This window comes from Rattus norvegicus, chromosome 8 (genome assembly GCF_036323735.1).
Source record: "Rattus norvegicus strain BN/NHsdMcwi chromosome 8, GRCr8, whole genome shotgun sequence".
Taxonomy (NCBI): domain Eukaryota; kingdom Metazoa; phylum Chordata; class Mammalia; order Rodentia; family Muridae; genus Rattus; species Rattus norvegicus.
The window spans coordinates 44,622,908-45,112,515 of NC_086026.1; the positions used below are offsets into that span (position 1 = coordinate 44,622,908).

Genomic DNA, 489,608 nt, shown 5'->3' on the forward strand with positions numbered 1-489,608 from the left:
ATACAGAGAAAGGGAGCATGAACACACGCCTATTCACAATAGCCCCAAGGAAAAATAAAACATCTAGGAATAAACCTGTCCAAGCGGGAAGGCTAATCTTGGTTGCAAACATTTGGAAGTAACTAAAACCCAAGAAAGCAGGGTGCACCTGGGAGGGATTTTTCTTGATTGCGTCATTTGAGGTGGGTGACCCACCCTGGATCTGGGCCACACCTTCTGGTGGCAGCTCACATACAACATGGAAGAGGGAAGCTTTGTTTTCTGTCTGTCTGTCCTCACTTGCACTAGCATCTATCCTAACCCCCTCCTCGGCTGGTGTTAGAACATGTCCTCTGACAGTAGTCAATGGTGCAGAACAAATAACAAGTACCAGAGGGAGTGCAGGGGTGGGGCTTCGCTGCTGGGGAGATTGGACACTGATCAAGCCACTCTGAAAATTAGGACAGAAAATGTTCAAAAAACCACAAACAAATCTACTGTATGTATGACCGAGCTATATTACCGGTCGGCACATGCCCAAAGGATCTGACCTTCTACTCCACAGGTATCTGCTCAGCCATGGTCATTACTGCTCTGTTCACAACAGCTAGGAAAAAGAAACAACCTTAATGTCCTACAGCTCAATAACTGATAATGAAAAGTTATCTATGACTATGGAATACTAGTCATCTGTAAAGAAATATGAAATCATGAAACAGATGAAACTAGAAAAATCATACTGAGTGAAATAGCCCAGACCCATAAAAACAAACACGGCGTGTTCTGTTGAGATTAGGTCTTCTGCTATGTACTGCACTGCTCAGGGCGGGCCCCCAAGACCTGGTTGCCCCAAAGATGATAGAGTGCGCATATAGACCCAAGTGACACTATGTGACCTTGCCCCCAAGTTATTTCTACAGTAGTAATTTTGTCTTGTCTACAGCCTATAGCTGGACAGAATTGAGATGGGCAGGGCTTCGTGTTCCCGGAGACCACAAAGGGGGTGGGGGAGGGGGAAGAAGGTGGGACAGGAGGAAGCCACTATGGGTTACATAAGTCATGAAATAATGGCCATGTAGGTTGGCTAATTGGAATTAAAAGCAGCCCAGACAAAACATGGCAAATTATATAATGGGATTACTGGATGGGAAAGCGACATAATAGCAGAGGGTAGGTATGCGCCCAGCTCTTGTGCTGATTAAGGCTTATTATAAATATAAAGGTTGTGTGTGTTTTGTCCAGGAACTAAATGGTCAAAGGTGGGGTAGAAACCCCAGATTAGGATTAAATAATTTCTACAACATGTTCTCTACAGATGTGAGGACATATCCTAGAGTAACTACAGAAATCGTTACAGAATAGAGGAGAATACACAGATACAAGTGATCTGACAAGGAAAAGGGGGAAAGAGAGGTAAGGCTCCAATTGAGGGACAGGATAAGTGCAGGCAGAAGAACTTTCAGTAGCAGGAAGGATTTCTGAAAATGTCAGAATCATACCATTAACTATCTACTTAAAAATAACGATAATACACAGAAGCCAGTGAGGAAGAAGAAAAAGACATGTAGACAATGGAAGATAATTAAGGAGCAAGAAATAAGCTCACACAGCTACGACCACCTTTTTTTTCCTTCATGTTTTGTTTTTGTTTTGTTTTGTCTTGTCTTGTTGAGACAGGCTCTCTCTATATTGCCCTGGAACTCACTCTGTTGACCAGGCTGACCTAAAACTCACTAAGATCCACTTCTCTCTCTTCCTCCCAAATACTGGGATTAGAGGTGTATGACATTTTTATTTTTATGTGCATGGGTGTTTTACCTGCACATGTCTGTATACCATGGAGGCTGAAAGAGGGGGTCCTATCTTCTGGAATTGGAGTTACAGACAGTTGTGAGCTGCCACGTTGGATGCTGGTAAGAGAAGCCCAGGAACAGCAGCCTGTGCTCTGACCCATTTCTCCAGCTCCTAACCCCAGCCACCCAATTTTTAAACAAGTGTTAAAAACATACATAGGAAAAGGTCTCCATCCTGAGCACAGTGTTAGAAAAGTCAGATAAACTAAAGGATGGCATTAAGCCATCTTTCATCTCCCATCCAAGTACTAACCAGGCCCGACTCTGCTTAGCTTCCGAGATCAGACAAGATCGGGCGCGTTCAGGGTGGTTTTATGCTATAGAAAAATCATCTCTCATACTTAGCACAAAACCGTATTCGAAAAGATCAAAGCCCTTAAGATGACTTAAATTCTGAATAAACTGATGGAGAAAAACAAGCAACTCCAAGATGAGAATAAGCACAGCAAGGGCAGAGAAGGCTACAGCCAACAGGATGACAGAAAATGTCCTCCAATATGTGACATGAGCTTGATATCTACAACGTCCGCAGATCTCCAAAATTTAAACCAAAACACAAAGCATCCAATCAACAAATAGATGGATGAATTTAACAGATAATTCCCTAACAAAACACACAAAAACTGTTTTCAAAAGACTAGGTATTTCTCTGCCTGATCCACAACTATATCATTAAAGTCTTGTGAAATCCAAAAACAGTCTCTGAAACTTCCATAAATTCTTAGCTTTTTTTTTTTTTGGGGGGGGGGGGGGCGGGGGTTGTTTTTGTTTGATTGGTTGTTTTATTGTTTTGTTTTGTTGTTTGGGTTTTTGTTTCTTTTTTGGTCCCTGTATTTCAGTAATGTGAAAGCCTGGGTTGGGTCTATATGACTATCCTAATAACATTAACGAGGGCTGGAGACATGGCTCAGCAGTTAAGAGCTCTTCCAGAGGTCCTGAGTTCAGTTCCCAGCAACCACGTGGTGGCTCAAAGCCATCTAAACTGAGATCTGATGCCCTCCTCTGGCAGGCAGGTGTACATACAGACGGAGCACCCATGCATTAAATAGATAGATAGCATTAACAAAAGGTTACTCTTACCCCTTTCATCCAAGAGGAGGTTTTCTGGTTTAATATCCCTGTGAGTTATTCCAATGCCATGAAGATAAACCTAAGTGGGAAGTCAGAGCAGTAGAAGTTAGCGACTCACATGATGATGATGCTCGTTTTACGGAAGGCAAAAGAGGCTGCAGTACCTACCACCCCCGCCATGAGCTGATGGAAAAACCTCTGAGCATCTTGTTCAGGCATCCCTATGTCTGGCTCTGTAAGACATAATATTGATGGTCTACTGAAAGATCATAATCAGGCACCAACCACATAGGCTCTGAATCCATATCTCACTATGTCTGTACTTAAGCAAACAGAAACTTATACTATCAAAAGACCCAAGTCCACTAACAAATACATCACCAAGTAACTCACATCTTCCTAGAGACTAGTGAAAATAAGCTAACATCATAGGGAAATAATTTAAAGGTATCAAAGTACTTTAATCTTATACTAACCCCAACGGACTTCATTTCCTTCTAAACACAAGTCTGGGATTGGAAAGATAGCTCAGCAGTTAAGAGCACTGGCTACTCTTCCAGAAGACCAGGATTTGACTCTCAGCACCCACACGACTCACAACCATCTGTCAGTTCCCAGGGAATCCAGTGCCCGCTTCAGGCCTCTTGTAGCATCAGACATGCACACGGTACACAGAATATAAAACAGCCATAAAATAAATAAAAATAATTTTAAGTAATTCCCATTGTTCCAGTCTGACTACCAACAGGGAAGTCATGTACAATTTCACTATATTGCGGACTTAAATCATAAAACTCTTACATTACAAAGTCAAGAATGTCTGAATTTTACTCCAAATTTACTGTTACATAAACAATTCTAAAATAAAATTGATCGAACATTTAAAAATGCAGGTGAGAGTTGGGTAGTGGTGATAGACACCTTTAATCCCAGCCCTGAGGAAGCAAAGGCAGATAAATCTCATGGTCAGCCTGGTCTACAGAGTGAGTTCCAGGACAGCCAGGGTTACATGGAGGAACCTTTTCTCTAAAAACCAAACAACCAGATGACAGCCTGGTTTAGTACAGACCAGTTGATGGGCCTGTGGAGAGATGGTGGGTTTAATCTCCAGAAACACACAACATATAGACTTGATCAGTAAAATAGTTATCTTAAATCTTCTCCATACCTATTCTATCAAAGAGTTCTCCTCCACTACAGTACTCCAGAAACAGGTACTGGATGTTGCCTTCCCTCCTGTGGCCATAGAATTTCACTACATTCTCATGATTTAACATCTTATTGATGCAGATCTCTTTCTTAATATTTTCTGGGCAGTCTATGGCCCGCTTCATGTCTACAATTTTCACTGCAACAGCTTCTTCAGTTATTCTATTCACAGCAAGTTGAACTCTTAAAAAGAGAGAGAGAGAGAGAGAGAGAGAGAGAGTGAGTTACAACATTTTCACCTCAGAATTCCATTTCTCCTACATCTTCAAAAGATTAGTGACGCACACCTGTAATTCCAACCTTCTAGAGAGAGACAAAGGGGTCTAAGTTCAAGCCAGCCCAGCCTGGACTACAAAGAAACTTTCAAAGCAGGGAGTGATGATGTGTACAAGTCTTGGATCCCAGCACATGAGAAGCAGAGGCAAGGGCTGGAGAGATGGCTCAGCCGTTAATGGCTAGGCTCACAACCAAAAACCTAAGAGAAACAGAGGCAAGCAGAGCGCTTGGAGTGAGTTTGAGGCCAATGAGACTCTCTACAAACAAAACTGGGGAGGGGGGGAGGGGGGTGCATTGAGGGGTCACCTAGAACGATGGCTCAGCATTTCAGTGCACTTGCTTCAGACCTCAGTACAGTTTCCAGCACCCACGTGGTAGCTCATATAACCCATCTGTAATTCCCAGTTCTGGGGGAATCCCACACCTTCTGGCCCTCTGTCAGCCCTGAACACATGTAGTACACTAACATGCAGGCAAGCAAACACACATATTAAGAAAACACATAAATCTTAGGACGAAAAAAAAACTTCAAGAAATTAAATGTAACACATCCCGAACTATTCTTCCTTTCTTCATCAAGGAAAATGAAATGGCCTCTGCCATGGTCTCCCGAGCAATGAGACCAGAGATGAGTGCTTCAGTGAAGGCTCCAAGTCTTGGAAACATGGAAACCTGGTGTGTGTACTGATGAGGCTTTGAAAAACAGTAACAAGGCTGGATTACATCACATGTACACATGATCTGGCCCCACGGCAGCATTCCTTTCCCTTTATGAATCTCATGCATATATGCCTGAGCACCTCTGAGGTAAGAGCCACTAATTCTATCATCAGATGAAGAAACAAAGACACATAAAGCTCGCTCAGGAACACAAAACACAACTAGGATCCGCTGAGTGTGAGGGTCTCCAGTCAGGCTGGATGCCGCCAGGGTCTTTTCATTATCTCATTTAAAATTTTAAGACACGTGGTTTGTTAGGGAAATGATTTTCTTATAAAAGAAAAATTTAAAAAAAAAAAAAAAAACTGGATCGACTAACATGGGATTGTAATACCTACCTGGGAGGCTACAGTGTGCCACAAGTATAAGGCCAAAGCTGGGCAATTTAACAAGATTTTGATCTGAACAAAATCAAACGCAAAAAGAAATTTGTTGTTCGTTTGATAGGCCTAAAAATGTAGCTCGTCGCAGAGCATAGGCCCAGCATGTGTGGTGATGTGTGGTGATGTTCAATGTCCACTATGACAAAAGAGGAGGGACAAGTGTGGAGAAGTAACTTCACTCAGAGCCTTGATTTACAAATGCAAATATCCATGCTCTTTGCCACTTGGAATAAAGGATTTTTTTAAGTGTGTATTCAGACAAGAGATAGAAAACTAAAACAAGCAAAGAGGTAATATTTTAATAGGGATTGTGGAGATGGCTAGGCAGGTTAAGCCGCTTGCTGTCAGGCCTGATGATCAGAGTTCAGTCCTCTGAACCCTCAACAGAACCAGCAAGTGTCTTCTGACCTCCACAGGTACATCCATGGCAGAACGAACACACACACACACACACACACACACACACACACACACTAAAATGAGGGCTCAAACTTACTCTGCATAGGAACCTTCTCCCAAAGTTTGCACCAGATCCCAGTCTTCAACAAAAGTCAGGCGCGCACGCGCGCGCACACGTGCACACAGACACCCACACACACTAAAAAATTTAAATGAGGGCTCAAACTTACTCTCCATAGGCGCCTTCTCCCAAAGTTTGCACCAAATCCCAGTCTTCCACAAAAGGCACTGCCATGACTCCAAGCACAGCAACTGTAAAATGCAGGATTCCAGAAAATACGGGCGATGAGTGTAAATTCTCATCACCTGTAATGCCGTTGAGCCATGTCTCCTGCCATGATTCCGCACGACTTTGTTTTCCCTTTACATCTCATCCATATTTACCCAAATCATAAAGCTAAATTTAAACATTTTGCCCTGTATATCACAAATCCTGTTTCTACGATAGACCTCCGCCTTTATGCAAAACTGAACACTTGCTTAGCTGGAAGTAACTGCTAAACAAAACAAAACAAAAGCTTTCAGATGAATGACCCGGAAAGGGAGTTGGGGGCAGGACAGGGCAGGGCAGGGCAGGGTGCCGGGGTGGGGGACAGCTGGGTGTAACTAAGGGAATTACTTCCAGAGCAGCCCCTCCTCCCACCCGCTCACTTCCAATTCCCACCCCAACCGCACGTGTCCCCAGCACCGGGAGGGCACGGGGCGGGGCCAAGCCGCGGAGAGAAGCGGAAGGCAGGGACCCCCTAAAGCCGGAAAAGCATGCGAACCCCGGAGGCTTACAAAAAGCTCTGGTCCCTGTACGCTGGAGAGCCGCAGACCACCGGTTCCAGCCCGCACTCCGGGCGGCCCTCCCACCTCTCCGCTCATCTGGGCCACTCCCTCACCATGCCAGCCCGCACTAATCAAGCCCTCTGGGTACTTTGCTGGAGTTCTTTCCCACCGTTCAGGACGCCCTTCTCACCAAGCAGTCCTTTGCCAGCTGCCACAGGAATCCAAGTGCACAGCTTTTCCCGCCAAAACCTGCTTGCGTCATGCTGTCGCAAAAGCGCACACCTTTGCCGTAAAGTGGGCCGGCGCGCGTTGTCCTATCCCGAGCTCTACCGAGGAGCAATTTCGGTAGACTGACCGAGCAAGGGCCCCTCCTTCAAGTACTGGGCGTGCTTGGTTGGAGTTCTGATGCGGCCGCGGTAAGACACAGGCTAATGAGATTTGGTATTGACGACTGCTTTGGTGAGAAGTGATCTGAGTCCCAGAGTGAAATGGCATCGGGCGTGCACTATGCTGGACGCCTTACATTGGTACAGAAAGAATCCATCCAAACGGCGCATCGGTTGGGCCCAGGGCAAGAACCCGGGTTCCTTGCCGGTCAGAGCCTGCAAAGGCTGCACGGTTAACTACGTAAACCGATCTGCTCGTGACCTAGGAGGCCCTGGTAGGAAGGGTTTATGAGGCTCAAACCAAGCGCCACAAAGTGCTCTGTAAACACACAATTGTGGCCTCAGTATTCGAACTGAGAAGCTAGCAACTGCTATTGGAATTAATTCTAAAAAAAAAAAAAAAATGAAGGGAGCAAGAGTGGTGCATGCTTGTAAACCTAGAAATTGCTTGTTAACCTAGAATTTGGAAAGCATAAGCAAGAAAACTGAGTCTGAGGCAACCGAGCTATGCAGAGTTAGTCTTCTCAAACAAAAAAACGAAGGCAAAAAAAAAAAAAAAAATCCACATCGCCTCATAGTCCAGTGAGGGTCACCAATTTTGCCTGCACAGGCTCCAAACCGGCTAAATCTAACGTTATTTTTAGGAAGACTATTTGCCTGTACTAGCTTTCTTAAACGACTATGGTGGCCCATCACTCTAAGAAATGAGGCAGGAGATACTCAACCAAGATGCTCTCTTTCAGACACAAACAGCAAAGTAGACTTAATGGTGACTCATTTATAACCTCGGCCTAGGGAGGCTGAGGCATGGGAACTGCTTCAAGAAGCTGATCAGTCTGAACCAATGTGGGGGTAGAATATGAATGTATATATATTATACATGTTATCATATATATATATACACACACATATATATATACACACGTATATGATCCTTTCTAAACAAAAGTGATGAGTTAGGAAACACAATATTAGTTACTAGGCTAGACTTATGGTAGATGCTTGCCAGGCATGCAAAAGGCCCATAATAAAGTGTAAAATGTCAATTCTAAGGGAAAGGGCTTACATACACAAAATAAGGAAAAACTGAAATCATGTGGGGCTAGACAAGTGCACTGTCACTGAGCTGCACCTCACACTCCATGCAATCTGTCAAGTGAAACAACCTGGAAATGTTTATAAACTTAAACCATGACTTCAGTTTAGGACTCATGTGATGAAAACAAGCTGTTAGATTATTGCCAGTTCTTTGTAATTTCCTGTCTGTGTTCTGAAATCAACAAATACAAAGACCCATGAGGTTCCTCTCCTGGAAAAAACACAGTATCAAAGTCCTGACTTAGAGAGAGGGTGAGGGTGTAGGGGGTGTGTGTGTGTCCGTCCGTCCGTCCATCTGTGTCCCTGTACCAACTAGAGACCAAATGTAGGGAGATCAGTTCAGGTTCACACGGTTATATAAAGTTCAAAGACAACCTGGGCTAAATGAAACAGTCTCAAAAACATGTGTCTGAACAAATTAAAAGAAAACTGGCAAAAAGTAACTAAACAAATTGGGAGGGGGTAACTCATGGTAAAACTTCCTAAAAATAGTTACAAAGGAATAACAGTGTAAGACAGAAGTCATAACAATTGCCTGTAATCACAGCACTTTGAAGGGAGATGGAGAGGATCAGGTATTCAGAGCCACCCTTCCTGACGCTCCAAGTTTGAATCCAACCGAGGCTACACAAGACTCTCCTTACAGGAGGAAGGGATGCGTAAGAGATACCGTCTATTCCTTCCTGAGTATGAGAAATTCTTGGAAAACTGAAAGCCTACTGAAGATAAAAGGTAACATAAAATAATGCTTAATCCCAAAGACACCAATGACAGGACAGGAAAGTGACCTGACTTGCATCGTGGGAAGCCCAGAAGACTCAAATTGAAATGAGGACACCAGGCAATCTGAATATGGAGGTCAAAATGGGGCAGTCACAAGACTACCTATGAAGCAGAGATCGCTAAGCACTTACTGCTGTACAACCGAGGAAGAGCTCTTGCCCAGAGTTACTCTAAGGACTGAGAGAGTAAATAAATGATAGGTAAACTATAAAGGAGGCACGGTAAACGGTGTGGCTATCCTCCTCAAAATAGCAATTAAAGTTAAACATATGTACTGAGAGTTGAGCCCACATATGCTTGCCTTCCCTGCTTTACTCCAGAAAGGTGACAGCCTGGCTGGTATCCTGGAATAAGTGGACAGAAACCCTGAATCTTATGTACAAAAGAAAAAAAGAAATTGAACACCAATATCTTATGAAAGAAAAAGGAAATCTAACACCAATATCAACAACTTCTCAGTATGCCAACCCAGCCTAGTCATAGTATATTAAAATAATATAATTTAATATAATAATAATAAATAAGCACATTCTCCATAACCCTTTGGACCACCCAGTCTAAAAAAGCAGTCAGCCAAGAATTTGGAAAAGTCTTTAATTGGAAAGGCAGCAAAACAATGGAACAGTCAAAAGAGTTCTTAAGACTTTAGAAATATGAAGGCAGAAAAGAAAAATTTATTTGAAAATATGGTTGAAATTAAGAGATGTTGCCCACTGATAGAGTGCTTAGCTAGCATGCACAGGGCCCTAGGCTTAAACCTATGCGTTAATAGCTAAAAGGGGAAAGAGAGGGAAGAAGGAGTAGGAAGAAAGAGACAGGGAGGGAGGGACGGAGGGACGGAAAACAGCATGACCACAAATACAGCTAAGGAAATCTCCCAAAAAGTGGAAGAAAGAAAAGCAACTAAGAAACTTTTAGAAAACTCAGAAAGCCCCATTTATCATGGACTGGGGAGCTGATTCAACAGTAAAGACCAACAGCTGTTCTTCCAAAGTGTTCAATTCCCAGCACCCACACGGCAACTCATGACTGTTTATAACTCCAGTTCCAGGACTCTGATACCTTCCTTTGGATTCTGTGGGCACCAGGTACACACATGATACACACACATATATGCAGGTAAAATACCCAAACACACACACACACAAAAGTAAATATTTAAAGTGTCATACCATGTTGCCTAAAATGTAAAAGTTTTAATTAGCCTTATCAGAAAGAGATTGGAGAAATCTATATATAACTAGTGTTGTTTTTTTTTAAACTGAAAAATTTGACTATGCATACATGAAAATTTAGAGTACCCAGCACCACAATTAAAAAAAAAAAAAACAAAACAAAGAGATCTGGGGCAAAGAACACACAAATACTCATCAAAATAACTGCCATTTCTCAACATTAAGAAAATGGGCCAGTGCCTTTATAATGTAAATAGCGCCAGTCTGGAGTGCTATACCCAGCTGTGCATTAAATATGATATAGAAGAGCTGCAGAAATGTATCCCCTCTACATATAAGGTACTAAGAAATGGCAAATCACTGAAAATGGCAAAGATCAACAAATACAACAGTGAAATAATACAATTCAACAAACTTGAGTTATTTCAAGCTGAAAAAGCAAAGACATTCTTAAAATTAACCCAATATAATTAGGTATGGTGGCATATAGCTTAATACCAGCATTTGGCAAACAGAGGCAGGTGAATCAGGAGTTCAAAGCCAGCCCTAGCTACAAAAGATACTGTTTCAAACACCCAAAGTTGTTCAATGAATGTGTTCGATCAGTAAGAGAAAATAGGCACAAATGAGGGAGAACTAGCTAGAGTGGTAAAGGAGTAGGAGAGAGAACAAATACCAAAAAAATTAAAGTATTTCCTTTAGAAAATTATATAGGAAAAATAGTAACTAACTAGCTGTAGTAGCCCACAACTGGGAGGTAGAAGCAGGAAGATCAAGAGTCCAAAGCCAGCCTCATCTATATCTTGAGTTCAGAGCTGCTGGCCTGAGCTACATGGAACTATCTTTAAAAAAAAAAAAAAAAAGTGGGGTTGGGGATTTAGCTCAGTGGTAGAGCGCTTGCCTAGGAAGCGCAAGGCCCTGGGTTCGGTCCCCAGCTCCGAAAAAAAGAACAAAAAAAAAAAAAAGTAACACATCTTAACTAAGAATAGCCAGAAGGTAAAATAATTAGAACTGTAATAGATAATAGTAAAAATGGTGTCACAAAACATAAGGCAGTGGTATTCAACCTTCCTGATGCTGCAACTCTTTAATACAGTTCCTCATGTTATGGTGATGTCCCATCCACAAAATTACTTATATTGTTACTACCTAACTAAAATTTTGCTGTTATGAATTGCAATATAAATATTTTTGGAGATGGAGGTTTGCCAAAGAGGACATGACCCACACTGTTGAGAACCACGGATTAAAAAAAAAAAATCAATGTTACCTCAAACTAAAACACCAAAACATAACAAAGCAAGTTACTAATGATCAGGCAGGAGGCACAATGCGAGGTTCACCAGAGCTGGAAGCAGAGTCTGGGGAATGTGTGGGTAGGTGTGTGGGTGGGCGTGTATGTGAAATTGTTTTTGAGATGGATTTAACACTATGAGGACTATACCTGAAAATGAAATCAACTTAAAAAAAGAAATCTGTGTAGACTAGAAAGTATCAAGATCCCAGGAGTCAAAGTGATATGAAAAAGGGGTGCCCCATTTATACTATAGGTTAGAGCTTACTAATAACCTATAATGTTAATCATATTGATAAGTCTCAGGTTAACCTTTCCCACTAGGCAGGAGTTCTGCATATAAATCAAGTAATGTATTTACATATAGGATATCAAATCATCTGTTAAATCTAAATTCCAACCACAGTTAAAATACACAGTACATAAACTGTTTGAAGGAGAAGCCCTTAGGTGTACAAGTACACCTAAGCATATATGTATTGAGTACCACTGTTGACTATCTCAAAGCCATACAATTCCTCCTGTTTTCTTAAATAGAAACACTATAATTATCTTAAGGTGGTTTATATACATCAGTGGTTATGTCCTATGTTGTAAAATGCATCAAATATCCTATTGTATAGAACAGAAAGCTATTTATCCTGACACAAAATATCTATGGGATCTCTGTGCTCTGAAGTTAAATGTTTTTAAAGTCTCTTTTTTGCAGGCAGACTGGCAATGGTCTCAAGGTACCTGCTAGTACCAAAACTTCCCACTTTCTATGTATATATTTAGCAAGGGATTCAAAACCAAGTAATGAAGTCTCAAGTGGTATATGAACACAGCAGACTGACACTAAGAAAAACAGAAGTTCACGGTGGATAACCCTAAGAGATTTAGTGCAGTCTAAAGGAAATGAGCAAAGAGCCATTTACTGTGTTTTAGGTTTAAATACCAAATACCTAAATTCCATATAGGTACACATAATTACATCTGATTCCAGAAACATCTACTGATCATCAACCTGATGTTGGAGGAGTGTCTTCCTCTAAGAATGATATGTTTCACTCAGTCTTAAGAACTACTGAATTAGTTTGGTTCACATTTCTGCTTAGAAAAAGAATAACTGTCATTAGTTTGAAAGGATACTGGCGAGATCGGGAATACTCAGCAATTTTCTGTCCTTATAAAGCCAAAGAACTTCTAAAGAAATAGACAATAAGAACATAGACATAATAGCAAGAAAGCTGTCTTTCTTGCGCAGAAACAGCACTCCTCTGGTCCCAGAAACATTTATTCATTTGATATAAATTTATTAAGCACCCATATATGGGAATCGTTGTCCTGGGTGCTAAAAAACAAAAAAGTGTGATAAAGTTGTTTATATTTGTAGAACCAGAGCTAGTCCTTGAGTTTGCTGACAGGAGAGAAAGAATGCTCCCATTTGGTTCATTTGGGGACCTAGAGCATGGATTTGGTCTTCCATCCGTTCACTTCTGTGATCCTCATATCAGCCAATTTAAGTCAAAACAAATAAGGCACATTTAAAAAAAATACCCACCCCCCCCCCTTTTAAGTGACCAAAGTAAAGCCTTAACATTTCATTTGGTAACCTGCTCAGAATTATAAAAATCATTTCACTTGGCCCAGCCCATACTGTCCAGGGCAAAACTTCCAGACAATTCTAATCCCATCCGGCTGTTCTTATAAACTGCATATAAAAAAAAATCTTCAGCGTCCTCAACAAGACGCGCTCAGTGCGAAGCATATCAGGGCACAATGCGATATTTATGTCCTTGACAAGCCTCGATTATCCAGGTCCTTTACCTGCAACATAAAGACATCACTTTAGCAAAAGGTCGACTTTGGAAAGATCTACAAGTTCCACTGTAAGCAGAAAGGACTACCCTAGACTCTACTGCCTGTTTGCATGTGAATAAATAAGCCTGCCTACTGTCAATCCAGGCTTTTAGGGTACTTCTAAGAACCAGTATAGATGAACTTTGACATTGACCAAAAAACTCATTTTGGTAGGTCATTTTTTTTTCCTCACTGTTATTTGAGATGGGGTTTTGCTATGTAGCCTAGGCTGGCCTCATACTAAATCCCCCTGCCTTTACTTCTCTAGGTATGTATGTCGTATCTGGTTCAATATTTTCTCATATAAGAGATGTTGCATACTCCTACATGACATCGTGTGATTAGGTATCAAAAATTAGCAAAAAGAAAATATAGTTCAGGATTGGAGAGATGGCTCAGCGGTTAAGAGCACTGACTACTCTCCCAGAGGTCCTGTATTCAATTCCCAGCAACCACATGGTGGCTCACAACCATCTGTAATGGAATCTGATGCTCTCTTCTAGTGTGTCTGAAGACAGCTACAGGTTACTCATATAAATAAATAAATCTTTTTTAAAAAAAAAAAGTAGTTCAAAAACACAAACACAAGCATTTACCCTACTGCCCAAGCTATTCCAATCCCTACCTGGAACAGTACTGCAACAAGTAGAGTGGCCACATCTATAACACTAACACACCAAAGGCTAAAGAAATGGGAGCATTTAAAGCCAACCTGGGGTACACAGTAATTTTAATGCCAACCTTGATGGCAGCCTGAGACTTTATCCCCAAAACTATAAAAATGGGACTAGCTAGTCGACAAAATGGTTCAGTGAATAAGGGCACTTAATTTTGATCTCCAGAACCCATAACAATGAAAGAATTGAACCCTACAAGCTGTACGCTGACCTCATACATGGTATATATTTGTATGCCTCCCCCTATATAAAAATGTAGTAAAAAAAAAAAGTTTTTAAAGAAAAAGAAATGTTGCTATAACCACCAACTAGGATGTCTCCTCTCTACGAATAACCAAAAAATATAATTAGTTAGCACTTCGGTCTGGCTAGATGGCTTAGCAGATGAAAATGCCGCATAGGTCTGATGACTTGAATTCAATCTCTGGAGCCTATATAAAGCTAAAGAGAATCAAATCCACAAAGTTGAAAATACACACTCACACACACACACAAACACACAACACACACACAAATAGATAACACTTCAAGTGACTTATAAGCTACTTTAAAACCAGGTGGCATTCATTAAAAATGTCCCTATTTGGAAAATTGATTTACTAGAACAAACCTGTAAGAACAAGAGCAGCTTCTGAGAAATGCAGCATCTCCTTACCTTGTATATCCTGACCAGCCAATGTTCTGTGGTATATGCTTCCTCCAGGACATCAAGCTCAAAGTCTTTATTACCAATCTCAGCATTTCGAACACGGTCAAAGCCTGGTGGACGCTCTAAAACCACAGGAGAGAAACCTATTATACAAGTGGATTTCCTAAAGAAATGGAAGCTGCACGTCATCCACTGCATTGACTGCTATTTCTCAGCCTGCACTCGGACTAGAGTCTGCAAGAAAGAGCATCAGATAGAAACAGCAAATCAAGTGCTTCCCTACTTGAGTCCTGTCCAGTGTAATGCTTGGCAGAGTCCATGTAGATTGTCTTCTAAGTCTAAGATGACTTTCAAGGCTCTCTACTCCTAAGAACTGTCATCCAGAAATCTAACACTAGTAACCCTTCCATGGACCATGAATCCAAGACTTGTTTTCCCTGATGCGAAACAAAACTGAAACACAGAATTTAACTTAACCAAATCCTTCTCAATGCATTCATATATATGTTTTAAAGCACAGAACCTAAAGGCAGACTGATTTTGAATCCTAATTATCACATGATATTAGCTAGTTCAGCAACCTGTGGGCTCAACTTCCTCATATATAAAACGACATTAACATTAGTTAAAATTATCTTCTGGGTAAAAGTCCTGGAAAGAATAGGAATTCAAAGCCCATACCTAAACATAGTAAAAGCCATATACAGCAAACCAGTTGCTAACATTAAACTAAATGGAGAGAAACTTGAAGCAATCCCACTAAAATCAGGGACTAGACAAGGCTGCCCACTCTCTCCCTACTTATTCAATATAGTTCTTGAAGTTCTAGCCAGAGCAATCAGACAACAAAAGGAGGTCAAGGGGATACAGATCAGAAAAGAAGAAGTCAAAATATCACTATTTGCAAATGATATGATAGTATATTTAAGTGATCCCAAAAGTTCCACCAGAGAACTACTAAAGCTGATAAACAACTTCAGCAAGGTGGCTGGGTATAAAATTAACTCAAATAAATCAGTAGCCTTCGTCTACACAAAAGAGAAACAAGCCGAGAAAGAAATTAGGGAAACGACACCCTTCATAATAGACCCAACACCCTTCATAATAGACCCAAATAATATAAAGTACCTCGGTGTGACTTTAACCAAGCAAGTAAAAGATCTGTACAATAAGAACTTCAAGACACTGAAGAAAGAAATTGAAGAAGACGTCATAAGATGGAAAGATCTCCCATGCTCATGGATTGGCAGGATTAATATAGTAAAAATGGCCATTTTACCAAAAGCGATCTACAGATTCAATGCAATCCCCATCAAAATATCAATCCAATTCTTCAAAGAGTTAGAAAGAACAATTTACAAATTCATCTGGAATAACAAAAAACCCAGGATAGCTAAAACTATCCTCAACAATAAAAGGACTTCAGGGGGAATCACTATCCCTGAACTCAAGCAGTATTACAGAGCAATAGTGATAAAAACTGCATGGTATTGGTACAGAGACAGACAGATAGACCAATGGAATAGAATTGAAGACCCAGAAATGAACCCACACACCTATGGTCACTTGATTTTTGACAAAGGAGCCAAAACCATCCAATGGAAAAAAGATAGCATTTTCAGCAAATGGTGCTGGTTCAACTGGAGGTCAACATGTAGAAGAATGCAGATCGATCCATGCTTATCACCCTGTACAAAGCTTAAGTCCAAGTGGATCAAGGACCTCCACATCAAACCAGACACACTCAAACTAATAGAAGAAAAACTAGGAAAGCATCTGGAACACATGGGCACTGGAAAAAATTTCCTGAACAAAACACCAATGGCTTATGCTCTAAGATCAAGAATCGACAAATGGGATCTCATAAAACTGCAAAGCTTCTGTAAGCCAAAGGACACTGTGGTTAGGACAAAATGGCAACCAACAGATTGGGAAAAGATCTTTACCAATCCTACAACAGATAGAGGCCTTATATCCAAAATATACAAAGAACTCAAGAAGTTAGACCGCAGGGAGACAAATAACCCTATTAAAAAAATGGGGATCAGAGCTAAACAAAGAATTCACAGCTGAGGAATGCCGAATGGCTGAGAAACACCTAAAGAAATGTTCAACATCTTTAGTCATAAGGGAAATGCAAATCAAAACAACCCTGAGATTTCACCTCAGACCAGTGAGAATGGCTAAGACCAAAAACTCAGGTGACAGCAAATGCTGGCGAGGATGCGGAGAAATAGGAACACTCCTCCATTGTTGGTGGGATTGCAGACTGGTACAACCATTCTGGAAATCAGTCTGGAGGTTCCTCAGAAAATTGGACATTGAACTGCCTGAGAATCCAGCTATACCACTCTTGGGCATATACCCAAAAGATGCCCCAACATATAAAAAAGACACGTGCTCCACTATGTTCATCGCAGCCTTATTTATAATAGCCAGAAGCTGGAAAGAACCCAGATGCCCTTCAACAGAGGAATGGATACAGAAAATGTGGTACATCTACACAATGGAATATTACTCAGCTATCAAAAACAACGACTTTATGAAATTCGTAGGCAAATGGTTGGAACTGGAAAACATCATCCTGAGTGAGCTAACCCAATCACAGAAAGACATACATGGTATGCACTCATTGATAAGTGGCTATTAGCCCAAATGCTTGAATTACCCTAGATGCCTAGAACAAATGAAACTCAAGACGGATGATCAAAATGTGAATGCTTCACTCCTTCTTTAAATGAGGAAAAAGAATACCCTTGGCAGGGAATAGAGCGGCAAAGATTAAAACAGACACAGAAGGAACACCCATTCAGAGCCTGCCCCACATGTGGCCCATGCATATACAGCCATCCAATTAGACAAGATGGATGAAGCAAAGAAGTGCAGGCCGACAGAAGCCGGATGTAGATCTCTCCCGAGAGACACAGCCAGAATACAGCAAACACAGAGGCGTATGCCAGCAGCAAAGCACTGAATTGAGAATAGGATCCCCGTTGAAGGAATCAGAGAAAGAACTGGAAGAGCGTGAAGGGGCTCGAGACCTCATATGTACAACAATGCCAAGCAACCAGAGCTTCCAGGGACTAAGCCACTACCTAAAGACTATACATGGACTGACCCTGGACTCTGACCTCATAGGTGGCAATGAATATCCTAGTAAGAGCACCAGTGGAAGGGGAAGCCCTGGGTCCTGCTAAGACTGAACCGCCAGTGAACTAGACTGTTGGGGGGAGGGCGGCAATGGGGGGAGGGTTGGGAGGGGAACACCCATAAGGAAGGGGAGGGGGGATGTTTGCCCAGAAACCGGGAAAGGGAATAACACTCGAAATGTATATAAGAAATACTCAAGTTAATAAAAAAAAAAAAAAAATATCTTCTGGGTTGCTGTGAGGATTAAATAATTTAAAAAGAGTAAGCACAGGGCCTGGAAAACACAGTATGTGTCAGCTATCACTATTGCTATTAGCATTATAAATCACACTCACTGGCTTCTGTGTAGACCTGCCCAAAGCGGTAGTAACACATTTTGTACATAAGGCAGTTGAGCAACACTGGTGAACCCTCACGGTCAACACGGAATTCCCCAGTTGGAGTATAGTAGTCATTCTCCTTGATGTGTCTTCCTGTCTCGGTGCTTCCTCCAATCCGGACCATCCACAGAAACTTGTTGATATCTAGAGAAAAAAGGAATGAACTGCTGCATGAGAAAGTCTGCTGCATCTAAGTAACTCACTAAAAATATCACTATTTCTAAAGAAATTTCCATCATACTTTCCCAATAAGGAATGCTATCATTTAACTGTAAAAACAGGAAATTATGTATAAGCAAAAAAGTTCCTAAAAATATAAAACTTTTATTAGAAATTGTTAATCACTGAAATTACATGCTTATTGGCCCAGTCTTAAGCCACACTGAAAGTATTCCTGGAAATTACATGGGGCTGAGCTATTGCAAGAAGCAGCCAGTAGCCACATATAATTAAATAAGCACACGAAGTATGATTCATTCCAACTGAGAAGTGCTGAAAGAATATAATACAAGGTGGAAACCAGGCACAGTGGTGACTGTCTATAATCCCAGCACTGGGAGGCTAAGAGTTTTTAGCATTCAAGGCAAGGCAAGCCTGGGCTACATAACATCGCACTTTTATATAAATGAATCTGTACTATGATCTAATATTTTATTTTAAGCCTTCATAAGTATTCAATAAAAAGTAAAACTGGAAGCCAAGTATAGTGGTGCACACTTTTAACCCTAGCACTTGGGAGACAGAGGCAGATGAACCTCTGTTGAAGTTTAAGGCTAGTCTAGTCCACACAGTGAGTTCCAGGCCAGACATCTCTATACATAGTGAGATCCCTTTTCTTTTTTTTTTTTTGGGGGGGGGTGGGGGGGTGGGGGAGGATTGAGAATACTGAAAACCCAATAAGATGTGTCCAAGAAGAAGTGAAACTTTTCATTTCAAAAATAAACATAAAACAAGTGTGTGTAAGACAATACTGACATCTTGCTCTATCACTTTCTGCCTTATTCCCTGGAGACAGGGTCTCACTGAACTCAGAGGTATGCCAGCAAGCCTGGGGCTCCTCCCATCCCCACCACAGTGAAAACAGTGAGGGCCTAAGTGACCAAACCAGGCTCTTTTACTTGGTTTCTGAGGATTTGAACTATGGCCCTCAGACTTACAGCAAGAACTTTGATTGGCTAAGCCATCTCCTCAACCACTTACAGGATTTCTAAAGAACAGTAATGTGAACTGGTGAGACAACCTTTGGGAGGGGTTTGAGGAGCTTGCTATGAAAGCCCTACAACCTATGTAAAGGTGGAAAGAGAAAATGGATGCTTCATATACCCAAAAGATGCTCCAACATATAACAACATATAAAAAGGACACACTATGTTCATAGTAGCCTTATTTATAATAGCCGGAAGCTGGAAACAACTTAAATGTCCCTTAACATAAGAATGGATACAGAAAAAGTGTTACATTTGCACAATGGAGTACTACACAGCTATTAGAAACAATGCTAGAAATGAAGCTCAAAGAAAAATGGGTGGAACTAGAAAATATCATCCTGAGTGAGGTAACCCAGACACAAAAGAACACACATGGTATATACTCACTGATAACTGGACATTAGCCCAAAAGTTCAGAATACCCACGATACAACTCACAGACCACATGAAATTAACAAGAAGGAAGACCAAGTGTGGATACTTCAGTTCTACTTAGAAGGGGTAACAAAATAATCACAGGAGGCAGAGGGAGTGAGGGACCTAGGAGGGAGAGAGGAGAAAGAGGGAAAAAGGGGAGCAGGTAGGGGGAGAGGGGTGGCAGCATCAGGTATGGGAAGAGACAGGAGAGACGTACAGAGCGTCAGAAAATTGAACAGAAATATGTAGTGGGGGATGGGGAACTGGGGGTAGCCACTAGAAAGTCTCAGATGCCAGGGAAGCAAGAGATTCCCAGGACCCAACGTGAATAACCTTAGCCACAATACCCAACAAAGTGGGACTAGAACCTGTAGACAGGCAGGGCCCCCAGTTGAGGGATGGGGTCATCCACCTATCTCAAAAAATTTAACCCAGAAGTGTATCTAAAGGAAATGCAGGGACAAAAAATGGAGCGGAGTCTGAAGGCCATCCAGAGACCATCCCACCTAGGAATCCATCCCATATGCAGATACCAAACCCCGATAGTATTGCTGATGCCAAGAGCGCTTGCTGACAGGAGCCTGGTATAGCTGTTCCCTGAGAGGCCAGCACTTGACTAATACAGATGTAGACACTCAAAGCCAACCATCGGACTGAGCATGGGAACCCCAATGTAAGAGTTAAGTGAAGGACTGAGGGAACTGAAGGGGTTTGCAACCCTATGGGAAGAATAGACCTATCAACTAACCAGACCACCCAGAGTTCCCAGGGACTAAACTACCAACCAAAGAGTACATATGGAGCTACCCATGGCTCCAGCTGCATATGTAGCAGAGGATAGCCTTATCTGGCATCAGTGGGAGGGGAGGCCCTTGGTCCTATGTAGGCTCAATGCCCCAGTGTAGAGAAATGCAAGGCAATGAGGCAGGAGTAGGTGGGGACCCTCATAAAGGCAAAGAGGAGGGAGAATGGGATGGGGGGATTTGTGGGAGACCAAGAAGCGGGACAACATTTGAAATGTAAATAAATAAAATAACCAATAAAAAGAAAAGATAAAAATGCATGTTACAAAGTTGTCCTCAGATGGTCATAGGTATGCTATAATACATGCATCTCCACACGTCACACAAATTAACACATAAATATAACACTGTATCAGTACATTTAATGGAGACTACTTTTGTTATACATGCAACAATTTGTTTGCTTTTTTAAGACAATCTCATTATGTAGCCCAGGCTGATCTCAAACTCTGTATGTTGTTGAGGCTGACTCTGAACTCCTGATCCTCTTGCTTCAACTCCTAAATGCTGGGATTCCAGGTAAGCACACCAGTGCCTAGCCTGTTTTTATTAATAATTCAGAGTAAGCAGAAAGATATTTTCAGTTAAGCTCTGGACAGTAAACAAAGTATATCTTAAGGTTTATTTTCAAGACACTTTTAAAATTCATCAACAGATGGGGTATTTGAAATGCAAACAAAAGTTATTAATTCCCAACCTTCAGCTTTGCCACATCTATCTGCTGTGGTAAACACAAAAGAACACACATGGTATATACTCACTGATAACTGGACATTAGCCCAAAATGTTACCAAACACTCAAAGGCCAAATTAAATTAAATCATCTTACTGTAAGCAATATAATCTATGGGGCACCTTCACAAACAGTGAGAAGACTGTAAAAAAATTAAATAAAAATCTGGCAGCAGGGGTATAGTAACTCCACAAAGAGGATGCAATTTCATATATAACAGACTAGAAAAAAGTAAGCAACGGCTGTTGTGTGGTGGTGCATGGCTTAATACCAGCATTTGGGAGGCAGAGGCAGGTGCCTCAAACTCTATGAATTTGAGGATAGCTAGTAGCCAGCCAGTTTACACAGTGAGATCCTATGAGTTCTTTGTCTGTTGGTTTGTTTTTGAGACAGGGTCTCTCTCATAGTCTTGGCTTTCCCGGATCTCACTATGTGCTAGGATTAAATGCAAGCATTACCAAACTCAGTCATCCTACCCTCACTACACAGCAAGTCCCCATCTAGAACTGTTTAAAAAACAAAATCTGATGGCTGCAGTCAGAAAGTGCTTGCCACAAAAATATGCGCACCTGAATTCGATGCCCAGCACCCCTATAAAAGCTAGACGTGGTGGGACATACTTATAATTCCAATACTAGGATTTAGGACTCACACCCCAGCCAGTCTTGCTTAATTGGCAAGTCAACCTTGCAATTGCACACATGCACACAAATACAGAATAAAATTAAACAAAATATCTCTCTAATCAAGATCTCTTAACAAGTGTGTAGGCTAGTTTTGTTTTGGGGTCACTTGTTTTGATTTTTGTTTTGTCAATTTGACATAAACTACAATCATTTGAATAAAAACACCCTTAATTGAGAAAATGTCTCCACCAGATTAGCCCATGGACAAGCAGGTGGTGCATTTTCTTGACTGATGATAGTTGTGGGGGGGGCCCCACTTCAGTGTAGGTAGGGCCACCCCTGGAATGGTTGGTCCAGGGTGCTACAAGAGAACAGACTGATCAGGGCACAAGAACCAAGCAAGCCTGTAAGCAACAACATTCCTCCATGGCTTCTGTATCAGCTCCTACCTCTGATCCTGACTAGAGTTCCTGCCCTAACTTTCCTGGATAAACAGAAAATCTTTTAAGATGAAATAAATGCTTTCTTCCCCAGGTTGCTTTTGATCAGAATGTTTTATCACAGCAACAGAAACCATAACTGAGACTCTAAGCAGTATTTCTTTTCATGCTAAGTTACTAAGAGTAATTGCTCATTTCCTAATTTCATAAAGATTTTCTAAAATGTTACAAATAATGACACTTTTATGCCAACATCAAATATATTCTACTCAGTTGACAGTAGTTACTTACACTGATTAGTGAGAAGACTTCAAGAAACTACATTTGTTGGTTCTTTTCAACAGATAAGTTCTTGCTATATATATAGCCCAAGGTAGATCCAAACTAGTGACCCTCCTGCCCACTAAGAGTGGAGATACAGACGTGTACTATCACATCCTATAGAACTATCCTACTAAACACACACACACACACACACACACACACACACACACACACACACAAATAAGCAGATCTGTATACATACAAATATATATTTTATATAGTACATAATTTCATTTATGTGTGTGTATATAAGATAATTACTAGCAAACAGTGCTGAGGCAATTGTCTGCTATTCCTGCTATTACCAGTTTTATTTTGTTTATACAAGATACATTTGAAATAGGCTTAAAGTAAAATAGAGGCACCTTTCAGAATCAGACACAGAACTGGATTTGTAGCAGCAAACTGTGTAGAAGCAGCCACACATTCAAAGGAAATTGACAAAGGAATACAATATACTCACTAGCTATAGGAAAAGAAAATATTTGAGATAGGAAGAAATGTAACCAGAGTATTGGCTGAGCAATGAGTATTTACAGTCATAATTTCAAAACACCTAGATTTAATCAAAGGTTGCAAATTAACTATACTAAAAACACTGAAAAGAGGAGAAATGTGAGGTGAAGGGTAGAGCACTTCATCAACTCTAAGAATCTGATAGAGGGTGAGTGAGATGGCTCATAGGTAAATGTGCTTGCTTCCAAGTCTCAGGACCTAAATTGAATCCCTGGACGCACACAGTAGAGAACCAACTCCCACACATTGTCTTCTGACATCCATGGGTTACATGCATCCCCAAACACATGCAACAAAATAGATGAAATAAAACAACCTTTTTAAAGAGATAATGATATAGTACAATTAAAACTAATCAGCCCCAGAATAGCAGGATTTTTAAAATTTAAAGATTTCAGAGTATAGCTTAGTGGTAAATGCTTGCCTAGCTCATGTAAGCTCCAGGAACTGATGCCTAGCACAAAAACCTAAGAGACTGAAGACAGAAATTACTGCTTCTGGGGACTGAGGTTAAGGGTACTTATTAAGCTTAGGGCCATGAGACAACCACTTATTTTAAACCTCCAGAACTGTTTAACTTTAAAAAAGCACAGATATTAACTTCAGTTTTATGAAAGTTACTTTTCCTTTGTATACATACATACCTAACTTTTCCTTTAAAAAGAGAGACAATATAGACAGATGGTCTATGCCTGTAGCTACAGCACCACAGGTGGAGCAGGAAGACTAGTAGTTACAAGGTTATCCTTATGAATACAGCAAGTTCAAGACCAGCCTGAGTCACATGAGACTGCCAAAAACAAAAATAAATAAAATAACTGATTCACTAAATTTTCTAAGAATCTATGCCCTGCGGCTAGATATAATATCAAGTACATTACCATCAGAAGAATACCCAGTAAGGCCTCCAAAAATGACAAGCACATAGCTGACATCAAGCTCCCTCATGATTTCGTAGGCTTTTTCTTCTGTGGATGCCATTGCCTAGAGAAATAAATGTACAATTCTCAAATCTCAAGTCAGCCTCCTCTCCTAGCAACACACTTCTCGAAGACTCACATTTCAGGCACTTTAAGGACCTCTTTTCCTTACCTGCCCTACTCGGGAAATGTGGGTATTATTCCATGTGTTATTATCCACTAAGATTGTCCGATTTGCCATTGCAGTAATTTGGTAGCCATAATCCCACCATGACATGACTTTTGCATCCTAAAAGAAGATGAAAATAGATAAATGTTCATCTCACTGCTCTTAAAATCCAAATGCTAAGCAAGAGTGGAAGGGCAGCTTTGATACCAAAGGAAGACTTGCCCAATTAAGCAATTTCTTTACAAAGTAATGTACGCCTAACAAGAAAATAAAATCGGGGCACCTATTCCTCCATTCATATAAAGTAAGGAACTATTTTAAATGATACACAAGCCAACATTCCCAAATATCTTCATTCAAGATCACTGAAACAAGTACAGTAGACCAAGAGATGTCGGGAAGACTATGAAGTATAGCTAAATAAATAAGCTTAGCATCATTAGGTCATTTAAACTTCTTCCTTTTGAAATAGAGTCTCAACACATAGGCTAGGCTGGCCTCAAGCTCAGAGGTTCACTTGCCTCTGTACCCCCAATGCTAGGATAAAAGGCATGTGCCAGCACTTGCGGTTTGTCATTAGTTATCTTTTTTAAAGACTTATTTTATGTATGGAAATACACTGTAGCTGTCAGACACACCAGAAGAGGGCATCGGTCCCATTACAGATGGTTGTGAGCCACCATGTGGTTGCTGGGAATTGAACTCAGGACCTCTGGAAGAGCAGTCAGTGCCCTTAACCTCTGAGCCATCTCTCCAGTCCATCATTAGGTAATTTAAATGACTCTTAACATTATAAAATCAGTTACTACAATGGTAGACGGGAAAACACAAATCACAAAACATGATGGCAAGGCTTAAAGGATGCTTAGCTTGGGAGCTAGGTAAACAGTTCAATGGTAGATTATGTGCCTGGCACATGCTAAAGTTCTAGGTTCAATACCCAACACTTAGTTTGAATGTTAAACAAATCTGACTCTGAAATGCTATTCCCAATAGCTACTACAAAAGAAATCAGATCCGCAAGGGACATAAACTAAAATGTTATATGCCATTATTACTAGGTTGTAATTGTTTATATTGATTCTAGTTTCTGCTTTTTCTAAGGCAGACATATTTTTTAACATTTTCTTCTGTTGTAACTGGGTTGATCGCCTTATTATCATATCATCAATACACGTGTCCAAACAGAATCTAGAATTTAAGTTACTCTAGCTCAGTGGTTCTCAATCTTCCTGATACTGCATGCAACCCTTTAATACCATTCCTTATGTTGTAGTGACCCCTACCATAAAATTATTTTCATTTCTACTTCATAACTGTAATTTTGCTACTGTTATGAATCATAATGTAAATATTTTCAGAAATAGGTTTACCAAGGAGGCGGTGACCCACAGGTTAAAAACCACTACTCTAAAAAACACCTTGGTCTTTAAAACTTATTAAAAACTAAGCTTTTGAATTTTTAATTTTTTTAAGCTTCCCATCCATGTAAAAGATGTCAGATTCACTACAATTTCAAGTGTCTCTACCACTATCTGACTACCCAAATCCTCCCAAATTTTTACCTCTGGAGTATTGTGACGAAGCCAATAATATGCTTCCCGGAAGTCATCAAAAATGATCCTACTGCCATCCCCACCACGAGCAGACAGTACAATGGAGGGAGAAGAATAGGCTTCACTGGTTACCCAAGTCGAATGAAACGTGTAGGTGATGAGAAAAAAAGCCATGACCAGTATCATCCCACTTGCCACCTATAGAAGGAAGACTGTATAGTAAACCAAACACAGACAGCTTCTTACATGAGATCAAATGTTGGTCTGCATAAATTAATTCTGACCACTCAAGACATTGATCTAATACTCATCTGAACCTAAGCAAATAACACACACACACAAATTTTTCCAAGCCAACATGGTACTTAAACCTTACTTCATTTGGTTTTTTTTTAAGTTTTTTTTTTTAAATATGAGTACACTGTAGCTGTCTTCAGTCACACCAGAAGAGGGCATCGGATCCCATTACAGATGGTTGTCAGCCACCATGTGATTGCTGGGAATTGAACTCAGGACCTCTGGAAGAGCAGTCAGTGCCCTTAACCAGAGCCATCTCTCCAGCCTCTCACCTCATTCTTAATAGGATAAGTAGAATCCTGTTGCTTCTTGCTCTTCTTGTCTGGGCGACTTATGTCCAGATTTTTCATGTATGTGGACAGCACCTGGGAGACACCAATGCCAGAAAGAATGCACATAACAGGTGCCAGCACCAGCATCAGACGCACCTAAAAGGACCAGGAATCATCATCAGGATGGTCAGGGCTTCACAAATGACAGACTTTAATCTATCAATAGACTATGACGTCAACTCGGCAATTTCCAACAAACACTCTACTCCAGCAAAAGGGGAAGAGAAACGTTATGATACAGCTACAGCATAAGAGAAGTATGTACTTCTTTCTTAAACTGTGTTGCATGTGAGCCAGCTGCAATGCTGTAATTCCAGCAATCAAGATACTGAGAAAGGCTAGGCCTTTAATCCCAGCCTCAGGAGGCAGAGACAGGTGGATCTCTGGGCTTGAGGGCAGCCTGGTCTACAGAATGAGTTCCAGGACAGTGAGGGCTACACAGAGAAACCCTGTCTCAAACAAACAAAACAAAACCCAGAAAAAAAGAGGAAAAAAAATTGAATACCAAGGCTAGAGAACTGGCTGAGTGACTCTGAGCACACATACTGCTTTTCCCTAAGATCTAAATTCTTATGTTAGTCATAAATTCTTATGTTAGTCATAAATGCCGACAACTCCAGCTTGAGCACCTGTCATCCTCTTCTGGACACATGCACACGTCACTAGAAGTTAAAAAAAAAACGTCAAAGTAAGGTTGGAGAGATGACTCAGCAGTTTACAAGCATGCGTTGCTTTTCCCAAGGACTGGACTCCCCGGTCGGACAACTCAAGGAGAGCTGATGCTCTCTTCTGAACGCCGGAAGCACCTGCCAGCATGTAGCAAACACAGAAGAACACATAATGGATGATAATCTTTGGAGCTGAAGAGATGACTCGGGTTTATGATCGTCTACTGTTCTTACGGGGGAACTGAGTTTAGTTCCCAGCACACAAGAGCTTGCCTCTGGCTTCCATGGCACCTTCACTAAAATGCACATACCCACACACAGACACACACATACATACACATGATTAAAATTTAGGGGGAAAATGCCTCAAAACCATAAATAGCAATCTCTACTGCAGATCTAAATGTATGTATATTTATATCTTCTAAATAACTTTTACTTTCTTATAAACTTATATAATAAACTTACTTTTATAATAAAAAATTTTACTTTTTTTATAAACTTACTTCTGGGGGCCGGAGAGATGGCTCAGTGGTTAAGAGCACTAACTACTCTTCCAGAGGACCCAGCTCAATTCCCAGCCAACAACATGGCAGCTCACAACTGTCTGTAACTACAAGATCTGACACCCACACATAGACATACATGCAAGCAAAGCAATGCACATAAAATAAAAAATAAAGTTTTTAAAGAAAACCAACTTGTTTTTTACTCATTTGGTTTTTCAGATAGAGACTTTCTACATTCCCTAGACCATTCTTGAACACATGATTCTACTTCCCAAGAATTGGGACCACAAGTCTATACCACCATCCTCAGCTAAAATACATTTTTATTGTTGTTTATGGTTTTTTAAAAAATTATAAACAAGAAGGGCTGGAGAGATGGCCCAGTGGTTAGAAGCACTGACTGCTCTTCTAGAGGACCTGGGTTCCGTTCCCAGAACCCATATGGCAGCTCATACCTGTCTGTAACTACAGTCCCAGGGGATCCAACAACCTCTTGTGGGTCTAAAGGTGCCTAATATACACAGTGCACAACACACACACACACACTCATAGACAAAACACTTATACACATAAAAATAAAATAAAAAATATTCTGAAGTAGAAGAGAAATGTATCAGAACTTTACATAAAACCTGTCTGTCTTTTTCTTTTTAAGATTTATTTATTATATGTAAGTACACTGTAGCTGTCAGAACAGGGCATCAGATCCTGTAACAGATGGTTGTGAGCCATCATATGGTTGCTGGGATTTGAACTCAGGATCTCTGGAAGAACAGTCAGTACTCTTAACCACTGAGCCATCTCTCCAGCCCAAAACCTGTCTGTCTTAATAAAGCAGTAGACAGTACTCTCACGGCTTTAAGATACAAAAGTCCACCCCAGGGCTTAATGCTTAACCTTCCTACTCTTCTGGGGAACAACCTGACTCTGGTTTCCAGCATCCACATCATGTGGCTCACTACTGCCTGTAACTACAGTTCCATGTGAACGTTTTTCTTTAATCTGCTCCAAATTCAATGAAATACCTAACACAAGATTATGAACCCACAATAATTAAACCCCACCAACAGAGTATGAGTCTCTTTGCATTCCAAAACAGATTAACAACTGCAAGCAGCTTTGTATAGTCAGCAATATTATTTTTTATTCAGCCAAACCAAAAAAAAAAAAAAAAGGAATAAGAAGAAGAAAAGAAAACACAGAAAGGTCAACGAGCTGAAGGGCCAAAATGAGGACACCTCAGTCCCACTTGGGAGGGAGAAGCAAGCAAGGGGAGAGGGAGGGAGGTTCTGGGAGGGAAAAGAGATGGGGTTGAAGGGAGACATGATCTGGTATTGGGTTGGGGAAAAGCCCTGAGGGCCAGCAGAAAGAATGGAAACAGGTGACCTTTGGAGAAAGAAAGTTGGGAGGACCCTCCAGAATGTACCAGAGACCTGAGAAGTGAGACTCTCAGGACTCAAAGAGAGGGATCCTAGATGAAATGGCCTATAGTAGGGAGTGTGAACTTGTTGAGCCCACCTCTAGTAGAAAGACAGGACATCAAGTGAAGGATGGGGTTGCTATCCCACAGTCAAACCTCTGACCCATAATTCTTCTTGTCTGAAAGAACTGCAGTGATAGATATAGAGAAGAGCCTAAGGAAAAGAAGGTCCAGCAACAGGCCCAAATGGGATCCAGTTCAAGGGGAGGCCCCAAGTCCTGACACGATTACTGAGGCTACGGAGCACTCAGAAAAAGGGAACTATCATGACTGCCCTCTGAAAGACCCAACAAGCAGCTGAAAGAGTCAGACGCAGATATTTTCACCCAACCAATGGACAGAAGCTGCTGACCCCTGTGGTTGAATTAGGGAAAAGCCGGAGGAAACTAAGGAAGAGAACAACCCTGTAGGAGGACCAGCAGTCTCAATTCACCTGGACCCCTGAGATCTCTCAGACACTGGATTACCAACCAGGCAGCATACACCAGCTGAGATGAGGCCCCCAACACATATACAGCTGAGGACTGCAGGTCTGGGCTCAGTCAGAGAAGATGCACCTAACCCTCAAGAGACCGTAGGCCCCAGGGAGTTTAGAGGTCTGATGAGGTAGTAGGGAGTGGGAATATCCTCCTGGAGGGGGGTTGGGGGTGAGAGGGGGTGGGATGTGTTAAGAGTCGGAGGGTGGACCAGGAGGGGAATAAAATTTGGAGTGAATGAATGAATGAATGAATGAATGAATGAATGAAAACACCTCAGAATCAGGGATAAAGTTTTGCTAGAACTGAGGGAATTCCTCACCATTACAGCTGAGAAGTACATGCTGGTCACACCATACATGATGATAAAAATCCGAGCATCAGACAGGTTGCTAAAGCAGTAATAGAGGCCAACTGCAAGAGAAGGAAAGAAAAGTAAGTAGCTGAGCCCTGTGGACAGAAATCTACAAGGGAAAATGTCTTCATTATGACCGGATGACTTCAGTTATCTCAGTAAGTCTACGGATCTATCAGAAAAATATGCAAAGATGTTTACTATATATTCTTACATACCAAATAACACAGATAATCTTATGCCCAGCAGAAGAGATGGATGATTACACCATATTTTAAATATGAAAAATATTAAGATGCTGCTACAAGAACTATAGGTTTCTTGTCCTTTTGCACACCTTTACACATGTCTACACATGAAAGAATATTTCCATAAATTCTAAATCAGCACACAGTATTACTGTTTTTCCCCAGAGCCAAGGACTGTTCCCAGGCCTTTACTCCCAGCACTTGGAAGGAAGATGGAGGCAGGCAAACATCTGTAAGTTTGAAGCCAGTCTGTCATATGGAGCAAGTTCCAGGTTAGCAAGAAACAGACAAGATCCTATCTCAAAATTAACTAATACCGACAGTGAAGTTTTTTATTATGGTTTTTGAGAATGTTTCACTATGTAGCCCAGGGCAAACTCAAATTCACCATCCTCCTGCCTCAGGCTTCCAAGTGCTAAAATGATAAACACTCATCATCACTACATCTAATTTAAAATGTTAACAGTGGTAAGACAAGTAGTAAGGTCTAGTGCAAATCTGATTTTCTGCTTCTTAGCTTATCTCTATTGTTTGTATAATATTCAAATTGCTTTAACTATAAAAACTCAACAGAGAACTTTAACAAGCCAAGAATAAAACTAACCTGGGGGAAAAATATGCTACTGAGTATTAAGTATAAGTACACACAGGGGACAGCTCACAACTGCTCTTAACCTCCAGGGTATCTAACACCCTCCTCTGGTTTCTGCAGGCAACTGTTCTCATGTGCACATACCCATACATATAAATGAAAGTATTTATAAATATATAATAAAAATTATTGTAATATTTTATAATGTAATATTTATTATAGCATAAATAAAATATTTTGTAGTATTATAACAAAATTATATAAAAAAATATAAAAAATGCAAAACAGACCTGGAAACATGAAGACAAGGAGCTGTAGATCAAAATAGTAGGAGGACCAGGTCGTGGGCTGGTGCTCAGACACAGATGCAATAATGGGGATGTTATTCTTAGCGTAAGAGGGATCCAGCAGAGAGTAGAAACGCCCTGTCCAGGGAGATATCTTTCCTGAAAGAAGAAAACAAGAATATGTAACATAAATTCCTAACACGTTAAGCTGAAATGCTAATTACAACATGCCATCTTCTTTTCATTATTAGTGTGCCTGTGTACTGTGTCTGGACGTGTGCAGAAGTGTTGAAGGAAGGGGACGCCCGACCTGTGGGAGCTGGTTCTTGCCATCCACCTTGTCTGAAGCAGGCTTTCCCTCACGGTTCCTGCCACACTTCATATTCCACACTAGTTTACCTCCAAGCTTCTGGGTGCCTGAACTATCTTAGCGACTCCTTTCATCCCAGGAGTGCAGGGTTGCATAAAAAGCACCTCTATCGATTGGGCCATCTCAGCAGCCCACAGCATTACATTTTAGTAAAATTCTGAGACAGAAAAGGGTTGTTCTTGCTTTAGTACCATAAATTATATTTACAGAATTTCACTCCTTTTTAACTTGAGAGTATTTTTGTCGATGCAATAATTAGGCTATCTATAAATTTACAAGGTTGGGGGTAGGAGTCAGAGAAGACTACTGGAAAGGAAGATCTTAGGTTTGATCTGGTCAAATCAACAAATCAAGGCCAACCCAGAATCTAAGTGAACTAGGTCCTTCATCCTGCTATGAATTAGAAAAACCAAATTAGCTTCTGAGAAATATAAGTTTAAAAAAATAGAAAATATCATCTAAACAAAATATCCATGATTTAATTTCAATAGAATGAGACTAGTGCCATGACTTAAAATACAGCAAAGGGTTTAAGAATTTCTACAAGCTAACCAATAGGCAAGGAAAACAAAACTGAGAAAAGACTGGCAAGGTTAGACAGTCCTTTCAGCAGCTCTCCAAAGATACTCTGCTCTGCAGAATCCAAACAGGCTAACAAGCAGAGTGAATGTTTTAAAAGTAGGGCTCTGGGACTGGAGAGATGTCTCACAGTTAAGAGCACTTGCTGGTCTTGCAGAGGACATGGGTTCAGTTCCCAGTAACCATGTGGTGGCTCACTACCGTCTGCAACTCCAATTCTAAGAATCTCAAGTACTCTTCTGGCCTACTCAGGGACCAGACACACGTGTGGTACACAGGCATTCAGGCAGCAAAACACCCATACATAAAATTAAATTAATTAGTTTTTTAAGGATAACTTTAGTGCTTGAAATAAAAAGAAAAGCTAAAGAATCCTCTACCTGTCAGCATGAGGAGAGCGCCCACGGTGAGGAGGACGAAGCCAACCAGGGAGATAACACTCCGGAAAAGAACTTCAAATTGCTGTGGATTCAACTTGCTGCGCAGGTAATCTACAAAAGCATGGATCTGACACAGACCAAACACTCCAAAGGCCGCCATGTGTTCTGATGAGAGGACAGGCTAGGGGGAAGGTAGGTAATCATATATGGCAATATTAGGAGCAAATCGACAAAACAAAACAAAAACCCAGAATGAGTTCATCCAAGATTGGCATTTTCCTGATCCATTTAGCTCAAGTAGTCAAATGAGTTCTGAAGTTCCAAAATGAATGAGGACCAATACAAGAGGGTTTAATTTACCAACTCTATTTTCCGAGGAATGTTTAGAGGCCAACAAAGCATACCACACACCATCACAATCACACCTGTGCCATTTGCTCCACTATTTCCTTAGAGTAGACTGGCATTTTCCCCACATTCCCTTTCACTAAAACTCACCAGTTAAAATTGAATGTAACTATCATCACCAAACCTGACAAACCAATGGCTGCCATGTCTCACAGCACCAGCTCTCCTTTAGTATGTAAGTTATCTCTTCCATGCACAGTGGTTCTCTAAATATAGTGGGCATCATAACCAACGGGCTGAGCACTGGTCTAGCCAGTGTTAAAGCAGGCTGCCACCCCAGAGTCTCTCACTCAACAGGCCTCTTTTATTGTCCCTCTTAGCTTAGTTCGGTTTGGCCTGGGTTCTTGATGTGTTCCTTCTGCTGTTTGCTGAGACAGGGTTTCAGGTTTTCCAGGATGGCCTTGAACTGACTATGTAGTCAAAGATGGCCTTGAATTCTTAATCCTCTTACCTCTACAGAATGTTCATTTCTAACAAGTGTCCAGACACTATTAACGATGATGTTCCAGAAAGAACCTTCTAGAACCACTGAACTGTGTAGACTACAGACAGCTGTATGCATTTTTTTCTCCAACTTCCTCAAGGATTAGCACATTATATCTCTTACACATTCCAACAAATAGCAAATTTTATATATTGAGTGACTAAAAATATTTGCTTATCTTTAAAGGTGAGAACTATACATAAGAAACCAAGCACACATAGTTTCCTGTTAACTGTATATTGTAACTTGGGTAAAAAGTTTGTGTCTTACTTTTTCAAGAGCTCACATTGGCCCCATTAAGATGATTAGAGTTCACTGCTATGAAATGGGCTCATTTCCACTAAAAAGCCTGGAATTTGAAGCTTTTTTGAAATTTAAACTTTGATTATTTAAATCAACCTTGTTTAACTAAACTGGGCCTCTTCCTCACACAAACTCAAGACAAAGAGCCATTAAATTCAAAGAGCATGCAGTAAATACTGACACGCAACTAGAAGCAGATCCTAATAACCAATGATCCAGTTGTTTCAGTTAAAAAGCAGCCCAAAATGCAAACTGTAATCCAAATTCTTAAGAGAACCCAACCTAAGTCAACCGAGTTGAAGCCACTGAGAAAATTCTACGAAGTCTCGGGTTTACCTGGAATCCAACAAAGGAGATCTGCATGGAAAGAATGGTCCCCAGGCAGTACACAGTACAGTAGGCTACGTAGATCCGGTGAGAAAAACGGCCTGTGAGCATTAGCACCAGGACGTGAAGAGGGATCAAGTTGATCAGGAACACATAGCCTCCCCATGACGAGACCTGTGAGGACACAAAGAACAGTCCCTTTGAGCACTACTCACGCCATGCTGAACTAGGACCCAAGACGTACCAAGCTACAGTATAAACATAGATGGAACCAATTATATCACACACAAAATCTCATAGAAGCAGAGATGTAAAGAAAGTCAAGAGGTAGATGTAAAATTATACCAAAAGAATATGTATTAGAAAAGGTAAATTTTGGGCTGGAGAGATGGCTCAGTGGTTAAGAGCACTGACTACTCTTCCAGAGGTCCTGAGTTCAATTCCCAGCAACCACATGGTGGCTCACAACCATCTGTAAAGAGATCCGATTCCCTCTTCTGGTGTATCTGAAGACAGCTACAGTGTATTTATATATAATAAATGAATAAATCTTTAAAAAAAAAAAAAGAAAAGGTAAATTTTAAGGGAAATATAACAAAAATAGAAGAAAACCAGTATGTATGCATAGGAAAAACAGTAATAAAGAATTTGAAATTTTTTATTAGCAGACTGAAAAAAAAAAAGAGGGTCAGGGATATAGCTAGGTTAGTAGAGAGCTTCCAAGCACACACAAAGCCCTGGTTTCAATCCCAGGCATTGTATAACCCAGACGTTATGGTACATATCTGTAGGATGATGTCATACAGGTGAAGGCAGGTATAAGATAGAACAAGGCCTGTCACTGGACGAGAAGGAAAGATGGGTGGGATAAAAGTTTTAGAGAGAGGAGGAGACTGGAGTGAGGTGAGAGAAGCGGCCAGGAGAACATGGAGACGAATGTTAAGACTCCTCTCTGTACCTTTACAGGTTGTTATGAACGTTCTTAAGGGATGCATGTGCACAGGGCTTTGTGTGTCTAGATGAGCAAATTACATCTTATCAATTGGATCAGAGGTTATTGTGTTATGTGTTCTTTCATGTGGTAATTTAAGCTCAAGAGAGTATGTGGTGGCTGGAGACATTAGGCCACCACGGAATTGGGATGTATATTTCTGGCATGGTGGCAGCCTGCCTTGGGAACTAGATAAGTAGAGAGATTGTTGCCAGGCTCAGAGAGAAGCCATCAGCAGTGTGATATGGGATAGAGCAAAGTGAGTGAGAGGCTTTGCTGACTGAGATGAAGATAACTACCAGATGTCTTGGGGCACTGCGGTGCTGGACCTAGTATGGGATAATAGAAACTCCATCTTTATAACTTTACAGTAACACACATCTGCAATCCCAGCTCTCAAGAAGTAGAGGCAGGAGGATCAGAAGGTCATCCTCAGCTACAGAGTTTGAGAACAACCTAGGATACATGAGACTCGATATCAAAGAGAACTAGGGGGAAAAGAAAAATTTTAAATTAAAAATATAGAGAGAGGCTGGAGATGTAGCCCAGTGATAAAGCAGATGCCTACTATGGGCTCAATGCCTTGCACCAGAAAAAAGACAAAGAGACACAGAGGAGACATGTTTACGTGTACACACACACACACACACACACACACACACACACACACACACACAGGAAGTTACCATGTAGAAATAAGCAAGAGCACACTTGGCAGCCCAATAGATGGAACCAGTCTTCACTGCCTTGATCCACATGTAGTAAGTAAGCAGCATGCAAAAGATAGCAATTCCTGCAGAAAACAACAGAGATTTAGAACTGATACCAAGGCAATCTCAGAACACTTTTCTAGGAGCTGGGCCTTTAATCCCGGCATGCAGAAGGCAGAGGCAGATAGATCTCTAAATTTGTGGTTTGTGTGGTCTACAGAGTAAGATTCAGGACAGCCAGGATACATAGAGAAACCCATCTCAATACACCCCAAACCCAGGAAAAACAAAACAAAACCACTTTTCTAGGAACTGAAAATGGTTCAGTGGCTAAGAACAAATACCGTTGTTTCAGAAATCCCAAACTTGGTTCCCAGCACCCACATCTTCCCTCTGCACTTTGAAGGCTAAGATTACAGGAATGGCCCAGGCCCAGCTTTGGGATGTTTTTAAATCTATTTTTATTTTCTAAAACAATGTCTTATGCAGCCCATGCTGGCCTCAAACTCACTATACAGTCAAGGATGGCCTTGAACTCCCACCTTCCTGCTTAAGTGCCAGAAGTATAGGTAAATGCAACCACACTCAGCTAGAGTTATTTTTATAGGTACATTATTATATTCCTTAACAGATGAGACAACAGCTATTATCCATCTCTCTTTTTTTTTTTTTAATTTTGTTTTTTGTTTTTTTCTTTTTTTTTCTGGAGCTGGGGACCGAACCCAGGGCCTTGCGCTCACTAGGCAAGCGCTCTACCACTGAGCTAAATCCCCAACCCCTATTATCCATCTCTTAATTTCCTAATTATAGAACAAAATAATCTAATTCATTACCTATCCTTATAACATGTTCCCCAATGTTTCAACAAAAATGTTGCATTGAAAATAAGCCAATAAAAGTCACTGGAAATTTAAAGACACACTAGGAAAATTAAAGCAATGATCACAATGTTGAAATGACTAAGTTTGAGTCCAGAGAGGAAGCAAAGACCTGCTAAGAAGTTCCAGCTTGAGCTGACAAGATTGTTCAGCCTGCAAAGGCACTTGCTACCAAGTCTAACGACCTGAGTTCAAGCCCTGAAAACCACATGATGGAGAAGAACTGACAGCTGCAAACTGTCCTGACTTTGACGTAGGCATGGATCTGCATGCATGCAGACACACACAATAAATATTAAGTTTTTAAAGTTCCCAGCTACCTCTCTAACTAAATCAGATGATAGGAGGAGGATACCTATCTAAGATCCCTTCCTGCTCATTTCTAATCTACTCACCAATTACAGTTTTATTACTGCTAAACAATAGAGAGGAACCTAAATTCAGCACCTTGTGAAACTTCAGTAGATAAGAAAGTAAACATATCCCCTTCAACATTCTACATCTTACCTTCATTATCATAGGAGCCAGCTACAGATCGAGAAATATACCCGGGAACTACAGCAATCATGGCAGCAGCAAGAAGCCCAGCTCCTGCGTCCTGGAACAGTAGAAGTTAACACTGATAATGCCTCTAAGATAACTGAGGACCTACTAGTCTACTCTGTTTATCAGGGACACATCGAGAGCAAGGTTGATAGGAGATGCTAGAAATGCCCAGAGCACAACAAAGCCAAAACCTTCATGGTCAATTCTGAATGAGGACATCAAATCTAACACTGAGTACAAACACACTGAGACTAAGACATCATATGAGATGCGGGGTAGAGTGGAACAGGTCTGTAATCTCGGCAGAAATAGGCAAGTACAAGACCAACCTAAGTCAGAGCATTCTTCTTTCTAAAGCAAACAAAAATAGAAAGTGTAAAAGGAGAGTAATTAGGGATGTATCTCGGCTGGTAGTGTGTTTCTGTGCCTAGCATACATGAAGCCCTGCTTTGATCCCTAGCACCACATAAACCAAGCAGGTAGCACGTGCCCATAATCCCAGAATTCGAGCTGGTGGGATTACATAAGAAGACCAGACATTCAAGGTCATCCTTGGCTAGACAAAATTAGCTTGGACTACATCCCTGCCTCAAAATAATAACAATCAAATGAGCTGTCAAAACCAGAGCCTACTGGGTCTGATGACGCACACCTTTAATCTCAGCACTCCAGAGGCAGAGGCAGAGGCAGGTAAATCTCTGTGAGTTTACGATCAGCCAGAACTACACAGTAAGACTCTATCTAAAAAGAGAGCAAAAACAAAAACAGAGAATTTGCAGCAGAATGCCTTATTTAGCTACAAGTTTATTAGTCCCCTCCTCTAACAGTGACTACACATCACAAAAAAAGCCAATTCTACAATAAAGGAATAAAGTTATTCTTTAAGTTAAAAAAGAACTAGGCAAGGCTAGAGAGATTAGAGAGATGACTCACTGGCTGCTCTTCCAAAGAACCCAGGTTCAATCTCCAGCACCCACATGGCAGCTCAGAACTGTCTATAATTCAAGTTCCAACAGATCTGAAACCCTCATACCAATGTACATAAAATAAAACTAAATTGAAAAAAAAAAAAAAGAAGTAAGCATGATAGCAAACACATGTAATCCCAACTCTTGGAAAGGAGAGACAGAAAAATGGCAATTCTGTGGCTAGCCATATGACATCCTATCTTCAAACAACAACTCGATAAAAAGTGATAATCTACCTAGACTAACAATGTCAAGAGCTTGGACCATAAAGCTGCAGGGTTACCAGGCAACCTTTACGATCAGAATAAAACCATACTCAAAAAATATGTAAATAAACAAAAATATTTGTTTACTGATTATCACACTGAAGGATGAAGTCTTCCACACTGACCCTGGCTTCTCAAGCCCTCCTGCTAGTTGGTCATTTCCCAGGTACCTCCCTAACACTAAGGCCACAGACTAAGAATAGAAACCAAAGAATTAAGGTTAGCAAGAAACCTGAAAAGGAGAATCAGCATTACCAAGCCAAAATGCTTTAGAATTAATTTTAAAATGCTTTTTAAAATGTATCAACAAATAATTACTAAATGCCTATTTCCAGTTGAGATAACCATTGTGGAAAATGTATTTTTTTCCTTTTTCCTTATATTAGTAAGGGGTTAAAAATCTAAACATGACAGTTTTTATATATTAACTGCTGTTTTTATTTCTTTACATAAATGTTTGAGTTTCAAAAGTTCCCTCATAAGGGCAAACGGGCTGGAGAGATGGCTCAGTGGTTAAGAGCACTGACTGCTCTTCCAGAGGTCCTGAGTTCAAATCCCAGCAACCACATGGTGGCTCACAACCATCTGTAATGGGATGTGATGCCCTCTTCTGGTGTGTCTGAGGACAGCTACAGTGTACTTATATATAATAAATAAATAAAAAAAAAAAAAGTTCATATGCTCCACTCACAAATGTCTTTAGTCTCTGGCTCCCCAGTAAGTAACAATTTCCAATTCCCTTCAAGATCTAACAAGCCATCCTAAAGGGAAGACTAAAGTTGTTCTACAGCAGTGGTTCTCAACCTCCCCTAACACTGCAGTCCTTTAATAGAGTTCATGTTGTAGTAACCCCAAACCATAAAATTATTTTTTGTTGCTACTTCATAACTATAATTTTGCTACTGCTATAAATTTTAAATATAACACAGAGATTTGAAAAGTGGTCATGAGCTGGAGTGGTTAAGAGCACCGACTGTTCTTCCAGAGGTCCTGTGTTCAAATCCCAGCAACCACATGGTAGTTCACAACCATCTGTAACGGGATCTGATGCCCTCTTCTGATGTGTCTGAAGAAAGCTGGAGAATACTTATATTATAATAAATAAATCTTTTTAAAAAGGGGGATAAGGTCATGACCCACATGTTGAGAACCATTATTTTAAAGGAAGGCATTTTACCCATGAAGTGAAGTGCCTTAAACTCGGAAAGTAAACAACTCAAAAGCTTTAGGAAGTTCCTGAAACAAACCAGATTCAGTAGGCCCCTGGTTTCCCAAGTTTATATAAACAATAAGAATTGCCCAGAGACATTCTCAGACAAGCTGAGCAGCCCAGAAGCTCAGACCTGCCAAGTTGCCTGGAAGAGATTAGACAAACTGAGCTGCTTGGAAGAAACACTCTCCAATCTGTCAAGCTGTCTACAAGTCAAGCAGTAAGCTCTGGAATTTCAGCTTTTGTAAGCTGCCACCCATGATGCTAGGGTGGGCTTTTGGTGATGTGTCTGTCATTTTTTAAGTCATCTCTACTTTTATTTAAATAATCCCTCACCCATATTTCTTTAACCCTAATAAAAATAATCAGTTCGCCAAGATGAACTTCGGAGGTATCCTTACTTTGGTCTGTCATTTAGTTCCCCATCTGTGGTGGAAGCAGATGTTTGTACATCTCCCCTCAACACTCCCTGCCCTTCAGGCTCTAGATTCCTGAACCCCTCCAGTATCTACTAGAGATTCAGCAACAGTCAGTCCCAAGCTTCCTGTCACTCATATCCTTTACCTTGAGCTCTTTGGTAAGGTGGTACGTAACGATGGTGGTGAAGGAGGAGAAAAGAGGGGCCAGGAAAACACAGACATTCCGAATGTCAATGGTGATATGGAAGAAATGGAGTACATGGTAGATTGCAGCAGAAGTGATCATTAAGCCTGAAACAGGAAAAAGTAATCCCATTAGGTTGTCCTGGTAAGAAAATAACAAGAAAGTGTCAATCCAAACTTCAACAGGTCTTGACAAGGCATTAGAAATACTATCAAAGCAGTTGTACTAAATTTCTACACTTCTCTATTGAGATTCAATCAGAGATCCAGAATGTGCAAGATATCCTCCCTTCTCCCCATCTCCACTATCCCACATATGTTCTCCATAAGGTCAACTTTTGGAAATCTATAATCAGAATGAAATTACAAGTATCCTGAAGCAAACACAAATAGTTGTTTCACATCATACAAACACCACACTTCCTCATAAACACAACAAATCCTGTCCCCCTCACCTGGGTAAATTGTTCCTCCAATGATTCGGCCCAAAGGGTACCAAGCCCGGTCATCAAACCAGTTATGGAATTTATAAAACCCCTCCTCAGCCAGAAACCGGGTAGTCCGATAATTAAAGTACCTAGAGCAAGAAAGAAAAAGAACCATGTCCCCGAATCTCTGTTCTCAAATGTGTCCTACTTTGCAATGATCTTGTTTTTCAGATTAAGCCACTGAGGGATACTGCATTACTTGAAAAAAGTTAACTACCAAAAACTAAGTTGTCAAAATCATTTATACTAACTTAAGTCTCTATTTCTATCCCACACGTTTATCAATTAAAGCACTGCTTTTCTCTGAAGGAAATGAACTGGAAATCTAATATCCACAACAAAGCACTCAGTACACTTCAAGAGGATAGCCTGTGGTAGATAACAAAGCCAGCAAAAGAATTCAAGTACCCAAAAGACTTCTGAGGCATGAACTAGTAGATCTGACCCTTTTCAAGTGACAAGCATACTTTTTGTTCCTCTACCACACATAAAGACACATAGAAACCTCTAAGTAATAAACATCTATAAAGATATTGGTATAACACCATATGAACAATGGAGGAAAAGTTAACCCCATGATAACAAGAACTTCCTAATGAGTGTTTTAACTTCTAACAAGGTCCACTCACTTTACTTCAAATATGAATGAACACCACCTACAATGCAGCACAGCATAACATTACATAAAAAGTGTTTAACAGGAAGAGTTAAGAACTAGACATGAACAGTTTTTTAAAGCCAGGCTGAGGGGCTGAGGGGCTGGGGCTCAGTGGTAGAGCGCTTACCTAGGAAGCGCAAGGCCCTGGGTTCGGTCCCCAGCTCCGAAAAAAAGAACAAAAAAAAAAAAAAAAGCCAGGCTGAGTAAGCCTTTCCCTAAGTAAAAAGGAAGAAGGAAGTGGAACAAAATCAAATAAAGAAATGGGGTCTGTAACTATGGATAACCACTTCCCAGCCTACCTCCCTAACCCTATTTCTCTCCTTGGTCAGTCAAGTTTCGATAGCTGAGGTAAGGAGAAGCAGTGAATATCATAAAGCTCTGTCCTTCTGTTCCTCACAAATATGTTTGGTAACTGTCAGAGAGACAGAAAGGATGAGGGCTCTAGAAGGCAGCCAACATGTTATCATAATCATGCACATTACCTACAGGTAGGAGGCAGACTAAGAAAGAGGATTTGAATAGTCAAATCACGTACACAATGTCTTCCAGTACTACAGCAAACACTTTGTTGTCCCTGATTAGCTCACCTCAGTATTTGCCCATCTGGAAGGTCTAAGAATGAAGCTCTAACAGTTTGATCGAGAGACAAAAGTTAGACATGGGCACATACCTGTAATTCCAGCACTTAGGAGATGGAGACAGGAGGATAGGAGTTAAGAGTCATGCTCAGCTGCTATAGAGCAGGTTAGAAGCTACCCTGAACTGCATAAAACTCTATCTCAAAAAACAAGCAAACAAGAAGAAAACAGTATGTGTTGTGTATTCATTTTTGTTGCTGTGATAAAATACCCTGACAAAAAAAGTCAGTAGGAGTTAGAGAGTGGAGAGCGAGGAAATGACATAACTATCATTTATTTTTAAAAACTACAAAACGAAGGAATGTATTTAGAGTAAGACAAAAACAAGAAAGATGAAAAAGCAAGTATTTGGCTTACGATTAACAGTCCATGCCAGCAAAGAAATCAAACATCCAGTCACATCCACAGGTGACGACAGAGAACTAAACGGATGCACACAGGTCTGCCTGCCCGTCCGCCCGTCTGCCTGCTCTTATCATCTCTCTTAGGCTATTCAGGACCTAGGGAATGATGCCATCTACCGGGTCCTCCTTTCTAGTTAACAATCAGCACAGTCCCCCACAGACATGCCAACAAACCAACCTGATGTGGATAGCTCACCAGTCTCTCTTTCCAGGCTACTGTGGTAGCACACACTTTTAGTTCCAGTGAGTACAAGGCAGAGGCAGGCAGACAAATCTCTGTGACTTCAAGGCCAGCCTGGTCTACATAGAGTTTTGGGACAGATAGGGTGACAAAGTAAGACCCTGTCTCAAAAAACAAAGACTCTCTTCCCAGGTGATTCTAGTGTCAAGTTAACAGTCAAAACTAACCAGCACAGTAGGTTTCCTCATTTATGAGGAAAACAAATATAAAATACAGACCTTAAACTTTTGCGAAATGTTATTTAATATGAATGTGTTATTTCTAAGCTTTCTGTAAGTCAAAAATCTATAACTCTCATTTCCAAGTTTTGCATAAACCTCAACTTTAGCCAACATTAACAGTGACCCCAGTCTGCAACGAGACAAAGCTACGTTCAAACCTTGTTTCCCATCTAGTAAATGTGTAACTGTGGACACAGTCCTGGTCTTCTCATCAACAGAAGAAAAAACTGTGCCCTATTTCATTGGGTAGTTCTAGGGATTTAAAGAAAATCTGTAACATAGTACACAGAACAAAAAGAAAAGATGCTTAGAAAATGTTAGATTTAAAAATAAAATTGTTTAAAGGGGTTTGGGGAGGTGGTGTCACACTATATGTGGAGAGTAGAGGACAACTTTTAAGTATTAACTCTTTCCCTCCACCATGTGAGTTCTGGGGATCTAACAGAATCCTAGCAGCAAGTGCCTTTACCCACTGAGTCATATTGTTGGCCCATTTGGTTTCTTTGTTTGAGATGACCTACTACCAATGTATCGAGACCTGACTTTCAACTTGCCACAAACCTCTTGCCTCTTGGACCCTAGGGTCCTGAAGTTATAGGTATGCACCACCACATGCAGCTAATGCTAGTTATTAATACTACTGAAGGCGTCACTGTACTTTTTTTTTAAAGACTTATTCATTTATTATATATAAGTACACTGTAGCTGTCTTCAGACACACCAGAAGAGGGCATCAGATCTCTTTACAGATGGTTGTGAGCCACTATGTGGCTGCTGGGATTTGAACTCAGGACCTCTGGAAGAGCAGTCGGGGTTCTTAATCACTGAGCCATCTCTCCAGCCTGTCATTATACTTTTTCTTTTTTTTTTTTTTTTTCCTGGAGCTGGGGACCGAACCCAGGGCCTTGTCACTATACTTTTTTAAGTTAATAAAATCTTAGACTTTTTAGTGAAGACTTGGGAGGGTTTGTTTTTTTTTTTTTTTTAATTAAGTGTTTATGAAGGTGTCTCAAGAAGTCAGAGGCCTCATGGTAGTGAGCCGTCTTACCTGGGTGGTGGAAACTCGATGTAGACCCTCTACAAAAACAGTGGGTACTCAACCATCTCTCCAGGCCCATGTTGATTTCTGTTCCATTGCGTTTGGTTCTCTCGAGACAGGATCTTACTCTACTGCCTTGTACTCACTGGCGGGGACTGACGATGTAAACCAACCTGGTCTTGCTCTCACAGACCAGGTTGCCTGTTTCTTCCTCCCACGTGCTAGGATTAAAGACATGTGCCACCGCCACCATGCCCAAGCTGTTTCATTTTTAGTTTGTAATGTTTGGTTTTGTTTTTAATTTTTTGAGATAGAGACTCTCACATACAGCCCAGGACCATAGGTATTTGTCACAGTATCAAACTCTCATAGCTGTATTATTTTTAATGCCTTCAAATTTAACAATAAGCCCAATTTCAACTATAAAAATAAACGGAAAAGAAGTTATGATCTCAAGTTTATGACTTACGATATTCTTTTTTTAATTTTATGTACATTGGTAATTTGGCTACATGTATATCTATGAGAAGGTATCAGATCCCCTGGAACTGGAGTTAGAGACAGTTGAGAGCTGCCATGTGGGTGCTGGGAATTGAACCCAGGTCCTCTGGTAGAGCAGCCAGTGCTCTTAACTGCTGAGCTATCTCTCCAGTCCTATGATATTCTTTATAGACTTAAACATAGTCAAGGACTCTTTCCTTAAGGTTCATTACTGTACTTGATCAAAATAAAAAGCCAGATTTCTCTTAACCTAGCCAGGAAGGCGTCACAGCAGCCTATTACATTTTTGACTTCATACGACGCCATTGGAAACCGTGAGGAAGTCGTCCTTTAAATGTGCTGAAAATAATCTCCACCACTGAAGAACTAACTGGAATTTAAACATATAAAACCCACAGTCTTCAACATCGCTAGAAGGAAATACTATCAGAGTAAAGGTACTCACGGATCGAACTCATGGATGACACTTTCAAATCTGAGCACAGCAAAAAGACGAGTAGAAAAAGCTGCAAAACCCAGAGAATGAATATGTTAATTGGTGGCAAGCTATTGACGGACAGCAGAAGGCGAGCAGTAGCATGACTAGGGAACTACGGTTCTTTAGCACCAGAGTCAGAGGATGCACAACAGCTCCCGAAGGCAGTCTTCATCTCTCACCACCTGGAAGAAATACTGCAAGTCTGACAAAGGTGTCCACATTTTTTCACTTAAATGGGATACTCTTAACTATTTGTTATATTACACAAAGCCTGTCAGATCATAATTAGCTAATACTGAATCTGGCCATCTTTTACATATAAACACCCCCCCTATCTTAATCTTGGGATGAACGAAGAGATGTATCGAGCAAGGATATCCGTATGGCTCATGAAGCGCTGAGAAAGCTTTAAAAGCATCAAGTTCTCAAAAGATTTTCAGAAATACTAAGGTGCAGTAGTGTATGCTTACAATGCCAGCACTTAAGCTGAGAGAGGAGCTGAGGCCAATCTGGGTATCAGCAACTCTGCCTCACACGAATTTCTTTTCCTAGTGCTGAGATAAATACCCTGATGTAAGGGAGAATAGGTCCATCTGGGCTCACAGGTCCAGGAGGAGGGAGCAATGCTCAGGGAAGAGGGCAGCAGAGCATTAGCAACAAACAGGAAGAAGCCAATTGCTGTTCTGCTCACTTCCTCTTTTCAATTCAATTCAGGACCACTGCCTACAGAAGGGCATCGTCCCATTTAGATGGTCTTTCCAGACTCAATGAACCTCGTCCAGATAATTCCTCACTGCAGTGCCCTGGGATAGACAGATAAATCTACTCTCTTGTAGAAGATAAATCTTTTACAAAATTCAACACCTGGAAGCTGAAGAGATGGCTCCGTGGTAAAGAGCACTGACTGCTCTTCCAGAGGACCTGGGTTCGATTCCCAGCAACAAAATGGCAGTTCACACCTGTCTATAACTCCAGTTCCAGGAGATCCAACACTCTCACATAGACATATATGCAGGCAAAAACACCAATGCACATCAAATTAAAAAAGAATAAATAATTTTTTAAAAAAGTCAACATCTAATAGCTTCCACTTTCTTTCAGCCAATGGGAATATAGAACCAACACAGAATGCTGCCAACTTTTCCTATCAACAGCCCTAAGGTTTATACTTCTTGGGTTATTCTACCTTCATAAAATTATACCAGTGAGATGGGAAAGGAACAGTGAGCAGGATGTAAAGTGACTAAGTAAAAAAAAATAAATAAAATTTAGTGAGAAATGGCAAAAGGAACGGCAATCTTGGGCTGGAGAGATGGCTCAGCCATTTAAAGTACTGACTGCTCTTTCAGAGGTCCTGAGTTCAATTCCCAGCAACCACATGGTGGCTCACAACCATCCGTAATAGGATCCGATGCTCTCTTCTGGTGTATCTGAAGGCAGCTACAGTGTACTCGTATAAATAAAATAAATAATTTAAAAAGGAAGGGGCTGGGGATTTAGCTCAGTGGTAGAGCGCTTACCTAGGAAGCACAAGGCCCTGGGTTCGGTCCCCAGCTCCGAAAAAAAGAACCAAAAAAAAAAAAAAAAAAAAAAGGAAAACAGTAATCTGCTAAAAGAATAACCATGTTTTTAAAAGCTGCTTTTAATTTTTCATCATTCCAACTCCAAGGAGAAGCATACACTTAGACTCACATAACACAGCAGCCATCGACAGGATGAGGAGCTTTAGAAGTGTGTCCTGCTTCTCATAGGACAATCGCAAAAATCCAAGCTTAGTCATCTTGACATCAAAGGGTAGCAACTGACTATATTCAAATACCTGAAATGGAAAAAGTAAGACAGTACGATATTGAATGTCCTAAACTTACTTAAATTAGCTTTAATCTTTTATGATGGTTAGGAAGCACAAAGTATAGATGAGCTACAGAAACACCATAGAGGTAACCCAACCTGGGACTACACAAGTAAGGAAGCAAACATTAGGTTTATGGGTCAAAGCAAAAAAGTAGGCCCAGGCTTGGTGGCACATGCCTTTAATCCCAATACTCAGAAAGCAGAGGCAGGCCAGTCTGATCTACAGCATATTCCAGGCCAGTCACAGTTACCTAGTAACCTAGTTATATTGCCTTCCCTGCCAAAAATAAAAGACCAAAAAGAGTAATCAAAAACATACCACTGAACACATGTCTCTAATCCCAGCTACTCGGGAGACTAAGGCAGGAGAATCAAAGGCTGCAGACCAGACTAGCCAATTTAGTGAGAGTCTGTCTCAAAATAAAATTCCTTGAAAGGGCTGCCCATGTAATTCGACCACAGAGCATTTGCCTAAGAGGCAACAAGGCTCTGGTTTCCATCTTCAGTACTACAAAAAGAAATAACTATTCCACTCACAATTCTGTTTCCTACTTGCACATCTACTAAGTACAGCTGGCAAAAGTATGACAGAAGAATCGGACAGAAACAGACGGGGAGGGGGAAGGGTAGAAGAAAGGATGTGGAAATGCAAATATGGAAGACCAAACAAAGGCACTTGTTAAAGGGGGAAAAGAAAGCAATCACGGAAATGGATGACTGGGCAAGGGAGGAGACCAGACAAGCCAGGTATACTAGCCATGTCTAGATTCCCACCACTTGGTGACACTGAGGAAGGAGGGTCATTGTACTGTTGAGTTCCGCATGGATATACAGAGTTAAGTTCTAGGTCAGCTTGAGTTAATGTGAGACCTTGCCACATTAGTTTAGGGGTTGGGGCTGAGGGTGGGAGTAAAGAGAAGGGGGTAATTTGGGGAGGGAAGGACGTAGGGAGGGAGGGAAGTGAAAGTAGAAATTTAGAAATCATGGCTGATTGGACATAATTCTCAGTCCTAAGTCTAAGCCTCAACTGGTTACAAGCTTCTTTCTGTTCCAAATCCCAGTGTGCATGCTCCCTGGCCATCTAAAAAACAGGTGATCACTAATGCAAAGTGCAATCCATGCACTAAAGAGAAACACACTCAGGCCGCTACATACTTATTTTTGCAATTCATACTGTAACTACTGCTCAGGTCTATTTCCCTGTAACAGACGCTGATGAATTAAACAACACATTCAATGACCCAGAACGCCAGATAAAAATCTAGAGCGAGGGGGGGAAAAAAAAAAAAACAAATTGTTGGGATGGATGATAGTAACAGAAGCAATCTGCAGACAGTTCAGAATTGTAATTAGTTATTGACCAGAGGTGTGTTAAGGACTAAGGAACAAAGAATACAGCAACAGAGAAAATGTGGCACCATTCAAAACTATGCAGGGCGTGGGGCTCCACTATCTTGTTCTCTTCTTTCCAGGATTGGGGGGGAGGGGAATGCTGGAAAAGGATAACACTGAATAAAATGGAAACACGAAGAGTCACACTTCGAAGTCTAGCATCTCTCCTTTAATTAACTATAGCAAAAGAGCAGTTTGGGCTGGTGTGTTTAATTATAATTCCAAAGGGAAGACTTATCACGCACTAATTCCGGGAAGTGAACAACTCAGTCCCATCTCTTGGGTTTGTAGTTGTTCTCCGGAGATAGGTGACACTAAACACCACCGAGCTGATATGATCCATACACCTGAAGAGTAAGCAAAGGCAGGGCGAATGCTAAAACCTAGGCTTGAAAACTGAGTAAAGGCAGCTAGCTACTAGTAATTTAAAGCTGAATAGTGCAAGTTTTCATCCCGTTCTTGGTAATCTGCACACACCGACAGGGTACAGAAAGAGAAAAGAAGCTTTTCTTATCGGCTCCTCATCTCTCTGCTTCTCAGCTGTCTGCAAGCCTTTACACCCTAACAACCCCAGCTCTAAATTCTAGGGCTGCAGCCTCGGTGGTTTTCCCAACTCTTTTCCACGTCCTCTGGCGCACCCTCACTGACCCCGACCCCACCACCTCAACACACTCTGCGTGGCCCTTCCAAGCTAGTGCCAAGATCCTGTGTCCCACGCCCTCATGGCCAGAGTGCATTGCTCTACCAAGATCCTTCCTCCGATCGTCCAGTGTCCCAGTGCCTAGACCTCCACACCTCACACCCCACGCCCCCTCCTCCGCCAGGCCGCAAGCAGGGCTCGGCTCCCCACTTTTACAGGCCAGCCTCCAGCACCTCGTTCAAGCCCGCCAACACCCAGCGCAGCACCTGCCGCTAACCCCCTATCGCTACCCAAGAGCCTTCTCACCCCACGGATGCTCCTCCGGAACCCACTCTGCTCCCCCTGCCATCCGTTCAGCGGCGCACCCAACCCTGACAGTAGCCAAGGCCCGCCTCCCTGCCCACTCCGCATTGGCTGGCCTCGGTCAATGACCACTTCAGGGGACCGACAGGATAACGGTTCTGTCTGTCATTTCGAGGGCGTGGAACAAGTCTAGATTCCTCCTTTTGAGTGGACAATGTAGCTATCATTCAACCCATTGAGAGGCGTGACCACGAGTTCCCACCGAGCTGTGATAGGCCAACGCGGGGGAGGGAAACCCGCGGAGAGAGCGTGCTCTGAACAGTTTGGTTGAGAGCCGAGAAGTGACGTGTCGGTCTGCAGACCAGGAAGAAACCGTGATGGGAAGGAGTGGACACTGTACCCCGGTCACATGAGCAGAAGCGGAAATACGTAGAGAAAGCGGAGGTCGGTCGCCCACCTCCGGAAAAGTTGGACTGCAGATCCCCTTGTTCTTTAAGGTAGAAATGGTTGTTTACCCAGTAAACGGTGGAAGAAGAGAAGACGTGTTATGAAAACTTCTCAGCCTCCATGGTTCACACGGACCCACCTTGTGTAAGATGTGTCAACTAATGAGCCCAAGAATTGTTTCTAACTCTGTTTCAAATAGCTTCGATAAAGGGACTCCTGACAAATTTCACCGAAGCATTTCGCTTTCTTCAGGTCTGGCTTTGTGAAAGTGCCCAGAGGGCCTAAAATGCTGTCAGAACCGCCCGTGTTGGGCTGAGCCAGCAATGGCCTGCAGAAATTATCCCAAGGCCCGGAGCGGCTAGCTCTCTGCACTCAGGAGGCAGCCTTGCTTTTTCAGTTTGGCCCTTTGCCAGTCCTCTGTGAGGGTGACCTTTCTCCTCCCTGACCCTCCGAAAACGTTACTGAGAGCAGTCACAGGGCAGGCTTCAGCTGCCAAAGGCAATCTTTCAGATATAAACATATACATATACACGGATGTACGTATTCCAGCATATATTCGAACGCTTCGATGTCTTGCAAGCCTCAAACCAAAGACTACGCTAAAGATTAGACCATCCAGTACCAGTGACGCTGGCTTCTCTTTAACTCCCCCATGAAAAGAACCACCAACTATTGAAATCAGTACTTTGCAAATAATGTATTTCCTCAAAATTCCTCAGGACCAATTTTTACACCAGGACCTAACTCAATAGCTCTCCTCTTTTGTTTTTATAGTATATATTCCATGTCGTTTTTCTTTTAGCAAGAATAACGGTAGAGCACACACTTGTGATGCCAGCGCTCCCAGAAGCTGAGGCAGGAAGAGCTAATTCCAGGCATCTTGATCTGATAGAGATATGCATAAGGACTTTACATACGTTCAAACTCCTGTGGCTTCACAACATAGCTTAATTTCTTAAATAGAAAAATTAATTCTCACAGTTCTAGAGTCTGGGAAACAAAAGATTACAGTGCCTAAATCTGGCCAAGACTTTTACCACGTATGGTAATACCATACCATTGTATGGTAAAAGGTTACATCAGATTGTTTTATTTTTGACCAGAGAGAGAGAGAGAGAGAGAGAGAGAGAGAGAGAGAGAGAGAGAGACTAGGGGTAAGGACATTTGCCCCTTACAATCTACAATCTTGAGTTTGATTCCCCAGAACCCACCTAAAGATAGCAGAAGAGAACTGACCCCACAAAGTTTTCCACAACTCTGCTGTGGCAAATAGATAGATAGATAGATAGATAGATAGATAGATAGATAGATAGATAGATAGATAATGTTAAAAGTGTTCCTCCCTTGAAGCCCCTCCCACTCATGAGTTTTCCCTTTTTCTTAGTCTGCATTCACCCTGAAAGGGAATAAAAAAGACTTGAAGGACAAAAAGATGTAGATTACTGAAAGCTTTCTTCCCCCGCCCCCCTTTTTTTTAATTGAACACTACCTTTAGGTACATTATCAGCTTGATAACACACCAAAAAGCTCTAGAACAAAAAGAAGCAAATACACTCAAGAGGAGTAGATGGCAGGAAATAATCCAACTCAGGGCTGAAATCAACCAAGTAGAAACAAAAAGAACTATACAAAAAAACCAGGAGCTGGTTCTTTGAGAAAATCAACAAGATAGATTAACCCTTAGTCAGACTAATCAGAGGGCACAGAGAGAGTATCCAAGTAACAAAATCAGAAATGAAAAGGGAGACATAACAACCAAAACTGAGGAAATTGAAAAAAATCATCAGATCCTACTACTAAAGCCTATATTCAACAAAACTAGAAAATCTGGATGAAATGGGCAATTTTCTAGACAGATACCAGGTACCAAAGTTAAATCGGGAACAGATAAACCATCTAAACAGTCCCATAATTCCTAAAGAAATAGGAGTTGGTAAAAGTCTCCCAACCAAAAAGAGCCCAGGACTAGATGGGTTTAGTGAGAATTCTATCAGACTTTCGTAGAAAACCTCATAGCAACACTGTCCAAACTATTCCACAAAACAGAAACAGACAGAGCACTACCAAATTCCTTCTATGAAGCCACAATTAGGCTTAAACCTAAACCACACAAAGACCCAACAAAGAAAGAGAACTTCAGACCAATTTCCCTCATGAATATCGATGCAAAAATACTCAATAAAATTCTCACAAACTGAATCCAGTAACACATCAAAACGATCAAACATCATGATCAACTAGGCTTCATCCCAGGGATGCAGGAATTGTTCAATATATGGAAATCTATCAATGTAATCCACTGTGTAAAAGAAAAAAAAACCCACATGATCATCTCATTAGATGCTGAGAAAGAATTTGACAAAATTCAACACCCCTTCATGTTGAAAGTCTTAGAAAGATCAGAAACTCAAGCCCATACCTAAACATAGTAAAAGCAATACATGGCAAACCAGTAGCCAACATCAAACTAAATGGAGAGAAACTTGAAACAATCCCACTAAAATCAGGGACAAGAGCTGCCCACTCTCTCCTTACTTTTTCAATATAGTACTTGAAGTCCAAGCCAGAGCTATAAGACAATAAAAGGAGGTCAAAGGGATACGAATTGGTAAGGAAGAAGTCAAAATATCACTATTTGCAGATGGTAAGATAGTGTACTTAACTGACCCCAAAAGTTCCACCAGAGAACTAAGGCTGATTAAAAACCTCAGTAAAGTGACTGGGTATAAAATTAACTCAAACAAATCAATAACCTTCCCTACTCTATGGATAAACAGGTTAAGAAAGAAATTAGGGAAACAAAACCCTTCACAATAGTCACAAATAACATAAAATACCTTGATGTGACTCTAACCAAGCAAGTGAAAGATCTGTATGACAAGCACTTCAAGTCCCTGAAGAAACAAATTGAAGAAGATCTCAGAAGATGGGAATATCTCCCATGCTCATGGATTGGTAGAATTAATATTGTGTACCATCTTGCCAAGCTGGTACAACCACTCAGGAAATCAGTTTGGAGGTTCCTCAGAAAATTGGACATAGTACTACTACCTGAGCACTCCTGGGCATATGCTCCAACATATAACAGGGACACATGCTATGAACACTATGTTCATAGCATCCTTATTTATAATAGCCAGAAGCTGGCAGATATCCTTCAACAGAGGAATGGATACAGAAAATGTAGTACACCTACACAATGGAATACTACTCAGCTCTTAAAAACAATGACTTCATGAATTTCATAGGCAAATGGATGGAACTAGAAAATGTCATCCTGAGTTAGGTAACCCAATCACAAAAAAAAAATCCAATCACACATGCTATGCATTCACTGATAAGTGGATATTAGCCTAAAAGCTCAGATTACCCAAGATACAATCCACAAAATACATGAAGCTCAAGAAGAAGGATGACCAAAGTGTGGATGATTCAGTCCTTCTTAAAAGGGGGAACAAAAATTTTCATAGGAAGGAGACAAAGTTTGGAGCAGAGACTGAAGGATTGGCCATTCAGAGCCTGCCCCATCTGGGGATCCAGCCCATACTCATACAGCCACAAACTCAGGCAATATTGCTGATGCCAAGAAGTGCATGCTGACAGGAGCCTGATATAGCTGTCTCCTGAGAGGCTCAGCCAGAGCATCACAAATACAGAGGTAAATGCTCATAGTCAACCATTGAACTAAGAATGGGGTCCCCATTGGAGGAGTTACAGAAAGGATTGAAGGAGCTGAAGGGGTTTGCAACCCCATAAGAACAATACCAACCAACCAGAGCTCCCAGTCCTAGGGACTAAACCACCATCCAAAGAGTACACATAGTCAGACCCATGGCTCCAGCTGCATATGTAGCAGAGGATGGCCTTGTGGATCGCCACTGGGAGGAGAAGGGCTTGGTCCTGCCAAGGCTCGACCCCCACCCACTGTAGGGGAATATGGGGGGGAGCAGGAAGGGATGGTTTGTTTGGTGGGGGAACACCCTCCTAGAAGAAGGGGAAGGAGGGATGTGATAATTGGTTTATGAATGGGAAACCAGGAAAGGGGATAACATTTGAAATGTAAATAAAAAAATCCAATAAAAAACAATTCAATAAAAAAAAACAATTCAGTGCATATAAGTATGTATGATCACATATACTATGGCATGCATTTAGAGGTCAGAGGACAACTTGAGGAGGAATCAGTACTCTCCTTCAACCATGCTAGAATCAAACTCAAGTTTTTAGGCTTGGCGGTATATGCCCATATCTGCCGAGCCATCTTGCTGGCCATCACCTTTCTGTCCATTCTAATTTTTGTTATTATAACTAAATAACTTAAAAGGAGAAAAGGTGGGGCTGGAGAGATGGCTGGTTGATTAAGAGCACTGACTGCTCTCCCAGAGAACCCAGGGTCAGTTCCCAGCACCCACATAATGACAACTGTCTGTAACTCCAGTTCCATAGGACTGGACACCTTCTCACAGACATACATGCATGCAAAACACCAAGTCACATAAAAATAAATTATTTTTAAGAAGGAAATGAGCTCATCACTTAGCATTGTTAGTTTGGTCGATGCTGATACAACTTATGGAAGAAGTCTAATGCTTCATGGTAGCTGAGGAAGAACAAGAGAGTCTGGGGCTCTAATATCCCCTTCAAGGGCATACTCCCAGTGACCTAACTAACTTCCACTAGGTCCTATCAACTAGTCCTATCCACTAGGACTGTTAGGTCCTAGCCCATGCCTAACAGTGTCATGGGCTAGAAACTAAGCTTTCAATACATATACATATATAAATCTATCTATATCTACATCTATCTATCTATCTATCTATCTATCTATCTATCTATCTATCTATCCAGGGAATATTTAGCATTTAAACTTCAAAGGCCTCAGGTGGTATGGGGCTCTTCCTACATTTGATCCCCAGACCTGGAGAGAAAGAAAGGAACTATAACATTGTCATTGTAAAAGAGGCACAGGGCCCCCGAAGTGTTTCTGTAAAAACACTTGCTGTGAAAACTTGATGGCCTGAGTTACACACAAAAATCCTGGTTTCAGTGGCCCATATCTGCAATCCCAGGGTTCCTCTGTAAAATGGGAGGTGGGAAATAAGACATGAGGACGGTCCAAAACTCAAAATCCAGCTAGCCACAGAGTACACAAAGCAGCAGAAGCAAGACAGGCCCAACCCTAAACAAGGTCGAAGGAAATATCTAACTCCTGTAGATTGTCCTATCCTCCATATGCTGGCCGTGACAGGTGTGTACACATACACACACCCTCAAACTTCTGGGCCTAGTGCACATATAGATCTTTTCTTCTAGAAAGTTAGTCACAGAACCTCCTTCTCTAAGTGTGTTTCAAAGATATATTATTGTGATTCCTCCATTTTTTTAAGATTTATTTATTTTATGTATATGAGTACACTGTCACTGTCTTCAGACACACCAGAAGAGGGCATCAGATTCTATTAAAGATGGTTGTGAGCAATCATGGTGTTGCTGGGAATTGAACTTAAGACCTTGGGAAGAGCTGTCAGTGTTCTTAACCCCAAACCATCACTCCAACCTGGGTGTTCTGTTTTAATGTCTATTTCTTGGATTTTTTTCATGTATTCTTTTTCAGAGAGGCTGAATTTGTAAAGCAAAAAAATACAAGAAAAAACAAATAGTGCCTTGCATGTTGTAAATGCCCATATTTTGTTCCTAAGAACATACATTTAGAACTTTAAGAACACAGAAGGTGAAGGCAGGAGAACCGGGAATTTGGGGATGGAGAGATGCCCTCTGGTATATCTGAAGACAGTGTACTCACATGCATAAAATAAATAAGTAAATCTTTTTAAAGGGGAGGCAGAGGAGAAGCAGGAATTTAAGGCTACTGAAGAAATTAAGATCTGTGCTGAGCTACATGATCTTTTAAAAAAGTGAAAGGATGGGAAAGGGAGGTGATGAGTACCACCAAAACAAGCTGAATGCATGTATGGAATTGTGTGAAATTCTAAATTTAAAATATGTTCAAAGAACGCCTCCACACATACAGTTTAGGAATCAAGTGAGTACCCACTCCTCCTCCTTCCCCCCCCTCCCTTCCATAACAACAGAGTATTTTCCATGCATTGAGGTTTTATCTTCTGTTATCCAATGTGCTCTTGAAAAGCCTGGTAACTTACTGAGTCATCCTTAGCAATCTCATACATTTTCTTCCATTTTTTTTCTACTTTACAGTTAGCTCTTTTGTCTGACTTCAAGTGTTGGTTTTGGAACCTGGCATAATTTTGCACATTTCCATTTTCCTGCTGTCATTTTTTTAAAGATTTATTCATCTATTATATATAAGTACTCTGTAGCTGTCTTCAGATACACCAGAAGAGGGCATCGGATCTCTTTACAGATGGTTGTGAGCCACCATGTGGTTGCTGGGAATTGAACTCAGGACCTCTGGAAGAGTAGTCAGTGCTCTTAACCGCTGAGTCATCTCTCCAGCCTCTGCTGTCATTTTCTGAAGTTTGTTTAAAGAAATAAAGTTGGATCTCTTGTTTCTTGGATACCCCAATTCTTTTAACTTTTCCCATGTTTGGTTGGTTGGTTGGTTGGGTTTTGTCTTGGGGGTTTGTTTGGTTACTTGCTTCCTTTTGCTTTTTGGGGGGTTCAAAACACAGTTTGTCTGTGTAGCTCTGATCATTCTGGAACCTGCTCTGTAGATCAGGCTGTCCTTGAACTCAAATTTGTCTTCCTTTGCCTCCCGAGTGCTGGAATTAAAGGTGTGTGCTCCCACTGCCCAGCCTTTTTTTTTTTTAATATTTGAAAATGTCCCCACTTTTATTGTTACAACAATTTAACCTCAATACCACTTTTTAAAACATCTTTATTATCATTATTATTATTATGTTCGTGTGTGTGCACTTGAGTGCAGGTGCCTATGAAGTCTAGAAGAGGGTGTCAGTTCCCTAGAGCTGAAGTTACACATGGTTTTGAACCACCTAACATGAAAGCTAGAATCCAAATTGGGGTTTTCTGCAAGAACATTATGTGCTCTTAAGGGACACGCCATCTCTCTCTCACTACCACTTTGTTGTTGTTTGAGGTCGCATCTCATTTTGTAATTCTGGCTGGACTAGAACTCAATCAACTACGTAAACCTAGAATCCAGAGATCCACCTGCCTCCTCTTCCTAAATCTTGAGATTAAAGGTGTGGATCACCATTCGAGAACAGTTTTAATTTCTTACTTTCCTATTTCCTTTTCATAGCAAACTACTTGTACTTTGTGGATATAGTAACTTCTCAAATTTCTGTGAAAACAGTAGAATTTACCTTTCTTCCCCCTCCTCCCCTTAAGGACAAGGGTCCTGAAATGTAGTTCTAGGTGGCCTGAAACTTGTTACATAGACCAGGTTGGCCTTGAATTTGTAGTAATCTCCTACCACTCCTCCCTCCTGAGTTCTGGATAGGCATGGATCACCACACCCAGTCTAGAACTTTTTTTTTCTTTCTTTCTTTTTTTTCTGGAGCTGGGGACCGAACCCAGGGTAGAACTTTTATTTCTAGAGTCACTTTTATCTCCATGGCAAGTCTCACTCAATGGAGTGGAGGGCAGTAGTCTCACTTGGCTTACCAATACTTTGCAAATATCTGACAGAAAGTGCTCAAGTACCTGTTACATAATTATGTCATCTTTCTCCCACCTAATTGTTACTTGTCTGTGGATTTACCTTAGGGCCAGCCAGGCAAGCATATTTCACTGATGTATTGTTCTCAGTGTTACAAAGTTCTGACGTGGGGTTGGGGATTTAGCTCAGTGGTAGAGCGCTTGCCTAGGAAGCGCAAGGCCCTGGGTTCGGTCCCCAGCTCTGAAAAAAAGAACCAAAAACAAACAAACAAACAAACAAACAAAAAAAACCCCAAAGTTCTGATGCTGACCTCAGATCAACTTCATTTGTTTTCTGTTGACCACAGATTACATTAATGAGGAGTGAGCAGACTTTCACCCTATTGAGGAACTGATAATGGGGTAGCAAAACAATCTCAGTGATAAAGGTTAATATGAAACTAGAGCTGGATGTACTCCTGCTGTAACCAGAAAGTAATGTGTAAGTAAGCTTAGCTGGCAGAAACGACTACACAGTGATCAGATCATAGCTTTACATTTGTTTCCTCCACAGACACCATCCTTTTAAGGTAGCTTACGAACTGCTAGCAGGTAGCTGCCCACTTCTGGTTTTGACACAGGTCTCACTCTTCCAAATGCTGGGATTATAGATAAGAGTTACCATGCTCACTTCCCACTTCTGAATTTACTCCAGGTTGTCACAATTCCTTTTAGCCCCTATGTTAGCCTCTATTAAGGGCACAGCAGTTAACAGAAATGACTGCAGTCTTTCTTACCTTCATTACTTGTGGAACTAGAGATAACTAGCATGTACAAAGTTCAGTCTCAGTTATGTAAAGTAATGGTTCCAGTAGGCATCTGAAGCACCTACTTTCTAACTCTTCAAGTTAATACAGTAGGTTTTGCATATGGCTAATTATAGAACCCTTGCCTAGCCTAAAAAATGTCCCATGTTCAATCCCTAGGACCATCGGAAAGTCCCTATAACAGACATCTAGACTCTAAGAGGAAAAAAAATTAAACAAATGTACTAGGGGCTGGAGATATTCACCAGGTAAGGGTTCTTCCAGAGGACCCAAGTTCAATTCTTAGCAGCCATGAAGTGTGGTTCACAATTGACTGTAATTCTTACTCCAGGAGCTGACTCCCTTTTCTGGGCTCTGCAGACACCCAGACATTTGTGACATATATTCACACATACACACATATACATAAATATATAAATCTTCTATAGTGGGTGGATAAGTTTTTTGAATCATCACATTTGCCTGCCCAGGTTGTGGTGTCTACTTTTAATTGTCACCATGATTTTGTATATTCTGGTGCATGAGAACCAGTGTTACAGCACACAGGTCAAAATTAAAGGATAACTTTGTGGAGTTGGTTCTCTCCTGCTTTTATGAGGGTTGGGTCTCAGAGATCAAACCCAAGTTGCAAGTCTTTTTTTTCTTTCTTTCTTTTTTTAAAGATTTATTTATTATATATAAGTACACTGTAGCTGTCTTCAGACACACCAGAAGAGGGCATCATTACAGATGGTTGTGAGCCACCATGTGGTTGCTGGGAATTGAACTTAGGACCTCTGGAAGAACTCTCAAGTGTTCTTAACCACCGAGCCATCTCCCCAGACCAGGTTGCAAGTCTTATGTCTTTACCCACTTAACTCTCAGGCCTGTGATACCTTAAAAATACTTTGGTAAAAAACTTAAGCCCTATTGATTGCATTAAAGATTCTGGCCAAGGCCAGGACTTCTGAAAATTGTCCTATGACCATGTGTCCTATGAGCGTGTGCACGTTTTAGTTGTTTGTTGTTTCTGTGTAGCCCTGGGTATCCTGGGCCAGACTGGCTTCAAACCCAGAAATTCACCTGCCTCCCCAGTGCAAAGATTAAAGGTGAGCACATCTTTTCTTTTTTTAAAAAAATCTCAACATAACTTTCATTTTTGGTGAGGTGTCCCTGTATTCAGTTGCTTATTAGTAGTTTGTCTCAAACTGCCACTCAGAACTTGGCAAAAAAAACAGCCTAGTATCCCTTTGACTCATTTCCTAATTATTACTCAGTACCGATGCCATAGTGAAGAAGGTTCACATTACTTTCTGGGGTGGGCATGTGGATGTATACCTAAACTGCCCCCCACCCCACCCCAAATCAGGACAAAGCAGAAAGGCTGCCATAAATGCAGGTCCAGGAAGGCCTACACAGTAAGACACCATCTTAAAAACACACAAACGGGATAGCAAGATGGCTCAGTGAGCAAGTATTTGCTAAGCAGTCCTGAAGACCTGAGATGAATCCCCAGAACACACAGAAACATGGAAGCACTTCACAAAGCTGTCTTAACTCTACACATGTATCACAGGATGAACTACTTTCCCACACAAATGTCTCTATTGTAGACATGAGTCTTTGAGCCTTTACATTACTGGCATCAAGTACAGTGATGAGAAAGACAAATCTGAGAACTTTAATTCTTTAAAACTTTAATTAAAACTTTAATTTTTGATGCATGCCTCAGCCAGGTCAGATTGTCCTTAAACTTGCTCTGTAACTGGGGATGACCTTGAACTCCTGTTCCTTCTGCTCCTACCTCTCAAGGGATGGAAGTATAGACATGTGCCACACCCAGCTAGTAGAAACCCTTTGTTCCCTAATGTTCCAGACTTAAGTCACTGTATGGGTACTGGCATTCAAACCCAGGATCTCTGCAACAGCAGCCAGTGTTCTTTACCAATGAGCTACCCTCAGACCTGGAAAGCCATTTTTGAAACTTCTTATAAAGTAGGAAGTAGAAAGATGGCTCAGTTAAGGGCATTTGTTACACAATTCTTGTGCACAATTTGTTGACTGTAATCACTTAAAAGATACTAGTCCATCAACTATATATAAACACTCAAAACTTTGACTACAGTTGTCATGTGTATATATTATAGGTTTCTATAAATCAAATATCTAGCTTTTCTTCAACTACAGAATGGCATTTAATATACTGAAATCTTGGGTTTTCTCTATACAGTAAAAATGAACACATTTGCTTTAAAACACTCATCAAAACACAAAAACAAAAAACTCAACAACCATCACTTTAAAAAGAGGTAAACAAAGTCTTAACACTATGACCCAAGCTCAGCCTGAGAATATCTTTCAAAATTAATTTCTAATTATCTATAAGCAGATTATTCAAGACAGTACACGTTTTATGGGAAACCAGCTCACGTTTAATTGTGATTTTAAAATTGTACAAGTTTTTTTACATCTGCCCTCCCACCCCATGTGTCGACTCTTAAAATGACAGAAAAACATCACCAATCACAGGTTGAATGGTTTAGTAAGTTTACCCCTTCAGTTCCTATATGAAGCACCCAGTATTCCTTAAAACACGAGTCTGACCTGGCAGTGGCCAACAGTAAGTTTCATCTTCAGAGTTGCTATGATGCAGTGGCACTTGTCCAGAACTGGTACCTTCCCATAGCTGGGGAACTTTAAATGTACCAGTGAAAAAACCTGTTTCCCCTTCAAGGGGAACAAAGAACATGACTCCTCAAAACCCAACCAGTTTGGCTGAGGTCTATCTGTCCCATCTCTTAGGCTCCTTTCCCCCATTCCTTTCCTTTTCTGCAGCAGAGCAGTAAAGACCAAAACCTAACCTGAGTTACAAAAAAACAAGACAGTGATGGCTATAGAGGGAGTGACATGGAGCAGCTGGCGTGCTCCTTTACCTCCCACATACAAGGTATGTGCTTCACAGGAAACAGTAACAACAAATTCACAAAATACAACAGTTAAAATTACAAAGCCCATTCACCCAGGGGTGCTGGGAGGCAGGAGGAGGTGGGAAGGTAAATGACACAAGGGAGGGGGGAGTACTCAAATCAGTCCAGGCACAGGAGCTGGCAAAAGCTAAAAAACAGCTGGAAAACTGGTCCTTCCAGACCTAGGGTGGTGGTAAAAATCCACATACCGGAGTCAGGAAGATTCCAATTCAAAGACAAAGGAATATGCAGAGGCCCCTTGGCAGTGGGTCCTGCCTTCCACAGCAGGGGAGGAAAACCAAGAAAAGAGCTGCCACATCCTCCACCCAGTCCCACCCGTCCCCTTTGACAGCAGGACTCAGTGGCCTGCAGCAGCTTTCAGTTTGGCAGGAGAAGGATGTGGCGAAGGGAATTTCTCTGCGGAGGATGAGCTGCTCAGGGCCGACTGTAGGTAGACCGTCTTGTGGAAAAGTCTGTTGCTTAAAAAGACCACCAAGGAGAAGAGGCGCAACTGGAAAAGACTGAAAGAACAGGAAATCACTCATTAGCTCACAGGTGACCAAATAACCACTTCAAGCACTTTACAGTTAATCTGTTTGAAATTTAAAACTACACAGGGAGAAACAAGGCAGCAGAATTGATCAAAGGAGTATAGGTATTAGACACATGCATGCATTGATCAGCTAAAATATGCACTGGATACAGATGAGTATCTGGACAAACTGACTAGCATGCCTCAAGCTTAATTCCACCACTGGAAAAAAAAAAGAAACGTAGCATGTCCTGTTACTGCCACAAATGCATTACAACCAGGTTTTAAGAATTGGGATGGATTTTAAAGGAAATAAAGTTGAATTTATGTTAGTCTAGTTTTTTTAAAATTTAAAAAGTTTTGGGGCTGGAGAGATGGCTCACTGGTTAAGAGCTCTGACTACTCTTCCAGAGGTCCTGAGTTCAAATCCCAGCAACCACACGGTGGCTCACAACCATCTGTACTGAGATCTGATGCCTTCTTCTGGTATGTCTGAAGACAGCTACAGTGTACTTGTATATACTAAATAAATCTTTAAAAAAAATTTTATGGAATCTAATGTTTGCCTATAAGTATGATTATATACTATCTGTGTACCTGGTGCCCATGGAAGCCGAAAGAGGAGGTAGGATCTTCTAGAACTAGAGTTACAGACGCCTGTGAGGCACCAAGATAGTGATTGAACTGAATCCAAGAAAACAGAGCCAGTGCTCTTAACTGCTGAGCCATCCCTCCAGTCCCATAACCCAGATCTTAAGAGCATGTATGATCAGATCAAAGGATGCCTCCATAAGGTCCAGCTCTAGAGCATTTTCTTATTAGTGAATGATGGAAAGAGGGCCCAGCCCATTGTGCGAGAGGCCATCCCTGGGCTGGTGTCCTGGGTTCTGTAAGAAAGCAGGCTGAACAAGCCATGTGGAATAAGCCAGTAAGCAGCACCCTCCATGGCCTCTGTGTCTGCTCCTCCTCCAGGTTCCTGCCCCGTGTGAGAGTTCCAGTCCTGACTTCTTCAACGATGAACAAGACATAAGTATAAGCGAAATAAACCCTTTGCTCCTCAAGCTGCTTTAAGTCACGGTGTTTCAACACAGCAATAGTAAGTAACCTAACTGGGACATAAGGTTTCCCGGCAGCATAAGTCTCACCACTAGGACTTACTATGCTTTTCCAGGAGTCTTTGCTTCATTGGCGCTGATGATGAATAAAGGAAACAGGATAGAAAAGAGGCAGCCACTGTTTAAGGGAAAAAAAGGTCAATTATACAAGGCATGACTTTAGGAAAAAGTATTATAAGCCTCATCTCTTCACTTCTGAACTCCTAAGTATCTTCCTCCAGGAGGCAGCCTAGATTTCTTTTTATATTTTCATTTTAATGATACCAAATGTCACTATTAACAGCAACAAATCTTCCTGATGGTCAAATGATGTAAAATGTTGGTACAGTAGCTGAACAAAAGATGCTTACGAATTCTTTTTCTACCCAAATTACCTGATAATGTAGGAGGATTGCATTGCTGTGAGGAAAGCCAAGGGCAAGCCAAACCCAAAGTAGTAAGGCCAGTTCCTTTCTATGTTTGACAATCGCTGGTGCATTTCAATTCCTAAATAAAGGAAGTCAGACACAATTATTTAAGGCTTGGGTTTTAGACACAGAGCTACCGACCGTGTGGAACACAGGTACAGCATATAACCATACAAATCTACCAGGTTCTTGATGGTGCACACTTGATCCCAGCAGAGGCAACTTGGTCTACATAGGGAGCTACTGACCAACCAGGACTATATAGTAAGACTCTGCCTCAAAGAATTATACAAATGTAATATAAAGCTTCAATGAAAAGATTTTAATCATAATTTCAAAGTAACATTAATTTTAGCACCAGCATCCCTTGTCAGTACAGTCTACAAAGCAAAATATCAAAAAAGGATGGCATCTTGCCAGGCAGTGCACACCTTCAATCCCAGCACTCACTCAGGAGGCAGAGGCAGCAGAACTCAGGGCCAGCCTGGTATACAGAACAAGCTCCAGGACAGCCAAGGCTACACAAAAAATCCCTGTCTCACAAACAAAAGAATGGCATCTCCACTGAAAGCATATATATCTTATATATGGCCCAGTTTGAGTCAAAGTGAGTGCAAGAATTAAAAGTGCTGTACTCCACATGAAGCAGTCTTCTTACAAGATTTCCAGCCCGTATGGTGACACATAATGCTGTAAGCCCAGCATTCAAGAGGCTAAAACAAGAGTACTGAAGTTTGAAACTAGCCTGGACCAAAAAAATCAACAGACCACCAAGGCTACACACAGGGAAAAAAGAATGTACCCTTATGTCACTCTGGAAATAGATGAGGGCAGATCAAAGTTCAAGGTCACCACAGAAGTCCAAGGTAGCATGGGCTACAAGAGATCTTGACTCAAAAAATAATTAAGTGATGTAAAAAGAAAATAACTAAAATTTTAAAATGATAGAATGAAAATAAATTCCAAGGTAATCAAATGAGCTAGATTTGGTACTGCACATACGTAATTCCAGCACTCAGGAGGCAGAAGCAGGAAGCTGGAAAGTTGAAGGCCAGCCTGAAATAAAAGAATGCTCAAGGCCAGCCTGGGTTACACAGCAATCCTATGTAAAAATCAAAATTTTTATTACTATTCTAAATGCACTGGCATCTACTTAACTTCTCTGAAATCTGCCAACTTCTGACAGAGCTGTATCAAATTAAACACTAAAATGGCAATTCTACAATGCTACTTACCCTGGCCCCAGAAGTTAGTAAACGCACTTAAGTTCCCTCTTGCCAGTGACCATTCGGAAACTTGCTAAGCACTTACATATTGAACAGCTTAGTCTGTATAGCAACAACACCATTTCTGAAGTTTCTTTCTTTACATGGACTTACCTTTGTTGAACCAACGGTACTCAAAGCAGTAGAGTGAGTAGAGAAGAGACATATGCAGCAAACTAACCAGCTGACCCACAAGATGGATGGGGAAGAGACTCACAAACATCCCCTGAGGAACAAAACGCAGCACATCATAATTCTACAATGTAAGACACTTCTCACCCATGACTAGAATCAAAGATGGCCTCCTAGCTGCCTCAAACACTGTGTAATGGTAGGATCAGAATCTCAAAGGGAAGAGGTAAATGCATGGATCTTATAATCTTATTTAAACTCTAGCTGCTTCTGGTAAAAAGGTCTTTAAAGTCTTTTTCTCCCTCCCTCTCCCAACACCCATGCCTCAGTAGTATTGTCTTCCCCCCGCCTTTTTTTACATGTATGAGTATTCTGCTGCATATATGGATACATACCACCTGTGTGCCTGGTACTCTCAGAGGTCATAAGAGGATGTTGTATCAACTGGGACTGGAGTTACAGATGGCTGTCACTATGTGGGTACTAGGGACCAAACCTGGGTTCTTTGCAAGAACACTAAGTACTCTCAACCTGTGATCCATTTTTCAGCCTCCACTCTCTTTCTAAGTGGGTTGTGTATTTGTGTCCTCTTAAATCTCAACTACGTAGCAATTTTTAGCTCTACCTAGTACTATTTCCATTCAGCTTCTTAAAGAGATGTAATAAGTGGTGCTGTGAAAGCAAGATGACTGAGATCCATCCCCAGCACCCACGTAAATGCCAGGTGTGTATGCCAATAACCCCAACGCATGATGGGAAGCAGAGAAAGACAAATCCTAGTGCTGGCCATCAGTAATCCTAGCCAAAAAGTAGTGACCTTCAGGTTCAGTAGCAAACAGATCTCATCTCAAAAATAAGGTGAAGAGGGCACACATAATAGCCCCCCTGCCCAGCACCACATACACACCAGCAGAGCGCTCCAAAATTCATTACTTCCCACAAGGCATATATGCATAGTCCCCATCTTTGTATAGATACAAAAACCCATCTTGGTGAAGTCCCCTCCCACTAACTTCCTTTTCTTTTTTCATTCTCACCTGAATAAGGAAAAGTGCCTGTAGCAAAAGGTTGAAGAGCATGTCAGCAATTATTTTGCTGACACTGGGGAATGGATGAGGTTTCCTCCCTGATACCTCAAATGCCAAGTCAGCTATATCCTGTAACAAAGAACAGTAATATAGCAAAACATGAATTAACTGGTCCCATGTCCATCCCCAGAGTTAAGGCCACTGGTTTGCTGCTAGACCTGCCAGTGAGAAGAGTCTGCCTCAGTAACCCCAGACAGAAATTTCATTTTACAAGATTACCCAACTGATTGCTTAGCTTAGAAACTGCTAAAGGGTTGGGGATTTAGCTCAGTGGTAGAGCGCTTGCCTAGCAAGCGGTCCCCAGCTCCGAAAAAAAGAAAAAGAAAACAAACAAACAAATAAAAAAACTGCTGAAGACTGAAAACTGTTTATAGGCCACTAACTTCACAGGCTTAAATGTGTGACCCAGTCAACCCAGCATGTAAAACCCAGTCTCCAATTTGTCCTGCACCTACTTGGAACCAAATGGCATTCACAACTTTGCTAAGCACAAACAGGGGCAGCACCCAAAGAGCACTGAAAATTGATGTGAGGAAGAATTCCAGCCATGACCAAACATCTCCATGTAGTGACGGATCACCTAAAAAAAAAAAAAAAAAAAGAGTTACCAGTTTAATTGGACAGATAGAAAGCATTAAGATCCAAAATGCAACTACTGTACAACTATTCTCTGCTTCATGTTCTGGCCCCAGCTCTTAGAGTAATCACAGTTACGTTCTGCCTAGCTCGAGACAAACCTGCTTACAAGGTGACCACTGAGATGTCACGGGGTCTAATTGCAGGAAACCACCTGCGTTTAAATCTATTCACTAGTGGCCTAACTTCCATTTACTGATACATAAAACACATGAAATTTACTTATACAGCTCAACGATGCCTATCTCCTAAAGCTATCGAGAAGCTGAAATTAAAAACAAACTGCTGGTATGTTAGGGAGTGCTCAGGAAATTGAAGAAGACTAGAAACAAGTATCTCAAACCTCTAACCCCATCAGGAGCGAGACATGTGCATACTCACCAATAACCCGGGCTGTTACTGATTGAAGCACAGGAATAAACACTCGGTAAAACAAGAGGAGACTGAACTGAAGGGAAAGGGAATGAAATAATCAGAACCCCCTTTAAATTAAAATAAGGCATCAGGCAGGACTGGCACACCTTTAATCCCAGTGGAGGTACAATTGATCTCTTGAGTTCAAGGCCAACTAAACATATTTAATATTTAAATATTAGAACAAGGCATTTTGGGCTGGAGAGATGGCTCAGTGGCTAAGAGCACTGACTGCTCTTCCAGAGGTCTGAGGTTCAAATCCCAGCAATCTGTAATAAAATCTGATGGCCTCTTCTGGTGTATCTGACTTACACTGTACTTATTTTAAAAACAAAGACAAAAACAAAATCAAAAACACCCCACCACAGACGCACAGAATCCAAATTCGTATTTGTTGTTTTGGGTATTTTCGCTAGTAAGCTTTGTGTCTTTCCAGACAAGGTATCTCTGTGTAACAGCCCTGGCTGTCCTGGAACTTACTCTGTAGACCAGACTGACCTTGAACTCCACTTGAGATCCAACATCGAGGTCTGCCTGCCTCTGCCTCCTGAGAACTGGGATTAAAGGTGTGAACAATTTATAGGCAAGCACTACCACACCTGGCAACTATTAATGTTTTAGCTATCATACAAACTGAAGGGCTTCATTTTGACGTTTTCATAGAGCTCAGTGCCTCACTCCCCTCCCCCACCCCCATCCATGTGGTGATAATCAGCCTAAGAAGTAGCTCAAAGATGAAAGACAATTCACAGAAATGGTTGAGAAATATTAATCTAATAACGATATAAAGATACTTGTACAGACCCTAAAATTTGATGGAATAGAACTTACCCAGAATACTCCACCATTCCAAGCACAGCACTGGAAAATTCTACTAACAATACGTGGCTCACTGGAAAATATGAATTATGAATTTAGCTTATAAGGCATATAGGCTATTTCCTAATATCTAGTAACTCCATTTTATAGCATCTATTGACATCGTATTATATTTGAAATAGTGTTCTCCTAAAGTCCTAATTCAGTCAAATAAGGCAAGGTATTTGAGAGAGGGCCCCATTATATAGCTCAGGCTAGCCTCAAATCCTTGGCAGTCATCCTGTCTCAGTCTTCACAGTACTGGGACTGGACATGTGCCACCACACCCAGGTGAAACCAGATTTTCTATTTCACTGTCACTGTGAGACAGGATTTTTACTATATAGCCCTGACTGGCCTGGAACTATTTGGCTTCAAAATGCTTGCCTCTGCCTTCTAAGTGCTGGTATTAAAGATACACACACATTATCAGCTAGATATTCTGAAAAAAAAAAATTTAAAAGGGGGCTAATGAGATGGCTTACTGGGTAGAAGTGTTGCCACAAACCTGGAAACCTGAGTTTGATGTCCTGAACCAATGTAAAGGTGGAAGGAAAGAAGTAAAGCTACAATGATGTCCTATGACCCCTTCGTGCTGTGAAATGGACCTGCCCTCCCAATGATAAGTAACTTTTTAAATGTTTTTTTATTTTTATTTCTGTATGTATTTTGCCTGCATGTATGTATACCTGAGTACCACATATGTGTAGCGCCCATGGAGGCTAGAATTGAATCTTAGATCCCTTGAAAACAGAGTTGCAGACTCTTGTTAGACACCCACATGGGACTAAGAACTGAACCCAGGTCCTCAGGAGGATCAGTAAATGCTCTTAACCACTTAGCTACCTCTCTAGCCCCCAAATTTGTGTGTGTGTTGTGTGTGTGGGGTGTGTGTGTGTGTGTGTGTTATTTTGTTTGTGTGTCTGCGTCTATTCTGCCTTCTAAAATCTGAGGTAGGAGCACATTAAAAAAAGTCTGGGGCTAGGGTTTATTTATCAAATCCAGAGGCTTTGCTACAAATATCCATCAAATCGAATACTTTTTGTGGTCTGTATTTGGCACTCTGATGTCATTTTTTTGTTTTTGTTATCATTGTATGTGTGAGACATGCATGTAGAGGCTCAAGGACAAAATTACGGAGTTGGTCCTTTCCCTTCAGCTTTCCATGGTTCCAAGAACCAAGCTCAGGCATCAGGCTTGCTTGGCAAGCACCTTTTCCCTCTAAGCCACCTCTGACCATAGATCTTTTCAAAACCACGACATCTGAATAAGAATCCTAGTTTAAGTCCGCGTGCGCGCGCGCGCGCGTGTGTGTGTGTGTGTGTGTGTGTAACATTTTCCTATTAAAACAAAATAAGATGCTGACATTATAATTTACTGTGGGGCCTTTATTTTGAACCTAGGCCAGTATTTACTCAGTGCCCCTCCCTTGACATTTTGGGGTGTGCACTTGTGCTCACCTCTCTTGCTTCCGCTCTACACTCTGGGCTCTCCTCTGGGCCAAGAGGCTACTTGCCCTCCTTCGACGCTGCTCCTCTCTCTTCTGCTGGATCCGAGCATCTAGCTTTGAGATGGTACAGATGCCCCAGATGGAGTCTTTGATTCCCTAAAGATAAGGACATTTTTAAAGAGAGACAGTGGACTGGAGAAAACCTTGAATTTGGGGTTTTTTTCTGCCTTAACCTAGAGGCATCTAACACTATTCCTAGCCAATGACTAGGGCTATTGAGATGGTTTAAAGTAAGTAAAGACTTTTGCTGCTAAATCCAACGACCTGAGTGTGCTACAGAACATAAGGGGGCTGATTTGTACCTCCATTGCTGTGATAGAAGTCAGGACTTCATGCACATTAGGCAGTACTAATCCTTACAGAAGAACCACAACAATGGAGAGAACCTTAGTCTAGAATCACCAACCTACAGTACCTTTCCCCTATTAATACTTTTTCCCAAATCACTCAAGTGGGTTGTTGTATCACACCTCATGATGGTTTTCCCTTGGTGAGGGGCTAAGACAGGGTCTCACTTCATAGTCAGACTGACTTAAAACCCTTCATCTTCTTGCTTCCGCTCCCAAATGCTGGACATGCAGGTATAATGACCCACATGACCAGCTTATCAGGCCCCTTAATGGTCATTTATCAGGCAGTATCCTAAGAACTTCACATAACCATGGGGTAGTTATCAGTTCAAGAAACATTTAGTATTAAAATATTTTGGGCTGGGGATTTAGCTCAGTGGTAGAGCGCTTGCCTAGGAAGCGCAAGGCCCTGGATTCGGTCCCCAGCTCCGGGGGGGAAAAAAAAAAAAAACGGGCTGGAGAGATGGCTCAGTGGTTAAGAGCACTGACTGCTCTTCCAGAGGTCCTGAGTTCAAGTCCCAGCAACCACATGGTGGCTCACAACCATCTGTAATGGGATCTGATGCCCTCTTCTGGTGTGTCTGAAGACAGCGACAGTGTACTTATATATAAAAAAATAAATAAATCTTTAAAAAAAAATATTTTACAGTCCACATTCCCTTTTTTAATTCATCACAGCAGTAAACTACGTGACATTTTACACCTCAAAAGAGTTTAGTCCAGAATCAAATACTACATTTCATTAGTATGTCTCATTAATATTTTCAAATCAACAGCAGGTATTTTTTTAAAGATTTATTTATTTGTTTGTTATATGTAAGTACACTGTCGCTGTCTTCCGACACACCAGAAGACGGCATCAGATCTCATTACAGATGGCTGTGAGCCACCACCATGTGGTTGCTGGGAGTTGAATCCAGGTCCTCTGGAAGAGCAGTCAGTGCTCTTAACCACTGAGCCATCTCTCCAGCCCCTTAAGCAGTTCTTTATACTTTCTCTTTTTCCATTTCGTGTGAGCATGTATGTAGCCATGCACGGGGACCAAAGAACAATTCTTGAGAATCAGTTCTCTCCTTCTACCATGTGGTGTCTAGGATCAACACATCCAGGTTGCAGAGTACTTGCCAACCGTGTGGAGGCCTTGGAGTCAATCCCCACTTTGTTGATTACCACAAATTTGAACAGTGTGGACTATGGAACAAGAACGTGTCTTAAAAAAGGGCTGGGCATTGCTGGCACATACCTTTAGTTCCAGCAATTGAGGAGGCAGAGACAAGATCTGTGAGTTTGAAGTTAGCCTGATTATAGACAGTTCCAGGACAGCCGGGGCTACATAGAGAAACTGTCTCAAAAACAGAAACAAGGGTCATCAAGATGACGCAGCAGGTAAAAGTACGTGCCGCTAAGCTCACAACCATGGAGCCACATGGGAGAAGGAGAAAACGGACATATTACCCAAACAGAGCTTCAGTCAGAAGAGCCGGGGCTGGGGATTTAGCTCAGTGGTAGAGCGCTTACCTAGGAAGCGCAAGGCCCTGGGTTCGGTCCCCAGCTCCGAAAAAAAGAACCAAAAAAAAAAAAAGAACCAAAAAAAAAAAAAAAAAAAAAAAAAAAAAAGAAGAGCCAGTGTCAGGCTTGTCCACAATCTGCTTCTATTAGGACTACGAGAATGTGAAGCCATTTGAGTTTGAAGTAATATATCTTTAAAATAAGCCTTTTCCTCCATCTGTTTCCAGGTCCTCCATGATGAGAGATTTGGAGGCACATCCCTGTCTGTGAGCCATCTCATTGAGCCCACGGTTCTTTCCAAGACTGACTAACAGGCAGTTAGACCGTCGCCCCTAAACCCAGAGAGCCATTATTTTCAAAATCTTTTTCTTTCTTTTTGAGATAGGGTCTTAGGTAGCCCAGGCTAGCCTCAAACTCCCTATGTAGCTTAATTCTGGACTTGAACTGCTGATCCTTTTGCTACCCCAAGAACTGAGAGATGTTTTTATTTTGTTGTCACTGCTCTGCTGCTTGAAGATGGGTCTCACTACAAAGCCTCATGGCCAAAACGTCATGATCCTCCTGCCTCAGTCGGATGAGTGCTGTGATTACAGATGTGTGCTTCTCTATTTGGCTCTAACTAGCATGGTAATCACCTGGCACTTGTAATCAAAGCAAGGGGATCAGAAACTCATTGGCATCCTGAACTACACAGCAGCTAGAGGGTAACCTGCTCAAAAACAAACAAAAACTTACAGGGCAACCCACTCAATACACAGGTTTGTCAACTTCCACAGGCTGCAGAATAAAAGTCTGGAAGCATGAGGACATGAGTTCAAATCCCAAGAACTTCTTGTAAAAAGCTGGGCATGGCAGGGCATGGTGGGGCAGGGCATGGTGGGGCAGGGCATGGCGGGGCAGGGCAGGGCAGGGCGGTTTGATCCTGAGAATTCCCTGACCAGCCATGCTTGCCAAATAGGCCAATTTAAGGTTCAGTGACAGACACTGTCTCAAGGCAATAAAGTTGACAGTAACATAGGTGATACAGGAAGACACCTGTGTCGGGTTTGGCCTCCACAGGAGACTGCACTTACACACCCACATGCATGCACCATGCAAATACACACAGACAACAGACAGACAGATGGACATGCACATTGCAATTGCAACATTTGGGAAAGAGAAACAGGACTGAAAGGAACTCAGACCAGCCAAGTCTGTGTAACAAAATAAAAAAGATATAGAGTAGTAAGTATACATGTCTAGTATCTGGTACACTGAGGCAGGAGCATCACCAGGAGCTCAAGATCAGCCTGAGATACATAGCAAGACTGTCTCAAAAATACCAAAAATTCCTTGAGTGATGTAGACTAAACTAAAAACCTACATTCCGGGGTTGGGGATTTAGCTCAGTGGTAGAGCGCTTGCCTAGGAAGCTCAAGGCCCTGGGTTCGGTCCCCAGCTCCGAAAAAAAGAACCAAAAAAAAAAAAAAAAAAAAAAAAAAAAAACAACCTAGATTCTAAGTAAAAAACTCAAAAAATATACAAAATTACAAAACAAAGAAAAGTTTAAGGGTCAAATTCCTTAAAATGAAATACACTTACCCTGCCAAGGTCCTGCAGAAAGGTTTTGACACTGTCAGCCATCTCTTCACTGCCCAGACTATCAATTACAGAGAGAGGGAAGTGCCCCCAAATCACTCATCATGGAAGGCCTGGAAGGAGACAGAGGAAAAAGACTTATGGTAAAGATACATTATCTCACGATCTGTTTCTACATAATGACTCCACAATCTAGTACCCCTAATACAAGAGTAAGACTCTGACACTAATGACACAAACCAAGAGGCTATACCTCTGTTAAAATACAAGAGTCTTTTTGTTTTGAGATGAGATCTTGGTAAGTTGTTCTGGCTAGCCCCACACTTGCAGCCTCAACTGAAACTACAGGAAAATGTTTAGTTAGGGGGCAAAAGGTGCTCCTGGGCAAGTGGTATCCCTGAGCCTTGATTTCCCAAACTCCTCTTCCTAAACACTTCACTTTTGAGAATCTGGAGATAGAAATACTCTCTTAAGCAACTTTTACACTGGCCATGTCATCTCAAGCACTTGAATGTAGGACTAAAAAGATGGCTCAGTGAGAACTGGCTGCTCTTTCAGAGGACCAGAGATCAATTCCTATGTCAGACACCTGACAGCCTCCGAACTCCAGCTCCAGGGGATTCAATAACCTTTTCTGAACCTACACAGGCACCTGCATGCACCCATTCACACACACACACAGACAGACAGACAGACAGACAGACACACACACACAGAGAGAGAGAGAGAGAAGCTAGACACTAATATTGTAATTCTAGCACTCAGGAGGCAAAGGCAGGAGGATCACCACAATTTCCTACCCAGGCTGATACACATTAAGTTCCACACTGAAAACCCTGTCTCATACAAAAACAATAATTTGTTTTGATTCACTTTATTCATAGTCATCAAATACATGGGAAAATTTAAGACGTACTCTAAAACTACCAAACCCTCAAATTAGGTCTATGTTTTCTAATTTCATCCCCCAAAACCACAAGCATAGAGACAGACCTTCACACGTATTAAGCGAGTGCTCTACCACTGACCTACAGCACCAGCTCATTCGCCAGCTTTAATTATACATGTATCTTTAATGATCATGCAATAAACAATGATTTTAAACTAGACTAAGGCAGAGGGTCTAGTTCAATGGCATACTGTGTGCTCAATGTACACTGGAGCACAGGTTCAATGCTCAGTACCAAATGAAACAAAAGGTCATAAAGTTCATACTTGTAAACAGTCTTTAGAACAGTAAGGGTTAGTTGGGCATGGTGGCACATACCTATACCACTTGGAAAGCTGAGGCAGGAGGATCAGGAGTTCAAGGTCATCATCCACTAAATTGGAAGTTTGAGGTGGCTACATGCGACCCTGTCTCGAAAACTCAACAGTAAGGGCTTCACATTTTACTTCTCAGTTGAGTGGGAAACCAGCTCTATAATTAAGACATTGACAGAGCTGCAAATAACTCATTGGGGGCTAGGGAGGTAAAGGTGTGTCTTCTGCCGAGCCAAACCACCTAAATGTAATCGCCCACGGTCTCCACATGCACACTGCTGTGGCACATTTACAGCACAGCACAGGTGAACGCAAGGTCATACAAACACACACTAATGTTGAGAAGAACTGATGGAGAAAAAGAAGTATTCCACTCCCAGCACCAAGAAAAATTAAACTGAGATAGGGCTGCTGAAGTTCTAGCATCCCAGCTACCTGGCAGGCTAACGTGGGCTCGCAAATTCAAGGCCAGACTGGTTAAATTAATGAAATCTCTCTAAAACAAAGCACTAGGGATAGAGTTCAGTAGGAGAGAACCTGCCTCGCATACACAGTCCCCAGTACTGAAAGGACAAGAGTTCATAATAGAAAATCTTTGTTTTTTTGTTTTTGTTTTTTGTTTTTTTGGAGCTGGGGACCGAACCCAGGGCCTTGCGCTTCCTAGGTAAGCGCTCTACCACTGAGCTAAATCCCCAGCCCCCTTTTTTTGTTTTTTAAGACAGGGTTTCTCTGTGTAGCCCGGGCTGTCTTACAGCTCACTCTGTAGATCAGGCTGGCCTTGAACTAAAAGATCAGCCCAGCTTTTTTTTTTTTTTAAACTTTATTTTCTGTGAACTGGTGTTTTGCCTGCATATGTCTGTGCCATTAGTCATGGGTTAGTTTGTGGTGCTTGGAATTGAACCTAGGTCCTCTGAAGAGTAGTCAGTGCTCTTAACCACTGAGCCATCTCTCCAGCCCCTACAAATAATCTTAAAACACCAGTCTCTCACTCTCATTTAATTTCTTTAAAGTGAACTCTAAGGTGAGCGGAAAATCTACTTGCAAAAATATGAGATGGGGTTGGGGATTTAGCTCAGTGGTAAAGCACTTGCCTAGCAAGCGCAAGGCCCTGGGTTTGGTCCCCAGCTCTGGGGAAAAAAAAAAAAAAAGAAAAAAAAGAAAAAGAAAGAGAATTTAGGATTCTGAAGTTATCAAGCCCCCATCAAATCAAGCATAGAACCTCTGCTTTAAGAGACAGTAAAAGGGGCTGGGGATTTAGCTCAGTGGTAGAGCGCTTACCTAAGAAGCGCAAGGCCCTGGGTTCGGTCCCCAGCTCTGAAAAAAGAACCAAAAAAAAAAAAAAAAAAAAAAGAGACAGTAAAATACAATAATTTCACAGTCACCTTGTATACAACTCAAACTTCAAAACACAGGATACTTTCCTTGACCTTTGGCCACTTCATCAAGTAGCACCACACTGACCCAACTGGACTGATGCCATTCAGAACTGGACAAACAGGGAGTACAGTCAGAAGGCTGCCTGCACAACACCATCTGCTCCTTAGGTCAAATCCTACAAATCCCACCCAAAGGTGCTCACCTAGGGAAGCTCCTAAGGTTAAGAAACATCTGTTAGTACTCCTCCTCCTTAGAAACAAAACCCCCACAACAAACAGCCTCAAGAAGTTTCAATCATGTGTACAGATGGAGCCAATGCTCTAAGTGTGGAGACTAGTAAATGTCTAATGATGGGCGGGCAAGACACTAGGGTTGCGGTGAAGACTATCATAGGTGCACCCTCGTAAGCAACAGCTTGCTCACCTACAAATAAAGGGCGGTATATTAAAATTCTTCACAGGATAGAGGACAACAGAATAAACAAAGCTGAAAACTCTGGATAAATGTAATCCCCTTGAAGAACACACCCAACTTGAGTGAGGAAATTCACTACTCTAGATTTCTCCCAGAGCCCAGACAGGGAGCTTCAGACATCTGTCATAGCCCAGAACCACTGTTATTTGACTCCTTGGCAGATTAATACCCGGCTTCTGCATGTACCAACTAACAAAGTCCCTTCTGACCAAATAGAGCCGTGGAATTAAAGGCCATTATACCGTGGGCCTAACAGCTTTCTTATGGTAGTAAACGTTTGGTATGAATTGCCCTGTCTAACAAACTGCCGAGACATGCAGAAAAACTGCCACAATTTGAGACCACACACTGAGTGACACAAAGGGCTCTTACAACAGAGAAAATCAGGATGCATCATCTGGTTCCCGATATTTTACATATAAACGGCCTGTCAACAGTGACTGAAAGCTAATTACAACCAACTTTGGAACTTCAGTCTTGGAAACCGAGTCTCGACTTTTTTGCTTCAGCTTTGCAACGAGAATTTTTGTTTAATCCAAGCATCCCATGAACAAATCACCTTCCTTAAACCTTGAGACACTGCTGGCCAATAAATTTGACAGTCGTTAAGATTAAGCATCTACTGAGACGTACTCCTGCACTTTCATTTCGAAGCCACCAGACCCAACAAGTCCCGGAAGGCAGGAAGCCTTCATACTCCAGGTAGAAAAAAGGTAAACACCCTAGCGCATCACCCGGACACAGGCTGCCTCCTGAGCAACGTGGGGTGCTCGGCCCCTTCTCTCCCGCTGCGTCAGGGCAATTGGGATGAGACCCCGTCTTTCTCCCCACCCACTCCCGCGTACAAGGTGCGGACCACGCTCACTGAGGGTCACCGGAGCTAAAGATAGCCTCTCCGCACCTGGGGGGAGAGAGCCTGAGCCCCGCGCGCCGCCGCCCGGCCTGCCCTTGCCACCCTTCGCGTCCCGGGCCCTTCGGGGGCCGGGGTCCTTGCCGCAGCCCCTTCCAGAATCTCAGGAACTAGCTCCGGCCTGCTAGCTCTCGATGGGCCCTGCCACCCAGGCTCCGACTTGCAAGCGGCTCGAGCCCACTGCCCGCCGCGGCCTGCACGTACCCCGCCACCGACCCCCGCGGCTCCAGCCCCGGCGCTCGCCCACCGAGGTTCGGTTCGCCTGCTCCGCGCCCGGCTGCCCGCTCCGCCCCGGCGCTCGGAGAGCCGGGGCTGCGCCCACACTGGGCATGCCCGGGCCGCACGGGGCAGCTGGGAAGTCGGGCGGGCACCCTGCCGGTCGCTGGGCAGGGGCGGGGCTAGCGAGACAGGGCGGGGCCATACTGGAGAGGCGTGGCCCGGGAGCCTGGGAATTGTAGTTAGCTGGACCTCAGAGTCCAGGCTCATTCTGGGTATCCAGGTTCAGGCTTCTAGCCCTTTGTTGCCTCCTAGTCGAACTCCTTCTCGCTGTTGGGCCATCGTTAGCCTCCTCAATCTATCTGCAAATCAGTGCTCGTCTTTCTGAAATCCTTTAAGAACAAATGATGAAAACAATAAAATAGGAATTACCTTGATAATTCGGAGGGTTTCTATAATTAAAGACTAATAAACGAGGTATGGTGATGCACACCAGTAATTCCAGCCCTTGGAAATCTGAAGAGAAGAAATGCTCCAAATTCGAGTCCTGCCTTGGCTACATAGTAAGTACCAAGCTAGGTAGAGCTATATAACACACTGATTCAAAAAAACAAAAACAAAAAACTCAATAATAGAGCAATTGGTTATCAGTAATTGGACATGCACAAAGTCCTGGCTTCAAGTCCCAGCATCATACTATCTAGGGCATGATGGGATAATCTCAGCACTTGGGATTTGGAGACAAGAGGAACAGAAGTTTGAGTGATTCGGAATATAAGTCATCGACCACTTAGGCTGTATTTAGTGTGGGTTCTAATGATGGAATGGCTGCGATAAAAACTACGTAGAGATTACTGTTTCCATTGCCTTCCCCACTGGTTCAGTTCTAGCCTTTTCTTGTCATGAAACTATAGGAAAGCCCACTTTCACCTTTACCGTTTTCGGGTTTCTCCTTTAATTCTAAGAAATTAAACTAAGAATAAGCCAACTATAAGAAAAGCAGACAAGTTCTCGAATGAGTTGATAGTGACTGACATATAAACCCTGGGAAGGGAATGAATAAGGTTGGACATGTGCATTAAGGTTTTCTTCTCTCTCTCTCTCTCTCTCTCTCTCTCTCTCTCTCTCTCTCTCTCTTTTTTGCAGGGGGTGGGAGGAGGCTGGAGACAGTGCTTCACTGTGTAGCCCTGGCTGTCCTGGAACTCACTCTGTAGACCACGCTGGCCTTGAACTCAAGAGATCTGCCTGCCTCTGCCTCCCAAGTGTTGGGATTAAAGGCATGCACCACTAGTTTAGTCAGGGGTTTCCAGAGGAACCGAACTTACATAATGAATATATGTGCGGTTTATTAGAATGACTTACAGGCTGTGGTCCAACTAATCTAACAATGGTTACCTGTGAATGGAAGGTCCGAGAGTCCAACAGTTGTTCACTTCACAAGGCTGGATGTCACAGCTGGTCTTCAGCATACACTGGAATCCCAAAGAAGTAGGCTCTAATGCCAGCGGAGGAATGGACTTGCCGTGAGAGCAAGGGCAGGAGCTTCCTTCATTCATGCTCTTTATATTAAAAATGGATCTTTCCACTTCAAAAATCTGGAGTCATCCCAGCTGGGTGTGGTGGCTTACTCTTCTGGTCCTAGCACAGGGAGGGCTGAGGATTAAGATCAAGGGCAACTAAGACTTAATGGAGAAACCCTGTCTTGAAAATCCAAACTAGCTGTGTAGACCAGCTGCCCTTGAATTTAGAGGTTCACCTGCCTCTGCTTCCCAATGCTGGCACTAAAGGAGTGTGCCACCAGGTCCCAGCCCAAATGTTTCTAAACTACATTGTGCAAAGAATGGCAACTGTAGAGAAGTGATGGAACTGAAGGGAAACCACGTGTTTAGTAAGGTTTGTTTTGTACACAGCCTATTGGTAATACTAGACATGTATACTGGGCAAGTGCCTTATCATTGCGCTAAATTCCCATCCCCTTCGAATTCCTATTCAAATTACTTTCCTTATGGTTATAAAGCAGCAACCCCCTCCTTTTTAGAAGGAAAGGAGAGGATAATGGCTTGGTAGTGTAGCTCAGTGGTAGAGACCTGACTAGCGTTCCTCTGGCCCCACCTTTAAGAGAACTTTCATGCGGCCTTTGTTTCACTTTGACGTGTTCTTAGCTCACAATAAGCCTTATATAAAAATGGCATCATTTAGGGTGGCCATTTGCTTACTCTGTGAACTACTCTGCCTCTTCTAGAAATCTTTTCTTCCCCAATTCCAACCTTGTCTATTACTCTTCACTTTTTCCTCCTCCTATTTCCCTTTGCTTAGGGCTGCTCCTGGCGAGGACAACTACAGGATCAAATGTTTATTATTATAAGCCGTTAGTTCATTCAGCCTCCTATGTGGAAAGAACCTGAGGCCCAGATGTCAAAGTCAATGGCAAAACAAATACCCAGACCTCTCGGGTGTGGTATCAGTGAGGTGGCTATTGCTACAATATAACGTCATGTCCAAAAGCAACTTGAAGAGGAATGTATCTGGCTTACATTTTTACATCACATTCTGTCAGTGAGTTAAAGTCAGAACAGGAACTCGAGGCAGGAACTTGAACACTGCTTACTGACTTGCTTTCCAAGGCTTGTTTGGCCTGCTTTCTTATAACACCCAGGCCCACCTGCCCAGGTGTGGGATTGCCCTCAGTGGATTGGGTTCTCCACCCCAATCCTTATTCAAGAAAATCAAGCCCTACAGACTTATCCACAGCCAATCTGATGGAGACGTTCTCAATCTGGGTCCTCTTCCCAGGTGATTCTTTACCTAACAAACTGACAAAAAAAAACTAATCAGGACAGCTCTCTTCCATTTCAGTGGACCAGCATTATTCCCCCACCCAAGTTCAAGAGTCATTCCAGAATAAACTTCCCTTTCCCCAGTGTGCCAAAATCTTAGATTCCTGTTCAAATCAGCAAGACAGAGAACGGGACAAAGCTTCCAGAAGTGAAGTCCTTGATGATTTCAGTGTTTGGCACAAATCTGTAATCACAGCATGGGAAAGATAGATTGGAGGATTCCAAGTTCAAAGCTAGCCTGGGCTATATGAGAAATCCCTGCTTTAAAAAGAAATCCTGATGGTGGTGGTTCAAGACTTTTGCCTTGTATGGGAAGACAGAGACAGAGGCAGGTGGAGCTGTGTGAGTTCAAAGCCAGCCTGGTCTATTTGTAAGTTCCAGGCCAGCCAGGACTCCATAGTGAGACTCCAATTCAACGTAATTATGATAATCATTCTGAATTTACATATGTAAACACTTAAGGAGAGAAACTCTTTTTGTTTTCTTGTTTGATTCAGCAATGGACAATAATTTCTTCTTTGATGAAATAGATCTGGACCTGGGGATTTCCTCTCAAAGTTTCTATTCTTATAAGCCCTTTGATTCATTTACTCTACCACGAAGATTGGCGTAAGATATAAAACAGGCACATGTGGGCTGCTTGTAATCCCAGCCATCAGGAGGTCCAAGAAAGAGCACTTGAGAAAAGCGAGGCCAACCTGAGCCTCATAGGCTACATAGAAAGGCTCTATCAGGGCTGGAGAGATGGCTCAGTGGTTAGAGCACTGCCTGCTCTTCCAGAGGTCCTGAGTTCAATCCCAGCAGCCACATGGTGGCTCACAACCATCTGTAATGAGATCTGGTGCCCTCTTGTGCTGTGTTCTTAAAAAGAACAAAACAAACAAACAAAAAATCATGATTAAGAAGGGACATTCTTTAAAAAAAAAAAAAAAAAAAAGAAGGGGCATTCTTAAAATTTTCTTTCTTCCTTGGTGAGTAAATCTCTCCAAATGCTTATTAGCAAGAGTTACAGAGAAAAGCTATTTCTTTAGGTTTTGGTTGTTTTTTTGTTTTTTTTTTTTGTTGTTGTTGTTGTTGTTTTGTTTTTTGAGACAGGGTTTCTCTGTGTAGCTTTGGCAGTCCCAGAACTCACTATGTAGACCAGGCTGGCCTCGATCTCAGAGTTCCTTCTACCTCTGCATCTTGAGTGCTGGGATTAAAGCACACCCCACCTCCACTTTTATTTAAGGATTTTATTTTTTACTAAAACAAGCAATTCATCTGCTGATGCTTAGAAATCCCATTATAAGAAAATTTAAGTGGTTTAATAATAAACTGATTCTTGTATTTATCAACTACAAAGCAGCTCTTCCTCCGAACTTTATTTTTTTCTTTAAAAAAAAAAATCATGACCCAGATCCCGTGGGGATGAGAGCTGGACCCTCAGAAGTGTGGATACTCCTGAGAAGTCAGAGGACAATACCCTCTACCCACAGGCCAGACCCAAGAGAGAATCACATAGTGCCAACTGTTCCCACTGGGTGCAAGGACCTACACGAGCAATCAGGGGCAGGGCCCCTTCATTCCTGCCCAAGCCTAGAGCTGGAAGACAGTCTCCAGGAATGCCAACATACCTGACATTAGAGCACCTGTTCTCAGGAAAGGCTGAAAGAAAACAGGAAAACAGTGCTACAGGAGTGCTGACACAGAGGCCTACAGCAGGGTCAAGTCACCCTCAGAAACAGCAAGACAAGCAAACACCAGAGACAACCCAGTGACTAGAGGCAAGCGCAGGAACCTAAACAACAGAAACCAAGACTACTTGGCATCATCAGAGCCCAGTTCTCCCACCAGAGAAAATATTGGATATCCAAACACACCAGAAAAGCAAGATTTAGATTTAAAATCACATTTTTTGATAATGATGGAGGACTTTAAGAAAGACATAAAGAACTCCCTTAAAGAAATGCAGAAAAACACATGTAAACAAGTAGAAGCCCTTAGAGAGGAAACACAAAAATCCCTGAAAGAATTACAGGAAAACCCAACCAACCAGGTGAACGAATTAAAAGTGGAAATAGAAACAATAAGGAAAGCACAAAGGGAGACAACCCTGGATACAGAAAACCAAAGAAAGAGACAAGGAGCCGTAGGTACAAGCATCACCAACAGAATACAAGAGATAGAAGAGAGAATCTCAGGAGCAGAAGATACCATAGAAAACATTGACATAACTGTCAAACATAATGTAAAACCCAAAAAGCTCCTAGCCCAAAACATACAGGAAATCCAGGACACAATGAGAAGATCAAACCTAAGGATAATAGGTATAGAAGAAAGTGAAGACTCCCAACTTAAAGGGCCAGTAAATATATTCAACAGAATTATAGAAGAAAATTTCCCTAACCTAAAGAAAGATGCCCATACATACAAGAAGCCTATAGAACTCCAAATAGATTAGACCAGAAGAGAAATTCCTCCTGTCACATAATAGTTAAAACACCAAATGCACAAAACAAAGAAAGAATATTAAGAGCAGTAAGGGAAAAAGATCAAGGCAGACCTATAAGAATTACACCAGACTTCTCACCAGAGACTATGAAAGTCAGAAGATCCTGGACAGATATCATACAGACCCTAAGAGAACACAAATGCCAGCCCAAGTTACTATATCCAGCAAAACTTTCAATTAATGTAGATGGAGAAACCAAGATATTCCATGACAAAACCAAATTTATGCAATATCTTTCTAGTAATCCAGCCCTACAAAGGATAATAGGTGGAACACTCCAACACAAGGAGAGGAACTACACCATACAGAAAGCAAGAATATAATTTCCATGCAATGAAACCAAAAGAGAGACAAACAAACATAATTCCACCTCTAACAACGAAAATAACAGGAAGCAACAATCACTATTTCTTAATATCTCTCAGCATCAACGGACTCAATTCCCTAATTAAAAAGACATAGAGTAACAGACTGGCATCCCTGCTGGTCCCTCCTGGTGACTTGTGCCGAAGCTGAGGCCTGGCTGTCTATGCTAGGTAATACCACTGCTGCTGATTCGTGTTTGTTTCCCCTACTCTGCCTAACTGGACTGCTGGTATGTCCATGAAGTGGTTTTTTTTGGTTTTGTTTTGTCTTGTTTTTGAGGGGGGAGTGGGGGATATCTGCTGACCTGTGAACTGAACTGCAGATTTCCAGACAACACAGATGGGAGCTACTCCAAAGAATTGTTCTTTTCCATTACCTCTGGTGGATGGTGAGCTAGAAGGGAGGTTAAAGTGTTTAAGAATCAGCATTATAATTAGGCACTAGAAAATTAAAGTTACAGTTGGTTCTTTCCTTCCACCTTGTTGGTCCTTGGTATTGAACTCAGGTCTTCAAGTTTGGTGTTTTTACCCTCTGAAACATCTCACCACCCCTAAAGCATATTTTTAAAACTTAGGGATGAGAGAAGGGTGTTAATACAAATATTCTGTTTTAGAATAACCTTAGGGGTTTTTTTTCTTCATTTTTTTTTCCAAGACAGGGTTTCTCTGTAACAGCCCTGGATGCCCTGGATGTCACTTTGTAGACCATGCTGGCCTTGAACTCAGAGTTTTGCCTCCTGCCTCTGTCTCCCAAGTGCTGGGATTAAAGGCATTGTGCCACTATCACCCAGCTAAACTTTTCTTCCTTCCTTCCTTTTCTTTTATTTTCTTTAATAAATTCTTTTTTAAAAGATTTATTTATATATATGAATACACTGTCACTCTCTTCAGACACACCAGAAGAGGGCATTGGATCCCATCATAGATGCTTGTGAGCCACCCTGTGGTTTCTGGGAGTGGAACTCAGGACCTCGGGAAGAACAGTCAGTGCTCTTAACCACTGAGCCACCTCTCCAGGGCCTTGATTTGTTGTTTTAAGCATCCTTGTTTGAGTTGTCTTTAAGAAAGCAATTATGCCTGTGTGGACAAATTTGGCTTTATTAGCAATGTTAAAATTTCTTCCTTTCTTTTTTTGTCATTTCCGTTTTGTTTTGAGACAGGGTCTCTTTATTGTGTAGATCTGAACAAATGGCTGACCTTGAACTCACAAAGATCTATGTGCCTCTGCCTCTTGAGTGCTGAGATGCTATGTTGAAATTTTTGACTCTTAGTCAACAGAAAGACAAACTGGATCCCATTGTAAGAGATTTCTTTTCCTTCTTATGTCCCTGGCTTTTTTTTCTTTCTGTTTCTCTATTTTGCCTTAATACCTTTTATTTCCAAAGAGCATTCACTTATGATGTAGAATTAGACACCACTTGTCAGAGAAGCAGGGGAGAGCATTATTGTGGTGGTTTTGCCATGGAAGAAGCTCATAAAAACAGTATTTAACTCAAAAGACTCTGTCCTCAGTCTATGAGCTTGGATGAGCTAATGAAAGAAATGAAAGAAAGAAGTTTCAGCTAGGCTTGGTGGTGCACACCTGGATTCCCAGCACCTGGGGGGAGGGGAAAGCAGAAGGACCAGGAACCCAAGGCCATCCTCAGCTTAATAGTGTATTCAGGGCCAGCCTGCTCTATATGAGACCCTGCCTCAAAACAAACACCAAAATAATATGAAAGGTGTCAAAATAAAGATGAAGTTGTTTGTGTCAACCATCACAAAAGGCAGAGAGAAAGAGAGGAGAAAAAGAGAGAGAGAGAGAGAGAGAGAGAGAGAGAGAGAGAGAGAGAGAGAAGCTATCTGGAATGTTATGATGGGAAAGTTCTTTTATATATTGAGGATGTTTATCTATCACAAGACTGCAAAAACCTTAGACTAAAAGTACTTATGCTCAGCAACTGCTGGCTCAGTGCACACACACACACACACACACACACACACACACACACACACACACACACACGGGTTTAATTATGTAGCCCTAGCTGGCTTGAACTTGTAACAGTTTGGCCTGGAACATAAATATTCTTGCCTCAGCATCCCCAGTGCTGGGATCAAGATGCCATTTTTGTTATTGGTCATTGTGACCAAGAATTGTCCTTTCAACATATACAATGTAATCCTCTCCATTTCTGTCTTTAAAAGTAACCCTTTTATCCATGTATGATGTTGCATACTTGAAAGCACAGTATTTGAAAGACTGAGGCATTGGGGCTGAGGTAAATTCTAGGCCAGTCTTGGAGTTTATGGGGGGTTGGGGGCAGAACAATACTTTGTCTAGGGGGGTGGGGAAGAGAGGGTGGAGAGGACCTACTGTTGGTATTCTGTCTAAGCTCCACCCCCCAAAGCTACCTGGGAACAGCCAGGTATGCTCTGCCCCACAGTTGCCTGGCATCAGCCAGCTGTGCCTGACACTATAAAAGGGGCTGCTTGCCCCTCCTCTTTCTCTCACTCCCTCTTATTCTTTGTTCTTCTCTATTCTTGCCCCTTTCCCCCTTCTCCCCAAGTGCCCATGGCCGGTTGGGTTGCCTTTCCTTTCCTCTCCTCTTCTTCTCTTATTAAACCTCTCCATGTGGACCACATCTTCTTGGTGTGTTCTGCCCGGGTACGGGCCAAGATTTAAACCCTAACACTGGGTATAACGGCTCACTCTCCCTGGTCCAAGAACTTGGCAGTCTGAGGCTTCCGTGAAACAAACAGGAGCCACATTGTCATACATTGTTATTAATGCTTTATACATTTCTGTTTCCTAATGTATCCTGCCAGCCATACTTTTCAGCCTATGCTGATACTGTAACCCCATGATGTATACCCACACCTTTTGCTTGAACACCATCTTATATATTCCTACCCTCATCTACCCACAGTCAGCCTTGAGCCCTGAACCCCCAATCTTTCTGTCCAAGTACTAACAGCCAATTATCTCAACCCTATCTTCCTTATCTACCAACCCTAACCTTTCTTCATAAAAATGACGTCAAAAGCTAGTGAAGGGTTGCTCTCTAAAACCCCAATTTAGGGGGCCAGTCCCTTGTGTGCTTCTAACTACTGCTTGCTTTAATCAGAAAGTAGTGGGAATGGCTTTTCCTCAGGTCTAACACTTCAAGTTCAATGACAACCTAGACTACACAGAAATTTCCAGGCAACCAGCAAGAAAATAAATGCATGTTTCAAACTCAGAGACAAGTGGCAGAGATGCCTATTTAACATATCAAAATGGATCTGCCTTCCAGGTTCTCCCAGCATCCTCCAGTTCTTATGCCATTGGCAAACCTACTGGCTATGTTCAACTCTCCAGCACAAGGGCTGGGTTCCCCCTCCCCCAGAGGATTTTCCCTGTATAATCTGGACATTTTGGTTACCCAACGCTTTTTTATCTCTACCTTTGACCTCCTGGCTGCTATACTTGGTTCTGCTTCCCCTCCCCTTTCCACCCCATGGTTCAGGGTCATGACCACTCTGGACTCTCCCAGATGTGTCTGTCTGTGGCTCTTCTCTCTCACATATCTAAAATAACCTTTCTCCTCCATCATACCTCAGAGCGGTCCTTTCCTTTTTCTTACCTTTTTTTTCCTTTCAGAAAGATGTTGGCAGAGAAGTGATCACAAAGGAGCTCTTACACATTGGTGGTGGGAATGTAAATTAGCCCTTCCACTGTGAAAATCAACATGGTGGTACCTTCAAAAATTTAAAAATAGGGCTGAAGATGTAGTTCAGTTGGCAGAGTGCTGGCCTACCACCGGTTCCAACTCAAGCATCTCATAAAGTGGACATGGTGCTGCATGCCTATAATTCCAGTTTTAGGGGCTTGGGCAAGAGCACACAAGTTCAAGGTCATCAGGTCTAGTCTGAATTCTAGGAGACTCTTCTGTAATGGTGTGTGGCCCCCAGAGTACAATTCACACTGAAGCACCAAGTTCCCAACCTAAAGGAGAGTTATTACTCTGCGGGTGGTGTAGGGCTGCCTCTGGACCCAACCACAGGCAGCCAGCAAGCAGGAGAGTTTTGTTTGTTTGTTTGTTTGTTTTTTGCAGGAGTGGGTTTTTAAAGGAGAAAAGAGGAAGTCTGTGTTAGGGAGAGTTGGTGAGTCTTGATTGGGCAGGTTAACCAGCGTAGCCAAATAATGAACTTTGACGCCTGGAACTTGATGTTTTGGTCTTAGTAATGAGTCAGTGGCCAAAGAATGGAACAGACCTTAGAGGCAAGCTTTAGGAATGTAATCTAAAGGTTAAGAAGGAAGAGGGAAGGGGGCAGGGCAAGACCTCCGGGCAATGCTTGCCGTGCTTGGGCTTCCTACAGCCCTTCAAATTCAAAACAAAAAAACCAAACTGATCTAGAAATAGACATACATAGGACCAGGCTGTGCCACAGTGTCTTTACTGTAGCAGTGTCTGCAACCTAATGCCTGCCAACAGAGGAATGGATAAAGAAAGTGGAGTTTATTCACACACACAATGAAAATGTCTCAGTCATAGAGAATTGAAGTCATGTCATTGCCAGGGGTGGGGGATGGGGGAGTGGGGTGAGGGGGACAACCAGAGAAAATCATATTAACAAGCTTGGTATCCAAAGGTTAAGTATGTAACATGTTTTGTCATCGCTTCTCGGTCTTTTGGCTAAGATCAAGTTAGTAACATGTTTTGTCTCAGTTATGGATCCTAGACTTTATAGATTCATAAGATCATGTATGTACAGATGACATGAAAACAGAAGTAAAAATGGAATAAAGGATTAATGAACGAAGGAGGGCAAAAAAGGGAAGGGAACCCCTTATGGTCAAAGTATATTTACATGAAAATATCCTCACATGGACTGGAGAGATTGCTTATGGGTTAAGAGCACTGACTGCTCTTCCAGAGGTCCTGAGTTCAATTCCTAACAACCACATGGTGGCTCACAACCATCTGTAATGGGATTTGATGCCCTCTTCTGGTGTGTCTGAAGAGAGTGACAGTGTATTCACATTAAATAAATAAATCTTTTTCTATTCTTTTTTTTTTTTTCGGAGCTGGGAACCGAACCCAGGGCCTTGCGCTTGCTAGGCAAGTGCTCTACCACTGAGCCAAATCCCCAACCCTAAATAAATAAATCTTAAAAACCAAACAAACCCTCCTGTAATTCAGTATTTAAAAAATAACCCAGACCCAACATAGTAGTAACAAGATACACATGAATGTAACAAGATATACATGTAGGAAATGTTCTCTTCTACTTTGGCTTTGCGACATAGTAAACTGTCAATAACAGATCTAGAATCCAGATGCTCTAGCTTGTAGGCTTAGACTCTTCCAAAGGAGAACAATACTGTGATTTATTAGGCAACTAAGATGTAGCAAACCTTTCACATTTCTTTTTTTTTTTAAAGATTTATTCATTTATTATATATAAGTACACTGTAGCTGTCTTCAGATACACCAGAAGAGAGAATCGGATCTCTTTACAGATGGTTGTGAGCCACCATGTGGTTGCTGGGAATTGAGCTCATGACCTCTGGAAGAGCAGTCGGGTGCTCTTAACCGCTGAGCCATCTCTCCAGCCCACCTTTCACATTTCTTATTTTATAACTTCCTCTGTGTGTGTGTGTGTGTGTGTGTGTGTGTGTGTGTGTGTGTGTGTGTGTGTGTGTGTTACTGGGATGAACACAAGGCCTCATGCATACTACTGCTAAAGTATAACTTTATTCCCAGTTTTGTTTTTGCTTTTTATTTATTTGTTTTGGTACAAAGTTTTACTAAATTGGTAAGAATGGCCTAAATCCCATTCTTTAGCTCAGGCAGTCCTTGAATTTGGTATCCTATTACCTCAGCCTTCTGAGTAGCTGGAATTACAGGCAAAGGCAACCTCGCACAATCTTCTTCCTCCTCTTCTGTTTCCTCTTCTTTCCTTCCTTCCTTTCTTTTTCTTTTCCTCCTCTTCCTCCTCCTTTTTATTTTTATTTTTCAAGACAGAATGTCATAGCACAGGGTAGTCTCAAATTTGCTGTTTAACTAAGGATGATCTTGAACTTCCAATCCTCCTGTCTCTACTTCCCAAGTGCTAGGATAACAGATGTACACTGCCATGCCTACTAAGTATTGTTTACGACCAGGTTTTCCGGGTGCCCAGTGTCACACCCTTTTATTTAGCACATCTGCCTTCCCTTGTGGATCACTGCAGGCCTTTGATAATTGTAGGCCGTGTATCATCATCACTAAGATAGGGTTCCTCTAATTTTAATGCAAAAACGAACTGTCTTTAAACTTTGCACAATACAGATTGTGGTTCAGTTGCTCTGGGACGAGGGCCAGGATTCTGTAGTTTTAACAGCATCCTAAGTGATTCCAATACACATTTACTAAGTGTCTGTTATCTCTCTTAGGTAGGTGTTTGGGACACACGACATTCTCAACTTGCTTTCTTCCAATAGGGAAACATACAAGGAAATGAAATGCACAAAGTATTAGGGGAACATACGGTTAGCAAAGGCTAGCTACAAAGAGAACCATGCTCCATGCAAGCAGCACCAGGAAAGCTATTGGGTATATCTGGAGCACTGGAATCTATTTGCTATGGCCTGGACTTAGAAGAGGAGGAGAATTGGCAAGAGACAGACCTCCTCTTTTACTGCCAGGCTCTAATTGCCAGAGTCTTCAAATAATAAGATTTAGTGGTAAGCAAGCAGACGAGAAGTCTGCCTTAACAGAGCTCATGTAGATGTAGAATGAAATAAAGTGGCACAGAACAAAAATAAAATGGAAATAAAACCTGGGTCTCAGGCAGGAGGTTAAAAAGAATAAATGGAACAAAGCAAGATGTTTAATGGTATTAAATAGTGACAAACGAGACATAGAAATACCATGCAGAATGACTGCCCAGGTAGCTGCCACTGGTTATCCTAAGGGTCATACTTGAGCAGTTGACTGTTAAGATCTGAATTCGGGGGGGGGGCGGGGGAGACCAGCCATGTAATGATTTGTCAGTCAGGTGTGCTGGCGGTAGTCTTTAACTCATGCATTCAGGAGGCAGACGCAGGTAAATCTCTGTGAGTTTGAGGCCAACCTGGTCTACATAGAGAGTGCCAATAACCAACCAGGCCAAAATCTGCCGGCTGGATAACAATCACAGAAACAATGACAGTGTGGCTACAAATATGACCGAGTCCTGTTTGGGTTCCTCTTTTACTTCCAGGCATCTACAATCACCACGTTTGTATCTCTCTCTCTCTCTCTCTCTCTCTCTCTCTCTCTCTCTCTCTCTGTATGTGTGTGCTCGTGTTCTCTCTCTTTCTTACACACACACACACACACACGCGCACACACGCACACACACACACACACCTTAAGTCCATCCCTTGGCACAATCACCTTTCACCTAAATTATTGCAAATGTCTTTCTGTTACATCTCTAGTTCATTCTTTCCTGCCAGGGCTTTAGAAAATGGAAAGTCAATACTTTTCTCTTTGCCTTAGACTCTTCATCGGCTCCCATATCTCCATAGAAATAATGTCTAAACCCCTCCTCCTGTCTACCCTTAGCACGCTTTTGGAGAACTCCACAACTCTCTGATCATATGCCCCTTTAACTCTATATTTTGGCCATAATTTCTAAGATGAACCAATGTTTCTTGTCTCTCAGATGCCCATTTGACACCCCTCTGCCTCCTCCATTTTCCATCCATAAGTCTTATCCATAGACCTCTCCCTGTGGTGACAATGACCCCCATAGGCTCATGTATTTAAGTGCTTGGTCCCCAGTTGAATGGACCTATTTTGGAAGGATTAGAAGGATGTGTCCTTGTTGCATTAAGTGTGGCCTTGTTGGAGAAAGTATGTCATGGATGTGGGCTTTGAGGTTTCAAAAGCCCAATTCATTCTCATTCTCTCTCTCTCTCTCTCTCTCTCTCTCTCTCTCTCTCTCTCTCTCTCTCAGTCTGTCTACAATTAGCACATCAGATAGGAATTCTGACCTACTGCTCTCAGCACTATGTCTACCTGCCTGCCACAATGCTCTGTACCCTGATGGTCATAGACTAGCCCTCTGAAACTTTAAGCAAGCCCCCAATTAAATGCTTCCTTTATAAATTGTTTTGGTCCTGGTGTCTCTTCACAGCCATAGAACAGTAGCTAAGACACCCCCCAACCACCTCCTCATTCCTTCTTTGGTCTTCAAGAGCACCCTGAATAATAGGTATCAAAATATTAATCCTGGGGTTGGGGATTTAGCTCAGTGGTAGAGCACTTGCCTAGCAAGTGCAAGGCCCTGGGTTCGATCCCCAGCTCCGAAAAAAAGAAAAGGAAAAAAAAATTAATCCTGTCACATTATGATTACTTCTGTGATTATTGTCTATACCATAACACTAAGTGAAGTCTTGTTACTGTTTTTTATTTTTTCTATCTCTAGGGCCCGTAATAGATGATATCTAGAGTCAGAGTGCATACTCAAATTTATGGAACGAGTACATGAATGAGTTAATGAAAGCGGAAATAAGTCTCTTTCATTGTTCTTGGCTTTCTTATATACATTTTTTGAGAGTTTCATTCTTCAGCACATGCTAGCCCTGAACTCAGTAGCCCAGGCTAGCATTAGGTTGATGGTGATCCTCCTGCATCAGTGTCTCGAGTAGTGGGGTTGGGTGAACCACCACACCTCGCATCTATACAGATTTTTTTAAATTTAAGATTTAATAAATTATTAGTGAGGAAAACAGTAAGATATTATAAGCAGTTAGATAGAAAAAAAAACCTACAGATTTATATGCAATAAAAAATCAACAGGCTAGAATTACACTCCTGAGGAATGTCTCTCACCGTGTTGGAGTGAGTTTATAAGAGGCAATAATCTGCCTTTATTATTTATTCTGTTTTGCTGAGACAGGGTCTCTGTGGGGCCCAGGCTATCCTTAATCTTGTGAGCCTCCCAAGGGCAGGAATTGCAGGTGTGAAGTACCACGCTTTGATTTGGCCTGGAATTCTCAGTTGTCCTGTCTCCACGACTCATGTACTGAGATCACACGTGTGGACTCCCAGGTCAACTTAATCCACCGTGATTTTTTAAGGGGTTAGAGAAGACAAAGTTAACCTTCACTTTCATAGAACTAATTTGCATGTATTAATCTGCACAGCTATCAGTGACTTACAGTTTATAATATTATAAAGTCTCAGAACAGGGATAGTTTAGAAACAGATATCCGCGAACTTATCCTGGTGTTCTTTGTGGTTCTAAATATATCTAGTTTCCCCATCAGCTTCCCAATCATCTGACATCAAATAGGATTCAACAATTCAATTAAATTCTAACACTTTGCACCTAGAGTTAAATGTCAAATGTCATTCTTTAAGCTCAGTCCCATAAGACAGAGCCACTTGTGAGGCCAGTCAACATCCCAAACACTTGTAGCAGCTATAGTTAGCTAGCTATAAATTGGGAATGCTCATGACATACTCCTCAGGGACTAGAACTTGCTAAAATGGTCCCCAGAACTCAAGGGAACCTTGTGTATACTGGATTATTATGAAGTATAAAATACTGCCTGGTATGGGAGTTGGTACATGCCTATAATTTCTGCTGGCACCCAGAAGACTGAGGTGGTATGGTCATGAGTTTGACAACAGCTTAAAATGCATGTCTGTGTCTCCAAGTAAACAAAGGTATAACCTGGAGATAGGAGGAGTGGGAGTTTAAGGTCATCCTCAGATATATAGCAAAATGGAGGTAGGCCTAGGGAGAGAGGTGGGGGGAAGGCTACAACTTAGTAACGGTGAGCAAAGAGGAAGTGGGCATGGTGGTTCATGCTGTAATTCCAGCAGTCAGGAGGCTGAAGTAGGAGGACTGCTAACATGTCAAGTCTTACGTGGGTTACATATTTTTTTTTTCGGAGCTGGGGACTGAACCCAGGGCCTTGCGCTTGCTAGGCAAGCGCTCTACCACTGAGCTAAACCCCCAACACCACCTGGGTTACATATTAAGTTCCATGTCAGCCCAGGGAGGCCAGAGAGGTTGTCGGATGCCTTGGAACTGGAGTAACAGTTTGTTATGAACTGACCAGTATGGGTGCTGGGAACCAAGCTTGAGCCCTTTGGAAGAGCAGCCAAGGCTTCTACACTGACCCATCTCTCCAGCCCCTCATATATTCTTTGTATTAGCATATGTATGGTTTTAAAAAGCTCATTATGAACACATATAACAAAAGATGCTCCTGTTTATTTGGTAAATTCCAAGGGATTTAGGGTGCTGCTCCAGGAGCTGGGTACAGAAACTGAATATGTGTTTTTCCTGAGACCACCGATATCCCTTAAACGGTAGCTTGTTACCATTAGAGAAATCAGTTAAGTGTCATTGGCTTATTCCACATTTCATTTTTCAAGTTGATACATTAATTCTTTATGTGTGGGTATTTTGTCCATATGCATTATAGAAAACTGGTGCTGGTGGAGGCCAGAAGAAGGCATCAGATCTCCTGGGACTGCAGTTACAGATGGTTGTGCGCCTCCGTGTGGATGCTGGGAATCGAACCCCAGGTCCTCAGCTGATGAGCTAAATCTCCAGTCCCTCAAATTTTCTTATACAAGCTAATAGATGTTTTGCTTATTTTTATCTCCATTTATTGAGATAATGAAGTGAAAGCCAAAACATTTTTCTCTTGCCAGAAAATCATGATACATGGTTGGGAATGATTTGGGTTTCACCGGCAGGCTCACTGCTGGAGATTTCGTCCACATCCATGTGTGGGGGTAGAAGAAGCTTAGAAAGTGGGAACTTAACTGTGTGATGATTAGTTTGTGACTGTCCTTGGAAGGGACTAATGTTGACTTTGGGAAGAAAGTCAGCTTTCGTAAGAGCAGGTTGTTGTAAAGGCATACATGGGGTGACTCCCCATCATTGGGAAGCTGAGGCAGGAGGATTACCATGAGTTCAAGGCCAGATCATTCTGGACTAGCCACTGAGTAGAACAAAACAAAATGCAATAAATAAATGGATACGAAAGAGAATAAGAATAAAAGGGGGAAATCGAAGACAAATGAGTAGAGAGGGCACCTCTGGGTTTGGACACTTCCGCATACAGCTATTTCCCTTCCTACCTCTAGGTCATGCTCTGATTGGGCCATGGGTTCCTCACCAGGACGCAGGCACATGCTGTGTGAACCTTCCAGCCACTAGCATAATGAGCCAAGTAATATACTAGAGTATAGCTGACCTCAAGGTGCTTGTCATTGTTGATGTTTGTTTGAGGTACTAGAGACTGAGGCCAGGACTCACAGTCTTGTCCTCCCCTCCTTCCTCCTTCCCTCCCCTCCCCTCCTCTGCCCTGACCCTCCACGCTCTTCCCTTTCTACTTCTATTCCCTGAAGTTTACTAAGACTTAACTACCATGCTTATGACTTTTTCTTTTGTTGTAGCCCAGGCTGGCCTGTAGATACTCTGCTAGCTGGAGATAACCTCAATCCCCTGATCCTCCTGTCTCTACTCCCAAATGTTAGGGCTCTAGATATAACTCAACAGAGGAGTGTTTGGCTAGTATGCCTAAGGTCTTGGGTTCTGGTTTCTAACAATATAAATAAAAAAATTAAAAATTAAAAAAATACAAAATGAGGTCAGTCTAAATTTTTCACATTTGTTGGGAGTGATGCCCTTGAAGCCCTCCATTGTTGATATTATTATGGTTAGAATTAAGTATGACTAGGTTCATGGAAAATCCCCAGCCAGCTGCAGAAAACTAATACAAATCTGATGGTCAAGATAAATAATATGATAAAGTTCTGCTAACTAATAGATATGACAAACCTGTGACCTTTCTGACAACCTGTCAACATCAGCCTATTCCCTGACCACACGAATATTGTGTCCTTGGCCTGCGTAAATGTTTCACACTTCCCCCCTCCCTCTGTTACCCATGTTATGGTATAAATTCAGCCCTGGGAAAAATGAAGTTGTCGCCTTGATCAGACTCTTGTCTTGGCGTCCTTCTTCGCGTCTCTTGTCCCCCATTTTCTTCCAGGTACCCCCCCAGGATCCCTTCGCTTACACACATTCATTTATTTAGTGTGTGTGTGTGTGTGTGTGTGTGTGTGCGCACGCGCACACGCTGGTGTTCTGTAGAAGTAGATTCCAACAGATGGCAAGTAAACACAAGCAGGCAAAGAAGTGAATCTTCTTCTTCCAATGTCCCTATGTAGGTGTTCTGTAGAAGGCGTGGCCCAAATGAAAGGTGTGTACCACCACACCTGGATCTGGGACTTGCTTTGTCCCAGGCTGGCCTTGAACTCCGAGATCTCCTTGCCTCGATTTCCTGGGATTAAAGGTGTGTACTATGTTGCCTGGGCGTGTCAGTTGCTGAGTGCCGGATTACAGGTATGTACCCTGCTCACCTCCCAAAGTCAGTTTTATTAAGCCAGAATATACCCTCTGGAATGCGTGGTTTTGGTAGTGTTCATGTTTTGCTTAATTTTATGTTTTTTTGCATTGTTGGTGATTGGATTCAGGGTCTTGTGCACGTTAGGCAAGTTCCTTGACACTGAGCGATTCCAACCTCACTTTGTTTGTTATTGTGTTATTTGTTTACATTTTGTTCTTTGATGCTTTTATACATGGCTAAAATGAATTTTAATCTTTCCCCCTTCCCATTGCTCTGTCTCATCTCTATGCTGTTTTGAGACATGATTGTGTGACATCGCCCATACTGATCATTGTTCCAGATCCTCCTGCCCCAGCCTCACCCCAGGTCTGGGTTACAGGTGCGTGCCTCCATGCCAGATTTTATTCTCTTTTTATTCTAGATATTTCATATCATGGAGTCATACAAAAAGCCTTTTGCGTCTGATTTTTCGCTTACTGTTTTCAAAGTTTATGTTGTGTAATATATGTCTGTACTTAATTCATTTTTATGATACTATTTTATTTTAAATATACCACATTTTCCTTGTCAATTTAATAACTGCTGTTGACTATTTGCCCTTCCTCTTCCTCTGAGATGGAATCTCTTACTTAGTAGCCCAGGCTGGCTTTGAACTCAGTTATATAGCCCAGGCTGGCCTCCAGGTACCCTCTAGCTTTGAACTCCCAAGTGACAGGATTATAAAAGCACACACACACTACCCCTGGCTTTAGGTATGAGGTATGCTGACATAACACTTTCATTTGTCATGGGTATATGCTTACCCAATAGTAGAATTTCTAGGTCAGAGGGTAACTGTCTTAGTTACAGTTGCTTTTGCTGGGATGAAACACCATGACCAAAAAAAGCACGTTGAAGAAGAAAGGGTTTATCTTGCTTACACTTCTATCAACCAAGGAATTCAAGCAGGGCAGGACTCTGGAGGCAGGAGCTGATGTAGAGGTCACAGAGGAATGCTGCTTACTGGTTTTACACCTCATAGCACACCAAGCCCAGGGTGGCACCACCCACTACAGGCTGGGTCCTCACCCCTCAATTACTAGTTAAGAAAATGCCATACAGGCTTGCCTATGGCACAGTCTTTTGGAGGCAAATTGTTAATTGAAGTTCCCTCCTCTCTGATAATCCTAGCTTGTGTCAAGGTGACATACTAGCTAGCACGTGCAGTAATGTAACAAGGGCTTTCTTGAAATTGGCCTTCAGCCTCTGTCTCTTTTGACCTGCCATTCCTAACCCTCTGTCAAGAAGCTGTCCCCATGGTGAAGGTGTTAACTGCCACACGTGTCTTTAGTCACCTAATCCAAATGGCCTTTGTATCCGCTTCCTCAGCAGTACCCACTGAAAGTCCAGGCCTGTTGTCCATGCTGGTGTTCTGGGAAGACCCACCCACTCCATCTGCAGCCTTACTCTCCCTCCTCCCTCCAGCCATCATGACCCTACATGCTCCTGAACCTCTTGCTAGAGCTCTGAGAAGCTGGACCCTCTTCTGTGTCAGTTGTGTATACATGTGACCTTATTTTTTTCTACCAATTCTCTTTTCCCAAATTTGATCATTTCCAGTGTCTGGCAACCCAGATCTATGTTTCTGGTAACACGTAACTGGTTTTTTTGTTTTGTTTTGTTTTGTTTTGTTTTTTTGTTTTTTGTTTTTTTTTGAGTATTTGTCATGTTTTATTTATTGCTGATGAAAGAAATTTTTTTCATATTTTCACAATAGCAAAACTGAATAAAATAAAGTCATTACAAAACCCTTTCAGATGGCCAGAGGGCTGGCTCTGTAGTTAGGAGTGCCTGTTGCTTAAGAGTGCTTGATGCTCTTGCCAAAACCTCAAATTTAGTTCCTAGTGCCCATGTCACAGGAATCACAGACTTCTCATTCCTGCTTTAGGAGATCTGATGCCTCTCCTGGCTTCTTGAGCACCTGCACATATGTGCGCACACAGAGAGACACAAATACATACATAAACATAAAAATAAAACATTTTTTAAGAAGCTGTTAGGACAGGAGCTGGAGAGATGGCTCAGAGGTTAAGAGCACTGACTGCTCTTCCAGAGGTCCTGAGTTCAATTCCCAGCAACCACATGGTGGCTCACAACCATCTGTAATGGGATGCCCTCTTCTGGTGTGTCTGAGGACAGCTACAGTGTGCTCATATACATAAAATAAATAAAACTTAAAAAAAAAAGAAGCTGTTAGGACAGGAGAGATGGCTCAGGGGTAAAGGAACTTGTCATTTAAGCCTGGGGACCTGAGTTTAATTAATCCCTGGGAACTCACATAAAGGTATAAGGTCACTCTGACCTCTGCATATGCATTCTGTGTCATGCATACCCGCCCCCAAATCATGCCCACACACAAACATATACACAATAAATAAATTTCAAATGATTTCTTACAATTATGTGGTGGTAGGGGTTGGATGAGTATCAAAATGCAATCCCATTAGGAGAATGTGACACATTCTAATTGGAAGTAGGGGGATTACATTAGGAGAATTAAGTCCAAGTATTGTAGAATCGTACAGTAGAGTTGCTACACACACACACACACACACACACACACGTTTGTTTATTTGTAGATATGGTGCAGGATGTCAGATCTGGAACTTTGCACATGCTAGGCCAGAGCTCTCCCACAAAGCAGAAGCTAGAGCCTCTGCACTTAAAAAAAAAATTACAGTTATTAATTTGTGTGTGGGAGAGGTGGGTGGCTGCGTACATGTGTGTGTGTGTGTGTGTGTGTGTGTGTGTGTGTGTGTGTGTGTGTGTGTGAAATACGTGAAAGGTCAGAGACAAACTTTTGGGTGTTAGTTCTATCATGTGGGCTTTGGGGTTCAAACTCAAGTTGTCGGTCTTGGCAGCAAGCACCTTCATCTACTGAGCCAAAGCAGTTGCCCTAGATGCTGAGATTTTATAAAGCTCTAACAAACAGGAGTCTGAAGTTTCTCAACACAGATTTAAGAACTCTTTTAGATATGCTAATTACCCAGATTTGACCATTTTATTATATGTATATATATATATATTTCAAATCATCATATTTATAGAAAACAACTTGTCTGCTAATTAAATATAAAGTGAAACCTTTTTTTAAAGATTTATCTTTTTTTTTTTTAATTTGAGTACACTGTCACTGTCTTCAGACACACCAGAAGAGGGCATCAGATCCCATTATAGATGGTTGTGAGCCACCCTGTGGAAGGACTTGAACTCAGGACCTCTGGAAGAGCAGACAGTGCTCTTAACCTCTGAGCCTTCTCTCCAGCCGGAAATGAAACATTTTAAGCTTTGTATTGTGTTTGTTTATTTTTCTTCTTTTTTTCTTTTCTTTCGGATCTTATTATATAGACCCGGCTGGCTTAGAGATCTTCCTGCTTAGCCTCCTGAGTGCTAGGATTAAAGGCGTGTGCTACCACCACCTCGCCCTTATTTTCCTTTCTAGGACAAGGATTCGTATAGCTCACAATGGCCCTAAACTCACTGTGTAACCTAGGACAACTTTGACCCTTGCCTCTACCTCCCAAGTTGGGAAACATCTTATCATTTTGAAACTCTAAATGTTTTGTTTTTTTTGTTTTTGTTTTTTTACATTTTTCTTTATTTTTTAATTTTATGCTAAAATTATTTCTCTCTATTTTAAGAAAACAAATTTTGTTTTAAAAAGAAAACAAAACAAACAAACAAAAATCCCCAAGGTATTGCGGAGGACGGCCAGTGCAGGAAAGAACACCATCTAGCACCATGGGAAAAAAGCAGACAAGACACCCAACTGAGGAGAGGCCAGGGCCTACTTTGCATTTTGCCATTTTCCTTGCTACACAAAAGCACAGATGTATCCATTATTTACATATTAACATGATCCTCACAATGTGGTGTCTATTTGGACTCCACCATAGGCAGAACAATGGGCTTGAACCAGTGCCAGGCTCCTCTCTCTCTAGGTTTAGGAGAGAGACAACTTGAGCAGAGGCAGCAGGATTCTGTCGGAGGTATGGCCCGGAGACATCAGACTTTTGCAACATTCTTCCTCCAATAGTTCCTGGACCGAGACCACTTCTGTCCTTTTTCACTTACGTATTTATTTGTTTGACCCTGGAGGCGATAACGGTCTCCCTTCCTTTGAGTAGAAAGAAGCTGCCTATGGGAATGCAGCAGCGGCCTCCTAGTAACCATGGGAACCTTATTGGCATGGCAACCGGGCAGCCCTGAGAGAGGCAGCCAGGGTGGGGGGTGGAAAGGAAGAAGGCGGTGGGAAGTGTTGTAGTCCTGAGAAAGAGGGGAGGGGGACGCAGCTTTCCATCCAGCTGAGGAGAGAAAAGGAAGAGAAAAAAATGGCTAGCTGGTCCTTTAGCTCTCTGACTTGCACCGACAATAAGTTCTGCTTGAATTCAAACCTCACATCTCCATCCAGTTCGGGAGGTTGGTGGAGAAGAGCTGTAAGCCAAACTGGACATGGAGACCTAAATCTACTGATGGTTCTTTGGTTCTAAAGTGAGATTTAGTTGCACCAGAAACAGAGTCGAGTCTAGTGGACAGAATGAGGTCTCTCACAGCACAGGGACAAAGGCTAAGATACAAATACCAGCCAGAGCTGTGGAAGGTTGTGGGACTTTGCAGTGCTCTAATCCTATCTAGACACATGCTTTTGTAAGCTCTGGCTTTGTAATGCTACAGATAGACCCAGGGCCTCGTGTTTGCTAGGTAAGTGCTCTCTAACCACTGAGCTACACTTCTAGTATATTTCATAATTCGCATTGCCAAATCAATAAAGGATCTTTTATTACAGATGTTTAGGGAGTGAAGAAATCTTCAACGTGCACTTAAGTTAGAGACTAATCTTTCGATATGTTTGAGAATGGTTGGGGATGTGGTAAAAACAAAACAAATGAAGGAGCCAAGAATACACCAGAATGATAAAACGTAACATTTTTTTTGCAGAGGGAGTGTTAAGAGTCTCCCTACAGAGTCCAGGCTGGCATACTCTAGAGGACTCAGCTTCCCTAGTGCTGGAAATATATATCCATGTGTATTTACTCTGTATCTTGATGGACATTTGAGTTATTCCTACCTCTTTGTTTTAAGGACTTATTTTTATTTTAGGTGTATGCATGTTTGCTCACGTGCATGAGTGGTGGTGTGAGCATGAATGAGGCATCAGACCCCTTGGAACTAGACTGACCGCAGCTATGAATGCCATGAGGGTGCTCAGAACTGAACCTTGGTCCTCTTAAAGAGGACCTTGACCTCTGAGTCATTTCTTCAGCCATCACTTTTTAGGGGGGATGGTGTGGTGTGGTGATTTGAATAGGAATGGTCAGCATAGGTGAATAGGGAGTGGCACTATAAGGAGGTGTGACCTTGTTGGAGGAAGTGTGTCACAATGTGGGCAGGCCTTGAAGTCTCATATGCTCAAGCTTTGCCCAGTGTGGGACACAGTCTCCTTCGTCACACTAAAGATCCAGATATAGAACTCTCAGCAACCTCTCCAGCACCGTATCCGCCTGTATGCCACCATACTTCCTGCCATGATGATAATCAACTAAACCAATTAAGTATTTTCCTTTAATAGTTGGCATGGTTATGGTGTCTCTTCACAGCAGTAAAAACCCTAATGAAGACAGGGGTGGTGGTATTCTAAATAAAGTTGCTATGAGCATTTGGATGCCAGATTTTGTGTGTGCATATGGAACACATTTTATTTTATGGCATACGAGGTATCACAGTTTGCATAATAGGATTAGGTAAAGAAATGGTGACTGTAAAGGCCAGAGATGGTGGCATACTCATATAATCCCACATTTGGGCAGTAAAGGCAGAAAGATCAGAAGTTCAAGCTCGAGTTCAATTATACAGAAAGTTCAAGGCCAGCCTGGGCATGTGAAAGGCTATCCCTTTTAAAGATGTGCTTTTTAAAATTTTTATTTTTTGGTTGGAACTGGAAAATATCATTCTGAGTGAGCTAACCCAATCACAGAAAGACATACATGGTATGCACTCATTGATAAGTGGCTATTAGCCCAAATGCTTGAATTACCCTAGATGCCTAGAACAAATGAAACTCAAGACGGATGATCAAAATGTGAATGCTTCACTCCTTCTTTAAAAGGGGAACAAGAATACCCTTGGCAGGGAATAGAGAGGCAAAGATTAAAACAGAGACAGAAGGAACACCCATTCAGAGCCTGCCCCACATGTGACCCATACATATACAGCCATCCAATTAGACAAGATGGATGAAGCAAAGAAGTGCAGGCCGACAGGAGCCGGATGTAGATCGCTCCTGAGAGACACAGCCAGAATACAGCAAATACAGAGGCGAATGCCAGCAGCAAACCACTGAACTGAGAATAGGACCCCCGTTGAAGGAATCAGAGAAAGAACTGGAAGAGCTTGAAGGGGCTCAAGACCCCTTATGAACAACAATGCCAAGCAACCAGAGCTTCCAGGGACTAAGCCACTACCTAAAGACTATACATGGGCTGACCCTGGACTCTGACCTCATAGATAGCAATGAATATCCTAGTAAGAGCACCAGTGGAAGGGGAAGCCCTGGGTCCTGCTAAGACTGAACCCCCAGTGAACTAGATTGTTGGGGGGAGAGCGGCAATTGGGGGAGGATGGGGAGGGGAACATCCAGAAAGAAGGGGAGGGGGAGGGATTAGGGGGATGTTTGCCCGGAAACCGGGAAAGGGAATAACACTCGAAATGTAAATAAGAAATACTCAAGTTAATTAAAAAAAAAAGAAATAAAAAAATTTTATTTTTATTATTATTTAATCCTGTGTGTGTGTGTGTGTGTGTGTGTGTGTGTGTGTGTGTTTGTGTGCGCGTGTGTGTGCATGCGCGCACGTGCGTGCATGTTGGGTATAGATGCCCACAGAAGACAGAGATGTTGGATTCCCAGGCATTAGAGTTGGAATTACAGGCAGCTGTAAGGTGTCCTATGTAGGTGATGGAAACTGAATTTAGATCCTATGGAAAAGCAGTTAAGTGTTTTTGGTTTTTTTTTTTTTTTGTTGTTGTTGTTTTTTTTTCGGAGACCGAACCCAGGGCCTTGAGCTTCCTAGGCAAGCGCTCTACCACTGAGCTAAATCCCCAAGCCCCCAGTTAAGTGTTCTTCACCACCATGCCATTTCTCCTGTCCCCTCCCCATTAAAATATTTATTTTATGTGTATGAGTGTTTTGCCTGAACGTATGTGGGTACTTGGAATCAAGCTCAGTTCCTCTGAAAGAACAGCCTGGACTCTTAACCAGTGGTCCATTTCTCCAACCCCAAGAAACTATCTTTAAAAAAAAAGAATTATTGGGGTTGATCTTAGTCGCTGTTCTATTGCTTTGAATAGATACTGTGACCACAGCAACTCTTATGAGAGAAAACATTTAATTGAGGCATTGCTTACATGGTCAGGGGTTAGTCCATCATCATCATCATCATGGCAAGGAGCATGGTGGCAGGCTGGCATGGTTCTGGAGCAATAGCTGAGAGCTACATCCTGGTCTAGAGGCCAAGAGAAAGGCTCTGGTCCTGGTTTGGGTTTTGGAAACCCCAAAGCCTACCCAGTGACACACTTCCTCCAGCAAGGCCACACTTTCTAATTCTTCTAATCCTTTCAAATAGTGTTATTCCCTGGTGACTAAGCATTCAAATGCATGAGCCTACGAGTGCTATTCTATTCACATCACCACAAGGTTGGAGAGTTGGCTGTTAAGAGTGTGCACTGCTCTTGAGGAAGAACCACGTTCTCTTACCAGCACTCACGTTGGGAGGCACACAACTACCTGTAACTCCAGCTTCAAGGGATCCAATATCTTCTTCTGTCTGGAGAGTTGACTCTGTTGTTATGAGCACTTGTTGCTGTTGAAGAGGATCCAAGTTTGGGTCCCAGCACTCATATTGTGGCTCACAACCATCTGTATCTCCAGTTTTAGAGAATCTAATGTCTTCTTCTGGCCTCCGTGGGCACCAGGTACGCAAGTGGTACACTTGCATACATACAGACAAAATACTTATACAGACAAAATAAAAGTAAATGAATACTTATGGGGACCCCACACATATACACATACACACTAGAGATCAAACCAGGAATCATTTCTGAACCCCAATATATACTCATTTTAAAACATTACCCAATAGGGCATTGGTACACTCCCAGCTTGAGAGATAAGTTCAGGGAAGGTCAGGAATTGAAGGTTATTCTCAGCTACAGAGAAATATCAAGGCCAGCCTTTGATTACACATTGAGACCCTGTAACAACAACGACAAAAATCTAAATCAACCAAACAACTCCAAACAAAAGTAGCACACTGCCCATTATTTATCTAAGGTTCAAATTTATGTCATTATTGTTTGTGTTCTGAGGCAAGGTCTCACTCTAATCTAGGTTGGATTGGAACTTGTGACCCTCCCGCTTCAACAACAGAATTTTTAGTTGGAGGAAATTATTATACAGGTACTTGCTGCAGTGGGCATGTGGAGATGAAGGGACAATTTTCTCCTTTCAGTATGTGGATCCTGAGGACTGAACTGTAATCATCAGGCTTGGTACTGAGTCTGTCACCTCCTGAGACATGTCACTTGTCCTAGCCTCCATAGTGACTTTAAAAAACTGCCTCCAGCTGGCAGAATGCTTGCCTAGTTAACAGGTATGAAGTCTGAATCCCCCTCACCACATAAAATCAGTCAAGGAGATTGAGGCAGGAGGATCAGAAATTCAAGATCAGGCTAGACTACATAATTAGGTCAAGGCCAGCTTATGCTACATGAGATTCTGCCTCAAAAATATATAAATAAATCAAACAAACCTGATCCCAAACTGCCTCCAACCTTATTTAAATTTGAAGAAAAAATTTTATGGTATTTTATTTTGATTTGTTTTTGCAGTGCTAAACACTGAACACAGGACGTGAGCACTGTGTGATCATGGACTATCTTCTAATCTTGTTGTGTTTGTTTCTCCGTGTAGACACATACTTTATAGGGATATTAAGAGAGAGTAAAATGAAAGGTTTATATGTACACAATCCTATGTCAAGAACAAAGAAAATTAAATCTATAAATTAACTCCAAATTCCATTTCCTTCAATAATTTTCTCTAACTAAAAAGACAAATTTAAACACATATCTATTATTAAAATCCATTAATTTAAACTATATTTTCTTTCTTTTACATTTATTTATTTAGTGGTGCGCGCGCGTGCGTGCGTGCGTGTGCGTGCGTGCGTGTGTGTGTGTGTGTGTGTGTGTGTGTGTGTGTGTGCCTTTTATAATCTATTTAAGAAAAACTAAAATTTGGAAAACTTTTATTTAGTTTAATGTCTCACACTTGTTTCTTATTGTTTTAATGAAAAGTTTTTTTCTTTCCCCCTGACTCTTCCAGATCCTCTCAACCTCCCTGCTCATCCAACTTTCTGTTCAAGAAACAAGCTGGACGGTGATGGTGCACACCTTTAATCCCAGCACGCCAGCGGCAGAAGCAGGGGCACCTCTGAGTTTGAGGCCAACCTGGTCTACAGAGCAAGTTCCAGTACAGCCAGGAGGGCTACGCAGAAAAGCCCTGTTTCAAAACAGAAATGGAAAGGAAGGAAGGAGGGAAGGAAGGAAGGAAGGACAACAGCAAAACAAGAAACAAACAACCCCTCCCCCAAACACAGAAAAACAAAATGAAAATCCAACTCTTAGCACTCAAGAGGTTAAAGCAAAAAGGTTGTTGTAAATTTAAGGCCAGTATGGGAGACAGTGAATTAGTTCCAGATCAACTGGGACTACAGTCAGACTTTGTCTCAAAAAAAAGGTAAGATTCCATAGGTCACACAGCTGTGGTAACATGGTGACACAGCTGTTGAAGCCCCAAACCCTTGACAATTTTGCCAATGAGCCCTCTCCTTCCCCTTTAGTTCAGGAAAGCTTTTTAATGTGCTTTGCTTAGATCACCCACAATCACACAATTACATGAAACAAACCACTGGGAATTCTTCCAACTCCCAAAAGTGTAGCAGATATTGAGAAAGATTTCTGTTCTAAACAAGGTAAGCAAAAGGATTTAAGAGTGATTTCTGCTCATTTCTTTCCACTACAAAGAAGGTTGCTATTCTTAGGCTTGGGTAGAATCTTTTCTAGAAGGTGATGCTTGAGCAGTCTTTGACTTGTGTGTTTTGTTTCTCATTCTTATCTACTGTTATACACAACAAACAGATTCTTCACCTGGAAAAAATCTGGATTTATTTGAATATGCAGATTTCAACAATCTGAGATTGCCAAGTCCCCCAAAGCTTCTGGCTTTCTATTCATTCTGTGCCCAGTGGCTTTGTGTGTCTCTAAGGCAGCCGTTTTACCACACAGACTTCTCTCACTGCCCAAGACTCCTCCAATCTACAGCCAACACTGAACTTTTCCTCTTGGAACTCTCCAAAACTCAGTTTCCATGTCAAGAATTTTGCATGACATCATCCCTTCCCCCCTTCTCTATGTCTTTCTCTCATATTTTTTAAAGATTTATTTACTTATTATATGTAGCTGTATTCAGACACACCAGAAGAGGGCATCAGACCTCATTATGGATGGTTGTGAACCACCCTGTGGTTGATGGGATTTGAACTCAGGATGTCTAGAAGAGCAGTCAGCGCTCTTAACCATTGAATCATCCCTCTAGCCCTCCTCTCCTATTTTTAAGAGAACTTAAACTTTGTGGGGGTTGGTGAAATGGCTTAGCAGGTAAAGGCATTTGCCCCCAAGCCTAATGTCTCTTGGAGTTCAATCCCTGGAACCACACCACCCCCACCGCCCCCGAACGTACTTTAAAAAACATTCAGTGATATTTATTGCCGTACTTGTTAAAGGCAGACTTTTCTTAGGACCTCATAATAGGCATAGGGATTACCTTAGTGGGATTTCTGCAGTAGGAGAAAAAGGTTGGTCTCAGCTCACAAAATAGCAAGGACAAGTGGGAGTTTATAGCTGAGAAGCAGGGTGGGAGTCAGCAAAAGAAGGGAGGATGGATGGATGGATAGATGGGGATTCTGGACAACCTGACCTAAGAAATTTAGAAATTTACTTAGGGATCAAAGGTACCTAGGCCTTGAAGCTAGGGGGCGCTGCAAAAATGACCTAACAGGATTTTTACAAAAACTAGATTTCATAAGGAAGTGCATAGATTGGGTTTTAGGAGACTGATGAGGTTTGGTCAGATGAGATGTTTATCAGAACAACCTTATTCACTACTCACTCAGGATATCTTTTCTTCGCGGAGTTCAGTGTCGTTAAGCTCTCAGCTGATAGGATATAGCAACCAGAAGAGATCAGCCAGCCTAAGTCCTGCCTGAAGCGACCCTGTGGGCAACACTGACCACTGCAAACAGGACATCAGGGAACTGTGAGTTCTCGTCCCATCATGCTCACAGTGTTCAACACTGTCGTGAGCCGAAGTTGAGGCCTTGGAGGAGATGGCTGTGGCCCTGGACAGCATTTTCTTGGCCTGCTGGCCTCTGCGATTTGCTGGCGGCCATGTGATTTTTATTTGGCTAGATGACTGCAATGGACTATCCTGTGCCATTTTCATTTCCTCAAGTTCGTTTCTGAATCCTTGCATGTCTGGTACCTGGGCATATGGAAGGAAGCAGATAGAAGAGATGAGTCTACAGCTGGGAATGGTGGGAGTTGGTCCTGGAGGTCTAATACAAATGAAATCTCTGGTTAACCTAAATGTCTAAAGATTCTCTTAAGTGAACATCCCATCTCCAAGACATTATTGTCTAGGATCTCTTGCCCCTTGTTCAGCCAGGGCACAAGCTGATCTCCACTGATAAGTCACTCAGTAGCCACAGGATATAGAAGACTTATCTTTTTTTTTACCACTATACATCTAAAAGTTTCCCAAAAAATGGGAAACACATTTCCCTTTTTTGTTGTTGTTGTTATTTTGCTTGTTCGTTGCAGGGTCTCACAGCTGACTAGACTGGAATTCTTGGTAGTCCTATTTTCTAGCCTCTTGTGCTAGAACTGTAGGCACGTTTCCCTGCCATCCATCCTCAACTGTCCTCCAACTCCTACACTACTCAGGATTAAATCCAGGACTTTGCATACTTGGCAGACACTGTGCAACTAAACTCTATCTCTAGCCCCATACTTGTAATATGAGAGATGTGGCAGCGAATGCCTGAAATTCTAGTACTTGGGAGGCAAGAGGAACAGTTTGAGTTCAAGGCCAGCTTGGGCTACAACGTTTAGTTCCAGCCAGTCTATGCTATATAGGGAAGGTCCATCTCAAACAACACAAAACAACACAAAACAACAAACCAAACAGCAATGAAAATACCTAAAACCCAAAGAAAAAACATTACCATGTTTATATTATGGGGATTTTTATTCTCTTGGGGAATTGTACATTGGCAGCTAGTTTGTGAGTTTTAATCAGCATAGGTGATTAAGGATGAGCTGATGTCATGATTCATGCCTGTAATCCCATGTTGTGTAACTTCTCTTGGGGAGAGGTGAACAAAGTCTATTCACCCAAGATGAGGTACCAATAACAGATCAGAGAAACATCCCACACACATCTGGCTCAGTGAGCAAATATTATTGGGTTATTTGTTTACTGGAGGTACAGGAAAATGGTTACTTGTAGGAACATGGATAACTCAAATGTCATTGAAAAGCCCACTGAAGCATGGGTGACAAACTGCTTTTTCCTTAGAGTGCCACACAATTTATAGACAGTGTGGCTGGTTAGAACCTCTTCTCCGGCAATTGCTGCTGCTTATAGTAACAGTAGGTGGGGACCTATGAATCTTCTGACTTTCAGGAGCTTCCTGAGCCTTGGATATTTCATTTACTTCCTCTTCAATATGGAATCATAAAATTCAGAGGAAATAGCTACACAACATCTCAGTCTTGGGAGGCCGAGACAAGAGGATTGCTGTGGGTTCAAGGCATGCTATAAAGTGAGTTCAAGGTCAGAATGGACAGTAGTCTGAGACCTTGACTCTTAGGGAAGGAGGGAGGGAGAGAGAGATGGAGAGGGAAAGGTAGATAGAGATTAAAGGTAGAAATGGCCAGTCATGGTGTCATACACCTTTAATCCTCAGAAGGAGAGACAAAAGAATCTCTGTGAGTTCAAAGCCAGCCTGGTTTACATAGTGAGTTATATTCCAACTAGAGATACATAGACTCTGTCTCAAACAAGCAAACAAACTAATGACATAATGACAAACAACAACAGCAACAAAACACCTAAAACCAAAAAGAAAAAATATCATTACTAAATCTGTACTATTCCAGTTTTTCTACTCTTGGTGGATGTCACTGTATCAGCTGGTCTCAGTGTGTGTGTGTGTGTGTGTGTGTGTCTGTAATGCTTTCAAATCCTCACAAAACCAATGACAAAATAACTAATATTGAATATGAAATTCCAGGTGTCTTACATAATTTAATTTCTATGTAGCCCAGACTAGCCCTAAAGTCAAAATACTCCTGCCTTAGTACCCAGAGTGCTGAGTGTAGAGACTTGCGCCACCATGCTCAGCTGGAACACTGGGGTTTGAAATCAAGTATTCTCAAAGACCAAACTGTTTCCCAGTTCCAGTATTTTCCTTATTACTCCTTCCTCTGAGTATTGCACATGGAGTCTTTTTTTTAAAGATGTATTAGTTATTTGTGTAATGACTATGTGTTTATGTCTGAGTGCATATATGCATACCACTTGAGTTGCAGGAACACTTGGAAGCTAGAAGTGGGTGTTGAATCTCCTGGAACTGGAACTGCTGGACCATCTCTCTAGTGCTAAGAAATAATTTCTAGGAGTTGGGAAATAATTCTCAGCACCACATAAAAAAACCACTCACACCTCATAGGTAGCAATGAATAGCCTAGTAAGAGCACCAGTGGAAGGGGAAGTCCTTGGTCCTGCCAAGACTGAACCCCCAGTGAATGTGATTGTTGGGGGAAGGGCGGAAATGGGGGAAGGATAGGGAAAGGAACACCCATATAGAAGGGGAGGGAGAGGGGTTAGGGGGATGTTGGCCCGGAAACCAGGAAAGGGAATAACAATCGAAATGTAAATAAGAAATACCCAATCTAATAAAGATGGAAAAAAAAAAACACTCATGAGGCAGGAAGGCACACATCTGTAATTTCAGCACTCGAGAGGTGAAGGTAGAAATACCAGGAGTTCAAGGTCACCTTTTAGCTACACAGTATGAGACCACCCTAACCTCCACTACAACTCTTGCCACCACTACCAATCAAGCAAACAAATAAAGCCAGCATAGGAAAGTGCATTAAAGCTTCTGCTAAGGAAGTAGCCAGGAGTGATAGTTCCTCCTCAGCTGCCCAGATGTGCTTTGCATGGATTCACTCCCTTAATCTCACAACTGGCCTCGGAACTGGGAGCTATGATTACCCTCATTATGTGGATGAAAACTCGAGCCACTGTGATGATAACTTCCACAAGGTCACAAATCACGTGATACCCCCAAAATAGGGCTTAAAAATGTATTTACTGTTTTGCATGTGTGTATACAGGTGCACTTACCGTGCTGTCCTTGTGGAGATTGGAGGACAACGTTATGGACTCAATTCTTTCATTCATGGGAGCCCTCAAGATTGAATTCAGGCTTATACAACAGGCACCTTAACACCTGCTGAGCCATTTCACCGACTCTCTTAATCACATTTTTCTTTTTTTTTTTAAATATGTTTTAAGATTTATTTATTAGATATGAGTACACTGTACCTGTCTTCAGACATACTGAAAGAGGGCATCAGATCTCATTACAGATGGTTGTAAGCCACCATATGGTTGCTGGGATTTGAACTCAGGACCTGTGGAAGAGCAGTCAGTGCTCTTAACCACTGAGCCATCTCTCCAGCCCCTTAATCACATTTTTCTAACAAGAAAAATATCCTCATGTTTCTAATATCAGAAGGGCAGAGTGGCTAATACTTTTCCTTCTTTCTTTTTTTTTTTTTTTTTTTTTTTTCCGGAGCTGGGGACCGAACCCAGGGCCTTGCGCTTCCTAGGCAAGCGCTCTACCACTGAGCTAAATCCCCAACCCCACTTTTCCTTATTTCATCGGATATAATGTCCCCCTGCTTCACCTCCCCCTCATGATTGAACTGTTTGTGGTAAGAGCCTATAAATCAACAGAGGGAAGACCCCCCTTCACTTCCCGGCTGCCATTCTTGGTTTGGCCTAAAAGTACTTAGCATCAGACAAAAGTAGGAGGGGTCACCAGGCAGATATGCCTCTCTTGTGCTTTCTTTTTTTTTTTTTTTCTTTTCTTTAAAAATAAAAAACTCCATTTTTCTTATTAGATTTCATATGGACATCTCTAAGCACAGATTTATACACAGCGCAACAACGTGTGAGGTGTAAAGTCTGAAGTCTTTCTATTCCTGGATCCCCCTCACTCAATTTTCTCACTTGCATCCCACAGTTTTGGATGACAAAATTTATTCCTGCCATCCAGCCCCCTCGCCTTGACCTTGATCTATGAACGACTTTGGGGTAGGGTGCATCCCTTGCCTTGTCCATGTCAACTCTTAGTAGAATAGAAAGGGCAGTCCAAAAAGTGCCAGAGGTTTTTTGAGTGTATCTGTCAATATCTGCCTGCCCATCTACTCCATTTGCCTGCATTTTTATTCGAAACCTAGTGTTGGGCCATCTGAAGAATCCATATTGGTAGCGATTGCACGCCCCCATCTCGGAGCTTCTGAATATTCATGTGGGAAGCAGAAGGGCCAGTATCAAAGAAGGGAGAAACGACAATTCATAAATATTAATAAAGGCAGGTCCACGTGCTCTAAGGAAAGCTATGAATGTTCACGAAAAGATGACGTTCAGGCCCTGGGCGCGCCCGTTGGGCGGGTGCCCGAGTGCGGGCGCGCCTCCGGGAGCCCGGGCACGAGCGCGGGGACCAGGCGCAGCCGGAGCTGCGGGGGAGCGCTCGCTAGCTGGCTTGCCCGCTGCCGTTGCACTGCACCGGGCCACCTCTAGCCGGTGGATGGGGATGTCTGGCTGAACCCCGGGATCCGATTCCCTCCTCCAGGACCTGCTCAGGTGCGGTGGTGGGAAGGACGACTTTAGTCTGGACTAGTCCCAGTGCTGGGGGCGGGGGGTCGAATCCGGGTGGTGAAGGAGACCGGAGAATTCGAGATTCTCTCTTAGGACTCCTGGGGTATGTGCTACTCTCATCCCCGCTGGGTCTTGTCCTCAGACATAAAAAAAGATGGGCTCGTGGGCCGTTGTCCTGGTCATTTCCAGTCTTGTGGGAGCTCAAGCACAAGGGCTGTGGAGTGGGTACTGGTAGCATCATCTCAGAGCATCGTGTGTGTGTGTGTGTGTGTGTGTGTGTGTGTGTGTGTGTGTGTGTGTGTGTGTGTGTGTATTCATGTGCAACACAGAAACCCTATCTGATGGTGCTGGAGCAGTGTGGACCCCATACGTCATTCCAGGACCGTTATGTGTTCCGATTATTTTAGGCGTCTCAAAACCATCTTTGTCCCTACAAATCTGACCCTGCAGTCGACTTCTGCCCCTCCGCGGCGTGTGGAGCCTTCCTCAGACGGTGTATTCTCGCAGTGTCAGAACCTCTGGCTGCAATCCTCGGGGAGCGATTGTTTTACTACACAGAGCAGGTCGGAGAAAGGACGAGTTGTGGCGAAAAGGAGTGTGCAGAGCCGGCCCTGGTCCTCAGGGCCCAGGGCTCTGCAGAGCAGGGGCTCAGCTAAAGGGGTGTTATACAACCCGCTCTTCTGCCCTCTTGCCCTTCGCTTTGCATCCTGTCTCCCAGCACGACTCACCCATCCCGGCGTCCAGGTCTTATTTGGCAAAGGGAAGACAGTGGAGTATGTGCAGGGGCTGCGTGGGATGAGCTGAGCTTCCTCGGAGTGCCAGCCATTGTGCTGCCTAGAAGAGCCTTTCTTTACTCGACAGAAGAGGGAGAGGAGGTCTGAAATGGAGGTGAATGGAACAGAAGAGAAGGGGGGAAGGGTACCGAGTCCCGGTAAAGGGGTTGTTGAGCCATGTGCAAATGAGTATTTATTCTTTCTGGCAAAATGGACAGCTTATACTAGCCAGGTTTTGCAGAAGAGCAGTGGGAGTCTGGAAGTGGATAACGGAGGGCGTTTTAAGGATCTATATGGGGAGGGGAGGGAAAGCACAGAGTCAACTGGTCTGTAGAGCAAGTGGTGGAAAGACCAGGGAGATGGGATGGCATGTGTGGAGGTGCAAAGAGGCCCAGCAGGGAAGGCACGATGAGAAATCTCGCTCTCATCCACCATGCACTCAGCTCGGTGAAGCAGGGACTGGGGACTTGTACTGCAGACCCAAGCTGCAGCTTCTGTACTGCTAGGCTGCAGGGAGAGGCTTACATGTTTCCTACCGAGTGTCTGTTGAGCTCTGTGCGTTTCTCCTTCAAATTACACCGTGTATTTGGAGTCGGAATAAATGGAATAGATTGTACAGAATGCTTAAACTATAGTCCTGGACTGTGTTCAATAATAAAAAGACGACTTTCCCATGATCCCTATCTGCCATTTTCGCATATTTATTTATTTTGGAAGCACAAAGAAGATGGCTATGCCCTTATATTAACATTAACCATTAACGTGTGTGTGTGTGTGTGTGTGTGTGTGTGTGTGTGTGTGTGTGTGTGTAAGACAGAACCCCAGATGTCACATACGCTAAGCAAATGCTTCGTGGCTTAGTTGCTCCTGTAGCCCTAACAGGGAGCTTTTAAGGGAGGAGGACTTGGAGAGAAGCTGAGTCTGAGGACCCAGCAAACTTGCTAGGAAGGAAGGGTGAAGGGTTATTTCAGACATTTCAGATGAGAAGTAAAGGCAGCCTACCTAGAGGAGTACAAAAGAAGATGGGTTAGAGAAGGAAAGTAGAGGCCCCAGTAAAAGGCACTCCAAGCCAGGGAACCCTCTGCCACAGCCCCAGATACAAATGCTCCATTCAGCTTGGGTTCCATGTTAATACAGATTCCCAATCTGTGTGCTCAGTTTTAGCATCGTCTGTTTGATCATTCACATGGTAGCTCACGGCTCCTGGGTGATGAGTTGCTGAAAACCAATCAGATTATATTATATAGATTGTTTCAATTAACCATGTTTCTGAACTGTAAACCTTGATAGTCATGTCTTCTTTTATAGTTGTTTTAAGACACTTTATTTTATTTTTAAAATCCATTAGCTGTGTATATGTGATGTATATGCATAGTTTGGAGGCCAAAGGTCAACTTTCAGAAATTAGCTCCACTGTGGGATCCAGGGAGCAAACTTGGGTTGTCAGGTCTGCAGGGCAAGCACTTTTGACCTACAAAGCCATCTAGATGCCCATTTCTTTTTATAATTTTGTTGCTATATCTTTATTCTTTAGGGTTTGTCTGAGTCAAATATAAACACTCCTTTTTTGATGCACTGTTTTAGTTTGATTATTTTAATGATGTGTAGGTGTCTATGCACATGAGTGCAGGGGCCATTAAAAGCCAGAGTCATTGAGTCTCCCTGAAGCTGGAGTTAGAAGTGGTTGTGAGCCAGCCTACATGTGTGCTGGGAATTGAAGTCAGTGTGTGCCCCTAACCACGGAGCCATCTTCCAACTCCGAAGCACTTACGTCTGTTTGGTTTTCCAACATTCAATGCTCAGTGTGTTTGTTGACTTACTTGGTTGAGTCTGACTTTCATGTAGCCCTAAGCTATGGTGGAGCGTGCTACGTAGCCAAGGAAGACCATCAATTCTTAGTCTTTCTGCCACCACCAACCCAGTGCCTAGGATTTCAAGTACGCATCACCACAAAAGGCTTACATTGCCTCAGTCCTGGATTCTGGTTGGGTCTTCTGTTGTTGCTTTGCTGATGGAATCAGCATCCATGCTAGCATCACCTCATCCTACATCCCCTGCCACTCACAGAGAGAAACACCCAATTCAAGGAAGTGTAAGTATCTGTAGTTAACTGACCGGCTTTTGGATTTCTCCAAAACGAGACCTGTGATCCAGGAAATTTTGACCAAATGAATTTTCAAAAGCCTTGACGGAAAAGATTCCCAAATCCTCCCAGCACTTTCTCCCTCATTTGATAAACATTTTGAAGCAGCATGCACTACACATAATGGCAGGGATTTTTTTTTCTTTTGTTTAAAAAATGCAACCGTGGCTGGCCTAGAACTCACTATGTAGACCAGGCTGGTCTTGAACTTACAGAGATTTGCCTGCCACTAACTCCTGAGTGCTTGAATTAAAGCTGTGGGCCACCACTCCTGGCATCCACACTTTTGTGTAAGTAGTATATCCTGTTTTTCTTAGGAAAGCCAAAAAACCTTCAGATGTAACTTTATTTAGCATTAAAACATTTTTAGATATCTTCCCTTTGTATGTGTGAGTGTTTTTCTTACATATATGTCTGTGTACCACATGCACGCATGCCTGGTGCCCTTGGAGGTCAGAATAGGGATTGGGATCCCCTTCCCCAGAAGTAGAGTTATGGAAGATTGTGAGTTGCCATGTGGGTGCTGGGAACCAAACCTGGGTTTGACAAGAACACTAAGTGCTCCTAACCACTGAGCCATCTCTTCTCTTGTTTTACTTTTGTGTGCATGTGTCTGTGCACATGCATCTGACTTCCTGGAACTGGAGTTACATGCAATTGTGAGCTGCCTGATGTGAGTGCTGTGATCCAAATGTAGGCCTTTTATAAATGCAAGTGCTTTTAAACACTGGGCCATCCTTCAGCCCTGCAAAATTTAAACCACATTTTGTAGATGAGGAAAGAGAGGCATAAGGAGCAGATAATCTGCTCAAATTTTCACAGCTAAGGTTGACAAGACTAGGTCTGATTTTCCAATATCATAGACCATAGTCTTAATTGTGTGCCTGCGCTCTCTCTCTCTCTCTCTCTCTCTCTCTCTCTCTCTGTGTGTGTGTGTGTGTGTGTGTGTGTGTGTGTGTGTGTGTGTGTGTATCTGTGTGTCTGTGCCTCCCTGGTTTGAAATTTTAGTGCTTTATTTTGCAACAGCTTTTCCCAAATACTCCCAAACTTTTTCTTCTCATTTTTCATTTTATGTGTGGATGTTTTCCTGCACCATGGTATGTGCACGTATGTGCACCATGTTCATGCAGTGTCCAAGACCGCCAGAAGAGGGTTTGGATCCCCTGAGGCTGAAGTTAACATTGTAGTGAACAGCAGTGTGGGTGCTGGGAATTAAATCCGGCTCTTAAGCACCAAACCATCCCTTCAGCACCCCTATTCCCAATCTTTTAAGTAGCCATTTCTCAGAGATGCCTGGCTCCCTCCTTTATGAACCTGGACAACTCTGATACCATTGTCTACATAATTTACTTCTAAATTGATGGTGAAATTAGTATTAAACTATTTTTCCCTTTTAAAATGTCTTTACTAAATATCTTCACTGCCCCAGTGACTTGTTCTTAGCTTATTGGTGTACACAACGTCTCCATCCTTTGAATTTTCTGCCTCTTTCTTGGTACCTTGAGTTACTCTTGGCTGACATTTACTGTCTAAAAGGTTCCTCCAGGCTGAGCTTCAGTCATTCGAGATCTCAGTCACCTAACATCAGAATTCCCACTGACTCCTTTCTCTTTCTGGCCCATCTTTGGGATTTCTACAGTTTCTTACTTTCCCCCTCCACTCTAGGAGGCTGGGCAATCCCACTTTGTCCTTCAAATGGTGAATGGTGTTTTTCTCTCTGTTGATCTTCTTTCTTCTTCTTCTTCCTCCTCTTCCTTTCTTTTCTCCTCACTCTCTCCTCTCTCCCTCCCTCCCCTCCCCTCCCTCCCTCCCTCCCTTCCTTCCTTCCTTCCTTCCTTCCTTCCTTCCTTCCTTCCTTTCTTCTAAAAAGCTCTCATATGTGGCCCAGGCTGACCTCAAATGTGATATATAGTTGAGAATGACCTTGATCCTCCTGTTGGTTTAGTAACGTGGCAAGAGTAGATTCACCTTTAAGATTCATAGCCTCATTACGTTGTTGATTGGTTTCTGTGCCAAGAATTATTTCCCTCCTATTGAGCAGGCCCTAAGTCCAATTAGACAGCCATCGGTTACCAATAGGATATGAATACTGCTGTTGCACCCTTGGGGATCCCTTGCCTTGCTGGTCATTGTTGTAGCTCATAGGTAGGAATATTGGCTGCTTCCCTCTCTTGGCAATCAGCATAGCACCTTTTGGTACTGTGAAAGATAGTTCTTAGGGAGAGGACTTTCAGGTCAGACCCAGCTCATAAACCCCAAGTCCTTTGTTTGAATAATGCATAATGTCTTAACCTCTGAGGGGCAACCAAAGACAGTAGTGATAGCTCATATCATTGGGGAGTCTAGTGGATTCTTTTTACCAACAACTCAAAAGGATGTTCTCATTTCCCCCTTTGTATTGCTGAAGTCCTGCTATTCCCTTAAGCACTCCTCCCCCTTCCCCACAGTACAGTTTTGCTTCCCTGATTGTTATGGCTTCTCTAGGTTATATACTCACGTCTGAAGGCTGATTTTTTTTTTAAGATTTATTTTATTTATAGGAGTACGCTGTTGGTGTCTTCAGACACACCGGAAGAGGGCATCAGATCCCATTACAAATGGTTGTGAGCCACCATGTGGTTGCTGGGAATTGAACTCAGGTCCTCTGGAAGAGCAGCCAGTGCTCTTAACCATTGAGCCATCTTTCCAGCCCATTTTTTTAAAAAACAACATCTCACTAAGTTGCCAGGCTAACATTGAACTTGTGTAGCCCAAGCAACCTGGAACTCTGTGTGTGTGTGTGTGTGTGTGTGTGTGTGTGTGTGTGTATTATGAAATCTCTTTGTGGCTACTAGGCATGCGTGGTTGTTGAGTATATGCAGGGAGGCTAGTCCAAAGAAAGAAAAACTGTAACTATAAAGTAACTTAGTATAAAAACATGGCTCAGTGTTTTTAATATGAATTATGTATTAATACGGTCATACTTTGGATACATTGGATTAAGAAAATATGTTTCTATAATTAAGATTATAAAGCTATTAAAATGAGCTTCTAAAGCTCACTTTACTCTATGCCAGCATTTTTATAGTAATTCATAAGGAAATCAGACCTGGGATGCATGCCACTCAGCCAGTCACTGCACTTAGGAGTCTTGGCAGCATTTCTTTCTTCTGTGTTGAAAATGGTCTTAGCTAGGGCTTCTATCGCTGTGATGAAACACAGTGACTAAGAGCAACTTGGGGAGGAAAGTGTTTATTTTTGTTTATACTTCCACATCACAATCCACCATCAAGGAAGTTAGGGCAGGAACTCAGGCAGGAACCTAGAAGCAGGAACTGCAGCAGAGGCCATGGAGGAGCATTGCTTACTGGCCTGCTATTCATGTTGACCAGCCTGCTTGCTTACGACCGCCACAGGTGCCTGAGGGGGTGGGTGGCATGGACCACAATGGGCTGGACCAACTCTCACCAATCACTAATTAAGAAAATACACTGTAAAGTTGCCCAGAAGCAAATCTATGGAAGAATTTTCTCAATTTTGAGCCTCCTTGCCCAAATAACTCTCAAATTGGCAATAAACTAGACAGGAAAAGATGGAAGTCAGGGCCTCTACCACCGAATTACACCTTCAACCTTACCCTGTCTGTTTTTGGATTATTTTTTCTCCAGCATTTGTTGTTGTTGTTGTTGTTTTCCTTCTGTCTTTTTGTTCCTGATTTTTTATTTTTGTTTTTTGAGATGTAGTCTTACTATGTAGTCTGGGCTAGCCTGGAACTCACTGTATAAACCATCCAGGGGCTATTTGCTTGTGCTTCCTAAGTTTTGGGGATATAAACATGCTGCACCATTCCCGGCTGGTGGAGCCTTCGTATAATTATCCTATTATGTTGTCTTTGCAAACCCTTAAATGCTCAGAGTGTATTTTGATGGCATGGTAACTGGCTTCATTTCACCAAAATCCCAGTAAGGACGCATTCCTCATCCAGCATGCCCTCTGCCTTGCTTGGAGTTTTGTTTTGTGGGGAGAGGTAGGGAGTGAGGATTCACTAGAAAAACCCCATGACTTTCAATATCTGTTGGATATTGATACTGATCAGGAATCATACAGACCAGAAGAGGAAAGCTGGGCTCCCTTTCTAGGTACTAGGAAGGAAGGTAGTCAAGTGTTGAAGGGTGACAGGCTGCCGTGGTGTTGGAAACTGTGTATGGGGAAGAAGATAATTTCTCAATGAGCACACATTGATCGATCAATTGCCTGGCCACAGGGCAGTCAGGGTGCTAGAGACATGGAGGATATCCAGAGGACATCTGTGCTTTCAAGGAATTTACATTAAAATTGGGAAGGGCCCTAGATGCGGGAGCTGAAGCAGAAATCATAGTTGAAGGCAATTATGGAGAGGGCTGGATGAGTGGGTAGGAGTCACAGAACTGTTAGGATTTAGAAGGCTGTCTAGGTGGGTAGCCAGCATGCAATATCCAAGACGGACATGTATTGGCCTTTGGAGTACATAGGTTTAGTCCTATCCCACTGCCCCCGCTACCTCCTTGCTCCTTGAAACAGGGTATCTCTTACTCTTGTTTTCTAGGTTGGCCTGGAACTACTCTGTAGCTCAGACTGGCCTTGAACTTGAAACAGGCTTCCTACCTCAAATTCCCAAATGCTAGAATTATACATGTGATTCACCATTCCTGACCAAAAGCTTAGCTTTATTTTGTGTAGATTTTTTACGTGGGTGGAATGATACTAGGGATCATACGCAGGGGTCTTCACATATTAGGTACGTGCTTTCCCATTGCTCCATATCCCTGCACCTTTATTTCATAGAAGACCATAGATCACAGGCTAGCCCCAAGTTCTTGGGTTCAAGATCAACTGTGAATCCTTCAGGTGCAAGCACCACTGTGTTGGGCTGCAAAGTGTCTGTTGGTGTTTTGTGCATTTCTAGGATTTATTAATGAGGGGATAATGTCTAGATCCAAGATCCTTTTCCTTAACTCATGGGGCCAGGCCTGTTTCAGAATTTAGATTAATTCCAACTTTTGATGGGAGTAACTCTATATTCTGCATGAGATCCGCTGTGCTCTGAGGTAAAGAGCTTGCTTACTTTCTTTCCTTTTCTCTTTTCTTTTTGGTGTTGAAGATGGAACCCAGGGCCTCGAGTATTCTAACCTTGTATTCTGCCACTGAGTTACACTTTCATTTCCATCTGTGATTAAAAATTAATATTTCTTCAGCAAAACGCTTTTGCTGGGATAAAGTGAGACCATAAGCAGCTTTATATTCATGTTAGGTGTCATTGTCGAGTAAGGTTAATGCTATAAGGAGTTGTGAAAAACATTGTCTAAACTGTCTCATAGCATAATAGCACAAGCTGTAATCCCAGTACAGAAAAAGAGGGGGAAGGGGGGAGGAGGAGAGGAGGAGAAGGAAGATAAAGGGAGGAGGAGGAGAAGGGGAGGAGGGGGGGGAGGAAGAACAAGAGGAGGAGGAGGAGACAGAGGAAGAGGAAGAGGGGAGGAAGAGAAAGAAGAGGAAGAGGAGGGGAGGAGGAGGGGATGATGATGAGGGGATGAGGAGGAGTAAGAGGGGAGGAAGAGGAACAGGAGGAGGGACAGCAACAACACAACAACAGCCTAGACTTTTGAAGCACATAAGCACATGGGTAAGAGTGTGGACCTGTGAGTAATAATAAGAGAGAATGTTGACTAACATTGGCCTTAATCATCTCCCAGGCACTTTTTTTTTGAGCTGTGTTTACTCCTTAAATCTTATAACAAACCTCTGAGGTAGATCCTGTTGTTTTTACTGGCTTGAAAAGGGAGAAGTTAAGTTATTTGCTTATGGTCATAGCTTATAGGGATAGAAGAATGCAACCTGGGTTTCCTGGCTTGAGAGCTGCGTACTTCATCACTGTGATTTTTGGGGCAGCTCGAGAATTCACTCTCTTCCATGGCTCATCCTATGAAAATATGTAATGATATTTGAACTACTTAAGTGCATTGTAGTAAGCAACTTCAGAAGCCATAGCAACTTCAGCAAAGAATAATCAGCTGTTGTTCTTGCTGCTGCTGGTGGTGGTGATGGTGGTCCTGCTGCTGGTGATGGTGATGTGTGTGTGTGTGTGTGTGTGTGTGTGTGTGTGTGTGTGTGAGAGAGAGAGAGAGAGAGAGAGAGAGAGAGAGAGAGAGAGAGAGATCCTTGTGTGCATATGTGTATGTAGGTGTGCTTACCAATGTGGGTGCATGCAGAGGACAGAGGTTGATGTCTACATGGCTTCCTCAATTGCTTCTCCTCCTTACTGTGTTGCCCACCCCCCCTCCCCACAAAGGAAATGAGGAAACTTTGTTCAAAGCAAAGCCACAGTATAGATCAGGAATACACTGTCAAGGCTGCATGGCTGACAGAACTCAAGGGAATCCACCTTATCTTGTGAAGCGGGGTCTCTCCCTGAACCTGAAGCTATCTGTTTCAGCTAGACTGTATGGTCTGTGAGTCAACTGCCTATCACCATCCTCAAGCACTGAGGTTAGACATACACTGCTACACCCCAACCTTATGTGGGTGCTGAGCATCTGAGCTCCGGTCCTCATGCTTATGCAGCAAGCACTTAACCTTCTGAGCCATCTCTCCAGTCCCACAGTATGCCTCTTGTTTCCTTAGATACATTTTATTAGTGTGTATTAATGACGTGAAATGATAACTGGGCTTCCTTAGGATCTTCTCACAATATATAGCAGTGCTTTGATCACAGTGACCCTCCTTTACCTTTCCATGTCCCCAGTCACCCTCCCGCCAGTCCCTTTCCCTTCATCAAACAACAGTTCCCCTTCTGCTTTCAGAAGCCTTGTTTCAAAGTCTCGTTTTTGCACTGGAGAGAAGGAGTCTTTGTTTTCCAAGGGATGTAGAGTAATGGAAGATGTGATCTGGATCCTCTGCAGAACTGGCACGAAAGTCCAGCCCTAACTTGCACTGCCCTGTGTATTTCTTCCAGGGAAACGGATCTTGACAGTTGCCATCATTGTACTACGGTGCCAGGATGGAGGCTCCACTGGTGAGTCTGGATGAAGAGTTTGAAGATATCAGGCCCTGCTGCACTGAGGACCCAGAGGAAAAGCCACAAAGTCTCTATGGCACATCTCCTCACCACCTGGAGGACCCTTCCCTCTCCGAGCTTGAGAATTTTTCTTCCGAAATAATCAGCTTCAAGTCCATGGAGGACCTCGTGAATGAATTTGATGAGAAGCTCAATGTCTGCTTTCGGAACTACAATGCCAAGACCGAGAACCTGGCTCCAGTGAAGAACCAGTTGCAGATCCAGGAGGAGGAGGAGACTCTTCGGGATGAGGAGTAAGAAGCCTTAGCCACCCTCATCTGCACCAGACCAAATCCATAGTCAGGCTTCTTAGCCTAGACCTAGAGTTTACGTGGGTCGGACGAATGTCCTTGTGTTACCCGTGAGGCAGTACCTTGTCCCTCTGTAGTCAGCTTGAGAGAGCTTTCTTGCATGAGCAAGAGCTTTCTTGAACTTTAGAGGAATAAAGGATTTAGGTTTTCCTAAACAAAAAATAGAATTTTAAGAACAAGAAAATGTGGGCATCTAGCTTCCCTTCCCTTCCTCCCCCACCCCTCTCTCTACCTCTCTTCTTTTTTTTGAAAGATTTATTTAATTTTAATTTTTTGTCTGCATCTATATATTTGTATCACACACGTGCTTTGTGCTCATAGTGACCAAAATAGAATGTGTGGGGTTCCTTAGAACTGGAATTATAGATGGTTGTGGGCTGCCAGGTGGACACTGGGATTTGAACCAGATTCTTCTGAAGATCAACTAGCTCTTTTGACTGCTGAGCCATCACTCCAGCCCCTCTTTTTCTTTTTACATTTTATTTAATTATTTATTACATATAAGTACACTGTCACTGTCTTCAGACACACCAGAAGACGGCATCAGATCCCATTACAGATGGTTGTGAACCACCATGTGGTTGCTGGGATTTGAACTCAGGACCTCTGGAAGAGCAGTCGGTGCTCTTAACCACTGAGCCACCTCTCCAGCCCTCTTTTTACATTTTTAATGTATGTATGTATATATATATATATATATATATATATATATATATATATATATATAGGCACACACAGGTCACCGTGCATGCGTGGAGGTGGGAGGACAACTGTTTTCCTTCTACCATGTGGGTCCCAGGGGTTGAACTCCAGTCACTAGGGTTGTTGGGAGGTGCATTCTTACACTGAACCATCCTGCAGTCTCTCTTTCTTCTCTGTGGTAACCTTCCACGATATTAAAAACAAGGACCAGAATAGAATTAATTAACTGTGATGGGCTAATCATAAACTGGACAGTTTGCCTCAAGAAACACCCAAATTACAGAATTACAAATCGCAAAATTGTAACTCCCAGACCTGAAAGTTCACAAGTGAATCGAGAGACCTGGACAAAAGGAAGTTGAAACTAGGTGGTGTGTTTTTCGAGTGTTTGAGCATATTTCCCGCGTTGCTTATTAGCTGCCTCCCAGGGCCTTGAACAGCTGTGAAGGAAAAGAATCAGAGGGAAGCATTACCTGAGGAGAGCAAGGCTGGGGCAAGAAGCAGTTGTTACCTAAGAGCAGTGATTTAAGGCTGGGAGCGTGGCTCTCTTGGTACAGTGCTTGACTAGCCCACATGGAGCCCTAGATTCCAACCCTAGCACCAAGTGAACAGGGTATTGTGGTTCATGGCTGTAATCCCAGCATTTTGGAGGTGGATGCAGGAGGGTCAGAAGTTCAAGGTCATCTTGGCTACCTATGCCCTGTTTAAGGCCAACTGGAATACAGGAGATCTAGTCTCAAAAAAAAAAAAGGCATTTAAACTATTTTAGAGATTTATTTATTTTTTTTTTTTTGGTTCTTTTTTTCGGAGCTGGGGACCGAACCCAGGGCCTTGCGCTTCCCAGGCAAGCGCTCTACCACTGAGCTAAATCCCCAACCCCCTAGAGATTTATTAAGAAAATGCATGAATTCCTGTACAGATAAAATATGCATCAATTCTTTAGAAATCACACAAAAAATGTTTATTAGGATCAACTGTACTCCATTCCTCCTGCCCATGCAAGTGTCAGAGCTGGCTTTGCACATGCTAGACAGCTACCTCTGATGTGCTTCCCAGGTAGCATAGCTGTTTGTAGACTTGAATAGAATGGAAAGAACCATGCATAATGATCGGGTAAGAAGTACGTTCTAGAGTATCCTGATGGGGAAAGGCTCGCTTGATGATTTGGAAATAGATAGTGCTGACCCTCTGAAAATACAGGAGCTATACATGGTCTGTCTTGTTCACTGTTACATACCCCTCTCCAGTCACACAGGGCTTAGTGTGTAGTAAGTGATCCCGTCATGTTTTTAAATGAAATATATGCTACTCAAGTGAGCTGCTTGAGTAATAATAAGTAACCTTGAAGGTCCATGCATTGTCTTTTTAGGCCACTCTTCTCCTTTTAATTAATGCTAGCTTAGGTTCATAACCATGCTATTCACCCTGGTGACCAGGGCTGTAATGGTGGGTTGTGTGTTTCAATTCAGTTTTAATGTTTCCAACCGGTTCTTTCAAAATTCTGGGCCAGTTATAGTTTGCTGAACTTGTGTAAGTAAGGAGGAAGGCCGTTGGGCTTTATTAGATCGGGTGTGTTCTTTTCTTCTTAAAGTACCAGGAAATGAACTAGAACCCAAGAGACTAAGAATTCTAATTTTGATACTCTCTGTGTGACCTTGGTCAAGTCACTTAACTCTTGTAGATTGTGTGGACCCTCAGTTTTGAAACCTTTGGAGCTCAATCTTGTCGAAGCAGCAGGGCTAAGGGCTTACAGAGACCCTGACTTCTTTCCTCACCCAGGACATGTTCTGAAAATGGCATTTCAAAATGAGTCCAGTTTCTATTGGAGTGCTTCCAACTGATCACCGCTTTGCATCAGAACTCTTGCTCTGCGTATGAGAAGTGAAAGCCCAGTGAACTGCTTCTCGTTCCCTCCTGGCACACTGGCAGAGGCTGCTCAAGGTTAATTACCATCACATGGGATTATTGGGCTTCTCCGCAGGCATTTTTCTGCCAGGACTGCCTCATTGATGCCTCAGCTGAGAGACTGGGGCTGGGTAATTGCTGAGCTAGAGGTAAAGAAAGACGTGGGGAGAGGAGGAGGAAAATGGACGCTGTACTTTCTAAGCATTTGGTACATCTAGAGCCTCTGTGAAACTCCAGATGAGAACCAGAATCACGTCGCGTGCTTTGTTTTGCAGACAGCATCCAGATCTTTCAGCTGTGGAATTATGACTAAGCACAGGAAAAAGGATGACTCAAAGTCTAACCTGGTTGTAAGTCTCCCGTAGCGTTACTGTGATAACCTTCTCAGGTTTAGTATTTAGAGGAACTTTCATCCATAAATAAGTTGGAAGTATTCGAGGGAAAGTATTAGCGATAAAGAGTGAAGCCTCCCCCCAAAAAGACAAAAGGATTCACAGCTAAATGAGATTCTTGAAGAAAGCACAAACCACAGAGGAAATGCAGTAATTGCCTGCAAGTCTTCATTTCTGTGGGTTGGACCTATTTGGCCAATAGGGAATTGACTGGTCAGTGTATCCCTGATTTGAGGTATGTAAGTTCTGGTATTAAAGGATAGCTGCCTGGATATGGTGGCATACATCGTAATGGTTGTTCTTTGGAGGAAGAGGCAAGGGGATGATTGACAAATTCAAGGTCAGTCTGTGCTACATAATCAATTCCAGGATGGTCTTTTTGTAAGAGTCACTGTCTTTAAACATAATTTAAAGTGAAGGTCAAATTTAAATAGTATATTTTCTATCATCTATCTATCTGTCTGACTATCTATCTATCTATCTATCTATCTATCTATCTATCTATCTATCCATCCATCCATCTGGTTTTGAATTCAGAAAATGTTTCATAATCATCTTCCCTCCTTCTCCCTCTCACTCTCTCCTTTTCCCCCTCTCCCTCATTTGTCCCCCTTCTTCCTTTCCTCATATCTTTACCCTTTTATGAACTGAAACAGGATCTTGCTATGTAGATCAGATTGGTGTGGATCCTCCTGCCTCAATCACCTGAGTACTGGGATTACAGGTTCTGACCCTCACCTCTGGCCCAGAATCTCTTCCTTATGTACATGAGGTCACTCCATTTCCTTATTACAAAAGATGGGCCTGGACTTGAGAAACTTTTTAAAGCTACTACAAACTGGGAGTATTGCACCAGACCCAAGCAAACTAAAACTAGGAGTGGCAGCTCTCCCCCCTCCCGTCTCACTGGGGTTGTTCTTAGCCCCTGCTACGCTCTACAGAAGTCTAAACATTTGGAGCAATGGCTGCTTCCCATTCTTCAGATAGAAATTATAAGCTAAAGATAATGTTAAAAATCAAAGTCTACCCAATAAATAAGCCATCACTAGATATACTTTAAATGGAAGATAAGTAAATGTTTTATAGTTTTCCAGTTGGGTCCCAGCAAAGCAAGTTTCAGGACAGACAGGGCTATACTGAAAAACTCTGTCTCAAAAAAAAAAAAAAAAGAAAAAAGAAAAAGAAAAAGAAAAGAAAAGAAAAAAAGAAAGAAAGAAAGAGAAGAAAAAAGGGTTCAAGGTTCTTAGAAGTACAAAGGAGAGATATTGTTTATTCTATTTACATATTTGAGAGAAGAAAAAAGGTTGAGAACCACAAATGTGTATTCCTATTAACATGTGTAAATGTGAGCTTTGTATTATCAGACCTGGGAAGTGGCTGACTGAAGACAATTATGGGATTTGTTACTAACTTAAAATTAAATTAGCACTTTGAGCTGAGTATTGTGTTGTCAGTCTAGATGTATAGGGGTGTGTGTGTGTGTGTGTGTGTGTGTGTGTGTGTGTGTGTGTACTGTTGGAGCCCTAATGGTAAGATTTGCAACATGTATACATGTCTTTGTACAGTCCATGCCACTGGGGCCGCTCGCACTCAAGCAGCATCCTTTTCCAAATTCCTGACTCACTTCAGGAAAAAATAGTTTACATGGTTCCACTGTCAGTCTCCAGGCCAATAGAAGATGTGCAGTCCCTTAAGATTTCAACTCCCTCCCCAGGAACGACAGACACAGCCTAGTTTGGACTCTGCTGAATCTTGCTTCTCCAGCATTTCCTGTATGGACCTAGCTGAAGGAGTGTCCATTCCCAAAGCACTAACGTAGCACAGTGATTTAAGCGTGGGTCCATGACCTTTCTAGAGGGTGTGGTGGCTGGAGCATTCTCTTTGAGTTAGCAAGTCATATTTTCTTCTCGGACCCACAATTCCAGTGGGACCTGGATTATTTATACAGCTTTAATAGTGCCTGACAGTAATTGGGATATCTCCATGGTTTAAGAAGCTGACTCCGGGTTGGGGAGACGGCTTAGTGTTTGCTGCAGAAGCTCGAGGAGCTGAGTTTGGATTCCCCAGCACCCATGTGAAACGCTCTATGCACCAGGAGGGTTCATCTGGAAGCTTAGGCAGAGGCAGGGGAGTCATGGGGACTCAGAAGCTGCAAGCCTAGCTAAAATGCTTGGTTCAGCAAGAGACCGTGTCTCAAAAATGTGTAGAAGAGCAGTAGAAGATACCCAAAGCCGCCCTCCAGTTTACACACACACACACACACACACACACACACACACACACACACACACACAGGTGCCCTCAGACACACACACAATGAGTCCACCCATACACACATAGGAAACAGGCTCTGAAATCCTGTTGAGTAGTTGTCTCATGAACACTTGATGACTTTGTTCTCTTCTCCGAGTGCTTTCTTGTATGGCGGGAAAATGTCAAGAGGATGTCTTCCCTGTTAATAAATTGTTTTCACGAGTTTTTTTTTAATTTAACTATTATATACTATCTTCTAGGAAAATCTGTTTTTTTTTTTAATTTGCCCACATATCTTACGCCATTCCCGATTTTCTGACAGTTACCTTATTGTTAGGTATTTGATTTCAAGTGTCTGTGCTCAGGTGCCTAACTCACTCATTTTCCTGACATGTTGTGACTTCAGAATTTTTTTTAAAGTCATTCCCCCCCCACCTGCCCCAAAACTTAATATGGAGAGCAGACTAGCCTCAAGTCACTCACGGAGATCCACTTGACTCCGCCTCCTGAGTGCTGCTGGGGTTAAAGTTGTCACCATGCCGGGCTTTTCTTCCGTTCTGTACATTTGCCTTGGTATCCGTAATGGAGACACTGCACTTTTAAACTCTACATAAGGAGGCAGGACTGTGTGCTCCCTAGAGCATTTTGGGAAAGAAGTGAGCAGTTACAATATTGGTGTTATCCTTTTTGCCTTCATTAGACATCAAGGAGCTGATTCCTGATGGAAGATTAGAGGACTCAGAAGTTGAAATGTGTCATCCAATCTTAAGGAGACTCAGCTAGGGTTTCTGCCCAATCCCTTCCCCTACCCTTTGATTCTCTCAGACTATGGGAAGGAACGGGGATATTTCTGAGGTTCAGAAATAAACTGTATGGTTGGGGTGCAGTTTAATTTCTAAGCAAAACCAACCACCTTTCTCTCTGAAGTCTGAACAGGGCCCCATGCTCATGACTTTCTCCCCCGGACATGCCTCTAATTCTCTGTTTTGGCTGCTGCTCCTGCATGCTGGAAGGCAGATGACCTCAGCCTGGCACGCACAGCAGCCTCTCTCTTGCCTGGCCCAGCTCCTCTTTTCCCCGGGCGGGGTCTGGCCGCAGATGTGTGCTAATGAGAGCTTTTCTTTGTTTACAGGGTTTGGGATGCTCTGACAGACAATTACATCCCTTCACTCTCAGAAGACTGGAGGGACCCAAACATTGAAGCTCTGAATGGCAACAGCTCTGACACTGAGGTACCTCTCTGGGGCCCTCTATTTAGTCAGGATTGGGAAGATATGGAATCCAGCAAGAAAAACGTCCAACAACTCAATAGCCTTCTAAAGCAACAGTTCAGAGTCATTGTCCGGAACAAGCGTCACCAGACCCAATGTCTCTGACATGAGTCTGTTGAGGAAGATGAAACACAAGGTTGGAAGGATACCCAGTGTTATGCATAAAAAAGAGTAAGAATGGATACCCATTCCCCAGGCTTCTCCCCTTTACCTGTTCCTTCTTTATGGTGCTGAGGCTGAAAACCAGGACCTTGTATATGTAAAGCACAATGCCAGTGACTACACTCCCAGCCCCCAAGATGTCTGGTGAACCTTACAGCTTGATGGTTAGAGCAAGGGCTCGGGGGAAATGGCTGCACAATGGTTAAGGAGGTGTTGTGTTGTTTTCTTTTGTTTTTTTTTTTTTTTCCTCGGGCTGAGGGTTACTTAGAACTTCAGTCTTAGAGATGTACATCTCAGGCTATAGAGATGGTTCATTGGTTAAGAGCATTTGATGCTGTTGCAGAGAACCCAAAGTCAATTCCTAGCGCCCGTATCAGATGGCTTACACTCGTCTGTAACTCCAGCTCCAAGGGATCTGATACCCTCTTTCGCCTCTGAGGGCAACCTCAAGACAAATGGCATTCACTCATATAGACACACACACACACACACATACACACACACACACACACACACACACACTTAAAAAAGAAAGTTTTTTAAAAGGGGGCCTGGATACTTCTTTTGAGCTGATGGTATAGTCTCTCAGAAGATCCAGATCGCTCCTCAGGGACTTACTATATATGTACAATGAGTAGTATTTTAGTCAGCAGAGCAGAGCATCTGACTGTGTGACTTATAAGCAATAGGCATTTATTTCCCATAGTTCTAGACTGGCAGTCTAAGATCAAGCTGTCAGTAGATTCACTCTGGGGAGGGCATAATATCTGTCCACAGGTGGCACTTTCTTTGAGGTCCATACCTGGTAGAAGGGACCAAATGATGTCCCTTGAACTTATTTTATAAGGAATTAATACCATTCATGAGTGCTCTACCTGCAATATCTAATCACCTCACCCGAGGTGCTACCTCCCTTTGGAGGTCAAAGTTTCAGCAAAAACTGAGGGGTGGTGGGCAGGGAGAGACAAATACAAACATTGAGCTAATATCCAGGTGAAATGGCTACTCATTGGTCAAGAGGTATTCTCATAGCAAAAGGTTAAATCGTTTAATGGCTTCATTCATGTTAAAAGACAGTTTCTACCCGTTTCACTTTCTAGCTTCACCCGTGAAGAACATTTGACAATTTTGTACACAGGAAGTGCTGGCAACGCTCTGGGTAGTCAGCAAATGATGATTTTCAGGCAGCTGATACATAGTGGTAGATCACATCTTCCGGGGAGCTCAGGAATTGGTCCTGAGTAAAAGAGCAGGAAGCAGATGTCTCTGATTGGGCACTATCTCTGCAGATTACTGCTCAAAATAGCACAGCGAAGGGATCTACATTTGGCTGACTTGTTGGAAAAATTGACTGCTTATCATTTTAGGCTTGCTAATCATGAACAATTCAGAACACTCAGGACCTCCAGGCTTTATTGGCAGGCAAGACGGTGACTTTGAGGCTGTGATTTACTGTAAACCCACTCAACAGTGACACAAGAGCCTGGGTCTCAGGTCCTCTTTGAACTCCTGATTGTACATTTTCTCTTAATGCACATGTCTGTACAGTATCTCATAGTTACCTAAAACAAAAGAGAGAAGGTCAGCTTGGAATTGGTTCCTCATTAAACGTTTGATAGGCTACTGCAATGAAATTACCTGGGCCTGGACTTTTCTTCTGTAAGTTTGTGTGTGTGTGTGTGTGTGTGTGTGTGTGTGTGTGTGTGTGTGTGTGTGTCTGTACAGAGACTAGAGGCCCATGTGAGGTATCTTCCTCTATTGCCCACCACATTAATTTTTGGCCAAGGTCTCTTACTGGACCTGGAGTCATGATTCAGCTAGATTGGATGGATGGATGGGTGGATGAATGGATGGATGAATGGGACCCTGTCTCCATTTCCCATCTGTAACCACTGAGTTTACATCTGTAACCACTGAGTTTACAGATGCACACACCATGCCCATTTTTACATGGATGCTGGGGATTTGAACTCAGGTCCTCATACTTTTGCAGTCAATTGTATCACCCATTGAGCTATCTCCTCAGAGCCCCTGAATCATAAGTCACATACTTCAAGGAATTTACCCATTCAATCTTATCAATGAAAGAATTAACCATGAAGTTGTCCATAGCCTTTTAAAATTGAGTTTTTAATTTACTTACTTATTTTGTGTGTTGGGGTGGGATGTTCATGACGTGGTACATATGTAGAGGCCAGAGAACAACTTGAGAGGGTCAGTTCTTGCCTTCCACTGTGTGGTTCCCGGGGTTTGAACTCCGGTCGTCATGCTTGACCAGTACTTGCTAAGCCCTTACTTGCTGAGCAGTCAGACTATGGCTCTGTAGTTTTCTATTTTGTATTAATGTCTGTGAGGTTTCTTTCTTGTTCCTGTTAGTGATAACTTGTGCCCTTTCTCTCCTGTCTGTGGTTTATCATTTCTATCTGTCTTTTTAGGGAGCACTTTTTTTTTTTTTATTAACTTGAGTATTTCTTATATACATTTCGAGTGTTATTCCCTTTCCCGGTTTCCGGGCAAACATCCCCCTCCCCCCTCCCCTTCCTTATGGGTGTCCCCCTCCCAACCCTCCCCCCATTGCCGCCCTCCCCCCATAGTCTAGTTCACTAGGGGTTCAGTCTTAGCAGGACCCAGGGCTTCCCCTTCCACTGGTGCTCTTACTAGGATATTCATTGCTACCTATGAGGTCAGAGTCCAGGGTCAGTCCATGTATAGTCTTTAGGTAGTGGCTTAGTCCCTGGAAGCTCTGGTTGCTTGGCATTGTTGTACATATGGGGTCTCGAGCCCCTTCAAGCTCTTCCAGTTCTTTCTCTGATTCCTTCAACGGGGGTTCTATTCTCAATTCAGTGGTTTGCTGCTGGCATTCGCCTCTGTATTTGCTGTATTCTGGCTGTGTCTCTCAGGAGCGATCTACATCCGGCTCCTGTCGGTCTGCACTTCTTTGCTTCATCCATCTTGTCTAATTGGGTGGCTGTATATGTATGGGCCACATGTTGGGCAGGCTCTGAATGGGTGTTACTTCAGTCTCTGTTTTAATCTTTGCCTCTCTCTTCCCTGCCAAGGGTATTCTTGTTCCCCTTTTAAAGAAGGCGTGAAACATTCACATTTTGATCATCCGTCTTGAGTTTCATTTGTTCTAGGCATCTAGGGTAATTCAAGCATTTGGGCTAATAGCTACTTATCAATGAGTGCATACCATGTATGTCTTTCTGTGATTGGGTTAGCTCACTCAGAATGATATTTTCCAGTTCCAACCATTTGCCTACGAATTTCATAAAGTCGTTCTTTTTGATAGCTGAGTAATATTCCATTGTGTAGATGTACCACACTTTCTGTATCCATTCCTCTGTTGAAGGGCATCTGGGTTCTTTCCAGCTTCTGGCTATTATAAATAAGGCTGCGATGAACATAGTGGAGCACGTGTCTTTTTTATATGTTGGGGCATCTTTTGGGTATATGCCCAAGAGTGGTATAGCTGGATTCTCAGGCAGTTCAATGTCCAATTTTCTGAGGAACCTCCAGACTGATTTCCAGAATGGTTGTACCAGTCTGCAATCCCACCAACAATGGAGGAGTGTTCCTATTTCTCCGCATCCTCGCCAGCATCTGCTGTCATCTGAGTTTTTGATCTTAGCCATTCTCACTGGTGTGAGGTGAAATCTCAGGGTTGTTTTGATTTGCATTTTAGGGAGCACTTTTGGTTCTTTGTTTTTTCTCTAAAGTTCTGATTTTTTTTCTTTTGGTTGACTTATTTTCTTATTTTCTTTTTAATTTTTAAAAGATTTATTTATTTTATGCATATGAGTACCCTGTCGCTGTCTTCAGACACACCAGAAGAGGGTGTCAGATCCCATTACAGATGGTTGTGAGCCTCCATGTGGTTGCTGGGAATTGAACTCAGGACCTCTGGAAGAGCAGTCAGTGCTCTTAACCACTGCACTATCTCTCCAGCCCTCTTTTTTAATTTTTTAAAAATTATTTATTTGTATCTTATTTGTATGGCTGTTTTGCTTGCACGTTTGTCTGTGTCCTACTTAAGTGCCTGGTGCCTGCAGAGGCCAAAAGAAAGTATCAGATCCTCTGGAACTGAACCGGGTCCTCTGGAAAAGCAACCGATGCTGTTAAACACTGAGCCATCTTTCCAGCCTCCTTCCTCCCTTCCCTCCCTCCCTCCCTCCCTCCCTCCCTCCCTCCCTCCCTCCCTCCCTCCCTTCTTTCCTTCCTTTGTTTTATTTTATGTATATGGATGTCTAGATGTCTGTCTGTGCACAACTTACATGCTTGGTGCCCGAGGAGGACAGCAGAAGGTATTGGATCCCCTAGGATTGAAGTTACAGGTGATTGTGAGCAACCATGTGGCTACTGGAAACCAAATCTGGGTCCTCTGGAAGAGCAGCCAGTGCTCTTAATTGCTGAACCTTTCTCCAGCCCCCTTCAACTTTCTCTCTTCCCCTTCCTCTTCGCCCCCTCAGCCCAAGACAATGTTTCTCTGTACAACAGCCCTAGTTATCCTGGAACTTGCTTTGTAGACCAGGCTGGCCTGGAACTCACAGAGATCTGTCTGCCTCTGTCTCCAAAGTGCTGGGATGAAAGGTGTGTGCCACCGTACTCCAGCTTTTTAAATTTCTTTTTTTTTTCACTTTTCTTTGGCATTCCATTTTGTTCTTGTAATGAACTTTTATCTATAACTCTTCCCCTTTTTTGTTTGTTTGTTTGTTTGTTTTTAAGACAATGTCTCACTATGTAGCTTTGGCTGTCCTGGAAATTACTATATAGACTAGGTTGGCCTTGAACTCACAAGATCCACCTGCCCCCAGCTGAAGTATTGGGAGGTTTTTGTTTGTTTTGTTTTGTTTTGTTTTGAGAAGGGAGTAGGGGATCTCACTAAGTCGCCAAAAGCTATCTTGAGACTTTAAATTCTCCTCAGGTCTCTGGAATTACAGGCATACTGCAATGCTCTTGGTATTTTTATAGAGCATTTTCCCCAGAGATCACATTGTACATTTTCAGTTTTCATAGTCTATTTAGAAGAAATATTTTACCTCTTCAGCTAAAATCTGAAACTTGAAAGTTTAATCTGTTCCTTCCATTCTTGTGTTATTATCATGCATTTCATTTGATTTATATTTTATACTTCACAATACAAAATGATTTTACTAAACATAGAAAAAAGATCATTCCCCCCCCCCCTCAGGGCCGTCATTCTAGCATTGCAAACCCAGCATTCAGGAGGTGAAGGCAAGAGAGGGCTATGAGTTCAAGGCCACTTTGGCTAGCAGAGTGAGTTCCAGGATGTATAGACTTTTTCTCATCATAGCAACAAAATCAACCAATCAGATAAAACTCAAAAGCAAACAAATAAAATTCTTGGTACTTTTACCGCTTCTGGTGTTCTTATACTCCCCAGTGGATCTGGTTTTTCCTCATTCCTTTCCAGCCCTAAGTCTTACACTGCCTGCATCCAGTGCCTGGAAACAGTGATCTCATAGATTCTGTCCAGATGTGTCCTTGCTGTGGCAAGAGGTGTGGATCCAATGCTGTTTGCTCCGAAAGCCTTGAGGAGGCCTGATCTTCTGTGGTTTTTCAGATGCATGTGTACTATTTAATTATTTATACCAAGAGGGGAAAATGTTTGGGCCAGGTTCTCTTGGATGAAGCCCAGGCTAGCTTTGAACTCACAATCTACCTGGCTCTACTTCCAAAATGTCGAATTAGAGACAAGGACTCAGTAGTCTCGGAAACCATCCATAGACGGCTGCACAAGGTTGAAGTGTTACAGGCTCTGTGTTACTTTCTAGCATTATGTTGCCTGGGAGTAGCCCTGACACACACCTTTTCCTGAAAGCAAGAGGAGGAAAAACCTGCTGTGGTCAGTTCCCACTCTGGAACTTAATGTCTTCTTAAATCTAGGAAGAAGGTCCTTGGTGGATAGTTTTTTCCTTCTAAGAGCCTCATTGGCTTTGACAGCGTGGAAATAATTGTCAGGTTTAGTCCACAAAGAAACAGACACCACATAACAAGCCTGTGGATCACTTTGAGCAGGTACCTTTCTCATCGCCACACGAGTAACCAAGGAATTGACTTTGATGTCTGTGTCACACGATAGAAATAAGAGTGTCCAGATGCTGTTGGATTCAGTGCTGTCATTTTTTTCAAAATCCCCATCTCTTGTTCAGTTAAGCTTTTTCCTCAAAATTCTACCTTGGTTTCGGGGGGGGTGGGGTGGGGAAGTCTGGAGTCTGTAGACAGCCAATGTGAAGGGAAAGGGTTTGTTCAGAAGTGACAGAAGCTGTCAGGCAAACTCTGGAGGATTGAGAAAACAACACAGGCTTGATGGAACCAGGTCGGGGTGAGGCGGGACCGACAGAGCAAAAGTCAGAGAAGAGGAAGCCCTGAGACAGTCTGGGTGGATGTGGTGAAAGCTGAGAGATTGAGCAGAGATAGCAGCTCCACAGGAGAGGAGCCAGGGCTCTGGTGGGGTGTACTGTGTGTGTTGAGCCCTCTGTTTTATTCCCTCCACCCCCACCCCGTGGTGGGTTTCTGAGAGCCAAGAAAAGGAATGCTTATAGTACCCACAACAGTGACAACGCTTTCAATTTAGGCTGTTTTGTGCTTGAGAGGCACACTCTAGGAGTGCCTCACTCAGTCCACAACGGGGGGTCCATTAACTGTTGAATAACCACTGGGAACCTCCCTTTCCCATAATCTACCCCCACACCCCCCCACCCCTGTGGGAGAAACTTGAGGAGGGAGATGACCTGGGTCAAAGGTGCAATGCTAAATTAGGGATGTAAGAGCACAGAAAGTGACCATGTTTCAGAAAATGTAAGCACTTGCTTTTCCTGTGTTTGGTTTTGGTCTCCTGTGGCTCAAACCTTGAACTCCTGGTGTCGATAGAAATGGTAGGAGAATGACTTTGAACTCCTGATCTCCGAAGTCCTTGTCTGGGATTACAGGCAGGTACCACTACACCTGGCCTTTTGCTGTTGTTTTTCAGCATTGAGGATCAATCTGAATTTGTCATATCCGAATTTGAGTTACGGGCAAACATTGCTATCGGAGGCTTATAAAAGCAATTCCAACAGAAAAGAAAACCTTCCATTTCCCAATAAGAGCCACACTTCTACCCCAGGACTGCCTGACCCTTGGGAAGTTCTAGAGCTGTGAACAAAGTGTGGCCCCAGGAGTTTTGTTCTGCCTGGTGGGGGAGCCGTGGAAACAAGCAGCTACCACAGGTGGTAGACTTGGCAGAGATACAAGCATATGGATTCCACCGCAGAAATAGATGCTGCCATCTGCCAACCAGCTCCTCTGGTGGTCCCCTCACCTCCTTGTCATGCCCTTTCTCCAGGCTGAGAGCAGATGGCATTCAAGAGACACTTCTTTATCATCTTCATCATCCTCATTAATTTATTTTTAAAATAATGACAATGTCCTGGTTTTAGGCAGGTATAGGAGGTGATGTCCACAGTTAGGGGTTACCTGCCAAAGGAAATTCTGAGGCCACACTATGACAGCTGGAATCTCAACAGAGTGTCTCCTGTTAGAATAGGAAGAACTGCCTGGGGGACAGAGCAATCAGCAGGTTAGCTCTTAGAATCAAGAAAAAAAGTGGGTTGTGCACAGGAGGTGATTCTCTGGAGGAGTTTCCTCTGGCAGCCCCTGTATGGTTTTCAACTGGATTTCTGGAAGGAACTTTTTAAATAGTTAGGCCATTGAACACGTTCCGGATGTGCACATATACTTTTAATCATCACTAATTTGCAAAACGGCCAGAGAAGCCAGAATTGTTGCAAATATCTTGTTGGACTTAGATAACTTCTGGAGTCTCGGTGGTTGTGAACATCTAGGCTCTTACTTAGGGTTATAGAATTTAGAGGGCGCAGGACAAATGAGCAAAACAGAGTTTCCCCTTCAGTGCTTTGCATGGGCTTTAGTTTGCCCTCTTTCTATCTTTTCTTTCCTTCCCTTTCTGTCTCCTCCCAACTTCTTTCTTCTTTTTCTCCTCCCTTTCTTTTCTTGATGAGGTGGGCTAGCCTTGGATCTGCTGCTACTTTCCCGCCTCCACATCCGCCTTCGCATCCGCATCCGCATCCGCCCCACCCTTGTCCCCGCCCCTGCGGAGCTGGGATTACAGGCAATCACCTTCTGCATCTGGCTTTTTCTCTTGTCGCTTTGTTTTGACATGGTAGATCTTATAGCCCAGGTTGGACTTGAAGTTGCTAGGAAGGAATAGGATAGTAGAAGGGTGATCTTAAATTCCTGATCACCCTGGGGCTACCTTCTAAGTCACCATGCTTGGTTCAGTTTGTCCTTTAGCCCATGTGCTATATCACTTGTTGATCCCTTGCATTCTGTATCCACTATGAAACTATAACTGGATTCCAATGGTAGGATGGCATTTTGTCACATTCTTTTTTAAAAGAATTTTAAAATTTTTACTTATTTTTATTTTGCGTGTATTTGGTGTTTTGCTTGCATATATGTCTGTGAAGGTGTCAGATCATGTAGTAACAACAGACATTTGTAAGCTGACATGTGGGTGCTGGGAATTGAACCCGAGTCCTCTGGAAGAACAGTCAGTGCTCTTAACCACTGAGTTATCTCTCCAGTACCCATTACCATAATCTAAAAGCTGTGACTATGTGAATTGAGACCATTGACTCCTTAAAGTGACCTCTGTGATAAAATATGGATACCCTTCTCCCTGCTCAATGGATACTACTTAAGGAAGTGTATCTGGGGCTGGAGAGATGGCTCAGTGGTTAAAGGCACTGACTACTCTTCTGGAGGTCCTGAGTTCTATTCCCAGTAACCACATGGTGGCTCACAACCATCTGTAATGAGATCTGATGTCCTCTTCTGATGTGTCTGAAGACAGCGGCAGTGTACCTACATAGAATATATGTAAAGGAATTGTATCTGCTACATGAGTAGCTGTATCTGCTACATGAGTGAATGACTGTAGTGCCATTCACTGTGGGAAGGTTTCTGGGTCATCCAAGGAAAACCTGCCTGTGCGTTGAAGAACACTGCTGATCCCGAGTCAGAATGGTGCTGCCCACTCCCACCCCATTGTCTTCTTCTGGCCATGGGGGGCAGATTTGGAACAGGGTGAAACTCCACTCCTCTCCACATCCCCTCTTTAGACAGTGGGAGGCTAACATGGCCCGGCAGTCAGTGTTATCTAATCTAGTCCTGCTGATGGGTAGAATGTCACTTCCCACTTCTACAGATCCACGAGAAGGAAGAAGAAGATGAGTTCATTGAGAAGAGTGAAAACGACTCTGGTATCAACGAGGAGCCTCTCCTCACAGCTGACCAGGTATGAGTGACACCCCCTCCCAGGGTCCGGGAACCTTTTATTCTTCTAGAGGAAAGGTTGATGAGGGCCTCCAGGTCAGAAGAAAGATGTGCAGTCTCAAAGTGCCTTGTTGATGAGTTCAGTATCTTTGATAAGAGGTTAAAATTTCTCTTTATGCTTACAGTAGATGTGAACTCAATCCCTAATGCGTGGGTTGATTGTAGCAGTTGGTGATGAGAGCCAGAGCCGTGTTTAGAGTTTCCTGGCTTTACTTCCTGTTAAGCCTGTGTAGATTTGTTTCTTTTTTAACTTGAATGAAAAAAATATTTTATTTTTCAAGACAGGGCTTCTCTGGCTGCCCTGACTACCCTTGGAGTTGCTCTTTAGACCAGGCTGGCTTCAAACTCCCTTATCCCTTCAGATCTCCCTTACCCTCCCTTCCAAGTACTGGGGTGAAAGGCATGTGACACTGGGCTCAGCTCTCCATAGATTTTCTTTTCTACATGGAGCTTGGGCACTTAAGAGGGGTGTGTGTGTGTGTGTGTGTGTGTGTGTGTGTGTGTGTGTGTGTGTACGTGCGTGCGATCTTAAAATACTCCTTTTTGTTGTTGTTGTTTAAGAAGCAGTGATAGACAGGCGTCTGTGTGATGGATGTTTTGTTGCATTTTATAGAACCCTGAAAATTGTTAGCCTTCCAAAAGGAGTCTCAGAGACACTTTTTGTCTTTGTGGGGGGTGGTGGGGAGAAAGGATGCCATGCTTCACCTTGGAGACCGATTCATTAAGTCGTAGCCTTAGTGATTTCTCACTTAGGCTGCAGCGTTGAGTCTCCTTAGTCACTTCTCAGTCAACAAATATCTGTTAGTGCTTATTGGAGCTGGCCTCCACACAGGCTTTCACGAGCTGTTCTGAAAAGGCTCCACTGGAACCTGTGCTTATGGCTAAAAGTGGCTTCAGTCTTTTAATTTCTTTGTTTTCTTTTTTTCTTTTTTATTTTTTTAAAGATTTATTTATTTATTATTTATGACTACACTGTAGCTGTCTTCAGACACACCAGAAGAGGGCATCAGATCCCATCACAGATGGTTGTGAGCCACCATGTGGTTGCTGGGATTTGAACTCAGGACCTCTGGAAGAGCAGTTGGAGCTCTTAACCACTGAGCCATTTCTCCAGCCCATTTCTTTGTTTTCTTTTTTTTTTTTTTTCTTTTTCTTTTTTTTCGGAGCTGGGGACCAAACCCAGGGCCTTGCGCTTGCAAGGCAAGCGCTCTACCACTGAGCTAAATCCCCAACCCCCTTTGTTTTCTTAAAGTAGGACTTAATATAAGTAAAGGAGACTGAAGGAAATCATGTCGAGAATAGGTACCCATGCTTGTAAATCCAGTGCTTGGGAGGCGCAGAAGGTCAGAAGTTCCTCGACAGCTTTGTCACACGAGATCCTGTCTCCCAAACAGCAAAGCAAGGCAAAACAAACCAAATAAAAGAACGGGGGCTGAGAGTGTTTTTGTTTGTTTTGCTTTGCTTTGGCTGGCCTGAAACTCACTATATAGACCTTACACTCGACACACCCAGCAAGGCCGAAAGTCTTTTTAAAATAATATATTTATTTTTACTTTATGTCTGTATGTGAGGGTCTCTGTACATGTTGATGCGTGGCACTGGAAGAGGCTAGAAGAGGGTGTTAGATCCCCTGGAAGTGTAGCTACCAGTGGTTGTGAGCTAACAGGTGGGAACTGGATCCAAGTCCTCCAGAAGAACAGCAAGTGCTCTTAACTGAGGGACCACCTCTCCTGTCACCTCCCTACCATCTCTTGGCTCGCAGTTTTGATTGCGACTTGAAGGGAGGGATTGTATCTCAACGATAAAGTCTCACTAGTTACTTTTTCCATTAATGTGATTAAATACTTAGCAAAAGCCGACTTAAGGGAGGAAGGGTTTACTATGATCCTACTTTGAAGGTGCGGTCACAGCAGCAGGAACCTGAGGTACCTGGTCATGTGACAGGACAGTCAGGAAGCAGAGAGGTAAATGCCAGTGCTCAGCTTCACTTTCTCTTTCTTATTTTTTATTTTATTTCATTTTATTCTCAAGACCGGGTCTTATTGTTGAGCCCTGGTTGGCCTAAAACTTTTAGAACAAGTTAGCCTTGAACTTAGAAATTCACCTGTCTCGGCCTCCGAGCATAGGGATTAAAGGTGTATGTCCCATGCCCAGTTTCATTTTCTCATGTCTGCCCCTTCCAGGACTCCCAGCACTCCCAGAATGGGCTGCCCATAGTTAAGGTGGGTCTTACCACCTTAATTAACCTAATCAGAATCACCTCACAGACTTGCTCAGACATTTGTCTCCCAGATGACTTTAGAGGCTATTAAACTGACTAGCAATAGTAGCCATCATGGGCACAAATGAAAACTGCTCTCAGCCATAAAACCTTAAAGAGCAGCCGTGTTACTTGGTCACGTTTTACAAAATACCCTTCGAAGACTAGGCGCGTCCTAAATTTTCAGTTCAGTTTGAAAAACGTTTGTGTATAAAAACAGATTATTTCAAAAGAAGAAACCCGTAGGTAAGCTCTGTTCCTTTCAGTCCAGCCCATCAAGAAGAAACCTGTCTCCAGATCAGTCTACTGGCTTCTCAGGTTGCGTCCCTCACAGCACTGTGAAGAGGCTGGCCTAGCTGAGTGTGCTGTGGTCACCAGACTCATCAAGACCCACTTCCTCGGGAGAGCCTGGCTTACTCTCTATATGTGCACACAGCGAACGCCCACAGTCGTTCATCCATTCTTTTGGTAGCATCTACCTTGACCCTGAACTCGTTTGTAGGGAGCTGAGCCCCGCTGACAGTGGAGTTCAGAGCTGGGGTTCTTACCTACTTTTGCTGTGCAGACATTGGCTGGCCTCTTATCATTTCCTGACCTTTACTTTCACTTTTTACTGGGAAGCTTCCATTGCGGTTCAGGTGACTTCTGGAGAAACATCTGTTTTCCTCCCCATTTGGGGTTGTTCTGGTGATGTGTGTGTTCCTCTCCCTCCTCCCTTTCCCTGCTCTGTTACAAGCAGTGTGACAATTAATGGACTGGGTTTTGTGTTGTAGTTGGGCAGATAAAGTATTTTCCCACTTAGAAACAAAATGCTTAGCAAACCGAAGCGAATGTTTACTTCCAGGCAGCCCGTCTTCATTTCCTGAAAGAGCAGCTGACTTCCAATAATGCATTCAACTAAATGGAGCACTTGGAAGAGGTTTATACGAAAGTGCTTTACATTAAAGGCAGACTATATGCAAGCCTTCAAGTGGGTCTATTTTTATTATTATCCAATATTTATGAAGACAGAGAATGAACTAGGAATGCCGCTGGCTGCTCGAATGAACTGGAACACCCCTCCAGGAAGGAACAGAGTTTGTGCTTTATCCTTAGGTGATTGAGGAGATCGAAGAAATGATGCAGAACTCCCCAGATCCTGAGGAGGAAGTGGAGGTGCTGGAAGAGGAGGATGGAGGAGAAATCTCGTCTCAGGCAGATTCAGTCCTGCTACAAGAGATGCAGGCCCTGACGCAGACCTTCAACAACAACTGGTCCTATGAAGGTGAGGGCCCCTGGGCCAGGTTCACTGAGGACCAAATGATTCCTTAGTTTCAGGTGCTGGGTTTATTTTGTTGTGTTTTGTTTTTTGTTTGTTTGTTTTAGACGGTCTCACTGTGAAGTCCTGACCAGTCTGGGACTCACTGTGTAGACCAGGCTGGCCTTCACCTCACAGAGATCTGCCTGCCTGAGATTATAAAAGATTGTGCCACCATGACTGTGCCCTGCCCAAATACTGTTTGCATATGGCTATCAGAACTTGATCTCCACTCTAAAACAGAGGTTTGCCAATCCAGGAGAAAGGCAATACCTTCCTAATTTGGCATCTGAAGAAAAGTCAGCATTTTTTCAGGTGGAAAAAAAAAAGGTAGAATAAAATTTAAGTGCTAAAGCTAACCAAACAAGACTAAAGGACTGAACCATTGCCCAAATTCAATCAGTGGTGCTACCATCAAACCAATGGGGAGATATATATGTCCATATTTGGTAGGACAGGGGCTGTAGCTCAGTGACAGAGCATTTGCCTTGCATTCATGATAACATAGTATCATAGGTACAGGCTCCAGTATCCTCTGTGTGTGTGTGTGTGTGTGTACATGTGTGTGTACACATGTGTGTGTTGTACACATGTGTGTATGTGTGTGTCTGTGCCTGTGCCTGTGTGTGTGTGTGTGTGTGTGAGAGAGAGAATGAGAGAGAGAGAGAGAGAGAGAGAGAGAGAGAGAGAGAATAAGAGCTATCAGTCTTAGTGTTCTCTATGTACTACCCTCAAACCAACTTCACACCATGCCCCCCAGACTGAGCTGTGTTCTGGAGGTTAAGTGACTTATCCAAGGCCACAGTTGGAGAGATAGAGTTACAAACGCAATCTCCTTGCCATTCAGAAAATCCTTTCCACAAAAGTATGGGTGCGGGGCATTTTTATTACCGAGTAAGCATTAAATGAGAACAGGCTACATATCACAGGCAGATATGAAGGACAGCAAAGACTGAGGGAAATTGTACTCTTGTTATAACTAAGCAGATGAACCCATTAACGTAAGTAGGTTTTGCAATTTGGAGTCAGGTGGCTGAGTTAGGCCATTGTGCTTCAAGAACAGTGGGAGATTAGGTCTTATCTTCCTTTACGATTACATTTCGAAGCAATGGCTCTCAGATCCCTGAAGAAATCTTTCCTGAACTGTGGAGATGGGAGTGGGCTTATTTAGCCATTAAAAATTAAATATATTTTTGAAAAGTACAAACAGAAACTCTAAGAGAAAAGGGATATGAAGAGGAAAATTCTCTCTCTGTCTCTCTGTCTCTCTCTGTCTCTCTCTCTGTCTCCCTCTCTCTGTGTCTCTCTCTCTGTCTCTGTCTCTGTCTGTCTCTCTCTCCCCTCTGCATGCTCGTGCGTGTGTGTGTGTGTGTGTGTGTGTGTGTGTGTGTGTGTGTATTTAGGACAGGGCCTCATGCTACTGTGTACTGTCATGGTAGCATACACTCTAACACTGAGCTACACCCTCAGCCTTCTTCCTTTTTCTTTCAGTGTGGAGAGTGAAGATGTCTCCTTTCCAATTTGCACTTTTCCTATACATTATCAGGACAGTGCAGATAGCACTTGAAACCAGGGAAATTAACTCCAGAGTCCAGTCTTTTAATGCCTGTCTCACATTACCTCTCTAACACATATTTATAGTAATGGCTACACAAAGGATGGGCTGGACGAAGCGTGAAATGAAAATGTAATAAAAAATCAGCAGGTGTCTCAGGGATGCTTATGTGCATGCTGCCCTGCAGGAGGAAGCCTGCTCTTGCAGAGATGTTACTGTGACGTAAGGTGGATAGTGGGGCTGAAGCAGAAGGTGTGCTTGTCAGGGTGCCTCGGTCCAAATTTCATGTGGAGGTGGCAAAAGCTGAGACAAAGTCAAGCACAGCATCCTGAAAGCAGAACTGCCTGGCTCTGAGGAGATGAGGCAGGCAAGGCTGTGCCACCACAAGAAGCCAATGGGATGATGGAGTGGGTTTGGCTGCCTAGCTGTATTCACCACCCGCCCAGTCAGGCCATTCTCAGGCACACAAAGGGCCCAAACATAGAAGCACTCAGCAAAGCAAAGTGAAATGGCAAAAACCAGAAGGAGGAGGACAGCCTCAAAGAGCAAAACAAAGCAGGAAGAGCCAACTGAGTCATCAGATACCCAGGCTAAGCAGAAAGGCGGAGGGAGAGTGAGCACAGAGGAGAAATCGAAGGTGCTCCCTAAGTACTTGTTAATATGCTTAATTGGCATGTGGCAAATTTATGTGTTTATGGGATACTGGGTCATTTGAAACCTTGTAAACAATGTAATGAATATATTCAGGTGACTGGCTCCTAATATAAAGTCATTTCTTCCTGGTGGGATCTCTCTCTCTCTCTCTCTCTCTCTCTCTCTCTCTCTCTCTCTCTCTCTCTCTCTGTGTGTGTGTGTGTGTGTGTGTGTGTCTGTGTCTGTGTCTGTGTCTGTGTCTGTGTCTGTGTCTGTGTGTCTGCATTGCTAGTGGTTACATCCAGGGCTTCTTCCTTGCTAAGAAAATGCTCTGCCACTGACTGCATTCTCAGACACGTGTCAAGAAGATTTACAGTCCCTTCTGCTCACTAGATGTGGTAGCACTTACCTACCAGCATTCAGGAGTCAGGGGTAGGAGAAGAGAGAGCTAGAGGCTATCCTTGGCCACATATTGAGACCTTGTCTCAGAAAAAAAATAGCAAGAGTTGGAAAGATGACTCAACATTTAAGAGCACTGGCTGATCTTGCAAAGGACGTAATTTCAATTCCCAGCACCCACATGGCTACTTATGGTTACCATTTATAACTCCAGTTCCAAGGGATCTGATGCCCTCTTCTGGCCTCTATGGGTACCATTTACAAACAAGTACAAGGTACACAGACATACATGTAGGTAAAACATGCATACATGCTTTAAAAAAATGTTCTCGGGGTTGGGGATTTAGCTCAGTGGTAGGGCGCTTGCCTAGGAAGCTCAAGGCCCTGGGTTCGGTCCCCAGCTCCGAAAAAAAGAACCAAAAAAAAATGTTCTCTATTGCTTCCTTTTTTCTTCCTTCCTTCCTTCCTTCCTTCCTTCCTTCCGAAGGCAATACTTACTATGTAGATGTGGCTGTTCTGAAATTCTCTAATATAAACCACAATATCTTTGAACCTGCAGAGCTTAACTTGCCTCTGCCACCCAAGTACTAGCATTAAAGGCATGTGCTACCATGCCTGACTCTCCTACCCCTTTTGAAATAATTAATTGATGATGATCTAAATCTATTATACACCACACAGCCCTAAGAGACAAAACGTTAAAGGAACCCATGTCTATAAACTCCGGTTCCCTTTATTTGTCTCAGGAAGTAACCTGCTGGTGGACAAGGCTTCATTCTTCAATGCCTTTCCTAGTCTTCCCTGGGACTCCCATGGTGTGGAGTGTGGACTGAGGGATAGGACCGTACACCTTCATGCCATGTTCATTCTGGTGTGAGCTCTGTCTCCGTGACTTCTTGAGAGAAAACACTACCTCTTGTATCAGTATTCTCCTCCACTGACCTCTCCCATGTGAGTACTACAGGGGACAGATAGAACAAGGTGTCAAAGCTAGGCACGCACCTTCCTTCATTGGACACAGAGTGCTTGTGCTTCCTTTTGGACACTCCTTTCCCCTCTGCTTTCTGAGTTGGGTTTTCTCTTCTGTATGTGATATAATGCTGCTCTTCTCTTGGCCTTTCCCCTAATTGTGGCAGTCTTTCATAACTAGGAAGGGGCTCTCTCTAAGAATCGTCCCATCTCCAGCAGGTCCGTGCCTGTCTGTAGGTATCACTATGAAATGCACCTTCCTCTCTAGGGCTGAGACACATGTCTGGGTCTGAGCTGACAGAGCTGCTGGACCAGGTGGAGGGTGCCATCCGTGACTTCTCGGAGGAGCTGGTCCACCAGCTGGCCCGCAGAGATGAGCTGGAGTTTGAGAAGGAAGTGAAGAACTCTTTCATCACGGTGCTCATTGAGGTTCAGAATAAGCAGAAGGAGCAGCGGGAACTGATGAAGAAGAGGCGGAAAGAGAAGGGGTTAAGCCTGCAGAGCAGTCGGATAGAGAAGGGGAACCAGATGCCTCTCAAGGTATGTGAGCAACCAGAAGTCTAGCCTCAGCCAACCTTGAGCCCTAACCATCACATGTCCTGATACCTACCCCCTCCACTGAACCCCTAAACAGTTACAGTCACAGAACCTGTGACAGGCAGTGGGGTCAGGAAGGGAGGGAATGCTGCTTTTCTCCCTGATTTCCCAGAAGGTCTCTGGTCTGAGCGAGAACATACTGAATAAAGGTTAAAAAATAATTAGCTATGACCTGAGTTCTCCAGGCTGGTCCTTGAAAAAATAAACCAGGGTCTGTATCTCTACCATTGGTGTGGGTTATTGTCTGGTCTGGTCTCTTTGGGGCAGGTGTAGGGTATTGCTGGACTATGTGAATGGCTAAAAGGTGACCAGATAGCTTATAGGTTCTTGATAGAATGAAGTCCATAGTATTATCTAATCGACTTTTTCAGTGCACCCTTGCCTAACTCTAGTACAGATCTATTGAATTAGGCCAGGGCCACATGCCTCTTGAAGAAAAGTTTTCCCGCACCAGACCACTTCTGGAACCTACACTTCCTGAAAACTTCATCATCTATTTTACTAAGATCTTTGCATCTTAGTTCCCCAGAATCGAGCTGTCCTGTCTAATTTTTCTCTTTGCAGGATACAGGATAAAATGAGGAAGTCTGGGGATGACAAAAGGGTCTTATAACCTTGAGGGACTTACCCAAATGAGTCTCTAAGACTGCTACCCATTCTTGCTTGAATTTTGGCTTCTCTGCGCATCTGCCAATTACCGAGGGCAGTGTGACAGCTGATGAGCATTTGAGCAAGGACACAGAAGTCCCTGGGGTGGTAACATTGGGGCAGGAAGTCTGTGCCCATCCTGAGTGTATTTCTTCCTTAGCGTTTCAGCATGGAGGGCATCTCCAACATCCTGCAGAGTGGCATCCGCCAGACCTTTGGCTCCTCAGGAGCTGACAGACAGGTATGTGCAGCCCGATAGCTCCTTTATTCCTCCAGACGGCTCATTTCCTCACCAGAGATGAGAGTCAACAGAGTTATCCCAAAATCTGGGCCAGCATGAGGTTCCCTAACATTTTCTTTTATTTGTCAGGAAGACATAGGTAAAGTCTTTCAAAGGTCATTTTGTTGTTGTTGTTATTTTGTTTTAGGTCTTTTATCCCGGGACAAGGATAAAACTTAAAACTCCACATCAAATGTAGACCTATGAATTAGTTTGCTTTAAGAATAAAGTGCACTGGGGGATCTGTTTCAGAACAGAACACATCTTAGAGACTACTCAACTCTGTCTTTTTGATGGCCAGCTGAGCCTGTGCCACCAATATTTGCCTGTTCAACCTCCAACTCTGTAAGTCTAAGTCACGCTGTGGCACTCTCTAGCCTTCATTTTGACAGTAACTTGCAGTCAGCTTTGAAGTACTATGATGAAATACCCAGAGCAATTAACTTTAGAAAGAACAAACTTGGGCTGGAGAGACGGTTTAGTGGTTAAGAGCACTGACTGCTCTTCCAGAGGTCCTGAGTTCAAATCCCAGCAACCACATGGTGGCTCATAACCACCTGCAATGAGATCTGATGCCCTCTTCTGGTGTGTCTGAAGATAGTTACAGTGTACTTACATATAAATAAATAAATCTTAAAAAAAAAAACAAAACAAAGTTTTACCAATTTATTTTTATTGGGTGTCCTTACCAGTTTGGCATTTGGTATGGTGACATCATGTGGATGTGTTTGTAGTCACAAGGAGTCCCATGTCAAACTTGACAGAAAAGAGAGAGACAGAATGGGGTGGGACACATAAGAAGTCAAGAAAGAATATTCAATATCCTTTAAGGGCCAGCATAAGGCCTCTTAAAGGACCATAGTGCATCCCAGGACCATGACCCTGGGGAACAAGGCTTTGCATACAAACCTTTCGAAGACACATTACATTCAAACTACAGCATCTGTGATGTGGCTTGCACTTTGGGTTGTTACGGCAGAGTTTGACAACTGCCTGTTATGTGCTGTGATCTGCTGCTAGGTCCTCCAGGTACAGAAGTGAGAGGTCCTGGGCCTCCCCTCATGGAGTACAAAATCTAGTAGACTTGGCAGTATGTGCACGGTGTGTACAGGCACAGTGTGTGCACTGCCAACTTTGAAAATGTGGAATAAACGATGGAGAAGTATATATGCTGTTTTAGTGATCAAGGCTGAATCCTAAGGGTTACAGCTGTATGACCATAGCCTAGGAAAACTAGGAACATCTAACCAGCCCTCACTGGTCCTGGGAGAACTGAGGCCCAGAATCATAGAGTAGCTGTCTGTATCTTCACCGTGGCTAACAGGGCCTGTTGACCTTGGGCCTGTTATCACCTAGGACTCCCTAGGAGCCTGACAAGATCTCTTGGCCTACTGGTCTTTGATGCCTACTGGCTGGGCACCTCGAGGTTTGCTTTGTTGTAAGAGGGAGCAAATTTTACAATCAAGATCTCAGGTAGATATGTCATTTTGACAAGAGAGAACTAATTTCTTCCCAAATTGCACTGTGAAGAATTCAACTGTACACACTGCCCCAGCTCTCACCCAGGAGGAGAAACACTCCTAGGATTCTGAGAACCAAAAGGACTTTAGCATATTAAGAATGCATCAGTTGGGGTAGTGGAAGTTTCCCCCACTGAATACAGGAAAGCCTACTTTAGAGATACACGTAAAGAGGTGGAAGAAGGTTCTAGAGTAACAGCGTTCTACGGATGGAGAGCATTGTCCAGAATATGATGGAAAGTTAGGTCCAGGTTCAGGTTGCCCACTGTGCCTCCACCCAAGAGGGACCATGACTCACAGTCTGCATGCCCTGTTTGTCTTGGCAGTACCTGAACACAGTCATCCCTTATGAGAAGAAATCTTCTCCTCCCTCTGTGGAAGACCTGCAGATGCTGACAAACAGTGAGTTCCTCCTCCTCAGCCTCAGGCCTAAGTTGCCGTCCCTCCTCGCCTGTGCGCCTCCTGTTCTCACTTCCCAGATTCAGTTTCTTTAGGATGGCTTTGCATAGGGCAAACATTTCTGCATATCGTATCCTCTTCAATGAGGCGCAATTAAAAATACTCTGCTGTGACACCCAGGTTGTTTTTTGTTTTTTTTTAAAGGGTAGGAAGGTACTAGAGGGATGGGGCAGAGTTTTCTGTTTTCCCTACAGCTCCCTGGTCTTTGCCTTCTCCACTTGGGCTGCCCATACCTAGGTCCCTTAGAGCAGAGAGCTGTTGGTGGGCCCTGCTGTCCGTCCTGCTGTCCTTTTAATGTGAAGCAAGGCTTTTTGGGTGGGGCCAGGCTGCTTGGAAAGAATGGAGTCTGGTTTTCTCTCCAGGAAGTGACTGCCTCTCCAGTTTAGCTGCTTTGATCCGTATTAATACACATTCTGAACTGCAGGGAGAAGAAGCAACATGTAATAAAATGCTTCTCGTAGGCAGAATCCATCTATCTATGAATGTATGAAATAGTGCAACGTTCAAAAGGCCAGCTTCAAGTAGCAGTGTCCTCTGGGCACTCTTGGGAGGAGGAAAATCTTAGACTAAGACTTGGTGACATGCTCAGTGGATCAGATAGAAATCCCATTTTCCAGGCAACTGGGCCTGCTGAATGACAGCTTACAAGGCTGCTCAGTACACTGTGGATGCCCTGGAGAGGATGGGCCAGTGCAGGGCTATTGGTCAGGTTAAAGGAAGGGGGCTTCTACTAATACTAGGAAGACAAATATCCCCTTACCGTACCCCATTCCCAAGTTAAGAGTGAAGAAATACTTCCTTTTCATCCATCTCGAGGACAAAAGCAGAGTTTGCAGCAAACAGGTCTTGCCAACATCCATACACACCATGTCCTTGAGAATCAGGAATTTTAACTTCAAGGTCCATCCATCTGGTCAGATTTCTATATTTGTATAAATATGCACTGAGGTTCAGTACTGTGGATTAAACCTAGAGACTGCTGTGTGCTACCCCGGAGCTGTGCCCTCTGCTTTTTAAGCTTTGAGACAGGTGCTCACTAAGCTGCCCAGGCATTATGAGACCCAGGCAGGCTTCAGATTAGCTATCCTCTTGCCTCAGCCTCCGGGATTACAGGTTTGTACTACCAGGCCCAGCTTTTTTTATTTTATCTTTTAATTTTATGTGTACAAACGTTTTAACCTGCCCATATGTATGTGCACTATGTGTGTGCCTGGTGTCCATGAAGGTCACAAGAAGGTATTAGATGCCTTTGAGTTGGCGCTGGGAACTGAGTCTGGGGTCCTCTGCAAGAGTTGCAAGTGCTCTTAACCACTGAGCCATCTTTCCAGCTGCCTCCTACCCACTGCCTTTCTGTTTGTTTTGCTGCAAAGGCTCTCTGCTGGCTGTCCTGGAACTTACACATATCTGCCTCCCTCTGCCTCCTTAGCTCTGAGATTAAAGGTGTGCACCTCCACACCTGGGCTGCCATTTTGTTTTTTTGAAATGTATTTCTCTTTTTCTTTTCCTCCCTCTCCCTCACCCTCTCCTTCTTTCTTTCCTTCCTTCCTTCCCCCTTCCTCTCCTCCTCCTCTTCCTACTCTTCTTCTGGTAGGTTCTCAATATACAGTCCAGGCTAGCTATGAGCTCTACTAACCTAACCAACCTGTTGGAATTATAGGTGCAAACTGATATGCCAAATCAGATTTTATTTTCTGATTAATTAATTAATTAAAATATATATTATTCTATGTGTATGAATGTTTTTGTTTGCATATGCTACATGTATACAATGCAGAGGTCAAAAGAGCAACCCACGGAATTTGAGTTAAGAGAAGCTATGTGAGTCACCATGTGGGTGCTGGGAGCCCAACCTGGGTCTTCTACAAGAGCAGCAAGTACTTTTTAAAAAAACATATTTTTATATATAATATATATAAATACACTGTAGCTGTCTTCAGACACACCAGAAGAGGGCATCAGATCTCGTTACAAATGGTTGTGAGCCACCATGTGGTTGCTGAGAATTGAACTCAGGACCTCTGGAAGAGAAGTCAGTGCTCTTAACCACTGAACCATCTCTTCAGTCCAAGTACTCTTAACCTCTTTTTGGCCTCCATGGTATAGCTCAGTGGTAGAGCACTTGCAGAGCACTCACAAGGCTCTGCATTCACTGTCCACTAACACCACACACACACATACACACGCGCACACACACACACACACACACACACACACACACACACACATACACACACACACCAAATCCCTGGTAAGTGAAGTTGTAGATGGTTATGAGCCTACATATGGGTGCTGGGAATTGAACTTGAGTCTTCTAGAAAAGCAGTTAGTGCTTGTAACTGCTGAACCATCTCTCCAGCTCAAAGCTATAAAAGTTTGTAATCTAGTTTTTGTTTTAATAATTTTTTAAGATTTATTTGTTTTATGCATGTGAGCACACTGTAGCTGTCCTCAGACACACCAGAAGAGGGCATCAGATCTCATTACAGATGGTTGTGAGCCACCATGTGGTTGCTGGGATTTCAACTCAGGACCTCTGGAAGAGCAGTCCATGCTCTTAACCACTGAGCCATCTCTCTAGCCCTGTAATCTAGTTTTAAAGATTTGTTTTTATGTATGTGTTTATGCCACATGTGTGCAGGTACCAGAAGAGCCCACCATACCCCTTGGAGCTGCAGTTACAGGTGGTGTGAGCTCCAAATGACTTTGTCAGAACATCGAGTGCTCTTACTCACCGAGCAATCCCCAGCCCTCCACCCAGGGCTTGATTTTACCAGTCAACATTTTGCTAACTCTGTCTCTTCTTACGAGTGGACATTTCATATTCCTTTTAGAGCCTACACTTTTATCTTTCTGAATACTGATCCTCCTATGTTATGTGAATACTAATTTTTTTCAAATTCTTGTGTGAGTTCATGAATAATGTCTGTTCTCTTTTCTTCTGCTCCTTGAACCAAGGACTCAGGCCAGAGTCTAGCTAATATGACTGGACCATCCATACAGATGCTTCAATTTAGAGATCAACTTAGATACATGTTGTCTAAGTAGAGTTACTGCATTTTTGACACAGTCTTCTTGGCATCGCATTTGGTCTGCCCAGTCTCAGTTGCAAAATAACCAACTAAGTGCACATAAATTTGCATCTAAAAATACCCTCACAGAGCCAGTGGGTAGAGGTGGCTTGCCCCCAAGCCAGAGGATCTGCGTTTCATATCTGAGAACAGATGGTAGAAGGAAAAAACTGACTTCCCTAGCAAGTTGTCCTCTGACTTCTACATGCACGTCTTGTTATACGCACCCACCACCACAATAAATGTAATTTAATTTTTTTTTTTAGATATAGCATCAAGCAAACAGAAGAAACCAGGATTCCCAGCATTTAATTCAGTTGAAATGACTATATATCCAAAGATATAAAGAAACCAAAAACCCTGGTAGACTCTAGGGTTTTTATGGTTTTCTTTTTTTCTGATAGACAATAGTGCTTTTCCCTTGGCCTTGGCTGGTGATTTATGTGATTTATGGCGATTCTAATGTGTTAAAATCATGTCAGGTTCTATTCTCACCTGGTCATAACTCTGCCCAAGTTTCACTACCCAGCTCAAAAACAGGACAACATGGCATTGGATTCTTGTCACAGCTGCCTCCTGACTCAGGGCCCGCTGACCTTCATCGTTCACCCTGCTTGTAAACATGAAATATGCACATTAAGAAGAAGCAGACAGTATAGAAACATGTCCCAGAAGAAACCTACTCTGTGAGCTCACACTCAGAACTGCCTCATGGTTTCACGCACTGTTCTAGATTGTTCTATGTTAGGATATATTTGTTATGAAGCCAATGCATGTTCTTCAGCCCTCTTCATTGATAAGTCTGTTTTAGACATGTTGCTCTCTCACTTTCATAAGGGGGTTTAAGACTACACTGACTAGGGCTGGAGAGATGGCTCAGCGGTTAAGAGCACCCGACTGCTCTTCCAGAGGTCATGAGTTCAATTCCCAGCAACCACATGGTGGCTCACAACCATCTGTAAGGAGATCCGATGCCCTCTTCTGGTGTATCTGAAGACAGCTACAGTGTACTTATATATATAATAAATAAAATAAAATCTTAAAAAAAAAAAAAAAGACTACACTGACTGGTACACTGTAGCCCATTTAAGGAAGACTGTTGGTGAAAGAGTGTGTGGTCGAATACCTTTGTTGATGTTAAAAATGAGGCTCAGATCCTTTCTTATGGAATTTTCCCCACAGTTGACTTCAGCAATGTGAGTTGTGACCATGAGAACATGTTATTTCATTAATGGAAAAGCATTCATTTGTTTGGGAATGGAACATAGGCCTTACGTTTGCTAGACCACTGTCTTATCATTGAGTTAGTCTCACCCTACAACATACAATTTTTTTTAATAAAAATAATCCTTAAAAGTCCATAGGAGAAAGCTTTGCCATTACCTTGGGTCTGAGGCTTCAGGGCCCTTGAACTGGCTCCAGGCAGTACTCTGTGAACAATACTCATTCACTTGGGACTTCATTTCCTCCCCACAGGAACAAAGGTTCATTAGATAAACTTCATTTGTGGCCGGTAAACTGGAAATGAGAATTATTGCAATAACATGTTTTATGTGAGTAGACCATCCTTAAAGACAGTTTTGTTTTTTGTTTTTTGGTTTTTTGTTTTTTTTTTTTTGGTTCTTTTTTTCGGAACTGGGGACTGAACCCAGGGCCTTGCGCTTCCTAGGCAAGCGCTCTACCACTGAGCTAAATCCCCAGCCCCTTAAAGACAGTTTTATAGCTGGTCGTGGTCAGTTTATTGCCCTTCATTCTAGCACTCCAGAGGCTAAGTCTGGTAGGTCTCTGAGTTTGAGGCCATCCTGGTCTACACGATGAGTTCCAGGCCAGCCAGGGCTATAAAGTAAGACCCTGTCTCAAAACAAAACAAAACAAAACAAAACAAAACAAAACAGCACAGTATTACTAGTGACTCAGCAATTAATATTAACATTTACATATCATTTTGGCAATCATTTATTTTTGTTAAAAATACATACTTGGTAGATGTATAGAAAGTGTAGATGAGCCAAGAGAGGAAAATTTAAAGAAGTCACTGGTGGGTTCACATTGCAGAGGCAACCCCGGGGCTCTCTAGGTGTATTCTTTCTCAACTTAAGATTCTGAATCTTGATAGAAGCTTGTAGAGTGATGTGTCTACTTCATACTCACTAGTGCCAGGTTCCCTCAAGTCATTTCTCTCTCGTGTAGGGTGCAAGTTGTCTAGCACTAGAATTAAGCTTCCTACCGTGATAGTATCTTGGCCCATATCTCCCATTCTCTCTCCTTCTCTAGTTCTCTTCGCCATGAAGGAGGATAACGAGAAGGTGCCTACTTTGCTAACGGACTACATTTTAAAAGGTGAGAGCAGCTACCCTCCTCCCAGAACTGAAGGGTCCTCTCCTCTGAGTTCCTGCCCAAGCTGTAGAGCTCGTGCTGAAACTCTCTTGGAGCACCCACACCAGGCCGACCAGGCAGCAGTCACACCTCATGGTTGTTGTGAGTGCTTTGAGGTACTAGGTGTCACTACCAGGCCTGAAGGGATTCTGTTACTTCAGGTTACCACTGTGAGTCCTCATGAGGGACAGGACACCAACAAAGGACTTACTGTGGAGAAATCTGGTGGCTCTTGCACCAGGTCCCATTTAGTAGGAAAAACAAAGCCTGAAAATAAGTTAATACTTGCAGTACTTGAGAGGAGAAGGACGCCATGATTAAGTTTGTCTCTTCATAACTTTTTATGAAAGAGAGTACTGCTGGAGACCCAGGGTTCATTCATGCCAGGCAAGCAGTCTTCCACTGAGCCACAGTTGTAGCTTCTTGAACATTTTACTGTGGAAGTCTTCAGTGCGGGCAACGGGAAGATCGTTCTTATCTTCCACATTCATTTTTTTTATGTACTATATTCCCTGCATGTTTGGTTACCTTGTGTGTGCCCAAAGAGGCCAGCAGAGGGTGTCAGGTCCCTTGGGACAGGAGTTGCAGATGTGGGTGCTGGGAATTGAACCCAGGTCTTCAGGAAGAGCAGCCAGTGCCTTTAACTCCTGAGCCATGTCTCCAGCCCTCTCCAGTCTTATAAAGTCTTAACCAGGAATATTGGTTTTTTTTTTTTTTTTTTGGTTCTTTTTTTCGGAGCTGGGGACCGAACCCAGGGCCTTGCGCTTCCTAGGTAAGCGCTCTACCACTGAGCTAAATCCCCAGCCCCAGGAATATTGTTTTGAAGCAGATTTCTGTTATAGTTTTCATCCACAAGTATTTCAGTGTGTATTTCTAAAACCTAAGAACTGGACACATAGCCACAATGGCATTGTCACAACTAAAGAGTTAGGGCTGAGGTGGTGCTCTGTTGTAGAGTGCTGTCCAGTATGAGGCCCTGGGGTCCATTTCCAGAACAACAAAGGGGGAAGAGGGAAGGCTACAACTACAAAATTAAGCATATTGAGTGGCCTTGGTGACCGAATCACAGTACAGCTCACCTTGGTTTTTCCCCATACGATGGTTTTGAGTTTATTTGTTTACATCAGGACCTGATAAAGCACCATACAATTTGATTATTTATCTCCTAAGTCAGTCAGTCAGTCTGTCTGTCTGTCTGTCTGTCACCCACTCCCACTCTCTATCCTTCCTCTCTCGACCTCTCCACTCCTCCTCCAGGATCTCATGCAGCCCAAGATGACCTCAAACTCTATGGACCTGACGGAGACCTTGTAATTCTGGTCTTCCTGCCTCCACCTTCCAAGTGCTGGGATCAGCACTATGTCCAGCCAAAAATGTATCTTAAAAACAACAACAGCAACAATAACTATAGCCTTCCCTTCCCCCTCCTTCCTTTCCTGAAATTCATTTGTTAAGTTGAGAGTATCTTTGTCCTAGTTTCTTCCTGATTTAGTCTATCCTTCTGTCTCCTTTATTTATTGTAACTAATGGAACAAGAGGCTTGATCAGATCCAAGCTCGGATCTTTTACCAAACACACATAATGGTTCATTGTAGACCCCTGTGAAGAATCCCACACTGTCTACTTGTATCTTCTTTTAGTCTGTTTCTGGCCATCGATGATGACACACTGTTTAGACCCAACGTCTTATGAATTCTTATTCCACATTCATACAAAACGTAGAAGAGTTGCAGGAGGTTTATGGAATCTGGTTATGAAACCCCAAACTGTACTTTTTCTATGAGGATCAGGGAGATGAATATTAAATTTCAACAGGAAGAATTTAGGTTAAAAATTAGGAAGAACTTGTGACTTGTAAAGACTTTGCAAGGATAGAAGTTTTTCAAAGAAGTTTGAAAGGGTGGGTTATGTGACATTGGTGACCCTCTGAAATGTCAGTGAATTTATAAAAGTAGTTAATATTTTCAGAGCATATTTTACAAGTCTCTCAGTAACCTATGAGTAGCTCAGGTATATCCTAGTGTGTGGATGAAGAACAAGCTTGGAAGGGGAAGGCATCTTCTTAAAGCCACAGAGCTAGGTCCATGGGCCCTGGAGACTCTGGTGCTTGATATTGAAATGGACACCTGTCATTCTCTTCTGTCCTCAAGGGACGACTCAGGGCTGCAGTCATTGCCTGGTCCTCTGGGTGGCTGTCTGCTCAGCATGACCCCCACATGATCTCTCTCCTCTTCTCTTTCAGTGCTCTGTCCAACCTAACCTCACCTTTGGAGCAGCCTCACTGCAGGAGGTCACTGAGCAAGAAAGTCATTCCATCACTGGGATTGCATGACACCACGTAACCTCCGGCGTGTATTTAAACGTGTATAGCTTAACCTGGATTAAACATGAGCAACCGCGCACGCGCGGGGTCCTTTGCTGTTGGCTTCTAGTGCTAGTAATCATTGGATGCATGATCGGGCGTAGGGCCAGTGACTCTGCTCCCTCTAACCTGTGTTGGGGAAGACAGGTGCCCTCACCACTCATTATGTAGTCTGGCTCCAGCCCTCAACCCAGCTTATACTCTTCAGACTAATTTTGAAATAAACCTTCATTTAATTAATATCCTTCATGCCTTTTGGAGAGTGGTGTCCGATGGCTCTGTGTTCCAAACCCTCTAGGGAAACCATTTCTGACTGTCCTCAGATGCTGGTCTGTGGTCATGGCACTGATGCTTTGTGGTGGGCACTGGGGTGGGGGGTGTCATGTGATGTAGTGAGGTTGTCTATTCTACAAAGGGAGGCTATCTGTGGTCTCCTAAGTTTCCACTGCTTGGAAATGTGTGTTAGAAACTAGCTACTCTGAGGCTAGGAAGAGATAGACAATACTAGGGATGGACCAGTAAGCTGCAGTGTCTCCTATTGGGGTGTCAGGTCGGATTTCGGGGGCCTTGGAGCTCAGGGCTAGAGGGAAGTAGTTTTGCTGACCTCAACTACGTGAGAGACTACATCTCTTTCCTGCACTGAGATTTATCACCGCTCCCTGTCTGCCCTCAATGACCTGTGGGAACAAGCATTGTAACATTGCTCCTCCTTCCTGCAGCCCTGAGGACCAGCAGCACTAAGTCCTCCGTGTAGTCTCTGGCTTTGATAGTAGGCATCTGTCAGCCTCTATAGCCAGCAGGCGAATGCTGCCCTTGTATCATGGATGCTGACCCTGCCCAAGCATACCCTGAATCCCATGGCCTTTCATCTCCTAGCTTGAAATGACACTATCCCTGCAGTTCTCAGGCAACTGGCTTTCAAAAAAATATATATATATATTTATATATATTATATATTTATATTATTTATTTTTATATATTTATATATATTTATATAGATTCATACCTTCTGGGTTTTTCAGGGGAGAGAACCTAGAAGCCCAGATGTTCAGTAACTTGCCTGAGGCTACTTAGGACATACATAGCAGAGGTGGGCTGACACGTAGGTCTCACCCCAGTAGATGTTCAATGATGCTTTGGGGGCAGAACAACAGTGACAGTGAAGACAGACAGGGCGGGTCTCATCAGTCCTAAGGCTACAGATGCCAAAGATAGCTGGTGGCACGAGATCCTTGGGAAGTTTAACATTTTGCCCGTTATCAGGTTTTTCATCGGTTTCAGCAAAAGGAAAACTAGTGGACCCCCCTCCCCACCCCACCCTCCGCTTTTCTTCCTGCCTTGGGTTTATCAGATCTAGGTCAGCCACTTCTTTTTCCCCAATTTATCCTGCCAGCAGGTGTCTGAAGCAATCAAAGCCAGTGGTGGTTAAAAATAAACCTCAAGTGTCTGGGACCCTCTTATAGCAGGAGGAGGTTATCAGGGAAAGGGGGAGAAGGCTGCCTGGGTTTTCTTCACCTTTTCTGAGAGGGAATGTGAAAGCCATCCATCAAGATTTTGTACTACCTGCCCTTCCTTCCCTCTGTCCCCATGAGTCAAGGTTGGGTGTTCAGCTGTACTGACCACATCTAGAAGAGAGACAAAATCCCCAGCCCTCCCCATAGCTGGTGTTCGCATCAAGTATGGGGAAAACTTTGCTTTAATTCTTCAAGGTGCCTAGAGCTCTGAATGGAGCCTGAACCCAAGGAAGGCTCAAACAGTGTTAACAGGTGAAACCAATGCTCTTCTTGGGCTTCTCCTCCGTTCAACGTTCTAGAGCACCATAACAAAGTGGGCTGGAGGGGAAGCCCGAATGGTGAGCTGCATTTCAGGGCCCATCAAACTTCGTCACAAAGCCCACACCAAGTTCAGGTTTTCAACAGTCAATCAGCAGTAGAAAGTCCCACCTATGAGGACCTGTCCTAGGTAGGTTAGTGGTCAGGCTGTGGGAAGGTTCCTGAATTCAAGTGAGTTTCTATTAAAAGACTTTTCTAAATCTAGTCTGATCGTGTCCCAGGAAGAAAAGTCATTATGGTGCTGGAGGCCAGCCTTTAATTATGTGGAGTGGAAGTGCATGATGGGGGTGGGGTGGGATGGGCATTTCTCCAACCTTCTCTATCTGTTTTAGGATGGGAGACAGTCACGGCAAGTGTTTTGTTGGTCTTAAGTTTCATGGGACGAATTGGAATTTTCCGTGAAATTACAGGAGTTTTACTCTCACACTACAACATCTGAAGTAGAACCATGTTCAGTCAGTGGTCATAGAGTGCTGTAGACTGTCAATGAGTAGGCATGGTCCTCTACTGTAAGGTTTGTGTATGTTTAGCATCAAACCAGGGGCTTTCTAAGAAAGGCATGCTCTTCCAACCGATCTATACCCTTAGCACAGCAGTTGCCTTAAGATGCATTATAACTTACAGCTTCAAGTACTTGACTGAAACCGTCTTGGCGGCGCTGTTGAACACCAATCCTATCCTTGGCTCTCCTGCCATAGCCTGATCACATAGAACATTATAGGATCTATGTAGAGGTTGAAAGCTGGGGCATGGTTTTTCCTGTTCAGAAAGCAAGAAATAGGGAGAGGAGCCTCATTTCCCGGAAGCCAGGAGAGGTGACTCTCATCCTTGAGACAGCCTCCAAGATTAGCATTCATGAGAGGGGAGTAATTATATGCTACTTTTAGAGAAGAGACACTCCCATTCTTGATGGCGCCTGATTATGTATTTCTTTGTGAGGCTTAGAGAATCATCATCCTTTGGATTTCAGTCTGAGCTTGGGGTCTGCTCTCTTCTATCCCTTGGGAGGGGGAAGCACAGGCCATTCTGCTGACCAGGGAGGTGCTTGGCTTTTTAAAGCCTTGCTTCTAAAGAACAGAACAATGAGCCACCTTAGCCCACAGCCTAGCAGCCTCACTTTCTACCCAAGCCCTCATGCATATTCATCCTGCTTCCAAGAGCTCAGCGTGGAATATGCAAATTGGCCAGGCAGGAGCAGGTTGGCATTCCGATAATAGCTTTGTCTGAAAAAACCCCAGGGACATGAGCGAGCACTTCTCTTCTCTTCTCCTCTCTCTCTCTCTCTCTCTCTCTCTCTCTCTCTCTCTCTCCATCCTCTCTCCTCTCTGTCCTCCCCTTCTCCTCCCCCACTGTCCCTGCCCCAACATGTCCCAGAACAGGAAATCGAATCATATGTTGCAAGAAGTGAGGAGCCAGGTGTTTGCATTCCAGTCCAGCACATATTTCCACTTCATCCTTTGTCCCCTCTTTCCCTTGAACATAATCATTTTATTATCCTCCACCACCAGTGTTGCTGGGTCTGACAGTGCCCTGGGATACTGGGCCAGTCTCGGCTGTCAGTTGACTCCCCTTTCTGTGTGAGCACCTGTCCTATGCCAGCTTGTCCAAAAGCTCCCAGAGGTTTGCTCTCTCCCCATCTTCCAGTCTGATTGTGTCCTTGTGCCCAGGGACAGTGCAAAAAAAGCCTAAGTATCGGACCTTGATCTCCAAGCGAGGGGAAGAGCAGTTAGCTTTCTACATAGGTCAGGGGAGAAGTCTTGTCTGTCCCTGCACATCACTTCAACTCAACACACACAGGTCTTAAACTTCATCAGTGCTACCATCAGCAAAGGGCTCTAGCCTACTCCTCCATTCCAGGCAGCTTGTCCTTCCACGATCAGCTTCCTGAATCCCACTCCCAACTACCCCTAGCACTCAGCAGAGATCTGTGGAAAGCAGTTTCCTATGTTCAGTGAACATGAGTTCTGTCTTGCTGCCTCCCAGAGGGAGAATGCTGTAGGAAGGCAGACAGAGGCTGCAACTAACATCTCTGAGCGCTGTCTCATCCAAGGGCCACTGTGGGGAACAGGTGAGGGCATGTTCAGGGAGGCAAACGCCTCCTAGGTCTTCAGAGATGAAAGGCTTCAACCCTGAAGGCTGGCTCTGGCCAAGTCAAGGTTTAGGGAGGTAGACTATCTCATAAAGGGAGTGTGGGTTTGACCTTGGACTCAAATATTCTCTGTACTACATGCTGAGTTAAATAATTTTCACTTTTAGTGCTGGGATTGAGCCCAGCGTCTCACTCATGCTAAACATTCGCTCCTCCACTGGGTCACACTTCTAACCTAAAAACTAATTTCTATGTAGCTCTGGCTGACCTGGAACATGTTATGTAGAGGAGACTGGTCTTGAATTCTCAGAATCTCGTTGCCTATGTGGTTTTTGGTTTGTTTGTTTGTTGAGATATGGTCTCGTGTAGTCCAGTCTAACCTTAATGTAGTCCAGGCTAACCTTAAGCTTTCTATGTAACAAAGGCTGGCATTGAATTACTGATCCTCCTGCCTCAGTCTCCTAAGTGCTGGGATTACAGGTTTGAGCAACTATCTATCCATAATAAATCCTGCTTGGTGAGAGGCCAGGGAGGTCTGAGGCTGATTGTAGAACTCCAGGACCCCCAGGCTTGGAGAAGAGGAGGTGAAACAGCAGTCAGGAGGAGGGTATATTCTGATTCCTTAGCAGGTTCACCCCAAGAAGTGGTAGAAAAGGAAAGGTGTCAAGTCAGTGAGTTATTTTGAGCTTAGAGACTACGTTCTATTTTCACTGGCAAAGAGACAGGTGGAGTGACAGAGAAGGAAACAGGCAAAGCTGCCCAGAGTCACTCAAAGCTGCTGCCTGGGTTAGGATTCAGTGTCAGCATTGGGTGGAGCAGCTGGAACCTGGGGATGAATTCAAGACAACCAGAAGCAGCACAGACTTCCTGCAGGGGAGCACTTCCTGTAGTAGGTGAGCCCCAGAGTTGGGCAACATTTCTGTACCTGCACACTTAACCGCTCCTGCCTCAGCTCTGTCTGGGATGGAGACTGGAGGAATATGTAATCTCTGTGTAGTGATTTGGCAATCTTGGCCCCAGAAGGCAGTGGACAGTGAGTGGGTGGAGAGACCATTCTTAGTGTGCAAACCTGAGACTCCTATGTGCCATGGGTGAGTGGGTGCACTGGTTCGCATGTCTCTGTCTGGGAGTTTTGTTCACTCTGACTCTTGCTGAGTTGCAAATACAAGCTTGGTAGGACAACGCTGAGAGCATCCAACATTTTCTGCACCAAGTGACTGCAGATTCTTTTGTGAATCAAGTTAAGAAGTTGAGACTTTCAGAGGTGCTGTTCAAAATGTACCTACTGGTTCAGACTCTAAAACTCCTGCTGGGCAATTCTAAGGTGCATTCCAGCTGAGAAGCTCCAGGAGAGGGTTGGGAGAGAGGTATCAAAAACTACTCGGCATGGGGAGAGCCAGCAAAGGTATTTCACCTCCTCCCAAAAGGTGTGGCTACACACTCTTCAGTCTAAAGGATGCTCAGTGTTAGAGCACTTCTTAGAGATCAGAGCCCAGGTTCCATTCCCAGTAATTGGATGGAGGACAGATGGATGGGTGGATGGATGGATGGAGGATGGATAGATGGAGGATGGATAGATGGAGGATGGATAGATGAAGCAGAAGTATGTAGTCCTCTAGATGTTGGGAACTGAGTTTTAATACTTATCTAATTCCTCAGGTGGCATGAGTCTCTGTGCTGCTTCTTCAGGAGGAGAAGAGAACTGTTGAGCCATCATCTACAGTGCTGCAACCAAAGGGGACATATATACACTTTCTACCTCCTCAATGTGCAAACAAGGGCAGTTGTTTTGGGGTTTGTTTTTTTATTTTTTTTTTGGTTGTTGTTGTTTTTTGTTTAAAGATTTATTCATTTTATGTATATAAATACACGGTAGTTGTCTTCAGACACACCAGAAGAGGGCATCAGACTACATTACAGATGGTTATGAACCACCATGTGGTTGCTGGGATTTGAACTCAGGACCTTTGGAAGAGCAGTCAGTGCTCTTAACCACTGAGCCATCTCTCCAACCAGGTGGTTGGGTTGTTTGTTTGTTTGTTTGTTTGTTTGTTTTCTTCCATCCAAAAGAACCTTTATTCTTTGTGTAGCCTCATGGTTTCCTGCCAACTGCCTTTGGAGCAGGTAGTTTCTGGGCTGGAACCTTCTGACCCTTCTAATCTTTAACAGGAGCCTTCTGGCCTGCAACCTCCTTGCCTGGTCTTGTCACCTTCTTGGCTGTGACCTTAGTTTTCGCAGCTGCTGCTGCTGCTGCAATGGCAGCTTTAGCAACAGCTGCTTTTTTGGGAGAAGCTTTCAGGGTAGCAGCTTTTTGAAGTTTCTTTACTTCAGTCTTGATTATTCTGTTCCTCATTTCCTTCATGACTTTGAACCTATCAAGATCTGTCATCTTGGCTTTCCTTTCTCTGGCATGAATTTTCTTGGCCCATCTTGTGGCTGCCCATTTTGCATTGATAACTGCCTTCTCCCAAGCCTTTAGTCCATACTTCTGGCGGGCACTGTGTGGGAATTGGAGGATGAAGTCAGTGAGCTGCAGGCATTTGAAAGGTATGGTCTCCTCACCCGAGTGCAGGGTCCATCCACTAAAGCCCAGTTCTGATCAATAACATCTACAACTGCGACCAGCTTTCCAGCATAGGGCCCAAAGAAGGTAAGCCACCCGGCCAACCTCCATGAAACGCCTGAATACCATGTTGGCGGCACTCAGCGAGAAGGGAGAGGGCCCCAGGCAGTTGGTTCTGATGGTACCTCTACAATAAGGGAAATTGTTGGCAGAGCCCTGACTAAACCCAGAGAAGTCAGTCTGTCGGTGCCAGCATATAAGGCCCCCAAGATGGTGTATCTGGCCTTCAAGAAGTTTGATAGAATAAACATTTTACAGTGCAACTATGCAAACCATCCAGAAATGCTCATGAATAAACAGGTGAAGAAGAGGTACATACACAGGCTGGAGAGATGGCTCAGCCGTTAAGAGCACTGAATGCTCTTCTAGAGGTCATGAGTTCAATTCCCAGCAACCACATGGTGGCTCACAACCATCTGTAATGGGATCTGGTGCCCCCTTCTGGTATGTCCGAGGAGAGCAACACTGTGCTCACATAAAGAAAACAACCTGGGGGAGGGGGGTGGGTGGAGGCGGGACAAAGAAGTGGTACATACACACCTGAAGTGTCTTCTGAATAAATAACACACAAAAAAATATCAGAAAATGAAAAGGTATAATGAGATTCATACAACTGAAGGGAATTGTCTTAAATGGCTGATTGTAATGAGATGTACATAAATTGTAAGGCTTGTAATGAAACAAAAAAAAATCATATTCCTGTCTGGTAATGCTGGGTGTAATGTCTACACCTGAAATAAGTCATCTCGGTATGCTGTGTAATGAGATGCACATAATTTTAAAGAGTTTAATGAGATGAAAATAAATCACGCACTTGTCTTAAGATGAAAGATGTACGAAGATGCACACACCTGAAGGGCATTGTCCTAAATGGGTTCAGTTTAATGAGATGCATTTAATTTGCAAAGGGGCCTAAATGAGATCGGCCCAGAGAGAGGCTGAGAAATGTAAAAGTAGAAGGCACACTTGAAGGCGGTGTAATAAAACTTGCCTTGTTTGCGGGCTAGAAATAAGATGCCAAGCAGCACACGGCACGATACAAGCAGCACTGTCTACTGGCCTTGGTACTTAACCCCTGACCACGGATGTCCTGCAAAGCAGAATTTTCCTTTGACCCCAGGGGGATGCCGTACATGGTGGGCACCTATGAAAGCTTAATGAATGGATACTTGGCTTTGAGGTTGGAGTCTAAATGGAAAGAAGGAAGTTATGCAGGAAGGAACTGGAAAGAGCAGCTGGACTCCTCCCCTCCTTCCCCTTCCCCTTTCTCCCCTTCCTTTACCCTCCTCAGGTGGGGGTCTCTTTATGTAGCCCAAACTGGGGTCCAACGCTTCCATCCTTCTGCCCCTATCATCTCCTAGGTCCCTGGATTACAGGTGTGTGCACGTGCCCAGCTCTGGTCTGTTTTGGTTTTTTAAGTATTTTATTTATCTGTGTCAGAGTCACATATGCCATAGCATGTGTGTGAAGGTCAAAGGCCAACTTGAAGGTCTCAGTTCTCACTTCTCACCATGTGAGCCCCAGGAACTGAACTCAGATGGTCAGGCTTAGCGGTAAGTTCCTTTACCCGCTGAGTCAGCCCAAGGGCCCCTGAAGTCTATTTTCTATGAGCAACGTTCTTGAGGAAACACTGGCCATGGGAGTTCTTGTTCTCCCAAAGTTCATGATTACTCATGAAGGCCAGAGTGGCAGATGGGACCCAGGAGTGAAGGTGTGCAGGTGTGATGTATGTATAAGGTACAAGAAAAGGGCCACCTGCATTTCCGCTGATATATTTTGTTTCCAAGGCAGAGTCCTGTTGGACCATCTTGCTTTCTAGTTTTTGATTGGGAAATGAGTTTAAAGGAACACTTCCTTTCTTATAAAATATCTGTTTAGCTTTGCACAGTGGTGCGGCCCCTGAAATCCCTCACCAGAGCCTAAGATAGGAGGATGAAGAATTAAAGGTGAGTTTAGGGCTAGCCTGGAATACATAACTGGTGCCAATCCAGCCTGTGCTGTATAGCAAGAAATACGCCCCCCCCCCCAATAAAATGAAACAAACTTATTGGGATAGCCCTGTGATTCCAGCTCCTTGGAATGATGAGGCAAGGGGATCACAAAGCCAAGGCATATCTGTGCTGGAGAACAAATTCAGAGCCAGCCTGGGAACCTTAGTGAGACCGAGAAAGACAAAACTGAAACATAGACACACAGGAAAAAAAATGGGATATAGCTCTCTCTCTCTCTCTCTCTCTCTCTCTCTCTCTCTCTCTCTCACACACACACACACACACACACACACACACACACACACAGAGAGAGAGAGAGAGAGAGAGAGAGAGAGAGAGAGAGAGAGAGAGAGAGAAGTGGGAGATTGCTTAGTGATAGGACATTTGCCTAGCATTTTAAGCCCCTAGGTTCAAGCCCCCATACCACCAAACCAAACCAAACCAAACCAAACCACTCAAAACACACTAACCCAACTAAACATCATAGAGAAAAGAGAAAATGCATAACAGCCAACTACGAAAGGACGGTTTCAGCATAATCACAGCTCACTGAGCCTCAGAGGTGGGCTACCTACATAACTTTGCGACTGAACCTCAGGGCGGCAGTTATTCAGGTGCCCCAATCATAGTCACGCAGGAATGTAGGTCCCAAATTGCCTGACTTTTAGGAGCAACCAGGAATCTGATCTGTTTAGATGTTCAGTCTTCCGTCTTACGTTTGTGCAAAAATCTCAAAAGCAACTGATTGGAGCAAACAACACTTGACCTGAGCAGCTCTTGTTGGCAATTCTGAGTGATAAAGTTAGAGACCAATGTCCCAGAATGACCAGATTGTGCTCTAAGCCAGTCTTAGAATGCAAGCTCCCTGGAAGGGCTTCATTGCCCATGGTTGAATTAATTCCTGGTGTGTGGAGCAGAGTCCAGGGCAGAGAGGGGGTTTGACAGGTGTGTACTGGAACAACAGAGAGCTCATTAGGATCAAGATTGAGCAGGTTGCAGCCTGCCAGTCATTGCCTATGTAAATCAGTAGAGGGGCTTCTGGGTCAAGGATGTTTAAGTCTTCAGCAGGATTTACAAGCCTGAAAGGGCCTTCCTGATGGGCTGGGAGTCAAGGGCAGAGCTAGACTGAACAGTTTCTTGGACTCTAATGTCAGAGTTTAGTTTTGACCCAAGGAAATTCACCCTACCCCACCTCAGTGTCCCCTTTCTGTCATTACCACAGGGAATGGCTCTTTGGTTTGGGTAGCTTCTGGATTATCCAGACAAATCACTTGCTGCCTCCTGAGAACACAGCCACCCAAACCACAAACCCCCTTTTAGTTGGCAGCATGGTTGAAACGGTGGCAACCCCGGGTGGAAAACCTTTCGGGAGGAGAACCATGTTAGTCTAATTCCTTTGGGCCATATTTCCTGTGTGTTCTGCAGAATCCGTAGCAAATGAATAAAAGGAGCAACTAAATAGTTAAACAGGTTCTTTCCTGCAGGACTTTCCCCAGCCTTGACTATACTGATATGCATCGCACACAATGTATGGTTTATTTAGCTAAGAATGTTGGGCTAAATTGGTTGATATTTCAGCTAACAGTATCCAGGTTAGTTTGGTCATGGAATTTTTCTTGGCTTATACATACATAATTTTCTTATTTTATTTGTATGTGTGAATGTCCACATGCATGTTACGTATACAATGTGCTTGCCTGGTACCTACAGAGGCCAGAGAAATGTATTCTGACTGGAGTTAGTGCTGAAAACTGAACTTGGGTCTTCCCTGGGAGGGCAGCAAATACTCTAACTGCTGGCCATTTATCTTCAGTCCTTTTGAACGTGTGTGTGTGTGTGTGTGTGTGTGTGTGTGTGTGTGTGTGTGTGCGAAACCTCTGTCTGAAATGATAATGAAGTCTGCCCGAATCCTCTCTGTTTACGTGTTTTATTTTTTGAAACAGGTCTCACATATTCCAGGCTATGTCTAACTGGTGATACGACCAGGATGGCCTTTAACTTCTGATCCCCCTGCCTGCATCTTCAGAGGGTTAGGACAGCGTATGTAGTCTACAATGCTCAGCTTCTTCATATTCCCAATTTTGGGAGGTGAGGTTGTAATGGGCTTGTGGTTATCTTGTGAATCTTTGACCTTTCTGACCCCTTCAGCATCGTTGGCCTGACTCTGTGGGGTGTGGAGATGACCTCTGAGATTCTGGGACAGACCCTGCCCTGGACATAGTATCAGGGCTAAAGCTGCAGCCCAGACTATGCCTCTTTTCAGGTTTCAGCATTTACCACCAGTGGGAGAAAGGACGGTAGGCATATGAGAGAGAAGTGCAGGCCCTGTCAGCATCAGCTTGGATGAGAGGAGGACTGAGGAAGTGAGCTCTCACCTGCAGTGCAGAGAGCTGTCAGGAGAGGGCAGTACAGAGCTTTCTCTGTCCTCGCTATGCTCTTAGACACACAAAAGGCAGATGCATCAAAGTGGACCATCCTTCCCTCTAGACAGGCTAACAAAAGTCACTCCAAAAGCCCTCTACTTTGTCCCTTTCTGAGGGTGGTCATTTCAGTGGGGCGGATACTGGGCCTCCAGTTTCTGTCTGACCCAGGGTCCCACTGAAGTCATAAGGGACTTCTAAGGCAGTCACAAGAAGAGAGATGTGCACCAGTATTTCGGTAGGTGACAAGGTTTACTGGAAATCCGCGGCCACATTCAGTACTGGTTTGGTGGATACATCAGAAGGAGGTTGCATAACATGGGGCAGGTGAAAGGGGCTGGGAGGGAGATGAAGGCATGTGTATCCATGTGCACGTATGCACACACGTCCGTGCTGAGTAGGGAGCTTGTCACGGTGCTGAGTGGAAGGGTTTATGTGTGGATGTATGCATTTTAACAAGAAAAATGAACCAGAAGAGGAAATGTGTTATCCCACTGCAGGTTGCAAAAGTCTCACGCCAAAAAGCCTGCCTTTCCTCTAGGTATGGCATCAAAGGGGAGTAAAAAAATGATTGGATCACCCAGATTATAAATAAGGTTATTTGTTTCTCAAAAATCCCTAGTAAAACATTAAATATCAGCTCTTTTGGGGGAGAAATACATTCATTTCCGGGAGACCTCAGAAAAGTGACTATCCTTTTGCTCCACCCAACCAGGTAGAGGAGGAGAAGGCTCAGAAGGTCCCAAGGGTCCCCTCTGGTTGAGCCAGATAGCCGTTCACATCCCAGCACTGAAGGAGATGGCCAATGCACATTTACAAATGAAACTGCACATCCGTCACATTAAACCCAATGGAAAACACACGTGTGGTCAGTCCTGTCTTTCACAGCCATAGGGTGGGAGGGGACAGGAGCAGCAGATGCCAATCCTGGATCCTCCATGCTGGGCTTGGAGGGTGTGTATGAGGGCAGATGGTAGGAAGCTTCCTCCCAGGCTGCCCCAGTTCCTCCAGCGCCAAGCACAATGGCGTGTACAGATTAGCTGTGCGCTATATCCTCTGCCATGTTGGGTACCGAAGGGAAGAGCAGTAGCACCTTCTTCAGACCCTGGCTTCCCATTGGGATAATGCTTTCCACTGTTTCTTCTGCCTTCTCTGGAGAATAGAATGAAGGAGGCGGCCAGAAGCTGGTAGTGCCAGCTTGGGAGCAGAGGGTTGCACGGAGACCTGCGGAGTGAAAAGAATCCCTGGCCCCACCTCTCTCAAGGCTTATGGAGGAGGCTGGGTTTCTGAAGAACTCCACTGAGGGTAGGAGCATCTCATAAGATATCATGTCCTACTGTTACAGGAGCTGTGATGTGATCACTTAGGGACTGCTGCGATCCCCAGAGTCATCTTAATATGGCTCCCGATCCAGGTTCTGCCGCCTGCTTGGTCCTAGAGCTGACCCAGATGGAGAGTTGCTTTTAACCTCTTCAGGGTGGACCCACCGACAATATATTTCCGAGAGAGAGGAAGAAGGAGTCTCTTTGGTTTCCTTCCCCCTCTCCTTAGTCCATGGCCACTGTGCTAAGAGACAGGGCCCCGGCAGGGCAAGTTGGAGCCCTGTGCCATCCATGTCTCACTCTGATAGGCAGTGTGTGGTGTTGTCTCAGGCCCTCCTACTCCTCTGGCCACTGGTTATGCATTTAGGCTCCCTCCTGTCCATGAGTGTCTTTCAAGGGAGCTCAGATTCTCCTGGGGGAAAATGTTAGACCCCTTCTCTCTCATCCTTCCCTCCCAAGTCTGCCCCTTAGCAAAGGTCCACTCTGCAAATAGCGCCTGTCCACCTCACAGGGCAGGGCTTGTAAACAACTCAAGTCCTTTTCCGTGTGGAGCCACGGGTGTCATCTGTCCTCCGGTTTGTGGTGAGTCCAGATCTCAAGCTGTCTTTCTTCACAGGCTGTTTGACTGGCCCCCGGCAATGGAGTGCACTGCAGTCTGAGGGTCTGGGACTAGGTTTTCACTGAAGCTTGGTGGTTGGAAAGGAACAGGGTGTCTCTGCATTTCTTCAAGCTATGATTCCGGGGAAGCTAGGGCCCAACTTTCTTAATGCTGCCTGCCCATATTCCCTTCCCCCCACCCTGAACCCTCCTGATGACACTCCTTTCCTGCCCGGTGACCAATGCCATCTGGGCTGCCTGACTACTCCAGGGAGTCACTGTGTTCCAAGCCCAGGTCGCTGACATTTGTTGTCTGTAGCTCATCAGCCTCCTCCTCCTCCAGCTCCTCCTCCTCCTCTTCCTCCTCCTCCATATCATCTTCATCCTCTTCTTCTGTCCCATCCAAGGAGTCATCATGGGCAGCCATCATTGCCTGCTGCATGGCCATGGTGGCATTGTCTGAGGACAGGGACTGCAGGTTGTCCAAGTTGATGGAACCTGCATGGGAGAGGACAAAGGTTAGGACGAGGCAAGGGCTGGTGCTTGGGCCCAGCCACCTTAGTGATGGACAGGGTGGATGGGCTGGCTCGGGCGATGGTGGGCCCCTCGTTAGTAAGAGCACCAGACCCTGAGTGAGACAATTCACTGGCACGAAGCTTTCCATCTCTCCATTGTTTAACCTCTTCTGCACCATCTCAGGCAGCAACACTCCAGGTTACTACACACCCAGGAATCTCTATAGAAGTATAGGAAGCATTTTTTTTTTAAGATTTATTTTATTTATATGAGTACACTGTAGCTGTCTTCAGACACACCAGAAGAGGGCGTCAGATCCCATTACAGATGGTTGTGAGCTACCATGTGGTTGCTGGGAATTGAACTGAGGACCTCTGGAAGAGCAGTTAGTGCTCTTAACCACTGAGCCATCTCTCCAGCTCCAGGAAGCACTTTTTAAATCAATCAATCAATCAATCAGCTAATTAATTAATCAACTAAAATTTACAACTACTCTGTAAAGCAGGAGCCCTGAACCGAATTCTGATGAGGAGGAAACTGAGCCTTAATTTCATCTTCATCCTCTGCTAAGTCATGGGTTCCAGACCCTGTGTTAGCCTTGCTCGCCCTGGGATCTTCTGCAAACTTGTCCAGCACCACCTCAACGTCCTACTCTACCTCAACAGACGGCGACATGTCACAGAGAAACCTGTGTACAGCCATACGCAGGCAGATATGTGTGCACACGGGTGTCTCCACCCTCGTGCCCACACTGTGGTCTTCATGTGCCAACCTCAGAAATGTCTCACTGATTAAATTATTCATCGTTTACCAGGAAACCAGCACTTTGAAGAGCATATATGGAGGGTGTGATGGGGAATCTGGAAGAACAAAGCTTCTCTTGGCCTCTGTTCACAAGCCAGCTGCCTGCCTCGGTATTTATAGATGGCCTTGCCCTTGAAGAGCTGAGTAGATACTGACTGTACTGGGAGATGTGGGAACACGAGGAGCAGGGAGAAAGGGGCTCTTCTGAGCAGCCGCTGACTCCAAGGAGCACCCTCTCCCATCCCTTTGTGAGCTTGCTTTAAGTTTACATGATCGCTGAATGCTGTGACTCATACCTGCAAACCTCGCACTAGGAGAGCAGAGGCATGAGGGTCAGAACACGAGAATAGCCTCGGCTATACAGTACGTCTGAGGCCAGACTACGTGAGATCCTGTCTCAAACAAAACAAAACACAGGCAGTAGCAATAACAAAAACAAACCAAAGATGTGCACCGAACATCCCTTCTTGGTAAGCTTTATAAAAAACAAACTGGGAAGAGCACTGTGGAAAGAAGTGACAGGACCCTGGGTGGGTAAGGAGACATTCACTCTTGAATCTTTGCTTTCCAGGAGCCCCACCAGCCCCAACTCAGGGCATCCTTAGACCTGGTCTTACCATCAGGGTTCGTCCCTGGGGTGCCACCCTGCTGCTGCAGGACTCCAGCAGCAATGGAATTGGGCCAGAATCTTTGGGTGGGCCGGTGCTGAGACTTGATTTTCTTGGCTTTGGGAGCAGGATCTGGGTTGCTGGCATCAAGCATGGGCTGCAGGATGCGCCTCCTGGCATTGATGAACCTGCCCAGGGGGATGGTGAAGACCTGGTTAGACACAATCTGGGTCACATGGGTGGTGTTGGGGGTGAGCAAATGTGACACTTAAGCTGATCTCCAAATGTCTGTAGGCGGCTGTCCTGGTCTACAGGTAAAAGCCCTCTGGCTGAGGAGTTTGTGAATTAATTACCCAAGGTACGGTGATCATGGGAAGAATGTATGAGGAGCTGTCAGAAATCCCTACTCAAGATCTATCAGAGCTGAACAGAGAAGGGAAGAGCTGTGGGCACGGTCACAAACTTCTGGACTTATAACAAGGGCCTAGCTTTAGGGTCTAGTCCTTTCCATCCGTCCCGGCCAGAAGCAGACAAGGACACCAACATCCCTGTCAGTTCAGGAAGGCATATCTCCCTCCTCCTTCCCAGCTTACCTAAATAAATGTTTTGGTTTCGGCACACATGGAGTTGGGTAGACCAGATAACTGCTGGATGTACCTTTGGTATCTGATGCAAGACCCTCTCTCTGGTTTGTCCCTACTAGGCTGCTGAGCCCAGATTCTCTGGCAGTGTTTTTTTTTTTCCCCTAAATGCATGACGGTTCCATGGATGTATTTGACCCAATGTCCCAGCAGAGGGCGCTGCAAAGCTGCAGTTGAAGCCCAGGCCAGGCTGACTTAGGCTCCTTGTACCTAGCTCACAAGGGAAGAGGACTGGTCTGGCAGTGGAGCTGAGGCTGAGGTAGATCTGGGCACTCTTATCTTCTCTCCCTGCTCAGAGCTCCCTTGCCAAGCATGCGCTCCTGGATCTGAGAGGCTGTGGGCAGGTGATGCCAGCTCACCAGTTGTTTACTTGCAGGAGGGTGAGGTTTGTCTGGGCTGCAATCTGCCTCTTCTCATCTTCGGTTGGGTAGGGGTGCTGAAAGGAGAGAATGGCTAATGAGAAGTTGTGGGCACACAGGGGCCAGATCGTCCTGGTGTTCATAGCCAACACATGGTCACAGTCAGGGTTTGGGGACTGGAACCGGGGAAAGGGTAATGTTTGCTCTTGAGGACAATGTGCCTGGAGTATACACAGAGGCTCCTATGTGCCGTAGGCTCCCCCAACACAGTGCCACACAATGGGGACCAGGGTGCATTCTACAGTTAGTTCAGTATTGATTACAAGACACTTTCCCCTGACTCTCACTTGATCCTGCAGGAAGGCAGGCATTCTCAGAGCTAGGATCGACAATGGCCTCCCAAAGCCACCAAAAGGCAGTGCATGGGGAAGGGGGATGGATTAATACAATCTAAATTAAATTGTTATTTATATCTACTGTGTGTCTAGATCTATACTAGGCATTCGGAGAGACAGGATATATATACAGTGGTATACTACTGACTTAGGACTTTTTAACCCTTTTAAGTGCATCCATACATTTCATTTCACTTATTCAAACTTACTAAGACTGTGAGGTGGGCCAGGCAGTAGTGACACACACACACCTTTAAACTTCAGCATTGCTCTGCAGAGTGAGTTACAGGGCAGCCGAGGCTACACTGTCACTCAGATGGCCCTACCAACTCAGTTCTTCAGACTATGGCTCTGCATTCTCTTGAGGAGGGCTGTATGGTACAGATATCTCCTTTAGTCTTGCATGCTTTGGTCTAGCCTTGATTACACATTTACTCCAGCTCCTCAACTACACTTCATGAGGACACAGTGTACATTAAAGAATGAGTCTGCACTGTCTTTATACACAAATGACCACCGATGGAGGAAAACGAAGGAGAAGTTGGAGATGCTGAGGTTTTGGCAATGAGCGCCATGGAATCTTAGCCGAAAGGAATACGTAGTGGCCAGAGTCACAGGAACAATGGTTGGGCGCAGTGGCTCATGCTTTTATAACAACTTCAGAGGTGAAAGCAGGGTGATCAGTCTGGCCTACAAGAGACTCTCAAAACATCCCCCCCCCAAGACAAACAAACAAACAACAAGGAATCAAAAACAAAAGAAAGGGAGAGCCTAAGGAAGAAGGTCTTGAGGCCAATGGGTGTGAAGCCAGACAACACTGAGTTAATTTATTTCTAGAGCTTTCTGAGGCTCTGGGACAAGTGCCTGACATCCAGTAGGCATGAGAGTCTAAAGGGACCAAGGATTCACCCTAGAAGCAGAGGAGACCTGGAGATCTCGGGCCTAGAGGACCAAGCCATCTAGCATTCTCAGACCAGGATCATTCTTTGTGCTTGTGTTGCTTGCAGACAAGAAATGCTTGCACTCTTTAAAGTCCCAAAGACTGGGGCTCCCAAGCTAGCTCTATTGTGACTAGCTGCGAGACCTCGGGCATGGCAGTTAACAAGACATTATTAAGTTAGGTAATGATTAAATACTTGCAAAGAGTTCATACTGCGAGGATGGGGTGACATGGGCAGGATGTTTAAAGCTCACGGAGGGAGCAGTTGGAAGTGCTGGCGTTAGCAGTGACAAAGGAAAGGAGCCTCTCCAGCTGGCCTCCATGTCCCTTGACTAAAGCGATCAGGATCATGTGTTGTTTTAATTCACACCTCTGACCCTGACCACCACACCAGGGCGTCTGACCCTGTGACTCATGCAATATTAAGAGTCTAACAAGGAGGAATGCACACTAGTGTTACTGGAGCCAATTTCATGCTAATTGGAAGAGAGCAGAGGGAGGCCATAAGGGGAAATGTCAGGGAGGGTAGAGGTGGACAGGCAGGGACCCTGGTGATGCTCCCCTCCCTACTTCATAAGGGTTACAGGAAGGAGCTAAGCCTCCCTCCCTATCTATGGCTGCCAGATCTGTTAACAAAACAAAATCTCCCCCTGTTATCTATGGAGGATTGGTTCAAAAACCCTTATAGACAGCAATATCTATGGATGACCCAGTCTCATTCTGTAATGTGGCACGCTGTTTACACACAGCCTACACAGCTTGCACAGAACTGGGCACTGAGCAGTATGGAGGCTCAGAGGAAGAGGGTATATGGTGGCCAGACTCTCCTTGGTGCCAAATATCATCTCTGGATTACTGACAATACTTCCGATAAGCACATGTGGAAACAGTCATCATACCATATTACTTAGGGAAAACAATGTGGAAAAGAAGAAACTGTACGGGCTTAGTGCAATTTTTTTCACATATTTTCAACCCATACTTAATTCAGTCTACACAATGTGAAACTTGCCAGGTATGTGAGTTGACCACGCGATGAAAAAATATGACAGTCTTTTAGTCACCATGTCCTCCATTACTGTCCCACTCCTGATATCTCTTCCCAAATCTTCCCACTGCAGATGCTTCTGAGTGCTGCTGAAACTTCGTCACAGGGCAAATCCTCAGGGAGGCCTTTTCCAGCTCCCTTAAGTCAAGGTGGTCATCAAGGCCTCTGAATGAGTGTGTTGCACTCCTCATCCAGGGGCATCAATACCCAGCGGTAAGCTATGGGCTGCTCTTAGGCAGGAACTCTAGCACATTAGAAGTTATCTCAGTAGTTCCCAGAGCAGTCATAGGAATGGGCTTCATGTCCAATGATGGTGCATGAAGGAATATACAACTCAACAGATATAAAGACGTGTGGATGAGCAGAATTGGATGTCAGCTTACACAGGCTGGATGTCTGCTGCCTCCTGAGTGCTAGAAATCAGAGATACCTGAAAGTTTGGAGTTTACAGCTGAAAGGTGTGGCGGGAGGGGGGACCTCTACTGAACTATACCAAGGTTCTTCGGGTCATAGGAGAAGAGTGGTTGGTTTGGTTGGGGCCTCAGCTGGGCATTGAAAAATGCAGCAGAAGGGATATAAGCCTTTAAGGCAGGAGCCTTACACCATGACTAAATCAAATGAGCATCTCTTCCCTGTTAGGGCCCCAGAGAGGGAAGTCCCCCAACCTACTATAAAAGGATGATGCTTCCTGTCTCTAAGGAGGCACTGTTTCTGGCACTGAAGGACAACATATCTTAAACACAGATCGACATATTTCCATCTTACTTGAAGAATGAGTACGGCTCAACACTCATTGATGGTTCTGCTACAGATGGGATTTTAGATCCCTTATGAGTACCCCTACTAACAGGTCCCACCACCTCTCCGTCCCAGCGTAGAACTTCAGGAGTCACAGGGTGGAGGTTTTGGATGAGTCGCCCAGCTTTGGGAACAGGTGTGTGGGCTAGAACATTCCTGGCACCACAGCTGAATACCGGGGAGCAGTCCAGCTTGTACACGCCTCAGACCACATGACTCCCGAGGACAGAGTCAAAATAGTCCTGGCTCCTGGACAGACCACAATTGAGTCAGTGCTACTTTTAGCACAACTGGAAAAGGCTTGAGGCCAAGGACAAGAGAGGGAGTGAGACGAGATCTTAGGAGATGAGCATTGTCCTCTGGAAGCTGTCCTATGATCACCAGCTGGAGGAACTCTGCTGAAGGCCAAAAGGAAGGGCCCAAGCTACAGCTCCCTCCGAGTGAATGATTCTTCCTTGAAAAAGGTATAGCCCTGACTAGCAAAGTCCAGATCCTTCTCAGTACCAGCCTAAAGACTTTCACAACTGGGCAAGGCTGCTTGATGGTGAAGAGCCATTGAGGAGGAACTGGTGGCTGTTAGGCCTTGGCTACTCGTTCTGTATCTTTTGTCCTTAGCTTTCTCTGGTTAACTGTAAGTAAAAAAGGCACCCACTTTTGGACCTCAGAGTGATGTAATGGGCTGACAAAACAAGAGTGTTATATCCTCACAGATGAGTAGAGGCCTCTTAGACTCCTTCAGTTGAACACTCAAGACAAGGAACTTGAAGCCCATGCATTAAATAGGTGCTGTTTGGCTCTCTCTGCAAACTGATCTAAAAAACTCCTCTGCAACTCTGTTGACTCTGCCCTTTAGACCTCCACAACACTCGTTTCCTTGGATTCAAAGGACACTGAAGTAGCTTTTAGTTTGAAGAATGAGCTCTGGTCAGAAGAAACTAATCCAGTACTGGTTTTTGTAGCTCTGCAACTTCTTTCATTCCAGGTTACCCTGTGATGACCCTTCCACCTCTTTAGCCCATGTGGATCTCACCATGTGGTTGACTGGGTCACAAAGGGAACTGTGATGTGGGGGACATCAGCCTGTGGGTATCAGTGGAGCCCAAACTAGCAGCAGACTCAGTAGGGAGTTGGACTTCCCTTCCCCGAGACCTGGTCTGGAGCCTACCCAACTTTCCATGCTTTCCCCCTCTTATAACCATGGCTTGCTTTGGAGCCTTCATTCTACGGGAATACCAATGTTCAGGAGGACCTGTAACCCAAAGGGAGGTAGCCAGTAGGGGCAGAGCTTTGAAATGACCATACATGGTGTCACATCTAACACGACAGTGGTGCCACATGTGCCCTGATTTCAGAGATGACAGAGCAAGCAATCACGAAAGCAGACAAGCAGGCCTTGCCTGACTCAGGCAAGTGCAGTTAGCCATGGGCTTCCTCTGGCAGCACTTGCCATGTTTAGAATGCTCATTCTTTCTTGTTTTTTCCACCACCCTTTAAAAAACAAACACAAAGAGAGGCACTGAGAGCTAAGCAGTCTCACCCACTGTCACACAGCAAATGCTCCATACCCATCCACCCCCAGGTCAAAAGATGGGAGACCACTCCCACCCTGGGAGCTTCATCTACTTCTTTCCAAGCACTCTCCCAAAGATAAAATTTTTATGAAAACCACCTCCTTAAATGTCTGTAGGGGGGTTGGGGATTTAGCTCAGTGGTAGAGCACTTGCCTAGCAAGCACAAGGCCCTGGGTTCAGTCCCCAGCTCTAGGAAAAAAAGAAAAAAAAACAAAAAAACAAAAAACAAATGTCTGTAGGTCATTCTGTATGTATCCTATCCTGCAACATGATGGCTCAGCTTTTGACTTGGTTTTTTGTTTGTTTTGTTTTGTTTTCTTTGAGATGAGGTCTCACGTAGCTCAGCTTGGTTATGAACTCACTCACTGCATAACTGAAGATGACCTCGGACTTCTTTCTGGTCCCCCTGCCTCCTCAATCTCCTGAGTGCTGGGATTACAGTCACGTGCAACATTTCTGTCTAGGTTTCGAACATCTTACTAATAATGCTATTTGTTCGTCCACCATGGCTGTAGTTATTTGGTTTTGTTGCTGTATAGTTTTCCACTGTAAAATCATCCTACCTCCTGTTTTAAGTCATAAGCTATTCTTTCTCCCTCTGGTTTCTACTCCAACCCATTCATCCCACTGCAATGAGGATGTTCTTCTTAGCTTGCTTCTGTCCCCCCCTCCTGTTTATCTTTAGTCCACCTAGGCTCCTTCTTCTGGATTCAAGTAGATTCCCCTAGATTGCCTCCCTAGGTTGTCTCCCACTATAAGGGTGACTTGTTATCTGACACCCTAAAGAGACAGATTGTCAGTTTTTTTGAGAAAAGGAATGATGTTTCTCTTTATCCTCCATCTGCACAGAGAATATAGTGCGAGGTGTGTACTCATTGAATGAATCTCCATGGAGGTTTGGGAGGGGGTGTCTTCAGGTACAAAGGCGGACAGGTGGATTCTCTGATTCCCCCTGGGAATTCTTCCTGGAGGCAAGTCACACTACTGCTGTTCCTTGATTGTTGACTGTTTGAGGGGCAGGCAACAGGGGATACCTCAAGTCTATCAAGATACCCTGCTTCTCTAGGGGGGTCACAGAGGTAGCCCTAGGAGTGTGGGTGAGAATATAGTTTTCTACATGGTTTGGATCCTGGACTTGGTCTCTCAGTAGCTCTAGACCTTGGGCATTTTTTTTCTTCCTGCAAGGTTAGGAAACCATTCTACCAGTCTCAGCGTACTTAGGATAGTTCCTGTCATATTTCTGTTTGTGTTTGTTAAAAAGAGATTAGAAGGGGAAAGAGAACTCTTCAGCTTGGCACATGAGCTCTTGCCTTGAAAAAGCTACAGGTTGTCTGTTGGCAGCCAGTTGGAGCCCCCTGCCCTCTGTGCAGGAGCATCTTGTTCCCTTTTCCTGAAAGGCTTCCTTTTCTGCATCCTTGAGGCCTGCTTTAAGTTCTGTGTATACGTGTGTTTTCTTCTAATCAGTCTCAGGTTTCTTAGGGATGCTGTGAGGTTGTATATGTCTTCCGATGGACCGCTGAACTGCTCAGAACCCAAAGAGTCGTAGAGCCCAGCCTCTCCCTCTGGAGTCCAAGAAGGTGCAGGTGTGTAAAGACAACGATGCCCTACCCTTGCTATGACTTGGGGACATGGATTGGCCAAAGATCCCTGACTGGTCTCCACTTGCAGGTTAACCAATGATTGTACTATTCTGAAAAGACTGGGGCACTGGGCTCTACAGTGTCACCTTCATGTCCCTCAGAGTGCAGGGTGATTAGATGGTTCTGACAGTTTTCTGTTGAACTCCACCTGCCTTTCTATGCTTTCAAGCAGATTCCTATAAAGTTATACAGAAGTATCTGGGAACACGTCCCACCTGTTGACAACAGTTACTACTCCTGTTGGATACCCACAACAGCTGGCTACCTTTTACTACTTACAGCATGTAGAATGCCCACTATGGAATCTCAGGAGACTATAACAACCAGCTGTAGTTATGCAAACAGTAAGGGGCAAGTCAGTGGCAGGGTCCATATTCCCTGTCCTGAACCAGGCTAGTCCATCTTTGCTGCTAGTCACTGAGCTATAGAATACATTACCAATCATCTTCAATACATAATTAGCTTTGTCAACTTTACACAATCTAGAATCACCTGGGAAGAGAATCTTAATTGTGGAATTGTCTAGATTAGGTTGGCCTGTGTGTGTGTGTGTGTGTGTGTGTGTGTGTGTGTGTGTGTGTGTGTGTGAATGTGTGGAGGTCAGAAGACAACCTGTGGGAGTTGGTTCTATCCAGTTTGTTCTGGGATTGCCCAGTTCAGGCTGTCAGGCCTGGTGGTGGGCACCTTACATGCTAAGCCATCTTGCTGTTCCTTTTTCAAGTCTCCCACTCACTTCCCAGCATTTTGCATACATGCTAGTCTCCTGTATCATCACACAGTCAGGATTCTTCATTGGGGACATTCAGACCCCTAGGTCTTCAGGATCAAATTCCTTGAATAAGTCTTTGATGTAAATAAAGCATTCCTTGCGGTATTAAAAGAGACAGGGCATAGGAAATTTAGCACAACTTCTAGATCCTCCTCTGGCAACCCATCCTACCTTGACTCCTCCAGATATCATGTTAGCAAAGTATTCTCCACCCGAGATGGGCATTCTTTACATGCAACTAATCTTAGCTGAATAGGGAGGAGAGTAGGAAATCTGACCTTGAACTAATTCATGGCAAAGTGGGAATGACTGGTGGCCTTTTCGGCCTTCCCACAGGTACCTGCTTCTCACAGTGTAACTTAAAAACGGACATTTGACCAGTGGGACGTCAGACAATAAGAGCACGAAGGGAAAGTGACAAAAAACAAGAATGAACCTTTTGTCACTTTGCTGATTTTGCAGACCAGTCTAAGACAAGTCATACTACGAGGACCTCCAGAGCGATACCGGAAGCATCTGAAGCAGTAGCTGAGCCTGTGCCATCTAAAGCATCTCACACCATGTTCTACCCTAACCACAGCCCCCTCAAGCTGGATGCTGTATTCTTATTTTCCATCAGAGGAAATAGGCTTAGAGAGGTCAAAGAACTCACTCCAGGTCCTCTGGCCACCAAGTACTACGTCCTACTCAAGAGACTGCAGACTCTCTGTAGAACACATCGCTATGTCTATATCTAGGGGACAGGTGGGTCCTGCCAGTGAGCTGGTGACAAGACCCCATCTACATAATTCCTTCAAGGCTTCGAATAGAGCTCTGCCTAGCAAGATGGCAGAGAATGCAAAGAATATCTGTGGGGTGGTTGACAACACCATCAAGGTGCAGTGGCAACTGGCTGGCTTTCATTTTCATTGCCCTCGTTGGCCAGGAATCCTGTACGGGGCATGGGTTACACCTGGGTGTTTAGCCAGTTTCTCCCAGACCCTGAGCCTAGCATGCAAGGCACTAGGGGTGCAGTAAGATAGCTGGGAAGCTGATGAAGACTCTCAGAAATTCTGCTAGGTCCATAAGCCATTCATAGTAGTGTTCCTCAGAGTCCAAGGTGGAAACAGCTAAAATGTCCCTTAACTGAGAAGGAATAAACTTGACATGATCTAGACACGGTGGAGCGCTGTCAGCCCAAGATAAAATGACAGTGCTTCCTACAAGGATAGACCTTGACCATGTGATACTAATTTGGCAAGTATTCCACCACTGAGCTGTGCCCCCTGCTCATGATGGATTAAATGAACACAGTCTTGAAGACCACTTTGTGGTCTACTTGAGTGAGAATTCTGGAAGGGCTGATCCATAGAGCTGTGCAGTAGAGTCCAAGTGGTTAGAGGCTGGGGGTGTTGGCTAAAGGCTGTGGAATTTCTTTTGGAAGAAGGAAAACATCTGAAATTAGGGAGGTGTGATGATTGTGCAAGGGTGTAAATATACCAAAACCTATGTTATCGTTTTTATTTTGGAGCCAGATTATCTTCAGCCCAGGCTGGTCTTGAACCTGTGTAGCTGAAACTTGCTTTGGCCTAAAACTTCTCTTCTTGCCTCCACTTTTTCTGGGTGCTAGGAATCCATGCCCAGTATAGTCCGTGCTGGGAATCTGTCTTGGTAGGTAAGCACTCTATGAACTGAACCACATACCCCTACTCTGGAATCATGTATTTTGAAGAGTAAATTTTATGATATATGACATTTCCATTTAAAAAGTCATATAGAGGAAGCCCCTGGTGCCTCCCTTTCCTCTGTTTTGTTGTTGTTTTTTTGTTTTAACCACACCAGGGTTCATAAGAGGCCCCGGAGCAAGGCTCTGTGTGGCTGGGATGAAGGTGGGAGTAGGTGGAGCACAGCTGAGCCCTGGCTTCAAGCCACACCAGCCTGATGAAACAGATGGGTGGGTGTGAGGCAGCTTTACTCCGAGGTCTAAAACCTGAGCCTGCATGCATAAAAGTCCCACAACTCTCCCACAGGTCTGTGGCAGAGAGAGACGTTAGGGGCACAGCTTCACTTTGCCCAGACTTTGGTGTGAGCATTGCATATCTGCTCCGTGACATCAGCATGAAGGCAGAAGAGCTAAATGAGTGGGAGATTAGAAGCTTGGGTCACACTGCTGTGGGTTCGATTCCCGCCTGGCCTTATCAGTGTGATCTCGTGGAACCTGAGCCTTCTCTGAACCTGGTTATCACTGGTAACTTGGGACAGTAGGATCTATCTGCCGGGGTGCTTGTGTGAATTAAATGAGATGATATGCTAAAGTGCTGAGTATAAACTGGCTGGGATGGGGCATAATGGATCCTGCTGGGGCTTGGGCTCTTCTCCAAGACCTCCTGGCACACAGAGGATCATCAAGTTTAGGAATGGAGGTGAGTAGAACTGCTGACAGCTCAGGATGACTGACAGGTGTCAGAAGTAACAGGAGTGGTATTACAGTCACAGAGGAGGAAAGGTGACTTTCTTCCTGCATGACATGGGTTCCCATGGACCTATTGCTTCCAGCTGGAGTTTAGCCTCTTTTGCCCAAAACGAAATAGCAAGAATATGTCATCATATTCTTCAGGGAGTGGGAACCAGCAGGTAAGGATGGCAGTGTCCCCATCTCTTTTCAGCCTTGTAGCTAAAAGACTCTTGGAGTTAACCTTGCACCTCAGGTGCTTTATGTCATCCCAATGCATGTCTGCAACTGCTCATGCCACAGAACAGTGCAAACAACAAGAGGCCTGTGGCAGGGGAAAGAAGCAAGAGGAAAACACTACACTGACTAAAGGATTGGCAGGAGGAAAAGCTCATGTTTATAGAAGTGTTCAGAATCCCACGAGCCAAGGTGGCAGATTATGGGAGGTTCTGTGTATCGCCTATAAAATTACCCTGACTTCAGACCCAGCCTGGGGAAGAATGGAGCACTTTGTGGAAGCCTCACCAGCCACATTTACAGCTTATCAGAAAGTCAACCGTGCTTATATCCAGACTGGTGCATGCCAGCTACACACAAGCCTTTGATTCTGTGAGACTCAAATTTGCTTTAAAATACTGACTTCTGCTGGGTGGTGGCGGAGGACACCTTTAATCCCAGCACTCAGAAGCCAGAGGCAGGTGGATCTCTGAGTTGAGGCCAGTTTGGTCTACAAAATGAGTTCCAGGACAGTCAGGACTACACAGAGAAGCCCTGTCTCAAAAGACAGACAGACAGACAGACCAACAGACAGACACAGAGACAGAGACAGAGAGACAGACAGAGGAACAGAGACAGAGAGACAGATAGAGGAACAGAGACAGAGAGACAGACAGAGGAACAGAGACAGAGAGACAGAGGGACAGACAGAGGAACAGAGACAGAGAGACAGAGAGACAGACAGAGAAAATGCTCTCATTTTGGGTCAGATTGGGTGGGTACACACTAGAGACTGGAATGAAGATCTACGAAGATCCTCTAACTAGATTAGATCCCCAAAGTCAATGTTCTTATCCACTTGACATGAAGTTAGAATTTGAAGATGTTTTATTCTAAGAAAGTTTTATGCAAGTAAAATGATACAGTTTAGTAAGAAAAAGATGTTGGCTCCCTACCAAAATTAGCAAATGAATATATGTATATCTTTTAGATTAGCATAAACCATGCCTTTTGGGTGGCTGGTCCTTTCTTAGCTAGCCTTTCAAATTAACCAGTCCCTAAACTAGTTGTCCTAACTTAGCTGGAGACAGAACATTTATGGTACCTGGATGTCTGTTTGTCCTTCACTCCTTCTTTTCTCTCCTAAAGCTCACAGACAGTACCTGACCAGTCTACGGGAACCATGAGTGGGATTTCCCAAGAATTATAGCCCCAGGGTTGGTTCTTGAAGCAACAATGACAATATCAAGGGTAATTTAGAGCTCAGCTGTTTGGACCAAGTCTCAAACCTTATCCTTCTTACAATCTACCAAGTGAATAAAAACTAAAGGGTTGGGGAGATTGATCAATGGGTAAAGTGGATGAGGACCAGAATCTGGATCCCTAGAACCAATGAATTAAGCTGGGAGTGGTAGCTTATCTGCAACTCTAGCGCTGAGTGTTTCTTTTCAGACATGGTCTCATTCTGCTGCCCCAGCTGGCCTAGGACTTGCTACATAAGCCAGGCTGGCTTTGAACTCACAGAACTCTGCCTGCCTCTGCCTTTGAATACTGAGATTAAACGAGTGTATCACCACACCTTGCTTATAACCCCAACACTGTGGGGTTGGACACAAGGGGACCCTGGGGATTCCCTTGCTGACCAGCAAGTTGCAGGTTCTGTGAAAGACTGTGTCTCAAAAACTAAGAAGAGTGATAGAAGAAGGCACTGGTCTTTATATGCATGCAATACGAATTGCACCCCACCCCCTGTGCAACCAATTCCTCTCTCTCTCTCTCTCTCTCTCTCTCTCTCTCTCTCTCTCTCTCTCTCAGACACACACACACTCTTAAAATTTTGTTGAGCCCAAATTTTCCCAAACATTTCAACATGGAATGAAGACCCAGTAAGTCCCAAGGTCATGCACTGTGCATCAAGGCTTTAAGAATGACGCACAGTCCCTATTCTTAGGACAGTTGCCACAGCTGGAGAGACTATGTATATATGTAGATGCACCCACACCTGCAGCAAACACTATAGGACGGTTATGCTCAGTGTCAGAGGACAGCAAAATAGCATGAACTTTAAATCAAAATGACACATCGGCCTCACACATCACACTCACCTCTAAGATTTCACAAAGACAGGGACTTGGCCTTAAACAAAAAACTTGATTCACACTCAGTGTGGTAGCACACAGCTGTAAAGCCACCATTTTGGGAGATTGCAGCAGGACGATCATGAGTCTGAGGCCAGCCAGGGCATCACAGTAAGACCGTCTCAAAAGCAAAATCAACGAAACCAAGCCGTATACAACTTCACTCTTCATTCATTGTAGTAGAAGGTACAAAAGGGAAGAATTTCTTTTTGTTGTTTTTAGGTAGGGTCTTGCTATATATAGCCCAGGCCAGCCTTGAACTCATGCTCTTTCTGCCACAGCCTACCAAGTACTTGGACATGTAGCACCACCATGCCCAGTGAACAGCTAATTAAGGGGCGACCTTGTAGCTCTGTATGTTTGAACTCTTTGAACTTACACCACTCTGAGAAATAAATACCACTGGAATGATCATACCACTATAGAAAAAAAGTCTATACCTGATGCACCTGTCTTCAAGCCTGTCTTTCCTCTACTGTATCTGGTCTCTAGGAACTTTTCAATGTCTCCACTGGAGCTGGGGGGTGAGAAGGTTGCCTGTGCACAGGCGACTATGCTGCTCTTGAAGCTTCTGCCGGTATGGCTCAGCCATGGTCTGTAGAGGATGGCTACCATGTGTGCTCATTTTGATAGAATTGCCTAGACATCTTCCATTTAGCGCAGCAGAAGCTCTGAATTCTGACTTTGGAAGCCCAGGGGCCTCTCCCACCTCATCGTTCAAATCTACCACATGAAGTAACTGGCTGTGGAAGGACCATGCCAACATACGCTGCTTCTGGGATGGAGAAAGTGTTATATACTGGCCCAGTGCTTAACCCTCTTCAGAATGTTGGTCTCTATCACTTCCTGTGTTCCTCTCCCTCCCCTCCAACTTTCTGAGCTAGTAGTAGCAGCAAGTACTCAGAAGTCCTTGGGCTCTAGGTCCCACTTAAGTCTCCATCGATCTGCCCCATAGCTGATGATCCAGCATAGCCTTTTTCTGAGACCGCAGTCTCTGCATGCAGAGTGTGACACCTGTGCAGTGGGCTGTTTATCGGCCCCTGTTGTGATTCCACAACCCCAGCATGCACGCACACACACACACACACACACACACACACACACACACACTCACCATGAGATGCTGGAAGAGCCAAGAACGCATTATATTGGTGGCATGCTTGGGCAAGACTCCTCGTTTGTTCTTGGACTTCTTATCCTCATTGTCCAGGAGGGAGGTGAGGTCAAGGTTAACCTTCAGGGCACGTGAAGAAAAAAGTCAGCATCAGCAGCCTGTGAGGCCAGTGGCTAGGGACCCGTTGCCATAGTAATGGCACTTTCTCACTGCCAACCCCCTTTTCCCAAGTTATTCTTGGGGCCCTGGGGAGGTCACCTTTTCCTCTCACCCCATACTACCCCCTCAGAGAATGGAGATGAGGCTTGAAGTGAGGGGATAAGGGGAAAGGGGGGATGAGAGAGAAAACAGCAGAAAGGGTCATGCAGAGAGTACTGAAGATGAGAGTTTGCCATAAACCATCCAGTAGTTATTAGCATTTCTGTGATACTTTACAGTTTGCTAAGCACTTTCCTGTCTCTCACCATGGTTAATCCTCATCACAGCTGTGTAGGATGGCTGTGACAGTATTAATCCTTCTTTATTGATAAGAACTCAGGCTCAGAGAGGTAAGGAGACATATGCAAGATCACAGTTAATATCAGATCGTGGGTGTCTGACTTAAGATCTTTCCAGAGATCTGACCTCTATATCACTGAGGTACAGACAAGTTGGAGCTGGTGACCAAGCACAGGGAATGCAGGGTCCTTTGATGTAAACTCTGGAGGCAGCAAAATCCCCAGAGCTGATTAAAAAAAAAAATGCTTAGATCGAGCTTCCTGTCCAGAGAGCAGTGTCTTAGAGGTGAGGATTAAGTGAGCCATTTGCCGCAGTGCCCAGCAGACAGTAAACAATCACAGGTGCCTTCTGTTGTCCATGCACAAGTGCACACACCTACACACACTCACCTGTGTGTTCTGGATCTGGATGGCTCCCTGGGGGATTGCTTGGGTGACCACCTGACCCTGGGAGGTTACCATGGTAACCGGTTGATATAAGGCTCCACCTGAGGAGACAACCAGTTTTGGGGTCCCCTGACACCGAGGTAAAAAGGCCAAACAGGGTCCCCAGTTGCTTGGCAGTCTCATGTGAAAACTCTTGGGGTAGTTTGCACCCCTTGTAGTAGGGGAGTGGGTGAGGTAAGAGATGATGTCCAGTAGAAAAAGCAGAACCTTTGGTGGGAGATAGTGAGGAGGAAGGACAAGGCCTTCCTCAGTCTTGAATGTGTGTGTGTGTGTGTGTGTGTGTGTGTGTAGGGGGTGGAGGGAAATCATGAGATTTTTTTACTTAAATTTGTTCCAACCCATCATGACTAGGTCTCGGTGCTCACTATGTGCAGAACACTTCTGTCAAGAAACTAAGCTGGAAGTCCTTCCCTTAGCAGAGGACACTCCCTCATCCCAGATTTTCCTAGGGGGCACCCCTTCTCCCAAGATGCTTCCCACAATCCCCCAGAACCCTGCACCAACCTGACACGACTTGTGAGTTGACGGTTGTCATGGCGATGTTGCCCTGCTGGAGTGCTGAGGCTGGGACCACAATTCCCTGGGGGTTATTGGAGACTCCAGACATGGAATTGGGGGAATTCTGCAGGAGGTCCTGGCAGTAAGGGAGGGGTAGTTTGCGATGATGTCCCCAAGAGCTTAGATGCTTCAGTTCCAAAGTCTTCCCTTCCCTTTCTGGTCCCCCGACCCCGACCCCAACTCCTGTTCCTCTCAAACACAAACCAGAAGGCAGTTCTTAGGACTTCTAAAAAGGAGTGAATATAAGAAGTCCCAATCTTTAAATAAACCAAAGGCCCATAATAGTCCTTCACTTACATTTCGTCCCATTGGCTACAGAGGCACAAATGAACCCCTAAACCCGTGGGTCTCCCTTTGGCTACATCTTGGAATCCGCAAGGATGGAGCTCTGGGTTCCAGGCCCAGAGACAACTCTTTAATGAGTCAGAGTATGTTCCAGGCTTCGGAGTTTTAAAACTCCCCAGGTGGTTCTGACTTGCAGAGAGCCTCCATTCACCTGCTCAACACTCACTCAGATGCAGGCTCAACCGCCCAGAGGTTCCCCCTGGCCCTCCCCTCCTCCAGCACTTCTGTTCTTCATGTATCTCCATCACAAAACAACTTCCAATGTTTTATCTGTTTGCTTATTCATTCTTTGCAGTGCTGGGCTTCGTGCACATTCAGTGCTGGGCAAGTGTTCTACCACCTAAGCTACACCCTCATCTCCCCAGTGATTCGTCTTTGTACGTTCTTAGTGCCTATATTATGATACTAAAATATTTATTTAAAAATAATAAAGTCACTTTGTATCACTGTATAACCTGTCTTCCAATGGCATCCCATAGAAACCTTGACTTTAGCCCATGTTATAGGTTCTTCTGTCTTCCCTGAATTCTCAAAACAAAATTATACTGGGAACCGAATCTCCTTTGCCCAGATTGCTAACCAGTTTGTTTTGGCAGGAGCCAAGGCAGCCAAGTAAACGAGGTTTTTTTCCTGATGTCTTGTTCCCTTCATCATTGCTTTCTAGTGGTCAATGAAAAAGTCCTTAGATTTGATGTTGAGGGTCTCCTGACACCTGAAGAAGGCTTAGCTTCAGGTCTTCAGGATGAAGCAATGGGCCCACCCTACTTTCTGGGCACCTGTGCACGGTGGCAGGGTGCTTACAAGATTTATGAAAGAGGAACTAAATGTGTCAGAGATGGGTGTATTTAGGTTTGGAGAGAGCAGGAACGAGGGCGATGAGGTACACAGGAGGGAAGCTTGGCAGCCCAGCCTGCCTCTCTCAGCTCTTCCCAGCCTCAGATCCCCATCAGAATACCCAGCTTGATTTAGTTAATGAACCAAATGAATCCAACGGTCACTAAGGCCCACATCTCAAAGCTTAAGGCTGGGATAATAAGACAGGAGTAGTAAAGAACTGGAGACAGGTATGTGGCCATGAAAATGAAGTAAACATGGGGTGGGGATGGATCCACTTCTCTGCTTTTATTTCAGGACTTTAAGAAGCTTGGGTCCGTGGCCTTCAGGGGGAGCTTGGAATCTGGACTGAGGAGATACCCATGATTAGAAGACAGCTCTAGCCAACAACTTCCTACTGGTAGTTACAAATGAAAGGAAAATGTCACAGAGTACAGTCACAATCCTGTTCCTTCCACTGTGGCACCACACAAGTCACCAACACCTTGAGGGAAACAGGGGATAGCACCCATTTCTGAGTCTGCCTTGAGTCTCCGGCTGTTGAATCCCCCTCTGTGTCTCCTCCCAAGTTACCACTCTTACATTTCTGGTCCAGGGGGTGCTGGAGCAAAACCTATAGATAAGCAGGACCAGGGCCTGGGGCCCAGTCCTCTATGCCAACCACTGCCCCATGGGGTGTCTGGATCAGCTTCTCCAGGAGGGTGAAGCAAGAGGATTCAATTCTATTCTAAGTTCTTCTTGGCATTGGTGACCTTGGGGAAGGGCGAGGGCAGCTCTTGCCTTGGCTTCCCCCCTCTGTGAGAGCTTCCCACCAGTGAGAGTCCTCTTTTGATCTGTCCAGCCACACAGCTGGACTTTAAGACTGAGCTTGGCATGCAGAAGCCTAGAAGCTGCAAAAAGCCATCGCACATACCAACATCCTGAGGGGGTAAAAGAAAGAAAATAAGGTCCAGAGGTTCTGCTGGCTCACCCAACGTCACACAACTGACTGGCAGCCACGGGAATCAAACTCAGCTCTCCCCTACCATCAGCCACAAATACTGAATACCTAGTTTGGACTTCAAGAGGCTCCTTGAATCCTACCTATGGAAGATGAAAACAACCCCAAGTCCAGGAACAGCATAAAGAAGAAGGTCCTCTTGGGAATCACATTGCACCCTTCTGGAGGCCTGCCTCCCATCCTTCATTACAGTGTTGGTTCAAACTAGCATCAAGGAGCTCTCAAAGCCTGAGTTTCCAGACTTGAGGCTTGAGATCTGGTGCCAGCATCCAAGACAACTATTCCCATGGGACAGAACTAGTACTAAAGATGGCTGAAGCAGAAGTGAACTTATAAGGCAGATTTTACAGAAGGAGACCCCAGTGTCATTAGGTCTAAAGCCAATGGAAGTAGTTATTCAATAATCTTTCATTTGGAGTCAGCCATGCTGGTGGAGATAAGGGTGGAGATAAATGAGACTCTTAAATATAAAGACTTCTCCAAGACACTCTTCCCCTGAAGTGTCCAGCATGGTTAGGACAATGCAAAGAAAAGTACCATAAGTATAAAATATGCCTTCTGGGATTCAGGTAGTGCACACACAGTTTTGTAGCCAAAGACAGAGCCCTACCTGGACACCTCACTAGCTTACTCAAACCCTGTGGCTTGGAGAGCCTCCATCCCCATTTACTTGGTCTGGGGAACTAAAGGGAATATTTGTTCTGGTTTGGATCATTTTCTCCCTTACTCTTCTCCACCCTTCTCTTGTTGTTTGGCTGTGAGGTGCTAAGAAGCAGCCAAAGTACACCAGCAAAGGGATAGAATGGAAAACTTCAGGAGTAGAGACCGCAGGCAAGGCTAGGGTTGGCAACATCTTAGCTGGGGCAAGCAAGAGAAAGCAAAGGGCTGGCCTCTCTGCATTTGGTGTTCATCTCCCACATCGGCAAGCAGGGCTGCTTCACAAACCTCCTGAGGCCTAGGATTTTTTTTTAAAAAGATATATTTTATTTTGAATTATACGTGGATGTGCATATCTATGTGCAGTTACATGCACATGATGTGCAGGTGCTCTCAAAACCCAGAAGAGGCCATGGCTTCCCCTGGAGCTGGAGTTATAGGCAGTTGTGAATCACCTGCTGGGAATGGACTCAGGCTATCTGCAAGAGCAGCACATGCTCCTAACCATTGGGCCATCTCTCCAGTCCACCCAGGTGTACCAAATCAGACCCTCGGCAATCTATTTTTCAAAGCTTTCAGACAGATGTGAAGACTACCAATTCACCATACACATGAATATTGAAGGATGCTAATCTGACCCTTGATTTCATGTCACCATCACCATCACCCTACAGGGTCAACAAGAGAGAGACCAGCACATTTTCCTTGAAAGGATTAGAATCCAAAGAGTGGAAGAGACCTGCCTGACTTAAATAGTTATAGGTCTCCTAGCCTTGTGTGTATGGTAGAGGCTAACAGAGGAAGCCAACTTTGGAGTTAGATCCACAGGTCCTGCTGCAAACACACTTCCCAGCACCGTTAGCTGTCTAATGATTTATTTCCTACTTCATATGATCGTAGTCGCTTGAGTGGCAGAGCAGGGGTTAAACCTGTGCTCAAAGCCCCAGAGACTTTGTGTTCTTTACTTAGTCATTGAAGTTGAGCCAGGGCTGCACACCTAGACAGGACAGAACAGACCTTGTCATATGCCTCCACTGGTCTCGTCTGACGTACCCCTGCAACTTGGCACTGAGCCTCAGGAATCTAAGTAGAGCCCCCATCTCAGAAGAGGGCAAAGACTCCACTTTGCAATGATGTCAGGTTGCACATTCGTCTGTAGCTTCGTGGAACGGCGACAAGGCAGCTCTGACTCTCTACGGACAGTCTCAGTCATTTTTCGAAGAAGCCACTGTGGCAGCGGTGAAAGCCCTGGGGAAGAATCTATTGGCTAAATACACGGTATTGTTGTCTCCTCAACAGCTTCCTGGAGGCTTATCTGACTTCAGACCCAGGCAGCTGCTGTGTACACTCACAGAGGGACACCCACAGGGAGCGGAGAAGCACAGTGGTCACAGAGTAAGTGACACTTCCAGCATCCAGTCTCACGTCCCACTGAAAGCAGCTCGTCCAGCCCAAGAACTCTGGAGAGCCACCGGAAGCCCGGGCTCCACAGGGGGTTTAGAACACCCCCCACACCATTTATTTGAGATGTAGAGGCAATGAGTCCCTCAGAAGGGGCTGGGCAAGGGGGAGCAGCAACTTTACAAAAGCAGGGAGCATGTGCCACCTGCAACGCCCTCACCCCTGTGATCATCTTATAGACATCAGTGGTCATCGGTTTTACTCCAAGTCTCATTTTTGGAACAAAAAGGATGACTTCTTCAGAGAAAGGGGTTTACTAAGAAACAAGAGGAGCTCTGGGATGGCTCTTGAGAGTGTGTTCTTGGGGTAATGGGGCACATGAAAGCTGATTGTAACTATAAAATCTGTGGTCTGATGTCAGCTGGAAGAGTTGTCCCTCTCCTGAGATTTCTGATTTCACTCTTAATAGGGAAAGGGCCTGAGATGCCCAGAAAGTTATTTTCCACCTACAGAGGAGATTTCTGGGAAACACACACACACACACACACTCTCTCTCTCTCTCTCTCTCTCTCACACACACACACACACACATACATGCATGCTCACACTCACACATTCATGCACATGCCCATATGCACACACATGCAATCTCACACAGGCATACATATACGTTCTCACATATGCATGCTCACACACATGCACATATGTGCACAGACACACGGGCACTCACACTCTCACACATGCATGCTCACATTCATGCATACACACATAGGCACACATACACATGCACACATACACATGCACTCACTCACACACACATACAGTGGGGTAAAAAACTGAAGTGTGACAAAAAGAAATGATGGAAACCTTCCTCTTGACTATATTTTGAAATATTTGGAAATGTTATCTTACTAGGTTGTCCCTGAAACAGGGAGATACACTGGATGACCTTGCAAAATTTCTTGCATCTAAGGATTAAGAAAAAAAGCCAATGATGGTCTCAAGGATTCCAATGAAAGGATTAAGGGACTGGACCCAGATACAGGGCCCAGAACCTGTCATCCTTGCCCTGGCCACTAGGGGTCTCTGCAGATCCATAGCCTCAGACTGGCTCCCCAACCCCTCCTAGATGGCTTCTGCCAAGACTTACTTGCTTGGCCTGAGGGGGAGAGCACTTCAGTGTCCACTTTCACTGGAGAGCTTGTCCCACCTTTCTAGGCATGGGCATGGACAGTCCTGACCCTTCCATACTTCCTATCACCTCACACAGAGCACACAGAAAGGTTCCCTCTTGTGCAGATGTCTGTTGTCTTAGCTTGGGAATTGGTTTTTGAGGAAAAGAAGGCTGGCTCTTCCTTTGACACTGTGCCTAGCGCACGTTGGAGTGCGGGCTAGATGCTTCATAGATCTGTGGTCCGGCTGGGCTGTAGGCATGTCTCGGTGGTTGAGGAGGTCACCTCTGTCCCCAGACACCCTTTCTGGAAGAGTCCCATTGTTCTATCACAGCCAGAGTCCAGCCTTAGACCGAGGAGGAGAAGCAAGGAAGTCACGCACACATAAACAAACCATCTAATCCTGTCCTGTTCCACCCCAGCTGGGGGCTTTGGCCTCAAGGGAAAGGGAGTCCAGGCCTGTGGGGACAAGCAGCAGCTGCTGCTCTTAAGGAACATTCCTTCCCGGAAGGAGCACCGAGTGGGGCTCTCAGGTTTCACCCGCCCAGCAAGAACTACACACTCTGAGGCCCAACCGAAGCCACAGCTCTACTGCTGTGGCCGAGTCGGGCAGCACAAATCCACTTCTTGCCTCCTTGGTCTGGGGTGTTGCTTTCCTGTCTAAGTGGTGATACTCCCGATGTCCCCACCTCATCTGGAAAGCCACAGGTCACATCCTCAAGAGGATCAAGCATGGGGCCAGAAATCCTAGGGCCTTGGCAGGAGTGACTGGATCGTACTGCCTTCCACCTCCCGGGTAACTTTGGAAAAGCAGAGCTGCGTGTCAGAGAGAAGCCTACCCTTGTGAGGGAGAGATGGGCCATCGGTGCCTTCCACAGGCTGCTGGGGTGTCCCGGAGCTAAGAGCTGGTTACTTATGGGCTACTAAGCCCAGCATATGAGGATTGTGCTTGCTCCATACTTCCTTCCCCCTCTTCCGGTCAGTCACCAAATCCAAATTCAAGCTTCACAGTCACCCATTATGTCACCTCTAGCCTCTGTGTCCCTGGGTTACAGTCATTGCGTGCCTAACCTGGGGCGGGAAACCTTGTTCTCCTTTGTGTGTAACTATATTATAAGAACATAGGTTCTACAGTAACCATACATACTTTCGCCACTTAGTGTGTAGTGTTGGGTCAGTCTCATTTTTTTTTCTCCTTCCTTGGGCATCAAAAGGAAATGTAAAGTCCATCTGAAGCCTTGTGAGGGATAAATTAAATGTCATACATAGACACTTTTTTTGGTGTACACTATGTTTGTGACAGGAAGAGCTCATTCCGTGCTGCAGGGGCTCCTTTCTTGCCAGTTTATGTTGTAGCCATAAAAGCCCGATTAATTCGCCCTGCAATGTGTCTCTAGCACTGACCCTCTTGCATATATCCCTATTTCTCCTTAAAATAACCAGCAGTTGGCTATAATAGTCAACATCAAAATATATCTCCTCAGGGCTGGAAAAAGATGGCTTAGTGGTTCAGAGTTCAACCTGTTCTTCCAGAAGACCTAGGTTCGATTTCCAGTGCCCACAGGTAGCCCTCAACTACCTAGAACTCCAGATCCAGGGCATCTGACAACGTCTTCTGGCCTCTGTGAGTGCTGTGCACATGGGATGCACAGGCATCCATGCAGGCAAAACTCCCTATCACACAAAATAATTTTTTAAAAGGATAAACATTTTAAATATCCCTCCCATTAATTTAGTCTCAAGATGTACCATCATTTCCATTTCAGGGTCAGAGACTGTGTCATATCCGCCTTTATGTCCTCAGAGCATAGCAGGTTCCATGAATCTTTGAGTGAATATATGATGCATGAATGAATGGCTCTCTGTCCTCTGCTCTCCAGGGATCCTAAAACGCTATTCCCTAGTCTCTTCTCGGACTTCTTTCTGCCCTGGGAACACTTACCTCTAAAGATGCCAATGGACCACTAACTCTCCCAAGCCTCCCTGAAAGGCTACCTCCCCCAGGAAGCCTGGCCAATGAATCTGCAGCTTCTTCTGCTACGACGGGCAAAATCTTCCATCCTGAGATTTGTTCAATGTGTTTGGGGGCAGAAATGGACCTGGCCATGAGCCCTGTGCTGGCTGGGCCTCAGGCCTGGCTCTCTGTTGGGAAAGAAGGATGATCTCAAGCCACACACAGCGTGCTCAGCCCAAGACCCCTTCGTCCAGGCCCCTCCTCTCCCCTTTCCTGTCTTTCTCAGCAGTCCAGGTCTGAGTATCATCCTGTCAGAATTCATCCGAGACTCATAGCTCACTCCTCTAGAATTAGGAGCTCCCCGTGAAATATCCACCTGGCTTCTCCCAGGACCCAAGACAGTAAACAGCCCCCAGATGACTGACAGTGCAATGAGACTACATCTTGGTCCCTGTACTAGAGCGGACTCTAAATTTCCATGGAGACAGAGGGATGATTTTCAGATCAAATTAGCCCTGAAGTGAGGCAAGAATTGGGTTCTCTCTAGTGGTATGGTTTAGTTAGTGCTCTCAAAGGACGGGAGAACCCAGAGCTGAGTCTAGAGTGTAGTGGTGGGGAAGTTACCTCTGCAGCATGCCTGGGTGCAACACGCTGTTTTGGGGCAAGACAGGATAGATTCCTGGGGATGTGGAAACATCTAAGTGTGCTGTGCCAGTCGAAGCACTTGAGTACTGCCCACCCCAGCCCTCCACCCTCTGTGTGGTAAAAACACATCCCCACCTTGGTTTTACCCACTCAGAGAAAACTGACAAATAGAAATGGAAGATCAAGCTGGGAATAGGCCAAATCCCACAGAGTGAGCGGAAGGCACAACCTAGTGTCTGGGAATAGGCTGTCAATTGGAAAACAAAAATGTCTCCTCCTTTGCCACACTAGGCATTGTAAACAGCACTCAGGGAAAGCCATGAGCCAGCAGTTTACAACAAAGCTGGCAGGCAGCTGGGATGGTAAGCTAGAGGATCGTGTTCCGGGCGCAGCACCCCTCCTTAGGTCACACTAGCACTTGGGGTAGCTATTTCAGGCTGGAGGAGATTAAGGTTGGAGCATGACAAATGAGCGAGCACACGCACACAGGCACGCATGCACACACACACACACACACACACACACACACACGTGCTCACGCGCACACACGCATACACATGCATGCACACAGTCACCCATTACTCAGTTTCCTCTCCCAATGGTGGATCCTAAGATTGTCACCGATATTAACTAAGCCTCTTGTCCTAGTCCTTAGGATGGTGAGGAACTCTTTCCTAAATGACTGCAGGCAAGACCCCACCCATACTGTTCAATGACAGTAGGGCAATGCCTAGAAAGTCCTAGTCACCATCATCGCCTTCATACCCAGACCGTGCACAAGCTCACGCTCATTTAGGTGGCAAATCCTCCAAGCTGGAGCACCTCCCCTTACCTCCACCTGGTGTGAAAAGTCACCGATCACACCCTCAGGATGCCATTTATTTCTTCACTCCATTCACGATCTTGGTCTCATCATGGCCACTGTCCCTCCTCCTCCTTTCTTTCCACCCCAGCCTCACATTTCCTGCTTTTGCCTGACAGGGTCTTTCTGTGTCTTTCTCTTAACTGCTCCTTTCTGACAATCCTTCAGCCTCCCCCTGCCTCCCTCCTGAATGATGCTACCATCTCTTTCTCCTTCTCTTAGTTCTTTTATTTCCTCCTCTTCCTCCTCCTCTCTTCCTGCATGCCCCTGAGCACCCCCACCCCCACTCCATGTTACTTCTTTCAACCAATGCCCATTGGCCCTGGATCTTTCAGAAGACATCGCAGTCACAGCTGGCACCACGAGGCAACAATATTGAAGGGATGGATCTATTTCAAGAGGATATTAGCGAGTGGAAGCATGGGTAGCTGTTTTTAGATATGCTACAAAGTGATTTGGTGGTTTCAAATATATAAAATGCTGTGTCAATGCAAACAACATGTGCTTTCTAGGACTGGAAAGTAAGATACACAATTTCTCATCTAACGTCCTATGCAACATTTGCTGCCTCAATGATTAGCCATCAGCTAAGAGAAGGAAGGACTACTATAGAAGGGGGTCAGAGGGACCTCTGTAGGAGAGCAGCATTGACACTGCCCCTGGGAAAAGACTGGCTTGGTTTTGTAGAGAAGAGGGGTTCGATATGGAGACATGTTTCCTCAACATGAAAGCGTGGAAAAATGGTTGTGCTCCCTGGAGCAGTGTAGCTCAGAAATGGAAGCGGAGGCTAGACCTATGAGGTCTTGAATGCTAGGCAAGCGAACGTGAAAGTCCTGATGGCAATTGGGTCTTCAGGAGGACAAATCCAGTAGCAGCAATGTAACTGGAGCACAGGTGTGGAGCAGGACTGAGGGATGGCCGGGGGAGACAGGTGGGAAGGAGGCAGCAAGCAGAGGAAGTGACAGGAACAAATAGGAATATCTCACTATGTGTTTTTCCTGCAATCGTCCCCACCTCTAACCTACCCCTCCCCGCCTTTTTTGTATCTTTGTTTTCTCCCAACTGCCTGAGTTTCTCTTTCTGAGATCAGAGCCTTTCTGCAAAGGCTACCCTAGGGCCAACCTCACTCTCGGGCAGGGATCTGACGTTGTCTCCTTCCTCAAAGCTCAGAGGCACCGGGCCAGCAAGCCCGAGAGGTCTGGCTTTTGCAGTTCTAACACCTGAATCACCCGGAGCCTACGTTCTTTCCCCTCACAAACTCCACTTCCCTGCAAACCCCTGCTTGCTTCAGCATTGCTTGTCAGCCTCACACAGACCTCCAGCCCTGAGGGGCCACAGTGGTTGTTGAGCTTCCAGCCCCTCCCTCCTTCCCTTTCCGCCCCGCTACCTTGGTACACACCCCCTAACTCGAGAGCTCAAGGTAGAGTCGGAGGGCCCAGGAGGGGAAATCCAGGGCCTCTCCAAGGACCTGATTATTTCCAAAGACTTGTGCTAATTTTCTGATATGATCCTCACATCTCTGTGAGGCACTAAATCCTCATTACTTTTCCTGACCGATGCATTCTAATTAGATCAACACTTTAAAAAAAATTCACAATAGCCACAGGATGGCTTTCCATCTCATTAACTCCTCACTTATTATTTTCATGAAAATTACTGATAAAAATGTGCATCTCCATTTGGTGAGGCCTCGCAGCCTCCTCAGCTCCTATCTTACATCTCTCCCGTCACCGGGGCTGCGCAGCGTCACCATGGTAACCCACAATAATAGAAACTAATAAATTACAAACGAGATGCTCGTTGAGCAATTATTGTCCTCTTTTATGCAAGTTTCTTGCTAATTTTGATCATAAGGGAAAGTACAATAAGACTCTGAAGGAATGAGTCTATTTCAAGAGAATATTAGCAAGCAGAAGCCAAGGCTGCTGTTTTTAGATCTATAATAAAGTGATTTGGTGATTTTAAGCAATATAAGGAGGAAATAAACTTCTTGCCCCGTGTCCTATGTCATTCTTAGCATCAAGCCCCACAGAGAGCCCAGCGAGCTGGAAAGGGTGCAATACTGAGTGTACCTGTGAAGGTGTGTGTGTGGGGGGGTCCACAATGTGCAAACTCTGTCCCTCCCCTCCCCTCTGCCAACCTGAGTCCTTATATAACTAAAATGAATGGCACAGCCTTTCAGGTAACCTTCACAGTAGCCCCCATTGCTCACCCTTAGAAAGTTAACCTGTATCCCTTATGATCAAAATTAGCAAGACAAAGGCTACTGGGAGCCTCCCGGGGGCATCTGTGCATGTTTTCTGGATCTCAGGAACTTGCTGAGAGGGAAACATGCTGTGAGCTTGTAGTCTATGTAGATGTCAGCAAGTGCAGCGCATAGAATAATCAGGTAGCCTTTCCAGTTTATGGATTTGGAGAACACATTCTGTCCTGGAGAGACACCGTGTACAACAGGCACCATTTCCTAGGATGAGGGTGCCAGGGGAATCTTGGAAGCGGTTTGGTTGTGAGGTGAATTTCTCAGTGGCCTTGAACCTTAGTGGGGGAGAGGTACCAAGTACACGGGTATAGGATGAGGAGGGAGGAGCAGTCCTGTGGAATCTGTCTTTATCTACCAGGTGGGCAGAATTTGGGGGAAGAACTAGTTTCCCTGGAGCCTTCTTCCAGGACTACCAAGAGCTATTTTAATGCCCGTTGGAGGAGACTGCCAGGAGGGCTATCTATCATCTGAAACTGTCTGCTAGGAAGGTCTCTTTTCTCCTTTACAGACCAGGGCTCACCTACTTACAATGTCTTGAGTAGGGAGCCAGGAATGTTTTGGACTCTGTCTTAGATATGGTCATTTAGGGGATGCTCACATTCTAGCAGGTGGGTGTCGATGTAAAACAGGGGACATGCTGGCTAGGTATGGTGGCTAAGGCAGCAGGATTAAGAGTTTGAGGCCAGGGCTGGAGAGATGGCTCAGCAGTTAAGAGCACCGGACTACTCTTCCAGAGGTCCTGAGTTCAATTCCCAGCAACCACATGGTGGCTCACAACCATCTGTAAGGAGATCTGATGCCCTCTTCTGGTGTATCTGAAGACAGCTACAGTGTACTTATACATAATAAATGAATAAATCTTTAAAAGAGTTTGAGGCCAACCTAAGCTGCCTGCTAAAATCGTGTCATTATCAAACAAGCAAATAAAAAAACAAGTGCCCGTGTTGCCTAAGGGAGAGAGAAAGGCCTCATTGTAAAAGGATCCTATCGTTCAAATTGCTTTGGCCAGGTAACTGAGATCCTTTAGACCTTTCTGCATGCCTGGCCCATCCCTGTGTGTTACCTGTGAGTGAAGGTTTATGGAGGGCTGGTTGGGGGAGTAGGGCCCCCCGAGGTCATTCCTGAGCAGGTTATCGCTGTGCATCTTGGTTTTGAGGCAGGTGATATAACGGTTGCAAAAGTCCTTGCAGAGTTCATTGACTTTTTCCAACTCTAGCAGGTGGATCCTCAGGACCTGGATCGCCTTCACCATCTGGGGAGAGGAAGAGCTATAAGTCCAGGTGTCTCTATCACATCCCCTCCCTGTCAAGCTCCCCCCGCCCCAGGCTCTCAGAGGAGGAAAGCCCATCCTCGCTGGGGCTCTCATCCACATGTCTAAAGTCTCCATATGACTGTTGATTATCCATGGGCTCTAAGCCCTCTGTTAGCACAGCTGTTCTGGAGGCAGCTGTGGTTCTGAGCAGAGCACTGACTTCAGCAGTACAAGTCCAGATTCAAGCTCCAGGTTTACCACAGATTGTTTATGTGGCCTTGGGCAACTAACTTACCTAGGCTTCCCATGCCCGCTTAGTGTCTAATAAATGGGAACGTTAGACCCTCCCCAACAACTTTACAGGTTTGCTGAGGGACCACGGGGAAGGACCTCGGCACACTCTAAAGCATGAAGTCCTAAGCAAACACAAGGAAGACAGAGGTCAGAGTTTCTTGGAAACGTCCCAGAGGTCAGACATGATCTATTCTTAAATTTATATTCTGTGTGCTTCATGTGATATGGGCTGCCTTACTCTGATGATACCTGCTGATGGATCAAGTAATCCAGTACGACTTAGCCCGGCATGGGGTAGCAACTGTCTGTCTGTTTTCCATGCCCTTACTGCACAAGGACCTCTTTAAACCGGCATCCCTGACCCTAACATGGCTTGAAGCTGCTTCGAATTTGGAGCACTCTCCTTAGCTGTCGCTATTTTTTTTTTTCTTTTTTTCGGGGCTGGGGACTGAACCCAGGGTCTTGCACTTGCTAGGCAAGCGCTCTACCACTGAGCTAAATTCCCAACCCCGTTATCGTTTTTTAAAATTGGGGTTTGTTTCATTTGTGTTATTTCATCAAGTTTTAAGACAGGGGTTTATGTAGCCCAGGCTAGTCTCCAACTCAATATGTAGCTGAGGATGACCTTCAACTCATCATCCTCTTGCATCTACCTCTTAGGCACCAGGGTTACAGGCATGTACCACCAAACTCACTTTTCTCTTGTTGCCATAAGAGAAAATATATGGAAAGTATGGAAAATGCAGGATGCAAAAAAACAATAATCTTTATCCAATTACCCTAAAAGTATGTTTTAAGCTTCTCTCCCTCTCTCTCTCTCTCTCTCTCTCTCTCTCTCTCTCTCTCTCTGTGTGTGTGTGTGTGTGTGTGTGTGTGTGTGTGTGTGCGCGCGCGCCAAGGTGCTTATGCGGAGGTCAGGTCAGGGGATAACTTGTGGGAGTCAGGTCTCCTCTTCCACTATGTGGCTCACAGGATCGAACTCAAGGTTGGCAGCAAGTGCTTTGACCTGTGCAGCCATCTGGCTGACCTACATGCATGTACTTTAACCAATCTCCAGGAGACTTACACATACAATTTTGCTGTCTGGTTTCCCCTTAGCTCATCAAGTATGCTTTTCTAAGCGCCAGAAGTGCTTTCTCTTTCTTTCTTCTGGACCGAGAGCTGTAAGAAGGCAGGGGTGACATCTAATTGGCTCATAGCATTACCTTATTTACATAGAATAAATATTGAATGGATGAGAATTATTTTCAATTGTCACATATGAGTCCATATGTATGCTTTATTTAACTAGTTTCCTGTTGCTGGCCACTTATAGTACATTCAAATGTTCAGTTTTATTTAGAAAAAAGTTACACAAGGAGGCTAGAGGACAAAGTGGATCTAACTCAAGGGTAGAACATTCACTTAAGCATTTATTAGGCATTTGGTATGGTCTACACACACACACACACACACACACACTCACTCACTCACACACAAACTCACACAGACTCACACACACTCACACACATTCACTCACACACACACTCACACACAAACTCACACAGACTCACACACACTCACACACATTCACTCACACACACACTCACTCACACACACACCACACACTCACACACACACATTCACATACACCACACACTCACACCACACACTCACACACACACACAATTTTGTCATGTGTGTAGCTCTTATTTCTGCATTAGTTCCTTAGTACAATTTCCCAAGAGTGATGGGGGAGTCCACACACATTGTTATGGATTGTGACAAATAAATTGTTCTTTAACAGGGGATCGTTCAAACGGTGCAGGAATAACCAGACATCCACGAACAAGCAAACGCAAACCCCTAAACCTTAATTTGAACTCCCCACCTAATCAAAGATGAATTCAAATGGAGTAGGGACCTAAATATAAGACAAAAAAACCCTTGTAGCACTTTTAGATAAAAGGAAAAAAAAAACAGCCATGATAGTACATGCCTTTAATCCCACCACTGAGAGACAGAAGCAGGAGAACTTCTGAGTTCAAGACCAGTTTGGTCTACAGAGAAAGTTTCAAGATAGCCAGGGATACAAGAACAATCCTGTTTTGACAAACAAAATAAAAAAGAGAGAGGAAGAGACAGAGAGAGACAGAGAGAGAAAGAGAAGAGAGAGAGACAGAGAGAGAGACAGAGAGAGAAGAAAATCTTGGCATATAAGGTTTAGCAAAGAAATCTTACACTTGATACTGAAACCATAATCTAGAAATAGAAAATGATTTGCTTGCTAAAATTAAAGATATTTGTTCTTAAAGAAGAAACTGCCAGGCATGGAGATGCATGTCTTTTATCCCCACACTCTGGAGGCCAAGGCAGGCTGACAGAACTCACAGAAGTGAGTTCAAGACCAGCCTGATTTACACAGTGAGTTCCTGGATGACCAGGGATACATACAGAGATCCTGTATGAAAACAAACAAACAAAGAAAAACAAAACCCAAATAATCTGCAGTGACAAAGAAGATCCTGTGAAGAAGATGAAAAGACTGTGGACTGGCAGCAAATACTGGCAGACCACATATCTGACAAAAGTCTCGTGCCTACGCTATATAAAGAGCTCCTAAAACTAAATGGTAGAATAACGAGCAACCCAATTAGAACAAGGGCAAAAGACGTGATCAGACCTTTTACTGCAGAGCGTATACAGATGGCAAATCAGCACATTGAAAGACGTTCAATGTCATTAGCCATTAGGGAGATGCCAATAGAAACCACAGCGAGAAATCTCTGCACCCACACATGCACACTTACAGTTAGAAATGGATGACACCAAATGCTGGCAGAACAACTGGGCTCTGGATCACTGTGCGTTGCTGGTGGGACTTAAATGCCAGCATAGTCACTGCAAACAGTGTGACAGTTCCTTATAGAAGTAAGCGTGTTTGCTGGGTGTTGTGCACGCTTTAACGTCAGTTGAGAGGCAGATGCAGGCAGATCCCTGTGAGTTCAAGGCCAGCCTGGGCTATCTACTGAGTTTTAGGACAGCCAATGCTACACAGTGAGAACCTGCTTCGAAAACAAGCAAACAAAACAAAACAAACAAAACACCCAAACTATCCTACGACCCAGCAGCTTGTGGGTATTTATTCCAGAGAAATAAAAACGTAGGTTCCCTCTCTCCCTCTTCCCCCTCTCCCCCCCCCCCTCTCTCTCTCTCACACACACACACACACTCTCTCTCTCTCTCCTATACACGAGCGGCTAGCTGTCCATGGTAGGTTTATATCAAGTGGCCTTAAACTGGAAACAGATGGATTGCATGAAGTCACTATGGTATATCCATGTCACAGACCACAACTCGGCAATACAACAGACTGAACTATTAATAACTCAACAACTTGGATGAATCACAGGGAATTATGCTATGAGAGAAAAACCAGTCTTAAAGGGATATACACACTAACAGCACAGTGCCATTTACAGGACATCCTTAAAATGACAAAGCTTTAGAGACAGAACAGATTAGTGATTGGTGGGATAGAGTGAAGAAAAGAGGGAAGACCTTACTCTCTCCCTTGACCGTAACATGTTTACATGAATCCAAACGTAACAAATCCACCCAGAACATAACACACATGTATGTACATGCAAGTGAGTGCAGGGAAAAATAGACAACATCTGGGTGAGATTGGTAGGTTGTTCCTGCCTGTGAAATTGTGCTCTGTTATGTAAGAAGGGAATCTGGAGCCCTCAGACTCATTCTTACAATTGCATGTAAATTTATAATTATAGCAAAATAGGATAAAACTGTAGAAGGGGTTGCTGCCTGTCCACATCTGTGTGTACGTTGACTTGGGCAGTGTGTGGGGGATTCTAGTGTCAACCTCCCAGCTTTTGGTAGCCTCACGATGCCTAGGGACAAGCTCGGACAATACGAAATGAAACAAGGGGGCGGAGGTGGCAGCTCAGGTGGTAAAGCGCTCGTTGAAGCTCGTTGGATGGGTTCGATTGCCAGGTCACATTGAAAAAGCTGAGTGTGGTGTTTAAGGTTTCCTTGTAATAAAAGTCAGTGATAAGGAGCAGAGACAGAAGACCCCCTCGGATGGCTGCCCAACTAGACTGGCTGGATTGGAAAGCTTCAGGACAATAAGACGCCTTTGTCTCAAAATGTAAGATGTCTGCATGACACCTGAGGTTGTCTTCTGGACTCCATATGCATGTACACCTATGTACACATGAATACACTCTCTCCCCCTCCCCTTCCCCTCCCTCCCTCTCCCCCCTTCTCTCTTCCTGTCCCCTTCCCTCCCCTTCCCCCCTCCCTCCCTCCCTCCCTCTTTTTCTTTCTCTTTCTCCTCCTCCCTCTCCCCCTCCCTCTCCTCTTCTCTCTCCTCTCTCCTCTCTCCTCTCTCCTCTCTCTCTCTCTCTCTCTCTCTCTCTGAAGTACCAAATCAGAATTAGGGGGTCACAGACAGAAGCTTTACACAGGGCTCTGTCACTAGGTCCCATCCTACGGATGCCACTTCCATGAAGCTGGGACAGACAAACAAGGAGCAAGTGGTGATATTAATATAAGTACTTTGAACTGAAAGGAACTTGAGAAAGACTTGTTCTTGCCTACATTTTCTGCAAGACTTCAGCCCGGAAGGCCTTGACTCGTGTCTATTAGAATAATCAGCATATTATGAGGTGCATGGCAGACATTTGTGGGTGGATCGGCAGAACAATGGAGTACTTCTTACTGTATGTCTGGCTCTGGGTTAAGCCCGTTCTATGCTCTGCCTTATTTATTCCTGACAACCTCCTCTGCAGACAAGTCCTCTTACTGCTCACATTTTATAGTTGAAGAAAATGAAGTCCACAGGCATTTTTTCATCCCAAGGTCACACAGCAGGCGGGCAATATGAAGCCTCATGGCCTTATATCTGAGACCGAATTGATTTGCCCTTCTATGGTATCTCAGGAGTCAGGTAGGATAAAAACAATGGTAGCATAAAGGGCATGTGGTTTGGGGTAAGTGGAGGCCTGCCAGGTGAGGGGAGTATGCAGACACACTAGGACCTGTGTGGCAGCCATCTTCCAGGCCGTGCCTGCCACCGGGAGACGACCTCATTGTCTCGGACTGTCTCTTATGTTCTTTTAATGTGCTGATTAAGAAGTTCTTCCTTACACAGTACTCGAATCTCTCTTGCTTTATGTAAAGGGCTTGCTCAGCCTTTTGTAGCACCAAGGACACCTAGTACCTCCATCAACATGACTCTCTTCTTTTAATTTTATCTGTGCACTGGATAGGTTGTCTGATTTGAATCAATTGCTCGATTGTTTTTGTCGAAACAAAACCAATTCTATTATTATTTTTTTTCATTCTTCCCTCTCCCTTCCCATCTCTCATTCCTTTTCTCCCTCCTTCCTGATTTTTCTTTCCCTCTTTCTCTCATCTTTCATTAGCAAGACTATCCTATCCCGCTTAACTTTTGGAGGAGGGAGTGCAGGGTGTAGAACGAGGGTCTCTCACATGGTAGACAAATGATCTATCACTGAGTGGTGTCTCTGGCCATATTCTGCTTTTAAAAGTCAACATTTTAAAGTAGTCTTACGAATGAACACACACATATGCATGCATGTATAAGTAAATACATACATCACACCTCCTCCCAAACATGGCCCCTATTCACTAAGTATATGACCAATATGTATTTATTACACTAAATGCAAAGCTACAGCTAAACTGAGCAAAATAAAACCCAAATATATATTGTCATATACATATAATATATACTATACTCCCAGAATTCTTAGCTCAAGTGTAATACACGCACAGTGTGTTTTAACTAGTTCTGCTGTGCAGGGGCCAAAGGCAGCCACATCCTGGGGTCTGATAAAGCACAGATGAAGGATTACTATTTTATGGGCTATAAGAATTGGTTTAAAGATTTAAGAAGGCAGAGTAAATCATGATGGTACTCTGAGGCAATGAATATGTAGGACCTCTTCAATATTAGAGAAATAGATGTGCAATGCTGTGCACGAGGGTGGGGAGGGGGACTATATCCAGGCCGAAAGCCGGTGGAGTTCGGTGCCATGCAAACTGGAGGTGAGGCCAGACCCACTGCTTGCTCTCCTTGTGGCAGTGAACAGGTTCAGGACTTTTTTTCTTTTCTGAGCCTCAGTCTCCTGGTTTGTAAAACAGAGATAGGGAACCTTTTCTAATCCACAGGATTTTGTTAAGGGCCAACAGATAATAATGTGAATGTACTTTGTAAATCATGAAAAGCCAAATATGTGTGTGTGTGTGTGTGTGTGTGTGTGTGTGTCAGTGTGAGGGGTTGAACATGTGAGTGCAGATGCCCACAGAGACCAAAAGAGGGTGCTGGATCCCCTGGAACTGGAATTACAGGTGTCTGAGCTGCCCAGTGTCGGTGCTGGGAACCAAACTCAAGTTCTCCAGAAGAGCAGTGAATGGTCCTAACTGCTGAGCCATCTCTCCAGCCAGAATGCCACTAATTGAATACCACCACCATATATAACGAGTGTGTCCTTAATTCTCATTCCCCAGGTTTTAGCTCGCCAGCTTCTCTCTCCCCATTCTGTTTTGAAATAAAGAGTCTGCCTTCTTCAAAAGGTGGCCCTTTCAAAATAGCCAATCAAATGTCGTCTCACATTGAAGTACCCAAGGCAGGGACACCTTATCTCCTAAAAAAAGCTGCATGCTGTGATGGCCTGAACTTATTGTTACCTGGGCATTTTAGAGATGTGGCTTAATCCTTATCTATGGGTTTATGATGATAATTATATCTACAGTTTAAAATTGTTATGAATACCGAGTAAGATCCTTTTGCAAACATTTCTGGTACATAACCTACGTGTTTAATAAATGTCGAATCCCTGTCCTGACACCCCCACAATGGCCACACACAGCTTCAAGTTCTTTTCTAAATGGCTGCCCCTCTTGTAGGTCTTGCCCTGTTCATTTGATGATGGCGACTCCTTGTCTCTCGGAACATCTGTAAACACAGCAAGTTTACAGTTTGCAAAAGGCTTCTCCCTCCATTATCTTATTTGAGTCTCTTCACCTCAGGGATACAGGCCAGATTATTCATCACTCTGCTAAAGATAAGGGAACAGAAGCTCAGAGATCAGACAGCCTGCTTCATTCCTCGCCTTGGGGGCAAGCTCCTTCCATTTTCTCTTTCTGCAAATTGGGAAGGTAGGTGCTCTTGTAGGGAAGAAGTTTCTAAAGTGTGCGAGCTGACATTTCCTGTGGGTTACTTGGGAGCAGCCAAAGCTAAACCCTAATGAAATTTTTTTCCAGCCAGCACCAGCCTGACCTGGCCAGGTGGGAGTGCAGGGTCGCTAGAATAAAAAGGGGGGACGGGGAAGAAAGGTGAATGTCAGGGGCTGGAGGACTGCCAGACAAGTGGATATTTTATGGAAACTACCACGCATGGCAGTCCAAAGCACAATTTGTGTCAAGGACTGGCACTTTTACTTGGACAGCATCAAAATTTGGGACCAGAAGTCACAGGCTCAACTTCTCCAGTTAGACAACCTTTCTTCAAATCCAGCTATGTAACTTCTTGGGTACAGGATACTTGGTCCTTAATCTCTCTCTCTCTACTCAATGAGTTTAACAGCTCCCTGCTGGGCTTGAATGAGAATCTGAGGAGCTTCTCAAGGAGAAGGCTTTGGAGGCTGAGAGGTTTCTGTCTCTTTGCTTGAGGTCTTGAACAACTTTTAATCTCTGCACCTTCACTTCTTCAGCTATAAAATGAGATAATAGCAACGCTGGTCTTGGGGTGGTTGGAGCTCAGCGGCCAAGTGCTTGCCTAGCACATGCGAGGTTCGCCATTGACCTCCAACAGTGCAAAATAAATAAATAAAAAAAAGGGACTCTCAGTTGTGCCGAGGATTGAAGGAGATGTGGTTAGAAAAGAACTAAAGCAAAACCTGACTCCTCTCCTAGAAATGTGTCAGAGGACTCTCTGAGAGAGAGAGAGAGAGAGAGAGAGAGAGAGAGAGAGAGAGAGAGAGAGAGATATTGAGGGGGGTGGTCTGAGAATTGAAGCAAGTGCCTCCAGCAAAATGGGGATAATATTGTTAATATTAATATTAAGCTTTGTGAGTTTTTAATAAGATAATAGATGCAAATAATTTAGGACAGCACCTGGAACCTGTAAGTGGTCCATAAATGTTAATTATCATCATCATTGATATTCTTATTTCTTTTGCTGTTTCTGGAGTCTGAGGTTTTTCAGCTCCCTTCTAGGCTGGACTGGAGGCTAAGGTGAGTAACTCTCAGATCAGGGTTGGCTGAGGTCTCTGTGGGCCTATAGCTCTGGGCTGGCCCCTTCATGTGACTCCTTACTCCTACCCTCTGGCCTCCAGGCCTGCCTCTTCAGAGTAGGCCCAGGGGCCTGGGAGGCCCCATTTTGGAACTGGCTTTGCGGTCAGGCAGCTATAATCTGTCCCTGGAGCCACACCAGAGTCTCATTAAAACGTGCCCCATAAATGTTAAAAAATTTACACATAAAAAAATTCCATGCATGAAACTGAAACCTTACGTTTTACAGCCTTAGTTTGAAATCTTGCATAATATATAAAACCTTGGCCTTGCACCAGGGGCCCGTAAATCAGACTTTATAAAACAAAAAGCTTTTACCTTTCAAAGGGGTTTGGGGAACTTGCAAATTTTACAAACTTTACCAAGTGCCAGTCAGAGGCTGCTGGGCCCAGGGAGGGTGTCGGATCTGGAGGCCAGCATGGCTTAGGAATTGTAGTAGGTCCCAGAGGGCTCACCAGGGATTCCCGATTAACCACCAGAGAGTAGAAAACTGCCCCCGTGGCACGGAAATGGACCCGAGGACGGTCCTAGTGGGGGGCTCCAAGGAGACATTATTGGTGTCATTCTCTTATGTGCAAGTGAGGGCTTTATTGTCACCAGGGAGAGGTGGAATGCCAAGGGGAGAGGCACAAAACCAGGAGTCAAAGACCAGGTCTCTCTTCTGTGGATGTGAGGGTCGCTGTGTGTAAAAAAAACAAGATGAGAGTGGACACCTTTCTAAGGTTGGGTTTCTAACCCCAATAATTTTGTAATTACGTTTTCCTTCCAGTAGAGACGCTGTGGAGCAGCAAGCGTACAGTATTCCCTCCCTCAGAAATCTCTAACTTGGATCCTCTCTCAGATGTTTGGGGCAGTACTGGGAGAGCTGACTCAGCTGTTTCCATGGAGACTTGTCTGGAAAAGAGGCTCTGGGAGACTGTGAGGAGCACAGGAGGGTGTGACAGGCAAAGAGCTACTGGGAGGGAAGGAAGAACAGTTAGGGGCTCCCCAAAAGGTGGGAGAAATCAGGGGAGGGTCAGAGAGAGTCTGGAGGAGGGTGTTCAGAGAGGACCTTCGGAGGGGCAAAGATTTGGGGGACCCAAGCGCCCTCCTGACAATCCCATCTACGAAAGTCAATATTCAAGGGCAAAGGAAAGCTGCCCTCACACACACATATATAAAAAATAAATCTCTCAATTATCTCAGCTCATTTGCTTGGGGTCCCTCATTTTATGTCCCTGCTTGGCTGCGCAGTATATCTGTCCGGAGAAAGAGTTACAGTCCGTTGGGCTACGTGTGCGGGGTTGTAAAAAATACAGATGCCAAATTAACTGGCTGTGGCACTCGGCAGCTGATTGAGCTGGTAATAACGGGATCTGACCTTTTTCTAATTTCTAATTATGTGCATCTCGGCTGTGCTGGCGACATGATTCTTGTCCTAATGATGGCTCCTGTGCTTAGTCTCCGCATCTCCTCCTTTTGGCAAAGGGGACTGTTGGATTCCCCTGCCCTGCCCTAAACGTTTCAAGCTCCTGACCATATTGTGTCTTTGACAGCCAGGAGGTAAGGCTGGGGATCTAGAACAGTGTGTACCACATTGAGATGAATTTTTCAGATGCGAAGCATTTTTAAGGGCCAAGTCTATGAGCCCTTCCATTAATTTATCACCGTCACATGAGATAGGTATAGTTAGCTGTATAGATGAGGAAACTGAGCACCAAGGGGTTCGGTCATCAAGGTCATACAGAGGATAAATGATGATGCACACATCACATGTGTGCACATGCACAGTTACCGTCTCCCAAGTATGTCCCAACTTTTAGAAAGAGCTGTCTCCTTGCCCCACAGCTGCCTGAGGCTAATTTGAGGCTTTCCTTTCCAAATCGAGGACTCTTCTAATTCCAACTAGCTGAAGAGCAGGGCAGGACTAAGTTAGCCTGGCCCTCCACCAGCTGGAAGACCAGCACAGTGGAATCTTAGAGACTGCGGCCAGGGTTCTCTGCCTGCTAGGGAAGGGGAAGAACCAGGGATGAGCAGAAGTAGACCTGGGAGCTTTCCGTGCTTCCACTAATGTCCTTAGCAGGCCTAAGTACTTCTTCCATGTCTGAATAATCATTGCACTTTTAAATCATCACAATACCACAAACCTCTGGGCCAGCATGGATTCTACTGGGAGCATCTTAGACTTCACAGAGTGCTGCATTGGACAGCAAGAGCAGCAGCAATGTGAGCAATTGTCAGTCCAAAATAATACCAAAGTCATTTATCTGTTCTGTAGATGTACTGAATGTGTGTACATGTGTGTACTCATATGTGTGTGCATGTGTGTGTGTGAGAAAGAACATGTAGTTGTCCTTTCTTTTGTAGTTACTTATAATTCCCTAACTCTATTCTTTTTGGGGGAGCTAAATTCTGGGCAGAAGAGGCCAGCCCTACCGTCAATCAATGAGTCTACATTGAGGAGCAGATTTGCAGAGTTTCCAAATTTGCTGTGATCATCTAGGCCGTTCATACACAGAAAAAGCAAATCAGGTAATAATTCCAGGAGACTACCCAGCATGACGGGCAGCACAGTGGCCTTGCCAACCACCCCTCTTCGAAGACTCGAGAAGGACTTCAGAATCCCGTCTAACATGGCAGCTGCCAAAGGTAAAGATGGCAACTGCCTTGGAAATATATATTCACAGCCTCTCTTTGAATCTACAAAACCACAGTTCCATAGTGCAGTCCAGGGATCTGCGTTGTATAGGACGTAGGGCTTATCTGAGTAGCAAACTATTTGGAGGTATGACCTAGAGTATCCGATAAGAGGGCAGAACCTTCATTAAATCTCCTAGCAGGACCAGGTCTTTCTCCATATCGACATGCTTGAACATGCCTCTTACCCTCACACATCTGCCTCTTCTGCCAACCACCGTAGCACATAGCCACCCGTTTTCTGTGCAAACCTTTGGCATCCTGGCTGCTATTCCTTCCTTTTTCCACTTGTTTGAACTGTAAAGTGGATGTGCAGATGCCGGTGCCACCAGAGGTAGAGATGGAGAAAACACTGATAGCAAAGTCCACAGTTAGAATCTCAGTTAAAAATACTGGGAACTGGTCCTCAACCATGAACCAGTTCACACGGTGGCTGCTCCATAGTGGACACTCAAAACGCCTTGTTGAACCAATTAACGAAAGGAACGCTTTTAGAATATTTGGGATGGGATCACAGGGTGGGAAGACTCGAGCCGGGATGGAGGGGAGAGGGTCTTTACCAGATTGTCCAGTTCTGGGTCATCGCTGAAGAAGGGTTTGTGTTCCTGCTCCTGCTGGTGGACAAAGTTCTCGATGTCCACATCAAAGCTGGCGGAGGTGATGCACTCTGAGCCCTGGGTGGCCTGTTCACATTTCTCAAACAGCAGCGTCAGGAGCGGGAAAAGAGGGTGCCTGCGGGGACATCAAGAACTCACACATGCGCACAGAGACCAGGCTGCCGGTGCGGCCGAGAAGCCACCAGGCTCCCTGTTCAGCAGTCCCATCACTGTTTTTTTCCCAGGGTCCAACTCCTTGAGAATGTCCCCGTCCCCAGGGTCTGCCAAAGTGGCAGCATTCTGATCTCTGGAATGAAGGACCCACTCCTGGGGCCTCAAAGGGTGCCTACCTTTTCCCTGTGGTCACATAAGCTGCAATGGAGAGGTTATATAACTCTTCAAAGAGGTCCGCGTTCATTTCAAACTCAGCATGAGTCCAGGAAGGAAATGGGGGAACTATCTGGAGAATTCTGAATGTGAATGTTCACGCTAGGTGACATGAAAGCTAAGATCCACAGCGCCATCTAGGTCAGTACCTTGTCTTGGATGTGTCCATTATAGAAACACACACGCATGCACGCACGCACGCACGCACGCACGCACGCACGCACGCAAAGGAGCACAAAATCTGAAGCCAGCTGAGGGCAACAGATGTATACACAGGGTGAAATACACGAGCCCCCAAACTCACCCACATAGGCCCATGTCTGTGGCAGACTCAATTTTCATCAGAAATCAGTTGCATTTGTAACTCCCCCCTGCACTTCCGTCACCAAATCCTAGCACAGCTATAATTGAACTGCTATTTGCATCATGACATGTGTTCCTCCAGGATAGTCTCCCTGTAAGTGATTGTCCTACCCAAGAATATTGCCATCTATACTTACAGTGGGCACTTTAAAAAATAGCTGGTGACTGAATCAATGAATAAATTATGTGTGTGTCTATATGAGCAGACATGTTTAACTAAATAAATATACGAGTCTTAGTGTAGAGATCATTACCTGCTGGAAGCTTCCCTGGCTTCCACTGCCTCATACCTCTCTCCCAACTCTCTTGGGTTTCTTCTTTATTATCTGCCTAGCGACCTAGACTTTAATCAGGAATCAGACCTATCTATCCACTCCTGAATATTCAGAGGAGCAGAAGTATGTGATTCTTCACAGACATTTGTCAAACATGAATGTTGTGTGTTTGCATCCATGAACACACATCCCACTTACTTTTGAAGCACATACCACCGTGTGTGCCTAGGTTGTTGACGCTGGAACAGAAGGGACCCCAGTTGCCTCCCCTGTTCTTCCAAGAGAGCACCTGCATCTCCTGGCCTGTCTCTAACTCCTGACACCACAGCATCTGCTGGTTTATTTTCTCTGTAGCGTCGCTTCGTGGGAGAGGAAGAGGAACAAGTGCTGGACCAACACAGGAACCACTAGCCACTTGAGGCCAGTGAACGCTTGAAATATAGGCGGTGCAACTAAGATGTTGAATCTTTAATTTTATTGAATTTTAATTAATTCAAATGTAAATAGTCACATGTGGCTAATGACCACCTTGTTGAAGAACATAGTTGAGTCCTGAGAAGGAGAGGAGACATTGCTCCCTCCCCAGGTGGATGCACAGAGAGCAGAGCTAAGCCTCTGGACAGCACAGAAAATTCAGCATCCATCAGTAGGCTGGGGGGAGCCCTGATGTCTGTCCCACCCTGAATCTTAAACATTGCGGGTAGAAAGACACACGGAAGGCTTAGTCTCATCCTGCCTAGGTCTTTCCACTCAAGTGCAGGATAGGCTGATCCTTGTTTAGAGAGCTGATGCATAAACTCCTAGGCCCCAGGGCTACGTACTGTATGCAAGAGAGAGGGCCAATGTTTAAGGTTTGTTCTTGTGCATCCCAAAATTGCCAGAAATCTCCGTTGTACCCAGGAAGGAGCTGACAGGGGGAAAACAATGGGTGAATTTATCTACCCAGCTGGAAGACAAAGAGAACATCGGGTGAAGGGGTTAAACTCCAGTATAAGTCTTCATTTGCAGCCTCCAATACTGCAGCATATTATGGTCTAATCTAACCTGATCCCAGTTTAATGCAAGATTCTCCTGGCCCTGAGTGGAATACCAAAGAAAGCCTCAGTGGCTGTAATTTAAGCAGAGCCCTGCAGTGGTTTAGCTGAGGGCCATGAAAGGCAAATTCCAGACGGCGTTATGAATTATTGCGCCTTATGAACCTTCCTACTCTCAACAGATGCCTGCTGCCATTTAAACAGCCACTAGATCAATTAGGAATGAAAGGCACAAATCGACTCTGTACAAGGGCACTAAATTACCAGGAACTAATAATCCGGAGCATCGTGCCAGGTGGTGGGGGTGCAGCCTATGCCCCAGCCCACAGCAGCCACACGGTCACTGCACATTCCTTCTTCCCCGGCTACAGGGGCGGGGGCAGATGCTAACCAAATAGAGAGTTGGGGGGTATGGTGGGGGGAGACTGGAGTTGAGCGCAGCCTCTCCATAGAGCGAGTGTTTGTCCTATGCCAGCATGTTTGTTTCACTGTGTGTGGACGTGATGCTCTATTCATGCCATACATGTGCATGTAGGACTGTGTGCATGCGACTGGGGGCTGGGTTTTGTATGCCACGAGTCTAGTGTATGCCTCACCGTAATGTCGTGTGTGTGCCGAGTTTTCTGTGTACACAGAGTGAGTGACATGTGGGATGGGTAGGTGAGGCCTGTTGGGATTCAATGCTCCAGCTACAAGCATAGAGAGGGGAAGAGGTTTCCTCGGCTCCTACTCTTGCCTCTGCAGGGAGGAGCAAGCAGCTTTTCTTAGACTGGTCAGGGAGGGGCTCTCTGAGGAGGTAGCATTTAAGTTAAGCTTGGAATGATGAGGGGGCAGTCGTGCAAAAAAAAAAAAAAACTGAGGAGAGGTGTTACCAGCAGGAGCAGGGAAACTCTGGTACAGCCACCTGTGATAGTGTGAGAGGCGGGCAGCAGAAGAGTGGAAAAGATATGGCTAACAGAGCAGCAGGAGTCAGGCTATGACGTACTTAGTGGGCCCAAGACAAAGCCACAGAGCCAGATTTGCAAGGGTGGCGGTGGGGCATAAGGTGGCCATGTCAAACACATTGGGGAGTCACATGCCCTCTTCTGCAGAGCCACTGTAAGGATCCATATTACAAACCTTCCACTTGCAGATGTCAGGTCTCCTTAGAATGAAGGTGGGGGGACACGCCTGGGGCCCTTTCGTTTCATTTGGGAGTATTTTCTTTCCATCTTTTCATTACATTTATTTATTTACTGCGGTGTGCTTTATTTATTTATTTACTTATTTATTTATGGGGGTGTGCACTATTTATGCCTTCATCTACGTACCTATTTATTGGGGGGTGTGCACTATATTTATTTGTTTGTTTATTGGAAATGTGCAGATGCCACACTACATGTTTGGAGGTCAGAGGATAATTTGCAGGAGCTGACTCCCTCCACCTAGGCGTGGCGCCCTGGGGATTGAACTCGGGTTGCCAGGCATAGCAGTAGATACCTTAACTCACTGAGCCACCTCACATTTTGGGATATTTTCTATGCTTTTTGTGTTGGCTAAGGCCCAGGGTAGATTCCATGGGATTGTCCCAGCCTCTTGCTCCCCTCATGGGCTATGCACTGGGCAGCTGAGCAGCGTTGTCAACACCCCAAGCCTCCCTTCTCTTATCTCCTCCCTTCTCAGGCTCCTATGACTGCCTGGTCCCACTGACACAGGAGCCCATCCTTGGGAGCCATGCCAGGCCAGTGGGGCTATGTGTGGGTCCCAGGTGCTTTCCTTCAGATCACGCAGTGAGCCAGTTCCCCTATTTGCATGGGGACAGCTAAGGACTACATTGAACCTCCAAGAGAGGTCAAGGAGCCAGTGATCCTGCTGGGTCCCACAGCCTTGGGCTTCTAAGGCTGTCCCCAGAACAGTTGCAGAAGAGCCACAGTCCGTTCACCTGCCTAAGTTTTGACCTCTATTTTCTTAGCCTCCCTTCCTTATCCCTGTCTAAGTGGAAAAGAAGCCATAGGGTCCCACTGAGGAGCACTTTCCAGCAGCTTCTGCTTCAGGCTTAGATCCAGAAGGGTCCATGGAAGCTGACACCTAAGCACCCTGGCATGGAAATGGCTGTGGGGATAGACTAGGGGAAAGAAAACACACATACACACACACGCACATGCTATTCATGGAAGCTTTAAATCAAGTGGCCTCAAACTGTATATGAGTTTAGTTTTAGCATGTCATTTTGTCTGGCTAGAATACTTGTTTTTTAATGTTGGTGACCAAACTCAGGTTCCCACGCATAAGCAGACAAGTACTTCGCTAGTGAACTACATGCCCAGCTGAAAAACATGAGCTTCAAGGAGCCCTTCTTCCTGCTACCCAGGTTCATTTGTCTGTGGATCAAAACCCTTCAGAAGCAGATTGAAGCAGAAATGTGGGAACTTAGTCCCCAGGGCCAGGAGTCGAACAAGATATGAGAGATGGTCATTAGACTTTATTTCCAAAGAGCAGAGGACATTTGACCTCCACAGGAGCTCACCTTCTCCCTCCCCGTGCCTTTCCAACTCTGATCTCCACGGGCCACCTCCCTCCTGACCGCACCTCCCCCTCCCTACCACCCCAATCTCTCTTAAGCCGTTCAAAATTTGGAGGAAATAAATCTCGCTGCACTAATTCAGTGAGAGTTTGAGCCTCATCAGTGCAGAACAAATAAAAGGAGTGAACTGGCATGACATTTTACTGCAGAAGAGAGGTCGTTTCCAGCCACTAATAAAAAGGATTTGACACAGACTAATAAAGAGAAATGAATTTCTCTAATGGCCTAATTTAGCACATTCAGCACTGTGCCTCTGCCTGGGTGCTGGGAGCCCGGACAGAGGCAGGAGGGCGGGAGAGACAAGGCTAGTCTGGAGAGGGGAAGAAGGGATGGTTTCAAATAACATTTTATTATTCCTTTTCGGACCCCATCCAGCCCCACCCCCACCTTCATCACCTCTTCCCGGGAGCATCCGAACTAAAATCAAGATCAAGGTATGCAGTTCCTGTTAACGATCCAAAGAAATAAAGAAGCCCTCTCCATAGAATTGCAGCCTTGTGCTAGCTTAAGAAGGTGATTAAACCGGATGTGTTGATTTCTACAGGGGTTTAAGTCATCGTTTGGTTTAATTACTTCTGACACTTCTGCCTTCGTGTTCCCTACATCACCCAAATACGCTGGTCAAGAGCACCCAGGGTGTGGCTAAGTGGGTGGGACTGCACCCCCCAGGGGAAGCAAACGGATCGGACGGGGACAGTACAGTGGCGGAAGCCCTTTGCAGACAGTCCCACCACTCCTCTCAGCAACCAAAAGCCTGAAACCCTAGGTTCCGGGTGGCCCCTCCCACTACCGCACTGAGGCTTCAGAGAGCGGGCGGGTAGCGTGGGTCCCTCCACAAAACTCTTTTCCTTCCCCTACTTCAAGACAAGACAGGTTCTTAGCAAAGATTGAGCTGATCTGTTTCCTTCAAGTTTGCAAAGACCGGGAGGGAGCGGAGACCACAGCTTTCCCGGCATCTTTGCACACTCTCATCTGACTTGATGCTCCCCTCTGTGGCTGCAGTACATGTCTCTTTACCGAAAGGACTCAGGAAAAGACAGTTGGGTCCGTTCCCAGTTCCCTTCCTTCCTGCGTAGACAACTTGGCTGTGCTGTTTCTTTTGTTTTTAATTTAAAAAAAATTTTTTCCCCCTACTTAGTGGAAGAGTAGAAACAGGATGGGAAAGAATGCCAACCGCTTCGAGAGCAACAGTGTCAGAATAGATACAGGGTCAGAAACAGGGGCTGCTGCAGACTGGGAGGGGCTGAGGGATGGTCCCAAGCCTTCGGGCATTACTGTCAGTGCTCTGTGTTATAAATCCTGTGATTCAGTCAAGCCTCTGTCCCTTCTGAATGTCTCAGCCGAATCTTTCCTTGTGACTTTGGCTAGGCTACAGACCTCAATTATGGGTCCAGCCAAGTATGTGGCTACCTGTCTAGGCTGTCCATCTCCTCCCACCACCCTATGGACATCCATGGAGCCTCCAGACTCCCTCAGCACCTTTTCCCGGCCAGACACATCTTGCTGAGTTGTGGGCAGAGGAAGCCCAGGCTCAGTGCCCACTCCTCCCAGAGCTCCCAGTTCCTTCCAAAGGGGAAAGGGTAGTGAAAGCCCTTCCCAGGTGGGGCAGGATGATGAGCAGAGGGTGGGGTGGATGATATGTGATAGAGATTTCTAGGTGGAAACAATGTAGCATGGCCAAAGTCACAGACAGCGTCAGCCTGCTCCAGCAGAGGGCTTGCTGGGGTGGGACACTAAGGGTGAGGCTGGCATTCAAGCCACTGCTTACCCTTACTGACACACATGGTTGCCAAAGGCACACACATGGTATGCCGTCTGGCAGAGTCTACCCTGGGGCTGGCATCGTGATGCTTTATTGCTAGTATCCCAGGCCAGAGAACATTGGGATCACAGAGACAATATCCCAGAAGGCACTGCTCCAGGCTTTGGTTCTGCACTGGGTTCCATTGACTTCTTAAACCTGAGCTTCCTGTCCCTGTACCCCTCCAAGTCCTTCGAATGATTGGCAGAACCCAGCTCCACACACTATCTCTCCGTGAAGTCACTTGATGAGTTTCTCTATCGGTTGTCTAAGCTCCTTCATAGCCATCACAGGAGATGCTTGGGTTTCTCTCCTGGCTTCACTCAGTTTACAGTAGGAAGCAGGGGGGTTTGGAACAAATGTAGACTTTGGGGAGACAGTGGCATGATATTTGGACAGGTTATAGAATGTCTTGAGCCTCAGTTTTTACTTTTATATATCAGAGATAACCCCTCCTACACATAGTTAACTGAAGAAACTGTCTTTGGCACCCAGTAAGCTATCAACTAATACTCGTTTATGGCCCCGCCCCTGGAAGTATGTGGACTCCTTTATGCACCAATGATACCATCTACTTCCATACATTTACTTCCCCTGTCTGCTGACTCATTTGGCTGGAAAACAGGTCCATGTACTGATCTCGATGGAGGCTCTCAGAAAGAGAGAAGGGTAGAGAGAGAAATGCCTTGTTATTTTCAGAATGCAAATCCAGCTTCCTTCCTTCCTTCCTTCCTTCCTTCCTTCCTTCCTTCCTTCCTTCCTTCCTTCGCCCCCTCTGTTGAATCCGCACGTGGTGGACAGATTGATTTCCTCTGTCCATCTGCACTTTAGTCTCTGAGACACCATCTTTTGCTGAGCTTAGAGCTCACTATTTCAGCTCTAGCTGAAGCCCAGAGACCTGCCAGTCACTCTACCCTAATTACAGTCATGCACCGACACACCGACTTTCACATGGGTATTGAGCAGCTGAACTCTGGTTCTCATGCCTGAGCATCAGGGCCCGCTACCCCACCGAACCATCTCTCCAGCCCAACATCATCACGCTTTCAATGTCTAGCGACTCCTTTCTAGTTTTGTGATGGAAAACTCTAAGCAAGTCATGTGATAGGGACACTGTTTTCTGTTGTCCCTCTGATTGGAGTCTCAGTAGCTTCTTGGCCATGATGCCTCCTGCTCTCTATGTCACTTTTGAGCTATTGAGAAAGGGTTTTGTTATGAGTCCCAGGCTGACTTTGAACTTAGGATATAGCTCAGGGTGGCCCCAAACTCCAGCAATATTCCTGTCTTAAGTCTCCTGAATGCTGAGCTTAAAGTCATGAGCCACCAGGCCCAGCCAAAGCTCCTTTATTTTCTTTTAATAATAATAAAAAATACTATCAATAAGAACTCCTTATTTCCCTATGACATTGATTTCTTCCTGCTAATCACAGCTGTTATACACAGAACTATCTCCCTTACTACACAGTGAACGACTGCTGTCTGTGACCTGATAACTTTCCAGATTCCCAATAAATGTAGAACAGAGAGTAGTACTAGCAGGGGATCAATAAAGCTCTGACCACTGATGAATGAGAAGGCTCACATGAGGCAAGCGCTGTAACTACGGCGATGAGGTTTCTGAGGCAAGAGCCTGCAGTTCTTTCTGGCTTAGAGTCTGTCGTTACTGGGCAAGCTAGTGTCAGATTTAGCCACCCGACAGCTTGTGGACACGGCTGCTGTAAAAGGACCCACTTCTGCTGGAGTTATGTGGGTGGGAGGGGTGGAAGGTCGTGGGGTGGGGTGTGAAAAAAGGTGCACGTTCAGCCTCTCCTTCTCCCCACTTCAACAGCACCAGATGGAGGGAAGAGAGCAGGGTGGGGAGAAGGGCCAGAAGCCCCTGGTTGGATGTATTTTTACTTCAGGTGTGACGCTGAAAGCATGCAGGATTATTTTTAGTCCTGCCCAGTGGGCGGTATGCTCGCCTGGGTTGCCTTGGAGAGGACTTTTTCTTGTTACTAAATTGGAACTGCATCTGTTAGGGTTCCTGGGCTGCAACCTAGCTCTCTTCCCCCAGGTGGGTGGGATGGTGCGTGTCGGACCCAGGCGTGTCATAGCCTTCTCTGTATCCCTCTGTCTATGTGCACATTTGTGTAACATGAATACACACACGAGAGAGAGAGAGAGAGAGAGAGAGAGAGAGAGCGCCTGGCACATCAAAAAACAAAATCAATATGAAATCTCAACAATATGGATGTTAAGTCTAGTCTACAAGAGCAAAGATCTAAAAAGTCTCACACGAGACTCCTACCCAGCCCCATTGTGAAAAGCAGAGGTAACAAGCTCAGGGAAGAATCAGCTTTTCTTGAAATCAGGCAGCTATAAGGAGAGGCAATCAGAGCTTCTATCCTGGTCACCTGAAATCCAGTCAGTTCACAAACAGGTCACACTGCAGCAGAGGACCCGGTTAGGGAGGTGAAGGAGGCTCCATCCACTTCGTCTTGGTCACTCGCCCACACATATTTGGTGGCACTTGTTGGGTTATAAGAAACTCTTATTTTTGCTGCAATCTACCCCTATGTACTTAGCACACCCACCATTTGACTTAACTCAGAGGTCCTGAGTTCAAATCCCAGCAACCACATGGTGGCTCACAGCCGTCTGTCATGGGATCCGATGCCCCCTTCTGGTGTGTCTGATGACAGCTACTGTGTACTCATATACACACCCTGATGTGCTGGGTGGGTGAATGATTTTATCAAACAAACAAATGATTTGAAATGTAAACTCGGACGTACAAACTCTCAATGCTGAACTCTCCTGTCTTCTCCATGTGGTAATGTTGGATTTTTTTTACATTTATTTATTTAGGTGGGTGGGTGTGTGCACATGGGGAGGTCAAAGTTCTGTTCTCTCTTTCTACCGTGTGGGTTCTGGGGGTCAAACTCAAGCCCTCAGGCTTGGCAGCAAGCCCCTTTACCTGCTGAGCCATCTCACTGGTCCCCATATGCTAATTTGAATCACTTTGTTCTGTTTCTGTCACAATCCTTGAATATTGTGTATCTTGGGGTCAAAAGCCAAGCTGCCCCAAGTATACTTAATCATCAAGACTTCTGCTAAGACAAGAAACCTCTGTTTTATCAGATAGGTGTCCAGAAGTACATCTGCTAATAACATTTCTGGGTGGGAACAAGGCTACGTCCACATTGTTGAGACTCATACTGATTTTGGTTTATGACATGCCAGGCTCTCTCTTTCTCTGTCTTTCTCTATCTCTCTCTCCGTCTCTGTCTCTGTCTCCTTCTCCCCCTCTCTCTTCTCCCTCTCCCTCTCCCTCTGTTTTCTCTTTGGATGTCTATTCTATAATATGGCAGAAAAGCCTTTTAAAAGAGGGTCAGTGATTTTGCCCAATGATAGAGCTAGAAGCTTGAAGCCTTAGTCTCTCCACATGACCACGAAGTGAACCAGTGTCTAGGAAGTGCAGAATGTTGCTAGTTAATGGAGGAGTAGGTTGGGCGAGCTGAACAGGTAAGAAGCCTTTGGAGATAGAAGTCCTAAAGCCCCAGGATGCTCTTCTCCCACTTCACCCACCTCTTCTGCATGATTGGTGAGACCCAGTCCTGACTGCTTTCCCTTTTGTAAGGCGGGACAGTGGAGTACGCATCTCAGTTGTAGCCTCTTATCACTGAGGCCTCTGAGTACCAAGCTGGGCATAACCTCGTGAGGATAGGTTTTGGGGCTTCTACATTCCTGCATCTTTCAGCAGTAAGTTATGTCTAGGTGGGGTGGGAACAGTCTGTGGATGACTCAGCTCAACCTAGACTAGGACTGAGGGGTGGAGGCACAGCATTTACCACCTCTAGGTGCACATACTGCTCCAGAACAACGTAGCTGTAGCCCATTGACCTTCCAATAGCCTGTGCAGAAACTAAGCTTGGGCCAAGAGACTTCAGATGGCAGTGGGAAGGGGATAGAATGGGCTCCCTTTGGAACTAGAGAAACTAGAGCATGCTATCACTCCCCGGATAGACTGGAACCCCTGGTGACAGCCATTAGCTAAGATGTTACTTCCCATGCCAGCAAATCCAGCTGCTCCAGGAAGCGTGCAATGGTCACTAAAGTTTCTAGTTCACAAGGCCTCGCCAAGGACACAGCCTGGAACATCTGTCCCTTGTACCTAGTACTTCAGAGGCCTTGGCCCCAGCTCTGGTTTCAATTTCTTCCTTGAAATGACTCATGTCTCTCAAGCTATCCTCAGGCTACCTTACCCAACACGTTCTGTAAATGACCAAGCATTGTGCCAGTGGAGACAAAGAGTTAAGCCCTAGGGTCACTTACTTGTAGCCAGAACACTCTTTGGTCACAGGGTGGACAAACTCCCTCAGTGACGCATCGTTAGAAAGTGGCAGTTCCCAGGGCCCTGGCCAGGAAGCTGCTGAAGAGGACAGTGACAACAGGACCCCTGTCACTTGTCTATCCTGATCCTAGGGACACTGACTTCCTAGCACCTCTCAGGCCAGCCCCTGCAAGGAGGACTTTGATGCCACTCTCTCAGGGTTTGCCTCCCTTGGGAAAGTATGACTCTCCCACACATGCCATAAGTCAGATATTTGGATACTGTTTTAGATCCCTTACTGTGTGCCAAATTTATATTTTAGCTACTCTTTATGTCCCTTTCCCTCCCCCAACCCCCTCCCCTGTCTGCACATTTCCTCATCGAGCAATGCCTTTGGGACTTAATATGATGTTCTATGTACACACGGTACACTAAATAAATGCTTCGTTGAGTAGCACAGTGAAAACCAGAGTCTGCTACTATCACCAGAGCCCCGCCCTTTACTTTCTAGACCTGATGACCCTGCTTGTGTTTCAATTTCCCGAAACATTCAACAGCAGCTGGCACCTACAGAGAACACTTACCATCCGCCAGGTGTGCACACGTGGTGTGCGTGTGTGCACACATGTGTGTGGGAGCACACTTGCCCATGCATAAGGCAGGCAGAGGTTCACGTCAGATGTCTTCTGCTTTTATTCCCCACATTATTTTTTGAGACGGGTGCTTGCCCAGGATCCAGCTGCCCAGGCACCCCTCATCACTGCTGTTACAAATGAGCATTTGCCTTGCCCTGTGTTTTTTGTTGTTGTTGTTTGTTTGTTTGTTTGTTTGTTTGTTTTTAGAGATCCAAACTCAGATCTCCATGCTTGAGCTGCAAACACCTCACTCTTGAGCCTCTCCCCAGCACCTGCCCCCACCTGGGTTCTTTACTAAGCTTCTGCCTGTGCAATCTAATCCTCCTGGCAGCCCTGATGAAGATAATAGTGTTACGTTCACTCCCATTTAGTGAGGAGGAAGCCGGGGCACAGAAACACTGAGCGCCCAGTTGTGGAACCAGCCCGTGAACCATGCGGCTGCCGAGGCTGGGCTCCTAATACCGAGACCCACATCACTGAATGTTTCAGATCGAGGCAGCCAAAGCCACACAAAACGGGGCCTATGCATAAGACCCTCCGGTCCACTCAGCATGCACTGCTCTCCGCAGTGGACATTGCCCAGCGTTATGTAACTTTATCCTGGGCATTAGTGTTTTCTTTGCTGCAGTTGAGAAAACGGAGGCTCGGAGAGATTAACTCACCCAAGGCGACAAAGTTAGTTATCACCACGTCTATTTCTAGAACATCATTCTGCTTCCCCTGCCTAGCATGGGTTGCTAAACTGAATTTGCACCTCCAGCTGAAGGGACTATCGGATCAAGCCTCAGGATTCGGTGACCTTTAGGAGGGTCTCATGGGAGTGATCTGACTGCTGCTCCCTGTCCCACTTCCGCCCTTCTCCCACAGTTGTGGATTTGAGATGAACCCAGTCTGGATGCAACAGGAACGAGTGTAATACACACAGCACTTTAGGAATTCACCTTGGTTTACTGAGTGACAGTTGGACTTGGCATGAGATCTCAGGGGGTAAGGCACACCCGGGTGAGGATCCCTGCTGAATGGCTCAGGGAACTGGGGGACTGGTTTAAGTCTTCCAAGTGCAGTATGCAAAAACACCCAAGATTCTAAGTCAGGAGAAAAGAAAGGGGGTGAAAGGGTTTAAAGCAGGGCCTCTGGAGTTGCTACGATGGAGTTCCCTCACTGGTAAGCCAGCGAAGGCTCTCGGACAAGGGTGTATGCTGAGAGTGGGCTTGTGCAAGCAGACAGAGACTTAGGTGCATCCCCAAAGCTGAAAACTCTTGGCCTTAGCATGCATGTGGAGCACTACGGTGCATGCACACAGATCCAGCACTTACTCCACCCTCTGCACTTTTTGAAGCATTAAGTCATCAAAGAGAGAACATTTCAAGTTAAGACTCCAGAGTTAGACCGGAGGGTTCAGAACCGGGAGTGGAGGATCAAGGCCATTGAAAGCCACTGAATCTGCACATGGGATTATCCCCCTCCCTCCATTTGTAAACAGAGACTGTGTATCTGTGACTTGGCTCCTTGCATTCGGATTGTACTTCATGCTGGCAAGACCCAGTCCTGTGCATTTCTTTCCAGCTCTTCAGTAGCAGTTTTGAGTGGGTCATGGAAGAAACATTTACAACCCGGAAATTGGCAAATGTTACAAACCGTGCTCTTTGCTTGTCTTCCCCCCCCCCCCAACACACACACTAATTGCCAGCATCTCATACTAGGACCACAGTGTATTCACAGGGTACTGTCTGACCTATTTAATCCCTTCAACAAGCAATTCAGCACCTTCTTTGCCTATGCTGTACGCTGTGGAGGGTGACTTGTGTTGAGTGCTGGGGACAGAGCAATGAGCAAGATAGACAGGAACCCAAACCTGTCTGCATGGAGTTAACGGTCCAGCAAGTGGAGGGCACAGACATGTTCATCCAGATGTTAATCCAGTTAATTTGCCGAGCAATGGCACAAAAACTACGGGTCAGAGATCCTCCACCTGATTCTGCAGCTGACCCCTAGTGCTTTTTAATGGGCAAGCGGAGCACGCTTGGCTTTACTATATTTTTTTTTTCCTATTCAGACCTCCAGCCCACATTTCTTTATCATAGGTAACTTCAGCCCGGACAGGGGGTCACAGCTCTCAGAGAGGTTCTTGCAGCCATAGGAGAGACAGCCACCAGTACCTTAGCTGAGCAAAGTCACCCTCCTCCCCCCCTCTCGCCCTCCTCCCTACCTTGCACCTGGCCAGCCTAGCTCCATGCCACTCTTCTGCTCCCCAGGACACCATGGTTTCCATGGGAACCCACACACTTCAAAGGGGAATGAAGGAGACTGGAGGGGGAGGCAGGGGAATGAAAGCTGGATTAACCTCACCCTCTTGGCCCCCTCTCTGCTCCGCATCCTAATCCCTCCGTCTCAAACTGCACCTGACACCTGACCGCTGTCCTGCAGCGTGGCAGGTGGGGTGTGGCAGTCCAAGTTAAATTTGAACTTCCCTGGAAGGAGACAGCAGAGTTGAGGTGGGGGCTGAGAAAACTGAGGATCATCCAAACCTAAACCTCCTTACTCCATAGGCCTCCCCTCCTCCGATTCCCTCTCATCATTGCTCCTGGGCCACAAACACAATTACCCGGGATGTGCATCCAATCATGGGATCTGCTTGGATTAGACTGAAATCATTAATCTGAGCCGGAGCTCCTGGTTGCTTTGCTGATTAGCCCAGATGATGCACCGGTATGATCCAATTAAAGACAGGCTCTGCTCGCCCCCTCCCCCAGTTTCCAGATCAGAAGGGAACCAATACATTTCATTAACACATCCTTATACACAAATAAAACCTTGGGGGCACTGGCAGGCCCCTCCCCCCTTGCCACACTGTCCCTCTGCCTCTCAGCAGGGCAGCTGGTGGGGGAGCTTCCCCCCATCTTTTTCCATCTATAGTTCTGGAAGGGGCCACAGGGAAGACTTCCTAAAAACATAGTGTTGGGCACTAATCTGAATGGAAGGGCCTTGTTACATTTATTGACATAAAACGTGGACTCCCTAATGTGCTTTGGAACAACCAAACTGCCCCGAACAGGCAAATCTAATTAAAATAACTGACCCTACAGGAGGCTGGGCATCCAAGCAGTGGCTGCAGAGAGGGCTGCTGGTACTAATAGGAGAGGTATGAACATAGGAGATAACTCTGGGGCTCTGGGCCTAGAGGCAATAGGACCAGAGAGCTAGGCAGTGGTACAGGGGTTAGTCCCAACCTAGCTGTGGGGAGCTAGGCAGCCATGTTTGCCTAGGAGTCCCTGTACGGGGTCAGTTGGTCACAAGTCCACCTCGGGCAAATGCTAAGAGCTTCTGTTGGGTTATCCCAGGGGACAAGGGATGAGCTGGAAGAAGTGTTAATGGAAGGACCATCTGAGTCATATTTCACGAGACATGGAGGACAGGTCTGGTGGGTCACCTCTCCTGAAGCTTGGCTTGGGTGTAGCGTAAACCTGGGATCCTGGGAAGGACTCTGGGGCCCAGGGATCTTGCTGTGATGGTCTCGTGGAGGGCAACTCTGCTTTATGCCAGCCATGGTGCCAAGTGCTTACACAGGCTGCCTCATTAACTCCTCTTAATGCTTCCGGAGTCTATCATGAACCTTTAGGCTCAGTAAGAGGTAGAAGCAATTTTTGGATTTCCAGAAACTTCATTTCTAGCAGATATCATGACTTGATGCACAATGGTGGTCGTGTTTGTGGCCTAGGGGCAGTAGTGAGAGAGGTCAGAGGAAGGGAGACGGGTGAGGTGGGGGTGGGGGGGGAGGGGTTGTAGGAACTATGCTCAATCTTCTCCGCCCCCCACCTTAAGCACCTTCTTTTCTCTCAAAGAGCACCCTTGTTAAAACTTGTATTGTTTTATGTGTATGACTGTTCTGCCTGGATGCATGCTTGTGCCTCTCAAAGTCAGAAGAGGGCATTGGATCCCCTGGAACCGGACTATTGTGAGCTGTCATGTGGGTACTGGGAATCGAACATGCATCCTCTGGAAGAGCAGCCAGTTTCTTTAACCTCAGAGCCATGTCTTCAGGCCCAAAGATCCTCTTAATCAGACGCGTTCTCTGTGATCTAAGTTCACCACACACCCCACCCCTAAGGGTCTGAAGAGACGCCTGAGGTTACCCTCTAAGGTGCATATGAATCACCCAGGACCATGTGAATTTCATATAATCCTGAGGTTAGGGTGGGCTTCAAGATGTCTTTCTAATCATCTCTAATCTAGTCATACGATGCGCTGCGGCTGACCCGTGAACCACATGGGGAGTGGCGGTTGTCTAAATTGAGCACTATGAGCCATCAGGCCACGAGGGTAGCTTGCAGAGGTCACTTTGCTTTCTCTCCCTTCTCAGGCTGCTGACAGAGGCTCACACGAGCTCCTTTACAGGCAGCTGTGTGATCACTCTTTTCAGCAGGAGCTGCTCTGGCCACTAGCTGATCCTGATCCTATAACACAGACGATTCTGTTTTGCCTGAAAGGGCTGGCCTAGGTGTTTCTCCACCTGGTGGAGTCTCTTGCTCAGCCAGTAAGACCAGCCACAAAGGCTGCCACCCAAAGGAAACCTGCCCAGTGTCTCTGAGTACACAGTGGTGGCTTCTTATTTGCATATCTATTGGTTCCTGGGGTGACAAGTACTGGTGTTTACCTTCCTACCCATCTCTCTTTCCCAGGAGTCTAACACAGTGCCTGCAATATTAATAGTAATGATTTTATAGGAGACTATGAAGGAGGGAGAGAGGGAGGGAAGGACACTGAGGGAGGCTAGTTTGCCCTCCCTGGGAGTTACCAACGCCAGTTACTGATCCCAGAATTCTTTGGGCAGAGCCCTGCATCCAAGGGTAGCTGGGCCTGGCTTTATTCTTTGCACAAGGCAAGGACCAGGTACTGTTCTATTTTACTGCAGGGCCTAGGTGTTGGCATCGGAGGCAATCAGCTTATCTGAGTAACTAAAAATAATGCTGAGGATAATGATGATAACATCACTAATTACAACCATTATCATATAGGCATTGTCTTTGGGGTGTGGGGGAAGGAAGGATTCGGTCTTCCTATTCATTTGTCTTCCCATTCGCCTGTCTTGGGTGCCTTATTCCCCGTGTTACTGGCATTTGCTGTGATGCATACCTTCCCCAGGTATGTTGCACTTGCTGATGCGCGAGAGCTTGCACCGGTGCATGTGAGCCATTGTCCAGCCTCAGCACCAAGTGAAGACTTGGGCATCTGTTTTTTGTACCGTGGGATCCTCATGAACGAATGACAATAACAATTTCATTCAGGTCTGTTTTGAGATAACCACACCCTCTTCCCCAACCACACACACAGGAACTGGAGTTCATTAAAGCTGATGGGGATTCCCCTGAGCTTCACCACCTTCTCATTCAGGATGCCGCCCTGCCCTGGGTACACGGCTCAGGCAGAAGGAGATGACCGAGCAGAGGAGCCTTTCCTCCACAAACTCACCCTGGGGAAGTACCAGGACCCACACAGTCACACGCAATACCTCTTGCTAAGAGCATGAATCAGAGAGTGACCCAAGGAACAGCTGGGGCCACATTTACCTGGGATGCTGACAAAGATAATTCACACCCCTCTTCCTGGTGATTGACCAACTGATTCAACCTGTCTGAGCCTGCAGCCTAGACCTGGGTGTTTTGATAAGCTCTCCCTGTTTGCATGCACGCAAAGTTTAGTGACTGTCAAGTTGTAGATGGGACAACCAGATGACTAGTGAACCTGTTGGAGTGAAGGTAACAAGAAGCGGGGCAAGGAGAGGGTTTGGTTGGCTGAACTGAGGGTTTCTGATGTTTATTAGGAACTCCCTTCCCACTTGAGATGGGAAGGGAGTTTTCATGGCTGATACTGCCCTCATACCCTCGTATCTCTCACAGGTACTTCTAGCAGCTAAAATTAACCCACAGGGAACGGCCGGGGGTAAGCGGACTCTGAATTGGCTCGAGAGAGGGGGAAGCTCAAGCAAGCTGTTTCTGGCTGTCACTGTTGACCAGTGTACCCTCTGATCTGCATTCTCATATATCAGCTAAGGCTTGCTGCAGAGTCCCCTACCTGTACACAGCTCGCTTGTCTGCTTCAAGCTGGGCCTGGGGATCAATGGGGGCACTGGGCACAGGTGTGCTGGCGGTGGCTGAGGGTGCTGCGATGTGAACAGCCTGGGCCTTGGAAGGTGGCTGGGCAGTTGCTGTCATCTGCAGAGAGAAGAAACAGGAAGGCAGATTAGGTGGAGTGAGAAAGGACTCCCTTGGTCTATGCTGGACCTGGAGGGGGGAAAATGGGGGCAAGAGAGCTATACATACTAAAGTGTATCCATGTATGCATTTGCCACAGTGGACAGTAAACGCCGTCTTTTCATTTAAATAAGTATGTTCTTAAAAAGAAAAACAAAAAACAAAAAACAGCAAAACAACACCCAGTAACCGGGGAATGGATGCCAAACACACATACTTAGAAAACAAAGAATTTTATTTTATTTTACTGAAACAGGGTCTCCTGTAGCCCAGGTTGGGCTTGATGTCTTTTTAAGGCTCACCTTGAATGTGTGCTCTTCCTGTTTCTGCTTCCCAAATACTGGGACCATAGCATACATACCTACCATGTCTCGGTCTAAGAGATGGCTCTTAATGCAAATGTTGTGATCTTTGCCCAGAAGTAGAAAAATAAAAATAAAAACAAAAACAAAATCATAATACAACAAACTGCTTAAATTACTCCCATGAGTCTTTTTGGTATGGGAGGTTTGACTGCCTGTATGTGTACCATGTACATGTCTAGTGCTGTTAAGTTCAGAAGATGGCGGTGGGTCTCCCCTGAAACTGGAGTTAAAGATGGTTGTGAGCTGCTATGTGGGTGCTGGAAGTGAACTCAGGTTCTCTGCAAGGACATCAAGTGCTATTAACCGCCGAGCCATCTCTCCAGCCCCTGTTTATGAGTCTTTTTGACAGTAATGAGTTTAATTAGATAGCTTTGAAAGTAGAAAAAAATAGGCTGAGTATTTTTCATTTGGACAGTTCTATTCATCCCTTCTCATTCAAGTCAAGAGGTAACTCTTCAGGTAGTTTTAATGGCCAACTGAATGGCTGTGCAAATTTGGCTTATATAGCCACTCAAAGATGAAGTTTTTAACAGACAATGGACAGATGTCTGCTCTTGATTGGAGCAACAACTTTAGAAAAAATGGTTTTCATAGCATGTCATAGGGTTTTGAGGGTATTCCAAGGTCTACAATTTTACACCAACTATACCAACCAATTCCTTTCAATATAATACATTGACTTTTCTGTTTAACGTTCCATTTAAAGAAATGGTCCAGTATCTCTAAAAACCATTATTATAGAACTTAATTCTTTTACATTATATTTCTTCTAGTTAAATAGACTCCTAGAATGGTATCAATACATCCTTCCACCTCTCCCGGATACCAAGACATCTCAATGTCCTTGGCCAGAGCTCCCATCTGGCTCTGGTGCTAAGACCTTCTTCACCACCCCCTGGCACTCAACTGGCCATACCTAAATAAAAACGACTGATGTTCGATGAGAAAAAGAGTCAACGAGTAAATGAATGCGTATGCTTAGAAGGAAACAGGCGTATCACAGCTTGGGAGTTCATAATAGGATCTGTGTCCGTGCTCTATGGAAGAGAAAGTATTGGGTGAATATATCACATTACTGCTGCGTGTATGTCCCTAGGACATAGGCAGATCTTGTTTTCTCTACATATATTTCTTTAAAGGGTACCACCCTTTAAAGAATAATCCAACCTCCCCCATCTGCCCCTTGCTTTAGTTTTCTGCATATTCATCAGCCTGACCATAAACTATATGTTTATTTGATTATTTTCTCCCCACTCCTCTCTAAAATGCAAGGAGGGCTCATAACAGCTGCATTCTGCCACTAGAAGGCATTAAATATTTGTTGAATCAATGAATTAATGAATAGCAGAGGGTAAACGAGACACCATAAGAGAGGATCCGTGTTTTACTATACTGTGTCTTTTTTTTTTTTTCAAAAAGAAACACCCCTACCACCATAGAATACAAACTCAGTGCACAGGAGACGGTGCCTCAAGGCCAGCAGACAACTGTCCTCTTACTAGCCTTTGACCTCAGACAAATCCCTTAACTTGCCTAAGCTCCTTTTTTTTTCCCCTCATCAGTATGCATTTAGGATTGATGGTCTTTAAAGAGATGCTACATGAAGGAAGTGTGAGGCAAATGTACTAGACTTCACGATGGGCACACTCAGTTCAAACGGTGGTCACCTTTACAGTGATCTGAGCCCTCACCCATTAATACAATTAGTGTTTGCAGGCACTTCCAGAGTCCCTGCCACACACTAGACACTGTGCTAGGCTCTGGGCTTACAAGAGCAGTGCCTGACAACATGGAAAATTTGGCAAGATCATAAAAATGCCAGAAGTAGAAAATACAGTATAATTCACTAGAGCAAGGCATCTTCCACTGTATGTGGCCTGGTGGACAACTGCATGGATTGTGAACTACACCTCACAGACAACAATTAAAGGACAGATGTCAGCATGGTAGAGGTTTCTAATCAAAGGCTTCCTTATTTTGGTCATTTTTTTCAACATTTTTTTTTCTTGGTGATTTAAAGGTTGTCTGAGCACCAAACACAGACACTATTGCTGATGCCAAGAAGTGCTTACTGACAGGAGTCCGATATAGCTGTCCCCTGAGAGGCTCTGCCAGAGCCAGACCAATACAGATGCGGATATACATAGCCAAACATCAGACAGACAAAGCATAGAGACCCCAAAGGAGGAGTTAGGGTAAGGACTGAAGGAACTGAAGGGGTTTGCAACCCCATAGGAAGAACAATAATATCAACCAACCAGACTCCCCAAAGCTCCCAGGGACTAAACCAGGAACCAAAGAGTACAAATGGGGCGTGGGGGGGGATTCATGGCTCCAGTTGGATATGTAGCAGAGGATGGCCTTATCTTACATCACTGGGAGGGGAGCCCCTTGGTCCTGGGGAGGCTTCATGATCCAGGGTAGGGGAATACTAGGGCGCTGAGGCAGGAGTAGCTGGGCAGGTAGGGGAACACCTTCATAGAGGCAGGAGGGACGGGGAAGGGAATAGGAGGTTTGTGGAGGGGAAACTGGGAAGGGGGATAACATTTGAAGTGTAAATAAATAAAATAATCAATAAAAAGAAAAGAAAAACAAATACAAAGAAAAGAAGGTTGTCTGAGGAAATGTTCAACAAATTTATGGATGGTGAGAAACTTGGGCCCAAAAGATCTTTATAGATTTGGACAAGAGGGCAAACCTAATAAGATTATTTTTCATCTAATAAGTTAAAATTGAACACTTCTAAAAATAAAACATAATCAATAATGTGAGTGCAGAAGAGGGGGTACAGGGGTTATCATCAGTGCATTAGCTGATGGCTTGCTCAATACATCCAAGGTGTAATGTGTCCATGAACAACACACAAGCACATCCCAACATGAATGGATGCTGTCTGAGGAGGCATTAAGGAAAGCCTAGAGCACAATGAGGGGGTTGGGATCCTGTTTTCCCTTGGATTAAACATTTGGGATCCTGTTTTCCCTTGGATTAAACGTTTGGGATCCTGTTTTCCCTTGGATTAAACAAGTACGTGAAGGCACATTCAGAGGACAGCTGACCAGCATGGCGATGGCATTCTGTAGTTTGTTTCAAGACAACTCCATGTAGGACCTAGAATGTGTATGCATGATTTGGTAGCCAGGGGAAATAGGAGGACATGAGACTCCCCTTTAAATATCTGAGTGAGGGGATTATAATTAAACAGGAGAGTTGTAGAATTTGCTCCAGTCGTAAAGTGAGCACAACTACATCAACAGAGCTCATCCGATGGTGAAATGTCAGTGCATTGATACACTCTGCTATGCCCACTAGGTAAATTGTCAGGTGTCCTTGAAAGAATCCACGGAGCTTTGACTAAGATGAGATTCTAAAGAAGGGCGAGAGAGGAACTCTTCTGTTTGACTGGGGAAAGGCAATGGAAGGCCCTGATGGGATAAAGATGAATGCTTAGAATGAAAATTAAATCAAAATCGGTCATTTGCTGATCTCCTGAGAGACCCTCAGAGACTCTTAGAGGGTGGGAGAGACCAGAGCTGGTTTGAGAGGGAGGATGACTCAAATTTATGTGGCTTGTGGGGGCTGATCCAGCGAAGTCTGCATTTCTTTCAGGCTTGGAGGATGAATGTTTATTTCTGAATAGGTTTCTTTCGCTAGCCATTTCCAAAGACCTGGAATTCAAATAGGACCAGTCACTGTTTACAAGGTCAGAGACCCTCAGGAGAATAGGGGTGATTTGAAATCAGTTTTAGGGGCATCAAATTCTAAAGGGCAGGAGCAGGGGGAGAAGCTGGGAGAACCAGGGCAGGGCAGGGCAGGGCAGGGCAGGGGAGGGGAGGGCAGGGGAGAGCAGGGCAGGGCAGGGCAGGGCAGGTCAGGGAAGGGGAGGGCAGGGCAGGGCAGGGCAGGGGAGGGGAGGGCAGGGCAGGGCAGGGCAGGGCAGGGCAGGGCAGGGAAGGGGAGGGCAGGGCAGGGGAGAGCAGGGCAGGGCAGGGAAGGGCAGGGAAGGGGAGGGCAGGGGAGAGCAGGGCAGGGCAGGGCAGGGCAGGTCAGGGAAGGGGAGGGCAGGGCAGGGCAGGGCAGGGGAGGGGAGGGCAGGGCAGGGCAGGGCAGGGCAGGGCAGGGCAGGGAAGGGAAGGGGAGGGCAGGGCAGGGGAGAGCAGGGCAGGGCAGGGAAGGGCAGGGAAGGGGAGGGCAGGGGAGAGCAGGGCAGGGCAGGGCTATTAAATGGGTTCATGGAAGTGCCTGTGAAACTGATGGTTGAAATTTTGGGGAATTTCGTAAACTGGTTGATGTCTGGGTGTCTTGAAATTGGCCACAGTGGGAGCACTTACAGCAAGGAAATTGGTGAACGGTGCAAATCAGGACTGGACCCCCCTCTCCAACCCATGCTTCCAGAGCCAATTACTAACTAGCACACTAATTCCAGGGTACTTCCCAATTGACTTCCACCCACTTTCCTTGCTTTGACATGGGAAAAAATTAACCATACATCTCCACAAGGCCATTCGGAACATTCACAGCTGCTCTCAAATGGACTACTCATCCAGGGCATTTCCTTTAGGGAAATTGTACCTGTATGGCTCACTGTGGACAAGGCGGGGGATGGCTTTAATGCAGACATGCAGCACAGTCCTCTTACAAGCAGAGGAAGCTAGGGCACAGAGAAGGAGGGAGGCAGAGTTATCCAATGCCTTGAGAGCAGACTAGGGAATCAGAAAAGCCTCAGCAAGTGAAGGAGCCTGGATCAGGCTTGGGGTCGATGAACCACTAACGGTTCTTAGTGATGAGTTTTGGGGCACGTCTCCTGGCATTATTAAACTTCCTAATGCAAGAGTAATACCTGCCCCACAGACTAAGGGCAGTAATCAAGGGAACTAGATTATGGACAGGGCATTATGGTGTTGGCTCCGAGGAGGCCCATCTATGTGGTTCCTGACTCTTTTCTCTTAGCTGTGGGTCCTTCTTGGAGTGAAGACTTTGGGACCAGTACCTGCCTGCTTCCCTTTTTCTATGTACGTAAGATGGAACTAGCCAAAATCCTTTACTTCAAGGACTCCCGTCCAATCTCTTTCTCCTTCTTCCTTCCTTCCTTTCTTCCTTCCTTTCTTTCTTCCTTTCTTTCTTTCTTCCTTCCTTCCTTTCTTCCTTCCTTCCTTTCTTTCTTCCTTTCTTTCTTCCTTCCTTCCTTCCTTTCTTCCTTCCTTTCTTTCTTTCTTCCTTCCTTTCTTTCTTTCTTTCTTCCTTCCTTTCTTTCTTTCTTTCTTTCTTTCTTCCTTCCTTCCTTTCTTCCTTCCTTCCTTTCTTTCTTTCTTCCTTCCTTCCTTTCTTTTTTTCTTCCTTTCTTTCTTCCTTCCCTTCTTTCTTCCTTCCTTCCTTTCTTTCTTTCTTCCTTCCTTTCTTTCTTTCTTCCTTTCTTTCTTTCTTTCTTTCTTTCTTCCTTTCTTTCTTTCTTCCTTTCTTCCTTTCTTTCTTTCTTCCTTTCTTTCTTCCTTTCTTCCTTTCTTTCTTTCTTCCTTCCTTTCTTTCTTTCTTCCTTCCTTTCTTTCTTTATTTCTTTCTTCCTCCCTTCCTTTCTTTCTTTCTTCCTTTCTTTCTTCCTTCCTTTCTTTCTTTATTTCTTTCTTCCTCCCTTCCTTTCTTTCTTTCTTCCTTTCTTTCTTCCTTCCTTTCTTTCCTTTCTTTCTTTCTTCCTTTCCTTCCTTCCTTCCTTCTTTCCTTTCTCTTTCTTTCTTCTTCCTCTTCCTCCTACTGTTCCTCTTCTTTTTGGTGTATGTATGGATGTTTTGTCTACATGTATGTTTGTGTATCACATGCATGCCTGGTGTCCACAGAGGTCAGAAGAGGGTGTCGATCTTCTGGATCTATAGCTACAGACAGTAACGAGCTGCCACGTAGGCGCTGGGAGTCAAACCTACCTCCTCTGGACGAGCAACAAGTGCTCCTAGCCTCTGAGCCATCTCTCTAGCTTCCTTGGTCCAATTCTTAAGTCGTGTTTCCTGTCTGCCACTCTATAAATGGGAAGAGTCAAGGCTATGAATGCATGACTAGATATACAGTATCTACGGGAGCTAAGAGATCCAACTAGTCTGACAATCTTATCTTGGAACGAGTAGAAGAATTTCTGGGTAGCCGTAAGAGAAGTCAGAAAGTGGCATGTTCACGGCCCACACTAGCACTTTATGACGCCTTCCCATTAAACACCTCCCTTCTCTAATAGTAGCAGGGGAACAGCCAGCACCTATCAGAGTCTACCTGACTGATCATACAAGGTTGCAGTAGGCCTTCAAGCTGAAGAGCAATCCTGGGCAGTTCCTCAGTCCATTTTATAGAAAAGAAAACGGACATTCATGCAGCTGAAGAGACTCCTGAAGATCTTTGTTACCTGTGTCTGTAACCCAGTGAATTTCAGGTCAATTTTCCTGACAGTGATTGTGCTGAAAACACTTCTAACTTAGGTGAAACCTAACGAGAGAGTTATGGAGGGCTTATTAGCCCAAAGTGACCTACTGCTCCATTGATTTTTCTTCAGGAGAACAGAGAGGCCCTCTGGAAACCCTGAACTATGGGACAAAAGCTGGGCTAGAGGCCCTGAGCTCCCAATTGTGGTCAGTGCTATGTCCTGCCAGGATCTGCTGGGAATTCTGCTTTGATACTCACAGAGGTGGAAGCAGGTACCTTAAGTAGAGAACCACAACAAAGTCTTCCTAGCAGGTTAGAAAGGCGCTTTGCATTAGGAAGAGCAGAGTGCTCCCATCACATAAAAGTCGTTTTGAATTTCACCCTTGACCCTGACTGCTGGGCAACTTTGATGTGTCATTTGCCCTTCAGATGCCTTATCTGAGGAAAAAGAGTGATGTTTCCTACCCCCTCTCTGCTGGGAGGGCAGCTCCCACTTGATGGTACTGACCAGAGACACATCAGTGTGGGCAGGACATCTGCTCTTTGCTTGCCTGGCCTGGTAGCGTGTTTCCAACGACCTGCCAGATTGTCTTACTCGCCTGTCAGACTGGAGGATGATTGAGGGCAGTGGCCAGTGTTGTAGCCCTGCTGTCCGATACAGAGACCATTCAAACTCTGTGGAACACAGGAGGAGCTGGTGTGGAGCAGAGAGGATTTCCCAGTAATGATACCTTTCTAGCTGACCCCAAATACCTCAGGTCATAGCAGAGAAGCCTACAGTCTCTGGCCACACACTGATGGGAGCAGTGGGCACCCTGTCAAGATCTGGAGCTGAGAGATCTCAGCCGGATATGCGAAGGTGGGCACCTTCTTTACAGATGGCTCTGCCTGCCTGCCTGCCTGTCTGTGAGACTTGAGCAAATTCTTCGACCTTTCTGATGCCGGTCTATAAAATGGGAATAGTTGGGGTTGGGGATTTGGCTCAGTGGTAGAGCGCTTGCCTAGGAAGCGCAAGGTCCCGGGTTTGGTCCCCAGCCCCGAAAAAAAAAAAAAAAAAGAAAAAAGAAGAAGAAAAAGAAAAAAAATGGGAATAGTTTTTAATACCTCCAGTTAGAAGTGACTGGAGGGAAATGAGGTATTGCATGGCAAAGCAGCTGGAATTTAATGGGCCTCAGCATGGCAGTTGCTACTAATATAATCCATGCACTTTAAAACCCGCACCCCACTAGCTGGTTGCTTCCCTTCTCCTCTGCCCTGAGGTCCTGTGACATCGGTGTACCTCTGTTGAAAGAACCCACTCCTGGGAAGTGTTGCAAATACGGGCTTAGGGACAGGAGGACAGAAACAGATATTACTAACCATCAACTGTCCCTTGGCCAGCTGACTCTCAGTCCCCTTCAGCCTCAACTGCCCTCTTAACAGAACAGAGTGAATACTCCCTCCCCCTGTTTCTATTATGAGGCCACACAGGGAAGTGCGAGGCAAAGAAAGAGTGCCAGGTGAGCTTTGTGTCTCAGCTCTTTCGAGTAAGGATGTTACTCGTAGTGCTGGGCATGGGACCTCGGCCTTGTGCACGCCAGGCAAGGCTTCACCTATAAGTTACAGCCTCGGGCTGCTAAGCACTGTTGATGTTCACTTTTGCCAGTCTTCTTTGAATTCATGCCCTGCATCTGTAGTTTCCTTCTGAGAAGTCCTGGGGCCCGCACCCCTGTCCCTCACCACACACAGGATTGGTTTTTGTGGGTCTTTAGCAATATATGTCTTCTAGGTTCCTTGTTACAAACCTTGATCAGCACAGACATGACTTCTAAGACAGGATCCCCTTCTTCGGAGCCCAACACCTGGCAGGGGAAAGCCAGGAAGAGCATTGCTAAAGGAACCCAGCAGATTTCTGTGCAGGTCTGGCCCCACTAAGGGCTGGCTGCAAAAGCTCCAGCCAGCAACTGGCACTCCCTCTAGTGCCAGGAAAAAGCCAGCATAGGTTTGTTTTCCTAGCATCCAGGCAACAGTCCAAGGACCTGGGAGGGGGTCAGAGCATGAAGCCATTTGGTAAATACAGCTTTGGGCTGAACAGGGAGGCAGCAGTGGACTGTGTTGAGGTCAGTGTTGAGGGGGATAATGGTCTCAGAGTGCTCAAAGCCTGGGTCTATTCCTTGAGCTTCAGCAAGGGGGACCAGCACCCTACCCATGTTCTCACTCCTCACACTCCAGTGCTCTGGGCTGCCTGAACATATCTGAAGAGTCCCGTGACTGCCTCTATAGGAAGCATCCATACATCCCCTTCTCTCATGGCGGAGTCCTGACTCTTCTCAGAGTCAGGTAGCCTTGGCCTCTGCCTCATCTGTATCCAGTCTTAACAGCTGTGACAACTGTGGGGCCATCTCCATGGGTGGATGGGTTTCCCAGGTTTAATGTGTTGCTAAATGACTGAACCATGGATAAATTGCGAGCGAGTGGTGGTTAAAAGACTCAGGGCAAACAAGATGTGACAGAGGACTCCTCAACATATCTGCCTAGAGAGGGGAAGCAGCAATAGAATCTGAACCCTGGCAGGGGGGCTGGGCGTCCTGAAACAGAAGGTCTGAGTCCCCTCCACCAGGATCCCAGGGCCGGGAAGCCAGACAAGTGCACAGAAGAGTTAGGTGCTGTGCAATAGGGGAGAGGGGCTTGATTGATTAATTAACACTTTATAGGCAGTGGTTTACAAAAGTGTTACTGGATGCTGCCTCCCCCTTATCACCAACAGGAAGCTTTAACAGAGACCAGGGAAGGGAGAGGAACCCCATCTCACACTTCTTAGCTTTGTACAGTTTTTTGGAACATGACCACTCCCCTCACTTCCCATTCATTTCCAGAGGATCCCTTACTTCTGTTACGGTCCCAAGCCAGCCAGTGATTTCCAACAGACACAAGAGCCTAACAGAGTCTTATTGTGTGCATAGGTCTATCCGCATGAGTGTGTGTGTGTGTGTGTGTGTGTGTGTGTGTGTGTGTTCTTAGCTGGAAAAACATATCTGATATGCCTATTGTGTTCCTAATAAAAAAGTAATTAAAGTTCAATCCCATCTGGGCCACGGAGATGTGCAGTGAGGAATCGAGCCACAGCACTGCTGAGCAGACACCGAGAAACGTCACCCTCGATTCACACCATGGCGTGCATGGGTTTCGAGGCGAAAATGGCAGAAGTTCCACTTTGCCTCTGCAGAAAGTAAAGCCTCGCAAGGACAGGAACTCTAATTCTGCACACACACACACACACACACACACCCAGTACATAGCACACAGTTGGCAAGACCGGCAGGAAGCACTCAACGTTTGTGAAGAAGATGAGGGACTGGAAGAGATCATTACTGAATGAATCACTTGCCTGAATTTGTGTGATACACAGGAGCAGGGTCAGGGTCAGACCCAAGATTCCTGGGTGTCTGCTATGGGGAGTCACCCTGCTCTCTGAGACTACCAGCTCCAAGAACAACAGGACTTCTGGTGTCTAACTCATCTAGCCCTCATGCTAGGCCACAGGGACACTCAATCTCTTCAAAGGTGGCACAAGAGGACACAGCCTGTAAAGTGCTTCTCAGCCCTGCTGCTCACGTGGCCACCTGTCCCCTGATTTATTTTAGGCTTTGTATCCTTGGGCCATTAACTATTTTTGTAGCTGTTTAGGGCGCTTGTCCTATTTGGAGACAAGAAGTTGGACAATCAGATCTCTGCTTCTGGTAACTGAGGTAGGAAGGAAGTTAATAAAAGGCAAAACCTAAACCGGATCCATCACAAGCTTCCTAGTCCTGGAGACAGATCATCATCTCCGATGCAGGGACAGAGGGCCCAGCTAGACCTGGAGTTTGCTTTTCCCCCTCTATGCAATGAAGAATCCAGGTCTAAAGGCATGGGTGGCCCAAGCAGGCAGGGAGAAAGGTCACTGAGTATAAAGGGAAGAAAGGCCCACAACAAAATAAAAGGAAGAGAAGAATATGTTTTGATGAATCAAATCGAGGGAAGGTGGGTCTCCCATATGGTCCCTGGGGTGTTGCCCCCAGGGGCAGAGGGAACTGTCAATCATAGCTACAGAAAAGGCTTAGGGGAACTTTCAAAGCAGATGAATTAACTCTATGCTGCAAAGTGAATGTGTTTCACAGGCAGCTGAGCAGAGGACCCTGCAAGGCAGGGGGCTCCAGGCCTTAAAGAGATGAGAGGGATGTTAAGGACTGTGACAACATCTGAACCCGCTTGCCCGGCACAGCTGCATGGCCTGGATGGAGGCCATTCACAGCCAGGGGCCCCATCCACCCCCTTCTGCCTTGTTAATGAAACCAGCATGGGGATCCTAATGACTGATCAAAGCCCAGCCAGCTTCCTCAGGCCTGATGCATCCCTGGTTCTGCTTGGAGCATCTGGGCTAGGACAGGGAGGGGAAGTAAGGGTAAATGGGTGGAGAGAATGCTTTGTAGCCCCATCTCTGGCAGCCTTGCCTTCCCTGTTTGGAAGGTGGGGAAGCATCATTTTGACCCTAGAACTAGGAAAGCGGTTTCCTCGGTCCCTCTTTGCTGCAGGGGGATGAAGCAGTGGACCTCCGTTTCCATGAAAACTCTGCCTGCATTAAAAGGCCTCGAGCCAATGCTTGCCTTCCTTCTGAAGGGAGCTTCCCCAGATGAGCCTGAAAGCTGAATTCTCATTTTGTCATCACGCTGTCTCTGATGGACGAGGAAACCAGTCCTGAGTAAACTGCCAAAGCCCCTTTCAGAGCAGGTATTGTTGGGTCATTCGGTGACAACTCCCAGCTACCTGCCTATTCATCGATTTCTAATCTACCCCACCCACTAAGTGTCACATCCACCAGGGCTGGAAAAGGATCCCTTAAGATATCTGCTTTCTGGCAGAACGTTCACGCAGCAGGGCTTGCTGTAAATTGCAGACTGAGAATTTTAAACATTGACTATCTACCCCAATAGACCAGATGATTTAAATATGTGTCTTGCCTGTAAACATCTATGGAACGGTAGGCGTGGGTCTATGTTTGCCTTCCATTTCTTTGATAAGGGCTTGGTAAGTAAGGGTAGAGAAACTGCTGCTCTCACTACTAGATTCCCCATTCCTGGGGTAGCGGATAGAGCTGGGAGAACGTGGCATTGTGGGAGATGCTGCATATGTATACACTGCCTGATGAGAAACAGGAGGATGCAAGGCATTTCTGAGGTGAGGATATAAGACTCAAAACGGTGGTTGATACCATAAAATTTCTAGAAAGGAGACCAGAGTGACATTTGCTGGTGTGTTTGTGTGTGTGTGTGTGTTTGTATAAAACGTAGAGATCCATTAGAGTTGGTAGGGATTCTGGGGTAGAAGGAGGTGGAAGTTGTGAAGAAACCCCAGTGACTATGATGGCCAGGCCCACTGAGACAGAGTTGCATAAGAACAGAAACAATGATAGGCAAATCAACATGATTCATTGAACGGAGGGTCCATCCATCTACTTCATATTCATCCTCCCTGCAGACAACGTTTTCTTACAGGATGCTGAGTTCGAGCAATCCACCCCTATCTCTTCAGTGCGTAGAACGAGGGTCTGAATCAAGGCATAGACACCGCATACTGAAATTATGAGTATTAGAATTTTGTTTTTTTTCTTTTTTCTTTTTTTCGGAGCTGGGGACCGAACCCAGGGCCTTGCGCTTGCTAGGCAAGCGCTCTACCACTGAGTTAAATCCCCAACCCCTAGAGTTTTTTAAAAGACAAAAAAAAAAAAAAAAAAAAAAAGTTAATGATTTGAAGAGAAACCAGAGTATGAGGTATTGTAATTAGACAGTAGAGGGCGCTGCTTCTCCAACGGAATTCAACAGAAAAGATACGGGAAGGAGATAAGTCTACATGAAGGGTACTACCAGGTTGTTGCTCTTGCGATTTCTAAATATACGATGAGTCTTCAGATCATAATAAACAGAATGACATCCTTATGAGAAGTCACAGAGTTCCCCCCCCCCCCCCCCAGACAAACTCAAACAGCCCACAGGGGCTGGAAGCCACTTAGCCACCATACCACTTTGGCTTTCGCCCAAATAGCATGGGGCCATAACCATTAATGCTTCTCTACTAAAATGGAAAAGAGGAAAAAAAAAGTCTCCGTCATTTTTAATAACTTTATTCCCCAAACTTCAAAATGAAAATTGCCAAGTTAAGAACTTGCCTGGAAAAAAAAATTCTAATTTATTATAAAGAAGGTCCGGGGCTTGGGAATTTTTTAATGCAGATTCCTAATTTTCCAAAGTGACATTCTCCTGTGCATTTGAATAGATTATGCTCAGTATTGCTAGCCCTTAGCGCAACGGGAACATTATTAAAACGATTGCACGGGTCTCCGAGGAGAGCCTCTGCTTCTTGCTCCCTTTCTCATTTTGGGGACTTCATATCAGACTGTCCATTCCTTGCCTGTGAAAGAAAGTGGGTTTCTGGGGGAGGCGGCATGGAGTTCTTCACATAGGGAATAAAAGTCAAGAGATTAGACCTGAAGGGGTAATGAGAGAGTGGGTCTCGTTTCCTGAGAGCCGCTGTTTAAGATGGGTCCCTGTGTGCCTGACCCACCGTTCTATTATAAGGCCCGGCTTTCGCGAAGACAGTGTCAGAGAGCAGCTGGTTCTTTAGAATAATGACAATACAAGGGAAATAGAGCGGAGTTTTCCCCTGAGGAGCTGGGGTTAGCTCTTGAAAGCTGAGAGGGAGGAAGGCAGGGAAGGGACCAGCAGCGTGGAGTGCTAGTAGCCAAGCATATATGGGAGAAACACCCCAGCCCTAAAGAAGGGGGAAAGGGACTCCTGGGGCATCTGACTCTGAAAGCTTTTCTTCCACGAACCGGAAACCTCGATAGCCTCTGCTTCCTTCCTCCCACGTTATCACTGCCTTAACCCTTCTACCTTAGCCTCCATCTTCATCCTATTTCTTAAGGTTGACGAGATTCAGGGAAGGGTCCAGTGCAGAGCAAGCCTGGAGACTCAAGGGCATGTGCTGGCCGGTCACCGAATGACGAGGGGTTTTGTACTCTCAGAGAGAGGGGAGTCAAAAATGGTCTGCAATGTGGCATCTGGCAACTCCCCAGAGGTTGGGAGTGACACGGTGTACAGGATAGCTGCTCTGGGCTCACACTAAGCTGGGCATCGGCAGGCCATAGGACCGAACGTGAACCAAGTCCCCAGCCCCATTTCCAAATCTCAATACTAGCTTCCACGTGCTGGCGTGCAAGGGATAGAGACGGTCGGAGGACGGTTTCGGCAGAGAAGGCAGACTGACACACAGTAGCTCTTCCCTGGGTTAAATGCCAAGCGAACATTCCAGTGTATGCCATTCCCGGGACGCAGGTCCGATAGGTAATTATTGAACTGAGATGGACTCGCCAGACTAGGGAAAGGAGACCGCTGGTAAAAGGGGGCGTCTCCTGTGAAAGCGCAGCCCCAAATCTCAGGCTTTCACAGGCTCAGGGTCTGCTGGGAGGCACCCCGAAGCAGAGGTAAGAAGGGATGGGTCTCAGGAACTGCAGCAGCCCAGGCCACACATGCTAGAAGCCTCCAGAAAAGAAAAATAAAAACAAAACCGAAAACAACAACAAAAACCAGAGGATCTAGAACATTGGGAAGATACTGCTGTACAGGTTCTGCGATCACAGGACTTTCAGGAGTACATGATGCTAAGGCTGGAAGATGAGAACCAGGGATAGGGAACTGAAGTCATGGACCAAGAATCCTTCTCTTTCTAGGCAGAAGCCCAGCAGAGCCTTAAGAGACTTCTAACAGGCAAGTTGCAGGGCACTGATCAGAGCACTCAGATCTGGGGAAGGGAGATGTGGTACTGAGGAAAGCAGGAGTCTCTTAAATAGACTGTGCACATCTTGTCCCCAGATGGCCAGTGTCAATTTTGGCCTGAGCAGTACTAAGGGCACTTTAGCACTTTCCAATGTCTGCAGGGTAAGGGTGGCAGGCAGGTCTATGATCACAACTCCAAGTTATGGTCCCGTAACAGAATTAACCTAGACAGTGTCTGAGCCTGGTGTTTTGTCAAGCCCAATGACTCTTCAAGGATCTGTATTCACCAGCTCAGACTCTCGAGAGAAGCCTCCCCAAGGCTGACAGGCAGGCTACAGCTAGGTCAGGACTGCCAGTGGCCTGGGAGTTCCACACTCACATAGGGTTTCCTCCCCACTCTTCTCTGTCGCACTCACCTGGGGGCTGTCCTGGTAGGGTGGGGGAGGGACATTCTGCGTGGCCATCATTGTCAGAGCTGGGGCTGGGGAGGCATGTTGCATCATGGGATTGATTCACATGGAGGATCTGTGGGCAGAAGAAAAGGGGCCACACAGTTAGTACAGAGTCCAGGCAGCCCAGGGGACTAACCAGCTCCACGATTTTTTTTCTCTCTCCCCAATCTGGAGCACCTGGCGTTGATGGTGTATGCAGGGACCTGAGTTTCTTCAGGGGAACAAATCACAACTATGGGAAGGGGTCAGGAAGAGAGAAGTTTGCTGTGCTAATTTGACTCAAAAGGAGTAATATTCAAATTACATGTAAAACAATCTGTACCCCTGTGGTGATGGTTGGCTCAGCATCAACTCAGGCCTGGTTGGTAAGGGGAGGGGGTGGCAGTGGGTAGCTTGACTAGCGGCAGGCCTGCCTTCATCTCTCTGCCTTTGACAAGGCTCAACCTTTCACAGACATTCAGAACCACCAAGCATTCATTCCCCTAGGCAGTAAGCCCATCTGTTTCCAGCTTCAAGGCTCAGGGTCTCCAAGCACAAGGCTTACCCTCTCAAGTGTGCTCATTACACCGCCTAGTGGAAGCAAGGGACATGGGCCATCAGCCTTCCTCAAGACTAGTCCAGGGGTGATCTGCGCAGAAGTTTTTGGGAAGGGAAAGAACAGAAGAGTGCATACTGGGACACCAGGACTTTCTTCAGTTTTGGTTCAATATAGAGTTGCCAGTATGTAGAGCCATACTTGCCAAATGGATGGCCTGTTTCTTACATAGGAGGAGACAGGTCATGAGGAAGCGTGTGTGTGTGTGTGTGTGTGTGTGTGTGTGTGTGTGTGTGTGTGTGTGTGTTTTATGGATCTTCTTCTCTGCATCCCACACCACCTCATCACCAGTAAATGAACTGCCCCCTGGGGCCTCGAAATTTTTCCTTGAACTAGACCATGGTTTGCAAGCAGACACACCCTGGCAATGCCACCCAGGGAAACTGAATGCCCAGAGAGACACTGAGCTGCAGTGGATGCCCTGAAATATTTAGAGCCAGCACTCACAGGCTAGTTTCACTGTCCAGCATGGGGCAGGAGAGCCTGAAGAACATGGAGGGGTGGAAACTCTCTCCTGGGCAGAGGGGTCTAATGAGCTTTGGGAGCCAGTGTTCAGATTTTCCTGTCTCTCCCTGAGGGCACTCGGGGGCTTCTCCAGAGCCTTCCAAAATGTCCACAAAATGTAGCAACTTAAAGGGGTCTTAGAGGTGCCATTCAAAAAAAGATGTTGATCTCAGGAGTGTGTGTGTGTGTGTGTGTGTGTGTGTGTGTGTGTGTGTGTGTGTGTGTTTCGTTGTTGTTCTTTTCAGGGAGGGAAAGACAGAATGAAGAACTACCCTGGCCTGACCCAAGTCTCCAAAGTACCAGGCATGCTTTGACCTCAGGCGCACAAGCAAAGCAGTGAGGATCATGTTTCATTCAGCAGATGCTTATCACATATCGACTCTGTGCAGGGAGCTGGGCTAAGGAGTAAGGCTGGATGGATGAATGAGGCCAGATCTTCTCCCCAGGGAATGGGGGGCGGGAAGGTATGGTTGGTAGAGGGAGGTGATAATTTGGCAGGAAGGAAGAAAGTAAAGGGGGGCTGGGGATGACAGTGCTGGCTGAGCAACAAGCCTGAGCAGAGCGAGCATCCTGGTTTCAAGGCTCACCCTTTCTCTCTATTCTGACCTGCCTCACTGGGCTTGCCTTGTGTCCATCTCAACACAGGATGGCCACTGAGACCCAGGCTATCCTTTGCTCAAAAGCCTAGGAGAGAGCAGAGTGGGAGAGCTTCTGTCAGGAAAAGTATCATGGTTTGTCTTCATTGCCGGGATTTGTGTGGGTTGTTGCCAGTCATAGTAAGCAAGGGCAGACTAGAGAGAATTCCAGAAGAAAAAAGAGATTATTTCCTCTTCTTCCTCTTCCTCTTCCTCTTCTTCCTCCTCCCTCATGCTAAAGACAGATCCCAGGATTTTGAGCTGTTCTAAACATGGACTCCATCCCTTGCCCAGAGGAAAATTTCTTGAGACATTAGAAAGACCTTCAAAATGAAGATTTCTGAAGAGAGCCAGGAAGGAGGCACACACCTGGCACTCTATAGTTCTAGCACTGGGGAAGCAGGGGCAGGAAGGCACAAGTTTTGAGCACAGTCTTGCATTTCCAGGTCTCTAAGGTCTACATAACAAGACCCTGTTTTCGTACCCCTTCCACATACACCCACTCCCCAAAGATGATACTAAAATGAGTATATCAGCTCTCTCTTTGAAAACCTGGGAGGATAAAGAAAGAGATCTTGAGAGATGTTACGAACTCTGGAAGATAAAGTAACTTTGACTGGGCCTTGGTTCTGGAGAGCAGGGTAGGCCTGGGAGAGAGGGTGGGCCTTGGGGGTGGGGAGAGAGAGAGAGAGAGAGAGAGAGAGAGAGAGAGAGAGAGAGAGAGAGAGAGAGAGAGAGAGAGAGAGAAAAACATTGAGACAGAGAGACAGAGAGAAACATCAAGACAGAGAGACAGAGACACACAGCAAGACAGAGAGTCGCAAAGCAAGAATCTTATTCAGAGACAGAAAAGGGTTGCAATACCAGAAATCTCCAGAAGAGGGAGCACAGGACAGAGACACTGCTAGAGCAACATCCAGGAAGGTTTTTTTCTCAGCCAATTGGGGCAACTGTTTTAACACTGGGTTTGAGTCTTTCCGTAACTTCATTCCGTACGTAAATGAGAAACTCACAGTGAAGGTAAGGCAAAGAAAACTCGAACAGAAGAATTATGGTTACACAGAAAAGTCGTAATTCCCCACTCTTTCGTTAACGCTCCCATAATTAAGGCAAGGTCAGTTAAGTGATGGCGTCACTTGATAACGCCTGTTGCAGAACAAGGAAGGATAGCTGAAAGTGTCCTGATCCTAGAGTCAACCACCTACGAGGCGAAAGCAGTTTTCAGTTCTGAGCCTGCTAGGCTTTGCAGCAAGGAAGCTAGCTGGCTCCGGCTCCTCCCCTTTCCTGGGGTCACCGTAAAAGTCCCTAGGCCACTGCTCTTTGCCCTCTAAAGATTTTTTCCTGAAAGAGAACTGGAGGTCATTTTTAAAAAAATGGCTTAAGTTACTCTCTCAGCTCAGACAAACACAGAAGCTTTTGGAAACTTGACCCAGTGGCGCTCAGCTGCATAAGACTTCCATGCTCATCCGGGGAGGCTGGCTGTGCCCTTAATCCCTCTATCTGCGCATGCCCCATCTTGCTTTAGCCTCCTTGAAGGGAGAAGGACGTGGGGATTCTGTGATCCTGTCAGACATACGGTCTGGATGTAGGGGAGCCCTTTAGCGACAGATGGGGGTCTTGGATCTTTAGAGAAGCCTGTCCTATACACTTTCTTTGAGAACCCATTCAGAGCTCCAGGGCTCCAGAGCTTTCGTCAGCGGTTCTGTGGGGTTACTGGCCCTGTCCAGACACCCTCTCATTTCTGTCATTAGACATAACACCAGGGCATTCAAAGGACCATAGCCAGTGACGTCCGTAATCAGAGGGCTTTGAGGAACATTTACCCTGGAAAATTCCTTGCTCTGGACTCGGCTTGAGAATTTTCTCGTTAATGCTGAGACCTTTATTACAAGACAGCTACATGGCAGGGGAAATCCTATCCAGCACTCAACTCTACAAGATATCCAGGAGGAAGTAATTTGTATCACTGATCCTGTCATCGAAAGGTTCCAAAGTGCCATTTTGCAGGCTCCGAAGCCAAATGAGGTAATGGGGGATTGGGGCCCCAAAGGCGGGTACAAAAGACTCTTTACAGCTTAGGGGTGCCCCTCTCCATGCCTTCTTAGCTCTAGCTCCCCAGAGGCAGTGCCATGATGCCCTCAGACTGGAGCACAAACTCCACTGTGTTGACAAACATAGGCTTAGGGAAAAAATTGCCAAGCTCGTTAGAAGGAGCTCATTAGGACTTGTTGACATGAAACCCATTAGACCAATTAACATTCCATTAACGGCCCGGGGCACCAAGGGGTTAATGCTGCCGGGCAGTAATTGGGCAGGGGTGTAAGGGTTGGGGGCTTGAGGCCTTAAGGATGAGAAACAAAGTCTAATTGGGAACTGTCTGGCCAGCCGGCCTGACAGCATTTGTTCCTGGCCCCTGACCCTAGCTGGGACTAAATTATATCCTTGTATCCGGTGCTGAGGTAGAAGAAGGAAGGGAAGTTCAAATTTGCTTTGGCCCCTTCCTGTCATGCCCCTGTGTTCCAGACTGGAGACTGGGCAGGTGGATGGCATGAAGAATAAGGGGGAGGGGCTTCCCACCCTCTTTGATCCTGAAAGTTCTGTTTTCTTCCTCTGAGGCATCCTCTCCTTCACCCACTCTGGTCTTGTTTTATTCATTTTGTTTGATATTTTATTTTTGAAGCAAGGGTCTCCTTAGGTAGCTCAGGCTAGCCTCAGACTCACTATCTGCCTCAGCCTCTGGAGTTAAGTGCTGGGTTTTGCACACCATATCTGGTTGGTTTGATATCTTTTTTTTTTAAGCTCTGAGAACTGAGTGCCTTCTCCCCTTCAGAAACTGGTTTTCTGTGATAGTACATTCTTCTTCTTTTTTTTCCTAAGTAGAAAAACACGGGAGGTTTCAAAGCCTAATGTATCCCAGGAGTGTTGGGGGTATTCTGCCCACCATCCAATAGCAGCTAATCGAGCCCACCCCCACCCCCCAAGGGTTTCCTTACTTTGGCATAAATGGAGCCTATGGAAGTCTCACTCTGTGACTGGGCCTCAATTCCCCCACCTGCAAAGTCAGTTGAATAAGATTTACAAAATCCCAGGATCTAGCCTGTGCTTAGGGTCCAAAAGTCTGAGTTCTACAACCTGTAGACTCTCTTATACAACGCTTTCCCTTTTGGACAGCGGGAATAAGAGAAGCTTCCAACATCTGCAAAACCATCGCACAGAATTAGCTCCCCACATATGTTTATTGAATTGAATGCCAATAATTGAGCTGGAGTTTCATTCCAAGGGTCAGTCAGTTCTCAGTTTCTCTTCCTCCCTCAGTTCACTGGGGGGAGGGGGGAGCAAGCATCCCAAGGCTAGCAAACCAGGAATCCTCCATCATCCTATTCCATAGCCTCCTAGGATATACCTCCACCTGCATCCCCAAAGCAGTCCGCTCTCTGAAGCCCAGGCCAGCGGTTCTGAGGTCTAGACAGATTTGCAGGAGGCTGAAATAACACTGTGAACGCAGCAGGAGGGGGTGACTGGCTGCATTAGTAACCTGGCTGGCTTAAGCTTCTCCTTCAGGGGCAGCTGCCTCAACCTGACTCAGTCCCCGACGACCCCCCTTTCTTTTCCTTCAGCGACTAGGCTTGTCCCCTATGACAAATGATGCCAGCTCAGCTCCCCTTCCAAGAAGCCACCTGTAGGTGGCGTCGTAGGGCCCCTCTTTAATTGCATTATATAATATAACCTGTTTACTAAATCAAGTAATCAGTCGCCTCAGGATTTACAGCTTCTGATGTGTACAGAGAATTGGACTTTGAGTCAAATTTAAAAACAAATAAAAATGAGAGGCAGCTGTTGCTGATAGTGTGATATTCATCTTTTAGAAACAAATTCACCCCAGTGCTATAAATTATGCCTGGGAAAAAAGTGTTGTTGATGGGGAGGAATTGGCTAGGTCTCCTCTGCTGGCAACTCCGAGCGATGAATCTTGAAATAACGGTGTCAACCTGTCATTGATTTCATGTGACTCTGTGGATTTATCTAAAGTAACGCAGGCGTGTGGATGCACACCACACACACACACACACACACACACACACACACACACACACACACTAGGTCTCGGTAAAAGCTTGAAACCATAAGCAAAAAGCTGAGTTTCTACAGGAATTCTGTGGTCCCTGGGATGGATGACTGGACTTAGCACAGAGAAGAGGACAGAGACAAGTCTGAGGCCAGTGGGGGGTGGAAGAGGGTGGAGGAGGATGAAGGAGAGAGGAGAGGGAGGAGGGGAGGAGGGGAGAAGGGGTTGGAGGAGAGGGGAGGAGAGAGGAAGAGGGGGGAGGAGAATGAAGGAGAAGGGAGGGAAATGAGATGCACCAATGGGCTACAAATTTCTAAAATGTGAGGGGAAACTTTACATCCAAGTTAGTTTTTCTGATTGAACCGTTTTCAAAGGAGAGAGACATGCAGGGTCTTTAAGGTGGGGGCTGAAAGACCCTGACCTAACTCACAGCTCATCAAACACTGCAGAATCCACTGTATGAGGTGACTCAGGAGAGTACAGCTGGGCTGAGAGAGAAAGCCTCAGGATCTGTGAAGTCTGGTGACAGGAAGACCAGAGACTAGCAGATGCCTCTTCCCACTCCCCCTGATCTCAGGCTGTTGAAGGCAAAAGGCAGTCCTTCATTTGGTCAGATCAAACTCAGAGTGGGTCTTGGAAGCTAGGTGTAGGACCTGTGTTCATATCACTAAAAGAAAGACTTGTGGGTAGGAACTAAGATGCGCTTGCTCTCAGGTCTGAGTCCTTAATTTCTCTCCATTCCAAGGATGGCTCACTCTACAGTTACTCATACTATACAGTTACAGTTACTCCGTGGGTCCCAGGACACACTGCGCCTGGCCCAGGGCTTAGGTCTCACAGAATGACGCAGCCCGGAGGCCCACTTCTCCAGTTCCCCTCTAGGTCCTGCTTGGACACACCATGAGTGCCTTCTGCCCTGAGCAGGAAGTGGCAATAAGAGCAAGGCCACCAAGCTCTCTGGCCACCTAGCATTTCTTTGTTACCTTTCTAGGGTTTCCTACGCAGAAGGCGGCACCAGGTCACGCCCTAATAGCATGATGCTGGTCTCCAGGGAACAGAGTGGAGACACAGCAGATTACTTAAGAGTTATGAACATCTCTTTCCCTCCCGTCTCCATCAGCCAGAGTGCCTCACGGAGAAATTGAGTAACATGGACCTCCTTTAAGCTTCTCACTTCAAAGAGCGGTCCTACTCCCAAGACCCTCTCTCCACCCCAAAGTCCACCCTGCTGTTTGTCCTTTATATGGGATAACAGTATTTCACCACGAAGGTGAGCAAATGAGTCTTTTCCAGCCTAGAGATTGAGTACCAGTTTGCTCTAGAAGCCAGCTCTGGGGTGTGGGGAGTGGCTGTTTTCTACTCTGTATCCCTTTGTATCTATAGCATTAGGAAGAGAGGTACTTACTGGTCCCATAAGGCAAAGAATTTGCTTAAACAGGGTCTCAGATTGGGCCCCCAACTGTTACTGGCAACACTGAGGATTACTGTTTCCTCATGGTTCCTGAAGCAACTCCTCAAGGACAAAACTCACTTTCCTTGGATTCCGGCCTGACCAGGTTTCCCACAGAAGAGACCACTGTCTTGCTCTGTCACCAGGAGGCATATGGTCTTAACCCACGGAGTTCCCATCTTAGCAGGGCCCAGAGTCCACCTCCCTCCACTCTTCCTCCACTGCAGCCATTCCTCGGTTTAGCACAAAAACAGTCTAAGGCCCGGAACCCTCTTCCTCATCTGTTCCCGCTCGATACCAGCTCAGCAGAATGGTGGGGCCCCTATCTGCCCGCCCCCCTGCCTCTGTGTCACACCTTCACTGGCTTCAAAAAGCCGCTGATATATTTTACAAACTGAAACAGCAATTTAATTCCCCCTGATAGCGGCAATTGTCCATTAGATCTTCCTACCGAGGAGCTTAACAATAATTCCTTTCATCCAACTGCTTGCCTCTTCTTGATCTGAGAATCAATCCCATAAATAGCAGGCAAGAGTTTGCACATTACTCCCCCCCTCCAGCTTTTAGCATTTTGATGAAGATTCTCATCTCTTCTTTAAACACTTTACAACTTGGCAATTTTTCTCCCTTTGGTTCCTTTAAACAAAATAAAACAACAGCACAGGGGTTGGGGCGGGGGTGGGGAGGAGCACGCATGGTGCCTTTCCCAGAAGGGTTTGCTCTTCCCCGTGCTGGGAGGCAGAGGGTGGCCCCGGGACTTCTGATGGAGTAGGCTGCTGAAAAGGAGGTGCCACTCTGCCCTGGTGGGGTATCATTAGCCTCTTAAACTTCACATTTACTGAGGTTGGGTCTTGCTTTTGTCAAGTGTTCAACTTGAAGAAAATGTCTCCTTCCCTGACACTCTTCCATTGTGCCTAGAAACGGAAGTGAGAGGAAGCCTAATAGCTGCCCTGCGCCAGTTGCCTGCCCACCCCGCCCGCAACCTTCTCACCTAAAGACACAATTCTGAACTCTCTTTCCCTTTTCTGTTTTCTGTTTCGTTTTAAAAACAGGCTGGTGCTACTCCCTCCCACTCTTCAGAAGGGTGTCTTCTAAATGGAGATCCTCCTGCCTCAGCTCTTCACCCACTGGGATCACAGCCATGCCCCTCCACATCTAGTTACCCTCCTTCCTTTTCAGTCCAGCCCCCTTTGAGTCTACATCATGGGTGGGAGAAAGAGAGGAACGGGAAAGGAGAGGGCTTAAGGCCTTTGGTTCAATCTTGTGTCTTTTCCTTTGCAACTCCAATGATTATCAACAGAGACGAGCCCTCCCGATCCTCCACCAGGTGTTGGCAGATAGCGGACTGCCAGGGAACCAGGGAGCTCCAACCTGGCCTCCTGAGATGCCACCACGTGTTCTCTCTTGTCTGCACACACGAAGAGAAACAAGTCTAAAGATGAACTCAGGGATGCAAAGTCCCCCTCGACGGACTTGATTCCCAGGTTTATTATTATTTGTGGAGAGCCGAAAGCAGCCTGGGGAACAGAGCTGAGAAAACAACACAGGCCTGGCCCCAGAGGCTCACAATTCAACAGAGACAAACAGCTCAGATCCTGGGGATCCCGGATGACAGAAGCCAGGCGGCTAGTCCCTGATGCCCTGTCTGCCTCTTCCCTGACTAGTCTGAGGGCTGAGGGCTGAGGGCGGAGCTTGAGGAGAAGAGCAAGCAGGGAGGGGCTAGAGCACAGAGCAGAGGCCTGGGAAGCCTCTTCAGCCTATTAGCTGGGACAGTCTGAGACTCGGAACCAGAGCCTCTGCAGAGGGCCTGCCAGGCCTTTTCCTCTCCGAGAAGTACCAAACTATGTTCTCTGGCTGTTTGATACCTGTTTGGGTCGATACCTGATCCAAGTTTTTAAGTTCATCTCCAGGAAAAATAAAAAATAAAACAATCTGATGAAAAAGCAGCTCTTTGGCCTCAGCAGTGGGCGTACTTCTCCGTTCGGGTGGCGTCTACTTTGGCCCTTACTGCTGCTAGAATGGGGGCATGTGCCTTGACTCTGTGTTCCTGGTATCCCAAGAAGCAGGCCACAAAGGACAGAGGATGGCAGTCGATGTGAGAGGAAGTGAGTCTATACGGGGCCCCAGCCTCATATCCCTGCTGGCACACATGTCCTCTGTCTCTGACCTAAGATGTACCCTTCGCGCACCTTTTGCTCTGTTCCTCACCAGTTAGGATAGGATGGTATTCTGTATTTCACAACCACATCACTTTTCCTTCATCAAACTTTGGCTCCAAACCCTATCCAACTGACCACGAAGCCTTCCGTTACCTTCAGCCTCGCTCAGAGCCTTGCAACGGGCAGACATGGGGCGCCACTGCAGGACGCGGAAATGTTGCTCCACACATTTCTAAGTCATGAAAAATTCCTATCTCTGCCATATGCCCTTCCCTACCCAGGAACCTCTTTGCTCCCCAGCATAAGATCATAGCTATGGCTTCCATTTTCTAGGTGTTGTTTTGTGGGGTAAAAGTGTATGCAGTACAAGTTCCCAGGCCTCTTGTCCTAGTGAATAAAATACTCCTGCAAAGTTATACACCCATTACTTTGGCTTTCTGTTAAAGTGCAAATCTAGGACCTTTTAGGTCCAGGTGCCTTTTAGACGTCAGAGAGGAGTTTGTTAGCCCCTTCCCTCATCGTTAATTTTGATGACGGTGAGACAGTAATAAGGAGTGAATAGTGACCCTTAGCTCACACTGAGTATATTACTAAGCATATATTGATACCCTTGCCTTTTCTCTACCATGCAGAGTCAGTCATGTTGGCCCAATTTGTGGATGGGAAAACTGAGGCTTAGACAGGTGGAATCATTTTTAAAATATTTCACACAGTCTGATTAAGGAGTACAAATGTTTCAGGATAAAAGCCAGAAACATCTGGGGAAGAAAGTGATCCCAGAAAATGAGAAGGAGCCCAGCACTGAGAAGGCAAGGCGGTTGTGGAAACAAACTGCCATCTTGGATTTGGTCCTGTACAGAGACTGTTCCTTCATTTTCATGTGGTCCAGACTTCTAAAAAAAATCGTATCATGAAAAGAATACTGGTGTCTTCTGCGTGTCACATGTGGGCTTTAGTGATAGCTAATCCAGGTACCTCCCACACCTCCCCACAGTGGGGCTTCATCATCTCCCACCGTGGGGCTGCTTCCTCCATGGTTCCTTCCTGTTGGTACTCTTACCCTGGTAGCGAGCAGAACTAGTCCAAATGTATGCAAATATTTGATTGCATTTTGCTCTTGTTATTTTATAGAAAAAAATGAATGAGAGGGAGATGAAAAAGGAAAATGCTGATACCAGAGATAAGAACGGGGAGGGGTGGGGGGGGTCTTGTAACATGATAAAACTGAGACAGAGGAAAAACATTTAGCTTGCTGACACAGCAGATCTGGAGTCTCCTTCACAGATTCACTGGACTGTGTGCTCAATTAGGAAGGGAAAGAATGAAATCAAAGAATGAACATGAGACAATGAGTGTCTGGCTGAAGACTGCACCTCAGAGGCCTTGGAGAGTTGGGAACCTGATACTTTATTTCCTTGTCTGGCAGGAACTTTGAAAACACGCGCTGTAGGCACAAGCCCCAGGCTGCTTGTTCCTGATCACACGTGCCTCCAAGGGAGACCAGAGCTCTGATTCACACTGACCCAGGTTCTATGTCAGTGCCTCCTGGTCAGTCTGGACCCAAGTGCCTCCTCACTGGGGCTTAAATAGAGTAGGGGAAGGAGAATCTTGCTGTTAACCTGTTCTCTGTCTTTACATGGCCTTCTTGGCTATCCCACGTATGGCTTTCCAGGTCCATCCACAGCAGCGTCTAAGCAGCGTCCCTATTCAAACGCAATCCAAAGGCTGAGACTCTCTTCTCTTTCCTTCCAAAGTTCAGTAATATTATGTGTTTTAAGCTGTGCCACTCCATCATTTGGGAGTGATGCTTTGTGTCACATCTAAGTCCTAGCTGCTTTTTTGTCTTGTTTTATTTTGTTTTGTCTTTAACAGAAGCCCCTTCCAGGGTACCTTTCTTTTGCACTTTCTCCATCTCAGCCCAGAGAGACTCCAGGCAGAAAGCTGCATGGGCAGTGGATAGAGACATTGTTCTGGGTCAGCAAATGGTATTACTTACAGCCTCCAAAGTGGCAGCTGTTAGACATGAGGACAGAGCACCAGGGCTACGCGATTCACCTCCCACTGGCTCCTGGCTTCCTCCTGCCAGACCCCTTCCTTTTCACCCCAGCCTTAGGAAGGGGTCTGTAGTCCTCTGGCTCCTACCAGGGAAACCTTTAGTCATGCTTCAGCCCTTCCAGCTGCATTCAGACCCGGAGACGTGTTTCATATTGGCAGCAGACACTTTGAACACTGGTAACTTGTCTGAGAAGTATAGCTCACCGAGTCTTTGCAATGACGACTAATTTCCTCTCATTATGATGCTGATGGAAAAGAAAGAGCCCTTGCCTTCTGCAAGTTAAAAATTGTGCCTCTCCCTCCCCTTCTTCACCCTAGATGATAAGCTTCCCTTGCTGTGCTAGGGAAAGGACCGGTGGGTAGAAGGAAGAGTGGAGAAGATAATTTTGTCCATTGGTCCTCAAGGACCAATTAGGAGGCTCCAACTTACAACAGACCTCCATCTCCTGGGATTTGAGCATCTCTCAGGGTCAGGCTGCCAAAGGTAAAAGAAGCATCTTGACTCATTTTGTCCAGAGCAGGGTGACCTAGGCATGCAGGGGGACTGAGCTATATGCGGGAAGTCATCAGGGCAGAAAGGTCTGGGAAATGGGATTCCCACGAAAGCTGACACCCCTCTAATGCACCAATCTGAAAAGCTTGGATGGGTCCCTGCTCTCTGCAGGCCTCTTTGTGATATGAGATCACAGCCTCTGCTCTAGAGCACTCAGAAGACCCATCTGCTAAGTCCTTGTCCAGGGATTTATACGGGGGAGACTTGAACTATCAGGATTATTTCTCTAACAGGACATGTGTGCATGTGCCTGGGCTAAAAATATGGGGGTGGGTGGGAGAGGGAGGTAGGCAGATTGGGCATAGAGAGATGAAGAGATAAGGAAGTCCATTTCAGAAAGACTGGGTCAAGGACCGTGGATGTCGGGAGATGGAAGGCTCTTAACAGTGAACCGCAGCTGAGGGATGGCTGCCATGACTGTCCTGATTTGTACCCCAGCTTCCCCTTCACAGACCAGAAACTGGCTGCCTCTTCCCTAGTCCAGGAGCAGTGGGGATCCAAGGTCCTAGGGTTAATTGTCAGAGGACCAAGAGAGCTAGGTCATAAACAACCAAGAGCTCTGACTCCTTTGAACAAACAGGAATTTTTTCAGGTGGAGCAGCAAGCTGGCTACAGGGTCCTCTTTAGAGCTCAGGTCCTAAATAGCAGGCTCAGTAACCAACCAGTAGGTTCCGAGTCCTGCGTGAGCGATTGACGTGCCATATGGAGAAGGCAGAGGCTACTGAGGACAGTGACTAGAGAAATAATAAAATGAAAAAGTTCCCCGAGCTGAAGCCAAGCAGGCGACTTCAGAGTGAAGAGGATCCCAAGGGCTGGGGAAGAGAGAGAAGGAGGCAAAGCAAGCTTCAGGTCCCCGACTACGCCCATTCCGAAGCCCCAAGAGAAAAACGAGAGGAGCCTGAAGTTCCCAAGGATATCCACGGGGCAGGAAATAAGATGGCGGAGCATCATCGTCAAGACTCAAAGGCAGAATGGAGTGTGCTCCTTGGTGGCAGAACATCTGCCCGGTGTGAAAAGCTCTGTGTTTGATTCTCAGCGTGGCAAAACAAAACCCGGCCCGAGAGAGGAAGACTCTGAGTCAACCAAGCAAGTGATGGAGTCGATGTTGGCTGTGTGAGAGCTCACCCCACTTCCCATTCAGCAACATTGAGAAAAACATATCTAGAGGTGATATGCCAGCAAAACCAACAGCTCTGAATATTATTACCATATAAGGAAACGTGGGAGAAGGAGCCATGACTCTACCAAAGAGGGAAACCCAGAGGGACAGGGAGGGGTCACTACACCACTGTGTTCCTGACCCCGGGGGATCTGCCTCTCCTGCAGTCAAAGCACACAACCAGATGATGTGACGGAGTGACATTTCCACGTCCACACTGGGTTCATGCCTTCCAACTTAGTTCAGTCTTTTTAATTTAATTTTAATTTTTTTACTTATTTGCTTTACGTTCCTCTCACTGCCCCCCTCGGGGTCACCCCCTCCCACAACCCTTCCCCTATCCCTCATTCCCCTTCTCATCTGAGCAGGGGGCGTTCCCCAGGGTAAGCCTGTAACCTGGCACTTCACATCTCTGTGAGGCTTCCTCTGCCACCGAGGCCAGACAAGGCAGCACAGCTAGAACACACCGCACACACAGGCAACGGCTTTTGGGATAGCCCCTGTTCTGGTTATTTGGGACCCACATGAAGACACCAAGCTGCACATCTGCTGCATATGTGTGGGGAGGCCTAGGTCCAGCCCTTGCCTGTTCTTTGACTGGTGATTTAGACTCTGAGAGCCCCAGGGATCCATGTTAGTTGACTCTGTTGGCCTTCCTGTGGAGTTCCTATCCCCTTCAGGGCCTCCACTCCTTTCTCCTATTCTTCCGTAAGAGTCCCCAAGCTCCTTCCACTGTTAGGCTGTGAGTTTCCGCATCTGTCTGAGTCAACTGCCTGCTCAGTGGAGCCTCTCAGAGGACATCATGCTTCTGTCTACAGTTCAGTCTTTTAATTGACCTCTAGTCAGAATCTAGAGGTAACCACACTTACGCAAAAAATACAAACCTTCCAAGTCTTAAGGTAAAGAAAGTAGGTAATATACTATTGTTACATTACATACACTGTGTGAAATAGTATATAACATATTATATGTAGTGCTATATATTATATACTTACAGTATTTACACTTTCATTTTTTGAAATAGGGTCTCATTGTGTAGCCCAGGCTGGCCTTGAACTCTACCATGCTTGGGTAAATTTTATTTATAAATAAATAAATATATATTATGTGTAAATATTCTATAGTAAGAATTATTTTACATCCTACTTAAAGCATTATATCTTGGTGCTGGAGAGGTGGCTTTGTCAGTGGCTAGGGGCATGTGCTGCTCTTGTAGAGAACCTGGACTCAGTTCCCAGCATACACGTGACAGCTCACAACCATCCGTAACTCCATTTCCAGAGTACCCAATGCTCTGAGGACACGAGGCACACATGTGGTCCACATACATGCATGCAAAATAAACACTCATATATATAAAACATAAAATAAATTGAAAACAATTTAAAAACATCATATTCTATGTACCACAGTAGAATGTAGAACCATGCTATAACATAGGAAACCTAGTTTCCATGGCTATTCATTGCAAAATTAGAAATTGGTGAAGAAATGCCATCGAGAGGAAAGAGAAAGACCAAGCATTGTGGGGTATGCCAGCCTGGAATCTTAACACTCAGGAGGCAGAGGCAGGAAATTTCCTGGGAGTTCAAGACCAGTGTAATCCACAATAGTGAGTTCCAAGCCAGCTGGGACCTACAGTGAGAAGCTGCCTCAAATTCCCAAAAGTGAAAAAGAAAAAGGAAAAAAGATGAAAGAGAAAAGAGGTTTAAACTTAGAATTTTACTATGCATACTAGATGGATATGGTTGATAACATTACATATGGATGGATAACATTACATAGGTTATAATACATATAATACAGCACATATTATATCATAAATAACATACAGTATCATAAAGGATTATGTATAATTGCACTATATATAACTATGTATTATTTTATATATTTTTCACTGTTAAGATTTAAATTTATATAATACGCATTAATTTTACATAGTATGCATTATATATTATATAACACTATATACTAAAAATAAATGCTATCAAATATAGGAATATTATTGTTGTTGTTTTGAGACAGAGACTCACTATGTAGCCCTGTCTGGCTTCAAGTTGGTGATCACCCTGCGGTGATCTCCCTAACGCTGGGACTGCAGGTGTGTGCTACCATGACTGACGGAAACTGTGAGCTCTTGACTGTATGTGTTACTTCCGACTAGCCTAAGTGAAGCTGCCTAAGGGGTAACTTCTACATAAGATTTGGTGGAGGAGAGCTGAGAAAGGCTTAGAGGGCATCTGGCTTACTACCTTCTTAGATGGGGACCAGAGTGGCATGATGCTAAGGAAGGGCCACCAGGTAAAGAAGTGTCCTGGAAACATAGTGAGGCACAGCACTGACCAAAAGAGGGAACCTAGACCAGAAGCTTGATGCTGTGCTCTTAAAGAAGCTTCGGAAGAGGAGAAGTATTTAGGACCACCCAGTAGGAAGATGGCTAGACTTTAAAGAAGCCTGGGCAAACGAGACCAGATCCCCCTTGCTTAGTATCCATGGAGAGCAGCAGATTCAGGGTAGACAGAAGGTACCTTGGAACTGCTAGAGAATGCTGGACAAAGGATAACCTTTTCTAAGCATTTCTAATGCACCAGAAATGTGCGAGGTCACTGCCACGAGAGCCCATTGGCTTCTGTTACAGTTGCATAGACACCGATGGGCTGGGTCTGTATCTGTAGCCCCAGCATTCAGGAGGATACGGAAGGAGACAGTGAGTTGGAGGCTAGCCTGAGCCACATAACTAAAACCCTCTCTTAAAAAGACGAAAGAAAAAGAGGACGGGAGGGAGGAAAGGAAGGAGTGGGGAAGAATGGACAAGGGGACAAAGGACAATGATAAAAGGCCTAAGTACTAGAGCGTGCCCAAGTCCTGTAGCCAACAAATAGCCAGCTAGGAACTAAGACTATGCTGGGTCAGTTTAAAATATGAGTTTCTGCAGGGCTTCAAACAAAACGTGCCGACAAGTCTTTCCTCATCAAGGAAAGAATGTGTACAGTTCCTATCTTGAGCCTGAGTAGGAAACCAGCTGGGTGCTTTGACTAGCCCAGAGGAATGAGCTAGAATTCATGGGTTTACTCAGAAAATTCCCTCCTGGGAAGCACCTGGAGTTTCCCCCTTTCCCCAGGTTAGAGCATCGATGGTACCTCTTAAGGACTTAGAGATCGACCACAAGTCTCTGAATCTCAGAGAATGAGCCAATACCCAGCATGAATACAGGAGAGACACTGAAGTCCTTGCTTTGCACATCCCGAGCCCCGCCCTTGTCCTCTAACCAACCTCAGGCACACATTAATGGCCCTAAGTGTCCATTAGATCTGAGCTAGCCTCCACAGCCTCTTCTGTGTCTCCCTGGGAACTTCTGCCTGCATTGAGCTTTCGGGGCAGAGAGGCAGGCAGGCAGGCAGGCCCAGGAGAATATGTATGTCAGTTAAGGTTTGTCGTTTACACGTGGAGATCATTAACGAGACTTATTTTTAAATTGTAATTGCAAAATGTAAATGCTCCCCAAACTGATGTGTAATTGCTACCCCATCCACCCCAGCCCTTCCCCTCTGCTGCCAGCTTGGCAAGGAGAGAATTAGAGAATAAAAAGGGGGTGGATTATGTAAGCAAAACGATTTTAAAAAAAGAGAGCGAGAGCTAAGAATTTAAGTGAGACAGCTGGCAGCTTCTCTGATTGCCACACTTCCAGCATTAGCTACAAAAATCGTCCTTGCCAATCGCACCCATCCAAGCAGTAGTGTCAACTGTGCTCAGTCTCCAGGACACACCGCACTGCCGCTCACTTGGAGAAACAAATTCAGTGGTGAGTCGCTGTGTCCGGGAATTCGGGGCTAGAGGTCGGGTTTGGATTTGTATTGGCTTCCATCTTCTTGGTGGAAGCCCCCGTTCTCCCAAGAGACACAGCCACACAGGAATTCTAAGTCAGGCAAGCCATCGCCTTGTACGATAGCAACCATGAGATGGCACATGGCACAGGCTGGCTTATATGGAATCTAGCAACAGCCTTAGCCAGGAGAGAGCAGGACTCTAGCAGGCAGTCCACGAGGAGAGCCCCAGTGGCACCTTAGTCGCAGAGAAAGTCTCTGGACTTGGCTTTAGGAAGCAACACACTCAAACTAGCTCAACATATCTGCAAGCCAGCGCCAGGCTTTCTCTCTATCTTTTCCTTTCCCCCTCCTTACTCCTCAAAGCCTCCTCTTAGCCTCTGTGTACAGTGAACTACAAGTACTGTGTACTCAGGCTCCTAATACCAAAAGAACTGTCAACTACGACTTCAGGGTGATCGCCCCTCAAAATGTAGGTCTGCCTTGACTCATGTGGAAGCCTGCTCATGGTAGAGTATCCTGATCTCATCACTACTACATCAGAACCACAGTGCCTACAGATGGGGAGTGGGACAGTCATGGCTACCTGCTCTTTACTTCTCAGATATCGTCATCTATGAATGTCTGTGACTACTGACTACCTGCCTGGGAATCTAGGGTGCCACATTCACTGCCTGTGTTGGCAACTTCCTCCTTTACAAGGGAACAGGTTTTTCTGGGCAATGTGGCAGTAATTACCAACCCTAGAAGGAAAGCTGATGGATAGTGAGGTTTACAGGGACCCAGAGACATCATGAAAACATATGAATCCTGGACAAGGTCCCTGGGCGTTGTGACCGGATCTCACCATCACAGATCCAGACCCAATCATGACACACAGGAAAGAGAAACGGGGTTGTTTTGGATAACCGAGCTTCTAAATTGCTAACTATACTGCTACGTAAACCTGTGGGGTCTGAAAGGAAAGCCAAAAACCAAACCACATCAAAAACAAAAACAAAACAAATAAACAGCAAAACCTAAAAAAACTAAACCTCAACAAAACCCAAACTCACACCCGCTAGGAAGCTTGAATGGGAGCTTTCTATTTCAAAGTACTTAGTACTGTCTAAGGAACTATTTCTCCTAATCCATCAGAAACATCTGGGGTGCAGGTTCCTCCTTGCTTATCAGGTCTTTTGGGGTACATATGTGTGGGTCATCCTCAGCTACTTCACGGAATCAGATTCTCTGACTGTTGAACTGGCATTTATCACCACCATCCCTAGGGGATTCTCAGGTGCCTTTTGCACATAATCATCACCATGGGGGTGTGTGCAATACCCATCCACCTGCACCTCAAAGAACACAAAGTGCATAGAGCACAGTACAGGTCTGGCTAGGGAAGTCAGGAAGACATGAAATACAAGCAGTGCTTGCTGTCTAGGGCTGTCCTTGCTAATTGTCGGCTCAGGTAACCTAGTGGTGCTAGAGGGACTCTGAAGGAAGGACAGTGTGGGGGGAAGGGGCACGTGCGGGGGAGGGGGCGGTGTCCAGCATGTGTCAAAGGACAGAAAAGCATGCCTTACTGTTGGATGATGCCACCGCCTCTAGGATGGTCTTCAGGGGGTTCAGCCCCCTCTTCTCACTTCCAGCTGGGCCAGAAACACTTCTAGTCAGCTACAGGGAGAGTACCTGCAGAAGGAAGGGGACAGAGGGTCTCAGGAGAGGCATCAGCACACAGAGGACTGGGCTTATCACCCCAGTTTCTCCTCCCTAGGACATGCCCTATTATAGAAATGGTGGATCTAGTTCCTCGTGTCATTGTTGCTCCACTCTCTCTCCTCAGTATGACCAAATCTTTGTAGAGCCCAGACTTTGTCACAGTTGGACTTGCCCTGTGGCTGCCTTTCTGGTTTCCTCACCTTGGGTGGACTACAGCTTTCTGCTCAGCAGTAAAAGGGCTCTAGGAGTGAATTTGAACACTGGGAGAGTCATTCAACACCTTGTGAGATGGGAACTCAGAGAAAGAGGGAGCAGGGTCCAGGTGGTGACCGCCAGGCTTCAGTTAGGGTCTGAAGGGACAGCAGTTGGGTTAAGACAGGAGGGGTGTAAGGGAAACAGGGAACCGGAGAGGAAAAGTCAGTAGGGTAATAGACTAGAACCAAAGAAAGACAACCTGACGCCTAAATGGAGCCTTGGCTGCCTGCCTCTAAACATTATTTTTAGGTTCAAGTGAATTAATTCTGTGAACTAATTTTCGTAATATTTGAAATGAACCGTGTCCAAGGCAGAGTCTTGGTGGTCAGCCTTGCCATTTTTGTCTTGACAGGTCCATCCCAATCACTGCATCACCTTCTCCTACGGAGGACTTGCTAATTTGACTCCAAGGAGGCTCTGCTAGGTGCCAGGATGGAGCAGGGGCTACTCTCAGCAGGGGCTACTTCCTTTAGCCAAGAGCCCTAGCCCTGTCCCCGAGGACATTGTCATCTGTAATATCAGCAGCCCCTTCCTAGTTAAGACCAACTTAGTAAAAACACATTTGCACCTCAGTAACAAATGTAATTAACTAGTGGCATAACAGCAGGAGTGGGGACAAGCAGCCCAGGCTGGGGCTGCAGCAGGGAAGTAGAAACTAGACATCTGCCTGCACAACAAAGCTCCCCAACCCTGCCCCCACCGTGTGTGTGTGTGTGTGTGTGTGTGTGTGTGTGTGTGTGTGTGTGTGTGTGTGTATGTACATGTCACATTGCTGGGGAGGTGAGGGTGGCAGACAGGCAAAATCCAGCATCCTGATGGACGTCCGAATTCCCAGTTGCAAGGAAGGCAGGGCATGCTCGAATAGGATGTGTTCGAGAGATGTTCCAAAGGAGAACAGGTAGCCTGGGCATCTCCAGTTACAAACGCCCTCTGGGTTAAAACAACCTCCCTGCCTTCTTCATACCCCACAGTCCTCTCAAGAAGTGATAAATACTGAGACCCATTTACAGGTCCCTCTGAGCACCAGGAGAGCCATTCAGACAGGCCAGAGAAATCAGCACCATTGGAGAACGGGGCACTGTTGCTACCAAATCACCCTTTTCATTCCCTCGCCCTGCTCTGCCTCCATGTAACCTTGTCCATGAACTCTGTAGTAAGCCCAGGGCTGCAAACCTGGGAGGCATGTCTGAGTCCTCTTCTCCAAGATACACAGAATTTTCACTCCCTGATGTGGTTCCTTCTCATCTCTTCCTCATGAGAGATAAAGATCACCTTCACTCCTTTCCACTCCTAGGGCCACATCCTGGATAGGACCATCCTCCCTGGCCACAGTTGTTACAGTCCCTCCTGGCACAGACCATCAGCCTTCAAGGCATCCATACTTATCTATAAGCAGTGAGCATTCATGGCTTTTCATGGGCTTACAGCTGGGTCACCACTCGTATGCCCAAAGGTATCTTGCTGTGGGAGACACTCAGGAGTCCAGTGACAACATGGGACCCTGTCTTTTTACATTCATCCTCGTCCGCATACCCAGGGGTCCACTACTCTCCACTCAGTCATGACCACTCTCCTGTGCCACACCTGGCCCACAGATTCCCAGTCTCTCAATACTCCTATATTTCTACCTGACAAGACCCTATCCATTCTTGTGTTTATCTCAATCAGGTGGTTGGCCAAAGGAGTTTTTCTTCCTCTGTGTTTCTAAGTGACATGCTACTTGTCTATGGAAGCGCTTGCTGTACTCTCCCATCAATGGTTGTTTTACATTTCTGTCATCTCTTTCCAAACTGTGAACCTCTCAAAGCCAGTAGCACATCTTATACGTTTTCAGTCTCTAAATTACTCCCATAGGAAATACCTTATTTAATTCTTTTTTAAAAATTTATGTATTTTATGAGTACACTGTTGCTCTCTTCAGACACACCAGAAGAGGGCATCGGATCCCATGACAGATGGTTGTGAGCCACCATGTGGTTGCTGAGAATTGAACTGAGGACCTCTGGAAGAGCAGTCAGTGCTCTTAACCACTGAGCCATCTCTCCAGTCCCCTTATTTAGTTCTTAAAGCTAATCTTAGAAGTAATATTTTATTACCTTCAACGAAACACATATACGTATAGAAATACATACATAAATAAGAGGAGTAAAGTTATTATTGTAATGTGATGGGTATGCCTGATATTTGAAGTAAAATGCTTGCTTCTTAAAATAGTACCATATAGTGCACACAACTTAGTATTTGGCAGTATAGTGCACATATATCATCATTGTCAATCGTCAACATCATTATTTTGCTGTTTTTGTTGTTTTCAAGACAGGATTTCTCTCTGTGTAGCTCTAACTGTCCTGGAATTTGCTCTGTAGGCCATGCTAGCCTTGAACTCAGAGATTCACTTGCCTCTGCTTCCTGAGTGCTGGGCTTAATGGTGAGTGCAGCAACTGCCAACTGGAATCCATTATTTTAATAGCTGTATGACATTACACTTTATCGACATGCTATAATTATCCAGTTAAATTTTTATTTTACTTAGATTATTTCCAGTTTTGCTATCACCAACAGGTAGCGGTCATTCTTGGTGGCTGACCTATACCCAAGACCTGATCGTTTTCCTGGGGCAAGTTTTATGTGGAATTACCAAGTTACCAAGTTGCCAAGTCCGAAGACGAATTTGTTTAAAGAACTTCCACAGAATCCCAACAGGAGTGTCATTCCTAGTCCTGTCCTACTAGCAGCATATGAGAAACACCTTTTTCCTTGCCAAGTAGTTGTTCCCATTTATACATGTAGCTAATGAGGCTTAGGGAACTCAGACACGGGTGTGCTTTTGCCCAATCTTCTAGCACCTCCCTATCCTGACCTCTTTGTTCTTGTGTGTCTCACCAATGCAAAGAGAACACTTGCGGTTGGCAGTGCTAACTTGATGTTCTTTTCCTCAGAGAGAGGGGAAGGCAGAGGTGGACATGTCTAGAGGGCCATTCCTAGAGTCTGGCCAACATCAACTGCCCTGTCTCGTTTTCTGTGTCTCTGAGGCTGGCATGGCAGATGGGAGAACTGTTGTGAGGTGCCGTTTATGATACCCCCTCTCCTCTTCTGCAAAGGTGCAAATTGCTTCAATTTAGTCTATGTATTAAGAATCTACCATGTGCCTGGGCCTGAGCCTAAAGATGAGTCAATCAATCAATCTCCAACCTCTCCTTTTCCTCTTTCCCCTCCAACCTTCTTTTCCTGTCCTGAGGAAGTACCATAAACTGCCATGTGTGTGTTTGACAATGCTCCTGGCTGCTGCTTCACCATCCTCTCCTCTGTCAAGTACAGAGAGATGAGGTCAGGGTCAGGGCTAGGTCCAGAGCTAGGCAAGGTAAGAAGCCCTGCCTGTTTCCAATGTCCCTCAGCCTCAGCCTCTCACCATGCTCTTTGTGGCCCTGGAGAGAATGTGTGTGCAAGTGGGGAAGAGCTCCCTCCTGAGGTCCTGCTGCAGTCCCAGGCTCCTGATTTCAGCCCTGGCTATATCCCCACCCACCCTCAGGTGATGCGGGGGGGGGGGGGTCCTCGGATGGGATTCAGACCAGCATTAGTCAAAAGAAGCCCACTGGCCTCCCGCTCCACTCTGGGATTAATAAAATGCACATTAGCGAGAGGAAGAATGATCAGAGGTGACACCAGCATGCCCCTGCGGGGGACACTGCTTCGGGGCTACAATATACATAGATTTCTCCGTTCCCAGAACTGACAAGCAGCTATCTCCACTTGTTTCCCTGGCCGCCCACAGGAAGCTCGGAGGCAGAAATATAGCCTGTAATCTCCTCTCTGTCACTGACAGTGATTCCTCTGAGTGTAAGAAGGGCAGCTCACATGTCAGAAAGCTCGGAGGAAGATGAAAGACAGTAACAGGATGGAAGGGAGAAAGAAGCTGCAGATACGTGGCAGCCATCCTTCCTAACGCCTACCTCAGCGACCAGCGTGTTCCTGTTCCACAGGGCAAAGATCCCCACCATGCTATTCTTCGCTATTCAAAGTCTTCCTCCTTTAACAGACAGCCTGGGACAATACTGTCTGACCCCGAGCTGGAGCTGGACAAACAACCTGAAAGTCAGGGCTGAGTCATGGAGGCAGACTGAAGGACGGACGCCCAGAGAACGGAGGCCTGTGGGACCCGATGTGAAGATACAGATGTTTAAGGAGACGAGGAAGGATGGAATCAGAGTTTCCATTTGAAGATAAAACCCCTTTCATCCCTACTACCTCTCCAAACAATGGAGTGCGACTTCTATCTCCTTAGTTGCACTGGGTCCCATCTCGATGCCCAAGTTCACCTTATCTGGGCTTCCTCTGACTAGGAGGGCGACTGCCCCCCAAAAATGCCTTTACCAATTTTGCAGTGTTTTGTAGATAAGCAGGGAAGTAATATAGATAGCCACTAGAATCTCAGTTCGGAGGCCCAAAGTGAGGGCCTACCCCCTCTACTTAGGGAAATTCCTCCACCCTGGAGTATGGGAGTACCAAAAGGAGCTGAGTTCTTTGTCCACGTGGTCCACACACCCTGAAAGAGTCTGCACTCAACCTGCAGTCCACTTCAGCAGAGCTGTGACAACGTAGTTTGCTTACAATGTCCACGCTGCAATTCCCCAGCAGGCATCTGTAGTCTCTGGCCTCCTTCCTTCCCTGTGTGGAGATGTGCAAGCTAAGGAAGTACAGCAGCTCGTTCTGGGTCTGCCACATGTGTGTTGTCACGGCGGACATCACAGTCTTCCTCCAGTCTGACATTGGCTGCAGCATCATCCTTGTCATTGGCCTCATTGTCTTCTACAGACAAGAGGCTGGGCTTGAAAATACGACGTTTCCGTCCATTCTCTGAGGATTCTTGATCATTAATTAAATCTGAACTGTCACCCTAAGGAAAGCCTAGACTAAACCAAGAGCAAGGAGGCCGCCTTCCAAGAGCCCGGATTGTAATCTGGGAGCAGACATGCTCCTTGGGAGTTTGTATCATATTCGACTCACCGTGTGTACTGGCTGGTCCTGTGTGTCAACTTGACACAAGCTGGAGTTATCACAGAGAAAGGAGCCTCCCTTGAGGAAATGCCTCCATGAGACCCAGCTGTAAGGCATTTTCTCAATTAGTGGTCAAGTGGAGGACCCAGCCCATTGTGGGTGGTGCTATCCCGGGGCTGGCGGTCCTGGGTTCTATAAGAAAGCAAGCTGAGCAAGGAAGGGGAAGCAAGCCATCAAGTAACATCCCTCCATGACCTCTGCATCAGCTCCTGCTTCCTGATCTGCTTGAGTTCCAGTCCTGACTTCCTTTGGTAATGAACAGCAATGTGGAAGTGTGAGCTGAAGAAACCCTTTCCTCCCCAACTTGCTTCTTGGTCATGATGTTTGTACAGGAATAGAAACCCTATGGCACTGTGTCTCTTCTGGGCAGACCCCAGCAGCTTTCCAACACCAAGAAGTTGAAACTCTAGATATTTTAAGCTCTTGCCCTTCATTCTCAGCGTGGACCATCTCCTCTGACCCAAGCCCCAATACTTCTGGACTTGAATCTTTGAACCAGCCGAGAGAGGCTGCCGCTATCCAACACCCAATGTCTAGTACATACACCAGCTTGTATACCCTGTTTCCTAGTAAAGAATCCGGTGCTTCCTGTCTTTCAACCTCCAGTACCTGCCAATCCCTATGGCTAGTTCCAAACTAATTCCTTCACAGCTGAAGATCTGCTTCATCCATCTATCCCTCCCTCCCACCTTCCCTCCCTCCCTTCCATCCATCCACCCGCCCACCTGCCCGTCTGTCCGTCCGTCCGTCCGTCTGTCTGTCTATCGTGGACCCTTTACCTTACTGTATCTTCTAGAACTTCAGCTCTTTTAAGTTAAATAAAATCTCTTTAACAGCATCATCATGAACCTGGGTCTCTCTTGTACTCCCTCTGTGCACACCTAGGTGACCCTGTGTAGATCTTCCAAACTATCATTCTTGTCACACTGAGAGAAGACAGTACTAGAAAATATTAACTCAGATCAACGCTGGAATATTTCAGTGAAGAGTTCGCCAACTTAGTTATTAGCATTCATCGCCGAAGACACTGCTATTCTCCATATTTCCCGATGTCCCTGAATTGAGCGCTTTTGACTAAGGATGAGTTCACATGCTTTCTGCACTCCCTGAGTGTGAGAAAACTGGCACAGAGAGGTGATGCCAGTCAAACGTAGATTCAATGCCAGGTCTTGCCCTTCCTCCTTGTGTTAACCTGAACAAGCTCCACCATAATGTAATAAACCTTCCTATTTCTGTAAATAGGAATGCCTAGCTCACGGGGTGTGTCTGCGGATGCTATGGTATTTGCTGCATATACACATCCACGTGTGTTCAGTGGGGAGTAAGGGTATGTTTAGACATAGTTTAGTAAAAAACAAAACAAAACAAAACACCATCTTTCAAGAGTCAGCTCCTCACATTTGTAATCTTTCACTATTTGCCCTGTCTAATAGTTACGTTGACCACACAGGTGATTTTTGTTTTAGTCTAGAAGTGACATAACCTAAAATTACTGGGTTTGTATTGCTTCGTTACCATTGCTGCTCTTCGATTTAGGTTTCTAAATCTCAATTCTTGAAATGGTTTTCTTGTACCAATTATGTATTTTTCAGAGTCAACCTGTTTAACGGAAGTAGGAAAGGGAGTATTAAATTCCAGAGATGCATTGCTCATGCAATAATCTGAATTTGCCAATCATCACTGCCTGCATCTGACTTGGTAATTCTCTCAATGTGTTTCTGTAAGTCACTTGTACGTATATTTTTAGATTTGGTTGCTATTTTACACTCTAATGATTCATGTTATAAACGAGATTAAAGACCACCTGCCCACCCACACACCTGCCCCTCTGTCCACCTGCCCACCTGCCACTCTGTCCACCTACCCACCTGCCCCTCTATCCACCTGCCTCTCTGTCCACCTGTACACATACCCCTCTGTTCAGCTGTCCACCTGCCTCTCTGTTCACCTACCCACCTGCCCCTCTGTCTACCTGCCCACCTGTCTCTGTCCACCTGCCTACCTGCTCCTCTGTCCACCAGACCACCTAGCCACCTGCCCCTTTGTCTACCTGTCCACCTGCCCACCCACCCCTCTGTCTACCTATTCACCTGCACACATGCCCCTCTATCCACCTACGCCTTTATGCACCTGCCCACTCGCCCCTCTGTTCACCTGTCCACCTGCCCACCTAGTAGGGAAAAGATGTCAAGAAACAGAGCTTCCTATCTACCTCACTTGGGAAATAAACAAGAATTTTTCTTCTCGTCATTTGGTGAGTCCGTGACATTTCGTTTGACAAAGAATGTAGGGAAAGCCTCTCCAGGGACTAGTTTTGGGACCAAGCTCTGATAATATTGCTTTATTGAAAAGGGATGCCAGAAACTGATCTCTGGATGGCCTTTACATGAAATAATTTATGCAGAAAAAAAAGAAATGTATATATTTAAAGACACACACATTGATCTACACATAGTCACAATGTCAATGATAAGGACAGCTCCCATGCACGTGTACGCATGTACGCAGGCGCACATGCATACACACACACACACACATACACACACACACACACACACACAGAGAGAGAGAGAGAGAGAGAGAGAGAGAGAGAGAGAGGTTTTCTTTATTTTTTTTCCTCTCTCTTTCTCTCTCCAAACATAAACACAAAGATTCTGATTCATGCTCATTGTCATGCACACACAACAAAAGGGCAAAGGACTCCAAGCAAGGGGTACAGCCTACACGCATGCCCACTTACATGTTCACCTTCTGCCCACATGCATACCCACTTGCTGCCCACATGCATGCCCACATACTTGTTCACCTTCTGCCCATGTGCACACACACCTGCCCACACAAATGCCCACTTGATGCCCATGCATACACTCACTTGCTATCTACACGCATGCCCACCTGCTGCCCACACAAATGCCCACTTGCTAAGCCCTGGCTTTCCCTTCTATGCCCTCTAGGGAAAACTGCAATTTTCCCTACACAAGAAATTTCAGTCATTAAGGAATGCACAGGAATCGTGTCATTGAAGAGATTAATCTCTCTGTGCCTCCTTGGCCCGCTTGACTCAGGCCAAGTGTGAGTGATCACACTTTACAGGAGCTGGTGCCAACCAGATGACCTGCTGCCCAAGGCACAGGGCCACTCAGGAAGATTTATACCCAGAGCCTCCACAGTAACCTCCTCTGAGGAGAGTAGAGGAAGGATAAAAAGAAAAGGAAAGAAATGTCCATAAAGCGCTGATTAGATGTCGCTCAGTAATAGAAGGGATGGAGAAGGGATACATTTAAAACACCTTCCTCCCCAGGCTGCTGGCAAAGGGCTGGACTCAGAAGGACCTGACAACCAGGAATTCTCTTTCAACCATGGAGAATTTTGACTTGGGCTCAAGTAGAGCCCAGGATTCCTGTTCTTGTAGCATGAGCACATGAAACCTCAAAGAGGCCAGAAATGGCATCAGGATTAGCATGTATGAACACTACACTGCTCTGGGCCCTGGTGTCTCCTTCTGTCAATAAGGTGAGAAGTGGCTGGTCACTTCCACCATGACCTCACCACATTAGTAAGACTTCCCATACCTCCATACTCTCTAGACCACCTCTGCATTCCAGAGTATGTCCAGTCACATCCATGGGCTTTAGGTCTAAGTGGTGAGTAGCTGGAAGGGTGGCAGTGCTACGATCAACACTTCCAGGAAACAAGACAGGGAAATCAAAACTGAGACCTCATTGTCTTGGTTAAGGTCACAAAAAGAATCAGCATTGATTCAACTTCCATGGAGTCATTCCCCGTTTAAAACAGTCACACAAGACTGTGTAAGCCCTAGAGTTTGCACTAACAAATTATTTTCTTATTATATAGGCCATATTGGTTGAATAATAATTGAATTGTAGGTGGCTTAGGATAAGGGCCCTGGGAAAATGGTTCTTCCTTTAGGGAAAAGGTCACACCCGTTTTTGGTTATTAGAGGGTCAAGAAAGGAACTAAGCTAATACGCCCTTACTCGACAGGGGTTTGCTGAGGGCCTGCTTTGTGTGAGGAACTGTTTAGGACGTGACATGAAGTGATCAAAAAGCCCAGCATTTATGAGGCTTGTACTTGGTTGGGAGAGAGGTGGCAACAGTGAAGACAATCACAAGACGACAAATGAGGTCTATAAATAAAAGACCAAGTCAGATGACAACACAGGCAAAAGAAAGGTAAAGGAAGGAGAGTGAGTGTTAGACTCTGCAGGCCCTCGCTGAGACTGTATGGGAGTGGGAGGGCAGGCTAGTGAGGGGGAGGGGTGAGATCACAGGAGCGAGGGGATGGGTGGGTGTGGTGGTTTGAATGAGGAATGCCCCTCATAGTCTTGGACACTTAATTCTCAGTCTTCAGTTGATGGGGCAGATTGGCCTTTTCTGCTTTGTCCTTTGGTTAAAGACATAAGCTCTTAGCTCCCAGGTCCTGCTGCTGTGTTTTCCCTACCAGGACTGAACCCAGAGCCTCACACATTCTAAGGCAAACCGCTGGCCAATGGACTACATCCCCAGCTCTCTCTTTGCTTCTTTTAAATGCTGAGATCTAGCCTAGAGTGATGGGTGAAAGCCTGAAATTTCAGCACTTGGGAGGCAGAGGCAGGCAGGCCCCTGTGAGTTCAAGGCCAGCCATGGTCTGTATGGCAAGTTCCAGGACAGCCAGGGATACACAGTAAGACTCTGTCTCAAAGAAGGAGGAGGAAGAAGAGGGAAACTTGGTCTCACTATGTTGCCCAGGCTAGCTTTGAATTAGCCTAGGCAGCCCTTGGATTTGTAATCTCTAAGCTCAGCCTCCCATACATAGCTTCAATTGGCTAACGCCCCCATTTTGTATAACTATATACTAGCAAGGGAGGAAGTAGAATGCTTGCTTAGAATGTGTGAGGCCCTGGCTTTGATCACCGGCGCCTCCAAAACCCAAATATTAACAAATGCTAATTTTTAAAAAGAAAAAAAAAGTCCTTCCAGTAACTTTAAAATGAGAAAATAGACCAGAATCGGAGAGACCAAGAACTATAAACTTCAGCTGAAAGGAGAAAAGAAGGAATCTATAGGGAAACAGGCCTGGGGGCAAGATGTCTGCTAGACTAGAGAGGAGAGAATAGACAAGGGAGACCTTCCCTGCTGGAATAAGAAGGGGAAGTTTCTACTTCTCTCTGTGCACAGTTTAACACATTCCTTCTCCTCGGCTCAGGGGCCCCTCTGGCATCTCCTCAGGCTATGGACTAAGGGCAGGAAGGAGAAGTGCTTGCCTGGGGCACAAAGTTCGAGTCACCACAACTGGAGGAATGGAGCAAGGACTGCAACAGTGGCCACATCTCGCCCACTCTCGCTGAGGCTAAAGGGAAATCTGTAGTACTCTCCCCTCTTCATGTATACTTGTATCAAAATACCACATTGTGTCCCATAAACACGTACACATATGTCAATTTCTGAGAGCTTGCCCGCCGTGCATTTGTGTCATTAATTTTTAATTTTCGTTTTAAAAACAATTGCATTAAAATATTATTTCACTTGATTTACTGAGTTTTGACTGTCTCCTTAAATTTCATGTCCAAGTCTAGGCATGAACATATGCCACAGCGTTGCTTGGGGAAGAAGAAGAGGAGGTCACAGCCACAAACGGCACCAACATAGGGAGATTAAAGTCCTGTGAAAGGGGGCCAGAATACTTTCCTAGGTCAGGACCTCCAGGCATAGACAGGACATTTTTGTTCCGAGACTCTTGGGAAGCTGAGCTTCCTGCACTGTGGAAGAAATCTCACGTTTGTCTACTGGGATGTTCACTAGAAAGATGACCACTCCAGAGGGGTGCACACAGGAGACAAGAGATAGCTAGTGCTTCTTAAAGCCCTGCCACCAAGCATCCACCGTGTGCATCCATCAGAAAAGGTGTTCTGCACCCTTAGAGGGTAGGGACAGGAGGCAAATGTGGAATTAAAGCAACATTCCTCAGGGATGAAAACCAGCAGCCTCAAGTGTCACCAAGGGAGGGCAGGGCTCAACCCCAAACCAGTCAGTTCCACTCCCTCTGCAGCTTGCTGCTTCCCTCCAGTGTCCTCTAAACACCAGTATCAAATCGTAGGTCCTCCAATGATGACCTAGTCCCATGCCCTCATTGAAAATAAGGCACATCTTGAGCACATACATGTTTGAAATCTTTTGTAACACAGCCTGTACCTAACTTTCAGGTTTTTATTTCTTACGATTCTCCTTCAGGTGCCAACCGGGTGAAGCTGGCAGGTTACACTGCCATGGTAGGGTCTCAGTATGCCCTGTGCAATTCATGGTGAAACCTCATCCCACAGTGGCGACATGAAAAGGCAGGGACTTGTAGGGAGACACAAGGGCCCCACCCTCATGGGTGGGATCATGCCTATATACAAGGTTAACAGACACTCCCTGGTTCTTCCAATCAAGTGAGCATTATCTACAGAGTGACTCCTCACTGAATCGGCAGACACTTTGGTCTTGAACTTCCGGCCTCTAGAACTGGGAAATGTATATTCTTGTTAATGACCGCCAGGACTAAGATGGCCAAATAGGCCAAAGTGTACACTTCCAGGCCAAACCAGAGACTGATTGTTTTTGTGAACATAGTTTTATTTGAATCTCACCTCACCCATTTGTTAACTATGACTGCTTCCTACTACAGGTCATAGCTACACCCAGTCGTTGAGGCAAATACAGAGCTGAAAAATTGCAAGAGTGAGAAGCCCTAGAATAATTACTGTCTAAGCCTTTGCAGGTCTGCTGACCCTGGTCTAGGTTAGGGCTCAAATACATTCTTCCCTTTCTATATAGCCTCTGCTCCCTGATTCTACCGAGCCTGTGTTCCCAGGCTGGGTCTGCTCTTCCCACACGCTCATAGCTGTTCATTCTGTAAGAACTCAGCTTATATGTTACTTATTCTGTGATGCCTCCTGAATTCTTAAAAAACAAAGAAACAAACAAACAAAAAAACAAAAAACAAACTCGTGCACCTCTTTAAAGCCATGCACATTGTTGGAGTGACCACGTCATTCATTTGTCACACTGGAATAATTTTCGGAATGAAAGAGAGCATGATTATAATCACACAGGCTTCCATTGAGAGCATTCCTGGTGAAGCCGGTCACACGGGCCCATCATCTCTTAGTGCCTGTTTCCTCCTGCCTTCGAAGGACAAAATGGGTTACCTAGCCTAGCTTCCTGCAAGCAGCAGCAAGCTTAAGGAAGGAGAATGGTTGGTTTGGTTTAGTCGTTTGTTTTTTTCTTTTTCTTTTGAGAAAGAGTCTCTCTTTGTAGCCTAGCCTGGACTCAGATCTATCATTTTCCTGCCTTAGCTTCTCATGTACTGGGATTACAGATATACGCCACCCGTCTGGCTTTTTACAGGGAAATGTTGACCCTCGGAGTCTACTTGTAGGAAAATACAATAAATGAAAACAAGGTGTCATGGCCCAAGGCTAGACATGACACTTTCTTGGACAGGAGCATGCTGGAATATGAGTGACTGCAGAGTCACTAACCCAGTGGAGAGGAGTTTACAGCAAGTGGCCATCCAGGGCTGGTGTTTATGTTGACAGACATGAGTTGCCTAGAATACAGACCACCATGTGCTTAGGACACCCTGAGTAATGCCTGGCTCCCCTGTAGTTCTTCATCAGCTATCAGCTTCCTCCCAGCCCTGCTAATCCTCTCAGCAGCTTCCCCTCCTGACATCTGGTCTCCTGGAGGCTGGGGCACATGTCCTGCTTTCAGGGTCCCCATAGGCGTCAAAGTACTTGGCTAACGATGGCCAAAGCAGCCACAAGAGCTTGACTGGCTGCTCACTCTGTTAGGAGAGAGCCAATTCAAGGGCTCCAGCTTATTTCTGTGAGCTCTGAGCTGAGGCTGAATGCCCGGTGATGAGAATTTAGATATGCATCTCCCTTCATAAAACTCCAGCACATTCTATAGGCTTCTGCTCACTAAAATGGGAGACAGGAGACAGCAAGGGACAGATGACCCATTTAACATTCTTGGCACTCGCCCATCTGTTCTCTGCTGAACAGCTAGAGACATCTTTTTGAAGTGCAAATCTTATTCTACTATGTCCCCATCCTTTCTGGGCCTCAAACACACTACTGGTTTCCCATTCCTCTTGACAACCCACATTCCTGTGATGTCCATGAAAGTCAATGCACTCTGTCCCTGTCTGTCTCTCCAGCCTCGCCTAGCTGGTTCTCTGTACTTCAGGTAACGCAGTCCTTGGTCCTTCTAAAAGGACGTGCTTCTTTCCACCACAGGGCCTTTGCACAAGCTCTCACATCTTCTGACAGGTGCCCTTCCCTCACCTGCTTTGTTTTCACATCACAGACGAAGGCCCCCTTTCTTCAGGAAGCTCTAGCTCACCCTTCAGACCACATGAGATCCTCTCCCTTCGTGTTTCCTAATCGAGTTGGAGCACTTGGCTTAAGTTTGTAATCACACACTCAGTTGTATGAGACCTGCTTTCCCCAATAGGCTGAAAACTCTGTATGGGCTGAGACCCAGGATTTTTTTTTAATCCACCCAGAGTCCCCAGCATCTGCTAATATTAAAAATATTAGGGGCTGGAATGCAGTTCAGTTGGTACAGTTGTTGCCCGGCATGCATGGAGACCTGGACTCAGTCTCTGGCACTCCATAAACCAGGCTTTCTGGCACACATCCCAGCACTTGAGCGATGAAGGCGGAGGATCAGAAGTTCAAAGCTACCCTCAGCTATACAACCAATAGCCAGTCTCAAGGGGGCAAGGGGGGAGGCGGGAAGTAGTTGACAAGACAGACTCCATTAACAGAAAAAAAAAGCAGAGTAGCCACCTCTGACCTTTTCTCAGATTGACAAAAAAGGTTTCTCCTCTTCCTCTTCTTTCAGTTTTATCTCCTTTCTTACAAAGCTGTCTTGAAAAGCCTAGTGCAGGGAAGGCCACAAAAAGGAGTTAACACAAGTACAAGCACTGGCTGCAAGTTCACAGGTTAAGGCACTAGAACTAGGCAGACCTAGCTGAAGGCAAATGGACCGTGGATGAATAGGGTGAACCGGTACCAACCAGCTGGGACAGGGTTCACAGCCACTCTTGATTCTCTTGTCAGCCTTCCCAGAGCATTGATGGCTCACTGAGGACAGAGAGGAGCCCTCCCCCCACCCCATCTCAGGTCGCCCTCAACTCTCCCTCTCCCTTCTTTTCTGCCATGGTTTGAAAGTTCCCCTGGTACAATTCTTGTGAAATTCAACTGCTATCATCATTCAGTTCTACAAAGTAGGACGTGTAAGGTGCTTAGGGCAGGAGGTCTCTGCTCTCACAACTGGATTCATGGTGCAGTTGGGAGGTTTTGCTTCTTGTTTTTGTTTTGTTGTTTTTGTGGGTTTGTTTTATTTTATTTATTTATTTAGTCACTGGAATGGGTTCCTGCTAAAATGAATGAGTTTGGCTGATTTCTTTCTGACAGGAAAATGTTCTCTTGCCCTTCTGTCTCATGATGATGATCCTAAGAAGACCCTTGCTCCAGGACTTCTCATCCTCCAGAACCGTGAGAGGACATTGGCACACACCATACACAACACACAACACACACACACACACACACACACACACACACACACACACACACACCACATACCACATGCATTACAAACCGCACTCACACAAATACAGACACCATGCATACTATGTATAACAAATACCTAACACACACACACACACACACACACACACACACACACACACACACACACACAGAGTCCAACATGTAGTATTGTTACCACAATGTACAGGAAAAAGGACTCTTTCATTGTTCCTTCTGTTTCTTCCTTGGCTGACTCATTTCTGGATTAGTGTATTCTTTTACATCCTGCTCCTGCCCCAAACCAAGTTCTTTGAGGCCAGATTCTATGCCTTCCATGTTCTCCAACTCCAGGTACGGGTTTTTCATAAGTGAGAAAGGCTGTAGACTCATGATCCTGCTCAAAGATTAATGTGAAGACTCCTTCCAAAGGTATAAGCCAGAGAGTGGCTTTAAGCTCTGGGTAAGATGTCGCACCAGGAAGCCGCAGGGCACAGTTTCTCCAGCTGTGCAGAAAAAGCATCCTCTTGGGCCCAACACTAAGACCTTTTAAACTCAGGCCACGTGGGGACTGAGAAGCAGTGGCCCCTAGGGAGCAGGGAGCCAGTTAGCTCACCCTCTCATGTCTGGCGAGAGGCATGTCTATAGCCTCTGTGTTCACCTAGGCTTACGTTGCTCCAGCCCAACACCAGGGCAGTCTGGCAGCTGTACTCTTAAGTAAGACTGAGCAAGAAAGCTCCCTCATGTTCCAGCAGGATAAAAACAGACGGCTTTCACCTGACTGGTGCCTCCCTGAGCTGAGGACCACAAGAAGGCTTTTCTGCACTAGGCCAACACATAACAGAGAAGCCAGTGCCCTAGGTAGGTTCTGCAGGCTGCCCGCCCCCGCAGGATGGTGAGGCAGCCCACCAGGTCAGGAGCACAGGGATTAATAATGCATCAATTTTAATGCAGGGAGAGGATTTTTTTTTTCTGCTTCACAAACAGCAAAGTGAATGTTTGAGCATCCCAGCAGGGGGTTAATGAGGACTCTGATTAGTTATTCGGGTTTCTCCACACTGCCTCCATCCATCCTGCTAGGGAGGAGGACAGACAGGCAGCAGGGAGGGAGGGCTGCTGTGCAGAAGGACTACAATAACATGCGGCTTGTCTCTGAGCAGGTTTCAACAGGAAACCGCAGGCACACTCCACCAGCCGCTCGTCAACACACACACACACACACACACACACACACACACAAACACACACACACACACACAAACACACACACACGAACCCAAAACTGGTAAGATCCATGGAGATGAATTAGTCAAGCAAATTGGAAGTCCAGATAGACACGACTCTCCAAGACCCTTCCAAAGAGCAGTGACAGCCACCTACCCTACTCCCAAGACCCAGCCTGCTTGTTTTTCCCTGTTACTCATAGTTCCCTCTCAGTCTTTCTCCAAACCCAATGGAATGTTCTGGGTTTCCCTGAGGAAGGCCAAAGAAACCCCTTCAAGGATGCCCAGGCCCAGCTAATGCTGTCGGTGGAGTGGTGCTTAAGTGCAGTCCTTAATGGAAAATCTGCCCTTAGCCCAGGTGAGTTGCCTGGTACAAGATAGCATAGTGCAGCAAAGCCGTAGAGAAGAAGGCATCTGTGATGGCTCCTGAGAAGGAGTTGGGGGGGGGGCCTTAACAGCACTCCTAGGACTGAAGTTCCGCCTCAATTCCCATCTGTGGGCACTTAACCATGTCTGGGCAATTGTCATGAGGCTTTCAACAAACAACCTGGGTCCCCTCCCGTTGACTCCAGGTCACAGACAATCCTGGTCAGCTAGCCCCTAAAGCACAGAGCACAGGAGAAGGGTAGAGGCATGTGGAGTAGCAACGTGCTCTCCAGGAAACTGCCAGGCCATAGAGTTCCCCACATTTTCTTTTTTCTTTTTTTCTTTCTTTTTTTTTTTTTTCCGGAGCTGGGGACCGAACCCAGGGCCTTGCGTTTGCTAGGCAAGCGCTCTACCACTGAGCTAAATCCCCAACCCCCACATTTTCATCAGAGTTGTTCTGAGTGAAAGCTTGCTGGTTCCCACCCACCCCAGTTACCAAGACTATCTGCTGCAGCCAGGACCCAGATCTGAAACAGCTTTGTGTCACCACAAGCAAATGCCATCACAGAGAGGACCTTTTCCTGCAGGTGTTCTGAGATCAGTGTTTTGAACATCCCAACATGTCTCCTCCTCTGCATGCCCATCTCGTCAATACCAAATTCTAAGAGTACACGCCGAGGCCTTGATCAACTCTTTCCAAGGTCAGAGACAGTCTCTCTGTCACACGGTCAGGCCCCTTGGGTCCTGAGTCTTTTAGGGGACTTGTGAACCACACTGCCACAATGGTTCCAGAGACTACAGAATTGTTCCACATCCACCCAGAGCTATGACAGCCAGCATCAGCTGAAAGTTTTATGTGCCAGCGACAGGGCCCAGCACCTCCCACACAGGGCCCTCGCTCTTCCCTGAGGGTCGGGTATGTCTACAACTGCACAGTGGCACAGTGCTGAGTAGTGAAACTTCCTGCAATGGTGGAACTCTTCAATCTCTGCTCGCCCATGCGTGTGGCTATGCTGTAACCAAAACTTTGCATTTCTATTTACTTTCCAGCTTTAGTTAGATATACAGGTGGCCAGCAGTGCCTATATCAGTACAGATTGAGAGAGTCAGGCTGGTCACGTGCTCAACGTCACACAGTTGGCACAGAGCAGGACCAGGATTTGAACCTTGTTTGTTCCTTAGGCTCACTCACTTTTCCCATGAGATTGCCTTGGAGGCATCATTAACCAAGCACATGAAGACCTTAAGGACAGGACATAAAGTTCAACCCACAAGACAGTGACTTGCTCACTAACATCAAGTCTGTGAAACGCAAGCATGCCTCCAGGGGAAGACGAGTAAGACTCGGGTTTCTGGTCTCCAAGCTGCTTCTAACTTTGGACATACCGGACCCTCAGGGAAGAGTGAGGATGGGAACCTGGATGGAGTCAGATGCCACCTGGGTCTCCCACAGCAGCAACGGGACCTCACCTCGGGCACTATCCACTGCCATCCTGCCTGCTCTTACTGTGTTTGAACAATGGTATAAACTCAACCATCTTTCTCTTCTTTTTTCATCTCCTACTGGGGATGCATGCCGCCAGTTCTTCCAAAATACATGGTAAATACCCTCTCCTTCCCATCCCACTGTGTGTGTCCCAAAGCCTACGGGTTCACCCTGCTCTGTAGCCTCATTCAACCTCCTCAGAACCACCTGTTCCTGGCCTCTGTGCTTCTGTGTCTGCTGTCCCCTCTTCCTAGACGGCCCCTTTCTACTTAGTCTCCTGAGACCACTACCTACAGCCCTGGGTCAGGTGACACTCCCTGGAAGCTGTGTTGAAGTCCCCTTACCTTGGGCAGTGGATAACCTCCAATCCAGCTCTCTCATGGCCTCGGGCACCTGGGTGATTCTGCTTGCCTTTCTGAGTAGATTCTACTTGCCCTACTGAGTAGCAAACTCGAGAGGTTCCCTCCCCACAGTGCCCTCTGAGGTACTTCGGTGTTTCTTGTGCCACATACGCCTTCAGTGTGTGTGGCACGAGATGGAGGTGGTGGTGGGGTGTCCAGGTCTATGCAATCACCTTCTGCTCAGCCCCCACCCCCTACACACTCCCTCTCTCACCATGGGGTAGCTTGCATTCCTGATTTACCTCACAGCCTGCTCTCCTGAGGCACAGCAGGGAGACTTCCCACAGAACCTGGCTGGCTTCTCAGCATGAACTCTGACAGCCTCACAGATATTTCAAAACAGCCTGCTGTAGCCTCAACCAGAGCAGGCTTGGCCCTGTGGCCTCCAAACTGGCCTCTCTCTTTTCTTCCGCCCTTCCCAATCTGCATCTCCACCGGATGTTTCATAAAGGATCACAGTCAGGCACTGGGTCACAGGGAAGCTTGTTCCCACCTGGCAGTGCGGTGCGTGGGCCTGACTCAATCCCACTCCACGTTCCGCCTCTTTGAATGTGGTGCCCTTCACACAGATGCATCTGACCCTGGCCACTCTCCCATGGGCTCAGGGAGGTCAGGCCCTGTTGCCCACTTTACATCATGGGGGGCATTGAGAGTCGGGTGATGGGGGTGACCCATCTAAACTAAAATGCTTGATGCTCAGTTCAGATCCAGGCATCCTGATTCTAAACTCAGCTGATTGAATAACAGCATTGTCAAAAATCTCTATCAAAAAAAATTTAAGCCAAGCATGTTGGCACCGAGTTCTAATCCTGGTGCTGGGGAATCTGAGGAAGGAGGAGTATTCAAGGCTAGCAAGACACCACTGCAAATATCAGGGATGGGCAAAATGGGAGAGGGGAAAATATGCAAGAAATATTTGAGTAATTTTTTTTTTACTTTGTTTTATGTCTCAACACAGAGTCTTGCTGTGTAAACCAGGTTGGCCTTGAACTCTCAATCCTCCTATGTCAGCACCCCACCCCCACCCCGAGGTGGGATTACAGATGGGCACCACTCCATCCAGCTAAAACAGTTTGTATTAAAAGATTGCAGAAAGGCTGGAGAAATGGCTCCACGGTTAAGAGCACTGACTGCTCTTCCAGAGGTCCTGAGTTCAATTCCCAGCAACCACATGGTGGCTCACAACCATCTGTGATGGGATGCTCTCTTCTGAAGTGTCTGAAGAGAACTACAGTGTACTAACATATAAATAAAAAATAAACAAATCTTTTTAAAAAAAGATTGCAGAAGATGCACAGGTTTAGAGTAAGAACTGAGAGATTTCTCTGAAGGTGTGCTGAGCTCAAGGATTCAGGGGAACCCTGGGTAGAGCAGAACACTTGAAATAGACTAGGGCTCTACTGTACATCTGAGTTCACTGTACTATCTGGTTGCTTATTTGCCTGATATTCCCCCAAAACTGGCTTTTTTTTTTAACCTTTTCTCCTCTATAAGAAATACATAAGTACATAACCTTCTCTGCATCTGTGCTTCTGCTGTTTGGACCAGACTTCTACCGCAACTCAAATGTATCCGTCTCCCTCTTGGATCACCCTGGATCCCCAGGGCACAGATGGCCTCTTTTTGGCTTTGGATTCTCACAGAACTCATACATCCCAAGATTCTAACTGTCTCATTTTACCTAGGGCTACTACGGCAGTTCAGCAGTTTTTGTGTCTGCCCCCTCCTAAGGCAGGGACAGATCTGGTTCACGTCTGTGTCACTCACAGTATCTAGTATTGTGCCTTGGGCGTAAGAGCTGATCAAAAAATATTAGTGGGTGAATTTTTCACTGCTAACTGTGTTCCTAAGGGGGCTTGGTAAAGAGCATAAGGCTTTAGCCTCTGTTTTCTTAGTGGTGAGTGTAAAATGTAGGGGCATCACACCTTGGCCACAAACCTTCATCTTCAAGTCTGAGCTTTACCATGATTTGAAAGCTATTGTACTGAAGATTCAAGAAGGGGCCTTATACACACAAGGCAGGACCATTGCAAGTGCAGTAGGACAGTCAAAAGACCAGAATGAGCCAGAGCCTGAAAACATCTTTGAACACACACCCCTCCCTTCTTTCTCCAGTAGAAAACAATACTTGAAGCAAAATGAAAAGAGACACAAGAGCTTGAGGCGGCCTCAGCCAGGGCAAACATCGGAGGGTACCAGATAACAACCAGAAGGAAAACACATGCTTTAACTCCCGCTTTCCTTTGTGTTTTCCAAGGACAACAATCATCAAACCAGAAGGATGATCTCAAAAGAGTTCAAGTTTAAGCAAGGTGAGAGGATGATAAACTACATTTCCCAGCTTTAAATAGGCTCAAGGCTGAAGACAGCATCAACTTCCTTCTTAGGGTGGGGAGAACTGACTGGTAGAGCTGGGGGAGCCACTGTTACCTGTGAGCCCATGAGAGAAAAACTGTTGGACACAGACTAGGTCTCTGTTTTCACAACAAACATCAGATTCTGGAAGCCACCAAACGGTGTTTGGTGTTAATTGCGAACAAAAGCTCTACATTGGATGGACTTCTTATGAAAGAAGGGACAATCAATGAGCAGAGTGGCTTCATTGGAAAGCAATCATAGAAGACTAAATTATTCCCCCCACCCCCAAACACACACACACACACAGTCACACACTCACTCACACACATTCATTCACACACACAGTCACACACACATACTCACACTCACAACACACACACACACACTCACACACAATTAAAAGAAAAAAGAAAAGGCTGGGAATGTCTTGATTTCTGCAAGAAATATATCAGTGTTGCATGATGTCCTTCTGAATGGATGGGGAAGGAATGTTGGATGGGAGGATAGGCAAGCAAAGTGTTAGCCAGCAGAGTGACTCTCTCCCCTGCAGACGAGGCTCTGAAACCCAGTCCAGTCTGAAGTGGGCAGCTGTGTGCCCTGGAGCAGTGATCTGTAGCACTGTGAAAGGCACAGGTATCACCCAGACACCAGAAGGTCTGGTTACGCCATCTAAAGAGAAGTGATGGAGAAAAAGTTTATGAGACAGGCATGTAAGGTAGAGAGCTAGTTGTGATGTTAGACAGAGATGGATATAAATTTATGCTGTCAGAATGAAACAGGAAGTGTACAAGCTGGCGCTAAAGCAATTTGTGATGGAAAAAAGTGAAGCTGAGCTGAAGATTCAACAGGTAGCAGCCAGACACTGCTCGGGGTGTGCCTGTGTGTGTGTGTGTGTGTGTGAAAACATCCACAACCCTTTCTTCTAGCTTTTGAAATGCACAGTGCATGATGTTGCTATAGTCACATTGTCACGGAACAGAACAGCACACCATAGCATCTTCCTCCTAGCCCAGGTCCTTATCCTTCCAGATTTATAAATGCTTACTTCACAAGAGGAACATGGATGGGACAGAGCACATCTGTGAAGAAAGTCTGATGCTAGAAGGAGGCAGAGATCCCTAGGAAGTTAACTTTAATTCATTTTTGAATAGCTGTTGAATAGAATAGTTGGGTTTCCACCAGGCTGTCCTGACATTAGGTCTAAGACGGAAGGCTGGCAATAACAGAGAGACAAATATCCCCTTTGTGTGAGGGGTTTCCACCAGTGAGATCTGTCCTGGGATGGGAGATCTGCCTTTACCAGGAGTCATTCATTAGAAAGAGACTGGAAGCTGCCTGTTGCCGACACCTCCACTGTGGCAGGTTAATGCAATTGACCTACAAGGTCCCTTCGAGCTCTAGGACATTATGAGACCCCTGACTGAGCAAGATGTTTCTGATTGGGGCACAGCCTCCCTAGAGTCCTGTGAATAGATTACAGAGGTCACCATTTCCTTCACCAGTACCATAAATCTCATCCCTCATTCTGGGGAATGCTCCTGGGAGAGATTGTGGTGGCCATGACATGTGGCATTTGGAAAAGAGCCAACATTCTTCCTCATGCTTTTCACAGAGACACCCTGCCCCCACATTTCTGGAAGAATATGGCTTCCTCTTAATCACCCTCTGTCCAACTCAGACACAAGCCGCACAGCTGATCCACAAGGAACTTGCAGCAAGAAGCAGTAAGAGGAGACCTAGGAAAACTTGCTCATGTCAAATGGCCTCTCAGGGCCATATGACACCTACAGAGACAATTAGTAGCTGTGAGGATTCCATTTCCAATCTTTTCTGTGTTATGGGCCACACTGCTCCTCTGTCTCAAATCTAACATCCCCCACATTGTCCTTTGGGTGTTTTCACTTAGTGATAGAATTTTCGTCTCCATGTGGAAGGACACTCACCCTACCACCCTCATTGCACTCTGTGCTAGACTGTGGTGAGGTATGTCCTGTGCTGAGGTGTTCCTCCATGGTAGAACAAGCTCCTTGAGGGTGAAAAGGGTTCCTTTTGCCTACTATTAGCCTGAGTAACAGAGGCAAGATGGCAGCCAAAACAGCCTTGAACTGGCTGTTCCAGCATTCTAGCTCTGGCTGGACCCAACGTTTCTGGGTCTTTTCTTTGTAGAGAGAAAAATGAATCCAGCAGTATTTCTCCAATGCCCGTTCAGGCTCATTGTCTTACGATTTCTGTCAAGAAATCTTGTTGAAAGGTATTTCCTCCCATACATTCTGCCTTCATGTCTGGGTCTTTATTGATGTTTTGTTTGTTTATTTTGTTTTCGTTTTTTTGAGGCGCCATCTCATGTGGTATAGGCTGGCTTTGAACTATGTAGCTGAGGGTGGTCTTGAACTTTTGATCCTCTTTCCTCCCACTCCCAAATGGTAAGATTATGGTGAGTACCCCCTTAGTCAGTTAGTCTGAGTCCTTCTGTGCAATCATTCCATTAACCACCCACCTACCTATTTATCCATCCTTTCTCACTTCTAATAAACATTTATTGAATATTGTTTTTGTGCTAGGTTATCAAGACTGCTAAGATATATACATTGCTCTTAAAGAAAACAGTGTGGTAAGCTTAGGGGACATGGGCATGAAAAAATGCTTAATCTGGGGTGTCTGTAGCAGTTAGGAAGCTAAACAGGGCTTGTTGGACAGGGAGTGGTGGTAGAACACATGTGATTTGAAAGTAAAGGAGAAAATAGTTAGGGTTACAATTTTAAGTGGGGATTGGTATTGAGAGGGAGGGAGGAGTGGGGTAGGTTAACTAAAGCTAAGAATGCATGAATAAATGTTATGGAAACCCTTTCTCTGTAAGCTAGTCAAAAAACATAATTGGAAAAGAACAAGGGAGCTTGAGCACAGATATCATACTCCCCCTGGTTGACACAGGGGAATAAAAATAAAATAAGTAAATAAATAGTTCTACATAGGTGTGAGATAGCTCTCTACGAGTTGATGATCCCGAAAGCCCCACAGCCCTAACATAACACAGGCCACTGCCATTGCTGTGGTTGCTCACCGGAATCAGATAGCAAATTCCCACTATTGAAGACACAACACACTTGGTTGTAAGACAGAGAAATCGAGCTGGAACTGATGTGCAAGTTTCCTCCTAGCTAGATTTCATAATGTAGGAAGATGCTATATAGGCTTGTAGAGGAGAAAGGAAGTCAGTAGAGTCACCCAGCCTTGAACGGAATGCTACTATAGTAACCTGCAGAGCAGGGTACGTCCATTGGAGCAGTGCTGGCATGAATGTTCCTGAGGTAACCAACTGCTTTCTGGTTGGATTTGAGGCTTGCTCCACAGGAAAGAATTATGCCTTCTAAGTGTAAACATGGTCAAAAGCCCATGGCTTGGGAGGTTATAGGCCATGGCATGACAGGGGGGTGAGTTTCTACTACGGCCATCTTCCCAAGAGGACAAGGATAAATACTGACATTCATATTCACAGATTGGTGCTGCTCTCAACCCTGGCCAAACACTAGTTGTGGGCAGCAGGTAATGCAGACACCCTTAAATGGTCAAAATGCTAAGAATAAGTGACACAGAGCACTCAGTCCTAAATGGGACGTCTATATGGACCTCATCTGTCCCCAAGGCTCAGGTAATGTTGTAGGAGAGGGTGGGAAAAATGGAGGATGGGAAGGTGTGCTGTGAAGGGTGTCTGCTGAAGAGGACATTGTCATTACACTCATGAACTCACTGCAGCTCTGGTTACTCACACAAGATCGAGCCAACACGAGCAGTAATTGGGCTCAGTGGATTAAAACAAAACAAACAAAAGCAAAGAAATAAAGAAACATATTGTTAGGTGTCTGGGGGAAAGTAAGAGGGGAGTAGATATGATAAAGTTGCATTGTATACATGTATGAAATTGCCAAGGAAGACAATATACAAAGTGATAGAAACCTTATCACATGTAATGTACTCTTGTAGAGATTGGTGTAACATATGCTGGGTACACAGGAAAGATACTAGTGGGGAAAAAAGACCCTCACCATGCTGTGCCCCATCCTATGACTTACAGGCCTCAAATCCTTTCCCTCAGTAGATTTTCCCAATACTGCTATGAAAGTAGGAATATGTGAATTATGGAATCAGAGGGCAGGGAAGCCCATGGTCAGATGTAGAAAGAGCCCTGGGCCCCTCCATTAGACACCCCAGGGTCTCTAAGGTCCAGACTCTGCATTTCCAAACTGCTCCCCTCGCCCTGCCCCCATTGCAGCGGCAACACTCCGCAAGTCATTTATTCCTCCATAACATTTGCTCGAAGGAACGTTACTGCTGAATTATAGCCGGGCCCATTATCTCACAATAACTGTCTGGGAAATGTTAATGTTAATGCATGGATCATGCAGAATGCCACATTAGGGGTTTTATGGTGGACATAACATTTTTATGAACTTTTTCTCGGGTAGCACCAGCCTTTGATGGAAAGAAAGGGGAAAAAAAGAGAAAGTATGAAGCAGAAAAGAAAAACCAGCCCAGGAAAAGCAGTTCTGGGAACAGATGTGGCACTGGACAGACCGAAGGCTGCCCCTTTCCGACAGCTGACCCCCAGGGGCAAGTCTGCTCTGACAGGACTGGGGTAGGGGTGTGCATGCGCGAATATCTTTAGAGTTAGGTATTTGTGAGCAGGGACCAACCAGCCAAATTGGCAACTGGTGGGAGACAGGGTCTGCTGGGCAGACCCATAAAACCTCTCAGCCTTTCAGCCACCTGCCGCTGGCTGGGCATTTAGTGCCAATGAAGGCGGAGGGGGTAGGGAGGGGTGCAGGTGGAGGAGTGCAGCTCTGTCGAGTGGCTGCCACACCTCTTGACTAAAAGGAGGGGCCTCTGGCAGAGCTGGTTTAGGGGCTCGCCTTGGGGAACAGCAGCTAATGGCTTAAAGAGATTTTAATTTATGCCATTAAAAAAAGAAAAGGAAAAACACAATCTTGAGAATGGCAGTATTTTACACCTGGCTTTTAAAAGGCCCAATAAAGACCATGTTTAGCATTTTATACCCTTTCTCAAAACTAACGATCTTTGGTTCTCATCTCAGACATATTTTAGGTGAGCTTGTATCTCCTTCCTGCTGAAAGTTCTTTCAGGAAGGCTGGATTTACAGCTCTGTTCTTTACCTGCCCTGGGCTCCAATTTAAGTCTCCTAATCACAGTGCTTCGATCAGCTCATCTCTCTCTCCCCAACTCCTGCCGTTCCCCTCAGTGCTGCTCCTGCCATTTGTCTTCCAAGCCAGAGTGCTGCTGTCTGGCTCCAGACCCTGCATTCTGGCCATTTTCAAGGCAAGGTGAGGGTAGTCAGAAGCTCTGGGTCCAGACTCTCCCACTTACTAGCTTAGAAAACTTGACCATTTTTTAAAAAAATCTGAATTATCACATAATTGAATATAAATTAAACATTGCCAGGTACAGTTGATTTATTCCCTGTGCAGAAACCCAAAATCAAAAGTGCTCTAAAATCTGAGCTATTTGGAGGACCCATATCATACTAGAAGTGGGAAACCCCTTACTTGGCATGTAACAGGTCGTAGTCAAAATGCTTGCACACTATAGATACTGTATGACATTACTTCCAGGGTATATGCATAAGGTGCACATGAAACTCAAAGGCGTGCCATGTTTAAGGGAGCCAAATCCAGCTGTAAAATACTTGCCCAACAAGCATGAGGCCCTGAGTTTGAATTCCTGGCACCCACTTAAAAAGTCAAGTGTGATAGTCAATCCCTGTCATCCCACCCTGGGAGGTGGAGACAGGGAATGTTCTAGATCTCACTGACGAGCCCCCTGGCAAAACCATGAGCTCCAGGGTGAGTGTGAGACCCTTTCTCAAAAAAGTAAGGTGGAAGGGGCTCGAGACCCCAAAAGTACAACAATGCCAAGCAACCAGAGCTTCCAGGGACTAAGCCACTACCTAAAGACTATACATGGACTGACCCTGGACTCTGACCCCATAGGTAGCAATGAATATCCTAGTAAGAGCACCAGTGGAAGGGGAAGCCCTGGGTCCTGCTAAGACTGAACCCCCAGTGAACTAGTCTATGGGGAGAGGGCGGCAATGGGGGGAGGGTTGGGAAGGGAACACCCATAAGGAAGGGGAGGGGGGAGGGGGATGTTTGCCCGGAAACCGGGAAAGGGAATAACACTCGAAATGTATATAAGAAATACTCAAGTTAATAAAAAAAAAAAAAAGAAACTTCTTAACTGTGAGCCCCTGTAAAATAAATAAAAATAAAAACAAATCATATATTCTAACATGAAAAAAAAAAAAAAGTAAGGTGGAGTACGATAGAAGACACCCGACACGGACTTCTGGCCTTCTACACCCATGCATGTATATACACGGGCGTGCTCTCACACACGTGTGCACGCACACGAATACATACAAATGCTTGCAGCACACAAGGAATCGTGTTTATAATTGAGTTTCATCTCTACCTCATGGCACATGCCAGTATTAAAATTAAACAAATAATAAACAAAGCCAGCTGAAATCTGGAAACATTTCGGTCCTAAGCTTTCAGACTCTCAACTCTTTCTTAAGGCTACCATGTCCTCCCACACTCTCAGCAGTCTACGTGTTATGTTGACTGAGTGATGCCCCACACTGGGATGACAGCTCCATGGGGACAAGGTACCTTGTGTCTCCTTCACCGTTTGATTGCTAATACCCAAATCAGTATACAGTACAGGGCATATATGCATGAATGAATGAGTACCTCTATTTCCCAACGCTCACCCCCAACAACTTCCAGGTATTTGCCCTGAGACTTTCTGGGGGAGGAATATCATATAAGTAGGTTTATGGGACTTTTCAGCTTGTTTAACATAGTGTTGACTTTGAGATGCATATGGATTTAGCTCCAACCCTCACTTCCTTTCTTCCAGTATGAAATCCTGATGTACCTGGGCCAGGTGTCGGGCTTTAGAGCTCGCCTTTCCAAACACCCCCTCCTGTGCCTCCCAGGCTGCTCCCCTCCTTCCTGGGCTGCCACACGTGCTGGCTCCTGGGGACCCCCTGCCATATGTTTCATTCCAGCTCTAAACTGCATGCTAATTGTTCTGAATGAACAGCTCCAGCTGGAAAAGCAGGCAGGCCGATTACAGACCTTAAGATAACACCCAGCTTCCCGTAAGCCAGGGGGTTTCCAGCGAAGGAGACTGGAAAATCTTCAAGGCCAGAACTGAGCGAGACAGACCCCCCGGGACACAGTCTGGTGTCTAGGGCATCATCATTTCTTGGTCTCTACCCAAGTAGACCTATTTTAAGGCTACCATGCCTGAAGCTCTCACCTCACTAAAGAGGGCTGTTCTAGAATTTTTTGCAACATCCTGTATTTCAAAGAAGCCCCTGGGGATTCAATTCACCTGCACTGTGTCCTAGTCACTTTTTACTTATATGAAATCACCTGCATCTATGTGAGGAAAATGGGGGACCGGAGTGATAGAGGAGGAGACAGTCTTGCAGTGGGTGAGAAAATAAGTTCCTCTCTATTTGCTTCGCCAACATACAACAAACAGAATGTCTTTCTTACAATCTATTTTTCAGTAGTATGAGGGATGTATTTTCTATACGTATAGATACACACACACACACACACACACACAACTGTTAGAGGGGTTGAAACAGGGTCTCTCTATGTTGTCCCTGCTCTCTTGGAAAGCCCTACATGAGCCAGCCAGGCTTACCTCAAATGCACAGAGATCTGCCTGCCTCTACCTCCTGAATGCTGAGACTAAAGGCCTGTGTCACCATGCTTGGGCCTATTTTTATTTATTTATAGAATTTTTATTACTATAGGAGGTCAGTGAGTGCTCTACTTGTGGAGTCAATGGTCTCCTTCCAACTTTATGAAGGCCCCTTAAGGGATTGAGCTTAGATACTCAGGCTTTTGCAGCAAGCCCCTGTTTTCTGTTTCCCTGACACATGATTTCATTGTATAACCAGGCCGACACTCCTGCTTCAGCCTCCCAAGTGCAGCAGCCTCCCTGGCCTAGGTAGTATCTGTTCTGTATTATTTTCAGATTACCTGCTAATTCCATCGCCAGTTCAGTGAAGTGGACACAGCTTCGTCCTCCATTTCTGCCAACATTTCCCGAAAAGAGGAGAAACACTAGAGAGACAATTTTGACAAAAAGGGAGGATCCATGTGATGGTGTCATGAGGCTAGGCCATGTGGAATTGGAAGGATTCCTGAAGGCCATGATTCAAGGCCTTAGGAGCTCACCACCCACATACCCCCATCCCAGGGCAGTTCAGGCTCACATAGGGTGTACCCCTCCAGTTCTATCCATTTCTATTCAGGAGCCTGCTGTGGCATGGAGATCTGGGGCAGTAATCAAGAATTCTGAGTCTGACCCACAAGTGCCAACTCTGCCATCAATTAGCAGTGAAACCCCAGGCATATCATAGTCTATCCACCCACTGTAAAAACAAGGGTTGTGCAAAGCTTGATCTACACTACCTTCAGGATGACTAGAGAGTCCTAAGAAACAAATGTGGAAAGACTCTGGAAGCAGAAAAGCAGAATAAGCTTAAAGGTGAAGAATTCAAATTGCATTTATTTCCAGGGCCTAGGGTACCTCTTAACCAGCTGGGCTTACGGTTCTCAAAGTTGGGAGAACCATGTGTTTCTCACCTGGTTCTCTGCAGGTAGAGCTGCTGTGGAAGTGGCTGGCTCTTTTTTGACCAGCTGATCTGAGATCTGAAACAGAGTCCCTCCTCCATCTCTGCAGGTAGGAGTCAGGAAGGACAGATAGAATGCTTAATGTGTGTGTGTGTGTGTGTGTGTGTGTGTGTGTGTGTGTTACGGTAGGGGGTCAGACTCTACGAGGTTTTCAAAAACTCAGGTATCCCCCATGTCTTCTGGCTTCCCAGGAGGGTGTGGAGCAGGGAATTCAGAACTGCCCTTGGTGTAGCATGATGACAGAGAAGGTGCTCATCAGGTGCTGGGGAGGCAGGAGACCCATAGCTCCTGGTGATACAGTGGAGATGGAGACAGTGACACTCCCCCCAATCTGCCTCAATCCCCTAGACTTCATCCTCCACTGGAACATGGAATGGTCTATAGTTTCCTAATCTAGGCTTCCCCTGAGTCAAACAAGCCAGAGATTGAATTCTTCCCTAAGGGCCTGCAAGTTCAGTTAAGGTACAAAACAGTCACACTGCTGGTGGCAAGGAGGGACCAGTGGTCAGCAGGTACGACAGCTGAAACCCTCACCTCTACCAACATCAGAGAGTACTGCCAGCTGGTTTGTGATCAGGCATGACCTTGGTTACTTAGCAGATGGCGAGGGGTGGGGATAGCTCGTGGGCAGAAGTGACCGGTTCTGTGCATCTCTCAAGCCCTAAGCTTCCAGGTCTGGAGACCAAATATGGCCCTCCTAGCTACACCATCCTCCCTGGGCTTTCCTTGCCTACGATGCTTTTGTTCTCCCTGCCGGCATAATGTCTACTTCAAGGTCCAGCTCTGATGTCACCTTCTCTGTGAGTGCTCCCTGGATGTCCTCCAGGCAGCACAGCCACCCCCAGCTCTGGATTCTCCTGGCAGGCAAAAGAGCTAAATTGCCAAGACTGTTCTCAGCTCACCATCAAGTTCCAAGCTCCTTGTACTTGCACACAGTGGGTGCTTAGTCAATGGTGACTCAGGGGGCAGTGCATCCTTTCCTGGCTTCAAGAAACCAATACCCAGCAAATGAGAGCTGGAGAGATGGCTGGGCCTCCTGAAGGTAACTGGGCAATCACTCTCTTCCCCAACAGCCTCTCACTGTCTGCCTCGTGCCCAAACTGAGTCCACTAAACCCAAACTGTCCCCTTATCAACGATGAGACAATAGATGATCTTTTGACATTTCCAAGGCTGTTTGGAAGAGGGAAAGATAATATGTAATAAATTCATATATTTCTGTGTGTTTCTTGGCTCTGGCAGCTAAAATTTCCATCTCTTTATGCAGGAGTCCTGGGGAGCTGAAATCCTTGATAATGCCAAACAATTCAACACTTTACACTCTCTTTACTTTGTCTGCACCACAGAAAAAATACCGATTTGATGCTACCAACTGTGGGAAGTGAGAGATGCCTTACTCCTGCATGTAGGAATCTATTCCCTTTGGCGGTTACGAGTTTAGGGTCCTAAGCCAAGGCAGAGGGCAATCTGGTACTCCTTGCTCCTTGGGCTGCAGGACCTTGTACACTTGGACTGTCTTTCTGTTCTTCTGCATGCGCTGCTCTGTTCTTGCACAGACAACTTCCAGCAGCAAGCGGCAGCGGCGGCAGATCAGAACCTCTGATCAGAGGTGCAAATAGCATTTCCTGAGCCCAGCATCAGCCAGGGCCCTGGAGGTTACAAAGCTGCCGCCTTCCAGCTCAGACTTTCAACTTGGGGCAACACATCTCAGCCTGGGGCTGATATAAGAATGTATCACCAGCACCTTTGTTTCTAGAAGAGGAGGCTGGGGACAGAGGCCAAGACTTGCCCAGAGCCACACTGCAATCTTGCTGGCTCTTAAAGCCCTTGCTTCCAACATGTAGCCCGGAAATTTGCTTATTTGTCTAATCACCTTTGATAAATGAGAGGTGGTTTACCTAGTAAAGGGCAAATGTGGAGAAAGGAGAGAACTGAGTTCCACAAGTTGTCCTCTGACCTCCACATGTATGCTACAACACTACCCATCCTGCCCCAATGGATTAGTGTAATAAATCTTAAATAAAATACTAGCTGCTATTATTATTTTATCATCATCATCATCACCACCACCACCACCACCACCATCACCACAACCACCACCACAATGTTGGAAATAGAACCCAAGTCCTTGTATATGATAGGCAAAAACTCTACTACTAAGCCAAACCCACAACTTACTATTATTCTAGTGGAGAAGGAAGGATAAAAGGTCTGTACAAAGTCTCCTATCTCACTCCAGTCCAACTTTGTTCCCTCCAAAAGATACTATTCTATACTCCGGTTGTGAGCCATTCACCTTAGTTTCTTTTCTGCTCCTATCCCCTCCCCCACCTCCACAATGCAGTGGATGGCTTCAGAGGACAGCACTAGCTGCCAGTTGTCATCCTGTTTCTCCCTGGAGAGAGAGCCAGGCAGGGAGCAGAGGACAGTGCCCTTGACCTAGACCATTGGTGTAGAGCTTTGTGGAGTGTCAGCCTTTTGCATAGGAGAGTCATCTGTCTCCTGGGCCCACCACCAGCTCATATCCTGCACAGTAAGTACTATGAGAAGGTTCAGAAACCAGAAGAGAGAATGAAAAAGACCTTCCGGGTTTGTGTCACGGCTTTTAGGGAGTCCCTTGCTCTCTCCAGGATTAGAACACAAGTCCAGCAAGCCATGCAGGAATATCCTCAGACTCCAAGTGGGATATAAGGAGTTAGTCAGGACAGTAACTCCAGCCTTCGACCAGTGGCATTTGTAAAAGCCTATGTCACCTATTGTTCACAACAGTCCTTTGAGGCCAGCATGACCAGTGTTGTTAGCAGTATTTAACTGATAACTAGTTTGAGACCAGAGATGTTGCACAGCAAACCCAAGGTCCTCAGTAGGTGAGGGCAGCAAGGATCTAAGCTTCCTTATCCTGATTCCTAGCCAAGCCCACCTTCATGCTACCAATGGTTCTCCCAAGGACCTCAGTCATCTCTGATTCACAGGGAGGGACCCAAGTGCCTCCAATGCTATATTTCATGTCAAAGAAGATGGGAAAACAAAACCAAACCAACCAAACAACAACAACAAGAACCAACCAAACAAAGCACGACACAGTGTGTGTGGGTAAGCTGAGAGTGTGACTCCAAACATGTTAGCGTCGGTTTCTTGCACTCTCATATGATGGCCGATGGCCAGACTGGGTCTGAGAAAGGAACGGAAGAGGACTATCCCACAGGTAATCCACATGGGTTGATAAAACCCCGAGAATGTGTCAGAGGTTGAGAACTGTAATCTGAGACCAAACATAGGACTGCTAACGGCCCTGAAGCTCAGCTTCTATTCAGTCATTTGGGCAAATGCATCCACTCTCATAATAAATCTCGGCTCTCGGGTATTCATCCAGCATCACTCGTTCGTTCTAATTATTCACTGGATAGGTCATGCATGCTGTACTTCCCACTGCTCAGAACGCAGGATCCGGGACCCAGGCTCCCGCCTTGCAGGAGCTGAGGGTACTGGGGAAGAAACAATGGTACTTTAACCAAGCCCAGAGTCAAGTCAGTCCCTCTACCTTTGCAGCGGAGCTCAGCTCTGTCTTAGCTTGAAACTCCTACTCGGTGAATTCCTGGACAGAAGGCTGAGCTGACCCAGGTGTGCAGGTTGGGCAGCTCTCCCACACCCTCAGTCCCATGGCCAAATACGCCGCTCCTGAGGTACACATGCAGCTTCCAGCCCGGGAGACAAGATCTCTCAGCGGGATGCTTGCTTGCTTCTCCGGATGTCTGTGGTTCAGCATCTGTATCTGCCCGTCTTTCCAGCACCAAGGTGCTCCTCCATCTGTTTCCTGAGCGCTACCCTCAGAGGGGTACCCAGTAACCACTCAGTCTAGCCTTTTAGACTCACCTCAAGGGCCTTCATTACACCTGGGTCTCCTGAAGCTTCCAAAGCCTTCTCTTCTCTAGCACAGTTCTATCCAACAATCACGTCTCTCATATCTATGTGACGGGTCCTTCTATGTCACAATCAGGCAGTCCTGTGATGTCACATACCATCAGTCCTATGATGGCACATACCAGCCCTAAGAACTAAGGTGATTAAGGCTGTTGGTCTTTGGAGGGGTTACTATGTGTTGGGAGTTACGGAAGGTGACAGTGAGCAGGCCTATACAGAGGGTAACATGGGGTTCAAGGACAGGAACAGGGTTCACCCAGATGAAGAAAATGAGCTGAGCCTCAATAGATAAAAATGGAGTTGGGTAAGAGGAGAGCGTTCTAGACAGAGGAGAAAGGATTTTATAAAGGTAAAAGATGGCACCACACAGCAGGAAATAGTGAGTTTGACTTGATGAAGAACAGCACTGAATGAGGCTGCCAAGGTTGGAAGGGTCCCATATGCCAGGCTCAAGTCTTTATCCGGCAGGAAAAACTTGGTTCTTAATATACAGTGTTAGTTCCTAAAGATTTACCTCAGAGTCACCTTCTGTCCAAGAAGCCTTCTCAGACTCGGCTCCAGAGCAGTGCTGGTAGTGGGACTTGGGGCCCTGGGAATGGTAGACAAGTACTCCACCTTTGACTATGTCCGTAGACCCTTTTTGGGACTGACTGACACCTCCTACCCCTGTTACAGTGTCCCTCACTTGGCTTTAAATTCTTACCTAACTGGCTGCTGCCACCACTGGATGGGGATGAACACTTGTTCTCTCCAGAAACTAGCAGAGGGTAGGAAATACCAGGAGCTTAATAGTCCACCACTGAATGAGTGAGCTCAAAGTGGAGTCAAACAATTTGCTCACTTCCTGCTGTCCGCCTCCATTCTAAACTCTGTTTCAGTGAAGACTGACCTACAGCTCTCTTTGTCTTTTCCCCCATCTACACAATAGGAAGCACAGTACAGTCAGCGTGGTACTTCACTGATTTGTATTCCCAGATTCAGTTATTGATAGATTGAACTAGTAATTGTGGCTGACCTGTATGTACCAGGTGGACAGAGCTAATGTTAGTTTGTATCTGCACTGAACACACACACACAGACACACAGACACACAGAGACGCACACACACACTTTTCCTTGGCCTTAGTCTCTAAACAGTTCCTCGAATAACTACTTACAGAGCATTTATACCGTTTTAGGGTTGGTAAGGAAACTGGAGATGATTTAAGATACACTGGAGGATGCGTGTAGTTTATACACGCAAACGCTGACACATTTTTCACGCCCCTTAAGAGGCGTGAGCATCTGTTGACTTTGGTACCTGAGGGAAGTCCTGGGACTCATCCCCCACGGACACTAGTGGACAACTGTGCTCCAGGATTGCTGAGAAGGGCAACAATGTGAGTGGACGTGCTTAGGGCACTACTTAGCACGTAATAAACACCCATGTCGATTTCCTTTCTCTTTCATGTACCTCGGGCTTATTAATCACTTACTAATTGCCAGGCACTGTTCTAGGCACCCAAGTTTAAAGCAGCCAATTAAGGGAAATCCCTGACTTCACCAGACAGACTTCAAACTGGGGAGGCAGGTCATAAACAAGCAAATGCAGAGGCAGATTTGGAGAGGAGTCACAAAGGCAGGTTACAGTGCTAAGAGTGGGGGAGGGAACACACCTCTCTCTAAATGCAGTCATGGAAGCTGCTTGGTTAAATGACATTTGAACAGAGACTCAAGAGACCTATGTGTGTCCCCAGAGGAAGTGTGTCTTAGGCCAGGGTGATGTGGGGTTAGGGGAGTGGGAGCACAGCATGGAGGCTGTGCGGCTTGGAGCAGAGAAGAGGCTGTGGACCAGACAGGATCTGGATCATCTAAGGGCCTGTGAGCTGTGGGGGAGGCTTTGAATGTTTACTCTGCAGGAAATCCTCTTGAGGGCTTTTTAGCAGCAGAGTGATCTGACCTGCCTGACTGTCATTTAAATGGAGATTCTGGCAGCTGGGTGTAGCAGAGACAGAAAAGAATGGAAAAAGTGGGGTGAGAGGTTGGGAGGCTACTGTAATCCAGGCAGGGGACAGCAGGACCTTGGGTTATCAGGGGAACAGGAGAGTGGGGGTGTGTCATGTCTGATAAGCTTTCGGAAGGCCTGGTTGGAGATGGGGCGGGGAGGGGGAGAAGTAGTTGGGATAATCCCAGTGGATGTGTTGTACCTCTGACTGTAACCCCAGTCCCTTCTCAGGCCTGAGTGACTGGCAGTCTTGATTTGCCCTTTAGTGAATGGTGAACGCTGCCTTCCATGTGCTGCCTGCTATGGGGGTGGAGAGAACAAAAGAACATTCTCAGAGAGCCTTTAAACATATCAGACAGGGAGAGCCGCACATATAATGAGGGAAGTGTATAGAACAACCATCTACGAGGGAATAACCCGGCAGAACCCAAACGGCAGACAAGAGGGGGCTGGCCTGGGGTGTGGCAGCATCTGGGCACGTGCCCAGCATTCGTGAGGAGTCTCTGAGTTCAATGTTGAGCGTTGAACAAAAGACAAAGAAGGGGCTAGGTCAACCTTCAGGAAGGGGCAATTCATGGCGACTCAGGCTCAGACAGCTCTTTGAAGGTCACCTTCTTGAAAAATTCAGTGACATGACTTTGTCTCATACTTCATGCTCCTATAGCTCATTGTCACCGCTAATTCTAGGATCTGCCTTCTTCCTTCTTCCACGTGATTCCCCCTCTAAGCTTCCTTGCACCCAAGCCTTCTTTCCCACTGTGTCCTCCAGCGCACCATGTCCTGTCGTCCTTAAACTACTAAAGGACACGCATGAGTCCTCACTACTCTTTTTTCATGAGAGATGTATACAAGCAGACACATACAAACATGTGTGTACACAGGTCCACCTCTGCATGTAGTACACATATGTGCGCAAAGTACACCCTCGCATGGGGTACACACATGCACATGTGTGCACACAGGTACACCTTGGCATGTGGTACACTTGTACACATGCATGCACAAAGGTACACCTGAATATGGTACACATATATGCACAAAATACACCTTGTATATGGCATACACATGCACATGTGTGCACACAGGTACACCTCTGCATGTGGTACACATATACACATGTGTGCACACAGGTACACCTCTGCATGTGGTACACATAAACACATGTATACACATGCACATACTCAACACTTTCAACTACTCTAATGCACATTCTGATCCTTATGAATACTTGACTCTCACACCTGAGTCTTCAGGGCAAACTCTCCCAAGGACTTCCCTCCCAAGCCAACATATTCTTTCCATCATGATTGTCTCAACACTGGCTCTAAGTCCTAGAGTTATCTGCAGCATGCAATTTAGAGCTCATGAGTAAATATCTTGCTTTGCTATCTTGTCAATCTTCCTGATTGATCTGAATACACTATTTCACTCTCTGCTCAAAAACTGAAGAGTGGGTCCTCACTCCTAGCGAAGCAGAACTCAGCTAGACCTTTCTTTTTCCCTGTAATCCTGTCTCACTCCTCACTCTTAGAAGACCCCAACTTTCTACACAAGATTAATGAGTGGGGAGCCAGTGGTTCCTGGATATAGCTAGATGTGTCAGTCTTTTCTCATGTAATCCCCATGACAGCCTTGCAAGGCAGACCTAGAACTATGCACTTTGGACAGAGTAGACAGTCTGGAAGAGACAGACTTCTTGATTAAAATGACATCCAACAAGTTGCAGGACTGCTGGGCAGTCCCTTCTACAATTGTATCCACAGCATTTACATTATCTTTCCACTGACAAGAGCTGGGTCGTGGTCTTCAACCCCAATATCTTTTCTTGGTATGGCCCCACTATACCAGACCCCTCATCCCCACAGCCTTCATGACCCAGGCCCTAGGTCTTCCACATAGTCCTACTTCCCCCAGCATCTCCATTCAGCAGTGGCTTCTTCTAGTCCATGTTCGAGGTAGCCACCTACAGCTACCTACCTACCTTTTAGTCTTGCGCTGGTGAACTGTTGGCTCCATGAGAATAGAAGCCTCTGTTCTTGTGCCTTAGGACTCGAGGTTGACTGATGGACGGATGGACTGGAAGGAGACAGTCCATAAGTACTCAGGGCGATGAAAATCTGGTAACAACTAGTTCCTCACCAGGAATATTCAAAACAACTTAATGGGAATCATTTGTATTTGTGTTTTATGTGTTTCCTCTAGTTAGCATGGAAATCCTTGTCTGAAATTACAGATTAAATGGGATAGGGAGGACAGGGAGCTTTGTGATGTAAGAAAAATATTATTATAGCATTAGTGGCGCTGAACTACAGAGCCCAGCTAAGGGGGGCAGCTTCCTTCCTCGAATGCAGTTTTCCACTGCTCAGAATGTTCTGGAACATTCCTTTTTTTTTAAAAAAAAAAAAAAACCTCCTTTAATCAATGGTGGGGGAAACAAGAGTCAAGGTAATATATCCTTAGCCATCTTGAAGACATTCATGTTAGAAATAAAAGGGAGATGGGAGAGGTAGCCACCCACAGAGGGGAGAGGAGTAAAAGGAGGAAAGGGAGGGTAGGGAAGAAAGGGAGAGAAGGAAAAGAATGCTTCACACATAATCTTACAACGATGATGATTTTCCTAGAGTTTACAAAGACAAGATTTACAAAAGACAAACAGGGATGCTTGGTGGAGCATTTTGAACAGTAACAACACGAAACCCAGAGGGAGAGAGAACGAAGACACAAGACCTAGGCTCCTGTCCAGGAAAACAACTAGATAGAAAGAAACTCAGGAAGCCCAACATTTGGCTGAGCACACTGGAGACAGAAGAGCCCCTCTCTACTCCAAACTCCGGAGAAACACCAAGAGAAACCAGAGGGAAGAATAGAGCAGCCAAATGCTACTCGGCTGCCCACTTGTGACACACTAACAGAAAAATAAAGTAAAGGTTATTTATTGAGTAGCCGATGAAAAGCATATGGTAGAAAACTTAAGCAGTAGAGAATTATTTGTATATATATTACATATGGAAAAATATGTATGCAAATGTATGTATCTGAACTATTAGTATATTTCTCCTGCTTCTGGCTCTGAGTCCTCTGTCCTTCCATTTCATCCCCAGAGGCAATCACTGTTATAATTTGTGTCTGCCTCCCAAAGATATTGCATGCATATACAAATGTGGGGATTTGCTTGTTTGTATGAGCGTGTGTGAGTGTTGTGTGTGTGTGAGCATATGTGTGTGAGCCTGTGAGTGTGTATGTGTGAGCATGTGTGTGAGCATGTGTGTGTATGAGTGTGTGTGAGCATGTGTATGAGTGTGTGTGTGAGCATGTGTGTGTATGAGTGAGGGCATGTGTGTGTGTGAGCATGTGTGTATGAGTGTGTGTGTGAGCATGTGTGTGTATGAGTGAGTGTGTGTGTGTGTGAGCATGTGTGTGTGAGCATGTGTGTGTGTGAGTATATGTGTGTGTGTGTGTGTGTGTGAGCATGTGTGTGTGTGAGTGTGTGTGTGTGCTGTATAGGTACCTGGGTACTGGTCCTCAAGCACCAGCTACCTTTCCCCCCCAGCCTTTGGACAGGGTTTTTAATTAGCCTGGTTTTACTCACCAGAGCCCCAGGAATCTGCATATCTCTGGCTCCCTAGAGCCAGGCAGTGACCATGTTCAGCTTTTTGTTGTGGGTTCTGTGGGTGAAAAGGCAGGCACTTTGCCAGCCAAGCCACCCTTTCAATTCCACAGTTGTGTTTCTAACATAAACACTGGCGAACCCTGAGACTTACTGTGTCCTGTGCCACCAGCTGCTAACAGGTTTAGATGGCCCACTAAGTGGATTCACATATCCACCCCATCTCTCCCCAAACCCAAAACTCAATCAAACAACAAAAAAACCAAATGATATCCATACTATTCTTTATGGGTTCAGGTTTACCCTGGACCCCCACCTTTCCAGTATTCCCCAGGGGTTGATAAATGTCACAGTCTTGTGGGGAGTGCTAGTAACAGAGCCCAGGACTTTGTGTAAGCAAAAGCAACTCTGCCTTTGAGCCCTCCCCTAGCCCAGTGTCCCCACCACTGTTGAACAGATGCATTTCCTGTCTTTCTGGGGAATCCCTTCTCAGGCAAAAGGCACTGTGGACTGCGAAGAGAAACAGTTGCCTGCTTCTAACAGCAAAGAGAAGCTGAGAGAAAGCTGTCTTCCTAGGCCTGCTAATACCACCAGTCCTAACTTGGCCTGCTATGGGACAGCCTTGAACGGGGAGCCAAGAATTGAGTTCCACTAGTGGGGCAGACATCCCAAGAGCATCCAGAATCCAGAAGCCACGTCGCTTCCACAAAGAAGTCTGTTAACCTAGACATGGAGTCAGCACCCTCACCAGCCCAGCTTCTCAAGACTGCACTCAAGGAAGGGGTCCCGTGGGGGGCTGGCTCATTTTTCCCTGCAGTCCCTGCTACCTCCAAAGAGCCTGTCATTAGGGCTTTGTCCCTGGCTCTCTGATTTACATGTACAAATAATGGCTGTCAGGGGCATGAGCCCCAGAGAGCAATAATAGATTCTGGTAGTAGCAGATGCAGGAAATAAAAACAACGGAACACACCAGCCAGGCAGAACCCAATGCCTGGAGGAGTCCTGGAGGGAGCAAGGCCTTCTGGGTATGCGGGCCTGAGAGGAGACAGCAGTAAAATATCGACTGCTGGGTCTCTTGTAAAAGCCAGTGGAGGGTTTTAAAATTTGTGCTAACAGTATGGCCATACCATCCTGGATATGTCTGATCTCAGAAACTAAGCAGTGTGAGGCCTGGTTAGTGCTTGGATGGGAGACCTCCCGGGAACGCCAGCTTCTATAGGCTTGCTGGGCAAGATTGGGGGCCATGCCTGCCTTTAATCCCAGCACTTGGGAGGCAGAGGTAGGCAGATCTCTGAGTTCAAGGCCAGACGGGTCTTCAGAGTCAGTTCTTGGGATAACTACCTCTACACAGAGAAACTCTGTCTCAAAACAAACAAATGAGACCAAAAAAAAAATCGTGGAAACATATACATAAAACAAATTCATTTTAACCACTTTTAAAAGCATGTGTGTCATGTGCATGTGTGTGTGTTTTTTTTAATATAACGTTTCTAAGGTTCATTGTGTTGTAGCATGTGCCAGAGTACCATTCCTTTTTTGTGGCAGAATAATATTCCATTGGGTGGTTGTGGACATCCAACAGAGGATGGACAGTTAGTTATTTTTAGATTTGATCAATCAATATGAAAATACAGCCATAAATCAGGGCATACAAATACATGTTTGTTTCTTTTTAGTCTTTGGGGTTTACATCTAGGAGAGAAATGGTTGGCTCAGATGGTAATTCTCTGTTCACTTTTAGGAGGATCCACTGTGTCTGGTAGTGGCTAGCCTAGGATTTATGAGAATGGTTCAGTCTCTGCTAATAGGCAGAGTGCCTCACGCAGTGCTTTTAAGAGGCCATACAGAGTATTAGCCTGCCCTGGGATGGGTACAAGGAGCACCAAGGACCCTCTGGAGAAATAATCCCCTGCCTCTCCAAGTTGCTTCCCAATGTGTTCAGGAGATAGCTAGTCTTAAGGTCCTCTCTACTTCTGATGGGTGGCGCCTGATCTAAGTCTCTTGACCTGTTGTGTATCTATCCTGCCAGAGCAGGGATTGGCAATCCCACAACTCAAGAAATGGGTAGGGTTCTGACCTCTGCTTCTGACCTCTACTATCACCAGGTATTAGGGCCTTATTCCACATGCCTAGAGCCCTCTGCCAGGCACACCTTCCCCTGTGAAGACTCCTTGTAGTTAACTCCTACCTACTCTCAGGTGTCACCTCTCTGTATTTGTCTTTGGTGGAGTCGGGTGGCCACCTCTGGCTCCCACAGTGCTTCCCAGATTCATTCTGGAGGCTGGTATCGCCCACTCATTGTTTCCAGGTTACTGACCTATTTTTCCTACCACATTATCAACATAATGAGAGAAGAGAATGAACATCTTATCTCTGCATCCCTAGCCCTAGAACAAGGCCCGTACATTGAATGAATAGATGAATGAGAATAAAGAATGAATGAACCACGTTGCTTAATGAATGTCTATTGAATGAATGGGTGCACGTATGAATGGGGTCCCATGGACTGAAATGTGTCTGGTACATAGGCTTGGCCTATAGCCAAGCCCTCATTCATTCATCCATTCATTCATTCAGTACAATCACTCCTGTGTGTCAGTGTCTGTCAGGTGCTGGGGTCAGATGCCAATAAGATCCAGGGTCTGTTCTCAGGTTCTGTTCTCCATGTATGTCCACCAGTAAGTAGATATAGATAGACGTAAACACCAAGTACACCCCAAATGACCCTGCTGCCCCAGGAGCACGCAGGGACTTGCATCACATCAAAAGACCAAGTAGGGCTTCTCGGCTCCACCAGTTGCTGGGCACAGCTGGTTGCGAAAGGAGTGGCCAATTAACATGCTGTACAACACACCTGTCGGTGGCTGCAAGGAGGATTTAGGGGTGAGAGAATTAACAATCAGGAGGATTTTTGGAGCTCCCAGAACCCAGCCCAGCTCACATCAGAGACCTGTTCTCCTTTAGGAATTCATTCGCTCTGCACAGCTGGTTAATTTTTCATCAAGGGGTGGGGGTGGGGTTGGGAGAGCACTCTGATCCTACACGCTTTCATGCTGGAGATGGGGAGAGAAACACAACATCCTATCCACTTTATTATTATTATTTTTTTTAGATGAAATAAGGAGCAGATTGTGGTTGCCAGGCAAGACCCAGCCCTCACAAGACTTGCACTGCTGCTGGCTGATTAATGGTTATTGGGCAAAGGATAAAGCATTCAGAAGGCAGAGGCCTCTGGTGAAGGTGCTTACACATTTAATGAGCACGGGGTGACACGCAAGTGGCGAGCAGGAATTGTTTTAGGAGGGTGATTTAAGGCTCTCAGCTTCTGACCCACCTCTATTCCTCTTCCCCTTGGATCTGGCTAAACTCAGTCTTACACTGGCCCTGAATGGCAGGTACTTGTTCTTTTGGGAACACACCCTTCTTCCCCAGGGACCCCAGTCACGACACCGGGGACCCCTGTTACTGTTCAACTCTGACCCAGAACTTGAGAGTTCAAAGCTGACAATGTAGTTCATCCCAAAAAAAATAGGAAAAAAGAAAATAATTTGACCTCTGAAGTATCAATGTGCTTTCGCTTCTGTGGTCTAGCTTGATTCTCATTAAGAATCACTTACTGAATGTGAAAGAGATAGACACTACCATCCCCGTGTGGGAGAACAGGGCTCAGATGGCAAACACTGCATCATCCTCCTGGGTGACAGGGACACCATCCCCATGCACAGCATCTATGAAGGATGCTCTCTCCTTCTTTCCTCAGGGCCACTCCCCTGGGAATCTCCTATCGGACAATGGAGAGAGTTCACCTGCTCTGCAGGGTCCAGGAGAGCTGGGGGCTCAGCCAGTGGAGCTCTCCACTGTCATAGGACCTCTGTGCCTGAGATAACCGAGAGATGGGTGCAAATCAGCATAAAAATCCTAGGCACTGTGTGCCTAGAGTTGTGCTGTGTTGCCCCAAGTTGTGTGCAAGACATCATCTGCTCTCTGGGAGAGAGCAGTTTTGTCAGTGAGATGAAGCCTGCTGGGTAGAATGTAATGGATGGTGTACTCTAAACAGCAGGCAGTGAAGCTTACGAACCTCCTGGGGATCTGGCTAAGATGTAGACTGAGACGCTGGGGTCTGGACTGAGTCGGGGCATGCTGAGGCATTTCTTACAATCTCCTAGTCCACGCTGACGTCATGGGTCCTCAGACCACACTTTCAATAGTGGGGCCCCATCCTGAGAACTCAGAGGAGCCAGAGCGGGGAGACAACACCTACCTGGAGGTGGTGTGTGCGTGGAGAGAGCTGCGGACATAAAGCGTCAAGAAACGAGATGCGGAGCATTAAAAAAAAAAAAAAAAAAGGCCGCGGAGTCTTTTCAGGGGCATTTTGTGAGGCTGACACTAAGAGAGGGTCAGTGCAGCGCAGAGGAGCAGACTCGAGGCTGAAAGCAAGAGACAGTCTCCAGCCCTGACCGCGTGACCTTGGAGTAGTCACTTCCTCAATCCAGAAGTGTTTACAAGGAGTCCAGTGATTCTCAACCTGGGCAGCACATGAAAACATCTGGGAAACTTTTAAAATAACAAGCGCCTGGCCTTCTTCCCAAGGGTTTTTTATTCTGGGTAGGGCTCAGGCCTCGGTAGCTTCAGAAAGCTCATATGTAGCCTGGGCCCAGAACCGTCCTCCTAGACAACAGACCTCCAAGGTCCGCTTAACTTCCTCATCTTTCCATACAGACAGCGAGGGCCAAGAGTTCTGGCTTCTGTTCCCGGCCATGTGGCCTGGAGCAAAACCCAAGATCAGAGAAGCCCTAAGAAAGGCTTCTCTCCTGTGCCAGAAGTCTGAGCAGTGCTGTAGAGGAGGCCAGGTGGAGGGGGCCTCCCTGCCCATCTGGTTCCCATTAATCTCAAGGCATGTTTCACATCCCAGGCAGGTACTTGGAGCTGGGAACAGCCCCCTGGGTGGCCCTCAGCCGGGCCCTTTCAAGCCAAGCCCTGCTGACAAGCTACAGGGCTCTGCGAGGCCCTCCTGGTTTCCAGTCACCATCCTGTCTTCTCTTGGGGATAAAAATCCCCTAACAAATAAGAAACCAAAGGAGGCAGGCACAGAAGCCTGGCCTCCCTTTCATTAGCAGTCTGTCACAGAGCGTGAAGGACTCCGATAAATTCTGCAGCTCAGCAGCTGCCGAGGAGACCCGGGAGGAAGAAGATTCATTTGCTCCCCCAGAAGACTGAGTCTTCAGGAATTTCCAATTCCTTTCCTCCCCCACCTACTCAGCCAGGAATTAGCCAAAAGCCACATGGTGTCCAAGGTCGGCCTGGAGATATCCAGGCTTGGGGGGCTGGAGGGGTAGGGCTGGAAGGAGCCACTGGCTGACCCAAGAAGGCAGGCCATGGGAGAAGGGTCAGGTCCTGGAAACCCGGTCTTCCCAGAGACATGGGGCCGAGGACTCAGACTGTTTCCACAAGGACCCTAGAGCCTTTGACTGCAAAGTGTGCCCTTCCCCAGGGCAGGAGCCACCAGCAGCTTTATGCAGCTAATTGGTGTGAGCTGCCCCACTGGCAGGCAACTCAAGGTTGCCAGGTCCGGTTTGTGGAGTTGAGGGAGCATAGGTAGGTATCTTGCATGGACACTGCCTTGACCGTGCCCGTTCCAACGCCGTGCTAGCTTCCCTTCATGCACAATCTGCTCTGAAAAGAAAGCATGATACTGTGGTTGGGTCTGGGCTCCAGAGCCAGCTGAGTGTCAGTGTCCTCACGCGCTAAGCCATGTGACTTTGACTAAACTAATGAACCTTTGTGCTCCCATCTATAAAATGGGAGTAATAAAATGTGTACCTCATAAAATTATTGCCGTGTCCTGACAGAGAGAGACATACACACACACACACACACACACACACACACACACACACACAGAGAGAGAGAGAGAGAGAGAGAGAGAGAGAGAGAGAGAGAGAGAGAGAGAGAGAGAGAGAGAGAGAAGAGACAGAAAAAGCCGCAGCCAGGAGAACCTCCTCTCCTGAACTGGCAAGCTCCCAGTCAGCAGGAAACTCAGAAGTGTTTGCTCCAGAGTCCACACAGCTTGTGTTCCAGGATGAAAGCAGTGGTGTCCTCCCTCTTGGGAAGGGACAAGAAGAACTCGTCCTGTGCTCTGTGTGCACACAGTATGTGCTGTCCGCAAATGCTCTGATCAAGGCATCTCCGGGAGGCTCTGGTCAAATGGCAACAGCAGCCCTAAGAACATTAGGATGTTCCCAGAGCTACAGATGTCCCTAATGTCAGAACCCAAGGCTGGATGCTCAAGAAACTTTGTGGAAGAGGGAGAAGGTGCCAATTCAGAGCACAGCCCTGGTCACAGTCCTGGGAGGACCAAGTCCAGGCAAGAAATAAAAGCTGAAAGGAAGGACAAGTGCTCAGTATACTTTTTCTTTATAGCCTCAGTGGGCAGCAAGGAGTGGCCCTGTATAAGCTCAGGAAATGTACAGAGGTAGCATGGTGCCCACTAGTTAGTGCCTGTAGGTTAGATGCTGAAACTCACTTAAAAACAGTGAGCCAAAAAAAAATCCACTTCTGGGCCAGCAAGATGGTTCAGTGGGTCTTGCTGCCAAATCTGACAGCCAGGGTTCAGTACTTGAGACCCATATGGTGAAAAGGAACAAAACAAAACAAAACAATTGCAACTCTTTTCCCTGCACTGTCTCTGTATGTGTGTGTGTGTGTGTGTGTGTGTGTGTGTGTGTGTGTGTGTGTGTGTGTGTACTTACACAGGTACTGGATACTCCTGCAACTAGAGTTAGAGGGAGTTGTGGGCCACCCAACATAGGTACTGGGATTTGAACTCAGTTCCTCTGTAATAACAGTGTTCTCTCCAGCCATGGTAAACATTTTATGTCCCAAAAGAATTCTTGACTTCACTCTACCCGGCCCCCCTTTCTTTTAAGCTTTATGTGTATGGGTGTTTTGTTTACATATCTATCTGTGTACCACCTGTATGCAGTGTCAGATCCCATGGTGCTGAAGTTACAAAAGGTGGTGAACCGCCACACCACGTGGATGCTGAGAATTGGACCCAGGTCCTCTGGAAGAGCAGCCAGTACTCTTTACCTCTGAGCCATCTCTCTGGCCTGAATTCTTTACTTTCTAATGGCACGGTCCTAATACTTTCAAGGTCTGACTCGGCTTTTTAGGATCTGAATTTTGAAGACGCAAGTATTCGGAAATCCAAATAGATGAGGTTCTCAGATTTTCACTGCCTGCCCACTGCAGTTTTTAACCCGTCTTCGGGGGTCAGTGCTGTAGCCCAGCATTGGTTTCAGCATCCACGCTGCCCAATCACCCCTACCTCGAACTGAGCATGCACTGTGTGTCTGGCCCTGCGTTGGGGCTTTTGCAATGATGCATTCAGAGCCCTCACCATGCCACAGCCCTCACTTTCGACAGCCTAAGACCAGCAGTGTGCTGACATAACTAACTCTCTAGAAGGATATTTTCACTATGGTTAGTTTTAAGCTACTAACGTAAAGTTACCAAACAGGCAGTTGGAAAGGGACTCAGAGTAGCACATATCATACAGCACTTCCCTGAAAGATCTGGCAGATGAATATAACCTTAAGGGCAGGCATGAGGATAGAATGCTTACAAAGGCAAGAATTTTGAGTATTTATCACCTTTGTTTTTAATATAATTTATTTTGTTTTTTTTGTTTGTTTGTTTGTTTGTTTGTTTTTTTCAAGTGGCTCTGGTCGTCCTGAAACTCCCTATGTAGATCAGGCTGGCCTTGAACTCCCTGTGTCTGCCTCCTGAGTGCTGGAATGAAAGGTGTGCACCACTATGCCCTGCTTAATATATTTAATATATTTGGCACTAAATGCATAGGATTGAATTTTTAACAGCGGCTGTGTATAGCCACCGGCCTGTGAAATTTCTCACAATTCACGAGTCAGTTGTTGTTAGCTGACCACAGCACCTCACTGCCTAGAACCCAACTACGGCTCCCTGATTTAATGCTGGTGCTCATGCCTCACAGCGGCAGGGATGACACCAGCTCGGCCAATGAGGTGCAGCAGGCCATAGGTTGGGCCATTTATCCCATCTCACAGTGGAGATTTAGATGAAGTTACATGAGCGCTTAAAAGACATCGCTTTAGTCAATATTGGATCGTCTAAACTTGTTCTCTGAGTGGAAAGTTTCCTGCTTAGTCTATGCTGAATGTGTCACCCTTTGTGCTCCTGTGCTGGCGCCCTGGGGTGGAGTTTCTCAGTGTTCCTTCTCACTTTAACATGACAGTCCATAGTAGTCAGTGGGAGTCCTGGTCAAGTCCCCGTGTCAGGCTCTGAGCCAGCAGACGAGCCGTACTCCACACACCTTGGGTCTTCAGCTAAGGATCAAGAGACTGTGCAGTCCTGATGGCTCCAGACTCTATGGCATGATGGGACAGCACTTCTGCCCAGCAGGTCTCATGGACAAGGAAGACCCTAGCTCCTGTCCTCTGTACCATCTCTGTTACACTCCCCCCTGAGCCCAGCCAGTCCCCAAGAAGTGGCCGAACAGCTGGACCAAGAGACGCCTTCATAGAAGCTGGAGACACTCAGTGATAAGACAGACAGAGATGAAGAATGGTTTGGGAGAGGTTGTTCAGAGCTGGGGATGGAGGCCAGCAGGGGAACAGTTGACCTCCAGAAGTCCCCGGTGGAGGTTGGATTTGTGTATTTCCTGAGCTAGATGGATTCCAGGCCTGGAATCCATCATTCCCTTCGTAATACAAATAATCACCAAATGTGCTCAAGCACTTGGTAGCCTGGATATTCACTCTAGCAATTCTCTGTGTGGACAGTGATTAGACCATCATTATCTTAATGCTTCTTAATTTATCTTTCTGATTAGCAACTTACCATTTTATTTGCAAAAAATAGCCTTCTGCTGGGTGGAAGCCAGCCGAGCACAGCAGCTGTCATTTTCTCTGCACTAAATCAGACCAGGCTTACGTTGGTTTTTCTGGTGATGTTATTTCTTGTGTCTTGGCTGTATCAGGCACCACAATTCATCATGGTTGTTGTTGTGGAGCAAAAGCACACCCCTGAGGGCCTGTGGGCAGAGAGGTCACCTCTACTCAGTCAAAGGGCCCAGAATAAGACCCACTCTAGGGAAGGTTCCCAGAAGTGCTCTTGTAGTGCCCATGTGAGACAAGGAGGGAGGTCAGTGGTAGAGGTACGTAATAACCCCTGCCATCTAAAAAGCTCGCTCTCTCTCACTCTCTCTTTCTCTCTCTCTCTCTCTCTCTCTCTTGCATTTTTCCTTTTATTGGATATTTTTTATTTACATTTCAAATGCTATCCCCTTTCCCAGTTTCCCCTCCAGAAACTTGCTGTCTCCGCCTGCTTCTATGAGGGTGCTCCCTCACCCACCTCCCCACTCCCTCCCACATCCATGCACTGACATTCCCCTACATTGGGGCATTGAGCCTTGATGAGACCAAGGGTCTCTCCTCCCACTGATGCCCATATGCTACATATTAGGCTGGGGCTATGGGTCTGTCCATGTGTACTCTATGGATGGTGGTTTAGACCCTGGGAGCTCTGGGGGGTCTGGTTGGTTAATACTGTTGTTCTTCCTTTGGGGTTGCAAAGCCCTCAGCTCCTTCAGTCCTTTCTCTTACTCCTCCATTGGGGACCCCGTTCTCAGTTCAATGGTTGGCTACAAGCATCTGCCTCTGTATTTGTCAGGCTCTGGCACAGCCTCTCAGGAGACAGCTATATCAAGCTCCTGTCAGCATGCACTTCTTGGCATCCACAATATTGTCTGTGTTTGGTGGCTGTATATGGGCTGGATCCCCAGGTGGGGCAGGCTCTGGATGGCCTTTCCTTCAGTCTCTGCTCCACACTTTGCCTCCACATTTCTTCCTGTGAGTATTTAGCAACACAGCTCTGTATTTGCATACCATGCTCACTCCTGTTTACAGATGGGAAGACCAAGGCTAAGGAGATGTTTAATTTGCCTATGGTCCTATAGCTACTGAGTGGCACAAATAGCTTCAAGTAACCTCTCTGTGGACTCTCAGGACCAGAGATGCTCACCGTTGTGTTACATGATTTTCTCAAGCGCAGCAGACATAGAGTGAGATGAGAAGTTCTCCAGTAAACATTGTCAGAGTGACTCTGGGAGAGCAACACTGCGTCCTTTAGCTGCACACAGAACTGGGATGAGCTGGCAAGCATCTTATCTGAGCCACAGACATTACTTTCTTTTAATTTTTAAAACATTTATGTATATTTGTGTGTATGGGTGTTTTGCCTGTATGCACGCCTGTGCAATGCATGCATGCAGAGCTCGCAGAGGCCAGAAGAGGGTGTCTATACCCTGGGACTGAAGTTACAGATGTTTGTGGGTGCTGGGAATTGAATCTAGGTTTTCTGGAAGGGCAGCCAGTGTGTTTAATTGCTGAATACCTCTCTGGCCACATAGATATAATTTTCACTTTTCTGCCTTAATGTATGCCTGCAAGCCAGAAGAGGGCACCAGATCTCCTTATAGATAGTTATGAGCTACCACGTGGTTGCTGGGAATTGAACTCAGGACCTTTGGAAGAACAGCCAGTGCTCTTCACTTCTGAACCATCTTCCCAGCCCCTCTTCCAAATTTTTACCAGATGCCTAGCCTTAGGGTCATATGAAATTTTCTTCTAACCAACCATCTTGTTCTTGCACTACTTTTCAGACCTTTCCTACTTCTGACGAGAGAATGCCGTTATCTCATTCTGTCCCTGAACCATCCCAGCACATCTCTGCCGAGAAGAGAATTGTCCCTAAAGGTCCATTACCATTCTGCTTGGATGCATAGACTCCATGCTTCCTGTGTTCCAACTGTTCCTGACCCTAGCCATTCTGCTTCCTGACCATTAGACACATCTTCACAAGGATGTGCTTATGGAAATTTGTTCTAGATCATCCTGCATGCTAGGTAATAGTCATGTGGGGCTATTCAATTAATATAAATGTAATTCAGTTCCATATTTGTCTGGTCTTGTTTTAAAAGTTTAGTCATGGCATGTGGCTAGCAACTACCAAATGGGGCAGCACAGACCAAGGATATTCCCTACCACTGTGGAAAGTTCTGTTGGCTACCACAGTCTGAATTCAGTCTGCTTTGTTGCCTTCATAAGCAAAGCTGGATGGCTACAAGGTTCCAATTTAAATGAGTCATTATCTACCTCCCACTGGATTGTAGAGGTCAGTGCTTTTCAAAGTATGGTGGCCATACCAGTAACAACACTAGGAACTTGAAATACAAATTCTCAGAGCCATGCCAGATCTACTGAATGCAGAAGAGGGGCTCCCGATGTGCGGATAATATCTTCCGGTGATTCTGATGCCTACCTCACACTGGGACAGCTATGTTCTAGTCATTGTGGCACGCCTTTCATAAATCTTATTTCATTTAATCTTGGCATGGCACTGTGAAACTCATCACAGATTCCCATTTTATAGATCAGGAACCGAGCTTCAGAATAGGAAATAACTAGCCCAAGGACACACATACACAACAAAGGCAGATTTCAAGATTTTAGCAGGTTCTAAGACTCCTAAATTGAAGCTGGTAGACACAGACTCCTTGTCAAGTGTCCTTCAGAGGACTGAGAATATTTTAGTGCACAAGTTCAGCTATAAGACTCAAGACAGGAAACAGAACATGGCTAAGCCCCCAAAGCAGCCAGGGCAGACAACAGTGCCATGGTGGCAGCAACCACCCAGTTAACTGTAAGTCAGATGATACAAAGGGATACCCATCAGATCCACCAGACAGGGCTTCCAGTAAATACATGAGGCCAGTGGTCCACAACGGTGAGTATCTAGCAATGTCTGGTGCCATTTAGGGGATGCTGCCACTGTAAGGAGGCAGATGGTGTTGATGTAAGGATGTAAGGATGCTGGGAGATATAAGGAACCAGGCAGGGCCATCTTATCCTAATGAAGAAAAGACATGTTTCATTAATGGAAAGCCATGCTTTTTCTACATGGGAACACAGTCTTTACCAAGGTCTTTATGGTCTGGTCCAAACACTAGGGGATCTTATTTTAAGGAGGCATTTCCTTGAGGGGGCTGGATTGCACTAAAAAAAAAATTCTTCCCTGGATAACTGTAGTTTTGGTTTTTTAAAAAAAGAGTTTAAGGAAACCTCCAATGATTGTACTGAGGATTAGAGATAGAAATTGCTGTTCTTTCTTTAATCTCTGCAGCGGTCCCCAGGCTGGCAGGCTGGATTTCACAGGAAAGAAACACACGGTTTGTTTTGTACAAAAGTCATGTTCGCCAAATAGTCAACAAACATCCGGTGAGCACCTACGTTATCCAGTCCTTTCCCTCAGGTCATTTTCGTTTAATCTTCACAACAACCCCATAAGGACCTGTGATTTAAGACAGTAGCCCTTCTTATCCCCGCTGGATAGGGAAGGAAAGAGCAATGTTCAGCTGCTTTATAGCCAGTCATGATTCAAACTCAGATCAGCCTATCTTTGACTCACTCTGCAAGCTTACTTTGTTTAACGGAAGGATCCGTTAAGGGAAGTGACTGGAACCTGGGGCCAAAAAGGGTGAAGAATTCCATATGTTGTTAGATCATCTATCTGAGAGTATTTGTAGAAAACAAGCCTATAATACACATAGCTAGAGTTATGCAACAATCTATTTATGCATGTCATATGTTGTGTAGTGTGTGTGTGTGTGTGTGTGTGTGTGTGTGTGTGTGTGTGTATGGCTATATATGTCACAGGTATGTATGCCATGACTCCACCTCTCCCTCCCCCCAACACACACATGAACACATAGACTGTAGTCCTGAGCTGGGGCTGGGCTGAGACTGTCAACCCTGGCCAGCAAGGTATGGATTATCTTTGGAATATGACCAACCCGATGATGGAGAAGTTGTCTAGCGAGTGCCCTGGAAGTCAATACAGTCCTGTGTTTACCTCTGTGCTTTGAGAGCCTGAGTTCCCTGGTCTGTGACAGGTACCTGCTCTCTCTGTGTCTGGAAAACAAATGGCACTAAATGGGCGGATGAAAAAGGCCAGGCGAAGTCTTGCACAGCTCAGCTAGGTGTCCTGACTCCAGAACAGACGGAACTCGTAGCAATGGAGCTAGTGTGGGTTGGCTGCTGGGGCTGTGGGGACCCATGTATGAAACCTTAAGCCTCTTTCTTTGGGGGAGTTTTGTTTAAGAGCTTTACACAGAGCACTGAAGAGAAATGCATGCTGCCCTCAGCTTGCCTGAACATCTCACTGGCAACTCTGCACCAGGCAGCTCATTTTAGCTCAGATCTAACAAGGGTGCCTCAAGATATTCTGAGGACTCCTGCTCTCAGGAAAGCAGAAGAACTGTCCCACTCTGCCTGGGACTTATGTTGGCTTATGCTGGCCTTTCCCAAAAGATAGAGCTAAACTTTTCAGAAGAGATGTGGCCTCTGCTCCCTGAGCCTCGGTCCCAGCCTTCTTCCACCGTTGGAGATCCCCACGTACACAGCTCCCTAATGTCCCAGGTTAAGAGGGGCGGTTAGAAGCTGAGCCTCAAGCAGCCTCAGGAGTCTGGGGGCAGGTTCAGGCTGTCATGAGGTGCATATCAAAGCTGGAGTTTAAAAACTGTACTGGGAATAGTGCAATTATCTCGCTTCACCACATTTCTCAGCCCCGACTGAGGTTTAATTAAAGCCAAGTAAAAACACAAAGTCGCCATTTCAGATATCACCCCACTGCATGCTGGTTAAAAAAAAAAGGAAAGAAGAAAAAGAACCCTTTATCAGGGACTTAAATTTTTTTCTGTGGGTATCTTCCGGCTCTGTTGGATATTATTCCTTCATAACAGTCCCTTTAAAGAAAAAATATATTTAATATATATGTATAAAATGAGTTAATCCCCCATAATCTCCTTGAGTTGTACCTAAAACACAGTTTCTTGCAGGTGACCTTTTCAGAAGAGGCTGTTACTATGGCAACCGCATTGTTTGATTCCGTCAAGAGAAAAATACTGCATGGAAATGTATTTAATTTTGCTTAATTTGATGCTGTATTTAACACTTGCGCAGGCTGGAAGGAGAGAGGGATTGGAAGGCAGGAGGTAACTCATCAGGGCCAAGTTCATCCACATCTCTGAAAGAGTCCCAGGGCTCCCCAGTTGCCTTGATTTATTGGGGGTCTGCCCATGCTCTCTAGATAGGGGCTAGCTGTTCTCCCTGCTCCACCTTGGAGTATTCAGGAGGAAGTGGGTAGATCAGTTCGTGACACAGACCCTTAGATGTGGAAACCCCTTGGGAGAGGTACTATTAGTTGACTAAAAGGGTAGCACATGCCCATGATGCACTGTGAGTCTCAAGTGCTGTTGCTTCTGTCTGGATATGAGGCAATGGAATCCAAAGACTCTCAGGTCTCTTTTGTTGTTAAACCCATGAGTCCCTGGGAATGAATGTGTCCTTCAGTAGGATTTGGCTTCATGGAAGTGTTGCCAGGCAGAGGCTACTCAGTCGGTGATTCAACCATTTGACTAGCACGAGGCCAGTCCAGGAGATGCCAACAGGCCAGTTTTAACAGGTAGTCTCACCCACTGTGTTTCCTGGGCCATCTACTTGTTGCTATACAGGTGTTTTCCCATGCAGGCATGGAGGTCCTGAAGCCAGCAAGGCTAGTAAGCTTCATCCAGTTGTCACTAGGAGTGATAGGAATTAAATAAATACAGTTTCCAGTGGTCCCTGCAATGGGACCCTAATGGGGGCCATCATGATAAGCAGGATCCTAAAACAGGCAGGGCAATGTTGTGTTCTCCTAGCTCGACCAGTCCTGACTTCTCTGGCTCTCTTGTTTCTTCTACCTCCTAAAGACACACAGTATGTGTAAACTCTACATGTACCTCTGTTTTGAATAGATTTAGTAGCCAATGACCTTGGACAAGTCATTTGATCTCTTTGGGCCTCATATTCTTTATCTGAAAACTAAGCATTAACTGCAGGTGCCTGAAGGTCTCTTTGCCATTCTCCTGATAGGATCACTGTGTCAGTAGCTAACGTACTTCTAGGCCTTTAGTCACCACATCATACATACCCTAGTTGGTCACTTCTTTGCCCAGGTCGCCAGCTGAAGGTGCTGGTATATCCTCCACAAGCAGAAACCAGTGTCTTCAGTCAGCCATTTTTTGTACCTTTTCGGGATGGGCCTAGCATACCTGAGTTGCTATCAGGACTCTACTTCCCAGACTGTGCACTACAATATAAAAAACAGTCCATGCTGCCCTCACATACCATGCTGTCCCCAATACTTCTGGAAAACTCAGATCACTCAGAGTTCCTTTTTTGAAAGTTTCAGCAGGAGGATGCATTTTTTCAGAAGCCCTTTCTGGTGATGGCCATCTTGTCTTCCATGACCTGTGTACATGAGAACTTGGTATGTGTCCCATTTGATTGCTACACTCTTTATTTGGAGCTCGAGGCTCACTTGAAGCGTTCATCATCAGCTCTCAGAGTAGCCTTCCTACATATATAATACGGTCATCCAACCATCCCCTTACACATTTGCACCTCACTCATCATGAGGTTAGCACCTGGATCGCTGGCTCTGTCAGCCCCATTACACTAGCCCCAATACTCCTCAATTACTCCTGCTGTCATTGCCACAGACTCCAGAATCCATGAAGATGGCCCATCCTGTCCTTCTAATTTTGTTGATACACTAGTTTTAATGAACATTTGGTTCATCCCCATAGCCATTCCTTAGACTCATGCTGGCCACTGAGCCACCCACTCTGGAAGTCCACTTCCAATTCCATTAGAATTGCTGTTCTGACATGTCCAGCCTAGCAGTCCGCAACCTTACTTTATTAAAAATTACTCCTTGGTTATCCATGTCTATCATTCCTTGTGCATGCTCACCTCTTTATGTAGCAAAGACAGCATAATCTAACACTGAATCTACCCCCTTATCAATAATTTGAGCTTCTTGTAGTCCACTGCAGGAATTCAGCCCTGGCATCTCACCCACTTATTCAGGGCCTGCCCAGAGCAGCCGAACACTGCCAGAGAAAAAAATGACACAAATTTGCTGACCAGAGTCACTACCACCATGGCCACAAATCTCACTCAACACTGTCAGAGGAGCCTACTACACTTCCCTAGAAAATTCAATTTCCCAGTCTCTGGGGAAGCCATCACACTTCCTTCTCCCTCCCCAGGTCTCTAACATTCTCCTCCCCAACTCTATTTCTAGTCGATGACCTTGCAGTATATTTCATAGACAAAAAGGGATTTCTATGAGATGAAAACTACTTCATTCTCCCATCAATAACCCTTTTATTGCATCAACATCAGAACCAAAATACTCTGGCCATCTCACACCCCAGTCACAGTGGAGTCTGTACAATGTCAGCACATTCACTGGGCTTGCAACCCATTCTTCTTGCTATCTTGAAGACTCTTTTAAAAATATTTTTTTTACTTTAATTCTTGAAGAATTTCATATAATGTATTTTGATCATACTCACCCCTAGGCTTCGCTCTAGCTCCCTCCAGATTCACAGATCCTCACCTCTCAATCCCCTGCTCGAACTTCTTATCTTTTTATTTTTATTTAATAACCCAAATGGTTCCAGTTGGTATTGCTCACATAATACTGGGTATGGGGCTAGTAGATCAACCTACCAGGAGACACACCTGACTCCTCCTCCTCCAGAAGCCATAGACTATCACGGTTCCTCAGTTAGGGATAGAGAGAGTCATCAATCTCTTTCTACTCCAAGCTAGACTGCTTGGATTGGATGGTTGACTGGGTTGATCTTGTACATGTCTTGCCCAGGTATCTACAGCTGCTATGAATTTGTGAATGCAGTGGTCTTGTCATGACCAGAAGACACTGTTTTGCTTTGATTCTCCCTGACTTGAACCTCTTACAATCTTTCTCCCCCATAAACCTTGAGGAGGGAGTATGGGATAGATGTACTGTTTGAACAAGGACTTTTTCCAAGGGCAACTTTTCTGTCTTTTCCTGCGTTGCTGTTCCCTCCTGTCTGCATACAATGTCTCCATATTGTCCAATGCATGAGTGCCCCCCCAACTCTACTCCCTCCCCACTTTCTGACCTAGTTTAAGATCTTCTTTCCACCGAGCCTGTTCAGAAGTAGCATCTATACTCTTGTGTCCACTTTCTCATCGTCCTTTCTCTCTCTAACCCACTCCAGTCAGGTTTCATTACCCTACCCCTCCACTGATGACCAGTAATCAAGGTGGTGAGCAACTCACCATGACTGAGAAAGGGCTCAGCTCTCTGTCCTCATCGTCATTCTCCAACAGAATTTGACTTCGGTGCTCAATTGCTATTTGTCAGAAAACCTTCCCCCTCCAGCTTCAGCCACCCCACTCACCTACTGTCCCCCTAGTTCGTTGGCATTCCTTCTCAGTTACCTCTGTTGTCACTTCGTAAAAACACTTGAACCCTGTCCCCTCTTTATTGTGTCTCCCCACGTGATCTTACTCAGGTTTTAAATGCCTTCTCACACACTTGCGTCTCTCAGACTGACCACCAACTGTTCTTCTACTCAGGTCCTGGATATAAGAACTCAATTGTCTGCTTGGCATCCTAACCTAGGTATCTCAGAAGTATCCCAAACACGACATATTCAAAGCTAATTTTTATTTTACTTCCCCCCTGCCTCAGACCTCTATACCCACCTAACCAAGCTTCCTGAACTAAGTGAAAAAGTACATTCTCCATCCGGTTAATAAAAGCCCGGAGTCAGTCTTGGTCTATTGTCCTCATTCCCCATGCTCCTCATTAGGAGATCTAGTTCTACTTCCACCATAAGAAGGAATTCAACAGCCATGCTGTCTTACTTCCACGGCCAAGACCAAGCCTGCAGGGCCTTCTGTCTGGTTCCCACACACTCACAGCAGACAGAATTGTGCTTTTATACCTGGAGCTCTCCTCAGTCTTCTCCTCCAATGGCTTCTGCTTCAATCAGTCAAAGATCCTCAGGTCTTTGAGTGGGCCCTAAAATCCTCTGTATGGCCTCTTCTGCCTAGACCTAATTGCTATTTCCCCTCTCTTGCCCACTAATTCCCTAGGCATGCATTTCCAAAAATTTGCTCTTGGTTTTCCTTCAACTTGAGATGTTCTCCCCTCCTATCCACACATGGCTGCCACCTTCTCATCCATCCCCTTCAGTCCCTGCATCTCATTCTCAGAGAGCCTTTCCAACCTCCAGCCTGGGCACTCTCCTGCAAAGCTTCTTCGCTACATTTACTGAAGCCTAGAATCTTTTTTTTTTATTCATTTATTATATATAAGTACACTGTAGCTGTCCTCAGACACACCAGAAGAGGGCATCGGGTCTCCTTACAGATGGTTGTGAGCCACCACGTGGTTGCTGGGAATTGAACGCAGGACCTCTGGAAGAGCAGTCGGGTGCTCTTAACCGCTGAGCCATCTCTCCAGCCCTGAAGCCTAGAATCTTATTTCTGTCTTTGTTTCCCTTGCTTCTTCTCCTTCCTCCTCCACTGTTAGACTGTGAAATAGCTGATAGCAAGAACTCTGTCTTGTTCAGCATTAGTCTTAGTCTCTCTATGACAAAGCCTTGAACATTTTACCTGTTGCCTGGATGAGGCAGCATGCAGCTCGCTATGCTGCCAACCCTGTCTCTGAGCTCCAGGACTGGTCTGTCCTATAATCAGAACAAAGCAAGAGCTTCCATTTATCCTAAGATTCCCTACAAACTGTCATTCGCCTGTCCTAGCCATAGGGTATTTGATTAAAAAAGCTAACAGTCAAGAGAGCAGCCAGGAGGGTCACTGCCCACCAGGTCTTTGACCAGATCCGGCTCAAGGCCTCTTTGCTACAGCCTACAGTCTATCCCATGTTGTGGGGCTTGCTTGCAAAGCCTTGTGTACATTCTCAGTGCTGTGAATGCTGTACAATATGATTACTATTTTGATAAATAATAATAAAAGACCAACAGGAAAAAAAAAACCCAGGCAAACAGAAAGCCGTGGTTTTATAAAATGCTGCCTCATGGAGCAGTGCATGGGACTAGCATTTTGAAAGCATACAGCCCCAAAATGAGTCTCCATTCTCAGTTCTAATAAGGAAGTAAACCCAGATGGAGTAGGCTTCTAGGGTTTGGGTAGCTACAACTCTGGAAGCCTACAGAACATCCTCCCCTAAGAGATGTACCTACTCCAAGTCATATAGTGACAAATAGGTTTGGAAGGCAGGCCTTCCAACTCATAGGAAGGGGTAGGGCTCATGCCTTCCTTGCTTCTAAATTCCTTTCTGTTGTAGAAACATGGCAGAAAAAGCCAGCTAATGGTGGCACATATCTGCAATCCTAGTTCTTAATAGGTAGAGGCTAGGAAGATCCCTTCTAAGTCATCTCCAACTCAGAGAACATTCTAGACTACTTGGGCCACATATGATCTTATCTGTAAAATAAAACGGAAAAAAAATCACGAGGCACTTTCTGTCAACATTTCTCTATCTAGCTCAAGGCTGAGAAATATTTTCTTTGTGTCCCTCTTGGCGGAAAGGGCACCTTGGACAAAGGACAATGGGAACCACGTCATGTCTCCCGACTTGCATTCCCTCAACTCTTTCTGTCGAGAGTCCTCCTTTAGCAGCCTCCATTCGCCTTGCTTTGCCTGCCTGCCTGCCTGTCTTCTCAGATGTTTGCTCAGAAGCTGGGCTCTGTTTGCTGAGCCCTCATTCATTTTCATATTGCCTGGGATATTTTCAGCTCCTCCCCTGGGCTTTTGGGAGAACTTCAAGTGGCAAGAAGTACACTGGGCTATCAAGGTAAACACCCATGGTGGCCTGAGCCCCGTCTGGGGGAATCTGTCCACCTTATTGGCTGCCTCCTGGCTTGCCTACTGCCTTTCATCTGGGCTCCTGAGATGCTGGGTGTGTTTTCAGGCAGACAGACTGCAGAGTCTCATATCCAAGACGATAACATGTAAGTGATGGGCAGTGACATGTAGCACCTTGCGCTTGGCCTCTCATAAAGGTTCCCATCTTCACTGGGGTCAGACTGGAGAAACAAAGAAGCAGGAGGCAACAGAAGTAGCCCAGTCCCTCACTCCTGGAAACTGGTTTCCCGAGCGTCGTCGCATCCCTCATTGGTCTTTGCTGAATATACTGAAGGCACCAGGAATGGGGAACAATAAGGGAACGCCCCGAGAAGAAAAGCTGAGTTATCCCTGCGTCCTTTTCACTCGACAGAATTTAAGCTTAAAACCAGCCTCTTTAATGCCTGCTCTAGTTCCGTTGGAGAACAAGGCCTAGATCTTCTGCATTGTGGAGAAAGGGCATTCACTAGAGAAAAGGAACAGTCAAAGGAGCAAGAGATACAAAGGCGAGGTCTGAGCTTAAACCCCGATTGTCTGTCTCTTCGCTGTGCGTCAGTCACCTAAGCTGTTAAAGTGGGACAACAGACTCGACCTGAGTGGAGGTGAATATTCCTAAAAACGACGTATGCATGGGCTGGCCTTGGTAATGAATAACTGGGTGTCTAGATTTTGGTTTTTATTCATCCATTAGGTCAAGTACTTAAGGATTCAGAGTCGATCATATTGAGACAGACTTACGGAAAGGACCTCTAGAGCTGTCCCTATAACTTTCTGTTCTCCAAGACTCAGAGGTACCAGCATTTTTCTCTATTTCAAACGCTCCTTCCTTCAAGCCTCCATTGTATCAAATATTCTATGAGAAGAAGTCAGAGGCCTGGGTTATTGGATATTTGTCGAGTTCAATAAAAGGTACTTGGTGGCTCCAGGCTAATGATGTTCTCTGGTTTGTTACTGTAACACTTACAGGCACTGGACATTAGGAAAAGCACGAGCAGGTTTTATTAACCAAGCCAAGGGACACAAAGTTGCATTTGTCACAGGGGATGGGGCAGAGGTGGCTTCCTATCAGAGATCAGGCCTCACCGTGGATTCTTTCGGACTCAGGTCATTTCTCAGCTGAGTGCTGAGCAGAGTCAGGAGACAGCCTTGAGCTATGAGCTGAAAAGAGGCCCACAGAGGCAGCAATTCTCTATAAGCCTTGTATTCCTGCTTCTTAAACACACCATCCGTTTATGGCTAACATGACAGTCACTGAAACACTCTGCAGAGAAGGGGCTGAGTCTGCTCTGAAACCCAAGTGCCCAGCACAGTGTCCTGAGATGTGGAATCTCCTCAGTACAGAGTGAATGAGTAAAGGGAGCAGGGGGCCGGGAACAGAACCACATTAGTGCTCTGACTCGGACGCCGACCCATACAGAGACCTAGCAGTAAAGGCCAGGGAGACCCAATGAAGAAAGAATGATCAAGGACTGTGTCCAGGCACTATTCCTGTTTGGTATGGTTCAGAGGGAAGTTTCCGTGTGTCGGTTTGTTTTTAATGTATGTGTATGTGCCTCCGTGTATGTGTATGCATAAATATGTCTGTGGGTACCAGTGGAGGGCAGAAGCAGGCATTGTGCCTTTTGGAGCTAGACGTACAGGTATCCGATGTGGGTGTCAGGATCCAAAACCCAGTCCTCTGATAGAGCAATTGTCAAGCCTACTGCTGAGGCATCTCTCTCTCCAGACCCCAGAGAATGATTCTGAATGTCTTATCAGATTAAAATAGTGTACAAATGACAGCTTGGTCTTAAAAGTGAGACAGAAGCATAGCTTTTGAAAGCAGAGCAAAATGGCCAAGAGGACTAACACAGAGCTCTTGACCACCTTCCTCATAAAGGAGGTCAGAGTGCACGCAGATCCCAGGTAGGACCTAGTCCTGTGGCTGTCTCTATAGGTTGAAAATGGCAAAGGGCAAGGGACTGACATGTCCTTCACATGTTCATGCTACAAATCCCTAGACAGGATCATCAACGTAGACGTGACCCCTGAAGCTTAGGTGTCACCTAAGCTGAAACTAAGCACCTTTGGTTCCAGCCAAGTGTTGTCACCTGATACACCTGAAGACCTCTCAGGTCAGACATCAACCTCTCTCTGCAATAGACAGGCATGGTAGTCCAAGCCACCTATAATCCTAGCACTTGAGAGGTAGAGGCAAGAGGATAAGAAGTTTAAGGTCGGGCTGGAGGGATGGCTCAGGGGTTAAGAGCACCGGCTGCTCTTCCAGAGGTCCTGAGTTCAATTCCCAGCAACCACATGGTGGCTCACAACCATCTGTAATGGGATCTGATGCTTTCTTCTGGTGTGTCTGAAGACAGCTACAGTGTACTCACACACATGAAATAAATCTTTAAAAAAAAAAAAAAGAACTTTAAGGTCCCCCTCAGCTATGCAAGGAGCCAGCACTGTGAGAGTTGTAAAGGCACAGGCTTTTGATTCTAGCACTCAGGAGGTAGAGGCTGGTCTATCTCTGTGAGATTGAGGTCACAGTGAGATCTTGTCTGGAAGAAGGAAGAAGAGGAAGAGGAGGAGGAAGAGGAGGAAGAGGAGGAGGAAGAAGAGGAGGAGGAGGAAGAGGAGGGAAGTAAGGGAGAGAGAGCAGGAGAAGGGAGAGAAAGGAAGGGAGGGGGAGACAGACAGACAGACAGACAGACAGACAGACAGACAGACAGACAGAGCAAGCCAGCAACAGTGAAGTAGGCATTGGCCCGGCCACATAAGTCCACGTCCAGGAAGGAACAAGGTGCTGGTTTTGAGTTCCACATTTCTTCCTATTACCTTATTTTTGGAGACACGAGACTCGCCATTTGTTTTAATTTCATCCTTGGTGAAGTTATAACAGACTGGCAGCTGCGTGTTAGCTGTAAAAGACGTTTCTTCAAGCCACGAGTTGTTCCTCGTTATTCTCTACCGCGTGAAAAAAATTATCAAGAATCTGGGCCACAAGTAGGCTTTTAAGATTGAGAATGCGCACTGGATGATGTCAAGCCTGGGGACGCTTGCGGAAGATAGTTAAAGGGAGCAAAGGCCAGAAAATGCCGTATTAAAACTGAAATCAAACCCTCAGAGTCTGGGCCCTGGAGGTGACTCATTGTGAAATGTGTCATGGTGGATTGAACAACCCCTTTCCCAAAGAAGCTTCCCTAACTGCAGAGGGAGAGCCACACTGGACCAGGAGAGAGGAATGTGGATGGAGTCACATGGTTTTCAGGATCCTTCCCAGGGAAGAGTGGGTGGTGGTGGCTGCGGTGTTATTGGCGAGGTTGTGGCCCATGGGAATCCATAAAACTAGGAACACTGAGTTACTCAAATATTAGCCATGATTTCTTAAAACCCGGGGGTGGAGCTGCACTAAAAGACTCCCGAAGATAGCCAGGAAGTGTGTTCGGCTGAAAAGGGCGGCAAACAGAGGCGACGGTATCATATTCAGGAACTGCATATTCTCCCCTCCACCCCCACCTTATTTATCGCTACATTTCCAGTACTCACCACGGTGCCCAGCACGCGCAGAGCACTCCCTAAATATTTGTTAAGTGAATACATGCATGAAACCCAACTCCAGGAAACTATTTGCCGTCAGACCCCAAAGCCAGGCCTTTGTGAGGAACCATTAGGATTCCAACCATATGATCCAGCGAAGCTGTTCCAAAGAACCCACGTCCGTATGCTGAGCAGCCTCCCGGATGCACGCCACCAGGTACAATTGAATGGACCTGCGGCGGCCCTGCCTGCCATTCTAGAGAAGGCGGAAGTGAATTCTCCGCCTTGCTTCCACACACTCACTTCCAGCCATACTCCCACTGGACAACTGATGCCACCGGCTTCCATCAAATGAATACAAGAAAAACAAACAAACAAACAAACAAACAAACAACCATCCAAGGGGCTTCAGCGTGGGAGACTGTTGAATCTGTGCAAGCGTTAGCAGCCAGGCTGGATTCCCAGCCCTGCCTTTAATTGTAGCCTGTGTGCTATGATTGGAATTAAATGACATGCCAAATTAAAGAGTTATTTTTTCTAATAAATATTTTGCATAGGATGTGTTTATAATGGCATTAATTATTTATGCTGCCATATAGAGAAGGCATAAATATAAAGAGAGAGAGGGAGAGATCAGATGGTTCCTGTAGGAGAAATAAAATGAAAACTTCCATCAGGATGATGAATACCTGAATTCCAACTTCGGGGCTGGGCCTGGGGGTGGGGGGAGGCGGAGAGACAGGGACATCTTGAGAGCAAATCTGACAAGCGCTGTGGAGGCTTTTGAGCGAGGAATATGTTAAAAATGAAAGTGAGTACAGAAACTTTAAATATTTAATACCTGCATTAATTCTAATTCACACTTTCTTTATTTTTTCAGATTAAAAATTTACGAGAGTTTCCCATCTCTTTCATCCTTCTCCTCCCACGGGGCACTTGGCGGTCACTGTGCCTGGGACCAGCTTTAGCAGCATTTGGGTCACAAAGGGAACAAGGACAGTAGCCCCTCCCCCTCTCCCCTCCCCCCCCCACCTCTCATGACACCTGCTGTGAAACTGGCCCCATCCCTAACTCCCCTCTGGAAAGCTGCTATTGTTGGATTTCTGGTGCCAGAATGACTGATGGAACCAGAGGCCATTTCCTGGCCCCCAGCCTACCCCAAGAAGACTATGGGATTCTGAGATGAAGCAGCCAAGTTGTACATTTAAAATGCTTGCCCAAGTCTTAAACTGGAGGGTACACGTTAGACACACACGGAGCTGAGAACTCCTCCAAGCAAGGGACTTTTGTCACATGCAGCCAGGAGGCTCCTCTGTCCTCACAGGTGTTTTTACTCCAAAGCTGACAAATAGGTTTTATAAACTGTCCTGTTGCCACAAGTCAGTGCTGACCTGGGTACAGGGAGAAGTAGCCCTTCACTGCCTGGAGAGTAACTTCTACATTAACCCAGCTTCTGCCCCTGCTCGATTCTGGAGAAGCTGGTGAGCAGACACCAATGTCTGCATTTCTTCCTGAAGCTCTTTCCCACACACCTTGGCCCACCGAGTCAAAGTTTCATTTTACACAGGCAAACCTCGTGTTTCAGAAGGTCCAAACTCTGTTTCAGAACTCCACGGTCTCACTGTGGTTTGTACAGCACATGGCCTCCAAAGCAGCAGACAGTGAAGGAGAAGGGAGACTGGATTAGGGGGTGGGTGTTATGGGAGTGTGGCTATTGTGTATGGGGTCCCAAGCTATCAGAACCACACAGACACAGGAACCTGGATGCCTCACCATATCCTCACTCCCCACTTTGCCTCAGAGACTCTGGGTTGGGCCCAGAGAGTCAAAGAGGAGCAATTTTGAGAAAGTTCTAAGTCTTATCAGCTCTCTGACCCTTAGGCTTTACAGTATTCTTTCCTTTTCTCCCTCCACCTCATACAGAGCCTCACCACCCCCAAACACACACACACACACACACACACACACACACACACACACACACACACACACACACACACACTCATACTCCACTTACCACAGATTCCTACACGGAACACCTTCATAAATAATGCTGATTAGGTCCTACTCCTAATGAGGCGTCTGATCTCAGGCAATTTCGTACCCTTACCCACTCTTCCTCCCGTGTCTCCTGATTCACGTGTCTATAAATCACATGCTCACCCACTCAGGCTCCCTTCTTCAAGAAGCTGGGTGGGGAATCTCACCATAGTGGGACACCGAGCTGTGGATTGGGCTCTAAGCTATGCTTGGAGTTGGTATCTCTACTCTGAGTTACCTGTAAGTCAGGCTGTTCCTTTCACTGAAAAGAGCAGAGTTCGTAATCACCCCAGTTTAGAGAGTGGAGGATTCCTTTAAGCAGCACCTTCTTTCTCACAATGGAAAGAGCCCCACTCATCTTGAAAGGGAAGCAGAAGAGGTCCTCACCAAATATGGAGTATGAATTCATAAGAAGGACTAGCAACCATCACGACTCCTTTCCCATCATGCCTCTGAGACTGGCATGTCCTTCTGAACCCATCTCTTGATTCCTAAGGGTACCACCCCAGGACAAGAGTGAAATCCACACCCATACAGGAACACGCATACAAATACAGTGGGATGTTTGGTCTGCCAGGCACAGCGCATAAACATACCTCTGGAGTTGGGACGACTTTAGATTATGGAGGAAAGAAGGGAGATAGCAGAAGAGATGGAGAGTTAGCTGAGGAAGGACTTGGGCCCAGGTCTGTGCAGTGGCTGATGAGTATGTCAGACAATGGGAGAACAATATCAGTTCAGACACATTGCGGGGATAAAGTGTTTTGTCACCCAGGGCTCCAAACAGTTCCTCTCAAACACAATACCCACCGGTTAGTCACTCAGCCATTAGCTCAGTTTTCAGATGAGATGTTACCCTACCCTAATGCTTCTGTCCAAGAAACCTTTATTTTACTTAATAAGGTCACAAAGTATAAAAAGAGTGGCAACTGGGGATCTCATCAAGATACAATTGTCCCATTTTATTGTTACTGTTAACACCTTGTTGCGCCTGAGAAAATACTCTCTCCTAAGAAGACAAGCTCTCTGAGAAGTGAAATATGATCTATTTAATTCATAAACCTACTATTATTTTTAAAACCTGTTTAAGATAACTGATAGCTCCTCTCACATCTTCATATATCCATCTAGCTTCTAAAACAACAACAACAACAACAACAAAAATGGCAGTGCCATTTTCTGACTTCTCTCTTGCATTTTTCTTGCCCAAGAAAGACGAAAGGCTCAAGTAAAAGAAGTCAGGACTGGGGATGTACCTCAGTGGTAGAGAGCTCTTACCCAGGATGCGTATGTCTCTGGAAGTGATATAAAATGTCAACTAGGAAAGCATCATGTCGCCTTAGACAAGCACTCCCTGTTTCAGTTTTCTTCCTTACGAAAGTGAGAACTTAACCTCCTTGGGGAAGGGGATTAATTCTCTTCAGCTCACCCCTGTAAGCCCCTCCTGTAGACCAGCCATTGCCCCCTGGAGAACAGGGCTTCTCTACAGAGTATGTCTCCCCTTTAGTGTTCCCTCTGACTAGGTGCTTGACTAGAATGCTCTCCTCTCTTGCTCTAGAGCACTGTCCCATCCTAGGAAGCAAAGAGGCCACAGTTGGCCCTTAAGCATCCAGGCATGGTTAGGCTAAGGGTTGGCGCTGTAAGGAACATGAGCAAAGAAGGAAGGGGCTGGGACCCTCTTATAGAAGCTAGTGTTTATTGGAGTGGGTTTGTTCTTAAGATTCGAATGAGGGTGCAATGCCCCCCGTGTCAAGAACTGGGTTTTTAGGTCTTTAGTGTTGTGTTTCTTAAAGGGTCTTAGGTTGTAAGGAGTCCTGGAGTTCTTGAGGACCTAGTTTGGCTTTGGAGCCTGTTCCTTACCCTTCAGAGCCTTCTGTGGTGTGGAGTCCAAGCTGGGAAGTGCTAATCAGAAGCAGCGCTCCCGTTTCATAGGTGGGAAAAACCCATCCCTGTCTAAAGCTGGCCACCTTCCTGGTTCCCCTCACGGGGGAGGGGAGTAATTCCACACCTGTTTCCAGGACTTAACTTGTGCAGCTGTGGCCCATGGACATCTGTCCCCTTGTTTTAAGAGAGCGGAGACGGGCAGAACAGAACGGGGCTCCTTGAAAGTGAAACCACTGAAGAAAACAGCTGGATGGGCCACCCTAATAGAACTCTATGACTTTAAGGTCTTTTCAGGGACCACCCACATAGCGTCTCCAAGTCCTGGAGCTCTTAGGGTTACTTATCAACTCCATGGCTAACCTCGGTTTCCCCATTTCCTAATTGGTCCTTTTGAGAATTAAACTCCTATCCAGAAACAAAGTCCACAGGGGCCCAGGTTGCATTCCTGTGGACCAGGGGGAAAGGTATCAGGCGCTTGAGAGGCACACAGCAGGCATCTGCATTGGTGCCTAGTCAAGGCCCCTAGGCATCCGTTTCCCATTGGTTGTCAGTTACTTGTCCAGAAAGATTCACTGTGATTCCTACACTGAGTGTTCACCTTTTTCTGACAGTGTCAAGGACCATAAGGAACTGCTCCATTCAGGAAGTTCACTCCTGTGCTATAAGCATTTTCCACCTCTAAAGAGGGAGAAGAGAGCTTACTTGGACTCCGTTCCTTGACGTCACATGGATGGGGCAAGTGGGATTCATTTATTCCTGTAAGGGTACAGAGATAGAAGGCAGAAAAAACGGGAAAAGTGTCCCCACCCACTCACACCACATATATGCACCTACACTGTACAGCACCCGGGATTTTCTCTTCCAGCTCTAAGCCTGGCCAAGCAGCTGTTGTCTATACCCAGACAAAGGCCTGAGCTGTCTTCCAACAGCTTGGGGGTCTGGGAATGGCAATGGGAGGTAGCAGTGTCACTGAGAGGGAATCAGGGCCAGCCAGACCGGAAGACTGCCTGCAGTCTTAGCCTCTGATCCAGACGTTGCGCGAAGACAAGACTGAGATAACCACTTTTTGTGGGGCCGAGTGGGACCCTAGGTGCCCTCTCCCCCATCCAGCTCAGCTCTCAGCACATGCCCTTGGGCTGAGCTAAGTCCAGAACCCGGCTGAGTAGGGGAATTGTTCTGAGAAAGTGGCCCGTTGGCTGGTTGCTATGGAAACCGACATACCACAGCGTTGACCCCAGAGAGGTTTAGCACGCTCCCCCAGCAGGGATGCCAGCAGCTGGACTGCAGCTGTTACAGCATAAGTGGGGGCTGGAGCTGCTGCCAGCAGTCCCTGCTGTTTGCCTAAACTAGGCTGGGCAGCAGAGCCCCTCCGTGGGCTCCGACCCCCACCCCAACCCCAAGCATTACACTTGCTCCAGCCAGGAAAGGAGCCTGGTTGTAGCCAGGCTCAATGGGGATAGGCATGGGGGCAGAGCTCAGAGGAGCTCTCTATGAAATACAGAATATCCTTAAGAGTGCAACGTCCTCTCCATTATTCTGGAGAAACTGAGGCCCAAAGAAGAGTTTTGGTCCCCGGTTATACAACCAGAGCACGGCTGGGGTTGGCCCAGGGTTCTGTCTCTCCATGCTTGTGGTGATTCCATGGCAACTCAGCCTTCTTCACTCCAGACACCTAGGGACATGCGGGAGGGGGCATCCGAAAATGAGTAACAAGAGCGGGAGGGATTGGGATGTGCGGAGCTGATAACAGGAATAGAAAGGAGCATACAAAAAGGAGAAGGCATGTGAGCTCATGAGCAGATGGGAGTGAGTGGGAGAAGTAGACAGTTGAGAGGCAGGGAGTTAGAGGAGGGGAAAAGAGAGGTGAGGAGGTGCTGGAGTGGAGGAGGAATGGATGAGACAGCCTAGCAGCTGGCTCCCCAGCTGTGGTCTGCATTCCTCCCTGGCAAGAAGGCTTGGGTCCAGAGGATTGCATCAGAAAACATAAGACAAGAAACACAGAAAGATGTGCACACACACACACACACACAACACACACACACACACACACACACACACACACACACACACACACACACACACCCGGAGGGGGAGATATGGAAGTGGATTCCAGATAGCTGGTAGACAGCTCCTGCCAGTCCATAATGTCTAGAGTTCCTCAGGTGGCTTAAGGCCAACTACCTGCCCACCCATGACCCTGTCTAAACTGTGCTAGGTCCTGATGCTCAACAAGTACCTTTTCAGACAGAGAGGTGAGACCACTTCCCTCCTTGGGCAGCCCTATTAGCTGGTCAGCCAACCTGCTGTCTCCCATGAGGAAGCCAGAACATAAGCCTTTACTTTCCTGGCTCTCTGCTCATGAAGGAAAGATACACAGAGGAACCCCCTCTCCTAGGGCCACCTCCATATTCTCACTCCAGCCCCCTTACCCTTCTTTGTTTCATGAACTGGGGATGCCACCGAAGTGTCTTGTGAGTCAGGAGTCCTCCTTAGTCCTAGCCAAGATCCCTTCCTCCTTACTTGACAATGAATAACTTCCCTTTTAACTCTTCCCCACCAGCCAGCCTAAGCTTGGTCACAGGGCACTGGCAGACTGTCTACATTCACCTGCCCTTCTGGACCTCCAAGGAATGGTTCCTATGATGGCTTGGCCTCATGGACAAGGTCAGTGAGGGAGTGAACAGTCACTGTGACACCCTAGAACTGAAGGTCTGGTTTGACAGTGGGTCTGTAGATTGCATTTGCCTACATACCACCTATTTGACTTCTTAACAAAAATATGTTATCTCAAAATATTTCTATTATGTTTTCCTGATCTGACAAGGACATCATCAGAGCTGAAGCCCTGCTTCTCCAGTTGGCCAACTCTCTTCCCATTGAGCAAGACATGCTCGACAGTCAGTTGTAAACTCGGAGATTTGCTGGTCAAGGATATTGCTGGTGCTTCCACTCTGGCCAGTGAGATCATTGAAGGCATTTATTGAGCAGACGCTCCTGACTTCATACCTAGTAGATGTGAGTGTGGTTGGTTGGGAAGGGTCATGGGAAAAAGCCAGGCCAAGGACTCCTGACCAGAAATTTGTCATGATAGGGGTTGGGGATTTAGCTCAGTGGTAGAGCGCTTGCCTAGGAAGCGCAAGGCCCTGGGTTCGGTCCCCAGCTCCGAAAAAAAGAACCAAAAAAAAAAGAAATTTGTCATGATAAAGGAACCACAAAACAGAACCAATACACACATGAGAGGAAAGAGTGGTAGGTGGCAGAGTACTTTGAGTGCTATATGGTCACAGGGCATTGTCCTGTCCCAGAAAAGCAATGTCCTAACCATTTATCAAGGCAAAGTGAGATGCACTCAGAGCAGTGACTGGGTTTAAGTGTAGAGGTTAGGATGAAGCTGGGTCTATGTAACCATCCCATACATCCAGCAAGCATTTCTCTATACCCCTTACTATGAGAGGGAAGGCCAGAATGCAGGACTAGCATTCATGTTCTAAATCACATTGTGAGTTGGTCATGTCCCAGCTGAATTAGCCAGCATTTAAAGTTGGTAAATCATTACTACCATCTCGATCTTATTTAAAATGTTCTCATCTCCTGCGCCATAGTGAAAACTCATCATTTCCATGGGATGACTGAAGAGAGAGCAGCACACATCAAACTTAACCAACCAAGGCTCCCTTCTGGGCCAGCAGTCTTATCCCTACAGCAGAAGGCCTCTGTGTTAGTGTTTCCTAATCTCACAGACTCTAGCCCATGGCAGATGTCCAGTAAACACATGCCTAGATGGAAAAAAAAATCATTTGTCCTGAAGGCTATTGCAAGATGTGTTCAGCCCTGACTGTAAGGATGGGCTTGGGGAAGGGAAGGGAGATTTTTCAGCAAGGACATACATGGATGATGCGTTGCAAGGAAATCAGCCCAGGCATTGTGCTGCTGTTTTGAAGGAAACATGATAAAAGCAACTGAACTAGGTTTTTTGTTTGTTTGTTTGTTTGTTTTTGCTTTTTGTTTTTTTTACTTCTGAAACATTCTCTACATTCCCAACCTAGGTGAGCAGCAAATACTTTTCTGATAAAAAAGAAAAAGCAGGGCTGGAGAGATGGCTCAGTGGTTAAGAGTCCCAACTACTCTTCCAGAGGTCCTGAGTTCAATTCCCAGCAACCACATGGTGTCTCACAACCATCTGTAAGGAGATCTGATGCCCTCTTCTGGTGTATCTGAAGACAGCTACAGTATACTTATATATAATAAATGAATAAATCTTTAAAAAAAAAGAAAAAGAAAAAGCAAAGATTGAGAGCGGTGTAACAGGAGAGGCAGAATTGGGTGGTCAGTGAGGTGGACTTACAACAGGCTATAATGAGAAGCAATAATCATAGCATGGAGGCTACCCAAGGCCACACAGGTCCCAGGGAGGCTCCCCACACCAGGACGCTGATCAGGCCTCCTGAGCAAAGGCAAGTGGGTGTTTTCTCTAGATACTGAGAGGAAGCAATGTGAAAGATAGCCTTCAGCTGGAGGAAAGGGTCAAGCAGAAGTGCACAGGTTAGACCCAGTGCACAGAGGCATAGACAAGAGGTCTGATTTGATTTCTGAGGTGCTGAAGAACTGGGGCAGAAAGGCTAGGGGATTTAAGATAGGAAAGAGACCAAACTCTGTGCACATAGAGTGCTAGAACTAGAACCTCAGTATAGATAGGTTATTTATCGATTCCCCATTTCTGAAATTTTTTATTCAACCTGGCAGAAAACCTCAGGACTACTTGTTTATGTCCAAGTGTCAACAACATAGTAGACAGACATACATGATAGTGGATGAGTACGTGAACAGATGAAAACACGTTCTCAGAGATTGGCAGGACTCTGAAACCTGTAACTGAACAGTGTAGTCATGCTCTATGGCCTTGAGACGGTGACAAACCTCCTAGATCACCAGGAGAAGACTGTCCTCTGCATACTGGCTAACTGCTTTCAGTATTGGGTGCTCTGCGACTGCGGTGATCCACTGTGAACCAGGACTGAATTTATTTCCATTCGATTGAGCTGCTATGAGATCCCACTATGCACCAATGACCGTGCCCGGTCTTTCATCATAGACCATGATGAATTGGGGCTTATTGCCTTCCTGGCTTCTGCAGTATATGATGTTGCTACAGCTCAGGCAGAGGCTGCAGCAGGAGCCCAACCAGTCCCCAGGTGAGGGATAGGCTTCCTTTTTCCCTTGGGAGCCAAGCACTTCCTGACTTGGTTAAAGAAAACCTAGATGACCCCTCCTGCCATGCTCACATCCCTGGCGGCCAAAGGCAGGAGGGGAGGGGTGGAGAGCCTGCCACAGTACTTCTCTCCTTTGCCATTTCCTCTGCAGCTCCCTCACTGGCCCTGTTTTTTCAGACCTCTAGTAATAAAAACAAGCCAATAAAATGAACATGAAAATATATTCATTAGGATTTATAATGCTCATTAAAACTGCCTGTGTACGAAAGCATGACTTAGCTTCATATAAGTGGGGAAAAAATGCAAATTATACTGCATGCAAAGAAGATATTTCCCTAATCGTCCAATCAAATGCCAGCCCAATTATCTGTGGCCAACCCAATGGGTTAAAATTATACTCTCTTTCCTTGGACACAGTGAGGCGCCTGAAAGTGTTTCATTTTAATAAAAATGAAATCTGGACCCTGCAGAAAACCAGCTTCACTAATGACGTGTTTACACAGAGAAAGACAATTTCTAGTTAATGGTGATTACTACCGAGAACAAATTAAACTTCCCAGAGTATATGGGTTAGAGATAATGGGAAAGGGGGAAAAAGTTATGGTTTTAGTGTGTGTGTGGCAGCATGGGGGGACAGGGTGATAGAGGAAGAAAGGAGCAAGTGGAAGACCAGGAGGAAGCTAAGAGTACAGGGATGCTGGGGCGGGAGGGTGACAACTATGCTGGTTCTGCCAGCTTGGGCAGCGGAGGCCTGCAGCTGGTTCTGGGCTGTCAGGATCCCAGGCCAGTTTGGCAATAGGGCTGAATTCTTCTGCAAGACCAGGTGCCCTGGAATCTATCACTCTGTCATTTTGGAAAGGTGGGCCACTCGTTCCTCCCATCAGCAGTCATAAGCATGTGGAAAGTGCGTCCTGCTCCATTCCCCTGGCTTAGTGGTAGGATCAGAGGCAGGCCTCGGCCTCAGAGCTCTCATGCAAAGCCAGCCAGCAAGCAAACTCCAGATGAATGACAGAGGAGGCAGAATGGACAGAGAGATGATTAGAAAATCATGATGTCGGTGGCAATGTCACCTCGTCCTCGCTGTGACTTAGTGATGTCACCTTGTCCTTACTGATTTGGATATGGGTTGGCTGTGTCTCCTGAGGTTTCCTATTCTGGAAGTAGGATAATGTAAAAGGCGGTGGCACTTTTAAGAGGTAAACTGTGATAGAAAGTTGCTAGGTCACTGGGGACAAGACCTAGGCATGAGTCCATCAGTGTCAAGAGTAAGCCCAGCACCTGAACTTCTCTTAATTCCTGTCCCACCCCTGGGATGTCATCTGCCATGAAGCCCTCACCAGAGCCAAGGAGGCTCCAGTATGTAGTTGTTGAATCTCCAAAAGTCCAAGATCCCCCACCCCAAACTCATTTTCAAAATAAGGTATCCTACCTCAGGTATTTTGTTATATCAACAGAAAAGAGATTAATGTACCACCTTTCAATAAGTCCTTGCCTTTGTCAGGAACTATTCCATGGTGGATGCTGTCTCCTTCCTTCTAAGCTCTTGGAACAGCATCCTCCGTATTTCCTATCTTTTCAAATACATTTTTATTAATTCTTTGAGAATTTCACACAATATATTTGATATAGTTACCCTAATTCCTTCTCTTAGTTCCCCTACCCTCACCCTCATGTCTTTACCCACTTTTATCTTTGGCCCTCTTTTTTTTTTTTTAAAGATTTATTTATTCTGTAAGTACACTTGTAGTTGTTTTCAGACACACCAGAAGAGGGCATCAGATCTCATTACAGATGGTTGTGAGCCACCATGTGGTTGCTGGAATTTGAACTCAGGACCTCTGGAAGAGCAGTCAGTGCTCTTAACCACTGAGCCATCTCTCCAGCCCCTCTTTTTTGTTTTTTTAAGTGATCCACTGAGAACAATTTATGCTGCTCATATATGCCTAACCAGCTTATACACTCCTTACACACTCCTGCCCATCCCTGGCACTCAACTGCCTCTCCACTGGCTTGCCCATTAGAAGCCATGAAGACGTTTTTTCAACAGCAGAGTCTCAAGAAGTGCCAGATCCCTTCTGCTTCTTGGCTCACTTCTCCCCCATTTCCTATACCCTACAACCCGGTGGGTCAGGGGCAAGGCAAGGGGGCTCTTCCGTCCCTGAGTTTTAATATATATTCTTCAGTTAAACAAGAGCAATCAATCATTTGTGAACGGGCCCAGATGTAAACAGTCCCCAAATCAGGAATTCCAGCTCAGAGGCACAGAATAATACAGCTTTGGGGAAGATTTAATAATAGTAAAATTAAAATCGTAACTGAAGCATAATGAAGAATGGGGTACAAAGAGGCACTGAAAAGGAAAAAAAAAACAAAATAAAAAACCCTAACACAGATTAACTCCTTTGGGATAGTGATTGGTTGAGAGCAACAGTAAACAATGTGCAGAAATGCAACTTAATTATCCTTCGATTCTTCGCATTCTACCGAAACCACACTGGAAGGCTTGGATGTTGGCAGTGGCAGCCTCCCTCTCCCCTGCTCCTGGAAGGAAAGAATGGCTAAGACATATGAGCAACTGAGGCAGAGGACAACATCGGGGTTGATCTGTGGAGCGACCAAGACGAGGCCAACTAGCTGAAACAGAAGCATCAACTCTGGCTGCACAGCCAGCGGGTTGTTGAACAGATAAGGACATTTCAGGGAAGGCTCAGATCACCCTGAGTCCCCCAAACCAGGTGAACAGCCTGCTTGGGAAGCCCAGGTCTTTTACACCCAGTGCTGGCTTAGTTGGCTTCAGGGTACCTTTGTGGAGAAGCTGGGGAGGGGCTCCTTCCCTCAAACGAGAACAATGAGTGCTTCCTGGTGGAAAATGCCTCCCTTGCTCCCATGTTACCCTACAGGGGCCTATACAGGACTTCAGTATTGGGCAATAGACAGCAGAAGGTGGGAACGCCACTGAGTAACAAGTCTCTCTTAAGGGTATTCCTGACAGACTTTCAGAAGTCGCAGACTTCGTGGATGCTAGACCCAGAAGTCGAGTCCTTAAAGCCTCCAGGGACTGCTACTCTCCCTTCTGAATCTCCTCAGCCTCCCTGAGAAAGTGACATCCCAGTCACCCACACAGTTTCTTCTGCTGAGGGCCCTTAGTCCAGTTGTTTCTGAATCAGAAAATGAAGCAGGAAGAGTTGAGCCTCCTTCTGGGGATCAGTTTATATTTATCCTTCTTTCTGCACGGGCTAAGCTGCCCCAGTGACTCGCCTCACTCTTATTTGTGTTTCCTTTATTCCTGACTGCAGATTCTAAGAGAGGAAGGTCACTGAGCCCTCAGATGGGACACTGGTGGAAAGAGGACCCTGGGTCTCTACAGGAAGCATTATTTCTAGCTGTGTGTAAGGGAGAGAGAACAGGGGCCATCTTAGTAGTGATGCCATTTATCTGGAATACTGGGCTGGAAAGATTGGCAGCTTCCAGATGAGAACAATACCTGTCCCCACATCCCACTTTATAATTTCAATCCACCATCTCTTCCTTACTAGTATATCCTACTGTATATGTAGAATGTATATATATATATTAAGATAATCTACTACTAAGATAATCTAAGATGTCTAGGGACAGGGCGTTGCTCCTCAACGTTGCCCCAGGACCTGGCTTGTGCCAAGCTCTCCATAAGCATCGGTCAAATAAAATAAATTGCCAGAGCCAAAGCCAAGGACTTAAGACCAGTGTCATTCTGGTCAGACTCAGCCTGGAAGCAGGTTAGACTCAGGTCAAGTTCCTGATCTCAAGGTATAAGTACAGCGTGGGCTCAGGACTAATGAGGTGATTTATAGGATCAAGAAAATACTCCAGGGGTCCGGAAGGTAGTAACTATATGGTTAGAGCCCTCACGAAGAGCCCATGGCATCTGTCTCTCATTTTGTCCACACAGGCTAGGGTTTTCATTAAATCCCCTTACTAATTATGGAACATGGGACAGCCATTTTCCTTTCTGGGGAGATACTAATTCTAAAAGGATAAAACTGTGTTGCTCACTGCTACAACCTCAGTATTTAGAGGTCCACACACTCTGTCTTCAATCACTGTTGATGAGACATTTTTGTTTTCCCCTACCGCAGTGGGGATGGAATTCAAGGCCCTGTGCTTGTTAGTCCTCTATTACTAAGCTTCCAAAGTGACACTCTTTCTAGCTTCATCTCAGGATGCTATGACTTCTTACTCTAAACTACCTATTGCTTTGCCGTAGGCAGGACAGTTTCTCATTTCCCTTGGGCTCAAAAGGTCTTGTCTGTTATATCTAGGAGTTCCCTGGGACCTCAGATTTTTTTTTTAAATTCAACTGATATCTTCCCAATGTAAGAGAAAACAATGTATGGACAGGATTTAGCCTCTGGATCAGGAGGAAAAGGGAGCTTACCAGAGACAAAAGAGGACTCTGTATCCCAACTATTAAGAGATACAAAGTCAGTAATTGTGGTTCTTCACTTTGTATAAGATATAGATTTCCAACAGGCTTATGAGTCAGGCACGGCAGAACTGACTGCTGTCTGCACTTTACAACATTGACAACTGAGGCTCAGAAAGGGGAAGTCATTTAAAGTCATCCAGCTATTTATGTAGTGTCTATGCTTTAAAACTAAGGTCCCTGGCTCTCAGAGCTTGTATAGTACAGTTGTCCCTTAGTGTTTCCAGAAGATTGGTCCCAAGGTCCCTTACAGAAACCCAAATCTATAGATGGTTGAGTTCCTTATATAAATAAAATGGCTTGTAATAACTGTATAACTTGAACATGTTCCTATACCCTTAAAATCTCTAGATTGTTTCTCATGGCTACTGTTATGTAAAACAGTTGATCAACTGTTCTGTTTAAGAAATAAAGAAGTCTGCACACATTCAGTAGAATTGTGATTTTTTTCTTGAGTATTTTTCATTCTTGTCAAGTTAAATCAGTATGGAGACCCTGCAGATACTGGGGGAGGTCAATATTTCCTTTCACTCACCCCCCTCTCTCCCAAATGCTCTTGCTGGTTGCCTTGGGTTTTCTGAAGAGCTCTGCTTACAGGAGGGAGCTGCTGAAGTGGTGATTTCACATCTCTGGAGGGAAAACTTTTCAAAGCAGCGTTGGCAAAGTGGCTATCAGAGCATGGTTTGAGGTTTGGGGAAATGGGAAACCACTGGTAACTTTTTCTATTGGAATCTTTAAAGATATATATTATCCCTAAAGGCTGTTTGGAAATTGCCCAGTGCTAAGTCTTTGCTGAGGATATTAGATGTGTGCACCTCCTCTCTCCAGGTCTCTAATGGCACAAGTGCTATGCACTTCTGTTTGTTTGTTCCCTTGGTGTGTGCGCCTTTCAGACCCTGAAAGCTGGAGGGAGCTTGGTATTACATAAGCAGCTCATCAGAATTTACACTCAGCCAGACATTGCTCAGAAGATACCTAGGTCCTCCCACCCAAGGGGAACATTTACCTCAGCCCCACATCTTTTCAGGGTACACAGAGAGACTTTGGTCCCAGTGACTGCCCCCTTATTACCAGGAAGCTCCTGGTGCCATGGAGTTCATTCACCCTGAAGCCTATTTTGGTAGCTTGCTGCCTAATAAGGGAAGGAAACTGAGGGTGTTTTGCTGTGGCCTCTAGGGTTCCCCTTGAGTATCCAGAGCTCCCCGACAGTACTTATTTATTCATAGAAAACCTACTGTGTGCCAGCCTCTGTGCTGGATGCCCAGGATATAAAAAGGAGGAAGCCAAGATCCCTTCTGCGAAAAATCCAAAGTAGAGGTGACAGACATGCAAAGAAATAGAAGAAAATCAGCAGGACTCTAACTGAGCAATAGATGTATTCTGGGAACCAGGGAGGAAGGAACTACTGGCTGTGTCTAGGGGAGGGAGGGAGTGGCATTTGCATGCAACCTGGAAGGATCTGTCGGAATGAAGACAGTAAAGGAATCAGTAAACTGGGATGGAGCCAAGTCATTTCTCCTGGATACAAAAGTACCCAAACTGGCTCTCATGTAGCCAGACGCCTTCCTCCTTTTATTCTGAGCAGGAAATGCAACCATGGGTGTCCAGGAGGCCTGCTTATTCTGTCTGATCCTCAGTTTCCCTTTCCATAATAGATACTATAACAACCTGGACCCAATAGGAGAACAAAACGAGAGGTGTGTGGCTGCACCGTAAAGGTGCCTACCTTGATAAGTGTGGAAGGGCGTGGCTGTGCTGATTCTCTCCCATAGCCTTTGCTGGCAAGCATCCAAGGACCTAGTCACATTGCCTGGGGCATAAAGACACCGATGGCTCTACTTAAATCCTTCTAAACCAAGCTGAACAGGAAGAGCCTTTTATGCCTTGACTCTGAAGTAAAAACTCCTTTGGAAGAAGCAGCCCTCTGGCTTAGGAGCTCCTGGGGCAGTACTAGAGGTCTTAGTGTATAGGTCACGCTCTGGGGAGCAGAAGTCAGAAATGATAGGAGACCTGCTCAGTTCCCTGCACAGGGGTCCTTAAGACTTGGATGAAAAATTACCCCCTAAAACATTTATGTACCGAAGGTTGCTCCCCAGCTAGTAGATCTAATCATTAAGAGGTAGATTGGATTGTGGCAACTATGATCTAATCGTCAGATTGAGACATTGATGGCTCTATTATTTGTTGATGGTATAGAGATATGATGAAGGTGAGGGCTGGCTAGAAGAAATAAATCACAAAGACTATGTACTTGGGGTCTATACTATGTCCGAAATTTCTTCTTTGTTCTGCTTATTTTTAAAGAGGAAATTGTGTCTCATTTCTTTTCGGTGGGGAGCAGCAGCCTGTGTACATTCCCTGCATACATGTTGAGTTCATGCAGGCATTGTATGGGTTGGTACTTCTTTTCATCATGTAAGTCCAGATACTGAACTCGAGTTGCCAGGCATGGTGGCAAACGCCTTACTCACTGAGCCAGCCACCTCGCCAGCCTTGCTTGCTTTCTCAACACCATGATATGAGCAGCTCTTCTGTTATACCTTCTCCTCCATAACTCTCTGCCTTACCACCACGGAGCCAGCCAACCATAAACGGAAATCTCTGAAACCGTGAGGCAAAACAAATCTTTCCTCACCTCAAGTTATTTTTCTTGGATATTCATCATAACAGTGGGGGGAAAAAAACCTCTAACTAATCCAGGAGCGCTCTGAAAGGTTCTCTGGAGTAACAATAGCCTTGGACCCCTTGAAAGAGTGAGCAAAGGTTCACATACAATGGGCCTACAGGCGAAAATGTTCAGCTGCTTTTGCTGACAGTAATCAAGGTACCAGCATCTGCTGGAATCTAAGCTTGGAGTCCCACAACCTGCAGACTGCATGGACTTCTCAATGAGTGGCGCCCTGCCCTGTCTTCACACATTTGCCCAGTCGTCTCCCAAGCCTGTCTCTGCTCCATCTGGGAACCTTACAGATTAATACACTTGTCTCTACAGCGGGTCATTATGGGCTCTTACAACAGCTGCCTACAAGATCTCCTGACCTCTGTGTTTGCCTCTCTCCAACCCAGTGTACATACTGAAATAGTAGCAATCTTTCCAAAACACAAAGCTGGCCAATTAATCCCCTGCTTAGAGCTCCTCAGTGTCCCACAACCGGTCTCTAGGGGAATATGGCCCTAAGATCTTGCTTGATGTTTAGCCCCACCTCTCACCACAGCCTTTGTCCCACAGTGTGCCCGCCAGATGGAAAATTTTACGTTTCTCCTCACCTACCAGGCTATCTCTGGCAACCAGGACTTGATTCATGAAGTTCTCTCTGCCTGAAGTTTTCCTCCCACCCCCTACCACTTGGCTAACTCCGCATCCTCCCAGGTATCAGACCAGACCACTCTGCCTCTAGAAGCCTCCTTGGATCCCTTGAGATTTCCCGAGGTGCCCTGCTGGCTGCTCGCACAGTGTCTGCCGGTGCCTGATTACAGCACTTACCATAGTGTACCAGTGATGCCTGCTTACCAATCATCTGTCTCTATTTCTCCAAAAAGGACACAGCCCCGCTGAACGAAGCTCAAACGGGGTAGGCAACGAACATGTGCTGAATGGATGACAAAGGGACAAATGAATAGACAACGGCGAGTGAAAGAATGAATAAATGAATGACGGAGTCGGCACCTATGAACCGGAAAGACTGGATTCTACAAAAACACGCACAACGGGAGAGCATCCCCAGTGCGGAATCTGGGTACACAATGCAAGGGGTAGGGGCGGGATAGAGGGATGAACAAGTTTGGGGCTTAATCCAGCATGCAGAGTGCAACAGAGGAAGGGGTGGGGCCGGCAGAAAGGCAGGGGGCATATGCGCAGGGAGAGCCCCCTAGTCAGCTTCCCAGCTTCCTTCCTTCCTGCCTCCGCATAAATCCGCAGCTACCTGACAATGGTCTCATCAATAACGGGACTTGTACTATTTCATAAACTTTCTTTAAATTAAAATCCAGGCGACGCACACACATACACATATACCCCACAGACATCTTCTTTGCTGAGAAGTTGCTCCCTATAAAATAAAAGAAGCTGTTTAAATGTCTTCCTTCCAAGCTAGCCCCACAGAGCTGGAGCTGAGAATACATTAGCCTTTAATGAAGTGAGACTCTCATCTTGCAGGAGACACCTCATTTAGCGCAATTGTTTCAGAGCCATTACAGAAAGACAATTACAAGGAAGCGGGGAGAGTAATTGGAAATGCTGGCAGGAGTTGGGCGAAATGATAATAAATAAAAATATTCAACCTAATAAGCTTCCAGGAGGGGGTGGGATGAAGAAAATCAACATAATTAGAACTGAACCTTAGCAAGGAAAAACAGACAGCAGGGTGGCAAGTGCTCAACTTGTACAGGAAGGAAGAAGTCACATGTCACCAACCATGTTTTGAGGGGCTACAGGCCACTTGCCCTTCTGGAAATCTGCTGAGGGACAGAGAAGGTGCCTAAAGCCCTGGGCCCATTGACGGTTCAGTGTGTACTACTCCTAGACACAGAAATCTGGGTGCACAAGAAACGCAGGCCCAGCCTGGCACAGCTAAGGGACTTCATCCCACTGAGAAGAGAACCCAGGCCAGAGCTGACTCTGCCACTACTGGTTTTCTGTACTGCGATCACGGCAGTTGAGCTGGTGGCTTTTTGGGCCTCAGTTTTCTCATGTTGGCATGCATCTGACCCTTTCTGTCGTTCTGTGTTCCTCACAGGTTCACATCTGAGGGGTCTCCCTTTGAGTTCTGAAATTTCTACCCAGGCATCCAGAAGTCAAGCTTAGCAACCCAGCCTATGTACTATTAACATAAAATCGTCACTACCCCTCATCTGGGAGTACGGACTCCCCAGCTTGTTGGGATGGAGGAGTGCTCTGCCCGGCGGGGCCCAGTATAGTTCCTACCCAATGCTGGCGTTTGTGAGAGAAGGATGGCTCTTCCTAAAGCACTGAGTCTTAGAGCATTTGCCTGGGACTGGTCAAATAGGAGAGAGCCAAGCAGGGCTGAAGCCCGCTGATGTGCACATGCAGTTCATGACTCCATGCATTCTGGTTTCTGAACCTTTTTGAAAGTTTACGTCAGGAAAATGTCTTGTTTGATTTTAAAAAAAAACGGGGGGGGGGGAGTAAAACTTGAGATCCAAGATCTCAAATCTGTGACCCTGTGAGAATTCCCAGAGACAGGGACAATAAAAATCCATCCCATTGTTTATTTATGCTGCATGACAGTTCCCTACCGATTCACAAATATACTGTTTGCAAAGACACGGCAGAGGATTAGGCCGAAATCAAGTTTTAAAGCTTCCGAAGATTGTCTGATAGTCATAGTCAATTCTAATCAATTTTATTTCAGCCACACTTGTCTATGAGTGCCTGCCATGTGTCAGACATTGGAGATGCCCACTTCCCCAACTTCCTTTCCTTAAGGGACTTGCAAGATTTATTTTAGGTTGTAAGCCTGGCAATGATGGCAGACACCTTTAGTCCCTGCGCTTGGGAAGCAAAGGCAGTCAAATCTCTGTGTCTCCGAGGTCTGCCTGGTTACAAAGTGAGTTCCAGGACAGCCAGGGTATATAGAGAGACCTTGTTTATAAATAAATAAATAAATAAATAAATAAATAAATAAATATTTAAACTCTAAGGCTTTAGGCATGAAGTAAGGCCACACTAGAAAGCACTGGCTTTGGTCTCCTCTCCTAATCAGTGACTCACTGGTTCAAGTCCATGGTCCTCTGACATTACTACACTCTATCAATAAATGTTTAATATACTCTCAAGATAGACACAAAGAAACATGCACGTAGCTATATACATGGGTATCCACGCATGTGTATGAAACACATCGATGGAACACATACAAGTCGTTCTAATCTGCTCTGAATACCAAGCAGAATTCAACCCTTGGTTTTTTTTTTCTCCTGCAGGCCATAATATCTGGATTCCAGTCTGGAGACTAAATGTGCCTCTGGGTCCATCAGAACCTTGGAGCAGAAAACTCAAAGCCACGGATGAAAAAAGAACCTGGATGCCTCCCTCTCATATAAACCAGGAATAATGGTCTTGTTTATTCTTCCACTAGGTAAACGGGTATCGTCAAACAGAATGTGCCAGGAGCCATGCCAAGTGCAGCACGGGCTAGCAGTATCAGCCACCAGCCATGGCTCTCTGTGTGAAAGGACGAGTGTAAGCTACCTGGGATGCAGCCACACTGGCCAGTGTCAGCAGTTTCAGACCAGGGGCTAGGAAGGGAATGTTGGACTTTTTCCAGAAGAATCTAGAACTCTCTGGAAGAGATGACACGGGCCTAGGAATATGAGTGGGTTTTGGTCTTGTGGCTGGAAAAGAAAGACTTCTGGTCAAGGTAGAGGGACACTATCATCTGGATCCTGCATCTATCTGGAGATCCCATATTCTGTGGCTGGGCAGGAGAGCACAAATAAGAAGCAAACAAAAGAGGCTAGGGAAGGCTCTCTGCACCAACACTCTGAAAACTAGAGGTCCAGGCTGCTACTCTGACAGCCTCTCATCCAGCTCACCAATGGAGGCCTCAGGAGTTGCCCAACAAAACAAGCATCTACCAGGTACCAAGGTAATGGAAGGGGGAGTGCCTTTTAATAAGGTGTGAGCATGCTAGTCTACTGGAGAGGAGCTGAGGCACTGAAGTCCCATTGTGATGATGTCATAGAAGGATGCCCAGTGTGATCTGAGTACTTGCCACAGAGAACCTGAGTTCTCACCAGTCAAAGGAAGGGATGGAGACCTATGTGGGCAAAGGACAGTCTCAAAAAGACACAGAAGCCTAAAACCCTCTGGGATCTGGCAACTGCAATTAGAGTATGGACTGTTGGCTCCCAGGAGGAGATAAGAGGAGGCTGTGGCCATTCTCAGGGTGACCCACCGGACCTAGAGCTGAGTACTACACACAGACAATGCTTATTAAATGTGTTTTGATTGGAGAGTGCCATTTCTTGAAGTTAGAGCTGGGATAAGCAATTCATTCTTATAGAGCCCCAGGCACTGCCACATGCTGAGGTGCATTTATTGAAGTCCTTTGATGAGAAAGAGGGGAAAGAAGAGGAAGGGGGTGGGGAGCTGAAGCAGGATGGCCACCCTCACCTCCACAGACTCCCAGTTCCCAGAACTGAGGCCCCGGGTCTAAGAAGAGAAGGTGGAAAACTTCCTAAACCTCTAACTGGATCCAAGCGTGACTTTCAGAGATTATCATTGCTCTTCAATCCATTGGGAAACCAAGGCTAAGACAATGTTCTAATGAGAAAGGAAAGTGTGGGAGGGGGGGCAGGATTTTAATCTGGAACTCATCGCTCCTGCATTGAGCCTCTCTCCCTCTGATGGCAGGGCAACTTGGGGAGGCAAGACTTTTATTAGTAAGTGACTGGTGCTCTCTTGGCTGTTATGCTACCATTGAAGGTCTGTAGATGAGACCTCAGGACCTCTCCCTACAGGGACCAGGGTAAATAAATGTGTTAACTGTTCCCTGAGCCCTGGAAGGGGCATGTAAAGGGTGGCAAAGAAGGATCCTTATTAGACGAATCGACAAGGATGCTCTCCCGTACTAGTTCCTTGTCCAGACTGAAACAACATCTTACATCTCGAAAGGCAGCACCCACCCTGCTCCCCCCACCCTGCACCAAACCTTTCAGACCCTGGTACTGTGCCTTTCTTGGGACCTAGGAGCCCAGGGTTACAGTTTGGTCCCTTTCTTATGTATCTAGTCAAGACATTGCCTCTTCTAATTCTGTTTTCCTACAGGGACCTCTAAGATCTCTTAAGAGACCCATAAGCCTCTTCCTTGTCCCCAGGTTCTCTCTCCCCAGACCCCTGTCCCAACACTCAGGGTTTCCTCTGGTAAGCTGGCTACAAGCCAGCACTGCCCCTCACAGGACCTTGGAAAGTCCTAAGTTAACCCATCCTAAGAGCAGACAAGGCTTCAATACAACCAGGCCAGGTAGGTAGGTCAAGGAGTCAGGAGAAGTAGCAAGTATCTTAATTCAAAGCCAATTTCAACATCTTCATTTGAGAAAGACATCTTGAGAACACTGGAAAACAGCTTTGGGTGGGGGGAGGATGGAAACTTTCAGGCATTAGTGTTTGCTCCACTTTCTAGTCTCGGTCTCAGGGGCCTATGGCTGCCCTTTCTGAGGCTGGTCTCAGGGCTGGAGGGAGTTACAACAGACACTGGGGCTTTCAGGGTGTGTCATAGTACAGGTAATCCTGTCACTCTTCCTAGAGTAGACAGTAGAACTCCTAAAGCACCTGATATGTTTAATAGTGATGGGAATTTCATGGTATAAGACTTGAGATGCTGCCACCCATGCCCAGGCAGTCACCAGAGCTAAGCAGTTTCAAGATAAGAAAACTCCACCTTCCAACAGGGAAGGGCTCCCCAGGACAGACCCATTTGTAGCTGGGTGACCATTTGTAGATTTATTGTATTCATATGAGTACGTTACCACATACATGCCTGGTGCCCTAGGTGAGCCTCCCTGTGGGTGCTGGGAATCAAACTCCGGTTCTTCACAAGAGTAAGTGTTCTGAGCCAACTCTCTCAGCCCCAGTTTAGCTTTTTTTTTTTTTTAATTAGGTTTAAAATTAAAAGTGACAGCAGTGGTGAGCCCTCCCTGTTTCTGCAGGCATTTGGCCTTAGGTAGGGACCAGGGGCATTAATTAAACTCACCCAGTCTCCCCCCCCCCCCAAGAGACCTGGACCTCTCCACAGAAGACAGGATCTCCTGCACCAGAAAGTGACCGCTCCTGGCAAGTCCCAGCCTGGAGAGGGATCAGCCTCACCTCACAGGCACTAGGCCCTCCCCCTGATGCCTCCCCCAGCCCAGCCTAATTCAGTCCTAAGTATTCCTAAGGTGCCTTCCAATTTCCTGCTGTAATAAATGGCACAGAATGCAAATGGAGGTGGATGTGGGACACAGATGTTTGCACTAATTTAATTGAGGGAACACCTTGGATTAAACACTTTGCAAAACACCCACAAATAGGTTCAGTGCATTTGGTAATGAAAAGCCTCCCAGCCCCCTGGCACTTTGGAGAGGCTGCCTGGGGCTGGGAGTAGGAGGGTCTGGGGGAGAGGCCCAGAACACGGAGCCTTGAACCAAGGAGAAGAAGGCAAGGGAACTGGGTCTCTGGGAGAGCTACCAGCAGATTCTCCCCCAGCTGGAACCCACCCTGCTAAGAGACAGAATCTAGACGGGCGGGGGTGGGGGTGGTAATGGAGGCAGCATCTGCCTTCTCAGGTGGGCACCTGTTTACCTGTAGGGGTCAGCAGTAGACAGATGCTCCCCATCCACAGAACACACCTGTAAGCTGGAGACTTCCACCCAGTAGCTGAGGTACCATTCACTGGAATGGGATTTGGCTTATTGAACACTGCGGTGTGGGAGGCAGAGAAGAGCCAGCGGTTTGGCACTGGTCAGAAGACCAGGGGAGAGCAAGAGAGATCACTCAGTAAAGTGCTTGCCATATACACATGAGGACCTGAACTCTTAAGGACCCAATCCCAAGAACCCACAAGAAAGCTACGGTGGTTGCATGTGCACTGGAGGATCCCTACAGCTTGATGAGCAGCCGGTCTAGCCAATCCATGAGCCCCAGGTGAGAGAAATAAAGTGGGGGAGCACTTGAGGAAGCTGATATCAACTTCTATCTTCTACACATGTACAGATACGTGTGTGTGTGTGTGTGTGTGTGTGTGCGCGCGCGCGCGCTCACACGACTCATGAACACACACGAAGACCAGTGGATGAAGTGGGAAGGCATTTCTTCCTGGCAGAGAGAACATTGCTAGTAAAGGCAGTGAACAGTAGAAGCAGATATTCTGGGAACAAACATAAAAACGACCTTGAACTCATTTAGGGGACAGGTGCATAGTGAAGAAGGGCTGCTTTCCCCAGCCCCTTCACACCTTAGTCACGGTTTACTGCAGGGGAGACAGCAGAGGTCTCTGGGCTAGGCCTCAGTGCAGCAAGGTTCTAGCAATCAGGTAAATCTGCCATCGGTTCTAATCCTTGCTCTGTGAGTCTCAGAGTTCAAACCAGGCTCGGATGATTTTATATTCCCGAAAACAGAGCCCCTAATTTCCAAACACGATGATCAGTTCAAGTGTAATAACCATTCAAATAATAACCTCTCATACTTCTGCAGAGCTTTATAGTTTATAAAACACTTTCGCATGTCTCTTAAATTCCTTCACACGGCCTGCCAGGAAGACAGAATGGGGGAGTTTGATTATTCTTGCTTTCTGGATGAGAGAATCAAATCTCAAGAACCCAGCTAAGAATGCAACAGAAGCAGGACTCAAACCCAGCCTACCTGACACCTAAGTGCACATGGGTTCAAACCTTCACTGGCACACTTGCCCAGTACACTACAGACTCAGACCAGCAAACCTAAATGAAGAGACAGTCCCCCCCCACCCCCACCCCCACCCCCAGAGATGTCTCTGGAGCAAAAGGCAACAAGCACCAAACTCCAAGAACTAAAAACAACACAAAATGCACACATACATACTCGCATTCACATTCATTCACATGTAGCACACACAAAGACCTGAGCCAATTTCCCCAGGCTAACCCTACCTAGAGCCAATTTCCCTAGGCTAACTCTACCTAGCCCAGAACTTTGACGCCCAGCTCCTGGTTGGGCATTAGTCCAAAGCAGCAGACAAGAACACACCTTGGGTCCTGTACTCCCACCAGCACCAGTGCACATAGACAGAGCCCATAGGCACAGTGGGAAGCCTGACACATGTCTGAGCTCTAGGGTTCTCAGGAATGGCAGAGTCCACACTTCCGAGGAGGTATTTGGTTAGGCAGGGTGGACGAGTGAGTGGGTGGTGGACAGCTGGAGTGAGGAGGTGAGGAGAAGAAAGCACAGGAGCCTTCCCCTCCCTCACAGGTGGCTGCTGCTGTCCTCATCATGAGCCTTGCCCTGTAATGAGGACAGAGGAGCCTCAGTTCGCTCAGCTGAAGTGATCCGCACGTTACGGGGCTTGTGTGAACATGTGTGAAATGAGGCATCGGCACCTCCAGCACAAGGGCCAGTGCTCGGAAGAGGACACAGAAGAAAGCACCATTTTGACCTGTGAAATAAAGGTGCCGAGGGACAGGTGACCTCATCATCCGTTTCCTGCGGCTAGGGTTTACTCATCCATCACCCCACATCTCTCCTTCCAATCAACGCACCTTGCTGTTCCGGCCAGGCACTGCTGTAGAAGCTAGGGTTAAAGAAGCAGAGATTTCGGTCCCCAGCTCCGGGAAAAAAAAAAAAAAGAAAAAAAAAAAGAAGCAGAGATTTGGGGCTTAATGTGAATAATGCATATGGGGTCCTGCGGTTACCTACAGGGAAAGAAGAGAGAGAGAGAGAGAGAGAGAGAGAGAGAGAGAGAGAGAGAGAGAGAGAGAAGCAGACAAGACCCAGAGGAGGCAGCCACAGAGGAACTGCTACACCAGGAGCAGGAGCAGCCCTGGATAAAGAAATTATATACAGGGAAGCAGCAAGGGCCAAAGCAGCCAGACAGAAAAGCACAGAGCACTGGAAGAAAAGGCATGGGTTGGCTACCTGGGACCTCAGTGGCGGGAATATGCCACACCTTGGGGTCTGCAGGCAGGCAGGCAGGGGCAGATGGTAGCATGGTGGGGAGAAGGTGGGAGAAGAAGCTGGAAGAACAGATCCCAGGCCAAGGTAGCTGGCCCTCAGCAGTTATTAGTGAAAAGCCTAGAAGTGGTTCAGCACAGGAGTCACATGCTCTACATGGTCACATACAGTAGCCCTGCTGGACCCACAGGAAAGAGATCCCAATACTCTCAGTTATTATCTAACCCATGGAAGGTACAATCTCTCTCTCTCTCTCTCTCTCTCTCTCTCTCTCTCTATATATATATATATATATATATGTATGTATATATGTATATATATATGAATAGTACACATAATATATTATATATGTATATGTGCATTTACATATACACACATATATGTATATGTGAATTTACATATATACAATATATGTGTGTGTTCTACACATACATATATGGTAGCATGTAATTCATAAATGAAGCAAGTAAGAGATTAACAATAACTAAATAAAAATAGAATAATTATAATTTGATTACAGATTATTACCATATATTACAATAGAAAGTCATTCAAAACTTATGGGAATTTTCTGTGTAACATTTTTGGCTTAGTGGTCGACAGCTGAGAACTGACGCAGGGAAAGCGAACGAACATCTACAGGACGCTGCTCTATACACAGTATTAATTGTGCTCCAGCTATAGGGGCACAGTGCTGGCCTCCTCTACATGAAGTCTCTCCTTGACCAGCTCTGATGATAAATGAGTCTGACAAGGAGGTCTCCTCTTCGATTCATATAATTAATTATCCCTTGAGAAGTGGCCAATTTAGGAGCGCGTTTTTCTTTTTGAAGAGACAGACTGGCCGACTAACCGAAGGCCACAGGAGAGGTTCCACAGCCAGCCAAGCCCAGCAGCACCACCAGGCAAGAGCACTTGGAAGTCCTTGGAAACCTCCTTCCGAGGTTCACAGTTCTCCCTGGTGATTTGGGAAAAAGGTGAGAGTGGCTATTATATTAGTGAAGATGTCAGAAGTGGAGAAGAGCAAAGCTGTTCTGCTGGGTGCCCGATCTGTGAGTGACTGCATTTCCGTGGGTAAGGGAAGGAGTGGGGCGGGAGTTTCCAAACCCTGCTCAAAGCTGCTCGCTGCAGGACAGGGTCTCCTTCCCTTCTCGTCTTTTCCCTCCCCTCCCCCAACTCTCTTTCTAAGCCCCTCTCCAAAAAGGTTTATGGAGACGACTCCAAATAGCCCCCTCTCCTGCAGGCATAGTCACACCAACCGAAAGGAGATTTAATTAGCAAAATCTCGTTAGGCAAACGAAATTATCCGTAAGACAATACTCTTCTGGACAGGGGGTATGATTAAACAAAGCCATTAATTGAGAGAGTCGTTTTGGCAGCTCCCGAGTTGCGTTCATCTCCGGGCAGGCTCCACTCTGCCTCCGTGGACCTGGGAAACAGACTCTCGGCCTCCTCCCCTGCCTGCCTAACCCATCTCTTCTCCACTTCATCTCTGCTCTTCCCAGGGCCCCTCCGGTTAGGGCTGCAGACCTCCGCATCTCATCAGCGGCCTCTCTGCTGCCAGATTCCCGCTAAAGTGCCTTGATTGCATAATGTCTATTTGCATAATGTAAATTGCAATCTCCTAGCTTGGGAGGCAGGAATCACAGAACAGCCATTATTTTTTACCACTCCACAAAAATTCTACGTTTAGAAAGCAGATTTGCAGCACAGAAAGCCATATAAATCTGAATCTGCCAAAACGCCATTAAATCACACTAATTAAGCTGGACCTAGGCAGAGTCCATCCCTGCTCTCTGTTCACTCCAGTCCACAGAAGGTCATATAACACAAGAGAGGCCCAGACAGTAGGGCTAGAAGCAGATGCTGAAGGGACCAGGCAGGGGACTCTTTCTTACAAACTTGATCAGCACACTACCCATAACATCCCTCTACACATAAACACACACACACACACACCCCTGGTATAACAAGGAGGTTTATTGTCTCATGCTTTGTAGGTTGTACTTGTCTTGGCTGAGATTTCCTTATTATTATTATTATTATTATTATTAGTAGTAGTAGTAGTAGTAGTAGTAGTAGTAGTAGTAATAGTAGTAGTAATATTAATAATAATTTTTTATTTTGGGGGGTCTCTTTATGTTATCATAGCTGGCCTGGAACTAGCTATATAGGCCAGACTGGTCTCAGAAACAGAGATCTGCCTGTTTCTGCCTCAGTGATTGAGACTAAAAGTGTGCCCTGCTGTGCCCAGTTTGCTGCAGACTTGTGATTTGGAGAACAAAGGTAACTGCACCTTTAAGCAAAACCAATGGGAGGCTTGAGCCAGGTACTTCACAGGATTCAAATCAATTCCTATCAGCTCTTTCTTAACCTTTCCTCTTCTCTGAGGGGAAGAGAAAGAGGGAGGGCAAAACCCTGGCTCTGACTAAACTGTTCTAGATGGAGTCTGAGTTCCCTGAAGAGCCCTCTCTGAGGGTCCTTGGAGAGAGGGGTGAGTCCCAAGGTCTGGAAGTGTGGTACTCGCTTGGACAACCACCCAGCACTCTGGCTTCTCTGAGCAGTGTACCTGGATACTCTTCTGCTTCTTTATTGCTCATTCAATATTAATTTGTCAAAGGGCAAGATGCTAATGTGTATTATTAAAATATCAATAGTTTATGAGTGAACTTTATGGCAAGTACAGTTATAGGCAAGATTCTTGACAATCTCTCCCAAGTAACGGAAAGGAATGATCTTTCTCCCCTAGCTTCTTTCTTTCTAGTCTTTCTAATTTTTTTTTTAAAAAAATTTACTGGCAAAGTCACCATTGAGCACTGAGTGCCAGGAATGAGTACTCATGGCTGGTTTTCCCCACAGTGGTCCTAGGAAGTGGATACAATGTGATTCCTTTAAGTGATCAAATTTAACAGGTTTCTTGACCTACCTTTCATGAGAGAGTAAAAAAGAGGAAATTATTCCATATCTTTATGCCAAACAACCTTTGTAAAGTAGGCTCACTTTTACTCTGCCTGAGTAAGTCCCAGACTCTGCACTTAGAATCTGAGTGCTGAAGGTAACACTGGACGTGATCAGCAGACATTTTCTTGTTAGAGGAGAATAAACTGAGTATCCTTCTTTTGGAGAAGAGAGAGGAGATTCTGAGACAGGGTTTCTTGGTATATCCCTGGCTATCTTTGAATTCATTCTGTAGACCAGGTTGGCCCTGAACTCTTTCTTTTGAATTAGATTTTATTATTAAATTAGATTCTCTTAAATTAGATTTCGTTAATACAATAATTATACACATTAAAGGGGATTGTCTATAGATTCGTACAATACACGCTGAGCAAATGATGAAGCAGCTCAAGTCTTGATGATAATTCTAAGTTGAATTTCAACTGCTCCATAGACTCCCTTCCTGTGGTACTTTCTTTGTCCTCTAGGCCTTCTCTTCTTTGTACCTACAGAGCTAATAACAGAATCCCATAGCATAGGGTGAGTGAGAAAATGCACCCCAGAGGTTTAGCATAGTGAACACTCGGCAAGCATTGCTTACCAATATTAAATTTGACTTCATGAGTCACCACCTACCCCTCTTCTCTGCCTGGCTCCTGGTACTAGCCATTCCCAAGTGTCTGCCCTCATACGATGGACTAGTTCTGTTTCTATCTGCTCTTTGGTGGCTTGGGATTCATTTAAGTCACAATTAGGAAACCAAAACACCCAGATTCTCTTCAAAATTTAGCAGCATCTTTATCAGGCATGGGAAAGGTGAAGAGAGTGGTCCCTTAAAAGTCCCTTAAGTCTCTCCCAAGTCGGAATGTGGGATAGAGGGAAAAGAGACTAGCAGAGTAGTTGGAGAGACCAGGGAGAGATCAGTGTGCAGGATTCCTCAACCCCATGAAGTGCCTTGTAGTTTCTTAAGCTCTGAGATTTACCTGGAACCTACCCCGACTTTGATGGCCATGGCAATGGAGATGTGGAAAAAGGGTCCAGGCTTGTAGAGTCCCTGCTCACAGGTCTAGAATCCTCTAGATCTAAGATTCCAAGCTGTGGGTTATAAGTTACATACTGGACTAATTCTCCCTGGTATGAGCCATGATGTTACAGTTCCTCCCAGCACAGGACCTGTTAGAACTACCACACCGTGCCTGAGAAGAGGCTGAGTTTGGCTTTGGAGGGTTTCCAAGGCTAAGGTTTCTTTCCAGAGTGTAATGTGTGTTATGTTGGTAAATCGCCACGTGTTGTTTAAGTGCCCTGAGATGCTGACTCTGGGAGCAGGATTGCCCCTCAGCCCACTTCAGATCCAAGCATGCTTATGCCCCCTGAAAGAAAGTCCTGAGTCAGGCCGGCCTTCTGGCTCTGTGAAGAAACAAAAAAACCAACCAGTAAGCAGCTAAGGGTGTTAAAATCATCATGCCCTTGAAAAGAGCCTGGAGGTAAACCCTTTCCAACCAAGGTTACTACTGTTTATCCCCTAATGTGAAAAATGTCTCCTGTGGGAACAGGAGGCCAGAAGCTCAGCTTCGAGAAGTTAACCTATAGATGGGAACTGCAAATGGGGACTTGGCTGGCTGCCTCAACTTCCCCAGTTGGTTTCTTCTGGATGACTAAGTAGCTGGTTTGACCATGTCACTTTCCTGCTGTTATTTGTTCTTTCATTTGAGGCCTCACTCACAGGAGGGGACTCTGCTCTGCTTAGGGCTCTCTGTTGTGGGCTCCAGCTGGCCGCCTCGGCGGGCGGGGCTCCCTGAGTTTCTACTAGATGTTCGTAAGCCCTGCTTTGATGATATTACCTTTTGTCTGTACTCTCGGTCAGGATATTCCAATTGCCTCCACCACCTGATTTGATGATACTTTCGACGCCCGCTGCTTCTATGGCCACTCGCTATTTATTCTTTTATCTTTCCTTTGCTATCTACTTAATAAATTTGTCCTCTTAAAACTGAAAGCACAGGCTGGAGAGATGGCTCAGTGGTTAAGAGCACTGCCTGCTCTTCCGGAGGTCCTGAGTTCAAATCCCAGCAACCACATGGTGGCTCACAACCATCTGTAATGAGATCTGATATACTCTTCTGGTGTGTCTGAAGACAGTCACAGTGTACTTATATATAATAAATAAATCTTAAAAAAAAAACAACTGAAAGCACAGCTATCATAGATCACTCTCCAGACTGCACAGAACGCATCCTGACCCCCAGGAAGGGTCAATTTCATTTGTTCTGAGGAAATAGGTAAGGCCAGTTGTGGCGGACCAATAGCAGCTCCAGTAGGTTGGGGGGGGGGTCTCCAAAGACGAGAGCAACAGCATATGATGGCTTCCATATCTATAGGTTATATCGCAGGTTCAATTAATCACAGATGGGAAATATTTGATAAATAAAGCATCTGGAGGGAACAAGTAAGAACAGGCGCTTTTCTTTTCTTTTCTTTTTTTTTTTGTTTCCCGTTATTTCATAAGCGACATAGTATCGGCAACTATTTACATTGTGTTCAGTCTTATAAATAATCTACAGAGGGTTTCAAGGATGTGGGAGGATGTGCATGGACCATTTGTAAGTACTATGCCTGCCAGTATCTGCCTCTGCGTCTTCAGATTTTTGAGTTCTGTAAGGGGTCCAGAACCATTCCCTGTAAACACGAAGGGATGGTTTAAAAAAATTAAAACAGACACACACACACACACACACACACACACACACACACTGCCACCACCAGCACCACCAGCACCCCTGTCACCACCGCCATGAAGTCACCACCCTTGGCTCTTCTCTTAATCGGGGTGTTGATACTGTTGAGAGGCAGCGAGGAGGATCTTTGTACCTGTTCTGATAGACAGAATGAAGCTCAGAGGGCACTACTTGACTTTATGGAGCAAGTCAAGAAAGGCAATGAAGCCTCCTCGTGACTTTTGCACTCCCTCAGGCTGCTTCGCTTTAGAATCTGGCAGCCATATTGTAAGGAAGCCCAGAGCACATGGAAAGGCCATGAAGTTCTGACTGACAGGTCTCAGTCAAGAGCTAGCATCAAAGCCCAGAAATCTGAGTGAATGAGCCTAGGGTGATTCTACCATTCAGCTTTTGAGTTGCCTTAAGTGAAATCCCATACCCAACAGACAGACAAGTTGCCACTCGCCGTCAGAATAAACGTTCATCTCCTGTGTGTTGTAGGTCAGATTGTTACACAGCCTAATAGGACACCACTAGAATTAAACGCTATGTGTTGTTTCTAGCAAACTCAGCAACAATCATTGGATTCCCACGAGTTCCCTCTGAAACTTCAGATTTTCTCTTTCCTCTCGATCTTGTCCCTGTCACTCTGAGTCTGCTGTCTCTCCTCTTCTGCTTCCCATCTGAGGTGGCTTTGACAACTACTACCTGAAAAACCTTTGACACTTGCCCATTCGAGAACCCTGGGCCTGCTCTTGGGTTTTCACTGTAGTACCAAGAACGTCCCTTTAAGGGAGTGCTAGGAATGCCAGACTCCCTTACACAATGGGGAGGGAAGATACAGACCAATATCTCTCCCACTCTCAGCTCTCATCAAAGTTCACGCTCAGCTTGCTCTTGGCTTATGAGATCCCAGTAACCTCGGATACGAGGAGACATCGATTCTCACAGAGGTCATTATCCTTTACTCCGGCTCCCTCCGAACCACACTCGCGCCCACACCCTTATCCTCAGTTCTGGGCAGACTTTCCTGGACAGGATGGAGAAAGGCACCCTTCCCCACACCTTCAGCCTGAGGATTCTACCACTCCAGAGCCCGGGCTTGAGAGGAGGTGCCCTGGGAGCTGAGGCCCGTCAATCACTCACTCAGGCAACCAGCACTGAATTGCAGGCCATTAGGCAGAGGACCGGCGCCCTGCTCACTCACCGGGCAGCCATCGGCAGGATGTTAGCCGATCGCAAGGCGGCCATTCTTATGATTTATTCAAACGCTCATTACAGTCAATCTATTTTTACACAGAGGTGAAGATGTGCACTGATAACGGTTAATCATTTATAATTCCATGAACTGGTTGAAAGCCAATGTACTATCAAAGTCGCGGCAGTAGTTCCTCAAGCCTCAGGTAGCCCCTGAAGCAAAAAAGAGAAGTCTTTACACCAGCCCAGGAAAACCCTGTCACTTGCTAACACTTATCAACTAGGAAGAAGGTGAGTGCCAGACCTGCCCCCACTGGAGCTTATGCCCTGGTGGAGGGAGCACAAGTCAGAGCAGGCAGAGGGGCGGTTCGAAGACCACCAGAAGAGAGAGGTCACGTGGAGCTGGAGTTACCGAGAAGTACTGTGCAGAGGAGCCTGAACTTTGGCCAGGGTCTACAAGTGGTCAAACTAATGCCAGGTCGGGGTGGGGGTGGGGGCAACACTTGAACCCATCAGCCTCAAATGAGGTGCAACCATTTCAGCGCCGAAAGAAGAAAGAGATCAGCAGGATTTCCTTTCCTTTCCTTCGTACATCCACAGAAATAACCAAATAAAAAAGAAAGCATAGGCTATGAGTATGGCCCAGGTTGTGGTCCGATGTCGTCCATTCTTCCTTTCACTGCACCCCTGCTCGATCACTGACATAAGTGGCCAAGGATCAGATTGACCTTGCAAGCTAAACGCTCCCTTCCCTGGCACACATGACACACGTAACATATCAAGTCCACCTTTATGTCCACCCAATACAGTCTAATTAAGTATCGTATCACATTATAGAACCTCATCGTCACATTCAGGCATAATCTAATTTCAGTCCTACCGAATTTTACATTCTGACTAGTTCACTGGTCAGTGTGTGTCTTCTGCATTGTGTAGCAGTTAAAGATCAGGCTTGGGGCTGGTCCTGAACCCATAACCTTATGGAATCAGTGTGGAAACGCCAAACAAAGTTACTTACAGTTCAGGGCCTCTTTTCTAGTGAGCAGCATGGAAGACCAGAAACCCTTTAAAGTCTTGTTCCAGGCTTCACCTGTCAAGAAAAGGAAACATCTTTATAAACTGAGTAAAATTCTGAGGTTAAGAAGCAGGGTGTTCATGGGGTAGATCCAGGGATGATCATGGACTGGTGGCCCCATGTCCACAGGGCTGAGGGGGAAAGTTTCCTAGAAAAGATTTTGGGTGTACACCGTGAGTGCTGTCTTCTACAAGTGAGTCAGGGTAGAGACACTCTCTACCACACCTTATTTTTTTTCTGATTTTTCAGCCCCTTCCCTACACAAATACCAGAAGAATTAAAAAAAAAAAAACCTTCTTGGTGGTTGAGTGCCCCAAGCTGTCCACAGCAATATCTACTGCCTGGAGTTTTCCACCTGGTGAAAAACCCTGTCTGTACAGGGAGAAAGCACTGAGAGTCCTATGCAAGGCTCAGGTGTGGGCAGGGAAGTCAGCACAACGCAAGCAAACAAAACTGACTCCATTGTTTGTGGTCTTGCAACAGGAAGAACTTTTTCCATTTTTAAAAGTTTTGAGAATATAACATAACTATATCATTTCCCTTTCCCAATGGGAGGGATTTAAGGTGAAAAGTCCAGAGTGGGTAGAAAGAAAACTGTGCACGAAAAAAAATGATGGGGACAACTTAGAAAAATAAAAAGCCTAGTTTTCATTTTCTTTCTGGGGTAAGACTTTAAAAAAAAAAGGCATAAGTTTATCAGGTGTCTACTCCATGATCTACATGAACCGAATACCCAGGAATAGGTCCTGTTTTTAAAACATTGTCACCACCTTACTTGGGAAGTAAGATTGCCCTTGTGAAAGAGTCTCAGAAAAGACACCACTGTACTAAAGATGTACTGAGTTCTGGCAGCGTCCACCACTCTCCCTCCACAAGGAGAGGAAGTTAGCAGGGGTTGAAGCAGTCAAAGGAAGTTTCACAGGAGGTAGAATGTGAGTCTGAAGGCTTGAAAAGGTATGACTCGTCTGGTGGGAGGGAGGGGGTGTCAAACACGGAGAGTTTGGACCTAAATGTCTCCAAAGGCCTACGTGTCAAAAGCTTAGTTGCCAGAGTGGCACTGTTACATGCTCTAACTCTGGAGAGCTAGAGCCCTGGGAGGTATTCAGAGCGCTGAGAGGCCTTGAAGTGGATTCTATGGCCCCAGTTCTCCCGCTTTGCCTTCTGCTCTTCAGCCAGAAGGCGAGTAATTTTACACTACCAAATGCTTCTGCCAGGATATGCCTTGTGTCCTCGAAGCAATTTGGCCAATCAGCTATGGACTGGATCCTCCACAATAATGAGCCAAATTTAACCTTTTCTCTTTATAAACGGACTATCTGTGATATTTTGTAACAGTGATGGAAAGATGACTAACAAGAACACATGATAAAATAAAATAAAATAAAATAAAATAAAATAAAATAGAAGGCTCTGAGTTTCAGGTCTGGCACCAGAGCTCCTCGAGTTACTGAAGATAGTTTTGGTGGCCCTCTCCCACTCACTTCTATACTTCCCTTTAACCAACCCAAGAGAAGTGTCTTGGCAAAGGGTGGAATTACAATAGACTCAGGCATGAGTACAGTGAGGTGTGCGCATGGAAATAAATTGTCCCCCCTACCCATGACAGTCTCCAGGCTAAGGTTCTTCTGTGGCTCTCTTCTAATGATTGCCTGTTCCCGGTCATAGCTCATGCCGGTCTCTCATGAAGTAGACCGTGACACTAGACTGTAAGTCATCGAGGAAAGGAACCATGTTTTACATGTCTTTATATCCCTAGAGTTTAGCAGAGTGCCTCAAATTAGTCAGATTCCCATAAGTATCTGCTGAAATGTTGAACAATGCACAATGTTCACTCCAACCAGAATCTAGTAAGACCAACCAAAGTCTAGCTTGTAGTTGGCAGTGGGCTCTAATGTGTGCCCTTCTTACTTACCTCCACATTATGTCTGAGTACTACAAGAACCGCAGACACAGGAGTCCTAAACCACTGAACCATGACCTGTTTGGGATCAAACCACCCTTTCACAGGGGTCGCCTAAGATCACTGGGAAAACACAGATGCTTACATTATGATTTATAACAGTAGCAAAATTACAGTTATGAAGTAGCAACAAAAATAATTTTAGGTTTCACGGTCACCCCAACACAAGGATTTGTATATTTTACTATTCTGTTACACTTCTATTTTTTATCTAATTTATATTTCAAACATATAAATAATTTATTATTCATAATTTTATAATTGATAACTTTGTAATTTATAATTTATTAAATATTTCTATTTTACTATTTTCCATTAAAAGGCCGTATATTTAGGGAGATTGAGAACCACTGCTCTAAAGTCTACTTGATGAGGCAATGTGCGCTCCCCCTGCCCTCTGGGTCTGTCCACTTAAGACACCAACAACTTAGAGGATAGCCCTGCCTTTCGTCTGTGCATGATACAAAGCCAAGAAGGGACACTGCTATGCTCGAGGATTAGAATCCATATTGCACTGAGCAAGATCAAAAAGATGGCCTAAACTAGAATGTTCACTTCTCCACCACCAGCTTGTATTTCTTGCACACCAACATCATAACAACCACAAATTAAACAAATTTGAAACTCATGGGGAAATTTGCCCACAATCTCATTAGTTGAAAATATCAAATTATACTTTATCCACATGCAAATCCATTTTCTTAATATAACTGTAGAAAATGCTTTCGCGCGCGCGCGTGCGCGCACACACACACACACACACACACACACACAAAACCTAGCTCTTACACTAAAAAAAAAGAAAATCAATCGCAGAACCAGAATGGGTTGAGTTAGTTTGAAAGACAACAACAGAAAAACCTTGGGTCATCTGAGTTCAGTGCAATCCCAGGATAAGTTCTGGATGCTGCCAAACTTGTTAAATGTGATCTTCATAGCCATACAGTGTCTTGGCTGAGGCACGGGTGATGTCCTCCTGGACTTACCAGGTCATACTAGTTCTGTATGCTATAATGCCTTCATTTTTTAAGAACTTTGACATTAATGAGTAAAAGAGAGAGGAGAAAAATCTAGTGGTCACAAAGGCAGGCTCTGGTATCGTGGTTGTACATGGTTCAATTCAAACTTGACTGTGGGAAAGTTCCCAAACTTCTTTGTGCCTTAGTTTTTCATCTTTGAAATCGGACTAATTAAATCTCAAGCTCTGAGAGTTGTTGGGAGGCTTGTGGGATACCCTACAACCTAAGGTGTGTTAGAATAGCGCCCATCCAAAACAAGCATCCACTGGATTCCAGGTATTATTGCATTCTTCTCAGCAGGAAGAGGCTGGGAAGTAGAAGACACAGGAGAAGAAACCCGGCCTGTATCTGCCTTTTGACTTTCTTAGTAGTACCCACTGGTGACAGAGTTAGGACACCATTGCCTAAAGCAACCTGACCCTTCTTCCTCAGAGTAGACATCCAAATACATAAAGAAACAAAGGAGGAACTGCATTATTCTAGGATGCAGGCTCAAGACTAATCAAAGATTCTAGAGGAAGCTAGTCTTCACATAACAAGGGATTCTCTAATAATGAGAAACACTCAGAAATGAATAAGGCTTCATTCCAAATAGTGACTCACAGCCCTGAAGGAGCTTCCTGCACTAGATGAAAAGCTGTGCCAAGGAATGGTGTCCCAGATTTGGCCTTCAGCCATTAGCAAAATAAAAAAAGAAAACACACACATTTGAAAGAGAGACAGAGAGAGAGAGAGAGAGAGAGAGAGAGAGAGAGAGAGAGAGGCAGAGAGACAGAGAGACAGAGAGACAGAGAGAGAGAGGGAGAGAGAGAAGCAGACAGATAGTGAGTTTAAAATGGCACTTCTAATTTCTGTGTGCATATATGTGTGGGGGTATAGTGTGTGTGTGTGTGTGTGTGTGTGTGTGTGTGTGTGTGCATGCAGGCATGCACAAATGCAGAAGCTAGAGGAGAACTTCGGGTACCTCCCTCTATCACTCTGAACCTTATTCCTTTGAAGCAGAGTTTTTCACTGAACCTGCGGGTGCTTTTTGACTAGGCTGGTGGTCAGCAAGCCTTAGCATCCCCTCTCTCCACCCCACCCAAACACTGGGGTTACAGGCTCACACAAGATCACAGTGGGTTACGTAAGTGATGGGATCTGAACTCAGGTTCATGGCCACACGGCCAGTGTTCCTAACCACTGGGCTGCCACAAAAGCTCTGAAGATTCCCATTTTGATAAAATATTAATCATGCCATCCTTCATCATCATCTCATAACGCAATCCAACCTGCAAAAGGAGAGCAGATGTCTTGCAACTAAGGGTCAGTCCTTGAGTTGAGTGATTAAAATATCATCAAAATCATATCCTATCACAAAAGGGCAGTTGCGCACATGAACTCAGGGAAATTATAACAGAGTGCACAAGACCTGAGGCAAGCTTCAGCCAAACAAAAGCCAAGCATGGAGAGGGGAAGATAGGTGTGAAACCCCATTCCTAGCTGAGGAACTTCTGGGAGAAGAGTCACCTTTGTGTAATGGTGTGACCCCTGAAAGACTGACCACACTCCAGGACAGGCCTCACTCCCAAGAGAAGTAGAGTAACACAAAGTGAACTCAGTGGGGAAAGTAGAGAAGCCGTGGGGAGGTGAAGGGAGAAAGAGAGAGAGAGAGAGAGAGAGAGAGAGAGAGAGAGAGAGAGAGGTGAGAGGTGAGAGGTTGAGGGGAGGACATGATCAAAGCACAGTGTGTTATATTTTTGAAGAATTGACACTAATATTTCAAGTCACACTCTCGTTTCCCCGCATGTCCATCTGACAACTCTGTTTCTGTCTCCAGCTATTTCTTTTCATGTCTCTGTTTCTGTCTCTAACTTTCTTCGTTTCCTTCCTTCTTTCCTCTTAACTCTTCTTATTTATTCCCCCATCCCTGTTCCTACTGAAATAGATTTAAAAAAAAAATCACATACTGTATCCTGATTATGGTTTCTCCTCTCTCTGCTTCTCCCAATTCCTCCCACCTCCTGTCCTATTCAGGTCTACACCCTTCTGTTTGTCTGCAAACAGGCAAGGGTCTGAAGAGGTGGTTCAGTGAAGAACACTTTCTGCTCTGTAGAGGACAGGGATTCTATTCCCAGTACTTCTATCAGGCCTCTCACAACAGTCTTTAACTCCAGGGGATTTAATATATTAAAAAAGAAAAAGAAAATAAACAGGCTTCTAAGCAATAATAATATAATATAATTAAATAAAACAAAGCTAACATATTAGAATAGTACAAAACAAACTGAAGAAAAAGAGACAAAAAAAAAAAGACACCAGAAACAGATATAGATGAAAAGACCTACTCAATTCACACACTTAGGAATCCCATAAAAAAACTAAACTGGAAGCATGTATTTATAGATATATGTATGTATATGTGTGTGCACACACACACACAGAGGAGTAAAAAGAGGAAAGAAAGACATTTAAATATATATAAATTTGATTTAAATAAAATGAAAATAAGATAAATTTTTAAAAATAAGAAGAAAAAGGGAAGGTCCTAACTTAACATTATGAGACAAGAACATCCGAAATGAGTTCATTTTCTGTTGTCCATCTACTGCTGGGCATGTAGTCTACCCTTAAGAGTAGTTTGTTAAAACCCAGGATAGCTAAAACTATCCTCAACAATAAAAGGACTTCAGAGGGAATCACTATCCCTGAACTCAAGCAGTATTACAGAGCAATAGTGATAAAAACTGCATGGTATTGGTACACAGACAGACAGATAGACCAGTGGAATAGAATTGAAGACCCAGAAATGAACCCACACACCTATGGTCACTTGATTTCTAACAAAGGAGCCAAAACCATCCAATGGAAAAAAGATAACGTTTTCAGCAAATGGTGCTGGTTCGACTGGAGGACAACATGTAGAAGAATGCAGATCGAGATTCATGCTTATCACCCTGTACAAAGCTTAAGTCCAAGTGGATCAAGGACCTCCACATCAAACCAGATACACTCAAACTAATAGAAGAAAAAGTGGGAAAGACTCTCGAACACATGGGCACTGGAGAACATTTCCTGAACAAAACACCAATGGTTTATGCTCTAAGATCAAGAATCAACAAATGGGATCTCATAAAACTGCAAAGCTTCTGTAAGGCAAAGGATACTATGGTTAGGACAAAACGGCAACCAACAGATTGGGAAAAGATTTTTACCAATCCTACAACAGATATACGGCTTATATCCAAAGTATACAAAGAACTCAAGAAGTTAGGCCGCAGGGAGACAAATAACCCTATTAAAAATGGGGTTCAGAGCTAAACAAAGAATTCACAGCTGAGGAATGCCGAATGGCTGAGAAACACCTAAAGAAATGTTCAACGTCTTTAATCATAAGGGAAATGCAAATCAAAACAACCCTGAGATTTCACCTCACACCAGTGAGAATGGCTAAGATCAAAAACTCAGGTGACAGCAAATGCTGGCAAGGATGTGGAGAAAGAGGAACACTCCTCCATTGTTGGTGGGATTGCAGACTGGTACAACCATTCTGGAAATCAGTCTGGAGGTTCCTCAGAAAATTGGACATTGAACTACCCGAGGACCCAGCTATACCTCTCTTGGGCATATACCCAAAAGATGCCCCAACATATAAAAAAGACACGTGCTCCACTATGTTCATAGTAGCCTTATTTATAATAGCCAGAAAATGGAAAGAACCCAGATGCCCTTCAACAGAGGAATGGATACAGAAAATGTGGTACATCTACACAATGGAATATTACTCAGCTATCAAAAACAATGACTTCATGAAATTCATAGCCAAATTGTTGGTACTAGAAAATATCATCCTGAGTGAGGTAACCCAATCACAGAAAAACACACATGGTATACACTCATTGATAAGTGGCTATTAGCCCAAATGCTTGAATTACCCTAGATTCATAGAACACAGGAAACTCAAGACAGATGATCAAAATGTGAATGCTTCACTCCTTCTTTAAAAGGGGAACAAGAATACCCTTGGCAGGGAATAGAGAGGCAAAGATTAAAATAGAGACAGAAGGAACACCCATTCAGAGCCTTCCCCACATGTGGCCCACGCATATACAGTCATCCAATTAGACAAGATGGATGAAGCAAAGAAGTGCAGACCGACAGGAACCGGATGTAGATCTCTCCTGAGAGACACAGCCAGAATACAGCAAATACAGAGGCGAATGCCAGCAGCAAACCACTGAACTGAGAATAGGTCCACTATTGAAGGAATCAGAGAAAGAACTGGAAGATCTTGAAGGGGCTCGAGACCCCATATGTACAACAATGCCAAGCAACCAGAGCTTCCAGGGACTAAGCCACTACCTAAAGACTATACATGGACTGACCCTGGACTCTGACCCCATAGGTAGCAATGAATATCCTAGTAAGAGCACCAGTGGAAGGGGAAGCCCTGGGTCCTGCTAAGACTGAACCCCCAGTGAACGTGATTGTTGGGGGGAGGGTGGCAATGGGGGGAGGATGGGGAGGGGAGCACCCATAAAGAAGGGGAGGGAGAGGGGTTAGGGGGATGTTTGCCCGGAAACCGGGAAAGGGAATAACACTCGAAATGTAAATAAGAGATACTCAAGTTAATAAAAAACATTAATAAAAAAAAAGAGTAGTTTGTTTCCCCAGTGAGACTCCCTCGGAATAGACTAAATCTTTATTTACATGTGGTTATCAATTGGAGATATCTGGGTTATCAATTGAATATATCTGGCTTAGGGATGAGGGCATTCTGTCCCTTAGATCTCCGTTTGTCTCTCTGTCTCTGTTTCTCTCTCTCTCTCTCTCTCTCTCTCTCTCTCTTTCTCTCTCTCTCTCTCTCACACACACACACACACACACACACACATGCACACCACACACACACACACATACTTATACATATGCAACGTCTCCATGTTGTCTTTATCTTTCCTGTCTTACTATGCATCAGAGAAGACCCATCGTGCATGCCTCTGGGATTGATATATTAGAACCTTCCAAAGCCAGCACTATGTGATCTCAGTAGGGAGACAGCACGTCAAAGGCATGCAGCCATGCAGAGGTAATATGACAAGAATTAGGATTTCAGGCTATCTTCTTCACTCTGAACGTGAGAGAGAATCAGAGATGAAACTGACCACTCACCTTTAGAGACATGAAGGAATACGCAAAATGATAAAGAAAAGGGCGTGGTTGGGTGGTCGGCTTTGTTTGGAAAAGCAAGGAGAAAGCTTCCCCAGTAGAACTTCCAGAACTTGACTCTGCATCCTTAGACAGCTGTGCAGCCAGCTGTGAGGCACACCCAGGTAAGTTAGAGGGATGGGGGAAGTGATGCTGTTGTCAACAACCATAGCCAATACGGACAGTGCTGTACCAAGGGGTTCAGCCAGATGTGTGGATTCATGCTCTGACTTTGTGATTATCTTACTCTTTGATCTTTGAGAAGAACCGTTAACGACTTTATGCCTCAATTTTCCTATCAGAAAATGATGGGGTTAGACTAGGCAATCCTTAAAACAAAGTTCCCCAACATCTGATATGCTCCTGATTAATTGCCAGGGAAAAGTGCTAAATCTCTTCCTAAAGGGTTTCATAATGTAATTGTAGTTAAGAGCAAAGATTTGGGGTTCAGATATGTTGCTTTCTAGCTGCGACCCATTAATTTTTTTTTGACCGTAGTCTCTCTCAGTCTCAATTTTCACCTCTCTAAGAGGAAAACACTGGAAACAACAAATGAGATGGTGCATCACATTTACTGAACGACTCGGTCTATATTAATAACTTAATAGGATTATTCATGTTATTCTGTGTCTAAAAGAGACGGTAAGCAACTGAGTGGAGAAAAGACAGGCAAACAGTGAAACCTGGGCCATCTGTATCCATCTTACTGCCCCAAACTTTTCCTGTTCTCGCTCAAGCCAGACCTTTTGAGATCAGATCTGTGAGACACCCTCCTTGGGTATCAACTGTTTCCCGGGATGCTCATCTTCTCTCAAAAACTCCTGAAGCATATGAACAAACCTTCCAAAAGGGAAGCAACCTTTAAGGGAGTGAAACCCTTAGCTGGACAGGGCATTCGTGAAGGATGCCTATTAGTTTACTACAGCAACTTTAGATGGCACAGCCCATGTGCCACTGTCACAATGCTAAAGTCCCCACACTGCCCCATTGGTTGTGGATGATATTCTGCAATTGCTTATATTTGCCCTATGAGATTGCCATTCAAGCACTGTAGCTCCTGGCCAGCAGGTTCTACATGAAACAGCAGCTGAGTGATCAAACATGTCATTACTTCGTACTAAATATACAGGGCATGAAATTCTTACTCTTTGGCATTGAGGACATCGGGTAACTTTCCTCTAAGCCTGGTAGATATAGATTCTACTTCCACACCGTCCTTGGCTTTTGGGACGCAGGCAGGGTAAGCACCCAGTTGCAAAAGGTGATCCCTGGGTCACATTCCCTCTACTCTTGAGCCTGCACTTTTAGTGTAGGTATGAATATGAAGCCCTATATAGAATCTTACCACTGGTAACCTAGCCCTAGTCACTAATCCAAATAGAAGAGGTGCTCTGACTCCATGAACAGTGGGTGGAAGCCTATGGTTTGCTCTCTGAGCCCAGAAGATAGGCTCACCTATACAGTACCCTGATCCTGGAGATGTCCTCTGCAGTGCAAAGACAACACTAAGAGCCTACTTCCATCAGTCACGGCAGTCCCTCTGCCCATTCCATGTCTAACTTCTCCAGTTGGTCGATCACAACCACCTTCCTTTAAAAATATTCCAAGACTCAGTATCTGCTATTTTTCTGAATTCTGACAACACTGAAACGTTCGGGAGATTTCACGTTTTGAAATGTTGAATTTTAATGTTTCAGGAAAAAAAGAAAAGGATGACTTAGCCATTGCAATCCTGAATGTCCACTGAATGGCATTAGGGATCAGTCATTCCTAAAATGGGCACCAGTCCTCCTTGCGTGTGGCCTAGAGAGAAAGCAGGTACCACTGGAAGTCTCCTTCGTCACAGAGCCAGGTGTCAGGTAACTCCTGCCGCCTGTGGGGGAGTTTTAGATTTAAGGAAAGTGGGACAGGTCGGGTAGCCAGGAGAGTCTCCTCTGTGCTGGACCCAACTAGAAGCTGAAGGAGGACTAGGAGTGCCAGCGCTGGACCCAGTGAGTGCTCTGCCTCTGTCTGCTTCCTTCATTCTCAGGCAAGAGGCCGGAAGGGCTTTCTGCTGCTTTCCAGGAATACCAAAGGCCCAGGGCTAGGGCTCAAAAGACCTACTCCCAGCCCACGCCATTCCTGAGGCTCCACCTCTCACTCTTGCCTCTCCTACCTACCCCCACCTCCTCTGTGGCAGCTGCACCCCTCCCTTTATTTCCATCCCACTCTTCCTATCAAAGCCCCAACAGCACATATTTTGTTAATTGTACAAACCTAATGGGGGAATGCATTGGCAAAAAAGGGTAATGGCCATCAGACCAGCAATAAAACAAAATTAATGGCCCATAGGAAGAAATCATGTCCACTTAATCCCAGCTCTGAAACTCTAATAGAATAATGGAATACCAACGGAGGGTTTTTTCTCTCTCTATGCAGATTGCTTACACCATGTTAATCACTTGCAAAGCAGGCCACATACCACTCGGGCTCACATGACCCTCCAGGGAAAGTAGCAGACCAGAAACGTTCAGTGCAAGGCTCATTACTGACACGCACCACCACCGCGGTAACACCTTCCCTCCCTCCCCCAGGTGACTCAGGACGGCTAGTGTGAGGGCCGTCAGGTGTGGTGGGCTGGAAAGCAAGTCACAGAATGCCTAATAATAGCAGGCATTTATTGAGCGCTTACTATGTGCCAGGCGTTGGCTAGTTGATTACTTTCTGTCTACTGGATTTCTGCAGATCTCATCCTCCTTCTCTACAGTCACACGGTGCTGTGAGGTAGACACGGGCCACCGTGTGTGGCTCTTTACAGTTAAATATTAATAAATTAAAATCTACAAGGCAAAATTCTCTGGTCTTAATCAGCTTCACGCCAAGTGTAGAAGAGCCACAAGTGGGATCAACTCGTTTCATTTCTACCGTGAATGACACAAACCCACGCACGCAAAGGTTGTGTGGTTTGGCCAAGGTCAAACAATGAAGTGACCAACTTCGGGAATAGAATACAGTGACAATGTTCAGTGGCCATAGGAGGGGGTGGGGCCACACCCAGGCCCGTGTATGATCCCTTTAGCTATAACAGCCAAAAAGTGGAAGCAACCCAGTGTCCATTGACAAAATGACAGTAAAACAAAATGTGGCGGAGATAGTTTGGATCTGAAAAGTGCCACCCCACCCTACCCCCGCCAACCCACGTGTTAAAGACTTGGTTACCAACTGTTAACCAGAGATGACCACTGAACCAAATCATCATGGCCAAATTAACTAAAGCAAGCAATTAATTAAAGCAAGCTTTTTATTTGTGTATGTGGGCTGCCTCCCCCTAAGGTGGGGTTCAAGAGCTCAGCATTGGATATAAAGACACGGTTTTTATAGTTCAGGAGTGGGGGGGGGTTCCAAATGGGAGACTTGGCCAGCTGAGCAGGCAGGGTTACAGGAGCAGAACATAAACACAAGTTAGTCCCTCCTGAAACAAAGATATGGCTGGGGGCGGGTGGGAGGGCATAACAAGGTAGTCAGTAGTTATTCATAACAAGGTAGTCATAGGTGGGATAACCTTTTGAAACAAAGATAGGGTCCCAAGATGGTTATAAACAACTTTTTGAAACAAAAGCATGATTGCCATTCCTGGAACAGACAGTACAGAGCTGTTTGTAGTTATGGTTAAAGGTGGGGCATAGGCCAATTCCTGAGAAACAGAGGCTTAGTCATAAACAGGAATGAGCCTCACTTGTGTTTACTATACGATGGCTTTTAAGCTTAAGACTGAAGCAGGCTGGTTCTTCACAACCAGTGACACTACTGAGAGGTGATAGAACTTGGAAGGAGGGGAGATAGGACCTAGTGAAGCAAATTAGGTCAATGGAGGCATGTCCTTGAAAGAGATGTTGAAACCCTGTCCTTTCCTGTCTTTGCCACCATTTGCCAAGCAGGCCTCCATCAGCATACATTCCTACCATGATGCCCTGTGCCACCACACTGCAAAACACAGGGGCCACCTGACCTGGACTAAAACCTCTAAGCCCAGGACTCAAAAACAACGGTTACCCCTCTACTAGAACTATTTTCTCCAGTCACTTTGTCACAGTGACAGACAGCTGACTAACACAGGTAGAAACACATAACGGTGAAAAAGATATACGCTACAACATGGGCGAACCTTGAGGACATTGTGCTAAGTGAAATAACCAGCACAAAAGGGGGAAATACTCTTTGATTCCACTCATAGTCCAATCCACAGTCAGAAAGCAGAGTGATGGCTGCCAAGGGCCAGGAGTGGAGTTGCCTGGCCGGGGAGTTGTTCAATAGGGCGAGTTTCAAGTTTGCAAGGTGAGAAGAGTTCTGTGAACGGATGGTGGTGAAGGCCGCACAATTCACGGACGAATGTGATGCTACTTAGTGCTCTGTGCTCTTCGAAATAGTTTTACCTTGCACACGTTATACACATGCGCACACCACCACCATCACCACGAACACCCCCTAATTTCTATCAGGAGAGAGAAAACACCCAGGAGCTTTAAAAAGTAGAAAAGGGGGGGCACTCTCAGAAGTCCAAAGGCAAGACAAGGGGAGCCAAGGATTGTTGGCAGAGATTCCAGGGAACCCCCAAGTCCCTGAAGCCACAAAGGAAGGAGTGTAAGAAAGGATGTGAGGACTGCCTACTCCCAAATGCAAAAACCTGCCAAAGCTGAGGGTCAACCTGGAAGGCTGTGTTTCGTGGTAGGACCCCAAACCAACGTGACTCTGAAGGGGTGGGAAATGACTTACGAAATTATTTAGGATTTTAAAACAGAGGGGGAGGACTGCCTAGTGGGGGAAGGGGAAAACCAACCTTCTGGTCTGAAATCAGAGACAGTCTAGGAATGTATCCACAACAATACAGGATGAGCAGAGAGTCTAAAGAGGGAAGGGAATGGGAGGCTGAGAGAAGATGAGTGGGTTAAAACTCTTAGCCTCTTAATGTCCTGTGGTGCTGAGCAGCTTGGTGTGTGGGAGGGTTGGACGATACAAAGAACGGCCTTCGTCACCTTAGTCTTAGGACCCCGCACACACCATTCCAACTCTCTGAACCTCAATTTCTTCATCTTTTGGACCAAGTGGCTGGATTGGAGCAAGAACAGCCTTTAAGTTTCGGATGCCTACAAGCCTCTTAGATTTTTATCCAGATGGGTGTGCATGTTATTCCGGGAACATGCTACGAATGATAGCAAGATTTTAAGGATCTCCGCCTTTGCAGAGTTATAAGTCAGAAGGAAAGATTTCCACTAGGTGCATATTTAGCCGAAAAGGGCTAAGATTCCAAGAAACTTTGAACAGAGTATCGATAAATCTGTTGGCCTCAACTCAAATGTTTAGGCTTGCTTTGGCTGTAAAGACATTGTAAAAATTCAACAATGGCATCCCGATACATTTTGGAAAATTAAACTGCTGTCTCTGGTGCAAGTAAATATTCTTGGTGGGATACTGTTTGGCTACAAGCAAGAGAAACTGTGGAGCAGGCATGGAGGGGGAGGGAAGAAATTGCTTCTGCTTTGGGGAACAAAGCCATGTGACACAGGAGAAAGGTCAGCTGCAGGATGACCCTGGACATTCCTCATTTGGTTAGAAGTGAAGAGGCCCCAAAGTCCCCTCTGGAGAGGGGTCTGGCTCCAAAAGAAAAGTAAATACAGCCTACCCAGGAGGCTCAGCCCCGGGGCAGAACAAATGCATGTCTTTGTGCTAACAAGTCCCCACTGGCATCTGGCTTTACTTTGCATAGAATTCTCAGCTGTGTGACAAGAGAAAGTGACAATCTGAGGATTCATCAAGGGAAGCAGAGCAGGCAACGTACAGCATTTTTGCCACCAACGAGCAATAAGGACTAACCCAGGGTCACAAGGGCAGAGGGGGCATCTGCAGCAAGGGTCAGCGCCTGTCAGCCTAGGAGTCAGTCACCACAGAAGACAGGCTGCAGTTTAGAGCTGGCTCAAAGTAGGAGCCAAGTTAGGACAGAGCATGTCTGGAAGTGATAGCATAACTCTTTCATGTCAGCACTCTGGAGGCAGGACAAGTTCTTGGCCAGCCTTGACCACATCATGAGACCCTGCCCCAAAATCGCAACCAACCAATAAACAAAACGAAACTAAACCCCCTTTTTATTTCACATTTTGGGTTAGGGGGCAGGATTTATTTAGGGAATCCCAAATGGGAAGCCACACCAGGAATTCATTTATGTATAAAATATGTTTTGCAAGGTTGAGATCAATGGTGGATGTCAAAGCTAGTTCTCTTACCTGCAGGAACCTATACTCTAGAGGTATGTTCTTAGTCCTCGGGTCGAGGATAGCAGCCAAGGATAGCAATGAATGCTGTCCCACGCAAAAATCAGAAGCATAAAGCATTGTGAGTTCTCTGATGTGGACTTTTATAAATGGCAGCATCCTGTCATGACATCAAAGGTTGAACAAGCCTGGGGTGAAGTATGGAGAGGCAATAGCAGGCAGGTTCTCTCCACCAAGCATTCCCAGGCCTTTCTATTACTAGGTCCCTTTGGAGGGAATATACCTGTACAGTGGTGGGCAGTGTGGCTAGTCATGGTCCTTAGCGCAGTACTGGAATGAAGAGATGTTGGTATTCGGTCCAGACCAAATCAGCCATCCTGTGCATCTCAGAGGAGTCCCAGAGCCCCTCCAAATAACATTAAGGCACTTCCCATTCATTATTTCCCAACTCGCCTCTTGGGGCTGGCCCTGAATATTGTTTCATAAATAACTGAACAGGGCTCCAGAGTTAGGCAGATGTGCACAGCGCCGGTTGATGACGAGGGACTTTGGCTGTGCTAAATGGTTCTGGGATGCTGACTCTGAGCAGAGGGGTGGCTCAGTGGAGAAAACAACTGAGTGGCTGGTGTCCCCACCTGGATCCCCAGATCACAGTGGGGATGCTGAAAGAGCATTTGTTTCCAATTGTTCTTAGCCACTAATTTGGCTCCAGGGTATAACACCAATCTGAGAACAAACGGAGTAGGAAAACCAACCCTTTCCTAAGGAGACCCAATTTTGCCATAAACGGAGGTGGGGGTGGGCGGTGTTTCTGGGTTCACAGCACAAGCCACTGGGCACTGTGGCGGACTCATCAGGCACTGAAGCAGGACCTCCTGCACTGAGGCAAGATGGCATCTCTGCCCTATAGCTCCTAGTCACCCCAGCTGCAGTGCCATCTGCTGAGCCTCACCTGCTCATTGTTCCTCTGAGGCACCCCCAGCAGAGGACAGATTATTCTGATGGCAGGAGATGGAATATGGTCCCTTGCTAGCAGTAACTACCCAGAACAATCTTTCCTGTGCAGCTGACTGCCTCCACCTGGCATCTGCCTGCCAAAGAGCTTGCAGGTGGCAGAGGGTACAGGTGCTGGCTGGGGGACTCCGCCCACACATGGAACAGTCTAAGGGCCCTGTGGGGGCAGGACTGTTAGGGTGCAGAAAGGTTGGCCATAGCTAACCTCTGGAGAAGACACGGTGAAGCTCTTGTACGTGGCAAACCGAAGAGCTAGCATCTTCCAGAGGGGAAGAGGTGGTGAGTGAGGGCAGGGCCCCAAAGCAGCTGCCTTCGTGTGTGCAAAACTGCCAGCAAACAAGAGGCCCTTCTCATGGTTAAATTGCCTTCCTACGTCTTAAAGGATCTAAATCAGAGGGCTTTCAGGGTGACCCTCTCGTAGGCAAAACAGCAGACAGGATGCCTTTTCCAGTGCACGGCGCTTTTACTCCCAACTTCCCAGCAGATGTGTCATGGTTTCTATTGACAAAAATGCCAGCCTTGCTAGCCGATGATTTAGCTGTTCAATAATTTCATAAATCCGACCTTGAGTAAAAGTACAGGAAAGGGAACAATTTTTAAAAAGCCTCTGGGCAGTCAAAATACGTGTCACAAAACCGTGTTTGTGAACCTTATTCAGAGGGGATGCTTGGAGCTTTTTCTTGTGGCTCCTTCCCCTGTGTTTTGCACACATTTCTAACAGGCTAACAGGTTAGGTCTTGGCTGTTTTGACATCATAAAAGAGGAAAGTAGGCTTTCCCAAAAGGCAAAGTTTAGGGTCTGGAGGGCCACAGAGAGGGCCAAGGGTCAAGCCCATGGGTCCTCCAGCAAGGTTTAGCCATGATCAGGCTAATTTGTTCAGCAATAGTGGGGAGGAGTAGGAGACCTGAGTTCCCACTCACAGTGTGTAACACACCCTCTGTGTTAGCTGCCCAGAGTCTGGTCTTCTGGATGGCCCTTACGGAGTCCTTCTTCTGGGCTGCCTGTGTTTTCAGAAGTCACTTGGGTTTCTAATTGGTTGGTTCATTCATTCAACAGGCACTGATTCCGTCAAGGCCGGGCCACTCCAATGGGGAGGAAGAAAGGAAGGCAGGGAACACCTGTCACTCATGGGGTTCTCCAAGATGTATGCTAACGAGACATTAGGAAAGACAGCCAGGAAGCAGAGAGGCAAACAAGCTAAGCCATCACCTAACCCAGGCCCTAACATTGGAGAGAATTTTTGTGAGAAGAGGCAGTTATCCTTAAGAATTCAGCTGGAAGGGGTTGGGGATTTAGCTCAGTGGTAGAGCGCTTGCCTAGCAAGTGCAAGGCCCTGGGTTCGGTCCCCAGCTCCGAAAAAAAAAAAAAAAGAAGAAAAAAAAAAAAAGAATTCAGCTGGAAATGTCGCAATACGGAAAGTTTCAAACTATGCTTACCAAGAAACACAGGACAATACGGGCCTGAAGAGGGTGTGGAGACATCTTAGACAAAGGTGCAGAGTGAAAAAGCTGCAGAGTAAGGGTGAAAAATCAGAGCTGGGGAAAGTCAGAGAGATGAGGATGCTGGGTTGACTTCCCCATCTGCATGATGAGCATCTGGGATCCCTGAAGTGCTTCAGGCTCCCACATTAACTGGGCTGCCTCTCCCTGACCCCACATCTCTATACTTTTGATTTGTTTTGGAAGGCAGCATTTTCATTCATCCTTCCTCCTCTCCAGGTACCAATCAATCACCTCCAGTGGCTACCTACATCTCGGTAGGCCCCAGCTGCAGGTTACCAGCCCAGGAAGATTACCAGCCACTCCAAGCCTGCCCAGTCCCTCAGACAAGAGGTAGCACTGCCCCTCATTTGAGGACACAAAGTTTTTGCAGGTGGTGGGGGAGGGGATGAAATTTGAACAATCTGTCCTGAAGAATGCAGGTTAATAATTTATAGATTCATTAAAAAGAAAAAAAAAACCACCCGCTGAAACAAATTGCATACAAATTGTCTGACAGTCAGAGGAAATGTGCTGGTGTTGCTTAGTGAAGCAGAATAAATATATGCGGCCCATAATAATAAGTTACTTAAACTTGGGCCACTAAATGATTTATTAATTGTCCTCGAATCCTTTCTGGTTACAACCAAAACCAAAAGCGTGGTCATATTTTACATCTACTCATATACTGCGAACACTGAAGATCACAGCTGCCTACAGCTGTCCATCCCATGTTTCCTCCTAGCCCCACCTTTACAGATGGACCTACTGTCTCACCAAAGAAGGACATGTGCCCCAAATGCACAAGCATGTACTACATATTCTTGTCTATCTCTCTCTCTCTCCCCCATCAATGCTACAGTACTGCTGAGTGGACGTTTATCCTGGGAAATCAAGGCCACTAGCCACAGGTTCACAGCCCACAGGCCAGTTGGGCCTCTTCCCCACTCCTGGTCTGTAGGTACTCCCAGGGCTTCAGCTCCCTGAAGATCACAGCTGAAAGTCAACACCTCCTTAGGACTTAGATCTGAGAGGCTATTCTGGAAGGAGGGAGCTTCACTAGCAAGCTGGAGCCTAGGGCCCTGAGTGGCACAGAATCCGGCAGAACATCAGACTTTGGAGGAATATCCCCTCAGCTGAAACACTGCCTCTGTGAATCGAGAAACAGGGTGTGGTCGGGACCAGTTCTGGAACAACTGGGGGAAAAAAATGGCAGAGCTGGTGATTCTCCAAAGGTGACTGCCCAAGTGACAGAAAGTTGCCCCTGTCCCCAACAGGCTTCTTTGCTGTCTTCCCACCTCAGACTGGGGCTGAGACTCATCTCTAACTCCATGCTCTCTCACCCCACACCCCACACAGGGGCTTTTGCTCCCCACATGAAGAATTCCCCCAATCTCTCCCCTACATCTCCATAGCTGCTGTATAGATTTGAGCCTAGAGACTGGAAATCAGCAGTTCCTGATAGCATTCAGCCCCACTTGTTTTGTGGGGTTTGTAATGAGGGGGTTTGTGCTGTTCCAAACTTCACAGTATAACACAGAACACATGGTGATGCCCACCTCTCACTTCTATGTCTCATCATCAAACAAATATAAATATGGATTCTTGCTTTCCATGCTCTGGGCACACACACCCTTTGGCACTTTTTGTGGGCTCTGCTTTTGCTCAGAATATATTTCGGAGGTCCATCCATATCAACACCAAGAGCTTCCTCGTATCAAAGACATACTATTAAGACATTCCATGATTTAAATGGTCTTCAGTGAATGGATGTTTGAGTTCTTCCCAAGTATTTGTTATCACAGATAATGCTGCGAAGAACATACCTATTCAGATGCCACTTAACATATATGTATGTTCATATATGTACTCATGCATCAGCTGTCAATCTAAGTTGTCATTCCTCAGGAACCATCCGGCTTTTGAGACAGGGTGTCTTACTGGCCTGTAACTCACTGATTACGCTAAGCTAGCCAACAGGTGAGCCTCTGACATCTGCCCGGTTCCTTCTCCCTAGTGCTGGAATTCCAGCCATCTGCCACTATAGCTGGATATAAGAGTTATTTGAAAAGAGGGAATCTTGATTGACAAAATAAATGCCTCCATAAGATCCAGCTGCAAGGCATTTTCTTAATTAGTGATCAACGGGGAAGGGCCCATTGTGGGAGGTGCCACCCCTGGACTGGGGTCCTGGGTTCTATAAAAGAGCAGGCTGAGCATGCCATGGGAGCAAGTCAGTAAGCAGGGCCCCTGCATATCCACTTCCTGCCTCCAGGTTTCGGTCCTGTTTGAGTTCCTGTCCTGATTTCCTCCAGTGATGAGATGAACAGTGATGTGGAAGTGTAAGTCCAATAAACCCTTTCCTCCCCCAGTTGCCTTGGTCATGGTGTTTTTCATCATAGCAATAGTAGCCCTAACTGGGACATGCTGCCACATCCAACTTTTTTTTTTAAACATGGTTTCTGGGAATCAAACTCATATGCTCACACTTGCAAAGCACACATTAATCAACTGAACTATACCTCCAGCCCCTTTCTGTTTTTTCAGTTGTTGTTATTGCTGCTGCTGTTTGTTTGGTTTGGGTTGGTTTTTGTTTTTGTTTTCAGATGAGATCTCATGTATCCCAGGCTGGCCTCCAGCTTCCTGTGTCACCCAGACTCTGTCCAAATCCTCCCGCTTCAGCCTCACGCGTCCTTGAACTCCAGACGTGAGCCCCCATCATACAGGTTCATAACCATGACGGGGACATAAAGACTTGTGAAGAAATCTCTTCACAGCTTAATATTTGTCTCTTGACATTGTTTATAATTTTTTCCAGTGGTTTTTTGATTTTGTGTTTTTCTTAATTTTGTAATTTAAAATACCAAAAGAAGAGAAACAAGAAACTACCCTCCTGTTTTCTTCGGCCTCCACGACTTCCCACAATTGTGTAGCTCCCTTCCATACGCCTTTCAGTCACCAGGATGGATAACAGTGTGGTGTTTGGGATTTCTGCCACCATCCTGTGACCCAGAGGAAAGCTAGATAGAAACCACCTCACACTGAGACTATGACAAGGAAATCACGGTGTTTCTGTTTGGTTGTTAAGCCCGTGAACGTCACTATATAAAATAAAATAAAATATATATATATACACATATACATATATATACAATAAACATATACACACATATATACATGTACACGCACACACATATATAGATATATATCTACATATATACACACATAGCCATAAGGGGTTGGATTTATTTCTGTTGGCTACAAATACCCTTCCAACAGAGGCATGCCTCAAATGTCCTTGGAAAGGTCTGAACTCTTCTAACCTACATGTCTACCTGCTGTTCAGGAAAGTGTTCTGAATACCCTGGCAATGTCACCCACTCTTTAAATATGTTCACTAGTTTCTTCATTACCTGCAAAATGAAACCCAAGTGCATCAGCACCCAATCCATCTCTGTCTCCTCCTTTCTTCTTGACTCATACAGCCACGATGTGGCTCAGCCTTTCCCTTCTCCTTGATAACTCACCTCCCACCTCTGCCACCATCTCTCCTGATAACCTGTGCTGACATCACTTCCTGCAAACAAATTTTAAACTAAGTCCTTTTCCTTTCCCCATTGTGACTATGCATGGCCTTCTCCATGGGTCTGAGCCCATGCCTACTCACCCTGCTCCCTACCACCCCACCACTCCAGGAGATGCTGAAAGCGGAGGTGAGGTCAGCACATCTGCTTCCTCTGCACTCCACCCAGGGCCCTGCAGAAGCAGGTGCTCCGTGCTGTAAGCACACTGAGATCCCATTCCCATCCGTTACCACAGATGACCTTCAGTCCTCTGTAGCCCAACTATTCAGAGAGACGCTGAAAAGATGGGCCCTTCAAATGGACCTACTGGAAGGAAGGGAGTGAGCCATCTAATCACAGTCACCAGATAAAAACAGTCTGCCTTAAGTGTAACACTAGACCAAGGAGTATCCCCCAAGGGCCCATATGTTAATAAACTTTGGTCAACATGATGGTGCTACAGAAGCCAATGGGGCCTGGGGAAGGTCTTCAGGCTACTGAGTAACAGTTCTCAAAGGGGATGGCACAACCGCAGCCCAGCCCTCTCTTCTTTAATCTCCAAGTCACGAGATGAGTGGCTTCGCATAGCCTTTGCTGCCATGCAATGTGCTGTCACCAAAGGCCTAAAAGCAATGTGTCAGATGTTCTTTAAATTGATTGTCTTGGGTACTATCATACTGAAGAAAGCTGATCCACACATGAGCTGACGCCAGAGTCATGGAGGCTGTAGCTGACCGTCTAGTGCAGCCTAAAACCAGACCTGGGAGTTCAGCTCCTATCCACCTAATAGCTGTGTGTGAACTCCGACAAATTATAGGACTTCTCTGTGCATCCACTTCCTTATTTGTGAAAAAGCTGTCAGCAGGCTGTTGCTAAAGTGAGAGCACAGGGCTTCACCAGTGACGGTTAAATGAGGCAAAGTTGACCACTCTTTCCTAGGGTGGGCCTCCCTTCTAGCTCAAACAGCAACATGAGACTATAGAGCAGAATACATTCCCAGCAGCAACCATGCAGAGACAGCCAATGCTGCCTAGCACTCTGTGCACCAACCTGGGCTGGGTGGTGTATAGCTACAACTGTGTACACTTCTGACAGTGACGTCCCTGCATGGAGGGCTTTGTAGTCTAAGTGAGGGTAGAGGAACTCGGTAGCTCACCACTGTGTCTGGACTAGTAGAAGAGTCAGGATTCGAACCCAGCTCTCCCAGGCTCTCATGCCCAAGTTCCTCTCTGTTTCCTACTCTATCTAATCTGTGTGGACTAAGCACTGTGCTGCAAAACTGACTTGTGTCATGGCAGACAAAAGACCAGGGTGATGAGGGATAGGAGTAGCAGGGGAGTAAGCCCCAGGGTGGGAAAGTGAGCAGAGAAGTTTCTAGAAAGATTTCTCTGGTGTCTGGTAGCATGAGGCTCATTGGTGAAGCTTGAGTTTTGAGTGTATGAGATATGAGTTTTAATCCCCAGCACTGCAAAAAAAGAAAGAAAGAAAGAAAGAAAGAAAGAAAGAAAGAAAGAAAGAGAAAAAGAAAAATAGTAAGTGCACTGTTGCTTGAGTGTGCAAACGTGTACATGCCTTTCAGTGTATGACTTCATGGCTTTGTGTGTTCGTGTTGCTCTGTATCTGGGCACTAGTGTATGTAATTTATAAGAGTGTGTGTGCATGTATGTATTATGTATGTATATGTGTATTGTGTTATATGGGTGGATATGTCTATATATACACATGTGTATATTATATATGTATGTACACATATGCACATTATGTATATATGTGTATAGGTATGTGTATTATGCATGTTTATGTGTATATGTACAGGCATGTCTATGTATGTATGTGTGTATGTTTGCATATGTATATGTGCATGTCTGAGTACTATGTGTTACTATATGTGTATGTATGTGTAGTGTACTTGTGTATATGTGTGAATGGGTGTCTGTATATGTATGTATGTGTGTGTGAGTGTGTGTGAGTGTGTGTGAGTGTGTGTGTGTGTGTGTGTGTGTGTGTGTGTGTTTTGGGGTAGGGGAACCCTCCCATAGTTTAATCCTTCCTCACTCTCCTACATCCCAGCCAGCCAAGTCTGAACATGCCCCATGTGATCTCTCCATGTGGTCAGCAGAGGATGCCTCATTTATTAACAATGCTTCCCTGTTGCCCATAACTCAGACCAGCCAATCAGGCTCTGGAGGGACGGCAGAGGGAAGAGGGAGGGGTCTTTGCTGATTCAATCAAGCTTCCAAAGACAGGCTCCCACTGGGGTCAAAATGAGATTCATGTGCTGCTCAGTTCTTAAGGCTGTCCAGAACACTGTGGACACAAGCCTGTCCCTAACAATTCATCTGGATGAAGAGAAACAACATTGCTGGCTGCCAGCAACAAAAGGAGTTGGAGGAGAGACTAGGGAGGAGTGGATAAGCTTGTTTCCCAGCCTTGCTGTCCCCAGACAACTGCTCAGGCCCCTCCCTTTCTCCTAGCAAAGCAGCCGGGGTTAATATCTACTTCTCACTCTTCTGCAGAGACAAGAGTGGCTTGCCCATCCTGCATAGTTATGGTAAGAGATTAGGTATCAGAGAAGGATAGTTCTTGCCCACAGTGACACAGCATGGTAAAAGCCGACAGAATCAAAACCACAGATCAGCTCGTGGTCCTAGCGTTATCCCTTCTGCCCACCCAGAATTCCCAGGAGACAGCAGCCACAACCAGGATGTTCCTCCTGGGTGAGAGAAAAAGAGGCAACCTTTTGGGGGCCTGGCTGATTCTTTCACTAGCTCCAGGGAGAAAACATCCTTGATTTTATTTAACACCATCGCAGCAGCTGGGAAGAACCTCCTTTAATACATCCATCCAACCTCCAAAACACCCCAGAGACAGGCAATGCAGGGATCCACTGAAGTTGACTATTTCTCCCACCATGCCAGCTTCTTTGAAGTTGAAAAAACAACAACAATAGGCAGGGTGCTGGGTGTCATCCATGACCACCCAGTCCTGGAGAGAAGAAAAAGAAATCACCTTCCAAGCTTGCCCCCGACCCCTCCGATGGACACGTCTACGCTCTGGTCTACAGGATACCGGGAGATAACTGTGCTCACTCAGGATTGGTCCTGTCTTTCTGAATGAACCTGGGCACGTACGTAGTATCCATTTTATAGGTGAGAACACCAAGGCTGGAAGGGATCCTGGGGTTAGTGGAGCCACAGAACTGCATAATACACAGTGCTCTATTAGCCACGCCTCCTAACTCAAAATCCAAGCGCTTGCCCCGTGGCCCCAGCTCGCTCTTATTCGCTCTAGCCTTGATTAGAAAACCAGCGGTTCTTGTGCACCCCATCCCCAGCCCTTCTTCCTGCAGGGAAGAAAACAGCCCTCTCGGAGCAAGCCGATATTTGGACAATCTGGGGGCCTCCAGACTCCTCCGGAAGACTCGGCCTTCCCCTCCCAGGACCTAGCAGCGCTGCCAAAACAAGTGGAGAAAGCTTCCAACAAAAGTTTGTTTTCATGGAGATTTTATTTCCTTCGCCACGGAGGCTCTCCCACCACAGATTTCTCTTTGTTGGCGCTTGCATTCAGAAGTCACCAGATACACAGCCCCTGACCCCGTGGCCCTTGCGGATCACTCGCCTTTATCTCTCCTCCCAGGCCCACAAGCTGCTCAGCTCATTCCCCCACTCAAAAGACCCTTTGAGCTGCTCGGCAGAGAGAAGGCTCTCAGAGTAGGCAAAAGCTTGTGTGGGACCAGACCCTCCACACCAGGGTTGGGAGAAGACAGGAATAGCCAGAGGAAGGGGTGGGAATGGAATGGCTCTGCCCAGTGTAGTCATGGAGTGGGAGGCTGACCGCACTCTTATCCAAGACTGAAAGCAAGAACACTAAGTGTTTCCAGGGGCAGGAGGAAGATCTCTGCGTCCGTCCTCAGAGGGTGGGCTTAACACACATGGAGGTGGGTTTAGCCCAGGCTAAAAACCTGTGCCCATTGGTCAGCCTTTTCCTCACAGCCCCTTCCTTTCAGGACTGCTGTAGTCCACACCACTGAGTTGCGGCTGGTTTGGCTAAGCACACAATTCAGGCTCTAGAGCAGCCCTCTGGTACTCGTACTGAACAGGGAGAACCAGGGAGGAAGAGCCTAAATGAGAGCCTTGGAAAGGGAACTTCTCAAAGGAACACACAGTGAGTGAGCAGTCACACGATAGGTGACTGTGAGCCAGGGCCACTGGTGGGATCAAGCACAGTTACTCCTGGAAGCTAAGCTAGGTCCTCACAGGAGGGCACAACATGGGCTGATCAGACCTGGGTGAGATTCTCCACCATCCAATCCACTAGCTTGGTGATCTTCTGCAGGGATAGAAGCCCTCTGGGTCTCATCTCACCATCTGCTCAGACTACCATTTCCAGACTGGTGTGGAGAAGGTACCAGAAGACAAGAAGGAGCCAGGAATGAGGTGGGTGGCCAGGTCCCAGGCTTCTAACTCCTGCAAGGACTAAGCTTGTTTGGCACCAGAGTACCTGTCTCTATTTCCCCACAAACGGTTTCAAGATTTTCCTTCAGGGTATTCTACCAAACCCTCTCTTACATCGAATTTAGCCAGATATCAGAACTTTAAATCTTTTCACATTTTCTGGGTGTTGGTATATTTGTATTCATGTTTGTGTACCTGCACACATATGCATACGCATATGCACATGCATGGGCAGAGGGTATGTACTCTTGTGTGCTCGACCATGCAGAGGCCGGAGGACAGCCTTGGGTGTCATCCTTCAGGCACAGTCTAACTTGTGTTTTGAGACAGGGTCTCTCATTGATCTTTGGTTCGCCAGGTAGATTAGACTGCTTGGAGGAATAGCTGGAAAGTGAGCCCCAGGGATCCCGCCTGTGGGATTTATAAGCACCCACCACTACATCCAACTTTTCTATGTGGGTTCTGGTCCTCAAGCTTAAGTGGCAAACATTTTACCAACTAGGCGATCCCCTAGTCCAAATGTCTACATTTTGAGGATTCCCTATCACCACCACCACCACCACCACCACCACCACCACCACCACCACCACCACTACCACCACCACCATCATCAGTGGTGTTGGTGATTTTTTCCCAACAGGGTTTTCTGTGTAGACCTGGCTATCCTGGACCTTGACCTGTAAGCAAGGCTGACTTCTGCCTGCCTTTGCCTCCCAAGTGCTGGGATTGAAGGCACATGTCCCCGTGTTTGGCTCTTAAGGATTCATTTGAACTCATTCTGAAGAGACAGCAGCCACTCTCAGTTGACAAAGCATTTTATAAAAGCTAACGTCTCACTTGTTCTTCAAGTGGCCTTGCTCTAAGTTAGCAGATGAGAAAACTGAGAAGCACAGATCTGAGGTGTCTTTTCCAAAGTCACTGAACAGATGGGAGTGAGGAGAAGACCAAGGTCAGATAACCTCGCATCTGCTGCATGTGGGAGCCCCATGATGCCCTGTAAAGGACAGGAGGGCTGCCAGTGAGGAGTCCCGGGACTCAACACATGAGGTCGCAAAGGATGATGGCCTTTGGAAGACAGGAGAGAACAAAACATTAGAGCTTGCCCCATGTCTTCACAGTTAGACTATGAGTTTGGGGATCACTGTTCCGTTACACTTTTGACTGGAGGAAGGGAGGGAACCCTGTGCCTGACTGATGAAAGCAAGAGACGACACTGGGGGAGAAACAGAATCTACTCAAGTCTCATTTGCAGGCTCTCATGAGCCAAGTCAAAGGAATCATAGAGGTCTGCATCCTGTGCCAATGTGTGCCAAACTTCTTCATGTTTAGATCATTAATTAGCCATCGTCCTTCAGGTTCTCCATCACAAAGAAACAGACAAGGATGGGGTAGAAACTGGGAAGGCCCCTAAGCCTGGCACAAATACAGCCTAACAAGAAGACCTTCAATTTGAGAGCTTATTCTCTGGACCATGGTTCCTCTACACACACACACACACACACACACACACACACACACACACACACACACTATTCATCAGCCCAGGAATACGAAGATGGTGATCTCCCTCCTTCTTCCCACCCCATTGGATACTTAAAAATGTTAAGTTGCTCTAGAAATGTACTCCTATGCTTCTGACCAATGTTGTCCTTCCTGGATCAAGCCAAGTACAGTGCCAGTTGTATGCAAAAGGAGCTGTTCAGAAGGGAGATGAGAAACAAAAGAACCATAGGGTGACTCCTAAGGGCACCCCTGCCAAGAAATGCCAGGATCTCAAACCCACGACCAGCTCCAGAGAGAAGGCTCCCCTGGGCTTCCTGTTCCCAGACTGGATGGGCTTTCTGCTCAGTCTCTGCAAAGGAGCTCTTTCAAAGGGGAGATGAGGAATTCCCCTGAGCCCGGGGAAGCTGAATCTGTATTGTGAAGTGATTTCAGTCTCCTCTTGCTTTCAAATGTACTTAATCAACATGAATAGGAATGCAAGGGCTGGAGCTCCTACAGGTAGGACGAATAGAGAAGAATAATGCTCATAAATCATTTAGCATGCCACCCAAACAGGCCTGTATTTTTTTTCTTAAAGGAAAAGGCAATAGCTACGAAATAGAGTGAAAGGAAACAATATACACTGTGATTTGTCAGGTAGAGTGTGTCTCCCAGTCATGAGTGCCATTTTCACTTGCAATCTGACCTCCAGAATGGACTCTAGCTTGGCTTCCCCCTTCCTCTTTTAGAAAGCTCAGATCAGCAGAGTGGGCACAGGGGCAGGACAGTTGATGGGAACAGCTGCATTCTCATCTACTCCTTCAGCTCCACTCAGGGAGATTTAGAAGTGTCTATGTTGGCCTCTAAAAGAGGCCTGCAGAATGATGCCTTGCCAGCCACTCTTACCTTAGCCTGTGTAAGCAATTATTACTACTTGGCCTTTTTTTTTCTTTTTTTCAGAGCTGGGGACCAAACCCAGGGCCTAGCAAGCGCTCTACCACTGAGCTAAATCCCCAACACCACTACTTGGCCTTTTATGGCACAGATGTACTGAGTCTTCCCTGCCAAGATATAAGCTTCGTGTGGGCTCAGTATTTGAACCTTTTGTTGGCTATTATAATCCCAGGACCTGTAATGGTGCTTGATGAATAGTAGGTAGCCATCAAATACTTGCTGAATGAATGAACAAGTAAACAAAAATGGCTCCTTCCTTCTCAAGCAGGGAACATTCTAGATGGCAAAAGCCTGTCCACTTCAAAAAGAGGAGATACAGTTAAGATCTAGGTAGGACTCTATTGCTTGTCTCTGATTCTATTCCTTTGACCTAGAGTAAACTCTTCTGGCTCACTAGCTTTACCTCCTTCATAAAGAATGGGTATTGGGGCTGGAGAGATGGCTCAGTGGTTAAGAGCCCTGACTGCTCTTCCAGAGGTCCTGAGTTCAATTCCCAGCAACCACATGGTGGCTTACAACCATCTGTAAAGAGATCTGATGCCCTTTTCTGGTGTGTCTGAAGACAGCTACAGTGTACTTATATATAATAAATTAATAAATCTTAAAAAAAAAAGAATGGGTATCAGCTCTTTTGTTTAATGGCACTTCCTAGCTGTCAGCCAGGTCAAGAGGAAACCGAATATCTCCTTCCCAGCCATTGGATGTCAGAAACTCACAGAAGTAGACCATGAATGAAAGCGTCCTGCTTCCCTCGTGCATGGTCATAGACGTAGTTGTTGATGCTCTGGGTGAAGAGGTGGTTCAATCAGTCGTGGGAATAACAGACCAGGTTTCCTCAGGAAAAAAAAAGTGACAAACACTGATGCATTGCTCCAAAGAAACAAAGCACAAAGAAAAATAAGGTTGAGGCTGTTGCAGAAGATGCTAAACTTTTGGCCAAGAAAATGAAGGAAGCCCAAGAAAAAGGCCAGGGACAGATTGCCAAGAGGTGTAGGCTGCTCTCACTAAGAGCTTCTATTTCTGAGTCAAGTCAAAAAATAAGTTTAAGAGTAAAAAACAAATGATCAGACCTTGAAAATTAACAAAACAAAACCCCCAACAAAACAGAATGTCTATTGACAAAGGAGAAAAGGATTGCAGAGAGTCAGGAAAGCTAATGGGTTGGCCCAGACTGATGGGTACTGTCTCCTTCATTTCTTACCGCAAATTCTGAAGTTCATATCATAATCCCTATCTTACAAGTAAGAAAGCCAAGACTCATAAATACAAAGTGAGTTGTTCATACTTGCATGCCCTAAAAATCACTAGAAAGTTTAATTCAGATCCTAAGACCTCTTCTCTGCAACACGATGGCCACACACTCATGAGTATTCTTTACCTGATTATCCAGGAGAAAATACAGACTGTGCCTAGAGAAGTCTCAGATTCTGAACTCTGCCCTTTTCTAAGAAGGTGATGGGGTGACCAACTCATCCTGGTTTGCCTGGGGGCTTTCTGAGTTTTTACCACTAAAGTCTCCTGTCCTAGGAAAGCCCTCCATCTCAAACAAAGAGGAGCAGGTGACAGTCCTAGGTGGAATGCAGACATTGCTGGAGACTCTGTGTGAGGACCCCTGGGAACCCAGGCTGTTCATCTTCCCTCGGGTGGCAGTGTGGCTATGGTAGATGCCATCTCTGAGATATAAGTCTGAGCTCTTTCTGGTGCAGACAGAGAAGCCTGAGAGGAGTTCCTGTCTTCCTGTGCCTTGAATGTAAACGTTGGCCTTAGAACAAGAGCAGTGTGGGCTCCTTCCCTAAGGGCAAGATGACCTCCCAAGCAAGGAGGGCCGATTCCTGGAATTCCATCAGTGTGGCTTTGGTTTTAGCCAGATCACCTCTGACACAAAGGAGTAAAATCCAAGACTGTCAGTAAGTTACTCAGAAGTTCCACGGGGCTTCAAGGATGAACCCTCCAAGACTCCCAGATCAAAGGATTCAGAGGAAAGGACTGACTCTAGCAGAAGACACCCCTCCACTGGTTGGTTAGCGATTGGCAGATGTTTAGTACAGAGCTACCCAGGGTCCTCTCTCCTGCCATTACACCTGGCCTTGCTTCACCTGACATTCCAGTCAGTATTGCCACTCTGAGTAGCCACCAGGGGTCTGGGCTAGGATAAAAGCAAGGACAGCCCAGAACTTCAGCAGAGACTAAATGGAGATAAAAGTAAGGATAAAGAAAGAGACTAGGGTGGGTCCTGAGGGCCACATGAGATGGGGCTCCCTCCCACTACATGTTTTCTAAGTTCAGGGACTTGGGGGTGGGGAACCCCTTTGCTCCCTAGCCATTTTACAACAACAAAGTCAGCTCCAACCTATGACTTTTGTGTAGAGCTATAAGGACCTGGAGCCCACTTGTGCTCTCTGGGCTCAAGTCCCTTCCCACTCACCACTGTTTGGCTTGCTCCTTGCAAATGTCCCTCAAATGCCTCAGCTGAGTGTTTTGGGTGTCCAGTGGTTCGGTGATATTTAACTTTTCCTGTTGTTGTTGTTTTTTTTTTTCTTTCTTTCTTCCTCAACATGCTGCACCTTTAAACTTTCTTCCCTTCTCTTTCTCAAGGCCAACACCTGGACTCTGCCCTTCTAGCCTATGGCGCTCACCAACACCGTGTGTGTGTGTGTGTGTGTGTGTGTGTGTGTGTGTGTGTGTGTGTGTGTGTGTGTGTTCATCACTTTACTCAGGCTACCTGACTCGATCTATAACATACATTCTCCCAAACCCACAGGGATGATAGCAAAGTAGAAGCAACATTAACTCAGAAGGCAGAACCCCACTTGTGACAGCCCTTGGCCTTTTCTTTATCTGTAAAGCGGGTGTGATAGACTCTGCCTGGACTCCCTTAACTACTTAGATTAGAGAACAGGAAGCGCTAAAATGAACATATAGACTTACTTAATTTTAAAACCGTCTTTCCAGCCATTCATGTTTGGATCCCTCTCATCTCCTTTCTTGTCTTTCACAGATAAGCTGCTGAAAGGGTGACTTTGCTCACAACTCTACCCTCACACCTCTTTCTCTTTTGACCACCTGAAAGCTGGCTGATGACCCCATCCCTCCAGTGGTTTGAAGAGCTGAATCTTCCACGAGGAGGAGCCCATCGAAGCAGTGCTTCTTGACGTTCAGAGACAAATGAGTGAGGCTGGTTCTAAAGCGGCAGGTCTGAGTGAGACAGGAATCCTGCATCCTTAACAAGAAGGTTCTAAAGAAACACAGACGGCCAGAGGACAACCTCATCTGTCAGTCCTTACCTTCTTCCACCTTCTATGAGACACTGTCCCTTGTTCTTCCCTATTTACTCCAGGCTAGTCCAGCTCCTGCCTCCCTTCTCACAGGAGGAGCAATGGGGTTAACAACGGAGGGAGGCTTCCACATCTAACTTCACACAGGTCCTTGGTTACAAAGTGGTGGTTACTTTCTGTTGCTATGATGAAACACCATGCATGACCAAAGGTGACTTATTTTGGCCTATGGTTCCAGAGGGAGAGTCTATCATGGCAAGGGAGGTACAGCAGCCGGAAGCCAGGAAAGGAAGCTGAGCGATGACATTCAACAGCAAACACAAAGCAGAGAACATGAACTCCCCAAGTCTACCCCAGAATGTCCTTCCTCCAGCAAGGCTATACCTCCTGAAGATTCCATACCCTCCACAAACAGTTCCACCAACGGGGGACCAAGTACATGAGCCTAGGGGGGCACATTTCACATTCAAACCATCCTGGGACCCAAGCTTGGGCTTTCATGCTTACAACTCGCCAGCCCTTGAGACTTTGCCTTGTTCATCTGGTTTTTTCGGAGTATGGTGGTCTGTCTGGAACACAGGACATGGTCCCTAAGTATGTGCCTGGCTAATACGTACCCCACCCACTTCAGCACACTCCAACCATCCCTGCCAAGCCCTTTCCTGAACCCTAGTCATGTTACACCACTGCAGCGCACAGCATCTTCCTTTTCTGGAATTCCCTCAACACGCGGAATCTGTGGCTCTCATTTAGTAATTAATTAATTTTGTTCCTCTGTGTGACATCCCCTGCATTATAATCCTCATTATTATTTAACTTTATATTATTACTTTTCACAAACTGCTCCCCCAATTAGAGGGAGAATGCCTTCACAGACGGAAGTCAGGGGCTAGGTTTCAGTTGTATTTTATCTTCCTTAAGTGTCTTGAACATATTGGGCATCTAATAAACTTGTGATGATTTAATTACATGTAGTAAGGGGAGGCCAGCATTGAGTGGTGGCCCATATGTCAGGGCAGCCCATGGGTGGGAAAAGGAGGTGAAAGTCCCAGATTTAAAGCAGGGACTGCTTAGAGATATAAAGTACATTAGGATCAGAAAAGCATAACTCAGTGCAAAGCCCATCCACTCTCCCTCCCCAGGCAAGAGTCGTGATCGCTTTGGGATGTATTACTACTTGTATGTAATAAAAATGTGGAGTTGCAAGTCTAGATTCAGAAACAGGAGTCACAGTGCATGACAGTATGACTAAACCCGACAAAATCAATCTCTCTCTCTCTCTCTCTCTCTCTCTCTCTCTCTCTCTCTCTCTCCTCTCTTCTCTTTCTCTCCTCTCTCCTTTCTCTCCTCTCTCTCTCCTCTCTCTTTCCTCTCTCTCTCTCTCTCTCTCTCTCTCTCTCTCTCTCTCTCTCTCTGCTGTCCATCAAGAAGCCACCTGATTGGCTGCCTAACACCTGAAGGCCAGATGTACAAAGACAACAGTGGAAAGGGAAGGGAGGCCTGGTTCACATTGGACATTCAGGGATATCCCTCCAAAACTTCTTCAGGAGGGACTGTATGTCCCAAACATACTTGCTAAGTACCAACAACATCTAAAAGGAATAACAGATATAGCATAATGCAAACATAAATGGCAACTTCAGGCATGGTGACTGTCCTGTCTAGTTTTTACACCAATTTGGCATAAGCTAGAGTCATCTGAGAAGAGGGAACTTCAACCTAGAAACTGCCTCCATAAGGCGGAAGGTAAGCCTATAGGGCATTTTCTTAATTAATAATTGACGGAGAAGGGGTTGGGAATTTAGCTCAGTGGTAGAGCGCTTGCTTAGCAAGCACAAGGCTCTGGGTTCGGTCCCCAGCTCCGAGAAAAAAAATTATTGACGGAGAAGAGCCCAGGTAATAGTGGGTGAGACCACCCCTGGACTGCTGGTCCTGATATCTATAAGAAAACAAGCTGACCCAAAGAAGCTAAATAACAAGGAGGGACCAATGGGGGATACTTGAATCTCATTAAAAAGGGGAAATATATTAGACATGGGAGGATGGAGGAAGGGGACTGGCAGTGGGATGGGAACAGGAGGGATGACGTGAGGAGAGGATGGGGGAAGAAAGTACTGGGAGAGATGACTGGGTTAAGGAGAAGGCATCTCTGGGACTAGCTAGAAACCTAGGCCAGTAGAAACTCGCAGGAATCTATGAGGATGACCCTAGCTAAGACTCATAGAAATGTGAGATAAGGTGGCCATCTTCTGTAACCAGGCAAGACTTCCAATGACAGGATTGGGACACCAACCCAGCCACAAAACCTATGTCCCACAATTTATCCTGCCTAAAAGAGGTACAAGGGTAAAAGACGGAGCAGTAATTGAGGGAAAGACCAACTAATGACTGGCTCGGCTTGAGACCCATGCCAGGAGGAAGAGCCCACCCCTGGCACTATTAATAACATTCTGCTATTCAGATAGGAGCCTAGCATAACTATCATCAGAGAGGCTTCACCTAGCAACTAAAGGAAACAGGCGCAGAGATCCACAGTCAAACATTAACTTGGGGAATCCTGTGGAAGAGGGGAAGGAAGGATTGAAGGAGGGGTCAAAGACACCACAAGAAAACCTACAGAATTGACTAACCTGGGGCCATAGAGTCTCAAAGAGACTGAACTGCCCACCAGCGAGCATGGTCCTAGGACCTCCGCACATGTGTGACAGTTGTGCAGCTGGGTCTTCATGTCTAACTCCTAAAGCAGGAGCAGGGCTGTCTCTGACTACATGCCTTTGGATCCCTTTCCCCTAACTGGGATGCCTTGTCTAGCCTCAACAGGAGAAGATGTGCCTAGTCTTACTGCAACTTGATATGCCAAGGCTGGTTGATATCCAATGGGAGGCCTCCCTTTTCTGGGAAGGGGAAGAGGGGTGGACATGAGAGGAGTGGATGAGAGAGGGATTGACTGGGAGGAGAAGAGGGAGGGGAAGCTGTGATAGGAATATAAAGTAAATAAATAGCTTAATAGAAAAGGAGGGAAGGAAGGATGAGAGAGAGAAAGAGAAAGAGAGAGAGAAAGAGAAAGAGAGAGAGAGAGAGAGAGAGAGAGAGCAGGCCCAGCAGTCCATGGGAGCCAGTCAGCAGGCAGAACTCCTCCTTGATCTCTGTATCAGCTCCTGCCTCCAAGTTTCTGCCCTGTTTGAGTTCCCACTCTGCCTGCCTTCAGTGACGAACTGTGATACGGAAATGTAAGTGAAATAAACCCTTTCCTCCTCAAGCTACTTTTGGTCATGGTGTTTTATCACAACTATAGAAACCCTACAACAATGGTGAACACCTGTAATAAATGAATCCCTGTCACAAAAGCCCTGTCTTTGGCCGTGAGATGTCTCAGCAGATAAGAAAAGCACTTCCCGGGCTGGAGAGATGGCTCAGTGTTTAAGAGCACCGACTGCTCTTCCTGAGGTCCTGAGTTCAAATCCCAGCAACCACATGGTGGCTCACAACCATCTGTAATGAGATCCAATGCCCTCTTCTGGTGTGTCTGAAGACAGCTACAGTATACTCATATAAAATGGGAATAATAAAGTTAAGCATACCTTTTAAGAAAGAAAGAAAGAAAGAAAGAAAGAAAGAAAGAAAGAAAGAAAGAAAGAAAGAAAGGAAGGAAGGAAGGAAGGAAAGAAGGAAAGAAGGAAAGGCAGGCAGGCACTTCCCAAGAAGTCTGATGACCTGAGGTTGATCCCTGGGACCCACATGGTGGAAGGAGAGAACTGACTCCTCTAAACTGTCCTCTGACCTTCGCATATGTATAATAGCATGCAAGCACTCACATATGTAGCTGAACTTCCCTACGTTATGGGTTCTTTCTTCCATACTTCTCTATCCTTTTTCTTCCACCCTTCCAACCCCTAACACTAGATAAGAGAGAAAAAGGAATAGAGAGAAAAGGAAAGGAAACAACTGCATCATTAGAGTACTTCCTGTTGTTGAGGGGTTTCAAGATCTTTGGGGCAGGTTTGATCTTTGCCACCTGGATATCTAATTTCTTCTTCTTGTTTCTTCTTTGTGTACAGCTACTTCACAAACTGCAACCAAAAGCAACCAACAGCCAAACAAACAACAGTCAACCAACCAACCAACCAACCGACCAACCAACCAACCAACCAACCGACCAACCAACCAACCAACCAATGACTACCAACCAACAGCCCACCATGTTTCTCAGGACCCTAGCATTTATATACCTTCTGAAAAGACCCCAGATTTCCAAATGTCACACAATCACAGAAACTATCTGCAGCTGGCAAAATCACACCCCTGCTAAAGCACGAGGCAAATCACAGTCAGCTGCTGTGGACAATCTGAAGCAGTCCCCTATCCCAAACCTGGGATTGAAACAAAACCAAATTCTTATAATCACTCTGTGTTTTTTAAAGAAACCAACATTCCAGAATTCTCACTGCACACATACTTCAACACAAATGCACAAACAAATAAATGTCCTTTAAAGGAAATAGGGCTGAGGATGCAAGTCATCGGTAGTAGGGCACATGACCTAGACATAGCATCATTTTTTTAAAAAAGTCAGAAATTCAGACTTGAAAACGTATCACAACTTAAATATGCTCTGGTATCTTCTGACTTGCTTCTTTTGGTGAATGGGTGATCAACATGTAACCAACAGTCTCTGCACCTGACATTATGCTATGTTTGGGGCTAGGCAAGCACAAAGGAGCAGCACCTACCTTTGAAGGATTAGCAACTATATGTGCTAGGCACCTAGAGGCATCTGTGCCACTTGGAGTCAGGATTTCTGTGCCACTCAGACCTGCCTGCCGCTTTAGCATCCATTCCACTTTAACAGGTGACTCATTCATATGTTTTTTTTTTTTTTTTTGGTTCTTTTTTTTTTTTTCCGGAGCTGGGGACCGAACCCAGGGCCTTGCGCTTCCTAGGTAAGCGCTCTACCACTGAGCTAAGTCCCCAGCCCCTCATTCATATGTTAACATCAGGAAAGACTGCTTTGGTGAGCGCCTCTTCCCTGAAGATCCAACTCCCCAAAGTGAAGCATGCCTACTTCCTTGGCCATCATGCCATAAGCCACACATACCCTTTTCAGAAAGGACTAGCACTTTTCCTTATCCCTGGCATCCTTCCCCACTGATTGTGTCTGGGCTTCCAGGGACTCTGAAGAGAAAACTTCTCCATTAGCTGACTTCTCTCCTTGCTCTCTGGCCCTCTGAGAAAGACAGTCACAGAAGCTCTAAGCAAAAGGTAGTATGGATTGTTTTCCCTCCAGAACCTATAACTCCCTCAACCCTGACCCCAGCCTCCTGGGAAGAGGGAAATACTCAAATGTTTTGGGCAAATGCAACTTGGTTACAAAAGGTTGATTCAAGATCACTCTGGAGAAGCCACAGTTTCCACAGTCCCAGGTTTTATTCATTGCTTTTAGAGACTGAGTACTCATGGATGGGTACCCATGAGTCAGCCTCATAGCACACATGTGGAGTTGAACAGTTTGATGACCAGTCTTGCAGAAGCCTGCCTTTACTATTACTTTATCTGTAACCCAAGCTGGCCTGGATCTTGACATATAGACCAGGCTGCCCCTGAACTTGCAGCAGTATCCTGGCTCTGCCTTCCAAGTACTAGAATTGCAAACATAAATCTAGCTTAATCATATTCTCAAGGACCCGAGGAGGGACGGGAAGGGAAGAGCAACTGGGGTTATGGTTTGAAAACATGAGCCTTTCTCAGTGACTGAGAAGGAAGGTGTCTCCCCAAGGAATAAAGGTGAAAGCTTAATGTAGTCCTGACAGAATATTCTACAAGGTCTGCCCATTGCCTGGTCTCTGTGGCCTCCCCATTTCCCTACAGTAGACCTGAACGCCTCATGGAAGAAGTTGAATCTAGAGAATAGAGGTGAGTGAGATTCAAGGCCCAGGCCCTCCATGTCTTATCCAGCTCTGAGGATTTTTCTGGACAGTATATTTACAGGGCTGGAGTCATGGTTACCAGATATCAGAGCATTCCAGCTAGGACTGAAAATGAAGATCACAGAAGAAAAATTTTACCACAGTGAGATTCCATTACAAGGGACATATATTTACAGACTTCAAATATTTTACTTCATAATAAAAGAGATTTTTAACTCCCCAAACACCTGGCAGCTGAGAGTGAGGAGGGGGCAGGAATATGAGATATGAATTCACCTGTTTCCAAAAGGGTTTTCTAAAACTCAGTGCTTTAAAACATTTTTTTTATTTAAACAGCACCATCCAGAGATCTTTTCAAAGATCTCTGTGGAATGGAAGTGTACATGAGCATGTCTGCCCTAGGGGGCTTGCTGCCCCACTCCACAAACTCGTCCTCCCCAGAACCCTCCTTCGGCCCCGTGCCTTCACTCCAGCCTGTAGCTGGGTAGAGCGCAGTTACAGAAAGCCATTGGTGTCCCCTGGAGGTGACTGGGCATGCGATCGGTCTCTAGCTAGTGCCAGAGAGTGTGGGTGGTAAGGATGGCTCTGGGCTGCAGTGTGCACTTCTCCTTCTGTGGTTCACCTGAAGATGACTTTGTCCTCTCAGGAGATAACATATCCTCTTCTACGTGGCGGTGCAGGTACCTCATCCGAGGAGGTTATAGGGGGTGCAGGCTCAGAGAGGAAAGGTGGAAGGGACCCGGAGACTAGCAGCCACTTGCCCCACTGTCTGCATCTAATGTTTCCCCAGGACCCCACGATACCACAGTTAACGCTCTAGAGGGATTGGAGGGCACGGAGGGTCACAGCTGCAGCTGGGCTAGCCCCAGCCTCCGCCACATCTAGGGTGAGATGAGGGGGGAGCTCTCATGGGGACGCCATTCAGACTCTGTCTTTTGGGGGGAAAAGAGCCAAAGAAAAACATGTATTTATAACATGAACTTCCCTCCTCTCCTTTCCCTCAGCTAACTGATTAATTAAAAGAATACAAAGGCAGTCTTGTTGGGAGCCCCAGCCCCATGGACCCTCTGTGTTTTCTTTAAGCTGGCCTAGCAAACAGGAAACAAAAGGCTTAATTCTGTCTGGTTTCATGAAGGAGGCTGTATGTCACAGCCAGAGGCTGGGGCTCTGCCAGACCCCGCAGGGCAGCCACAAGGCTGCTTGAGACCCCCCAGCCCCCCAGCCGAGTCCACCACCTCCCAAACATACAGTCTTCCCTGACCCTTGGCTCAAACTAATCTAGGCTAGCTCTTGGGGAAATGCCTACACAGCAGGAGGAACAGAAAGGAAGTGGAGAGTGTCCAAGAGGCGACTCTGAAAGAAAAAGTTGTGAGGAAGTGAGGTGGAAGAATTTGATACGCCCCCACTCGCCCACCCCACCCCGGTCATTTCCAGTAGGAGACAGGGAAGGGACTAAGTAAAAGGCATGATGTTGACACAGGACAAACAACATCCATTTTCTAGCTGAGGTACTGCATCCTGTGATCTGTTGGGCCTCTTAGTCTGGTAGTTAGACAAGTAGTATAATCTCACTTCACAGGTAGAGGCTACACCCCAGGGAGGGATTGGTGATAAAAAGGTATCAAGCACCAAGGGGCTTTCCTATCCCATCCCTGTAGTCAGTCTCTCTCTCTCTCTCTCTCTCTCTCTCTCTCTCTCTCTCTCTCTCTCCCTCACCCTCTCCCTCTCCCTCTCCCTCTCCCTCTCCCTCTCCCTCCCTCCCTTCCCTCCCCCTCTTTCAGGATTTGCTGTCTCTTCTGTGACCATTCTCCATTGGTATTTTCCATACCCTCTTGGAATCTCCAGTATGCTACAGGTAGGGTAATTGCCTTTGCCCCCATGTGATAGTTTGTTTATGCTCCTCCCAGGGGGTGGAGTAGGTGTGTCACTGTGGTTGTGGGCTTTAAGACCCTCATCCTAGCTGCCTGGAAGCCAGTATTCTGCTAGCAGCCTTCAGGTGAAGATGTAGAACTCTCAGCTCCTCCTGCACCATGTCTGCCTGGATGCTGCCATGTTCCCACCTTGGTGATACTGGACTGAACCTCTGAACCTGTAAGCCAGCTCCTATTACATGTTATCCTTATAAGCGTTGCCTTGGTCATGGTGTCTGTTCACAGCAGTAAAACCCTAACTAAGACACCCCCATCACCAGCAACTGGAGAATTTCAGCTTCGTTCACTATAGCCTAGAAGGGCCAAGAGCTCCTCTGGCCAATCAATGACCCTGACTGGCAATAGCAACTATGCCCCATTTGGGTGTCCCTAGCATACCTCTCCAGCTCCAAACAAAATTCCTCAGTGACAGGGAAACCCCCCACTTCCCCCTCTAGGGTATCAGGGACAGAATCAAATGGAAGCCTGTGTTTAGTTCCAGTCTAAGCTCTCAGATCATAAAGGGTTCATAGAAACCAAGACCCCTGGGACATTGGTGAGATCAGGTGAGGAATGACGTCAGAGAAAAAGTGATTCCTTTTTTCAGAGAAAAGACAGTAAGTTTGGATTGAGGCAGCTTAGTGGATCTATCTCTGTTGTGCTTTGTGTCTAGACAGATCAGGTTCCCAGCTGATGGTTCTGTGGAACCTTTGGGATATAGGTCCTAAGGGAAGGGTGTGGGCCACGAGAGGCAACCACGTAAAGGATATAACCCACCCTCTTCCCCAGAACCACTCTTAGCTTCCTGATTTATCAAGATAAACAGATGCCACAGACCAAGTTCTTGCCACCACACACTGAGCCATTCCTGCCTGCCTTCCTATCCTGCCATGGCACCTGTATGCCTGTTAAGCATTTTCCATCAGACGATTTGTCAAAGTGACGAGAGAAAGTAGACGAAACTTTACTGAATCCATGGATGGGCTCGTGCTCTAAGCTCTGTAGAGACAGTCCTGTGTGAAAAAGACAAGCTGCTGTTTATCAGAGCATGCACATTTTAGACGAAGATCTCCCTTTGAAAGAGATGCAAAAAAGAACGGGCAAACAAGTGCCCTGCCTGAAGCATCCATTCATCCGCTCCTCTGTTCCTTATCAGCAGTACTGATCCTGTAGCGATGCTCAGGGGGACACTGATCTTGACTATATGAACCATGCCTAAAGAGCAAGCTAGATGTCATCTGCTTCTGTTCTTCCAGGCCATAAGAGCCAGGAGAGACCATATAATAATCTCTTTTTATTATTTTGTGCATATGGGTGTTTCGCCTGCCTATATGTACCACATTCATGACAAATGCCTGCAGAATCAAAAAGAACGTTGGATGCCCTGTAACTGGAATCACAGACAGTTGAGAGCCACCATGTGGGTTGTGGGAATTGAACCTGGGTCTTCTGAAAGAATAGTGGGTACCCTTATCCACTAAGTCCTCTCTCCAGTCTCAATGCTATAACAAAGTCTTAAACAGACCAGGAGCCCAGCGTTGCTACGCAGAAATAAAATTAGCTTTTGCTTGTAGAGTCCTTTTCTTCCTTTCCTCTTTTAACTTCTTTCTTTCTTTCCTCCTCCCCTGTGTCTCTCAAGGTGTAGGAAACCAGACTCAGGCTTTTGCACTTCCTACAAATTCTCTACCACTGGGCTGTATTTTGAGCCTGACACATTGCTTTCTTTTGCAATCACTGATTTGACTTCCTAATTTAATTGGACGGTAAATTTAATTTGCCTTAGTGAGTGTGAGGAGTGGGGGCTGGCAGGGGCAGCGAGACGGAGTGAACGTGAAAACAAAGCTTGGAGAAACCTATATTAAACTCTGCCAGGAGTTCTCCAGTGTCTTCAGAACACTCTGGAAGCTGTCTGGGCTGGTTTAGAACTGTTCCATCGGTCCCTAGAAAGACTCCAAGGAACCAGCATGATCAGCTGAGCAGAAATACACATCAAGTTATTGCCTTAAACTGGAGTGAGGGTACAGGGGGCAGGGGGCTTGGGGGACAGGCAGTCAGCTAGACAACCAACCAGGAGAAGAAGAAAGGGAAGAGAAAAGAGAAGAGGAAAAGGAGGACGAGGGAGACGGGGAAAGAGTTGAAAGAAGATAGGGATGTGGAGAAGAGGAGGGAGGTGGACCTTCAGTTGGCAAACCGCAGCTGAGGTAGCCTACTTCTGTGTGAAGGGCAGGTACAGCTTGGTCAGGGAAGGGTTGTGAAGCAGAATGATTTCACCAGTATGCCACACTCCAGCTGCCCAGCAGAGCTTTGAAAGACAACTTAGAACTTCAAGGAAGACAAAGGCTAGAGCCTGTCCTCTAGGCAACTCTGGATGTCCAGAGAAACGAGAGTTGAAAGGAGATTTGGGGGCCTAACCCTTGCCTTAAAGGACCTGGTAAGGAGGCTCTAAGATCCTGTGAGCAGTCAGGGGGAACCAGAGGCTGTCTCTTGGCTTGCCACTCATCCATCCAGATAGCCCAGGCAACCATTACATAAATCTGAAGGTCACCGTATCTATAATCAATTGAGAGATGTCAGTTCCCTCCCATCTGAGAGGTAATGAGCAACACAAGGACCACGGTGTCCCCAAGCATTATCATTCAACTGTTTCAAAGCCCCACTTTCCTTGGTAAGACAGGTCTTGGAGACAAGGACCTTCAGTGCAGTGGGCAGACATCTACTGATTGTATGAGACCTGGCTAGTAAGACTGAAAAGCTGAATTCCTAATGTGAGTTCATTTGAATTTATTTAAATCTGTATTTAATAGCCACAGTGCACTTGGGGGAGGATACAATCAAATAATCTCAGGGACATACCTTCTCCATAGTGAGATACTAAGAGCTAATCTCAAAGTCATGGTTAGGGCAGGGGCACTCCCTGCTAAGTAGGAGAAGTGTCTTTCTTTTTTTTTTTTTAGGTTTACTTATTAATTTTATGTATGTGAGTACACTGTCACTACCTTCAGACACACGAGAAGAGGGCATCAGATCCCATTCAGATGATTGTGAGCCACCATGTGGTTGCTGGGAATTGAACTCAGGACCTCTGGAAGAGCAGTCAGTGTTCATAACCACTGAGCCATCTCCCCAGTCCGAGAAGTGTCTTTTTTATGCTCACTAGAGATCAGGGCTACTCCAGTGAAGTCCTTACAGGCCAGCTACATCTCTGGTCCAAGAGCTAGAATTGTGGGGAAGAAACATATATGGATGGGGTTTTAGCTGTGCTCCGATACAGCGCCTTTCTCTTGTGCTGATAAGGAAATTCAGGTCCAGAGAGGTGAGGCAGATTGTCCAAGCTCACAGGAAAAAGTGTAAGAGTTTGACCCAGGCAAGACTTCACTGGCTTTCAGATCCTCTTCCTCTGAGCAGCGTGGATGTCAGCCCCTGACAGCTCCTCTCCTGCTCTCCCTCAGGATGAAAGCTTGATTAGAAATACAGACTGGCCTCTCAGGACGATGCTTGGGAGATCCTTTCTACCACCAGGCTGGAATTCAGGGAGAGAAGAATAAGCTCCTTGGTAGAGGGCCTCTTGCCTCAGTAACCTCCCAGAGTACGGTACTCAAGCAACAGGAGCCAACTGAGCGCTTAGACCAATCTCCTACATACCGTGTTCAGTAGAATGAGTAGATGACAGAACAGAGGACAATATCAAGGCTGGTTGTGGGGTCCACGTAGGGATACATGGGCTCAGAGAAACTGACCTCTTCTGGGCTAAGAGTCTGGAGGAAACTCTAGCCAATATACACCAGCACATGCTGTCATGGGAAAGTCACCCCTTCAAGGACCCCGGTCAGATACCTATACCTAACACTGAGAGACAAAGCTAAGTCTTGGTAAACCATGGTCTCTTCAGCTTCTTATATAGAGTTAGTACCTTGCCCAAGTAGTGGTAGGATCTAGAAAAGTGATTCTCAACATGTGGGTTGAGACTCCTTGGGGGGTGTTGAATGACCCTTTCACAGGGGCTGCCAAAGATCATGGGAAAACACAGATATTTATATTACAGTTCATAACAGTGGTAAAATTACAGTTATGAAGTAACAGCAAAAGTAACCTAATGGCTGGGGTCACCATAACATGAGGAAATGTACTAAAGGGTCATATAGCATTAGGAAAGTTGAAAACCACTGGCCTAGAAGCTTTCATCCAGAAGAGGGGGCCCAGCATTCTGAACCTGACCTACTTACTATATCTTAAGAATTCTCAGGAGGACGTGCGGCAGCCAGAGCACCGTCAGCCAAGGGAAGCTTCGTGCCAAATCTCTTGAGAGAATTTTATCAGAGTGCCCAAATGACCCAAACACATTCAGAACCTTGGGACCCAGAATCAATTCTGGATTTTGGAGAGAGTATCAAGTGTCACTTGCTACCAAGAGGAATCTTTTATTGGGTGTTTCCAGATGAGGCTCTTACCTACAAAAACTTGCCTTTCATTGTTGTGAAGAGTATGTCAACCTACTGAACTGTCTGCTCTCAGACATCTCTAAACTAGACTTCTATCTAGTGCCTGGTGCCCTGATCTAGGTCTCACCATCTGAGGTGGATAGAATGTGTCTGCCTGTGGTGGTCCATGCTAATGGACAAATTGGCAAAGCCTAGCTTCTCCTGGGCATGCCTGTGGAGGATTATCTTGGTTACACTGATTGAGGTAGGAGGACCCACCCACTGAGGGATAAAATGGCTCCTTGGGAAGAAACCTGGACTGTATGAGAGGATAAAGGACAGGCTGAATAGCAGCGCACATGCGTGCTTTGTTCTCTTCTCCTGTCAGCTTATGGTGACCTGATGTTCCCCAGTGCTCATGACATCACCTCCCTGTAATATTGGGATGCATCCTAGAACTGTGAGCTGAACAAGCCCTTTCTCCCTTGAGCTGTTTTTGTTGGGGCGTTTTTATCACAGCACCAGGGAAGTAGCTTAGAGGGTCTCACAAAGCTCTTGTGTTGGGAACTTAGCCCTGATGCACCATTGAGAGGTGGGAGCTTTCAGAGGTAACAAGGTCAGGAGGTGAGTGCATTAATGCCGGGGCCCAGGAGTGACCTACTGATGAAGGATGAGTTCTGCTCCCTTCTTACTCTTCTGGATCTATCATCTCTCCTTCTGCCAGGAGATGATACAAGAAGGCCCTTGGCTTTCCCAGCCTCTGCAAGTAAAACAAATAAATCTCTATTCTTTGGAGGTTTCTCTGTCTCAAGGACAAAACAGGATGTATTAGGAAACCTTTCCCTTCACTGCCAAGTCCTTTCCCTTCTTCCTGCCTCCCAGCTCTCCCACATCCGAATCATCTTCGTCTTTAAAACAAAAAATTAATTTTATAATCTCACTCACTTGCCACTGTGCATTACAGGTAGACATGAAAACGGTGTCTTAAGCCAGTGGCTGAGGAAACAGAGGCACTGAGGTGGGAATGTGCTTCAGTGCAGGTCAGCACAGACTCTAGTTTTGATTCTGCCTTCTCCTGGCTGGGTGTCAGTGAACAAGCTCTGTGGTCCCCCTGAACATCATTTTACATCTCAATGTAAATTTAGGGGTGGTGAAATGAAAACAGTTTCCTGTGCAGTGATTAAACGCTCAGGCTGAGAACCAAACTCTCTGGCTGTTAATCCCATCTCCCCACATTACTAGCTGTGTGATGTTGGACACGTGCCTTAACTTCCCCACGCCTTGCTTTCCTCCTTTACCAGAGTGCTCTGAGGATGGGATTTGTGGAAGGAAGGCAGAACAGTGTTTGGCATATCCAGTGCTGAATCCATGCTAGTGATTATGACTGGTAGGGTTTGTGGTGAGAACTTAATTACCTGGGAGCCTACGCTGCACCGACGCGGCCGGCTGGCATGTTGTAGATGCTCAGTAAATGACGGTGTCTTTCCCTTCCCGAGAAGTGCACTGAACGAGTCTGCTTTAAACTCTTAGAGCTTCGCATTAGTGGCAAAATATCCAAGTGGGAGCATTCCAACACAAACAGTTAAGAAGAGGGAGATGATGCCTCAGAGACTTTGAAGCAAGACTGGGACTGGAGTTCTCTGTACTGAGGGGGCTCGCCAGAACCCCAGGAGGAGCTGAATGTCCCCTACTATTAGCCGGGGTAGTCACAGCCTGTGCGCACAAGGACCAAGTCCCCCTGTGTTAAAGAACCTGTCATTATAATAAAGACCCTCATGTGGGGACAGAGCCAGGACTGGGAGCTATGAGCCCCACTGTTTAGGACTCTCCCACAACCCATCAAACACTAAGACTCACATGAAACCCAGAGAAGGAAAACTGAGTGGCTTTCAGGTGGGAGGCATCTGCAAAGACCAAGAGAGAATTATTGCTCCCAAAAAGGAACAGGGACTGGAACTGGCTGGGGTGGAGAAGGGCTATCAATGGACCCTCATGAGGAGATCGAAAATCTCTGGGCACAGAGGACACTGGTGGAAAAGCAGGAGCCGCGAGTAGAGTTCTGACTCCAGCCGGTGTTACACAAGAGCTCCCAGCTCAGGGCTCACCAGAGACTAGGGAGGCAAGGCTCATGCAAAGGCATGAGATTGGACTTCGGAAAGCCCTGAGACATCACATTGCTCTTGGCTGTTCTCCTTCCTAGGGGGCCCTGCCAGCAGTTGAGAGCTTGGAATAGCTTCCAGCCAGCCCTTGGATATTGCTTATGAAAGGGCTTTACAGTCATTAGCATACTTGAAACTCAAAGTGCTCTGGTGAGAACTGTATAACCTCCTGCAAGAGGAGAAACTGAGGCTTTGGAAGTTCCTTGGCTTGCCCAAGGTAGTACATGTGCTCCATTTAAGCTCTAAATTCTAATTCCCTGATCTGAACTTCTGCCCACCACCATGGCCTCTCATGAAGCCCCTCATCTGTCAGGCTGTACAGGTTAGGTTTCTGTTTTTGTTTTTTTTTTAATATTTTATTTATTTATTATATATGAGTACACTGTAGCTGTCTTCAGACACACCAGAAGAGGGCATCAGATCCCATTATAGATGGTTGTGAGCCACCATGTGGTTGCTGGGATTTGAACTCAGGACCTCAGGAAGAGCAGTCGGTGCTCTTAACCACTGAGCCACCTCTCCAGCCCCCTGTTTTTGTTTTATATACACATGCATATACACTTACACATGCACATGCATATACATACATATGCACATGCGGACACACACACACACACACACACACACACGCGGGCGCGCGCACACATGTATATATCTCAGAGCAGCAGGAACACTGTCACCCCTAGACAGGTGGTCCTGGGCTGTATAAAAAAGACAAGCCGAGTGAGCCAGGGAAAGCAAGCCAGTAAGCAGTGTGCCTCCCTGGTTCTGCTTCAGCTCCTGGCCTCCAGGTTCCTGCCCTCACCTCTCTCCATGGAGCACCGAAAGCTCCAAGATGGAAACAAAGCCTTTCCTCCCCAAGATGCTTTCAGTCGAGGCGTGTGTCAAAGCAACCATCAGCAAACTAGGACACAGATTAAGAGCGCGAGGCCTCGGCTTGCACAGTTCCTAGGTGCATCCCCCTCCTTGCACAGAGACTTCCTCCTCGGGCTTCAGCGGTGGAGATGCAGGGAGGAGTCCAGGTTGTTGGAACCACAGGATAAAGCAGCTGAGTCTCTTGTAAAGAGGAAGAGCTGGTGGTACATTATGCACACATTTGTGAGTTATAAGCATTGCACAGAGAGAAGGAGGCACATAAATTAAAGTGGCCAACTTGTATGCGCACATGCACACTGGCACGGACAGAAGGCTGGCTTTAAATGGGAAAAATTAGCAGCTTGAAACAGTAAAAATCCTCAACTTTGCCTCAGAAAGATGCAGGGCAACTTCACAAGAGTTTTATGTGGCCCATAAATTAGGGCTGAGAAAGGGCCTCTGAAAGCATTCCTCGGCAAGACAGGGGCTTTCCGCCCGCAGATATGCCGTGTGGCAGCATTACAAATGTCCCAAGCAGTTTATATACAACAGCACAGCATGAGTTTGCTGGGGGATATTGGAGCTGGTAATTGCTATTCTAAAACTGGCCTTGTAAGCTTGAAGAAATGTTTTGAGGGGGGAAAAGAGCCAATTTAAGAGCTTTATAAAGCCATAAATGCCTTCTGAACAAACCAAATGTAATCTATCTAGAGAGACAGGCCATCCCTCAAACCCAATGGCAGACCCTGCAATGTTGCCCAGAAGAGAGAAGATAGCCTAATGGTACCAACTCAGCTGGAGCTTCACCTGCATGGAGGAGGCAGGGAGCTGGCTCACATGACTTGGGACTGTCATCGGGTTACCTGAGGCAATCTGCCCCTCACAGCCCTTGGCCCACTGACAGTTCTCGGTGAATTCCCTGCCAGTGCCTGCTCTTCTTTCCCCTAAGCAAGCAAGATCAAACCCCATCAAGCTGGCTGACTGTGGCCTCCTCTGTCCTTCCAGTTATCCTTCCCTTCCCATGGCCCTTGGAGATAGGGAGGCAGAAGACCCAGCAAACAGGGCAGGGAGTCCTTCACTTGGCCTCAGTCCTTATCTAGAAAGTGGGCCAACATTTGCCTTCCAAGGCTACGGAAGGGCACGAGAAAGGCGCATACATGAGCGCCTGCCACTCAGCACTCCATAAAGGAAGACCGTATTCTTTTATTGTTATTATGTAGAAGGGACCAGGTGCCCCAGCATTACTTTAGTGAGCTCCCACCTTCTCTAGATGTGACTCCTGCCAGGATACCAAGCATTGGCAGCATTTATGTCCCCCTAAACCTCCGACAGTACACAAGACAGACACAAGCCCAGCTTTTCCTAGGAAATGATCCCAGCGCCTGTTTCCTGACTAAACTGGTCCTTACCTCCCCAAGGTACCATCAGACACATATTTCAGCCACCATACCCACAACTGGGCACACAGCACTGCCTCCCTGGCACCGCTGTGCCAGGGCCGTGAGTCCTCGGCCAACCCCATGGTCACTGAGAGCCTTTTCATGTCAGTGAGATGCGTGAGTTTCTCCAGGTTCCTGATAGAAAAGCCCAGACGCAGACAGATGGGTCAGCCACCATCTGCCCTCATCCACACACACACACCCCCCACACACACACACCAGGTTCCCTGAGTCTCCTCACTGTGCCCTCCGGTGCCTCTGTAATCCACTCTCTTTTCCAAAGTCGATATTTCATAGCAGAAAACAAAAGCCATATAATGCGCGATTACCCACCCTCCATTGTGTTTTCACAGCTCCATTGACAGCACAGAGCACCACACAGGAGCCGTAGGAAGGGATTCCAGATCAAGCTCCCAGTGAAATGTGGTTTGGGTTAGATGTATTTTTGTAGTTTCTGCAACACCTTATTAAAGTTGAAAGCTATATATAACGGCATTACCGGCGATGCTTTTCAATACTGCCAGGGTTGGGTTTTCACGCGGCCCAAAGCACATGTGACCGGCTGCCTGAAAGCAGACATTCCCATGCCTCTCCTGGACCTCAGGAGTGGCTCACCAGCATCCCACTCCCCTAACATCCATCCCACCACAACTTCTGAACCCGAGAGCACAGGGAGGGGTCTTGCCCCTCATAGGTGCTCATAGGATGTACCTTTACTCCTTGAGCCCCAAATTCTGCCACTCTCTTCCTTGATCCCTCCCTCTCCTCCAACTCTCTCACCTTTTTAATTTTTTTTTTTTTTTGGTTCTTTTTTTCGGAGCTGGGGACCGAACCCAGGGCCTTGTGCTTCCTAGGTAAGCGCTCTACCACTGAGCTAAATCCCCAGCCCCACCTTTTTAATTTTTAACTTGCTTGTTTTGTTTTCATTTAGAAATTAGCATACAAAGTAATGACTTTCATCATGGTATCTTCACATTATGCACATCGTGTACTTTGCTCACATGTACCTCCACCACCTTCTTTCGTGGACCCTTCACTAATTCTCTTCCTTCTTTAAAATAAGCCCCTTTCCACCTTGATGTCTCATGCATACACAGTGTGTGTGTGTGTGTGTGCGTGTGCGTGTGTGCGTGTGTGCGTGTGCGCGTGTGCATGTGCGAGAGAGAGAGAGAGAGAGAGAGAGAGAGAGAGAGAGAGCATATTTTTGAGCTCTAGACCATAGGAATTATCTTGTACTCATTGCAGCTACCCCCCAAATTCTACCAGTTTTCTAGCATTAGGATTTTCCTGATGCCACAGCCCACTCCTGGTTTGTTCCCTCTTTTGCCCCAATCTCTACATTTCTACTCATCCTTAAGTTAAAAAAAGAAAATGAGCACAGAGCCTGGTGATCGGAAAGCACCTGACTTGATCTCAATCTGTGTCTGAAGCCTGGCCCTGCCGTTTGAATGAGTTAGACCTCTGAGCAATTCTCTTGGTTTTGTCTTCCTCTCTCTCTCTTCCATTGCTACAAAACACAGTCTAAACTATGCGACGAGGAGGGTCCTAACCAGCTGAGATTTCTGAATGGATATTTATTGTTTATTTTACACTTAGTAGGCACTTGATGTTACCATGGGGATGTAAGGATGGGGAAGAGGCAGCTCCTGTCCTCAAGGAACCTGCAATTTTATGGAGAACAACAGATACACGAAAGCAAACTGACAGCAAAGCCTTCTAGCTCTGGTTCAACACAGCAATCTACGAAAAAGCCATGAGGCAGTACGTGATTAGATGCCAAATGGATTGTGCAGGCAATAATTGCTCTGGGTTGAGGAGTTCAGAGGACAAGAGTGCTGAGGGGTGGGCTAGTCAAAAGCACGGCACTCACAAGGTCGGAATGGATGCTGGCCTTTCAGCATGAAGACCTCGACTCGAGTCTGTGGGGATGGCCCAGGCAAGTGGACCTTGGTGAACAAGTATTCGTAGGTGACTATCACCGGGCAGAAGCAGGGCACCGAACAGTGACTGATTAGAGAGAAAAAAAAGCAACACGTTCACCACAACAGAAGCCAGGCTGTTGGCGAGGGTTCTGAGTGTCAGGCTGCAATGTCTCCTGTAAGCAGCAAGGATCCAGCGAAGTGAGCTGTGAAGAGCTGTATTTTGAGAGAATCAATCAGGCAATGATTTGCAGAGTGGATCGGAAGTGGGACGCAGGTGAAGTGATCTGGCAGGAGGTGACGGTGTGGGACTAGGGTGGCAGCGGTAAGAATGCAGTGACATGCCAGGCACGGACAGAGGGCAGCCTTGGTCTCTGAGAGATTAAAACCTGGCTGACCATTTAGTGTCTGAACTTGGACACTTTTCAGAGTGGAAGGGGAGCTATTAACAACCACTGTGGGACAACAGGCTTAAACCAGGACCCTCTGGGGCAAATGACCGTCCTAAGAGAAAGGGGGGCAAGGAGAGAAGAGTCTCCAGGATTTCAAGCCTGGAGGTCTGGTGAAAATACTGCATTTGGCAAGGAGGTTCAGGTGGGAGGACGGTGGAGGGAAGTGGATCCAAACACAGAAGAGAGGCTATGGGAGGGGTTTGCTCCCTTCCGTTGCCAGACAGACTCTGGTTTCTTTGAAGAGAACTCTGTCTCATCTAGATGATTGCAAAGATATTCGTTAAGCTGAACTGAGATGACAAAGAGAGGCCGGGTGTAATCTAAAAGGGGTTGTTGGGAGAATTGCCTACAGCCACCTACACTCCCGTTTGTTCACCTCTACCTGCTCGGAATTTCAATTGGTGGTCCTCCTTCATAAGATTGACTGGTGGCCATCTGTAGCCCAGGGAACCCTCATGGGGACTTGACCGCATTCAGGAGACAGAGGCAGGCAGGTCTCTGGATTCAAGGCAAGCCTGGTCTACAGAGCGAGTTCCAGGACACCTTAGGGGCTACACAGAGAAACCCTGTCAGAGAGAGAGAGAGAGAGAGAGAGAGAGAGAACGAGAACATGGTGTCAGAATGGTCAGTGAGACAAAATAGTTTCACTAAAGAGGAGTGGGGATTCAGGACACCCGTGTCCCTTCCTAAGACTATAGTGCAGAGAAGGTCAGGAAGGAAAGAAAGTCAACCTTCAAAAAGAAGCCACAAGAACATCAACAATCTTCTCCTGCTCAGAGATGATCTAGACTTTTATAGACAGGCATCTTCCAATCATACCACCCACAGGAACATCTGTGTCCCGCCCAGGCAGAGGATGAGCACCCAGCCTCAGGACTCAGAAGACTCGAGAGCAGTTGTACAGGCTGCCAACCCTTGGGACTCCAGCTGGGACTCTGTTCCAGGTTCATGCTCCCATGTCTTCAAAAACAAGAACCCAGAAAGGGCATGCAGTCCCCTGGCTAAAGGCTGCCACGCTGCCAGAATAGAATCTCACACGGCTTTCCTGACCCAGAAATTTGAGGCAGAAACTAGCCATTGGCTATGAATTATCCAAGCACCTGTGGCTGCAGTTACTTGATGAAGCCGATTCCACGGGGAGTGTAGATTACTCCCGAGTTAACAGTACAGGGCCTTGGGGTAAGGACAAAGTTGCCCGGCCCAGGAGCTTCTCATTACAAGGAAAGACATTTGCTTCCCATCCCCCACAGGAACTCTGTCTTTGAATCTTTCGAGAGCATCAACTCGGTAAGACCCTAGCTTATCTGGCCTCAGCAACAGCAAGGCATAAAAGTGAGCTGTGGTTGGCAGGGACTGTCACTCTTTCCGCCATTGCAGACCCAGGTGAGCTCTTGTCAGTTATGACTCCAGACACGATCAGATCTATCAGAACGGGCTGAGGGATAGCAGTGTGTTTGAGAAAGCCTTCTCCAGTTCTGCAAACCCAGGGGACATTCTGTGCACCCCACAAAGTAAAGCTGCCCCCTCTATCCTCGAGAATTAGCAAACGAAGATCAAGTCAAACTACAAACCAAGGAAGTCAGCAGTTCCATTGAACTTACCAACCGTGAGTGTCACCTCATTTCTTAACATTCATTTCCTCCTCTGAAGGTGGGGGGGTGGCAAAAATAAGAAGTCTGTTTCTGAGGACTGTTTGTTGGGGCACTTGAGGTAATAAAAGTGCTTGCAACATAGTAGGAGCTTAACAAATGTTGGGATTTTAGTTCAGCAGACGTTTTAATAATTTGGTGAATGCCACTGTGAAATGGTTATTTTCTAATTAAAAGGCATTTTCTCTGAACAAGACTCCAAATAAGATCCTGTGTCAGAAGAAACCATGAGTTGGGTAACAAAAGCAAAGGAGCATGCCCAGCCCTGGGAGTGACAATCGTCGGGTACAGACAGCTACCACCAGACTCGGTGATGGGGGACGGAAAGTCTGTCCTCCATCACCTAAAGAAGGAATGAAATAAGATGGCCACTGTCCCCTCTGCTAGTCAATCCTGGCTTCAAGTTCTGGCAAGAAAAAAAAATTAAAAAGAATTCAAAATAGGTAGAAAAGAAGGGAACATTTCTATTATTAGATGCTGCGATTCTACATAGAAAAAAGTCCCAAAGAATTCACAAGAAAGCTACTAAGGTGAATAAACAGATTCAGTAAGCTTGCAAGGCGTGAGGTCACACAGGAATATAAGACATGGAAGAAAGACATCGGACGATGGAGATACCGCCCGTGTTCATGGATCAGCAGAGTTAATATTGCGGAAATGAACACATTACCAAAAGCAGCTACAGAGTCGATGTAGTCTCCACCCAAACCCCAACACATTTTCTACACAAGCAGAAGAAGCAACCCTAAAATGCACACAAATATACAAAAGACTCCGAACATTCAAAGCACTTCTGAGCCAAAAGGGCAATACTAGAGGCATCACAGTACTGATTTTAAATTATGTTATGCACCCATAATGGCATAAAAAACAGACACACAGCAATGGGAAAGAATAGAAGACCAAGGAATAAAAATCGCACATGTACAGCTAATTGATTATGACCAAGGTGCAATAAACATAAAAAATATATATGTGTTGGAGAAAAGACAGCCTCTTCAGCGAACAGTTCTGGGGAAACTGGATATCCCATGGAGAAGACTGACATAGGATTATCTCTTATCCTTTAAAAAAAATCTATTCAAGAGCTGGAGAAATGGTCGGAGGTTAAGAGCACTGACTACTCTTCCAGAGGTCCTGAGTTCAATTCCCAGCAACCACATGGTGGCTCACAACCATCTGTAATGGGGTCTGATGATTTCTTCTGTATGAAGACAGGTACAGTGCTCTCATATAAATAAGATAAGGAAATCCTTTTAAAAATTCTATTCAAAAATAGACCAAAGACTTCAATAATCAGCTGGAGCTTTGAGTCTATTAGGGAAAAGCATTTCAGGATATGGGTATTGACAGCTCCAGTAGGTCTGCAAAGGCAAGAAATGACAAATGGAATTCCATGCAATTAAAAGGTGTTTACACGGGCTGGAGAGATGGCTCAGCGGTTAAGAGCACCCGACTGCTCTTCTAGAGGTCCTGAGTTCAATTCCCAGCAACCACATGGTGGCTCACAACCATCTGTAAAGAGATCCGATGCCCTCTTCTGGTGTATCTGAAGACAGCTACAGTGTACTTATATATAATAAATGAATAAATCTTTAAAAAAAAAGGTGTTTACACAATAACAACAATCCCATTTCCAACGTAAAGAGAGAGTCTGCACAATGGAAAAAAAATCTTTTCCAACTGTTCCTCTAGTAGGGATTAATATCCAGCATAAATAAAGAACCCATAAAAATAAACACCAGATGAACAAATTATTCACTTAATAAGTGGGCAAAAATAATTGGACAGTTTTCAAAAGAAGTGTAAATGGTCACTAATTGTATGGGGAAAATGCAAAACCCTGCCAGGTGGTGGTGGCACATTTTTAATCCCAGCATGTGGGCGGCAAAGACAAGCAGATCTCTGAGATCGAGGCCATTCTGTTCTACATAAAGACAGCCAGGTCTACACATAGAAACCATGTCTCAAACAAACAACAACAAAAAACTAAAACAAGGAAATTCGAATCAAAACAATATTGAGGGTCCATCTCGCCTCAGCTGGAGTGGCTCTTGTAGAGAACAAGAATGAAGAACTGGTAAAGATGGGGAAAGAGCACAGGGAGGGGTGAGAAGCTGATACACAGTGAGTGAACATTTGCCTTAGTCTAGCCACATAGAAATCAACATGAAAGTTACTTAAAACACCACAGATGGAATGCCTATGCCATCCAGATGCACCCTGCTGGCTACACACCTAAAGGAATCAATGTCAGAATACAATAGAGACACCTGCACGCCCATGTTATTGGGACACTATGTACAGTAGCCAAGTTGTGGGATCAGCCTATATACCCATCAACAGATAAACCATGAAGACAATAAGACACGCACACTTAGCAGAGTTTAACTCAACCATAAAGAAGAATGGAATCCTATCATTAGCAAATGGATGGTGCTGAAGATCTTTGTGTTAAGCCACAAACTCAGAAAGACAAATGCCGCATGGTTTGTCTCATAGGCAGCATCTAGATCTTTTTTTAAAGACACAAAAATAGAAGGGCTGTGGTGGAAAAGAAAAGGAAGCAAAGGGAGGGGAAGGGCTTGTGGGTGAAGGGATGGGTTTGGTCAAAGTATATTATACAAGCATGTGAAAATGTCACGACACCTATTTTTGTGCAGTCAATATATAGTAATAAAAATTTTCTAATATCACATGCAAATTGGTTGTGTTTCTATATGCTAGCAGGGAACAATCTAAAAGGAAAATTAAGAAAGCAATTTAATTTAAAATAGAACGTAAAAGAATAAACTGTCTAGAAGTAAATTTGGAGGAGGTGAAAGACTTGTATACCCAATGCTTAGAAATACTGCTGAGATTAGGAGGATGTAAATGCATGGGATAAGATAAGAAACCTTAATATTGCTAAGACATCAATGTGGCCCTTAAGGAACCTATAGGTGGGAAACGCTGTTCAAATTCCAACAGCGGGGGATTGGAGAGATGCCTTGGTGGTACAATGTTTGCTGTGCAAGCATGAGGATCTTAGTTTGGACACCCAGCACTGACACAAAAACTAGGCATAGTAGTGTCTATTTGTAAACCCAGCACAGGGGAAGGGAGAGACAGAGAGATCCCTATAGCTCCCTAGTCAGCCAATCTAACCAACTGGTGAGTGCCAGTTTAGTGAGCGACCCTGCCTCAAAACACAAGTTTTAGAGGAAGATATGTTATGACAACCTCTGTACATGCACACACTATGCATATCTCACACACACACACACACTCATGTATGCACACACACACATACACATACACACACACTTTTTGTTGTTGTCTAAAAAAGTCAACAGCAACTGAGTCTCAGCCTTCGAGCAAAGATCAAGTGTAAAATTCTAACGGGCTTTTACTCAAAAATGCAAAACACAATCCTCAAATTCAAATGAAATTGCAAAATGCCCCTAAGAGCCAAAACGACCCAAAAAAGGAAGAACGAATTTGGAAATCTTAAACTTCCAAACTTCAGACTTTACCACTAATCCACAGTAGTCAAAACAAGGTGCTGCTGACATATGGATGGACAGGCAGGCTGTAGAATAGGAGCCAGACTCCAAAGAGAAGCCCACAATCTACGGCCAATTGGTGTTTGGCAATTCACAAGCCCATTCAATAGAACAGGCTCTTCAATAAACAGGGCTGAAGTAGTTGAATGTTCATGGCTAAAGAATGAAGTTGGATCCTACCACTTCATACTACACATAACACGCTGAGAGAGAGAGAGAGAGAGAGAGAGAGAGATATTTAACTCTAAACGAATCAATAAACTAAATTTAAGAGTTAAAACCATGCAATTTTCAGGTCTTAGATTTGGCAACAATTCTCAAATAAAACCTAAAAGCAACTACAGTCAAACGCAACCTAAAGAAAATATGTTAGTCCTCATTAAATTTTAAGAAAATGAAAAGACAGCCTACAGAATGGGAGGACATAGTCACAGATCGTATATCTAGTGAGGGTTTAATATCCATATATATAAAGAATATCTACAACCTGACCACAAAAGCCAAATTACTCAAGTTTGAAATGGGCAAAGACTTGAAGAGGCATTTCTCCAAAAATGTAATCAAATGGCCAATAAGCACCCAGAAAGACCCTCAGCACTCACTGAGGAAGTGGAACTATTGGAACCCTCATGCAGTATAAGTGAGCACCCAAAGTGGTGCAGCTACTGTGGGAAATGTGTTTGGTGTTTGGTGTCTTGACTATGGCCCAGCAGCCCCAACCCTAAACGTAAATCTAAAAGAAGTGAAAGCAGACTTAAACAGAAACATGTACCCCATTGTACATTACGGCATTATTCCCGGAAGATAAAACAACCCAAGCATTTGTACACAAATGGGTGGCTAATGATAGATGGGTTATACACACAATGTCTGTTGAGAGCAGTCAAATCCACAGAGACAGGAAGCAGATTAGTTAGGGGTGGGGATGTAACTCTGTGGTAGAACTCACACAGAGTGACAGGGGACTGGGGAAGGGCAGAATGTGAAGTCACTGTTATAATGACTACAACGTATCTAGCTTTGTAAATATAATTGATGCCACTGTATTGCACAGTTCAAATTAGTGAAGTAGAAAATGTTATGTTACAAACTGCAATTGTATACATACTTAAATGTATACATACTTTTCACAAGAAAGGAACTAGGGGAAAGGCTAACTATTGAATTTTATATTTGAGGCTAAGTTGAACCCAGAGAATGAATCAAGTCAAATAGCAGAGTTCTTACCAGTTCAAACCGGTAGTGCAAAGCACGTGGCTTTTGCAACTCTCCACGGAGATTGAGACAGCAGACTAAGACATTGCTCTGAACACAGGGACCAGGGAAATGAACTAACTCCGAAAAGAAAGCCCAGAGATGGCCACACTGGGCTGGCACATGCCTTTAATCCTGACATTAAGGAAGTATAGGCAAGCAGCAGCTTTCTGTGACTTCTAGGCCATCCAGGGTCACCCTTTCTTTAAAAAAGTAAATAGGGAAAGAAAGAAAGAAAGAAAGAAAGAAAGAAAGAAAGAAAGAAAGAAAGAAAGAAAGAAAGAAAGAGAGAGAGAGAAAGAGAGAGAGAAAGAGAGAAAGAAAGAGAGAGAAAGAGAAAGATTATATATAGAGACAGAGACAGAGAGAAACAGAGATAGAGAGAGAAAGAGAAAGAGAGACAGAGACAGAGACAGAGAATTGATGCAGAAGAGAAGGTGGGAGGGAGGAAGGAATGAAGCTGGGACCAATGTCCCCTAAGCACAGCTCACCTATTGGGGAGAAGTGATCCACAGAAAGGCAAAAATGGCAGAGGTGGCTGGCTGCAGATTTTAGCAAGGATCACTAGTAAAATACCAGCAGTCTCCTGTTGGGAAACATCTGGGTTTCAGATACAACCATCACGTGCCCTGTCCCTTGAAGAACCTTCCCATACAGCGATCCAAGTAGTGGGAGATCCTGAGGGTTGACTGCCATTGGAGCCTTAGCTGATCCAGGTCTTCCTCAGAGTACCAGACTTTGACTAGGGGCCCCTCCCCCACGGCCCCACTTGTCCCCACTCCACATTTCCCACACCCCAACACGGGCAAACTCAATGGATCCCAAATAGTAAGGAAGCCTTCTATCTTCCAGAAGGCCAAAGGAAAAACCCTATTTAAGGCCCCAGGAGACCCTAGGTTAGAGACAAGAATTCTCTCTGTGTCTCTGTCTCTGTCTCTCTCTCTCTCTTTCTCCCTCCTTCTCTCCTTCCCTCCCTCCCCCACCCCTCTCCTCATAAATCTAAGTAAGTGTCCTTGTGTAGCTCCTCCCAGGAGCTTCTGTCAGGCTGGGTCACAGCTGAGAGCAGGACTAAGGCCATATGGAGAAGCTAGAAGCTGCACCCTCATTCCAGCCTCTCAGACAATGAGGTTGCTACCCTGTCTACCTGCCCCTCTCCCCATTGTGAATCAAAGCAATATCCCGATGGCTCAGCCTGTTACTTATGACATCCACCAGATACCAGGCATTCACCTGCCTCAGGACATAAACAGCACCACAGTACAGCTACCACAGCCCCCATTTGTACAATGAGGAGGCACTTGACCATGGTCAAGCTGACCATATACATAGGCAGGGACTGGACCTCTGGTCTGTTTCCTTCCACTGACTTCTGCTGTCATGGGGTGGGGGAGTGTGAAAATCTGAGCAATCACATGACGTCACCCCATCCTGACTATCAGGTGACCAACGACTCTTGGCCAATGCAATGCACAAGGAGGGATGAGTTATCATCCCCTATAAACTGACTGGAGATGCTGATGGTTCGTTCGTTTTACTTCCTGATACTGGGGAGTAAACTAGTCTGAACTGGTGGCCAAAGCAGCATATCCCAACATTTCCAAAGATGGCCCCCAAGGGTCTCACAGGAAACAGCAGCACCTTGGAATGAAGCAGTAGCCAGAGGAGTGAGGCAATGTGACTGAGAAGTCAAGGAAGCCAAGCTGACCCTCATTACCTGTGTTGCAGAAAAGGCAGAGCTTTGAGGAGTCCTACAGCAAATTCTGTGAGCCCATATATTCATGAGCTCTGTGCTGTGTGACCCTTCACAAGCTCCTTAACCTCTCTGGACCTCCTTTTGCTAGGTTGTTAAAAGGGAGAGTCGCTCAGCGACTGGAGATTTAGTGCCTTCCAGTTCTGATAGTCCCTGAGTTCATTTCAGATCCTGAGTTTGTTTTTTTGGTTTTTTTGGTTTTTTTTTTTTTAATTCTTGGAACTTAACGCAACAACCAGTTCCATTCATTCATTCACTCACTCACCCACTCATTCATTCATTCATCTATCCACAAGCATCGTTTAAAGTTTTACTACAGTTATGTACTCTTCTGGGTCCCAACAGAGAAGAGAGAGGGGGTGGGGAAGGAGACGAGGGAAAGAAAATGGATGTGGTTCAATGGTTAGAGTGCCTGCGTGGCATGAATAAAGCCCTGGGTTTGTTCCCCAGCCCTCTATAAGTCAGGCATGATGATACAAGCCTTGGGGACCAGAAGTTAGTTCAAGGTCATTCTCAACCAGATACTGAGTTTGGGGTTGGGGAGCAGGGCAGGGATGGGAGAAAGAGATTCCGGTTTGGCTAGAACCTTTGGAGAGGATGACAGTTGGGGGTAAGCCTAGACAAGGCACGTGAGGACCACACAGATATGGAGGGGAAGCATGCCCGGGCTTCTGGAGCAGCGCACAGCGCACATAAAGGCCCTGTGGCCGGAGCATGTGTGACTTGTTTCAGTTACAGCAGGGAGGCCTAAGAGGTTCGGGGAGATGAGATAGAAGAGCATGATAGAGGTGGCGGGGACCGGATCACGACCCGGGAGTAAAGTCATCGCCTTTCATTCAGTGACGAGCTTGAACCTTCGAGGTTTTACATAAATGAGCTGGACACTGCTTGTCTGAGCCACGGCACACTTGTTCACTGGGAGCCCCTCCTGCCATGACGGACCAGCAAGCCAGCTGTGGACTTTGCTGTCTTGATTCCATTTAGAAAGACGAGCCGGGGCAGTCGGCACCTCCTTCCCTGCCCAGGCTTGGGTCAGTGCTTAGCCTGGTCACCACTCCCAGTTCTTGGTCTGGACTCTATCTCTCCTGAAGCTACAGGGGCCAGACTAGGTTTCTCTCCCAAGTTTTTCCAGAGCCTCTGATCCTCCAGACCTGTCCCTGTCCCCAGGTTCCAGTTGCCTACCAGCCCTTCTTCCTCCCCAGGCGCCTTTGGACCCACCGTCCCATGCCTAAACACAATTCCCATCCATCTTTATCCTCATACCCCATCTCCCTGCAAGTCTCCATGCCTTATAATGTCTTCCTGGACACTGACCCCCAACTTCAGGGGCTTCTAGTGTCTTGTGTCTGTGTGGAGTTTTAGTTTGTTTTGGATGGTTGGCTGGTTTGGGCTTTTTTTGTTGTTGTTGTTTGTTTTAAGACAGTGGCTCATGTAACCTAGGCTGACCTTAAACTCCTGAGTCTTCACCTCCCAAGTGCTGAGATTACAGGACTGAACAACTATGTGCGCACTCTCTCTGTCTCTCTCTGTCTCTCTGTCTCTCTCTGTCTCTCTCTCTCTTTGTGTGTGTGTGTGTGAGAGAGAGAGAGAGAGAGAGAGAGAGAGAGAGAGAGAGAGAGAAAGAGAGAGCATGCATACACACACTCACATGTTCTCAAGCATGTTTGCATGTGTTGTATTTGTTTGGGGGCAGTGCGCATACACACAGATTAGAGGTCAATGTCACAGGTCAGAGGTCAGTGTCAGGTGTCTTCCTTTATCACTTCTCTGTCTCCTATTTTGAGCCCAGGTCTCTCAGTGGACCTAGCTCTCATTGTTTCAGTGATCTGCCTGTCTCGGCTCCCTCAGTCCTAAAGATACAGACGTGCCACCACACCTGATGTGCTGGCTTCAATGAGCATGTCCCCCGTAGGCTTATACATTTGACTGCTTTACTTGATCCTTCGTTGGTAGACCTGTGGAGGAAGGATCAGGAGGTGTGTCACCGGAAGCTGACTTTGAGGTTTCAAAAGACTCCCATCATTCCTGGTGTCTCAGGATGTGAGCTGTCAGTCACTGCCCCACTTAGTTCCGTGGCTGCCTGCTGCCACGCTCCTTGCCACACTGCTCATGGATTCCAACCCTCTGGAACTTAGAGCCCCAAATTAAACTTTTTATTTTTTTAAGTTGCCATGGTCATGGTGATAAGTCACAGCAATAGAAAAGTAAATAGGGCGGGGTTGGGGATTTAGCTCAGTGGTAGAGCGCTTGCCTAGGAAGCGCAAGGCCCTGGGTTCGGTCCCCAGCTCCGGAAAAAAAAAAAAAAGAAAGAAAAGTAAATAGGGCACCAAGCTTTTTAACATCAGGATTTGGACTACATCTACTGATGCCCTAACCCAGGCACTAAAACACCACTGGGAACACAGTCGGGATACCCCAAAAATATCTGGAGAGTAATTGCTTGAAACCCTGAAAGAACGAAGGTATGCCCGGGAACAGTGGCGTGTGACCAGAGCTGAGGGTGATGGGGCTAGTGAGCTTTTGTGTCATTTTATGATGGTGGATGCCATCTGAATTGAGAGTGGCTGTCACATTTCAGTGACCAGAGAACCGAGGCCCAGGGTTAGCCAGTGGTTTCCCCAATTCGAACTTCAGCAGTCAGCAGAATGAGTAAGAACAGTCCCTCTGTGGCTGGTGTGGACAGGGATGGGCTTTTGGTCACCGCTGCCACATTCACACGGCTGTTTGTGAAGTTAGAAATCATGGTGATTCCGAGTGTGGCAACTCTGGGTACCCAAGGTGCTTAAGACCCAACTGAGGCTGCAGAAAGAACAGGGAGCGGGTGCCTGCAATGTGCTCATGAAAGCTCCCCCCTGGGATGGGGGGAAGGGGGCAGTCGATGCTCTAGTGACTGAGGCATAGGCCACCTTGTGACACTGCAGTGTTTGGCCCAGGCAGGAGCAGACCCCTCAATGGCTTTGATTTTCCCTATGGACCCTAAATGTCTTCCTCTCCACAAAGCCTTAGGAATGAAAGGGAAGCCCAGGTCTAGTCCCCTGCTGTGACCCTCATATCTGAATGAGGTACTTGGTAAAAGCCTACTGCATAAACAATGCCAGCCAGCTGGGAAGAAACAGAGGCCTGCTTTCAGCTGATGAGCATGGCACAGCACGTGAGCTCCCTCAAGGACAGTGTGCAAGCACATAGTAGGTAGGCACACCGTTCTGCCCACGTGACTCCCCCCCCCCAAGTCTGAAAACCTGCCAGATGCTCCGGAATCCCCGAGGGGACCATTCCTGCCCCAGTAGTGGGGAAGCCGTGAAAAGTCATCCCGCCAGCTTTCAATCACATCAACATGGTTGTCATCACGCTGTGAGCCAGCGTGAGGGGGAGAGTGTGTTTGTGTGTGTGCGCTCTGTTTTAAACTAATAAGAAACATATAGTCTGTGCCAACCGGTTTGCTCCCCCCCCCTCCTCATATTACATGGGAGGCACTGTGTAGGCGCTGCTTCTTGTGTTTATACAGCATGTGTAACACATCCACATACGTTAACTTTCATGATCTTTCCCTACTGCCTTGCGGGGAAGTATCATTACCCACTAGCTGACTGGCAAGGAAAACGAAGCTAAATTTCACTGTCACACAGTGAGCACATGACTGGGCCAAAGGCCCCAGCCTGGGTGGCTGGCTTCTTCACCAGCTGCGTCACCCTTATCACATCACAGCCAGAGCCTAGAACTCACCCTGCATCATACTCGAGGACCCCGAGACCATGCCATTCTGGGTACTCTAGACTAGCCAAACGGCAGTCAAGAGAATCCTGTGAGCATGCTACCCATAGGATGCCCTATCCCTCACCCTACAGTGTGTGTGCGGGTCCTGTGGGCACGCCACTGCACATGGGTAAGCAACTCCCCGACGGCTCCCCGCCACAGAACTCACTGGGCCCAGGCATTGGAGATAGAATCATGTCCCATCTCCTGAGTCTCACGCTAGTTCTCCAGTTCTCTAAGTCTCACTTTCTTTCTTGGGTCTTTGATGGCCGCTCAGTGTAGGGAGAGGACTCCCAGCCAGGAGCTGGGCAGTCATAACACTGGAAGGGAGCCTCCCTGATTTGAAGAAGCTCTCTTCTCCCAACCCTGAGAGTGGCATAGCCAGGGAGGGGCAGAAGTGTCCATCCACACTGCTTAGGACCACAGGAGCAGCAGCCTTCTCTTCCCACACCACCCAGCTCTCATGCCTGGCTTCTGTACCTGTGTCTTCCTCCAAGGCTGGAGAGCTCAGCAGTACCCTCCATGGGTGCTCTCCCAACCCCTGAATCCAAGCAAGAGCATGCCTTTACATGTATGTAACGGAAAGTGGCCAGACTCACAACCTATGGGCTAAATGGCCACAGCACCAGGCATCTCAATCATCAACGAAACTTGTGGTGCTTGGCAGGCCAGTGCACATGCTACAGCCTGGACGGTGGGCAGCATCCTCATCCTCCTTTAGAAAACCCTGGAAGAAGATCCATTTAACTTCCTTTCCTACAAAATGATCAGGCCTACACTCCGAGAGGCCAAGAGACCGCAATCACACATTTGCTCAGTTTGCCCTGTTAATGTGGTCTAAGGAAGTGAGGCTCACATGCTCATTGCCCATGGATAGTGGCCTGGGCTACATCTGTTGGGTGACCAACAGAGCCTCTGGGAGAACGCAGACAGGAGAGTAAGCCATTATCAAGCATCCTGAGCCTACAGCATCCTCTGGCTTTGTCTGTCCCTGCTCTTGGACTTGGAGCTAAGATCAGAATGTGGGAGGATGAAGGAGCGGCTTCCAGAGGGGAGGAAGCCTGCAGACCTCAGATCTGGGCAGAGAGGGTAGCACTTAGCAGCACTAGAGAAGGCTTGAGGGCAGATCTACGGAGTGGACCAGCTTGGAAAGGAGGGAGCCTGTGCCTAGTAAGGAATTAGACCTGTTACAAATGATTAACTGCACTTAGACTTCTCTCAGGACTGATGTCTGTCAGGCAGGTCAGCCAAGGATCTAGTACTGAGCCTTCAAGGGCTTTTTAGTCACACATACACACACACCACATGCACCAGCACACACACATGCCACACCACACACCATACGCACAGACACACACCATCACCACCACCACCACCACAAACACCACACACCACACACACACACACACACACACACCACCACCACCACCACCATAAACACCACACACCACACACACACCACACACACCACACACACACACCACCACCACCACCATAAACACCACACACTCACACACACACACACCACACACACACCACCACCACCACCATAAACACCACACACTCACACACACACACACACACACACACACCACCACCATAAACACCACACACCACACACTCACACACACACACACACATACACACACACACACACACACACACACACACGCACACGCGTACCCCAGCCAGCTCCCCTCAGTCACTTTTCACTGTCTTGTTCATCCCTCCTCACCTCTGTGTTTAACATTGCCTATTTCTGCTGCTCAGCCTAACCCTGTCTGGCCTGGGGCTTATAGAAGTTAAATATACAGATTTAGATGTACCTCCAGGTTCTGGCTTCCATGACAGCCAGTAGCTCTCCTCAGCATTTGTCAGACAAAAGGCTGGTGATGGGGGAGGTGAATTGAGCTGGTTTTCTGTTTAAAAAGGAAATTCTCAAGAGAGACACAGGTAAAGCCCGGCGAGACAGCTGCAGGAGCTCAGCAAGGGGCTGAGTCCCCACAAAGGAAAAGGACAGCAGCAGTCAAGGAAACCTGGGCCGTCTTAAGGGGTGTGTCTTGTCACGGCCAGGGGGGCACATAGCCACACTGGCTGCTCTGAACTTCAGGATCTGTGTGTAAAATGACTTAATGATATCCATTTGACTTGCTTCAGAAAGTTCAGAGGATGGAGTGGGGGATTTTTTTCTTTTTTCTTCCTTTCTTTTTCTTTTTTTTTTGGAGGGGAGGGGGGTTCAAGACAGGGTTTCTTTGGTAAGCATCGGCTATCCTGGAACTCTCTTTGTAGACCAAACAACTGGCCTCGAACTCACAGAGATCCACCTGTCTCTGCCTCCGAGTGCTGGGATCAAAAAGTGTATGTCATTGAAGCTGGCAGAACCATTTTCTTTAGGGAGAAAACTACCTTTCTCAGAGACCAATGTGCCACAGCTGGATATCTTTCCTAGGGTTTTCACAGTCCTCCAACCCCTGGTGGCCATATTCTCATTTTTACCTCACACATAAGAAAACCAAGGCTCAGAGAAGTTAAAAGATGTGCCAAGGACACACAGCTCAGTGGCGGTGGAATCAGAGACAGACTCCAGATGCAAACATCAAAGCCTTTCTCCCAGCTGTCTCTGCAGAAGAAGGAAATGCTGCTTTTAAAGACAGTGCCTCACGTTGAAAACACTACTCCCATGGGGCCCAGAAAGGCCACTGGGAACATCAGATCCAACCCTCTGTACACACGGCCCTTCATTCCCCGGGGACGGTCATTTTGCTGTTGTTGCATGTATGTGTGTTGTTGGAACTTTCTGCTTGGGTTTGTGCCATGTCGATAATTTCCTGTTCATGAAGCCATCTACGTCGGAGGAAAGATAGACTCAGGGAACCTAGAGCGGAAGGAGACGTCTGGGAGCAAGTCAAAGCTCCTGGTTGGTTACCAGACACTATTAACATCCAGAGAGGGCAAGCCACCTGTCAAATGTCACACCGCCAGTCAAAGACTCTGAAATGGAGCCCACTGTCTGTCACCGCTACACCTGCTCCCTGTTCTCTCCCTCATTCTAACACACTGACTGTTCTGCTTCATGGTCCAGAACATGGTCAGGCTAGGGCTGGGCCTGGAGTGCTACTTTTTTCTGCTTGGGTTGTAAGGAGGATGTGCATTTTATGCACTAGTAGGTTAAGCTGCACTGCACCCAGTGAGAAGTCAGACCAAGGAGTCCCCTCAGAATCTACCGTGCATAGAAGGGGACGGCTACTTCTGGTCACCTGAGACAGACAGAGGGACTGAGTAATTCTTTCTAATCCAGGCTGTCCCCACCCCACCCCACCCCCAGTCACCCTGACAGTCTAGCTGAGAACGGAGCACTGTGACCTGGGGAGTGTCGGGTTTCACCCCTCCCCCTCCAGCCCTCCCTGCACAGCTAAGAATCTCCTCTCGGTTTGCCTCCTCAGAGAAGGGGCTGGTTGAGGCCACTCTGCCCTAATTACTTCACCTTCTGGGGCCCACTCTTGCCTCCTCTGGTTAACAACTGGTGGGCACTTGGTCTCTCCCATGTCTGTGTATTCTCTCCCTAATGCGTTTGTGTCCCCCTGACTCCCAGCTGCCCTGGAGCTTATATATCTATTTTCCTTCCCAGACTCCCAACAAGGAGCTGAGTGCCCAGCTTGACCATGTTCCAGTGACCTGCAAAGTGGCCCATGCCTTGTCCCAGAGAAGAGAAAAGGAAAAGGAAGAAATTGAAAAAAAAAATGATTCTTCTTCTGAAGGAATGTGGGATTGAAGAACTGGGACTGGACCATTCTTTTGTGCCTGGCACAATCTTGGGCAGTTACATGGGCCCCCTCCTCCACCCCACCAGCTATGCTCCATCAGGCCCCAGGTTACAGGAGAAGACACGGAATCAAAGATTCTAAACAAGAGTTTTAAAACCCATTCAGGCCCCGCACATGAAGGCTCCTCCCAAGGCCAAGTGGAGAACGGCTGGGTTTCTGAGCCTGAGATTGGAGACCTCGTGCACTAAACACAATCACCAGCTCTTAATGAAGTGAAGGATTGAAAGGCTCCTTGGTGTTCTGACTTACACCTTCTGTGGCCCCTTTCTGGCCCATCTGCATCTGCCCCTCTCCCAGCACAACCTCCCTTTGTTCCCCCTACCTAGAATGAGCCGGACAGAAACTGGCCACAATCCTACGAGGCAGTGAACAGTTACATCTCCCCCTCCCCATCCCACTCCCCCCAACCCTGTCTGAAGCCTCCAGAATCTGCCCAGGGCCCCAGGGCCAGCTGTTTTTCTCCACATTCCAGCCAAAAATAATACAAGAACCAGGCTGTTTGGTGGAGACTTAATCTAATCTTCATTGCTTCAGTTTTAAAATATCCTGCCTGGTTTAGGGTTTCTTCTTACACACGGGGATGTGTTTTTAGTGAGATAGGTCCTAACAGCAACGGCCCTTCTTGTAATTAGAAACCCAGGCAGGCAAGGAAGACCTAGGGATAGGTACCTAGTCCAAGTCAAACATATACCCCCCTTTCCTACTTCCATAGAGCACTGTGAACTGCACTGTGCTAGGGCTTGGTGTTCCCTCACGCCAGGGGTTTCTAGATGAGGTCTGGGAGAAGGACTCGGCCTTCAACTGCCACAGCTTCTGTCTGTATCTTGGGTCCTCATCCCCCACCCCCACCCCCACCCCCATCCCCATCATCTCACTCTCAATCAAAATGGAGACCAAAATGTGACCTGAAACCAGACCAGCTGGCAAGAGTGTGTGGAGGAAAAGCTCACCCCCAAGGAACTTTCAGTAGAGTAGGAGAGAATTAAAAAAGGTCGTCCCTTCTACTGAAGCCACGTCATATCAGGGCCCACTCGATTTTAAACTCAGAACTGAAGGAGTCCACAAGCAAGTGTGAGCTTTTGAAGAAGTGGTGGGTGTAACTTCTCTGTTTTGATCTGCCAGAATGGAGACTGCTAAGTGAGGGCCAGGCTGTGGCATCAGCACCCATCCCTCCCCCACACCCCGGCAGGACCAGATGTTACACACCAATCAGAACTGGGCCCTTACTTCCCTGTAGTATTAAAAAAAATAGAACCTGTATTTCTGATATGTCCCATTCTGTGTACATCGGAGGCATGAAGGGTATTCCAGAGGGAAATCACTGGGGGAAGAAGCGGGCTGATTTCCCTCATTCAGCCATGACACCCCTTCTTGGCAAAGCGGGTGGTATATGAAATCACAGTAGAGTTTTCAGACTCAAAGATGTGAGGCAGGAGTTGTGCCCTTTCACAAAAGTCTAGAAACTCGTCACACATTGTGAGGACAGGCTATGGAGACAGGCAAGGGAAGAAGCACATTTGGAAGAACACGACCTTGCTGCTGGGAATCCTCCGTCTCCGTATTCCTTACTATTTACAGTGAGCCCTGTGCTTGCCTCGTGCCCATCCTTCACTCCTTGAAGCCTAAAAGGGGACAGCATGTGCTACATTCCACTCAACAGATGAAGAAACCAAGGTCTGGCAGCTGGGGGACCCGCTGGAGCCACAGAGCCAGGCCCTCACATTCCAACCCAAATACTAGCTCAGCATGCTGGCCCGCCAGCCCTGATTACCATCCGACACTTCCTTCCTGTCTTCCTCCCTACCGTCAGGTATTACATTTAATTAAATTAGCAGAGCCCCCGTTGCAACCACCCTGGCCGGCCAGGATGCCTGGGTAGAGCCCACAGTGCAGCTCCTCCCTCTAAATTCTGCTTCTCAATATAATTCAATTTTCAATAAGTCACGGGCCTCTATATGAAGTGTCTTATACAAGGCATGGTGTATTGGTTAGATTCGAGGCTCGTGGAGGCTCATGATGACTTCCTTTTCCATACTGCTTCTTCTGCCTCTCCTCCATGTAGCCTTTCAGCTTCTGTATCCTGGGGTCTGCATTTTATTTGATCCAGTCACTTTGCCTCCCTTGCATGCTGCCACCTCGGACAATTGCCATATATATATGTGTGTGTATATGTATGTATATATCATATTATATAATATATATTATAGACCCAGTGCACAGCAGAGGATAAAGGAAAACTCATAACAGCAAAACTCACTCGCCCCCAACTAATTCTAAAATGTGCTCTATATTAAGTAAATCAGGAACAAAAGTCCAAAACTGGAAGTCGCATTTCTGAAAGGTGAGATGGGGGTGTAAATAAATACCAAGGAAATTTTGCAACATGTTGGGAGCCTATAAATTTTATTGGTTGTTTCTTTAATAAAAAAAAAAACAGCATTATTAAGCTTCTAACATTTAAAAATCTAATTTGCCCCGCTCTGTGGCTGTTTATATTGCCCAATGTGTTCAGTAAGGGCAAAGAAATCAGGCTGATCTTGATGGCTCGCTCTGCTTCAGTTCCTAAGTGGAGCTAATGGAGACCCCCCTTTTCAACCCAGCCTTCTGCTTTCTAGGCATGCCTTGGTCTCTAATGAGTTACAGCCCAGGGTTGAGGATGGGCATGGCAGAAAGAAATTTAACACACACTCTGGTGTACCTATAAACTTTAAGGCCAAGAGAGGGAAAGTATGTTTCCAGTTAAGTTAGAACTCCATGAATTCAGGATTCTCCACTCACAAGACAGTAATTCTCCTTATTTCATCACTAACTTACTTCAAATGTGTTTATGCAATTTATTGCTACTGAACTTCCAGGCAACTGGTGTAGAGTTAATGAAACCCAGCTTGGAGAAGCTTTGAGCTTTGAACAAGTAACCACAGTTTAAATGGTTATGACATGCGGTCAAAGCCACAGGCAGGCCCCACTGCAGTTTCTGTGTTAGTCAAAATCCTTGTCATCTCACCTTTTGTGCCAAATAGATTGAAAGGGGAGGTGGGGGAACCCTCTGAAAAACAGCCTGCCTTGTTCTTCCTCGGGTTCCCAGCCTTTTAAACCGATCCATCTTGCCGATTGCAAGGCAAGGCCCCTCCCCCAGGGCACAAGTAAATATTTTAGTCTGAATTAGTTACCGCGTTAGAAATCCTGAAACCCAGTTTGTGTTGTTGAATTGAGGAGGGTCAGGCTTTATGTAAAGCAGTGTGGGAGGGGACTCCCGGGGAGGCACTGAGCAACCTTTAAAGATGGCTTGCTTCTGTAAAAGCCCAGGGGCAACTGAAGGATGCACGGATAGAACTGTGGATGGGGGAGAAGTTAACTTATCTTTCTGAATTGCGCGAACACTGTCTTTTATTAATCCTCATTTTCAAGTGGTGTTCCCCCCCCCAACCCCAGCTCTGTTCATGTGGGAACCCCAGCAAGCTCCTTCTTTCTAAATGGGCCCATTTTGGAAGAGTAAAGGGGAGGTACTAGATTTGTCGCTGCCGCACAATAAAAAGGCCCCTTTGAAAGCCGCACTTTCATTAACTTAAAGCAATCTATAGACTTAAAAGCACAGAGCAGTAAACTCCTAGAAAGGATCATAAAACAGCCAGTCTCGAGTTGGGTACACTTCGCTGCGATTTGCACGAGGCATTTTACTGTGGTTGTTGCTAGGCCCATCTCCCTCGAGTAACCTCTTGGCCCTCATTCCCTGCAGATCCTCTTTCTCTAGGTTTTCATGCCTTTCGATCTCACAAAAGGGAGGCGGTGACCAGGGAGTCTCGGTGGGGTCACGGTTCCCTCCCCCGCTCAGCTCTGGGCTGGAGAAGAGCGCGCAGGAATTCCAAGTCTGGAAAACAACAGCTCCGTAGTGGTAGCGGTCGCCGCCCCCCCCCCCCCCCGGCCGCGGTGGCCATTCTTGGGTCCTGCGGCTTCAGTGCCCCAAAGGGCTGGCTGGCTTTCTCAATCCACTATGCGAGCGTGCACAGAGAAAATCAACTCCCACCACACACAGACACACACACACACACACACACACACACACACACCTACCTCCATCCTTCAATGCACTCTTTATCTAAATGGCCAGAGTGTAACACTCTCCAACCCTCCCCCCAACCGCTCTTCCCCTCTTTAGGACCCCTCCACATTCCACCCACTGTTGAGCTAGGCCCGAGCTTTGAGGGAGCAGTTTGAGTATGAAATATGAGCCCCCAAATAAGAGGCACCCCACACCTACCCACAGGCATATAGACACACGCATACATTTGCACCAAGCTCCAGGGGCCACGGGAAGGTTAGAAGGCAAAGTGAGAGGGGGCAAAGGGACAAGAGTTTGGGATAACACCATGTTGCTTTTGAACACCATCATTTCTCAGATTTGGGTGTGTGTGTGTGTGTGTGTGTGTGTGTGTGTTTTGGGGGGCGGATGTTTAAATCTACTTAAGCTTGGTTAACTTGGATTCTACCAGTTGAAGAGTATTTGAATTCCAGAAAGCCAATAGCATGGAGAAGTCCCAAGATAACATGTCTTGGGTAAGGGTAAGGAAACCCCGAACTTCCTCCTCCCTCTAGGGCAAAACCTTGCCCGTATGGGCCGGCCTGTGCGCTCTCCGACGTTGCCCGGGATGAAGCAAGCATCGCTTGCGGATAAACAGGCGACAGGTCCGAAGAGGACTCCCGAGTTCGGGAGTATCTTTCCCTCGGGGCAGCCACGATTCCTCAAGCCCCAGCGGCACCTCTCTATTAGCGGCTCCTTTGCCTGCGTCGCCGACCGCTGTCCCGGCGGGCCACCAGCAACCACCCGGCCACGCTGAGGCCGCAGACCGCAAGTGACTCCCGGAGCCTGCTGAGTCTGCAGGGTCAGGTCCTCGGGCCCCATTCGGACCCGGATGATGCTACCCGGTCACTTCTTACTGAATCTCCCTATATTTGTCTACCTCCCAGAGTCTTTCTCCTAGCATTCAGCCCTGTGCACCGAGATCCACTCATCCTCAAGATTCTCTTTAGGGAGAGAAGCCGCAGACATTCGGGGCTCGCTCACCGTGGCTGGGATAAACTACTTTTCTTGCCTACGTAAAAGCTTTCCCTCACGCATGCTGTCAGGACCCGGACGCGCAATTCTCCCCACATTTCAATAGCCTGATCCGGAGTCTCAGTTCTAAAAAAACGTCACCCACTCCGGAGTCAAGCCTCGGATGTAACCGGGGCCCCGGCGCCTACCTCCAGCCCTCTGTCTTTGCTGGTGTGTAAACTACACAGCCGCCCTTCAGTCCCAATTCTGAAGACAGCCTGATTCCTGCAACCCAAACTCTAGCCTGCTCCGAAGCCCAGCCCTCCTTTAAGGGCTGATCCGCATCCCCCTCCCATTCCCAACCCGCGTCTTCCGACCGCGCGGGAACCCCGGCTGCCCTGTGAAGGACTCTCCTGACAGCGCGGCCCACTGCGCTCGTTTCTTCCATGGCTTTGGGAGCCAGCCTAACCCGAAAGAAACAGAAACTTCGCGCGGCACATTCAGGACCCTGACCCATCCCCTTCGGCTTTCTGCTCGGGGCGCTTCCCGTGCCCACCCCCCTTTTACGAATTTATCTTCTAGCTCTTCGCCGAGAACCCCTCCCCGCCCCAGGGAACCAACAATACGCAGAAAGCCGGTTACCCTACAAATTCTCCTCCTACTCCTAGTTAGAGTCCCTGAGCGTCGCCCCTCGGGTTCTGGTTTCTCTGACTGACACCCCACCCCCCATACACACACGCATGTCCCCCTGTCCCCACTGATCCTCTTGTAAACCTCTACTCTCCCTGCCTCCCCGGGCCCGGCAGGACGCAGCAGTCACTGCTTGACTCCAGCCACCCGGCCCCAGGCTAGGGTTGCTCCCGCTTCCAACCACTCGAAGGCAGCTGACACCAAGAAAGCGCCAGCCACAGGACTCCTAGAGCCCGGGAAAGGAGAACCCGAAGCCCGCCCGCAGTTCCCAGCCTCGCCCCCACAGAGCGCCCAGCCAAGAGCCGCCTGCACCGGGACTCCGGCCGATGCGCTCGCCCCGGGGCTTGAGTCCCGGGCAGCTCCAGGCGCACAGCTCCCAGCCCGCCCGCTACAGGCCCTCGGGCCGCTGCACTCTGAGTCCTCTGCCCAGCTGCTCGCAACCGCAGACAATGCACGCCCGGCCCGGGGCCCGAGGGGAGCGGGGCGAGGCGGCGGCAGCGCGACGGGCACGGAGCTGCGCACCGGCCGGGTCCGGGAGCGGGTGGGCCGCGCGCTCCTCGCCGGCTCCTCGCCCGGCCTCGCCTCCCCTCGCGCGGCTTCGCTCCGCGCTCTCCCGGCGCTTCCCCAGCTTCTCTCTGCACGCTCCCGCCGTCCCTCTCTGCTCCCTGCCTCCCTCCTCCCTGCTGCCTCCCTCTCTCTCCTCCCTGCTGCCTCCCTCTCTCCCTCTCTCCTCCTTGCCCTGTCGCAATGAATAATACTCTGGCTTGGGGACTGGAATAAAACACACGCGCTCTGAGGCAGCCGCCCGCAGCAGCAGCCGCCGCCGCTGCGCCGCCGCCGCCGCCTGCAAAAGCGTCTCTGACATGGAAATGAATGACAGCTTACCTGATGCCAATCTTCATCAGACTGACACCGGCGTGACAACACAGCCTATACTTCCCAGCACTGCTCGGGACGTCAGCGGCACAGGGACCCGCCCCCCGGACTCCCTACCCCCCTCCCCGCGCGCGCACACCTCCCCTCTCCCCACTCCCCCTTTCCCCCCCTCCTCCATCGCCCCCACCCACTCCTGGCCCCGGCCGCTTCCCAGGCGAGGAGCTGCTAGAGTGTCTCCCTCTACTGGAGACTCGGCTCAGACATCAGGCCTGCTCGCTGCTGCAGGCGTCCAGACCTGGGGTTGCCTGACAGAGGTAGTCCAGTGGACCCCAGAAATTCAGGCGCACCCCTACGCCGTGTCCTCCTTAGCGACGAACTGGTGCAGAGTTCCAAGACACCAGATGCTGAAGAGATTGAGAGGAGGTGAAATTTTCTGTGGACCTCAAGAGAACCCCAAGAAAATAAGAATCTTCAAACGGGCAGGAAACATTCCCTCCCTCATACCCCCACCCCATTCCTGCCCGGCTGGCCTCATTTTTATGATTGCATTTGAATAATTCTCATTACCTTGGCCCCAGCAAAGGTGCTCAGGTGGTTAGTTATCCCTGGTCTCAAGAGCTTTTTTTTTTCCTGCTGTAGGCTTCCTCTGACACTTGGTTCATCTGAGGGGTGATGGGGTGGTTCAGGGGCGAGATAACAAGGGAAAGGGCCTTATCGGAAGCTATCCCTTGGCAAATGTCAGGCAAGCGCCTGGAAGCCACTGCTGTTTCACTCTTAAAACTGCTTAGCCAGCCAGTGGGTTCCTGGGGCTGGAGAACGGTAACGTTAGGGGCAGTACTGTCTCAGCCTGGGCTTGCTGGGGTGGTCCAGACACCATAACAGGCTTCTCACCCAAGTCACTTCTACAGTTGAGAGCCAAAGCAAGCCAGTGCAGTCATGCACGTCTCCATTTAGTCAACCAAGATGACTCTCCTACTAAGGGCCAAGTATAGACTCAGCCACCCAGAATACAGACTGGCTGAGCTCCTAGACAGAGGACCAGAGAATCCGTTCTGCCCCTCTTTGAGGAGCTGTTTCAGTCACAGGTGGGTGGCAAGGGATCCTATGACCCTCGCACCGGGCAAGGAGCCTGGATGAATTCTAGACAAAGTCACTGATAGAAGCAAGGAAAGCTAAGAGGGAAACTAGACAGCCAGCTTCCCAGAAAAGAATCTAGCCGGAGAAGATGGAAGCTGCTCTTTCCAAGCCTCTGGGTCATTCCTTCCCTGCCTCAGATTCTGGCAAAAATGAGAACTATTGGATCCAAAGGCTCAACTAAGTCTGCATCACATTCCAGATGTGTTCTTTATCCAGGACTGACCAGCAACGTCACGTTTACCTGCAATGTTCCTGGGGGCAAGAGGGAACCTTTCCCCTATAGATTCACAACTACAGATGGGATTGAAACACCTTCCCACAGAATCCCCAAAGACTTTCGCTAGGTAGAGTTATGTCACCCCAACCTCTGATCTGTGGTCAAAGACTATGGCTGCTGATAGCATAATTGCTAGTATACATTTCACATTGTCTAATAAGATAATAATAATGAATCCACTTGCCCTTTTTATGTAGTAGAGACAGCAGATTCACTAACCCAGAGGCTGGAGGTCAGCCTGCCATAAGTCTCAGGGTGAAATGTGCTGCTTAGATCGTGAGAGGAGAGATCCCTTTGGCCCTGCCCAGGACCTTTGGGGAAAGGATTGCGTTCCTTTGGAGGGTTGCTGTGAGTTGTGAGTGCCAGTAGGAGTCAGACAGTGCCTCAGGCTGGAGCCGTCAGAGAAGTGCCAGTGAGCATACTGTGGACAAAGGCCATATGCTACTCATTCACACTTATCACAATCCTCACTTTCTAAACTCCAGTTCTGACGTCAACTTGTTCTTTAAGACATCAGACCTATGGACGTCAACCATTGACTTGGAGTCTTTTCAAATAATACATTCGCCAGTAATGCCCTTTTCATTCTTTAAAATGCACACTAACTTTTAGTCACTACAGCTTGCCTTGATGGTTCTTGTAGCTTAGCAAAAGCTTAAAAACAAAAGAGATGGTCTAACATGTAACCATCCTTTTTATAATTGTTGGCAAGAAATGTTTCACCCATGCCCACTAGAAGGTACTGGTAAGGGTAGCAGAGAGTCAGAGGCCCACATTACAGCTCCCTTCCTCAAGCCACCTTAATTCTTGTAAAGGGAGACAAACTTAATATATAAAGGGGGGAGGGGGCCATCCAGGACTCGAGCTGATGACCCAGCTAGTGAACAATTAATAAAAATTTGTCAATAGGTCAAAACTCCTGGTTTCCACATCTAAATCCTGGGTCTGTCCATGAAGAGATAGAATAGACATTACGTTTGTAGAATTTGTTCCAGATGTACAGTTCATAAGTAAGGATTTCTTCCTCATCACACATTCACTTGCCATATAATTCAACAATGCGCTGGTGTAACCAAGCAGGTCCCTGCAGATCCTAGCGGTCCCTACAAGCACATGCACACACACACACTCACACATACACACACGCACACATGCATGCTGGAATTCTTGGGATTCTCCTGGGTCTTCTTTTTGTTCCACTTGTTTTTATTTGTCTGTTCTTCAGATGAACAGTTCGCACCAGATCGTACCTCTACGCTCCAGACGTGCTCAGACAGTGGCCCAGCTGAATCCTGCCTGTGCCATCCTATGAGTTAAAATTTAGGATCTGCCTGGTGGTGGTAGGGCACACCTTCCATCCCAGCACTTGCGAGGCAGAGGCAGGCAGATCTCTCAAGTTCGAGGTCAGCCTGGTCTACAGAGCAAGTTCCAGAACAGCCAGGGCTACACAGAGAAACCCTATTTAGGAAAACAAAAGCCCCACCCACCCACCCACCCAAATTAGGGCCTGTCTTCTGTATGCATCTGCCTGGGCTGCCATGACAAAATAGATATTTGTTTCCACACAGTTTGGGAAACTGAAAGTTCAGGATCAGAGGTGACTTGCTTTCTGCTGAGGCTTCTCCTCTTGGCTTTCAAATGCCACCTCTTCTCTGTGTCCTCATATGGCCTGTCCCCTGTGCATAAGACAGAAAGAGTCGACTCCAATGTCTCTTCCTTCCAAGAGGCCCCATTCCAATTGGATCCCAGCCCCAACTTTATGGCTTCATTTAACCTTAATTAAAGGACCTATCTTCAAACACAGTCACATTGAGAGTTGGGACTTGAACATACGAGTGGGTGAGGGGGGGTAGAGAAGTCATTCCACCACACTGCAACCTACCAACTCTTTCTTTTCTCAACTTAATTGTTTTTAATGAACCTTGATAGAATGTGATGGGAGACAATATCTCACTTTGTCTTAGGATCCCGAAAGCCTGGCACCGCGCCCAGTCTAGTAAACATATCAAAGAAATGCATAGGGAACTGAACTGAGTGGGATGAGACGTATTTCTCCATCACAGCTCCAGGTGAAGGACTTATCACCAGTCACCTGGGTTTTTTTTTTCTTTCCTAAATTGTCTAAGGGCCTCCAATTTCTACCCCTACAGTCAATTTCTTCCTAAAATGAAACTTGGATCACATTTTGGTTTCCCCTCAAAGTGTCACCGTGATTATCTGCCACCTAAGAGACTTGGCCTACAGGTTGGTTGAACTTTTTCATTTGCATGTATACATATACAGTGATAGAACATTAATTGACCACAAAAAAAAAAATGAAATGCTATCACTTGTGGTACTATGGATGACCTGAAGGACGTCACATTAAGTAAAATAAACTAGCCACAGAAAGACATACCCCAGTGCTTTTATATCTGGAAGCTAAAAACGTTGATGTCAAGTAAGTACTGAGCTGATCGTGTGGTGATGTTGAAATATCATGCTAGGATTCATAAATATGCACCGTCACTGTATGTCTTATATACAGTGTGTATAAGATATCATGTCTACGTAGTGTCTTAGAGTTTTACTGCTGTGAAGACACACCATGACCACAGCAACTCTCATAAAGGAGACTATTTAATTGGTGCTGGCTTACAGTTTCCGAGGGTTTAGTTTAGTATCATCATGGTGAGAAGAAGCGTGGTGGCTTGCAGGCAAACATGATCCTGGAGAAGAACTGAGAGTTTTACATCTCGGTCTGACGGGCAGCAGACGGAGACTGTGTGTATCACACTGGGCATAGCTTGAGCATGTATAACCTCAAAGCCCATCTCCACAGTGACACACTTCCCCCAACAAGGCCACATCTCCTAATCACGCCCCTCCCTATGACCAAGTATTCAAATGTAAAAGTCTATGGGGGGGTTGGGGATTTAGCTCAGTGGTAGAGCGCTTGCCTAGGAAGCGTAAGGCCCTGGGTTCGGTCCCCAGTTCCGAAAAAAAGAACCAAAAAAAAAAAGTCTATGGGGGGGGCCATACCTACTCAAACCACCACACATGAGAAATGCTTTTTTACGCATTTGCTGAGCTAAGGGTCAGGGATGTAACTCTCGGTTGGTAAAGTACTTGCCTGGCACGCAGGAGGTCTTGTATTCGCTCCTTGGTACCACGTAAGCCAGGTATTGTGGCTCATAGCTCATGCCGATAATCTCAGCACTTGGAAGGTAGAGAATCAGAAAGTCAAGGTGACTTTCAATTACGTAGCAAGTTTGAGACCAACATGTAGTAGAGGAGAGCCTGCTTGGAAAACCAACCAAACAACAGCAAAATCCCCACAAAGTTTATTAGGCTATGTAATAAAAAGAGGGCCATTTGTGGCTATGTTATCAAGCGTGGACTTCAGGGGACTGGAGAGATGGCTCAGCGGTTAAGAGCACTGACTGCTCTTCCAGAGGTCCTGAGTTCAAATCCCAGTAACCACATGGTGGCTCACAACCACCTGTAATGAGATTGGATGCCCTCTTCTGGAGTGTCTGAAGACAGCTACAGTGTACTGATATATAATAAATAAAATAAATAAATCTTTAGAAAAGAGTGGACTTCAAATTCCTCCTCTTTTTCTCTTTCTCCTCTTCCTCCTCTTTCTCCACTTCTCTCCCCTACCCCTCCTCCCCCATTTCTTCCTTTCCCTCCTTTCTCCCCCTCCCCTTCCTATTCTGTGCCCTCTTTCATAATCTATTCATTTTCTCTCCCTCCCCACGCCACCACCACTGGGTCACAGTGTGTGGATCTCTTGCACCAGAACATCTGGAACAACTCGATTGAAGGTTCCAGGTCCACTTCAAGAGAAAGGAGTCCTGGAAAGGGCCCTGGAATCTATGCTTTAGGGACCACTGTGGTAGGAACAGCCACCATTCCTGGCACTGCTAGGCACCCCACCATTGCTCTCCTGCATTTGCTTCGGTTATTTCTCCACTCATTACCAAATTCTCTCTTTAAGTCTTAGCCAAAGCATCATCTCTTTGCAGCATGGCCTTGGGTCTTGTACCAGCTCTTGGGTCCGCAGGACCTGGCTCAGATCTCCAGCCTATCACAAAGTAAGGAGCCATCTGGGGTGTCGCTGGTGCTGTCTGAGTCTGCGTTTCTGCCTATGTGAAATGAAGGTGGCAATGGAAGCCAACTCATGGGACCACTGGGGATTAAGTAGATGAATATAAAGCGCTTAGCACGGTCCCTGGCACATGGGAGGCTGCTCAATAAGTGGCAGCCATTAGCTTTAATAGCCCTGCCCTCCGGCTGCCACAGCACTTTGCCTGGGCCTTTATTGGAAGGCTTGTTTAATTGGCCTGAGGAAGAGAGACACCGTATACTAAGAATGCTGGGGCAGGACCTAAGGGCCATAACACAGATAGTGGAAGTGGAAGGAGGGAAGGAAGGGAGGGAGGGAGGGAGGGAGGAAGGAAGGAAGGAAGGAAGGAAGGAAGGAAGGAAGGAAGAAAGAAAGGAAAGAAGGAAGGAAGGAAGGAAGGAGAACCTTGGCTGCCATGGCCTCCTTTCTGACCTTGGACCCAGGTAGGGCTGCAGTGCTAGATCAGTCAGGGTCAAGTAAGAAAGGTCGTTCCTGTTGAAGCACAATGGGACTGAGTTCTTTGAGAAGAAACTGTACAATGCAAAATTCAGGTCATGGTAAGTCTCCTGAAATGTGGGGCTGCCAAATTCTGGTTGGAATCCAAGCCCCTGGTCCAGTTGGATTCCTCACGCTTCCTCTCCCTTCCCTTCCCTTCCCTTCCCTTCCCTTCCCTTCCCTTCCCTTCCCTTCCCTTCCCTTCCCTTCCTCCCATCTTCTTCCTCCTGACCCTGGGAATGCATCTTTCCTGAGCCTATCCCCACCTCTGAGGCTGGGGGACAAAACATGACATCTGGGACTGAGATTACAGTATAATCCACAAGCAAAGCTCCCTCTTCTTCCTGTCTCCTTCTCAGCATCCCCCAATCCCCAGCTCCACACAAAGGTTCCGGTACACTCTCCATTCATTCTTCCTCCCTCCTCCCGCTCCCTCCCTCCCTCCCTCCCTCCCTCCCCCTTCCTCCTTCTTTCCTGCCCAAGTGGTCTTCCTTGCCCAACCCTCAGTGCCAAATGAGAGGCCCTAAGACAGTGGTTCTCAACCTTCCTGATGCTGCGACCCTTTAATACAGTTGCTCATGCTGTGGTGACCCCTAACCATAAAATTATTTTTTGCTGCTACTTCATAACTGTAATTTTGCCACTGTTATGGGCTGTAATGCAAATCTTTTGGAGAAAGAGGTTTGAGAAAGAGGTGAGGACCCACAGGTTGGGAACCACTGCTCTAAGGGTTTTGAGTGATTCTTCAACTAGTGGGAACTAGGTCTAGCAATTCGAAAGAATAGAGAAAGAGTGGGATAGGGACAAAACATTTCAATTCTAAAGAGGAAAAAAAAAGAGTGCATCATGATGATTTTAAAATGGAGTCATTTCTTGGAAATGGTACCTCAAGACTGTGGCCACATAAACTTGAGACAGGATAACGCAGACTTGCGCTATGCAGTAAGGAAGGCCTAGCACCTGAGCACTTGAGCCCTTGCCAGTTGAAATTGAGGTGGGCTGCCAGCCGAGTACACAGGGCAGATTAACAGAACTAGCATGCAGAGTGTAAAATGTTTCATTAAGAATTATTTTAGAGCCAGGCATGGTGGTGCAGGCTGGCAATATAAGTATTTGGGAAGGGGGTTGGGGGGACTATGACTCCACAGCAAACTCTGGGCATCAGAGCAAGATTTTATCCTTTGTCTCAAAAAAGCAAAGGTGAGCTTGGGGAAACCTTAGGTCTAAAAGCACACACACACACACACACACACACACACACCCCAAACACACTACACACAACACACACACATACCAAACACACTACACACAACACACACATATACACACACATACATACACCAAACACACTACACACAACACACACACACATATACCAAACACACTACACACAACACACACACATATACACATACATACATACACCAAACACACTACACACAACACACACACACACACACCAAACACACTACATACCACACACACACACATACATACACACACACACCAAACACACCAAACACACCAAACACACTACACCACACACACACACACACACACCAAACACACCACACACACACACACACACACACACACTTCTAGGGCTGGTAGTAGTGGGCTTGCATCAGTGAGGCCCTGAGTCCAATGCCACAGTGTATAATACTTTAAATACATGAAGTTAAGGCGGGGGGAGCTCATTCCATCTGTTTCTTTTACTTTTTAAATATAGCTATCAGAAATTTAAAATCACCATGTGTCTTCCAGACTATGTTTATTGAAGACCCCTTATTGGGGTTGTTGTTCTGTCCCAGTGTCAGCTGTGTTTCTTGCTGAAGCCTTTGTCATTTATCATTGTAGCATGTCACTCTGGCTCTATAGCTCTTCAATCTCTTGCTTCAAGCCCCACCTGACTATAGCAAGAAATGAGGGGTGTTGTTAAGATATCTATTGCCTTTTACAAGCTACAGAGAGAAAAACTCCATTTCTACCCAAACAGAGACTCCTCTTTTGTCCTAAGGGATCCACCTCTTCACCACCATCCTCAGTGTCACCCAGCCACCACTACCTGTCTCCTTAGCTCTACCTGTCTCCCTTACAACTTCCTCCTCCTCCTCCTCCTCTTCCTCCTCTTCCTCCTCTTCCTCCTCCTCCTCCTCCTCCTCCTCACAGGACCACCCCCGCTTCCTTCTGCTTCTCTCTGGCCCTAGAGATGAACTCCATCTGCCACAGCTGTTGTCTTTGATGTTGCTTCCCACCATAAACCCCTCTGAACTGAGGATTGTGCACGGTTGGCTACAACCTCATCCTGGCAGCCAGAGCCTACAGCTACCAGACAATAGAATGGGGAGAAGCAACCTCTTCGAAGGCCATAGGTCACATTTCCCACAGGACCTGAGTCTGCCTTTTTGTGCTGTAAAGGAAGATCTATAAGGAGTGACCAAAAAAAGGAGAAAGGTAGTCACGGCTCTCACCTAGCGCTGTGAACAGGGTTCATTTAGCAAGGAAGAACAAACCAGTGTAGCAACAGTAAAAACAGTTAGTGCCCATTGCCTATTTCTCACCTCCAAGACCCTGATTGCTCATCACCTCCCCACAGCACCCTAGTGAACCTGCTACTTGACACCAGATATGAACTCGGAAGCCACATTCGAGAACCACCGTCCTGTATTACCTGAACTCTTAGTCCTTATCAGCTCATTCATGGGCTGACCCAATCATTCAGCCAGCACATGTGGAAACCCCTATGCAATTTAGCAACTCCTCAGTTTCTAGTCAGCATCCAGGTTGGCCAGACAGGTGATAGACCCTGGGACCACATAGATGAAAATGTTGCAATTCCTGGAGTCACAGAAGACTAAAAGGTTTTAGGGGCTGAGAGAGAGGCAGAAGGCTCAAACTCTGTCTTTAGATCCCACTTACAATTCACAGCAGAGAAACTGAGGCCCAGTGAACAAGGCAAAAGGAGAATTTCAGGTCAGCTTGGATCCTTAACCCAAGTCAGGATTTGGTTCTGTGCCCCACCCATGCTAAAGACTTTGCAAATGCACTGTACCCTGCTTGGCTGCCCTGTCCCTCCAACTCAGTGGGGTTTCTTCTGCTTCATCTCTATTGGGTGCAATCACTAAGGCAGTAGCAATGCTCACACCCAAATCAAAACTCACCCTTTCTAAGACCTCTACTTAGTTCCCACAGCTTGCTTCGTTCATGTTCTACGATTACCTCCAATCCACACACAGACCCAGACATCATAAGGGGAAGGACTAGATACTTCTTTTCTATCTTGCTTTCTTCCTCCCATCTTTCAGCATTTGGCATTAATCCCAGCCTACATAAACTGATAAGTACATGCTATTAGGTTGACCTGTTATAAGTATGTCCATCTGTCTGCCTAGGTAGCACCCTGGACTAGTATTTACGGCTGTAGTGCTTCTGTGTACAAGCTTCAGAGTGAGGATGTGAATATGGCGGTGGTGGCTGCATTTTCCAGCTATTATGGTCGTGGAAGCTTAGTCACACATCAGCACGTCCGTCAATTTCCAGACATTTCTCATGATAATTTCCTGCCAAATCTTTTGAGTTGCGATTAAGAAAGTAGATAATTTGAAACATTTTCCTTTGCATGGTGAGACGGATTATAATCCTAATTTGATAAAAGCTCTTAATGACTCATTAGCCACCCTTGGCTTCACCGTGGGTCAACCAGCTTCTCAGAGCTGGAGGCAGCTGGCAACAGAAAACCGGTGCTCCATTCATTACATGTCACCACATCGGCAGCCCTAAAATAAAAGACACAACGAAACCCCAATTGTGCAGCAGCCCTGGACTCTGTTTTCCTTCAGCTCCCACCTTTCAACAAAGCCTCTTATTTCCGGGCAATGAAGATGCCCCATCAGGGCCTCTGGACTCCACCAGGAGACACAGAATGCCATCTCCACTGCACAGGCAATAGAGCTGTGGCCCCACCTACACTACAATCTGTCTCCTAGGTCATGCCACCTCTTTCCCGGACCCAAAAGGTGTGACTTCCTGGCAGATGTGGCAATTTAAAATTAATTGCTGGCCAAAGTCACATAACAGAGCCATTCTGTTTCAGCCTACCAGGGCTCTAAAAACACAGGAAGAGGTTGGAGATACCATTCCCTGACCTCCTGGGAGAGCAGCACTTCCTACAGTCCTGAACTTAGATGATGAGACTGTCACAGAAGCCAAAGCCACAGTTTCCCTCAGGTCACCTACTAGAAACTGTAAGAACTCTGCCTCTCATGAAGCCCTGAAATGCCATGTGGATTCATGTGGACATGTGGGCAGTTTCAAGAACACACATAGGATATGCTTACTCCTCATACTTGACCATAGAGACTACATAGACATGGTAACACATTCAGTCAGTCATACTAATGCATAGACATCACATAAACACACACAGTCTCAGAGACACCCAGACATACTCATAACCATGCTGGCACATAAAAACACAGGCAAACGCATACACAGCTGACAGTTACACAGACACATGGATACAGTCATTAACGGCATACAGGAAATACGTGCAAACAGATCCATACAGCCACACAGCATAGATGTGATCAATCACACAATCCTAAATATACTTTGTCATCCAGATACCCGTAATCTTACTGTCACACAGTCTTATGAACACACAGTCATGCAGACTGCCAAAGATATGCAATCACACAGCCACACCATGAGCACACAATCTCAAGTACATGGTCATACAGATTCCTAGTCACATGGGTGTAGGGTCACAGAGAAGGAAGCTTGCATAGTCACACAATCACAAGTACACACGGAGTCACAGAGACATAAAGTCACAGTGTCACAAGGACCCATAGTCACTTAGACACACAACCACAGGGTCACCCAGCTACAGAATCAATAATAACATGAGTGCATGGTCACATGAGTAAGTGAACATATAATCACACACAGACACATAGTCACACAGCTCCACAGTCACATGGCCACAAGGACACAGTCACAGGAATCCATACAGATAAACAGAACATATAGATTTACAGTCACATTGTCATAGACGCAGGGTGATGGAACATGTTGGAGCCTCTCTGACTGGGTTGGACCTTAATGACAGGTTGGGGGCAGGGGGAGGGAGAGCAAACGGTTGTCTTTGCTATGTGTCCCTTATGTGGCTGTTTGGTCCTGGATACTCTCTGGTGCCATGATGTGAAATCAGTATGGATCAGTTGGTAGTGAGCCTACATAGCTGGCCCAGGGTTACTGAATTCTTAGGTGCAGCAGTCTAGTGGTGGTGTCGGGGGATGCCTTCCCGAGTCAGAACCAAGGTCCTTGCTGACTTTCTCCAGTTCTGCTCCACCCGGTTCTAGCCTCACATCACAGGGTAAGCTTGGCCGAGATGAAGATCCTCTCTCTCGACAGCCATGCCTACATTTGATCAATGTGACAGATGCAGGGCCCCTGAGGCTTCTTCTCTGTCACCACCACTCCTTACCTTCCATTGAATCCAGGAAGACGTGGGCAGGGGAGTAATAGACGGTCCTGTCTTCTTGTTCCAGACTTGAAGCCAAAGGGGCAGAGAAAGTTTTATACATTAGAACCAAGTCGGCTTCCATGATCTGTGCAACTCCCCAAGAGAAATGGAAGGCAAGGGGCCATAGAGCTGTCTGTGGGACACATTGTTTCATTTTGGGTCAGGCCAGAGAGACAAAAGGTTTGGTTTTGGGGAGTCAAACGCCTTTAAATCAGGCAAGTATGCTGGTAGACGCCTGCATGCCTGGGTACTGAGAGGGCAAGGCTGGCTTCACTTCCTGGAGGACAGTAGACAAGTCCATGCACCCCTTATCTCTGAGCCCCATTTCAACCACGTAAATGGGGGTAGGGGTGGGACTCACGTACTAAACAGCAATGTCAATGTCTACTGAGAAGGGAGAATCTTACCACAAATGGCTGACAAGTCAACTTTTCCTTCTCTGAAATAAAAGTAGTCAGGTTGGGGGATGTAGACAGTGTTGGGCGGGCTCCAGCCATCAGGCCATGATCAGGAAAAGCAAGACTCACTGGGGTTGGGGATTTAGCTCAGAGGTAGAGCGCTTGCCTAGCAAGCGCAAGGCCCTGGGTTCGGTCCCCAGCTCCGAAAAAAAGAAAAAAAAAAAAAGACTCATGGATGCAGATGTTAACCGAGCATCCACTACATACGCAATACCATTCCTGATGCTGGGGCACAGGCATGGGACAACATAGAGTGCAGTCACGTGACCCTGTTCTGGAGGCACTCGCTGTCTGATGGGAGACACAGGGGACGGTTGCAGAAATCAACAGTGTTTGCATAATTATCCCTTTCACCATTTCCTTGATGAGCTCTAGAGACCGTGGTAGATCCGTCTGTGCCTTGGTGGCTCCGTTCCCTTTTCTCCCTTTGCCAGAATGGGAGCTACAAAACGAAGGGAAGAGAGCCTGTGGCCATGGTACTGCCAGCTGATGGTCATCTCACTTCTATCACATTTCAACATGAGAAGCTGAGGCTTGCGGGAGTGGGGGGGAGGCGGGGCTTGTTCTTCTTTCCCAAGAAAGAAATGTGGGAGAACCAAGACTCAACCTCCCGCCACCATGGCTCCCAAACCCATCTTGTCCCCACACACTAACGAAGTTACAATTCTGTGTCTTCAACATCCGAAGCCATAGCTGACCGTAGAAACTGCTGCTGCTGTTGCTGCTGCTACAGCCCTGGGGAGAGGGGCTCAGAAGAGTGTAGGCTTGGTGCTGGGGAAGGGTGGGGAAAGCTTTGCCTAGGAAAAGCTTAAGGATGGAACAGATATTGTCCAAATGACAAGAGATGCATCCAGCCAGGTGGAAAGTCAAATAGCAGAAGGCGCAGAAACAGGACACTGCGCTGTGGACCTCACTCAAGACCTTGCTTGTCAGACATAGAGACCGGGTAGGGAACAGGCATAAGGGCCTCTCTGCGATAGAGCAGGTTGGTTCGTTTTTGTGGCTGTCGATTCCTTTCCTGAGACCGGAATGATCATTTCTGTGAGAGTAGGACTCGGTCTCCTTCACTAACCAGTAGAAGTCCAGCTCCCAGGGCAGTGCCCGATGCTGTAATAAATAAACAGAAGTAGACCAGCGAAAGAGGTATTCTGGGCATCTCTGACGACTTGGGAGTCTGGTAGAATTCCATGAAACTGGAAGCTCTTCCTGTTTGTCAGGAAAACCGGATGCCCAGCAGGTACTGAGGTGAGGCCAAAGGAGGTGAGAGCCCCAAGCAGTTGGAAGCCTGCCCTGCCAGTCAGTCTGTGCTGCTTCCCCTGTGCTGACATGTTCAGGCATCAGGGACACACAGCAGACACTGAGCCTGTCCTAGTCTTCAGCCCATGCTAAGGATGCAGTGAGTCCTTCTAGGGCAGGAGCCTGAAAACACCAATATTTTTTGAAGCCATGAAGAAGAGGAGCCTACCCAAAAAACTGAGGAAATTTATGGATGCTACGAGAGCAAAGACGACACTTGTTTCCCCACCAACCTTCCCTGGCCGTGTCCCCATCACCCAGGGAACCTGTGTATGCCCAGTCGAATGTCTAAAAAGGGACTAATCGGGGGCTGGGGATTTAGCTCAGTGGTAGAGCGCTTACCTAGGAAGCGCAAGGCCCTGGGTTCGGTCCCCAGCTCCGAAAAAAAAAAAAAAAAAAAGAACAGGCCCAGACTGTTCAGGTTTTAAAAAAAAAAAAAAAAAAAAAGGGACTAATCGGGGAAAAGAAAGGGGTGAGCAAGGAGACAGGGTGCTGGAGAAGGAGCTGAGAATCTTTCATCTTGATCGGAAGGCATCAGGAGAAAAACCTGGTCTAGCTTAATCGTCTGAGACCTCAAAGCCCAGCCCCTGGATCTGCACCTCCTCACCAAAGCTACACCTGCTCCAAGACCTAATAGTTCCACTCCTTATGCATCTACGGGTGGCGATGTTATGCGAACCACTACACATAATCAAGTGTGCTCGAGAGAAAGGCTTGCTTATCACTTGGTCCAGCTCCTCTTCAAGCCTCCAGAATCAGCCTATATTGCTTCCTTAGAATTCTCTCTCTCTTTTTTTCTTTTTGGTACTGAGGATTGAACCCAGGTCTTTGCACAGGCTAGCCGTGTGCTTTCCCACTGAGCCATGTTCATAGAGCACCCCATATTTTTTTAAAGATTTATTTTATTTTATTTTTATATATAAGTACACTGTCGCTGTCTTCAGACACACCAGAAGAGAGCATCAGATCCCATTACAGATGGTTGTGAGCCACCACGTGGTTGCTGGGATTTGAACTCAGGTCCTCCAGCCAAGCACCACATATTTTATTTAAAATCCTCAAGTATGGGAAAGGAAATCTGAAATAAGCAGGGAAAATGAAGATCTGGAGCAACAGAAGTATTTCAAGGAGTCAAAGATAAGATAGAATAAAAGAACTTCAAAAACATTTTATTTTTACCAAAAACAAAACAAACAAACAAACAAAAAAAACCCTGTAAGTATACCATGAATAACTTATAATGAAAAAGGAACTTTTTAATTTCAAAAAGTCTCTGTGGGCCCAGGTCCAATCATCTGTGTGGAAAACATAAAGATAATTTTTTAAAATAGAAATTAATAATACAGCTAAATTTATTTCTCAAAAAATTAAACATGGGGCCAACAAGCTGACTCAGCTGGAAAAACTGCCCCACACCCATGCACTCACACATACACAAACATACAAAAGTAAAGGTTTTCTTCAATATTGCCAGTGGTGTCTCATGTCTTTAATATCAGCACTTTGGAGGCAGAAGCAGGCAGATCTCCGAGTTTGAGGCCATCCTGGTCCACAGAGTGGTCTACAGGACAGCCAGGACTACACAGAGAAACCCTGATGTGAAAAACATAATGATAAATTAAATATAAATTCTAGAAGTTGAAGAAATCTTCCAAAGAGATGTTGGTCCCTAGGGAGTGGCACTATTAGGAGGTGCGGCCTTGGAACAGGTATGGCTTTGTTGGGGGAGGAGTGTGACTAGTGCCCTGGCTTTGGGGTCTCAGAAGGAATAAATAGGAAGAGTTGGATAAATGAGTACTAGGAGATAAAATATTCTGATTACCTCAGCACAAAAACCAAATAAAGATATAGACCAATGCCCACCACCACCATTATCATCTTCACAACATAAGAGATAAAAATAAATTTTTAAAATTTTCTATAAAAAAAAACCAGGAAAATAATCAGGTTAAAAACAAGGCAAAACGGGCTGGAGAGATGGCTCAGCGGTTAAGAGCACCCGACTGCTCTTCCAGAGGTCCTGAGTTCAATTCCCAGCAACCACATGGTGGCTCACAACCATCTGTAAAGAGATCCGATGCCCTCTTCTGGTGTATCTGAAGACAGCTACAGTGTACTTATATATAATAAATGAATAAATCTTTAAAAAAAAAAAACAAGGCAAAACAAACAAAATCCAAACAAACAAGAATAAGAACAACCTCAAACTGAAAAAAGAAAAACAAACCAACATCACAAGACGTGAAAAGACAACACTAGAATATCCTCTCAGTTCTGAAAGAAAATCTTTTTTAATCTAAAATTCTGTATTTCAATAAATTATCAGCCACGTTTCAAAGGGTGTAGAGATATTTGTAAATATTCAACAGTCCAAGAAATTCACCCCTTGGCATTCTTTCTTAGGAAGTTTTTGGAGGGAGGGACATAGTAGAGTTAGGTAATAGCTCTGTGTGGAGTCCATGGCATCTGGGAAATAGGGTATCTGACACGAGAAGACAGAAAAGAACGCATTCAAAAGGCAGTAGACTGAGTCCTCCAGAGCAGAGTCACAGAGTCCTAGAGCAGCCAAGCCATGTGCAGGGAGAAAGCATGAGGTTTTTACAAGGGTACCTGTAAGATATAGAGTGGAAGTGAAATCACTGAGCTCGACATATCTTAAAGAGTAAGTATTATACATTAAAAGTATGCTTGGAAATTAGGTCAATAAAAAGAGGCAATAATCAACTCAGGGTTGGGAGGGGAAAGAGTTATATAAAAACAAAAGACCCATGATTTCAAGGTACTACTTGGTTCAGCAGTAAATAAGATTCATTTACTAATTAATATGTAAACACACAATGAATGAACAACAACAAAAATTATGTTAGACAGAGGAAGTAAAGGTCAGGAGTAGAGTCAGGAAAGGGGAGAATAGAACAGAATTCTCATCTACCATGGCCATGTACAAGATACTCCAAGATATAGGAATGTGAGTACAGTTTTAGAAATATACCACATCAAGCAGTTGGTGCACAGCTTCAGCAATCTGGTGCCCTCTACTGGCCTCTGAAGGCATCTGCACACACATGGCAAGCACACCTACACATAAATAAAATAAAAATAAATCTTAAAAAAAATACAGGGGCTGGAGATATGGCTCAGAAGTTAAGAACACTAGCTGCTCTTCGAGAGGGCATGGGTTCAAATCCCAGAACTTATAATTCCAAGAGCAGTGAACATAAAATAAGAATAAATATATTTCTCAATATTTATTTCATGTATATGTGTACACTGTGGCTGTCCTCAGACACACCAGAAGTGGGCATCAGATCCCATTATGATGGCTGGGAGCCACCATGTGGATGCTGGGAATTGAACTCAGGACCTCTGGAAGAGCAGCCAGTGTTCTTAACTGCTGAGCCATCTCTCCAGCACCAATAAATCATTTTTTAAAAAAAGATTAACATTTAAATATGTTAAACAATTGCTGGGAGAGATAGATTGCTCAGAGGTTGAGAGCTCTGGTTCCTCTTCCAGAGGTCCTGAGTTCAATTCCCAGCAACCACATAGGGGCTCACAACCATCTGTAATGGGATCTGATGTTCTCTTCTAGCATGAAGGCATCCATGCAAATAGAACACTCATATACGTAAATAAATAAATCTCTAAAAATATGTGTACATAAATATATACATATGAATAACAGAAATGAGCTGTGTTTATGTGGCTGCCTTTGGGAACTTTAAAGGGCCAATAAGACAAACACTAATTTCTAAACTCTGTATTCATAGTCTCTGATTTAAATTAAACTTTTCTTCAAAGCTGATATTCCTCACACATACATGATCCACCTTAGCTCTTCATGATATGGGATCAAATGGTGATTTAAGATCAAAGCCTATAGGAAATAAATACTGTACATTTATTTCAGTGTTCGTTCATAGAGACCTTTTGGGGGACCTAACTCAGACTGGGTCATGGAGATGGCTCAGTGACAACCCCTATAAAAATGAAAATAGAAGTAAATTTGCAGTTATTCTCTGACCTCAACACACACACATACACACACATATATCATGCACATACATGTATTAAACATTTAATAATGAAGAAAAAAGATTCAAAGATTAAGACGCTTGATTTTAAATCAGGCATGGAGGCTCACATCTGTAATTCCAACACTTGGATGATTGATAGAGGATAAGGAGTTTAAAGCCAGTCTGGGGTCTATAACAAGACAATCATAAAAGGATGTGAAGGAAGACTTATGCTGGGGATATAACTCACCATGTGGCCTCGCCTCAGGTTCGAGTTCCAGCACTACAGAGGAAGACAAGGAGGAGGAAGAAGAGGAAGGGGAAGAGGAGAAGGAGGAAGAGGAGGAAGCTGTAGCTGCCGACACCACCGTTTGATTTCATCCCACAGTGCAGATATTCCAGGCAATTCTCAAACTGTTCAATGAGGAAATTATGATGGTTGGTTTTAATGTCAACTTGCCACAAATTAGGATCACCTGAGAAAGGCCTTCAACTGATGAATTATGCTAGTTGCTTTGATGGATACGGGGAGCCCTACCTCAGGGGTAGGTGGCATCATCGGATAACAGTGCAGACAACAGGGCATGGCAGGAGGAGGATCGTGCCCACTTGATCACGTGGCTTCCCCTTTGCTGCTGAGTTGATTCATTGTGTCGCTGCTGCTGCTGCTGCTACTGCTGCTGCTGCTGCTGTTGCTGCTTCCTTTGCTGACAGCAAAACTAGTGTTTCCATCCTTGACTAAGGGCTGGCCACTCTCCAAGAACCTATCAGGTTTGCAGACCCCAGGGGCTGAGCAACTACTGGGTTTCCATCCTCTCGGGTATGAGACAACTTGTTACTGGTTTTTTTTTTGTTTTTTTTGGTTTTTTTTTTTTTTGGTTCTTTTTTTTCCGGAGCTGGGGACCGAACCCAGGGCCTCACGCTTCCTAGGCAAGCGCTCTACCACTGAGCTAAATCCCCAACCCCGACTTGTTACTGTTTTAACATAGCTGGTTTAATAATATATATATATACATATATATATATGTGTTTGTGAATACAGATGCTTCGATAAACAAACACCCCAATACCCTACTTGGTGAACTTCTATCCAACCTTTAATGCTCAGCCATTGCCTCCTCCTGGAAGCTCTCCCAGAGGCCTTCTCCCCAGAGTTCTTGCTCCCAGTTTGGTCTGATCCTGTCCTGCACCCATGTTTCCGCTGTGCATGAATTGTCTCTCCAGCTACTTTGTGACCATTTATGTAGCCATCACCTCGTGAAACTTACCTTACAGGCTAAACAGTTGCAAAATTTCAGTGGCTGGTCCCACAAATGCTTGACTCTCTTTTTGCTTATTGCGACTATGCCTGTTCAATGTGGGAACTTGCCGGAAGCCTGGTGCTTCTCTGAACATGCCTCCCCCCTACCCCCAGCAAAACCCTTACCCCTGTCTCCTGACAAAGAAAAGAGAAAATTCAGGCCGAGCCATGAAATGTCCCTAAACGAATCTAATCAAAAGTGACACAGCATTGCTGCTGAGATTTCACTGGCCAAAGCAAGCCACCCACACAATGATGGCAATTATATTTGCACCCATGAATTAGTGCAATGGGCAGCAGTAGGAACTCAGTCCTAAACCCCTCCTCCCCTCCCTCAAGGCTGAGGGAACTTTGCAGGAGGGGCGAGAAGAATGCAAAGGCTGGAGGATGGGAAGAAATGCTGGGAAATGCTACTTTCTGGACATGACATGGCCCGTGCACACATAAACTCACCTGCACATAATCAAGCTAACAAGATCAGTCGATGCCCCAGCAGGCACCACTAATTGGACCCAGTGGGTTTTTGTTTTTTTTTTTTTAATGGAGAGGACATGAAGATTGGAGAGGGAAGTGTTGGGGAATTGAAAGGGAAATATGATCAAGGTATACATGTATGAAATTATCAAAGAATAATTAAAGGATTAAAAACAAATCCAGCACCGATGGAAGAGGCTCATGAGACCCATCCTTAGCCTAGGAGCTGCCACCGCTTGATGGCTGCTGGGGAGGCAGTCATTTTCTTTGGCTGTATGGCCACTGGTAGGTTGCTCAGGCTCCAGTGGATGGCTCCATACCCCTGCATGTTCCGACAGCAGGTTTTGGGGTCAGTGGGTTATAAAGAAAACAGGAGACGAGAAGTTGGAAGAGAAACGTGTTGGGGGCAGACTGGGTCGGGGGAGTTGAAGAGAATTTGGGAAGGATATAATCAAAATACATTGTATTCATATGTGGAATTCTCAAAGAACAACTAAGATTTGTATTTGATAATACACAGAGATGGGGGAGAGGGAGAAGGAGAGAGGAAGTAAAAAGAGAGGGGGAGAATAAATGTTGGGGAACAGTGAAATATCTCAGTGAGTAAAGAAACAACACCAAGCCTATTGACCCAAGATTGATCCCTCAAACCCACATAGCAAAAAGAGAAAACTAACTGGTACACACTGTATTCTGCCCTCCACAGTCACACTGTGGCATCACTACCAAATAAATTAGTAAGTAAATACGTAGGTGTACTTTAAAAATAAGGTGAAAGGTGACTGAGGAAGACACCTGACGAGGACCTCTGGCGCCCACACGGGCATGAGCAGAGGTATGCACGCATGCACAGACTCAAAGGAGCAAGTACACACATACTACATAAGCACACAGAGAAGTTGGGGGCCGACCTCAGGTACAGAATGAGGCCTGTTTGAAAAGACAGAGATTTAAGAGGGGTTAGGATCTATGTCAGAGGGCTTGGTCCCTGAGCTCACAGCATGAGGAAAATCACCACTTATCAATGAGGATTCCAGAGGGCCAGGTCAGCCCCTGAAGCCATTCCTTCTGAGCGTAACCCAACTGAGTGCAAAAAAATCACACATGCAAGGAACAAATTCTGTATTCCTACAGCACTCTGTGGGGAGAATCATAATAAGCCAAGTCAAATATGATTAACTTTTAATTTTGTGTGTGTGTGTGTGTGTATGTGTGTGTGTGTATGTGTGTGTATGTGCATGTGTGTATGTCGTATGTATATATATGTGTGTGTTGTATGTATGTATGCATGCATGTGTATGTGTGTGCATGCATGTGAGTGCCTTCAGAGGTCAGAAGAGGGTGTTAGATCCACTAGAGCTAGAATTTACAGGGGGTGTGAGTCGTCTAATGTGAGTGCTGGGAATGGAATTCTGAGGTCCTCTGCAAGATCATCTTAGTCACCGAACCATGTCTCCAGCTCCAAGCCCATATATATTAAATATAAGTACGCTGTAGCTATCTTCAGACACACCAGAAGAGGGCATCAGATCCCATTACAGATGCTTGTGAGCCACCATGTGGCTGCTGGGATTTGAACTCAGGACCTCTGGAAGACCAGTCAGTGCTCCTAACCACTGAACCATCTCTCCAGCCCCAATATATTTTTAAATGACTTAAAAGAGAGACTTTGAAAAGCTCCAAACATACAGCAACAGTAAGAAGGGAATGTAAATTACCCAGATTGATCAGTGCATATTGTATACACATATTGAGATGTCATGCTGTACCTCATAAATATGTACAATTATTATGTGTTAATCAAAAAATTAAAATCTTTAAGGAGATGGAAATGTTTGTCAGACTGATTTGTTCATCCCACACTGTATACATGTATTAAATTATCACACTGCACTCCATAAATTTGTATTACAATTAAAATAATAATTACGCTGTGTGTGTGTGTGTGTGTGTGTGTGTGTGTGTGTGTGTGTGTGTTCTGTACTTGTTCATCTGGGTGTATGGAGGCCGGAAGTCAACACTGAATTTCTTTCTCAATCACTCTCCATTTATTTACTTGTTTATTCATTCATTCATTCATTCAAGACAGGGTCTCTCATTGAACCTAGAGCTTATTGACTGGGCTAGGTTGGCTGGCCAATGAGCTTCCGGCATCCTCCTGTGTTACCGGACCCCCACTCCAGCCCTGAGGTAGAGACAAACACTGCACCTGGCTTTTACAGGAGTCCTGGGGTTCTCATGCCTGCATATCCGGCTTGTTACTGCCTGAGCCATCTCCCCAGTCAGGGATTACTTTTGTTTATTACTGTTCTTATCTTTAAACGGGGTCTCACTATGCAGCCCCAGCTGGCCTGGATCTTGTTATGTAGACCAAGCTGGCCTTCAACTCACAGAAATCCTCCTGCCTCTGCCTTTCAGGTTCTGGTATGTGCCATCATACTCAGCCAATAGTTACTTTTTAAAAGCCAGGGTATGAACTCCATGATCCCTTGGGTTCCTTCCAGCTCTAACCTCTCAGGAGCTGTTATAGGACCTCTACCCTGGACGTAGGGGTAGCAGTACCTACCTGCCCACCTGCCAGCTTTTCTTAGGCACAGCATCCAGGCCTATGACTTGGGATAAAAACCACTTCCCGAGTCACGTCACGTGCTACACGAATAAAAACCCATCCACATCAGTAAAATAAAGTGAAACTATTTCAAACACGACTAAGTTCACAACAGAGATGTTAAATGGCAAATGCATTTTCAAATGAGCCATTTCTGTTTTAAACACATCATTCCAGTCGCGGGGAATCTGCAGCTACACAAAAGCTACTTGTCATGTGAAATCCAGAGGGGTGACGGCACATCTGAATGTGTTAACCCTCAGTTCGGGTTCACAGCCTTTCTGCTCCAGAAACCTGCCTGCCAGCGGTCAGAGCAGGGGCCTCCTGTTTGCACTTTTGGGGACTCAGCATGTCACTCCCGATCAAGGTGCAATAGTTTGTCTTCCCCTCTTCTGTGTTCATAACTGGGCTTTAGTTTTTAAAGCTTAGGGTGGAGGCTAACTAAAAGGGTTAATCTTGTGGCTAACGGACCAGTGTACTCAGAGAATTATTTAGCAGATGCTGGGTCCTGATCCCCCAGTGTTCTTATTGTCAGAAGGCAAAGGCTGAGGTAATCCTGAGCAGTTAGAGAAACCTTTTCCTTTACGTTCCACCCACGAGCCACGGACACCAGCTACAGTGTCCACACCACTGGACGACAACAGTGACCTGAGCTCAGTGTTTTTACACCACATTCTTTATATAAGCTACCCTGTAACCACCACAGACGCTTAGAAATCGCTGTGGCTATCATCTCTGCTTCATTGATGAGGCTTTCAATTCCATGGTGGCAAATCGACCTGCCCTGGGTCACATATCAAGTAGCAGGAGCTGGCTTTGAACCCAGGCAGTCCGGCTCCACAATGTATCCTAAGAATCCCTTACTATGCAGTCCGAGAGCAGGAAGCTGCTTCGTGACTTGGGTTCATTCCCGAACACAGACTTAGTCTGCGGCCCACCACCAATCCGTGCTTAAAGAACCTTCTCGCCCCGCACTCACACCAGCCTGAGAGACAGTGATGTCCACCCTGTAACCGTGGGTGCCATAAACAAGATCAATGTGGCTTCGGCACAGTAGGAAGGCTAATGTCCTGTCTGCCTCCATCCAGGTTCTGACTGGGTGCCCTCCTGCCTGGTAGGGGAGGGAGGGGTACAAGGAAAGATAACCTACTTTAAGGACAACAGGGTCCTGCTTCTCATGGTCGCTCCATCCTTAGGCGAGGCTCTTTCCCGGAAAGTCTGATCGATACAGCCCCATCCCACATCCCCACCTTTTCTGCATCTCTGTCTGTAACTGCTATCGATTACAGCCAAGCAGGGAAGCAAATGCCAAAATATATCCATCAGCCCCGTCACCAAGGTGGCAAAGAGACTTATTAAGGCCACTGCACCTTCTTCTGCTTTCCTGCCTGCCCTAGCTTCCTCCCCCCAGCGGCCATTTCTTTTGGAAGACCTCCAAAAACTTTGCAGACATGATCTGACGGCTGGTGGAATTTCCTCTACTTGGGGAAAATTTAAACCCAGAGAAGGAGCAAGAACAAGTCCCCCAGTGAGAAGATGAAAACCAGGTGTGTGAAAATGTGTGCCGTGTCTGTGGGGGTGTGCGTGTGGAAATGTGCAAGGGCCTGTTTGTTTAAAGGAAAACCCTAGGACTTAGTCACATCTCAGAAACATTTGGTAATTATCGCTGAAATTTTTTTACAAATCAATTCCTTCTGGTCGTTTAATGTCCTTCACTAAGTGGCTTAATTGTAAAATTTCACTTTATAATTGGGTTCATTTTAATGCAGAAAGAGGTAGATTTGCATAAGCAAATGACAAACAGTTAACAAAGCCCATTAACAGAAAAACAAGGTTCGGAAGAGTCACACACCTGGAGTGTGGGCATGGACAGGAGACCTGTGCAGACCAGCCTGGCATCCCTGACCCTGACTAAGGTAGGGTGTGAAAGGAGTGCTGGGCCAGGGAACTATTCCAGCAAGGCAAGGTGGGCACAACAAGGAAGGATTTTGGTTTGCTAATGAAAACCTAGAGATCTTTTCCTTGCAAGGAAACTCAGTGGGTTTATAAAAAAAAAAAAAACAAAAAACCATCAGCCTTAGCTCTTTGATTACTCCTCTTGCAAGGCAAAAAAGATCTTTTGACTTCAGAGAGTGACCTCCAACCTCCACTGTGACCAAGGACCCTGTGCTTCAGTTTCCTCTGCTATACAGTGAGGAAGCTAACCTAGGTCCCATTGGAATAGCTGTCCTTCAGAACCCTTACCGTCATTATTCATTCAACCACCTACAGATGTCTGTCTTCATCCAGCCCTTGCTACGAGCAGGTATTACAGATATGACAGAATCACGAAGTGACGGGGTCAGGGTGAGGTAACGTAACTTAGTAATTCTGGGGAATGTATGCATAAGCCACGGCAGAGGCCTGTCCTTACGAAACTTGTTATCTGCTGGGGAGCTAGGGTCTGAAGTGCAACCCTACCCTTGACCTTCAATGTGTCTTACCGTCAGTCGGTTATAAGGGTGGGGCTCTGATCCAAGAAGTCTGTATAAAAACCAGAAAAGATGAACTGGTTAGGCACAGGAGTCGTGACTTTAATCCCAGCACTCAGGAGCCCGATCTACCCAGTGCGTTCCAGGACAGCCAGAGCTACATAGTAAGACCCTGTCAAAACAAAACAAATACAAAAACAAAGCAAAACAAAACAGGCCTGCCCCCTGTACAAACATGAGAAGAAAGTAGTCATCTACAGACCAGAAGGAGGGGGTCTCAGCAGGAACTAACCTAATTGGACTTCTAAGTCCCGGAACCACGCAAATACTACTTTCTGTTGTTGGGGGTTTGTCGGATGACACACACTAACACGAGGGAAATGTGATACAGGAGCTCAGGTTAGGCTTCAGTAAGGAAGGTTTCCCATAGCTGCTGCTGTCTGAAGGGCTGGGAGAACTCAGAAGGGAGGAGGGGAGAATACTGGATGAGACACCTGCAAAAGAAGATGCAAAGGTGAGAGAGCATTGGGTCCACTGGGAAGGACAGGGCTCCTTAGCTCTCCATGCAGCTGAAAGGGTCAGAGGAAGTAATGCCAGAATGAAGAAGGGGGGGGGGGGCTGCTACAAGCACATATGCCTCAAAGGCCAGCAAGCCGCTAGAACTTTGAACGCTTGACATTTATCTCATGATACTTCTGATTCTGATAAACAAATGCCAAGGTGGGTTGTGCAGGTGAAGAGAGACGGACAGCTGTTCTTGGACCCAAGTTGGCAAGCTGCATGTCCCTCACGGGCAGGCTTTGCTTGTTCATACAAAGGCTTCCTTCTTACCTTTCAACACATCTTCTAGGAGAGCCTCTCCTTTAGGTACATGCCTTCGGTTTGACAAAAATCCCCTTGTTCCTTATTAATAACCTCTAGCGTTTATTGTGTTAGTTAATGCCAACCAAGCATGAGGCGTTGTTTTAGGGGCTTTATGTGAATTAGCTCTTTTAATCCTCACATCAACATTATGAAGTAGGTTCTATTAACTCCAGTTTACGGGTGAGGAACCTGAAGCACCAGAGATTAAGTCACCTGCTCCAAGCTACTCAAATAACAGAGAAGCCAAGATTGAAACCCTGGGGCAGCCTGGCAGGCTGACTTGGTGTTCATATATTCTGTGGTCAGAAGGGAGAAGGAGGGATGGAGGGAGGGAAGAAGAGAGAGGTAGGGAGGAGAGGAGGGGAGGAAGGAAAGGAGGGAAGGATAGAGGGAGGGAGGGACAGAAGGGGGAAGAAGGAAAGGAGGGAAGGATAGAGGGAGGGAGGGACAGAAGGGGAAGGAGGAAAGGAGGGAAGGATAGAGGGAGGGAGGGACAGAAGGGGAAGGAGGAAAGGAGGGAAGGATAGAGGGAGGGAGGGACAGAAAGGGGAGTGAGAGAAGGAGAGAGGGAGAGAAAAAAGGGAGGGAGAGAGGGAGAGGGAGGGAGGGATGGACAGACGGATGGACAGATGAACAGAGACAGAGAAACAGAGAAAAATGGAGACAGACTGGGTCTTGGCTAGTTGTCCCTGGCTAGTTGGAGTGCTGTAGCCAGGATGAGAACTGCGATCTTTCTGATTCTAGAATCTGCCCTCCTACCCACTTGGAAGTGCTGCCTGTCGAGGGACTGGTGGAGAGGCAGATGGCTTTGATAGCTCCTCGGGAAGTAGATTAGATAGGCCTGTCGTCAGGTCTTTGAGGGATAAAGGAAATCAAGGAGGCCAGCCAAGCAGACTGGGCCAAGTGTTCGTCATCTCGCAGCACTTCCTCCTTACACATTCATTCTTTTCCTCATTCATCAGATGCTTACTCTGAGTCTGCCGCGTCTTGGGCACTGGGTTGAGAAAAGCAAGCAGAGGGAAGCAAAGGACTGCTAAGAACGGCCATGGCATACTCCGGCCGTCTAGATGGGAGGTTCATACATAAATAAACAGAACAAATTATTAGAGTGTGACTACATTTATAGATCGATATATTTCTCTTCGTCTACCTATAAGGTCTTATAAAGAAGATCGCCTACCCCTGCCTGCAGAAATCACTGGGCCCATCACTAAAGAGAGCCAGGCAGGAAGGATAATGGGAGCATCCTGGAAGAGCAGGCAAGATCCTTGGCTTCCCAGAAAGAACGCGATAGATGCCCGCACTCCTGGACCACAGAGCCACAGCATTAGAACCATCAACACGGAAAGGCTTACAACACATGAGCAAACCAAACAGCAACGGGCTGCTCCAGGAAGCATCACATCTCGAGGCCATGCACAGTAGAGTCTTGTGGCAGTCCCAGCCCTTTGTCTCCGACATGGCTTGCCCCGGGGTTTACACAGGCAGCAAGTGGCTGATATTCTACAGCCAATAATGCAAGAATCCTTACAGCCTCTCTATCCCAGCCTTCTGACCTTTGTTGAGTACAGTTGTGGCAAACAATGCAGAAGGAACAGAAAAGAGGAGTAAGAGAAGTCACGGAGTTCGTCTCGGGTCTCTGATTGGTACACCTATAAAAATTCCAAATCTCCTTGACTCCCTCCCTCCAACCCACTTCCTAGTCACAGTCTTAAGTTTTGAAATACAGATTGCTTCTCTCTGCACCTTTCCATTCTCTCTCTCTCTCTCTCTCTCTCTCTCTCTCTCTCTCTCTCTCTCCCTCCCTCTCTCCCTCCCCCTCCCTCCCCCCTCTCTCCCTCCCTCCCTCCCTTTTTCCCTCCCTCCCTCTCCCCTCTACTGACTCCACACATTTTCAATAACTATTTCATCTGCAGATTCTTTTCTCCACTAGTGTGGGATAGCCCCACAAAGTCCCCCTCAAAGATCAAGGGGTTGCAGTTCTACTACCAGCCAGCAGGGGACAGTCCTGCTTCGAATCTCTGTCCTGCCCAGCCAGCCCCAACCCCCCAGCCCAGTCACAACTCCTTAGAGATGCAAATTGAGAGGCAGCCTTCCTAACCAGAGAGGGCTGCTAATTCTCCGACGAGTATGCAGATTTTCATCTTGCCTTTGCCTGGGTTTATTTGTTTTACTTTGCAATAAATTTAATACAGACTCCCTGAAGCAGAGAGGCAGATGGACTATAAACTCTGCATTTTGAGCAGTCTTACTTACTAGGTTAGTGTGTGTGTTTTGATCCCTGCTTAAATTATATCTATGAAATTTGACATGGATTTGGGTCTGGGGTTTGCTGGCTTGTTGGGGCCTCTGGAGCTGTTCTTGGGGAATTTACAAGGGTTGATTTGATTATTGGGGCTTTAATTTCTCACAGAGGCTAACAAGGAGACTGGGGAGACTGGCTGGGAAGATGGAAAAGCAAGAGAGTTGGGCTTCTATGGGATTCAGTGATGACGTAATCAGCATTGTTTCACACGCCTCTTGCAAGGTCTGCAGCCAGATCCCACGGACCTACGTGGGATCCTTCTGCCTTCCTTGAAGGAGTTGTAGAAAGACGTCCTGGAGAACTCAGAGCCTAAGGGAGGAAAATTCAGACACAGGTAGGGGCAGATATAACTAAATATTGAAAACAGCACAAATTAGCATTTCATATAACTGAAAGTTGGATTGAGATGATAAGACAAAAGGAAAGAAATTCAACTGCCCCCCACCCCCACCCCAGTGAACAACGCTCTTGCCTCACCCCAGCATTTACAGTCTCCTCCTGTCTCTGCTTCCTCCCATGGATCACTGAAGAAAGACAGTGGAAGGAACCAGGAACAGTATAACCTGGATTCTTGGCTCAGCTTCACCGATTCCTTCTTTGTACAAATATTTGGGCAACATATTTAAGCTCGCCCGGCTTCAGTCTTTCTAACTGGACAACAGAAATCACCTGGTTACCATGAGGAAGACATTGTTGATAAGGATGTACAGGACTGTTAAAAGTGTGTCCTGGGCAGAGGCCATGCTCCGGCTGCACTATCAACACGGTTAGAGCAAGACGGCCTCCCCACAGGAGCCCTGTGGATGGAATTCCCAGGCCCTGTGAGGGAGGTGGACAGTCCGCAGGTTAATTGGGTTCATCAGTCTAGCAATATGTGATGCCTTTCTAGGCTCACCTGTTTGCACAACTTGCCTGATAGCCAGAAGGAGAGGGTGGGCATCTGGGAAGCTTCTAGAAGAATCTAGAAGGTTCCAGGGGTTGCACCACAGAACTCTAAGGAGGTCTTGGATCAGTGTGACTGAAGGCAATAGTGCTATAGGCTTAGACACCTTCCCACACTCGGTTCACAGAGCCCAAGCAGAGTCACAACTGAGGGAGGGGGAAGGGAGAAAAGATGCCTTCTGCCTCTATCCTCTGAGCCTGTTCGCCCCACCCTTCAGGCCAGAGGCTTCAGGGAATGAAGGGCCCCAAGAGGAACAACATGTTTGAAGAGTGAAAAGCTGAGAAGCAAAGATTTGGACGTAGCCGGAGAAAGGAGACAAAGAGGAGAGGGCAGATAGGGGACAGGGGAAGGGGCAGTGACATGTTGACACTTATTAAACTTTGGGGGGAGTAGGCCACTAGAAGGGAGAAGAGAGAAAGGAAATGCCCAAGCTTCCCATAAAGGAAGGGGTGGGCACCCAGGACCCGGAGGCTGGGATTAAATGGAAATGAGGAGCTTGGTCACCATGGAGAAGGGAGCTGGAAGCTTTGGCAGCGGTTTGTCTGTTAGCAGGAAAGGCGGGGGATCAAAGAAGCTGCAGTGTGGCTATGCACACACTGGGTTGGAAAATGACTAGCTGGATTCCGCCCAAAGTCAGGAGCTGGGGGGAGGGGTGGGGGAGTGGGAGGAGTAACTGGTTGAATTTCTTCTAAAACAATTCCCCCCCCCCCCCCGCCACACACTCCAGGCTGTGGCCCCAATAAGGCCTGAAACTAAAGCTGTTCATTCTGAAGATTTTGTTCAATTAAATGTGGTGGCTTTGCCCTACCGGCAGCACAATAATCTTGGGTTTTGGAAACCCAAGGCCTGTAGCAGGGAAATAAGGAAGGGGATGGCTGCTGAGACTGAGGAGAGAGGAAAGTCAAATACAACAGCAAGGATGACACAACCAGGTGTCTTGGTTTTCACAGGTCCTGGTGAGGACGGGAAGATGGTCATCAGGCTTCAGGGCCAAGGGAATTGCCACACATGAAATTGTACAGGGACGTAGCACCCTTAATTGCCTGCATCAGATCTCTCCCTAACCTTATGGGAAGGGGAGAATTGAAAGAGGGGTTTGCTGTTGGCCTTGAACCTGTGCTTGTCTTACAGAATCTGTACCACTACACTGACTCTAGCTCTCATTCAGAGTACTCCTCCCTCAGGGACAAGAGGCGGTGAGAGAACCCTGCTCTCCCTTATAGACCCTGCTCCAGGTACCCAGGCTGGATAAGGGATGGCTGTTTAGGCAAGAATGGAAATGAGTAAAAAGTCATACCCCAGCAGGGGTTATGGACAGATTCAGTACCAAGGACCACAAGGTTCCTTGGAAGGCAGAACAATGCTACAGACAGGAACTGGGATGACAGCTGAGGAAAGTGGATAGGAACGGGCTTACAGTTCATCTTCCGAGATATTGGGAACTCATCGCTTTTAAAATCTCTCTTTGTTCACAAACTCACATCTGATTGGCTCCCATGTTTACCAGGCTCCTTGCCCCTAGGCTTTAGGCTTAAGTAAGACCTAAGAGGACTACAAGATGCTGAGAAGCCTTAACCATTAGGATCAAAACGATGCTTTCCAGGTATAGGTGGGGCTATTAAAAAAAAGAGAGAGAGTTTAGTTTTAAAGGTTCTGTGCCACACGAGGGGTGTGGTCGTAAGCTTCTCTGCCAGGGACTGTTAGAGGGAGCCAGTTTGTCCCTAGGATCAGAGCAACCCCCAGGGTAAAAACAACATTCCTCTGAACCTCCAGGGGCTAACTAAGGTCTAAACCGATAAGGAAGAATTTCTTTTTCCTGGGAGACCATCCTGCTTCAGTCCTTCATGATGATGGGAGAAGGGGGAGTCAGAAGTGTATAACACTTGATTTTTTTTAAGTCCCCTCATTCAAAGATAAAGTTCCAAGACCCCCAACCCTTTCACGTGACTCTTGTACCTTTGGGAACAATTTACATAAAATCAGGCCTCCTAGTAGATGAGCAGTGTGATGTGGCAGCCAAGGTCCTGGTAGCTGCTGGGAGGTAACATGAGGACAGCTGTGCGCCAGGGATGTACTGGACACAGGCAGAGATGAAGGAGGGCATGGGCTTTCATACACCACACAGAGCACGGCACCGTCCAGAACACAGACGTCAGCTCCTGCTGGAATTCGGCACTTGATATTTTCAGGCTGCCTCTGACCTCGAATAATCAAAACCATAAAAAGCAAGAGCATGGACAGGATTCCTACAGCTACACAGGTCCCATGACGGGAAACTGTCCTTCCTCCCTCACCCAGACTCCTCCTGGGGCACTTTAAAATCCATGTCAGAATTCAACCTCTAAAATGCTACATACCACGAAGAAAGTAAATACATACATACTACATACATACATACATACATACATACATATGCATACATACACACATACATATACACACATATATAAATACATATACACACACTACATACATACACACATACATGCATACACACATACATGCATATGCATACATACACATATACATATACACACATATATAAATACATATACACATACTGCATACATACATACATACATGCATACACACATACATGCATACATACACACATACATATACACACATATATAAATACATATACACACATACATACTACATACGTACATATATACACACATACACATACATACATATGCACACATACACACATACATATACACACATACATACTACATACATACATGCACACATACATACATATATACATACATATGCATAAATACATACATACATCAATAATCATCCTACTTTAATTCTAACTCAGTTGTAAGCACAGAAATGGGAAAATAAAAAATCAAGGATTGTCAAATTAAAACTGACAGAAAAGACTTTTTAATCCGGAAAACTTTTACACTGTTATGACAAACAATAGAGAAGAAGATAAAATTAAAACAATAAAAGAAAAAGTATACCCAGCAGTGTCCTGTTAAATAATTGGATGAGATTCATCAGGGTAGCAACTGGCGCTGAGCGTTTTTTAATTTTCTCCCTGCTGGATATTCTCTTCTCACAGTATCAACAAATAGATTAACTGCTTGTCAGAGATGAGGCCATAGCAGAGCAAAATTGAATTCTTTAGTGTTTATTTTCGCTTTATGTCCCCTCCTCAAAGAGGAACATCTGATTTTCCCCCCTCTCTTTTGACAGAAGCTCATGCTGTCACTTTGTAGCCTAGACTAGCTTAGAACTCAGTCCACAACCCAGGTTGGCCTCAGGTTCATGGCAATCCCCCTGCCTCAGCTTCCTGAGTGACAGGATGACTGGCATGAACCACCATGCCTGGCTGAGCACTTTTTCAAGAATCCCAAATCTAGAAATGTTTCTTTCATTCTGCACGCAAGGGCTGATTAATTGCATCATGCAAACAGCTCCTTCCACAATCTTTTCTTTTCTTTCTTTTTTTCCGGAGCTGGGGACCGAACCCAGGGCCTTGAGCTTGCTAGGCAAGCGCTCTACCACTGAGCTAAATCCCCAACCCCTCCACAATCTTTTCTTTGGGAGGCAATGAACTTCAAACAGGCAGAGGCAGACCTAGTGCTTGGATTGTGTATTTGTAGCAAGTAAGACAAATGGAGTCATAGCGCTTAGAGCAAGCATGAATTTTCCAGAAGTTCAAATCCTAGGAGTGGTAGGGGTAAGAGAGGCAAGGCATTCCGTGTGGTGACGTATAACCACGACAGGCAATGCGTTCGTCCATAACAGTGGCTTAGTTTTAGTTTTACAATTCAAATTGGACAAATATCACCGGTATACTTTTTTTTTAAATTATTTTTCTTTTCTTTTTTTTTTTTTTTTTTTTTTTGGTTCTTTTTTTCGGAGCTGGGGACCGAACCCAGGGCCTTGCGCTTCCTAGGTAAGCGCTCTACCACTGAGCTAAATCCCCAGCCCCACCGGTATACTTTTAATTACTTAATTTATTTTTTAAGACAAGGCCTTCCATATACCAGGCTGAATTCAATCTACCACTGTGCCCAATTCACTGGTGCTGGGGCTCGAACCAAGGGCTTTGCATATGCTAGGCCAGAACTCACATCAACTTGGCTGTATTCCCCAGACCCATGACTTTTTTTTTTTTTTAATTTTAGAATTTTGTTAAGCATGTAGTTATTTTTAAAAAATCTATAATCATTTGGGAAGTTATATAATTTCTTTGAACTTTTAAGCTATGTAGTGATATAAGTGCTGTGGGTCAATATTAAATGTCTAGGAGAATGTTTTTCCTCATTTTAAAATGGGCTGCGGCTGGGGGTATAGTTCAGTGGTGAAGTACTTAGGTAATGTGCTTAAAGCCCTGGATTCAATCTCTAGGGACCCTGAACATTAATCAGCTTTGAAAAACAATGACGGAATGAAAGAATTTGAACTAGGAAATCAAAATGTTTTGAGGTTTAACCTTAATGAACATTCTGAGCCAGTCTCAGCTTTAAGTTCTTAGTGTGCGTTTTGCTCTCTTTCAGACTGGCTGAGGATCCAATATGATGACAAGTTAAACACGATAATGAGTGAGGAACAAGTGTGCAGAAGAGTGTTTTTTTTTTTAATTTTTTTAAATTTATTCATTTATTATATATAAGTACACTGTAGCTGTCTTCAGATACACCAGAAGAGGGCATCAGATCTCTTTACAGATGGTTGTGAGCCACCATGTGGTTGCTGGGAATTGAACTCAGGACCGCTGGAAGAGCAGTCGGGTGCTCTTAACCGCTGAGCCATCTCTCCAGCCCAGAAGAGTGTTTTTATAGCATGTTCTTGCTGTTGATGTTTTGAGACAGTTTCTCTGTGAAGCCCTGGCTGTCCTGGGACTCTCTTTGTAGACCAGGCTGGCTTTGACCTCGAGAGATCCACCTGCCTCTGCCTTCTGAATGCTGGGGTTAAAGGCATGCACCATCACTGCCTGGCTAAAATATCGTTTTCTTTTTATTTGTTTATTTTTTTGTTTTTTCAAGATAGTGTTTTCCTGTGTAAAAACCCTGGCTGTTCTGGAAATTGTTCTGTAGGCCAGGCTTTCTTCAAACATACAGAGATCCGCCCGTCTCTGCCTCTTAAGTGCTAGGGTTAAGGGAGGGAGCTACCACACCCAGCTAAACTCTAATCACTCCATTAAAGGCAAGTCGTTCTTGTGTTTGCAAGCTCAAGGCTGGTGAGATTTAAGAGCCACCACCTACACCCTGGTAAGATGAGGAGACTTGTTCATGGCAGAGAAGGAGAGAGTACAGCAAAGAGCAGATACTCCCCTGGCTCAGCTGTCTATCCCCCCTACACTCCATGAGCGTGGGTAGAGAGGTACGCCAAAGTTCTGCCCAGGCCCAGTTCTGCATTCTTTGCTCTTTAGCTCCCAAGATCCCCTCCTCATTAAGTCTGGGAAGTGAGACAGAAACAGAATCACTTAATGGTGTCTGGGAAAGACAGTTGTCAGTTTTCCTGCCCTGGCCCTGGCCCAACTTTCCAATCAACAGAATTGCACTCAAGGTTGGACACATCTAAATGAAGCTAGGGCGGATCCAGTTCAATCAGACATTTCAGGGGCTGAGTTCTCTCGGGTGGGGGTGCACAAAAGACTGGAGGTGCAAATTGGTGCTGAGCAAGCAGTTTTTTAAAAAAATGATATGAAATATAAATCAATGATGTTTTTTGTTTGTGTTTGTTTGCCTATATTGAGGCTTGAGCTCAGAACTTTGCACATCAGTTAGGAAAGTATTCTACCACTGAGCTACATTCTGCCCTCAATTCATGACATTGTAGTAGAAAGCTCATACCTTTGGCACCAAAAGGCAGGACACTACTCACACACTGCTCCTCTAGTGCTCCTCCCCCCTTTATATTTGATATCAGCCTAGCTCACCAAAAGAAAATAAAGACACAAACCCCTTTTAAGAAGAGTTATTTGTGGGTTGGGGATTTAGCTCAGCGGTAGAGCACTTGCCTAGCGAGCGCAAGGCCCTGGGTTCGGTCCCCAGCTCCGAAAAAAAAAAAAAAAAGAACAGTTATTTGTTTAATGTGTATGAGTGCTCTAGCTGCACGCACACCTGTATGCCAGAAGAGGGCATTAGGTCCCGTTATATGGGGGTTGCTGGGAGTTGAACGCAAGACCTCTGGAAGAACAGCCAGTGCTCTTAACCCTTTTTAAAGGTAAAAAAAAAAAAAAAAAAAAAAAAACCAAAAAAAAAAAAACTAGTTTAGAAGCCAATTTAAAATAGGGTCCCATTTACAATGGCAAAAAAAAAAATTTTTTTTTAAGGAAAATACAAACAACAACCTGTATGACACTGGGGAATCAAGACTTTTTGTAGCGAAAGTTCCTAATCCCTGTTAGAGCTTGTTAAAGGGCGTTTGAGAGAACCTGACTACAGGGGGGATTCTACATTTCTTGTGTAAGGGGTGACTTCCCTTTGTAGCCATCACTGCTGCCTAGACTAACTCGTAAATTTTATTTATTGCAGTCAAAATCCCAGTAGACATGGCTGTGGATATGAGGGCACAGAGGGCCCCCCAAAGGCCTTAAAATTTATGAGGAAAAGTAACGATCCACTAACACTAAAATGGTTTAAAAATGGAAGAGCCCAAACCAGGAGGACATGGCATCTGGCACTGAGTGACATCACAAAGCCAAGCTCCTTACACAGTGTGGCACTGTCTCAGGACAGAGAACCATGCTGGAGACACTGGAGAGTGATTCCAGAAGCAAATGGAAAAAGTGCATGAAGATCTGCAGGTGATCCATCTAGCATCATCAATCAAACAGCGTAAAATATAAACTATTTCATAGATGCGGAAATAAGTTCAGGTCTTCATGTCATTTCTGAATGGGAAAACAAATTCTATAGAGACTCAGCCCTAAATGCCAAAGGTAAAACTACAAAGTAATTAACAGAGAATATGTGATTGAGGGTTGTAACCTTGAGGTAGGGAAAGAAATTTTAAAACAAGACTCAAAAGCAAAACCACAAAGAGGAAAATGATGGGTGGACGTTTACATCCAAATGAAAGATTTCTGCTCGGTGCAATACTCCACCAGCGGACTCAGCAGATGGATAATGCGTGGGAAAGACATTAGCAACCAGCAATTGCTTGGGGAATCCCAACAAATTAGTTAGAAAGACGGAAATCAACAGAAAAAAAATGGGCAAATTATGAGCAGGTAGTTCATAGAAAGAGAAACCTTACTAACATGTATTTGAAGTAATGCCTAATTCCGGAATGAGAAAAATACCAAAGATCCCACTTTATATGTAATAAGTTAAGAAAGCTCGAAGCTTGATAATGTCAAGAACTGGTTAAGAATGTGAGAAACGAGGAGTAGCCCTGTGAGGGGTGATGGGGTAGAGCCTGTCAATCGAAGCCTGCGTATGCTGCGGCCCAGCATTGCCTCTTTTTTGATAACTGCACCCTGGAGAAATCCTCACACCTGAGTGTTCATCACCCGTTCATGACAGAAGCAAAGCACTGCCTGAGAGGCTGCTGGTGAGGATCCAAGGGAACCTGTGGAAAACACACGGTAAAAACTGTACGGTTTCCGTGGTAATGTGGCAGTTCTGCTCGAAGCACTCTCAAAGGTAACTTAGGAGATGTGGGCTAATGGGACGGACATTACAGCAAATAAGATAGCATTGGCTGTCACTTCTTTTGGGGATCTGATCCACCCAACTCTCCAGCTTCAAGGTATGTTTGTGACAAGGCTCAGGCTCTGTCTCAGGAGACTTGTCCTGACAAGAGACAGAGAATTTCCTCATCAAAGGTTATGGCCCTCCCAGGGGAAGCCCAATAACCACTGGTTGATTAATGCTGGCACCTTTGCTTCAGTTTGAGAAACTTTGAAGGGTCCGTAGTGTGTGTGAACTGTGCTCAGTTCTTAGCTGGCCACATGGCCTCTACCTCAGGCCGTCCTAAGTCCCTTCCTTCTTTCCCATGTGTCACCGTGTGAACAAACCTGCCAGGAACACCCATCTCAGAGTTTGTTTCTGGGGAGCTCTGCCTAAGAAACACATTTAGTAATTAAGAGGGAGAGGCATCTGTGAGGGAAACAAAGGTGAAATGAAGAATTTAGTAAATTATCAACAATAAATATGCCTCAGCTATGTTACCCAAACACTAGAGTCAAGGTCATATGAAACAAGTAACAGCTCTTAGTGGCAACGTGCAAACCTGTCTCCCCTGTTCTCTGCAATGCAGCACCATTCACTGTGCCTGTAGGACAGTGGTGAGCAAGGAATGGAGTCCACTCAAAGTGGAGTGGGATGGATGAGCCAGGATTCATGTTCATGTTTCTTCTCCATGTAGCCAGGGACATCCTCAAGAACTAGGTTGCAGAATAGCTGTCACCCAAGTCTGTCCTTCCTGCAAAGAGTTGAGAGAGATGGCGACATCCTGTCGGACATGAAGAGGTAAAAGCAAACTAATGTGTGTGCGTGTGCGTGTGCGTGTGCGTGTGTGTGTATAATATATATGGAAGAGTAAGATGGTGTTATGCATGTATGGAAGAATAGCATGGTGTGTGTGTGTGTGTGTGTGTGTGTGTGTGTATGTGTGTGTGTGTCTGAGAGAGAGAGAGAGAGAGAGAGAGAGAGAGAGAGAGAGAGAGAGAGAGAGAGAGAGAGAGAGAGAGCATGGCAACACCTCTGGCTATGAACAACCCGAGGTTCAACAAATGGCAGTTTTGCACAACAGTGACAAGGGCCTTTAAGGCACGTGAGGGAGCAGGTCCTTATACCTTGTCAGCCTCTGAGCTGGATTCTACACAAACTTGGATGTCCCCCATTTCCTTCCCATCCCCCTTGCCTACCTCTTCCCAACATTCACCAACTTGTGAAATTCCTCAGCCGTACAAAGGGGCTTACTTCTGTACCCCCTGACCCAGCAAACCACCCCTCTATCTCCCTGCTCACCTTCAGAGCCTCCTGTCCTCCTTGACGTCTCTGGTGTTGTTTGGATTAGTACCACACACCTGGACATTGCGGAAGCTAAGGAGAGAGCAAAGCAATGATCCCAACCGTCTACAACAAGCCCAGGGATCAGCTGGCTAAAGTATCTAGAATCCTCTTTCCCTGTAAACAGAGAATTGTGCTCAAATGAACACAGATGAAACGTAATGTGACTTTCCTCTAGTTTCCCTGCTCTCTAGATCCTAACAAGTCAGAATCAGCCCTTGGGCCTTAGGAACTTACAGTTGGCTGGAATGCAAGATGTGCAGACAAAAAAAAAAAAGGTGGTATAAATTACAAGAAAGTTACTGGTGGCTCTGGATGCTCAGAATAATAAAGCTCACTTCACAGGGAAGAATCAAAGGGATTCGCAGGACCATCTAGCTTTTGAGAAGCAATGAGATTTATTGAATTTGTTGTTATATCCAAAACTAATTTTAATGTATTTGAAAAATAAATTAAATCATATAAAAATGAAAGGTCATTAACAATTCTTTGGCTTTTCTTTTTTAATATTTATCTTTATGTATATGAGTACACTGTCACTGTCTTCAGACATACCAGAAGAGGGCATTGGGTCCCATTACAGATGGCTGTGAGTCACCATGTGGTTGCTGGAAATTGACTCGGGACCTCTGGGAGAGCAGTCGGTGCTCTAACTACTGAGCCATCTCTCCAGTCTCCAATTCTTTGACTTTAAAAACAATTGCACAAAGTAAGACAAGTTCCCTTTAGCAATTTTATCCCACCTCTCAGAAGTAAATTTGACAAGTTGATGTGGCCAGTGGAAATGATTTATTTTTCATGATTTGGGGGTGGGTGAGATAGGGTCTTGTTGTGTAGCCAATACTGAACTCAATCTCATAATCCCCCTGCCTCACTCTGTGAAGTCTATTCTAATGCTAGCCTTATATAGTATATTGGAAATGGAAAGATTTTTAATTGAAGAGTTATGCAATAAGAGCAATGTTTCAGGAAAAAAAATATCTGGCAGGCGTATATAGCTTGGATCATCGTTTAAAAAAGAAAAAGCTTTAGAAGGGATGAGCATGAGGAGGATGGGGTGGCTCAATTAAAAGCCATGATGACTTCTGCCAAACATGGTAGACTGGTCATCCTAATCAAAGGCACATCTGTCCTGCTTGGTAAAATCCTGCTGAAGTAACCATAAATGAATGAAAGAGGCATGGGCTCTCAAAGGCAGAAGCTGCAGCAGAGTTTCAAGCAAAAGTAGCTGGGGTCTTTCAAACATCTCTCTTGCAGTTGCTCCAGGTGTTTCCCGAGGCCTAGGTGAGGCTGGAAGCAGCAGCCAGACAGCCCAGCCCACCTCTGCCCAACCCTCAGCACTGTAGGACTTCCCTGGGGGCAATGGTTGACAGGGATCCACACAGAGAGAGACTAGCCACAGCTGAAAGTGGAGATGAGGCATCACTCAGAAACCAGGAGACAGAGGGAACGACTCCACACTGAATGTGTCCTGAAGTTCTCTTTCTGACTAGAAACATGCTAGCAGCCAGGCCGATGCTGGCCTCTGTGGAGGATAAGAGAATTCCTTTATTGGAAATGTACCCCGTCTAGAACATGGTTAACTAACATAGAACTTTCAGCCTCCCATCCTAGAGACCAGATCCTTGTTCAATTTCCTTGATGCTATCCAGCCACCCAGACCAAGACATGAGCACAGCACAATCACAATACTGTGATCTGCTCCCTGAGGTATTGTTTTAAAACACCAATAGGTAATAATTACTAAAAACTGAGAGAAATCTCTAATATGAAGGACAAGAGTTAAACTGACAGAATTTTGAAAAAAAAAAAAAACAGACAATTCAGGAAAATAAAAAGCAACTTCAGAAACAGAATGAGTAACTTCAGTGTTGAGAGTCAAGACGTGACACGTACATATTCCCCAAAACAAAGAGGATGATATGTAAACAAGCAGAGAAAAAGAAAGCTCTTTTTTATATGAAAATAAAATATTAAAGAGAAGAGTCAGTTGGAAGTCTTGAGACATTCTTCCAGGAAACAGAACAACAAAAGAAAATCAATGAAAAAAAAAAATAGAAGAAAAAGAGGCAACTGCTGAGAATGTATCTGCCTCACAGTCCTAAATCCAATTGGGTTTCAGGAAGAGAGCAGAGAGAATTGATAGGGAAAGATGAAAAGATACAGCATATACACTAAGACATCCCTAGCAAAGGGCCACAATAGAGCTGGAGAGATAGCTTAGCGGGTGTGGGTTTGAATGAGAATGTCCCCCATAGGCTCATATATCTGAATACTTAGTCACTAGGGAGTAGAACTGTTTGGGAAGGATTAGGAGGTGTGGCCTTTTTGAAAGAAGTGTGTCATTAAGAGTAGGCGCTGAGTGGGTTCGGTCCCCAGCTCCGAAAAAAAGAACCAAAAAAAAAAAAAAAAAAAGAGTAGGCGCTGAGGTTATGAAGCCCATGCTAGGCCCAGTCTCTCTCTCTCTCTCTCTCTCTCTCTCTCTCTCTCTCTCTCTCTCTCTCTCTCTCTCTCTCTCGCCTGTGGGTCAGGATGTAAAGAGCTCTCAGCTACTGTTCCAGTGCTATGCCTGTCTGTTTCTTGCCATGATGATCATGGACCAAAACTATCAACAAGGTCCTAGTTAAATGTTTTCTTTTATAAGAGCTGCCTTTGTCACGTCGTCTCCTCACAGCAATACAGCAGTGACTAAACCAAGTGAATAAAGAGCTTTGGGAACAAGCATGAGGAACAGAGTTCAGGTTTTTGGAACCTAAGTAACAACCTGACGGTCACGGTTGTCACCTGTAATCCATGGAATCCAACACTTGGGAGGCAAAGCAGAGGGTCGCTAGGGCAAACTGGTAGCTGCACTAGGTGGAACTTTCCAGCTCTGAGTTCAGGGAGAGAGTTTGCTTCAAATAAAAAACAAAAGTGGAGGTCAAGAAAGATACCCAACATCAACTTTGGCTTCCACATACATACATGTTCACGTGCACCTATGTGCATGTGCCCACACATATAAAAACATGCATACATGCATGCACATATGCTACATATACATACTATAAAGAGAAAAGAGGTCACAATGCCTCAAGACTGAGCATCTATCTCTGTCAGCACAGTAAGTGAAATGTGGCACTAAGGAACGTCACTGCACGTCTTCAGTCAGGGATAGGAAGAGTATTCTAATCTTGAGTGTTTTATTGGGGCTGGAGGGATGGTTCAGCAGTTAAGAGCACTGGCTGTTCTTCCAGATGTCCAGAGTTCAATTCCCAGCAACCACGTGGTGGCTCATATCCCTCTGTAATGGGATCTGGCGCCCTCTTCTGGTCTGCAGGTATACGTGCAGATAGAGCACATGATGTCTAAACAAATCTTAAAATGAGTGTTGTATTAATAATGATTAAATGTGTAAACATGCCTGCTGTCCATCAACTTATTAATGGGTAAGCAAATCAGGGTCTCTCTGTATAATGGAGGTGATTCAGCCTCAACAAGGAATATGTGATAACATCGGTGATCTTGAAATATTTCACTAAGTGAAAGAAGACAGACACAAAAGACCACATCAGTACAGTCTTATTTATGTGTGGACTGATCTATAGGGTCAGGGTGGAGACTCAAGTTTCTCTGGTGCTGAGAAGGGTGTTGAGGGGAGACAGACTGATTGCTTGGTATGAGTTGGGTCTCTTTACAGGACGGTGAGATGTTCTAAGACTGGTTACCATACTTGTACAACTTAATAAATAAACTAAAAATCACTTGCATATTTTAAATGGTCTCTGAATTGTATCTCAGTAAAGGTAGATGTATTAAAGAGAAAGAAAGGTAAAAAAAAAAGCGAAAAGGAACGAGACAGACGTGAGAAAGAAGGAAAAAAAAACCCGCAAAAAACTTCCAAAGAGGAAATAGTGTTATATGCAAAGGAATAAGAATCCCAATGTCAAGCCCAACATGGTGGGGCACACCTACAATCCCAACAGAGGCAAGCAGATCTCATAGTTTGAGGCCAGCCTGTAGAAGAAGCAAATTCCAGGACTGCCAAAACTACACAGTGGAGACCCTGCCTTGAACCTTGAACCCCCTCCCCCACAAAAACTCTGAATGTCAGGGGCAGAGTATACACCCAGCATGCATACAAGCCCTGGGTTCAACCCTCAGCCTGAAGAAAAAAAAATCATTAGACACAAAAGCATTAGATTTCTTGAAATATAGGTCAAAATATAAAAGTAATGATGGAACAGGATTTTTTTAAAATATGAGGCAAAATGACCTTTAAGTAATATTTCTATATTTTGACAAATTATGAGTCAAGCTATAAAGTTCAGCACAGTCATTTTCAAAAGTGCAAATACTAAAAAAAATATTTATCTCATAAATCATAGATTTGCTTCTCAGAAAGGACACGCATGTTAGGGGGAGCAGGAGAGGAGGAAAGAAGGAGAAGGAAAGAGATAGGCAGGGAATGGGGAGAGGGAGAGGGAGGGGAGAGAGAGGGGGAGGGAGGGAGGGAGGGAAGGAGGGAGGGAGGGAGAGAGAGAGAGAGAGAGAGAGAGAGAGAGAGAGAAGACTGGTGGCCCAGGTAATCTACGGTGATAAAATCTCCAATAACCATGGCCAAAGTGGAGGCACTTTACAATTGTCTTAGAAATATTGCAGCAGACAGGGATGGGGACATACAAAACTAAGGAAAACTTAGGACCACTAATATTAACTTTTTAAAACAACAATATATACGTATTAGATTTAAATTATTATTCTCTGAAGGAAGGAAGCAATGATACTGTCACAGACTGAGGAGGGGTGGTTCAAGCCTTGGAACTACAATGTTGCTCAGAAGACAGCTGAATTTAAAATCAGTGAGGGCCAGGCATGGAGGCACATGCCTTTAGTTCCCACACTCCAGAGACAGAGGCAGGCAAATCTCCAAGGTCAGAGCCAGCCTGATCTACACATAGCAAGTTCCTGGCTAGGCAAAGCTACACAGTGAAACCTTGTCTCAAAACAATAGATAGATGATAGATGATAGATAGATAGATAGATAGATAGATAGATAGATAGATAGATATAGATAGGTAGGTAGGTAGATGATAGAGAGATAGACAGACAGATAGATAGATGATGGATAGAGATAGGTAGGTAGGAAGAGAGAGAGAGAGAGATAGGTAGGTAGATAGATGATAGAGAGAGATAGATGATAGATAGATAGATAGATAGATAGATAGATAGATAGATGATAGATATAGATACATAAGTAGATGATAGATATAGATAGGTAGGTAGATAGATGATAGATAGATAGATAGATAGATAGATAGATAGATAGATAGATGTAGGTAGATGGTAGATGATTTATAGATAGATGATAGATGATAGAGATAGATAGATAGATAGACAGACAGACAGACAGATAAGGGTGAAAGGCTGAGTTAGACTAGTGGCTGTAGGCATGGAAATGAGGTGAACTTTTGCAAGACACTGTGAAGTCTAGGTTGTGGGTCTGTGCAGACAGCAAAAGAATAGGAAGCAGTACAGCCACAAAACAGCCAACAACTGGCACTACTTGGCTTCACATCTGAGTGCACATAGTGAAGGTACTTGGGAAAGCCAATGCAGAAGAAAGCTGAGGGTCGATAAGGAACAGGATTGCCTCGAACATGAGCGGGGCTGGGGGTTAGGTGTCCTGCTGTTCACCCCTGTCTCCCCGTCAGTCCTGAAGGTCTGTATTCTGACAGCAGCTGGCTGAGAGGATTTGAAATAGGGAAAATTGAGGACCATTCCTCCCAACTCCCTGCTAATCAGAGGGAAGCCCAGAGAAACTAAAATCCAAGGAAGAGACTGTCTCAAGCAAGGGATGATCAGGAGCGCCAGGTTAGTAGAAGGAAAGGACCCGGGCTATGGATGCAACACAGTTGGCCTAGCATGCAGGAAAACACAGATTCACTAGAGCCCAGCAGAAACCAGGTATGTAATCTGACCCCTCAGGGTGGCAGCATGCTCTGCTTCAAAGCCAGCCCAGGACACGTGAGGCCTGTCAAAAGAACCAAAACAAAACAAAACAAAACAAAAAACAGAAGTTCAAAAAGGACCATGGCTTTTGTAAGAGTAAGTACAATGGAGAAGTGGGGTAGGGTGAGGTGGGGGAGTAGCTGGAATTTGCAAGTGCAAATACTGCAGAAAGAGTGGATCTACCTGACTCTGCCCTGCACACAGTAAGAGCTCACAAGTATTAGTGGCTGTTGATTCTTTTTTTTTCCTAGAAACATGGTGGTCAAAAAAAAAATTTTTTTTTAACACTAGTAGCTTACTGGGAGTAGCTTAGTTGAGAAATAAAGCAGTGGGCACCAAGTATAGACAGAAGTCAAGGCCTTATAGAAACAGCACCTTTAGTGCAGGAAGGAGCAGGGTGGTACAGCTGAGCGTTTGTAAGTGACACTGCAGTAGTGACTAGTCTAGGAGATGAGGGTGAGAGCAAGTCCAGACCAAAGGGGAAGAAATGAGGGAAGGGAGCTCAGGTTAGCCCTCCTTTCTTCTCTCCCCACCCCATTTTTCTTTCTTTCTGAGACAAGGTCTTCCTATGTAGCACAGGTTGGCCCCTCCTGCCTCAGATTCTAGAGTGTTGGGATGATGGGTGTGCTCCAACACACCTGGCTTTCTGAGTGATTTTTTTTTTTTTGAGATTGTGTTTATTTTTATTTTCTGCTTATAGGCATTTTGCTTGCATGTATGTCTGCATGTTATATGTATACAGTGCCCAAACGAATCTGGTGTTGGGTCCCCTGGAACTAGCCAGTTGTGAGCTGCCATGTGGGTACTGGGAATTAAAAAAAGACCCTTTGGAAGACTAGTGTCTTAGTTACTTTTCTATCGCTGTGGACAATACACTACAACCAAAGCAACTTATGAAAGAAAGCGCTTGCTTTGGCATGCTCACGGTTCCTGAGGATAGAAGAATCCATGACTATCATGACTGGGAGGTAGCAGTAGCAGGCAGGCAGGCACAGTGCTGTAGCAGAGGCTGAGAATTTACATGTGGCAGAGGAGGGAGGGGGAGGGGAGGGGGAAGGGAGCGAGAGCGAGAGCGAGAGCGAGAGCGAGAGCGAGAGCGAGAGCGAGAGCGAGAGCGAGAGCGAGAGCGAGAGCGAGAGCGAGAGCGAGAGCGAGAGCGAGAGCGAGAGCGAGAGCGAGAGCGAGAGCGAGAGCGAGAGCGAGAGCGAGAGCGAGAGCGAGAGCGAGAGCGAGAGCGAGAGCGAGAGCGAGAGCGAGAGCGAGAGCGAGAGCGAGAGCGCGCTGATAACTGGGAATGGCATGGGCTTTTTCAACCTCAAAGTAACTAGTAACCTAGTAACTCACCTTCTCCAACAAGAGCACACTTCCTAATCTTCCACGAAGAGTTCCAATTAGGGATCAAACATTCAGATATGGCCTACGGGGGCCAATCCATTCAAACAAGTATAAGTAGCCAGTACTTATTTGCTGAGTCATCTCTCCAGCCCCTCACGGTGAATTTTGGTTAACAAGAAAGAAGTCTTTTTAAAAACCAAAGTCAGGGGGGCTGGAGAGGTGGCTCAGCGGTTAAGAGCACCGACTGCTCTTCCAGAAGTCCTGAGTTCAATTCCCAGCAACCAAGTGGTGGCTCACAACCATCTGTAAGAAGATCCGATGCCCTCTTCTGGTGTATCTGAGGACAGCTACAGTGTATTTATATATAATAAATGAATAAATCTTTAAAAAAAAAAAAGAAGATTATCTTTAAAAAAAAAAAAAAACCAAAGTCAGATTTATTTTCTCTCTCTTTCTCTTTCCTCCCATCTGAGGTTGGGTCTTGTATAACCCAAACTGGCCTCCAACTTGATATGTAGTGGAGGGTGACCTTAAACTTATGATCCTTTACCTACATCTCCCAAGGGCTGAAATCAAAGGCATGTGCCACCAGGTTCAGATTCCCCCGAGGAATACAGAAAAGGCAGTTGCCTGCAGAAAGTTGCTATCTGAACTGCAGGAAGCCAAACAAGTTTGGAGTGGTGATTTTCTCCTCTGCACTTAGGAGGTAATTATGTTTGGTGTCCAGGGCCACTATGGATGGCTAGCGATAAATACCAAAATTCCTGTTAACCAACCCTCCAAGGCCCGGCGTGGTGCCACAGGCCTTTAATCTCAGCACTCAAGGAACAGAGACGGGCAGATCTCTGGGAATTCAAGATTAGCCTGGTCTACAAAGTGAGTTCCAGGACAGACAGGACTGTTATACACAGAAGCCCCCCCCATCTCAGAAAACAAAAACAAAACAAACAAACCCACCACACAGAAGGCAGTCCCCACAACAAAATATCTGCTTAAAGTGTTAACAGTGGCAAGACTAAGGACTCCTGCTTTGGGAGTGACTGCTGGAAATTCCCCTAAGGTAGCCATCAGTGGGGAAGAGGATGGCCCACAGGCCCATCCAACTCCACAGTGAGACGTTTTTCCCCCTAAGTTTTACAACAAGCAGGGGGAGTCTGCATTAAAAGAATGTCCCCCTTTGAAGGGTCTTCACAAACGTTTGTCATTGATCAATCACTTTCTAACATTCCTATTTCTCAAACAAACTTTTGGGTAATTACCATTTTCCTGGTTTTCCAGATAAAGAGACCAAGACACAGAGAGTAAGAAGTATGCTGAAGGTTGCAGAGCCAGGAAGGATAGAGGTGGGACTAGACTGTCAGCCCACAGAGTGCCTGTGTGCTTACCAGGGTACTGTGCTCCCTTTAAGGAAAGTTACTAACATTTTCACTTTGACATTCTGCAAATGACCCTGCCACTCTAGAATGTGGGTATCCCAGTAGAGACGTTCTTGACTGTCCTTGACTCTGCTGCTGCCTCCCTGGGGTACTAGTGTCGATTGCAATTATCATCCCAGTGATGCTAGAAATAGTTAAAAGATTTCTGTAGAAAAAAAGAAACTCACAGGTCTCTGGAATAAGGATTATAAGGAAGTTTAGCAATCTCACTCTTTAGCAACTCACAGATGGTCCACCAGATCTATGAACATCACGTTCCCTGCACCCTTCTGAAGGTGCAAAAGGATCAAATGCCTCTCAACACTATTCTTTTTACTCTTGGAAGTACTTGGGCTGGGGAACCCTGGTCATGTGCTCCACTCAGCCTAGGTTTGGAATTAGCCACCTCTTAGAGTCAGGTCATCAGGACATGACAGAGGTACTGCTAAGGATCTATGTAATATGTGCACCGCTTGAAGGAGAACTCTGGGAAACCTAAGCATGACTTTCAGGAGCTGCTTGACTTCCCACACAAATCTGGCACCTGCCAGCAAGAGTGCTGTAGGCCTGAGACCTCTTGTTTGTGTGGTAACCAGTGAGCACAAGTTGCTCAATGGGGGAAAGAGAAATGAATAGCTGAGCTAGAGGTCACTGAGAGAAGCAGCCAGGAGGGTGCAGATGGGCCAGGATGCTTACTTAGCTCAGGCCCTGTTGCTGTATCCCGATTCTATCATGCCTTCCCCAGCCCTGACAGCTCTGCTTTGGGTTCAGAGGTTCACAGAGGCAACCAACATTTTCATCTGCCTGCTCCCTCCTTTCTCTTCAATCCTTCTATGCTTCTTTGTCTGGTTCCGTGTGTTTCCTACTTCCTAGTGTCCAGATATGCCCTCACCTCTACATGTTTGGAGCAACTTTCAACCTACTCCCTCCTTGTCACCTGCTCTCTCTCAGTATTTATTGCAGAGATCCATCCATCCATCCATCCATCCATCCATCCATCCATCCATCATCCATCCATCCATTACCCATCTATTCATCATCCATCTATCCATCAATATATTCATCCATCCATCTCTCCATCCATCCATACATACATATATTCATCCATCCATTTACATTTACATATTCATCTACCCATCTATCCATCTATTCATCCTTCTTTTCTTCCTTCCCTCCTTGTTTGTTTATTTGTTGATTTATTTACTTATTTATTTATATTGAGTCATGGTCTTCTGTAGCTAAGGCTGACCTCCATCTCTCTAAGTATCCAGAATGACTTCTAACTTCTCCCCCTCGTGCCTTCACCTTTCAAGAACTAGGCATGTGCCACGGGAACCTAGCTTTATTTCAGATTTTAATTACTAATTTATTTGGTTTTACTTTTCTCCTCACTTTGATTCTAGCTCTTGGTTAAATACTTAATGGATACAGCTTATTCTTCAAATGCAACTTTGTATTCACACACAGTGATTCCCATTACTCTAAAGAAAATCATCAAGGCTTTAAGGGCCAGAGACTGAGGTAGATCCTCACTGAGCCACAGATATTTGAGATTTTGAGACTAGGGCAAGATGGGGTTTTTTTATAATATCAATTTACACACAACACAAAGTAAGTGGCCTTGGATTGATCTTATGACTGCAATGTGCCACAGTATTCTTCATGCCTGGAGAAAGACAATTGTGTATTGTGGCCTCACTGCCCTTAACGCTGTCATCATCTCTCTTTCTTGGTAAGCAGCATGGATGGACAATCAAGTTCACCGGATGGACAGATTGATGCCAGTGGGGGTGTGAGGGGTGATGGTTTGCATATGCTTGGCCCATGGCACTATTAGAAGGTGTGGCCTTGTTAGAGGAAGTGTGTCACTGTGGTATGGGCTTTGAGACCCTCCTCCTAGCTGTCTGGAAGACAGTTTTCTCTTGGCTAGTCTCATCAAGATGCAGAACACTTGGCTTGTCTCCTCCTGCACCATGCCTGCCTGGATGCTGCCATGCTCTCCCACCTTGATGATAATGGACTGAACCTCTGAACCTGTTGTAAGCCAGCTCCAATTGAATGTAATCCTTTATAAAACTTACATTGGTCACGGTGTCTGTTCACAGCAATAAGACCCTAACTAGGACAGGGGCTAGCTATACTTGTGTTGTGAACCTGAGAGAAAGGCCCATGAGTTGAGTCTGCATGTTGGTTCTCAGCCAGGTGTCTTCTTTTGCTTCTCCCAGTCCTGAGCCTCCATGTTGGCTACTGCCAAGTGTCGTGCAGTTTCTCCAATTTCTTCCCCCGGTATCTCCATCAACCATGTTAGTGTTGCTTGGCCATGTATCTCTGGTCTTTGATACCAATTTTGTGTTTTCAGGCTTAACTGGATCCCTCTCTCAACCAAGAAGCCTGTTTCAATTCCAAACCCCATGAGGGGAAGGCAATAGCTCTTAGCTGAAGCGGCCATATATTCCAGGAGGATGACCAAAATTGAGTCCCTCTCAGATAGAAGACAGAGTCTCCAGAATCTACCACAGTCTCCCTTTGGATTATCTGGTCTCAGAAGTACACGATCTACTCAGAGCCCAGGGAGAGCTGTATATAGATGCTTTCTGTTCCTCTAAGGAACTAAGAAGAATACATGAGACAATATAGCAAACATCCTGTTCTAGCAGCTTAGCGTAGAGCTGTCACCTTCCTGGTCCAAGGATCCTACCGAGAGCTCCTTTGAACACTCGGACCCTAAACAAGACTTAGAGCAATTGTCACACATAGTAGATGCCCAGTAAATATTGTTGAATTAACGAAAAGGCTGTTTTAGTGCTCTGAAATATCTCTGCAGGGCTTAGAAAACCCCCCATGAAAAGAAATAAGTACTAAAGCTAAATTGATCTGGCACCGAGATAGAGTGAAATGTGTCTAAACATAAAATGGACGCCATGTCTTCTTTCTGAGAATACCCCAGACTCTCCATGTGCAATGACGCCAGAGCTAATGTTGGCAGGGAGAACATGGTTAGCTATTTCTAAGCTCCTCAGGTCAGTGGCACAGCTCTGCCTCCATGATTCAAGGAACATCTAGGCCTACACCCGATCAAGGGGAATAGGGATTCCCGCTCCAGAAACTTAGAGTTTTTGCAGAGCTTAAGAACTTGCTGTCTCACAGCTTTAAGCTAAACAACTCTAGCTTGATTATCAAATATTAGAATTGGGAGAGACAGGCACTGATGCAAGTAAAAGAATATTCTGCTGCTGATTTAAAGACAAGTGAATCGCTAAATATTTTTATTAGCAGCAAATTTGCTGCTTGCTGGAACTAATTTCACGCCCTGTAGATATGGTGCTTAAGTTGGAAATGGCGTTAAATTGCTCTCTCCTTGAGGCGGGTAAGGCTTCTGGTGGTAACCACTAGATGGCACAGACAAGGTGGCTCCTGTAAGATAGGCAGCTTTGGAGCCAATGATAGGAAAGCCCACAGGAAGTTTCACCTGCACCCCCTTTCACATTTCAAGGAAGTGTCTGTGCCCCCAAACACCCAAATCTTGCTACTAAAAAAAAATATTTGCCCAGAAGGAGACAGTCCTCCTAACATTCTTGTACTTCCCCATTCAGTCCTGTCCCCAAGCCCAGATCACTTAGCCCATTCAAATAACCAATCAGTTGTAAACAATACAGTGTAGGATGAGTTAGTGTTTTCTCATCAACTACAGTCCAGGCCCTGGAAAGGAGAGATTGCAATAACAGCCCGAACTGGAGTTAAAGTGGACAACCAGGTACAGTAAGTCACAGAGCCAGGACTAGAGAACTGAGGTGAAAATGTAGCCCAAAGAGTGAGATCAGGTAAGGTTCATGGCAGGACACAGAAGCTAGAGGTGACGGCAGAATTGGGCTTCTGAAATCAGATGAGAGATTCAAAGCACAGGTAAGTCTGTCTGATGTTCAGGGAACGACTGTGGTTCATTACTGGAGTTAGAGGACATATTAAATCGTGAAGGTCAGAGCAAGCCGTGGGGACGTTTATTGATTCCAGTGGGAGGAAATACCAAACATCGCATCTTGATTTTAGCAGAATAGTTAATAAATCTTCAAGGATTTTAACGCACTATTTAATAAATCTTCAATATTATAAATAATGTTGTAAAATGGGTCATTAGGTAAAATTGAAGCCGTCTGAACACTCACCAAGACTAGAGGAGATCTCTAGTGCGACCAAGTTCTAGGCAATATTTTTAGTGACTTGGATTAAAATATTCAGAAAACATTCATCAAGTGTGAACGGAGACTCACTAGTCTCAGAGGAACAAGAATCCAGACTTTTCAAATGGGTCAACTAGGCTGGAGAGCTGAGCCCAAACTAACGAGATACAATTCAACAAAGTATTAATTCCTACATTTAGATTTCAGAATGCAGACCAAGTATGGTGGGGATTTGGCTTGGCAGTCAAGGGCTCGAAAGCACTGGCTGCTTCAGTCAGTCAGAAGGGTAAGCAATGAAATGCAACCGATATGTAACAGAATTAATATTGTCTAAGCCTTTTAGAGATTTTGAGGTATCCTGAGCAATACCCTAGCACCAGATTCTAAAAGACACACTGGCAAGCCCCGGTTCATCTAGATCCCTGAGACTGGAGTCAAGAAACAATGCAAGACACTCAGTGGGGGAGCCCTGTGGAAAGTTGGAAACTGAAGACTAGGAGGAGAAAGATTGACAGGTACCTTCATGTATTTTTAAAATGGCCTTCTGTGAGTTGCTACAAATGGCAAAATGAGACACAAATGAGTAGGAATCTCCAGGAGGCAGAATTTGGCTCAGTGTAAGAAACAGCTTTCTAAAATAGGCACGCAACAATGAAGAGGGCAGCTTTGGGGGGCTGAGAATACCCCAAGCCTGGGTCTATTCAGGCAGAAGTCAAATGACCTGACAAGAGATTTATGGAGAAGATGTACAGCTGAAATATCCACTTGTATGCCTCATGTTTCAGCCACAGGTTCATTGGCATCTGTGAGATGATGTCCAAATTCATCATGACCCACTGGGCCCCACCCCTAACTTGCATGCAAGACCCCTCTGCCTGGGTTCCCACCTCTCCTACTTTCAGCCCCAGAATACTCCCTGCTACAAACATGACTAGCTTTTGACCTGTCACCTGCTTTACCGTGTGCAGTCACAGCACCAGATGTGCACATGTGTATCTGCAGGCAGTCTACTCTGCAATCATCCAGAAAGGCCCCTAGAGTTTCCTCCTCTATACCTCCAAAACACCCTAGATTAGCCTCAGAGGTAGACTTGGTTCTTCTCCTCCTGTACAATAGAGCATGAACAATGTGGGAAAGTGTCGTATCTCTGAATCCCCAATTTCTACCGTGGCGCCATAAGGCTGCTCAGTGTAAGAAATGCATTTCGCCTGGTCTGTATTCCTTAGATCCAAATACAGCCATGGAGTCAAGCCATGGACGTGAAACATGCCAACTGAGGATTTGGGGAAATCTTGATTCACCTAGACAACAGCCATCCTTAGCCTTGCACCCCGAGGACTTCATACCATATCCCTTTGTCGTTCAGGAGCATGACTTCATTCTCTTTAGTGTCTCCACTGCTCCCCAACATTCTCTATGTCTACTTCCTCCTTATATGACCACTGATGCCTCTTTTAGTCAGGCACATGCTGGTTTAGTAAGTAACCGAACGGATTCTATTTATCATTGTTTATTGATTAGAATAAATGCAAATCACATCTACTGGCTACAGGCCTCTGTGTTTGTACTTCCAATGGAGACCTCTTTGGTGTGATAGCCCAAGGTTAGCGCAAACACATCAAGGCTTCTCCTCACAAACAGCTGCTCTCCCTGCTCAAACTAAACAAGTAGAGTAATATTTGCGAGATTATATCCTATGCCTTAAGCTCATGGGTAGCTGAGAGTATTGCTTTCTTTTGGATCAGTGAGATGGCTCACAAGGGAAAGGGGCTTGCTGCCAAGACTGACAGCCTGAGTTCAATCCCCAGGACTCTTATATGGAAGACAAGAACTGATACCTGCAAGCTATCCTCTGATGTCTACAGCTGTGCTGTAGTGACCACCGCAACAAATAAATAGTTGTAGAAAACCTTTTTCTCTTTTAGACCAGCCATGCTGGTCTTGAATCTAGTATGTAGATCATGCTGGCCTGGAACTCCCAGACACCTGCATCTGCTTCTCAAGTGCTAGGATTAAAGGCATGTGCCACTATCCCTTGCTAAAAAATTGTTCTGTTTTTACCATAGTGTCTCACTCAGAAGCCTAGTCTGACCTCGAACTGATGGGCAATCTTCTTGCTTTTGTCTCCCAAGTCCTAGGGTTCCAAGCATGAGACATCCACACCTGGTCAGAATTACCTTCTTGACCCTCATTTAGCTTCAGATCTCCGTCCTAAGTACTTGTCCTTTCAATCCCAGAACACAGGGCTGTGAAGTCTTTCCATTTGGAACTGTTGCAAGCTCCAGTAAAATCCCTTCCCATACTTTAAGGAGCTCAAGAAAGGTGGGGCCAGCACTCAGGCTTCAGTTTGGATCTTTCTGAAAGGCCTCGAAAGAACAGACAGCATGTGGTAACTGAGGTAATGCCAGCTGGACCAGATCGTCTTCAACTGCTTCTCAGGTCTGTGAGGAATGGTGGGGTCCAGCCCTGTTATGGGCCATAAACATGTCAAGATATCTGGGGATTTGGAAACTCCATGGTCCTTCCAATAGTCTCACTCCCATAAAGCATCTTGAATTTCCTCCCCCACCCCCAAACCACTAACTGTTCCTGTGTAGACTCAGACTGAGTTTTCTACATGTCCTGTCAGTGGGTGCCTGGTGCTTGTCTCTCCTTCAGCCCTCTGCATTGATGCTTCACAGAAGTTGAAGAAATCAGAACTCACTGAACCCTCCTCTTGCTGGCCAATTGATACCTGGCTGGGTTATCTAGCAAGACAAGATGCCTGGACTGCTAACCCAACTGTGGGGAGGGCTGGGGCTGGCAAATTCAGAATCTTTTGTTTGCCTTCTGCTTTTCTGAAAAGATTTTTTTTTTAATTTTTTTTTTTGGTTCTTTTTTTTTTTTTTTTTTTTTCTTTTTTTTTTCGGAGCTGGGGACCGAACCCAGGGCCTTGGGCTTCCTAGGCAAGCGCTCTACCACTGAGCTAAATCCCCAACCCCATTTTTTTTAATTTTTTAACGTGTGTGTGTTTGTGTGTGTGTGTGTGGGGGGGGTGTCTGTGTGTGGGTCTATGTCTCTATGTGAGTGTTGGTGGAGGCCAGAAGACAGAACCAATTACCAGGAGCCTGAGTAACAGGCATTTGTGAGCCTCCCTAGCCAACCGAGATGGGTGACGGGAACAGAACCTGAGGGTGCACCAGAAGAGCAGCAAGAACTGAGCTATCTCTTCAGGCCTGTCCGATAGTTTTGTGTTCTCTTCCTAATTTGTGTAACAAAGAGATATTAATCTCCATTTAATCATAATCCTACAAAGGAACTCTACCCACCCCATAGAGGAGCTGTGAAACAAGCCTTTCCAACCAATTCAGGAGGAGTCAGCAAAACTTACTGTGTGGCTTGGTGTTCTTAAGGAATCAGCTCTTCCTACCAGGGTCTGTCATAACCACAAGTTGTTCTGCAGGTAGTCTGTGACAGTCAGATCATGTCATTTGCCTGCTCAAAAATGCTCCTGTCTCCTCATATCATTCAGAAAAAATATTCAAGCTTTTCAGGACCACAAGTCCCCCTGTGGGGATGTCCGTCACCCTCTCCTCTATGGACCTCTCAGGTTGCTTAGCCCTTAGGCCTTTCCCAGTCAGCCCTCCTGCTCCCTTCAGGGTTTTTTTTTTAACACTTCATCAGAGAGGTCTTCCTTGGCTACCATCTATAAAGCAATTCCCCATCACCATGTCCCTTCAGTCATTGTCCCTCTGGTCCACTTTGTATCTACATGTCACCAAGTGCCATCAGCCGTGTGCTTGCTGATTCCCTAGCTCTGCCGACCGAGATGAGAGTTCCGTGACAGCAGGGTCGATTATATTCATTCGTTACTCTCACGTTCCAAAATACTACAAAGAACACAGCAACAATAAATGAATGCCCCGAGAAATGGATGCGAGGCTAAGACAGTGTCTTAGTGAGGGGTTCATTGCCGTCCAGGGACGCAATGACCATGATAAAGCTTATGCAGGAAAACATTTAATTGGGGCTGGCTTACAGTTTTAGAGGCTTCGTCCGTTATCGTCATGGTGGGAAGCATGGCATCATCCAGGAAGACAAGGTGCTGAAGAGGTGGCTGAGAATTCTCCATCTTGATCTGAAGGCAGCAGAAGGAAACCATGTGAGACACTGGGTGTAGCTTGGGCATAGGAGACCTCAAAACCCACCCCGATGGTGACACACTTCCTTTCACAAAGCCATACCTCCTAAACAGTGCCATTCCCTATAGGCCAAGCATTCAAACACATGAGTCCATGGGGGCCACACTATTCAAACTACCAAAGGCAACTAACTGATTGGGTGTTATTAGTTGTCCTGAGGGGTAAGTAGGTGGTATCTGGCCAAGAAACATAGCCATGTCCCTCCATTGTATTGTCTAGAAGGCAACTTACCAACCAACAGATTGGGAAAAGATCTTGACCAATCCTACATCTGATGGAGGGCTAATATCCAATATATGCGAAGAACTCAAGAAGTTAGACTCCAGAGACCCAAATAACCCTATTTTAAAAAATGGGGTACAGAGCTAAACAAAGAATTCTCAGCTGAGGAATGCCGAATGGCTGAGAAGCACCTAAAGAGATGTTCAACATCCTTAGTCATCAGGGAAATGCAAATCAAAACAATGCTGAGAATCCACCTCACACCAGTCAGAGTGACTAAGATCAAGAACTCAGGTGACAGCAGATGCTGGCAAGGATGTGGAGAAAGAGGAACACACCTCCATTGTTGGTGGGATTGAAAGTTGGTACAGCCACTGTGGAAATCAGTCTGGAGGTTCCTCAGAAAGACCTAGCTGTACCACTCTTGGGCATATACCCAAAAGATGCTCCAACATATAACAAAAACACATGCTCCTCTATGTTCATAGCAGCCTTATTTATAATTGTTGGGAGCGATGCCCTTGAAACCCTCCATTATTGATGTTAATATTATGGTTACAGTTAAGTATGACTGGGTTCATAGAAAATCCCCAGCCAGCTGCAGAAGACTAATACAAATCTGGTGGTCAGGATGAATAATAATATGATAAAGTTCTCTTGCTGAGAAATACATCTGATGTCAAGATGCCCAATGTGATGACCTGTAACCTTTCTGAAAAAACCAACATCCTGTTGACTAATAGATAAGACAAACCTGTGACCTTTCTGAAAAACTAACATCCTGTTGACATCAGCTGACCACACAACTACTGTGTCCTTGGCCTGTGTAAATGTTTCCCACTTCCCCCCTCTGTTACCCCTATTATGGTATTAATTCAGCCTTGGGAAAAATAAAATTGTCGCCTTGATCAGACTCTTGTCTTGGCATTCTTCTTCGTGTCTCTTGTCCCCCTTCTCTTCCAGGTACCCTCTGCACCCTCATTGACATATAATAGCCAGAAGCTGGAAAGAACCCAAATGTTCTTTAACAGAGGAATGGATACAGAAGATGTGGTACATTTACACAATGGAGTACTACTCAGCTATAAAAAACAATGACTTCATGAAATTCTTAGGCAAATAGGTGGAACTAGAAAATATCATCCTGAGTGAGGTAACCCAATCACAAAAGAACACACATGGTATGCACTCACTGATAGGTAGATATTAGCTGTCTCCTGAGAGCCTTACTGATACAGATGGGGATGCCTGCAGCCAACCATCAGACTGAGCATGGGAACTCCAATGGAGGAGTTAGAGAAAGGACTGAAGGAGCTGAAGGGGTTTGCAACCCCATAGGAAGAACAACATCAACCAACCAGACCCCCAGAGCTGCCAGGGACTGAACCATCAACCAAAGAGTACACATGGAGGGACCCATGAGTCCAGCCGCATATGTAGCAGAGGATGGCCATGTCAGACATCAATGGAAGGAGAGGCCCTTGGTCCTGTGAAGGCTCGATGTCCCAGTGTAGGGAAATGTCAGGGCAGGGAATGGATGGGTGGGTGGGTGAGCACGTTCATAGAAGCAGGGGGAGGGAGGATGGAACTGGGTTTTCCAGAGGAGAAACCGGGAAAGGGGATAACATTTGAAATGTAAATAAATAAAATATCTAATAAAAAACCCAAAATTTTTTAAAAAGCTGATCCTAAGAGTCACACTAGTCTACTACTTGCCTCTTTTTTTTTAATCCAAGAAAAATAATATTAAAAAAAAAAACAATACCAGTTTTTCAAACGAGTAGGAGCATCGTCTGAATTCAACTCCTTCCCTGACCCCTGCCTTTTCCTCCTCTTTGGCTTTAAGAAATAAACCGTGGAGCTTTCTCCCAGCGGAAAAGGCCTTCCCAGATATCAGATAAGACAAGCGAACTGGATATGACAGCTTTGTGTCCTAACATATTTAATTTGGTACTTCCTAATGTTAAGGCTGGCCAAGCTCTCCTTTGTCTGGATTAAAAACAGCCCTTTCAGAGAATAGACAAGATATCTGCTGTCCAGTTGTTGAGCCAACAGGTTGAATTTTCTCCGAAAACCATTCCAATTTGTAAGTACTAGCAAATTCTTCCTAAATCAAAAGCATCTTACTTGTCTAGTCCGTTTCCGAGCTCCCCAAAGAGAAAATCCTCCTCCTTCTCCAACACTGGGGGTGGGGAGGGGGGGGTAAGGCTTTTCACAAAACACAATGCTGAAATAATGCTGAAGGAAAGGATCCAGGTCTGCTTTCTGTTCTATTGTCTTATTCTGTCAGCTCCCACATCTCCCCAAATCCAAGCTTAATAATTTACAGCGGAAAGACATTTAATGAGTAACGGGCAGGATCGGAGCTGTCAGCTCCACACAATGGGGTTGTTTGCATCTTCCTGCTTGGCGTCCGCACCAACTCTCTCGGCTCACTTCAACTGAAACAATCCCATTTGCTATTTTCATAAAATTAGTTCCTCTGCAGTTTCTATTAATCAGAACATTCTTTGGAGAGAATTATACTGGGATTTTATCACCATCTGAGTTCAGTCATTCTGTGAGTCTGATGAATTTTTATCACCTCTCAGTAGCAGAGGGTAAAACTTGTGTGGGCTGATGTGAGCAGGCATGGAGCTCCCACTCGAAGTCAGCAAGGCCTGACAGACGGGGAGACCTGGGTCAGTCTCCACCACGACCCATGGGAGTCTCCGGTCTCCCCGCCCACGCATCTGTAATTTCAAATATTCTTGGAGTCCTGGATGTCCTTTCAAATCGTATAAGAGCTACGGCTGTTTCACATGGGTATCACTAAACCACACAACGCCAGGGGGTTTACAGACACCCCTTGGGCCTTGCATACATACAGCCAACCTATGGAGACCAGAGTTAAGGCGCCGTGTGCTCTGAGAACCATTCTTACCTCCCTTCACAATCTTTAGCTGGAAAAGAATCCTGCACCTCTAAATCCCTTGGTTGAAAGAGAAAGGACTGATTTACTTATTTATTTTTTAAAGGAATCATGTGGGGCTGGAGAGATGGCTCAGTGGTTAGGAGCACTGACTGCTCTTGAGTTCAAAGGTCCTGAGTTCAAATCCCAGCAACCACATGGTGGCTCACAACCATCTGTAATGGGATCTGATTCTCTCTTCTGGTGTGTCTGCAGACAGCTGCAGTGTACTCCTATATAATACATAAATAAGTCTTTTTAAAGAAAAGGATTTGCTTGTTTTAAAAAAGGGACGGTATGAGAATAAAGTTTTCTTGATTGCCTGGAAAAGGCTATAGGGCCCACCTCCTTCCGCTTTTACTTTTTCCCAGCAATAGCCAAGTAAGAAGCGTTGCTCCGTCCCACAATCCCCACCCTGGTGTGTTGTCACAGGCCCCCAAGCCTTGGGGCCAACCAAAGATAACCGTACATAAACTTTCCTCGTCTGAAGTTATCTACTCTCCTGTCACGGTCTTGGAACATTGGTTCACACAGTGGCCACACACTTTTAGAAAAGTGAGGGGGCGGAAAACAGGAAGACAAAGAAGTTATCTAACAGATGGGTCAGTGCGAGCGGCACAGTGTGAGCGTAAATGAGACATGGGGTTAAAAGTGATGACGTTTCGGTGCCCTTTCTATGCTGCCAGCTCACAGAACACCAGCTTCATCCCAAGGAAGATGGACACTTCCTGAGAGAGGAAATAGATGGAAGAAATGTTGTCCTGACGGAACGGGCTTCTAGAACTTTCCCTGTCCACTGAGTGACTTATTTTAGACAAGAGGTAGCTTAATCTCCCAAGCTGAGATAAAATAATACCTCCTGGGGCTGGAGAGATGGCTCAGCGGTTAAGAGCACCCGACTGCTCTTTAGAGGTCCTGAGTTCAATTCCCAGCAACCACATGGTGGCTCACAACCATCTGTAATGAGATCCGATACCCTCTTCTGGTGTGTCTGAAGACAGCTACAGTGTACTTATATATAATAAATGAATAAATCTTAAAAAAAATACCTCCTGACAGCTAAGATCTGCTCAGTTTTAATAACCATTTGGAGGTGATTTGTTTATAAGCATCATTTTTTCAGTTGTTTTATTGAGTTAGGTCCTTAATATAAAATCCCAACCAGCCTCACATTTGCTACGTAACTTAGGCTGCTCTCAAACTTGAGACTCTCCTTCCTCATCCCCCTTAGTGTTTACACGATAGGTATGTGGCACTACAGACCTTACTGGAGGCACTTAAGGTAGGAAGAATCATCTTTTTCTTAAAAAACCCAGAAGTATTTTAGGCTTTGAACCCTGTAGCCCTCGGTACTGCTCGACTTTTGTTATTGAGGAGAAACTGGGCACAACCAACACAAAACACATGAGCACACCTATTTGACAGTCAGATGTCATTTATGCCCATAGAAGCTTGTATTCCACAGAATGAAGTGGTTTTCTTTTGAGAAAATGTACACAGGGAAAAATCATGGTGCTCTCAAGCAAAAAAGGTTTTGGTTTTGTCTGTCGTGTGTGTGTGTGTGTGTGTGTGTGTGTGTGTGTGTGTGTGTGTGTGTGTGGTGTTGGGGAGGTGTTTGTTGTTGTTTGTTTTGAGACAGGGTTTTTTTTTTCTCTGTGTAGCCCTGGCTGTCCTGCAACTTGCTCTATAGACCAGGCTACCTAGAACTCAAGAGATCCACCTGCCTCTGGCTCTCTGCCTCTTTCTGCCTCTCTCTCTGCCTCTTTCTGCCTCTCTGGCTCTCTCTGACTATCTGCCTCTCTGCCTCTGCCTCTCTGCCTCTCTGCCTCCTGGGTACTGGAATTAAAGGTATCACCATGCCCAGCTTTGTTTATTTTTGAGAAAAGATTCAACGGTTCTTAACCTTCCTAATGCTGTGACTCTTTAATTCTTCATGTCGTGGTGACCCCCAACCATAAAATTATTTTTGTTGCTACTTTCTAACTGCAATTTTGCTGTTCTGAATCATAGTGTGAATATCTGTGTTTTCCAGTGGTCTTAGGCAACCCCTGTAAAAGGGTTGTTCAACCCCAAAAGGACTCACAACTCACAGGTTGAGAATGCCATTATAGTATAACCGCAGTCAGCCTTGAATTTGTGGCGATCGTCCTGCATCTGCCTCCTAAATTCTAGGATCCCAGGTGTTCACCACACCTGATCCAGAAAACACTTTGATAACTAAAAATTATACAAGCAAACTTTGATCTCCTTACAAGATCATAGCCTATACTAACCTAGCACACCTAATGGCTTATTTTGCTCCTCCCACCCTCACCTCTATCAACACAGAACAGACGATTTTGCACATTTGAGAAAGACAACTAAACATTGCTTCTAGCTGATTTTGTTGGCTCCGGAGAGAAGAAAACTGTTTTACAAAAGGACCTATTTGTTATGGCTTAGAACGATAGCTCCCCAAAGGCTGGCTCCCAGGAGCTGTAGGGTAAGTGACTGCATCCTGAGGGCTCCTCAGTGGGTTAACTACCTTAGATGGAAAGGGATGGAGCCTCTGTCACAACCTCTTCTGACCTTTAGGGACATGTGCATGCATGTGGCGTACATGCACCATGTAGACAGAACACACATACACAGGAAATAAAAGCTTCAACAACAAAGTGTTCTCAAGCATGGAACATTGCTATCCTCCAGAGTAACTAACTATAAGTTAGATTTAGACCTAGTGTCCTTGGCCTGACACTACAAAACTATGTAAAACTCATTATGACAGGAGTCATGTTTTACTTCTTGTGTAACCTCTTAGTTTCTGATAGCTACAGAAACAATAACATTAACTCAGTCAGCTAAGGCTCAGCTGGTAAAGGAGTAAGGACCTGTAGATTTCGACATTCAGTAAAATTCAATCAGCCCCCACTTCATTCGCAATTCAGAAACAGAGTGCACTGAAATCCAGGATAGTGACCCATGCCTTCGATCCCAGCACTAGGGAGGCAGAAGCAGGCAGATCTGTGAGTTCAAGGCCAGCCTGGTCTACAGAATGAGTTCCGGGACAGCCAGGGTCACATAAGTGAGAATCTGAGGAGAAGGGAAGGGGAGGAGAAAGAAGTAAAGGGGGAGAGGGAGAGACAGACAACAGAGACATGCAGACAGATAGACAGACA

The 489,608-nt window shown here is 45.6% G+C and overlaps 5 protein-coding genes, 2 long non-coding RNA genes and 1 pseudogene across 42 annotated transcripts in view; 3 read left to right on the top strand and 5 right to left on the bottom strand.

Moving 5' to 3' along the window:
- The window catches only part of Chek1 (checkpoint kinase 1), a 20,451-nt gene extending 13,491 nt beyond the window's left edge, over positions 1 to 6,960 (bottom strand). For 2 of the 7 annotated variants that reach the window (XM_063264799.1, XM_039080726.2), the window contains exons 1-4: positions 6,121 to 6,713; positions 4,072 to 4,295; positions 3,072 to 3,136; positions 2,913 to 2,982 (exon numbers count right to left, since the gene is read on the bottom strand). In XM_063264799.1, coding sequence (XP_063120869.1) covers positions 2,913 to 2,982; positions 3,072 to 3,136; positions 4,072 to 4,295; positions 6,121 to 6,185 — 424 coding nt within the window. In that variant the 5' untranslated portion in view covers positions 6,186 to 6,713. The other 5 variants (XM_008766042.4, NM_080400.2, XM_008766043.3 and 2 more) reach the window with 5 other exon arrangements.
- Positions 6,961 to 9,565: 2,605 nt separating this feature from the next.
- Stt3a (STT3 oligosaccharyltransferase complex catalytic subunit A) lies at positions 9,566 to 49,053 on the bottom strand. Its single transcript, NM_001134749.2, is given in 18 exon segments — positions 9,566 to 13,266; positions 14,632 to 14,747; positions 18,111 to 18,299; positions 24,104 to 24,206; positions 24,315 to 24,431; positions 25,877 to 26,065; positions 26,437 to 26,592; positions 29,952 to 30,043; positions 31,115 to 31,270; positions 32,441 to 32,621; positions 33,972 to 34,136; positions 35,640 to 35,746; positions 37,049 to 37,139; positions 40,096 to 40,241; positions 40,589 to 40,710; positions 44,769 to 44,829; positions 46,494 to 46,620; positions 48,994 to 49,053. Coding segments are annotated over 17 exon segments (2,118 nt in total). The 5' UTR covers positions 46,582 to 46,620; positions 48,994 to 49,053; the 3' UTR covers positions 9,566 to 13,227.
- An 11,177-nt stretch (positions 49,054 to 60,230) lies between these two features.
- Positions 60,231 to 76,595, bottom strand: Ei24 (EI24, autophagy associated transmembrane protein). Of its 4 annotated transcripts, NM_001025660.1 has the most exons (12): positions 76,413 to 76,464; positions 74,726 to 74,761; positions 72,188 to 72,297; positions 68,695 to 68,840; positions 67,208 to 67,268; positions 66,344 to 66,410; positions 65,782 to 65,906; positions 65,276 to 65,395; positions 64,221 to 64,332; positions 62,809 to 62,920; positions 62,478 to 62,552; positions 60,231 to 61,308 (listed from the first exon to the last, which is right to left on the bottom strand). In NM_001025660.1, exons 3-12 carry the CDS (start codon positions 72,227 to 72,229, stop codon positions 61,146 to 61,148), a joined length of 1,023 nt encoding a protein of 340 aa, NP_001020831.1. In that variant the 5' UTR covers positions 72,230 to 72,297; positions 74,726 to 74,761; positions 76,413 to 76,464; the 3' UTR covers positions 60,231 to 61,145. The 4 variants fall into 4 exon arrangements, with proteins under 4 accessions (NP_001020831.1, XP_006242862.1, XP_006242863.1 ...); XM_006242800.5 differs by lacking the exon at positions 74,726 to 74,761 and having other exon boundaries at positions 76,413 to 76,595; XM_006242801.5 differs by lacking the exon at positions 74,726 to 74,761 and having other exon boundaries at positions 76,456 to 76,589.
- A 33,785-nt stretch (positions 76,596 to 110,380) lies between these two features.
- On the top strand, positions 110,381 to 155,612 carry Fez1 (fasciculation and elongation protein zeta 1). 5 transcript variants are annotated; one of them, XM_039082202.2, is made up of 11 exons: positions 110,406 to 110,586; positions 111,009 to 111,489; positions 120,488 to 120,843; positions 127,285 to 127,384; positions 136,818 to 136,907; positions 140,301 to 140,469; positions 144,327 to 144,598; positions 145,464 to 145,544; positions 147,430 to 147,505; positions 152,905 to 152,970; positions 155,249 to 155,610. In XM_039082202.2, exons 3-11 carry the CDS (start codon positions 120,533 to 120,535, stop codon positions 155,263 to 155,265), a joined length of 1,182 nt encoding a protein of 393 aa, XP_038938130.1. In that variant the 5' UTR covers positions 110,406 to 110,586; positions 111,009 to 111,489; positions 120,488 to 120,532; the 3' UTR covers positions 155,266 to 155,610. The 5 variants fall into 5 exon arrangements, with proteins under 5 accessions (XP_063122278.1, XP_063122280.1, XP_063122279.1 ...); NM_031066.1 differs by lacking the exon at positions 111,009 to 111,489 and having other exon boundaries at positions 110,478 to 110,586; positions 155,249 to 155,612; XM_063266209.1 differs by lacking the exons at positions 152,905 to 152,970; positions 155,249 to 155,610 and having other exon boundaries at positions 110,403 to 110,586; positions 147,430 to 147,677.
- A 5,297-nt stretch (positions 155,613 to 160,909) lies between these two features.
- Positions 160,910 to 166,417, bottom strand: LOC108351674 (60S ribosomal protein L14 pseudogene; annotated as a pseudogene).
- Positions 166,418 to 166,556: 139 nt separating this feature from the next.
- On the bottom strand, positions 166,557 to 429,026 carry Pknox2 (PBX/knotted 1 homeobox 2). Of its 23 annotated transcripts, none has more exons than XM_063266117.1 (14): positions 428,919 to 429,013; positions 356,773 to 356,844; positions 275,484 to 275,567; positions 261,195 to 261,300; positions 242,591 to 242,699; positions 227,442 to 227,581; positions 209,964 to 210,135; positions 197,926 to 198,114; positions 185,679 to 185,808; positions 185,118 to 185,215; positions 184,231 to 184,350; positions 171,171 to 171,247; positions 170,180 to 170,358; positions 166,557 to 168,740 (listed from the first exon to the last, which is right to left on the bottom strand). In XM_063266117.1, exons 5-14 carry the CDS (start codon positions 242,675 to 242,677, stop codon positions 168,505 to 168,507), a joined length of 1,428 nt encoding a protein of 475 aa, XP_063122187.1. In that variant the 5' UTR covers positions 242,678 to 242,699; positions 261,195 to 261,300; positions 275,484 to 275,567; positions 356,773 to 356,844; positions 428,919 to 429,013; the 3' UTR covers positions 166,557 to 168,504. The 23 variants fall into 23 exon arrangements, with proteins under 23 accessions (XP_063122187.1, XP_038938061.1, XP_038938065.1 ...); XM_039082133.2 differs by lacking the exon at positions 275,484 to 275,567 and adding an exon at positions 309,175 to 309,367; XM_039082137.2 differs by lacking the exons at positions 356,773 to 356,844; positions 428,919 to 429,013 and adding exons at positions 290,130 to 290,213; positions 294,659 to 294,757.
- Positions 294,863 to 299,646, top strand: LOC120094114 (uncharacterized). The gene is made up of 3 exons (XR_005488055.2): positions 294,863 to 295,055; positions 295,885 to 296,085; positions 299,312 to 299,646. It is a non-coding gene; the product is annotated as an uncharacterized LOC120094114 (long non-coding RNA).
- On the top strand, positions 343,432 to 356,874 carry LOC108351675 (uncharacterized). Its single transcript, XR_005488056.2, has 3 exons — positions 343,432 to 343,870; positions 348,208 to 348,418; positions 349,500 to 356,874. It is a non-coding gene; the product is annotated as an uncharacterized LOC108351675 (long non-coding RNA).
- Positions 429,027 to 489,608: the final 60,582 nt, after the last annotated feature.

Excerpts from the sequence above, each read along its gene's own strand:
- Pknox2 (XM_039082131.2), bottom strand. The coding sequence starts at position 242,677 with ATGATGCAACATGCCTCCCCAGCCCCAGCTCTGACAATGATGGCCACG. Across the intron at positions 227,582-242,590 it reads CCTACCAGGACAGCCCCCAG|ATGACAGCAACTGCCCAGCC; the intron begins GTGAGTGCGACA and ends TTCTCTCTGCAG. Across the intron at positions 171,248-184,230 it reads GGCTCTTCCAGCATCTCATG|CACCCCTACCCAACCGAAGA; the intron begins GTGAGTGTGTGT and ends CTCTCCTTTCAG.
- Ei24 (XM_006242800.5), bottom strand. The coding sequence starts at position 72,229 with ATGGCTGACAGTGTCAAAACCTTTCTGCAGGACCTTGGCAGG. Across the intron at positions 65,907-66,343 it reads AGTAACAGCCCGGGTTATTG|GTGATCCGTCACTACATGGA; the intron begins GTGAGTATGCAC and ends TTTTTTTTTTAG. Across the intron at positions 64,333-65,275 it reads AGGCACTTTTCCTTATTCAG|GGGATGTTTGTGAGTCTCTT; the intron begins GTGAGAATGAAA and ends TTTGTTCCTCAG.
- Fez1 (XM_063266208.1), top strand. The coding sequence starts at position 120,533 with ATGGAGGCTCCACTGGTGAGTCTGGATGAAGAGTTTGAAGATATCAGG. Across the intron at positions 136,908-140,300 it reads CTCTCCTCACAGCTGACCAG|GTGATTGAGGAGATCGAAGA; the intron begins GTATGAGTGACA and ends CTTTATCCTTAG. Across the intron at positions 144,599-145,463 it reads GGAACCAGATGCCTCTCAAG|CGTTTCAGCATGGAGGGCAT; the intron begins GTATGTGAGCAA and ends TTTCTTCCTTAG.